Source organism: Mesoplodon densirostris, chromosome X (genome assembly GCF_025265405.1).
Source record: "Mesoplodon densirostris isolate mMesDen1 chromosome X, mMesDen1 primary haplotype, whole genome shotgun sequence".
Taxonomy (NCBI): domain Eukaryota; kingdom Metazoa; phylum Chordata; class Mammalia; order Artiodactyla; family Ziphiidae; genus Mesoplodon; species Mesoplodon densirostris.
In genome coordinates, this window is record NC_082681.1 from 79756655 (window position 1) to 80333370 (window position 576716).

The following is a 576716-nucleotide window of genomic DNA, read 5'->3' on the forward strand; positions in this document are numbered from 1 at the left end:
TTATCTCTCTACCTCTACTGTTTATCACCATTCTCTTCAGTAAATATGGAGTGAATGGATGAATGGACAGCTGGCAGTTTCACATGGAGGTCACTGGAATGCAGTTATTCTGTGTGACTGGCTGAAACGAGATTTACCCTCTCATAAGAATGTCATATATGTGGAAGGTGGCACGTGAAATCAGTGGTGAAATGGTGGATTATTCAGTAAGTGGTGTTCGGCTAACTGGTTAATTACCATAATTGGAGAAAATCAATTTATGTCCTTGTCTTCCACCCAAGTAATTTCCAGGTGGATATGTTAAATAGTGTTAAATATAAAGAGAAAGCATAAAAAACTTGAAAGAATATACGAATATTGATCCAACCTCGGGATGGGGAAGCCCTTTCTAAGCAAGATACCAAGACAGAAACCATAAAGAAAAAGATCGATAGATAGACTCCATTACAATTTTAAACTTGAGCACACGCAAAAAGTCAGAAACAACACTGAGAGCCTAATAATGTACGGGAAAAACTATTTTTAAAAAATATCCGAATGGGGCTTACCTGGTGGTGCAGTGGTTGAGAGTCTGCCTGCCGATGCAGGGGACACGGGTTCGTGCCCCGGTCTGGGAAGATCCCACATGCCGCAGAGCGGCTGGGCCCGTGGGCCATGGCTGCTGAGTCTGCGCGTCCGGAGCCTGTGCTCCGCAAGGGGAGAGGCCACGGCAGTTAGAGGCCCGCCTACAACAACAACAACAACAAAAAAATATCCGAATGAAAAGTGGAAGGACCTATTAAAAATCCGTAAGAAGAAGACAAACTTACCCATAAAAAATTAAGGGGGGAGCGGCGGGAGCAGCTGCTGCAGCTGGCAGGTGGGGTGGGGGCCGGCCGTACTGACCAAGCACAGACCCGGCGCGGCGGCACTGCGGCCCCGGGGCAGCCGGCGCGGGGACATGCGCTGATTCGATCCCTCCGGAGAAGTTCATGGAAGAAAATTCCTATACACAAGTATTGAAATACTTCAAGTCTCTGGATCACACATTTCATCATTTCAAAAATATTACAGAGACTCCGTGCCCCTCCCTCCCGCCCGGCCTGAGTGAGCCAGAGTCCCCGAAGAGGCTGCTCCTTTAACCCTGTCCTGTCTGAGCGAAGAACAGACGCCCTCCGGCGACCTACACTCAGAGGCGGGGCCAAATCCAAAGCTGAGACCCAGGAGCTGTGAGAACAGAGAAAGGGAAACCTCTCCCAGCAGCCTCAGAAGCAGCGGATTAAAGCTCCACAATCAACTTCATGTACCCTGCATCTGTGGAATACATGAATAGACAACAAATCATCCCAAATTGAGGAGCCAGGAGTCAGTGCTGTGCCTCTGAGGTGGGAGAGCCAACTTCAGGACACTGGTCCACAAGAGACCTCCCAGCTCCACATAATATCAAACGGCGAAAATCTTCCAGAGATCTCCATCTCAACACTAGCACCCAGCTTCACTCAACGACCAGCAAGCTACAGTGCTGGACACCCTATGCCAAACAACTAGCAAGACAGGAGCACAACGCCACCGATTAGCAGAGAGGCTGCCTCAAATCATAAAAAGTCCGCAAACACCTCAAAACACACCACCAGACGTGGACCTGCCCACCAGAAAGACAAGATCCAGCCTCATCCACCAGAACACAGGCAGTAGTCCCCTCCACCAAGAAGCCTACACAACCCACTAAACCAACCTTAGCCACTGGGGACAGACACCAAAAACAACGGGAACTACGAACCTGCAGCCTGCAAAAAGGAGACCCCAAACACAGTAACATAAGCAAAATGAGAAGACAGAAAAACACACAGCAGGAGAAGGAGCAAGATAAAAACCCACCAGACCTAACAAATGAAGAGGTAATAGGCAGTCTATCTGAAAAAGAATTCAGAATAATGATGGTAAAGATGATCCAAAATCTTGGAAATAGAATAGACAAAATGCAAGAAACAGTTAACAAGGACCTAGAAGAACTAAAGACGAATCAAGCATCGATTAAAAACACAATAAATGAAATAAAAAATACTCTAGATGGGATCAATAGCAGAATAACTGAGGCAGAAGAACGGATAAGTGAGGTGGAAGATAAAATAGTGGAAATAACTGCTGCACAGCAAAATAAAGAAAAAAGAATGAAAAGAACAGAGGACAGTCTCAGAGACCTCTGGGACAACATTAAACGCACCAACATTCGAATTATAGGGGTTCCAGAAGAAGAAGAGAAAAAGAAAGGGACTGAGAAAATATTTGAAGAGATTATAGTTGAAAACTTCCCTAATATGGGAAAGGAAATAGTTAATCAAGTCCAGGAGGCACAGAGAGTCCCATACAGAATAAATCCAAGGAGAAATACACCAAGACACATATTAATCAAACTGTCAAAAATTAAACACAAAGAAATCATATTAAAAGCAGCAAGGCAAAAACAACAAATAACACACAAGGGAATCCCCATCAGGATAACAGCTGATCTCTCAGCAGAAACTCTACAAGCCAGAAGGGAGTCGCAGGACATACTTAAAGTGATGAAGGAGAAAAACCTGCAACCAAGATTACTCTACCCAGCAAGGATCTCATTCAGATTTGATGGAGAAATTAAAACCTTTACAGACAAGCAAAAGCTGAGAGAGTTCAGCACCACCAAACCAGCTTTACAACAAATGCTAAAGGAACTTCTCTAGGCAAGAAACACAACAGAAGGAAAAGAACTACAATAACGAACCCAAAACAATTAAGAAAATGGGAATAGGAACATACATATCAATAATTACCTTAAATGTAAATGAACTAAATGCTCCCACCAAAAGACACAGACTGGCTGAATGGATACAAAAACAAGACCCATATATATGCTGTCTACAAGAGACCCACTTCAGACCTAGAGATACATACAAACTGAAAGTAAGGGGATGGAAAAAGATATTCCATGCAAATGGAAACCAAAAGAAAGCTGGAGTAGCAATTCTCATATCAGACAAAATAGACTTTAAAATAAAGACTACTAGAAGAGACAAAGAAGGACACTACATAATGATCAAGGGATCAATCCAAGAAGAAGATATAACAATTGTAAATATTTATGCACCAAATATAGGAGCACCTCAATACATAAGGGAAATATTAACAGCCATAAAAGGAGAAATCGACAGTAACACAATCATAGTAGGGGACTTTAACACCCCACTTTCACCAATGGACAGGTCATCCAAAATGAAAATAAACAAGGAAACACAAGCTTTAAATGATACATTAAACAAGATGGACTTAATTGATATTTATAGGACATTCCATCCAAAAACAACAGAATACACATTTTTCTCAAGTGCTCATGGAACATTCTCCAGGATAGATCATATCTTGGGTCACAAATCAAGCCTTGGTGAATTTAAGAAAATTGAAATTGTATCAAGTATCTTTTCCGACCACAATGCTATGAGACTAGATATCAATTACAGGAAAAGAGCTGTAAAACATACAAACACATGGAGGCTAAACAATACACTACTTAATAACGAAGTGATCACTGAAGAAATCAAAGAGGAAATTAAAAAATACCTAGAAACAAATGACAATGGAGACACGACGACCCAAAACCTATGGGACGCAGCAAAAGCAGTTCTAAGAGGGAAGTTTATGGCAATACAATCCCACCTTAAGAAACAGGAAATATCTCGAATAAACAACCTAACCTTGCACCTAAAGCAATTAGAGAAAGAAGAACAAAAACATCCCAAAGTTAGCAGAAGGAAAGAAATCATAAAAATCAGATAAGAAATAAATGAAAAAGAAATGAAGGAAACAATAGCAAAGATCAATAAAACTAAAAGCTGGTTCTTTGAGAAGATAAACAAAATTGATAAACCATTAGCCAGACTCATCAAGAAAAAAAGGGAGAAGACTCAAATCAATAGAATTAGAAATGAAAAAGGAGAAGTAACATCTGACACTGCAGAAATACAAAAGATCATGAGAGATTACTATAAGCAACTCTATGCCAATAAAATGGACAACCTGGAAGAAATGGACAAATTCTTAGAAATGCACAACCTGCCAAGACTGACTCAGGAAGAAATAGAAAATATGAATAGACCAATCACAAGCACTGAAATTGAAACTGTGATTAAAAATCTTCCAACAAACAAAAGCCCAGGACCAGATGGCTTCACAGGCGAATTCTATCAAGCATTTAGAGAAGAGCTAACACCTATCCTTCTCAAACTCTTCCAAAATATAGCAGAGGGAGGAACACTCCCAAACTCATTCTACGAGGCCACCATCACCTTGATACCAAAACCAGACAAGGATGTCACAAAGAAAGAAAACTACAGGCCAATATCACTGATGAACATAGATGCAAAAATCCTCAACAAAATACTAGCAAACAGAATCCAACAGCACATTAAAAGGATCATACACCATGATCAAGTGGGGTTTATTCCAGGAATGCAAGGATTCTTCAATATACGCAAATCAATCAATGTGATACACCATATTAACAAACTGAAGGAGAAAAACCATATGATCATCTCAATAGATGCAGAGAAAGCTTTTGACAAAATTCAACACCCATTTATGATAAAAACCCTGCAGAAAGTAGGCATAGAGGGAACTTTCCTCAACATAATAAAGGCCATATATGACAAACCCACAGCCAGCATCGTCCTCAATGGTGAAAAACTGAAACCATTTCCACTAAGATCAGGAACAAGACAAGGTTGCCCACTCTCACCACTCTTATTCAACCTAGTTTTGGAAGTTTTAGCCACAGCAATCAGAGAAGAAAAGGAAATAAAAGGAATCCAAATGGGAAAAGAAGAAGTAAAGCTGTCACTGTTTGCAGATGACATGATACTATACATAGAGAATCCTAAAGATGCTACCAGAAAACTACTAGAGCTAATCAATGAATTTGGTAAAGTTGCAGGATACAAAATTAATGCACAGAAATCTCTGGCATTCCTATATACTAATGATGAAAAATCTGAAAGTGAAATCAAGGAAACACTCCCATTTACCATTTCAACAAAAAGAATAAAATATCTAGGAATAAACCTACCTAAGGAGACAAAAGACCTGTATGCAGAAAATTATAAGACACTGATGAAAGAAATTAAAGATGATACAAACAGATGGAGAGATGTACCATGTTCTTGGATTGGAAGAATCAACATTGTGAAAATGACTCTACTACCCAAAGCAATCTACAGATTCAATGCAATACCTATCAAACTACCACTGGCATTTTTCACAGAACTAGAACAAAAAATTTCACAATTTGTATGGAAACACAAAAGACCCCGAATAGCCAAAGCAATCTTGAGAACGAAAAATGGAGCTGGAGGAATCAGGTTCCCTGACTTCAGACTATACTACAAAGCTACAGTAATCAAGACAGTATGGTACTGGCACAAAACCAGAAAGATAGATCAATGGAACAGGATAGAAAGCCCAGAGATAAACCCACGGACATATGGTCACCTTATCTTTGATAAAGGAGGCAGGAATGTACAGTGGAGAAAGGACAGTCTCTTCAATAAGTGGTGCTGGGAAAACTGGACAGGGACATGTAAAAGTATGAGATTAGATCACTCCCTAACACCATACACAAAAATTAGCTCAAAATGGATTAAAGACCTAAATGTAAGGCCAGACACTATCAAACTCCTAGAGGAAAACATAGGCAGAACACTCTATGACATAAATCACAGCAAGATCCTTTTTGACCCATCTCCTAGAGAAATGGAAATAAAGACAAAAATAAACACATGGGACCTAATGAAACTTCAAAGCTTTTGCACAGCAAAGGAAACCATAAACAAGACCAAAAGACAACCCTCAGAATGGGAGAAAATATTTGCAAATGAAGCAACTGACAAAGGATTAATCTCCAAAATTTATAAGCAGCTCATGCAGCTCAATAGCAAAAAAACAAACAACCCAATCCAAAAATGGGCAGAAGACCTAAATAGACATTTCTCCACAGAAGATATACAGACAGCCAACAAACACATGAAAGGATGCTCAACATCTTTACTCATTAGAGAAATGCAAATCAAAACTACAATGAGATATCATCTCACACCAGTCAGAATGGCCATCATCAAAAAATCTAGAAACAATAAATGCTGGAGAGGGTGTGGAAAAAAGGGAACACTCTTGCACTGCTGGTGGGAATGTGAATTGGTACAGCCACTATGGAGAACAGTATGGAGGTTCCTTAAAAAACTACAAATAGAACTACCATATGACCCAGCAATCCCACTACTGGGCATATACCCTGAGAAAACCATAATTCAAAAAGAGACATGTACCAAAATGTTCATAGCAGCCCTATTTACAATAGCCCGGAGATGGAAACAACCTAAGTGTCCATCATCGGATGAATGGATAAAGAAGATGTGGCACATATATACAATGGAATATTACTCAGCCATAAAAAGAAATGAAATTGAGCTATCTGTAATGAGGTGGATGGACCTAGAGTCTGTCATACAGAGTGAAGTAAGTCAGAAAGAGAAAGACAAATACTGTATGCTGACACATATATATGGAATTTAAGAAAAAAGTGTCATGAAGAACATAGGGGTAAGACAGGAATAAAGACACAGACCTACTAGAGCATGGACTTGAGGATATGGGGAGGGGGAAGGGTAAGCTGTGACAAAGTGAAAGAGCGGCATGGACATATATACACTACCAAATGTAAGGTAGAGAGCTAGTGGGAAGCAGCCGCATAGCACAGGGAGATCAGCTCGGTTCTTTGTGACCGCCTGGAGGGGTGGGATAGGGAGGGTGAGAGGGAGACGCAAAAGGGAGGGGATATGGGAACATATGTATATGTATAACTGATTAAATTTGTAAAATAAAAAAAAAAAAAAAAAATTAAGGAAATGTCAGGAACAGGCAATAAATTAAGAATTATTTGTTCCAGCATGAATGAAATAGACATGCTAACAAATACTTAGAGGAATATTTTACTTTACTAGTAATCAACAAAGGGTCAACTAATACAGCATTTTTCACCTAACAAATGAGCAAAGATGATAATTTTCAGTGTTTGCAACTATATGGGAAAATAACACTCTCACACCCTGAGAGTGTACATTGGCTCACTCTTTCTGGAGGGCAATTTACCAGTATGCATTAAAAGCCTCTCCTTTGGACCTAGATCACTTTTAGAAATCTTATCAAAGGGGAATAATCAGAAATATAGACAAAGACTCAGCTACAAGGATATTACAGTCGCATATTTGTAGCAGTGGGAAACTGAAAGCAATCTAAATGTCCAGCAATAGAATAGGACAAATAAATTGTGGCACATTCACAGGCTAGAATGCAGGCATTAAAATCATCGTATTGAAGACTGAGGAGAGAAGGAAATGCTTATAATGTATTGTTAAGTTAAAAAAAAAAAAAGTAGTTCAAATAGAATGATACCAGTTTCGTTTTTTTTAAATACGCATGTCTATGTGTGTGTGTAGAAAAAGGGTGGAAGGAAGGAAGATACTGACTGGCCTGAGGAGTCCCCGCACACAGGCCCCCCTGTCCCCAAGAGGACACTCTGGTAAGCCCCAGTGGGATTTGCTTTCACGCTGCAGCCCAAGAAGTTTTGGCTTCCACTGTAGGACCTGCGGGAAGAGGCCGAGTGGCTCCAAAATTACTGTAGACAGAATGAAGGGGTGGTTGCTGCCACAGCTGATAGTGTTATAGTGTTAGGCCCCTAGGTAATGATACATTTATTGCGCATTTTATACATATTTTCATTTAATGTACCTAACATCCCAAGAGATACCTCTAAGACGGGCATTAACTGTCCCATGTTACTGATGAGGTAACTGAAGCCCAGAAAGATTAGATGACTTAATCCAAGTCACAAAGCTAGGAAGCGGGTATATGAGCTGGGCTTCAAATCCAGATAGGTGTCCTTGTCTTTGGCTGCTAAGGCAAAAGTGCATGATCATGAGGAGTAAATGAAGAATGGTAAGTAAATGAATGAAAGTTGCTTCTGGAATTGAAGCCCTTTGGGAACAGTACTCCATGGCTTTTGCACACACAATTGCCCAGAACAGTCAACTGTCCTCAGTGACTGTGGTCACTGTTACAAAATGGAACAGACTGCAAATCCCTCATGTCCTGCCAGATCCCACAGCGAAGGCCCCTTCTTGGCTTGTGCTCTGGGCCTGGTTGGAATCTGGCCTGGGTTTACTCTTCCCCATCCTTCCAGCTGAAGGCAAACCCAGTGGAGGAAGCTGGGACAGGCCCAGTGAGATCTTAAGGGTTCCCTAGACAGAAATAGTTATTTCTCTTGTATTTAGGGAGAAAGAAGCCTGTAAAATGGGACTCTGCTGGTTTGTTTGCTGCCTTCTGCTGGGCAGAATTCCATGGGCAGCACCAGGCCCTCCCCCCACTCCCAGCAAGGCCCACATTATCCAGGCAGTGCCCTCTTCACCAACCTATGCCCTCTTCCGCGGCCATGCCCCCTTCCTTGGCCAGTGCACCCTGCCTTCACAACAGTGCCCCCTCTGCATCCAGCCCCTCCCAACTTTATGTGCAGATAACTTCCCTAGCGAGTGCCTCCTCCCCTAGCCAGGTGCCACTCCCTAGCCCTTCCCCATGCAAAAGCCAGGAATCCCTTTTTCACCTTATACCAATTCATACCCTATACCAACCAGGCCCCTGGTCCTTGTCACCAGCCTATTCCCTCTTCCTCACTTCCCTAACCCTGCTCCTCAGTCTATAGCCCCTGGAGCCAGGCCCCCTTCCCCAGGGAGTCCCATTTCCCCACATTATGCACCCTGCCCCAACAGATAAGCCCATCCCCCATCAGAAGCCCTTAACCTGCCTGTGCTTCCAAGCCAGCCAGGCCCTCTTCTCAGCCGGGCTCTCTTTGTCCGTTTATACCTGCCTCCCCAGCTACCTATGCCCCCTTCCCTGGCCAAGGCTACCTCCCCAGCCTGGTTCCCTTCCCCTCCTAGGCAGGCTTCCCCTATACCCACCTAGACCCTCGCCCCAGCGGAGTCACATTCCCAGCCAGTATCCTCTTTTGCAGTAACCCTACCCAGGCCCCTGCCTCGGCCCCTGCCCCAGCTTCTTACCCACCCACCCACCCCCGCCAGCCCGTGCCCAGGCTCCCTGACCCAACTTGCTTTTCCTTCCCCAGCCTATGTCCCCTTGCCCGGCCAGGCCCCTTTCCCCAGCCAGAGCCTCTTCCTCAGCCTATGCCTCCTTCTTTGGATTGGCCCCCTTTCTAAACCAGCCATCTTACCAGCCTGTGTCCAACTCTCCAGCCTCTAGCCACTTGCCTGGAAGTTTTCCCACCCTGGGCCACAGCCCAGCCTCTTTACCGTCCTATGCTGCCAGCCTCCCCTCCCCAGGCAGGCCTCAACCCCAGCCTGTGTTATTCCCCATGCAGGACCCTTCTGCTCGCAGGCCCCTCACCCAGCCAGGGCCTGTTCCCCGACCTGAGACCCTGTTGACAGCCTCCTTAGCCAGGCTACCCTTCCCCAGGCAAAGCCCCTTTTCAACCCTTTGTCCCCTTGCCCTCACGGGACCCCTTCTCCAGAAAGGGCCTCCTTCTGATAGCCAGGTGCTTGTGCCCAGCCTTTTCCCTTTTCAGCTGGACCACTTTTCCAAGGAGTTCCCCCTCCACTGGCCTTTCATAGCCAGTGCCAAGTCGCATGATGCTCGACCACCTCAAGCTCCACTCCTACACCACCTCCATCCGCAAGGCCGTCTTGGCACCCATGGACAATGAAAATATGCACACCCCAGACATCGGGGGCCAGGGCGCCACGTCAGAAGCCATCCACGACATCATCCGCCACATCTGCATCATCAACGGCCGGGCCGTGGAGGCCTAGGCCGTCCCCGGGACTGTCTCGGCCCACCCTTTACATCCGCTTCGCACCCCCAGCACCCTAATTGGCTCGGTGGGTGGACCCAGAGCAAACACACTTCTGCCACCCCCAGAAAAAAAAAAAAAAAGGCCTCCTTCCCTGGTCAAGCATCCTCCTCTCTCAGCTCTCCACCACCAGTAAAGTCCCCTCCCCAACCATGTGACATTTCCCTGCCGGGACCCCTTCACACACACATGCCCCCAGCTGGGAAGTCTTTCCCAGCCAGACTCCTCCCCACAGCCAGGCTCTCTTCACCCAGGGACCTAACAGCCTCTCCCCCAGTCTAAGCTCATTTCCCTAGGCGGGCCTCCTTCCCACTAAGGTACCTTTCCTCAACCGGTATACCCCTTCCTCAACCAAACCCCTCCCCTAGCTTATTCCCCCTCCTCAGCCAGACCTTTGCCCCATCCCTAGCCTGTGCCCCCAGCTAGGTCCCTTTCCTCCACCATGTGCCCTCCCTCAGCCAGGACACACGCCTTCCTTCCCAGGCAGGATCCCTGCCCTAGCAGGCCCTCCCCACCTGCTAATCCCCCTCTTCCAGGCAGGTCCATCAACCCACCGATTATCCCATGCCCAGCCTATGTTGGTCTCAGCATTCGAACCTCTCCCGCCACCAGCTTCCTTTCCTTGCCTGTGCCTCCTTCCCAGGCCCCATTCCCCTGCCAGAGCCCCTCCCCAGGCAGGCCACCTTTCCCTGCCAGGATATTTTCTCCCCCCAATCTCCCCCAGCCCAGCCGGCCTCCCATCCTCAGCTTGTGCCACCCTATCAAGTCTCTGCTCCTTTTACAAGACAGGCCCCTTCCCACATCCAGGCCCCTTCCCCAGCCTCACCCTCTTCCCCAGCTTAAGCCTACTTTCCCAGCCAGGTCTCTTTCCCTGGTCAGGTGCCATTCCCCAGGATTTTTCCCCTTTAACACTCAAGGATTCCTCTCTCATCCTTTGCCTCCTAACTCAACTAAGCCTCTTTCCCTTGACCAGCCGAGTCCTCCTTCCCTAAGCAGCCCCCGCTCCATTATCCCCTTCCTAGCCTGGCCTCCTTCTTCACCCTGTGCCCCAGTCCACACAGGTGTCCTTACCTCGCCGTCTCCCCTTCTTCTGCCTGTTCCCCTTTCCCCTGCCACGGCCCATTCATCCTCCTAGACTGACCCCTTCCCCAGTTTGCACCCTTTGCCCCAGCCAGGCCCCCTTCTATAGATTACGCCTCCCTTCCTGGCCTATTCTTCCTTCCCCAGCCAGCATTCTCATCCCTATAAAAGGCGCTCTTCTCACAATGCGTCCAAATACCTAGTTTTCTCAGGGACTTCCTCTTCTCAGACAGCTGGCTATCTGAAAATGTATCTGATGCACACATTTACACAGTGAGCTATCTGGCAGGATTTCTATATTTGCATTTTGAAAAGAGATTCCCCCCAACACACACCCTGCCTTCAAAAAAAAGAAAAAGAAAAAAACAGTGGCACTTCTTTCCCTCCTGCAACTAGCCCTGGACTGGCAAGTTTTTGAAAGTGCAAGTGCTTTGTCATGCATAGCAATGAGAACATCCTTAACTGGAGCCATTTCATGATGTCGTCACTGAGTGAAACATCAACTCAGGATAGCTTCAACTATCTTGTTCCTCCCTATATCCTTCCCTGGGAGATATTCCACTCCAGACCACCATCAGGACTGCAGGCCCATTCCTCCTTCCAAAAGCCTCATCTGTCACTGTGTCCTCCCCCTTCACTCCTGCTCCCTAACCCTCCAGGATTCCTTTGCTGAAGTCGATCCTGGGATACAAACTCTATATGAACTCAGTCAGCTATACAAAAATAGAAAACCAGGTATTTTTTTAAACTGCTTTTATTCTTTAAACAAACTACTGCTCGCCTTTTCCCCTTCGTATGTTTTAGTTTAGAACATTTGGTGTGTACAAAGAATTTTTAAATGAATTTAAGTAATCTCACTGAAATACAGGACCTAAAGGTTAAATTTTTTTAAATTGTTTACTGCAAATCATTTCACTTTTACTTTTTTTTGGCAAATTCCAGATATCAACAAGTCTCAAATATCAACAAAAGTATATTGCTCATTTTTTGTGCTTCATAGCAGTTGCAGATATAACAAAATGAATCAACTACTTTAATACTTTTTAAAATCTCTCTTTAAATACTTTTTATCTCTAAGAATTAAGGAAAACGACTAAGTTCAGATCTTTCACACTCATACCAGTTGTAGATAGAACAAAGTGGACCAAGTGCTTGAACAACGTTATACCCTTTTATGTCTGAGAATAAAGGAAACTTACTAGTTGATGTCACCCCTCACAGTAAGTTAAACTACCTATCAGTTTGTCTCTTCTTACTTCACATCAATTGCAGATATAATGAAATGAATCAACTACTTGAATAAAGTCATGTCCTTTCTTATATTCAATAAAGGAAATTAAATTGAGATCTTTCACATCTTAGAGCAAGCCTTATCTAGCCTATCAGTTTAGGTAAATCTACTTTCTACATTTAACGCTTACATTTAACTTCTAAAGTTAACAAACATTATTTAGAATTCAGAAAACGTCTAAACAACTGTAATTAATTTGCAACCACACAAGGTTTTATGAAAAAACAAAACAAAATACTAGGGCTTCCCTGGTGGCTCAGTGGTTAAGAATCCTGGGGACACGGGTTCCAGCCCTGGTCGGGGAAGACCCAACCCCACATGCCGCGGAGCAAGAAAGGTGGGAACTTGGCATAGTCACTCCGCTAGGGTAGGACGGTGCAGATGTCTTCCTGGTCACCGGCCTCCGGTTCCCCTAACCCCGTGAAAGAAGCAACCCAGGGACGATCGAGGAGGATAGAAGAGCGAGGGAGGAAGAAGGGGGGGCGGGGGTGGAGAGAGGGGGTGAACTCTGAGTAAAATGAATCAACAAAACCCTGAGAAAACCGAAGGAAAAAAGCGGAGCCTGCTGAGGAGACGCGGCGGCGGCAGCTTCGGCTCCAACGGCAGCCGCCACGGCGATGGCGGCAGCGGGCCTACAAGAGACGGCAGGCCGGGCACCTGACGGAGCCGGCGTCGAGCGGCTTCACCGAGTTGTAGTGCTCCCCGCACATGGAGTAGCTCCTGTAGACCAGGGTGAGCGGCTTCTTGGTGTACTCCTCTCCATAGACGACGGCGGGCGAGTTGGCCTGGATCACCTCGATGGGGGTCTGCAGGACGTGCGACAGGGCCCTCAGCTCGAGCTGGCCTCCACACGACGCGCTGAACACGATGTCGTCGCAGTAGCTCAAGAAGTCGTCGCGGCTGCAGGCGTCGCCGGTTTCGGGGTCGCTGTAGAAGGGCAGGAAGTCCTCGACATGCTTCCGCATGTACTCGGCGGTGCGCCTCCGCAGGCTCTCCACGGTCACGGAGAACACCAGCTGGTCTTGGATGGCGCGGTACATGCAGTGGCCGTCGGCCGGGATATCCTTCATCTCCAGATTCCTGGCCCACAGGATGGCGTCGAGCTTCATTTCCTCGTCATGGCGGAAGCTGGCCAGATGCTCCATCTCAGCCTTGGCCATCCTCTCCTGCCTTTCTCTCTCGAGGGCCACCTTTCTTTCGCGCCTTCTCTGTGCCCTCGAGAGGTGAGGAGGCTTGTCCTCGAGATCCAGCTTGCCCAGATCTTCAGTGACTGAATCGAGGTTGCTGTTATCAGGGAAACTCTCCTGGAACTTCTGCAGCTCCTGCTGGTGCTTCTGCTCCATCTCGGCCTCGAGGCGGGCCACATCGAGGAGCAACTGCTTTCTTCTCTTCTTGTCGCTCTTGGGGACCGAGCTCTTCATGCCCTGAATGTGGGCCTGCAGCTCTGCCTTCTCGCGCTTGTGGCGTCGTAACATCCGCTGATGCTCACTCTGTGAATCTTCCATGATGTTTAAGGGCAGGCGAGAATCGAAGTTTGGTGGCTGAAGTACCGCTACAGTTCGCGTCAACAGTCGAACCACCCAACTGGCTAGGGCTCCTCAGCCTCCCGTGGCGGCTGTACTCTCTTCCCCTCACCCGCGGTTGCCCTCACTCTATTAACGGCCCTCTCTGCCATTGGCCACTGTCTCTCCACGGCTACGCCTCCTAAACACTCCTGGCACTAGGACTGGCTGTTGGGAGACACTACGTATGCCCCCATTAGACCCCGTAGCAAGGGGTGCTTCTGGTTTTAGCGGGGTTCCTGTCCCGGATGTAAAATCCCGCCTTGGTGCATTATGTGCAGCAACTGAGCTTGTGGAGATTTTCGTGGGCTCTGAACTGCGTACTTCACTTCCTAGCCTGAACACAGTGCAGACACTGGTCGTGCTTGAGAATCACATGACAAATACTGCTACACCAGATGAATGTGCTCTGACACCGGACTTCCCATTGCTCCCAGTGTTCAGGAGGCAATGTGGCTCTCTCCAGTTCTTTAGTTGCCTTGACTGATGAACCCTTAATTTTGTGTATCAGAACAAGATATTTCCTTATGTTCCTGGGAACACAGAATCCTTTCAGTTTAGGCCTCAAATCCACCCTGTCCCATCTCAGTGTGAGAAAGCAACAACCTTAAAGTTCACTACAGCTGAGCAGACTTCGTCTTGTGCCAACAGAATGCACCTACCCTAAACTCCCCTTCTCCTGGGTTCCCAGCTTCCAAAATGGGCTCCCATGAAGCATGACAGTTGGCCTTCATCAAGCCACTTCCTTCTGATTATTCTGAATCTCTAAAAGTTCTAAAAAATAAAAGAAAGTAAAATAAAATCCCTAAGCTCTTTCAAACATGCTCTCATCCTGCCCCACTCTGCTCATCTGTATCGTGAATTCCCAAACAGGAAGGCTCTTGAGACAACCTCCTCCCTGTTACAAATGAGGAAAGTGGACATTTGTCCAAGTTTTTACATATATCAAAACTTCAGTCGTTTTTATTGCTAACTAGGATTCCATGATATGGATGTACTGTAGTTCACTTAACCATTCACCTGTTGAAGGACATCTGGGCTGTTTCCAGTTTGGGGTTGTTACAACCCCTGCTATAAACATCCATATACAGGTGTTTTGTGTGAGCACAAGGCTTCATTTCTCTGGGAAAAAAATGCCCAGGAGTGCAATTTCTGGGTCATATTATAAGTGTATGTTTAGTTTGTGAAGAAGCTATTTTCCACAGTGGTTGTACCATTGTGCGTTCTCACCAGCAGTGTATGCGGAATCAGGTGTCTCTGCATCCTCACCAGCATTTGGTGTTGTCATCATTTTTTATTTTTAGTCATTCTGATAGATGTGTAGTGGTCTCATTTTACAAATTACTTTGCAGCTTCGTTTTTCTAATGAGTACTTAAAATATGAAGCTACTTTTAGGAAAACACTGAATTAAAAATTTTTTTTAACTTGCATTATTCATTATAATGATTTTCTGTGTTTCAAGAAAGATTTTAACTTTTAATCAGGCTAGCTATTGTGTATGGAGGTAGCGCTACCATACTGAAATTTTTAAAATTTAACATTTAGAGCAAGCCTGTTAGGGAAATTTTTATTCACTGGAGAAAAGTCATGGCTAATTGTTTTTTCATTAAAAAGAGAAAAGCATTTGCAATTTTAAATGATGTTTTTCTTAATTTAAAAAGGTCTTTTGTTTGCAGAAAAGAATACTACAAAATGATTTTAATGAGTCTCACAGTATCTAGGAATCTTTACACTGATTGATTTTTATTGAAATACAATATAAAATAAAACTGTAATATATGCTCACTGTCAATAATCTGGAGAAATTAAATTCCATAATTCTCCTGGGAGAAAACCCCAGTTAACCCTTTTTTTTTTTTTTTTTTTTTTTTGCGGTACACGGGCCTCTCACCGTTGTGGCCTGTCCCGTTGCGGAGCACAGGCTCCGGACGCGCAGGCTCAGCGGCCATGGCTCACGGGCCCAGCCGCTCCGCGGCATGTGGGATCTTCCCGGACCGGGGCACGAACCCGTGGCCCCTGCATCGGCAGGCGGACTCTCAACCACTGCGCCACCGGGGAAGCCCTCTGTTAACATTTTGTGTTTATTCTTGCCATGCCTATTCTACTCAAATAGAACTGTTAAACAAAGAAACAACAGACCCAAAATGAAGTCACGTGTGCTATGCCCCACATCAGTAAACCAAGACTTAATACGTAACCAAATTGCAGTTTTAGCCCATCCCATGAAAGTGACTTTAACCAGTCAGTCTGGAATTTCCTGGCCAGCACTAGTGAGGTAGTCTGCCACATAGACCCCTGCCTTCCCCAAAAGGAAGGTGACCTCTGTCTGAAATAACCCCTTATTTTGTTGATGACTTCTTTGTCCCACCCGTTCTCTGCCTTTCAAAACCTTCCGTTTTGTACAGTTCCTTGGAGCTGCTCTCTGCTTGCTAGATGGGATGCTGTCCGATTTGTGAATTGCTGAATAAAGCCAATTGATCTTCAAATTCACTCAGGTGAATTTTGTTCTTTAACAGAACTCTAAGCGGTGCTCCCTGCCATCCTGTCTGCCTATCGCCCTCCCCACCTTGGCCTCTGGGGACCTCCCTTCTCTCTTCAAAGATCAGTGAGGGAAATACATCAAGGCTAAAAATTTGACCTGGCTCAAAGTAAAAAGTCAAAACAACAAACAACGAAGCAAAACAGAAAGTTCTTAAATTTCAAAGTTTCTGTGGCAATTTCTTTGTGTCACCAAGGTTTAGTGGTTCTGCTTTTAGACAAGGCATTGTAGTGGGCCTCAGGTCTCTGCATCAGTAGAAGCAGAAGAAAGAAACAGAAACTGCTTTGCAAATGACGCAAAACTCAAAATCCATTGTGGGTCCGATTTCAGGAAAAAATTATACTGCTTTTAATGGAATTAATGATCCCCTCATCTTAGCAATGAAGGAAGGAAGGGCCAGAGAGGGGGAGTGTTGGGCTGATGGTCACACTGCAGAATTCCACGGCTGACTCGTCTGTGTCACGTTTCCCACCGCACTGTGCTGCTGCCACGCGCAGCCTTGACATGACTCTTGGCTGTAAGTCAGGCAGAACAGTCCCAACATAGCTTCTGGGGCCATCGGGAGGAATCCCTCATGAAACGGTTGTAAATTCATCTATGAGATTCAAAGAGACCTTGTACGTGCCCTCCGACAATGCCCACGTGTGAGCGAGAGACTCTTCATGAGCTCTGCAAGCCTGAAATCGCCTTGTAAAGGTGGAGGGCAGGCCTGGAGAGGAGAAATTCCTGCGGTGGAACACACGTGCATCTGCCCCTAGGGCCTGCCTCCTCCTTGGCCAAAGCAAAGAGCCTGTTCAAGCAAACTCAAGTGGGTTTAAAGAAACACACTTATTTTTCCCTGAAAAAGTAATGTGTTCGGGCTTCCCTGGTGGTGCACTGGTTAAGAATCCACCTGCCAATGCAGTGCACACAGGTTCAAGCCCTGGTCCAGGAAGATCCCACATGCCTCGGAGCAACTAAGCCCGTGTGCCACAACTACTGAAGCTCGCGCGCCTAGAGCCCGTGCTCCACAACAAGAGAAGCCACCGCAATGAGAAGCCCGCACACTGCAAAAAAGAGTAGCCCCCGCTCAGGGCAATTAGAGAAAGCCTCGTGCAGCAACAAAGACCCTACAAAGCCAAAAACAAAAAAAAGAAAGTAGGGCCTCCCTGGTGGCGCAGTGGTTAAGAGTCCGCCTGCCGATGCAGGGGATACGCGTTCGTGCCCCGGTCTGGGAGGTTCCCATATGCTGCGGAGCGGCTGGGCCCGTGAGCCATGGCCGCTGGGCCTGCGCATCCGGAGCCTGTGCTCCGCAACGGGAGAGGCCACAACAGTGAGAGGCCCGCATACCGGAAAAAGAAAAAAAAAAACAAAAACAAAAAAAAGAAAGTAAAAATCTCATAATCTCACAATTCAGACTTCACAAGTCACTGCTGACATTTGGCTTGTAGCTTTTTAGTGTTTCATTTATGTATGCATGTATCTGTATGTATATTACTGTATAAATGTATATGTATACATATGTATATATAATATGATTCTTATTATAGTAAAATAAATACAATTTACCATTTTAAGCAAAAGATGTGGAATTTAGACTTTACTGTCTCTGAGGATTATTTGCTTTCCTTGAAAGCAGTGGGATGTGTGTATGACAAAGAGACAGGCTGTGAACTGTGGTCAAATAGTTACCTACTAGAGAACTACAGGAGGAAGGGTGTAGAGCCCTCCCTGCACTGTCCTGCTGAAGCTCCTGTCTTATTATTATCAACTGAAAAAATCTGAGCTTGGTGACTACTGATGGGTGACACACTCTTGTCTTGCTACTGCTGTTATTTATTTATTTATTTGGCTGTGCCATGTGGCTTGTGGGATCTTAGTTCCCTGACCAGGGATTGAACTCGGGCCCTTGGCAGTGAAAGCGTGGAGTCCTAACCACTGGACCACCCGGGAAATCCCGTACTGCTTTCATTCTTAAAATTTGATTATATACTTAAAATTTTAAACTCTATTTATATTTTGAATAATCAGTGCTTTTACACCCTATTCTCAGCTGCTGAGTTGGACTCCTTGAGTTTCTTGTGTATCCTTTCTAAGATAGTCTGTGCTCACTCATATGCTCCTTTCAGTTTGGCTCAGAGGTACAAAAAGCTTTAGTGTACAAAGGTTGTATACGTGAAACTGGGGACACTCTACTTGATTGGTAATTGAAGGGATTTTTAAGGGCCTATCTCAGTGGACCTTTTCCTGGGATACTCCAGCCAGAAACCAGGGAATAACCTCTGATCCTGTCTTTGTCTTTACCCTCCTCATAAAACAAATGTTAATTCTACTCCCAGCGTCCATCACTTTGGTCCCCTGTTCTCTCCCTGCTGCCACAGCCCCAGGCCACGTCAGCCGTTGTCTGTCATGGATGAAAAGACAGCCTCTCAAATCAGCTTCTTGCCTCCAATCTCTCTCCTTGCAATCCATTCTTTCCCCTAAGATTCCTTATCTCTAAAGCATAGCTCTGATGTCTCATTCCTTCTGAAAAACAAACTTTTAACGGATTCTACTGCCCCTAGGGTAACATTCTAACTCCTGAGTACAGAAGATTTTTTTCCACAAAGGACGGAGCAAGTGGCAGAAATATTCTCTCTTCTCGGGTGTGGCTGGTCTCTGAATCTGGGCCCTACAGGAAGGCAGCTCATGATCAGAAACTCATGACTGGGATCAGAACCCGGTTACTCCCAGGACCCCTCAGGGATGCTTGCATTCCTGGGAATGGACAAACACTCATTCACATCAGACTGCCACAGGCCCCCGAGTTCTCACTTACTCCTTAGAGAGCCCACTCCCCAGGGGCTAGAATACCCCGAGTAGCCCGTTCTTGGTTTCAAGGTAGCTGAGAAGCCCAGATAAAGCGGCTTCGTGGACATGGGAAAACACCACTGCCGCTACCCATTTCCTTCCGCTTTTGTTTCAAACAAAATTCTGACGTGATTTTGCAAGAACTTTGAACTCACCTCCAATTCCAGGAAAGCCTTATTAGCCTCTTCCTAGGAGGTGACTCAATTTGGTGATGAACCTTGGTGGCTTCACCTCGGCCACCCTGGTCAATGCAGTCGCTCCCCCGCCAGCTCCCACAGATGCAAGATGGCAGGGGCTCCGGATTTTGTTTCTCACAGGTTCAAAGGAGCAACAGAGCGCGTGTGCTCATGGGCTTCACTCTGATTGGGCAGGCCCAAGCCATAGATTCCCCTGGAGCCAATCACTGTGGCCCGGAAGAATCGGTGCTTTGATTGGCAGACCTGAAAGGGGAGGGTCCTGGAGGTGAACCGCTGTCACCCCAACAGAGTGACAGGGGTTCGCACCCCCAAAAAGGAGATTGGAGGCTTTTGTGGTAATGGAGGGAAACAGACGCTGGAGATGCGAACAACCCTTCTTTACTCGTGTCTCGCCCACTGCCACCTCTGGTGTTTGCCCCCTGGGGACCTCACAGCCTGGGACTCTCTTCCCTTGAGGGCTTCCCCCCTAAATCTGAGATGAACTTTCCGAGCTTCCCGTTCCCTCTTCCTCCCTACTCCAAGCTGGCCCAGAGCATTCCCACTTCACTTCCTCATCTTCTTAACTGGACCACAGCACTTAAGGGTGGGCCTTGGGTTGGCAGTCACTTGGATTTGTGTGCTTCTCATCTCCGAGGCCGTGAGGCTGCCATGGAGAGCACAAACTCAGTCTTAATTATTTTGGGGCCCCTACCCAGCCAGCAGTGCCTGCTAGTAGAGATACTCAGTGTATTTGGTTGAACTGATTAGGATACTTAAACTGTTTTCAAGCCCCCTCAAATATGTCAGAAGCACTATTTACACACTTGAGAATGTATTCCAGTGTTTCTAGGCTATTCATTAGAACAGGTCCCTTGGGCAACTCTGCAAGCCCGCTCAACCGGTAGTTTTGCACTTAGGAACAAGGGCTGGAGTCAACATTGCAGTTGTGGTGTCTCCACCTTAGGCTATTCCTGCAGCTCCACAATACTGTTGTGTTTCCAAACTCAAGACTCATCAGGGCCATCCCTGGGGGAGGGATGAACATTTCTGTGCTTGTAGAAAGAGGACTCAACTGAGTAAAAGAGGCCTGGCAAATCTCCTTTAGTGCTCCCCCAGCTCCCAGCCCAGGCCTTCCCCATGCCCAGGGGCTTCTGTGGTTCTCTTCTGGCTCACTCCCCACCTCTAAGTAAAAGAAACCTCTTTTGTTTTCAAATTTCTTCTAAATCCCCATTAGACGCTTGAATGGCCTGAAAACCTCTGAGGTGGTGGTTATCCAGCCTGGGCTTACACATCTCCAATAACAGAGAACTCACCACCTTGTGAGATGGTTTTTCATATCTTTGAATAGCTCTGATTATCAAAACATTTCTTTCTTACGCCAAACCAAGACTGCTTCCCTATTGTTTCTGCCATGTAGTGCTGTGGGGTCATACACAATGTTCAGAGACAGGTCCTAGATGTGTGTGTGTGTGTGTGTGCGTGTGTGTGTGTGTGTGTGTGTGTGTGAAGGAGAGAGACAGAGACAGAGACAGAGAGATAGAGAGACAGAGAAACCAAGACAGGCACAGAGGGAGCTGGAAGGGCCTACAGAGATCATCTAGGTCAATGGTTAGCGCAGTGTTTTGGCAAGATTAATTCAGGAGCAGTAAACATATTTAAGGGGCACATTTTTCCTATTCAAAGTCAAGTTGGGACTTGATGGCTGAGTTAATGAGCATATGCATAATCCCCCTAGGAGATACCCACCGAAATAAAACAGAATCAAAATGAGATAAGAAGATGTCTTCTTTTTCCAACTAGGAACAGGCCACAGACGCAGAGCACAGCCTTGGTATCTCCATATGCAAAATAATTTAAACCAAAGTAAAAATGAAGACGCCAGGAAAAAAAGGCATAAGCTACCTGGCTCCTCCCACGCCCTCCCCGACCCCATGACAGAAGGCCAGTTCACTATTTCTGTTTCCCTTGTTTTCTATCTGTTGCTCCAAGGGCTAGGTTTTCTCTTTCCTTTATTCTTTTTTTTTTAATCTTCTAAATGGGAGCATAGGCAATTCGCTTTTCGTTCTACTGTTGGTTATTTTTATGACGGTAAGCCCCACGCTTAAGCCTACAATTCTCAATTTTTCAACTTCAAAACTGAAATGGTATCTTTGATTCACCCTCTGAGAGATAAGAAAAATTTCACATTTACTCTTTACCTCCTGACTTTTTTGTCTAATTTTTGTCCCTATCTAGTTTAGATAAATTATGGTTGTTTTACACAGCACAGCTTTTCTTCCAAGGACTCTACCTGACTGTCAGACTCTCACTTCAAACAAAGGCCCAGGCGCAGTTTCACAAGTGAATGGACTATTTCAAACTTTCAAGGAGCAGATAATTCCTATGATATTTAAATTATCCCAGAGGAAGAGGAAGAAAGGAAATAGTGTTTTGAAATCATTTTTTTCTAGTTTTTAGATGATGCATAGATACAACTTTCTACTTAAAAATTCAATGATATAATGGATAAACAAAATGTTGTATATACACACGATGGACTATTATTCAGCTTTAAAAAGGAAATTCTGACACCTGCTACAACGTGGATGAACCTTGAAGACATTATGCTTTGTGAAATAAGCCAGTCACAAAAGGACAAATATTGTATGATTCCACTTATATGAGGTACATAGAGTAGTCAAATCGAGAGACAGAGAGTAGAATGTTGGTTGCCAGGGGCTGGCAGGAGAGAGAATGAGGAGATATATAGCCTTGTAATAAAAAAAAATCCAACTCTATCGAAGGACATAGTTTAAAAGGAAAAAGCTCAACACCTTCCTCCTTCCACCCACCCATTTCTTTCCCTCTCCCTAGAGGAAACAATGCATATGGATGATCCAAAATTTACTCAGCTAGTCCTCACTGAGGATATTTAGGTTGTATCTAGAGTTTTACTTGCACAAACAACACTCTAATGAATAGCCTTGAAATATACTGCCGTATAATACGTATACCTGTAGTATAGGTTCCTGGATAGAGACTGCCAGTTCAAAAGCTATGTGCGTTTTATTTAGTGAGTTAGTTAGGTTTAGATTTATTTATTAACTCATATAGTTCAAAATATCAGCCATTTAAGAGATCACACAGTGCAAAGCTCCGTCCCATCCTTTTCCCCCAGCAACTTGGTTCCCCTCCTCAAAAGCAACCAATAGTATCATTGAAAATATATTCTTTAGTCATGTACAAGGGAAACAGTATGTTTGAGAATGCCTGTTTCTGCATTCTCCCATCAACACAGCGTATTATCAAACTTGACTTCTTTGCTAATCTGACTGATGAAAAATGGTATCTCAGTCAATGTGTATTTATTTAATTTGTAATATTATGAGTAAAACCGATGGTTACTAAAGCTGGGAGACCACGCCAGCCTCCCTCTGCAGCTTCTTTCCCACAGCTCCCTCACCTGTCACCTCTATCCTCCAGCTCCACTGAACACGGACACACCATGTTCTTTTTTTTTTTTTTTTAAATGTGGACCATTTTTTTTTAAAGTCTTTATTGAATTTGTTACAACACCGCTTCCGTTTTGTGTTTTGGTTTGTTGGCCTCAAGGCACGTGGGATCCCAGCTTCCCGACCAGGGATCGAACCCTCACCCCCTGCATTGGAAGGCAAAGTCCCAACCTCTGGGCCACCAGGGAAGTCCCGACACCTTGTTCTTTCACTCCTGCCTTTGCTCTGGCTGTGTCCTCTGCGAGCTCCTCCTAAGCCTCCCTGCCACCCCAGGTCTGATGAAGTGTCCTTCCTCTGTGCTTCCTTTCATCACAGCACTGGTCATGCTGCCTTCTGTTTATTTCTGTCTATTTTCCCATCTGCCATTTCTACTAGATGGCGAGCGCTGGGACTGGATCTTTATCTCTCTACCTCTACTGTTTATCACCATTCTCTTCAGTAAATATGGAGTGAATGGATGAATGGACAGCTGGCAGTTTCACATGGAGGTCACTGGAATGCAGTTATTCTGTGTGACTGGCTGAAACGAGATTTACCCTCTCATAAGAATGTCATATATGTGGAAGGTGGCACTTGAAATCAGTGGTGAAATGGTGGATTATTCAGTAAGTGGTGTTCGGCTAACTGGTTAATTACCATAATTGGAGAAAATCAATTTATGTCCTTGTCTTCCACCCAAGTAATTTCCAGGTGGATATGTTAAATAGTGTTAAATATAAAGAGAAAGCATAAAAAACTTGAAAGTATATACGAATATTGATCCAACCTCGGGATGGGGAAGCCCTTTCTAAGCAAGATACCAAGACAGAAACCATAAAGAAAAAGATCGATAGATAGACTCCATTACAATTTTAAACTTGAGCACACGCAAAAAGTCAGAAACAACACTGAGAGCCTAATAATGTACGGGAAAAACTATTTTTAAAAAATATCCAAATGAAAAGTGGAAGGACTTATTAAAAATCCGTAAGAAGAAGACAAACTTACCCATAAAAAATTAAGCAAATGTCAGGGACAGGCAATAAATTAAGAATTATTTGTTCCAGCATGAATGAAATAGACATGCTAACAAATACTTAGAGGAATATTCTACCTTACTAGTAATCAACAAAGGGTCAACTAATACAGCATTTTTCACCTAACAAATGAGCAAAGATGATAATTTTCAGTGTTTGCAACTATATGGGAAAATAACACTCTCACACCCTGAGAATGTACATTGGCTCACTCTTTCTGGAGGGCAATTTACCAGTATGCATTAAAAGCCTCTCCTTTGGACCTAGATCACTTCTAGAAATCTTATCAAAGGGGAATAATCAGAAATATAGACAAAGACTCAGCTACAAGGATATTACAGTCGCATATTTGTAGCAGTGGGAAACTGAAAGCAATCTAAATGTCCAGCAATAGAATAGGACAAATAAATTGTGGCACATTCACAGGCTAGAATGCAGGCATTAAAATCATCGTATTGAAGACTGAGGAGAGAAGGAAATGCTTATAATGTATTGTTAAGTTAAAAAAAAAAAAGTAGTTCAAATAGAATGATACCAGTTTCGTTTTTTTTAAATACGCATGTCTATGTGTGTGTGTAGAAAAAGGGTGGAAGGAAGGAAGATACTGACTGGCCTGAGGAGTCCCCGCACACAGGCCCCCCTGTCCCCAAGAGGACACTCTGGTAAGCCCCAGTGGGATTTGCTTTCACGCTGCAGCCCAAGAAGTTTTGGCTTCCACTGTAGGACCTGCGGGAAGAGGCCGAGTGGCTCCAAAATTACTGTAGACAGAATGAAGGGGTGGTTGCTGCCACAGCTGATAGTGTTATAGTGTTAGGCCCCTAGGTAATGATACATTTATTGCGCATTTTATACATATTTTCATTTAATGTACCTAACATCCCAAGAGATACCTCTAAGACGGGCATTAACTGTCCCATGTTACTGATGAGGTAACTGAAGCCCAGAAAGATTAGATGACTTAATCCAAGTCACAAAGCTAGGAAGCGGGTATATGAGCTGGGCTTCAAATCCAGATAGGTGTCCTTGTCTTTGGCTGCTAAGGCAAAAGTGCATGATCATGAGGAGTAAATGAAGAATGGTAAGTAAATGAATGAAAGTTGCTTCTGGAATTGAAGCCCTTTGGGAACAGTACCCCATGGCTTTTGCACACACAATTGCCCAGAACAGTCAACTGTCCTCAGTGACTGTGGTCACTGTTACAAAATGGAACAGACTGCAAATCCCTCATGTCCTGCCAGATCCCACAGCGAAGGCCCCTTCTTGGCTTGTGCTCTGGGCCTGGTTGGAATCTGGCCTGGGTTTACTCTTCCCCATCCTTCCAGCTGAAGGCAAACCCAGTGGAGGAAGCTGGGACAGGCCCAGTGAGATCTTAAGGGTTCCCTAGACAGAAATAGTTATTTCTCTTGTATTTAGGGAGAAAGAAGCCTGTAAAATGGGACTCTGCTGGTTTGTTTGCTGCCTTCTGCTGGGCAGAATTCCGTGGGCAGCACCAGGCCCTCCCCCCACTCCCAGCAAGGCCCACATTATCCAGGCAGTGCCCTCTTCACCAACCTATGCCCTCTTCCGCGGCCATGCCCCCTTCCTTGGCCAGTGCACCCTGCCTTCACAACAGTGCCCCCTCTGCATCCAGCCCCTCCCAACTTTATGTGCAGATAACTTCCCTAGCGAGTGCCTCCTCCCCTAGCCAGGTGCCACTCCCTAGCCCTTCCCCATGCAAAAGCCAGGAATCCCTTTTTCACCTTATACCAATTCATACCCTATACCAACCAGGCCCCTGGTCCTTGTCACCAGCCTATTCCCTCTTCCTCACTTCCCTAACCCTGCTCCTCAGTCTATAGCCCCTGGAGCCAGGCCCCCTTCCCCAGGGAGTCCCATTTCCCCACATTATGCACCCTGCCCCAGCAGATAAGCCCATCCCCCATCAGAAGCCCTTAACCTGCCTGTGCTTCCAAGCCAGCCAGGCCCTCTTCTCAGCCGGGCTCTCTTTGTCCGTTTATACCTGCCTCCCCAGCTACCTACGCCCCCTTCCCTGGCCAAGGCTACCTCCCCAGCCTGGTTCCCTTCCCCTCCTAGGCAGGCTTCCCCTATACCCACCTAGACCCTCGCCCCAGCGGAGTCACATTCCCAGCCAGTATCCTCTTTTGCAGTAACCCTACCCAGGCCCCTGCCTCGGCCCCTGCCCCAGCTTCTTACCCACCCACCCACCCCCGCCAGCCCGTGCCCAGGCTCCCTGACCCAACTTGCTTTTCCTTCCCCAGCCTATGTCCCCTTGCCCGGCCAGGCCCCTTTCCCCAGCCAGAGCCTCTTCCTCAGCCTATGCCTCCTTCTTTGGATTGGCCCCCTTTCTAAACCAGCCATCTTACCAGCCTGTGTCCAACTCTCCAGCCTCTAGCCACTTGCCTGGAAGTTTTCCCACCCTGGGCCACAGCCCAGCCTCTTTACCGTCCTATGCTGCCAGCCTCCCCTCCCCAGGCAGGCCTCAACCCCAGCCTGTGTTATTCCCCATGCAGGACCCTTCTGCTCGCAGGCCCCTCACCCAGCCAGGGCCTGTTCCCCGACCTGAGACCCTGTTGACAGCCTCCTTAGCCAGGCTACCCTTCCCCAGGCAAAGCCCCTTTTCAACCCTTTGTCCCCTTGCCCTCACGGGACCCCTTCTCCAGAAAGGGCCTCCTTCTGATAGCCAGGTGCTTGTGCCCAGCCTTTTCCCTTTTCAGCTGGACCACTTTTCCAAGGAGTTCCCCCTCCACTGGCCTTTCATAGCCAGTGCCAAGTCGCATGATGCTCGACCACCTCAAGCTCCACTCCTACGCCACCTCCATCCGCAAGGCCGTCTTGGCACCCATGGACAATGAAAATATGCACACCCCAGACATCGGGGGCCAGGGCGCCACGTCAGAAGCCATCCACGACATCATCCGCCACATCCGCATCATCAACGGCCGGGCCGTGGAGGCCTAGGCCGTCCCCGGGACTGTCTCGGCCCACCCTTTACATCCGCTTCGCACCCCCAGCACCCTAATTGGCTCGGTGGGTGGACCCAGAGCAAACACACTTCTGCCACCCCCAGAAAAAAAAAAAAAAAAGGCCTCCTTCCCTGGCCAAGCATCCTCCTCTCTCAGCTCTCCACCACCAGTAAAGTCCCCTCCCCAACCATGTGACATTTCCCTGCCGGGACCCCTTCACACACACATGCCCCCAGCTGGGAAGTCTTTCCCAGCCAGACTCCTCCCCACAGCCAGGCTCTCTTCACCCAGGGACCTAACAGCCTCTCCCCCAGTCTAAGCTCATTTCCCTAGGCGGGCCTCCTTCCCACTAAGGTACCTTTCCTCAACCGGTATACCCCTTCCTCAACCAAACCCCTCCCCTAGCTTATTCCCCCTCCTCAGCCAGACCTTTGCCCCATCCCTAGCCTGTGCCCCCAGCTAGGTCCCTTTCCTCCACCATGTGCCCTCCCTCAGCCAGGACACACGCCTTCCTTCCCAGGCAGGATCCCTGCCCTAGCAGGCCCTCCCCACCTGCTAATCCCCCTCTTCCAGGCAGGTCCATCAACCCACCGATTATCCCATGCCCAGCCTATGTTGGTCTCAGCATTCGAACCTCTCCCGCCACCAGCTTCCTTTCCTTGCCTGTGCCTCCTTCCCAGGCCCCATTCCCCTGCCAGAGCCCCTCCCCAGGCAGGCCACCTTTCCCTGCCAGGATATTTTCTCCCCCCAATCTCCCCCAGCCCAGCCGGCCTCCCATCCTCAGCTTGTGCCACCCTATCAAGTCTCTGCTCCTTTTACAAGACAGGCCCCTTCCCACATCCAGGCCCCTTCCCCAGCCTCACCCTCTTCCCCAGCTTAAGCCTACTTTCCCAGCCAGGTCTCTTTCCCTGGTCAGGTGCCATTCCCCAGGATTTTTCCCCTTTAACACTCAAGGATTCCTCTCTCATCCTTTGCCTCCTAACTCAACTAAGCCTCTTTCCCTTGACCAGCCGAGTCCTCCTTCCCTAAGCAGCCCCCGCTCCATTATCCCCTTCCTAGCCTGGCCTCCTTCTTCACCCTGTGCCCCAGTCCACACAGGTGTCCTTACCTCGCCGTCTCCCCTTCTTCTGCCTGTTCCCCTTTCCCCTGCCACGGCCCATTCATCCTCCTAGACTGACCCCTTCCCCAGTTTTCACCCTTTGCCCCAGCCAGGCCCCCTTCTATAGATTACGCCTCCCTTCCTGGCCTATTCTTCCTTCCCCAGCCAGCATTCTCATCCCTATAAAAGGCGCTCTTCTCACAATGCGTCCAAATACCTAGTTTTCTCAGGGACTTCCTCTTCTCAGACAGCTGGCTATCTGAAAATGTATCTGATGCACACATTTACACAGTGAGCTATCTGGCAGGATTTCTATATTTGCATTTTGAAAAGAGATTCCCCCCAACACACACCCTGCCTTCAAAAAAAAGAAAAAGAAAAAAACAGTGGCACTTCTTTCCCTCCTGCAACTAGCCCTGGACTGGCAAGTTTTTGAAAGTGCAAGTACTTTGTCATGCATAGCAATGAGAACATCCTTAACTGGAGCCATTTCATGATGTCGTCACTGAGTGAAACATCAACTCAGGATAGCTTCAACTATCTTGTTCCTCCCTATATCCTTCCCTGGGAGATATTCCACTCCAGACCACCATCAGGACTGCAGGCCCATTCCTCCTTCCAAAAGCCTCATCTGTCACTGTGTCCTCCCCCTTCACTCCTGCTCCCTAACCCTCCAGGATTCCTTTGCTGAAGTCGATCCTGGGATACAAACTCTATATGAACTCAGTCAGCTATACAAAAATAGAAAACCAGGTATTTTTTTAAACTGCTTTTATTCTTTAAACAAACTACTGCTCGCCTTTTCCCCTTCGTATGTTTTAGTTTAGAACATTTGGTGTGTACAAAGAATTTTTAAATGAATTTAAGTAATCTCACTGAAATACAGGACCTAAAGGTTAAATTTTTTTTAATTGTTTACTGCAAATCATTTCACTTTTACTTTTTTTTGGCAAATTCCAGATATCAACAAGTCTCAAATATCAACAAAAGTATATTGCTCATTTTTTGTGCTTCATAGCAGTTGCAGATATAACAAAATGAATCAACTACTTTAATACTTTTTAAAATCTCTCTTTAAATACTTTTTATCTCTAAGAATTAAGGAAAACGACTAAGTTCAGATCTTTCACACTCATACCAGTTGTAGATAGAACAAAGTGGACCAAGTGCTTGAACAACGTTATACCCTTTTATGTCTGAGAATAAAGGAAACTTACTAGTTGATGTCACCCCTCACAGTAAGTTAAACTACCTATCAGTTTGTCTCTTCTTACTTCACATCAATTGCAGATATAATGAAATGAATCAACTACTTGAATAAAGTCATGTCCTTTCTTATATTCAATAAAGGAAATTAAATTGAGATCTTTCACATCTTAGAGCAAGCCTTATCTAGCCTATCAGTTTAGGTAAATCTACTTTCTACATTTAACGCTTACATTTAACTTCTAAAGTTAACAAACATTATTTAGAATTCAGAAAACGTCTAAACAACTGTAATTAATTTGCAACCACACAAGGTTTTATGAAAAAACAAAACAAAATACTAGGGCTTCCCTGGTGGCTCAGTGGTTAAGAATCCTGGGGACACGGGTTCCAGCCCTGGTCGGGGAAGACCCAACCCCACATGCCGCGGAGCAAGAAAGGTGGGAACTTGGCATAGTCACTCCGCTAGGGTAGGACGGTGCAGATGTCTTCCTGGTCACCGGCCTCCGGTTCCCCTAACCCCGTGAAAGAAGCAACCCAGGGACGATCGAGGAGGATAGAAGAGCGAGGGAGGAAGAAGGGGGGGCGGGGGTGGAGAGAGGGGGTGAACTCTGAGTAAAATGAATCAACAAAACCCTGAGAAAACCGAAGGAAAAAAGCGGAGCCTGCTGAGGAGACGCGGCGGCGGCAGCTTCGGCTCCAACGGCAGCCGCCACGGCGATGGCGGCAGCGGGCCTACAAGAGACGGCAGGCCGGGCACCTGACGGAGCCGGTGTCGAGCGGCTTCACCGAGTTGTAGTGCTCCCCGCACATGGAGTAGCTCCTGTAGACCAGGGTGAGCGGCTTCTTGGTGTACTCCTCTCCGAAGACGACGGCGGGCGAGTTGCCCTGGATCACCTCGATGGGGGTCTGCAGGACGTGCGACAGGGCCCTCAGCTCGAGCTGGCCTCCACACGACGCGCTGAACACGATGTCGTCGCAGTAGCTCAAGAAGTCGTCGCGGCTGCAGGCGTCGCCGGTTTCGGGGTCGCTGTAGAAGGGCAGGAAGTCCTCGACATGCTTCCGCATGTACTCGGCGGTGCGCCTCCGCAGGCTCTCCACGGTCACGGAGAACACCAGCTGGTCTTGGATGGCGCGGTACATGCAGTGGCCGTCGGCCGGGATATCCTTCATCTCCAGATTCCTGGCCCACAGGATGGCGTCGAGCTTCATTTCCTCGTCATGGCGGAAGCTGGCCAGATGCTCCATCTCAGCCTTGGCCATCCTCTCCTGCCTTTCTCTCTCGAGGGCCACCTTTCTTTCGCGCCTTCTCTGTGCCCTCGAGAGGTGAGGAGGCTTGTCCTCGAGATCCAGCTTGCCCAGATCTTCAGTGACTGAATCGAGGTTGCTGTTATCAGGGAAACTCTCCTGGAACTTCTGCAGCTCCTGCTGGTGCTTCTGCTCCATCTCGGCCTCGAGGCGGGCCACATCGAGGAGCAACTGCTTTCTTCTCTTCTTGTCGCTCTTGGGGACCGAGCTCTTCATGCCCTGAATGTGGGCCTGCAGCTCTGCCTTCTCGCGCTTGTGGCGTCGTAACATCCGCTGATGCTCACTCTGTGAATCTTCCATGATGTTTAAGGGCAGGCGAGAATCGAAGTTTGGTGGCTGAAGTACCGCTACAGTTCGCGTCAACAGTCGAACCACCCAACTGGCTAGGGCTCCTCAGCCTCCCGTGGCGGCTGTACTCTCTTCCCCTCACCCGCGGTTGCCCTCACTCTATTAACGGCCCTCTCTGCCATTGGCCACTGTCTCTCCACGGCTACGCCTCCTAAACACTCCTGGCACTAGGACTGGCTGTTGGGAGACACTATGTATGCCCCCATTAGACCCCGTAGCAAGGGGTGCTTCCGGTTTTAGCGGGGTTCCTGTCCCGGATGTAAAATCCCGCCTTGGTGCATTATGTGCAGCAACTGAGCTTGTGGAGATTTTCGTGGGCTCTGAACTGCGTACTTCACTTCCTAGCCTGAACACAGTGCAGACACTGGTCGTGCTTGAGAATCACATGACAAATACTGCTACACCAGATGAATGTGCTCTGACACCGGACTTCCCATTGCTCCCAGTGTTCAGGAGGCAATGTGGCTCTCTCCAGTTCTTTAGTTGCCTTGACTGATGAACCCTTAATTTTGTGTATCAGAACAAGATATTTCCTTATGTTCCTGGGAACACAGAATCCTTTCAGTTTAGGCCTCAAATCCACCCTGTCCCATCTCAGTGTGAGAAAGCAACAACCTTAAAGTTCACTACAGCTGAGCAGACTTCGTCTTGTGCCAACAGAATGCACCTACCCTAAACTCCCCTTCTCCTGGGTTCCCAGCTTCCAAAATGGGCTCCCATGAAGCATGACAGTTGGCCTTCATCAAGCCACTTCCTTCTGATTATTCTGAATCTCTAAAAGTTCTAAAAAATAAAAGAAAGTAAAATAAAATCCCTAAGCTCTTTCAAACATGCTCTCATCCTGCCCCACTCTGCTCATCTGTATCGTGAATTCCCAAACAGGAAGGCTCTTGAGACAACCTCTTCCCTGTTACAAATGAGGAAAGTGGACATTTGTCCAAGTTTTTACATATATCAAAACTTCAGTCGTTTTTATTGCTAACTAGGATTCCATGATATGGATGTACTGTAGTTCACTTAACCATTCACCTGTTGAAGGACATCTGGGCTGTTTCCAGTTTGGGGTTGTTACAACCCCTGCTATAAACATCCATATACAGGTTTTTTATAGTTTTGGGTTTTAAATTGAAATCTGTGATCTGTTTTGTATTTATTTTCAGGTAAAGTTTGAGGCTTAAGCCAAGGTTCATTTTTTTGCCTGTGGTTGTCCAATTGCTCCAGCATCATTTGCTGGAGTTGCTATGCTTCCTCCATTGAATTGGTTTTGCATCTTTGTCAAAAATCAGTTAGGCATATTTGTGTATGTCTATTTCTGGATTCTCTATTCTTTTCCGTTGATCAATGTGTCTCTCCCTCCTCCAATACCATAGTCTTGATTACTATGGAATAAGTCTTGAATATAGGTAGACCCTTTCTTTAAATTTTATTCTTTTTTGAAAATTGTTTTATCTATTCTAATTCCTTTGTCTTTCCATATAAATTTTAGAATAATCTTGTCTATATGTACAAAAAATCTTTCTGGGATTTTCATAGGAATTGTGTTAGAGCCATATATTAATTTGAGGAGAATTGACATCTTTACTACGTTGAGTTTTGTAATCCATGAACACCTGGGTATGTATCTCCATTTATTTAAATTTTTATTGATTTTTTTCACGAATGTTTTATAATTTTCAGCATATATGTCTTGCACATATTTTGTTAGATTTACATTTAAGCATTTCATTCTTTGAGTGATTGTAAATGGTATTGTATTTTTAATTTTGTTGTTCACATGTGCATTGCTAGCATACAGAAATACAGTTGACTTTTGTATGTTCATCTTGTATTCTATGACCTGTTCAACTGACTTACTATTTCTAGGTGTTTTATTTTATTTTATTTTTTTGGTAGATTCTTTGGAATTTTCTATGTAGAGAATCATGTTGCCTGTGAATAGGGACAGTTTTATTTCATATTTCCAGTCTGTATCCTTTCATTTCCCTTTTTTCCTTATTGCACTGATTATATCTTCTAACACTATATTGAATAAGAGTGGTGAGGACTTTTTTTTTTTTTTAATATGAATGGGTATTTAATTTTGTCACATATTTTTTCTGTATCAATTGAATTGTTTGTGTGATTTTTCTTCTTTAGCCTGTTAATATGGTGGATTACACTGATGGATTGTCAAGTATTGAACCAGTCTTGCATTCCTGAAATTAACCCCACTTGGTCATGGTTTATAATTCTTTATATACATTACTCAATTGTATTTGCTAATATTTTATTAAGGATTTAAAAATCTACCTTCATGAGAGATATTTGCCTGTAGGTTTCTCTTTCAGTACTGTTTTGTTTGGTTTTGATATTAGGGTAATACTAGCTTCATAAAATTAATTTGGAAGTGTTCCTTCTTCTTCTGTTTTTCTAGAAGAGATTATGTAGCAGTGTTAATTCTTTCAGTGTTTGGTGGGATTCTTCAGTGAAAACATCTGGCCCAAAAGATTGCTGTTGGGGGAGCATTAAAATTACAAAATTGTTTTCCTTAATAGTTGTGGGGCTAATCAAATTATGTATCTCATATTGGTTGGATTTTGGTAGTTTGTGTTTTTTGAGGCATTGGTCGGTTTCATCTAAGTAATCAAATTTGTGTGTGTAGAGTTGTTTTTAGTATTCCATTATTGTGGTTTCATGTGTGCAGGATCTGTAGTGATATTCCCTGCTTTATTCCTGATATTAGTAATTTGTGTCTTCTCTCTTATGTTATTTACTCTTTGTCAGTCTTGCCAGAGATTTGTCAATTTTATTGATCTTTTCAAAGAACCAGCTCATAGTTTCATTGATTTTCCCTATTGCTTTTCTGTTTTCAATTTCATTAATTTTTGCTGTCATTTTTCCTTCTCTCTGCTTTCTTTGGGTGTATGTTACTATTCTTTTTGGTGGAAGCTTAGATGATTCATTTCGGGCTTTTCCTCTTTTTTCTAATGTGTACTTTAGTGCCATATATCTCCTTCTCAGTACTACTTTAATTGTATCTCACATGTCTTGATATATTTTATTTTCTTTCTCATTCAATGTATTTTTGGGTTCCCTTGAGACTATTTGGCTCATGGATCATTTAGAAGTGAATTATTAGTTTCCAAGTGTTTGCAGATTTTCCTATCTTTCTGTTATTGATTTCTACTTTGATTCTTTTGTGATTGGATAACACATTCTTTATGATTTCAATTTGTTTAAATTTGGGGGTATTGTTTATTGCCCAGGGTATGTTCTATCTTGATATATGTTCCATGGGCACTTGAAAATAATGTATTTTCTGTTATGGTTGGGTGATGTGTTCTATACACGTTGTTTAGATTCCATTGGTTGATAGTATTGTTGACTTCTATATCCTTCCTGATTTTCTGTTAGAATCTTCTATTTATTGTTCAGAGAGGTGTGTTGAAGTCTCTAACTGTAATTCTAGCTTTTTCTATTTCTCCTTTCAGTTCTATCAGGTTTTGCTTCACATATTTTGCAACTCTGTTGCAAATCTTACACATTTAGGATTGCTTTGTCTTTTTGGTGTATTCACCCTTTTATCATTATGTAATGCCCCCTCTGTCTCCAGTAATTTTCTTTGCTCTAACATCTTTATTTGATATTAATATAAGCACTCCCTTTCCTTTATTAATATTTGCATGATATATATTTTTCTATCCTTTTACTTTCAGTCTCCCAATATCATTATATTTGAAGTGAGTTTTTTGTAGATAGCATATAGTTGAGTCATGTTTTTTCATCTACTCTACCAATCTTTGACTTTTAACTGGTGTATATAGATCATTTACATTTAAGGTAATTATCAACATGTTAGGGCTTAAGTCTGATACTTAAATTTTTGTTTTCTGTTTATTCTGTGTTCACTTCTTTGTTTTCTTTTCCTCCCTTCCTTTGGGTTATGTGAACGTTTTGTAGAATTCAATTTTGATTTATCTATAGGTATACCTCATAGATATTGCAGGTTTCATTCTGGACCACCACAATAAAGTGAATATTGCAATAAAGTGAGTGACACCAATTTTTTGGTTTCTTAGTGCATATAAAAGTTATGCTTACACTATACTATAGTCTATTAAGTGTGCAATAGCATTATGTCTAAAAAAACAACGTACGTACCTTAGTTTTAAAATACTTCATTGTTAAAAAATGCTAACAATCATCTGAGCCTTCATCGAGTTGCAATCTTACTGCAATAGTCATATCAAAGATCGCTGATCACAGATCACTATAACAAATATAATAATAATGAAAAAGTTTGAAATATTGCAAGAATTACCAAAATGTGACACAGAGACATGGAGTGAGCAAATGCTGTTGGAAAAATGGGGCCAATATACTTGCTAGACTCAGGGTTGCCACAAGCCTTCAATTTGTAAAAACCGCTGTATCTGTGAAGTGCAATAAAATGAGGTATGCCTGTATAGCGTTTTTGAGTGTATCTCTTTGTATACTTCTTTAGTGGTTGCTCTAGGTACATTTGTGTGTGTGTGTGTGTGGACACACGTGTGTATTAGCAAAATCTATGATGTTGTCATTTTACCAGTTTGAGTGAAACATAGAAATCTTACGTCTTTTGCATCACTTTACCCTCACCCATTTATTTTATTTATTTATTTTTATTGGGGTATAGTTGTTTTACAGTGTTGTGTTAGTTTCTACTGTACAGCAAAGTGGAGTTCCCTGTGCTATACAGAAGGTTCTCATTAGTTATCTATTTTACACATATTAGTGTATATATGTCAATCCCAATATCCCAGTTCATCCCACCCACCCACCCTCCCCTCACCCATTTATAATACAACTGTCTTAAGTGTTCTCTGTATACATTCAGAACCACATTAGTTTTCTAATTTTTGCTTCAATCTTCAAACATAATAGACAACTCAAGGGGAGAAGGAAAGTCTATTGTATTTACCCCAAATTTTGCTTATTATGTTTTTTTTTTTCCTTCCTGATTTTCCAAGATTTCTTCTTTTATCTTTACTGTTTAGGGAGCTTCATTTAGTCATTCTTTCAGGTAGGTATCCTTGTGACAGTTTCAGGTAGGTATCCTTGTGACCAAGGTTTTCCTTCATCTGAGAATGTCTTGATTTCACCTTTATTCATTCCTGAGGGATATTTTCACTGGAGGTAGGTGAGTTCATAGTTCTTTTCTTTCAGCACTTGAAAAATATTGTGTCACTTTTTGTTGACCTCTATGGTTTCTGATGAGAAATTTATTATCTTTTGAGTTATATTTCCTTTATTGATAGGGTGTTGTTTCTCTCTCTGCTTTCAAGATTTTTAATTTGTCTTCAGTTTTCTGATATTTGATGATGAGGTATCTTGTGTGGATTTCTTTGGGTTTAATCCCATTTAGGTTTTGCTCAGCTGTTTGAATCTGTAAGTTTATATCTCTTACCAAATTTGAGAAGTTTTCAGCCATAATTTCTTTGAGTACTTCTTCAGCCCTACACTTTTTCTGTTCTTCTTCTGGGACTCTGCCAGGAACTTTAGATCCTTTGTTGTTGTCTCACAGGTCCCTGAGTCTCGTTCAATTTTTAAAAATTAATAGACTGTATTTTTTAGAGCAGTTTTAGGTTCACAGCAAAACTGAAAGGAAAAGTATATAGTGTTCCTTTATCCCCCCTGCCCCACACAGGCATAGCTCTCTGACCCCCAATCAATATCCTGCAGCAGAATGGTACATTTGTTACAATCAATGAACCTAAACTGATGCATCATTATCGCCCCAAATCTGTGGTTGACATTAGGGTTCACTCTTGGTGTTGTACATTCTATGGATTTAGGAAAATGTATGATGACATGTATCCACCAAGATAGCATCTTACAGAATAGTTTCAGAGCCCTAAAAATCTTTTATGCTTTACCCATCCAACGCTCTTCCCACTGTAACCCCTCTCAACTACTAATCCTTTTCCCGTCTCCATAGTTTTATTTTTTGGCAGAATGTCATATAGTTGGATTCTTACAACATGAAGCCATTTCAGATTGGCTTCTTTGACTTAGCAATATGCACTTATAGTTCCCCCATGGCTTGATAGCTCATTTCTTTTTGGCATTGAATAATATTCCATTGTCTGGATGTACCACAGTTTGTTTATCCATCACCTACTGAGGACATCTTGGGTACTTCCAAGTTTGGGGAATTATGAATAAAGCTGCTATAACCATTCATGTGCAGGTTTTTGTGTGTGGATCTAAGTTTTCAACTCATTTGGATAAATACCAAGGAGCGTGATTGCTGGATTGGATGCTAAGGGTATGCTTAGTTTTGTAAAAAAACCACCAAACTGTCTTCCAAAGTGGCTATACTATTTTGTGTTCCTACCAGCAATGAATCAGAGTCCTTCTTGCTCCATATCCATGCCAGTATTTGGATGTTTTTAGTATTTGGGATTTTGTTTCAATTTTGTTTTTAGTATTTTAGTATTTTGTTCTAATGGGTGCATAGTACTATTTCATTGTTTTAATTTGCTGTTCCCTAATGACATACGATGTTGAGCATCTTTTCATATGCTTACTTGCCCTCTGTATATCTTCCTTGGAGAGATGTCTGTTCAGGTCATTTGCCCGTTTTTTAATTAGGCTGTTCATTTTCTTTCTTTTTTTTTTTTTTTTTTTGCTGTACATGGGCCTCTCACTGTTGTGGCCTCTCCCGTTGCGGAGCACAGGCTCTGGACGCGCAGGCTCAGCGGCCATGGCTCACGGGCCCAGCCGCTCCGCGGCATGTGGGATCCTCCCGGACCAGGGCACGAACCCATGTCCCCTGCATTGGCAGGCGGACTCTCAACCACTGCGCCACCAGGGAAGCCCCATTTTCTTTTTTAAAATTATTATTATTTTTGTCTGTGTTGGGTCTTCGTTGCTACGCACAGGCTTTCTCTAGTTGTGGCAAGCAGGGTCTACTCTTCGTTGTGGTGCACGGGCTTCTCATTACGGTGGCTTCTCTTGTTGTGGAGCACAGGCTCTAGGCACTCGGGCTTCAGTAGTTGTGGAATTAGGCACTAGGCACTCGGGCTTCAGTAGTTTTGGAATCTCCCTAAGATTCTTTTAGTATTTTGGATAACAGTCTTTTATCAAGTTTGTGTTTTGCAAATATTGTCTGCCAGTCTGTGGCTTGTCTTCTCATTCTCATAATTCATTTTTTTTCCAGTATATTTTCTCTCTGTTGTTCAGGTGGGGTAACTGTTATTGTTCTGTCTTCAAGTTCACTGATTTTTTTCCTCTGTACCTTCCACTCCCTATTGAGCCTATCCATTGAATTAATTTTGGTTATTGCATTTTACTCCTTAAATTTCCCTTTGGTTCTTCTTTATATCTTCTGTTTCTATTTTGATACTTTCTCTTTTTCTCTAATTTTATCTTTCTCTTTCCCTTTTCTTTGCTAGGACTTTCTCTTTTCTTCCACTTGTTTCAAGCACATTTGTTGCTTGTTGTAGCATTCTTATGATGGTCCATTTAAAAATCTTTATCAGATTATTCTAACATCTCTGTCATCTTGGTTTGGGCGTCTATCTATTGTCTTTTTCATTCAGTTTGAGATCTTCTAGTTCTTTTTTTTTAAGCTTTTAAACATTAATTAATTTATTTTATTCATTTATTTTTGGCTGTGTTGGGTCTCCATTGCTGCCTGTGAGCTTTCTCTAGCCACAGTGAGCAGGGTCTACTCTTCATTGCGGTGTGTGGGCTTCTCACTGGGGTGGCTTCTCTTGTTGCAGAGCATGGGATCTAACCACACAGGCTTCAGTAGTTGTGGCACATGGGCTCAGTAGTTGTGGCTCGTGGGCTGTAGAGTGCAGGCTCAGTAGTTGTGGTACATGAGCTTAGCTGCTCCTCGGCATGTGGGATCTTCCCCGACCAAGGCTTGAACCCGTGTCCCCTGCATTGGCAGGTGGATTCTTAACCACTGTGCCATGAAGAAAGCCCTATCTTCTGGTTCTTGAGTGATATTTGTTTGAAATCTGGCATTTGGGTATTATGTCATTATGTCATGGGGATAAATGAGACTCTGAACCTCACTTAAGCCATCTATTTTAGCTGGCCTCCTCTGACACTGCCACCAATAGGGAAGAGCGCTGTCACATCATTACTACCAGGTGGAGGTAGAAGTCTAGGTTTCCCACTTGGCCTCAACTGATCCAAAGGGGGACTCCTCATTTCTACTGGGCAGGGTTGACAGTTTCTGCTCCACAGTAGGCTCCCACTGATAGCTTCCTGCATGGGAGGGGTCAGAGTGCCAGGTTATTTCTTCCTTTGTTACTACCTCCTCTGACACTTGGGTGGGAGGTTGACCTCTTTACCATTGGGGAGTGGTGAAATTCCTGACCCTCCATTAGGTCTTCTCTGACATTATGTCAGGGCTGGAAAGAGCGGGCACCTCATTATTGCCTAGTGGGGTGGAATTGTAGGCTCCCCACATAGTCTCTACTGACATAGTGTGTGGGTGGCCTGTGGGCATGAAAGTCTCTTCTCTGTAATTGGCCTTCTCTGACACCACACCAGCAGGCAGGGGGTTGGGGGTATTGGGACATATCATTACAGCCTCAGGAGGGTGGAAGTCCAAGTTGCCTGCATAGCCTTTATTAGTGTGGGTGGCAGCAGGGCCACAGTTTGCTCTCTGGTCTGGGTTGCAGCAGAGTGGTTAGTGTCTAAAAATTTCCTGTCTTGCTAGGTTGATCTTTCCCTAGCCCTTTGGCTAGAGAGAGAAGGTTTTGGCTGGGGCTCTTTTTGTCTGTGCCTGTTGGTGTGTCTGGGTTGCTGGCTTCTTCGGCTCCAAGTATGGGAAATATGAGACAAAAAGAAAGTTCATGTCTTTCCTCCCATCCTGAGGACTAGGGGGCTTGCATTCTCCACCTGTCAGAGTCTTCTTATGTTTGTTTTATACACAATGTCCAGGGATCTTAGTTGTAATAGCAAGAGGAATAGGGCAAAGTACAGTTATTCCATCTTCCTCCATCTTCTTTTAAATAAACAGAAATACTTCACACCCTCCCTTACTGTCATTTGCATGTTTCAAAGAAATTAAATACCATGACTTAAAATGAATCAAAGAGATGATAATTTTAGAAAACCACTATGCTGATCGTGAAAGAGACATCATTTGGACTTTGATAACATGATAGAAATGGTCTCATAGAGTCTGCTCGTTTGCAGCAATCAAAATTGCTTTTTAAGATGCTGCCGAAGGGATGACAGGTCCCTCTGTATGTCAAGCCCCATTACGTGGGGTTGCTTTTATGGCCCAAAGTGCAGAAAAACCAGCTTTGCAAATGTTGAGCTTTACTGCCTATAGTTTGTGTTAAGGAAACCACAGTCATTATAACACCCAATGTGCCTTTTCCAGCTCTGCATTGAAGCCTACCACCCTCTCTACCTTCACCCACTCCACCCCTCCTCCAACTTTCCCCAGCACACACTCTCCCATCTATCCCATCTAGAGATTACGATCCAACTACCCCAGCACATGCCCTGCCTTGTAGAGCCACACATCTTCAGCAGCGGATGGGCTGCCTGTTTTTCAGGCATCTCTGTATGAATATCATTTCTCACAGCTGAATTGTTTTTTGTTTTTTTTTAGATTGGGTGGGGCCCATGAACCTGCATTTTTTTGAATTTAATTTATTTTTTTATACAGCAGATTCATATTAATTATCCATTTAATACACATTAGTGTATATATGTCAATCACAATATCCCAATTCATCACACCACCACCCCCACACCACATGCCGCTTTCCCCCCTTGGTGTCCATACATTTGTTCTCTACATCTGTGTCTCAATTTCTGCCCTGAAAACTGGTTCATCTGTACCATTTTTCTAGGTTCCACATATATGCATTAATATACAATATTTGTTTTTCTCTTTCTGACTTACTTCACTCTGTATGACAGTCTCTAGATTCATCCACGTCTCTACAAATGACCCAATTTCGTTCCTTTTTATGGCTGAGTAATATTTCATTGTATATATGTACCACACCTTCTTTATCCATTCGTCTGTCGATGGGCATTTAGGTTGTTTCCACGACCTGGCTATTGTAAACAGTGCTGCAATGAACACTGGGGTGCATGTGTCTTTTTGAATTATGGTTTGCTCTGGGTATATGCCCAGTAGCGGGATGGCTGGGTCATATGGTAATTCTATTTTTAGTTTATTAAGGAACCTTCATACTGTTCTCCATAGTGGCTGTATCAATTTACATTCCCACCAACAGTGCAAGAAGGTTTCCTTTTCTCCACACCCTCTCCAGCATTTGTTGTTTATAGATTTTCTGATGATGCCCACTGTAACTGGTGTGAGGTGATACCTCATTGTAGTTTTGGTGTGCATTTCTCTAATAATTAGTGATGTTGAGCAGCTTTTCATGTGCTTCTTGGCCATCTGTATGTCTTGTTTGGAGAAATGTCTATTTAGGTCTTCTGCCCATTTTTGGATTGGGTTGTTTGTTTTTTAATATTGAGCTGCATGAGCTGTTTATATATTTTGGAAATTAATCCTTTGTCCATTGATTCATTTGCAAATATTTTCTCCCATTCTGAGGGTTGTCTTTTCGTCTTGTTTGTAGTTTGCTTTGCAAAAGCTTTTAAGATTCATTACGTCCCATTTGTTTATTTTTTATTTTATTTCCATTTCTCTAGGAGGTGGGTCAAAAAGGATCTTGCTGTGATTTATGTCAAAGAGTGTTCTTCCTATGTTTTCCTCTAAGAGTTTTATAGTGTCCGGTCTTACATTTAGAGCTCTAATCCATTTTGAGTTTATTTTTGTGTATGGTGTTAGGCAGTGTTCTAATTTCATTCTTTTACATGTAGCTGTCCAGTTTTCCCAGCACCACTTACTGAAGAGACTGTCTTTTCTCCGTTGTATATCCTTGCCTCCTTTGTCATAGATTAGTTGACCATAGGTGCGTGGGTTATCTCTGGGCTTTCTATCCTGTTCCATTAATCTATATTTCTGTTTTTGTGCCAGTACCATATTGTCTTGATTACTGTAGCTTTGTAGTATAGTCTGAAGCCAGGGAGTCTGATTCCTCCAGCTCTGTTTTTTTTTCTCCCCCCTCAAGACTGCTTTGGCTATTCAGGGTCTTTTGTGTCTCCATACAAATTTTAAGATTTTTTGTTCTAGTTCTGTAAAATATGCCATTGGTAATTTGATAGGGATTGCATTGAATTTGTAGATTGCTTGGGTAGTATAGTCATTTTCACAATGTTGATTCTTCCAATCCAAGAACATGGTATATATCTCCATCTATTTGTATCATCTTTAATTTCTTTCATCAGTGTCCTATAGTTTTCTGCATACAGGTCTTTTGTCTGCCTAGGTAGGTTTATTCCTAGGTATTTTATTCTTTTTGTTGCAATTGTAAATGGGAGTGTTTTCTTTCAGATTTTTCATCATTAGTGTATAGGAATGCAAGAGATTTCTGTGCATTTAATTTTGTATCCTGCAACTTTACCAAATTCATTGATTAGCTCTAATAGTTTCCTGTTGTCATCTTTAGGATTCTCCATGTATAGTATCATGTCATCTGCAAACAGTGACAGTTTTACTTCTTCTTTTCCAATTTGTATTCCTTTTATTTCTTTTTCTTCTCTGATTGCCATGGCTACGACTTCCAACACTATGTTGCATAAGAGTGGTGAGAGTGGTGAGAATGGACATCCTTGTCTTGTTTCTGATCTTAGAGGAAATTCTTTCACTTTTTCACTATTGAGAAAGATGTTTGCTGTGGGTTTGTTGTATATGGCTTTTATTATGTTGAGGTAGGTTCCCTCTATGCCCACTCTCTGGAGAGTTTTTATCATAAATGTGTTGTTGAATTTTGTCAAAAGCTTTTTCTGCATCTATTGAGATGATCATATGGTTTTTATTCTTCAATTTGTTAATATGGTGTATCACAATGATTGATTTGCATATATTGAAGACTCCTTGCATCCCTGCGATAAATCCCACTTGATCATGGTTATGATCCTTTTAATGTGTTGTTGGATTCTGTTTGCTAGTATTTTTTGAGGATTTTTGCATCTGTATACATCAGTGATATTGGTCTGTAATTTTCTTTTTTTGGTAGTATCTTTGTCTGATTTTAGTATCAGGGTGTGGTGGCCTCATAGAATGAGCTTGGGAGTTTTCCTTCCTTGCAACTTTTTGGAAGAGTTTGAGAAGGATAGGTGTTAGCTCTTCTCTAAATGTTTGATAGAATTCACCTGTGAAGCCATCTGGTCCTGGACTTTTGTTTGTTGGAGGATTCTTAATCACCGTTTCAATTTCATTGCTTGTGATTTGTCTGTTCATATTTTCTCTTTCTTCCTGGTTCAGTCTTGGAAGGTTATACCTTTCTATGAATTTGTCCATTTCTTCCAGGTTGCCCATTTTATTGGCATAGAGTTTCTTGTAGTAGTCTCTTAGGAGGCTTTGCATTTCTGTGGTGTCTGTTGTAACTTCTCCTTTTCGTTTTAATTTTATTGATTTGAGTCCTCTCCCTCTTTTTCTTGATTAGTCTGGCTAATGGTTTATCAATTTTGGTTATCTTCTCAAAGAACCAGCTTTTAGTTTTATTGATCTTTGCTATTGTTTTCTTTGTTTCTATTTCATTTATTTCTGCTCTTATCTTTATGATTTCTTCCTTTCTGCTTACTTTGGGTTTTGTTTTTTCTTCTTTCTCTAGTTCCTTTAGGTGTAAGGTTAGATTGTTTATTTGAGATTTTTCTTGTTTCTTGAGGTGATCTTGTATTGCTATAAACTTCCCTCTTAGAAGTGCTTTTGCTGCATCCCATAGCTTTTGAGTCATCGTGTTTTCATTGTCATTTGTCTCTAGGTATTTTTTGATGTCCTCTTTGATTTCTTCAGTGACCTCTTGGTTATTTAATAACGTATTGTTTAGCCTCCATGTGTTTTTGTTTTTTAGGTTTTTTCCCCTGTAATTCGTTTCTAATCTCGTTGCGTTGTGGTCAGAGAAAATGCTTGATATTATTTCAATTTTCTTAAATTTACTGAGGCTTGATTTGTGACCCAAGATGTGATCTATCCTGGAGAATGTTCTGTGCGCACTTGAGAAAAAAGTGTAATCTGCTGTTTTTGGATGGAATGTCCTATAAATATCAATTAAATCTATCTGGTCTATTGTGTCATTTAAAGCTTGTGTTTCCTTATTAATTTTCTGTTTAGATGACCTGTCCATTGGTGAAAGTGAGGTGTTAAAATCCCCGACTATTATTGTGTTACTGTCCATTTCCTCTTTTATAGCTGTTAGCAGTTGCCTTATGTATTGTGGTGCTCGTATGTTGGGTGCATATATATTTATAATTGTTATATCTTCTTCTTGGATTGATCCCTTGATCATTATGTAGTGTCCTTCCTTGTCTCTTGTAACATTCTTTATTTTAAAGTCTATTTTATCTGATATGAGTATTGATATTCCAGGTTCCTTTTGGTTTCCATTTGCATGTAATATCTTTTTCCATCCCCTCACTTTCAGTCTGTATGTGTCCCTAGGTCTGAAGTGGGTCTCTTGTAGACAGCATATATATAGGTCTTGGTTTTGTATCCATTAAGTGAGCCTGTGTCTTTTGGTTGGAGCCTTTAATCCATTCATGTTTAAGGTAATTATCAACATGTAAGTTCCTATTACCATTTTGTTCATTTTTATGGGTTTGTGTTTGTAGTCCTTTTCTTCTCTTATGTTTCCCACTTAGAGAAGTTCCTTTAGCATTTGTTGTAGAGCTGGTTTGGTGGTGCTGAACTCTCTTAGCTTTTGTTTGTCTGTAAAGCCCTTGATTTCTCCATCAAACCTGAATGAGATCCTTGCTGGGTAGAATAATCTTTGTTGTCGGTTCTTCCCTTTCATCACTTTAAATATGTCATGCCACTCCCTTCTTGCTTGTAGAGTTTCTGCTGAGAAATCAGCTGTTAACCTTATGGGAGTTCCCTTGTACGTTATTTGTCATTTTTCCCCTGCTGCTTTCAATAATTTTTCTTTGTCTTTAATTTTTGCCAAGTTGATTACTATGTGTCTCGGCGTGATTCTCCTTGGGTTTATCCTGTATGGGACTCTCTGCGCTTCCTGGACTTGGGTGGCTATTTCCTTTCCCGTGTTAAGGAAGTTTTCAACTATAATCTCTTCAAATATTTTCTTTGGTCCTTTCTCTGTCTCTTTTCCTTCTGGGACCCCTATTCACAGCATAATGTGAAGGTTGTTGTGTTTAATGTTCTCCCAGAAGTCTCTTAGACTGTCTTCATTTCTTTTCATTCTTTTTTCTTTATTCTGTTCCGCAGCAGTGAATGCCATCTCTCTGTCTTCCAGGTCACTTATCCATTCTTCTGCCTCAGTTATTCTGCTATTGATTCCTTCTAGTGTAGTTTTCATTTCAGTTATTGTATTGTTCATCTCTGTTTGTTTGTTCTTTAATTCTTCTACTTCTTTGTTAAACATTTCTTGCATCTTCTCGATCTTTGCCTCTATTCTTTTTCTGAGGTTGTGGATCGTCTTCACTATCATTATTCTGCATTCTTTTTCTGGAAGGTTGCCTATCTCCACTTCATTTAGTTGTTTTTCTGGGGTTTCCTCTTGTTCCTTCATCTGGTACATAGCTCTGTGCCTTTTCATCTTGTCTATCTTTCTGTGAATGTGGTTTTTGTTCCACAGGCTGCTGGATTGTAGTTCTTCTTGCTTCTGCTTTCTGCCCTCTGGTGGATGAGGCTATCTAAGAGGCTTGTGCAAGTTTCCTGATGGGAGGGACTGGTGGTGGGTAGAGCTGGCTGTTGCTCTGGTGGGCAGAGCTCAGTAATGTCCACAGCTGAGTTTTTGATAATGATTAGATGGCAGGGAGTTCAAGGTTTTCTTTTCCAATAAGAAGCACTGGGAATGGTGATAGGTCATCTTGTTGATTAACAGCATATGCTTTGCCAGTTGGTGAGGTGGGAGGGGAAAAGAATGAATGCCTGTCTTGCAGGGGGCTGTGATGATCAAATGTATGTCAGGCACCCAGTTCAGTGTCCGGCACCGAGGAAGACAGTAATAAACGGAAGTTCCTTTCCTCTAACTTACCCCAGTCTGTACCTCCCAGCACCTGCCCCCACTCCATTCTCACACATCCTCCCCTTTCCATTTCACCACCGCCAGTCCTCCTCCCCTTCATAGGCCAACAGAGACAGCAGTTTCCATGGTAACCAGCATACTCATTAGTTCAGAGTTTATTGGTCCTTAAGTGTCTGTCTGGACTGGGTTCCTAACTCACGTCAGAGGGAGATTTCCAGTGAGCTCAAGGGCTGTTGAGAAATTGTCAAACACAAGCCATTATATTCAAGTTTTCCTAATTAGAAACAACAGCATACAATGATATTTTGGTGTAAAGAGAGAAGATGTGAGGAAATCATCTCATCCTGGATGCTCCAGATGCTCACAGCTCCTATGCATCTGGAGAATCACTCCCCAGCACTCGGAGATGCAGGATTATATCGCTGGGGTGTAGGTGTTGGAGTGTGAGTAAGGAGGCCGGGAGATTGAGCAACAGGAAGCCAACCTCACTGAAGGTATTTTGGGTATCTTTCTGAGGATTTGTTCTTTCCGCACCCTCCCACCTGTCCCTTCAGGCTCTAAGGTGATAAGTGTTTCCTGCTCTGTTCATGCTGGGTTTCTATACTGACCCCAACCTTGTCCTTGACTGTACTCCTATGCTTGAACTGCTTTGCTCATTCAGTCAGCCACCATTTATCAGTCCTACGAGATGCCAGGCACTGTGCTAGGCACAGTGGATATAACCATGAACACAGTAGACAAAGATCCCTAACCTCAAGGAGCTTACAGCCAAGTAGGGGAAGACAGTCAAAAAACAAGGAACTGCAGAAACGTATGGTTTCAAGGTAATGGCTTTTTCTGCAATTTGCCTGGGCAGAAGAAAGGGCTAATTTATAAATAACACCCATCTCTTCTTTAAGCCTGTACGTTATTAGGGCAGCATCCTCTGGAACTTATAGGAAAATCAAATGTGTAGACTATATAACTACCAACATCACTACATCGATAGGTTCTGTTCACCGAGTACTTTCTCTCTTGTGTGTGTACTCTCTCCTTTTGGAAACATACCTTGCATGGAAGAGTTTGTACGTGGTTTCAGAATTTTACTATGATGATGTTTGTCTCCTTTGCAGATTTTCATGGCACCTAGCATAGCTGAGTGAAGGCAGTGGGGCAAGGTTTTCCCTGATGAAAATGAAGTGCTCTTTTGAGCATTTCTTACATTTCATTGATTTTCTTAGGTGTCCTTGTATTCTTATAACTAAAAGTACATAGGCATGGCTTAAATGCTGGTTGACATTCACCCCATGGTTAAAAACTTTGGCCATCATACGGGAGGGATATTTAAATGGAGGGTTCCAGGAACAAACCCTGCTGATGTGGGAAATATGACAATCTCTTTAAATTCACACTCCACATGCCCTCATAGCATCTTGCCATTATTGCAGTCTAAAGGTTAGCCTGAGCGTCCTGCATCTCTTCGTGTCTAAGTTTGCAGCCCCAGGAGAGAGAGAAACAGCTCTCAGTGCCCGTGAGGTCATGGTGTTCCAAGCTTCTCCATGGTTGGAAGCACCAGAGTCCCCAAAGCAGAAGACGAGAGGATGGGTATGTAATTTTAGGGTCATTTTAGGGCAGTACTTTAAAGGATGTTAAAGTGAGTCATGTATGTTAGGAAAAATATCTCTTACACAAATATATTTCTTTGTCAAAGGTGTGTATGCATGTGTGTGAGAGTTGAGTGTATGTGTGTGTGTGCATTGTGTGTGTGTGCATGCATGGATACTGTGTGCATGCACAGTGTGTGAGAGTGTGTGTCTGTGTCCCATCTCGTCATGTTCCTGTTCTCCAATCACACACAGCAAGGAATGTACTGTCCACTGTGTCTCTTTGGGACAAGAACTGCACGTATCTAACCTTGAATTCAGCTTCCTTCATGAGTCCCTTCTCCTCTCCCTGGCAAGAACTGGAAGACAGGACCTAGTGAGGGATCAGAAAAATGCAGAGAAATAAAACTGTGCAGAAGGCGGCAATGAGGATGAAAAACCATAATTCCAAGGAAGAAGAGTAGAACCACTGTTAGCATCTTGTATTACTCTTATGAATCTGGATGCATCCCCTATGTAGAGTTTAAGTCAAAACTCCAGACTTAATACTAAAAAGGAAGCATAGTTTGGAAAGATAGTTTTTTTTTTTTTTGGCTGTGTTGGGTCTTCATTTCTGTGCGAGGGCTTCCTCTGGCTGTGGCAAGCGGGGGCCACGCTTCATCGCGGTGCACGGGCCTCTCACTATTGCGGCCTCTCTTGTTGCAGGGCACAGGCTCCAGACGTGCAGGCTCAGGAGTTGTGGCTCACGGGCCTAGTTGCTCCGTGGCATGTGGGATCTTCCCAGACCAGGGCTCGAACCCGTTTCCCCTGCATTAGCAGGCAGATTCTCAACAACTGCGCCACCAGGGAAGCCCCGGAAAGATAGTTTTGAAAAAATCAAGGAAAATTCACATAAGTCTTAAGAAAATGGTTTCATTCTATGATGCATTACTGAGAAATAAAGTTCTTAAATCTGTATAACTGTTATCAGGCAATTTATAGGTGTTTTATATAGTACTGGGACATAAGAAGAATAACTGGAATAAATGGAATACCTTGGCTGGCTTTAAATTAGAGCTTTTTAAGGAGAAAACTGTGACAAGATTGTATGTCCACTCAGTGAGCTTTATTTTCTAAGCAAGAGCTGTTTGGAAGATTCAGCATAAATATGAAAATCTCTTCCAAAAGGGCATGAACTTGCTTGCCCTAAGGCAGTTTTCCTCTCTGAAACAGAAGCATATCCATATAGTCTTTACTCAATGTATATTCTTTATATCTTGTACTTAAAAGGTGATAATTATGCATTGTATATATGATTGTGTGCCTTGCAATAAAATAAGAAATGTACCTAAAATAAACAAAACAAAACAAAACAAAAAACAAGGAACTGCAGAATGGCATGCAAAATTAAAGCTGAGCTTTGGAATAATCTTGCTCTTGACTAGGGTCCCAGCCCTGTTTCTCCCTTTTTTCCTCCTTATCAATGGTCTATATACTCAGTGTAGCTTCTCCTTCCCCCTCTGCTAAGGGATCACATGCGTTCATGTAGGAGAGTGTGAGACTCGTTACTGTCACCAGTGACAGTTAGATGTAAGGGTGAGTTAGATGTAAGGGTGAGTCTTCTGGGAGAAATGGCCATGTGAGCCCCCCAAATCCTGGGGTCCCTTTGGAAATAGAAAAGGTCCCTGTTGCCCACCAGGGCAGAGGAGAGCAGCCATCTCCAGTCCTCTGGCACCTTCCAGCTGAGTCAGTCTTGGTTTTTCCTGCCCCCATCCCTAACGTCCTGTTTTGGTTTCTTGGTCAGCCTCCACCTCCTGATCATTCTTAGTTTGCCAGCTGTGAGAAAGGGAGACTGGCACTTGAACCAGAAAGCCCTGCCCAACAAGCAGAAGAGTTGGATGGGATGGGCGTGGGTGTGAAGTGTGCAGGAAAAACCTGCTAACACAGTGAGGACACCTTTGAAAGGATTTGACTAAACCATTAAGTGCAGAAGATGGGAGCTACCATGATCTCTGGGTCAGCTGAGAAATTGGAGGTGACCCACGGGCCTCCCTAGGTCACTGAGTGGGGTCTGCTCTCTGGATGTGACAGAAAAAGTCAACTGCTGACCACATGATCCTGGGACTGAGGGTTACCAAGTTTAGCAAATAAAGACACAAGACTCCATTAAATTTGAATTTCAGGTGAACAATGAACAATGTTTTAGTATAAGTATGTCCCATGCAATATTTGGGACATATTTATACTAAAACATTATTCGTTGTTTATGTGAAATTCAGATTTAACTGGCATCCTGTATTCTATCTGGGAACCGTATGGGGGTGGGGTAAAAACTGCTATGTTAGGGAAGGACTAGCTTTGTTGTTTTTGTCTGTTTCCAGTGGAGAGCTGGGCCTCGGTCTGAGAGCAGGAGGAAGGATTTCACTGGCAGGGCACTCGATGACAGCCATGAGGAGCCCTCCATGAGTAACTTGGAATTAGAAACCTCGGAGAGTCCTTCTAGCTCTGACAGTCTCTGAGCCTCAGAATCTCTAGGGATGTTAAAAGGATGGGGTGGGGAGATGATGGAGGAGGATAAGACTAAGAATTAGAAGCCCCCAAAGAGCCTTCACCATTTTTCTCTTTGGTGTTAGGATGGTGGGATGCATGAAGATGCATCAGCTGGGCATATGGCTTTCTCTGTGCAGATGGGAAGTCAGAGTTTCTGTAATATTCCACTACTCCTGCTGTCATTGATTCTGCTCTTACGTTTTTGACACCCATTTTCCAAGGTAACACTGCTTGGAGGGAAACCCATTCCAGGGCAGGCCCAGACTCTGGGCTTTCTTACTTCAGTGCCCATCCCCTCCTCTTAAGGACAGTGACAACAGCAACCTACATGTGGACATCATTTCACAGCTCACAAAGTGACTGACCATCTATTCCTTGTCTGGATTCTCACAAGTTCCTTGTCTATGTCTCACCATAGACAGCTGGGCCGAGAGGGAGTATTCATCTCCTATTTACATTTGAGGAAGACAAACCCCAGAGATTTGCCCAGTGCCAGGCAAATGGGTCAGGCCTCCACCCGCTCAGGCATTTTTATAATGAACACCAGTGCGTGCCTGCCATGTAGCCTGTGTTAGGGGCTGAGCACGTGAGAAGAGTAAGACCCAGTACCACCCAGTTTCTGCCCCTGAGAGCTCCCAGACCAGGGTGGGAGGTGGAAGAGTCAAGGTCAGTGGATGGACAGATGCATGACGAGGCAAGAATAACAAAACCCAAGTCCTCAGGGCTGGGCTGAGTATGAATGAGGACCCCCCTCAGGGCCAGCTCTGTGGAGACAGAGGCCACTCAGCGGCCAGGCGTTCTTCCTCTGTGGCGGGCAGAGGGTCCTCTCTTTTCGGGCTGGCTGCAGTCTCCACTTGCTGCCATGGCTCTGCCCCTGGACGTGTCCCTGGGCCCCATGCATTCGGCCCACAGCCCACCTGGGCCAGATGGAGGCAGCTTCTCCTTGGCAGGGAAGTGCAGATATTTTCCCTGCTAGGCTCCCCAGGACCTCGTGGAGGCTTCTCCTTCCCCGCCCCCACCCCCATCCTTTTGTCCAGTAGAATCTTTCCTGGAATTCCAATTGGAAGCAGAGTAAAAGAGAGCTGGTGCTCTCTTTCAAGTGGGAGCTGGCAACTCCAGAGCCCTTTGCTCAGCCCCCACTGCAGTTGCCCCGGCAGCAGGTCTCTGGAAGCCCAGGGTCAGCAGAACACACTTTAGAAACCGGCAGCCAGCTTCATGTGACATCACAGGGACTGTTTGCCCCACAGGCACCTCTCACAAATGGTGTCCCGAGCTAAGCTGCTAATTTGCTCTGTCAGCCTTGCAAGAAGTCTCGTCCTCTTGCATTTCCTTCCCTGCTATCCACCCAGAGACCGAGTCAGAATCTTGGCCGTTACCAGTGGCTCCTGTCCCCCACCCCCTCCACACCAGAGGCCCAGGCAGGACTGTTTCTTTTCTTTTTTCCTTAATTTTTTTTCTTTCTTTCTTTATTTATTTTTGCTGTGTTGGGTCTTCGTTTCTGTGCGAGGGCTTTCTCTAGTTGCGGCGAGCGGGGGCCACTCTTCATCGCGGTGCGCGGGCCTCTCACTGTCGCGGCCTCTCTTGTTGCGGAGCACAGGCTCCAGACGCGCAGGCTCAGTAGTTGTGGCTCACGGGCCTAGTTGCTCCGCGGCATGTGGGATCTTCCCAGACCAGGGCTCGAACCCGTGTCCCCTGCACTGGCAGGCAGATTCTCAACCACTGCACCACCAGGGAAGCCCTTTTTTTCTTAATTTTAATTTAAAAAATTTTTATTGAAGTATAGTTGATTTACAATGTTGTGTTAGTTTCAGGTGTACAGCAAAGTGATTTGGTTATATGTGGGTATATATAGATACATATGTATACATATATTACATGTATATACATATGTATATATATATATATATATATATATATATATATATATATATATATACACATCCTTTTTCAGATTCTTTTCCATTATAGGTTGTTACGAGATACTGAGTAGAGTTCCCTGTGCTGTCCAGTAGGACCTTGTTGGTTATCTGTTTTATACATAGTAGTGTGTATCTGTTAATCCTAAACTCCTAGGGGGACTGTTTCTTACCTGCCAGAGCTATTTCTGTCCCTTGCTTCTCTCCTGTGTTCAGTGTTTATGGAGCTTTGTTCCCCGATGGGGGATAGTCTCAGGAAGTTTCCCCAACAGGAGGCGGGCTAAGGAGTGGGCTGCCCTTACCCCAAACAATGAAGTCAGTTTAGCAGGGCGAGAGATGTGGGCCAGCAGGCCTTGCAGTGCTGGGGAAAGTCCCCACGAGCCCATGCACTTACATTATGTGGCTGCAGAACTGGGCCTGCAAATAGGTATTAGAGAGGAGGAGGGGGATGAACCTGTGTGTCTATCATGGGGGCAAATAGGTCCCTGGGCCCTGACAGTCACCCTGGGCCTGACAGTCGTCCTTCTGTGGCATTTGGCACAAGTCACCATCCCTGGACAGAAGCTGATGGCACCTCGTCCGGGTCCCCAGGATTAAGCCCAAACTCCTCATCCCCCTGTCCTGACTCGGAGATTGTCTCTGTTGCCCTTTTCAGCCTCCCTTCCCAGCAGCCCCTTCACCATCATTCAACGCCCTCCACACATTTCCTGAAGAACTGGATGGGACGAAACTGAAAGCAAGGAAGGTTTGCAGGCCAAGGCGGAGCGCATGGTGGCTGCTCACCAGCGAGGCTCCCCTGTAGAGGCTTCGGAGACTCAGAGAGGACAGTGCTTACGTGGGGCCTCTGCATCAGACGAGACACCCAGAATCCAACCGTTTCCCACCATCCTGACTCCCGCCAGCCTGCCCCGAGCCACCGTCATGTCTGCATGGATTATTGCCATCCTCCCTCAAAAGGCTCCTTCTTCTTCCCTGGCCCTTTAAAACCAGAAGGCAATCCTTTCCTTTTTCTGCTCAAAAGCCCACACTGACTCCCCATTTCAGTCAGAGGAGAAGGCCAAGGCATTACACCCTCTGGCCCTGCCAAGCTCTCTGACGTCAACTCCTCAGCCCCAGGCTTCTGCTCCTCCGCACCTGCCAGGCACACCCCACCTGTGACCTCCTCCTCCCCAATCACGTTGTCACCGAAAGACCATAGGCAGCTGGGCCTCGTAAACCGACATGTAGGCTCGTGGTGCCATGTATACCCTGGGCTCCTCCCTGCCCCCTCTCCCCTCATCCACACTGGCTCTGGAGGCCTCTCAGCAGCCCCACCCTCGCCCCCACTCACTTCCCACACCAGAGCTCCATCTACACTTCTCTGCACAAGTGTGCAAGGGGGTGTCACAATCACAGCCAGGGCCATGCCCAAGTGGGTCAAGTGCAGGTGGGTAGATGGTTGGAAGGAACTGGACAAGCAGATGCAGCGTGTAGTCCTGTGGTCCTGTGGTGGGGGGAGGGCAGGTTAGGGGGTGGAGACGACTAGGCAGGGGGTGGAGACTAGACAGGGGTGGAGACTAGGCAGGGGCTGAAGAAGAAAGCACAAAGGGAGGAAACCCCACCAGCCCCTGAGCAGGTGGGACTGGCCAGCCCAACTGCACTTACCGGGAGCCACCGGGACCCTGGCCATAATGCTCTTGCCCTCCAAGAAGGACCTCAAGACCGCCCTGGAGGTCTTTGCTCTTTTCCAGTGGGCCCTCAGCGCCTTGGTTATCGGTGAGTCTTTGGCCTTTGGCAGGGTGACCAAAAGTTCTGGTTTGCCTGGGACTGAGGGCTTATAGGGTTTAGCAGGACTCTCGATGCTGAAATCTGGGTTATCTCAGGCAAAGCAGGACAGTTGGCCACCCGGGCCTCTAGCCTGACGCGCTTGGGCATGGTCCGCGTGGAATCTGTGAGTGCGCACATGGGTATGGGTGCCTGCCTGTGCAGGAATGTGTGTGCACGCGTGTGTGAGCCAGCGCTGTGGCCGGTGTGTGTAGAGAGCCCTCCTGGGTCGTCAGTGGGGCCTGGAAGGCATGTCTGGGGAAGATGGGGAGCAGCTCCGCTGAGGCCTGCCAAGGAAATGGGCTTAGCTGCAACCTTGGGGACCTGAACAGACCATCGATGTGAGACAGTTGTCCTGGTGGCAGAGGGAGCTCTGAAAACCTCTTGTCCAAAATAATTCATCCATTTATCCATCCATTTTCCCCTTCTATCCACACCACAAATACTTTGTGAAAGTTCCTTAGATGCTTGCTATGGTACTGTAGGTGCTGAAGCAAACCATCCCTATGGGAGGGGGGGCCTGGAACAAAATTCTAATTTTTTTTTTTTTTTTTTTTTTTTTGCAGTACGCGGGCCTCTCACTCTTGTGGCCTCTCCCGTTGAGGAGCACGGGTTCTGGACGCGCAGGCTCAGGGGCCATGGCTCACAGACCCAGCCGCTCCACGGCATGTGGAATCTTCCCGGAACGGGGCACGAACCCGTGTCCTCTGCATCGGCAGGCGGACTCTCAACCACTGCGCCACCAGGGAAGCCCAAAATTCTCATTTTTTAAGTGGTTTAGGTGAGTACTCTTCTGGAGGCAGGGTCATGACCTAAATGACCTTGGAAGATATCTGGGAAGGAAGAATGCAGGTGGGCCCTGGGAGCCTGGGACTTACCAGTCAATAGGGAGAGTGGGCTGGAGAACAGGGACTGGGGGGCTCAGATGCCTGCCTGGGGTGGGTATCAGGATGCCCGAATGCTAAAAAGAGCAGCGTTAACCTAGGAATTATGGGCAATCAGAGCTGGAAGAGACCAGGAGAAAGGAATTCATATGTACCAGCTACTTACTTTGTGCCAGGCATTTGCATACCTGTGGTTTCATTTTAGCCTCCTGCCAACCTTATGAGGTAGAAGCTATTGTTATGCATAACAATACACACTAATAGCTACACACACACATAATGAGAGCTTGCACTCATATAGTATTAGCTAATATCTATTGCACTTTTTTTTCCATGCCAGACGCTCTTCTAAGCACCTGACATGCCTAATCGTCTCCACTGCACAGATGAGGAAGTTGAGGTACATGCAGTACAAGTGGGCCAAGATTGCACAGCTAGCAAGTGGAGGAGCTGGCCTGGGAGCTGAATCCACAAGGGCCTGATTCTGGCCTATGAGCTCCTGTCCCTAGCTCCTGCATCTCCTTACTTACTGCTGACTGGGAGGCTGGGTGTGGACGTGGCCCTAGAGTACACGTTAGGCCAGAGAGGAAGGAGGAAGCCAGGCCTTCTGCGTATATAAACATTCTCGACTGAAAGGGGAAAAAGGTCAGCTCCGAATGGCCTCTTGCTGAGGACCAGGGCCCCAGCCGGGCCTCTGCTCTCTCCCTCCATGCAGCCCAGGCCTTGAGGCCGTCTCCTCAGTGAGAGCTGAGTCCCCTTTCTTGAGCTCTTGTCCTATCTCCACAGACTTGCCTCATTACCACCGCCTCCCCTCACTGCCACCATGTTCCCATGAGAGAGCAGGGTCCCCAAGGCCTAGGAGCTGACACTGCGTTGAGGGAGAAGTATGACCATTATGGACGGCCAGCCCAGGCCAGGCCCACGTCGGGGGCTGGAGCCTTTAGGCTGGTAGTTCCCCTTCCTCAGTCTTGTCCAGAATGTTGCTCCTCAGAGGTAACCACTGTTAATAGTTTGTGTGTATGTAGCCAGAGATTATGGATATAAAAAAGTATATAGGGCCTCCCTGGTGGCGCAAGTGGTTGAGAGTCCGCCTGCCGATGCAGGGGATACGGGTTCGTGCCCCGGTCTGGGAGGATCCCATATGCCGCGGAGCGGCTGGGCCCGTGAGCCATGGCCGCTGAGCCTGCGCGTCCGGAGCCTGTGCTCCGCACCGGGAGAGGCCACAACAGTGAGAGGCCCGCATACCGCAAAAAAAAAAAAAAAAAAAAAAAAAAGTATATATATTTCACCACATGCATGCGTGTGCATACACATACACATATAGCCAAGGGGCAGAAAAATATGGTTGTTAAAAACACAGTGGTTGAGAGTCCGCCTGCCGATGCAGGGGACACGGGTTCGTGCCCCGGTCCGGGAGGATCCCACATGCCACAGAGCGGCTGGGCCCACGAGCCATGGCCGCTGAGCCTGCGCGTCCGGAGCCTGTGCTCCGCAATGGGAGAGGCCACAACAGTGAGAGGCCCGCGTACTGCAAAAAAACAAACAAACAAACAGAAAAACAACACAGTCTTTGAGCCAGATTGCCTGTGTTCAAATCCCAGCTGTACTCCTTACTATCTGTGTTCCTTTAGCAGGTGATTGATTTCCTCTGAGTCTTGTTTTCTTCATTTGTAAAAAGGGCATGTGAGAGTGTATTAATTGGGCTGGGCCATGTACGCTGTGGTAACCAAGTAATGTGGAGATCTCATCGGCTTAACTCAACAAATGCTTATTTCTTGTTCATGTTAAACATCCAACACAGGTTGGTGGGAGTCTCTGCTCTCTGTGGACACAAATGTTCAGACTGATGGAGGCCCCGCCAAACTGTGAGGCTGCAAAATGTGGCTTCAGAGATGACCACCAAGTTGGCAGGAAAGGGAACAGGGGCCTCACGCACACTCCTTTCTGCCACCACCAGAATGGCAGGTGTAAACAACAGTGAGCCTTATTCTGAACTTCGTTAATTATGAGGTTGAGATCTTTTCATGTATTTATCAGCAATTAGTATTTCTTTTTCTGTTAAGGGCCCATTCATGACCTTTGTCCATTTTTCTATTAAATTTGAGTTGACTCTTAGAGGACAAATAAGAAATAAATGAAGAAGGAAGAGTGTTCAGGGCAGAGACTGGGCAACAGCTGACAAGGCTGGGCTGAGGGGAGAGTGTAAAGCATTCAAGAAGTAGTCAGTGGTTAAGTGGGATGAGGGGGTAAGAGGTACAGAACTACGCTCAATACATAGTGAATGAATGAATGGGAGAGAGAAGACAGAGGAGACTGGCAAAAGAGGCAGGGGACAGATTGTGTAGGGCATTATCAACCATGGAAAAGTGTTTGGACTTTTTCCATGTGGAGCCATAACTGGGTTGGGCACAGGGCAACGGCATCAGATTGGTGTTTTTGAGAGATCACTACAGTTAGTTCTGGGTAGCAAACTGATTATAGGGTGAGGCTGTCGCTCTAGTTCAGGTCAGAGATTGTGGGGATTTCAGCCAGCTCAGAAGTAATTGTGAAGGGGAGAAGAGCAGAGATTCGAGAAATTGGAGTAGAATTAGAAGGACTTGACGATCAGAAGATGTGGGAGAGAGAAAGAGGGGAGGTGAGACTGAGGGGTCAGGTGTATGTGTGAGTTGGAGGAGGGGCAGATGGAACAGAGAGGGAGAGTGGCTGAAAGGGGGGTGAGGACGGAGAAGTGTCCCAGAGGTCTCTTCATTAGAGCTTGACTTTGGGCTGTATGGGGAGGTAGCCTGGAGCAGGCAGAAGAGCGCTGGCCCTGGGCTCCCAGGAGGTGACAGTTCCAGGGTTTGTCCCTCAGAGCCTTCCCAGCTCTTCACCCTATGAGTCTGCAATGGAATCGTATCCATTTGGACCCTAATGGCCTTGAGAGAAGACCCTCACACGTAGTCTGTGAGAAAGATAAGGTGGAAGCTGGTGTTGTAATCCCCACTTGGCTGGTGAAGTTCAACGGCTTGTCTGTGGTCACACTCATGCTAAGGGGCAGATCCAGGATTTGTGTCACCACAGGGCACCCCACCTGAGACCACACTGCCTCCCAAGATGTCCCCAACTCTGTCTGGGTTCAAGCAAAACCTAAAAGAAACATGGACTAGACCCATGTGTCCCTTTATTTCTTGAAAAAGTCAAGTCCCAACTTTGTTCCTTTTTATGGCTGAGTAATATTCCATTATACATATGTACTACATCTTCTTTATCCACTCATCTGTCGATGGACATTTAGGTTGCTTCCATGTCTTGGCTATTGTAAATAGAGCTGCAATGAACATTGGGGTGCATGTTTCCTTTCAGACCATGTTTTTCTCTGCATATATGACAAGGAGTAGGATTGCTGGATCATATGGCAGTTCTACTTTGGGTTTTTTAAGGAGTCTCCGTACTGTTCTCCATACTGTCCTATGTACTATACTGTACAGTCTCTGTACTGTAAATTGGTACATAGTGGTTGTACGAATTTACTTTCCCACCAGCAGTGCAGGGGGGTTCGTTTTCTCCACACCCTCTCCAGCATTTATTGTTTGTATATATTTTGATGATGGCCCTTCTGAGGGGCGGGAGGTGATCCCTCATTGTAGTTTTGATTTGCATTTCTCTATAATTAGTGGACTTGAGCATCTTTTCATGTGCTTTTTGGCCATCTGTATGTCTTCTTTGGAGAAATGTCTATTTAGGTCTTCTGTACATTTTTTGATTGGGATAATTGCTTCATTTTAAATTTCTTTAGTTATCTCTTAGATATCTATCAGTTGTCACTAATTCATCCCCAAACTCTCCACAAACACATCAGGAATCTAGAAGTCTCTTCTCCTCACCCCCACTGTTTTTTTAATTTCCTTGAGGACCTAGCTGCTGGAGCCCAGCATCCTCCTGTTACAGTCCGGTCTCATGCACCGCTGTCACCTCCAGGGCCCGTGAGGCACCTTGGGTGCACAATCTAAGAAGGTATTCATTCTCAGTGTTGTACAAGTGTTGGATCAGCACTTGCCTGACCCTGAGAGTGAATGTCTCCTTGAATTTTGTGCCCAAGGCACCTTGCTCTCCTCACCTTAGTCCTGGCCCTGCTCACTTCCTTTCTTTGTTGGATTTCTTTACCTGAATCCCATGCCATCCTGTCTTGCTTTATTCCCTCATTTTGGTGAGCACATCCTCCAGTCGTTTCCTGAGAAAGGAACGTGGGAGACAACCTCTCTGAGACTATATGTCTGAGATTGTCTTTACTCTCCCTTCATACTTGATTAATAATTCGGCTGCATATAGAATATCTTAGCTGTGTCCAGTGTAAGTATCTGAGTCTAGGGTCTCTTTGGTTCATTTTTTCAGAGAATTATCCTCCCATCGCCCAGCTGTGTAGTGGAGGGAAAGGGGTCTGGGGTTTTAACTACTTCTTTGATAGACTTTCAATCAAGCCCCGTGCCCCACATCTGCTTTTTGTGACACCTGGTTGTTCCAAATTCTGAGTCTTTCCTAGATTCTCCAGAGGAAACAGGCTTGCTCTTGTGGGCATACACCTTGCAGGTAACTGCATTTCAACTTTCTGGTTCTCAGTTAATCCTTCTTCCATCCACTGTCCAGAACACAAACATTTTGCTGCTAGCTCTCGCCCACCGCTGGCGTCTCTCCTTTTCCTTGCAGAATCTCTCTCTTTTAAAACATCCCTGTGGTAATTTTCATGAGGCTCCAGCAAGGAGTCACGATAAAAACGTGTGTTTATTTTGCCACATTCAATTAGGAGTATTTTCTGTCTTTTCTAAACTTTCTTTTGACCCACTTTCTCTCACACAGTCTTATTCACATCTGTTTTAAAAACTGAGTCCAGGGCTTCCCTGGTGGCGCAGTGGTTGAGAGCCCGCCTACCGATGCAGGGAACACGGGTTCGTGCCCCGGTCCAGGAAGATCCCACATGCCGTGGAGCGGCTGGGCCTGTGAGCCATGGCCGCTGAGCCTGCATGTCCGGAGCCTGTGCTCTGCAACAGGAAAAACCACAACAGTGAGAGGCCCGTGTACCGCAAAATAAATAAATAAATAAATAAAAATAAAAGTTAAAAAAACAAAACAAAACTGAGTCCAGTAAGAATCCTGAGCATGGCTCCCTGTGCTCACCTCCATGAAGTCTGTCCTAACTACTCTAACCTACACTGTTCCTGTCTTGTTGGAGCTTAACATGGTCTGTACCTTATTCTAGCCCAGCGTGGGTTCTCCTTTGTTTCTTGTTTGCCAACTCGTGTGCTCCAAACCTGTCTGAAGTTGGGTATACTCTTTCTCTGGTGTTCCCTCCACTGATGTCTCGCAGAGATGTGGAGAAGGAAATGTGAGTTGGAGGAAGACTACTCCTGGCTCTGTCTTTCCAGGACTCCCAACCTCTGGTGGCCAAATCAGCCTGACCCACCGCTGGCTCCCTGTCACTGAATGCAGCCCAGAGTGGTGCTGGAGCAGGTCCTGGGGGGAGAAGGCTCATTGGGTCAAGCAAAGTGGGGGAGGAACACACCTTGCCTTCTAGACCTAAAATAGGTTCCCAAGGCCAGAGCGGGGATGCTGGTGCCACAGGCACGCAGGCCATGTGCTGGGTGAGGAGGTAAGAGTGTCGTGTGAGCCTGGCTGAGGGGGTGTGTGACCTTGGGGGTGGACAGAGCCCCAGAGGGCGGGCAAGTGTGAGGGACTGTTCACAGTTCATTGACTCTGGCCTGGGCTTCCTCCAGTAAGCACTGTGATCCTTGTCAACCTCTACCTGGTAGTGTTCACGCCATACTAGCCTGTCACTGTGATCATGCTCACCTGGCTGGCTTTTGACTGGAAGACCCCTGAGCGAGGTGAGGGCCCTGCAAGGGCTGTGTTGCCACCCACCACATGCTCTTTCTTTCTCTTCTTATACTGTGGCCAATTCCGGGCAGCCCTTCAGCCTGACCTTGCCTGGGCTGGAGAAGGTGAGGGAAGGGGTCTTTTCAAGGTGCCAGCGAGGCCCAGATGGGAACTGGAGTAGGCTAGGGGAGGGGCGGCTAGTACAGGAGAGAACTAGGCCTGTCCTAAACTGGCCCAGATGTTCGTTCCCAGCCTAGGTGTTACTTAAGAGGGCAGGAAACAGCAGGGGGTGAGGGCACGCTGAGGCAGGCCTTAAAGGGCTCTGAAGAAGACAACGGAGGTGGCCCAAGCTCAGCTACACTGGCTCTGTTCTCAGGTGGCTGCCGGTTTACCTGCGTAAGGCACTGGTGCCTGTGGAAACAGTACTGTGATTACTTCCCACTCAAGGTGAGGAGCTGCAGATCTCCACTTGGGCCCCAGGTCCAGCCCCGACTCCAGTGGCAGTGGTTGGGTCAGGGTGGGACATCATTCACATCGAGGCCCATGTGGATGACGCTCCCCGGAGCTGTGTGTTACGCTACCTGCATGGCCAGCCAGACATGACAGCCCTTTCCTTTCTAGGTCTCTGGCCAGAAGAGGCGTCCTCTTCCCTGGCTATACCCCTCTTGACTCCACGTTCCTCCACAGCTTTTGAAGACTCACGATCTCTCCCCCAGCCTCAACTACATCCTCGCCTGCCATCCTCATGGGCTCATGTCCCACTCATGCTTTGGCCACTTTGCCACAGAGAAGTCAGGCTTCTGCAAGATCTTTCCTGGCATCACTCCTTATATCCTCACACTGGGGGACTTTTTCTGGGTGCCTTTCCTCAGAGAAAATGTCATGTCTACAGGTGAGTTGGCTCCTAGGATGTAAAGCCAAAGAAATAAATGGCTCCCTGAGAAAGAGGTGTTGGGTGAATGGGTGAGAACAAGGCCAATTCTGTGACCCCCTCTGGTCTGAAAAGCTACCAGATGTTCAGCTGCCTTATGTGAGGCTCTCCCCTCCTTTGAAGAGGTAGGGAGGAAAGTTAGGAGGTTTGGGAGATTACCAATGATCTTTTGTTTTTTCTGCCCACTAGGGGCCTGCTCTGTGAGCCAGTCCTCCATGGACTTCCTGCTTATCCGTAGAGGCACAGGCAACATGCTGATCGTGGTGGTCAGTGGCCTGGCTGTGTGCAGATACACAGCCTTGGTCTTGAAGAACCGCACCGGCTTTGTACGCACGGCCCTTCGGCATGGGTAAGGACACTTCTGGTCCAGACTGGGGAGAAGGGTTCCAAAAGCCCAGTGGGGAAGGAGGAAGAGGTTTTGAGGAAATGATATATAAAGAGGGAGGGGGAAAGCCGCTTCCGTGGTGGGGTAGAGCCTGGGTCGCGTTCTAGAGGCATTTCTGCTTCTGAAGAAAGGCCAGCAGGCCAACCGGAACCTGATCTGCCTCAGACTAGCATCTCATCTGGGCCAGTCCCTTTGTGAAAGGTGACTGGCTGCAACCCTATCTCAGAGAAAGCCAAAATTACCGTGTGAGCTAAAGGGAAGAAACCGAAAAGAAATGGCCCTTGGGTCTTAGCTTCCAGTGTTTCAGACCTTGTGCGTTTACAGGAGGGTCTGGGACTCGCTTCCCTTAGCTTGCTGCTACTTTGCCCCCAGAGGCAGCTTGGGGTAGACCACGAGGCCCTCCCACCTAGCCTGGACCTGGGCCCAGCTGGGTTAGGGGCTGAGGAGCTTACAGGGAGACCCAGGGACCACTGGTGGTCAGCGTGTCTGGTTTTCAGCAGGGTCCCTACCTTTCTGGCCATCAGAGAACATGCTTTTCCTCTGCAGGGTGGCTCTAATCCCTGCCTACGCCTTTGGGGAGACAGAACTCTACATAAAGCAGATTTTCACTCCCGGGGGCTTCATTAATCGCTTCCAAAAGTGGTTCCAGAGTATGGTACACATCTACCCTTGTGCTTTCTACAGGCACGGCTTCATTGAGAACTTCTGGGGCCTTCTGCCCTACGCTCGGCCTGTAACCACCATTGGTGAGTTGGCCCTTGTGCTGGCAGCCTCATCTGGTACACAGGATCCAGTTCCAAGGCTGGACCCTGGCTCTGGCCATGTCCAGAGGCAGGGTCACTGGCCAGGATGAGCGCAGGGGTGGGGGAAGCATGGGGAGAACCCGGGCTTGAGGGCTGCAGCCTATTCTGAAGAGTGAGCCATTCTGATGCTTTCCCTTTCCCTTCTCCGTCTCCCCTGGCAGTTGGGAAGCCTCTACCACCGCCCAAGATTGAGAACCCGAGCAAGGAGACGGTGATAAAATACCATGTGGTCTATATCGATGCCCTGCACAAACTGGCCAGCACAAGACCAAGTTTGGCTTCTCAGAGACCCAGGAGCTGGTGCTAACTTGACAGACATCCCCCCGAGGTCCCTCAGCCTGGTTGGAAGGAGTGAGACAGGTGAACAGGAGGACAAAAGTCCTGATTCGGCCGGTCCTCACTGTGACAGGTACGTGTGTGTGGGTGCCTGTTGGGCTGTTTTCTGGATCCCTCTTCCTCCTTCATTTCTCTCTTTCTAGCTCTTCTCTGCCTTTTCCTCGGGGTTACAAGGAGATGGCCCCAAAGCCAGGGAAGGCCCTAGGGGAGAGGGGTCCTGAAAGCTCCCTCACACATGCCCACTCAGCATCAGCACTGAGGAAAACAAGGCACAGAACAAAAAGCCCACCTTCTGATACTGCCTGTACCCCACCCAGCCTGTTCTGAGGGCCTAGTATCCCTGCACTTGTCTCTTCTTCTCCAGCTCTTAAGCAGCCCCATCTTCTGGCATCAAGGCTCCTCCAGGACTGGCGGCCTTGAGATCCAGTAGGCTTTGACTTTAGGCCCCTCCACCTTCATGCCCTGTGACTTGGATCAGTCTTCTCTGAGCCCGTTTCCTCATCTGTAAAATGGGACAAATAGTCCCTCCCCTGCTTACCTCAAAGGCTGGTGGGATGATGATATGGAATGTGACTGAACTTTGTAAACTGGAGAGCTACACAAAATTATCCTCCACCAACCATTCTGCACACTTCCTGTCCCTGAGCAAGCAGTGCCCTAAATTTCATGGTATCTCAATGTTTAAAGAAAGTTTATCCAATTAAAAAAACATTCTAATCTATTCTTATTTTTTAAAGTTTGTTTTTTTATTTTATTTTTTGGCCGCACAGCACGTGGGATCTTAGTTCCCCAACCGGGGATTGAACCCACGCCCCCTGCGTTGGAAGCGTGGAGAATTAACCACTGGACTGCCAAGGAAATCCCTCATCTATTTTTTAAAAAAGAAAGTTTACAGTGTAGGATCTTGTCAACAGTTGTTTGAAAGTTTAAGTAAACTTTCTAGTTGGGTGACCTTGGGGGAGCTACTTAAACTCTTTAATATTGGTGCCCTCATCTGCAAAATGGGACGATACATCATGGGGAGCTGGAGGCTGGATCTACCAAAGCTGTTTTGGGCTGAGGCCTGAAGAATGTTATAGATGCTACGGTCTCAAGCTGAGGGTGACTCCCTGCTGTGTCTTTGCCTCAGGACAATGTTCCTTTTTGCAGGACCTCTAGCCTATCAGACATGCGGTTACAGGAAAAGACCTAGGTGATGGGGATGGGTGCGTGTGAGCTGGGGCGCAGAGAGGATGCGGGACGTTCTGACAGGAAATTCAGACCACCTTCCTCCTGCTTCTGAAATGGGTGCCTCGGTCCTTCCCCAAGCTCATGTGTGGTGTCAAAGAAACACCTAGTGGGAATTCCCTAGCAGTCCAGTGGTTAGGGTTCTGGGCTTTCCTTGCTGAGGGCACAGGTTCAATCCTGGTCGGGGAACTAAGATCCCCCAAGCCACAGGGCACGGCCAACCGCCAGCACCACCACCAGAACAACAACAGCAAAAAAAAAAAGAAGCACCTAGCAGGTAGGAAGTGCTTAAGCCGATCTTAAGAACAAGGGGAAAAAGCTTTATTTGCAAAGAATAAACCATTAATTTACACAAACTTACATCCCAGTTTATATACATTATGTATAGTTTATATACACAGTATCTCACACTGAATGCTGACCCCCAAAGCAGCACTGGGCCTGCTTCAGGCCATCCTCACCACAAAGCCCACCCCCACACCCCAGCTGGAAGCTTTTTGACTAAAGGAATGACATACCCCAACTCCACTTGGAGAGAGCCCTGAAAAGGATTACAAAAAAAAAAAAAAAAAAAAAAAAATCCAGTTCCGTCTTTGTGCTCATATGGCCTAGGGAAGCCTCCAGGCAGGGACGGGGCTTGAGGCAGCACCAGGGTGGCCTCAGAACTCTGTGGTGTTGGGCCCATCTGGAACCTTCCATCCAGAGGCAGAAGCTGGGAGAGTGCCCTGAGGAAGGAAGCACTCTGACCAAGGCTGTGGCCATGCTTTCCCTGCCTGGCCGGGATCCTGATGGGGGCCGAGAACTTCCAGCCTCGAGTCTGTGGGTGGTAGAAATAAGGGGGCCGTGTGGGACATGGACTGTTCCCCCTCACCCTGCTGAGTCTGGAGGTTGGGGCTCCTTCACCTCGGGCAGGTCGCCTTCCGTCTCTGGGCCTCAGTTTCCACATGAGTAACATGGGGTAGAACGTAGGTTGGGCTAGATTCCCTCTAAGGGCCTCTCAAACTCTGTTTCTCTGAATCTATTTGCATCCACCACAAGTTACATAAAACACACATACTCACACGTGGCTCAAAGTCTTTGTTCACCTCCAGGGTCCCTAGCCCTTTACTGCTCATCAAAAGAAATTTGGCTCAGGGTGGATGAAGGGGGAAATAAGGCAAAGACAACATTTTCCGAGGAACCAGTAGCTGAGCAGCCCTCAGTAGCTGCCTTTTGTGTTAGCTTTGGCTGTTGAAGCCGAAGCAGCTGGCAAAGCCCCCGCCATGCAATTCTCCTTCAAACCTCTGTCATCCACTTGCTCACAAATGTCCTCATCCCATTCTCTATGCTAGCCTTGGCCTTCTGGAAAAGCCACATCGGCATAATTCCAAGGTGTGAATCTAGTTCCACATTCTCTTAAGAGTAAACTGCTTCCATAACTTTGCAGCAACAGGGCTACTTCTTGCTTCCCTCATCACCCCTCTCCCTCCAGGGTTCCTTTTGAGGGGTCGCAATGAATAAAGGAGTCCTGTGCGAATCCTACTTCCCCTCTAATCCCCTCCATATCTGGAGAATAGGGTAGATGTCAGAATGTTCCTTTAGGGGAACAATGAAGAAGCCTTTTCCTTCCTTCATCTCACACCCTTTTGGCTTTAGAACCAGACCTCTCTCAGGTCTTCCCTGCATCCCTGAGAGATCCTGGTAGTACAGAGGTCTTTGTGGTATGGCAGAAAGAGATAAGGAGTCACTTAGTAGCTGTAGGAAGTGGCTAGTTCCTATAACCTGGCTGAAGGGTAACCCGAGGAGGTCCTTGTCCACAGTTGGGGCTCCATACACAATGGTTGGTTGGTTTATTGGGTGGATGAAAGAACATGAGGGGCATCCATTCTGTGGGTACTGGAGGCCTGCTGCTTGGACATGGTACCAAGATGATTCTTCTGAACACAAGAGCTCTAAGGCTGATGGGTGTTTTCCAAAGAAATTGCCTACTCTTTTGCCCCAGAGCCCCTGGCAGCCAAGAGAAGAGGCGTTACCATCAAGGAATGAAAACTAGCCTCTTTGGGTTTCTCCCTAGGTCCCTCAAGGATTTGAGCGCCATATTACCATTTTTATTGGTTCTCTCTAGATTCCAAATTCAACACAATGCTGGGGCAGAACAGAATAGCTTTGTAATCAGACCTGGTTGAAAGCCCCAGGTTTGTGACTTAAGCTGGTCAAAGCACTTTAACCTCTCCGAGCCTCGTCTAAACAATGGGATTGGTAATATTATGAAAGGAGATACGAGAGAAAGCACTTTACAGACTTTAAGGAGACGTTCTCATCAGATCCTGCTATAACTGAGGACTGTCTAAGGCACTTTATAGGAGCTGGGGCCAAACACATGCCTCAAGTTCGCCTCGGCTGGGGTGGCAAGGCTGTCACTAGCAACCAGACGATGGTGGCGTAGCTCACCCCCTCTTGCCCTGACCCTTGAAGGGTCAAGCAGTGTATTTGCTTAGAAAGGGAAGGCACAGCAGAGAAATGAGTACCTCTTGTTCTTGGTGGATTTCAGCTGCCTGAAAGAGCTTATTCCCTCTCTCCTCAAAAGGAAACTTGTTTCAGGAGTAAGAGTAGCAGATTCTACAAGACTGGCCCTCCCAGCTTTGGGTTAGACCCAGCACCTAGACTGGGCCCAGGCAGTTAGAAATAAGGCCCTTGAATGATCTTGTCATATGATTTGATGGGAAGCTTGGGGTTGCAGGGGCAGGTGTCTTTGGGTCTGACTAGAGGGCAGAGCCCTGCCCCGTGCCTAGACGCTGCCTCCTCCTGAACCTGGATTCAGGGGAGCAGCCCTGGAATCTATGGTGACTCTGCTGTGCTGCGGTTTTCCAGAGCCAGAGAGAAGAAAGAGGGATGTGGTTAGTAGGGCATCAGCTGCTGTCCTTTCAGACAAGGCCTGGGCTAATGACCACTTGGGTTGCAACACACTTGAAGAAAACCCTGTCCTATCCTCAGCTCTTACCCTTTCCAGGTCAGGTAGAAAAGCTCTGTCTTGCCGAGGCCCAGGGTCAGTCTAGGGTTTGGGAATGTTAGCAGGCTAGCCTGGCAGCTGCCTAAATATTAGAATTTGAAGGAACTTCTGGAGGTCATCCAGTCCAACCCTTTGCCCCCAGACACGACTCGACTAGATGAATATTTGTGTTGCTTAATAAATGGAAAATTTCCTTTGTGCCCAGGTAATCTAAAGAGTATCCCAGACTCACATAAACACAGGTCCCAGGATAGGCACCTGTCTCAGACAGAGGTAGGCTCTGGGGAGGAAGAAAACAGGGGTTCTCGCCAGGTTGGGAAGGGGACAATTGGGGGGGGGGGACCCAAGGAGTCTTCTGAGCTTGGAGCACAGCTGTAAACAAAGTGAAAGACATGTGGCCCCAAGCATGGCCTCTGTTTCTTATGCAGGCAGGTTTCTGGCCGTGCCCTGCAGTAGCTCCAAGGAAAAGCAAACCTCCTGTCCTCAAAGCCCTGCCAGCTGCCGGGACGCGGCTCAGCGAGAGTGGGAAAACCATCTGGCAGGTTTCTCCCCGTGGCTCTGCCACAAGCACCTGCCTTTCCCTCCCTGCCCCTCTCCTTAGGTTGCAATGCTCCCCTCCTGCCCCGCCCCCGCCCCGCCCTTCGGGGTCAGAGGCTTGCCCCACAGTCTGGGCTGCACCTTTGCTAATTCTCGCCTGCTGCCTGAGCCCCTCACTTTAGTGCAACAAAATGACACCCGGGACCTCGAGGTTGAAGAGTCATGCCAGAAGCAGTCAACACGGAGCCAAGGAGGAAGGTTCTGCTTCATGTCCTGTTCACTCATTCTGGAAAGTCAAGCAGGCCTTGTCATCCTGGAGTCACCGGGGAATAAACAGCACTGGGGCATTTTTCTCTGTGGCTGCTACACCCACACACCTCACTCCACAGCAGCACTGAGAGGTTCTGGAAGTCCCGGCTCCGTAACCTGGGGTAGGAGCACGGGCAAGGGCAAAACGGGATTGGGGAGGGGGGGGAATCTAGGATGCAGGGGCCTCGCCCAGCCTGATGGCCCCGAAGAAGGTGGTGTGCTTGCTCATGTTGATGGAGATGTCGGCGTGCACCATCTTCACGGCGATCTTCTGCCGCGCTTTGAGAAGGCAGACGCCCGCCGTGTAACACGTGTTGTAGTTGGTTTTGCCTGTCTCGATGCTGCGGGTGCACTGCAGGAAGGGCTTCTCGTCCACCACCACCTCATAGCTGGCAAAGTCAGTGAAGTTGATGTAGTATACCTGGGGGAGAGGCAACGAGAAGGGATTGGGGGCGAGCGGAAGGAGAAGGTGGGCCCTCCCCGGTGACCAGCAGACGCGACCTGCTCACGCGAGCTGCCACTGCACCTCTTGAAGGCACGCCAGTCGGCCAACAGGACGGGTGGGGCGACAGGCTTATTCGCTGTCCTGCTTCCCCTCCATTGGGCTCAGGGGGTTAAGCAAACCTCTTTCAACAGCACATGGGTGGGAGACTCTGCGAGAGCCAGAACCATGCCTCATTCACCCCTTTACCTCCCCCAGCACCCCCTCCCCGCCCCCTGCCCCCCTTGACCCTGGCGTGAAGCACAGTTCTCGGCACACATTAGGTGCTGGATCAGTGCTACAGACACAAACGAATGCGAATCAATTTCCAATTTCCAGCCCCAGGGACCATTTGTAGATAAACTTAGCAGTTACTGATTCCCCAGAGAGGGCACAGGAACAATCTGTGAGTTCTTCAGTTCTCTCCGCTTGCACCCCACTCCCCTGCGGCTGAATTTCTCTCACTGATTCTCCCAGTGCCCCTTGGCACTCTCGTCTGATGACTGAGGAAACAGATGCAGAGGGATGGAGAACTATCCGTCATAAATGAGATAAAGAATGTGGAAGGGCAAAACTAACTTCGTGGCCAGAAGGAAGTGCTAAGCTGTGTTCAGTGGCATGATGTCCAGGGCATTTTCCCAGTTTGCGTGGGGGTACAAGGCCTGTGGCCACTCCCAGTTCTCTCCCAGGCCCAGAAAATTAATTTTTCTCTTCTTCACTACCCTTATCCTTCACACCCCACCCCCAGCTTTGATCCCCACCCCCACCAAATGGCACTTAGGACATTGGGATCATACCCCTGGGGACTGGGACACTCATCTGTTGCCCTGACTCACTTTATGGAAGGCTGCTCCCACCACAGGCTGTTCAGGAGGCTGCAGTGTATTCAGGTGCCATACAGTCTCTTGGGTCAGGACCCAAGCTGTGCCAAGGTGCTCAGTAGGCTCAGCAAATGCTCGTGAACCCACCTTCTCTGGCCACTCTCCTGGGAGACCCTTCTGCCGGCTTCAGCATCTTTCTGTCCATCCACCCGCTTGCTGCCCGCCCCTCAGAAGCCCCGGCCTCAAGGCACGCCCACCGCTAGCTCTGAGGAGCCACCCCATTGGAGACAAACAACAGGGATGGAAGTGGATGGGCACTGGTCGACCTGGGGAGTGCGCCCCGGGCCAGGACAAGGACAAAAACAGAGGGAGAAAAGGGCTGGGAGGACGACAAGCAGAGGGGAGGCAAGAACTACAGAGAAGCAGAAAGGTAGAGAAACAAATGGGAGAAAGAAGAGGAAAGACAGAAATCTTTTTAAGGTGGAGAGAAGGTCCGGAGGGGCACTCTCAGTCTTCATTATAAAGCCAGTAGTGTGGGAGGAAGGGGTCCTCAGCAGCCCTGGAACTGACTTGCAAAGAATACATACTAAGGCAGAGTTCAAGTTTGGCAGTAGAACCAAACAACTCAGTGGGGAAACTAGGGCCTGGGGCTCTGTAGGAGGGAATCAGATGGCAGGGCGTGGGATGGGCCTCTTTCCAGTTTTTCAATCATATCTGGCTAGGAAAAAACCCCAGACAGCCCCCTCTCTCTTTCCTCCCTCTTTTCAACTCCCTCCCAGTGCGCCCTCCCCGCCGCCCCCCGCCCCCCCCCCCCCCCAAAGCAGAACGTTAGCCCTTGGCTGGTCTGGGCTGGCTCCACAGTGCCCCTCTGTGGCCTGCACGAGATCTGCACTCTGGATATAAGAAGAGTTAGGCCTGAGACCGTACTCACTTCTACCTGACTATAGATGAAGTAGGTGCCGTCCACCAGTACCTCCAACTCCCCACTGCGGGGGTGTAGCTTAAACACCTTGGGGTTCATGGTGATGCGAGACCAATCGTTGAGCACTCCACCTGAAAGATCTCAGTATGAGAGAAGGGTGGTCACTCAGTACATGTCAGAACTATCTGGGCAATAAACACAAGAAATATCAAGCCGTACACAACCCCCAGCCCCATCCCAATACAACCTGCATAGCCCAGGAGGCCAAGCTTTAAGAACAGCATCTGGAAGCAGAGAAAGCGGTCTGTTTGTAAAGTGGCGGCTAGGCCTGCCTCGGGCCCCTGGGGTCTGCCTGTCCTTCCTCCTCTCTCCTTTCCTGGCCCCTCTGTCTGGAAGGATATTTAACCAACACCTTCTAGCTGGAATTGGGGGGGGAGGTAAGAAGAGGGCGGGCACGCTGCCCTATTTTCTTTGTTGTTCTGGGGCCTGCACAGGCAAAATCCAGACACTGAGGGGCAGGCTAGGTCTTATTATTCCATTTCATCTCACCAGCTATAGCTCCTGAATCCCTCTCCTGTCTTATAGCTTCAGGGGTTTTCTCCTTGTCCTTAAGAGATTCCTTTCTATAGTACCTCCACACCACTCCTTTCTGGAAAGCCTCGCTGGGCCCCCAGGAAACCACTCAGCCCAAGGCACTGTCTACCCGGAGAACCTTAGGGATCAGGTGTGAGTCAGACTTCATGGCAGCCGGAGCAAGTGACCACCAGTAATAAAGCCCTGTAGGGGAGAGGGATCCTTATGAGAGTGAGGGATAGACCGCAACGCAGCCCTAGAACTAACCAAAGGGACGGAGAGGGTGTCTGGGCACTGAGGCACCCCAGCAAAGCATGTCTCTCAGTAATACCCCGTATGGGGCAAAGGGTCAGTCACTCCACCTGGGCTGGACGGTGGGGGCTGGCATGTGAGGGAGGAGGAAAAGCTTCCCTTCCCATCTTGCAGCAAGGGGGATGTTCCTTCCCACCTCAAGAGGAGGGAGTCCAGGCCTAGGGAGCCTTTTCGCCTCAAAACCATCCATTCTTAATTCAAGAAAATATGTTTTGAAAGTCCATCCTTGGCTAGTCTCAGGAGGTCTGCCTTTCTGAGGTGTAAGGAAACTGGCCTTCTGGAAAAGGTGCCCATCTTCCCTTAAGGTGATAAGCAGATGGGATAGGAGTTTGGAGGAGATGCCCTGGCTCTGACCCCTCACGGAGGACCGCTCTGCATGGTATCTTCCTACCCCTGATGACCTCACTCTTTATTTTAAATTTTAATTTATTTATTTTTGGCTGTGTTGGGTCTTTGTTGCTGCGCGCGAGCTTTCTCTAGTTGCGGCGAGCGGGGGCTACTCTTTCCTGTGTTGCGGTGCGCGGGCTTCTCATTGCGGTGGCCTCTCTTGTTGCGGAGCACGGGGTCTAGGCGCACAGGCTTCAGCAGTTGTGGCGCACGGGCTTAGTTGCTCCACAGCATGTGGGAACTTCCCGGACCAGGGTTCGAACCCGTGTCCCCTGCATTGGCAGGTGGATTTTTAACCACTGAGCCACCAGGGAAGCCCTGATGCTCTCACTCTTGCTTCTGTTGGAACTAAAGATCAGCAGAGACTACTACTGGGGATTGGCCCAGAGGGGCTGGAACCAGTCTTGTTATGTGGTGGGAGCAAAATCAGTAGCTTCTGGCATAAACATTGAGGCCACCCACCGAGACACCCAAACAAATCTATTTCCTGCCTGTCTCACCCTTCCCTGGACAGATGGTGATCATGGCCCATCCAGGGCCCTGGGGCCCAAGGTACTTGGTCCCAGCAGGACTGCTTAGGTTTTGGTGCCATTCTGTTCCTACTTATATTTCTGAGGTGATTGAGTCAGGCATCCTGGTGGCTCTCCAGGATGTAGCCAAGCCCGATCATTAAGGAAGCAGGGCACAGCCAGTCCAGGACTGACTGGGCTCTTAGAAGCTGTCCCCATGCAGCAGGTTTCTGAAGCTTCATTTACTGTTTCTGTACTCACAGCCCCTCCCAGTAAGCGTCTGGCATCTTGGCTGGCTTGCTGCTTCCCGAGGCTCCTGGGGGTTCATGCATTTTAGGCTTTGTGCACCCTGGGGACTGGACGTTATTTCAAAGCGCTGTTCTTTAATGAACGTTCATGTCTCTTTGAGGAAGAAAATGAAGCTAATCATTCAGTGGAGTATACACACGCATCTCTGAAGTGGCATAGTGCGGTGGAGAGAGTCAGACAGATGTGGTTTTGAATCCCAGCTCCTACACTTAACGGAAATCTCGGGCCAGTTAATTAACCTCTCTGAGCTTCAATTTCTGTCTCTGTAAAAAGGAGCTAATGCCTACCTTTGTCGTGAGGATCAAATCAAATCAAAGACAAAGAAAGTGTGTTGAAAACTCTGAAGTACCATACAGATATAAGGCAGTAGATTTAGTATGGTGTTGTCCAATTTGTCTGGCACTCTGTTTCCCCGCCTTTTAAATGCAGGGATTACACTGAATTAGGGTTGCTAACCTCCTGAAATCCATCCCCCTTTTTTATAGACACTAGCATCTCATACTCCCTGGAGAGTCTAACACGCCCCCCACTTCCCTGAGAGAAATGCCTCCTCTACCCATTTTCTGTGTAGACCCATCAGACAAGAAGATTCGATTTTATGTCGTTCTACTTTCTCTAATTTGTATGGCGAAAATGGTGATAAAACTACACATAGCCCCAAGGGTGACTCTGATTCAGCCTCCACCTCCCAAGAATCCCTGGTTTAGACAATGTCTCAAGTCCCTTTCAGCTTCCTCATCAGCGATTCTAAATGCAATTTGTAGTAACCTTAGGGCAAGCAATTACTCAGGACAGCCAGCAGAGGGCAAAATGGAGTAGAGAATGGCTCCTAATGTCAAGGGTACCTCAGGGGCCTGGGAGGAACAAGGCTGGGTGACTATTTGAAGGCTGGGGGTAAGGGGAGGAGAAACTCTCCTTAGGGAGAGAGCTTACTTTGACTCTTACCATTCTTGACTTGGATTGCGGACCCTTGGCCCTGTAGATGCACCACGGCTGGCTGGGAGGATGAGAAGGACAGAGAGAGTAGTCACTGTGAGAAATGGATGCTTGCTCAGCCACCAGTTGCCAGGATTCCACCTCTGGTTTCTAGTCTTCATTTGTATCCCAATTCTGATTCCTCTCCCCTTCCTTGGGATGCGAGTGGCCACACTTCTACTAGAGGGTAATATGATTTTGTAGCTTTGCCACTTCATAGCTGGGTGACCTCAGCCAAATGTAATGCCTCTGAGCCTCATTTCGCTAACTGTGAAACGGGGATCTTGAGAATCTCTGTCTGACCTCTCTCACAGGGATGTCTGAAGATCAACTGAGGTGACGAATATAAAATGCCCTGCAAGCCATCCAGCACCGTGCAGCTGTGTAGATTGATTGCCGTGACCAAAGAGCTGTAGTGAGGGAGGCTGAGATGAGACAAGGCTCAGCGGCGGAACCTGCCAGTAGAGACGGATCAGGAAGCTCAGAGACTAGGGAGGAGCCCTTCAGGCCATGGAGGCAGAAGTCTAGGCTGGGCTTGACCCAGAGCTGGTTGGCTGATTTTCAAGGACATACTCTTAAACTTCTAAGCTGCTGATGTCAGGTGGTCTGAGGGCCGACAAGGTGTCTGGGGTGGCCGGGGAGGCGGAGGTCTAGGTGAATAGGCCTGACTGGCAGCTGACTATTGGGTTTGGCTATGGTGACCCTTTGTCTCCCGGGGAATGGGGAAAAATGGCCATGACGAGACTCAGTTCCCTTGCTAAAGGCAGGCCCTGGGGCAAAGCTTTTCTATTCATAGAGATGGGAGGAGGCTGTGAATGAAGAACCTCAGAACCTCCAGGGTCCCCTCACAAGATAAAGCCTCAGCAAATTTAATAGGGAGCAAACTCAAGGGTGGCTCTAGCCTGTGGTCTTCCCTCCTCTCCAGCAAGAGAGCAATTCCCAGCCAACCTGGTTTTCTCGAGTTCCAGCTTTATCAGCAGCACCTGCAAAATAGGACAGGCCAGTCAGAGGGCGTGCTCTACTTCCTTTACTCCTCACCTAGGCAGCCAGTGGCACTAAGCTTTTGCTCCCTGTAGTGAAGCCCTGTTTGAGTGTTATTTTCCAGGGCTCAGAAATGGAGGGAGAGTCAGGGTGTGATGCAGGGCACTGGGATAGGAGAGGACACCCCTTCCTTCTCTTACTTGCTCCCGACCTGCATCTTCAGGGGGGCCTAGCACCCAGCAGGGATACTGGCCTCTCACCAACGCTGGTCTAAGGGAAGTGCCACCGAGCACCTATGGAGACAAAGGAGAGTGTTTTCCTGCCGCCACGTGACCCTGAGACGACGGTGCTTGCTTCTTTAACCTTTTGCTCCCTTTCTATTAATTTTCTTCATAGAGTGCATTGCCATTTGTAAATATCTTGCTTCTTTAATTGTCTCTCTCCTCCTGTAGGACATAAATTCCACGAGAACAGGGACCACTTATCAATATATCTCTTGCACATAGAAAGTGCTCAATTAATATTTGTGGAAAGATTGGATAAAAAAAAAAAACCCTAACTGCATCTCTTGGGGCCACGGTGACACTGATTAGCCCTGTTTGAACTATGAGTCAAAGAATCTGAGTCTTGTGGCAGTAAAGACCCAGAGAAATCAGCCGTAAAGACTCCATTTCTGTAAAGCCCCAAGATACAAGAGGGGAACAGGAGAAGGAAATAACAACTGACCTAAGCCCAGATAGTCTGAGTCCTGTCAACTTCAATTAGGCAGGTTTGGATCTGGATCTATATCTTTTGGATGCCCTTCTGGGCCCAAAGGGAAAGATGCAAAGAGATTAAATGCTCTTCAATTGGGCAATGTGGTGGGGGGAAGGATGTAGTGCAAAAAGCACTTGGTTCCTCAACAAGTTGGTCTTGGTGCCTGTGTCTGCTTCTTCCACAGCCTGAGTGATTCATAAGTTGCCAACTCCTTGACCGTCAGTGACTACTTGTCTACCTCTGTGGGAAAGACATTTCAGAGTTCAAGGGATGAGACTGCTCTAGGGCTTGTCATTCTGTCCAGTCCCCAGCATTCCTCCTCATAGCCTATTTCTAATGAAACATCAGTATGTGAAGCTGAACGCTGGGAATCAGAGCAGACCAAATCCATCCCCTGTGGGGACTCTGGTGAACCCTTAGGGCCTCTGTCTCTGGCTCATGAGTTTACAGGGAGGCCTAGAGTCAGGGAGGGCTTATGATGGAAGGCTTGAGACAGGTCAAGAACAGGTGTCTCTTCCTTGACAAGCTGGTATAAATAAGAAGTTAGAGCAGGGTTTGTTCAATTCCTAGCTCTCTACTGAACTAGGAGACCTGCATTTCTTACTGCACACCACTGCACATCTTGGGATCACCCACTCTTGCTCTATTGGAGAACTTTGTGTGTGTGTGTGTGTGTGTGTGTGTGTGTGTGTGTTACGCGGGCCTCTCACTGTTGTGGCCTCTCCCGTTGTGGAGCTCCGGATGCGCAGGCTCAGCGGCCATGGCTCACGGGCCCAGCCGCCCCGCGGCATGTGGGATCTTCCCGGACCGGGGCATGAACCTGTGTCTCCTGCATCGGCAGGCGGACTCTCAACCACTGCGCCACCAGGGAAGCCCTATTCGAGAACTTTTAAGGAGCCTAGGAGGGTGGAGAGACGGAAGAACTCACCAGAAGGTCCCTGGAGACCAGGGGGTCCTTGAGGACCAGGAGGACCTGGAGGGCCAGGTGGTCCCATAACAGTTGTTCCTGGAATTCCAGGAATCCCTGGAATCCCTGGGGGTCCTTGGGGTCCTGGAGGTCCTGGAGGCCCTGGGGGGCCATTGGGCCCAGGAGGTCCTGCCTTCTTTCCTGGAAGACAAGATTAGGTATTACATTTGTGGTTACTGACTGAGAATGTACCGTCAGGAGTTCCTCAGCCTTCTAATGACACAAAGTCGGCCCTCTGGGAGTTCCTGCTCTTAAAGAGGTGGATGCTTTTATCATACGTGATACACACACACACACACACACACACACACACACACACACACACACACCCTACCCTGCTTCATGAATAATCATTTACAGGTTGGGTTTGAAGATATAATGGCCCTCAAGGAGTTCAGTCCTTGTGGGGAAACAGACACAATCACACGATAGTAGAAGTGCTGCATTAGTGGTAGGGACAAAATGCTGGAGAGGTCAGGGAAGGCTTCAAAAAGGAGGTTACAGTTCAGCTAAGTCCAAAGGATCAGAATTGCCAAGTGGCTAGACCTATGGGTCACTTTTTAGAATTGAGAACTGGGCTATTGGTGAAGAGTGTGGCTTTCACGTTTACTGTCCAGGCCTGGCCTTAGGAAGAATATCGGCTCCAGGAAGGTTTCCTATAGGAGTCGAGATGTACAGGGACTTGGGCTTGGGATGGAGGTGGGAATGTGGGATTGGAAGGGGTCTGGGAGATGAGAGGTGGGGGAGGGGAGGGCGAGGGAGGGAAGGAGGGTAGAGAGAGAGAGAGAGAGAGAGGGAGAGAGAGGGCTCAAGCACCATAAGGAAAGAAGGGGCAGTGGAGAGCACAGAGAGCTGAGCTGAGGAGGAAGCAGCAGGCAGGCTTTTGCTTTCTCAGCTGACCCCTCTAAACCCTATTTTTAAAGATCTCTGGGAAAGGAAATTCTTCAAACTCCCTTGGTAACATGTTCCAATGTTTATTACCCCCTCACTGTTAGGAAGTTCTTCTGTATATTGAACTGAAATTCCTCCTGTGGCAGTTTAAGCTCTTATTCTATTGTTTGTATAGATAGAGAAGAATAGCTACCATCATGCACACAATAACCCTCATGTGCTCAAAGACATTAAGTCACCTATCAACCTCTATTTTTATAGGCTAAATAATCTGGCTTCCCAAAGTCTTTTCTCAGAGGCCCTATTCTTGAATGTATTATTAATCAAGCCACCAGATTCTCCCCGTTTCCTCCTCGCTATCCTTTCAGAGCAGTCTCAGTCTTCTTATTCCATATTCCAGTCCTTCCCACATCCCCGCCAAAATGTAGCTACGTTAAGAGTCATAACTGTGGTTTTGAACCAAAACCTCCAGTTCCTCCTGTTTAACCTCCTCTGCTCCGTGCAGTCCAATTCACGCACTGCAAGTGGTCACAGGTGGGTGACTGCTTCCTCCCTTCCCCGCTTTTTCACAATCTTGTGGAAGTCTCAGGCATGGGAGCCTTTCCCCAGACTCCATCATGGTGTCTTCACCTGTGATACTTTCTTCCTTTTTAAATATAACCCTGTCAAGTCTCGTTTAAATACCTCCTTCCTGACTCTGCCTTCTGGCTCCCTGGGCTCTCAGGGAGGAGAATCCTGTTCTGATTTATCAGGTCCTCTTTTAAGAAGAATGCCGCGTGCTCAAGAAACCCAATCCCCATGGCAATGCCATTCAAGAAGTCACTTGTCCATGTCTAACCACATCTGCATTTGCAATGAAACAACAGGGTCATTGCGGGGCCCCTTCCCCAGGGAGGAAAGTAAGGAAGGTGCATAGAGCTTCTCTCTCACGGAGAGACAGGAGTCTTAGCGTTTTCCCTGCACTTAGCAGCAAAAGATTGAATCTGCCCAGTTTCGAGATCTAGCAAATTTTAAGATGCCGAACAGGAAAGCCATCTCCCTTCAGATTTGGGCAGCTTCCAAGTCAGGCTTATTCAGCGCCCAAGTTTCAATTCCGGCTAGTGTAGTGGAAAAAACAAGGAATCTGTAGTCAGGAGATAAGGCTGTAAGCCTCAGCTCTGCCACGGACGTATACTTTGGGTAAATCCCTTCCTCTCCCTGAGCCTTAGTTTCTCCATCGGTAAAACGAGGTGCTTGGCCTCAATGATTTCTCTAAGTTTCCTCCCAAGACGGAGGTTCCATAAGAAGGACTGACTTACCCGTGGCAGTCAGGAAACTTCCCTAGCCTGGTTATAAAGTCTGCTTCTCTCTCACTCTTCTCTGAGTGGCACAGACACAGGGGATGGTGCATAGTAGGCTGTCCTCTGTCCCAGAATGTCCAGGCCTAACAGTGATTTTTGAGCTAGAGGGGCTTCTGTGGGTAGTGTGAACTTTAGTGTCAAGACTGTGAGTCTCCTGTGATTGTGAATGTAATTTTGGAAGAATTAGAGCCAGAAACTCCTGCAGTGAAAGTGAATAACGGTCGCAGTGTAAACAGAGAATGTTCACTTATGAAAATGCTAGAAGGCATCTGGGAACAAGCTCCTGCTGGGATCTAGTTCTGCAGCTGGTCCTCTTTGCTCCTCTGCAACCAGGTTTAGGTAACTGTGCTTCTCATCCCTGCATCCTTACAGAAAGTTGGCCCCTGGACCAAGAAGATGACTTTAGAGGACCGCATTCCTTCTCTGGATTTCCTTACTTTAACAGAGCACCTCACGATACAAAAGCCCAGAGACTTTTGTACTTATCAAGTTACCCTGTGTAGTCGTAGATGCAAGAATACACACGTTCTTTTAGTGAAGCTCAAATTGTTGAAAGAATGAACTAAAAGCAAGAGAGGGGGAGAGAGAGAAAGAGAGAGAGAGAGAGAGAGAGTTATGGGAGGGGGAAAATTCCATTAAAGGATGGAAATTAAATGAACAACTCAATTACCTCTTCAGGCATGTGTCTATTCACTGTGTCCAAGGAAATCAGTATTAAATGGCTTCTAAATCACTTTCAGCCAAGGCAAATGTTTAAAGCCTATGTGCATTCTCTTCCCAATAGTGGCCCACATACAAGGTAGCAGTGCTGGGCAGTGATCCAAGTCACTGCCAGAGGCATTGGGATCTCTTTAGTTTGTAATTTCAGAGCTTCTCGCCTAGACAACTGCCTTCCATTACCACCAGCAAGTGTGTTCTCTCAGTGCTCACCCCTTGGATGACACTTCGAATGGGTGCTGCTCCCCACCACACACATGCCCTATATTTGGGTAAATCACTAGCCTACTTGCTGTTCCCCCAGACATGACATGTTCTTTCATGGCTCTGAGAGATTTCAGTATGTAGTTTTCTTTGCTGGAATATTCTTCCCCTTCTTTTTTCCTCATCCTTCAAAGTCTAGGTTAGATAATGTTTTATCTGAGATGTGGGACCAAGCATGGGAAGCTCATGCTTCTATGATTGCACTTTTTAAAATACTGTACTTCAATTATTTGTGTGTGCTTCCGTGACTCCAACTATACCGGGAGATTTTGGAGGGCAGGAACCATTTTTCTTCATCTCTGTATCTCTCTTCCTGATCATTACAAGATGCTTATTCACTATCTAGTGAATGAGTGAGTGGAAAAAAAACTTAGTAGCTGTCATTAGACAGTGCTCTCAAGTCTACCTATTAAGAAAGAAAGGAAGGGGACTTCCCTGGTGGTGCAGTGGTTAAGAATCCACCTGCCAATGGAAGGGACACAGGTTCGATCCTTGGTCCGGGAAGATCCCACATGCCACGGAGCAACTAAGCCAGTGCACCACAACTACTGAGCCCGCATGCCACAACTACTGAAGCCCGTGTGTCACAACTACTGAAGCCCACATGCCTAGAGCTCATGCTCTGCAACAAGAGAAGCCACCACAATAAGAGGTACACGCACTGCAACGAAGAATAGCCCCCGCTCGCTGCAATTAGAGAAAGCCCGCGTGCAGCAACGAAGACCCAATGCAGCCAGAAATAAATAAATAAATAAATAAATTTATTTTAAAAAAGAAAGAAAGAAAGGAAGTCATCCCTGGGCTTGTGCTAGGAGCAGAGGGTGTCCTTGTCCAGGCCAGGGGAGTTTTCTAGGTTTGTTAAAATTTCTGTCTTAAAGGGATGTGATAAGAATGGAAAACTACACACTTGAAAGTCAAATTTGGGCTTCCCTGGTGGCGCAGTGTTTAAGAATCCGCCTGCCAATGCAGGGGACAGGGGTTCGAACCCTGGTCTGGGAAGTTCCCACATGCCGCAGAGCAACTAAGCCCCGTGCGCCACAACTACTGAGCCTGCGCTCTAGATCCCGCAAGCCACAGCTACTGAAGGCCGCGTGCCTTGTGCCCATGCTCCGCAACAAGAGAAGCCACCGCAATGAGAAACCCGTGCACCGCAACGAAGAGTAGCCCCCGCTCGCTGCAACTAGAGAAAGCCTGTGCACAGCAACGAAGACCCAACGCAGCCAAAAACAAACAAACAAACAAACAAATAAATTTATATATAAAAAAAGAAAGTCACATTTACTTTCTTAAAAGACAGAATAGCTTGGTGAATGTCCAGGCTCCACAAAGAAAGGTTTCCTCACTGACTCCAGTTCTCTGGCTATTTCCCAATTTTGCTCAGCTCAGGTCCTTAGGGGCCAGGCCATTCTTCAGCTTCTTTACAACAGGGACACAGGTTTCCCATGTGGGCCATGGCATCTCAAGCCAGCAGAGTACCCTAGTACTCAGAGAAGTGGCAGGAGGCAGCTGAAGCCAGTCTTTCGGGCCTAGTCTGGGGTTGATAATCTACTCTGTAAAGCTCCAGAAATGTTAACAGACAGAATCATTTTGCTTAGAGCATTTTAATGAAAACTCATGAATTTCACTCTATTTTCCTCCCAGTTCAGAACAAAGAAAAAAATAGGTACTTAAAACTCGTTTCGTGATTGGTTCTTTTAGTCCTAAGGAGTGGACCACATTGCCTGGTCCTGTCTTTTGGAACCTGTTCTGTGTTTGGGTTCTCCTCTTCAGGCAGGCAAGCACTTGTACAAACTCATGGGCCATTCCCATTGCAAGTACACTGGAGACTTACAGACCCAACAATGGCACAATGGATCCACTCAACTAGGAGATTCTTGGAAAAGACTAAATGATCAGGGTACTACTACAGCTGAGTTTTTCCATCACAGAGAAAATGATATTGAAACCCCAGAGCAAGAAATACCTTCCCTGACTATCTGAGAAATAGGAGAGGGATAGCTTTTAGGCCAAAAAATAGGGTACTGACATCTCTCAAGAGGTAGTATACCTAGTCCCTACAAGCAGTCTCAGGACTTCATTCATACCTGGACACTGATTTGATAAAGGAGGAGAAAAAAAGGAGAAAGGAGAAGGGCAGGGGAAAGAGTAAGGAAGAATGAAGGAAACATATGTAAAATGAATTGTATGGAAGAGGTAGCAAGAAAGAAAAGCAAAAACAACTTTCGCATGTTGCTAGGAAGCAATTCTATCTTTCATGGATCATCACTGAAAAATGATATATATTTCTTATTCCTGGAAGCTACAATACCCAAGAAGATCACACGTGATTGAGTAAAATAATGGACAACTAGCGCTGAACGAATATAAAAATCCTTCTCCCTTGATTTTTTTCTTCTAATTTTAGAAAAGACATGACAGCAATTTTACAAAATCAGGAGCTTGACTTACCCTTTTTCTTGTTTTTAACTGGACCTGTTAAAAAGAGAAAATGGAAAACTAAGTCACTGGAAATTAACATAAAGTGTTTATTCTTCAAGACAGTAACAGGAGGAATCCCCAAGACACTGCAAATTTGAGGGAGCCCCATGCCAAGGGTCTGGTTATTGGCAAGATATCGCCCAACTATCAAACCTCCCCAATCTGTCTCTGACTGTCGTAACAATAAAGTTACAAGGAAGATTCTTCCCTAGGAAGAAAAATCTTTCAGGCTTAGTCTTTGGAGTGAGGGAATCGGTACTTCGCCATAAAGATGAAATGCCCAGAAATGCAGAACTCAACAACCTTAGGACGGCATTCCATTAATTATGCAAGTCCTGAGATTGAAGAGTCACGCATTCAGGTCAGGAACTGATGTGAAGTCTCATGTGTTGAAGCTGGAAGGAGAAAAGGGTCATTTTCATGGAAGGAGCTATTCAAATAGTTAGTTATGAAAACGGTGCAACCATAAAACATTCATCTGGGGGCCACATGCACTCCCACTGTAATTTAACATAAGTTAACAGACGCTTTAAAAGAAGTGTCAACAGTTTCATCGACAATGAAATCACAAGCATTTTCTGGGGAATTACTTCTAAAGAAAACATTTCTAATCAATTGAGGGCACTCAGAAAACCCAAGGCTTTTTTCATATAGTTAGGTAACAATCACTCCTCAGACATACGCAGTTTAGGTGTCTCCCAGACATGCAGGCATGTTTTTCCCTACTGGGGACTCAATTCACTTCATTCTGTAGGTGGATTTGATTTTCTTTCGGTGCACATATTTAAAAATCGGTTCCAAATTCCCATGAAGACCCTACTGGGCAACAATTAAACCCGTCAGTGCCCTCAGGAGCTCACAAAAAGACCAGCATTTGTATACTGTTTTATAGACTAAAAAATCTATTTCCATCTATCATCTCATTTTATTCTTGCAACAAGCTTGAAATGGTGTTTACCTGTAAGAGCAGGCTCTATCAAAGATTCTGTCTGAGCAGACTTCAATCAGAAGTCAGTAAAGTCTCTAACTTGGAGGGCTGCCAGCGTGGCCATGAGAGCTTGCACAGGTCCCTCGAAAACCCATGTCTGTGTAGACTTTCCTGGCAAAGTAATTTCACGTGCAACAGTAGGTATTATTATGCGCAGGGGATGTTTATGGTTGGGTTAAGCAACCTGCTGCACTTAAGGTCATGATCCTCCATTCTTTTATCCTCATTTTTTTCTCTCTTTCTCTCCTCCCAGTTCTTGGTCTTCTTTCTTTACTGCCTATCTTGTATGTTTTTAACAACATTGAGAGCTCCTGAGAATGTACACAGAGGTTCTGGCAAGGAAGCACAGCTACACAGATACTATTGACTAAGAGGCAGCCTGAGAAGGGCCACCTCCTTGAACCAGAAAGCTGTCTGGGGAAGGATTTACACAGAAAGGCCTACAACCCCATCACCAGCCAACCAGTCAGCCACCTCAGCCTGGGAAAGCAGTGAGATGACAGCCATTGCAGCGACTGGCCTCACAGACAGATTGTGTTAGCCCTGGCCAAGTTGCTGACCATTTCAGCTGGTTAAAGGGTAAGTACTATTACATCAGACTTCAAAGCAGGCTTTGAGGAAATCAGACGATCACCATGTACCTAGTCCTTATTGAGCACACCTAGGGAAGGCACAGTAAATAATGAAACACAACTCTATCCTCAGAGAACTTACAGTTGAATAGGAAAGTACTAAAGGGGGGAGACTTAAGGAATTATACTGGCTAGCTGAGGAAAAATAAATTCCTGGAGGAAGTCTGACCTATATCTACAAGGGAAAAGAGGGAAAGGGAAGTTAAAAATTTTTCGTTAACCTTTATGAGATGGATGGACCTAGAGTCTGTCATACAGAGTGAAGTAAGTCAGAAAGCGAAAACAAATACCATATGCTAACACATATATATGGAGTCTAAACAAAAAATGGTTCTGATGAACGTAGAGGAGGACAGGAATAAAGACGCAGACGCAGAGAATGGACTTGAGGACACGGGGAGGGGAAAGGGTAAGCTGGGATGAAGTGAGAGAGTGGCATGGACACATATACACTACCAAATGTAAAACAGATAGCTAGTAGGAGCAGCCACATAGCACAGGGAGATCAGCTCGGTGATTTGTGACCACTTAGAGGGGTGGGATAGGGAGGATGGGAGGGAGACGCAGAGGTAGGGGATATGGGGATATATGTATACGTATAGCTGACTTACTTTGTTATACAGCAGAAACTAACACACCATTGTAAAGCAATTATACTCCAATAAAGATGTTAAAAAAATTTTGTTAACTTTTATTATTTTTATACCAGAAATACCTACTCATTATACATACTTAAATGCATGCACACCTATATACATAGAAAAGGGAAGCAAAAAGGAAAAAAATAGCTTAAAAAAACTACTCACAAATAACCACTATTAACATTTTCTGCATATCTAGAAATTTCCTATGCATATAAATATGTATTTTTACAAAATGGGATCAAATAAAAATGTTGTTTGATAACTTTCTTCTATGTCAATAGCTACATTTTTATATTATCATTTTAAATTTGGATACAACAGCATTATATAGGTAGCTCTTTATATTTTTTCTAGTTCTTTCATGATTTCATTTTTCATATTTAAATCTTTAATTAATCTGGTATAGATTTGGTATACAGTGGGAGGCAAGGAGCTAACTAAATTTTTTATCTTTATTTTCCAAAATGGCCATGCCATGAAGAGTGTTGAGAATAACAGGGGCTCAAAGCCCTATCTTCCACTTCTTCTTGTGTCACAGAAGGGCTCCCAGAGAGCTTCCATCTATTCAGTGGACATTTGGCATATCCCTCAGAAAAAAATGAGGATGAAAAAATATGGACAAGATTATCCTTAGATTGTATCGCACTTCTCATAGGTGCTAGTGAGTACATCATCTCAGCAGTATAGGAGTACTAGCTCCCGGGTATTTTCTCTCTAGAAGATGGAAAACCACCATGGCCAGTAAATAATTCTTATGAGTTTCAACATGGTCCTCTAAGCTCTGGTTCTATATCCGCCATTCTCATTTCTTTTGTTTGAGGCCATTGTGGTTTCCCGTCTTCTAGAAAGAAAATACCAGGGAGCTAGAACTATCCCATATTAGATATGAACATCTTGACCAGAGCAAAAGCAGTAACCTCTGCTGAGTTCTATACCTTTTTAGATATATTGATTTATTTTCTCTATATGCTCCAGAACCTTTTTCATACCTACTCAGAGCACTACCACTGTCACATGTCTGTTTCCGTGGTAACAGGCTACATTTCTCTATCATTCTAATACCCTCTATTTGTAAACATCATGCTTTCTGCAGGCAAACCCCACAAATACATCAGAGTGGGACAGACAGCTGTGCAGTCCCTGGGACTGCTTTTATAGTAGTAAATTTGAGATCTGACAGGTTTTGATCAATGTGGCCAGGCTGTTTGCTATCTGATATTAAGAAAAGGGGTCTTGTAATAACATCAGGGCCATGGGAGCCAGCAGCAGTCCTAGCCTGAGTCTGGTCCTGACTCAATCACAAACTGACAGTAAGGCAAGTGGGCCATTTTTTCTGATTCTTCATCTTCTAAATGAGGAATACTTTGTACACTTTGTCTCTATTCAAGCCTAGGGTTCTGATGAAGATAAATGACACCATAACTAAAGCTAACATTTATTGAATATATGTGAGCCATGCACTTTGCTAGATGCTTTACATATCTCATTTAGGTCTTATAACAATCCAGCAAAGTAGTTATTATTATGCTTATTTTATAGATGAAGAGATGGATTAAATTAATTGCACAAAGCCACACAGCCTGTACATATTTTCAGGTAAGCTGAAACTTCAGAAAGATTCATGTTTTTCTAGATGTGTTTTGAAAATTAAAAAATAAATGTATGTACTTCCAATTTCTGGCTTCATGTGTCAAGCACTTGAAAGCCATCACCCCCATACTCACAATAAGAAAAAAGCTGAGCAAACTTAAAATCACTTCTTAGATCCATCAGAGAATTAAGGTCACAAGGCAAACTGCTGTTCTGTAAGATGGAGAGACAGACCAGTGGATATGGAGACTCATAGCAGACTAGGAAGAGAAGCCTGCAGCTGAAGCCAGTATCAGTAAGAAGACTTTAAAACTGTAATTGACAAATTGCTAGATGCTCAGTGTGGACTAGCTCAAGGGCTAAAAGTCCCCAGTGGGCCCAGCCTTACGGGGTTCTCCACACTTTCATGCATTTTACCTTCAAGAGTGCTACCAGGTTCTCATAGTGAAGACTGGAGAAAAATTCTCTTGTCCTTCTAGCAAGGGGAGAGGAAAAGCAGCCATTTTGAAATATATCCAGACCTCTCTATTCTCTTTAACAAGGCTTGCCCTCAAGGAAAACTTTTTTTTTTTTTTTTTTGTGGCACGTGGGCCTCTCACTGCTGTGGCCTCTCCTGCTGCGGAGCACAGGCTCCAGACGCGCAGGCTCAGTGGCCATGGCCCACGGGCCCAGCCACTCCCGGCATGCGGGATCCTCCCGGACTGGGGAACGAACCCATGCCCCCCGCATTGACAGGCGGACTCCCAACCACTGTGCCACCGGGGAAGCCCCAAGGAAAACTTTTATCAGAGCCTAACTGACTGGGGTTTTACCAGAGCTGAACTGACCTGGGGGATAGGAAAGACCCAACTCAGGCACACTAAAAGATTAAGACCTAATCATAAGACTAATGAATGCTTCTATTCTATCCACACTTTATCACCACATTAACAGCACTCCTGTATAACAGGGGATTACAGCTAAAAACACTGCCAGAGCTTTATTTACAATAGCCAGGACATGGAAGCAACCTAAGTGTCCATCAACAGATGAATAGATAAAGAAGATGTGGCACATATATACAATGGAATATTACTCAGCCATAAAAAGAAATGAAATTGAGTTATTTGTAGTGAGGTGGATGGACCTAGAATCTGTCATACAGAGTGAAGTAAGTCAGAAAGAGAAAAACAAATACCGTATGCTAACACATATATATGGAATCTAAAAAAAAAAAAAAAAAGGTTCTGAAGAACCTAGGGGCAGGACAGGAGTAAAAATGCAAACGTAGAGAATGGACTTGAGGACACGGGGAAGGTGAAGGGTAAGTTGGGACGAAGTGAGAGAGTAGCATTGATGTATATATACTACCAAATGTAAAATAGATAGCTAGTGGGAAGCAGCTGCATAGCACAGGGAGATTAGCTCGGTGATTTGTGACCACCTAGAGGGGTGGGATAGGGAGGATGGGAGGGAGACACAAGAGGGAGGAGATATGGGGATATATGTATATATATAGCTGATTCACTTTGTTATAAAGCAGAAATTAATACACCATTATAAAGCAATTATACTCCATTAAAGATGTTAAACAAACAAAAACAAACAAACAACAAAAACACTGCAAGTCTCAGACCCTACTTAAGAAGTTTCTAGGGACATCCAAAGACCACATGAAGAGACTAAGACAAGAACTATGGAGACAATTTTAGCCTCTGACACCACAGTTACAGCAAACAGTAAACACAGCCTAACTCTGAGAGTCAGATGAGCATAAAACCTTACATTACTGGCCTACCTACCTCAGTTACTTTTACCCAGTATATCATGTCTAGCTTTCAGCCAAAAATTACAAGGCATATTAAAAGGCTAGAAATACAGTCTGGAGAGATAAACCAAGCATCAGAACCAGACTCAGAAATGAAAGAGGAGATATTACAGCTGATATCACAGAAACACAAAGTATCTTAAGAGACTACAATTATGTGCCAACAATTTGGACAACCTAGAAGAAATGAATGAATTCCTAGAAACATACAATGTATTAAGACTGAATAATGATAAAATAGAAAATCTGAACAGACCGATTGCTAGAAGGAAATTAAATCAGTAATCAAAAACCTCCCAACAAACAAAAGTCCAGGAACAGAAGGCTTAACTGTTGAATTCTACCAAACATTCAAAGATAATTGAATTAATAGCTATCCTTCTCAAACTCTTCCAAAAATTTGAAGAGGAAGGAACTCTCCCAAACTCATTTTATGAGGCCAGCATTACCCTGATATCCAAGTCACATGAGGATGCCATAAGAAAAAAAATACAAGACAATATTCCTTATGAACATAGATGCAAAAGTCCTCAACAAAATAATAGGAAACCAGTCAACAATACATTAAAAAGATCATACACACTATGATCAAGTGAGAATTATTCCAGGAATGCAAGGATGATTCAACATTTGCAAGTCAATCAGTGTGATATGCCACATTACCAAAATGAGTGATAAAAACCATATGATCATCTCAATAGATGAAAAGAAAACATTTGACAAAATTCAACATCCATTTATGATAAAACTCTCAAAAAGTGTGTTACCTCAACTTAATAAAGGCCATATTAGCTGACAAGTTAGCTGAAAAGTCCACAGCTAACTTCATACTCAATGGTGAAAAGCTGGAGGCTTTTCCTCTAAGATCAGGAAAAAGACAAGAATGCCCACTCTTGCTACTTTTATTCAACACAGTATTGGAAGTCCTAGCCACAGTAATTAGGCAAAATAAATAAATAAATAAAAGTCATCCAAATTGGAAAGGAAAAAGCAGCACTATCACTATTTGTACATGATATGATATTATATACAGAAAACCCTGAAGACTCCATCAAAAAACTGTTAGAACTAATAAAGTTGTGGGATACAAAAATCAATACACAAACTCACTTGTTTCTATATGCTAATAATGAACTATCAGAAAGAGAAATTAAGAAAACAATTCCATTTAAAATTGCACTAAAAAGAATAAAATACCTAAAAATAAGTTAAACCAAGGAGGTGGTGACTAACTCAGAAGGCTCAGATGATGGTTAGCATTTTTCAGCAATAAAGTATATTTTCATTTAAAAGAACCCAAGGAGGGCTTCCCTGGTGGCACAGTGGTTGAGAGTCTGCCTGCTGATGCAGGGGATGCAGGTTTGTGCCTCGGTCCGGGAGGATCCCATGTGCTGTGGAGCGGCTGGGCCCGTGAGCCATGGCCGCTGGGCCTGTGCGTCCGGAGCCTGTGCTCTGCAATGGGAGAGGCCGCAACAGTGAGAGGCCCGTGTACCACAAAAAACAAACAAACAAACAAACAAAAAAACCCAAGGAGGTGAAAGACCTGTATATTGAAAACTAAAAGACATTAATGAAAGAAAATGAAGACACAAATAAATGGAAAGATATTCCATGCTCATGGATTGGAAGAATTAATACTGTTAAAACGTCCATACTGACCAAAGAAATATAAGATTCAGTGCAATCCTTATCACAATTTCAATGGCATTTTTTTCACAGAAATAGGACAAGCAACCTGAAAATTTGTATGGAACCATAAAAGACTCCAAATAGCCAAAGCAATGTTGAGAAAGAAGAAAAAAGCTGGAGGCATCATACTCCCTGATTTCAAACTGTATTGCAAAATTATAGTAATTAAAACAGTATGGTATTGCATAACAATGGACACATAGCTCAATGGAACAGAATAGAGAGCCTAGAAATAAACCCACACATATGTGGTCAATTAATTTATGACAATGGAGCCAAGAATATGCAATGGGAAAAGGATAGTCTCTTCAATAAATAGTGTTCATATAATTGAACAATCACATGCAAAAGAATGAAACCAGAGCACTATCTTACATCATACACAAAAATTAACTCAAAATGGATTAAAGACTTGAAAGCTTGAAACCAGAAAACTCCTAGAAGAAAACATAGGTAGTAAGCTACTTGACATAAGTCTTGGTGACAATTTTTTGAATCTGACACCAAAAGAAAAGAAACAAAAGCAAAAATAAACAAGTGGGACTACATCAAACTAAAAAGCTGCTACACAGCAAAGGAAACCATCAACAAAATGAAAAGCCAGCCTATTGAATGGGAGAAAATATTTTCAAATCATATATTTGATAAGGGCTAACATCCAAAATATATGAAGTGTCTCTTCTTCCTCTTCCGGGGGCAGTACCTAGAGGCATTCAGGATGGTTCAGTGTTTGACATACCGTCATAGGCTGTCCTTCAATACAGCCTCTGACAAAACCAGACTGTCCCGAACCCCTAGTAATAGAATTGTTTACCTTTATACCAAGAAAGTTGGGAAAGCACCAAAATCTGCATGTGGCGTGTGCCCAGGCTGACTTCGAGGAGTTCGTGCTATGAGACCTAAAGTTCTTATGAGGTTGTCTAAAACGAAAAAACATGTTAGCCAGGCCTATGGTGGTTCCATGTGTGTTAAATGTGTCCGTGACAGGATCAAGCGTGCTTTCCTCACTGAGGAGCAGAAAATCGTTGTGAAAGTGTTGAAAACACAAGCGCAAGTCAGAAAGCTAAATAAAAAAATGAAACTTCTTTGAGTAATAAAAAAAAACAACAAAAAACCCCCCAAAATATATGAAGAACTCATCCAACTCAATGGCAAAATACCCAAACAACCCAATTTAAAAATGGGCAGGACATCTGAATAGACAGTTTTTTCCAAAGACATCCAGATGGCCAACCAGTGCATGAAAAGTTGCTCTACATCATTTATCATCAGGGAAATGCAAATCAAAACCACAATGAAATACCACCTCACACTTGTTAGAATGGCTATTATCAAAAAGACAAGAAATAACAGGTGTTGGCGAGGATGTGGAGAAAAGGGAACATTTGTGCACTGTTGATGGGAATATAAATTGGTGCAGCTACTATGGAAAAGAGTCTGGAGGTCCCTCAAGAGATTAAAAATAGAACTACCAATTAATCCAGCAATTCCACTCCTGGGTATTTATCTGAAGAAAAAGAAAACACTAACCCAGATATATATATATATATATATATATATATGCACCCCCATGTTCATTGGAGCATTACTGATGATGGCCAAGATGTGGAAACAACCTAAGTGTCCATCAATAGATGAATGGATAAAGAAGATGTGGTATAACATACACAATGGAATATTACTCAGCCATAAAAAAGAATGGAATCTTGTCAGTTGCAACAACATAAATGGACCTTGAGGGCATTATTCTAAGTGAAATAAGTCAGACAGAGAAAGTCAAATACCATATGTATGATCTCTCTTATATGCAGAATTTAAAAAGATAGATAAACAAACAAACAAACAAACCAAGCTCATAGATACAGAGAACAGACTGATGGTTGCCATAGGTGAGGGTTGGGGGGTAGGAGAAATGGGTGAACTGTTTTTAAGTTTAAATACATTGAATTAAAAGATAAAAATTTGGCTAAAAAAAAAACAACCCACTATAAAAGAATGTCTTTGATGGTAAAGAATTAGTGAGCTTGAAGATGTCAATAGAAACTTTATACATGAAATGCAAAGATAAAAAAAAAAAAGAATGAAGAAGATGGAACAGAATGTCCAAAGATTGTGGTACAATTACAAATGAGGTTATATACACGTAATGGGAATACCAGAAGAAGAAAGAGAGGAAGGAACAGAGGAAATATTTGAAGTAATATCAAATAAGAGTTTTCTAAAAGTAATGTCAGACACCAAACTTCAGATCCAGGAAGCTCAGAGAATATCAAGTAGGACAAATACCAAAAAGTTGACCCCTAGGCATATCATATTCAAACTGCAGAAAATCAAAGACAAAGAGACAATCTTTAAAGAAGCTAGAGGTGGGTAAAAGGATAAAAATTACATTGGCTTCTCTTTAGAAAACATTCAAGCAAGAAGAGAGTGCAGTGAAATACTTAAAGTGTTAAAAGAAAAAAACACCAAGCTAGGATTCTGTATCCAGCAAAATTATTCTTCAAAAATGAAGTTGAAATAAAGACTTTCTCAGACAAACAAAAATTGATTGACTTTGTTGCCAGGAGACCTGCCTTATAAGAAATGTTAAAAGAAGTTCTTCAGAAAAGGAAAATGGTATAGGTCAGAAACTTGGATCTACATAAAGAAAGGAAGAGCACTAGAGAAGGAATTCATGAAAGTAAAATCAAATCTTTTATTTTACTTATTCTTAATTGATTTAATAGATAATAGTTTACTCAAAATAATAATAGCAAAGATGTGTTCAGTGATTATAGCTTATGGATAAGTAAAACAAAAGACAGCAATGCTATAAGGGATGGGGGGAGGAATTGGGAATACTCTGCTATAAGGTACTTGCACTACCTCTGAAGTGGTATAATGTTATTTGAAAACGAACTTGAATAAGTCATAAATGTGTATTTCAAACTCTAGGGCAACCACTACAAATTTTTAAAAGTATAATTGATATAAGAGAGGAAAGAAAATGGAATCATATAAAACGCTTGATTAAAACCAGAGAAGGCAGAAGGAGTGGAAGACAGAAAAAAGAAACAAAGAAATGGACAATGAACAGAAAACAGTTACAAATATAGTAGATATTAATCCAACTATATCAATAATCACTTTAAATGTGAATGGTATAAATACACCAATTAAAAGACAGAAACTGCCAGAGTGGATAAAAAACCAATAACCAACTATATGTTATCTGTAAGAAACACACTTTAAATATAAAGATAAAGGTAGATTAAAAGTAAAGGGATGGTGAAAGATATACCATGCTAACACTAATTAAAAGCAAGCTAATTTCAGACAAAGCTGACTTTAGAGGAAGGAAAATGATCAGGAAGGAAGAGAGGCATTATATAGTGATAGAGGTGTCAATTCTCCAAGACATAAGATCTTTTAATGTGTATGTGGCTAACAAAAGAGTGTCACAAAATTGAGGCAAAATCTGATGAACTCACTATTATAGAGACTTCAACATCCCTCAATCAGTAGTTGAAATATCCAGCAGGCATAAAATCAGTAAGGATATATTGAGCTGAATAAGCACCATCAATCAACTAGATCTAATTGACATTTATAAAATACTTCATCCAACAATAGCAGGATATACAGTCTTTTCAAGTTCACATGGAACATTCACTAAGATAAACATTATGTGTCATAAAACATACCTTAGCAAATTTAAAAGGTATCATACAAACTATATACTCACATTACAATGGAATTAAAATAGAAATCCATAACAGAAAGTAGCTGGAAAATCATATATATTACAACAGGAAAAAGATCTAAATAATTTTGGAAAATATTTAATCTAAGCTTCCACTTCAGGAAACTAGAAAAAGAAGAGAAAATTAAATTCACAGTAAGCCCAAGAGAAGAAACAATTAGAATCAGAGCAAATATAAATGAAATTGAAAACAGGAAAGCAATAGAAAAAAAAATCAATGAAACGAAAAGCTGGTTCTTTGAAAAGATGAATAAAATTGATAAACACTTACCCAGGCTAACCAAGAAAGGGAGTGAGAAGACACAAATTACTAATATCAGATATGAAAGAAGGGCCATTACTACTGATCTCATGTACATTAAAAGGATAATAAAATAATATTATGAACAAAACAAATCTGCCCACAAATTTGATAACTTAGATGAAATTGGCTAATTATTTGAAAGATACAATCTATCAAAACTCATATAAGAAGAAATATATAATCTGTATATATAATATGTAAAGGATAACTTGTTTATATATTAAAGAAATTGACTATATAATCTGAATAGGCCTATAAATATTACAGAAATTGAATCAACAGTTAATAACCTTCTAAAACAGAAAGTACCAGGCCCAGATGGTTTCACTGGTGAATTTTACCAAACATTTAGGGAAGAAATTATACCTATTCTCTACAACCTCTTGCAGAAAACAGAAGCAGATGGAACACTTCCTAACTCACTCCATGAAGCTAGCAGTATACTAATGCCAAAGCCAAAGACATTATAAGAAGGGAAAACTATAGACCAACATCTCATTGAAAATAGTTGCAAAAACCCTCAACAACATATTAGCAAGTCAAATTCAACAACGTTAAAAGAATTATACACCACGACCAAGTGGAATTTATTCCTGGTGCACAAGGCTGATTCAATATTCAAAAATAAATTAACTTAATCCATCATACAGCAACAGGCTTAAGGAGAAAAATCATATGATTGTATCAATAGATACAGAAAAATCATTTGACAGAATCCAAGATCCATTCATGATAATAGCTCTCATCAAATTAGGAATAGAGGGGAAATTCATCAATTCAATAAAAAAACTACAAAAAAATCTATAGTTAATATCATACTTATGCTGAGAAACTAGATGACTTCGCCCTAAGACTGAGAACAAGGCAAGGATGTCCCCTCTCACCACTGTAATTCAACGTCACACTGGAGCTCCTAGCTAATGCAATAAGGTAAGACAAGAAAAGAAAAGGCATACAGATTGGGAAGAAAGAAATAAAACTGTCTTTGTTTGCAGATGACATGATTTTCTATGTAAAAAATCCCAGAGCGTTGACCAAAAAGCTCCTGGAACTAATAAGCAAATATAATAAGGCTGTGAGATACAAGCCCAATATACAAAAGCCAATTATTTTCCTATATTAACAATGAACAGCTGGAATTTGAAATTAAAAAAACACACTTTAGCACCAAAAAAAGGAGAAATACTTATGCATAAATCAAACAGAATATGTACAAGATCTATATGAGGAAAACTATAAAACTCTGATGAAAGAAATAAAAGCCTAAATAAATGGAATGATATTCTGTGTTCATGGATAGGAAGACTCAGTATTGTTAAGATGTCATTTCTTTTTAACTTGATCTATAGACTCAATGTAACCCCAAGTAAAACTCCCAGCAAGTTATTTTGTGGATACAAAAACCTCTGATTCTATATTTTATACGGAAAGGAAAAAGACTCACAATATTCAATACAATATTGAAGAATAAGAACAAAGTTGGAGGGCTAAAATTATCCGACTCAAAGTTTAGCATAAAGCTATGGTAACCAAGATAGTGTGGTATTGGTGGAATAATAGACATATGGATTAATGGACCAGAATAGGGAGCCCAGAAATAGACCCAAACAAGTATAGTCAACTGATATTTGACAAAGGAGCAAAGGCAACCCAATGGAGAAAGAATAGTTTTTTCCACAAATGGTGCTGGAACAAGTGGACATGCCCATGCAAAAAAGAATCTAGACACTGTCCTTATAAATTTCACAAAAATAAACTCAAAATGGATCACAGAACTAAATGTAAAACAGAAAACTCTAAAATTCCTAGAAGTCCCCTGGGCTCCCAGCATCTGGGCAGATGGACCCCGGCTCTTCACAATCAGCCTCCGGCCAGGGCTAGCCCTGTGCTCTGGTCCCTTGCTCCGCAGCCATCTAGCTCCTGGGGCCGCTGCACTGGCCTGCACGCCTCCGTTGGCAACAGACCCATGGAGGAAAGAGGGGAACTCAGCCTGACCGGCGCCAAACAGAACACCGGAGTGTGGCTGGTGAAGGTTCCTAAATATTTGTCACAGCAATGGGCTAAATGTCCTGGAAGAGGTGAAGTTGGGAAACTGTGGATTGCCAAAAATCAAGGAAGGATGGAGGTGTCATTTACTTTGAATGAGGCTCTTGCAAATATTCATGATATTGGCGGAAAATCAGCTTCAGGCAGTGCTCCTAGAGTACATATATTTGTCTTGCAAAGTGTTGGGGGACAGGCCTTTACAGTGTCTACTAAGAGCTCATCGGATAAGCTTTCACTGGAAGGAATAGTGGTACAAAGAGCTGAATGCTGACCCACTGCCAGTGAAAAGTACATGAGATTAAAGAGATTACAAACAGAAGAATCTTCCAAACCTGTAAGGCTATTACAGCAACTGAACAAAGTTGTGACAACCAATTACAAACCTGTTGCTAATCATCAATACAATATTGAATATGAAAGGAAAAAGAAAGAAGATGGAAAACGAGCTCAAGCTGATAACACATTTTAGACATGCTGTTTTCAGCTTTTGAGAAACATCAATATTATAATCTTAAGGACTTGGTGGACATCACAAAACAGCCTGTGTCGTACCTGAAGGAAATCTTAAAAGCAATTCGTATTCAAAATGTAAAAGGGCTCCACAAAAACACATGGGAGCTGAATCCATAGTACAGACATTATCAAGGAGGAGAAAAGAATGATTAAGAACATTCAAAGCCTGCCTGCTAACAGAACAACTAAAGTATGATGAGCTAAGCAAATGGCCTTGATACGTGAATCCTTGAGCATCATCTGTTACAGGGGGAAAATGACAGGTACTTTAATTTCTCTAGGTAAATTTTTAAAACAATAATTCTTTTTCTTTTTAACAGTTGAAATGAAATTTTATTATTATTTTTTACATTTAATTTTATTTTTTTATACAGCAGGTTCTTATTAGTCATCCATTTTATACACCTCAGTGTATACACGTCAAACCCAATCTCCCAATTCATCAACTGCCACCCTCACCCCCTGCTGCTTTCCCCTCTTGGTGTCCATATGTTTTTTCTCTACTACTGTGTCTCAATTTCTGCTCTGCAAACCGGTTCATCTGTACCATTTTCTAGGTTCCACATATATGTGTTAATATACGATATTTGTTTTTCCCTTTCTGGCTTACTTCACTCTGTATGAGAGTCTCTAGATGCATTCATGTACCTACAAATGACCCAATTTCGTTCCTTTTAATGGCTGAGTAATATTCCATTGTATATATGTACCACACCTTCTTTATCCATTCGTCTGTTGATGGGCATTTAGGTTTCTTCCGTGACCTGGCTATTGTAAATAGTGCTGCAATGAACATTGGGGTGCATGTGTCTTTTTGAATTATGGTTTTCTCTGGGTATATGCCCAGTAGTGGGATTGCTGGGGTGTATGGTAGTTCTATTTTTAGTTTTTTAAGGAACCTCCATACTGTTCTCCATAGCGGCTGTATCAATTTACATTCCCACCAACAGTGCAAGAGGGTTCCCTTTTCTCCACACCCTCCCCAGCATTTGTTGTTTGTAGATTTTCTGATGATGCCCATTCTAACTGGTGTGAGGTGATACCTCACTGTAGTTTTCATTTGCATTTCTCTAATAATTAGTGATGTTGAGCAGCTTTTCATGTGCTTCTTGGCCATCTGTATGTCTTATTTGGAGAAATGTGTATTTAGGCCTTCTGCCCATTTTTGGATTGGGTTGTTTGTTTTTTTAAAATTCAGTTGCATGAGCTGTTTATATATTCTGGAGATTAATCCTTTGTCCAATGATTCGTTTGTAAATATTTTCTCCCATTCTGAGGGTTGTCTCTTCATCTTGTTTATGGTTTCCTTTGCTGTGAAAAGCTTTTAAGTTTCATTAGCTCCCATTTGTTTATTTTTGCTTTTATTTCCATTACTCTAGGAGGTGGATCAAAAAATATCTTGCTGTGATGTATGTCAAACAGTGTTCTTCCTAAGTTTTCCTCTAAGAGTATTATAGTGCCCGGACTTACATTTAAGTCTCTAATCCGTTTTGACTTTATTTTTGTGTATGATGTTAGGGAGTGTTCTAATTTCATTCTTTTACATGTAGCTGTCCAGTTTTCCCAGCACCACTTATTGAAGAGACTGTCTTTTCTCCATTGTATATCCTTGCCTCCTTTGTCATAGATTAGTTGACAATAGGTGCATGGGTTTATCTCTGGGCTTTCTATTCTGTTCCATTGATCTATATTTCTGTATTTGTGCCAGTACCATATCGTCTTGATTACTGTAGCTTTGTAGTATAGTCTGAAGCCAGGGAGTCTGATTCCTCCAGCTCTGTTTTTTTCCCTCAAGACTGCTTTAGCTGTTTGGGGTCTTTTGTGTCTCCATACAAATTTTAAGATTTTTTGTTCTAGTTCTGTAAAAAATGCCAGTGGTAATTTGATAGGGATTGCATTGAATCTGTAGACTGCTTTGGGTAGTAGAGTCATTTTCACAATATTGATTCTTTCAATACAGGAACATGGTATATCGCTCCATCTGTTTGTATCATCTTTCACTTCTTTCATCAGTGTCTTATAGTTTTCTGCATACAGGTCTTTTGTCTCCCTAGATAGGTTTATTCCTAGGTATTTTATTTTTTTTATTGCAATGGTAAATGGGAGTGTTTCCTTAATTTCTCTTTCAGAGTTTTCATCAGTAGTGTATAGGAATGCAAGAGAATTCTGTGCATTCATTTTGTATCATGCAAGTTTATCAAGTTCATTGATTACCTCTACTAGTTTTCTGGTGGCATCTTTAGGATTCTCTATGTATAGTATCATGTCATCTGCAAACAGTGACAGTTTTACTTCTTCTTTTCCAATTTGTATTCCTTTTCTTTCTTTTTCTTCTCTGATTGCCGTGGCTAGGACTTCCAAAACTATGTTGAATAATAGTGGTGAGAGTGGATGTCCTTGTCTTGTTTCTGATCTTAGAGGAAATGCTTTCAGTTTTTCACCATTGAGAATGATGTTTGCTGTGGGTTTGTCATATATGGCCTTTATTATGTTGAGGTAGGTTCCCTCTATGCCCGTTTTCTGGAGAGTTTTTATCATAAATCGGTGTTGAATTTTGTCAAAAGCTTTTTCTGCATCTATTGAGATGATCATATGGTTTTTCTTCTTCAGTTTGTTAATATGGTGTATCACATTGATTGATTTGCATATATTGAAGAATCCTTGCATCTCTGGGATAAATCCCACTTGATCATGGTGTATGATCCTTTTAATGTGTTGTTGGTTTCTGTTGGCTAGTATTTTGTTGAGGATTTTTGCATCTATATTCATCAGTGATATTGGTGTATAATTTTCTTTTTTTGTAGTATCTTTGTCTGGTTTTGGTATCAGGGTGATGGTGGTCTCACAGAATAAGTTCAGGAGTTTTCCTTCCTTTGCAATTTTTTGGAAGAGTTTGAGAAGGATGGGTGTTAGCTCTTCTCTAAAATTTTTAAAATAGATTTATTTTTATTTTATTTATTTTTGGCTGCATTGGGTCTTCATTTCTGCTCGCAGGCTTTCTCTAGTTGAGGCAAGCGGGAGCTGCTCTTCACTGCGGTGCGCGGGCTTCTCACTGTGGTGGCTTCTCTTTTTGCAGAGCACAGGCTCTAGGTGCATGGGCTTCAGTAGTTGTGGCACACCGGCTCAGTGGTTGTGGTGCATGGCCTTAGTTGCTCCGCGGCATGTGGGATCTTCCTGAACCAGGGCTCAAACTCTTGTCCCCTTCTTTAGCAGGTGGATTCTTAACCACTGCATCACCAGGCAAGTCCCAAAGATTGCATCTCTTCTCTAAATGTTTGATAGAATTCACCTGTGAAGCCATCTTATCTTGGACTTTTGTTTGTTGGAAATTTTTTTTTTTTTGCGGTACACGGGCCTCTCACTGTTGTGGCCTCTCCCATTGTGGAGCACAGGCTCCGGACGTGCAAGCTCAGCATCCATAGCTCATGGGCCCAGCCACTCCACGGCATGTGGGATCCTCCCAGACTGGGGCACAAACCCGTGTCCCCTGCATTGGCAGGACTCTCAACCACTGCGCCACCAGGGAAGACCCTGGTGGAAGATTTTTAATCACAGTTTCAATTTCATTACTTGTGATTGTTCTGTTTATATTTTGTTTCTTCCTGGTTCAGTCTTGGAAGGTTATACCTTTCTAAGAATTTGTCCATTTCTTCCAGGTTATCCATTTTTTTGGCATAGAGCTGCTTGTAGTAGTCTCTTAGGATGCTTTGTATTTCTGCGGTGTCTGTTTTAACTTGTCCTTTTTCATTTCTAATTTTATTAAAAAAGTAATTCTTGTAAAGCTGTTTAAGTGATTTCTGAGGAAAATGAACACATTTATTTATAGACTTAACTTGTATTAAACCAGATTATTCATGATGGGCTTAGGGGTTGGGGGTTGAAGAAGGTTTTTCCTTTTAAATATTAACGTTTAAAATGTAAAATTAGGAAATGGTGCTTCCCTGGTGGCGCAGTGGTTGAGAGTCTGTCTGCCGATGCAGGGGACATGGGTTCATGCCCCGGTCTGGGAAGATCCCACATGCCATGGAGTGGCTGGGCCCGTGAGCCATGGCCGCTGAGCCTGCATGTCCGGAGCCTGTGCTCCGCAACGGGAGAGGCTACAACAGTGAGAGGCCCGAGTACCGCAAAAAAAAAAAAAAAAAAATTTAGGAAATGTTTTCTAAATAAGGACTCTCCGTCCTTTTTCTCTTTGAGGAGTTGAGGTAATACAGACTCAAAGTGAATAGCATAGCAGGAAAAAAGTCGTCAACTACAGAAACTCTTAAAAGGAATTAAAAAGCCAAAGTTCCTTATCCTGAAACAAAACAAAGCAAAACCAAACAAAAAACCTCCTAGAAAATAACATATGAAAAACATCTACCTGACCTTGGGTTTGGCAGTGGATTTTCAGGTAGAGCTCCCAAAGCACAATCCATGAAAGAAAAAAATTGTTAAACCTGGACTTCAGTAAAATTAAACACTTCTGCTATGAGAAAGACACTGTTAAGTTAATCAAAACACAAGCCACAGACTGGGAGAGATTATTTGCAAAACATATATCTGGTAAAGGCCTGGTATCCAGTATATAAAAAGAACACTTAAAACTCAACAATCAGAAAACAAATAATCCAATTAAGAAATGGGCAAAAGATTGAAACAGATGCCTCACCAAAGAAGATATATAGATTACAAATAAGCATATGATGCTCAACATCATATGTCATTAGGGAATTGCAAATTAAGCATGAGCTAGCACTACACACCTACTAGAATTGCTAAAATCTGAAATACTGGCAATACTAACTGCTGGCAAGGATGCAGGGCAACAGGAACTCTCATTCATTGCGGGTGGGAATGCAAAATAGTATAGGCACATTGAAAGAAAGTTTGGCAGTTTCTTACAAAGCTAAAAATAGTCTTACCAATACAACCCAGTAACCACACTCCTAGGTTTGCCCAAATTTGTTGAAAACTTATATTCAAACAAAAACCTGCACATGAATGTTTATAGCAGCTTTATTCATGATTGCCAAAAATGGGAAGCAATTAAAATATCATTCAATAGGTGAATGGATAAACAAACTGTGGTCCATCATACAATGGAATATTATTCAGCAATCAAAAGAAATAAGCTATCAAACCACAAAAAGACATGGAGGAACTTTAAGTGCATATTGCTAAGTGAAAGAGGCCAGTCTGAAAAGGCTACATACTGCATGATTCCAACTGTGTGACATTCTGGAAAAGGCAAAACTGTGGAGACAGTAAAAAGATAAGTGGTTGCAAAGGATTGGGGGAGAGAGAGTATATGGGGACTATTTCTGCTCAATTTTCCTATAAACCTAAAACTGCTCTAAAACATATTCTATTAACTATGAAAATAAATTTATAAAACATCCACTAGTTTAAAAGCAACACTGAACTGCATATAGTTTAACATAGACCTCTAAGCTCTGGCTCTGTATCCACTATGCCCCCCCCACCCTCTTCCATACACCTCTTGCCTCTGTACCTTCCTTCATGCCATACCCTCTGCCTGAAGTGCCCTTCTTCAGTCCATCTTTTTCTCAGTGCCTACTCATTCTTTTTTTTTTTTTTTTTTTTTGTATACGGGCCTCTCACTGTTGTGGCCTCTCCCATTGCGGAGCACAGGCTCCGGACATGCAGGCCCAGCGGCCATGGCTCACGGGCCCAGCCGCTCTGCAGCATGTGGGATCCTCCCGGACCAGGGCATGAACCCATGTTCCCTGCATCGGCAGGTGGACTTTCAACCACTGCGCCACCAGGGAAGCCCCCCTACTCATTCTTTAAGACTCAGCTCAGGCCACAATTCCTTTGTGTTCTCCTAATAAACTATTGCACCTACCAAATTATAATTTTCTGATTATGTGATTGTTCAATTTACTAAATTTTTAACTCTTTGAGGGCAAGGGCTATGCCTTATTCATCTCTGTATCTCCAGCACCTAAAGCATATCTTTTATAGTAAGTGCTCAGTACAATGTTTGTTGAATGAATAAATGAACGACTGAAGGAAGTGGACAAAGATTCTTCTGACTCCAAGTTCATTGTGCTTTCTACTGAATCATAGTCATGCTAAGAATACCAATAACAGCATCAAAAATTGCCAGTCAATTTACAGAGTTGTTTTGCAGATTAAATAAGTGAAAGTGATGTGCTCATAGTAGGTACTCAATAAAAGTTAATTTAATTTCATTTGTTCTTTGGTTATATAGGTAGTAGGCTCCTCACTTTCATGCTTCCCTCCCTTTATATAGAGAGCTACACCAGAGAACTGGAGATGGCCAAGATTTCTTCAGTCATAAGCAATAAGGAGGAGAGTAAGGACAATGGCTGGCAGATGAGGATTGGAAATTTTTATTAAGGAAAAAAAAAAGAAAAACAACCTTCAACATACTCTGTATCTTCAAATCTTATAACCTTAAGAGTTTACTTCATGTTCTATCTCACACCATAAGAATTGTAAACAGAGAGAATGCACAAATACATGTGGCAAGTTCAATACATTTGAAGAAGATGGAAGCCATTAGATTCAAAGAAGAGTGAGAATTTTGAATGAGCACCACATGGAATGCCCATGTTCAGAGCCCAGATTACAGTTCCAACATCTGCTCTAAGCATGACAAAAAGGCAAGAAAAGGTAGGGCTGTGCAAGTTGATTCCCACCCCAACCCATCACATCCCAATCTCTAAAGTATTTCCGATGTGAGAAGGCTTGCATTCTTCATTCAAAGATTTCCTCTCTAGCCTTTGCAGCAGAGGCTCATGCTTGAGGCCTCAGGCTCCACAAAGCAATTGACTCCATGAGTTGTTATGATCAGCTGTGAAACTTTTCTGGCTCAGTTCTGGTTTGGTTTGGGAAAGACTCAAAAATATTGTCAAGAATATCAAAATATTACTGTGGTTCAGGCAACACTAAAACAGTCACACTAACTGCTGACATTTTAGATGCCTAATGGTCTCTCAAAGTTCCATGAAGTATAGATTCCTTCATGTCACCAGAGATGTTCCCAAAGTGACAAACGTTTGTTTTTGGTAAAGAAATATTTTGTGACATCAAGTCTTTGGTCACTTTCGTGGTTAGGATGAAAACGCCAGGCCTAAGAGCAGCAGTCTGTGAGGAGGATTGTATAGATGAATGGAATGGATTGTGTCATCTAGTGCAGTGTTTTTACACTACGTTCCAGACAGTACCAGGGTCCTGTGTGATATTAACAGATGTCCTCAGGAAAAGGATGCTTTGATCAAAAAGAGTTTGGGAAAAAATAGGGTTAAGGAAAAATAAACAGATTTCTTCATTGAAGACTTCTCAAATCTTTTAATACACAAACAAGAAATGTGACTCTCCAGAGTGGAATATGAAATGCAGCATTTCCCAAACCTATTTGGCCAGAGAACATTTTTCGAAAAAGACCTATCTATCTCTTGTTGAATTAATGTTCTGGATTATACTATTTGGTAAATACTAAGATTGTGGAAAGAGCTTGAGCTTTGCTATTCTTTCAGAACTGGGCTGGAATTCTAGTTCTAACATTCAATACCTGTGTGATCTTGGGCAAGTTACTTCACTCCTTTGAATTTTTTCATTTATGAAAATTGGGACAATTATATCCACCTCAAAAGAAATGTCAGGAGGATTAAGTGAGATAATGCACAGTACTTAGCACAATGCCTGGAACGTATAGGTACTCAAGAAATAGCAGCTATAATCATCACATTCATTTCTCATCACCATTATTATCAATCCACATCTGTGCCTGACAGGCCTGCCAAACAGCTTCAAAATAGGTCGGGCCTGAGGACACAAATGGCTGTATTTCTGACTGCTTTGGGAACTGAGTGTAAGAAGAGAACTGGACTAGTTGCTCCATGACTTATTTGCTGTCTGACATTGGGCAAAGCACTTCACCTGTCTGCATTTCTCTCTCCTTCTGCCAAATATAGGTATGGACTAGGTGACCTCTTACTCTAAAATCCTGTGAACCTCAGCTCTAAAATGCTGTATAAGAGATTTATAAATTTATTGTTGAAGAAATCTGTGATACAGGTTAAATCCAATTATCAAGTATGGTCCTGTATAACAAAGCTATTTTTATGATCCAGCAGGTGGCTGGCAGAAATAGTGCTTTGCCAATCTGGTTACAATGAACTCTGTATAGTGAATAATTCTAACAATTGCTTTCTCTGATCCTTGACCCCATAATCGTCACGCTCTAACATTGCTCTAATCAACTAAAGAACTTGATTATGTGTTGTTTTCTTTTTAGACACAGAGAGGGGAGCTGAGTTAAGCTAAGCTATAGAATTTCTAGCTGAGACGTTTATGTCCAATTTCATTATTTTAGAGCCGAGGAAACAGGACAGGAGAGGTTAAGTAACTTGTCAGGGCTCACACAGCCAGTAAGTAGCAGAGCTTTGAATGGGTGTTTGGACTAAATGATTCATCATCTAAGAACTTAGACATATCACTGCAAACTCTCATTCACACCATATATAAAAATGTTAAATGAAACCAGAAATGGCTATTAGAGAAACTCTACTGTTTATGCTTCCCAACCAAGTAAGATGTGTGTTTGTCATTACCCTTTATCCCTGCATTCAAGCCCTCTTCATAGGATGGTCCCTCTAATTGCATGGTGCATGGTGACACAACTTAAAGCATGATAACCTTTGCTGCAGAGCTTCAATTAAAGGTTTTTTTAATGTCTAAATACATTACACCCTTAGTTACCTTTAGATACATGCACAGGTCCTTCCACAAAGGCCTCTATTAGTCAAGTATGTCTTTTTCATTTTGAAACCACGTGGCTTAAAAAAAAATTTTAAACTAGGTTAACACAGAAATCTTACTAATAGCAAAGGTTAGCCTTCAGGCTCTTGCTTTTCTCTACTTATATACTCTCTCATGAGTATATTTATTTCCAGGGCTTCAACACCTATGGAGAATCATACTTCCTAAATCACAGCCCATGTCTCCAACTACCATTGTGACATTGCCTCTTGAACACATTCCTGTTTCTTGGAACTCACATGCTTCAGACTGAACTCATATTCTAAGTTAGTGGTTCTCAAATCTGGCTGTACATTGAAATCACCTGGGAAACTTCAAAAACTCTTAATGCCTGGACCCCACCCCTAGAGATTCTGATGCAACTGGTTTGGAGCTGGACATGGACATGAGAATTTTTAAAAGCACCTGGGGGTGATTCTAATGTGTGGCCAAGCTTGAGAACCAGTGCTCTAGGTAAAGCCTTGAGTGCTACTTCCTTCATTTCTGTTAATGGTAGCACGATTCTCCTCTTCACTTGGGCTTGAAATCTGGGGCATTCAACCTTCAGCTCTGGGGATAAATGAGATAGAAACAAAATCAAATTTTTGAAAGTGTAAGGTGCTAAGAAAATGCAAGAAATTGTTGTATGCAGTATGCACATGAATCATATGGATTGCTTTAGCAGTTGAGATGTGTTAACTCATTAAACATGTTAAAGGTTATACTGACAATTTATCATCCTAACCTTTTTGTTGGGCAAAGCAGAGGAATGAGAGAGAATCTGATCTGGTGGCATGACATAAATCATCAGAGCTACCCTATCCTCCTGTGGGCAGGTCAACCTCATCAATGGGCCCAGATGGCGGTGACATGTGCTATCCCCAGAAGTAATTTTGTCAGCCTTGCTAAGGGTGGGCGGGTGGTCCTCTGGTTCCCTTTCACTGGGGAGGAGTGCAGCCATGACAGCTGACCAGCCAAACCACACATAGCAGTTACATTGAGAACCACACATATGCAACATGGCTCTTGACTGGGTCCCAGAATAGTCCGAGGTGGCTAGATGTTGTCCTGCTGTGCATATAATGTCCCTTTAATCAGAGACAAGGCTCAACCTGAGTCACATTGGATTCTTCTTATAACAGGACAAACTGGGAACTTCCAATGCTCAGTTTGTGTGCACTCTCTGGTCATTTACATTAGTACCTGCCCTAGGATGGAAGTGCTGCTCAATACTTTAATTTAGGAAGAGCCAATTCAATTTTATTTTTTTCCCAAAAAGGGTATACCTATCTGGCTTCACCTGAGGTTATCCTTCAACATGGAAAATGTGAGCTTGCTTTTCTATTTTCAGTATTGCCACCCCAATTGTGCATGCCATGTTCTACACATTGTATTCTGCAGAACTTTATTCCAGGAAATATATTTTCCTTTGCAGGGATATTGGTTACATTATTGTAAGCCACAGAATTGCATTCAAGCCCCAGCTCCACCACTTACTAAGTGCTGTAATGACACAGAAAATTGCTTCATCTCTCTGAGTGCACCCTCATTTGTAAAATGGGGATACACTACTTACCTTAGAGAGTTTTAAGGATTATAAAAGATAACATAAATAACATGTAAAAGACGTTCTTTAGGCACACAATAAATATAAGTTCGTTGCAAAATTTCATAAGCATATAAATTTAATTCATCCCAAACCAAGCAAACAGAAAGCTCAAATAACCAAGACTTTAATCTAAAAAAATTAGTGTTCAGAGGGAAAATCCTAAGGCACAGCAACATTCTGAAATGGTCTTGAAGGGTTCAGCTTCCTGTAGAAAGTTCTTTTCTTTTCAGTTAATTCTTTCAATTATATTCAACTCATAAATGTTGTTTGAATGCAAGATGTTTAACACTGTATTTGTACTACATGAAACAGACAACATAAGACCTGGCCACCTTGGTGATCTCTCTTATTTGTCTTATCTTTTCGATCAACTATCTTGGGTTTTCTAGCTATAGAATCATATCTGTAAAAATAATGATAGCTTGTATAATTGCTCAATAGTTAACACTTCTTATTTCAGTTTCTTGCCTCATTGTATTGGCTACCACTTCAAGAATAATGTTGAAGGAAATTCTCTGGCGGTCCAGTGGTTAGGATTCCATGCTTCTACTGCAGGAGGCCTGGGTTCAATCCCTAGTTGGGGAACTAAGATCCCAAAGCTGTGTGGTGTGGCCAAATACATAAATAAATTAATTTAAAAAAAGAATAATGTTGAACATCAGCAGCTATAATGAGCATCTTTGATTTGATTTGACTTTGGCAGGAAAGTCTCTAATATATTTACCAGTAAGTACTATGCTATTTCTTATAAAGCACAAGAAATTCTTTATTGTATTAAACAATACCCTTCTATTTTATTTTATTCCTAGTTTACTAAGGATTATCAGAAAATGGTGTTAAATTTTTATCAAATCTATCTGAACTGATCATATAACATATCCTTTGAGCCAATGATGTAATGTGATATTAAGAGATTTCCTATTATAGAAGCATCTTTGCTTTCCTAAGACAAATGCTACTTGGTCATGACATGTTATACTTCAAATATTTTGCAGGGTTTGATTTGGTAGTAGTTTATTTAGGATTTTTTATGTGAGACATCTTTAGCTTTCTTTTTGGTGCTGCTTTTTGGAAGGGTTTGTTATCAAGGTTATACCAATTTCATTAACTGTATTGAGAAGTATTCCTTCTCTTTGCTTACTTTGCAGGTTTATAGAGCAAGGGAAGTATCAGTTCTATAATATCCTGATTTGGGCCTAACTCCTTTTTTTCCCTAGGATGTCACTGGGTGGTTTTTCTCCGTGGTGGAAAAAAATGTACAATAGCTTTCATTTAAAACATTTACAGTTACTCCTGGTTTGTAGCGCTTCCTGGAGGGACAACTGATTGTAGTCTCAGTTTTCCTGTAACAGTTTACCCCACCACACTAACTTAGGAAAAAGTCCATTGATCTCTTCTTACCTGTTTTCTGTGTATTTTCATTTCAGGTACCAATGTCATTGCCTCTAGAGGGAAGGATGAGAGATATGTGGAAGGAGGAAGGAGATGGATGGGCTCAAGAAGCATGAGAAATGAAGTCTGGGAGGTTTTCTCTGGGAAGGTTTGCTTTATGGTAGAGATGAGCTTAAATTGATCTTTGGAGGAGGGCTAGTTGCCAGCCAAGATGACTAATGGAGCAGTTGGTGAAATAAATATAATTTCAGTATGTATCACCATCAATTCATATTTAGAGAATTATTGGCACGCCTTCACTTTTTAACACACAACTGTAACTGAAACACACTTCTATTTTTTTTAAAGGATTCTATTCTTATTTTTTTTAAAATCATCTTTATTGGAGTATAATTGCTTTACAATGGTGTGCTACTTTCTGCTTTATAACAAAGTGAATCATTTATACATATACATATGTCCCCATATCTCTCATGTCTTGCAGCTCCCTCCCTCCCACACTCCCTATCCCACCCCTCTAGGTGGTCACAAACCACCGAGCTGATCTCCCTGTGCTATGCGGCTGCTTCCCACTAGCTATCTGTCTTACATTTGGTAGTGTATATATGTCCATGCCATTCTCTCACTTTGTCCCAGCTTACCCTTCCCCCTCCCCATATCCTTGAGTGCATTCTCTAGTAGGTCTGCGTCTTTATTCCCGTCTTGCCCCTAGGCTCTTCATAATCATTTTTTCCTTCTTTTTTTTTAAGATTCCATATATATGTTTCAGCATATGGTATTCACTTTTCCCTTTCTGACTTACTTCACTCTGTATGACAGTCTCTAGGTCGATCCACCTCACTACAAATAACTCAATTTTGTTTCCATTTATGGCTGAGTAATATTCCATTGTATACAGGTGCCACATCTTCTTTATCCATTCATCTGTTGATGGACACTTAGGTTGCTTCCATGTCCTGGCTATTGTAAATAGAGCTGCAATAAACATTTGGTACATGACTCTTTTTGAATTATGGTTTGCTCTGGGTATATGCCCAGTAATGGGATTGCTGGGGCATATGGTAATTCTATTTTTAGTTTTTTAAGGAACCTCCATACTGTTCTCCATAGTGGCTGTATCATTTACTTTCCCACCAACAGTGCAAGAGGGTTCCCTTTCCTCCACACCCTCTCCAGCATTTATTGCTTGTAGATTTTTTGATTATGGTCATTCTGACTGGGGTGAGATGATATCTCATTGTAGTTTTGATTTGCATTTCTCTAATGATTAATGATGTTGAGCATTCTTTCATGTGCTTGTTGGCAATCTGTATATTTTCTTTGGAGAAACGCCTATTTAGGCCTTCTGCCCATTTTTGGATTGGGTTGTTTGTTTTTTTTGATATTGAGCTGCATGAGCTGCTTGTAAATTTGGGAGATTAATCCTTTGTCAGTTGCTTCATTTGCAAATATTTTCTCCCATTCTGAGCGTTGTCTTTTGGTCTTGTTTATGGTTTCCTTTGCTGTGCAAAAGCTTTGAAGTTTCATTAGGATCCATTTGTTTATTTTTGTTTTTATTTCCATTTCTGTACGAGGTGGGTCAAAAAGGATCTTGCTGTGATTTCTCTCATAGAGTGTTCTGCCTATGTTTTCCTCTAAGAGTTTGATAGTGTCTGGCCTTACATTTAGGTCTTTAATACATTTTGAGTTTATTTTTGTGTATGGTGTTAGGAAATTTTATAATTTCATTCTTTTACATATAGCTGTCCAGTTTTCCCAGCACCACATATTAAAGAGGCTGTCTTTTTTCCACTGTATATTCTTGCATCCTTTATCAAAGATAAGGTGATCATATGTGCATGGGTTTATCTCTGAGCTTTCTACCCTGTTTCATTGATCTATATTTCTGTTTTTGTGCCAGTACCATACTGTCTTGATTACTGTAGCTTTGTAGTATAGTCTGAAGTGAGGAAGCCCGATTGCTCCAGCTCCATTTTTCTTTCTGAAGATTGCTTTGGCTATTCGGGGGCTTTTGTGTTTCCATACAAATTGTTAGATTTTCTAGTTCTAGTTCTGTGAAACATGCCAGTGGTAGTTTGATAGGGATTGCATTGAATCTGTAGATTGCATTGGGTAGTAGAGTCATTTTCACAGTGTTGATTCTTTCAATCCAAGAACATTGTATATCTCTCCATCTATTTGTATTATCTTTAATTTCTTTCATCAGTGTCTTATAATTTTCTGCATACAGGTCTTTTGTCTCCTTAGGTAGGTTTATTCCTAGGTGTTTTATTCATTTTGTTGCAATGGTAAATGGGAGTGTTTTCTTAAATTCACTTTCAGATTTTCATCATTAGTGCATAGGAATGCAAGAGACTTCTGTGTGTTACTTTTGTATCCTGCTACTTTACGATATTCATTGATTAGCTCTAGTAGTTTTCTGGTGGCACCTTTAGGATTCTCTATGAATATCATCATGTCATCTGCAAACAGTGACAGCTTTACTTCTTTTTTTCCAATTTGGATTCCTTTTATTTCTCTCTATTCTCTGATTGCCGTGGCTAAAACTTCCAAAACTATGTTGAATAATAGTGGTGAGAGTGGGCAGCCTTGTCTTGTTCCTGATCGTAGTGGAAATGGTTTCAATTTCTCACCATTGAGGACAATGTTGGCTGTGGGTTTGTCATATATGGCCTTTATTATGTGGAGGAAAGTTCTGTCTATGTATACTTTTTGCAGGGTTTTTATCATAAATGGGTATTGAATTTTGTCAAAAGATTTCTCTGCATCTATTGAGGTGATCTTATGGTTTTTCTCCTTCAGTTTGTTACTATGGTGTATCATGTTGATTGATTTGCGTATATTGAAGAATCCTTACATTCCTGGGATAAACCCCACTTGATCCTGGTGTATGATCCTTTTATGTGCTGTTGGATTCTGTTTGCTAGTATTTTGTTGAGGATTTTTGCAAGTATGTTCATCGGTGATATTGGCCTGTAGTTTTCTTTCTTTGTGACATCTTTGTCTGGTTTTGGTATCAGGGTGATGGTGGCCTGGTAGAATGAGTTTGGGAGTGTTCCTCCTTCTGGTATATTTTGGAAGAGTTTGAGAAGGATAGGTATTAGCTCTTCTCTGAACGTTCGATAGAATACGCCTGTGAAGCCATCTGGTCCTGGGCTTTTGTTTGTTGGAGGAGTTTTAATCACAGTTTCAATTCCAGTGCTTGTGATTGGCCTGTTCATATTTTCTATTTCTTCCTGGTTCAGTCTCAGAAGGTTGTGCATTTCTAAGAATTTGTCCATTTCTTTCAGGTTGTCCATTTTATTGGCATATAGTTTCTTGTAATAATCTCTCATGATCCTTTGTATTTCTGCAGTGTCAGTTGTTCCTTCTTTATCATTTCTAATTCTATTGATTTGAGTCTTCTCCCTTTTTTTCTTAATGATTCTGGCTAATGGTTTATCCATTTTGTTTATCTTCTCAAAGAACTAGAATTTAGTTTTATTGATCTTTGCTTTCGTTTCCTTCATTTCTTTCTCATTTCTTTCTGATCTGATCTTTATGATTTCTTTCCTTCTTCTAACTTTGGTGTTTTTTTTGTTCTTCTTTCTCTAATTGCTTTAGGTGTAAGGTTAGGTTGTTTATTTGAGATGTTTCTTGTTTCTTAAGGTAGGGTTGTATGGTTATAAACTTCCCTCTTAGAACTGCGTTTCCTGCATCCCATAGGTTTTGGGTCATCGTGTTTTCATTGTCATTTGTTTCTAGGTATTTTTTTTTTTAAAGAAGATGTTGGGGGTACGAGTTTATTAATTAATTAATTTATTTTTGCTGTGTTGGGTCTTCGTTTCTGTGCGAGGGCTTTCTCTAGTTGTGGCAAGTGGGGGCCACTCTTCATCGTGCTGCGCAGGCCTCTCACTATCACGGCCTCTCTTGTTGCGGAGCACAGGCTCCAGATGCGCAGGCTCAGTAGTTGTGGCTCACGGGCCTAGTTGCTCCACAGCATGTGGGATCCTCCTAGACCAGGGCTCGAACCCGTGTCTCCTGCATTAGCAGGCAGATTCTCAACCACTGCACCACCAGGGAAGCCCTCAAGGTACTTTTTGATTTCCTCTTTGATTTGTTCAGTGATCTATTGGTTATTTAGTAGTGTATTGTTGAGCCTCCATGTGTTTGTATTTTTTACAGATTTTTTCCTGTAATTGATATCTAGTCTCATAGCATTGTGGTCAGAAAAGATACTTGATATGATTTCAGTTTCCTAAATTTATGAAGGCTTGATTTGTGACCCAAGATATGATCTAACTTGGAGAATGTTCCATGAGCACTTGAGAAGAAAGTGTATTCTGTTGTTTTTGGATGGAATGTCCTATAAATATCAATTAAGTCCATCTTGCTTAATGTATCATTTAAAGCTTGTGTTTCCTTGTTCATTTTCATTTTGGATGATCTGTCCATTGGTGAAAGTGGGGTGTTAAAGTCCCCTACTATGATTGCGTTACTGTGAATTTCCCCTCTTATGGCTGTTAGCATTTGCCTTATGTATTGAGGTGCCTCTCTGTTGGGTGAATAAATATTTACAATTTTTATTTCTTCTTCTTGGATTGATCCCTTGATCACTATGTAGTGTCCTTACTTGTCTCTTGTGATAGCCTTTATTTTAAAGTCTATTTTGTCTGTTATGAGATTTGCTACTCCAGCTTTCTTTTGATTTCCATTTGCACGGAATATCTTTTTCAATCCTCTCACTTTCAGTCTGTTTGTGTCCCTAGGTCTCAGGTGGGTCTCTTGTAGACAGCATATATATGGGTCTTGTTTTTGTATTCATTCAGCCAGTCTATGTCTTTTGGTTGGAGCATTTAATCCATTTACAATTAAGGTAATTATCAGTATGTACGTTCCTATTATCATTTTCTTAACTGTTTTGGGTTGGTTATTGTAGGTCTTTTCTTTCTCTTGTGTTTCCTGCCTAGAGAAGCTTCTTTAACATTTGTTGTAAAGCTGGTTTGGTGGTGTTGAATTCTCTCCGCTTTTGCTTGTCTGTAAAGGTTTTAAATTCTCCATCAAATCTGAATGAGATCCTTGTTGGGTACAGTAATCTTGGTTGTAGGTGTTTCTCCTTCATCACTTTAAATATGTCCTGCCACTCCCTTTTGGCTTGCAGAATTTCTGCTGAAATATCAGCTGTTGACCTTATCAGGATTCCCTTATGTGTTATTTGTTGTTTTTCCCTTGCTGCTTTTAATATTTTTTCCTTGGATTTAATTTTTGATAGTTTGATTCATATGTGTCTTGGTGTGTTTCTCCGTGGATTTATCCTGTATGGGACTCTCTGTGCTTCCTTAACTTGATTAACTATTTCCTTTCCCATATTAGGGGAGTTTTCAACTATAATCTCTTTGAATACTTTCTCAGTCCCTTTCTTTTCCTCTTCTTTTTCTGGGATCCCTATAATTCGAATGTTGGTGCACTTAGTGTTGTCCCAGAGGTCTCTGAGACTGTCCTCAATTCTTTTCATTCTTTCTTTATTCTGCTCTGCAGTAGTTATTTCCACTATTTTATCTTCCAGGTCACTTATCCGTTCTTCTGCCTCAGTTATTCTGCTATTGATCCCTTCTAGAGAATTTTTAATTTCATTTATTGTGTTGTTCATCTCTGTTTGTTTGCTCTTTAGTTCTTCTAGGTCCTTGTTAAACATTTGTTGTATTTTCTCCATTGTATTTACAAGATTTGGTTCATCTTTACTATCATTATTCAGATTTATTTTTCAGGTCGACTTCATATTTCGTCTTCATTTGTTAGGTCTGCTGTGTTTTTGCCCTGCTCCTTCACGTCTGCTGTGTGTTTCTCTGTCTTCTCATTTTGCTTAACTTACTGTGTTTGGGGTCTCCTTTTCGCAGGCTGCAGGTTCGTGGTTCCCATTGTTTTTCGTGTCTGTCCCCAGTGGCTAAGGTTGGTTCAGAGGGTTGTGTAGGCTTCCTGGTGGAGGGGAGTAGTGCTTGTGTTCTGGTGGATGAGGCTGGATCTTGTCTTTCTGGTGGGGAGGTCCACGTTTGGTGGTGTGTTTTGGGGTGTTTGTGTCCTTATTATGGTTTTAGGCAGCTTCTCTGCTAATGGATGGTGTTGTGTTCCTGTCTTGCTAGATATTTGGTATAGGGTGTCCAGCACTGTAGCTTGCTGGTCGTTGAGGGGAGCTGGGACTTGGCGTTGAGTTGGCGATCTCTGGGATATTTTCACCGTTTGATATTGCATGGAGCTGGGAGGTCTCTTGTGGACCAGTGTTCTGAACTTGGCTCTCCCACCTAAGAGGCAGAGCCCTGACGCCTGGCTGGGGCACCAAGAGCCTGTCATCCACACAGCTCAGAACAAAAGGGAGAAAAAAGAGAAAGAAAGAAGAAGATACAATAAAATAAAATAGAATAGAATAAAGTAAAATAAAATAGATATTTAAATAAAAAATAATTATTAAAAAGTTATTTTAAAAAAGTAATGAAAAAATTAAAGAAAAAGAAAGATAGAAGAGAGCAACCAAACCAAAAAACAAATCCACCAATGATAAGAAGTGCTAAAAACTATACTAAAAAAAACAAAAAAAACCCAGACAGACAGAGCCCTAGGACAAATGGTAAAAGCAAAGCTATACAGACAATATCACACACAGAAGCATACACATACACACTCACAAAGAGAAAAAGGGGAAAAAAAATATATCGTTGCTCCCAAAGTCCACTGCCTCAATTTGGGATGATTCGTTGTCTATTCAGGTATTCTACAGATGCAGGGTATATCAGGTTGATTGTGGAGATTTAATTCTCTGCTCCTGAGGCTCTGGGAGAAATTTCTCTTTCTCTTCTTTGTTTGCATAGCTCCTGGTGTTCAGCTTTGTATTTGGACCTGCCTCTGCATGTAGGTCGCCTGAGGGCGCCTGTTCTTCGCTCAGAGAGGACTGGGTTAAAGGAGCAGCTGGTTTGGGGCCTCTAGCTCACTCAGGCTGGCAGGAGGGAGGGGTATGGAGTGCGGGGTGAGCCTGTGGCAGCAGAGGCCAGCGTGACGTTGCACCAGCCTGAGGGGCTGTGTGTTCTCCTGGGGAAATTGTCCCTGGATCACAGGACCCTGGCAGTGGTGGGCTGCACAGGCTCCTGGGAGGGGAGGTGTGGATAGTGACCTGTGCTTGCACACAGGCTTCTCAGTGGCGGCAGCATCAACCTTAGCCTCTCATGCCCGTCTCTGTGTCGCATTGATAGCTGCGGCTCGCGCCTGTCTCTGGAGCTCCTTTAAGCGGTGCTCTTAATCCCCTCTCCTCGCACACCAGGAAACAAAGAGGCAAGAAAAAGTCTCTTGCCTCTTCTGCAGCTCCAGACTTTTTCCCGGACTCCGTCCCAGCTAGCTGTGGTGCACTAGCCCCCTTCAGGTTGTGTTCATGCGGCCCACCCCAGTCCTCTCCCTGGGATCTGACCTCCGAAGCCTGAGCCTCAGCTCCCAGCCCCCACCCATCTCGGCGGGTGAGCAGACAAACCTCTCGGGCTGGTGAGTGCTGGTTGGCACCGATCCTCTGTGCGGGAATCTCTCCGCTTTGCCCTCTTCCCCTCTGTTGCTGCGCTCTCCTCCATGGCCCTGAAGCTTCCCGCCCGTGCACTCCCCCGTCCTGGCCCACGAAGGGGCTTCCTAGTGTGTGGAAACTTTTCCTCTTTCACAGGTTCCTCCCACTGGTGCAGGTCCTGTCCCTGTTCTTTTGTCTCTGTTTTCTTCTTTTGCCCTACCCAGGTACGTGGGGAGTTTCTTGCCTTTTGGGAGGTCTGAGGTCTTCTGCCAGCGTTCAGTAGGTGTTCTGTAGGAGTTGTTCCACATGTAGATGTATTTCTGATGTATTTGTGGGGAGGAAAGTGATCTCCATGTCTTACTCTTCTGCCATCTTCAAACTCCCCTGAAACAGACTTCTTACGGGAAGGTAGTGATTAAACTTACAAATTACAGATGCTGAGCTCTGATGATAAGTACCTTATATTTCTTTGTGATGCTGTTTGTGGAAAGTTCTTTGCCTTTTGTCTAGGAAATTAGCTCTTTGTAGCTTCTTTCCTTAGGATGCTCACTTTCTGCATAGACACAAACAGAAGCAAAGTGCACTCCAGAACATGTGGGCTGTGACTGAAAGGCCTGGTTATAGGGTGTCATAAATTTCAATTATTCCTAATAATTTGAGAAGTCAGTGCTCAGGAGCTGCCCTACAACTGGAACAGGAATAATGTGGAAAGCCCATTCTCCTGAGCAAGTTTGGATTGCTTCAAACTGCATCTTTCTAACTGGTCCACTCTTTTCCTCTACCCTTTCCTTCTCTAGCAATGTTCCCACTTGCCTAATTTGCTGAGAGCATCTGGGTCAGTAACTTTCCTTGAGCACTTAAGTTTATCTCCTCTGAGCTCCAGGGCTGTTATAAAATGCTTGTTGAAATCTAGGTTGTGATTCAGTGGGGTCTGATACAGAGCCTAGATTTGGCATCTGGAGAAGCCCAAATTTCACCATTTTATACCCAAATCTCTCACACTATAACAAACAACTGGATGGAAGTGTCTTTGCTCTGTGAGGACTCTGTTCCTTCTGGCCTAGTGGTTGCCCCTTCTGTATTTGAGGAATGAGTCTAACAAAAAACTGTAACAAATTAGATTTGCCTTTTTATAGAAATTCATTAAAAGTTGAACACATTATTTAAGAAAAGTATTTTTAAACAAAGCCCTTCCCTCCATTTTACCCCAGCAGTCTACTGCTGGCTCTTCCCATTCCAATGAATGAGGTCATGCTTTATGGGAGACATCTGCTTCTGAGGATATTACTACCCTTAGCACAGAACATGACTTCATTAGAGGGAACAGTGGACCAGAGAGATTCAACAGGAGACTTACATATGTGACAGCAAAAATAAAAAGAGCCAATTGAGATTCTCCTCAAGTCTCTAGCCTTCAGGATAGACAGAAGATCTGGTGATTTCACTCTCATATGATTTCCTTTTGCTTTAAAATCATGAACCATGTATGAAAACTTCCAGAAAACTGTAACTCATAGCAACACCACCTGTATTTGTAAATAGAAAAGCTGTCTTCTCTCAAGGGATTGGCTGGATTACATTCTGGGGAGAGACCAGGTTTTTGAAACTTTGGGATTGCTACTGAATGCACACCCACACAGAGTAAGCTCTGTTTCAAAGAAGCATTGTTTCAAACAGTGCTGCAGATGTATACGATGTCATCTTTCAGTTCTGAAAAGCAAATTCAGAACATTAGCAGGGATTTTGGCTTTCCAGGAAGATGATTTCCAGAGCAGTTTTATAAGATTTTTGACATATGTTGTTTATAACCTTAATTTAAAAAATGAGCAAGTCCAATAAATCTGTTACTTACTTAACCAAGCTCTGGTCCAGTTGCATCTGTTCCCATTTTATTTGATACTCTGAATAAGTTTCAATAGACAGCTAAATATTTTGGTGTTATTCATAGTCTTATGTTCCTATTGACTAAGACTTTTCAAAGAAAACTCTTAAAATCACTAGCATTTAAAAGGCAATAATTGCTAGTTTAATTTACTTTGCTTGTAAGGACTCATGATGTAGCTGGAACCACAGAAGTGGAAGGGAATGTTAAGAGATCATGTGGCTAGGTCCCCTTTGACCTAGGAGGGGTAGGAGTTTGAAACATTATGGATGGCTAGTTTGCAACATGTTGCTGTAATCCGATTTAAGCCTGAATCCCACCCAGGGTCAAGAAATTCTTCCTGGTATATAATGGAAGTTGCTCTTGCTATCATTTACACATATTGTCTATTGTTTAGTTCATTCCACAAATGGAGAACAACTTGTCTGAGTCTTCAAAATAACTCACCGTGGAATAGAAAACAGCCATGAAATGTCTCCCTTTCTTTTGTCTCATATACTCGAGCTCCTTTCTCCTCTCTAAGATCCAACTTCTTTTTAGTCATATGGATTTCTCTTTTCCAGAATTTCTTTAATTTAATGACCATTTTCTGACTGTCTGCCATATGCAGAGTATGGTGCTAAGTGTTTCAGACAAAGTGGGTCTCATAACTGGCTGTGTCTGAAGAACTGTCTGGAGAGAATTTTAGAAATACAGAGTTTAAAAAATCTGGGCCTCAGATCTACTAAATAAAATCTGGGGGTAGAGTGAGGGAATCTGTATTTCAGAAGCAAACCCTAGGTGATTCTTATGTAGTCAGCCTGGCATCAGTCCAAGGATTAGAATTTAAGAACAAGAGCTTCAGGGTTGGCACAATAGGATCATCTAGTGGGGTGCTCATGGTACAGAGATGACAAGAACAGAAATGATTACAGAGAACAGCAGATGAGTTAGAAAAGTGCCACCCCCTTTCCATATCATTTTACAAAGTGAATTTGCAATTATTTTTTGACTTAATCTTTCCATTAACTGTGGGTGGGTGGCAGTATGTCCATTTTACAAGGAATACAATAGAAACTCAAGGAAGAGAAGATCACGTGTCTAGTATCCCACAGTCAAAGGCAGAATCAAGACTCAAACTCGGGCTATTTGATGCCAAATCTTTCATTTTTTCCACTTGTTACAACTTTCTTTGTAACAGTCTTGGAAAGCAATAGATATTGGGTTCAAAGGAGGGAAAAATGATAGCTCAATAAGAAACAAACATCCAGTGGTGGCAATATGATAAAAATCACACAAAGGCAGATATACATCAGCATTACATTAGGGAACTTTAAAATATGAAATCCATTCCTATACAAAGTGTTTCCTGTCCCTCCAATGAGTGGCAGAAGATGAACCAGGGTCAGGAATTCCTAAACCTCTACCCGGTGGCAAAGACCCATACAGAACCTGTATTTCCTGCTATTCTATGCAGCATAAGGCAGCCCAGTTAGGTGATTTCTTCCTCTGTAGGCACCAGGAGAGATGAAGTGAAGAGTCCACCAGCACTGGCTGTCTAGAGAACAGGCAAGGGAAAACACTCTCTACCCTACAGTTCTGGCATTCCTGGCCTTCTACCTAATGACACTGGGTGGGCCATAGAAGCACCTTCTGCTCCCATAGGTGGCACCAGTGGAGACCAAGCAGGAGCTGAAATAGAGCTAGATCATGAAGCAGACCAGAGTAGCACTGTAAGCCCTCAGAAAATGAAATTGTTGAAATTACAGCTCACGGTAGTAGGCCAAAATGAACACATTACACCTAACCAGGCATGCTGCCTGCTAAAATAGAAGATTTAAATAGGACCAAGAGTCTTCTCATATAATATCCAAGGATATAATAAAACAACTCATCATACCAAAACCCATAAAAATCACAATATGAGTAAGAAAAGAAAATCAACTGATGTAATACTGAGATGAATCAGATTGTTAAAACTGTCTGACACAGGTTTTAAATCAGCCACCATAAAGTTGTCTCAGCAATTAATTACAAATTCCTTTGAAACAAATGAAAAAAACAGAAAACCTCAGCAAAGAGAAGTTATAAAAAAGAATGAAATGGGAATTATAAAACTAAAAATTAAAATAACTAAAATAAGATCCTCACTCTTTTAAAGAGGCTCAACAGTAGAGTGGAGATGACAGAAGATAGAAACAACGAATTTGAGGACAGATGAGTAGAGTTTATTCAATCTGCGCAACAGTTTATTCAATCTGACCAATGCTCTGATAAGAGTGAAGAGAGCCTCAAGGACCTGTAGAACAACAAAATGGCTAAAGTTAATATCAATGGAGGCCCAGAAGGAGAGGAGAAAGAGTGGAACAGAAAATGTATTCAAAGATATAATGGCTGACAACTCCCCATATCTTGGTGAAAGATTTAAACATACTGATTCAACAAACTGAATGAACATCAAGTAAGATATGTCCAAAGACACCCACACCAATAAACATCATAATTAAACATCTGAAAACTAAAAACAATGAAATTATTTTGAAAGCAACTAGAGAGAATCAAAGCATTACCTTTAAAGGAACACAGATCAGAGGGTAAACAAATTTCCTATCTGAAAGCATGGAGGTTAGAAGGAAGTGGCACAACATTATTTATATACTGAAAGAAAAGAACTGTTAACCATGGGTTCTATATCCAGCAAACCTAACATTCAGGAATGAAAATAAATTAAAGAGCTTCTCAAAGGTAAATTAGGAGAATCTCTTGCTAGCAGATTTATCCTTTAATATGGCTAAAGGAAGCTCTCCAAACAAAAAGGAAAAAGGATAACAGAAGGCTCAGAGTTCAGAAAGAAAAGAACAATGGAATGGGAAAAAATAAGGGTAAATATAATAAACTATCCTAATTTTCACAAGTTTCTTAAATCATATTTGATGGTTTAAATAAAAATTATGACAATGTCTGTTGCAGTGCTCAATGTATGTAGAGGAAATACTTGAGACAATTATATTTAAAAAGTGGGAAGGATTTAAATGGTCCTAAATATAGTAAGGCTTCAATACTTAAATCAAAATGGTAACTTGTTAATAGGTGTAGATTGTGTTAAGTTTTACACACACACACAGACATATACTAATATCTAGAGCAACCACTAAGAAAATTATGTTAAGTGATATACTAAAAACTGTATAAATAGAACTATGAGATCCTACAAAATGTGCAAAAAATCCAGGAAAGAAAAAAATGTGCAAAAAAAGGGAAAGAGCGAAGAAACAGAGGAAACAAAAATAAACGTAAATAAATGGCATACTCAAACCCTAACATATCAACAATTACTTAAAATATAAACAGTCTAAATATATTAATTAAAAGACAGATGCAGGAAGAGTGGACTGAAAAATAACATGACCTAATTATATGCTGTCAACAAATACTCACTTCAAACACAATGACATAGGTTAAAAGGATGGAAAGAGACATATCATGCTAATATTAATCAAAAAAGGAGTAATGGGGTTCCCTGGTGGCGCAGTGGTTGAGAGTCCTCCTGCCGATGCAGGGGACATGGGTTTGTGCCCCGGTCTGGGAAGATCCCACATGCCGGGGAGTGGCTGGGCCCGTGAGCCATGGCTGCTGAGCCTGCACGTCCGGAGCCTGTTCTCCGCAACGGAAGAGGCCACAACAGTGAGAGGCCCGCGTATCGCCAAAAAAAAAAAAAAAAAAAAAGGAGTAATGGCTACATTATTATGAGATAAAGTAGACTTTAGAAAAAAGAAAATTCCTAGAGACAGAAAGGGGCAACATAAAATGATAAAAGAATGAATATATCAAGAAGACATAGCAATCCTTAATGTGTATGCACCAAACAATAGAGTTTCAAAATACATGAAACCAAGATAGAATTGAAAAGACTGAGAGACAAATCCAAATTATAGTTAGGGACTTTAACACCTGAGTCATAGCAATTGATAGACTTACTAGACAGAAAATTAGCAAAGATAAAGCAGAACTGAGCACTAGAATAATCCAACAGGGTCTCATTTCCATTTATGTAACACCCTCCCCCCTACAACAGCAGAATACACATTTTTTTTTCAAGTGCCATGGAACATTCACAAAGACATTCATGGAACATTCATATCCTGGGTCAAAAGCCAAATTTCAACAAATCTAGATGCATTGAAAGAATACAGTGTGTTCTCCAAGCAAAAGGGAATCAGACTAGAAATAAGTAATAAAAGAAAATATGAAAATGTACTAACACTTGCAAACTAAAAAACACACTTTAATTAATTAATTTATTTTTATTATTATTATTTTTTGTGGTATGCGGGCCTCTCACTGTTGTGGTCTCTCCTGTTGCGGAGCACAGGCTCCGGACGCGCAGGCTCAGCGGCCATGGCTCACGGGCCTAGTCGCTCCGCGGCATGTGGGATCTTCCCGGACTGGGGCACGAACCCGTGTCCCCTGCTTCGGCAGGTGGACTATCAACCACTGCGCCACCAGGGAAGCCCTAAAAAACACACTTTAAACAACCATTGAGCAAGACAAATCTCAAAGGAAACAAAAAAACTCACATAGAATGGAATGAAAATGAAAACAAAACACCTAAACATTTATGGGATGCATCCTTGTCTTGTTCTGATCTTAGAGGAAATGCTTTCAGCTTTTCACCATCAAGTATGATGTTAGCTGTGGGTTTGTCATATATGGCCTTTATTAGGTGGAGGTATGTTCCCTCTATAAGCACTTTATTGAGAGTTCTGGCAATAAATGGATATTGAATCTTGTCAAAAGCTTTTTCTGCATCTATTGAGATGATCATGTGATTTTTATTCTTCAATTTGTTAATGTCCTGTATCTCATTGATTAATTTGCAGATATTGAACCATCCTAGCTTCCCTGGGATAAATCCAACTTGATCATGGTGTACGATACTTTTAATGTACTGGTGAATTCGGTTTGCTAGTATTTTTTTTGAGGATTTTTGTATCTACGTTCATCAGTTATATTGGCCTTAATTTTCTTTCTTTGTGATATCTTTGTCTGACTTTGCTATCAGGGTGATGCTGGCCTTGTAGAGTGAGTTCAGAAGCATTCCTTCCTTGCAATTTTTTGGAATAGTTTGAGAAGGACAGGTGTTAATTCTTTGCTAAATGTTTGGTAGAATTCACCTGTGCAGCCATGTGGTCCAAAACTTTTGTTTTTGGGGAGTTGTTTTTATTACTGATTCATTTTCATTACTGGTAATTGGCATGTTCCTATTTTCAGTTTCTTCCTGATCCAGTCTTGGGAGATTGTACATTTCCAGGAATTTTTTCATATCTTCTAGGTTGTCCATTTTATTGACATATAACTATTTGTAGTAACCTCTTATGATCATCTGTATCTGTGATGTGGGTTGTAACTTCTCCTGTTTCATTTCTGATTGTATTGATTTGGGCCCTCTCTTATTGTTCTTGATGAATCTGAGTAAAGGTTTATCTATTTTGTTTACTGTTTCAAAGAATCAATTTTTATTTTCATTGCTCTTTTCCATTTCTTTTTTAGTTTCTATTTCATCTATTTCTGTTCTGATCTTTATGATCTGTTTCCTTCTACTAACTTTGGGTTTTGTTTGTTCTTTTTTTAATTCCTTTAGGTGTAAACTTAGGTTGTTTGAGATTTTCTTGTTTCCTGAGGTAGGCTTGTATCACAATGAACTTCCCTTTTAGAAATGCTTTTACTGTGTCACATAGATTTTGGATTGCTGTGCTTTCAATTTCATTTGTCTCCAGGTATACTATTTTCTTTTTTGATTTATTCAGTGATCCATTGGTTATTTAGTAGCATATTGTTTAGGCTCCACATGTTTGTGTTTTTAGTATTTTCTTTTCTTGTAGCTGATTTCTAGTCTCCTAGTGTTGTGGTTGGAAAAGATGCTTGATATGATTTCAGTTTTCTTAAATTTACTGGGACTTGTTTTGTGGCCTAGCCTGTGAGCTATCCTGGAGAATGTTCCACGTGCACTTGAAAAGAATGTGTATTCTGCTGCTTTGGGATGGAATGCTCTCTATATAGCTATAAATTCCATTTGGCATAATGTGTTATTTAAGGCCAGTGTTTCCCTATCAATTTTCTGTCTGGATGATCTGTCCACTGATGTAAGTGGAGTGTTAAAGTCCCTTACTACTATTGTATTACTGTCAATTCTCCCTTTATGTCTGTTAATATTTGCTTTACGTATTTAGGTGCTCCTATGTTGGTTGCATATATATTTATAATTGTTGTATCTTCTTCTTGGACTGATCCCTTGATCATTATGTAAGGTCTTCCTTTGTCTCTTGATATAGTATTTGTTTTAAAGTCTATTTTTTTTCTGATATCAGTATTGCTACCCTGGTTTTCTTTTTCTTGCCACTTGCATGAAGTATTTTTTCCCATCCCCTCACTTTCAGTCTGTGTGTGTCTAGATCTTCAGTGAGCCTCTTGTAGTCATCATATATATATGGGTCTTATTTGTGTATCCATTCAGGCACTCTTTTGATTGCAGCATTTAGTCCATTTACATTTAAAGTAATTATTGATAGGTATGTACTAATTGCCATTTTGTTAATTGTTTTTGTAGTTCTTTTTTATCCCTTTTTTCTTCTTTTGCTGTCTTCTCTTGTGATTTGATGACTATCTGTAGTGTTATGTTTGGATTCCTTTCTCTTTTTTGTGTATCTATCATAGATCTTTGGTTTGTGGTTATCATGAGGTTTATATATATGTATACACAATCTATATGTATACGTGATTTTAAAAATTTATTGGAGTATAGTTGATTTACAGTGTGTTAGTTTCAGGTGTACAGCAAAGTTAATCAGTTATACATATACATATATACACTCTTTTTTAGATTCTTTTCCCATATAGGCCATTACAGAGTATCGAGTAGTTTCCTGTGCTATACAGTAGGTCCTTATTACTTTTATATATAGTAGTGTGCATATGTCAATCCCAATCTCCCAATTTATCCACCCCCTTACCCCCTGGTAACTATAAGTTTGTTTTCTACATCTGTGACTCTATTTTTGTTTTGTAAATAAGTTCATTTGTACCCTTTTTTTGGATTCCACATACAAGCAATGTTATATGATATTTGTCTTTCTCTGTCTGACTTACTTCACTCAGTATGATAATCTCTAGGTCCAGCCATGTTGCTGCAAAAGGCATTATTTTGTTCTTTTTTATGGCAGAGTAATATTCCATTGTATGTATGCACCACATCTTCTTTATCCATTCCTCTGTTGATTGGCATTTAGGTTGCTTCTGTGTCCTAGCTATCGTAAACAGTGCTACAATGAACATTGGGGTGCATGTATCTTTTCGAATTATATTTTTTCTCTGATATACGTGAATATTTTAAGTTGCTGATCTCTTAAATTCAAATGCATTTTTACTCTCCCCACCCCCCCTTTACTGTTTTTAGCATCATATTTTACACCTTTTTGTTCTGTGTATCCCTTAACTACATATTGGGGATATAGATGATTTTACTACTTTTGTCTTTTAACCTTCCTACTAGCTTTATATATGGTTGATTTAGTACCTTTACTGTATATTTGCCCTTACTCATGAGACTTTTACTTTCGTAATTTTCATATTTCTAGTTATGGCCTTTTCTTTATTGCTTAGAGAAGTCCCTTTAACATTTCTTGTAAAGATGGTTTGGTTGGTGCCGAAGTCTTTTAGCTTTTTCTTGTCTGTAAAACTTTTGATCTCTGTATCAAATCTGAATGAAAGCCTTGCCAGGTAGAGTATTCTTGGTTGTAGGTTTTTACCTTTCATCACTTTAAATATATTGTGCCATCCCCCTGTGGTCTGCTGAAAAGTTAGCTGTTAGCCTTATGGGAGTTCCCTTTTATGTAACTTGTTGCTTTTCCCTTGCTGCCTTTAATATTCTCTATCATTTTGGCCACTTTAATTACAATGTGCCTTGGTGTGGATCTCTTTGGGTTCTTCCTGTTTGGGACTTTCTGTGCTTCTTGGACTTGGATGTACGTTTCTTTTCCCAGGTTAAGGAAACTTTCAGTTAATATTTCTTCAGATATGTTCTCTGCCCCTTTCTCTCTCTCTTCTCCTTCTGTGACCCTTATAATGAGAATGTTAGTATGTTTGATGCTGTACCAGAGGTCTCTTAATCTGTCGCCATTTCTTTTTATTCTTTTTTCTTTTTTGTTTTTCTGTTCAACTTCAGTGATTTCCACTACTCTGTCTTCCAGGTCTCTGATCTGTTCCTCTGTATCATCTAATCTAATGTTGGTTCCTTCCAGTGTATTTTTTATTTCAGTTATTGTATTCTGCATCTCTGTTTGGTCTTCCTTTATATTTTCTAAGTCTTCATTAAAAGCTTCTACCTTCTTGCTCTGCTCAACTTTCTCCAGAGTTCTTTAAACATCTTTATGATCATTACCTTCAACACTTTACTGGGTAGATTGCTTATCTCAACTTCACTTAGTACTTCTTTGGGGATTTTATCTTCTTCCTTCTTTTGGAGCATATTCCTCTGTTGCTTCATTTAGTCTAATTTGCTGTTTTTATTTCTATGTATTCAGTATGTTGGTTACATTTCTCAGCCTTGGAGAAATGGCCTTGTGTGGGAGATGTCCTTTCCGTCCGAGCAGTGCACTCCCCTCTGGTCACCAGAACTATCTGCTCTGGGGGTGTTTCCTATGTGGGCTGCATAAGTACTTCTTTTGTGGTGGGATGACTACTGTGGGTGTCTGGTAGGTGTGGCTGGCATCCAGTCTGGTAGATTTTTAGTTCCTGCTTTGTGCAGAGGCAGCTGGCAGCTGGTGGGTTGGGCAAGGTCATGAGGTGGCTGGCTATGGAGCCCTGTGGGTTTCATGGCTAGTGCTGGCCCAGGAGTGGGTGGAGCCTGGATCCGGGATGGGTGTTTGTGGAGCTGGGGATCTCAGATGTAGTGCCAGCCTGCTGGTGGGGGGGGCCAGTTCCTGACATGGCCCATGTGGCCTGGGGTGTCCCAAAGTTGGTATTGGCCACTTTTATTCAACATAGTATTGGAAGTCCTAGACGTAGCAGTCAGAAAAGAGAAAGAAGTAAAAGGAATCCAAATTGGACAGGAAGAAGAAAAACTGTCCCTATTTGAAGGTGACATAATACAATACATAGAAAACCCTATAGACACCACCAAAAAACTACTAGAACTCATCAATGAATTCAGTAAAGTTGCACAATATAAAATTAATATACAGAAATCTGTAGCATTTCTATACACTAACAATGAACCATTAGAAAGATAAATTAAGAAAACAATGCAATTTACAATTACATCTAAGAGAATAAAATACATACACATAAAATTAACTAAGGAGGTAGAAGACCTATACTCGAAAGCTATAAGACACTGATGAAAGAAATTGAAGACAACACAAGCAGATGGAAAGATATACCGTATTCAGAGACTGGAAGAATTAATAGTGTTAAAATGACCATACTACACAAGGCAATCTACAGATTCAATGCAATCCCTCTCAAAATATCAATGGCATTTTTCACAGAACTAGAACAAATAAGTTTAAAATTTGTATGGAAACACAAAAGACCTCAAATAGCCAAAACAATCTTGAGAAAGGAGAACAGAAGACAAGGAAAAACCTCTAACAAAATCCTCCTCTCTGAGCCCAAGTACCAGGAAAGGAGCAATCCAAGAAAGAAAATTTTAGATAATAACCTCTTTACTCCAGACAAACACTACAGAAAAATACCTACAGCCTTACCCTCCACCACACCATCAAAGTCCAAGTGGAACCCTAGAATTCTTCCCTCATGAAGTTATAACAAGGTGCCCCAGACCCCTGCTCGTGTGGTGTCAGAGAATGTCTAATAGGGAGCTGAAGCTTTCATCCTTGCCAGCAGGTAACTAGACTCCCCACCTGCAGGGTCAGAAGAGACTGAGCATGTGGTAAGCTGGAACTCCCATCCCTACCCAGAAGTAATGAGAAGCCCCTTCTCTCTCAGGTGTCAAAGGATGAGACCTGCACTTCTACTTCTACCTTGCAGTAATGAGGTGGCAACCACCTCTTCCCCTGACAGAACATTGTCACAAAAACCCAGTTAAAGAAGACGGTTAAAATAAGATCCAGAGCATTAAAACAAAGTGTAAAATGTTATGGTTTCAATGAAAAAAAAAAAAACAATCGTCATAGCAAGAACCAAGAATAAATATCTCAAACTGAATGAAAAAGGATAATCAACTGAAGTCAACAGTGAGATGGTAGAGATGATAGGACTTTACGATAAAGATTTTCAAAGTAGCCATCTTAAGAATGCTTCAATGAGTAATTATAAACATGCTTGAAACAAATAAAAAAATTGGAAGCCTCACAAAGAAATAAAGTCTCAGCAAAGAAATGGAAGGTATAAAGGGGAACCAAATGGTAATAACTGAAGTGAAAAAGGAAAGCGGAAATAAAAGGCTCAGGTGATGGGCTCAACAGCAGTCACATCAAATCATACTTCTGAAAACTAAAGACAAAGGAAAAACATTTGCAGTCAGTAAAAAATCGAAACTTTTCCTATGGGGGAAAAAGAATTCAAATGGCAGTGGATTTCTTATAAGAAACAAGGAGGGCCAGAAGGAAGTGACACAAGATTTTTCAAGGGCTGAAAGAAAAGAACTGTCAAACACTGAGCCCTATATCCAGTGAAAATATTGTTCAGGAATTAAAGGGAAATCAATGCATCTCAGATGAAGGAAAACTAACAGAGTTTGTCACCAGCATACCTAACCTAAAATAATGGCTAAAGGAAGTTCTGAAAGAGAAAGGAAATGATAAAAGAAGGAATCTTGGAACATCAGGAAGGAAGAAAGACAAAAGAAAAGAGTAAAAATAAGGTAAAAATACAATAGACTTTGTCCTCTTTAATTTTCTGAATTACCTTTGAAAATTGAATCAAAAGTTAAAACACTGTCTTATAAGTTTCACATCATATGCCAAGGAATATTTAAGACAATCATATTATATATGGCCTGGGGGGGGAAGAGTAAAGGGACATAAAGAGAGGAAAGGTTTCTACAGTTTACTGGTACAATGTCAAAACCAGTAGACTGATAAGTTATGTACACATAATGTAATGTCAAGAGCAACCACTAAACAATCTACACAAAGAGATATATTCAAATGCACTATTAAAATGGAATTCTAAAAACTGTTAAGCACCCCAGAGGAAAGCAGAAAAAAAAGTATGAATGAAAATTAGAGAATAAAGAGAAAACAGAAAATAATGGCAGATTTAATCCGCAACATATCAATAATTACCTTAAATGTAAATAACCTAAAAGCACCAGTTAAAAGAGAGATTGGCAGACTGGATAAAAAAACATGACTCCCTAGAAATTATCATACTAAGTGAAGTAAGTCAGATAGAGAAAGACAAATATCACATTATATTACTTATATGTGGAATCTAAAAGAAAATGCTGCAAATGAACTTATTTACAAAACAGAAACAGACTCACAGACATAGAGAACAGACTTGTGGATTGGGAGTTTGTGATTAAAAGATACACACTATTGGGAGAGGGGGAAGATGGCAGAAGAGTAAGACGCGGAGATCACCTTCCTCCCCAGAGATACACCAGAAATACATCTACATGTGGAACAACTCCTACAGAACACCTACTGAACGCTGGCAGAAGATCTCAGACCTCCCCAAAGGCAAGAAACTCTCCACATACCTGGGTAGGGCAAAACAAAAAAGAATAAACAGAGACAAAAGAATAGGGATGGGACCTGCACCAGTGGGAGGGAGCTGTGAAGGAGTAAAGGTTTCCACACACTAGGAAGCTCTTTCGCGGGCCGAGACTGCGGGTGGTGGAAGGGGAAAGCTTCGGAGCCACGGAGGAGAGCGCAGCAACAGGGGTGCGGAGGGCAAAGCGGAGAGATTCCCGCACAGAGGATCAGTGCTGACCAGCACTCACCAGACCGAGAGGCTTGTCTGCTCACCTGCCGGGGTGGGCGGGGTTGGGAGCTGAGGCTCGGATTTAGGGTTTCGGTTGGAGCACAGGGAGAGGACTGTGGTTGGCGGCGTGAACACAGCCTGCGGGGTTAGTGCAACACGGCTGGCCGGGAGGGAGTCCGGGAAAAAGTCTGGACCTGCCGAAGAGGCAAGAGACTTTTTCTTGCCTCTTTGTTTCCTGGTGCACAAGGAGAGGGGATTAAGAGCGCTGCTTAAAGGAGCTCCAGAGAGGGGCACGAGCCGCGGCTATCAGCCCGGACACCAGAGACGAGCATGAGACGCTAAGGCCACTGCTACTGCCACCAAGAAGCCTGTGTGCGAGCACAGGTCACTATCCCTACCTCCCTTCTGGGGACCCTTGCAGCCTGCCACTGCCAGGGTCCCGGGATCGAGTGACAACTTCCCCGGGAGAATGCACGGCGCGCCTCAGGCTGGTGTAATGTCACGCCAGCCTCTGCCCCAGCAGGCTCGCCCTGCACTCCAAGCCCCTCCCTCCCAACCCCAGCCTGAGTGAGCCAGAGCCCCCGAAGCAGCTGCTCCTTTAACCCCATTCTGTCTGAGCGAAGAACAGACGCCCTCCGGTGACCTACACGCAGAGGCGGAGCCAAATCCAAAGTTGAGCCCCGGGAGCCTTGCTAACAAAGAATAGAAAGGGAAATCTCTCCCAGCAGCCTCAGAAGCAGAGGATTAAAGCTCCAAATCAACTTGATGTACCCTGCATCTGTGGAATACATGAATAGACAACGAATCATCCCAAATTGAGGAGGTGGACTTTGAGAGCAATATTTATTATTTTTACCCCTTTTCCTCTTTTTGTGAGTGTGTACATGTATGCTTCTGTGTGAGATTCTATCTGTATAGCTTTGCTTTCACCATTTGTCCTAGGGTTCTATCGGTCCATTTTTTTTTCTTAAAAAATATTTTTCTTATATAATTATTTTTTATTTTAATAACTTTATTGTATCTTACTTTATTTTATTTCCTTTCTTTCTTACTCTCTCTCTCTCCCTCTTTCTGTCTTTCTTTCTACTTTTTCTCCCTTTTATTCTGAGCTGTGTCGATGAAAGGCTCTTGGTGCTGCAGCCAGGAGTCAGTGCTGTGCTTCTGAGGTGGGACAGCCAACTTCAGGACACTGGTCCACAAGAGACTTCCCAGCTCCATGTAAAATTAAATGGCGAAAATCTCCCAGAGATCTCCATCTCAATGCCAACACCCAGCTCCACTCAACGACCAGTAAGCTACAGTGCTGGACACTCTATTCCAAACAACTAGCAAAACAGGAACACAACAGCACCCATGAGCAGAGAGGCTGCCTAAGTCCACAGACACCCCAAAACACACCACCAGACATAGACCTGTCCACCAGAAAGACAAGATCCAGCCTCATCCACCAGAACACAGGCACTAGTCCCCTCCACCTGGAAGCCTACAGAACCCACTGAACGAACTTTAGCCACTGGGGACAGACACCAAAAACAACGGGAACTATGAACCTGCAGCCTGCAAAAAGGAGACCCCCAAACACAGTAAGATAAGCAAAATGAGAAGACAGAAAAACACACAGCAGATGAAGGAGCAAGATAAAAACCTACCAGACATAACAAATGAAGAGGAAATAGGCAGTCTACCTGAAAAAGAATTCGGAATGATAGTAAAGATGATCCAAAATATTGGAAATAGAATAGAGAAAATGCAAGAAACTTTTAACAAGGACCTAGAACAACTAAAGATGAAACAAGAAATGATGAGCAACACAATAAATGAAATGAAAAATACTCTAGATGGGATCAATAGCAGAATAACTGAACCAGAAGAACAGATAAATGACCTGGAAGATAAAATAGTGGAAATAACTACTGAAGAGCAGAATAAAGAAAAAAGAATGAAAAGAACTGAGGACAGGCTCAGAGATGTCTGGGACAACATTAAACACACCAACATTCGAATTATAGGGGTTCCAGAAGAAGAACGGAGAAAAAAAGGGAATGAGAAAATATTTGAAGAGATTATAGTTGAAAATTTACCTAATATGGGAAAGGAAATAGAAAATCAAACCCAGGAAGCACAAAGAGTCCCATACAGGATAAATCCAAGGAGAAACATGCCAAGACACATACTATTCAAATTGTCAAAAATTAAATACAAAGCAAACATATTTAAAGCAGCAAGGGAAAAACAGCAAATAACACACAAGGGAATCCACATAAGGTTAACAGCTGATCTTTCGGCAGAAACTCTACAAGCCAGAAGGGAGTGGCAGGACATATTTAAAGTGATGAAGGAGAAAAACCTACAACCAAGATTACTCTACCAAGCAAGGATCTCATTCAGATTTGATGGAGAAATTAAAATCTTTACAGACAAGCAAAAGCTGAGAGAGTTCAGCACCACCAAACCAGCTTTACAACAAATGCTAAAGGAACTTCTCTAGGCAAGAAACACAACAGAAGGAAAAGACCTACAATAACGAACCCAAAACAGTTAAGAAAATGGTAATAGGAACATACATACCAACAATTTCCTTAAATGTAAATGGATTAAATGCTCACACCAAAAGACACAGACTGGCTGAATGGATACAAAAACAAGACGCATATATATGCTGTCTACAAGAGACCCACTTCAGACCTAGAGACACATACAGACTGAAAGTAAGGGGATGGAAAAGGATATTCCATTCAAATGGAAATCAAAAGAAAGCTGGAGTAGCAATTCTCATATCAGACAAAATGGACTTTAAAATAAAGACTTTTACAACAGACAAAGAAGGACACTATATAATGATCAAGGGATTGATACAAGAAGAAGATATAACAATTGTAAATATTTATGCACCCAACATAGGAGCACCTCAATCCATAAGGCAAGTACTAACAGCCATAAAAGGGGAAATCGACAGTAACACATTCATAGTAGGGGACTTTAACACCCCACTTTCACCAATGGACAGATCATCCAAAATGAAAATAAATAAGGAAACACAAGCTGTAAATCATACATTAAACAAGATGGACTTAACTGATATTTACAGGACATTCCATCTAAAAACAACAGAATACATATTTTTCTCAATTGCTCATGGAACATTCTCCAGGTTAGATCATATCTTGGGTCACAAATCAAGCATTGGTAAATTTAAGAAAATTGAAATTGTATCAAGTATCTTTTCCGACCACAATGCTATGAGACTAGATATCAATTACAGGAAAATATCTGTAAAAAGTACAAACACATGGAGGCTAAACAATACACTAATTAATAACGAAGTGATCACTGAAGAAATCAAAGAGGAAATCAAAAAATACCTAGAAACAAATGACAATGGAGACATGACGACCCAAAACCTATGGTATGCAGCAAAAGCAGTTCTAAGAGGGAAGTTTATAGCAATACAATCCTACCTTAAGAAACAGGAAACATCTCACGTAAACAACCTGACCTTGCACCTAAAGCAATTAGAGAAAGAAGAACAAAAAACCCCCAAGGTTAGCAGAAGGAAAGAAACCATAAAGATCAGATCAGAAATAAATGAAAAAGAAACGAAGGAAACAATAGCAAAGATCAATAAAGTAACTGCTGGTTCTTTGAGAAGATAAACACAATTGATAAACCATTAGCCAGACTCATCAAGAAAAAAGGGAGAGGACTCAAATCAATAGAATTAGAAATGAAAAAGGAGAAGTAACAACTGACACTGCAGAAATACAAAAGATCAAGAGAGATTACTACAAGCAACTCTATGCCAGTAAAATGGACAACATGGAAGAAATGGACAAATTCTTAGAAATGCACAACCTGCCAAGACTGAATCAGGAAGAAATAGAAAATATGAACAGTCCAATCACAAGGACTGAAATTGAAACTGTGATTAAAAATCTTCCAACAAACAAAAGCCCAGGAACAGATGGCTTCACAGGCGAATTCTATCAAACATTTAGAAAAGAGCTAACACCTATCCTTCTCAAACTCTTCCAAAATATAGCAGAGGGAGGAACACTCCCAAACTCATTCTACGAGGCCACCATCACGCTGATACCAAAACCAGACAAGTATGTCACAAAGAAAGAAAAGTACAGGCCAATAGCATTGATGAGCATAGATGTAAAAATCCTCAAGAAAATATTAGCAAACAGAATCCAACAACACATTAAAAGGATCATACACCATGATCAAGTGGGGTTTATTCCAGGAATGGAAGGATTCTTCAATATACGCAAATCAATCAACGTGATACACCATGTTAACAAATTGAAGGAGAAAAACCATATGATCTTCTCAATAGATGCAGAGAAAGCTTTTGACAAAATTCAACACCAATTTATGATAAAAACCTTGCAGAAAGTAGGCATAGAGGGAACTTTCCTCAACATAATAAAGGCCATATATGACAAACCCACAGCCAACATCATCCTCAATGGTGAAAAACTGAAAGCATTTCCACTAAGATCAGGAACAAGACAAGGTTGCCCCCGTCACCACTCTTATTCAACACAATTTTGCAATTTTTAGCCACAACAACCAGAGAAGGAAAGGAAATAAAAGGAATCCAAATCGGAAAAGAAGAAGTAAAGCTGTCACTGTTTGCAGATGACATGATACTATACATAGAGAATCCTAAAGATGCTACCAGAAAACTACTAGAGCTAATCAATGAATTTGGTAAAGTAGCAGGATACAAAATTAATGCACAGAAATCTCTGGCATTCCTATACACTAATGATGAAAAATCTGAAAGTGAAATCAAGAAAACACTCCCATTTACCATTGCAAAAAAAAGAATAAAATATCTAGGAATAAACCTACCTAAGGAGACAAAAGACCTGTATGCAGAAAATTATAAGACACTGATGAAAGAAATTAAAGATGATACAAATAGATGGAGAGATACACCATGTTCTTGGATTGGAAGAATCAACATTGTGAAAATGATTCTACTACCAAAAGCAATCTATAGATTCAATGCAATCCTTATCAAACTACCACTGGCATTTTTCACAGAACTAGAAGAAAAAATTTCACAATTTGTATGGAAACACAAAAGACCCTGAATAGCCAAAGCAATCTTGAGAGTGAAAAACGGAGCTGGAGGAATCAGGCTTGCTGAATTCAGACTATACTACAAAGCTACAGTAATCAAGACAGTATGGTACTGGCACAAAAAAAGAAATATAGATTAATGGAACAGGATAGAAAGCCCAGAGATAAACCCACGCACTTATGATCACCTTACCTTTGATAAAGGAGCCAGGAATGTAAAGTGGAGAAAGGACAGCCTTTTCAATAAGTGGTGCTGGGAAAACTGGACAGGGACATGTAAAAGTGTGAGATTAGAACACTCCCTAATACCACACACAAATATAAGCTCAAAATGGATTAAAGACCTAAATGTAAGGCCAGAAACTATCAAACTCTTAGAGGAAAACATAGGCAGGACACTCTATGACATAAATCACAGCAAGATCCTTTTTGACCCACCTATTGGAGAAATAGAAATAAAATAAAAAATAAACAAATTGTACCTAATGAAACTTAAAAGATTTTGCACAGCAATGGAAACCATAAACAAGACCAAAAGACAACACTCAGAATGGGAGAATGGGAGAATGGGAGAAAATATTTGCAAATGAAGCAACTGACAAAGGATTAATCTCCAAAATTTACAAGCCGTTCATGCAGCTCAATAACAAAAAGCAAACAACCAAATCCAAAAATGGGCAGAAGACCTAAACAGACATTTCTCCAAAGATGATATACAGATTGCCAGCAAACACATGAAAGAATTGTCAACATCATTAATCATTAGAGAAATGCAACTCAAAACTACAATGAGATATCATCTCACACCAGTCAGAATGGACATCATCAAAAAATCTAGAAACAGTAAATGCTGGAGAGGGTGTGGAGAAAAGGGAACACTCTTGTACTGCTGGTGGGAATGTGAATTGGTACAGCCACTATGGAGAACAGTATGGAGGTTCCTTAAAAAACTACAAATAGAACTACCATGTGACCAGCAATCCCACTACTGGGCATATACCCTGAGAAAACCATAATTCAAAAAGAGTCATGTATGAAAATGTTCACTGCAGGTCTATTTACAATAGCTAGGAGATGGAAACAACCTAAATGTCCATTATCGGATGAAAGGATAAAGAAGATGTGGCACATATATACAATGGAATATTACTCAGCTATAAAAAAAACGAAACTGAGTTATTTGTAGTGAGGTGGATGGACCTAGAGTCTGTCATACAGAGTGAAGTAAGTCAGAAAGAAAAAGACCAGTACCATATGCTAACACATATATATGGAATCTAAGAAAAAAAAATGTCATGAAGAACCTAGGGGTAAGATGGGAATAAAGACACAGACCCACTAGAGAATGGACTTGAGGATATGGGGAGGGGGAAGGGTAGGCTGTGAGAAAGTGAGAGAGTGGCATGGACATATATACACTACCCAATGTAAAATAGATAGCTAGTGGGAAGCAGCCGCATAGCACAGGGAGATCAGCTCGGTGGTTTGTGACCACCTGGAAGGGTGGGATAGGGAGGGTGGGAGGGAGGGAGACGCAAGAGGGAGGAGACATGGGAACATATGTATATGTATAAGTGATTCACTTTGTTATAAAGCAGAAGCTAACACACCAGTTTAAAGCAATTATACTCCAATAAAGATGTAAAAAAAAAGATACACACTATTATATATAAAATAGATAAACAACAAGGACCGACTGTATAGCACAGAGAAATACATTCAGTACCTTGTAATAATCTATAATGAAAACTAACCCCAAAATAATATATATATATATGTATATATATATAACTGAATCATTTTGCTGTACACCTGAAATATTGTAAATCAACTATACTTCAATAAAAAAAACATGATTCAACTACAGCTGTATACAAGAAAGTCACTTTAAATATGACAAGAATACACAGAAATGTAATTGAATTTTGCATTCTGATCTTGTAGACTGAGACTCTGCTAAACTCATATATTAGTTTTAAGATTTTTTTTTGGTAGATACCCTGGGTTTTTCTAAATAGATGATTATATAATCTGCAAATAGAAATAGTTTTATTTCATTTTTCTGATCAGTATGACTTTTTGGCAAGAAAAAAACCTTCCAGTACTACATTGTGTAAAAATGTTGAGAACATATGTATATATTCTTGTCTTCTTCCAGTTTAGGAGTAAAACATTCATCCTTTTACCATAAAGCATGATGTTAGCTGTAGCTTTTTTGGTAGATGCTTTTGATCAGTTTGAGGAAGTGGCCCTCTTGTTTGCAGAGGGTTTGAATCATGAATGCATGTTGGATTTTGTCAAGTGTTTTTTTCAGTGTCAATTGATATAATCATATAATTTTTCTTGTTTAGCCTGTTGATATGTGGGGCTAAATGTATTGATTTCCAAATGTTGAACCAGCCTTAAATAAAGGCTGGAATAAATCCCACTTAGTCATGGTGCTTAACTCTTTTATATATCATGGCATTTGATTTGCTAATATTTTGTTGAGGATATTGCATTTAATTTGATGAGAGATATTGGTCTTTAGGTTTCCTTTTTAGTGTTGTTTTCTCTGGTTTTGTTATCAGGGTGATCATGGTCTCATAAAGTAAGTTGGGAAATGATTCTATCTCACCTATTTTCTGAAAGAGATTGTGTAAAATTGGTGCTAATTCTTAAAATATGTGGTAGTTATTCAGTTAAACCATCTGGACTTGGAGATTTCTTGATGGGGAGATTTCAGTTACATTGAGCTCTATGTATTTTTTAACTTCCTTTGAGACTTCCTCTTAGACCTGTGGATTATTCTGAGGCATGCTATTTAATTTCTAAGTATTTGGAGACTTTCCTGTTGTTTTTTTCTGTTATTGATTTCTAGTTTGATTCCATTATGATCAGAGCACATACTCTATTATTACATTTCTCTTAAATTTGATGAGGCTTGTTCCATGGCCCAGGATAGATTTTTATCTTGATAAATGTTCCATGGGTGCTTACAAAATGTGTACTCTGGTGTTGCTGGGAGTAGTGCTCTATATACATCAATTAGATTTTGTGGGTTCATTGTGTTGTTCAGTTCTTCTATATAGTTGTTGATTTTTCATCCAGTAGTTCTATCAATTGTTGCAAGTTGTTGAAGTCCCCAATTATATTTGTAGATATTTCTATTTCTTCTTTGTTTCATGTATTTTGAGGCTCTGTTGTTTGGTGTGTACAAATTTAGGATTGTTAGGTCACCCTGATGGATTTTTCCTTTATCATATCCATGTCTCTCCTGTCTCTAGTAGTTTTCTTTGCTCGGAATTGCATGTTATCTTATATTCACATACCACTCTTGCTTCTTTTTCATTAATTTTTGCATGGTGTATTCTTTTCCATTCTTACTTTCAACCTGCCTGTTTTGTTGTATTTGAAATGAGTTTTCTGTAGACAGCACATAGTTGGGTAATATTTTATAATCCACTCTGCTAATCTCTGTCTTTTAATTGCTATATTTAGACCATGTACACTTAATGTAATTATTATCTGTTAGTACTTAAGTCTGCCATTTTACACTTTGTTTTCTGTTTGTTTCCTGTGCTTATAATTTCCTTTTTCTCTTTCCTGCCTTATTGTGGGTAATTTGAACATTTTTAAAGGATTCTGTCTTTATGTTTTTGAGTATTTCATTCAGTATAGGGTTCTTAGTGGTTGCTCTAAGTTTTACAATACATACATAAGTTATGACAGTCTACTGGTGTCAGTGATTTAGCACTTCAAGTGAAGTGTAGAAACTTTACTTCTCTTTAGGTCCATTTACGCTCCTTAGTTAAAAAAATAGTTCTATGGAGATATAATTCATATATCATACAATATATCCATTTAATATGTACAATTCAATGGTTCTTAGACTTCTGCAAACATCACCACAATCAATTTTAGAACATTTTCATCATCCCCAAAAGAAACCCTTTAGCAGTTCACCTCTAGTTTCTGTCCAAGTCCCCCCACCCCCAAGAAACCACTTATTTACTTTCTGTCTTTATGGATTTGCCTATTCTGGGCATTTCATATAAACTGAATAAAAAATATGTTACTGGCTTCTTTCACTTAGCATATTTTCAGGATTCATCACACAACAGTAGTATTGCCAAATAATGCTCCATTGTATTAATATGCCACAGTTTATTTATCCACCCAACAGTTGATGGATACTTGGGTTGTTTCAAGTTTTTGGCCATTATAAATAATGCTGTTATGAACATTCATGTACAAGTCTTTGCTTGAATATCTGTTTGAATTTTTTGGTTATATACTTGGGAGCAGAAGTGTTGGGTCATATGGTAACTGTATGTTTAGCATTTTGAGGAACTGCCAGATTGTTTTCTTCCAAAAGGGCTGCATCATTTTACATTCTCACCAGCAGTGTATGATAGTTCCAAATTCTCCATGTCCTTGTCAACTCTTGTTATATGATCTATCTTGTTGAGTACAGTCACCCTAGTGGGTGTGAAATTGTACCTCACTGTGGTTTTGAGCTACATATCCCCAATGGCTAATAATGTTGAGTATCCTCTCCACTTTTTCAATATAAGTACCTCTTAATAGTCTTAAGTATTTCCTGCACATACAGGGAATTGGGCACTATATCAGATGGTGTTATAATTTTTGCTTCAACTATCAGAAATTATTTAATAAACTCATGAGAACAAACACAGCCTATGGTATTTACCCCTATTTTCACCATTGTAGTGTAGTTCTTTCCTTTCTGAAGTTCCAAGCCTTCAGCTGTTATCATTTCTGTTTATAGAACTTCTTTTAGCCCATTGTTAAGTGTTGGTTTGCTAGCAACAACAAATACTCTTCATCTGAAAATTCCTTTGTTTCCCCCTAACTTCTGAAGGGATTCTCTTGATGAAGATCTGTGGTTAACATTTTTCTTTCAGCATTTGAAAAATGTTGTACCATTTCCTCCTGGCTGCTATGCTTTCAAATATGAAATCTGTTGACAGTTGAATTGGTGTTTCCCTATAAGTAATGAATTCTTTTTTTTCCTGGCTGCTCTCAAGATTTTTTCATTATCTTTAATTTTCATAAGTCTATGTTGTGTCTTGGCATGGATTTATTATATTTGAGCCTCACTCAGCTTCTTGAATCTGTAGCTTTATTTATTTGCCAAATTTGGGAAGTTTTCAGCCATTTCTTTTTTTTTTTAATTAAAAACTTGTGGTAAAATACACATAACATAAAATTTACCATCTTAACCATTTTAAGTGTACAGTTCAGTAGTGTTAAATACCTCCACATTGTTGTGCAATCTCCAAAACTCTTTCCATCTTACAAAACAAAAACTTTATACCTATGAAACAACAACTCCCCATTCTCTTCTAACCCCAGCTCCTGTCAGTCATCATTGTTCTTCTTCTCTCTATGAATTTGACTACTCTCAATACCTCATATAAGTGGAACCACACAGTATTTGTCTTTTTGTGACTGGCTTATTTCACTTAGTATAATGTCCTCAAGATTCATCCCTGTCGTAGCATGTGTCAGAATTTCTTTCCTTTTTAAGTCAGCCATTATTTCTTCGAGTCCTCTTTCAGTACTTCTTTCTCTCTGCTTTCCTTTTGGACACTGATGATATGAATGCTGGATCTTTTGTTACTGTCCCACAGATTGCCCGAGGCTCTGTTCTTTTTTTCCAGTCTATTTTCTCTCTGTTGTTCAGATTGAGTAAATTCTGCTGCTCTGACCTCAAGTTCACTGATTCTATCTTCTGTTATCTCCACTCTCTTATTGAGCCCATCCACTAAGTTTATTTCATTTATTGTATTTTTCAGTTCTATAATTTCTATTTGCTTCTTTTTTATATAACTTCTTTATCTTTGCTGAGATTTTATATGTCTTTATTTGTTTTGAGAGAATCTGTAATTACTTTTTGGATCATTTTTATTATGGATGCTTCATAATTCTTGTCAGATAAAATCTGATTCATCACAGTGTTGGTGTCTATTCTCATTCATGAATGATTTTTGGCTGTAAACTGGAGCTTTTTGTATACTACATTATGAGACTCTGGAACCTATTTATTCTTCTTTTTAAAGCAGGCAGTCCCTGTAATGACGTATACTGTGAGGGCTGGATATTTGTGTATGTTCCTGCTGCATCCCACTGACACGACCCTGGCAAAAGTGGGGCATTGACTCACACTTCCTTATTGCAAATGGGTAGAGTGGAAGTTCAGCTACCCCCTTGGCTCTGCTGACACTATCCCAGTGAAAGTGGTGCACTGACTCACAGGGCTCTCTGGCTTCTGTTATTTTTGAATGGGAGTGTAAGCTCAGCTCCCCAGTGGGCCCTGCTGACACCAGGGGAAGGAGGGAGTAGCAAAGAACCAACTAGCTCCACCTTTTACCACCTTGTTAAGCCTCATTCATGCTGACTGGGGGTGGAGGCTCAGTTCCACACTGTGCCACACTGATACCAGGGGAAGGGGTATAAGTGTGCTGACCAACCCTGCCTGACACTGCCTCTTTCAGTCTCATTGCTGCCAGGTAGGTGTGGAGGTTCAGCTTCCCACTGGGCCTCCCTGACACCAGGGTGGGGGGAAAAGTGGAGTGCTTACTAGCCCTGACATATATCCTTCTGCTCAGTCTTTTTGATGTGGAGAGAGTGGAAGCTCAGCCTCCCTGTTGGACCCCACTGACATGGAGATGGAGCTGAAGTCCAGTGATGACTAGCCCTGCACTGCACCAAGTTGTTAAGTCTCCTTGCTTCTGGGTGAGTGTGGCAACTTAGGTTGCTACTGTACTGGGCTGACACTACTCTGGAAGGAGCATAAGAGCACTGTCTCTTTCTGCCAAATGATGGATTAGGACTGCCTGCTCAGTTCTGTCAACACTACCCCAGCAGTGGAATAGGAGCATACCACTTTTTTTTTTGTGGGAAGGAATGGAGTGGAAGATTAACTTCTCACTAGGCTCCATTGAAGCTGTGGGGCAGTTGGGAAGGTGCATTTTATTTTTTCCATTAGTGTTTTGTTGGAGTAGGGCAGGTATTGCCAAAAAGGCTTTCTGTTGTTAGGTGATCCTTTCTCTATTTCCTTTAGATATGAGGTTCAGGCTTTTCTTAGAGCTCCTTTTGTCTGTGCCTGTTGGCAGTTATGGCTTGGAGGCTTCTGCAGTGCCTTGTCTGGGATATACGGGAGGCAAAAAGGAAACCAAAGGAGCTCACTGCTGTATTGTTTCTTAAGTTCTGAGGCAGGCTGCCTTGTTCTTTCCACCTTTCAGTCTTATTTGTTGTGTTATGTTCAGGAGTTTTGGGTTGAAAGAGGGAGGAGTTAGAAGAAATGGAGTTTCTTCACCTTGGCAATAATGTAAGTCCTCTTAATTTCTTTTTTAAGAAAAAAAGTGGCAGAGCACACAACATCCTCAAAAATGGATTTTTTAATATCTAAGGGGATTTCTGATAGCATTACTACTATTAGTAGCATTACTACTAATTTAAGGAATAAACCATAGTGAAAGAGTATCTGGGAAAACTTAAAGAGGTGGAGACTTACTAGGTTTGGAAAGCCATGCAAAATACCTTTCCTAATTTCACTGGAAATTTGTGGAATATTAAACTGATCACTCTTAGTGTGGCCCAGGTTCTCTTTCTATACAATGATCCTTTGTGGGTTTGTAAAGCTCTTTGTGTTTTGCGGGGGAAAAGATGTGAGTGGCAGGGAAGCTTTGGCTCCTTGTATATATAAAACAAGACATGACATTCACAGTTACTGTTAAGTAAAATTAAGACTGGTAGAAGTAGGGTCCCATAGGGGGTTGCAATAGCAGCTGCTTTAAGTCTCAAAAGTAATAGCAGCAACATTTTTCCATACTCACGTTTCCAACTCTAAGTACTAGTGACTTTTACTTGTTGGGATTCTTGCTATAAAGGATACAATTTAAAATTCATCATTTCAGAAGAGGCCCATATCTTCACTTTACAACTCCTGTCTTAGATGCCATTTTCTGGTCCTTAAACACTCCTCTCCCCCCCAAATCAGTATGCTTCAGATGCTACTGCATTATTAGTACCACGGTGATTACAGCATTGGATATTACAGGGAAAAAGCAAGTGTCTGAGCCCGCTAAGTCACTTGGAGGCAGCATAGTTGAAAGAACTTTGGAGTCAAAAAGACCTTGGAGATCAATTCTTGCATTTGACACTAACTAGCTGTATGGCTTTGGGCAAATTACATAATCTTTTTGAGCTACAGTTTGTTCATCTATAAAATGGGAATAATGCCTAATTTACAAGATTGTTGTGAAAATTCAATGACATAATGCACATAAAGTAAGGGCCCAAAGTTGGTGCTCAACAACTCTGAAAAAGCTTCTAGAGAACATGGCCAATCTGGCAGTTATATCTATATTCATCTAATATTTCTCCCGTTTGATCATGCTTCTGTTTCCTGCTTCTCCCATGCCTTAAATTCAATCTCTGTGCTTATGTATGCTACAGCTTATGGGACAAAGAGCCATAATTCACTTAGATCAGAAAAGATTGATATGCTCATTTTACCCTGGTATTTATAATTAGTTGATATCTCTAGTCTCCAGAGTAGAAGCCCAAGATGCTCAAAGAAAGGAAAAAAACAATAAAAACTTAAAAAATTTTCAATGCAACCTAAATATTTCATGCTCAGTTCTCTTCTATTTTATAGTACAGATTTGTTTCTATAGTACAAGATTGTTTTTCTGGTGTAGAAATGGGGGAATTGAACTTAAATTTTGAGTTTTAATGGTATATTAATGATACTGTACATCAATGGCAATAATCTCCAAGGTTCTATCCAACCAACCTAGAAGGATTTAGTGGTAAAGAGAGATGGACATCACCAAAACAGCAGTTTGTTGGTGGGTCTACGTCTTGTGGCTTTACTAAGATTTTAAACTTTCATTCAAAAAATTCACTTTTAGCTTTTTCCACCCAGAGACAGTAAGGCAAGCTGATGCCCTGTAACCCCAGTGGAATGCTTATGGCTAGAAAAAGCTTCCAGCCAAGCAGCTCTAAAGAAAGCCCAGCCTGCTCAAGATTCAGGCAAAAGAAGATCAATATGAATACTTTAAGGTTAAGATTAGGTCTAGAAGCATCAAAAAGACAAAATGAACACCTGCCTAGAGGAGCAAACTAAGACCAGGAAGACTTTATTTTTGTTCTTATTTTTCTCACCACCAGTAACTTCTGCTCAAATTATTTAACATCCCTGAGGTTGATGTAAAATATGCACGTAAAAGGAAAATAACCTCTATTTCATGTGCAGGGATGATGTGAAGATTAGAGTGCCTAGCACAGGGCCTGAAACATAGTAGGGATGCAGTAATTTTTATGCAATAATTTCAACTCTGCTTAAAATTAATATAATTTCACAGCTGAAAGGAACCATAGAGGTCATCCAAGTTTTTTTTTCTTTAAATGTGTAAGAGTTTTATTCTGGCAGAAATTTGATCTCATAAAGAAATCATCTCAGACAAGTTCTTTTGCTGAGCTTTTCTGTAACTAAGCTCCTCAGAAAAAGCACATATTGCAAGAGACTAACAGCTAATGCCATAGTTAAGTGTTACAGGACATTTACTATAGTAACTCTTTGAAGGCAAAGTTCAGTCAATTATTGAGACACCTATAGGTTGGTTACATGTTAAGGCACAGATATATCTATACAACTATAATCTCACTCTATTTCTGCCAACAACAAGACAGGAAGGATCAGTGCTTACAGAACGGTGAGGGAGAGGAAATACTGACTCCTTGTCTCGTGGTTTAGACAACCAGTTCTGCAGAAAAACTAAGATGGTAAAGGTAGATTACCATTGTCAAAGACGCTATGAAGACCTAAAATCATAGTAAAAACAGAGCTACTTGTACTGTGACCGAATATCAAATCACATGGGGAGTCAAAACATATCCTGGATTTTTCTTTTCTAAGTTGTAACAAAAGCAATAAAAAAAATGAGGAACACAAATGACAAAAGAAAAAATAGATAAATTGGACTTCATAAAAATTAAAAGCTTCTGTGCTATGAATGATACCAACAAGAAAGTAAAAAGACTACCCACAGAATGGGAGAAAATATTTGCAAATCATATAACTTATGAGAATTGAATCCAGAATATATAAAAAGTCAGCAATAAAAAGACAACCCACTTGAGAAACGGGCAAAGTATCGGCATAGACATTTCTCCAAAGATGATATACAAATAGCCAATAAGCACATGAAAAGTGCCACTAATTATTGGAGAAATGCAAACCAAAACCACAATGAGGCATCGCCTCACACTGGTCAGAACGACTATCATCAAAAAGTCTACAAATAAATGCTGGAGAGGGTGTGGAGAAAGGGAACCCTCCTACATTGTTGGTGGGAATATAAATTGGTGCAGCCACTATGGAAAACAGTATGGAGGTTCCTTAAAAAATTAAAAATAGAGCTACCATATGATCCAGCAATCCCACTCCTGGGTATATAACTGGAAAAAGTGAAAACTCTGATTCGAAAAGATACAAGTACCCCAATGTTCATAGCAGCACTATTTACAATAGCCAAGACATGGAAACAACCCAAGTGCCCACTGACAGATGATTAGCTTAAGAAGATGTCACATACACACAATCTAATAATACTCAGCCATAAAAAAGAATGAAATATTGCCATTTGCAGCAACATGGATGGACCTAGAGAATATTATACTTAGTGAAGTAAGTCAGACAAAGACAAATATTATATCACTTATATGTGGAATCTGAAAAATAATATAAATGAATCTATACAGAAGACAGAAACAGATTCACAGACATAGAAAACAAACTTTTGGTTAACAAAGGGGAAAGGGGGGAGGGATAAATTAGGAGTATGAGATCAACAAACTACTATACGTAAACTGGATAAGGAACAAGGATTTACTGCTTAGTACAGGGACTTCCTTGGCGGTCCAGTGGTTAAGACTCTGTGCTTCCACTGCAGGGGGTGCAGGTTGGATCCCTGGTCAGAGAACTAAGACCCCACATGCCACGCAGCACGGCCAAAAAATTAAAAAGTCAATACTGTTTAGCACAGAAAGCTATATTCAATATCTTGTAATAACCTATAATGGAAAATAACTTGAAACATATATGTAACTGAATCACTTTGCTGTATACCTGAAAGTAACACAATTTTGTAAATCAACTATAATTAAAAAAAAAAACACAGTGAGAGATCACCTCACACCCACTATAGATGGCTATAAACAGAAAGGCAGATAATAACAAGTGTTGATGAGGATATAGAGAAATTGGAACCCTAATATACTCTAGTGGGAGTATAAAATGGTGCAGCTGCTTTGGAAAACACTCTGAAAGTTCTTAAAAGTTAAAACATTGAGTTACCATTTGACCCAGAAATTCTACTTCTGGGTATATACTTAAGAAAGCTGAAAACACATTTTCATCAAAAACGTGTGCGTGGATGCTCATAGCAGCATTATTCATAACAACCCAGAGTGTAGTCAACTCAAGTGTCCACCAACTGATGAATGGATAAAATATGGTATATCCACACAATGGAATATTCTTCATCCATAAAAGGAATGAAGTACTGATATGTGATTCAACATGGATGAATTTTGAAGTCACTATGCTAATTGAAACAAGCCAGATACAAAAGGACAAATATTCCACTTATATGAGGTACCTAGAGTTGTTAAATTCATAGAGACAGAAAGAATAGTGGTTACCAGGTACTGGTGGGAGTGGAGAAGGGGGAGTAGTAGTTAAATGAATACAGAGTTTCTCTTTGAGAGGATGAAAAAGTTTTGGAAATATAGAATGGTGATGGTTGCACAACATTGTTAATGTGCTTTATGCCACTGAATTTTATCCTTAAAAATGGTTAAAATGGTAAATCATATGTTATATATATTTTACCACAATAAAAAAGGAATGAAGTCTTTATACATGCTACAAAATGGATGAACTTTGCAAATATTATGCTAAGAGAAAGTCGGACACAAAGGACCATATACTTTATGAATCCACATATCAGTGGACAGGTATATCTATTGAGATAGAAAGTGGATTAGTGGTTGCCTAGGGCTGAGAGAGGGAATGGAGGAGTTGGGGAATGACAGCTAAGGGTTTCTTTTTGTGGTGTTAAAAATGTTCTAAAATTGATTTTGGCGGTCGTGCAACTTTGTGAACATTTTAAAAACTACCTGGTTGTACATGTTAAATGGGTGAATTATATAGTATGTGAATTGTATCTCAATTTAAGCTGCTTTTTAAAAAATGAGGATTATAACAGTCAATGATTAGTGAACAATGTATTACTTAGGTGCGTTGGGATTTTGCTGTGAATGTTATCATATGTAATATATGTATATTATTATGTTTAGCTATTTTAATAACGTGTTCTATTTTAATTTTTTAAAAAGATAAAAGTGAGCTAATATCATTTTCTCAAATAAATTCCATCTGTGTCTAAAGGCTGGCATTTTTGACTATACTGATAAAGGTCAAAGTACCTTGTCACTATATCTGCAAACTACAAAAGAAGCCAACAGGAAATGAATGTTCTTCTGAACATTGGAATTGCAAATAAAATCACATCTTAAGAACCTCATATTTACACGGTGTTTAATTTACAAAGCACTTTCTGATATATTTCTGATGTACTGATCCTGTTAATACCCTTGTGAGGTGATCAGGATGGGTGTTAGGCCATCACTTTCCCTTGCCCAAGAAATTAAACAGAGGTTTGATCCACCCAAGTCCCACAGCTAGTTAGTGGCTGAACTAGATCTGAATACTAAATCTATTTTCAACCAATGCTCTGACTAATCTACCATTCTATTCAATAAACTAGATCACACAGTGCTCCATAAACAGGACGCATTTCTATATAGCAAAAGCAAATTAAAAACGTGAAAAATATATAAATAGGCCATTAATATAAAGAACTCTCACAAGTTGTCCATTTGTGTTTCTAACTTCAATTTATCTTTTTGTGATCTCTGAACAAGTGCACTATTTTATGTGCACTTAAGGCTTTTAAACAAGGCATGAATAGCATAAGACAAACTCAGACGGGGTTTGGGGCACATGGGTTCTAGGTAATAATTTTGTTGTTAAGCATTTTCTGAACATGTGCATTGTATTACTTTGGAATTAGACCTAGACATGGTCTCTTACTTCATGGAACTGCCAATGTAATGGGAGGAGGCGGCAAGACAAAAACAAGTAAGTGACCAATAAAGAAATGAATAAATTTGAATTGAGGAGTAAAGAGAGTCAGGTTAGAAGAAAAATGATAATGGGCTGGAGGGTAGAGAGGATGGCTCTGAACAATGACAGAGAGAATTTCAGAAAAGTCTTGATTGGAATGCCTAGTTCAAGCCTGCCATTTCACTGTAAAAGGGAGAGGAAAGAGATCCTAATCAGCACATCAGTAAGAGTGCAGTTTGCATTTATTTTTCTCATGCAGGTCTCAACAAATGCAAGGACTGGAATCATACAGAATATGATTTAAAAATTTATTGGTATGTTTCCTAAGAATATGATGTTGAATGAATTTATTTCATTGAATGGACAACGAGGAAAAATGTCAAATTATTTGATGTTTGTTCCAAGAAATGCATCCAAAATCTTTGAACTTGTCAATCAATAATGTGAAGAAAGAAAATAGCTTCTCTAATCTCCATGGCACTTAGCCTAACCCAGGGGAAAAAAAAAACCCTTATTCCTTTATCAATGATTTTTATATAGGGCCTCAGGCAATCTGGGAAGAACATTTTCAAGATCACACACATAATCCAACTAAGTCTGACCTTTGGATTCTTTTTACCCCTTATAACTACCTCCATTAAACTGTTTCCTAAGAATAGAGAGAAATCTATGACTAAAGAAAAATGGATTCATCTTGTTTTCTCCAGATCATTACATGCCCATCAGAATCCTGCTTCATAGCCACTGGGAGAAATGATCAGGTACTTTGCTGGAGATCGATACACTGAAACAGTGATTCTTAGTTCTCATTTTACAATATCCCATTGGGACTCTGACTTTTTTCCCAGGGGTATTAGGAAATTCTTGAAACATTAATTTCAGTTCACTTTAGCTTTTAGTATAAATATATGCCAAATGGCACTTCTTTGGGGGAGGAGAAGGAGTCTTGGCCAGGAGAAGAAATCCAAAATCCAGCTAACAATAGAGTATTGTAACTCCAGGGGTGGGAATTGCAGCTTTAGCTCTCTGCTTGGCACCAATATCAAGCCATTACCCTCCATTGCTTCTCTGGTGTCAGAGAAAGGGAAAAAGAAGAGGGATAATTTTGATGTTCACATTTTAAAACCTTAAAAACACATATATCTAGAAATTCTATAATACTTAATTGTTAATAGTGGCTACGTCTGGGAACTGAGGTTGTGGTGTTGCTTTCCCTGTGTTACATCATAAATTCCTCTAATGCTTTAACTTGATTTTAGAAGGAGCACGTATTGCTCTTGTATTCATTAAAACTTTCAACTGAGGTTTCAGAAGCCAAAAATAAAATAAATCAGAATTATTAAGCCTAAAAAGACAGACTAAATAGCTTTAATTCTGAAAACAGTGGTTATAATATAAAGACTAGTGCTACAGGATTCTTATACCACCAGTGTCCAATAGAAATGTAAGCCACAAATCTGAGCCACATATATAATTAAAAATTTTCTATTAGCCATTTTTCAAAAGTAAAAAAAAAAAAACAGGTGAAATTAATGTTACACTTTAACTCAATATATCCAAAATATTGCTTTTTTGAGTACTAAGTCTGAAATCTGCTAGGTATTTTACATTTACAGCATATCTTAATTCACAATGGCTATGTGTATCTTTATTTATTTAGTTTTAAAAAACAATGTAATAAGCACCTGGGAACTAATCACCCAACACAAAAGCTAGGACTTTGTAAACAACATACATCTGATTACATGTTTCCTTCTTACTCTCATTTCCCTACCTCTCTCCTCCATCCTTTATCCTAAAGCTTGTGTTCATCATTTCCTCAATCTCCTTCTCATATAATCGCATCACATTGATATGAACTCCTAAAAGAGTATTAGCTGTTTATAACTTCATATAAAAGTTATTAGGCTGTGTTTAATATTTTGGGAATTACTTTTTTTTCAGTATTCAATTAGGTTTGTCATTATTATAGGTCCAAGGTGACTTGTTTCTTAATTGCATTTAATACATACATGGGTTTTTCATTTTTTTCCGGTTTTATTGAGGTATAATTGACATATAACACTGTATTCAGTTAAGGTGTACAATACAATGATTTGATATATGTATAAAGTGTGAAATAATTACCACAATGTTTAGGAAACATCCATCTCCACAATTATAATTTTTCTTCTTGTGATAAGAACTTTTAAGATCTACTCTTAGCAATTTTCAAATACACAACACAACACAACATTGTTAACTATAGTCACTATGCTGTGCATTACCATCCCCAGGATTTATTTATCTTGTAATTGGAAGTTTGTACCTCTTGACCACCTTCACCCATTTCCCCCACTACCTAGCCATGGCCTCTGGCCAATCTGTTCTCTGTTTCTTTGAATTTGGTTTTCTTAGATTCCAAATATGAGTGAGATTATACAGTACTTGTCTTTCTCTGTCTGACTTATTTCACTTAGCATAATGCCCTCAAGGTCCATCCATGCTGCTGCAAATGGCAAGGTTTCCTTCTATATTATGGCTGAATAATATTCCATTATATATACATATATGTGTGTGTGTGTGTTTGTATACACATACATATATACACCACATTTTCTTTTTTCATTCATCCGTTGCTGGACACTTACGTTGTTTCTATGTCTTGGTTATTGTAAAGAGTGCTGCTGTGAATATGGGAGTGCAGATATTTCTTCGAGATAGGGATTTCGTTTCCTTTGGATATATACCTAGAACATATATAGGTTTTTTGTGACAACTTCAACATAAGGGACTTACTTTTTATAAGCTTAAAATACATTGGTAAGATTCATCCATACCTCTAAGTGTTGTTACAGTTCATTGGTTTGACTGCTGTCTAATATTTCATTGTATGACTATATCACAGTTTATCCATACACTATACTGTTGATGGGCATTTAGGTTGTTTTATATATATATATATATATATATTTTTTTTGCGGTACGCAGGCCTCTCACTGTTGTGGCCTCTCCCGTTGCGGAGCACAGGCTCCGGACGCGCAGGCTCAGCGGCCATGGCCCACGGGCCCAGCCGCTCCGTGGCATGTGGGATCTTCCCGGACCGGGGCACGAACCCGTGTCCCCTGCATCGGCAGGCGGACTCCCAACCACTGCGCCACCAGGGAAGCCCTAGGTTTTATATTTTTGTCTGCATATTCTTGTTTAAATCTACTATTGTATACACGTAACAGTTTCTTTTGGGTAGAGATCTAGGAATTCACAATTCTTACCCAAATGAAACAGCTATATAGTGGATGAGGGAGAAGACAGACAGTGATCAGCCAAAGAGAGTTCCAGTATGGGTTAGAACCAGTAGGAAGAGCAACTGGTAGGGATGGCATTGCTTGTGGAGGCCCAAGAAACGTTGTGAGTGGAAGTTGGTTCTAGTTTTCCAGTCTTACTTTGCTCTACTGGGCTGCACCATGTGCAGTTAAAGCTTTGAACAGTAGCAGTGAGTAAAGCCAGGCCCTACTGATCAAGGTTCCCATACAAATTTTGGCAATGCCAACACATCTAGAGAACTTGGGTCCTGTGTTCCCAAACTCTCCACCCTTGTCCGATTCTTGGTGGTCAGTCTCTTTCCTCTGCATCCCTTAAACTGTCTTTCTGCACTGGGCTATGTGCAGGTATATACTGGAGGTACTGGCGGGGTAAGACAAAAACTTGACTTTTGGTGTATACGAAAGCATTCTCTGAGAGTGGGGGAAAGATGGAAAATTCTAAAATAGAGTTGTTTTTCTGTCCTAGACTGCATTAAATTCATCCCTATAAGCACAGTAAAAAATAACCTCTAGGAGTTAGGGCTTAGCATAGCTGGTTCTAATGGAAAAACATGAATCTGGGATTGGTAGCTGGATCAGCTACAAGGGACTGATTCTGAAGGAAGAGGGGCTGAGGAATTTATATAAAGTGAGGAATGAGAAACAGCAGTAGGAAGTTTAAGGCCTAAGCCAATGGCCTGGTGATGAAGAAAGGGGGAATTACACAGGTGCATATGGGGATACAGAACTCACATTTGCCCAGGGCTTTACATTTTGAAAAGCGCTTTTCAAATCACACTATATCTAATCCTTGCAGTAACCCAGTGAAGTAGGTATTACCATTATGCCACTTTATAGGAACTGAGGCTGAAAGATTAATATGCATGTTCACAAAGTTTCATAGCAAGTAAGTAGCAGACATGCAACTTGAACCCAGGTCCCTAAACACAAAACCAAGAACTGTTTTATTGCTCCAGTGATTTATAGCTGAGGTATTAAAGTGTGTTGCTAATGCTTTGCTGCTAAGTACTGAAGTAATGATTTACTTAAATAAAAACTCGAATAGATTTAATGGTGTTTCTGTAATAGTGCCACTCTCATTTGCATTCTGATAGGTTTTCTTGAGCAGGAAAGAAAGGAACCTAGTTATAGCCAGCATGCTAGAAAAATGCGTAGAACTCCAGGGACCCCAGGAAGGGAGTCTCGCATGTCTATTCAAGCTCTGAATTACGCTGATAAAAGGTCAAGATCTGTCACACTATATACCATAGCAGTCAGAGAAGTAATCTAATTTGGTGAATGAAAGGTGGAATAATAAATATATACAATGTAATTTTTATTTCTTCATTTTTGTTTAACTTTGAGAATGGAACATTGTGTACATTGACCAGAATTGCCCTTTGAAGAAGCTGTTTGTGCAGGAATAGAACTGGAAAGGACCCACAAGTTGCTCTCTCATGAGCAAATTTTTTTAACAACTCCTTCCCTCAATCTCTCAATGGCTTACCAGGTATTTGTTATTATATACAACTCCTGTGGCTTCACAGACATGTGCATTGTCCACTGCCTGTCTCTTAAGATCTTTCTAATGCAGTTTCCTCGATTCAAAGAGGAGAATGCTTTAGCATGGACCTGTAGTATGTTTTCTTTCAATCTGCAAACATTCATTAACTACTTGACTGTTTGCTTGTCCTAGCTAGTTGCCATGCTGAGGTAGAAGGAACCCCTAACCTCTTGTGACTTATCATCTAGCTGGGAAGATGAGAGAAGTACATGAAAGAGATCTAGAAAATGTAATTGTTTCAAGCATGTACATGGAAGAATGTAAACTAAGGAGATAAAGCTATCTGGCTGGAGGTTCATTAAAGCCATGAAGCTTTAGAACTGGATCCTGAAAGGATGGATAAAGATTAGAAGTAAGGAAGTAAGAAGGTAGTCCAGGAAGGGGATTGATTTAGTAAAATCAAGAGGCTGTAACCAGCAAGATCTGGTGAAAAAGGTAAGACCACTTACATTGCTGCTATGGTTGCCACCATGCCAATGTTATATGATACACTAAGCGTAAGTAGACCTTTCATTTTCTTGGAATTCCCTATTTCTTTGAAATTCCCAAACCAATAAACTCATATAAACTATGTTGTTTTATGTGTTCAACTTTTATGAGAAGTAACAATTCATATCTGTACATCACTGTATAGTTTATATAATATCTGCATATACATCATTTTGTTTGATGCTTACAGCAATCCTGTGTAATGACATGGAGGCTGACTTGCTACAAGTTAGAGGACTAGCAAGTGCAGAGCTCAGGACATCAGTCCAGATCAGATTCAGTCCAATCATTAACATTTACATGTTGTTTTGACCAATAATTGATATTCATAAATGATATTCTTAAGGTCCTAAGATTCTGATGTATAGCTTGCATCAGCAATTATTAAATTATGCCTTGGGTCATTTTTTTATGTTTAGCATATTTGGTTGTTATTCAAGATCTTTTAAACTCGTATGAAATATTTTAGAACATATAATCTTTAAGATGGCTGCTAGTAGAGTTGGTTGAATACTGTCCTTCAGATTTCTTTTCAATTACAATGGTATACAGTCCTCACTTGGCGGCTTCATGCACGGTGAACACCTCACTTACTTGGCACCACATAGGATAAGAGGTTCCACAGAAGTGAGTTTTCTGGGTAACTAAAGCTTACTCCACTGACAGCAAACTTTGAGATCTGGCAGAAATCTTTCTAATATATTTTGAGACTTCCCTGTCTTGTCATGTTAGAGTTGTCTATTACAGGATAAGCATCACTATGAAAATCCCCTACTGGACCATACAGTGAGGTGCTCAGTGTCTTACCAAGGCATACAGGGAAGTTTGAACCCCTACATTAATAGTCCCAAGTGACTTCACTTTTCTGGTTATTCTGTTTTTAGAATTCTTATTTTCTTTATGCTGCTAACTGTGCCTTCTTAGGGTATCAGTTTTCTCACATCTGGTAGACCCCTTTTCCCATTCTCATTGGTCATCAGACAACTAAACTCAGTATATCAGTAAGTAACATTTATTTTATATACAACGCTAAACCAAAAGGCTTAGTGAGGTGGTTGCCACCCTTCTCTCACGAGTAAGAGGCCTCAATGGATTGAGATTTTGTTCCCAGATCACTGGGTTTCATTCTCTCTCCTTTTGGGGTTTTAGGTTGTGTTCTGGATTTTGGAGCTTGCTAAATAAAAGAGCTTTGACTTATCAGGGTATATTGAGAATAATTATATTTTAGTTACAAAACTCACATTGTGTATATTTCTCCAAGATGGACAAAAGTGGATGTAACTTAAACTATCAGTAGTAAGAGCAGCTTGTGATATCCAATTTTTAATTCTTAATTCATTGGTGGGAGAAGAAAAAGAGAACTCTTAAGACAAACCTTATTTAAAACAAATACTCTACCTGAATCTTTAACACAGCTTTATATTTTTCTAAGTGCTTTAGCATGTATTATCTCTTTGATCATCACAATCCTGTGAAATAAACAGGATAGCTTCTTTTCTCAACTATAAAAGTGGCTAAGAGATTGTGATATGAGAAAAAGCATTCTCATTTTTCTACCCCAAACCTGAGAAATAGATGGATTAGTACTATTCTCATTTTATAGTTAATACTAATAATTACTAACTATTGAGCATCTGTAAGTGCCAGCATCGAGTTAGGCATTTTACTTTATCTCTAGTCCGTTTAGCATTAAAGGAAGTATTATTACTATATTTAGGTCATGAGAAAACTTAGGTTATATGACTTGACCAAGGCCACAAAGCTAAAAGTAGTAGAGCTAGAATTTGAAATTAGGTCTCTGTGATTTTAAATGTTAAATCAGGTCTATGTGGCTTTAAATTCTATGCTCTTTCCTTACCCCAAGCTATCTGAGAGAGAGAAACCAAGGGTCAGAAAGGTTGCATCTTGATATCAATAGAGTTTTTCTTTCTTGTATGTATGATTTCTTCCAGGCACCTGGGGCTTTACTGTACTACATTTGGGTTTTGTTTCTGATAGCTTCTGGATTTTGCATACTATGCTAGGGGGTAGGAAGAACAGATTATATTCAAACTGCTGAACTGAAACTTGAAAACAACCTCTGAGATAAAATATTTGTACCACAAATATACACCCTTCTCCTTTAAATAGGTGACAATGTAAACATGTGCTTTTAAAGAGCTTTGGAGATGACTTACAAAGATAATGTGCTATACGGATCAATGACTTTGTGACTCCGGTAAGAAATTTGTTGCTTCTTTTGAAAATAGAGATTTAAATGTGTGACCTGAAATATAAAATTTCATCTTTGGAAGCATGCAATTCATACTTTAAAATTTGATCATTTCAGTATAGCTTTTTTTTAAAAGAGTGATGAAACATATCTGAAATTCGGGGAATCAAATTGCTGTATTTACAATAACTGAACATCCTCTCAGCAGATACCATGAAGCTATCATGAGAAACACATTCTTTTTCCACTTCCTTTTTAAGAAATCATATTTCTAAACAGATTAGGATCAAAACATAGTGAATTACCAAGTCAATCTTCTTCCCGCTCTTCTGGCATAATGTAAGATAATGATGAGCTGAATTTCATTTATAAAGATGACACTACTAACTTTCTGGCAGCAGGCCAGGCCCATGAGTTGTTTTGCTATAGGGAGAATAGATCTGCACAAAGTCACCTTCTTCCTAGTACACCACTTGACAAATAGCACAGATTGGTTAGACCCCTGAGTTGGGGTATATAGAAATGCAGTGAGGCTACACCCTAAACAACTGACCTAATGTACCACAGTACTAAGTTCATTAAAGGGGGTGTATACTGGAAGCAGTGGTAAAATGCAGCTAAGATTCATAAGCCCACAGCAGAGCATCCTTGGTACGTCACCATTTCAAAAATAGCTTTCACTAAAGTTCTGAAGATGTTAATGGCATAGGATCTATGTCTTCTAGGTCAGTTTGAAGTCCTCAACAAGAAAGAGAGTAGGATCGGATCAGTCACTGTTTCTAAATTACACTGAGGGTCTAAATGGTGCTACTTTGCACCAGAGATTAGTAAGTAGAAGATCAGGAAAATTAAAACTGCTACCAAAGTTAAGAACAATTATACATGTCTTACCTTTGGTGAACAAGGAAGAATTATATTTGCCTTGCTAATATTTACTTCTCAAGTGTATGGAGGGTAGGGGAGAGATGTAGTGAGATGGGTAAGATGCCAAAATAATTTGGGATTAAAATACCATTGATCAAATGCTTGAGTGAGCATTGGAAAGCCAAGGTGGTTCTGCACTCTAGTCACACTTTCTCTGCCCAAAGGTTCTGGCTTTCCTCAGTCCTTCCTCCAAGTCTCCTATGTTACATATCAGGTTCCCTAAGCCAAGAGGAGAGCCAAAAAACACAGGGGATTGGTTAGCTTTTGCACTTGCTGTTTCCTTTGTCAGAAATGCACCTTCTACTTTTCTTCATCAAAGTCTCATTCATCCTCCAAAATTCAATTCAAATGTCACTTCATTCATTCATATATGCATGCCTAGTATGTGCCAGCCATTGTGCACTTCTTGGAGATGTATTTAATATATTTGGCCATTCTGTGGCCCCTTCCTCTGTGCTTCCACTGCAATCTTATCACACCTCCAAATAAGTATTTATCACCTCTGGAAAGTATTTATAAGATTCTCTCTTATGAAAACAATGTGCTTCCAGAACTAAGGAAACTTATCTTACCCATTTGTGTATCCCTGGGTGTAATATAATACAGTGCCTTGCACATAGTAGAGGGTTAATAAATCTCTAGCTATTCTCTCCCTCCCTTTCATTTATATTTGCTATTTGCTACTTACTCTTGTGACTTGATTCTCAATCCTTTGGTCCCTATTACTTTACTCAGACTGCCCTGACCAGTGTTGCCAACAACAAACTTCTTACTGAATTCAATGGATGGACGAGACACACTTCTTCCATTAGGCCTGCTAAATTGGTAAAACGTAAGCCTAGAGCTGCTAGTAGCTATTTCTGCCACCTTATATGAAGAACCTTCCTGAAGAATAAGGCCAATATAAAGGGAAGCAGAACTGAGAAAGTCCTGATGACATCATTTGAGCTCCAAGATTCAGCCATGTTTTAAGCCAACTTTGTCAGAGACTTTATAGTTAGAAATGAGCTAATAAATCCTATGCCCTCTTTAAAACAAAAAACAAAAAAACAAACAAACAAAAAAAACAAACAAAAAAACCCCCTTAATCCAGTTTAGGCCAGCTATCTGTCACTTGTAACTGAGAGAGTCTTAACATAGCTAATGATCTCCATATCTATATTTCCAGTCCAGATATTTTTCCTGAGCTTCAGATACATATCTCCAACTGTTTATAGGTTTTCTCCTCTTGAATTGCCCATAGGTACCTGACACTTAACCTGTCTAAAACCACACATTTTCCTACTCAGATCGTTATTGCAGTAAATAGTATAGCACCTTGCCAGAAACCTGGGTGGCTTCCTTGGCTCCTCTTTTTCTCCCCTCAATCAAATCACCAGTCTTAATTTTTTCTACCTACTAACTAAATCTGTCTACGTCAGTCTCCATTGCAGCTATGTTAATCTAGCCACCACCATCTCTTATGTGTATCATTGCAGCAGCCTTCTAACTGCCTTCTTTGTCTCCCTCATGCCCCTTCCAGTCCATTTTTCTGCCCATTTTATACAATTTTTCCTGTTACATTTAAAAAATAAATTACAGTAGCACAAGCCAAACATAACAAGTCAAACAATTCAGAACTGTACAAAGAATCACTAAACAGTTCTCGCTTTCCTATCCAACCTCCTTGTACCTGAGGTAATCATTAATTCACTTGGTGCCTCTGCTTCCCACCACTGTTTCTACATAATTATCTATATATCTATAGCTATAACTATATAGTTATAAACATTCTTAGGGTTTAAAAATCTGTCTCTTTTTTTACATCTTTATTGGAATATAATTGCTTTACAATGTTGTGTTAGTTTCTGCTGCACAACAAAGTGAATCAGCTATATGTATATGTATATCCCCATATCCCCTCCCTTTTGAGCCTCCCTCCCACCCTCCCTATCCCACCCCTCTAGTTCGTCACAAAGTATCGAGCTGATCTCCTTGCTGATGGCCCACTAGCCATCCATTTTACATTTGGTAGCGTATGTACGTCAATGCTACTCTCTCACTTTGTCCCAGCTTCCCCTCCCTCCCTGTGTTCTCAAGTCCGCTCTCTACATCTGTGTCTTTATTCCTGCCCTGCTACTAGGTTCATCAGTACCATTTTTTTTTAAGATTCCATATATGTGCATTAGCATATGGTATTTGTTTTTCTCTTTCTGACTTACTTCACTCTGTATGAGAGTCTCTAGGTCTATCCACCTCATTACAAATAACTCAACTTCGTTCCTTTTTATGGCTGAGTAATATTCCATTGTATATATGAGCCACATCTTCTTCATCCATTCATCTGTCGATGTACATTTAGGTTGCTTCCATGTCCTGGCTATTGTAAATAGTGCTGCAATGAACATTGTGGTGCATGTATCTTTTTGAGCTATGGTTTTCTCAGGATATATGCCCAGTACTGGGATTGATGGGTCATATGGTAAAAATCTTTCCCTTTTCAACGAAAATGTGACAGTATTATACATATTACTCTGAAACTTGAAGCAGAAGAATATGCCTACTCTTTCAGATGCATCTATAAAACTCTAACTCATTCCTTTTAATAGCTGTATAATATTCAATATTATGGCTATCTCACAATTTAGTCAATCAACCATTTCCTTATTTATAGAGATTAGGGTTATCCCTCTTTTGCCACTAAAACAGTGCTATAATAAACATCCTTATATATATTTGATCTATGTAGTGTTGTTATACATGTAGGATAAATTCCCAAAACTGTATCAAAGGTATTCTAATGTTTAATTTTACTAGAAAGTTGGATTAATATCCAAAAATGGGCGAAACAACTTATATTCTCAAATGTGATACATCACATTAACAGGATGAAAGATAAAAATCATATGATCATCTCAAAAGATGCAGAAAGCATTTGACAAAAGTCAACATCTTGGGCCTCCCTGGTGGCGCAAGTGGTTGAGAGTCCGCCTGCCGATGCAGGGGATACGGGTTCGTGCCCCGGTCTGGGAGGATCCCATATGCCGCGGAGCGGCTGGGCCCGTGAGCCATGGCCGCTGAGCCTGCGCGTCCGGAGCCTGTGCTCCGCAACGGGGGAGGCCACAACAGTGAGAGGCCCGCATACCGCAAAAAAAAAAAAAAAAAAAAAAAAAAAAAAAAAAAAAAAAAAAAAAAAAAAAAAAAAAAAGTCAACATCTTTTCTGATAAAAAAAACTCTTCACAAATTAGGTATAGAAGGAATGCATCTCAACTTAATAAGGTCCATATACAACAAACCCACAGCTAAAATCATATTTAACAGTGAAAAGTTGAAAGCCTTTCCTCTAAGATCAGGAACAAGATAGGATGCCTATTCTCAACACAGTACTTGAAGTCCTATAGTCAGAGCAATTAGGCAAGAAAAAGAAGTAAAAGGCATCCAAATTGGAAATAAAAATGAAAAATTGATTCTGTTTGCAGATGGTATGTTCCTATATATAGAAAATCCTAGACTCCACCAAAAACCTGTTAGAAATAATAAACGAGTTCAGTAAAGTTGCAGGATACAAAATAAACATACAAAAATCAATTGTGTTTCTACACACTAACAAGGAATTATCCAAAAAAAGAAATCAAGACAAAGATCCCATTTACAATAGCATCAAAAATAATGAAATACTTAGGGATAAACTTAGCCAAGGAAGTGAAATAGCTGTACACTAAAAAGTACAAAATACTGATGAAAGAAATTGAAAAAGACACACAAAAAATGGATTAGAAGAATTGGTATTGTTAAAATGTCCATATTACCCAAATCCATTTTTAGACTCAATACAATCCCTATCAAAACTCCAATGACATTTTCCACAGAAATAGAAAAAACAATCATAAAATTTATATGGAACCACAAAAGACTCCAAATAGCCCAAGCAATCTTAAGCAAAAAGAACAAAGCTAGAGGGCTTCCCTGGTGGCGCAGTGGTTGGGAGTCCGCCTGCCGATGCAGGGGACGCGGGTTCGTGCCCCGGTCCAGGAGGATCCCACATGCTGCGGAGCGGCTGGGCCTGTGAGCCATGGCCGCTGGGCCTGCGCGTCCGGAGCCTGTGGTCCGCAGCGGGAGAGGCCACAACGATGAGGGGCCCGCGTACCGCAAAAAAAAAAAAAAAAAAAAAAAAAGAACAAAGCTAGAGGCACTACATGTACTGATTTCAAAATACATTACAAAGTTACAGTACTCAAAACAGTATGGGCCTGGCAAAAAAGCAGGCATATAGACCAATGGAACAGAATAGAGAGCTTGGAAATAAATCCATGCATTTATGGGCTACTGATTTTCGACCAGGGTGCCAAGAGCACAGAAGGGAGAAAGAATAGTCTCTTCAATAAGTGGTGCTGGGAAAACTGGACATCACATGCAGAAGAATGAAATTGGACCCTTATCTCATAGCGTATACAACAAAACCCCTCAAACTGGATAAAAGGCTTAAATACAGACCTGGAATTGTAAAACTACTAGAAGAAAATACAGGGGAAAAACTTCTTGACATTGGTCTGGGAAATGATTTTTTGGATATGACCTCAAAACCACAGGCAGGGTTTCCTTCCTGGCACAGTGGTTAAGAATCTGCCTGCCAATGCAGGGGACAAGAGTGTGAGTTCTACTCCAGGAAGATCCCACATGCTGTGAAGAAACTAAGCCCGTGCGCCACAACTACTGAGCCTGCGTGCTGTAAATACTGAAGCCCACGCACCTAGAGACTGTGCTCTGCAACAAGAGAAGCCACCGCAATGAGAAGGCCGCACACAGGAACAAAGACCCAATGAAACCATAAATACATACACAAATAAAATAAATTTATTAAAAAACCCCCACAGGCAACAAAAACAAGTGGGATAGCATCAAACTAAAATCTTCTGCACAAAAAAGGAAACAATCAACAGAGTGAAGACACCACCTATAGAATGGGAGAAAATATATGCAAACCACATATCTGATAAGGGGTTAGTATCCAAAATATGTAAGGAATTCAAACAACCCAATAGCAAATACATACATACATACATACATACATACATACATACATACATACATACATACATACATACATACCTGATTAAAATATGGGCACAGGATCTGAATAGATGGTTTTATAATGAAGACATACAAATAGCTAGCTAACTGATATATGAGAAGATGCTCAACATTACTAATTATCAAGGAAATGTAAGTCAAAAAGCACAATGAGATGTCACCTCATATCTATTAGGATGGCTATTATCAAAAGGACAAGACACAACAAGTGTTGATGAGGGTGGGGAGAAAAGGGACCCCTTGTACATTGTTGAGAGGAATGTAAATAAGTAGAGCCAGTATGCAAAACAGAATGGAGGTTCCTCAAAAATTAAAAATAGAAATGCCATATGAGCCAGCAATCCTACTTCTGGGTGTATATACAAAGGAAATGAAATTAGTATCTTGAAGTGATATCTGTACTCTCATATTCACTGCAGCATTATTCACAATAGCCAAGATATGGAAACAATGCAAGTATCCATCAACAGATGAATGAAGAAAGAAAATGTGATGAACACACACACACACACACACACACACACAGAGGAGGTGGTTGTCAGGAGCTGGGGGGTAGAGGAAATGGTGGTGAGGGGTGGTTGATCAAATGGTACAAAGATTCAGTTACGCAGGTGAGTAAGTTCTGGACAGCAAATGCATAGCATGGTGACTATAGTTAATAATACTGTATTCTATACTTGAAATTTGCAAGAGACTAGGGGTTCTCACCACAAAAAAAGGGGAACTATGTCAGGTGATGGAAATGTTAATTAGCTTGACTGTGGTAACTAGTTCACAATGTATATGTATATCAAAATATCATATTCTTGAGGGCAGACAGCAGAAACAAGAAGAACTAACTAAACAAACAACAGGGAGGGAACCCAGCCCCACCCATCAACAGTCAAGTGGATTAAAGTTTTTACTGAGCTCTGCCCACCAGAGGTACAGTCGGCACTACCCACCACTAGTCCCTCACATCAGGAAACTTACACAAGCCTCTTAGAGAGCCTCATCCACCAGAGGGCAGACAGCAGAAGCAAGAAGAACTCAGTCCGGCAGCCTGTGGAATAAAAACCACATTCACGGAAAGATAGACAAGATCAAAAGGCAGAGGGCTATGTACCAGATGAAGAAACAAGATAAAACCCCATAAAAACAACTAAATGAAGCAGAGATAGGAAACCTTCCAGAAAAAGAATTCAGAATGATAGTGAAGATGATCCAGGACCTTGGAAAAAGAATGGAGGCAAAGATCAAGAAGATGCAAGAAATGTTTAACAAAGAACTAGAAGAATTAAAGAACAAACAGAGATGAACAACACAATAACTGAAATGAAAACTACACTAGAAGGAATCAATAGCAGAATAACTGAGGCAGAAGAACGGATAAGTGACCTGGAAGAGAGAATGGTGGAATTCACTGCTGTGGAACAGAATAAAGAAAAAAGAATGAAAAGAAATGAAGACAGCCTAAGAGACCTCTAGGACAACATTAAATGCAACAACATATGCATTATAGGGGTTCCAGAAGGAGAAGAGAGAGAGAGAAAGGACCAGAGAAAATATTTGAAGAGATTATAGGCAAAAACTTCCCTAACATGGGAAAGGAAAGAGCCACCCAAGTCCAGGAAGCACAGCGAGTCCCATACAGGAGAAAACTAAGGAGAAACATGCTGAGACACACAGTAATCAAATTGGCAAAAATTAAAGACAAAGAAAATTATTAAAAGCAGCAAGGGAAAAATGACAAATAACATAAAAGGGAACTCCCATAAGGTTAACAGCTGATTTCTCAGCAGAAACTCTACAAGCCAGAAGGGAGTGGCATGATATACTTAAAGTGGTGAAAGAGAAGAACCTACAGCCAAGATTACTCTACGCTGCAAGGATCTCATTCAGGTTCGATGGAGAAATCAAAGGCTTTACAGACAAACAAAAGCTAAGAGAGTTCAGCACCACCAAACCAGCTCTACAACAAATGCTAAAGGAACTTCTCTAAGTGGGAAACACAAGAGAAGAAAAGGACCTACAAAAACAAACCCAAAACAATTAAGAAAATGGTCATAGGAACATACATATTGATAATAACCTTAAACGTGAATGGATTGAATGCTCCAACCAAAAGACACAGGCTTGCTGATTGGATACAAAAACAAGACCCATATATATGCTGTGTACAAGAGACCCACTTCATACCTAGGGAAACATACAGACTGAAACTGAGGGGATGGAAAAAGATACTCCATGCAAAGGGAAATCAAAAGAAAGCTGGAGTAGCTATACTTATATCAGATAAAATAGAATTTAAAATAAAGAATGTTACAAGAGACAAGGAAGGACACGACATAATGATCAAGGGATCAATCCAAGAAGAAGATATAACAATTATAAATATATATGCACCCAACATACGAGCACCTCAATATATAAGGCAACTGCTAACAGCTATAAAAGAGGAAATCGACAGTAACACAATAATAGTGGGGGACTTTAACACCTCACTTACACCAATGGACAGATCATCCTAAATGAAAATAAATAAGGAAACAGAAGCTTTAAATGACACAATAGACCAGAGAGATTTAATTGATATATATAGGACATTTCATCCAAAAGCAGCAGATTACAGTTTCTTTTCAAGTGCGCATGGAACATTCTCCAGGTTAGATCACATCTTGGGTCACAAATCAAGCCTCAGTAAAGTTAAAAAAATTGAAATCATATCAAGCATCTTTTCTGACCACAACGCTATGAGATTAGAAATGAATTAAAGGGAAAAAACACGTAAAAAACAGAAACACATGGAGGCTAAACAATACGTTACTAAATACCCAAGAGATCACTGAAGAAATCAAAGAGGAAATGAAAAAATACCTAGAGACAAATGACAATGAAAACACGACGATCCAAAACCTATGGGATGCAGCAAAAGCACTTCTAAGAGGGAAGTTTATAGCAATACAAGCCTACCTCAAGAAACAAGAAAAATCTCAAATAAACAATCTAACCTTACACCAGAAGGAACTAGAGAAAGAAGAACAAACAAAACCGAAAGTAAGCAGAAGGAAAGAAATCATAAAGATCAGAGCAGAAATAAATGCAATAGAAACAACAAAAAAAAAAGAATAGCAAAGTTCAATAAAACTAAAAGCTGGTTCTTTGAGAAGATAAACAAAATTGATAAACCATTAGCCAGAGTCATCAAGAAAAAGAGGGAGAGGACTCAAATCAATAAAATTAGAAATGAAAACGGAGAAGTTACAACAGACACCGCAGAAATACAAAGCATCATAAGAGACTACTACAGGCAACTCTATGCCAATAAAATGGACAACCTGGAAGAAATGGACAAGTTCTTAGAAAGGTACAACCTTCCAAGACTGAACCAGGTAGAAACAGAAAATATGAACAGACCAATCACAAGTAATGAAATTGAAACTGTGATTAAAAATCTCCAACAAACAAAAGTCCAGGACCAGATGGCTTCACAAGTGAATTCTATCAAACATTAAGAGAAGAGCTAACACCCATCCTTCTCAAACTCTTTCAAAATTTTGTGGAGAAAGGAACACTCCCAAACTCATTCTAGGAGGCCACCATCACCCTGTTACCAAAACCAGACAAAGATACTACAAAAAAAGAAAATTACAGGCCAATATCACTAATGATATAGATGCAAAAATCCTCAACAAAATACTAGCAAAGAGAATCCAACAACACATTAAAAGGATCATACACCATGATCAAGTGGGATTTATCCCAGGGATGCAAGCATTCTTCAATATACGCAAATCAATCAATGTGATACACCATATTAACAAATTGAAGAATAAAAACCATAAGATCATTTCAATAGATGCAGAAAAAGCTTTTGACAAAATTCAACACCCATTTATGATAAAAACACTCCCAAAAACGGGCATAGAGGGAACCTACCTCAATATAATAAAGGCCATATATGACAAACCCACAGCAAACATCATTCTCAATGGTGATAAACTGAAAGCCTTTCCTCTAAGATCAGGAACAAGACAAGGATGTCCACTCTCGCCACTATTATTCAACATAGTTTTGGAAGTCCTAGGTACAGCAATCAGAGAAGAAAAAGATATAAAAGAATACAAACTGGAAAAGAAGAAGTAAAACTGTCACTGTTTGCAGATGACATGATACTATATATAGAAAATCCTAAAGATGCCACCAGAAAACTACTAGAGCTAATCAATGACTTTGGTAAAGTTGCAGGATACAAAATTAATGCACATAAATCTCTTGCATTCCTATACACTAATGATGAAAAATCTAAAAGAGGAATTAAGGAAAAACTCCCATTTACCACTGCAACAAAAAGAATAAAATACCTAGGAATAAACCTACCTAGGGAGACAAAAGACCTGTATGCAGAAAACTATAAGACAATTATGAAAGAAATGAAAGATGATACAGATGGAGAGATATACCATGTTCTTGGATTAGAAGAATCAATATTGTGAAAATGACTATACTACCCAAAGCAATCTACAGATTCAATGCAACCCCTATCAAATTACCAATGGCATTTTTTACAGAACTAGAACAAAAAATCTTAAAATTTGTATGGAGACACAAAAGACCCCAAACAGCCGAAGCAGTTTTGAGGGAAAAACACGGAGCTGGAGGAATCAGACTCCCTGACTTCAGAGTATACTACAAAGCTACAGTAATCAAGACACTATGGTACTGACACAAAAACAGAAACATAGATCAATGGAACAAGATAGAAAGCCCAGGGCCTCCCTGGTGGCGCAAGTGGTTGAGAGTCCGCCTGCCGATGCAGGGGATACGGGTTCGTGCCCCGGTCTGGGAGGATCCCATATGCCGCGGAGCGGCTGGGCCCGTGAGCCATGGCCGCTGGGCCTGCGCGTCCGGAGCCTGTGCTCCGCAACGGGAGGGGCCACAACAGTGAGAGGCCCACATACCGCAAAAAGAAAAAAAAAAAAAAAAAAAAAAAAAAAAGATAGAAAGCCCAGAGATAAACCCACACACCTATGGTCAACTAATCTATGACAAAGGAGGCAAGGATATACAATGGAGAAAAGACAGTCTCTTCAATAAGTGGTGCTGGGAAAACTGGACAGCTACATGTAAAAGAATGAAACTAGAAAACTCCATAACACCATACACAAAATTAAACTAAAAATGGATTAGAGACCTATATGTAAGACCGGACACTATAAAATTCTTAGAGGAAAACATAGGAAGAACACTCTTTGACATAAATCACAGCAAGATCTTTTTTGATCCACCTCCTAGAGTAATGGAAATAAAAACAAAAATAAACAAATGGGACGTAATGAAACTTAAAAGCTTTTGCACAGCAAAGGAAACCATAAACATGATGAAAAGACAACCCTCAGAATGGGAGAACATATTTGCAAACGAATCAACGGACAAAGGATTAATCTCCAAAATATCTAAACAGCTCATGCAGCTCAATATTAAAGAAATAAACAACCCAATCCAAAAATGGGCAGAAGACCTAAATAGACATTTCTCCAAAGACATATAGATGGCCAAGAAGCACGTGAAAAGATGCTCAACATCACTAATGATCAGAGAAATGCAAATCAAAACTACAATGAGGTATCACCTCACACCAGTTAGAATGGGCTTCATCACAAAATCTACAAACAACAAATGCTGGAGAGGGTGTGGAGAAAAGGGAACCCTCTTGCACTGTTGGTGGGAATGCAAATTGATACAGCCACTATGGAGAACAGTATGGAGGTTCCTTAAAAAACTAAAAATAGAACTACCGTATGACCCAGCAATCCCACTACTGGGCATATACCCAGAGCAAACCATAATTCAAAAAGACACATGCACCCCAATGTTCATTGCAGCACTATTTACAATAGCCAGGTTATGGAAGCAACCTAAATGCCCATTGACAGACGAATAGATAAAGAAGATGCGGTACTTATATACAATGGAATATTACTCAGCCATAAAAAAGAACGAAATTGGGTCATTTGTTGAGACGTGGATGGATCTAGAGTCTGTCATACAGACAGCCTGAAGTAAGTCAGAAAGAGAAAAACAAATATTGTATATTAACACATATATGTGGAACCTAGAAAAATGGTACAGATGAACCGGTTTGCAGGGCAGAAATTGAGACACTGATGTAAAGAACAAACATATGGACACCAAGTGGGGAAAGCGGCGGGTGGTGGTGGTGGTGCTGTGATGAATTGGGCGATTGGGATTGACATGTATACCCTGATGTGTATAAAATTGATGACTAATAAGAACCTGCTGTTTAAAAAAAAATTTAATTAAAAAATTAAAAAAAAAAGAACATGATCTCTTTTTACTCATTTGTTTATAGAAACAGTAGTTTTTGAGAACTTACTGTGTATCAACCCTGTGGTGAGGATACAGTCATGAACAATAATGTTCTATAATAAACAAAACTAAGTTATTAAAAAAAATCACATTATACACCTTAAATATATACAATTTTTATTTCGCAATTGTACTTCAGTAAAGCTGGAAAAACACCCAATTTATTTTCTTTCCACAAATACATGGGTTTCCCCACCTAATTAGCATAGGATGTTACTGCATTATAAAATTATTACTATTGTATTTGGGCTATGGGTAGAAAAATGACATATCAGCATATTTTTAAGATTTTATTTTTAATTAAGAAATTTTTTATTGAAGTATAGTTGATTTCCAATGTTGTACCAATCTCTGCTGTACAGCAAAGTGACTCAGTTATACATATATAGACATTCTTTTTTTATATTCTTTTCCATTATGGTTTATCACAGTATATTGAATATAATTCCCTGTGCTATACAGTAGGACCTTGTTGTTTATCCGTCCTATATATAATAGTTTGCGTGTACCAATGTCAAACTCCCAGTCCATCCCTCTCCCTCCCTGCCCCTTGTCAACCACAAGTCTGATCTCTATGTCTATGAGTCTGTTTCTGTTTTGTAGATATGATCTATTCTTGACACTGATCCTGTGCTTGCCCATTGTCTTTAGGATAGTTTCTATGTTCCATAAAATGGATGCCAAGGCCCTGCATGATTTGCCCCCTGTTGGACAGCTCATTTATTATCACTTCTCCTTTAGAAATCTACACTAACCGTACTAACTTCTTTTGGTTCCTCAAATGAGCCAAGCTCCCCTTTATGCTAAGCCTTCCAACATGTACGTTCTCTCTGCGTGGTTTATCCTTCCCTCAAATCTTCACTAGGGTAACTCTTTAGCATTGGTCAGGTTGCAGCTCAGATACTACCTCCATTAGGAGAACTTCACAGATCTCCTGGGTCTAGATCACATGCTGATGTATCCCAAGCACCCTGTGCTTATCCTATTATACCACTTACTATACTATACAAAAACATCCACCTGTGAGTTTGATGAGGGTAGGGTCTTATCTTGTTCACCAGTGGGTCCCTAGTGTTCCAAACAGTGATCAATAAACATTTATCCAATAACTAGTTGGTACTTAATAAACATTTATTAAATGAATAAATGAACAAAAGGAAGTTGTAGTAGTTCCTCACCTGTGAGACACAAGAGGCCCTGCAGGTCGAGGGGTAGAATTTAGAGTAAGGTGAGTTTGCATGAGTACTACACTACAGAGCCAACAGGAGTCTTCTGCCTACACATCTTCTTGAAACCAAATGTGTGCTCTTAATCCTTACTGAGCCTTTTATGGACGCTAATGACAAGGCTCATTTGACCATCCAAACTGAAACCCTGAGTATTTAATCGTCCAGACATCATTTAATTGGCTAAAACAACCCTAGCTATTATCATTATATATAGAAATCAGGAATAGTTAGAAGCAAATTATAACAATTAGACCATCTATTCTAGAAGTTCAACATCTTTTTCTTACTCTAACATATTTGAAGGATATGATATAATCTCATCAGTAACAGTCGTCTTCTTAATGGGGTGCAGTGGTCAGAATTTCCAGGGGTGTGTATACCTTGAACGAACTCCTTAGATAATGTTGAATCTCTTAAACCTGAGTTGAAAATCAGTGATTCTAGTCTAACCTTTAGAAAAAGCTAAGATGTGAGAAGTAAAGACTTGAAGGTCATTACTAGTATAACTACTAATGGCAGAGTTGGGACTAGAATCCTGGTCTCCTGGCCTAGAGTTCATAATTTTTTCTAATATTGAGAAACAAATAAGTAGAAGGAATTTAAGAGAGAATGAGGAGGACCAGAAGTACCTTTCAAGAACCTCAGATCAGCTGGACCTGTGACCTCCTTTAGGCAAGTAAGATATTCCTCAAAGATATCTTACCTTTACAGCATTTTTCTAGTGGGGCATGTTCACACTTTACCTTACATGATGTTATATTGCTTATGTTTGTTATAATGAGTATGTATTATTTTGGTAATTAAAAATGTCTCATAAATATTTTTAAGCAGCCTAATCTTTAACTAACCTCTATACCCAGTTCACTTTAGGACTTCAATGCTAAGGACAGGAGTTTGGTAGCTGTACCAACTACAGAGCCTGATACAACGTCTTACGAGTAGTTAGTATTCTAAAACTGATTGTTAACCAAGTGTCAGTGGTGAAAGCCTGTTGAGATAATTTACTGCGAGGCTAGTTCCATGAATGAAAATATAACTTTAAAGTGCATTTTGGAGTATGAGCAAGCTAAGACGTTTTAGCTTACTTAATATCATATTTGATATAAAGCCACTTTCCAGAGTGTTGTCCTGTAGGTACTTAAGCTGTTGGCTTCCATGACCAGTAGGCAACCTTGGGGACTGTACAGCTGAAATCAACAATTCTCTTCAAGTCTACACACATGGTAAACCCTCAAAACCTTTAATTTTGTCTTGTGAACAAGTCGCTGACACTCTATCTGTTCTCAAAACGATTTTCATCTCTCTCATTTGATAATAGCACAGTGATGGCTCACTAAAAAGCAGTAAATACAAGAGTAGTACTAGAATGAGGGCACTTCTTAACTCTAGTTAATATTTGTATAGGCAGAAGTCTGTTTCTTTGAGATTATAGTCTTTCATTTTCATCTGTATCAACTTAATGCTGGCTAAGTCTTATTCCATTATTATTTTTAAGAAACGAAGGACAAAGGATATATTTCAATCTTATTTGTTTTTTCCCTTTACTCTTTTATAATACCAAAAATGAATACTAAGTTTTTCTTGATCTGTCCAAAGGTAAAGAAAACTACAAAGAAGAGATACTGAAAAAAGAGACATATACACAGCCAGCCAGCCAGAGTAAGAGAGTGACATGGAAGTGTACAGATGTGATCATTTCTTGTGATGAGGTAGGCCATAACTTGAGGCTTGGAGTCTTCTTTCTATGGGCTTCGATAGTATCAGTGAGTACAAAAAAGGACAGTCTGTCTGAAAGAGAGTACCTCTGTAGACATTAGAGTGGTTATTCATAAATTAATGAATATGAGTGCCTAAAATGCCTCGGAGACCATGCTACTATGTTCATTTTCCAGAGAGAATTTACTAATAGCTGCTAATTTCTTTTTTTTTTCTTTTTTATTTTATTTTTTATTTATTTTATTTTTGTTTTGCTTTATAACAAATTTAATCAGTTATACATATACATATGTTTCCATATCCCCTCCCTTTTGCGTCTCCCTCCCACCCTCCCTATCCCACGCCTCCAGGCGGTCACAAAGCACCGAGCTGATCTCCCTGTGCTATGCGGCTGCTAATTTCTGAAGCTTTTGCATACATTAACACTTTTGATTATTACAATGACTGCATGAGGTAAGCAAGACTAATTATTCCCATTTATAGCTAAGGAAACTGAGGCTCAGAGGGATGTCACTCCTCTAAGGTCACATGCCTGATAAGGTGGCAGTAACATCAGGACCAGGATCCAGAAATTGTGACTCAATCTAATACCTTTTCTATTACACAATGCTGCACTTTTATTTTTATTCTCTTACTAGGACAGAAATATGGCGGGATGGTGGGTATGGAGAGATATTAATATTGTGCTTGATTTCTGAAAATGCTCCTACAGGAAGAGAACAGATGGTTTTACAATAATATTTATAAAATATGGACACTATCTCTGTGGGAATTCTGGATTCACGTTATCTGCTTCTAAGACCTCCTGACCCTCTGAATATATTCTACATTTCATTCTAACTAGAAAGTTACGTTCGCAGATTTCTGGAGTATCCAGCAAGAGATGTTTAAGCAAGCCACCTAGAACTATTATTACTTCAGAAACATATCACAAAGATGGATCTCAGCAGGAAATCCTGGCACAGATTTTTGGAACTGTTGTGACTCATAACACCTTTAATGAAGGGATCGTGCTTTCCTTGCAGAAAAACAATAAGTGAAAGGCCTCATATAATTAGCAAAAATGAACTTAAAGCTGATATCAATTATTTTTGGCCAACTCAAAACAGGAGCAGTAAATTTAAGATAGAGATGTAGTAAAGAAAAAGATCTCACGCATTTTCTTTAAGTTATAAAGTGCCACGATTTATATTGGAGGAAAACTAACGCTGTGTTTGGGACTCCTGCTTCCTAGTCAATGCCTTCATTTATAGAGTAATCCAAAGGAAGAAAATGAGATGAATCCAATCATTTCTTGAATGGTGGGTCAGAAAGATTGGGTATGACCTGGATATTGCCACCGACATTTTTTTAAGGCAAGATCGACTATGTGTTATGGTTACCAAAGGGGAAATGTGGGGGGAGGGATAAATTAGGAATTTGGGAGTAACATATACACACTACTATGCATAAAATAGATAAAAAACAAGGACTTACTGTATAGCACAGGGAACTATACTGAATATTTTGTAATAACCTATATGGGAAAAGAATCTGCAAAAGAGAGATATATGTGTGTGTATAAATATTATTTATATATGTGTATAAATATCACATATATATATAAAACTAGATCACTTTGCTGTACACCTGAAACTAACACAACATTGTAAATCAACTATACCTCAATAAAAAATAAATTAAAAAAAGGTAGACTATGTCTATGTTATGCCCCTAAGCAACTAGTTTAGCAGTCTGGTGAAAACAGGAAAACAGTCTGATTTATTCTTGGTGAACCTATGCAGGCTCCTAAGGATCCCGACGTCCCTTGCTTTTCCTAAGTGTTAATGAACCATTTGTTAAGACTTTTTTTCTCCCACAGGGATTAGTGAAGATCATCAAGCTTAATGCCTATAGTTCCTAGACAGAAAAAAATCTAGACTCGTTCCACCCCCTGCCCATTTGCTTGTTTGGTTATTCATTTAACAAATGTTTGAGTGTCTTCTATGTACTGTGTAAGGTAAAACTCTAGGACTCAGCTTCACCACCCTACCTTTGTTTAATTTTTACCTGTTGCCAATAAATGTATCTGCTCCCTCCTTAAAATGTAAGCTTCTCTGAGGGTCTTATTCATCTTTATACTTCTGGTAGTGCCTAGAAGTCTTGTTATATGACAATAAAATAAAGTTTTGAGAAGTGAAATTAAAGGATAGTAACATCAAAAAATTGTACAAGGAATTAGAACTGATTTTCCTGCTCTCTTTTTAAACTTATCTCTATTTTTGACCTTTGAAAAATGTTTTCGCCCTGAAATCCCTGTCAGGCTGTTAAATGTTCAAGGTAAATGACTTTTTTCTTCTTTTTTAATATTTGTGATGCAAACCTGAGCTGGATAAGTAAATTAAAAAAAAATAAATTTATTTATTTAATAGGTAAATTTAAAAAAATAAATTTATTTATTTATTTTTGGCTGTGTTGGGTCTTCGTTGCACGGGCTTTCTCTAGTGGTGAGCGGGGGCTACTCTTCGTTGCGGTGTGCGTGCTTCTCATCGCGGTGGCTTCTCTTTTTGCGGAGCATGGGCTGTAGGTGTGCTGGCTTCAGTAGTTGTGGCTCGTGGGCTCTAGAGCACAGGCTCAGTAGTTGTGGCACACGGGCTTAGTTGCTCCGCGGCATGTGGGATCTTCCCAGACCCGGGCTCGAACCTGTGTCCCCTGCACTGGCAGGCGGATTCTTAACCACTGTGCCACCAGGGAAGTCCCTGGATAGCTAAATTTTTATTATAATATATCAAGTAACTTGTGGATTTAGAAACAACACCTAATAGGCTTGTTTTTTTTTTTTGGCCTTAACTCACCCCCCTCTGATTTACCTATCCCATCCAACCTCTTACTCTGTTCATATGGTTTATAGACTCACTCACTTCTTCAATGAGAAGTTCTTTATTCTTACAAAACAGAGTCAGCTCATTGTCTTGAGACACACTGTCTTGATATATGGTGTAGATTTATATACCCAGCTGCCTCTTTAACATATATACTTAGTGCCTAGTAGACACCTCAAACTTAGCATGCCTAACTGAATTCTTGATTCCTTCTTTACACCCCTTTACATTCCTCTTCTCCTGTTTCTCTGTCTCAGAAATGGCAAATACTAGTCTAGTTACTTAGGTTCAAAACTGTGGGGTCATCCTTGGTTTTCTCTTTCATATCCCTTATCTAGTGAACCTCCAAATCTTGTCAGCTATTCCTTCAAAGATCTGTCCACAATCTGACCACTCCTCCCCACCCACCTCCATTGCTTCCATCCTGGTCTAAACTACCATCATCTCTCGCCTGGGTTATTGTTACACTCCCCTACACATCTTTCTGCTTCTGTCTTTTCTCCCTGCAGCAGCCAGAGGGATTCTCTTACAACATAAGTCAGGTCCTGTCATGCCTCTGCTCAAAATTCTCCAATGGTTCCCCATCTCATGCAGGGTGAAGGTCAGAGTCCTTAGCTTGGCCTACAACAAGGCTCTAAATTTGACTTCCCCCTCTGATCTCATCTCCTTCCTTCTCCTTCTTGCTCCCTCTGCTCCCAGCCACACTGATCTTTCTGGAACATATCAAGCATTCTTCTACTTCACAGCATTTGCATTTACTGCTTCTTCTCTCCTCCTTTCCCTGCCCCGGTCCAGATATTCACATGGCTCACACCTTCATTTCATTCAGGTCTCTTCTCAGCTGTTCCCTTATTAGAGGGACCTTCCCTGATCACCTTACAGCACACTTCATCACGTTCTCTCCCTCTTGCCCTGGTATATTTTTCTCCACAACACTCATCACCACCAATTTTGTTTATTATCTGTCTCTTTACACTGGAAGTTAAGTTTTTGAGGGCAACAAGAAATATTTATTGAGGGTCTACTAAGTGCCAGGTCCTTTCCTGGGCAATGAGGATGTAAAAGTAAATAAACATGATTATCCTTATGGCATTTTCATTCTAGTATTATAGAAACTGCTGTATTTTCTCAGTAAATATTTGAAGAATGTTTTCAATAAATATACCATACACTCAGCAGAGTAAGAGGAATGGTTCAAAAGTAAAGGAGATTTGGATTGGCTTGTCACCCTCTAAATCACTGGAGCACCCACCACATCTAAAGAAATGGTGCTATAGCCTCCCAGGTGAAAGGCTGGAAATCTAATCAAATCCCAGAACCCCAAAGCATTCTATTCTCCTAACTCTAAGGGGCTCTTGGATTCCTCCCTGCTATACTGTTTAAAGAAAATATCTGGGATTGCATGAGAAGTTACGCATTGGCACAAAGTGACTAGTGTCTAGTGACTGACAAGAGTATCAGACCAGGAGGAAATTAGATAAGAAGTACTAAAAATTAATGAGATCCTTTGGCCTTCAACAGAGGGAAAAACTATTTTGTATCAAAACAGAATAAACACTGTAAGGAAAATCAGTAGCAGAGATGCTAGTAGCCAGATCCAGATAAAGTGGTTTGGGAGAGTGGAGGAAGCTGCCTTCCTTACGAGAAAACTTGGAAGGCCAGATGAAGATGTAAACTTTAGAAGCTATTAGACCTCCCCCGTGGAGAGGAAGGGAAGACCATGACCACTACAGAAGGTGATATTGCTCTTACCACCTCTCTTTTCTCTTCCTTAGCAATCAGGGAATATGAAAGATTTTGTGGTACTGGGAATAGTTCAGGGGAAGAGTCAAAGGTGGAAAGACCTACATGCATCAAAGAGTAAGATGATAAGGAGGGGAAAGGGACCTTGATTCTCAGTTCTCAGTTTCTACATAGCTTTCTGAAGACTTCCAGGAAACTGGTGGCAACCAGTATATGAATAATGGGTGCCTATTACTTCATGGACCACATTTCCTAGGCTTGAACTTGGTCATGAATTGTATGCAAAGTATCTGCTCTAGAGAATGGCCCCGCTGGTCCATTTCTCAATTGAAGGGCTCAAAGCTGCTGCCACCTCCATTGACTAAAAACAGCCCACTTATTTCTGACTCTCTTTTCTTTATTACAGGTCCTTCTTCTGAGCTCTTTTTCAGACTTCATCCAGTTTTACCTCTTTTTGTCCCAAATGACAAAGTCCTGGCCCCATTTCTTCAATTGCTCATGCAGTCTGGAACTGCTTCCATCGCTGGCCCTTACTTACATTGACAAATGTCAGCTTTAAAAAAATCCCATTTTCACCTTCATAAAGTCATATTGCTTTGTAACCCTCCAGAACATATATCTTTGGCAGATTTAGCCAGCCACGTGCTGTCTTTGAATCCAGATGGCTTTACAACAGCCCATAGCTATGCATTCTACAAACTCCTACTCTAAAGAGGTAACATTCTGTCAACTGACAGAATGATGTTAAAATAGAGTGATTCAAAGACCCTGCCCAGGAGCTAGCTCAACACTTTGTTATGCCCCACAAAATGCATTGCTAGTTAACTCAAATCTGTTTCACCTTCAATAGGGATGGTTTTCATGGCACATCATAACCCAGCTGAAGGGGCAATCAACATTACCAACTTACATTACAAACACCAACAATTTGCTAGATACGAGGCTAGATTCTGGAGCTTTACAAAGAGAAATGAATCCCTGCCCTCAAGGAACTTACAGGTGAGTTCTAGAGGCATGGTAGCTGACACCAACAGTGACATGATTATCATTGGATTTAACATATCATGTAAGTGCCACCATGGCACAGTACTCTGTCAATTCCAAGAATAGGACTGAATCCTCTTGGTGGCCTTAGTAGATATAGGATGTCCCCAGGAGAGGTGAAGTCCTTATGCAGGGTGATTTTGAGAGGTAAAACTGCTACCATGGCTATCAGACATACTGTGAAAGGACTAAAGGTACTGGGGTTAGAGGAAACAGGATCCTTGTATAGTCAATTCTATGTCAAAAGAGTAGGTTAGGTAGGTTAAGCTAGAAAAACCTTCTGTGACCTTGCGTCTGTGGAAAATATAGGAGATGGTGAAGTACACTTGAAAAGGTAGTTCTCAGAATGGTACTCTCATCAACTGATATGTGATAAAGGATCACCCAAATAGACTTACCATCTGCTCCTTCACTGCTTTTGCTTCTTTTATTGCGGCGAACACGCCTACTCTCCTCTTCAGAGTATGACTTTTCTTCAGGGATGAAGAAATTCAGAAGGGCCATCTAAAAAATAACAAGTAGATAAGTCAAAGGTTGACCCCAGTCAACTATAGCCAACATAAAAAACTGGCTTTCTGTAGACAGTCTGCCTTCACTTTAAATTCAGAGTGTTTAAGATGAATGGATAAAGATGTAGTGTGTGTATATATATATTATATATATATATATAATATAATATATATATAATATATATATGGAATGGAATATACAATGGAATATTAGCCATAAAAAATGAAACATTGCCATTTGCAGAAACATGGATGGACCTAGAGATTATCACACTAAGTGAAGTAAGCTAGACAAAGATAAATATCATATAATATTGCTTATATGTGGAATCTAAAAAAAAGATACAAATGAACTTATTTACAAACCAGAAATATACCCACAGACATAGAAAACAAATTTATGGTTACCAAAGGGGAAAGAGGGGGAGGGATAAATTAGGAGTTTGGGATTAACATATACTCATACTGTGTATAGAATAGGAAAACAACACGGACCTACTGTATAGCACAGGGACCTATAAATATTTTGTAATAACCTATAAGGGAAAAGACTTTGAAAACGAATATATATATATTTTTTCATCTGAATCACTGTGCCATATACCTGAAACTAACACAACATTGTAAATCAACTATACTTCCAATAAAAAAAATTCAGAGTGTCTAAAGCCTGAGCCCATCATCTCCTCCACTGCACAAATTCTTTTATTTTTGATACCATTATTATCCCAAAAATGTAGGCACGAAATTTTGGTTAATCTCTTCTGCCCCCCTCTCATCTGCCCCAAATACCTAATGAGTAATCATTCAGTCCTACTTGTCAGTATAGTTCTGGGGTTCAGAGAGCCCAGTCATAGATTTTTAACTTCCCTTACATACTACTGATGTCTGCCCAGAATTAGACTTGGGCTTGCTACTCCCTCTTGGACCTCATTACTATACATCCATGATTTCTCCACATTCCTATTTATGCTGAACTTTTGGCTTGTTCCCAGAATGCTGTGCATCCAATTATGATTGGATGGTACCATTTATACCAACGCTCTTCTGGGAGTTAATGACAAAGCGCACAATTATTCTCTCCCTTTCCTAGATTCCAACAGAACTCTTACAGCATTTTGGTACTCAGTCCTCTACTGTCTTATGATGGTCTCTCATAATAATACAACATATTTCATATGTGAATGGGCCTGGTATCACTAATGATAATCACAGCTTAATTATATACTTGCTGAATTGAATCATAATTTTTCAGCATGAGTGCTTACTTGTGGTTTAAAAAAATGTGCCTGAGGTAAACAGTGGACAGAGTAGTAGGACTGAAAGTGATTCCAAACCCGACTCTGCCACATATAGCTGTATAACCCTGGGCAAGGTCCTTAAGCTTTAATTTCCTCATCTGTAAATAGGGACAATAATAGTACTTTGCTCATAAAGTAGATGGGTTTGCACAGTACCCAGCATGTAATATGCACTCAATAAATGTTAGCTATTATTGTAATTAAAATTAATATTAAAAATAGACTGGTTAGATAGTTTGGAGGTTAAAAAGAAGAAATGAATCTGCATTTTCACCCTATTGTTGGTTCAAAAAATAAACAGTTCCAGAATATCCTCATGTCTGCTGCATCTGTGATTAATTGGAAGAAAGATGGGTAGAACTCAAGTAAGCCTTAACATTCTACACAAACTTTCTTGAAAATCCTGTGATTTACTGTTTATGTAAAACAATTATATCCAATAGCCTTAATATATAAGATTAGCATCTTACAGAATATATTCATGCATTAAATACATAGTTAACAATCTCCAACTTGCCATAGGGTTGTATTTAAAAATATTTAGGTTGAATCATATGAAACTGCAATTTTAGTATGTCAAAAATGGTTGAATATCAGCAATTTCATATGGTTCAACTGAACAGTGTTTTTGTCACTTGACTGGAATGTAAAATGCACTTTCCTGTAGAATCAATGTAATAAAGTCTGGCTAGGTTTCCAGATAAAGCCCATAGGAAGTTACTTAACCCACAATATAAATAAGCTATCATACTAGTAATAATATAATACCAAACTGCTATTTACACTAAAATCTCAATCATTTGCAACTGTAGAAGAACAAGTAATTCTGGATAGAAGAGTTTTCATGATAAATTTGAGTGCTGAAACTCACTTCAGCTATTTTGGATAGAAATTAGTCTACAATATATGATTTCACTCAGGGTTTACTGAATATGTAGAAGACTATTTGCTTATACATGAAATGGCACCAGTCCACTATGGTTTTGAGGGTTTTTTTAAGTTACACTTAACATTAGAGAGCAATACATGCTTTGTTAGAGAGAAGCAAAAAGTTCTCTGGGAGGAAGAGGAAAAGTACCTAATACAGACAGGGAGTGGACAAGGCTTTTTGGAGAAGGTGCTACCTCTGTGAGTCCTGAAGGATATTGAGGATTTAGTGATGAATGAGAAAATAAAAAGGAATTCCAGGCTAAGGGAGCATTGTGCTTCAAGGTTCAGAGGAAATAGACAGAGAAGCAGTTTTTGGAAATACAAGTAGCATAAAGTAAGTGGTAGGAGTTGGGGAGGAATGGTAAGGAATGAGCCAAGAGACATTAAACAAAGGCCAGATCATGTTAAGGAGTTAAGATTTTACCCTGTAGCAGGGGGGTCCTCTGAAGGATTTTCTCCCCTTGTAAATTATGTACTTTATGAAAATTTTAGCTAAAATTTACATACAATAAAGTGCACACATTTTAACCATACAGTTTGAAAAATACACACCTTTCTAACCACCACCCAAATCAAGATATAAAACATTTCCATCACCCCAGAATTTTCCCTTGTGTCCCTTCCAGTCATTCTTCAGTGCTACTCCAACCTCAGGCAACCACTGTTCCGATTCTATCACCATAGCTTAGTTTTCCCCATTCTAGAACCTCACATAAATGGAATCATACAATATGTTTATATGATTTTTGTGTTGCTTCTTTCCCTCAGCACAATGTCTGTGAGACTCATCCATGTTGTTGTGAGGATCAGTAGTTCATTCCTTTTTCTTCCTGAGTAGTATTTAATTGTATGGATATACTATAACTTTTTAATGCATTTGCCTTTTGAGGGACATTTGGGTTATTTCCAGTTTGGGGCTATAATGAATAAAGCTGATATGAGTATGAGTCTCGCGATGAAAGGGAAAACCTAAAACTAAGATTACTCTACTCAGCGAGGAACTCATGCAGATTCGACAGAGAAATTAAAACCTTTACAGACAAGTAAAAGCTAAGAGAATTCAGCAACACCAAACCAGCTTAACAACAAATGCTAAAGGAACTTCTCTGGACAGGAAACACAAAAGAAGGAAAAGGAGGACTTCCACGGTGGTGCAGTGGTTACGAGTCCGCCTGCCAAAGCAGGGGACATGGGTCTGGGATATATGTCTTCATTTTTCTTGGGTAAACACCTAAGAGTGGAACCTCTGGGTTACATGGTAAGTATTTACTGTAAGGGAACTGTCAAACTATTTTCCAGTGACTGTACCTTTTTCTACTCCCACTGGTAATGTGTGAGCAATCCACTGCTCTGCATCTTCAGTACGTTTGGTGTTGTCAATTTTTCATTTTAGTCATGCTTGTGGATGTGAAGGAGTTTTTCATTGTGGTTGGCTTTTGAGTTCTTAAACTTCTTTTTAATGCTTTTTTGGTCTCTTACCTTGCTGTCAACTATCAGATTTCACTTCATCTACTTATAACATATTTTCCAGTCTCTTCAAATTTGCTGCTTATAAACTCCTATAGGCTTGACATCTCACATCTCATTAAAACTAATTAGAATCATGTACAAACAGAATAAATAGGCAATTAGTGGGTTTTTGAATGGCTTTTCCAATAAATAAGATGCATATTCTCTGCCCGCTTAGAGGCCATTTGTTTACTGCTTATTCTTGGCTGTGGTCTGGATAAGTGAGTCAGTCAGAGAACTCAGTTTTACATAGGTATGTTATTATAGTATAATGCTATTTCTAGGGGAAAGGAATTTTGAAGCTCAAATGGAGAACCCCCCCACCATCACCAACCAGAATTCCAGAATTTTCTTTATACTCTTTGTTTTCCTTCATGGGCTCAGCTCCTATGGGGATTCTTGGCAGGGTCACCATCACCTTCTTGTGTCCTGGTGGCAGCAGTAGGAGAATGTGCTCACATATTAATTGATTCAAAAGGTCTGATGGGAGCTTGTGAGAACTCAGGCTCCCAGAAGAGGAGAGCTGAGGGAGAAACCAACTCCTGCAGATGGAAGAAACAACTCCAGATTCCATGGGTAGTAGGAGTAGCTTAAAGTCCTTTCAGAGAGGTTGTTGATGAGTATGGGACATTCATAAGTCAAGTGTTCATTAGAAGGGGACTGCCTGTACATGAAAATGCTTTGAACAGAACATAGCTTCTATTTTCTCATTGAAAACAACACAAAACACTGCTTAAACTGAAAGAGGATCCCTACTCACAGTGATTTTATTTGAGTCTCAATTAGAGATAGGAGGGAAAACTAACCTTTGTGTAGTATAATGGTAAAGACAAAAATCAGTGACTGGGGGAGACCTTCAAGATGGTGGAGGAGTAAGATGTGGAGATCACATTCCTTCCCACAGATACATCAGAAATACACCTACATGTGGAATAACTCCTACAGAACACCTACTGAACACTGGCAGAAGACCTCAGACTTCCCAAAAGATATACATATTTTTTTCCTTTTTCTCTTTTTGTGAGTTTGTATCTGTATTCTTCTTTGTGTGATTTTGTCTGTAGAGATTTGCTTTTACCATTTGTCCTAGGGTTCTGTCTGACCATTTTTTTTCTCCTTTTAAAAAAATTACTTAAAATTATTTTTTATTTTTAATGATTTATTTTTTATTTTAATAACTTTATCTTATTTTATTTTTTTCTTTCTTTCCTTCTTTTTTTATCCCTTTTCTTCTGAGCCGTGTGGATGACAGGCTGTTGATGCTCTGGCCGGTGTCAGGCCTGTGCCTCTGAGAGCTGAGTTCAGGACATTGGTCCAGCAGAGACCTCCCAGCTCCATGTAATATGAAACAGTGAAAGCTCTCCAAGAGATCACCATCTCAATGCTAAGACCCAGCTATACCCAACGACCAGCAAGCTACAGTACTGGCCACCCTATGCCAAACAACTAGCAAGACAGCAACACAACCCCACCCATTAGCAGAGAGGCTGCCTAAAATCATAATAAGGTCACAGGCACCCCAAAACACACCAAAAGACGTGGTCCTGCCCATCAGAAAGACAAGATCCAGCTTTATCCACCAGAACACAGGCTCCAGTCTCCTCCACCAGGAAGTCTACACAACCCATTGAACCAACCATACCCACTGGGGGCAGACACCAAAAACAACAGGAAACTATGAACCAGAAGCCTGCGAAAAGGAGACCACAAACACAGTAAGTTAAGCAAAATGAGAAGACAGAGAAACACATAGCAGATGAAAGAGCAAGGTAAAAAACAATCAGACCAAACAAATGAAGAGGAAAGAGGAAGTCTACCTGAAAAAGAATTCAGAGTAAGGATAGTAAAGATGATACAAACTCTTGGAAATAGAATGGAGAAAATACAAGCAATGTTTAACAAGGACTTAGAAGAACTAAAGAGAAAACAAATAATGATGAACAACACAATAAATGAAATTAAAAATTCTCTAGAAGGAATCAATAGCAGAATAACTGAGGCAGAAGAACGGATAAGTGACCTGAAAGATAAAATAGTGGAAATAACTACTGCAGAACAGAGTAAAGAAAAAAGAATGAAAAGAATTGAGGACACTCTTAGAGACCTCTGAGACAACATTAAACGCACCAACATTCGAATTATAGGGGTCCAAGAAGAAGAAGAGAAAAAGAAAGGGACTGAGAAAATATTTGAAGAGATTATAGTTGAAAACTTCCCTAATATGGGAAAGGAAATAGTTAATCAAGTCCAAGAAGTACAGAGAGTCCCATACAGGATAAATCCAAGGAGAAACATGCCAAGACACATATTAAACAAACTATGAAAAATTAAATACAAACAAAAAATATTAAAAGCAGCAAGGGAAAAACAACAAATAACATACAAGGGAATCCCCATAAGGTTAACAGCTGATCTTTCAGCAAAAACTCTGCAAGCCAGAAGGGAGTGGCAGGAAATATTTAAAGCGATGAAAGGGAAAACCTACAGCCAAGATTACTCTACTCAGCGAGGAACTCATGCAAATTCGACAGAGAAATTAAAACCTTTACAGACAAGTAAAAGCTAAGAGAATTCAGCAACACCAAACCAGCTTAACAACAAATGCTAAAGGAACTTCTCTGGACAGGAAACACAAGAGAAGGAAAAGGAGGACTTCCCTGGTGGTGCAGTGGTTATCAGTCTGCCTGCCGATTCAGGGGACATGGGTCTGAGCCCTGGTCCAGGGAGATCCCACATGGCGCAGAGCAAATAAGCCCAGGCACCGCAACTATTGAGCCTATGCTATAGAGCCTGTGAGCCACAACTACAGAAGCTCGAGTGCCTAGGGACCAGGCTCCACAGCAAGAGAAGCTGCCAAAATGAGGAGTCTGTGCACCGAATCAAGAGTAGCCACCAATCACCACCACTAGAGAAAGCCCGCCTGCAGCAACAAAGACCCAATGCAGCCAAAAAAAAAATAAAAATAAAAATAAACAAATAAATATTTTTTAAGAAGAGAAGGAAAAGACCTACAATAAAAAACCCAAAACAATTAAAAAATAGTAATAGGAACACATATATCCATAATTACCTTAAATGTAAATGGATTAAATACTCCAACCAAAAGACATAGACTGGCTGAATACATACACAAACAAGACCCATATATATGCTGTCTACAAGAGACCCACTTCAGACTTAAAGACACATACAGACTCAAACTGAGGGGAAGGAAAAAGATATTCCATGCAAATGGAAATCAAAAGAAAGCTGGAGTAGCAATTCTCATATCAGATAAAATAGATTTGAAAATAAAGACAATTACAAGAGACAAAGAAGGACATTACATAATGATAAAGGGATCAATCCAAGAAGAAGACATAAAAATTGTAAATACTTATGCACCCAACATAGGAGCACCTCAATACATAAGGCAAATGCTAACAGCCATAAAAGGGTAAATTGACAGTAACAGAATCATAGTAGGGGACTTTAACACCACACTTTCACCAATGGACAGATCATCCAAAATGAAAATAAATAACGAAACACAAGCTTTAAATGATACATTAAACAAGATGGACTTAATTGATATTTATAGGACATTCCATTCAAAACCAACAGAATACACATTCTTCTCAACTGCTCATGGAACATTCTCCAGGATAGATCATATCTTGGGTCACAAATCAAGCCTTGGTAAATTTAAGAAAATTGAAATCGTATCAAGTATCTTCCAACCACAACGCTGAGACTAGAAAACAAATTAAAGGAAAAAATCTGTAAAAATACAAACACAGAGAGGAACCAAGATGGCGGAGTAGAAGGATGTGCTCCCACTCCCTCTTGCGAGAACACCAGAATCACAACTAGTTGCTGGAAAATCATCGACACAAAGACATTGGAACTCACCAAATAAGATACCCCACAAACAAAGAGAAAGGAGAAGCCACAATCAGATGGTAGGAGGGGTGCAATCACAGTAAAATCAAATCCCATAACTTCTGGTTGGGTGACTCACAGACTGGAGAACACTTATACCAGAGAAGTCCACCCACTGGAGTGAAGATTCTGAGCCCCACCTCAGGTTTCCCAACCTGGGGGTATGGCAATGGGAGGAGGAATTCCTAGAGAATCAGACTTTGAAGCCTAGTGGGAATTGATTGCAGGACTTCGAAAGGACTGAGGGAAACAGAGACTCCATTCTTGGAGGGCACACACAAAGTAGTGTGTGCATCAGGACACAGGGGAAGGAGCAGTTATCCCAGGGGAGACTGAACCAGACCTACTTGATAGTGTTGGAGAGTCTCCTGCAGAGGTGGGGGCTGGCTGTGGCTCATCGTTGGGACAAGGAAAAGAGAAGCAGAAGTTTTGCGAAGTACTCCTTGGCATGAGCCCTCCCAGAAGCTGTAATTAGCCTCACCAAAGAGCCCAGGTAGGCTGCAGTATTGGGTTGGCTCAGGCCAAACAACCAACAGGGAGGGAACCCAGCCCCACCCACCAACAGTCAAGCAGATTAAAGTTTTACTGAGCTCTACCCACCAGAGCAATAGTCAGCTCTACCCACCACCATTCCCTCACATCAGGAAACATACACAAGCCTCTTAGATAGCCTCATCCACCAGAGGGCAGACAGCAGAAGCAAGAAGAACTACAATCCTGCAGCCTGTGGAATAACAACCACATTCACAGAAAGGCAGACAAGATGAAAAGGCAGAGGGCTATGTACCAGATGAAGGAACAAGATAAAACCCTAGAAAAACAACTAAATGAAGTGGAGATAGGCAACCTTCCAGAAAAAGAATTCAGAATAATCATAGTGAAGATGATCCAGGACCTCAAAGAAAGAATGGAGGCAAAGATCGAGAAGATGCAAGAAATGATTAACAAAGACCTAGAAGAATTAAAGAACAAACAAACAGAGATGAACAATACAATAACTGAAATGAAAACTACACTAGAAGGAATCAATAGCAGAATAACTGAGGCAGAAGAACGGATAAGTGACCTGGAAGAGAGAATGGTGGAATTCACTGCTGTGGAACAGAACAAAGAAAAAAGAATGAAAAGAAATAAAGACAGCCTAAGAGACCTGTGGGACAACATTAAGCACAACAACATATGCATTATAGGGGTCCCAGAAGGAGAAGAGAGAGAGAAAGGACCAGAGAAAATATTTGAAGAGATTATAGTCGAAAACTTCCCTAACATGGGAAAGGAAATAGCCACCCAAGTCCAGGAAGCGCAGCGAGGCCCATACAGGAGGAACCCAAGGAGAAACATGCCAAGACACACAGTAATCAAACTGGCAAAAATTAAAGACAAAGAAAAATTATTGAAAGCAGCAAGGGAAAAATGACAAATAACATACAAGGGAACTCCCATAAGGATAACAGCTGATTTCTCAGCCGAAACTCTACAAGCCAGAAGGGAGTGGCATGATATACTTAAAGTGATGAAAGGGAAGAACCTACAACCAAGATTACTCTACCCGGCAACGATCTCATTCAGATTCGATGGAGAAATCAAAAGCTTTACAGACAAGCAAAAGCTAAGAGCATTTAGCACCACCAAACCAGCTCTACAACAAATGCTAGAGGAACTTCTCTAAGTGGGAAACACAAGAGAAGAAAAGGACATACAAAAACAAACCCAAAACAATTAAGAAAATGGTCATAGGAACATACATATCGATAATAACCTTAAACGTGAATGGATTGAATGCTCCAACCAAAAGACACAGGCTTGCTGAATGGATACAAAAACAAGATCCGTATATATGCAGTCTACAGGAGACCCAGTTCATACCTAGGGACACATACAGAATGAAAGTGAGGGGAGGGGGAAAGATATTCCATGCAAAGGGAAATCAAAAGAAAGCTGGAGGGCTTCCCTGGTGGCGCAGTGGTTGAGAGTCCGCCTGCCGATGCAGAGGACACGGGTTCGTGCCCCGGTTGGGGAAGATCCCACATGCCGCGGAGCGGCTGGGCCCGTGAGCCATGGCCGCTGAGCCTGCGCGTCCGGAGCCTGTGCTCCGCAACGGGAGAGGCCACAGCAGTGAGAGGCCCACGTACCACAAAAAAAAAAAAAAAAAAAAAAAAAAAGCTGGAAGAGCTATACTCATATCAGATATAATAGACTTTAAAATAAAGAATGTTACCAGAGACAAGGAAGGACACTACATAATGATCAAGGGATCAATACATGAAGAAGATACAACAATTATAAATATATATGCACACAACATAGGAGCACCTCAATATATAAGGGAACTGCTAACAGCTATAAAAGAGGAAATAGAGAGTAACACAGTAATGGGGGGGACTTTAACACCTCACTTATACCAATGGACAGATCATCCAAAATGAAAATAAATAAGGAAACAGAAGCTTTAAATGACACAATAGGCCAGATAGATTTAATTGATATTTATAGGACATTCCATCGTAAAACAGCAGATTACACTTTTTTCTCAAGTGCGCACGGAACACTCTCCAGGACAGATCACATCTTGTGTCACAAATCAAGCCTCAGTAAATTTAAGAAAATTGAAATCATATCAAGCATCTTCTCTGACCACAATGCTATGAGATTAGAAATGAACTACAGGGAAAAAAATCCTAAAAAACACAAACACATGGAGGGTAAACAATACGTTATTAAATAACCAAGAGGTCACTGAAGAAATCAAAGAGGACATCAAAAAATACCTAGAGACAAATGACAATGAAAACCTGATGACCCAAAACCTATGGGATGCAGCAAAAGTAGTTCTAAGAGGGAAGTTTATAACAGTACAAGCCTACCTTAAGAAACAGGAAAAATCTGAAATAAACAATCTAATGTTACACCTAAAGGAACTAGAGAAAGAACAAACAAAACCCAAACTTAGCAGAAAGAAGGAAATCATAAAGATCAGAGCAGAAATAAATGAAATAGGAACAAAGAAAACAATAGAGCAAGATCAATAAAACTAAAAGCTGTTTCTTTGAGAAGATAAACAAAATTGATAAACCATTAGCCAGACTCATCAAGAAAAAGAATGAGGGGACGCAAATCAATAAAATTAGAAATGAAAAAGGAGAAGTTACAACAGACACCGCAGGAATACAAAGCATCATAAGAAACTACTACAAGCAACACTGTGCCAATAAAATGGACAACCTGTTAGAAATGGACAAATTCTTAGAAAGGTATAACCTTCCAAGACTGAACCAGGAAGGAAAAGAAAATATGAACAGAGCAATCACAAGTAATGAAATGGAAACTGTGATTAAAAATCTTCCAACAAGCAAAACTCTAGGATCAGATGGCTTCAGAGGTGAATTCTATCAAACATGTAGAGAGGAGCTAACACCTATGCTTCTCAAATTCTTCCAAAAAATGCAGAGGAAGGAACACTCCCAAACTCATTCTATGAGGCCACCATCACTGTGATACCAAAATCAGACAAAGATACTACAAAAAAAGAAAGTTACAGACCAATATCACTGATGAATATAGATGCAAAAATCCTCAACAAAATACTAGCAAAGAGAATCCAACAAGACATTAAAAGGATTATACACCACGAACAAGTGGGATTTATCCCAGGGATGCAAGCATTCTTCAATATACACAAATCAATCGATGTGATACACCATATTAATGAATTGAAAAATAAAAACCATATGATCACCTCAAGAGATGCAGAAAAAGCTTTTGATGAAATTCAACACCCATTTACGATAAAAACTCTCCAGAAAGTGGGCATAGAGGGAACCTACCTCAACATAATAAAGGCCATATATGACAAACCCACAGCAAACATCATTCTCAATGGTGAAAAACTGAAAGCATTTCCTCTAAGATCAGGAAGGAGACAAGGATGTGTACTCTCACCACTATTATTCAACATAGCATTGGAAGTTCTAGCCACAGCAATCAGAGAAGAAAAAGAAATAAAGGGAATCAAAATCAGAAAAGAAGTAAAGCTGTCACTGTTTGCAGATGACATGATACTATATATAGAGAATCCTAAGGATGCTACCAGAAAACTACTAGAGATAATCAATGAATTTGGTAAAGTAGCAAGACACAAAAGTAATGCACAGAAATCTCTGGCATTCCTATACACTAATGATGAAAAATCTGAAAGGGAAATCAAGAAAACACTCCCATTTACCACTGCAACAAAAAGAATGAAATACCAGGAGTAAACATACCTAAGGAGACAAGAGACCTGTATGCAAAAAACTATAAGACACTGATGAAAGAAATTAAAGATGATACGAACAGATGGAGAGATATACCATGTTCTTGAATTGAAGGAATCAACATAGTGAAAATGACTATACTACCTAAAGAAATCTACAGATTCATTGCAATCCCTATCAAACTAACAATGGAATTTTTCACAAACTAGAACAAAAAATTTCACAATTTGTATGGAAACACAAAAGATCCCGAATAGCCAAAGCAATGTTGAGAAAGAAAAACGGAGCTGGGGAAATCAGGCTCCCTATTTTCAGACTATACTACAAAGCTACAGTAATCAAGACAGTATGGTACTGGCAAAAAAAATATAGATCAATGGAACAGGATAGAAGGCCCAGAGGCAAACCCACGCACATACAGTCACCTTATTTTTGATAAAGGAGGCAGGAATATATGATGGAGGAAGGACAGCCTCTTCCATAAGTGGTGCTGGTAAAACTGGACAGCTACATGTAAAAGAATGAAATTAGAAGACTCCCTAACACCATACAAAAAAAATAAACTCAAAATGGGTTAAAGATCTAAATGCAAGTCTAGACCCTATAAAACTCTTAGAGGAAAACATTGGCAGAACACTGTATGACATACATCACAGCAAGATCGTTATTGACCCATCTCCTACAGAAATGGAAATAAAAACAAAAATAAGCAACTGGGAACTAATGAAACTTAAAAGCTTTTGCACAGCTCAGGAAACCATAAACAAGACTAAGAGAGAACCCTCAGAATGGGAGAAAATATTTGCAAATAAAGCAACTGACAAAGGATTAATCTCCCAAATTTACAAGCAGCTCATGCAGCTCACTATCAAATTAACAAACAACCCAATCCAAAAATGGGCAGAAGACCTAAATAGACATTTCTCCAAAGTTGATATACAGATTGCCAATAAACTCTTGAAAGAATGCTCAATGTCATTAATCATGAGAGAAATGCAAACCAAAACTACCATGAGCTATCACCTCACAGCAGTGAGAATGGCCATCATGCAAAAATCTACAAACAGTAAATGCTGGAGAGGGTGTGGAGAAAAGGGAACCCTCTTGCACTGTTGGTGGGAATGTAAATTTATACAGGTACTATGGAGGTTCCTTAAAAAACTAAACATAGAACTACCATACGACTCAGCAATCCCACTACTAGGCATATACCCTGAGAAAAGCATAATTCAAAAAGAGTCATGTACCACAATGTTCACTGCAGCTCTATTTACAATTGCCAGGACATGGAAGCACCCTAAGTGTCCATCAACAGATGAATGGATAAAGAAGAAACGAAATTGAGTTATTTGTAGTGAGGTGGATGGACCTAGAGTCTGTCATACCGAGTGAAGTAAGTCAGAAAGAGAAAAACAAACACTGTATGCTAACATATATATATGGAATCTAAAAAAAAAATGGTTCTGAAGAACTAAGCGGCAGGACAGGAGTAAACACGCACACGTAGAGAATATACTTGAGGACACGGGGAGGGGGAAGGGTAAGCTGGGAAGAAGTGAGAGAGTGCCATGGACTTATATATACTACCAAATGTAAAATAGATAGCTAGTGGGAAGCAGCTGCATAGCACAGGGAGATCAACTCGGGGCTTTGTGACCACCTAGAGGGGTTGGATTGGGTGGGTGGGAGGGAGAAGTAAGAGGGAGGAGATATGGGGATATATGTATATGTATAGCTGATTCACTTTGTTATAAAGCAGAAACTAACACACCATTGGAAAACAATTATACTCCAATAAGGATGTTAAATATAAATAAATGAACAAACAAACAAACAAACAAAGAAATAAATAATAAAAGCATTTAAGGAGAAAAAAAATCAGTGGCTGCTGGGACTTCCTTGGTGGTCCAGTGGATAAGACTCTCTGCTCCCCATGCAGGGGGCCCGGGTTCGATCCCTGGTAGGAAGTAGATTTCACATGCTGCAACTAAGAGTTTGCATGGTGCAACTAAGAAGTCCGTACGCCACAACTACGAAGTCACATGCCGCAACTATGAACCCACATGCTGCAACTAAAAGATCCCACTTGCCACAAGTAAGACCTGGCTCAGCCGATTTTAATAATAAAAATAATAATAATAATTAGTAGTAGTAGTAGTAGTAGTGTAATAATTAAAATAACTATTAAAAAATCAGTGGCTGCTCACAGAAAAAGTCTGGAATTCTAGCTTGAGTGTTGCATTCATTAGCATGGCCTCCAGAGGCAAGCTGTAGAATATGAAGGAAACAGCCTTCTCTCTTCAAATATTCCTTTCCTATTGCACAAGGGAAAAGGCATCAGGAATGTTGGCTACAGCCAGGCATTTTGCTCAAGGGGAAAAAAATCTAATTCTTTACACTTTATTAGCTGATTACACCCTTGTTTCCTATGGTAAAATTACATGGTAAACAGCACCTGCAGATGACAGGGATGTCAGCTGGAAAAAATTCGTTAATAGTGAGACATGAGGGATACATCCATTATTTCTAGTGACTCTCCAGATATTGCTACAAAAATATTTTTTGTCTAATATCTCACTCCGCAAAATTATTGGGCACTGGGCCTCCCTGGTGGCGCAGTGGTTGAGAGTCCGCCTGCCGATGCAGGGGATACGGGTTCGTGCCCCGGTCTGGGAGGATCCCATATGCCGCAGAGTGGCTGGGCCCGTGAGCCATGGCCGCTGAGCCTGCGCATCCGGAGCCTGTGCTCCGCAACGGGAGAGGCCACAACAGTGAGAGGCCCGCGTACGGCAAAAAAAAAAAAAAAAAAAAAAAAATTATTGGGCACTTTTTTTCACTTTACCATGACATAGAATAAATTTGATTCATTTTATATTTCATGGTAATGTATGTGATTGTATTAGATGATCCATAGGAAATTACTCATAAGATTTTTGAGGGTAGAGGCCACATTTTGTCCATTTTTGTAACCCTATTGCCTAGCTCTGTACCTGGCACATAGTAGGCCCCTAATAAGTATCTATCTGTCAAAAGAATGATAGAACTATCAGTAATCCATTCTATAAAGCCAGGATTTTATTTGACTTGAATTAGACCACATTTCTTAGGATCAACCATGGCTAGGTAGACTAAGGACATGTAACAATACTGGCAGTAATCAAATCAAATGGATCTTAAGAGTGTGAGATTCTGAAGGTCAGTGGCTCTCAAACTTTGGTGTGCATCAGAGTCAGTAGGCATGAGTGTTAAAATATAGAATTCCCGGCCTTCCCCTCCCCAAAGTTAGATTGAGTAAGCTGAAGTGAGACATGAGAATCTGGCTTTTCAACTAGCTCACTATGGGATTCTGATGCAGGTAGCTCCGGAAACACATTTTGAGAAACTGCTATATTATTCATTCCTCAACTGATTCATTATCTGGAGACTAAAAAGACGAAGTCCTCTTTTGCCACTGGTAAAATAGGGCTCTCACATAGATAGTGGTTTTTCTTGCTTTTTATTGTCATTCCTGGAGTTAATCTGTTTATAGAAATTGGTACTTCATCTCCCTGAAGAGGAGGCATACCAGGCTTTCTAAAATTGGCAATTCACCTGTTTTTTTTTAAAAAAGATTTCTCTTTCAATGTTCTTGAATAAATCTATTTTTTCTTATTGCAATCACTGCCATCACTACCACCACTCATCAGCAATCAGCTGGGACCTTCAAATAAAATAAAATAAAAACTTTTATACCCTGGGATATTTAACAAAATCTCCAAGTGATTCCACCACAGCAATATGTGAGCATCCCAGTACCAATGAGTGAAGTAGGTTGCCCAAATTAGTTTGATGGGTATGTCATGGATAAAATGAATATAGGAGCTGGCATTGAATATACTTTCAATCTTAAAGGAACCCTTAATTTAATATGCTTTGATTTTCAACAAAAGATCTGGAGAGGGTAACTCAGGTTTGTATGCTGAACAAACACTGAGTATTTACCACTTGGAGGGCAGTGAACACTATTTTAACATACACGAACAACATCCAAATAATCCTGAGTTGCTTTGCCGTGCCTGATACCACTACATAGCAGGAGGTAGTAAGGTTTTAAAAGCAGTGTGACAAGAAGGGAAGCACAGTATGTGCTGTTGCCAAATGGAGTGTGCCAGTTCCGGAGAGAGAGCAAACAAGAACACTCAACATTGATCACAGCATCTCATTGCAGCTTGCACCACTGGGGTCAGGGTAGAGGTGGCAGCAATCATCCCAAATGCCAAAGGAAAGTGGCACCCTGGACATCTCTGGTGTGAATGTTGGGTATTACTCTCCCCTATTGTAAATATATCTGATGATGACTGAAATTATATAGTAAATTAAACATGGAAACTAAAGAGAACGAACACTTTTGACATAGAGCTAAAAGCAGTCACTGGATTCTGCTCTCTACGCCATTTGACTTAAAATACAACAATACAAGAAACTGCAAAGTAGAAAGCAAAATAAAAAAGAATAGTATCTTAGAACGGAGCCCGTGATTCCACAGAGCTGGAACACCCAGCTCGGGGCCTCTTCCCTCCGCCATCATGGAAGTGCCCCAGAGCCCAAGGGGAGGGTGGCCTCACTGAGGCTACCGGCTCTGGAGGGGCCCCGGCGGCTGAAGCCGTGACAGTCGTGGGGACGGCGGGCCGGTACAATTATAGATACATCAGAAATACATCTACACGTGGAACAACTCCTACAGAACACCCACTGAACGCTGGCAGAAGACCTCAGACCTACCAAAAGGCAAGAAACTCCCCACGTACCTGGGTAGGGCAAAAGAAAAATGAATAAACAGAGACAAAAGAATAGGGATGGGACCTGCACCAGTGGGAGGGAGCTGTGAAGGAGGAAAGGTTTCCACACACTAGGAAGCCCCTTCATGGGCGGAGACTGTGGGTGGCTGAGGCGGGAAGCTTTGGAGCCACGGAGGAGAGCGCAGCAAGTGGTGCGGAGGGCAAAGTGGAGCCCGCACAGAGGATCGGTGCTGACAGCACTCACCAGCTCGAAAGGCTTCTCTGCTCACCCGCCAGGGCGGGTTGTGGCTGAGAGCTGAGGCTCTGGCTTTACTGAATCCCAGGGAGAAGACTGGGGTTGGCTGTGTGAACACAGCCTGAAGGGGGCTAGTGCACCAGAGCTACCCGGGAGGAAGTCCAGGAAAAAGTCTGGAGCTGCTGAAGAGGCAAGAGACTTTTTCTTGCCTCTTTGTTTCCTGCTGCGCGAGAAGACAGGATTAAGAGTGCTGCTTATAAGAGCTCCAGAGATGGGTGTGAGCCGCGGCTAACAGCATGGCCCCCAGAGATGGGCATGAGACGCTAAGGTTGCTGCTGCCGCCACCAAGAAGCCTGTGTGTGAGTACAGGTCACTATCCACACCTCCCTTCCGGGGAGCCTGTGTAGCCCGCCACTGCCAGGGTCCCGGGATTGAGGGACAACTTCCCCGGGAGAGCGCACAGCGCGCCGCGGGCTGGTGAAACGTCACGCCGGCCTCTGCCACTGCAGGCTCGCCCCGCACTCCGTGCCCCTCCCTCCCCCCAGCCTGAGTGAGCCAGAGGCCCAGAAGCAGCTGCTCCTTTAACCCCGTCCTGTCTGAGCGAAGAACAGACGCCCTCAGGTGACCTACATGCAGAGGCAGGGCCAAATCCAAAGCTGAACCCTGGGAGCTGTGAGAACAAAGAATAGAAAGGGAAATTTCTCCCAGCAGCCTCAGGAGCAGCAGATTAAATCTCCACAATCAACTTGATGTACCCTGAATCTGTGGAATAACTGAATAGACAACGAATCATGCCAAATTGAGGTGAACTTTGAGAACAAGATATATTATTTTTTCCCCTTTTCCTCTTTGTGTGAGTGTGTATGTGTATGCTTCTGTGTGAGATTTTGTCTGTATAGATTTGCTTTCACCATTTGTCCTAGGGTTCTGTCTGTCCGTTTTTTTTTGTTTGTTTGGTTTTTTTTACTTAAAAAATTTTTATTCTTAATAATTATTTTATATTTCTTATTTTAATAACATTATTTTATGTTATCTTACTTTATTTTATTTTATCCTCTTTCTTTCTTTTTCTTTCTATCTTTCCACTTTTTCTCCCTTTTATTCGGAGCCAGGTGGATGAAAGGCTCTTTGTGCTGCAGGCAGGAGTCAGTGCTGCGCCTCTGAGGTGGGACAGCCAACTTCAGGACAGTGGTCCACAAGAGACCTCCCAGCTCCACATAATATCAAACGGTGAAAATCTCCCAGAGATCTCCATCTCAACACCAACACCCAGCTTCACTCAACGACCAGCAAGTTACAGTGCTGGACACCCTATGCCAAACAACTAGCAAGACAGGAACACAAACCCACCCATTAGCACAGAGGCTGCCTAAAATTATAATAAGTCCACAGACACCCCAAAACACACCACCAGACGTGGATGTACCCACCAGAAAGACAAGATCCAGACTCATGCAACAGACCAAAGGCGCTAGAGTCCCCTCAATCAGGTAGGCTACACAAACCACTGAAGCAACCATAGTCACTGGGGGCAGACACCAAAAACAACGGAAACTAAGACCCTGCAGCCTGCGAAAAAGAGACCACAAACACAGTAGGATAAGCAAAATGAGAAGACAGAGAAACACATAGCAGATGAAGGAGTAAGACATAAACTCACCAGACCTAACAAATGAAGAGGAAATAGGCAGTCTACCTGAAAAAGAATTCAGAATAATGATAGTAAAGATGATGCAAAATCTTGGAAATACAATAGAGAAAATGCAAGACACATTTAACAAGGACCTAGAAGAACTGAAGAGGAAACAAGCAATGATGGTCAACACAATAAATGAAATTAAAAATACTCTAGAAGGGATCAATAGCAGAATAACTGAGGCAGAAGAACGGATAAGTGACCTGGAATGTAAAATAGTGGAAATAACTACTGCAGAGCAGAATAAAGATAAAAGAATGAAAAGAATGGAGGAAAGTCTCAGATACCTCTGGGACAATATTAAACGCACCAATATTTGAATTATAGGGGTTCCAGAAGAAGAAGAGAAAAAGAAAGGGACTGAGAAAATATTTGAAGAGATTATAGTTGAAAACTTCCCTAATATGGGAAAGGAAACAGTTAATCAAGTCCAGGAAGCACAGAGAGTCCCATACACAATTAATCCAAGGAGAAACATGCCAAGACACATATTAATCAAACTATCAACAGTTAAATACAAAGAAAACAGATTAAAAGGAGCAAGGGAAAAACAACAAATAACACAAGGGAATCGCCATAAGGTTAACAGCTGATGTTTCAGCAGAAACTCTGCAAGCCAGAAGGGAGTGGCAGGACATATTTAAAGTGATAAAGGAGAAAAACCTACAACCAAGATTACTGTACCCAGCAAGAATCTAATTCATATTTGATGGAGAAATTATAATGTTTACAGACAAGGAAAAGCTGAGAGAGTTCAGCACCACCAAACCAGCTTTACCACAAATGCTAAAGGAACTTCTCTAGGCAGGAAACACAACAGAAGGAAAATACCTACAATAACAAACCCGAAACAATTAAGAAAATGGGCATAGGAACATACATATCGATAATTACCTTAAATGTAAATGGATTAAATGCTCCCACCAAAAGACACAGATTGGCTGAATGGATAAAAAAAAACAAGACCCATATATATGCTGTCTACAAGTGACCCACTTCAGACCTAGGGACACATACAGACTGAAAGTGAGGGGATGGAAAAAGATGTTCCATGCAAATGGAAATCAAAAGAAAGCTGCAGTAGCATTCTCATATCAGATAAAATAGACTTTAAAATAAAGATTGTTACAAGAGACAAGGAAGGACACTACATAATGATCAAGGGATCGATCCAAGAAGAAGATATAACAACTGTAAATACTTATGCACCCAACATAGAAGCATCTCAATACATAAAGCAAATACTAACAGCCATAAAAGGGGAAATCGACAGTAACACATTCATAGCAGGGGATGTTAACACCCCACTTTCACCAATGGACAAGTCATCCAAAATGAAAATAAATAAGGAAACACAAGCTGTAAATCATACATTAAACAAGATGGACTTAATTGATATTTATAGGACATTCCATCCAAAAACAACAGAATACACATTTGTCTCAAGTGCTCATGAAACATTCTCAAGGATAGACCATATCTTGGGTCACAAATCAAGCTTTGGCAAATATAAGAAAATTGAAATTGTATCAAGTATCTTTTCCGACCACAATGCTATAAGACTATATATCAATTACAGGAAAAGATCTGTAACAAATATAAACACACGAAGGTTAAACAATACACTACTTAATAACGAAGTGATCACTGAAGAAATCAAAGAGGAAATAAAAAATACCTAGAAACAAATGACAGTGGAGACACGATGACCCAAAACCTATGGGATGCAGCAAAAGCAGTTCTAAGAGGGAAGTTTATAGCAATAGAATCCTACCTAAGAAACAGGAAACATCTCGAATAAACAACCTAACCTTGCACCTAAAGCAATTAGAGAAAGAAGAACAAAAAACCCCCAAAGTTAGCAGAAGGAAAGAAATCATAAAGATCAGATCAGAAATAGGTGAAAAAGAAATGTAGGAAACAATAGCAAATATCGATAAAACTAAAAGCTGGTTCTTTGAGAAGATAAACAAAATTGATAAAGCATTAGCCAGACTCATCAAGAAAAAAAGGGAGAAGACTCAAATCAATAGAATTAGAAATGAAAAAGGAGAAGTAACAACTGACACTGCAGAAATACAAAAGATCATGAGAGATTACTACAAAATACTCTATACCAATAAAATGGACAACCTGGAAGAAATGGACAAATTCTTAGAAATGCACAACCTGCCAAGACTGAATCAGGAAGAAATAGAAAATATGAACAGACCAATCACAAGCACTGAAATTGAAACTGTGATTAAAAATCTTCCAACAAACAAAAGCCCAGGACCAGATGGCTTCACAGGCGAATTCTTTCAAACATTTAGAGAAGAGCTAACACCTATCCTTCTCAAACTCTTCCAAACAATTTCAGAGGGAGGAACACTCCCAAAATCATTCTACGAAGCCAGCATCATGCTGATACCAAAACCAGACAAGGATGTCACAAAGAAAGAAAACTACAGGCCAATATCACTGATGAACATAGATGCAAAAATCCTCAACAAAATACTAGCAAACAGAATCCAACAGCACATTAAAAGGATCATACCCCATGATCAAGTGGGGTTTATTCCAGGAATGCAAGGATTCTTCAATATATGCAAATCAATCAACGTGATATACCAAATTAACAAACTGAAGGAGAAAAACGATATGATCATCTCGATAGATGCAGAGAAAGCTTTCGACAAAATTCAACACCCATTTATGATAAAAACCCTGCAGAAAGTAGGCATAGATGGATCTTTACTCAACATAATAAAGGCCATATATGACAAACCCACAGTCAACATTGGCCTCAATGGTGAAAAACTGAAACCATTTCTACTAAGATCAGGAACAAGACGAGGTTGCTCACTCTCGCCACTCTTATTCAACATAGTTTTGGAACTTGTAGCCACAACAATCAGAGAAGGAAAGGAAATAAAAGGAATCCAAATTGCAAAAGAAGAAGTAAAGCTGTCAGTGTTTGAAGATGACATGATACTATACATAGAGAATCCTAAAGATGCTACCAGAAAACTACTAGAGCTAATCAATGAATTTGGTAAAGTAGCAGGATACAAAATTAATGCACAGAAATCTCTGGCATTCCTGTACACTAATGATGAAAAATCTGAAAGTGAAATCAAGAAAACACTCCCATTTACCACTGCAACAAAAAGAATAAAATATCTAGGAATAAACCTACCTAAGGAGAGAAAAGACCTGTATACAGAAAATTATAAGACACTGATGAAAGAAATTAAAGATGATACAATAGATGGAGAGATATACCATATTCTTGGATTGGAAGAATTAACATTGTGAAAATGACTCTACTACCCAAAGCAATCTACAGATTCAATGCAATCCCTATCAAACTACCACTAGCATTTTTCACAGAACTAGAACAAAAAATTTCATAATTTGTATGGAAACACAAAAGACCCCGAATAGCCAAAGCAATCTATCTTGAGAACGAAAAACGGAGCTGGAGGAATCAGGCCCCCTGACTTCAGACTACACTACATAGCTACAGTAATCAAAGACAGTATGGTATTGGCACAAAAAAAGAAATATAGATCAATGGAACAGGATAGAAAGCCCAGAGATAAACCCATGCACATACGGTCACCTTAACTTTGATAAAGGAGGCAGGAATGTACAGTGAAGGAAGGACAGCCTCTTCAATAAGTGGTGCTGGGAAAACTGGAAAGGTACATGTAAAAGTATAAGATTAGAACACTCCCTAACACCACACACAAAAATAAGCTCAAAATGGATTAAAGACCTAAATGTAAGGCCAGAAGCTATCAAACTCTTAGAGGAAAACAAAGGCAGAACATTCTATGACATAAATCACAGCAAGATCCTTTTTGACCCACCTTCTGGAGAAATGGAAATAAAAACAAAAATAAACAAATGGGACCTAATGAAACTTAAAAGCTTTTGCACAGCTATGGAAACCATAAACAAGACCAAAAGGCAGCCCTGTGAATGGGAGAAAATATTTGCAAATGAAGCAACTGACAAAGGATTAATCTCCAAAATTTATAAGCAGCTCATGCAGGTCAATAACAAAAAAACAAACAACCCAGTCCAAAAATGGGCAGAAGACCTAAATAGACACTTCTCCAAAGATGATATACAGATTGCCAGCAAACACATGAAAGAATGCTCCACATCATTAATCATTAGAAAAATGCAAATCAAAACTACAATGAGATATCATCTCACACCGGTCAGAATAGCCATCATCAAAAAATCTAGAAACAATAAATGCTGGAGAGGGTGTGGAGAAAAGGGAACACTCTTGCACTGCTGCTAGGAATGTGAATTGGTACAGCCACTATGGAGAACAGTATGGAGGGTCCTTAAAAATCTACAAATAGAACTACCATATGACCCAGCAATCCCACTACTGGGCATATACCCTGAGAAAACCATAATTCACAAAAAGTCATGTAGCAAAATATTCATTGCAGCTCTATTTACAATAGCCAGGACATAGAAGAAACCTAAGTGTCCATCATCGGATGAATGGATGAAGAAGATGTGGCACATATATACAATGGAATATTACTCAGCCATAAAAAGAAACGAAATTGAGTTATTTTTAGTGAGTTGGATGGACCTAGAGTCTGTCATACAGAGTGAAATAAGTCAGAAAGAGGAAGACAAATACCATATGGGAACACATGTATATGGAATCTAAGAAAACAAAATGTCATGAAGAACACAGGGGTAAGATGGGAATAAAGACAGAGATCTACTAGAGCATGGACTTGAGGATATGGGGAGGGGGAAGGGTAAGCTGTGAGAACGTGAGAGAGTGGCATGGACATATATACACTACCAAACGTAAGGTACATAGCTAGTGGGAAGCAGCTGCATAGCACAGGGAGATCAGCTCGGTGCTTTGTGACCACCTAGAGGGTTGGGATTGGGAGAGTGGGAAGGAGGGAGACAGAAGAGCGAAGAGATATGGTAACACATGTATATGTATAACTGATTCACTTTGTTATAAAGCAGAAACTAACACATCATGGTAAAGCAATTATACTCCAATAAAGATGTTAAAAAAAAGTACAGTTATACTTCAAAAAAAAAAAAAAAAGAATAGTATCTTTATTTGAAGAAATTACCATAGTGTGGCATTGGAAAATTATACTAAAGACCAGTTCAATCTCTGACTTTTCTCACTTCCCATTTTGGGCTCTAAAGATCATTTAACACATCAAATAATGCCTTATATATTTTTAATATAAATTTTTCTTTCCCCCATTGGTAGTAAGCTCCTCAAAGGTGGCTATACTTGTAGATTCAGAACCTGTATGGACTTGTCCTCTGGATAAGATGAAATCAAAGATGAGTTATTTTAAAACATAATACTACTAATGCAAAGGGGGAAAACAGACTCCTGCTCTGATCATGTGTTTCCTAGGTTTGGCCCTATTCCTAACATCCAGAACAGAGCTGAAGAACAGACTATTATGGAATTGATTCTGATCAATGGACAATGCAAGTTGTGTCTAGCTTTTGTATGACTTTGAAATTCACACCTGCCAAAGATGGCACATCTACGTCGTTGAACTGTTTTAGTGTCAGAGTTGGAGTCATGCTTAATGTGAAATAGCAAGAGAGGACCACCACTACTGAGATTCTGGAAGTCAGCTAGTCTATGAGCATTAAAACAATGTTCACTGCTGACGTGTGCAAAGATGCAAAGACAGAGGGATACCCAAGCATATTCGGTATGGTGAGCTTTATGGCATACCCATAAGTAGGAGTGGCATAGGAAATACTCTAAAGGATGAACTGAACCATAGCTTCAAATAACATGACATAGTTGTGGGCTGCTTGGGAAAACAGCAGCCGAGACCAGCTTGGAATGCAATAGTATGGAATTTGGAAACTTTCTGAGCAAAGGCTTTTTTTTAGCTGAACACAAGTTGAACACAGAAATACAGACAGTGACAGGCTCTACAAATGGCAGCTGCAGCCACAAATCAAAAAGCAGTGTGTATGTATGTCATATAGAAAGAACTTTTGGTTGAAGATTTAGTCTTTGCTCCCTACAAGTGTGGGTGAAATCAGAAGTGACATGTTTGAATAAGAAGGGCAGCAAAATATATTGGATGTGACTGCCTTCCCTTGGGAGAATCTGCTTATTTAATATGTATAATAATTCCCCATACTTTTAAAGTGAAAGGCACTTAGACACATAAGGAGAAAAACATACACTTCCAGTTGTAATACCTGGAAATCACTTAAGGCTATCATTTGTGAATGGGATCAGTTTATACATTAGAATGTACCTATAGAACTTATATAAGTGCTAGTATAAAACCATCTCAGCCAATACTGAGCTTGGGATTCAGAAAATATTAGCTTTAATACATTCTCTTAGTTATGAATTCTTAAATGGCTCTTGAAAATTTTATAACAATGTTGCAATTTATCTTTACATAGCTGGACTAACGTAGGATAGAGGCACATTATGACCAAAAGGAGATTGCCTGTGCAAGTTTAAACTAGGATTTTTTCCCTTGTCCAAAATTTCACTATGAAATCGCTTCTGGTTCGCAGTGGAGACCTAAACTTCATAAACTATCTCTAAATCATGTTGTCCACAACATTCAAGATCAAGTATGGAGGAAGGGTAAGAGTGAGGTAGCTAGTGAAAAGAGAGTTGTAACGTTCCAAACTTGAGGGGGAGGGGAATAGGACACAGGTAAGGAGCAAATTAAGAAACAGATGGCTATCATTTCTAAGAGGGCAAAAATGTTCTAAACATTGTGGAAAAACTAAGCTGTGAGAAGGAGTTTAGGGAAAGATGAATCATATTCTGTTTACGTTGATGCTGAAATACGTTTTAGACAAAAGTTCAACTATTATAGGTAGGGCTCCTAATGAAAGAAAGGCTAGAAACAATGATCCAAACATACCCATGGGGTCGGGCAGATAACAAGGATATGAACATAGATATATGGCCAGTGAACCATTAATCTAGGACTGGCTCACAAGAATGTGAGTATAGAAAGCGAATATCAAAGGGAAAAGGTCAGGCAGGATAGGGTGTAAGTACTGTAAAACTGAATTCAATACAAGTATCTTAGGGGCAAGCAGGTAATCAGTGGTGATACGATCAGCAGAGATTCAGCCTGAAATAAATATGCGTGACGCACAAACCTGAGGATTGGGGGAAAAAGGAAAGGACGGGGACACAAGTCCAGAACTTTAAACAATGTAAAGCTCAATCACCAAGGGCAGAAAAGGACTGGCAATAAAACTGCAAGGCCAGGAAGACCATTGCACTGTGAGATTAGATAAATCTAAAGTTGTAATGCTGTCCTTAGATAACTTGTCATTTTACTACCTCCTATATCCAAGTGTGGACAGGACCTCGCTTGAAGTAAATACAAAACTGGTCATGAGACATAATGGTAGACCAATACTGCTTCAGTAGCTGTAAAACTGAGGGGAAAAAACAAAAAATTTTAAAATATGGCTGTTGATTAGATTCAGCATTAGGGTGTTTCTATGCAAATCTTCTTTTCTCAGAAGAAAATTCCTGACTCTTGCTTATGACCATGACAGTGAGTGAAGGAAATGTCATGCTGAGTATTGTCTCATAAATCATTTCTACAGCATCTCAACAGAGCTACCCACTCAAAAAGAAATTAGGATAAAATATAAACAAATGAAATGAAGTATAGCAAAATACTCTATTCATTAAAGTAAATTTTATGCTTATCCATTGATTGTTAGTTTAGGGACTAAAGTCATATTTTCATGGAGCAATGGAGAATTAGATTTCATTGCTATCTACTGCTCTCTTTCACAGAACTTTAACCCCAGTGAGTCCTCTAATTTCTATTAATGGGTAAACAATACAGGCCTGTACAATTTATAGCTAATTGCTCCTAATTACAAGTATCTCCCCAATCACTAAAAGCTTATAAACTTTAAAATTTGACAAGCATATAGACATCTGGATCAAGGTGGCTGACTGACCAAACAATTTTAGCTCCTCTCTTTCCCAAGATCCTATTAAGCAAGTAAAAAAATGATATAATGAAAAGACTAAAAGAGGGAATCAGCAGTAAAGAGATTTCAACATGTTTCTGAAAGACAGAAAGTGGATAGGATGCTGACTGATAAAGAAGGGCCGAGAAAGTGACAGAGGGGGCTTACAGCCTGGAGGATGCTGATCTGCCCTGTAGGACTCCAGAGAAATTTGAAACTTGGAAATGGCAAGTAAGGGAGAGGGTGAGAATGAAATGTGAGAAATTCACTGAAAGCATGTGTACTGAATAATCATCTCCTGCCCCACAGTATAGATACCCTAGTATTCAGGCATTTATCCCCAAGACCAAAAAAAAAAAAAAAAAAATTAAATCAGAACATTCTTCTCTAAAGAGATTGTCATCTAAGAACAATTGAACAATTGAAGTACCTAGTATGGGCATTTGCTCTGGGGAGCAAAGACATCCACATTTTGGGATTTAGAGGTCCCCCCTAACATAATGGCTCTGTGTACATGGGTGGGGCTTACAGGCTTCATATTTGGAGCATCCAGCCATTTTGCTCAACCCCTAGACACATGATGATATTTCAGAACATCAAAGATCAAAAAAAAAAAAAAAAAAAAAAGAACCCCAAAGCTCCCAGAGATAAAAAACATTAACAGTTAAAGGAAGAAGAATTGGAATAGATTGGTCACCTCAACAGCAACACTGGGTGTTCTTTGAACCTACAGTTTTATTTGTAGCCAACTATAAATTGAACTTGATAGTTAAAAAAAAAAGAAGAAATTTCCAGATTGCAAAGATTCAAATTTTACCTCTCACCGCTTTCTTAGGAAGTTCCTTAGGCATGTACTCCAGAAAACTGAGAAAGAAAAATGAGTAGAGAAAGACAGAGATACACACTGGATTCTGGTAACAGTGAACTTAAAACTAGAGACTAACGGGGGAGACCTTCAAGATGGTGGAGGAGTAAGACGTGGAGATCACCTTCCTCCCCAAAAATACATCAGAAATACATCTACATGTGGAACAACTCTTACAGAACACTTACTGAACGCTGGCAGAAGACCTCAGACTTCCCAAAAGGCAAGAAACTCCCCACATACCTGGGAAGGGCAAAAGAAAAAATAGAGACAAAAGAATAGGGATGGGACCTGCATCAGTGGGAGGGAGCTGAGAAGGAGGAAAAGTTTCCACACACTAGGAAGCCCGTTCACTGGCAGAGACGGGGGTGGAGAGCCACGGAGGAGAGCTCAGCAACAAGGGTGTAGAGGGCAAAGCAAAGAGGTTCCCGCACAGATGATCAGTGTCGACCAGCACTCACCAACCTGAGGGGCTTGTCTGCTCACCCGCTAGGATGGGTGGGGCCTGGGAGCTGAGGCTGGGGAGTCGGAGGTCAGATCCCAGGGAGAGGACTGGGGTTGGCTGCATGAACACAGCCTGAGCGGGGCTAGTGCACGACAGCTAGCCAGGAGGGAGTACGGGAAAAATTCTGGACCTGCCTAAGAGGCAAGAGACCATTGTTTTGGGGTGCATGAGGAGAGGGGATTCAGAGCACTGCCTAAACGAACTGCACACAAGCATGGGCTGCGGCTATCAGTGTAGACACCAGAGACGGGCATGGAATGCTAAGGCTGCTGCTGCAGCCACGAAGAAGCCTGTGTGCAAGCACAGGTCACTATCCACACCTCCCCTCCCAGGAGCCTGTGTAGACCGCCACTGCCAGGGTTCTGAGATCCAGGGACAACTTCCCTGGGAGAACACATGCCATGCCTCAGGCTGGTGCAACGTCACGCTGGCCTCTGCTGCCAAAGGCTTGCCCCGCATTCCACACCCCTCCCTCCCCCCGGCCTGAGTAAGCCAGAGCCCCCTAATCAGCTGCTCCTTTAACCCTGTCCTGTCTGAGTGAAGAACAGATGCCCTCAGGCGACCTACACCCAGAGGCAGGGCCAAATCCAAAACTAAACCCCAGGAGTTGTGCGAACAAAGAAGAGAAAGGAAAATTTCTCCCAGCAGCCTCAGGAGTAGCAGATTAAATCTCCACAATCAACTTGATGTACCCTGCATCTGTTGAATACCTGAATAGACAATGAAACATCCCAAAATTAAGGTGGTGGACTTTGGCAGCAATTGTAGACTTGGGGTTTGCTTTCTGCATCCAATTTGTTTCTGGTTTTATGTTTATCTTAGTTTAGTATTTAGAGTTTATTATCATTGGTAGATTTGTTTATTGATTTGATTGCTCTCTTCCTCCAATTTGTGTGTGTGTGTATATATATATATATATATATATATATATTTTCGTTTCTCTCTTTAGGTGAATGTGTATGTGTTTGCTTCTTTGTGTGATTTTGTCTGTATAGCTTTGCTTTTACCATTTGTCCTAGGGTTCTGTCTGTTTTTTTTTTTTCTTTTTTTTTTTAGTGTAGTTTTTGGCACTTGTTATCATGGGTGGATTTGTTTTTTGGTTTGGTTGCTCTCTTTTTTCTTTCTATCCTTTGTTTTAAACTTATTTATTCTTAATTATATTTTATTTATTTATTTATTTATTTATTTATTTATTTATTTATTTATTTATTTCTCCCTTTTCTTCTGAGCCGTGTGGCTGACAGGGTCTTGGTGCTCCAGCCGGGTGTCAGGCATGTGACTCTGAGGTGGAAGAGCTGAGTTCAGGACATTGGTCCACCAGAGACCTCCTGGCTGCATGTAATATCAAACAGAAAAAACTCTCCCAGAAATCTCCATCTCAGCACTAAGACCAAGGTCCACGCAACGATCAGCAATCCACAGTGCTAGAAACCCTATGAAAAACAACTAGCAAGACAGGAACACAACCCCACACATTAGCAGACAGGCTGCGTAAAATCATAATAAGGTCACAGACACCACAAAACACACCACCAGATGCACCCTGCCCACCAGAAAGACAAGATCCAGCCTCATCCACCAGAACACAAGCACTAGTCCCATCCACCAAGAAGTCTACACAACCCACTTAACCAACCTTACCCACTGAGGGCAGACACCAAAAACAGTGGGAACTACAAAGCTGTAGCCTGTGAAAAGGAGACCCAAACACAGTAAATTAAGCAAAATGAGAGGACAGAGAACCATACAGCAGATGAAGGAGCAAGGAAAAACCCACCAGACCGAACAAATGAAGAGGAAATAGGCAGTCAACCTGAAAAACCACTCAGAGTAATGATAGTAAAGAGGATGCAAAATCTTGGATATAGAATGGAGAAAACACAAGGGGAGTTTAACAAGGATGTAGAAGAACTAAAGAGCAAACAAACAATGATAAACAACAAAATAAATGAAATTAAAAATTCGCTAGAAGGGATCAATAGGAGAAAAACTGAGGCAGAAGAACGGATAAGTGACCTGGAAGATAAAAGAGTGGAAATAACTACTGCAGAGCACAATAAAGAAAAAAGAATGAAAAGAATTGAGGACACACTTAGAGACATCTGGGACAACATTAAACACACCAACATTCGAATTATAGGGGTCCCAGAAGAAGAGAAAAAGAAAGGGACTGAGAAAATATCTGAAAAGATTATAGTTGAAAATTTCCCTAATATGGGAAAGGAAATAGTTAATCAAGTCCAGGAAGCACAGAGAGTCCCATACAGGATAAATCCAAGGAGTAACATGCCAAGACACATATTAATCAAACTATCAAGAATTAAAAACAGAGACAAAATATTAAAAGCAGCAAGAGAAAAACAACAAATAACATACAAGGGAATCCCCATAAGGTTAACAGCTGATCTTTCAGCAGAAACTCTACAAGCCAGAAGGGAGTGGCAGGACATATTCAAAGTGATGAAAAGGAAAAACGTACAACCAAGATTAGTCTACACATCAAGGATCTCATTCAGATTTGACAGAGAAATTAAAACCTTTACAAACAAGCAAAAGTTAAGAGAATTCTGCTCCACCAAACCAGCTTTAAAACAAATGCTAAAGGAACTTCTTCAGGTAGGAAACACAAAAGAAGAAAAAGACCTACAAAAACAATCCCAAAACAATTATGAAAATGGAAATAACAACATACATATCCATAAATACCTTAAATGTAAATGGATTAAATGCTCCAACCAAAAGACACAGACTGGGTGAATGGATACAAAAACAAGACCTGTATATATGCTGTCTACAAGAGACCCACTTCAGACCTAGGGACTCATACAGACTGAAAGTGAGGGGATTGTAAAAGATATTCCATGCAAATGGAAATCAAAAGAAAGCTGGAGCAGCAAATCTCATATCAGACAAATAGACTTTAAAATAAAGACTATCACAAGAGAGAAGTAAGGACACTACATAATGATCAAGGGACCAATCCAAGAAGAAGATATAACGATTGTAAATATTTATGCACCCAACATAGGAACACCTCAATACACAAGGCAAATACTAACAGCCATAAAAGGGGAAATAGACAGTAACACAATCATAGTAGTGGACTTTAACACCTCACTTTCACCAATGGACAGATCATCCAAAATGAAAATAAAAAAGGAAACACAAGTGTTAAATGATACATTAAAAAGATGGACTTAATTGATATTTATAGGACATTCCATCCAAAAACAACAGAATACACCTTCTTCTCAAGTGCTCATAGAACATCCTCCAGGATACCTCGTATCTCAGGGCACAAATTAAGCCTTGGTAAATTTAAGAAAATTGAAATCATATCAAGTATCTTTTCTGACCACAATGCTATAAGACTCTATATATCAATTACAGGGAAAATCTGTAAAAAAAGAGAAACACATAGAGGCGAAACAATACACTACTTAATAACCAAGAGATCACTGGAGAAATGAAAGAGGAAATCAAAATTTACCTAGAAACAAATGACAATGAAAACACGATGACCCAAAACCTTTGGGATGCATCGAAAGCATTTTAAGAGGGAAGTTTATAGCAATACAATACTACCTCAAGAAATGAGGAACATCTCAAATAAACAACCTAACCTTACCCCTAGAGCTATTACAGAAAGAAGATCAAAAAAACCCCAGTGTAAGCAGAAGGAAAGAAATCACAAAGATCAGATCAGAAATAAATGAAAAAGAAATGAAGGAAACAATAGCGAAGATCAATTAAATTAAAAGATGGTTCTTTGAGGAGATAAACAAAATTAATAAACCATTAGCCAGATTCATCAAGAAAAAAAGGGAGAAGACTCAAATCAATAGAATTAGAAATGAAAAAGGAGAAGTAGCAACTGACACTGCAGAAATACAAAAGGTCATGAGAGATTACTACAAGAAACTCTATGCCAATAAAATGGACAACCTGGAAGAAATGGACAAATCCTTAGAAAAGCACAACCTTCCGAGACTGAACCAGGATGAAATACAAAACATAAACAGACCAATCGCAAACACTGAAATTGAAACTGTGATTAAAAATCTTCCAACAAACACAAGCCCAGGCACAGATGGCTTCACAGGTGAATTTTATCAAACGTTTAGAGAAGAGCTAACATCTGTCTTTCTCAAACTCTTCCAAAATATAGCAGAGTGAGGAACACTCCCAAATTCATTCTATGAGGCCACCATCACCCTGATACCATAACCAGACAAAGATGTCACAAAGAAAGAAAACTATAGGCCAATACCATTGATGAACATAGATGCAAAAATCCTCAACAAAATACTAGCAAACAGAAACCAACATCACATTAAAAGGATCATACACCATGATCAAGTGCAGTTTATCCCAGGAATGCAAGAATTTTTCAATATATTCAAATCAATCAATGTGATAAACCATATTAACAAACTGAAGGAGAAAAAACATATGATCATTTCAATAGATGCAGAGAAAGCTTCCAACAAAATTCAACACCCATTTATGATAAAAACCCTGCAGAAAGTAGGCAGAGAGGGAACTTACCTCAACATAAAGGCCATATACGACAAACCCACAACCAACATCATTCTCAATGGTGAAAAACTGAGACCATTTCCTCTAAGACCAGGAACAGGACAAGGTTGTCCACTCTCACCACTACTATTCAACATAGTATTGGAAGTTTTAGACACAGCAACCAGAGAAGAAAAAGAAATAAAAGGAATCCAAATCAGAAAAGAAGTAAAGCTGTCACTGTTTGCAATGACATGAAACTATACATAGAGAATCCTAAAGATGCTACCAGAAAACAACTAGAGATAATGAATTTGGTAAAGTAGCAGGATACAAAAGTAATGCACAGAAATATCTTGCATTCCTATACACTAATGATGAAAAATCTGAAAGAGAAATTAAGGAAACACTCCCATTTACCATTGCAACAAAAAGAATAAAAGAACTAGGAATAAACCTACCTAAGGAGACAAAAGATCTGTATGCAGAAAAGTATAAGACACTGATGAAAGAAATTAAAGATACAAACAGATGGAGAGATAGACCATGTTCTTAGATTAGAAGAATCAACATTGTGAAAATGACTATACTACCCAAAGCAATTTACAGATTCAATGCAATCGCTATCTAACTACCACTGGCATTTTTCACAGAACTAGAACAAAAAAATTCACAATTTGTATGGAAACACAAAAGACCCCGAATAGCCAAAGCAATCCTGAGAAAGAAAAATGGATCTGGAGGAATCAGGCTCCCTGACTTCAGACTATACTACAAAGCTACAGTAATCTAGACAGTATGGTACTGACACAGAAACAGAAAATATAGATACATGGAACAGGATTGAAAGCCAAGAGATAAACCGACGCACATATGGTCACCTTATTTTTGATAAAGGAGGCAAGAATATACAATAGAGAAAAGACAGCCTCTTCAATAAGTGGTGCTGGAAAAACTGGACAGCTACATGGAAAAGAACGAAATGAGAACATTCCTTAACACCATACACAAAAGTAAACTCAAAATGGATAAAAGACCTACATGTAAGGCCAGACACTATAAAACTATTAGAGGAAGAACACTGTATGACATACATCACAGCAAGATCCTTCTTGACCCACCTCGTACAGAAATGGAGATAAAAACAAAAATAAAGAAATGGGACCTAATGAAACTTCAAAGCTTTTGCACAGCAAAGGAAACCATAAACAAGATGAAAAGACAACCCTCAGAATGGGAGAAAATATTTTCAAATGAAGCAACTGACAAAGGATTAATCTCCAAAATTTACAAGCAGCTCATGCAGCTCAATATTAAAAAAACACCCCAATTCAAAAATGGGCAGAAGACCTAAGTAGACATTTCTCTAAAGAAGATATATAGATTGCCAACAAACACATGAAAGGATGCTCATCATCACTAACCATTAGAGAAATGCAAATCAAAACTACAGTGAGCTATCACCTCATAGCAGTCAGATTGGACATCATCAAAAAATCCACCAACAATAAAGGGTGGAGATGGTGTGGAGAAATGGGAACCATCTTGCACTGTTGGTGGGAATGTAGATTAATAAAGCCACTGTGGAGGACAGTATGGAGGGTCCTTAAAAAACTAAAAATAGAACTATCATACGACCCAGGAATCCCACTACTGGGTTATACCCTGAGAAAAGCATAATTCAAAAAGAGTCATGTACCACAATGTTCATTGCAGCACTATTTACAATAGCCAGGACATGAAAGCAACCTAAGTGTCCATCGACAGATGTTGGATAAAGAAGATGTGGCACATATATACAATGGAATATTACTCAGCCATAAGATACGAAATTGAGTTATTTGTAGTGAGGTGGACGGACCTAGAGTCTGTCATACAGAGTTAAGTAAGTCTGAGCGAAAAACAAATACCGTTTGCTAACACATATATATGGAATGTAAAAAAAAAAAAAGATTCTGAAGATCCTAGGGGCAGGACTGGAATAAAGACGCAGATGCAGAGAATGGACCTGAGGACACGGGGAGGGGGAAGGGTAAGCTTGGAGAAAGTAAGAGTGGCATGGACTTATATATACTACCAAATGTAAAATAGGTAGCTAGTGGGAAGCAGCCACATAGCACAGGGAGATCAGTTCGGTGCTTTGTGACCACCTAGAGAGGTGGGGTAGGGAGGGTGGAAGGGAGACGCAAGAGGGAGAAGATATGGGGATATATGTATATGTATAGCTGATTCAATTTGTTATAAAGCAGAAACTAACACCCCATTGTAAAGCAAGTATACTCCAATAAAGATGTTAAAAAATAATTTAAAAAATATCCCAAAAAACAAAAAAAACTAGAGACTAATAAAAGTAAGAACAAGGATGATAGCTACACAACAGGCCTAAGGAACATTCATTCAGAATGGAAGGAAGGAGGCCTCCAGGAGGGGAGAATCCAGAAAATAAGAGGAGGGGGGTGCTCAAGATACTACTTTTAGAAATTAGAGAAGCTGTGGATGCTGCAGATAATGTGAGGAAAAAATAAAGGCAATTTAAAAATCAAGAAAAAATAAAACATCATACGAATTAAGAAATGATAAATCTCTCATAACCCTTGACAGAAAAGAGGAAAATTTTAACTAGCCACAATAGTATAAACACTGCATACTGATTTTCAACTTTCACAAATAACCAATTACAAAAGCACAGGATAACTTAATTATAGAGATACTTAATTATAGATAAAGAACAAAACATATATATTACCCCTTTTGGCAATGTGAAAAGTAAAAGTACAAATGACAAGAATTAGTAGGTAGAAAAGATGAGAGATAAAGGGAAGAACTAATGGCTTCATCTTACAAATAAGAGTTAAATACTGTCCACAGTTTATGGAACAAGAAATAAAGGTCTAAGTATATTTCTCAAACAAACAGAGGGACAAAAAGGCACGATAACTATACTAGGAAGAGAGGTAGAATAATTGAGGTAAAGACTCATTTATCACAGTAGAAAATTAATAAAGTCTAAAATAGGTAAATCAAGTAGTACAGCTGTATGTATGGAGGCAATCACAGAAGAACTAAACAAACTGTTAATAGAGTTAAAAGTAATAATCTCGGAGGACTGGAACTGGGAGTACAGAGGGTTAGAACAGTGAAATGTTGCTTAAATTATAAGCCTTTACGTACACAGTTCATATTTTTAAAAACCACATGCATGTACTACTTGGCTACTCCAAAAGCAACCAGGAACTTTGAAACAGGAAACTTTTGCCACTACTAAACTCAAACCAGCCTCTGAGACCCCTCACCTGAAAAAGAGTGCTGGCAAGGGGCCATCTAAGCATAGCTCCTGTCTCTCATTCCATCTGTCTCTTTCCCCCAACCCCTGTCCCAAAGCCCATGTTCTTTCTCTCAACACGAACTATAGATTAAGTTACAACCAGCTTCATTCTCAGCCACGAAGATTACTTTTAATTGTTTTATAGGGATACAATAAACTGTACATATTTAAGGGTACAACTTAAGTTTTGACATATGTATGTACATATGTACACCTGTGAAACCATCATCACAATCAAAAGAATGAAGATATCCACCCGCCCCCTGCCCCAGATTTTCCCCATACTCCTTGGTATTCCCTTCCCACTAAGCCACATCTCTGATGCCCTCTGCATTCCCAGGCAACCACTAATAATCTTTCTGGCACTACTGACTAGTTTTCATCTTCTAGAATTTTATATAAATAGAATCATACAATGTGTACTTTTTTGGAGGTCTGATTTCTTTCACTCAGCTTAATTATTTTGAGATGCATCCATGTAATAACATATATCAAATATATATCAGCAGTTCATTCCTTTTTATTGATAAGTAGTATTCCACTGTATGGATGTAACAGAATTTGTTTATGCATTCACCTGATCATGGACATAAAGGTTTTTTTCCAGTTTTTAGTTACTACAAATAAAACTGTTATATACATTGGTGTGCAAGTTTTCGTATGGACATATGCTTTCCTTTCTCATAGGACATCAGAGTGGAACTCTTGGTTTTCTTATAAGCATATGTTATAAGAAACTATCAAACTGTTTTCTAAAGTGGATGTGCCATTTTATATTCCCACCAACAATGTATGAAGAGTTGCAGTTTCTCACATCCTCATCAAAACTTGGTATGGTCAGTCTTTTTAAGTTTAGCTATTCTAATATGTGTGTAGTACTCTTTCATTGTGGTTTTAATCTGCTTATCCCTAATGACTAATGATGTTGGGCATCTTTTCATATATCTTCTTTGAAGTATGTGTTCATATCTTTCACTCATTAAAAAGATTGAGTCGCCATTAGTTTCAGAATTGAGTCTGATAGTTTTAGAATTTACATTTAGGTCTATGATCCATTTTGAGTTATTTTTTGTAGAGTGTGAGATATTAATCAAGGTTTTAAAAAATAATGATGTCCAAATGTTCCAGCATGATTATTATTAGAAAGACTATCTATGCTTTCTCCACTGAATTGCTTTACACCTTTGTTAAAGATTAATTGACCATATATGTGCGGGTCTATTTCTGGGCTCACTATTCTGCTCCTTGATCTACCATCTATCGTCATATGAAGAACACTGTGTCTTGATAACTGCTGGTTTCTAATGAGCTTTGAAATCAGGTAGTCCTCCAAGTTTGTTTTTTTCCAACGTTGTTTTGTTTCAAAGTCCTTTGCTTTTCCAAAAAAAGTTTAGAATCGAAGTGTCAATTTCGACAAAAAAAATTAGGATAGATCAAGTTGGGGAAACCTGACATCTTAACATTATTTCATATATTTGATGCCATTATGAAATATATATTTTCAAAGTGTCAATTTCTGATTGTTTATTGCTGGTACACATGAATATAATTGATTTTTTAAATACTAAGTCTGTGTCCTGTGAAGTTGTTATATTCACTTACTAGTTTCTAGAGGTTGTTTTGTAGATTTTGTATGATTTTCTACAAAGATGATCACATTGCATATAAAGACAGTTGAATTTTCTTTCAAAACTGGTTGCTTGTTATTTTTTTCTTTCCTTATTGCACTGGTTAGAACCTCCAGCAGCACGGTGCTGACTAGAAATGATGTGAGTAGACATCCTTACCTTGTTCTTAATCTTAGAAGGAAAGCATTCATTCTTTCACCATAAAGTATGATGTTAGCCCTAGGGTTTTTGAGGAAGGTTCCCTCTACTCCTAGTATTTTGAGAATTTTTATCATGGATTTGTATTGGATTTTGGTAACCATTTTATCTGCATTGATTGATATGGTGATACGATTTTCCTTCCTGAGTCTTTTAATAGGGTTAATCACATTGATTTTCCCCCCATTTAAAAAAAACTAAAGTGTAACTGACATACAAGTTAAAAACTACCCAGTGGAAATCTAGTTCTATATTCAGAGGCTTCAACTAAAACATTAGGAGAGGAGCTCAAAATCTTGTTGAGGTGGGCAGACATTCATGAATGGACATTTTCCTGTCTGTCTGTCCTATCATCCATCCATTCACCCATCCATCTATCCATCCACTGTTTGCTAGGCACTTGTTCTAGTCAAAGAGTGTGCAAGGCACTGGAGATATAACGAACCTTGTAGACCTTGTTCTTCTGAGGCTTACAATCTACCTAGTGAGGAAATAAACAGCTAATCACATTCATGGGATGAATGCCATAGTAAAGTCATGGAGGAAAGTCAATGAGATCACAGAGGAGGGAGTTATTCTGTTTCGGGTAAGGAAGTTGGGGCGGATGCCTTTTGAGCTGGCATTTGAAAAGTAAGCAGGAGATTTCTAGACTGAGGTGAGTGAGAAGAGCATTCCAGAGAAGTGGCTATAACTTAGGGCAGTGCTTTAGAAGTTTTTCCATACTTCCAATGCCTTCCCTACTCATTTTAGAGAAATTTTGCATTATTTTACTATATATATATATATCTCAAATATATATTTGTTTAAATATAATGAAGTGCTTTTCTATAACCCAGAGTAGAATATATGCTCCAGGAAGACACATGCTGGATGCTGGCAGACCACTGCCAGTTTGTGAGGCCTGGCTCTGTGTGAAGGAGCTGATGCTCACTGGTAAACAATCAGAAACTAGGAGCAGCTTCTTGGGGTAGTCATCTAACTTCAGAATCATGTCAATCAAGCATTAGGCATGCAATTAGAAACACTCCAGTTTCAAAGCTTGTATGTTTGCCTAAGGACTTAAATTACCATTCACTCCCTCTCTGATTACCCCAGCTCCATGATGAGCCAAGTTCTACCTAGCACTGACAAAAAATAGCAAGAATGCTTTTAGTTGCTTAAAACAAGTTTTCAAATTTCTTTGGCAAATCAAGTCAGCAGTATAGTATCATGCTGTGGTCTTCAGCTGACATTGAACTGGGGTTGTGCAGAGCCCAGTTCTAAGAAATAAATAATGTGATGAATTATGTTAGTACTGAGATCCCTGAGCACCCACCAGTCACAATTTTTGACTTGTACTAAGTATCTGTTGAAATAGTAATCAGAGACCTCATCTCTCATCAGCTGATACCTAGATGTATGGAAAGTGTTGCCATATCCTGCTTGAGAGTTGATTAGAAATGTTTTGCATTACTTCTTGCCAATAAAGGTCAAATTCTGTTAAAACACATACCTTTAACATATAATGGAAGGTTTTATAGAATGAAGAAACTTCTAAGTGTAAGTTGGTGGCACATTTATTTCCAGCAGCATTCAGTAAAATAGAGGTCAAGATAACCAAAGGATTTGAATCACCAAGGAGTTTCCTTTTTGTAAAGAATATTAGGCTACCAAAACTTTTCTGAGTTCCTACTGTAGCATTTTTCAACTATTTAAAAATTTAATCTATGTCCACTTTAATAAGTGTTTAATACTTTATGTAGTCCCTAAAAATAAATCAATTCTGTTTCTTTTTATGGCTGAGTAATATTCCATTGTATATATGTGCCACATCTTCTTTATCCATTCATCTGTTGATGGACACTTAGTTTGCTTCCATGTCCTGGCTATTGTAAATAGTGCTGCAATGAACATTGTGGTGCATGACTCTTTTTGAATTATGCTTTTCTCAGGGTATATGCCCAGTAGTGGGATTGCTGGGTCATATGGTAGTTCTATTTTTGGTTTTTTAAGGAGCCTCCATACTGTTCTCCATAGTGGCTGTATCAATTTACATATTATTCAGCCATAAAAAGAAACGAAACTGAGTTATTTTTAGTGAGGTGGATGAACCTAGAGTCTGTCATACAGAGTGAAGTAAGTGAGAAAGAGAAAAACAAATACCGTATGCTGACACATATATATGGAATCTAAAAAAAAAAAAAAAAGGTTCTGACGAACCTAGGGCCAGGACAGGAATAAAGATGCAGACGTAGAGAATGGACTTGAGGACATGGGGAGCGGGAAGGGTAAGCTGGGACGAAGTGAGAGAGTAGCATTGACGTATATACAGTACCAAATGTAAAACAGATAGATAGTGGGAAGCAGCTGCATCGCACAGGGAGATCAGCTTGGTGCTTTGTGACCACCTAGAGGGGTGGGATAGGGAGGGTGGGAGGGAGACGAAAGAGGGAGGGCATATGGGGATATATGTATACATATAGCTGATTCACTTTATTATACAGCAGAAATTAACACAACACTGTAAAGCAATTATACTCCAATAAAGACATTTAAAAAATAAATAAATAAAATGAGAAAAAAAAAGAAATTTAGTTTTTCCACCTAGTGTGACCCTGAAGAAATGACACATGGAATGGATAAGATGTAATCAGGATTAAAAGGGGAAAGACAAGTTTGCAGCTTGGAAGAGATAGGGGCAACATGGCAGTACTGGCTGGGCATACCCAGAGAGGGAGGCTAAGTTAGGGTTACAGGGGAATCAAAATCAGATGCGTCTAAGAGTTTTAGAAGAAATTATATATCTGTGAGTCATACTGTGATGGGAAAATGAATTAAAGTCACTCTGGTTAGCTGGTCCTAAAGCGAGAAATTATGCTGCATATATATTCTGAGTACATTTTAGTCTTTCTTGCTACTATTTCCATGTTCAGGAGGCAAGGATAAAAAGTAGAGTGTGTGTGTGTGTGTGTGTGGGTGCACGCACGCACGTGCGTGGGCACGTGTGTGGTAATGGTAGTGAGGGAAGGGAGAATAAAGGGAAGCTGTGGATATATCCAGAGATACAATTATCTTATAGGCATCTTGCTTACCAATAAAACTCCCTCTACTTTCGGCACAATTATCACATTGGATTGATTCTCTGACACCAGTAATTAACATTCACTTTAGCAGATGCTTCCTTAGCCTATGTTGTAGCTAATTAATACAGAAGCACAAAATCTACACATTCATAAAATGGTAGTAGCTTGAATTTTAAACACTGTTTTCCAATATTAATAAAGCCTAACATTTTATAAGCATTTGTTCCCTCAATTCCAGTAAAGGGAGAATTTGTCAGTAAAACAAAAACTATTGTTTAAAACATTCATAGATTGTAACCAATCAAAAGTGGGTAAGATTGTCACTAGTGAAATGCAAATTAGAGCAACAATTAGGTACAACTACACACCAATTTGAAAGGATAAAAATTAAAAAAAAGAACTGACAGTACCAGTTGCGGGCAAGGATGCAAAGCAATAGGGACTCTCGTTCATTGCCAGTGAGAAGGCAAAATGGTACAGCTGCTTTAGAAGACAGTTTAGAAGTTTCTTACAAAGCTTTTGACATACAACTGCACTCCTAAATATTTACCCAACTGATTTCAAACTTATTTTCACACAAAAAGTAGCATGCGGATATTTATAGAAGCTTTGTTCACAATCACAAAGCACTAGAAAAAATCAAGATTTCCTTCAATAGGTAAATGAATAAACAAACTTTATACATACATATAGTGGAATACTATTTAGTGATAAAAAAGGAATAAGCTATTAAGCCACACAAAGATGTGGATGAATCTAAAATATATATTGCTAAGTGAAAGAAACCAGTTGGAAAGGCTACATACTGCATGATTCCGATTATATAACATTTTGGAAAAGACAAAACTATCGAGATCTTAGATAAGTAGATGACTGGTGGTTGGTTGCCAGAGGTTTGAGGAGGAGGAGGCAAGGCTGAATACATGAAGCACAGGTTTTTTGTTTGTTTGTTTGTTTTTGTTTTTAAGGGTGTGAAACTATTTTGTATGACACTGTAATGGTAGATGCATGACACTATGCATTTTTCAAAACCCCTAGGACCTTACAGCACAAAGAGTGAATCTTATGTATGCAAAAGTAAAAAAGTCATTTAAGAAGTCATCAGGAGATTGATCTCAGGATGGAATGGAGAATGTGACAAAAAACTAATTATATTACGTATGTATGAAACAACCTCACTGAAGGGGGTGGGGAGAAAAAGAGCTGACCTAAGTAACTTTGGAAATCAGTAGCTTTGTCAGACTAAGGACAAAAGGAAATATAGATAAGCATGTACTCCATTTGATAAAGTTGTCCCATTGGAGGTGTGGGTTAACAATTCTGAAACCACTGTTGGGTACTGGAATTGGACGATGAAGTGGATGGTGGATGGGAGTGGGAGGTTATAGGCAAGCAGGAGAGAAGGCTAGAATAACCCATATGGTAATAGATTACAGCTGGAGACATCAGTATGAACTCATGTTTAGCTTAATATAGGTAAAAATGGTTATGTATAGAAATGTTTATAGATAAGTGCATAAATACTGGCTAGTATATACACGTTTCTTTCCTCTGTCAGCTGAGAAGTCCTAGAAATAATGAAACCTCAGTAGGAACAAGCACTCAGATCTTGTTTTTTAACACCATTTTCCAGTAAGAAGAATCAGAGATCCTTGGAGAATTGGTTAATGACAGAACTGCTAGAAGTAGGAAATATACATATGAACCTTTAGCATCTTGTAGTTCCATAAAGAAGTATTTAGTAAAAGTCCACATGGATGGTGGCACGTCAGATGGACATAGGAGCCAACTGAAAGAGCTCTCGGTAGCCAAAGCTTGAACAGTTTGAGCAACAAAATAGAGTAGTATTAGGGCTTCCCTGGTGGCACAGTGGTTAAGAATGGGCCTGCCAATGCAGGGGACACGGGTTCGAGCCCAGGTCCCGGAAGATGCCACATCCTGCAGAGCAACTAAGCCCGTGTGCCACAACTACTGAGCCTGCACTCTAGAGCCCGTGAGCCACAACTACTGAGCCCACGTGCTGCAACTACTGAAGCCCACCCACCTAGAGCCCGTGCTCCGCAACGAGAGAAGCCACCGCAGTGAGAAGCCTGTGCATTGCAACAAAAAGTAGCCCCTGTTCACCAAAACTAGAGAAAGCCAACTTGCAGCAACGAAGACCCAACACAGCCAAAAATAAATGAATAAAATAATTTTAAAATAATAAAGTAGTATTAGATTATAACCCAAAGTATAAAATAAATATCCTTATGTTTATGTTTATATAAACTAATGATGAAGCAAACAAATGGCTGGGTGACAAATCGACCATATACAAGATTCCCAAATAATTTATGTAAATATTTCACCCTCAAGAAGGTAGAGCATAACTCCCCACTCCTTAAGCTGGGCTGCACACCATGCCTTTCAAAGGGTTGCGCGTGAAAAGGGGAAAAGTAATAATTTTACAGTGGAGAAACCCAGTGAACACAAGCTCAGCCAGGTGACCAAGATTAATATCAACGGTGATGTCGTGTTAATAGTATCTACCTTTAATATAAGTTGAGAAGGGTATTTTATCTCTGTGGTCTTCCTCCCCCAAACCTTATAAGCCCAATCTAATCAAGAGAAAAACATCAGACAAACTCCTGTTGAGGGAGATTCTACAAAATAGCTGACCAGTACCCCTCAAAACTGTTAAGGTCACTGAAAAAAAAGAAAGTCTGAGAAATTGCCATTGTCAAGAGAAGACTCAAGGTGTACCTTATGACATCCTGTATGGGACCTTGTAAGAGAAAAAGGACATTAGATTGAAACTAAGGAAATGTGTATAAACTATGAATTTTAGTTAATAATAACATATTGGTATTAGTTCATTTGTTGTGACAAATGTACCATACTAATGTAATAGGGGATACTGGGATACAGTATACAGGAACTCTGTACTATCTTTGCAATATTTCTGTAAATCTAAAGCTACTTTAAAATAGAAAGTTTATTTTAAAAACTTTATTTAAAATATTGCATTGGAGGGGGATGATGGCAGAAGAGTAATATGCGGAGATCACCTTCCTCCCCACAGATACATCAGAAATTCATCTACACGTGGAACAACTCCTACAGAACGCCCACTGAATGCTGGCAGAAGACCTCAGACCTCCCAAAAGGCAAGAGACTCCCCACGTACATGGGTAGGGCAAAAGAAAAAAGAAAAAACAGAGACAAAAGAATAGGAATGGGACCCGCACCAGTGGGAGGGAGCCGTGAAGGAGGAAAGGCTTCCACACACTAGGAAGCCCCTTCGCGGGTACAGACAGCGGGTGGCGGAGGTGGGGAGCTTCGGAGCCATGGAGCAGAGCGGAGCAACAGGGGTGCAGAGGGCAAAGCAGAGAGATTTCCGCACAGAGGATCGGTGCCGACCGGCACTCACCAACCCGAGAGGCTTGGCTGCTCACCCGTCGGGGCAGGCGGGGGCTGGGAGCTGAGTCTCCAGCTTCAGTCGGATCACAGGGAGAGGATTCGCAGCGTGAAACAGAGCCTGAAGTGGTCAGTGCACCACGGCTGGCCGGGAGGGAGTCCGGGGAAAAGTCTGGACCTGCCGAAGAGGCAAGAGACTTTTTCTTCCCTCTTTGTTTCCTGGTGCGCGAGGAGAGGGGATTAAGAGCGCTGCTTAAAGGAGCTCCAGAGACGGGCGCAAGCCGCGGCTAACAGCGCGGACCCCAGAGATGGGCATGAGACGCTAAGGCTGCTGCTGCAGCCAACAAGAAGCCTGTGTGCGAGCAGAGGTCACTCTCCACACCTCCCTTCTGGGGAGCCTGTGCAGCCCGCCACCGCCGGGGTCCCGGGAGCCAGAGACAGCTTCCCCAGGGGAAAGCACAGCGCGCTTCAGGCTGGTGCAACGTCACACTGGCCTCTGCCGCCAGAGGCTTGACCCGCACTCCATAACCCTCCCTCCCCCAGGACTGACTGAGCCAGAGCCCACGAATCAGCGGCTCCTTTAACCCCGTCCTGTCTGAGCAGATGCCCTCCGGTGACCTACACGCAGAGGCAGGGCCAAATCCAAAGCTGAACCCTGGGAGCTATGGGAACAAAGAAGAGAAAGGGAAGTCTCTCCCAGGAGCCTCAGGAGAAACAGATTAAATCTCCACAATCAACTTGATGTACCCTGCATCTGTGGAATACCTGAACAGACAACGAATCATCCCAAATTGAGGTGGACTTTGAGAGCAAGATATATTATTTTTTTCCCTTTTCCTCTTTTTCTGAGTGTGTATGTGTATGCTTCTGTGTGAGATTTTGTCTGTATAGCTTTACTTTCACCATTTGTCCTAGGGTTCAATTGATCTGTAGTTTTTTTTTTTCTAACTCCAAAGAAATTTTTTTCTTAATAATTATTTTTTTTATTTTAATACCTTTATTTTATTTTACCTTAATTTTATTTTCCTTGATCTTCTTTCCCTTTCTTTCTCCTCCCTCCCTCCATCCCCCCCCTCGTTCGTTCTTTCTTTCTTTCTTTCTTTCTTCCTTTCTTCTTTTTCTCCCTTTAATTCTGAGCCGTGTGGATGAAAGGCTCTTGGTGCTGCAGGCAGGAGTCAGTGCTGTGCCTCTGAGGTTGGAGAGCCAACTTCAGGACACGGGTCCACAAGAGACAGCTCCACATAATATCAAACGGCGAAAATTTCCCGGTGATCTCCATCTCAACACGAACACCCAGCTTCATTCAACGACCAGCAAGCTATAGTGCTGGACACCCAATGCCAAACAACTAGCAAGACAGGAACACAACCCCACCCATTAGCAGAGAGGCTGCCTAAAATCATAAAAAGTCCACAGACACCCCAAAACACACCACCAGACGTGGACCTGCCCACCAGAAAGACAAAATCCAGCCTCATCCACCAGAACACAGGCACTAGTCCCCTCCACCAGGAAGCCTACACAACCCACTGAACGAACTTTAGCCACTGGGGACAGACACCAAAAACAACGGGAACTATGAACCTGCAGCCTGCAAAAAGGAGACCCTAAAAACAATAGATAAGCAAAATGAGAAGACAGAAAAACACACAGCAGATGAAGGAGCAAGATAAAAACCCACCAGCCCTAACAAAAGAAGAGGAAATAGGCAGTCTACCTGAAAAAGAATTCAGAATGATAGTAAAGATGATCCAAAATCTTGGAAATAGAATAGAGAAAATGCAAGAAACATTTAACAAGGACATAGAAGACCTAAACAGCAAACAATGATGAACAACACAATAAATGAAATTAAAAATACTCTAGAAGGGATCAATAGCAGAATAACTGAGGCAGAAGAATGGATAAGTGACCTGGAAGATAAAATAGTGGAAATAACTACTGCAGAGCACAATAAAGAAAAAAGAATGAAAAGAACAGAGGACAGTCTCAGAGACCTCTGGGACAACATTAAACGCACCAACATTCGAATTATAGGGGTTCCAGAAGAAGAAGACAAAAAGAAAGGGACTGAGAAAATATTTGAAGAGATTATAGTTGCTAACTTCCCTAATATGGGAAAGGAAATAGTTAATCAAGTCCAGGAAGCACAGAGAGTCCCATACAGGATAAATCCAAGGAGAAACACACCAAGACACATATTAATCAAACTGTCAAAAATTAAACACAAAGAAATCATATTAAAAGCAGCAGGGAAAAATAACACACAAGGGAATCCCCATCAGGTTAACAGCTGATCTTTCAGCAGAAACTCTACGAGCCAGAAGGGACTGGTAGGACATATTTAAAGTGATAAAGGAGAAAAACCTGCAAGCAAGATTACTCTACCCAGCAAGGATCTCATTAAGATTTGATGGAGAGATTAAAAACTTTACAGACAAGCAAAAGCTGAGAGAGTTCAGCACCACCAAACCAGCTTTACAACAAATGCTAAAGGATCTTCTCTAGGCAAGACACACCAGAGAAGGAAAAGACCTATAATAACAAACCCAAAACAATTAAGAAAATAGGAATAGGAACACACATATCGATAATTACCTTAAATGTGAATGGACTAAATGCTCCCACCAAAAGACACAGACTGGCTGATTGGATACAAAAACAAGACCCATATGTATGCTGTCTACAAGAGACCCGCTTCAGACCTAGAGACACATACAGACTGAAAGTGAGGGGATGAAAAAAGATATTCCATGCAAATGGAAAGAAAAAGAAAGCTGGAGTAGCAATTCTCATATCAGACAAAATACACTTTAAAATAAAAACTATTAGAAGAGACAAAGGACACTACATTATGAAAAAGGGATCAATCCAAGAAGAAGATACAAAAATTGTAAATATTTATGCACCCAACATAGGAGCCCCTCAATACATAAGGCAAATACTAACAGCCATTAAGGATGAAATCGACAGTAACACATTAATAGTAGGAGACTTTAAGACCCCACTTTCACCAATGGACTGCTCATCCAAAATGAAAGTAAATAAGGAAACAAGCTTTAAATGATACATTAAACAAGATGGACTTAATTGATATTTATAGCACATTCCATCCAAAAAGAACAGAATACACATTTATCTCAAGTGCTCATGGAACATTCTCCAGGATAGATCATGCCTTGGGTCACAAATCAAGCCTTGGTAAATTTAAGAAAATTGAAATTGTATCAAGTATCTATTCCGACCACAATGCTATGAGACTAGATATCAATTACAGGAAAAGATCTGTAAAAAATACAAACACACGGAGGCTAAACAATACACTAATTAATAACGAAATGATCACTGAAGAAATCAAAGAGGAAATCAAAAAATACCTAGAAACAAATGACAATGGAGACACGACGACCCAAAACCTACGGGATGCAGCAAAAGCAGTTCTAAGAGGGAAGTTTATTGCAATACAATCCTACCTTAAGAAACAGGAAACAACTCGAATAAACAACCTAACGTTGCACCTAAAGCAAGTAGAGAAAGAAGAACAAAAAACCCCCAAAGGTAGCAGAAGGCAAGAAATCATATTGATCAGATCAGAAGTAAATGAAAAGGAAATGAAGGAAATGATGGCAAAGATCAATAAAGCTAAAAGCTGGTTCTTTGAGAAAATAAACAAAATTGATAAACCATTAGCCAGACTCATCAAGAAAAAAAGGGAGAAGACTCAAATCAATAGAATTAGAAATGAAAAAGGAGAAGTAACAACCGACACTGCAGAAATACAAAAGATCATGAGAGAATGCTACAGGCAACTCCATGCAAATAAAATGGACAACCTGGAAGAAAAGGACAAATTCTTAGGAATGCACAACCTGCCAAGACTGAATCAGGAAGAAATAGAAAATATGAACAGACCAATCACAAGGACTGAAATTGAAACTGTGATTAAAAATCTTCCAACAAATAAAAGCCCAGGACCAGATGGTTTCACAGGCAAATTCTTTCAAACATTTAGAGAAGAGCTAACACCTATCCTTCTCAAACTCTTCCAAAATATAACAGAGGGAGGAGCACTCCCCAAACTCATTCTACGAGGCCACCATAACCCTGATACCAAAACCAGACAAGGATGTCACAAAGAAAGAAAACTACAGGCCAATATCACTGATGAACATATATGCAAAAATCCTCAACAAAATACTAGCAAACAGAATCCAACAGCATATTAAAAGGATCATACACCATGACCAAGTGGGGTTTATTCCAGGAATGGAAGGATTCTTCAATATAAGCAAATCAATGTGATAAACCATATTAACAAACTGAAGGAGAAAAATCATATGGCCATCTCAATAGATGCAGAGAAAGCTTTTGACAAAATTTGACACCAATTTATGATAAAAACTCTGTGGAAAGTATGCAGAGAGGGAACATTCCTCAACATAACAAAGGCCATATATGACAAACCCACAGCCAACATTTTTCTCAAAGGTGACAAACTGAAAGCATTTCCACTAAGATCAGGAACAAGACAATGTTGCCCCCTATCACCACTCTTCTTCAATGTAGTTTTGGAAGTTTTAGCCACAGCAATCAGAGAAGAAAAGGAAATAAAAAGAATTCAAATTGGAAAAGAAGAAGTAAAGCTGTCACTGCTTGCAGATGACATACTATACATAGGGAATCCTAAAGACGCTACCAGAAAACTACTAGAGCTAATCAACGAATTTGGTAAAGTAGCAGCATACAAAATTAATGCACAGAAATCTCTGGCATCCCTATACACTAATGATGAAAAATCTAAAACTGAAATCAAGAAAACACTCCCATTTACCACTGCAACAAAAAGAATAAAATATCTAGGAATAAACCTACATAAGAAGACAAAAGACCTGTATGCAGAAAATTATAAGACACTGATGAAAGAAATTAAAGATGATACAAATAGATGGAGAGATATACCATGTTCTTGGATTGGAAGAATCAACATTGTGAAAATGACTCTACTACCCAAAGCAATCTACAGATTCAATGCAATCCCTATCAAACTACCACTGGCATTTTTCACAGAACTAGAACAAAAAAAAATCATAATTTGTATGGAAACACAAAAGACCCCGAATAGCCAAAGCAATCTATCTTGAGAACGAAAATCAGAGCTGGAGGAATCAGGCTCCATGACTTCAGACTATACTACAAAGCTACAGTAATCAAGACAGTATGGTACTGGCACAAAAACAGAAAGACAGATCAATGGAAGAGGATAGGAAGCCCAGAGATAAACCCACACACATACGGTCACCTTAACTTTGATAAAGGAGGCAGGAATGTACAGTGGAGAAAGGACAGCCTCTTTAATAAGTGGTGCTGGGAAAACTGGGCAGGAACATGTAAAAGTATGAGATTAGGTCACTCCCTAACACCATACACAAAAATACGCTCAAAATGGATTAAAGATCTAAATGTAAGGCCAGAAACTATCAAAATCTTAGAGGAAAACATAGGCAGAACACTCTATGACATAAATCACAGCAAGATCCTTTTTGACCCACATCCTAGAGAAATAGAAATAAAAACAAAAATAAACAAATGGGACCCAATGAAACTTCAAAGCTTTTGCACAGCAAAGGAAACCATAAACAAGACCAAAAGACAATCCTCAGAATGGAAGAAAATATTTGCAAATGAAGCAACTGACAAAGGATTAATCTCCAAAATTTACAAGCAGCTCATGCAGCTCAATAACAAAAAAACAACAACCCAATCCAAAAATGGGCAGAAGACCTAAATAGACATTTCTCCAAGGAAGGTATACAAACTGCCAACAAACACATGAAAGAATGTTCAACATCATTAATTATTAGAGAAATGCAAATCAAAACTACAATGAGATATCATCTCACACCAGTCAGAATAGCCATCATCAAAAAATCTAGAAACAATATATTCTGGAGAGGGTGTGGAGAAAAGGGAACAGTCTTGCACTGCTGGTGGGAATGTGAATTGGTACAGCCACTATGGAGAACAGTATGGAGGTTCTTTAAAAAACTGCAAATAGAACTAGTATATGACTGAACAATCCCATTACTGGGCATATACCCTGAGAAAACCATAACTCAGAAAGAGTCATGTACCAAAATGTTTATTGCAGCTCTACTTACAATAGCCAGGAGATGGAAACAACCTAAGTGTCCATCATCGGGTGAATGGATAAAGAAGATGTGGCACATATATAGGATGGAATATTACTCAGCCATAAAATGAAACGAAATTGAGCTATTTGTAATGAGGTGGATGGACCTAGAGTCTGTCATACAGAGTGAAGTAAGTCAGAAAGAGAAAGACAAATACCATATGCTAACACATATATATGGAATTTAAGACAAAAAAAAAATGTCATGAAGAACCTAGGGGTAAAACAGGAATAAAGACACAGATCTACTAGAGAATGGACTTGAGGATATGGGGAGGGGGAAGGGTAAGCTGTGACAAAGTGAGAGAGTGGCATGGACATATATACACTACCAAACGTAAGGTACATAGCTAGTGGGAAGCAGTTGCATAGCACAGGGAGATCAGCTCGGTGCTTTGTGACCACCTAGAGGGTTGGGATAGGGATGGTGGGAGGGAGGGAGATGGAAGAGGGAAGAGATATGGGAACATATGTATATGTATAACTGATTCACTTTGTTATAAAGCAGAAACTAACACACCCTTGTAAAGCAATTATACTCCAATAAAGATGTAAAAATTATAAATTAAAAAAATAAAATATAAAAAAAATAAAAAAATAAAAAAAAATAAAATATTGCATTAAGGGACTTCCCTGGTGGTCCATAGGTTAGGACTCTGCTCTTCCAGTCCAGGAGGCACGGGTTGGATCCCTGTTCAGGGAACTAAGATCCTACATGCCACAGCATGACCAAAAAGTAAAAAAAATAAATTAAATAAAATATTGCATTATTATTTATCTAGAAAAATAGTGGACAAATATATAACCTAAAATAAACAGAAGACCTTGTCAAAGCAATGGGTGAAGAATTAGAAAAAGGTATTTCCAGAGTGGGATTATCCTTTGAAGATTCCCAGCACAAAGGAAAGGAAGGAGAAAAGTATGCATACAAAAAAAGCTGCTTTCACTGCAGTGACATGCAAAATCTCACCTGGCAAGGTTAAACAGCAGTGCTCTGGAATGTCATGATAGCACAATAGGAATTATCCAAAGAACTTAGCCTGCAGTTACCCACAGACTAATTTGTTTTCTGAAGAACCACATTCCAAAGTTTACACAAATCATGAAGCCTACAAAGATTTATTTTGTGTCTGTTTTTTTCTTTCAGATAATGATAAAATTGCACTTTTTTTAGACATGGAATACAATTTGAAAGTTCGTTATTCGAAATTCCAAACAAAAACACTATGACTTCTGATTTGTTTACAACCCCAAGCAGAATCCAAGATTTTCTCACCTCCAGATTTGATCTTTACCAGTGAATTCATGGTACATACAAAAAGAAGGGCTCTTCTATGGCTACTATTAGAATTGAACTTTAAAAGAACCACCAGCACCAATAAACACAAAATTTTGTAGATGTGTGTACTACACTGGACTTGAAGTAACAATAATATAATGTAAAAAGCAAGGCCGTTGGAGAGGGTGGGGGGAGGCAGGAGCTCAATGGCATCAGATGATTATTTCACATCACATATACTTGTTAATCTGGATGAGACTAGGGTTGTAAGTGTCTGCGATTGTCTCCTTGAGAAACAAGTTGGCAGTCTTATGGTTCTGAGTTTCCCTGAAATATTTATTCTATTATTCCTTTGGGTAATTATAGCTTATTAGCCCTAGTTACATTCTCATGTTGCATAGTAAATTATTCTCGTCTCTCCTTGTTGTTTTCACCCATCAGACAGTTGTGTCCCCACCCCTTTCCCCCTTAGTCATCACTCAGCTAAATTGTAGAGACAAAATTCTTTTAATCTTTTCTCATAAATCAATCCCTCTGGCCCCTTAATCATTTCTGTTACTCTTCTCTGAACTCTCTCCAATTAATCTATATCTTTTCAGTTAATGAGTTTTGAGAAGCTGAAGAGCCCAGGTGTGATCCTAGTTATGTTTGGCGTCTACGTATTTGTAAATGCACCCAAGGGTCTTTTGTAATAGGGACAAAAAAAAAGTAATAAATTAACAGTGGCTTTTTTGCTTTTTATAGTACTCAAAAATGGTTAATTATCCTTCAGCTATGGGTATTTATCATCAATGGCCATTTTTCAAGTTCATCTTCTGTTAGACTATTATAGTCCTGCTGTTAACCAGTCACAAATACTTCAAGTATCTGTCAAAAATAAATCTATTTAGATTGACTCCAACCAGTTATTTTCAAAAGAAGCTTATGTTTAATTCTTCCAGAGATTATTTTGCAAGCCAGTCTGTGTATACAGACACCACCAGAGTTGAGTGCCTTCATTGGAGAAACTAAGAAGAAGTTTAGAGATGGTTTTGAAAAAACGGAAAGGAAATTAACCTACTGGACTGCTAAAGGAATGAAGGTTATTTTTGTAGGAAAAAGGTAATACTTTTAGAGAACTGTCACTTCATGGTAAAGGCATACTATTTCAGAATAATGATTTCTTTCCAGAGAGTTCAACTTCCTTTTCACTTTCAATAGGTATCCAGCTCCCTTTAGCAGAAGTGATGGGTTAGTCTACTCTTAATATTCAGGAAATAATTCAGTTTGGGGGTAATTCATCCCCATGAGTACTTACCATCATTAATTCCCTTCCATTTCCTTCCTGCCGACATTTCTTTGCCTTTTTTACTGTAGTTACACCCACAAGAAGGTATATAGTTAGTTAACAGATGGTTACTAACCTCTACATTGTGCAAAAATTGTAAATTACCAGAGGTTACAGAAGAGGATATATATGAAAAGACAACCTCAAAATACATTTCATATTTGCATAGGGGTTGGTGCTATTTTGGGGGTAGTAAAACACAAGGCATATAAAAACCTGACACTGACTTAAAACATATTGCATTAAAAATGCTATTATTACAAAACAGAAAACTAAAGTGGCAGGGGAATTAGGAGTAAAGGAGTGATTAGCATAAAATAAAGTTAATCTGGGATGACTTGATGGAGAAAATGAAAGTGAAATTAGACAATTTTCCTCCTCTGGTATGTAGTTTCTGATGAGAAAATGTGTACAAACAATAGCTAAAGAAAGGTTTGAGGATTATCTGTGGATCATATTTATCTCTGATATGATATTCCTTTGCCTACTAGCACAAACACTAGAAATTGGGCTTTATAAGCTTACTGTGGTTCTGAAATATTCTTTTAGTTTGGAGTTCAAACACCTTAATCTATATGAGATCAAATATACAAATGGAAATATTGCCCAGTGGGGAAAAAGCAACACATTTTCTGTAAGCAGAAATCATATCTTGATTCATTTACAAGAGTTCTTTGAGGAGGTAAATAAGGATGTGGCCATTGGGAAACCAATGGATGCCATTTACTTGGGTTTTCAATATTTTTTTTCAAGAGCATACACCAAAGATTGCATAAAAATAAAAATGAGTTCACACAGAAGTTGTGGGAGGACAACTTTAAGGATATTAAACAAAGGGGACTGCTTTAGAAAAAATGTAAAGGATGAGCACTCCCCAGATCTGTACTGACTCTGATGACCATTATTTATTGTTCCCAATATGCACCAGGCACCATTCTAGGTATTTTCACAAAGTGCTTCTCAAAATTTTTCTATGAAAGTAGGCTTAAGAGCAGAAGAGATTAATGCTACTAATGTCTGGGAGTATGTACTAAAATAGAAAATTCCTTTGCTTTATTTTATAAATTCACATAAATTTTGCACTCTACTTCATGATGAATATGTTTTACTAGAAAAATAATGCTTTAAACTATTTACCATTAATTAAAACAGTCACAGAAAGAAAATGGTGCATGTTTATCCTATAAACTTTCTGTAATCCCAGACTCGTATGTCTGATCTCATTTAATTCTCACATTAGCTCCCTGAAGTAGTTGTTATTCCCATTTTGTAGATGTGGAACTTGGGTCTCAGAAAGATTATTAAACTCAGGTATATCTGCCTTCAAAGTCTACTTATGGGATCGTACATCACTTAGATTGAAGAACTAACTAATTAGAAAAGATGCTGAAGACTCTCTTTTTTTTTTTTTTTTTGCGGTATGCGGGCCTCTCACTGTTGTGGCCTCCCCCGTTGCGGAGCACAGGCTCCGGACGCGCAGGCTCAGCGGCCATGGCTCACGGGCCCAGCCGCTCCGCGGCATATGGGATCCTCCCAGACCGGGGCACGAACCCGTATCCCCTGCATCGGCAGGCGGACTCTCAACCACTTGCGCCACCAGGGAGGCCCAACTGAAGACTCTCTTGCCTAACAACTTTATTTTATGCACAGGAAAATTGAGGCCAAAAGAGGAGATATGACAAGGAAGCCACACAAGTTAGAACTGAGATCAGAATCTAAGTCTTCACTTTATCTGCCCTCCCCCAGCGAAGCCAGGTAAGGTGCTACTATTATGAGCGCCCATAGAACCCATCATGACTACACTTCTCCAGCACTCAGCAAAGTGACAAGTGCAGAGTAGGCACTCAGAAAATAGTTGTTACATGTACATACACCTGCTGTAATGCTCTTTTTCAGTTTTTTCTTTTTTTTCTGTTTTTTGCTGTATGCGGGCCTCTCACTGTCGTGGCCTCTCCCGTTGCGGAGCACAGGCTCCGGATGCGCAGGCTCAGCAGCCATGGCTCACGGGCCCAGCCGCTCCGCGGCATGTGGGATCTTCCCGGACCGGGGCACGAACCCATGTCCCCTGCATCAGCAGGCGGACTCTCAACCACTGCGCCACCAGGGAAGCCCTGTAATGCTCTTTTTATTCATTACACCACACAGTCTATTTTAACATTTTTGCTAGTCATCTGGAAGAGTGTGGGTTTAAGACTGTAGATGACTCAAAGTTCCCTCCATATAAGATGCTTTAACAACAGGGAAATATTACAAAAAGAAATACCTAACGAGATTCATGAGAGGGTATAAAAGGTAAAGTTTCCCATTAGGGTGAGTAGAGTAACATATTTAGGAGGAAGAAGAAGAATTTGAATCATGTAAGATGACAGTCACTGAGCTTCTACTTTTAACACAGAAGTGATATTTAAAAGCCCCGTAAACTATTCCATGAAGACATTGCTAAGACATCATTCAGAAAAGTCACTAGAAAGAAAGGCAGAAGTAACTTTCTTCTTCTTATGCAATGAAACCTACTGATGGAATATGGTAGGAACCATATTCCAGGAGACTAGCAGGAAGGAGATTAGCAGGAAGCTGGAAAATGTTTAATGGACATCTACAGGAAAAATTAATTAAGGTGTGATGGGAACATTAGGTATTATGTGAGAAGAGGCAAGAGACAGGATTCACCCATCTGGGAGTAACAGTAGTACTGATATTTAAAAGTAGCATATAGAGATGCTCTGGATTTGGATCCAGAAAACCTATATTTAAGCTGTAGCTTTATTACTTTCTAGCCAGGTAATGTTGGGAAGGTCACTTATCTTTTCTCAGTCTCAGAGTCTCAGTCTCCTCTTCTAAAATGTCTGAGTAGATATATTGCAGGATGGTTCCACTGCTGATAATAACCAAGTAAGCTCCGGTCAGACCAACCCTCCTGCAGACAGGTTGGTTTACAAGTGTAAACTCTGGATAAAATAGAAAACAGAAACTACCTGAAAGCACTGGGGAATAAAAAAAAAAAAAGCAGGTAGATGGCAGATATAGGGAGAATTGATATTTTAAAAAAAGAGAAATGGAGCGAGCTTCCCATTTTGAAAAATGGTTTTTAGCACCTCATGGGGTGGTAACAACTCATATGGCTTGAAGAACTAGAGGACCAAGTTCAAGGGAAACCACAGCCATTGGGAAATGAGACGAAATCCTGCAAAGGAGAAAGACAGAGGGGTACCCTGAATTCTGCTTCATAATTCTCTCTGAATCTCTTGCAGACCCCTGAATTGTATATGTGCAGAGCAGACTACAAACAGCCCAGTAAAACCTAAAAGTACGGGACTCAGACTTGAGCTATATCTCATTGCAGAGGAGATAGGGTTTACAGTTTGAATTCAGCCAAGTTAAATGCTTACTGAAAAAAAATACTCTTTAGAGGAACATAACAGAATCCAAAGCCTCTATAATGTAATCTTCCCTAATATCCAGCATACAATCCAAAATTATTTAACATATTAAAAAAAACTAGAAAATGTGATCCATTCTAAAGAGAAAAGACAATCAACAGAGACCAACTCTGAAATGATACATACATTTGAAATCAGGAAACAAGATTTTTTTTTTTTTTCGGTACACGGGCCTCTCACTGTTGTGGCCTCTCCCATTGCAGAGCACAGGCTCCGAACGTGCAGGCTCAGCGGCCATGGCTCACAGGCCCAGCCGCTCCACGGCATGTGGGATCTTCCCAGACCGGGGCACAAACCCGCATCCCCTGCATCCGCAGGCGGACTCAACCACTGTGCCACCAGGGAAGCCCAGGAAACAAGACTTTTAAGGCAGCTATTTTAACTATGCTCTGGGATATAAAGGAAAATATACTTGTCATGAATGAAGATAGAAAATCTCAACAAAGAAACAGTAACATATAAAAAAGAACCAAATGACAATTTCAAAACAGAAAAATTCAATAGCTGAAATAAAAATTCACTCTATGCAGTTAACAGCAGTCAATGAAAATGACAAAATAGTCAGTGATCTTGATAGACTCAGAAAAATTGTCCAATCTGAACAATATAGAGAAAAAAATTGGAAAAAATAAGCAGAGCCTCAGTGACCTGTGAGATATCAAATGGCCTAACATATATGTAATTGGAATCCTAGGAGAGGAGAGAAATTGAGGGAGAAAAAATTTGAAGAAACGGTCACAATTTTCACAAATTTGGTCAGATATAAATTTATAGATTTAAAGATTCAAGAGTACAGTAAACCCCTAGCAAGATTCTCTCTCTCCCCCCCGCCTCTCTCTCTCTCTCTCACACACACACACACACATGCATACACACACACTACCTAGGCACATCATAGACAACTTGCTGAAAAAATAAAGTTAAAGCTAATGCCATCTGGGCCCTGAACAAAGATGGCGCAGTAGAAGGAGGTGCTCTCACTCCTTCTTGTGAGAAAACCAGAATCACAACTAACTGCTGAACAATCATCGACAGGAAGACACTGGAACTCACCAAGAAAGATACACCACATCGAAAGACAAACGAGAAGCCACAATGAGACGGTAGGAGGGGCACAATCACAATAAAATCTAATCCCATAACTGCATGGTGGGTGACTCACAAACTGGAGAACATGTATACCACAGAAGTCCACCCACTGGAGTGCAGATTCTGAGACCCATGTCAGGCTTCTGAACCTGGGGGTCCAGCAATGGGAGGAGGAATTCCTAGAGAATCAGACTTTGAAGGCTGGAGGGATTTGATTGCAGGACTCTGACGGGACTGGGGGAAACACAGACTCCACTCTTGCAGGGCACACACAAAGTAGTGTGTGCATCGGGACCAAGGGGAAGGAGCCGTGACCCCATAGGAGACTGAACCAGACCTACCTGCTAGTGTTGGGGTGTCTCCGGAAGAGGCAGGAGGCAGCTGTGGATCACCAAGTGACAAGGACACTGGCAGTAGAAGTTCACCGTGGTGTGAACTCTCCAAGAGTCTGCCATTAGCCCCACCAAAGAGCCCTGTTAGGCTCCAGTGTTGGATTGCCTCATACCAAACAACCAACAGGGAGGGAAACCAGCCCCACCCATTAGCAGACAAGTGGATTAAAGTTTTACTGACATCTGCCCACCAGAACAACAGCCAGCTCTACCCTCCACCAGTCCCTCCCATCAGGAAACTTCCACAAGCCTATTAGATAGCCTCATCCATCAAAGGGCAGACAGCAGAAGCAAGAAGAATTGCAGCCTGTGGAACAAAAACCACATTCACAGAAAGATAGACAAGATGAAAAGGCAGAGGGCTATGTACCAGATGAAGGAACAAGATAAAACCCAAGAAAAACAACTAAATGAAGTGGAGATAGGCAACCTTCCAGAAAAAGAATTCAGAAAAATGATAGTGAAGATGATCTGAGACCTTGGAAAAAGAATGGAGGCAAAGATCCAGAAGATGTAAGAAATGATTAACAAAGACCTAGAAGAACTAAAGAACAAACAAACAGAGATGAACAATACAATAAGTGAAATGAAAACGACACTACAAGGAATCAGTAGCAGAATAACTGAGGCAGAAGAACTGATAAGTGACCTGGAAGACAGAATGGTGTAATTCACTGCTGCAGAACAGAATAAAAAAAAAGAATGAAAAGAAATGAAGACAGCCTAAGAGACCTCTGGGACAACATTAAATGAAACAACATTCTCATTATAGGGGTCACAGAAGGAGAAGAGAGAGAGAAAGGACTCAAGAAAATATTTGAAGAGATTATGGTCAAAAACTTCCCTAACATGGGAAAGGAAATAGCCACCCAAGTCCAGGAAGCGCAGCAAGTCCCATACAAGATAAACCCAAGGAAAAACATGCCGGGACAAATTGTAATCATATTGGTAAATTAAAGACAAAGAAAAATTATTGAAATCAGCAAGGGAGAAATGATAAATAACATATAAGGGAACTCCCAAAAGGTTAACAGCTGATTTCTCAGAAGAAACTCTACAAGCCAGAAGGGAGTGGCATGATATACTTAAAGTGATGAAAGGGAAGAACCTACAACCAAGATTACTCTACCCGACAAGGATCTCATTCCGATTCGATGGAGAAATCAAAAGCTTTACAGACAAGCAAAAGCTAAGAGCATTTAGCACCACCAAACCAGCTCTACAACAAATGCTAAAGGAAATTCTCTGAGTGGGAAACACAAGAGAAGAAAAGGAGCTACAAAAACAAACCCAAAACAATTAAGAAAATGGTCATAGGAACATACATATCATTAATAACTTTAAATGTGAATGGATTAAATGCTCCAACCAAAAGACACAGGCTTCCTGAATGGATACAAAAACAAGACCCATATATATGCTGTCTACAAGAGACACATCTCAGACCTAGGGACACATAGAGACTGCAAGTGAGGGGATGGAGAAAGATATTCCATGCAAATGGAAATCAAAAGGAACCTGGAGTAGCAATACTCATATCAAATAAAATAGACGTTAAAATAAAGAAAGTTATAAGAGACAAGGAAAGTCACTACATAATGATCAAGGGATCAATCCAAGAAGAAGATATAACAATATGCACCCAACACAGGAGCACCACAATACATAAGGCAACTGCTAACAGCTGTAAAAGAGGAAATTGACAGTAACAAAATAATAGTGGGGGACCTTAACACCTCACTTACACCAATGGACAGATCATCCAAAATGAAAATAAATAAGGGAACAGAAGCTTTAAATGTCACAATAGACCAGGTAGATTTAATTGATATTTATCGGACATTCCATTGAAAAACAGCAGGTTACACTTTCTTGTCAAGTGCGCATGGAACATTCTCCAGGATAGATCACATCTTGGGTCACAAATCAAGCCTCAGTAAATTTAAGAAAATTGGAATCATATCAAGCATCTTTTCTGACCACAATGCTATGAGATTAGAAATGAATTACAGGGAAAAAAACGTAAAAAACACAAACACATGGAGGCTAAACAATACGCTACTAAATAACCAAGAGATCACTGAAGAAATCAAAGAGGAACTGAAAAAATACCTAGAGACAAATGACAATGAAAACACGACGATCCAAAAACTATGGGATGCAGCAAAAGCACTTCTAAGAGGGAAGTTTATAGCTATACAAGCCTACCTCAAGAAACAAGAAAAATCTCAAATAAACAATCTAACCTTACACCTGAAGGAACTAGAGAAAGAAGAACAAACAAAACCCAAAGTTAGCAGAAGGAAAGGAATCATAAAGATCAGGGCAGAAATAAATAAAATAGAAAGAAAGAAAGCAATATCAAAGGTCAACAAAACTAAAAGCTGGTTCTTTGAGAAGATAAACCAAATTGATAAACCATTAGCCAGAGTCATCAAGAAAAAGAGGGAGAGGACTCAAATCAATAAAATTAGAAATGAAAAGGGAGAAGTTACAACAGGCACTGCAGAAATACAAAGCATCTTAAGAGACTACTACAAGCAACTCTATACCAATAAAATGGACAACCTGGAAGAAATGGACAAATTCTTATAAAGGTATAACCTTCCAAGACTGAACCAGGTAGAAACAGAAATTATGAACAGACCAATCAGAAGTAATTAAATTGAAACTGTAATTAAGAGTCTTCCAACAAACAAATGTCCAGGAGCAGATGGCTTCACAGGTGAATTCTATCAAACATTTAGAGAAGAGGAAACAGCCACCCTTCTCAAACTCTTCGAAAAATTTGCAGAGGAAGGAACACTCCCAAACTCATTCTATGAGGCCACCATCACCCTGATACCAAAACCAGACAAAGATACTACCAAAAAAAAAAAAAAAAAGAATATTACAGACCAATAGCACTGATGAATATAGATGCAAAAATCCTCAACAAAATACTAGCAAAGAGAATCTAACAACACATGAAAAGGATCACACACCATGATCTAGTGGTTATTTATCCCAGGGATGCAAGCATTCTTCAATATACGCAAATCAATCAGTATGATACACCATATTAACAAATTGAAGACTAAAATCCATATGATCATCTCAACGGATAAAGAAAAAACTTTTGACAAAACAACACCCATTTATGATAAAAACTCTCCAGAAAGTGGGCATAGAGGGAACCTACCTCAACATAATAAAGGCCATATACGACAAACCAACAGCAAACATCATTCTCAATGGTGAAATACTGAAAGCATTTCCTCTAAGATCAGGAACAAGACAAGGTGGTGCACTCTCACCACTATTATTCAACATAGTATTGGAAGTCCTAGCCATGGCAATCAGAGAAGAAAAAGAAATAAAAGGAATCCTAATTGTAAAAGAAGAAGTAAAACTGTCACTGTTTGCAGATGACATGATACTATACATAGAGAATCCTAAAGATGCCACCAGAAAACTACTAGAGCTAATCAATGAATTTGGTAAAGTTGCAGGATACAAAATTAATGCACATAAAACTCTTGCATTGCTATACACTAATGATGAAAAGTCTGAAAGAGAAATTAAGGAAACATACCCATTTATCACTGCAACAAAATGAATAAAATACCTAGGAATAAACCTACCTTGGGAGACAGGAGACTTGTATACAGAAAAGTATAAGACACTGATGAAAGAAATTAAAGATGGTACCAAGACGTGGAGAGAGATATACCATGTTCTTGGATTGGAAGAATCAATCTTGTGAAAATGACTATACTACCCAAAGCAATCTACAGATTCAATGCAATCCCTATCAAATTACCCGTGGTATTTTTACAGAACTAGAACAAAAAATCTTAAAATTTGTATGGAGACACAAAAGACCCCAAATAGCCAAAGTAGTTTTGAGGGAAAAAAATGGATTTGGAGGAATCAGACACCCTGACTTCAAACTATACCACAAAGCTACAGTAATCAAGGCAATATGGTAATGGCACAAAAACAGAAACATAGATCAATGGAACAAGTTAGAAAGCCCAGAGATAAACCCACGCACCTATGGTCAACTAATCTATGACAAAGGAGGCAAGGATATACAATAGAGAAAAGACAGCCTCTTCAATAAGTGGTGCTGGGAAAACTGGACAGGTACATGTAAAAGAATGAAATTAGAACACTCCCTAACACCATACACAAAAATAAACTCAAAATGGATTAGAGACCTATATGTAAGACCAGACACTATAAAACTCTTAGAGGAAAACATAGGAAGAACACTGTTTGACATACATCACAGCAAGATATTTTTTGATCCACCTCCTAGAGTAATGGAAATAAAAACAAAAATAAACAAATGGGAGCTAATGAAACTTCAAAGCTTTTGCACAGCAAAGGAAACCATAAACAAGACGAAAAGACAACCCTCAGAGTGGGAGAATATATTTGCAAACGAATCAACAGACAAAGGATTAACCTCCAAAATATATAAACAGCTCATGTAGCTCGATATTAATAAAACAAACAACCCAATCCAAAAATGGGCAGAAGACCTAAATAGACATGTCTCCAAAGAAGACGTACAGATGGCCAAGAAGCACATGAAAAGCTGCTCTACATCACTAATTATTAGAGAAATGCAAGTCAAAACTACAATGAGGTATCAACTCACACCAGTTAGAAAGGGCATCATTAGAAAATCTACAAACAACAAATGCTGCAGAGGGTGTGGAGAAAAGGGAACCCTCCTGCACTGTTGGTGGGAATGTAAATTGATACAGCCACTATGGAGAACAGTATGGAGGTTCCTTAAAAAACTAAACATAGAATTACCATATGATCCAGCAATCCCACTACTGGGCATATACCCAGAGAAAACCATAATTCAAAAAAACACATGCACCACAGTGTTCATTGCAGCACTATTTACAATAGCCAGGTCATGGAAGCAACCTAAATGCCCAGTTGCAGATGAATGAATAAAGAAGGTGCAGTACATATATACAATGGAATATTACTCAGCTATAGAAAGGAACGAAATTGGGTCATTTGTTTAGACGTGGATGGACCTAGAGACTGTCATACAGAGTGAAGTAAGTCAGAAAGAGAAAAACGCATATATGTGGAACCTAGAAAAATGGTACAGATGAACCAGTTTGCAGGGCAGAAATTGAGACACAGATGTAGAGAACAAATGTATGGACACCAAGGGGAGAAAGCGACAGGGGGTGGGGGTGTGGTGTGATGAATTGGGTGATTAGGATTGACATGTATACACTGATGTGTATAAAATTGATGACTAATAAGAACCTGCTGTATAAAAAAATAAATTAAATAAAATTCAAAACTTCAAAAAACTTTTTTCTAAAAAAAAAACCCAAAAACTAATGTCATCTACATCACAAGCACTTTCAAAAAGGGACCAAGATAATGGGTATGAAACTGCCTAGCATATGGGCAATAACTGGCACATAGTTCAATACTGTTGAACTACTCACCTGAGAGAGATATGCAACAATACTAAACATTTGTGCCAAATAAGATACATCCTACTTAAACCAAGGCTTGTGAATTTATTATCATTATTATACTAAAAATGATTTATACTGACAATAGAATTGTGCTTAAAAAAGGTTCAAGAGAAGTTATATACATTTGTAGACAAGAGGTAATCCATAGTGGTTTAATATGGGATTCTAGAATGCTTGCACTGTATCCTTAATCTTTTCAGGTAATATTCTAAATTACAAAACAGTGCTTGATACATCTCTAAGACAGAATACTGTATCAATGGTGGAGACACTTCTACAGAATAATTATCAACTTATTCCTTTAAAAGTGTAGCTGTGACTGTTCTTTTCCTCAAACACATACATACAAAAGACAAGAGCAAGTTCATTTATAGTTTGTTTTGATGACACAAACAATCTTTTGTACAAATCAGCAGGGTTCTGATTATCACTATGGGTGTGTTACTAATTTAGTATATCTTTAAGTGGGTATATGGGAAGGAAAGAAAGGAGGAAAGATATGAGAAGAGGGAAAATATTCAGGGAAAAAAATTTATAGAGATCTGTAACATGGCTTTCGGAATGACTGAGTTTCCCCTTAAAAATTTCGATAGAAGTTGTTCACAAAGAAAACTGCTAATACAGACAGTATCATAGGACCTCAGAGTTGGGACTTTAGAATTCATCTTGTCTAAATTTTCTTCCAATGAAAGAATTATCTTACCAGTCCAAAAGATAGTCATCTAGCTTCTGCTTGAATTCCTCTATTGACAGAGAGCTCACTACCTTACTAGACAGACCACTGCAATGTTAAATAGGTAAAACTGTTAGAAAATTTGTCTTAAGCTAAGCTAAAATCTTCCTTCCTATACTTCCTCCAATTGGTCTCAATTCTTTCCTCATTCTTCTAATTTCTCCTATGTACAACAGTTTTTCAAATATTTAAAGACCACTACCATGTCCCACTAAAGTCTCTTATTCTCCAGACTGAAAAAAAAAAAGACCAAAATTATTCTTCATTGGACATGTTTTCCAGACTCTAAGTAAATCATCCTCCAGATGCAATGTTTTCCAATGATTCTTGAAGAATGGTACCCAGCCTTGGTTAACACCAGACTAGCCAATGAAGAGTAGAGTTGACCCATGAGCAACATAGGTTTGAAATGCATGGGTCCACTTGTACAGGGGATTTTTTCAATAAATGCATACTACGGTACTACACCATCCATGATTTGTTGAATCCACAGATGTGGAACCGCGGATACAAAGGGCCAACTGTAAAGTTATATGTGGATCTTTGGCTCCATGGAGGGTTGGCACCCCTAATCCCTGTGTTGATCAAGGGTCAACTGTACATGGCAACTGTGACTTTAATCTTGTTGGCTAAAATTGAAGCCTTTCTTAATCCTCTGAGTCCTGATTTTGTCATGCACATATTAGCTATTGTTTCTAGTTTTATGTGATCTAAAAAATTAATATGTATACCTTCTATATCTTTGTCCAAGTTATTGATAAAATGTCAAAAAGGATAGAGCTCTACAGTAAGCCATCGCATAATAATCTCAAGGTTGAAATCATTAACATAGAGCTCAACTAACTATAAATTCCCCTGCTATTAAACTTCTCTTATGCCCTCTTTTTCACAAAGATAACACAAGATATAGGGTTAATTTTCTTACTGGATCCCTATTTTATGATGTCTTTCCTTTAATGTCTAATTTTGCAATACTATCAAGAAATGACACATAAATATTCTTTTCTTAGCAAAACAACTTGGAGATCTTGGTGACCATTATTTTCTTTAATGAATGTCTGATAAACTTCAGGCTTTAATAAACTATTTGATTGAAAATCAACTTTAGAATTATGCTGGGAATAATTGTTAGATTTCCAGATGCATAGTTTCAGCAAATCACTCCCACCACTGCCAGTCCCACCACCCCCCTTTTGAGAAAATCAGAGGATTTATTTGTCCATCTCTAGTCATGAAACTTGCCCTCTATCATGCCTCAAAAACTGGTAATAGTAGTTTTCTGATTACTTCTGCAGATTTTTTCAGTGCCCATAGATCCAGTTTTTCTGGGACTGGAGACAAACTACTCAAAGGGAATAGATGCATGTTTTCCAATTTTTCATCTACCTTGAGCTTCAAATTCCTTCTTAACCGTGTTCCATCCATCTGTTTTTTGTTTGAACATCATTCCCATTGACAGAGAAGTCTGGGTGAATAGTTCTGTCAGCTGATACTTTTCATAGCATGCCAAGCAGGCCTAGCTCTTGGCCTTGTACTTGCTCTAAATAAAGCTAAATATATGCACACATTTAGGGGTCCTTAGCATTTTTTACAAGGCTCTGGCCTTCCTGACACTATTCTTAAAATTGCCTTTCTCTGCAATGTGTACTTGGATCTATGCTCTTCCAATTATCATGTCCCATCTGATCTTATCCAAGAACTTCCTCCATACGGTTTTCCACAGTAGCTGCACCAATTTACATTCCCACCAACAGTGTACAAGTGTTCCCTTTCCTTTACATCCTTGCCAACATTTGTTCCAAGGATGTATTGTACAACGTGGGGAATATAGGCAATATTTTGTAACAACCATAAATGGAAAGTAACCTTTAAAAATTGTATAAAAAAAGAAAAAAAAAAGAACCTCCTGTGTGGTCACACAGATCAATGGTGCTGTGTAGGAGCTAGGGAAGGGAGAATGCCCTTTTGGGTGGGGTTTCAAACTACAGGCTGGCCTCTGTATCCACAGGTTCCACATCCACAGATTTAACCAACCACGGATCAAAAAATATATAAAAAAACAAATTCCAGAGGGTTCTAAAAAGTGAAAGTTGAATTTGCCATCTGCTGGCAACTACATAGCATTTACATTGTATTAGGTATTATAAGTAAGCTAGAGATGATTTGAAGTATATAGGAGGGTGTGCCTAGGTTATATAAAAATACTAAGCTATTTTATATAAGGGACTTGAGCATTGTGGATTTTACTACTAGAGGGGGTCCTAAAACCAATCCCCTCTGGATAATGAAAGATGACTGTACACATTCTTCTCTACAAATTGTGATGTATGTTCTTGTAGCTTCTGGAGTGAGCAATATTACTAGCTATATGTCATGTCCCTTCCGGTGTGTGTCCCTTTTGTTGCATTGAGGCACAATGAAGGTTGAGCATGACTGTTTTAGATATTTCTTTCCCTTCTTTATGGCCCAGAAATTGGGAGTTTTTGATTTTGAGAATCTCTCATCATTTAAAAAATGTAGTATGTCACGACAATGGGGACATATGTATCTTTTATTCCCCTAATTTTTGAAATAAGCTTTTCTAAAGCCTATAATAGATGTGGGACCATAAACAACAGTTCCTTCCTTCATTACTACAAACTCTAAGATAAGAAATTCACTTTATCCCAAGATTCCTATCACCACTATGTTACCAGACAGCTCTTCCTTCCTGTTCAGAATTATGACCACAGTAGCAATTCCTTGCTTGAATTATTCTACAACCTGAGAAATGGAATTGTTATCAAGGCAACAATTTTAACTTTGCATTATACTTACTGAATACCTTCTATGTTCTCAGCTATGTGTTGTAATACAGAAATGACAAGACATAATTAGCTAAAAGTACTTCTTTTTTCTTCTACATAAATGCTGTAGAACTCATACTCTAGCAATCTGTGGGATTTGTTTTTTTTCCCCCCAGTAAGCCTGACTTTAGGGTACTGCTGTCAATTTGCATTGATGATTGGGAATACAGACAGAACCTCTGTAATATCATCCCATCATCCTGGCTCTCAGGAGGGAACAACAGAAAGACATTCTGAATGCCACAGCATTCCATGTTACCATTCCCAATTCTACAGCTTCACAAAATCCAATTTGAATGGCAGACGTGTCAGTATGATATCCAGAGAAGAGAAGAGGAAGGCAGACACTTGCAAATTTAACTTTGGGAAAGTACTTTAACACCATCACTTCAATGTGATATTTTAAAAATTGCCTTAAAAGAATGGAATTACCCTGCTTCTTTGTGTCTTTGTGCTCAAAAGATACCCCACCCCACTGTTTGTGAGTTGGGGTAGCCCTTCTTCAGGGTAGAAAGGAGTAGGCCCTTATTATGCAAATGAAAGTATAAATGTACATTTGTGCTCTGTAGGAGATCAAGCAGGAGACTGTGAGGATGGCACAGTGCATGAAATGTTTTGAGCCCAGGCAATCTTCAAAAAACAGTGCACAATAAAAAAAAAAAAAGGAAAGAATGAGTCGAAAGGAAAGTGGATGGATAGTTAGGAGAGAAATCTGTTGTGAGAAGGGGGCACTTGAAGAGTTTCAAGAGTGGGTGATCAGAGAAATATTGCCATTAGAACTAAGAAGGTAGTTGAGGGTTGCTGGGGTGTAGTCTATACTCAAAGATAAACAGAGAACCATAAAGGACCTTGTTTCATCAATAACTAGGCAGAGTTCAGCCAGAAGACTCTAGGCTGGTGGTAGAGGCAAATACAAGAACTAAGATAAGACTATTGGCTTCAGTTCAGTCAATAAATATTTATTGAGTGTTCTATGTGCCATGTATTATGTTAGTCATATGATATATACAGATTTATACCCGTGAATCAGACAGACTGGGTAGTCTCCTCCTTCATGTAGTTTACAGTCTGGTGAAGTCAAGAGAAAAGAAAAAACACTTGGGCTGGGAATGGTGAAGATGGGTGAACACTAGCAGAAAGGGGCAGACTCAGTAAAACTGACCCAGGCAAGAACACGTTCTAACATTATACTGTGTACATCTGATTTTCCAACTACCATAATTCATATTCTGAAATTCCTCACATGGTAGCAGTCTCTGAAATTTTCAATGACTGAGTGTTAGCTATTGAAAATGGATGCCAAGAATAAAATAGTCCAGAAAGACCAAAGAAGAGATTGACCTTAAGCCCAATGAAGTGGCACAAGAAATGACCAGTAGAAAAACTTGTGAGCTTCATCTGGAAATTGCTGGATTTTAAGCACTTTTTTTAAATTTCAGAGGAGGAACCAGACAGTTGAATTAGTAGTTGGTTCCATTTCTCAAAAAATGTTGTTGATAGTATTGTACAAGTATAAAGTATATATGTATAAAGGTTTAAGTATAAGGTCTTATATTCCTAGTGTTTGGAAGAGAGGGTAAAGGCAGGAAAAGATAATGGGTAGCTGAACAATACACCTAGTTGCTTAAGTCCACTTCTCCCCAACCATCTTAGCCAGTGCACCCCTTGTCAATCAGTTGGCTGGTCCTTTCATTTAACCTTTGATTATCCCTGTCAAGGGTAAAGCATGTCATGCAAAAGGAAGCCTCTTCTGGCAGTGCTGCTTCAAAGCAGGAAAATAAATGTTTAGGAGATTTGTTTTCATCACCTCAAAATGCATGCTATGGGGTGGGTGGTGGTGGTGAGGGAGTTTAGAAAGTTTAGAAGAGAAAATGTAAAAGTCAGTGCCATTGGTTTTAGCGTGTAGGATACAAAACTCCCAAGAACCATGCCTCCTGAAGCAAATTACTTCAGACTGGGTTCACCATGTAAGCATTTAATAAACATTTCTTAATGGGAAAAATTCAAAGGATATATAACAAAAGAGCAAAGATGTGAGCTCAACCAGCCCCCCTTTTATTAATGAATACAAGTTAAAACATTTAGAGGTGGCTAGATTAGATGATCTCAGAAGACTCTTTCATCTTTGAATATAAGTAGTTTGGTTCAGAGAATTCAAATGGCTAGATGCATACATATAAGTAGCATGACAACAAAGTATTCTATTTGATCCTGGAAGAATATGAATAGACAAAAATGAAGTAATACCCTAGGAGATTGTAAGTTCACTAAGTCTTTTTTGTTAACACATCTTATAATTGCACATTTATCTGAGTTAAGAGAGGGACTTAAAAATAACACCCAGAATAGAATGACCTCAATCTCTTCCAAAGGAACATAGAAAGCTGATCTTGAAGGTACAACACTTATTTAAAACTGATTGAGAGGGGCTTCCCTGGTGGCCCAGTGGTTAAGATTTCGCCTTCCAATGCAGGGGATGTGGGTTTGATCCCTGGTCTGGGAGCTGGAATCCCACATGCCCCATGGCCAAAAAACCAAAACATAAAACAGAAGCAATACTGTAACAATTTCAATAAAAGACTTTAAAATTGGTTCACATAAAAAATATCTAAAAGATAAAATAAAATAAAATAGACTCAGAACAAAATAATAAAACTACTTAGGAATTAAATTTAACTAAGGAGGTGAAAGATCTCTATTCTGAAACCTATAGGACATTGATGAAAGAAATTGAAGAAGACACAAATAAATGGAAAAGTATCCTGTGTATATGGATTGGAAGAACTAATATTGTTGAAATATCAACACCATCAAAAGTCATCTATAGATTCAATGCAAACCCTATCAAGACTCCAATGGCATTTTTTATGGAAATAGAAAAAAAAAACACTCCTAAAGTTTATATGGAACCACAAAAGACTCCAAATATCCAAAGAGATCATGAGAAAAAAGAACAAAGTAGTGGCACCACACTTCCTGATTTCAAGCTATACTCTACAGCTATAGTCATCAAAACAGTATGGTACTGGCATAAAAACAGGCAAATAGACCAATGGAACAGGACTGAGAGTCTAGAAATAAACCCAAGCATATATGGTCAACCATTATTTAACCAGGGAGCCAAGAAGACTCAATTGGGAAAAGATAGTCTTCAATAAATGGTGTTAGGATAATTGGATATTTGTATGTAAAAGAATGAAACTGGAGCCATATCTTACACCAGTCACAAAAATAAACTCAAAATGGGTTTAAGACTTAAATGTAAGACCTGAAACCATGAAACTCCTAGAAGAAAACAGGAATAAAGCTCCTTGATATGGGTCTTGGTAATGATTACTTGGATATAACACATAAAGCACAAGCAACAAAATAAAAAAATAAACAAGTAGGACTACATCAAACTAGTTAGTTTCTGCACAGCAAAAGAAACCATCAACAAATGAAAAGAAAACCTACAGAATGGGAAAAACAGTTGCAAACCATATATATGATAAGGGGTTAAATATCCAAAATATATAAAGAAACCATACAACTCAATATCACCCCCACAAAAAAAACAGCCCAATTAAAAAATGGGCAAAGGACCTGAATACACATTTCTCCAAAGAAGATACATGAAAGGCCAAGAGGTATATAAAAAGATGCTCAACATCACTGGTCATTAGGGAAATGTAAAATAAAACCACAATGAGATATCACCTCAAACCTGTTACAATGATCATCATCAAAAGAACAAGAAGACTCACAGACATAGAGAACAGACTTGTTGTTGCCAAGCGGGGGGTGGGGGAGGTATGGAATGAGAGTTTGGGATTAGCAGATGCAAACTATTATGTATAGAATGGATAAACAACAAGGTCCTACTGTATAGCACAGGGGAAAAGAACATGAAACAGAATGTATATATATTATGTATAACTGAATCACTTTGCTGTACAGATGAAATTAACACAACATTGTAAATCAACTATACTTCAATAAAATAAATTTTCAAAAAAGACAGATAACAAATGCTGGCATGGATGTGAAGGAAAGGGAACCCTTGTGCACTGTTGATGGGATTGTAAATTAGTACAGCCACTATGGAAAACAGTACAGAGGATCCTCAAAAAAATAAAAATAGAATTGCCATACGATCCAGCAATTCCACATCTGAGAATACATATAAAGGAAACAAAAACACTAACTTGAAAAGATATCTGCACCCTCATGTTCATAGCAGCATTATTTACAATAGCCAAGACATGGAAACAACTTAAATGTCGATCAATATATGAATGTAGACTTCCGGGGAAGATGGCGGAAGAGTAAGACGCGGAGATCACCTTCCTCCCCACAGATACACCAGAAATACAGCTACACGTGGAACAACTCCTACAGAACACCTACTGAAGGCTGGCAGAAGACCCCAGACCTCCCAAAAGGCAAGAAACTCCCCACGTACCTGGGTAGGGCAAAGTGGAAAGATTCCCGCACAGAGCATCGGTGCCGAGTGGCACTCACCAGCCCGAGAGGCTTGTCTGCTCGCCCGCCGGGGCGGGCGGCGCTGGAAGCTGAGGCTCGGGCTTCGGTCAGAGCGCAGGGAGAGGACTGGGGCTGGCGGCGAGAACTCAGCCTGAAGGGGGCTAATGTGCCACAGCTAGCCGGGAAGGAGTCCGGGAAAACTCTGGAGCTGCCGAAGAGGCAAGAGACTTTTTCTTCCCCCTTGGTTTCCTGGTGCGTGAGGAGAGGGGAATAAGAGCGCTGCTTAAAGGAGCTCCACAGACGGGCGCGAGTCGCGGCTCAAAGCGCGGAGCCCAGAGACGGGAGTGGGATGCTGGGGCTGCTGCTGCCGCCGCCAAGAAGGCTGTGTGCGAGCGCAGGTCACTGTCCACACCGCCCTTCCGGGAGCCTGTGCAGCCCGCCACTGCCAGGATCCCGGGATCCAGGGGCGGCTTCCCTGGGAGAACGCACGGCACGCCTTGGGCTGGTGCAACGTCACGCCGGCCTCTGCCGCTGCAGGCTCGCCCCGGACTCCGTGCCCCTCCCTCCTCCCAAGCCTGAGTGAGCCAGAGTCCCCAAAGAGGCTGCTCCTTTAACCCTGTCCGGTCTGAGTGAAGAACAGACGCCCTCCAACGACCTACACGCAGAGGCGAGGCCAAATCCAAAGCTGAGACACAGGAGCTGTGAGAACAAAGAAGAGAAAGGGAAACCTCTCCCAGCAGCCTCAGAAGCAGCGGATTAAAGCTCCACAATCAACTTCATGTACCCTACATCTGTGGAATACATGAATAGACAACAAATCATCCCAAATTGAGGAGCCAGGAGTCAGTGCTGTGCCTCTGAGGTGGGAGAGCCAACTTCAGGACACTGGTCCACAAGAGACCTCCCAGCTCCACATAATATCAAACGGCAAAGATCTTCCAGAGATCTCCATCTCAACACCAGCACCCAGCTTCACTCAACGACCAGCAAGCTACAGTGCTGGACACCCTATGCCAAACAACTAGCAAGACAGGAACACAACGCCACCCATAAGCAGAGAGGCTGCCTAAAATCATAAAAAGTCCGCAGACACCCCAAAACACACAACCAGACGTGGACCTGCCCACCAGAAAGACAAAATCCAGCCTCATCCACCAGAACACAGGCACTAGTCCCCTCCACCAGGAAGCCTACACAACCCACTAAACCAACATTAGCCACTGGGGAGAGACATCAAAAACAACGGGAACTACGAACCTGCAGCCCGCAAAAAGGAGACCCCAAACACAGTAACATAAGCAAAATGAGAAGACAGAAAAACACACAGCAGGAGAAGGAGCAAGATAAAAACCCACCAGACCTAACAAATGAAGAGGTAATAGGCAGTCTACCTGAAAAAGAATTCAGAATAATGATAGTAAAGATGATCCAAGATTCTATTTCCAAGATCCAAAATCTTGGAAATAGAATAGACAAAATGCAAGAAACAGTTAACAAGGACCTAGAAGAACTACACATGAATCAAGCATCAATTAAAAACATAATAAATGAAATGAAAAATACTCTAGATGGGATCAATGGCAGAATAACTGAGGCAGAAGAATGGATAAGTGAGGTGGAAGATAAAATAGTGGAAATAACTGCTGCAGAGCAAAATAAAGAAAAAAGAATGAAAAGAACAGAGGACAGTCTCAGAGACCTCTGGGACAACATTAAACGCACCAACATTCGAATTATAGGGGTTCCAGAAGAAGAAGAGAAAAAGAAAGGGACTGAGAAAACATTTGAAGAGATTATAGTTGAAAACTTCCCTAATATGGGAAAGGAAATAGTTAATCAAGTCCAGGAGGCACAGAGAGTCCCATACAGAATAAATCCAAGGAGAAATACACCAAGACACATATTAATCAAACTGTCAAAAATTAAACACAAAGAAATCATATTAAAAGCAGCAAGGGAAAAACAACAAATAACACACAAGGGAATCCCCATCAGGATAACAGCTGATCTCTCAGCAGAAACTCTACAAGCCAGAAGGGAGTGGCAGGACATAATTAAAGTGATGAAGGAGTAAAACCTGCAACCAAGATTACTCTATCCAGCAAGGATCTCATTCAGATTTGATGGAGAAATTAAAACCTTTACAGACAAGCAAAAGCTGAGAGAGTTCAGCACCACCAAACCAGCTTTACAACAAATGCTAAAGGAACTTCTCTAGGCAAGAAAACAACAGAAGGAAAAGACCTACAATAACGAACCCAAAACAATTAAGAAAATGGGAATAGGAACATACATATCGATAATTACCTTAAATGTAAGTGGACTAAATGCTCCCACCAAAAGACACAGATTGGCTGAATGGATACAAAAACAAGACCCATATATATGCTGTCTACAAGAGACCCACTTCAGACCTAGAGACACATACAGACTGAAAGTAAGGGGATGGAAAAAGATATTCCATGCAAATGGAAACCAAAAGAAAGCTGGAGTAGCAATTCTCATATCAGACAAAATAGACTTTAAAATAAAGACTACTAGAAGAGACAAAGAAGGACACTACATAATGATCAAGGGATCGATCCAAGAAGAAGATATAACAATTGTAAATATTTATGCACCCAACATAGGAGCACCTCAATACATAAGGCAAATACTAACAGCCATAAAAGGAGAAATCGACAGTAACACAATCATAGTAGGGGACGTTAACACCCAACTTTCACCAATGGACAGATCATCCAAAATGAAAATAAATAAGGAAACACATGCTTTAAATGATACATTAAACAAGATGGACTTAATTGATATTTATAGGACATTCCATCCAAAAACAACAGAATACACATTTTTCTCAAGTGCTCATGGAACATTCTCCAGGATAGATCATGCCTTGGGTCACAAATCAAGCCTCGGTAAATTTAAGAAAATTGAAATTGTATCAAGTATCTTTTCCGACCACAATGCTATGAGACTAGATATCAATTACAGGAAAAGATCTGTAACAAATACAAACACATGGAGGCTAAACAATACACTACTTAATAATGAAGTGATCACTGAAGAAATCAAAGAGGAAATTAAAAAATACCTAGAAACAAATGACAATGGAGACACGACGACCCAAAACCTATGGGATGCAGCAAAAGCAGTTCTAAGAGGGAAGTTTATAGCAATACAATCCCACCTTAAGAAACAGGAAACATCTCGAATAAACAACCTAACCTTGCACCTAAAGCAATTAGAGAAAGAAGAACAAAAAAACCCCAAAGTTAGCAGAAGGAAAGAAATCATAAAGATCAGATCAGAAATAAATGAAAAAGAAATGAAGGAAACAATAGCAAAGATCAATAAAACTAAAAGCTGGTTCTTTGAGAAGATAAACAAAATTGATAAACCCTTAGCCAGACTCATCAAGAAAAAAAGGGAGAAGACTCAAATCAATAGAATTAGAAATGAAAAAGGAGAAGTAACAACTGACACTGCAGAAATACAAAAGATCATGAGAGATTACTACAAGCAACTCTATGCCAATAAAATGGACAACCTGGAAGAAATGGACAAATTCTTAGAAATGCACAACCTGCCAAGACTGAATCAGGAAGAAATAGAAAATATGAACAGACCAATCACAAGTACTGAAATTGAAACTGTGATAAAAAATCTTCCAACAAACAAAAGCCCAGGACCAGATGGCTTCACAGGCGAATTCTATCAAGCATTTAGAGAAGAGCTAACACCTATCCTTCTCAAACTCTTCCAAAATATAGCAGAGGGAGGAACACCCCCAAACTCATTCTATGAGGCCACCATCACCTTGATACCAAAACCAGACAAGGATGTCACAAAGAAAGAAAACTACAGGCCAATATCACTGATGAACATAGATGCAAAAATCCTCAACAAAATACTAGCAAACAGAATCCAACAGCACATTAAAAGGATCATACACCATGATCAAGTGGGGTTTATTCCAGGAATGCAAGGATTCTTCAATATACACAAATCAATCAACGTGATACACCATATTAAGAAATTGAAGGAGAAAAACCATATGATCATCTCAATAGATGCAGAGAAAGCTTTTGACAAAATTCAACACCCATTTATGATAAAAACCCTGCAGAAAGTAGGCATAGAGGGAACTTTCCTCAACATAATAAAGGCCATATATGACAAACCCACAGCCAGCATCGTCCTCAATGGTGAAAAACTGAAACCATTTCCACTAAGATCAGGAACAAGACAAGGTTGCCCACTGTCACCACTCTTATTCAACATTGTTTTGGAAGTTTTAGCCACAGCACTCAGAGAAGAAAAGGAAATAAAAGGAATCCAAATCGGAAAAGAAGAAGTAAAGCTGTCACTGTTTGCAGATGACATGATACTATACATAGAGAATCCTAAAGATGCTACCAGAAAACTACTAGAGCTAATCAATGAATTTGGTAAAGTTGCAGGATACAAAATTAATGCACAGAAATCTCTGGCATTCCTATATACTAATGATGAAAAATCTGAAAGTGAAATCAAGAAAACACACCCATTTACCACTGCAACAAAAAGAATAAAATATCTAGGAATAAACCTACCTAAGGAGACAAAAGACCTGTATGTAGAAAATTATAAGACACTGATGAAAGAAATTAAAGATGATACAAATAGATGGAGAGATGTACCATGTTCTTGGATTGGAAGAATCAACATTGTGAAAATGACTCTACTACCCAAAGCAATCTACAGATTCAATGCAATCCCTATCAAACTACCACTGGCATTTTTCACAGAACTAGAACAAAAAATTTCACAATGTGTATGGAAACACAAGAGACCCCGAATAGCCAAAGCAATCTTGAGAACAAAAAATGGAGCTGGAGGAATCAGGCTCCCTGACTTCAGAGTATACTACAAAGCTACAGTAATCAAGACAGTATGGTACTGGCACAAAAACAGAAAGATAGATCAATGGAACAGGATAGAAAGCCCAGAGGTAAACCCACGGACATATGGTCACCTTATCTTTGATAAAGGAGGCAGGAATGTACAGTGGAAAAAGGACAATCTCTTCAATAAGTGGTGCTGGGAAAACTGGATAGGGACATGTAAAAGTATGAGATTAGATCACTCCCTAACACCATACACAAAAATACGCTCAAAATGGATTAAAGATCTAAATGTAAGGCCAGAAACTATCAAACTCTTAGAGGAAAACATAGGCAGAACACTCTATGACATAAATCACAGCAAGATCCTTTTTGACCCACCTCCTACAGAAATGGAAATAAAAACAAAAATAAACAAATGGGACCTAATGAAACTTCAAAGCTTTTGCACAGCAAAGGAAACCATAAACAAGACCAAAAGACAACCCTCAGAATGGGAGAAAATATTTGCAAATGAAGCAACTGACAAAGGATTAATCTCCAAAATTTATAAGCAGCTCATGCAGCTCAATAACAAAAAAACAAACAACCCAATCCAAAAATGGGCAGAAGACCTAAATAGACATTTCTCCACAGAAGATATACAGACTGCCAACAAACACATGAAAGGATGCTCAACATCTTTACTCATTAGAGAAATGCAAATCAAAACTACAGTGAGATATCATCTCACACCAGTCAGAATGGCCATCATCAAAAAATCTAGAAACAATAAATGCTGGAGAGGGTGTGGAAAAAAGGGAACACTCTTGCACTGCTGGTGGGAATGTGAATTGGTACAGCCACTATGGAGAACAGTATGCAGGTTCCTTAAAAAACTACAAATAGAACTACCATATGACCCAGCAATCCCACTACTGGGCATATACCCTGAGAAAACCATAATTCAAAAAGAGACATGTACCAAAATGTTCATAGCAGCCCTATTTACAATAGCCCGGAGATGGAAACAACCTAAGTGTCCATCATCGGGTGAATGGGTAAAGAAGATGTGGCACATATATAGGATGGAATATTACTCAGCCATAAAATGAAACGAAATTGAGCTATTTGTAATGAGGTGGATGGACCTAGAGTCTGTCATACAGAGTGAAGTAAGTCAGAAAGAGAAAGACAAATACTGTATGCTGACACATATATATGGAATTTAAGAAAAAAAATGTCATGAAGAACATAGGGGTAAGACAGGAATAAAGACACAGACCTAGTAGAGAATGGACTTGAGGATATGGGGAGGGGGAAGGGTAAGCTGTGACAAAGTGAAAGAGCAGCATGGACATATATACACTACCAAACGTAAGGTAGATAGCTAGTGGGAAGCAACCGCATAGCACAGGGAGATCAGCTCGGTGCTTTGTGACCGCCTGGAGGGGTGGGATAGGGAGGGTGGGAGGGAGACGCAAAAGGGAGGGGATATGGGAACATATGTATATGTATAACTGATTAAATTTGTTATAAAGCAAAAAAAAAAAAAAAAAAAGAATCCTTGGACCCAGGCTTGGTTCACAAAGTAGATGATGGTGTCTTTAATTTAGATATATTTAATGCATAATTAAGTTGACATTATGTTAAATATCACAATAAAAATAACAACATTCTGCAGCTTTATAACTCTTATATAGAGAACAAATGTATGGACACCAAGGAGGGAAAGTGGAAGGGGTCAGGTGGTGGGATGAACTGGGAGATTGGGATTGACATACATACACTAATATGTATAAAATAGATAATAAGAACCTGCTGTATAAAAAATAAGTAAAATTAAAAATAAAATAAAATAAATTATAAAAAACAAAAAACAAAAACAAAAACAAAATATATGAATATATAAAGAAGTTGTGGTGTATATATACAATGGAATATTAGCCATAAAAACAAGGAAATACTACCATTTGCAACAACATGGATGGAAATTGAAGGCATTATGCTAAGTGAAATAAGTCAGAGAAAGACTGTATGATCTCGTGTATGTATGTATGTGGGATCTAAAACAAAAACAAAAACAAAAACAAAACAAAACAAAACAAAACAAAAAAACCCCCCAAAACTCCTAGATAAAAAGACCAGACTAGTGGTTACCAAATGCTGAGGAGAAATTGGAGGAAGGTTGTCAAAAGGTACATATATATCTTAGTTATAAGATAAATAGTTATATATCTTGGTTGTAAGATAAATAAGTACTAGGCATGTAATATACAACACGATGACTATAGGTAACACTGCTGTATAATATATTTGAAAGTTGCTGAGAGTAAATCTTATGAGTTCTCCTCAAAAGGAGAAAAATATTTTTGTTTTCTTTTTTCTTTCTTTTCTTTTTATTATATCTATATGAGAAGATAGATGTTAGCTGAACCTATTGATAATCATTTCACAATATATGTAAATCAAAGCATCATGCTGTATGCCTTAATCTTATACAGTGGTGTATGTCAATTATTTCACAATAAACTGGGGGAAAAATTGATTCAGAACAATAAATGATTGCTAGCCCCATGGAAAAAGATGCCTCCTCAGCAAAAGTGAAATTGCCAAGTTTCTCAGCAGGGTCTTAAATTACCAGCTCCAGTAATTACTGGATTTTACTCCAAGATCCTGCAATGGTAACTTACTGGGCAAAGTGATGGCTAATATTGACATTCCTTCAGAGTAAAATAAAAATAAACCTAGAAATGTAGATGAAATCCTTTAAAGAAGCAATTAAAACATCAAGAGTTGTTAAACTGCCAGATCAAATAACTCTGAATATCAAACAGAATTTTTTTAATGTTATAGCTTTAGAGGAAAAGGAAATCTGCCTTTGCCCCAACATGCAATATTTAAAATTGGGAGCAGCTTATTTTTTCATTACAGACTGTTCTCCATGGTTCAGCATGTGGTTTGTCTCCAGCAGGAATGAATCAGGGAAGGGGTCAGATGAACAAAAGCAAAGAGGAAGACAAAGAATCAATAGTCAAACCTCTTCGGAACCAGCATGATGCTTTGTGTTCCTGAGGGAAGCTATAAAGTAAAATGTGTGTCTCCAAAGAGCTTTGTCAATCAGGGAGCCTCCAAAGCTCCATGTACAGAGTGTTTGCAAATTCCGTTTGGCCAGACTCTGCTCCAAGGGAGGGAGATTAGAGAAATAAAGGCTGAATAAAGGTGTCACCCATGACATGGAGAGAAGAGAATATGTCTATAACCAAACAGAGATGATTTATGAGTGAATTCTCAGTTCTCTATTTGGAATATTGCAAGTCAGAATTCAGCTAGGGCAAATACTAGTATAATGTACCACATGCTAGTTGAGGGTAGAGTTTTACAGCCTTTTAATGTCCTGGTCAAATAAAAACCAAACAGTTTCAGCTTTGAGATCACATCTAATTTCATTTCAACATACAATGTGTTATACACCTACTATGTGCTAGGTATTACTGGCAGCAGAGTGATGGAGAAGAAATCATTTCTCCCTCCAAGAGGTGGTCTAGCAGAAGAGAGAGGACATATATGAAGAACTATATTATAGGAAGAATGTTTGAGTAGAAATTTAAAAGGTGCTGGGGTACCATGGAAAGTATCTCACTTTTTTCTTTCCATTGGGATCCTGTGTACGAGCTGAGAGCCCACTTCTCTTCTTCCATCATTCATAGTGGTTCATTAACTCCACCTTAAACAATCACGTTCTCTCATGGACCAAAAATGCCCCTTTAAATCTTTCTTCCTTACCCTCTCTTTTGCCCAGTTACTTCAAGATAACCTCTCTCTCAGTCAGTTTGTTCTATTTGTGAACCCCAAATGACCATAATCATGGCTGGATAGTTGTAACAGCACTGTTAGTGAGATACCTGTATCAAGGAAAAGGAAAGCCATCTTTCCTGAAGTGAAATTATACATAAAACCTGTGCCATCAACTTCCAATGTCCATTGAAAGTACCCAGAAGTGCTCTTCAGAAACAATCTCCCAAAGCCTCCATCTATCTCCTCAACCTGTAGTTAACTCTGCTATTCTCATGCTTTAGCATTCAAGGTGCTACTTCTTACTCAATTATATTTTTGCTTTAATTACTAGTACTGAGACAGCATTCTTGCACATGACTTATGAACTGCATGTACAATATTTCAACCTTATCACAGGTTAAATCCAATTTTGTGGGCTAATCTGTGATCTTCCCCATCATAATATCATTTTTTTTTACAAGAAAACATGAAATTGCCCAACAACCTACCTAAAAATGATCTTTTAGAATAAAATCATCCCATAAACTGAGGGTTTACTTGTGAAGCTGTGCATAGGAACCCTTTGAGTGCTTAACAAATGGGGTCTAGCAAAGTTACTTCTCAAGTAACTGCTAAGTATATCTCATTTTCCAATTGACTTGTAGTATAGTACTGGAAAAAAATTCAAACTAGAAACATTTTTTGTCCCTAAATATAATAATACCACACTGCCTTCCCAGTATAGGCTCATTCAACTATAAGCTGGAAACTATAGCATCACAGCTAAGCAGCAGACAGAAGAGAGGGTGATGGGGAAGTTATTTCTTACTCTTGCTAAAATAATTTCTCTAGGCTCTAGAATTTCACTCGGAAGGCCACTCAGTAATAGAACCAGATCTCCAGTGAATGCTCATTTCACCACACCACACTGATTGACCAAAAATAACTTTTATATGACAAATACATTCCTACTGAAGAACTGCCATGACAACCAAACCACTGGCTTGTGTGATTAGACTATAGAGAACTGATGAATTACATATGCCACATACAATACACAACTGCCATACAGACACTTTGTGGGGTTGAGTTTGCAGCCAAGATATTAAGAATAAGGCAAGTGGGAGTTCTATGCATCGAGCACTGGGCTAAGCATGTTGCATGGATTAACTCATTTAATAGTCATAGCAGCCTTCCTTGTGTGACTAGCATTTTATATATGAAGAAACTGAAAATTATTTGAGGACACATGGCGGAAAGGGGAAGCTGGGATGAAGTGAGAGTAGCATTGACATATTACACTACCAAATGTAAAATGGATGGCTAGTGGGAAGCTGCTGCATAGCACAGGGAGATCAGCTTGATGCTTTGTGACCACCTAGAGGGGTGGGATAGGGAGGGTGGGAGGGAGATGCCAGAGGGAGGGGATATGGGGATATATGTATACATATAGCTGATTCACTTTGTTATACAGCAGAAACTAACACAACATTGTAATGCAATTATACTCCAATAAAGATATAAGAAAAAGAAACTGAGGCACAGAGCACTGAAGTAACTTGTCCAAAGTCACACAGTTGGTCAGTGGTGGAGTCGGGATTTGAATCCAGGAAGTCTGTGTTAAATGAATGAGATCTTAACCACCATGCTATGCAATAATGCTGTTGCTGCTCATAACAAGGATGATAATAATAAAAGTAATGATGGCAACAAATGCTAATATAACATTGACTATTCAAATCACTGTTCTAAGTACTTTCCACATCTCAACTCATTTAATCCTCACAACAGTCCTATGAGGTAGGTACCATTATCACTCCCATTTATCAAATGAGAAAGTTTGGCACAGAGAGGTTTAATGACTTATCTAAGGTCATATCACTAGGAAGTAAATGATCTGCAATTCAAATGCAGGCAGTCTGGCTCTATTATAACACACTACCTCTGTAACAAAGATAGGTGGGGTGTAATAGGCAAAAGTAGTAGGCTAGGAATTTAGAAAAATAATTCAGGACCAACTATTTCCTAGCTCTGAAATCTTACAACATATGTTACCTCTCTTAACCTCACTTCTTTTACCTATAAAACAGAGAGTAATTTTAAACTCACAGGTATAGTGTAAGGATTAAACAAGAATGTATGGGAAACTACTTTGGAGAATGTAAAGTGCTATATAACTGTATGGAATTAATAAACAGAGTGTGTAGGAACAGTTAAGAAATTTTATGTGTATATATGTAAACTGTAATAATTGGAACATCAAATACTCAGAAATTATTACTTCCCTCCTATTTGCAACATGGTCTCTTAGAATTTTAGGTCACGCTTCTCGAAATAATATATTTCTGACAATCTCTCAGGTCTGCTAAACAGATCTGAGGTCTGCACTTAGGCAAAGGACAGTTCACTACCAAACAAAGACTGCTGCAAATGGCAAACTGGAGCAATGCTAAAGCCACGGATGGTTGCTACGATTAATATGAACCAGTTGATGAGGCCACTGCAGCAAATCTAGCCCACCAGATGTCCCCACATTGTGTGTCTTTCACAGAACTAGTTCTATCCCTGTGAATAAGCAGTAGTGCTGGAGAAGAATAGAAGTGGTTCTCAAATATTTCCATCCAATACATTCCTCTGTGGCTTGCTCAATGGTATGCTCTCACAGAAGAACCATCCACTAGAGCTCAACACTTCTATTTCCACTACACAATAGGTCTTCTTCAGGACCATACTTAATAATAGAGGAAAAGGGTTTTTGGCCTGAGGCAACCTAGCACTGGAAGCTACAGGCACTCTGGTGGGGCTAATGGAGGACTCTAGGAGGGCTCAGGCCAAGGAGTGCTTCCCAGACTTCTGCTGCCAGTGTCCTTCTCCCCATGGTTAGACACATCTGCCCCCTGCCTCTGCAGGAGACCATGCAACACTAGCAGCCGTGTGGATGACACAGTCCGGGAGCTCTGGCCGTGTGTCAGGCTTGTGCCTCTGAGGTGGGAGAGGAGAGTTCAGAATATTGGTCCACAAGAGACCTCGAAGCTCCACATAATATCTAATGACGAAAATCTCCCAGAGATCTCCATCTCAATGCCAAGACCCAGCATCACTCAACGACCAGCAAGCTACAGTGCTGGACACACCAAGCCAAACAACAAGCAAGACAGGAAGACAACATCGCCGACTAGCAGAAAGGCAGCCTAAAATCATAATAAGGTCACAGACATCCCAAAACACACCACTGGATGCGGAATTGCCCACCAAAAAGACAAGATCCAGCCTCATCCACCAGATTACAGGCACTAGTCCCCTCCACCAAGAATCCTACACAACCGACTGAACCAACCTTACCCACTGGAGGCAGACACCAGAAACAATGGGAACTACGAAACTGCAGCCTGCAAAAAGGAGACCAAAAACACAGTAAGTTAAGCAAAATGAGAAGACAAAGAAACAAACAGCAGATGAAGGAGCAAGGTAAAAACCCACCAGACCAAACATAATGAAGAGGAAATAGGCAGTCAACCTGAAAAACAATTCAGAGTAATGATAGGAAAGATGATCAAACATCTTGGAAATAGAAAGGAGAAAATACAAGAAGCATTTAACAAGGACCTACAAGAACTACAGAGCAAACAAACAATGATGAACAACAGAATAAATGAAATTAAAAACTCTCTAGAAGGAGTCAATAGCAGAATAACTGAGGCAGAAGAATGGATAAGTGACCTGGAAGATAAAATAGTGGAAATAACTACTGCAGAGCACAATAAAGAATAAAGAATGAAAAGAATTGACGACAGTCTCACAGACCTCTGGGACAACATTAAAAGCACCAACATTCGAATTATAGGGGTCCCAGAAGAAGAAGAGAAAAAGAAAGGGACTGAGAAAATATTTGAAGAGATTATAGTTGAAAACTTCCCTAATATGAGAAAGGAAATAGATAATCAAGTCCAGGAAGCACAGAGAGTCCCATATAGGATAAATCCAAGGAGAAACATGCCAAGACACATATTAATCAAACTGTCAAAAATTAAATACAAAGAAAAAATATTAAAAGCAGCAAGGGAAAAACAACAAATAACATACAAGGGAATCCCCATAAGGTTAACAGCTGATCTTTCAGCAGAAACTCTGCAAGCCAGAAGGGAGTGGCAGGACATATTTAAAGTGATGAAAGGGAAAAACCTACAACCAAGATTACTCTACACAGCAAGGATCTCATTCAGATTCACTGGAGAAATTAAAACCTTTACAGACAAGCAAAAGCTAAGAGAATTCAGCACCACCTAACCAGCTTTACAACAAATGCTAAACGAACTTCTCTGGGCAGGAAACACAAGAGAAGGAAAAGACCTATGATAACAAACCCCAAACAATTAAGAAAATGGCAATAAGAACACACATATCAATAATTACCTTAAATGTAAATGTATTAAATACTCCAACCAAAAGATTCAGACTGGCAGAATGGATACAAAAACAAGACCCATATATATGCTGTCTACAAGAGACCACTTCAGACCAAGGGACACATACAGACTGAAAGTGAGGGGATGGATAAAGATATTCCATGAAAATGGAAATCAAAAGAAAGCTAGAGTAGAAAATCTCATATCAGACAAAATAGTCTTTAAAACAAAGACCATTACAAGAGAAAAAGAAGAACACTACATAATGATCAAGAGTTCAATCCAAGAAGAAGATATAACGATTATAAATATGCACCCTACATAGGAGAACCCCAATATATAAGGCAAATGCTAACAGCCATAAAAGGGGAAATCCACAATAACACCATCATAGTATGGGACTTCAACACCCCACATTCACCAATGGACAGGTCATCCAAAATGAAATTAAAAAGGAAACACAAGTTTTAAATGATACGTTAAAAAGATGGACTTAATTGATATTTACAGGACATTCCATCCCAAAACAACAGAATATACTTTCTTCTCAACTGCTCATGGAACATCCAGGATAGATCATATCTTGGGTCACAACTCAAGCCTCAGTAAATTTAAGAAAATTGAAATCATATCAAGTATCTTTTCCGAACACAATACTATGAGACTAGATATCAATTACAGGGAAAATCTGTAAAAAAAAATACAAACACATAGAGGCTAAACATTACACTAATTAGTTACCAAGGGATCACAGAACAAATCAAAGACGAAATCAAAAAATACCTAGAAACAAATGACAATGAAAACACGACAACGCAAAGCCTATGGGATACATCAAAAGCAGTTCTAAGAGGGAAGTTTATAGCAATACAATCCTACCTTAAGAAACAAGAAACATCTCAAATAAACAACCTAACCTTATACCTAAAGCAATTAGAGAAAGAAGAACAAAAAAACCCCAAGTGTAAGCAGAAGGAAAGAAATCATAAAGATCAGATAAGAAATAAATGAAAAACAAATGAAGGAAACAATAGCAAAGGTCAATAAAACTAAAAGCTGGTTATTTGAGAAGATAAACAAAATTGATAAACAATTAGTCACACTCATCAAGAAAAAAAGGTAGAAGACTCAAATCAATAGACTTAGAAATGAAAAAGGAGAAGTAGCAACTGACACTGCAGAAATACAAAGGATCATGAGAGGTTACTACAAGCAACTATATGCCAATAAAATGGACAATGTGGAAGAAATCAACAAATTCTTAGGAAAGCACAACCTTCTGAGACTGAACCAGGAAGAAATAGAAAATATAAACAGACCAATCACAAGTACTGAAATTGAAACTGTGATTTAAAATCTTCCAACAAACAAAAGCCCAGGACCAGATGGCTTCACAGGCGAATTCTATCAAACATTTAGAGAAGAGTTAACACCCATCCTTCTGAAACCCTTCCAAAATATAGCAGAGGAAGGAACACTTCCAAACTCATTCTATGAGGCCACCATAACCCTGATACCATAACCAGACAAAGATGTCACAAAAAAAAAAGAAAAATAAGGACAATATCACTGATGAACATAGATGCAAAAATCCTCAACAAAATACTAGCAAAGAGAATCCAACAGCAAGGTAAAAGGATCATATAACATGATCAAGTGGGGTTTATCCCAGGAATGCAAGGATTCTTCAATATATGCAAATCAATCAACGTGATAGACCATATTAACATACTGAAGAAGAAAAACCATATGATCACCTCAATAGATGCAGAATAAGCTTTTGAGAAAATTCAACACCAATTTATGATAAATAACCCTCCAGAAAGTAGGCATAGAGGGAACTTACCTCAACATAATAAAGGTCATATATGACAAACCCAAAGCCAACATCATTCTCAATGGTGAAAAACTGAAACCATTTCCTCTAAGATCAGGAAGAAGACAAGGTTGTCCACTCTCACCACTATTATTCAACATAGTTTTGGAAGTTTTAGCCACAGCAATCAGAGAAGAAAAAGAAATAAAAGGAATCCAAATCATAAAAGAAGAAGTAAAGCTGTCACTGTTTGCAGATGACATGATACTATACATGGAGAATTCTAAGGATGCTATGAGAAAACTACTAGAGCTAATCAATGAATTTGGTAAAGTAGCAGAATACAAAAGTAATGCACAGAAATCTCTTACATTCCTAGACACTAATGATGAAAAGTCTGAAAGATAAATTAAGAAAACACTCCCATTTACCATTGCAAGAAAATAATAAAATACCTAGGAATAAACCTACCTAAGGAGACAAAAGACCTGTATGCAGAAAACTATAAGACACTGATGTAAGAAATTAAAGATGATATAAACAGATGGAGAGATATACCATGTTCTTGGATTGGAAGAATCAACATTGTGAAAATGACTCTACTACCTAAAGCAATCTACAGATTCAATGCAATCCCTATCAAACTACCACTGGCATTTTTCACAGAACTAGAACAAAAAATTTCACAATGTGTATGGAAACACAAAAGACCCTGAATAGCCAAACCAGTCTTGAGAAAGAAGAATGGAGCTGGAGGAATCAGGCTCCCTGACTTTAGACTATACTACAAAGCTACAGTAATCAAGACAGTATGGTATTGGCACAAAAACAGAAACATAGATCAATGGAACAGGATAGAAAGCCCAGAGTTAAACTCACACACATATGTTCACCTTATTTTTGATAAAGGAGGCAAGAATATACAATGGAGAAAAGACAGCCTCTTCAATATGTGGTGCTGGAAAAACTGGACAGCTACATGCAAAAGAAGGAAATTAGAACACTCCCTAACACCATACACAAAATAAACTCAAAATGGATTAAAGACCTAAATGCAAGGCCAGACAGTATAAAACTCTTAGAGGAAAACATAGGAAGAACACAGTATGACATACATCACAGCAAGATCCTTTTTGACCCACCTCCTACAGAAATGGAAATAAAAACCCAAATAAAGAAATGGGACCTAATGAAACTTAAAAAGCTTTTTCACAGCAAAGGGAACTATAAAGAAGACCAAAAGACAACCTTCAAAGTGGGAGAAAATATTTGCAAATGAAGCAACTGACAAAGGACTAATCTCCAAAATTTACAAGCAGCTCATGCAGATAATTATCAAAAAAATAAACAACCCAATCCAGAAATGGGCAGAAGACCTAAATAGGCATTTCTCCAAAGAAGATATACAGATTGCAAACAAACACATGAAACGATGCTCAACATCACTAATCATTAGACAAATTCAAATCAAAACTACACTGAGGTATCATGTCACACCAGTCAGAATGGCCATCATCAAAAAATCTACAAGCAATAAATGCTGGAGAGGGTGTGGGGAAAAGGGAACCCTCTTGCACTGTTGGTGGGAATGTCAATTGATACAGCCACTATGGAGAACTGTATGGAGTTTCCTTAGAAAACTAAAAATAGAACTACCATGAGACCCAGCAATCCCACTACTGGGCATATACCCTGAGAATACCATAATTCAAAAATAGTCATGTACCACAGTGTTCACTGCAGCACTATTTACAATAGCCAGGTCATGGAAGCAACCTAAGTGTCCTTTGACAGATGAATGGATAAAGAAGATGTGGCACATATATACAATGGAATATTACTCAGCCATAAAAAGAAACCAATTGAGTTATTTGTAGTGAGGTGGATGGACCTAGAGACTGTCACACAGAGTGAAGTAAGTCAGAAAGAGAAAAACAAATACCATATGCTAACACATATATATGGAATGTAAAAAAAAATATGGTCATGAAGAACCTAGGGGCAGGACAGGAATAAAGACGCAGACCTACTAGAGAATGGACTTGAGGACAGAGGTAGGGAGAAGGGTAAGCTGGGACAAAGTGAGAGAGTGGCATGGACATATATACACTGCCAAATGTAAAATAGCTAGCTAGTGGGAAGCAGCCGCAGAGCAAAGGGAGATCAGCTCGGTGACTTGTGACCACCTAGAGGGGTGGGATAGGGAGGGTGGGAGGGAGGGAGATGCAAGAGGGAAGAGATATGGGGTATATGTATATGTATAGCTGATTCACTTTGTTATAAAGCAGAAACTAACACACCATTGTAAAGCAACTATACTCCAATAAAGATGTTAGAAAAATAATAATAATAGAGGAAAACACTTAAAAATCACAGTAAGAGTGGCAGCCACTAAAGTACACAGGTGCAAATGTCTGCTGAAAGCCTTAGTAATTGCAAAGAGATGAAAGCAAGAGAACTCTGTTTCTGTCAGAGCCTGGCTCCAGATACAACAGACATCATAGTGGCACTTGTTATTCCAACTGCTGAAAACAAGAATGCGGAAAGGCTGATGATGCATGTGAATTGTCACTCTGGGAAGGAAACTTGTTCAATAGGTACAGCAAAACCAGGGAAGTTCCAATTTTATTGTTTTCAGTAAAAAATATTTAAGGATATAACACTACTCTTTTTTGTTTTATATACCTAAGATTTTTAATGTAAATATACTCAAAAATCGGGAAGAAATTCTCTTCCTTAGTACTTTAGAACATTTTTTACAGGGTGAGAAATTTTTGTTCAAATGAAGTATTAAACAGAAACTAAAATTTTAAAACATAAAAAGTGGAACTTTATATTAAATGTTTTTAAACCACGCCCACTTTATACACACACACACACACACACACACACACACACACATGTATAAAATGGAAAACTCCAGTTGAAGTGACTTCAATAGTGGAAGGACTAGAGCCATGTAGCCAAACCCCACCCCCAAATCAGGAATTTCTAGAATACTGTTTGCAAAAGAACTTGCTGCTCTATTATGTCATGTTGTCCAAATTGTTTATTAAATAATATGATCCTGTGCTTATTTTCACCCCCACATTCATGTCCCATATGAGAACATGCCAGACCAATTTATCTATGTTCCTACCTCCTGGAGAGTCAAAATCATTAAGGCTGTGGTACCACACATATCTGCTTGGAAGACGTGGATTTAATTTTTTTTGTACGTCAATGGCACAGGCATCTGTACTATTTTAGTGCCTTCCAGTGTTTCCATCTATACTAAGTGGGCAATAGGATCAAGCTCTGACACATCGCAGTAGAGGCAATAAGGGATTAATCCCTGCCCCTCTAATGTCTTCACAGGGGATGACTTAACCAGATGAGTCCCTTAGTAATCTGCAGGGCAAGAGAGGGGCAGCATGGGGGCTATGTTACCCCAAGGGACTCATTTGAAGAAAGGCTTTTAGTCATTAAACATCTATCTCTCAAGAAGCAAATAACGGGATTTAGAGGCAGTAGAGTGTTCTCTGGTCCACTGAGGTAACTAACTGACCATTGAGAACAAATAGCTTCGGCTAGTAATTTAAGTAAAAGTAAACTCCTCAAGGATTAAATGGAAGAGTACACCTAATTTTAATAAATCTTTGAATGCTCAGATCCTGCACTTTATAACTCAAATTTTCTCTTATTTCTCTCTTGATATGTCATTCTCAAAAGGCAGAGTGGAGAAGATTTACAAGTGAAGAAAAGGTACATTTGCATTCAGAGTTTTCTTTCCTATCAGGTTCTGAGGTTTGAACTTAATTACCTCAGGATAAAGGAAGAACAACTGGGCAGTTTTTACAACACCAGTTCAATGTTGGTATCTATTGTCTTGGAAGGGGTAGGGGTATGAATGCGAGTGGAGAAGAGGGATGTATATATATCAAGGTTTCTAGAAGCCTTGACTTCCTGCTGTAAGGAAAAAGGACAGGTAAACAGAAACGGGAGAAGCAGAGGTTTATGCTAATCTTCTTTCTCTACCTCAGATCTCAAGAAGGTAGAAAAAAGCTGAGGCCGTTTTGATTTTAGTCCTTTGTCTAACCAGGCTAGGACAAGTTCATTTACCTTGAAAAAAATCCAGTTATTTCAAAGCAAGGATGAAAAATGTACATATAAAATGAAAAAGTGATAAGAAATTAAGCAGAAAATTCCTTAATTTTTTTCTTTTCCAAAGGTGAGTTGTACACGGTAGTAAGTATAGGAAAATAAAAGTAACATTGTAAAAACAACTATACCCCAATTTAAAAAAAAAGTAAACATAGTTTTGAAAACAACTAATTATATATTTTTGTCAAGTCTATCACAAATAGTCAGGGGAGAGAGAGAGAGAGAGAGAGAGAGAGAGAGAGAGAGAGAGAGAGAGAGAGGTTAAAGGCAACATGGTATGGTGGAAAGGGCATGGAACTTGGAGCCAGGAGACCTGATTTCTAGTCCTGCCTCTGCCAGTAACTCCATGTGGCTTGCCATAGGCAAGTGCTGTGACCTCCCTGTGCCTCAGTCTCCACCCCCTGCAAAATGAGGGGACCATACTAAAGTTTCTAAATTCCCTTCTAACTATAATATTTCAAAATGTGTGAAATAATATCGTATATGTTATGGGTTGAATTGTGCCTCCCTTCCCTCCCCCACAAATTCATGTGTTGAAGCCCTAAACCCCTCTAGTACCTCAGAATGTGACTTTACTTGGAGATAGGGTCTTTAAAGAGGTAATTAAATTAAAATAAGGCCGTCAGCATAGGCCAAAATCCAGTATGACTGGTGTCCTTATAAAAAGAGGAGACTAAGACACATAGAGAGACACTAGGGATGAGTGCACAGAGAAAAGACCATGTGAAACGGCAGCAAGAAGGTGGCCATCCACATTTATACAATGGAATATTACTCAGCCATAAAAAGAAATGAAATTGAGTTGTTTTTAGTGAGATGGATGGACCTAGAGGCAGTCATACAGAGTGAAGTAAGTCAGAAAGAGAAAAACAAATACCATATGCTAACACATATATATGGAATCTAAAAAAAAAAAAAGGTTCTGATGAATCTAGGGGCAGGACAGGAATAAAGACGCAAATGTAGAGAATGGACTTGAGCACACGGGGAAGGGGAAGGGTAAGCTGGGAGAAAGTGAGAGAGTGGCATGGACATATATACACTACCAAACGTAAAAGAGATAGCTAGTGGGAAGCAGCCGCATAGCACAGGGAGATCAGCTCTGTGTTTGTGACCACCTAGAGGGGTGGGATAGGGAGGGTGGGAGGGAGACTGCAAGATGGAGGGGATAAGGGGATATATGTATACATATAGCTGATTCTCTTTGTTATACAGAAGAAACTAACACAACATTGTAAAGCAATTATACTCCAATAAAGATGTTAAAAAAAAAAGAAGGTGGCCATCTCCAAGCCAAGGAGAGAGACCTCAAAAAAAACCCATGTGGCTGACACCTTGATCTCAGATTTCCAGTCTCTAAAACTGTAAGAAAATTAACCTCTGTTTTTAAGCAACCCAGTTTGTAGTAGTTTGTATAGCAGCCCTAGCAAACTAACACACTGCATCATTTGAGTAAAAACTCAAGCAATTTATTCCAAAAGGAATAAACTTCTACATCTCAGGTAATGAATTGTACAGGGTGATTTTGCTGGAGGTTCAAATTTCCTAGCTCCTCATTCCAGAACTTGTAGGTTTCCCAAACTAGACACAGAACAAATGATAATTGCCATTGTGGAAGGTTGTAGCCTATAAAGTCAAGTGTCAAGGGGACTGAAACCTTAGAGCACAATGAAGAGAAACCAGGGTGAGAACAGTTTATCATAACATTTTATTTTTACTCTTTTACCGAACTTATAATGAAAATGGCATTTATTTTTGGCTTCAAGATAGTTTTAATGTGTCTAAAATCAGGGTTTGATACCTTGGTCTGCCAGTCGGCTTGTTCTTTGATGGCTATACTGGGGCAGGAAGACGATGATAGGGCTTGTGCATCAGTGTGTCTCTGTGTGTGTAGGTCAGAGAGGGCTACAAAGAGAGGATGGGCAGAGGATATGGATGGCTCAGTCCAAATCCACTCTCACCACTGAAAACTAAACTTAAGGTACCCCCAACAAAATAGGGGTGGTGGTAGAATAGATTTTATCTACTGGAAACTACTCTTACCAATAGCTTAGCCAGATAATTGAACCTCAAAGTGGCTGACTAACCACACTCAGAATAATTCAACAAAAACAGAATTCCACAGGAATATAGTCAATGACTCCATAATATCTTTGTATGGTGACATATCATAACTAGACTTATCGTGGTGATCATTTTGAAATGTATATGTGACTTCTGAAGGTCTCCATCAGGCAAAATAACAAAATGGCAAAGCAACAGAGCTAGAGGCAACTTATTATTTCTGTTTATTCTCTATTTATTTGGAACATAAACTGATGAGAAGTAAAACAGCAGCACAGGATGGAAGAAAGGACTTTTTGGAGTCAGTAAACTAGGGTTCTTGAATCAACTCTGTATCATAAACTAGTTGTATGATTTTGAATGAGTTACTTAACCTATCTTGGATTCAGTTTTCTTATCTGTACAATGGGGGTGTGGTGGGTTGAACAGTAGCCCCCCAAAGAGTCCTAACCCCTGGAAGAAGAGAATATGGCCTTATTTGGAGAAAGGGTCTTTACAGATGTAATTAAGAATCTTGAGATTAGATCATCTTGGATTTAGTGTGGGTTCCCCAAATCCAATGACAGGTATTTTTATAGAAAAAAGGCAGAGGGAGATTTGAGACAATCAAACACAGATAAGAAAGTGACGCAAAGACAGATGTAGAGATTGGAATGATGGGTCTACAATGCCAAGAATTGCCTGTAGCCACCAGAGGCTAAGAGAGAGGCATGGAACAGAGACTCTCTCAGAGCCTCCGGAAAGAGCCAAAGCTGCTAACATCTTGATTTTGGACTTCTAGTCTCCTGAAGTATGAGAAAATAAGTTTTTGTTATTTTAAGCCACCAAGTTTATGGTAATTTGTTATGACAGGCTTAGGAAAATACACTTGGGTGAGTATGGATCAGGTGTAAAGGTCCAGGCAGGTAACATAAATGAATGAAATGGGCTGCTACATGAAACACAAGTGTAAGTGTAATAATTAATAGAAATGAAACAAGCATCTTAGTGTCAGAGAGAAAATAGAGTGATGATCTGAAGAACACTTTTCAGTTCCAGCCTATCATTACTACTGGGGAATGCAGACCCAGTATTGCCAGAGGGTTTAGATTTCAAGGAAAATTTAAAGTTCAATCTTTTATATGAAATCTCTCTATTCAAAAAAAAAGAAGGAAACTAATTTTACTTTTTAAAACACTATGTGTCAAACTAATTTGAGAGCTAAATATTAGATGGTCTTTAATGATCTTATGGCTTTGGTCTTCTGTGTTTCAATTGGCTCATCCTAGCATTGTAATATGTTATGAGAGCTGGAAAATTTTTTGTTCACTAGCATGGTTGGGACAATAGTAGCTGTGATCAGAGCATAAGTATGACATTTTTGTCAGTTCATGTGTAAAAGAGAAGTCATGGTAAACACTTCTTTTCTGGGATTATTTAAAATTGACGGGTCAGAAACTTTTCCCATTAAAACACACCACAGGAAGTGTGATATCTAGCTGCATCATTTCCATTTACTAAAAGCCTTACTGAGTATGAAAGAAAAATTGAAGGAGAATGTAATATTAATTTATATTTGGCAAAAGACATTTATACCTGAATCTATCCTGTTCAGCAGAAAATGCATTTAACTTTCAGTTAACTTTCTGTATACTCATATTTGCAAGTACTTATCCAAGAAGCAAACATGTGGCTTATACTTGCAAATGATAAAGTTAAACCCATTCTGAAAATGTGAAATGTACCCTCCAAGACTTTGTTGTGAAACAGTATCTTATTAAGTTCATTATCAGACTGTACTCAAAAGAAACGTGAATATTTAACTTGCTTAAAGTTTAGCTTCTGAAGACCACCACATACAAATTTTTCCTCCCTCACCTTTTCTAACAACCCATACACCTTGTGCACTCACTTTGAATTAAATAAAAGGGAAGAGAATGCCTAGACAGGTCAATGAGGAAAGAACAGTCTTTTGAAAAAATGGTACTGAGGGACTTTCCTGGTGGTCCAGTGGTTAAGACTTGGAGCTTCCACTGCAGGGGCCGTGGGTTCGATTGCTGGTCGGGGAACTAAGATCCTGGCATGCCATGTAGCGCGGCCGAAAAAAAAAAAAAGAGGTATTGGGACAACTGAATATCCACATGCAAAAGAATGAAGTTGGACCCCTATGTCATACAATAAACAAAAATTAACTCGAAGTAGATCAGAGACCTAAATGAAAGAGCTATATATAAAACTGCTAAAACAAAACAGAAATAAATCTTCATGACTTTGGGCTAGGGATGGATTTTTAGATACAATACTAAAAGCACAAACAACAGCAAAAAGAGAGATAAATTAGACTTTGTCAGAAGTAAAATCTTTGGTGCATCAAGAACACAATAAGAAAGTAAACTGAAAACCCACAGAATGGGAGAAAATATTTACAGTCACATACCTGATAGGGGACTTGTATCCAAAATATACAAAGTACTCTTACAAATCAATAATAAAAAGACAAAAAAACACCAAATTAGGGCTTCCCTGGTGGCGCAGTGGTTGAGAGTCCGCCTGCCGATGCAGGGGACACGGGTTCGTGCCCCGATCCCGGAAGATCCCACATGCCACGGAGCGGCTGGGCCCGCGAGCCATGGCCGCTGGGCCTGCACGTCCGGAGCCTGTGCTCCGCAACGGGAGAGGCCACAGCAGTGAGAGGCCCGCATACAGAAAAAAAAAAAAAAAAAAAAAAAAAAAAAACACCAAATTAAAGATTGGGCAAAGGATCTGAGTAGATGTTTCTCCAAAGAATATATACAAACAGCCAATAAAAGTACATGAAAAGATGCTGAATATCACTAATCATTAGGGAGATGCAAATCAAAACTACAATGAGATATCACTTCAGATCCATTAGGTTAACTATTATTAAAACAAAATGAAACAAAAGAAGAAAATAACAACTGTTGGCAAAGATGTGGAGAAATTGGATATTAATACACCCATGTTTATATCAGTATTATTCATAATAGCCAAAAGGTGAAAGCAATCATCAGTGGATGAATGGATAAACAAATGTGGTATATACATATAAGGGAATATTATTCAGCTTTAAAAAGGAAGGATATTTTGATATACACTACATTAATGAACTTTGAAAACAGTATGCAAAGTGAAATAAACCAGTTGCAAAAGGACAAATATTTTAAGGTTCCATTAAGATGAGGTACATAGAGTAGTCAAATAGAGAGAGACAGAAAGTAGAACTGTAACTGTCAAGGGCTGAGGTGAAGGGGGACAGAGAGTTAGTGTTTAATGGGTATAGAGTTTCAGTTTGGGAAGGTGAAAAAGTTCTGGAGATGGATAGTGGTGATGGGTGTACAACAATGTGAACGTACTTACTGTACTTTAAAGTCTCAGAACTATATACTTTAAAAAGGTTAAAATGGTAACTTTTATGTTGTATATATTTTGCCATAATAAAAAAGACAAGTAAACCAATTAAAAATTGGGCAAAGGATTTGAACAGATGTTTCTTCAAAGATATACAAGGAGCAAATGTGCACCTGAAATGATGCTTAACATCATTAGTCATTAGGAAAATGCAAGTCAAAACCACAAGGAGGTATCACTTTACACCCACTAGGATAGCCTTAATAGAAAAGAGAGGGCTTCCCTGGTGGCGCAGTGGTTGAGAGTCCGCCTGCCGATGCAGGGGACACGGGTTCGTGCCCCGGTCTGGGAAGATTCCACATGCCGCGGAGCGGCTGGGCCCGTGCGTCCGGAGCCTGTGCTCCGCAATGGGAGAGGCCACAGCAGTGAGAGGCCCGCGTACTGCAAAAAAAAAAAAAAAAAAAAAGAGAGAAAAAAATAAATCTTGGTGATGATGTGGAGAAATTAGAATCTTCAGACATTGATGGTGGGAAAGGAAGATGTTGCAATCACTTTGGAAAACAGCTTGACAGTTCCTCAAAGAGTTAAACATAGAGTAATCACAAAAACCAGAAATTCTACTCCTAGATATATACCCAAGAACATTGAAAACAGATATTCAAACAAAAACTTGTACACAAATGTTCATAGCATCACTATTCACAATAGCCAAAAGGTGAAACAACCCAGATGTCTATCAACTGATGAATGGATAAACAAAAGGTGGAATGCCCATACACTGGATTATTTTTAGGCAATACAATTGAATGAAGTACTGATAGATGCTATGACCTGGATAAACCTTGAAGATACTATGCTAAATGAAAGAAGCCAATCACAAAAGACAACATTTTATATGATTCCATTTATAGGAAATATCCAGAACAGGCAAATCTACTGAATAGATTAATGGTTGCCTAGGGTTGCGGGGAGGGAGGTGTGGGAATGTGGAATGACAACTAATAGGCACGGAGTTTCCTGCTGGGGAGATAAAAACATTTTAAAATTAGATTTTAGTGACAGCTGCACAACTCAGTGAACATACAAAAAACCAATGAACAGTATACTTTTTTTTTTTTTTTTTTTTTTTCCGGTATGCGGGCCTCTCACTGTTGTGGCCTCCCCCGTTGCGGAGCACAGGCTCCGGACGCACAGGCTCAGCGGCCATGGCTCACGGGCCCAGCCGCTCCGCGGCATATGGGATCCTCCCAGACCGGGGCACGAACCCGTATCCCCTGCATCGGCAGGCGGACTCTCAACCACTTGCGCCACCAGGGAGGCCCTGAACAGTATACTTTTAATGGATGAATTATTTCTCAATTCTGAAAGAGCAAAGAGAAAATTCATGTATGCATCTCTCAACTTAGTATTTTTGGAATTTATTCTGTTTCAAATATTAAGTATAACAGCTAAGGCCAAGAAATTATCTCAGCGAAGATGTCACTTTGCGATTAGTTATTCCTCACCACAGCTACCATTATCTTTACTACCATATATAAACGATTTACTTTGACACTGTAAGTTCTGTGCTCAAGTTATATTGAAGTAAAATAAATGTGAAACAGTCATAATTCTTTAAGATTAGCCAAGCAAAGTACAGAAACACAAGTCTTCAACAGAAGTAGTTCTATATAATTTCACAATGCCTGTGGCAACAATTTAACTCTTTAATTATACTAACTGAAATAGTGAACATAAAGATGACTGTCAATTTTTTAAGATGATGATCGTTTATGTCAATATCTATTGCCCTACAGACAAGTCTGCCATCAATCAAAGATTATGAGATGCACACACACACATACACAGAGAAGAAAACAACTCATTGTTAAGAGACAAAACAATTAATAGAACCAGGCTCTGACAGGGAATTAAAAAAATTACAATAAATATGTTAAAGACTTTACTGAAAAAGGTGGACAGCATGCAAAGACACATGGGTAATTTCAGCAAAGATGGGGACCTAATGAAACCTCAAAGCTTTTGCATAGCAAAGGAAACCATAAAGAAGACCAAAAGACAACCCTCAGAATGGGAGAAAATATTTGCAAATGAAGCAACTGACAAAGGATTAATCTCCAAAATTTATAAGCAGCTCATGCAGCTCAATAACAAAAAAACAAACAACCCAATCCAATAATGAGCAGTAGACCTAAACAGATATTTCTCCAAAGATGGTATACAGACTGCCAACAAACACATGAAAGAATGCTCAACGTCATTAATCATTAGAGAAATGCAAATAAAAACTACAGTGAGATATCATCTCACACCAGTCAGAATGGCCATCATCAAAAAATCTAGAAACAATAAATGCTGGAGAGGGTGTGTAGAAAAGGGAACACTTGCACTGCTGGTGGGAATGTGAATTGGTACAGCCACTATGGAGAACAGTATGCAGGTTCCTTAAAAAACTACAAATAGAACTACCATATGACCCAGCAATCCCACTACTGGGCATATACCCTGAGAAAACCATAATTCAAAGAGTCATGTACCACAATGTTCATTGCAGCTCTATTTACAATAGCCCAGAGATGGAAACAACCTAAGTGTCCATCATCGGATGAATGGATAAAGAAGATGTAGCATATATATACAATGGAATATTACTCAGCCATAAAAAGAAATGAAACTGAGCTATTTGTAATGAGGTGGGTGGACCTAGAGTCTGTCATACAGAGTGAAGTAAGTCAGAAAGAGAAAGACAAATACCGTATGCTAACACATATATATGGAATTTAAGAAAAAAAATGTCATGAAGAACCTAGGGGTAAAACAGGAATAAAGACACAGACCTACTTGAGAATGGACTTGAGGATATGGGGAGGGGGAAAGGTAAGCTGTGAAAAAGTGAGAGAGAGGCATGGACATATATACACTACCAAACGTAAAATAGATAGCTAGTGGGAAGCAGCTGCATAGCACAGGGAGATCAGATTGGTGCTTTGTGACTGCCTGGAGGGGTGGGATAGGGAGGGTGGGAGGGAGGGAGACGCAAGGGGGAAGGGATATGGGAACAGATGTATATGTATAACTGATTCACTTTGTTATAAAGCAGAAACTAATACACCATTATGAAGCAATTATACTCCAATAAAGTTGTAAAAAAAAAAACACACAGTAACACATCTGTCCTACAATATGTTGAGATAAATTCCTTCTATAAATAGTTTGAGAGTTTTCATCACAAAAGGGTGGTAAATTTTGTCAAATGTTTTCTTTCCATCTATTGAGATGATCATGTGATTTTTATCCTTCATTTTGTTAGTGTGGTGGATCACATTAATTGATTTGGGTATGGTAAATCATCTTTTCATTCCAGGGATAAATCTTAGTTGGTCATGACTTATGATCCTTTTAATGTGCTATTGAATTTGGTTTGTTAGTATTTTGTTGAGGATTTTTGCATCTATGATTAAGTCCTAGAGATCTGTGAAACCTGGTGTCTATAGTTAATAATATTGTATTGTGCACTTAAACATTTAAGAGGGTAGATCTCTTGGTCAGTGTCTTACCACAATCGAAAAAGGAAATATTTTTTCACCTTTGTAAATTAACCTATCTTACCATAGTATTAAAATTGTATGTAAAATTTAAAATGATATCTCAGGCATTAAGAAAAAACCCATAGTAACAGAAATGAAGAATTCCTTTAACTGACTCATCAGTGAACTTGAAGATAAATCAGTAGTAATTGCACATAGAGAAAAAAAGACAAACCAGAACGGAGCATCCCAGAGCTGAGGGACAATATCAAATGGTCTTTTATATATGTAACTGGTATCAAGACTAAAAAGAGAGAGAATTGGGCAAAAGAAATACTTTTTTAAAATAATGGGGACTCCCCTGGTGGTCCAGTGTGTAAGACTCCACACTCCCAATGCAGGGTGGTGGGTTCAATCCCTATACGGGGAACTAGATACTGCATGCATGCCGCAACTAAGACCCAGCGCAGCCTAAATAAACAAATAAATATTTTTGAAAAGATGTTAAAGAAAAATAATGGCTGACATTTTTGGAAAAATAATGTAAGAAAATTTATCACACATCCAAGAAGTTTGGAAAGTGCCAAGCAGGATAAATACCATTTAAAAACACATAAACATATCATATTAAAACTGTTTAAAATCACAGATAAAGAGAAAATCTTGAAGGCAGCCAGAGGAAAAAGACACAATCCTAGCAAAATCAAAGATAATAATTACAGCTTAGTTCTCATTTGAAACTGTGTTAAGCCAGAAGTGACATCTTTAAAGTACTGAAAGAAACAAACAAAAAGAAAAAAACGTCATCTAGAATTTTATGCCCAACAAAGCATATCTTTCAAAATTAAGGTGAAATAATAAATTTTTAGACAATAAAAGCTTAAAGAAGTAATTACAAGAAGACCTGCACTACACTCGATGTTAAAAGAATTTCTTCAGGCAGAGGTATATGCTCAGACAGTAACCTGGATACACGAAGAAATGAAGATCTCTGAAGATGGTTAAAATGAAGGTCAACATAAAGGATATATTTTTTCCTATTTTAAAATATTGTAAAAGATCACACTGTCTAAAGCAAAAATAGATGGGTTCTGGTTTCAGATCAAATACAGTAACTATACCGCTGGAGGAATCATTTCAAATAACTTGAAATTGACATTTATGTTTAAGAATACTTTGTTACATTTTCACAGCTGAGCTTTGCAACCAGTGTCAGGCTTTATGAAACAACATTATGTATCGAACTAAAACAAAATTTTTTAAAAAAGGTATTTAACAGTAATCAGACACATCCATGCATCAATTAAAACTGATTTCCATATGGTATTTGTTTTTCTCTTCTGACTTGTTTCACTCTGTATGACAGACTCTAGGTCCCTCCACCTCACTACAAATAACTCAATTTCATTTCTTTTTATGGCTGAGTAACATTCCATTGTATACATGTGCCACATCTTCTTGGGACAAAGTGAGAGAGTGTCATGGACATATATACATTAACAAATGTAAAATAAATAGCTAGTGGGAAGCAGCTGCATAGCACAGGGAGATCAGCTTGGTGCTTTGTGACCACCTAGAGGGGTGGGATAGGGAGGGAGACACAGAGGGAAGAGATATGGGGATATATTTATATGTATACCTGACTCACTTTGTTATAAAGCAGAAACTAACACACCATTGTAAAGCAATTATACTCCAATAAAGATGTTAAAAAAAACCCCAAAAAACTGATTTCCATAGCTGATTTATATATTATCTAGTTTTTTAAAAATTGCAATCAGCATCCCAACATCTTTTTAAAAGAACGAGCAAAGATTAAAGAAACAGACAAAATAATAATATAATAAATTACAGCATGTAATATATCCAATGGGAATTGCCAAATCAACATTATTTTCCATTGGGGGGTTATAATATTATTGGTTTCATCTATCTTTTCTGTTGTTATTATTATTATTATTATTATTTTGTGGTACGCGGGCCTCTCACTGCTGTGGCCTCTCCCGTCGTGGAGCACAGGCTCCGGAAGTGCAGGCTCAGCGGCCATGGCTCACGGGCCCAGCCATTCCGTGGCATGTTGGATCTTCCCGGACCGGGGCATGAACCCGTGTCCCCTGCATCGGCAGGCAGACTTCTCAACCACTGCGCCACCAGGGAAGCCCCTGTTGTTATTCTTTTCTTTGCTTGATAGATGGGGCTCATTCTCAGAGCCAGCTTGCTGGAACCCTCATATGAAAAGCTCACTTGTTCCTTTTTTACTTCCAAGAACACTCGGGAACACATGGTCCCCAGCAGCCTGGGCTATGAGTTTTTATGGAAGTGAAACGCACGTAGATGAGTACACACAGACATACAGACACACAGACACACACACACGAAAATCACACACTCTGTAAATATATTTCCCCCCAAAGAAATGGCTCCCATTTCCTGACACTTTCCTTACAGAGTGATAAGCTTCTTTGAAAGAGGTTTTGGGGGCAAGGGCTGGCCTGGGGTGCGCTCTGGATCTCATGAAGAGGAACACTGAAAATGTCTCACCTACCCTGAAAAATGGAGTTGGAGGGTCAGTCAGGACAGCTATCCTCTTGTGCCTCTCACTGGGATGACTGCACTGCACCATAATTTATCACCATGGATAATCCTCTGTTCTGATAATTGAAGGTGGTGATGGCACCAGAAAAATGATTGTGAGGAGTAAAAGAAATTCTGTGCACAGAACCGAGATTTCCTTAAAACATCAAGCTGGTAATTAAACTAGAAATATGTGGAGTACACAGTCACGTTTCTCTATGTAAGCTGACCAGCAAACAAATGCTAGAGTGGGTTTCCTGATTGCTGTTTGAGGAAATATGTCAACTATTATTATCTAGATCCAGGGAAACTACTTACTATTTTGAATAAAATAGAAAAACCTATTCTTTTGCACAGAGTAACCTGCAAAAGGAGTTAGGAAAAACACATTTTGAAGACTGCTTAGTTGATCAAATACTTCCAAAATTACTTATTTCTGGCTAAACACTACTTGGTACTCTACAAAGCCTTAAAAGCGCCATGGTTTCCTCTTCTTCTTCTTATCAGAAACAAAATCACCTCCCCTCACTCCCAATAAAAAAATTAAATCAAAGGAATCCCAATTTGATTCCTACTAACTCTTCATGAAGAAGAATGGGAGTCACTGGCCACCAACCTCTAGATGGGGCTTTCATGGAGCCCTGAAGAGTCTGCAAAATCGAGAACCTGAGACAAGTGCCTGTTGTCCACATGGCCAATACAGATGTGGTTCCCAATTATCCTGTCTCCCTAAGGGTTTCTGGAATGCATCTGCTCCCCATGGGGCAATGGTGGGGGGATGGTGGCAGTAGCCAGCCAAAGGCAATGTTGGTTGTAGGGCACTGCAATCTCCCAATCTGAGAACTTCTAGTCCTAATGTGGCTCTGACTTTGGAGACAACATTCACTGGGAATGGATGACTGGTTTAAATATGAAAATGGAAGAGTTGGCTGGGACATTGGAGACATGTGGGATTGGAAGAGATGTATCATAATTAATATCAAGTTCCTCTGAGGAGACGCTTTCTAGGTAGCCATGGAAGTACTTATTTTTGAGAAATGCAGGCCATGCTTGCTAAGTGGAAGGGGGGAAAAGGTTATATCTTTTACGTTAAAAAAGTGCTGAGGCATTTTAGTAACCACTTTGACATGACGATACCATTATTGCATATTCCTAGCATTAAAGGTGGTTACTGACTATCAAAACTTATTTTGCACAATCAGTGTACATTTCCACTGAATTAACCTGTAAGTTACGTTAAGGCAATGGACACCTCTACTAGTTAATGAGCAGGGGATGTTTCTAAGTACTTGGAGTTCACTGAAATAAATAGGTGATCAACACTTCTACTGGAAACACTGGGATGCTTCTGTCTCCTGTAGCCCCTTCATTTCAAAGTAAATTGGAACTTTAACTAGAGTTCAACCTACTCACCTGACTCATACCTTCTTAGACCTGTTTATTCCTAGACAGACCCCGGAGAACGTTAATTAAGGCAGTCCTGAATGCATACTGGCTGCTGGGATACTCTGCACAGCATTGCAGAGCCGGCTGGAGTAACATCTCTGAGAAGTACCAGAGTGTGTAGAGCAAGTGATCAACCTTTACATGCTTAGACCGTGCAGCCACAAGTCATGCTCTGGTCATGAGGGAAGGACCCTTTATGCCTTGGTAATTACTGGCCTTCTTGCCTCAATCTGCTCAGGATGCAATGCCTATATGGCTTGGGAGAACTCCAAATGGTATCATATTAGGGTTTTTAAAAATGAATAGATGCTGAGTTCGTTTTAAGGAGAAACAACTGCATCAATGCCAAAGAAAAAGATCCTCAGGCATCATGGCTGTGAAATGGAGAAAGCTGAAAAACTACATTTGGGGGGTGCCCAAATGCAAGAATCTGGTAGAGGCGTACAGCTAAGCAACTGTAGCAAAAGGGCTGAAAGGGAGCCCAGGTGTGCTGGTGGGGATAACTCATCCTTCCTTGCCTCAGTTTCCAGATGTATAAAAGGGAAAAAGAGAAGTTTCCAGAATTAGCCAAACAAGTGGAAAGACGTTAGTGAAGATTTAATATTGTTAAAATATCCATGCTATCCAAAGCAATCTACAGAATCAATGAAATTCCTATCAAAATTCCAATGGCATTATTTTTACAGAAATAAAAAAAAAACAATCCTAAAATACATAAAAAACAGCAAAGGATCCCAAACAGCCATAGCAATATTGAGACAGAAGAACAAACATGAACGCATCACATTTCCTGATTTCACAAACAATATATTAGAAAGCTACAGTAATTAAAACAGTATGATACTCATATAAAAACAGACATATAGACCAATGGAACAGAATAGAGAGCCCAGAAATAAACCCATACATATATGGTCAACTCATCTTCAACAAAGGTGCCAAGAATACACAATGGGGAACGGATAGTCTCTTCAAAAAATGGTGCTGCCACTCAGAGTGGCCATCATGAAAAAATCTACAAACAGTAAATGCTGGAGAGGGTGTGGAGAAAAGGGAACCCTCTTGCACTGTTGGTGGGAATGTAAATTGATACAGCCACTATGGAGAACTGTATGGAGGTTCCTTAGAAAACTAAAAATAGAACCACCATACAACCCAGCAATCCCACTACTGGGCATATACCCTGAGAAAATCATAATTCAAAAAGGGTCATGTACCACAATGCTCATTGGAGCTCTATTTACAATAGCCAGGACATGGAACCAACCTAAGTGTCCATCGACAGATGAATGGAAAAAGAAGATGTGGCACATATATACAATGGAATATTACTCAGCCATAAAAAGAAACGAAATTGAGTTATTTGTAGTGAGGTGGATGGACCTAGAGTCTGTCATACAGAGTGAAGTAAGTCAGAAAGAGAAAAACAAATACCGTATGCTAACACATACATATGGAATCTAAAAAAAAAAAATGTCATGAAGAACCTAGGGGCAAGACAGGAATAAAATAAAGACACAGACCTACTAGAGAATGGACTTGAGGATACAGGAAGGGGGAAGGATAAGCTGGGACAAAGTGAGAGAGAGGCATGGACACATATATACTACCAAATGTAAAATAGATAGCTGGTGGGAAGCAGCCGCATAGCACAGGGAGATCAGCTCGGTGCTTTGTGACCACCTAGAGGGGTGGAATAGGGAGGGTGGGAGGGAAATGCAAGAGGGTGGAGATATGGGGACATATGTATATGTATAACTGATTCACTTTGCTATAAAGCAGAACCTAACACACCATTGTAAAGCAATTATACTCCAATAAAGATGTTAAAAAAAATGGTTCTGGCAAAACTGGATGAAATTGGATCCTTATCTTACAACTGTACACAAAAATCAAGTAAAAATGGATTAAGGACTTAAATGTAAGATGAGAAACTGTAAAAGTTTTCTAGAAGAAAATATAGGGGGAAATCTTCAAGACACTGGCCTAAAGCAATGCTTTCACAGATACACCACCAAAACCACAAGCAACAAAAGCAAAATAGACAAGTGGGACTATATCAAGCTAAATGGCTTCTGCACAGCAATGGAAACAATAGAGTGAAAAGCAACCTATGGAATGGGAGAAAGTATTTACAGTCATATATTTTATAAGGAATTAATATTCATAATATACAAGGAATTCCTACAGTGCAATAGAAAAAACACAAAGGACCCAAATTTTAAATGGGCAATGGACTTGAATAGACATTTCTCAAAGAAGACATACAAATGATCAACAGGTATATGAAAAGATGCTTGACCATCACTAATCATCAGGGAAATGTAAATCAAAACCAAAGTAAGATGTCACCTCACACTTTTTAGGATGGCTATTATTAAACAAAACAAAACAAGAAATAAGTATTGATGAGGTTGTGGAGAAATTGGAACCCTGTACACTGTTGGTGGGCATGTAAAATGGTGCAGCTGCTATGGAAAACAGTATGGAGCTGCCCCCCAAAATTAAAAATGAAACTACCATCTGATCCAGTAATCCTACTTCTGGGTAGATATCTGAAAGAATTAAAATCAGGATCTTGAAGAGATATCTGCACACCCATGTTTATTGCAGCATTATTACAGCCAAGACGTGGAAACAACCTAACTGTCCATCAACAAAAGAATAGATAAAGAAAATATGGTATATACACACAATGGAATATTATCCTGTCATAAAAAAGAAATTCTGCCATATGTGACAACATGGATAAACCTGGAGGACATTATGCTAAGTGAAATAAGCCAATTACAGAAGGACAAATACTGCACAATTCCACTTATATGAGATATCTAAAATAGTAAACACATACAAGCAGGGAATAAAACGGTGGTTGTTGGGTTCTGGGGGAAGGGGGAAGTTAGGGTTGCTTTTAAACAGGTATAAAGTTTCCATTAGGGGGCTTCCCTGGTGGCGCAGTGGTTGAGAGTCCGCCTGCCAGTGCAGGGGACACGGGCTCGTGCCCCGGTCCGGGAAGATCCCACATGCCGCGGAGCGGCTGGGCCCATGAGCCATGGCCGCTGGGCCTGCGCGTCCGGAGCCTGTGCTCCGCGACGGGAGAGGCCACAACAGTGAGAGGCCCGCGTACCGCAAAAAAAAAATAAATAAATAAAGTTTCCATTAGGCAAGATGACTAATTTCTAGAAATCTGCTGTATATCATTGTGCCTACAGTTAACAATACTGTATTACAGACTTAAAATTTTGTTGAGGGTAGATCACATATTAAGTGGTCTTACCACAATTAAAAAAAAATAGGTAGTCAAAAATACATAGTGAAAGCATTATAGAAGTGTGTTGACCTGTTAATGATATATATAATATATATACATAACCTTATGTGTGTATATACATATACAAAACAGCTCCAGTTTTTGTGATGTTTTGGTGTCAGCTTCTGAAAATTTGTAAATATTTGTAATTTCTTTTCTCATTCTAAATAAATGTTTACTTTTATACCCCCCAAAAGTTTATAAACTAATTGGGTAACTCAGACATATAAACAGTTAATAAAGATTTTACAGATGCAAAGATGGAAGTGTGGGGATTTCCCTGGCAGCCCAGTGGTTAAGACACTGAGCATCCACTACAAGCAGCATGGGTTCAATCCCTGATTGGAGAACTAAGATCCCACCTGCTGTGAGGTATGGCCAAAAGGAAAAAAAAAAAAAGATGGAAGTGTGTATGGGATGAAGTGGGTGCACAGACGACAGAGTGGTGGTTAGGAAAAGCTTCAGCTTGGAAATAGTACTTGCTCAGAGCCTTTACGGGGTGAAATGGCAGGGTAGGGAAGGGCATTCCAATTATAAAGAGCAGTGTGTGCAAAGGCATGGAGGAATGAAACCACATTATTCATCCAGGGAACTCTAATTCAATATGGCTAGAAAATACAAATGGAATCTTCCATAGACGGGGACCAGATAACCAAAGGCTTTGTGTGCCATCCTAGAGACCAGATTTTTTTTTTAGTCGAAATATAGTTGATGTACAATATTATATTAGTTTCAGGTGTAGTACATAATGATTTTGCATTTGCATACATTATAAAATGAACACCATGATAAGTCTAGTAACCATGTCCCCATACTAAGTTATTAGAATATTACTGACCATACTCCTTATGCTGTGTATCACATACCCATGACTTATTTTTTTTTTTTTTTTTTTTCTTTTTGCGGTATGTGGGCCTCTCACTGTTGTGGCCTCTCCCGTTGCGGAGCACAGGCTCCGGATGCGCAGGCCGAGCGGCCATGGCTCACGGGCCCAGCCGCTCCGCGGCATATGGGATCCTCCCAGACCGGGGCACGAACCCGTATCCCCTGCATCGGCAGGCGGACTCTTAACCACTTGCGCCACCAGGGAGGCCCCCCATGACTTATTATAACAACTGGAGGTTTTTACCTCTTAATCACTTTCACCTATTTTCCCCACCCCCCTCCCTTCTGGCAACCATGTTTGTTCTTTATGTTTGACCCCATTTTCATTTTGTTTTGCTTGTTTGTTTTGCTTTTTAGAGTCCACATATAAGTGAGATCAGGCAGTATTTGTCTGTTATACTTAGCATAATATCCCCTAGATCCATCCATGTTGTTGCAAATGACAAGATTTCATTTTTTAAGGCCGAGTAATATTCCATTGTATATATATATACCACAACTTCTTTATTCATTTGTCTATCGATGGACACATAGGTTGCTTCTGTATCTGGGCTATGGTAAATAATGTTGCAATGAACATTGGAGTAAATATATCTTTCCGAATTAGTGTTTTTGTTTTCTTTGTATACATACCTGAAAGTGGACTCACTGGATCATGAGGCAGTTCTACTTATAATTTTGTGTGGAACTGCCATACTGTTTTCCATAATGACCACATCAATTTACATCCCCACCAACAGTGAACGAGGATTTTCTTTTCTGTTATTTGTTGCCTTTTTGATGATAGCCATTCTGACATGCATGAGGCGGTACCTCCTTGTGGTTTTGATTTGCATTCCCCTCATAATTAGCAACGTGGAGATCTTTTCATGTGCCTGTTAGCCATCTGTATGTCTTCTTTGGAAAAATGTGTATTCAGGTCTTCTGCCCCTTTTTTTTTTTTTTTTTTTTTGTGGTACGCGGGCCTCTCACTGTTGTGGCCTCTCCCGTTGTGGAGCACAGTCTCCGGACGCGCAGGCCCAGCGGCCACGGCTCATGGGCCCAGCCGCTCCGCAGCATGTGGGATCCCCCCAGACCGGGGCACGAACCCGTGTCCTCTGCATCGGCAACCAGACTCTCAACCACTGCGCCACCAGGGAAGCCCCTTCTGCCCATTTTTAGTTGGGTTGTTTGTTTGTTTGTTGATGTTGAGTTGTATGATTTCCCTGTATATTTTGGATATTAACACTTTATCAGATATACCACTTGGAAATAACTTCTCCTACTTGATAGGCTGCCTTTTTGTTTTGTTGATAGTTTCCTTCACTGTACAAAAGCCTTTCAGTTTGATACAGTCCCATTCGTTTATTTTCGCTTTTGCTTCTCATGCCTGAGGAGAAATATCCAAAAAAAATATTTCTAAGGCTAATGTCAAAGAGCATGCTGCCTATGTTTTCTTCTAGGAGTTCTATGGTTTCAGGTATTACATTTAAGTATTTCATCCATTTTGAGTTTATTTTTGTATATGATATGAGATATGAGTCTGATTCTTTTGCAATGTAGCTGTCCAGTTTACCCAATCCCATTTATTGAAGAGGCTTTTTCCCCATTCAGTTATTATATTCTTCAACTCTGTCTGGTTCTCCTTTACATTTTCTAACTCTTTTTAAAAATTCTCACTGTGTCCGTCCATTCGTCTCCTGAGTTCAGTGTACATGTTTATGATCATTACCTTAAACTTTTTTTAAACTTTTTTATTGGAGTACAGTTGATTAACAATGTTCTGTTAGTTTCAGGTGTACAGCAAAGTGGTCCAGTTATACATATACATGTATCTATTCTTTTTCAAATTCTTTTCCCATTTAGGTTGTTATATAATACTGAGCAGAGTTCTCTGTGCTACACAGTAGGTCCTTGGTTACCTTAAACTCTTAACTGGGTAGATTGCTTATACCCAATCTGTTTATTTCTTTTTCGGAGGTTTTGTTTTGTTCCTTTGTTTGGAATATATTCTTCTGTCTCCTCATTTTACCTAATTCTCTGTGTTTATTTCTATATATTAGGTAGGCAGGTTACATTTTATGATCCTGGAGAATTGGCCTTATGTAGGAGATATCCTATGGGGCCCAGCAACACACTCCTCTCTGGTCACCAGAGCTATATGCTCTAGGGGTGCCCCCACGTGGACTGTGAGGGCCCTTCTGTTGTGGTGGGGTCAACTACTGTGGGTATGCTTTTAGGTGGGGCTGGTCTCTGGCCCAGTTTGCTGCTAGGTCCTGCTTCAGTGCAGTGGCTGCTGGCATGCTGATGGGTAGAACTGGGTCTCATGGTGGCTGGCTGAGGGACCAGTGGGGGCCAGCTAAAGATTTTATCATTTAAGCAATGAGAGTCATGGAAGTATTTTATGCATGAATAACATGATACCCCCACAATGACAATATGAAGGACGTATTAGTAAGGCAGATGAGACTGTAGGCAGGGAAAAAGTTAATCTTGATGAAATAGGAAACTGAAATAAGCTAAGCCAGTAGCAGTAAGGATGGGCATAGAGCATTGACTCCAGAGATGTCATAGGGCTAGACTGCATAGGACCTGCTTTCTGATTGGAATAAGTTAGTCAGAGAAAGGGAAGAGCTATGGGTGACTCTTAGGTTTCTGGGTTGGATAAGCAGCCTCTGAAGCAAAGAGAGTTTCAGAAGATAACACGGATTCAACCTTTCCTACTCCTTTGGAGGTAACCTTTGAAGCAGATCAACTCTACTAACAAGCCACAGCAGTGTTGTGCACTATTGTCTTGTCCTTCAGAATATAAGGCCACATCCATATGTGTGGAACCAACAGACCAATGCACCCGCCATCTGTTTTCTAGAATTGTCTTAACAACCAATGGGACTCATCACATGATGGATTCAGCCGCAGCAATTAATATTGATTAGAAAGATGGCAAAAATGAGCAGTTTGGCCATGCCTGTCATGGATCAGTATGCAGATCAAATATAGATATGGCCTCAATTACACCCTCACATCATTAATCATCATCCACTGAAAACTGTGAACATATTTACAAGCAAGGAATGAAAAATACACATGATTTAAAGTTGTGTGTCATGTCCCAGTAGATCTGCCTATATAAATTTGTCTTTGCACAGGTTGTCTCTTTAAGAAACTGGCATTGCAGCATTCTCTACCAGTTCTTACCAACAGGTATCTTTACAAAGGTCAGTGTATTGCTACAACTACCTAACAACTACCTGTACAATTACAACTACCTAATTCTTCATTCATTTCTTTAGCGCTAGAAAAGTATTTTTTTTAAAAAGATCCCTAACATCAAGGACCTTTGGCTAGCTTGCAAATTAAGACACTCACTTATGGCAAACTAAACAGCGAAAGAGTTAAACAATACTACCAGAAAATTTATATATTAGGTGTCAAATGAGAGCTAAAGACAGGAAGTACTAGGAGTTCACAGGAGGGAGAAATCCTCATGGGCTTGAGAGGTAATAGTACGTTTCATGGAGGAGGTGGAAATTGCTGTGGGACTTGAATAATGGGAAAGATTTGGGTAGGAAGGGAGGATAGCATACAAAATTTTGGTGGTATGAGTAAAACACTGGGTAAGCAAGTGGAACAAACATGGTATGTTTCAGGACAATCACGCTTGGCTAGTAAATGCACTACAAAAGCAGTGAGACACAGCTACCCTTTCATATCACAAATACTTAAGATATTTTAAAGTGTCAATAGGATATTCAAAGGCTTAAAACAATTTAGCAGTGCGAGAAGAAAATGTCTCAAAGGCAAGATTCCCAAAGCTTTACATCATCATTGTTCACAAAGTAACTATGCCTTTGAAAAAATGACAGAAACAATTGTTGTTCTCCTTGAATTTCAGAACTTCAGTATAAGAAAGGATAAAAATATGTCCATATTTAGATGTCTATAAGTGAAGGTTAGTGTATTTTCATATTTCACCAAGTTCCTGACACATTTAAAGTACCTAGATGCAAAAGAAAGTGTGTGGGCCCCTCTCCCAGAAGGATGCACTAGTTTCATTTACTATACATAAAATGATCTTTTCTAGCTATTCTGTATGTGCATGTGACTTTTATTTTCCTAAAGGGTCAGGAGGGTAGAAAAAAAGACAAATTCAAAGAATGAGTGCTGGAAGAGGAAAAAGCATACATAGGAATTCAGTATACAAACAGGAAATATGTGTGTGTGCACGCATGAACATGTGTGCACATGCTTACACTTTTTCTCTTGCACTGTCTTTTCTCCTCTATCACTCTCACTTTCTCTTTTTGACTACTTTCTTTAGCTCAATTCAATAAACATATATATTAAGACTCTGGTGCATTATATCATGCTATATTATGTTATATGTTAAAGAGAGTATGAAAAGAATCCCTATCCTTCAGTGGATTATAAACTAAATCATACTTAATATTTAAATCACAATATAACATAATAGAGGAAATGCCAAAATGAGTGCCACTGACAAATTGAAATAGGAAGTGAGTTCAACAGTCTTTTGGAAGAAAGTGAAATCACTGTGGACTTGGAGTCACATATGATAGCTTCACCAAGGTAACATTTGAGCATCTAGATTCTAAATCATACTCAGTTGTACCTAAAGATCATATATGGAACATTTGTTAAAAATGCAGATTTCCCATGCCCAGAAAGTCTAATTTAGTAAGTCCAGAGCAGGGCCCAGAGGTCTGCATATTTAATAATTTCAGATGATTCCAATGAAGGTGTTCCTCAGAATACACTGTGAAACATTAACAGCTTGAAGAATAAATAGAATTTGAATAGGCTTGATAGACATTCTAGATGAGGGATGAAACTGGGATTCCGAGGGGGTCAGTAAAGTTTGTGAGTTTGCTGGAAGCAAAGTAGTGGGGGAAATGGTAGAATATAAAGCTAAAAAAAGGCAGTGGGGGTACTTCCCTGGTGGTCCAGGGGTTAAGAATCCGCCTTCCAATGCAGGGGACGCGTGTTCTATCCCTGGTCGGGGAACTAAGATCCCACTTGCCAGGGATGGGGGTGCGGGGCAACTAAGCCCTCGCACCACAACTACTGAGCCCACATGCTCTGGAGCCCACGCACCACAACTAGAGAGCCTGTGCGCCGCAACTACTGACCCCGTGTGCTCTGGAGCCTGCATACCACAACCAGAGAGAAGCCTTCATGTCGCAAGTAGAGAAGCCTATGTGCCACAGTGAAGAGCCCGTGTGCCACAAGGAAAGATCCCATATGCTGCAACGAAGATCCTGCATGCTGCAACTAAGACCTGATGCGGCCTAAATAAATAAATAAATTAAAGGGAGCAGGAAGAAAAATTATGAAGTATCTCAACTGTCGTGCGAGAAAGTTTACATGTGACCCTTTAAATGGTGTAGAGCTAATGAAGGTTTACCTAGTAGGACCTTTTAGTAAGGGGAATTGACTACACTGATCCATGCATGCTTACAATAATGCCAATGCCAAAAGAACAACCCTGGACTGTAGGGCTCCCAAAGGCTTGTCAGTAGACCAATGTGCGATCACAATCAAATTTCAACTGGCCTGAGGTAAAATGAAAATAATCAAGACAATGTGGTGAGCTACAATTATTAACTTTTTTTTGGTGTTAACATATCCTCTTATGCTTAATTTATTGAAAGTCCTTTGTCAAATATAAAGTAGGCAGTTGAGCATATGAAAAGATATTCAATATCATTAGCCATTAGGAAAATGTAAAATTAAAATTACTATGAATATTCAACCATACACCTATTAAAATGGCTAAAATTAGAAAAAATAGTGACAGTACCAAGTGATGGCAAAGATGTGGACAAGGTGGTACTCTCATACATTGCTGGTGGAAAACAGTTTGTCAGTTTGTTACAAAGCAAAACATACACTTACCATATAACCCAGCAATCATACTCTTAGGTATTTATCCCAGAGATATGAAAACTTAAGTTCACACAAAAACTTGTACATGAATGTTTACAGTAGCTCTATTCATAATCACCCAAACCCAGAAACAAACAAACATCCTTTGCTGTGTGTAGATAAACAAACTGTGGTATATCCACACCAAAGAATACTACTCAGCAAAAATGGAATGAGCTATTGATATAAGCAAAAAATTAGATGAATCCCAAAGGCATTATACTGAATGAAAGAAGCCAGTCTTGGAAGGCTACATGCTGTATTTATGCATTTACATATATTTATATAATATTCTCGAAAAGACAAAACTAGAGTGACAGAACAGATCAGTGATTGCTAGGGATAAGTGGAGAGAGATGAGTTATGACTACAAATAAGTAGTACAAAAGAGTTTTTTTGAGGGAATGGAACTGTTCTGTATCTTGATTATGGTGATAGGTAAATTAATCTATATATGTATTAAAACTCATTGAATGGTCCAACCCCTCCCTACAAGAAAATCTTACTGTATGTTAATTTAAAAAATTAAATAGTATGCATTCATTCATCAGTTCCCCCAATATTTTGTAAATCATGCTTGTCCAACTGTCTGGTATGTCTGGCATAAGTCACTGAGGGGCAGATGTCTTTAAGAACCTTGCTCATTGGTGCTACAAATGTACTTGTGTACTAAAAAGAGAAAAAACTCACATATGCAGCTGAGGACTTTTGTGCTCAAAGAAGAACCTAGAACAGCTCACTCTATAAGGATGGAGATGGAGCTCTACTTACAAATGTTCATGGTGAGCAAACACATGCAAGCACCTCATGGACTTAAAACTGTTCAGAAGAAAACAAGCTTCCTATCTAGATTTTAGTGGCTAGAAAGCAAAAGAATGAGCTGAGGAAACTGGTTTGGCCTTATCTAACAAGGGTAATACTGTAGTTGCCAAATGAGCAGACTGCATTGTTAGATGTGGATGGCATTATGTTTGTTTTTTTCCATAAGTGTCATAAGATACTAAGAACAGATGATACTAATAAAGACTATGATGTTTTAAAGGCAAAAAAAAAAAAAAAAAAAAAAAAAAGAAATGTATTTGTGTTACTCCTGTCTTGGATGTTGCAATAAGCACCAATAACTCTTATCACAATCCTGAGTTGCACTTCATTCTTCCAAATTCCATACACATGACTTAGGAATGGAAGGTTGATTCTCATATCAATCAAAACTCAGAGGTACCCAGTCCTCTTACTCGCATCAGCACCTGAACAAGCTACTTTAGTCTCTGCCACTCTCACATACTCAAAACTTTCTGCATTCTTCCTTCAATTTTGCAGTGAAGATTATAGGTAAGAGTGAGGGAGCAATAACATTTGGGGCTGGTATCAATGGGTTCCAAAGCACTCTTTTTGCCTGGAATCTGAAGAGATCAAGATTTCCTTTCCGTACATTCAAGGAATTAATTAGACAAATGTTTCTGGGAACCTCCCGGATGCCCAGAATCTCCCAAATATTCTTGACAGTCATATATTTGGTAAAATGGGGACAAACCTATATTCCTGTTCTCAACACTAACAAGTCAAGTGGGGGCAGGGGAATCACATTTTTGTTGTTCTAACATGGCAGTCCCTTCTCAACTTTTTAATTTTTCTTTCTGGTGACTGATGGAATTAACACAAACAATAACATTAAGAAAAAGTGGAACTTTCATGAATTATATGTCTCTTTAGCCCTCTGTTTTCAAGAAAAGCTGCTCATTTAAAAACTGTTTATTTGAAAACCTCTTCATTGAGCCCTCAGCCTTTAGTAATAATCCAGCCTATTAATAAAGCAGACCATGTTTGAATTTCACAAACCTTGACTCCTGTATTAGTTATCTATTGCTGCTCAACCAATGACTTCAAAACTTGTGTCCTAAAACAACAAACATTTATTATCACATACAGTTTCTGGGTTCCAAAATTCAGGAGCAGCTTAGCTAAGTAGTTCTGGCCTTGGGGTCCCTTTAAGGTTACAATCAAGACGTCAGCTGGGGCTGCAGTCATCTGAAGACTTAACTGGGGCTGGAGGATTCTTCTAAGATGGTGTACTCACATGGTTATTGGCAGAAAGCCTCAGCTGTTTGCTGGCTATTCATAGGAAACCTCAATTCTAGGCTCTCCATGGAATGCTTGAATACCCTCATGCCATGACACTGGTTTCCTCCAGTCCAAAAGGGAGCAAGGTGGAAGTCTCAATGATTTTTATGACCTCACCTTGAAAGTCACACTCCATCATTTCTACAATGTCCTCACAGATCAGCCTTATTCATTGTGGGAAGGAACAAAAACAAATGCATTAAAATACCAGGAAATAGGGCTAAATAGGGGCCATCTTGGAAGCTGGCTAATACCACTCCAGACCAAGGAAAGAGTTTTATAACTTCTCAAACTAAACAATATAATATCAAGGCCAAAGGCTATCCAATTAACCCTGGCAAAAGAACACTAACACGGATACAACACCTTAGGTTGCTAATTGTACTTTCTCATTAGTGTGTCAAGTATTTGACAGATAAAGCCTTGTACAGGTAAGGTTGATGCTATAATTAGGCACCAGGAGACAAAAGCATGTCAAAGAGAAAAGTGAAGAATATGTATCCTGAAAATCCACAAATGAGCAGAGACAAATTTCACTGGTTTTCCAATTAGCCAAATGTATGAAAAATGTATACAAAAATGACAGATCTCTGTGTTAAAAAGACCATCACTAAAACCAACAGTAACAAAACTAGATGTGAAAAGTTATCCACAATTAAATGGTCATATAAGCAAAGTCTCTGTTTCGAATTAAAGGGGTAAACTGAAAATGTATTTTCCTATTCAACTGTGTTTGAACTAGAGCTACTCTAATACATGAACATGCTTGAGAATGTCTGGAGTTTCTGGAAGAATAACTGTAGTTGAATATGCTCTGCATGCTATTTTATGAGACCCATGAAAAGCCAAGTTTATGAGATTACCAACTGGTGATAATTAGTTATTTTCCTTTCCCTCATTTCCTTCTTCTCAACTCATCAAGACTTTAATTACACATTCCATGAGAATCAAATTTAGGCCTGAAGAGGAGAAATGTACTTATGCTGAGGTCACTCCTGGGAAACAATGAGTGGAACTAGGCTGTAGCTAATGCCAATTATGTCAGGTGGCAGTGGGAAAGAACTCACTGGTCATCATTACAGCAGGTTTCATCATCCTCATTTCATGCCATTTTTATATAGGATTGTATGAATTGTGCTTGTGGGACTTGGGAGACAAAAGCAGATGTGGAGTGTTCTAAGCAAATGTCTGCAAAGGAAAAATATATGCAAGTAGTGGCCAAAGTTTGCAGAGATCCAGCCTAAAACCTTTGAGAGATGGGGCCCCACACTACAGAATTTGTTCTGCTACGTCTAGGAGGTCTGTGTTTGTGACAGTTAGGTAGGCTGATACATTTTTTCCAATGTACCTCAAAGCTGAGGTATAAGGGATAGGCACACAACACTTAAAGAGTACTGGGTGGTTCTGCCAAAGCAGAGAAAACTCACCAGGATTGGGAGCATAACTCTCCACCAGAAACTCAAACACCTTGATTTCTATTAGAAGATCAACACAACAGCAGCCTTAGGAAAGCTCCTTTATTTCCTGGCACTTATATAAAAGAGGCTAATCAAAAGTCCATTTGAGTTTTTCAGAAGTCAGAAAATAGTGATACTAATCAATAAGTTTTTTCAGAGTCTATCTTTCAAAGACATGAGAATATTTGAGGTTTTCTCATCCTCTCTTCAAATCTTCCATCTTGACTGGGCCAAAACTGGACCAGAGATCTGTTCTTGGTGCCTAAGAACCATAAAACGCTAGGTTAAAAATTCACTATAAATTACATTTCTTTCTCATTTTATTTTATTCTCCCCCCTCATTTTTAAGGGTATTATCTCATTTATACTCTGCTTCATTTTAATGAAGTCTTCATAATCCCATTCCATATATATGATAATTTTTGGCTTACAAAGTATTTATCTGAGGTAAGCAAGGCAAGTCTCATCATCCCCATTTTACAGATAAGGCAACTGACTTCCCAGCTAATATAGAGCAAAGTCAGGATGGAAAAATAATGATCCATTAACTCCAAATCTAGTGTTCTTTCCACTCTACTGCACTGACTGAGAAATATTTTATATAATAAAATAAAAGGTATAGTGAATATCTCTCAAGAGGGAAATGATCAAATAGAAGAGAATGAAGACAACCTATTTAAAATTCAAGTGTCTGTGAAAGAGTTAAATTAGCGAATTTGGACTGTTGAAGGATTGCCAGGATGGTTTGAAGAGATTTTATCTTAATTTTTTAGAGGAATTATATTCTTTTTGTTCATTTATTTTTATCAAATGTATTATACTAATCCATAAGCTCCTTTAAGGCACTTTTCTCATTATATGTATCTTTGTATCCCTCACCTTACAATCTCTACCCTTGAACAAGATAGATGCTTAGTAAACAAGCTGTTCAAAGAAATTAATTTGATCTATATAGGGATGGTAAAAATTTTTTTTCTTCTTCTCATAGTCAGAGAAGCAGAATAACAAGACTGAAAGAATCTTGTGGAAAACCTATTCTTTTCATTGCCTTTAGGTGGGATTACACTCAGCACAGTCTAGACTAAAAAGCAATCATCTAGGTCTCTTGTTACTAAGAGCTCTCATGGGTAAGAGATGCTACAGCTCTTTTTGTCACAAATTCATTGCTTTTAAAACTCTCATTTCCAAAAGTTGATTTCTATACTTCTATAATTTACTATAATTTAGATTCCTTAATTCTTATTCATTTTCCAACGGAGACAATAAAGTAGAATTATTCTACCTGAGAAAGAAAATGAGTTTCTTTGGTTTTTCTCCACTAATACTGTATCCCAGCTCTCCTAAACCTCTCCAAATACTCCATATTCCTCAAGACAAAATTTGGAGCACAAATCTTGGCACACTAACAAGGGTTTTTGAAATTCCTATTGCTGTTTTTTTTAGCACTATTATCCACAGTAATAAGGCTAATCCATTGACATTTCTTGTAGTCAACGAGACTCCTAAGATACCTTATTTGTTTTTATTTTGAAAACAATACAAACATGTTAAAATTCAGGAAAAAATAGCTGAGCCCACCATGCCCGTAGAAAATTCCTTTTATTGTGTGTGTGTATATATATATATATATATATATATATATGCATTTCACCATAGCATACACACCTTTCTCACTTATCCTAACAAAAATATCTATGTTTTGGCATAATATTCCTTCTATCTATAATAACTGTAAAATACTATATTGAATTTAATAAAACAATCCATGTTATTGTTTTTCTTATTTTTGGACATCTTAGGTTATTTTCTACATTCTTTTTGACAATGTTTCACTCATTTTGTTCATTCATTCATTTATTTAACAAATATTTATTGGGTTCCACCATATGCCAGGCAGTGTTCTATGTTCTGGACACGCTAAGGTAAACAAGTTAAGCAGGAACCCTGCTTTCATTCTAGTAGGGGAAGACTGACAGAAAATAAACAAGGAAATTAATTAAACATGATAATTTCTATGAGGGAAATAAGCAGAAATGAATAGGTTTGTTCTGAGGAGGTACTGTGTGAGCCAAGACCTATAAGAGGAGTGATCTCTCCCACCAGTCATGAATAAGCTTGGTAAAGAGATTTCCTGGCAGGAAGAATATCATGTGCAAAGCCTGAATTAGGAACAAGCTTGGCGAGTTTAAGGAAAAGAGAGAAAAGTCCAGTGTGACTGGAGCATAGTTAAATTCAGAGGAGCATAGCACCCCATGAGATTCTAGAGGAAGATGGGGACCTAGAGTTGACGCTAGGGAAGTTGAAAATTATTCCAACTGCAGAGAGTAGCTACTGAAAAATTTTAGGCAAGGGATAGATAAGTAAACACAGCAGATTAAATGTTATCATATCTCCCTTGTTTTTTTATAATACTTGTTAACATACTGCAGCAGAGTTTGGGAAACATTGATATAGAGGGTTGGCACATTCTAACACTGAAATACTAGTTTTAGGCTCATAACCAGTTAGATCACATGTTGCTCCCCAACCCTAGCTAATAATGCCATTCTTCAACTAATTCATCATCTGACTGATGAACTCTTCTTCATGCCAGAGTTGGCTTCCCCTCATACAGTTCTTTGCCAGTAGCAAACATTCGTGGGATACTCTCTAAAAAGTAAAGGGAAAACTTACATAGATGGTCATGAAGAGCATATAGATAACTGAGTATTGAACAGAATATCTTCAAAAGGAAATACATACTATTCTTCTAACTAGGCAAAGGAATAAATGCATATTGTGATGTGACAAGTTAAAGCCAAGTAGCCTAGTACTTTTAGGCAAAGTGTGCACGATCTTTGTCTCAATTAGTTAGGTAATGCCATGTGATAAAATGAGCATATAGGATTTCAGGAGCTTCCTGGATGAATGAATGGAAGAGGCTGGGGTATTTAGGGTAATAAGTTCCAAACCCAAGTTATAGTTTTTGGAAAGGTTCAACAGTGGATGTAGATTTAAAAGATGAAGGGGATAAATAGATCCATTTCACTAAGAGGGATGGACAGATGATGAATAGAAGCAAAAGGAAATGAACATGTCTGAAGTGGCCTGATGAGTAGCTCTGAAGCCATTTGGACCTAATCTCTATAAACAAAAAGTAACTTTCTGCCTGTTTGTACCCATACTATTGAAAATAGCTGGATAGAAATTCAACAGTTTAACAAAATTGATATAGTCTGACTTAAAATATAGGCCAGGATGCATCTCATTTAAAATGTTGATGTACAACACATGGAATATAGCCAATATTTTATAATAACTATAAATGGAGTATAACCTTTAAAAATTGTGAGTCACTATATTGCACACCTGTAACTTTTATAATATTGTACATCAACTATAATTTAATTAAAAAAATAAAATGCTGATTAGTTGGATTCATAAATTTATATTTTCTGTATCTGTCATAATATGGATAGGAGGGGGTTTCTAAATATTTACAATATAGGACAATTTTTTAATTGTGGAGACTCAAGAAATTAGATGAAGAAAATGCCATTTTGAAATGAACAAATCTGGATTGGCAAACACTAAAAGCAAATGAGAATTTTGAGAATCTGAAAGTTAGTCTAAAAAGAATAATCACTTAATGGCCAAACATGAGAGACAGGCAGTTTTGAGGGAAAATGAAAGAGATGTATGATGTGAAGATCATTTGGTAGTTGATTGGAAAATTAGTATGCTCTTTCAAGGGCAACTGATGTGTAAGGAATGTTTGATCACCCAAAGTGCAAGAGAGCATCCTCTACTAGAGTAGATAAAACAGAGTTCCACTAAGAGGTTTACTGAAAGGGAAACCCTATCTTTTACCATAAAGTAGACTCTGAAGTTCAACATGAGGAGATATGTGGCTATCAAAGGCTATCCTCCTTACAGTGTTGAGATACTACAGCAGAGAAAGCCAACAGTGATTTCAAAGAGGAGCCCCAAAGGAATCCAACATCTGTTTAATGTCATGTGTCACCACTGTTAAGCTCTAAAATAAAAAGGTCAGCTTAAACATGAAATAGTAAGATCATATTGGGATCTGTTCCTGAATTCTCAGGTCCCCTTGAAAGCTTAATTCGAAGGACAAAATATGGAATTCACACAGCACTGGGTTCTACCAAAGCACATTTCAACAGGGTAAGGTAAAAGGGACAATTAATGCCATAGACACAACAATTCCCTTTGATGACGCTTTTGCTTTCAAAAATCTGCATTTCCTGGTGAGTGGGTATCTCCAGGACTATTCATAAATCACAAGGGCAGGCACTTTGAATTGTAGCAATTGACTTTCAGTTGAGCTACTTGTCACATAGACAACTCTCTGTAGCATGTCATAGAGTGAGTAGAAACAGGGATTTATTCGTATGTGCCTTGTGGAATAGAAAGAGAAACATGGTCTTTAAAAAAGCTGTGTTACAATTATAAAAAATATTACAACTCCATTTTTAAATTGTTTTCTATAAGCCTTCATTTGATTCTGGTTTGTGAGTCTCTTAAGCAGGGTCAGGTAGTTCAGCTAGTCTTTAACACAATGAAAAGTCATCATCCCATGGAACAATGAAAAGAAAAGGATCTGGGACAAAAACAAGAAGATAGGTTTTGTGGCAGTGACACAGAGTTGTGTTGTAACACCATGGACTGACTAGAAATAAGGAATGGAGAATTGGAGTGGGCCATAAATTTGATTGTAGTCTTTGATTCAACTGTGCACACTTACCTTTAGACTATTATCCAGACTTTATTTTTCCAGTTTGCTGATGAGGTACATCACACACATTATCAAACTTGCTAAAGAAAAGATGGCAGGTATCCAATTAGAGCACTAAGAGAATAGCTTATCTAGCCAGTAAATTTTGGAGGGTATTCTAAAACAGAATTTTCCAAACTGTGCTCTGAGAAAAACTAGTGTCTCATAAGATACTAATAGTTGACATATAATAAAAGAACTCCTCATCAAGGAAGTTTGAAAACAATGGGTAAAATAAAGGTAAACAACAGGTATTTTTACTGTTTTTAATATGTTAATGTGGTGTTCTCCAAACCTCTTTGGCTATGAGATCATCTATTCCTCTCAAGCAAATTATTCATATCTTATGTTACACTGGGGTTTAGGACCCCAGTTGAGTAAAGCTGCTTTACACATGTACGCATTCAAGGCCTCAGAATATTTCACCAAAGGCTGGCATTTAGGAAACAAATACCCAGTTAGTCACCTGATCATTTCTGCAAGCTTATTTCATATCAATACTGTCCTACTCAGTATTTTAAGCAAAATTTCCATGGGATACACAAAAGATACACTATCAGTTGTCATACTTTTAATATTTTTAGTGGTTAAAATTCACTTATGATGTTACACAAGTATTACTTTTCCCTAAATTCATTTCTTCCTTCCTTTCTTTTTCTTCTTTTATTATTTATTTATTTTTAAAGCATTTATTTATTTATCTATCTATCTATCTATCTATCTATATTTATTTATTTATTTAGGCTGCCTCCCGTCTTAGTTGTGGCAAGCAGGGGCTTCGTTGAGGCATGCGGGCTCTTCATTGTGGCACGAGGGCTTCTCTCTAGTTGTAGCACGCGGGTTCCAGCGTGCGTGGGCCCTGTAGTTTGCAGCGTGTGGGCTCTCTAGCTGAGGCACGCGAGCTCAATAGTTGCGCCCCGTGGGCTTAGTTGTATCCCCGTGGCATGTGGGATCTTAGTTCCCTGACCAGGGATCGAACCTGCATCCCCTGAATTGTAAGGTGGATTCTTTACCACTGGACCACCAGGGCTTCCTTCCTTTCTTTTTGATTTTCAAAGGCAATCTTACATGGCAGCTATGCAAATAATTTTTATGAAACTTTAATATTTTGAGGTTTTTGCATAATTGGGTTATTTTTTTCAGCTTCTAGGATTTCTCATACTTGGAGCTAACAGCCACAGTTACAACATATACAACATGTGGCTAAGTTGCCTAATAAATCATTACCTCATCAGCAGCCGGTATTCTGGAATTTAGAAGAAAACCACAAATTTTGCTGAATACTGCTTTGTGGCTTTCATAGGATTAGAATTCAAGGCTCACATTAGCAGGTGTGTACATTAACAGCTTTTTGTCTTTGGGAGGAAACAAGGAGCCATTCTGGCTTTGAATAATTCAGTTAAAATTGCAGTAAATTCAAGAAATCATTTATTGATAGAAACCATTTTGTCCAACGTAATTTATGCCATATCACTCAAGAAAAAATATTTTTAAGATAAATAGAAAAAAATGTATTGGGAAGAAGCAAAATGAAAAGATAGGAATAAAGAACACAGAGGTAAAAGGAGCAGGAAGTCTAGGACTAATAGAAATATATTCATCTTACTGTCAGTAAAAAACTGATCAAAACGTCTGCCCGAAATACATTAGGTCATACTGTCGAATATAGAAAATAAAGTAGTGGCAAACTATAACACACGATCATTGAAAACTGAAATGTTTTGATAAAACGATGTACTTTTGGAGAATTTATGAAAAGAGGAATGTGGCTTGATGCTAGTAGCACCCACATATAACAAATTTAAACATATTTAAAGATATAATGAAATTATCTTCAAGGATCATTAAAATTAAGAGAAACTGAAAGAAACAGGACTAGTGAGCACTGTAGTAAGGACAGGCCAAGGCAAGGAGGTGTAGCTTCACTAGACCCTGGGGAAGAAAATGCCATAAAGATCATTTCCATAGTGGTTTGACAAGCAGGTGCTACTATAATGTCTCAGGTGTTTCTATTTCTGATTCCATCAGTTAAGTAATTAAGTTATGGCAAATCACTGGATAAAGCCCAAGTAAGCAAGCACTCACATATACCTTTGCAAACAACCATCTGTTATGGTCATGATTTATTCTTAAATACAGCACACAAAATTTTAATTGCAATAACATTTGTTCCTATGAATGTTTGGGCTCTTGCATTTCATTTTAGAAAACCTATCATCATTGAAAGCAGTGTCAGAAAATAGATCACTTTTTGACACATAATAAAAATTGAAAAATTATCAACCCTGGACATCCAAATACCTGATTTTGGGTGGTGGAGAAGGGCAGAATACCTCAGAGCAAGGACCTTCGAGCCCCAGAACGGTGTTAACATAACACAAAACCCAACCTGTGAGAGAGGGTCTTCTTCTATCCACATAACAAAGATTGACCAAGTTCCTACTTTATGCAAGGTGCGGTGCTGGGAACTAGGGATTTACCTATGAATAAGAAGACAAGGTTCGTGCCTTCATGGGGCTTATATGTGAGCAGAGAAAGACAGAAAAAAGCAAGCAAGGAAATTACAGAGTATAATCATTTCTCTGAAGGAAATAAACATGGTGATATGATAGAGAGTAATGGGGGATGGTGATGGAGGGGTAGGGATTGAATTTTAAATAGAATGGTCTGGGAAGGCATTTCTAAAGTGATGGCATTTGAGCTGAGATATGAGTGATAAAAATGGCACTGTTATTTGAAGCTCTATCTAAGGGAAGAATACTCTAGGCAGAGCAAACAGAAAGAGCAAAGAGAACACTGGCTGTCACTGAATAACATGGTATAACAATCTAAAAAGGTAAAGAAGACTGTTTCATTGATGGGTTAATGAAAATTTTGATATAACAGGTAACATGGCTACCATTCAATGCCTTTCCATCTTTAACTGAATCACAGAAGGATGTTCTGTGGTGCTCCAAGGACAATGGTGCTTCAAGGACAAAAGGTGACCCTGCCTGAAAAAGTTTCAGTGTTACAACCCCTACCGGATGCTTAATCTCCCTCCTCACCATGTTGAGATAGCTAAGAAATTCCTGAGCCCACCTGGGTGATGCCCACCTGGGCAACGGGACCTGTCCCAAATAAGGAAAGGCATATGACCTGCCCCACTCCCACCCTATAGGAGGAAGGTATATGTGCCTCGACCAATCAGTAAACAAAATTTTCACCTCGGACCATTCTTTTGTTTTCTGGCTATAAAAACTGATTATTGCACATGTCCGGGCTCTACTCTCCCAGACTACTAGGAAGTCGGCCCGCTGTTCTGGCAGCAACCCTTTCCTCTAATAGATTCTATCTTCTTTACATTCTGCCTTGTGTCTGGAAATTCTTTTCCAACCCGTGCTCGGACCACAACATGTTAGAACTCATTTAGCCTAATTTCCCACACAGTGTATTGCACACAGATAGTCATTGCTCTACTGCTTAAACACCTTCAGTGTTTAGGGCATCCCACTCAATTGTGAGGCATCTCAGATACTAGGAAGTTTTTTCTTAATCTGAACTAAAATTGGCTTTTTGTCAATCTCTCACTGACTCTATCTAATTCTGCCCTTTCAAATATTCAAAGGCAAGTAGTATATTTCCCCACAGTGCTCTGCTCTAGGACAGTGGTCCTCCAACCATTGTTTAGAGATTGCAGATCATCTAGATATTATGATTCCTCTGGACACACTATAGGTTTTTTTTAATAAGTATAGTTGATTTATAATACTATATTAGTTTCAGGTATGCATAATGATTCAATATTTCCATTTAAAACTACAAAATAATGGTTATACTTCCCTTTGTTGCTTACCTATTTTTTTTTTTTTTTTTTTTTTTTTGCGGTATGCGGGCCTCTCACTGTTGTGGCCTCCCCCGTTGCGGAGGGACGCGCAGGCTCCGGACGCGCAGGCTCAGCGGCCATGGCTCACGGGCCCAGCCGCTCCGCGGCATATGGGATCCTCCCAGACCGGGGCATGAACCCGTATCCCCTGCATCGGCAGGCGGACTCTCAACCACTTGCGCCACCAGGGAGGCCCGCTTACCTATTTTATACATAGTAGTTTGTACCTCTTAATCCCACACCTCTATCTTGCCCCTCCCCCATCCCTCTCCCCAATGGTAACCACTAGTTTGTTCTCTATATCTGTGAATCTGTTTCTGTTTTGTTATATACATTCGTTTTATTTTTTAGATTCCACACATAAGTGATAATATAGAATATTTGTCTTTGTCTGATTTATTTCCACTAAGCATAATAATCTCTAGGGCCATCCACATTGCTGCAAGTGGCAGAATTTCATTCTTTTTTATTACTGAGTAATATACCACATCTTTTTGATCCATTCATCTGTTGATGAACACTACTGTAAATAATGCTTCTATGAACAGTGGGGTACATGTATCTTTTCAAATTAGTATTTTCATTTTCTTTGAATATATATCAGCCAGTAGAATTTCTGGATCATATGGTAGTTCTATTTTTAATTTTTTGAGAAACCTCCATACTGTTTTCCATAGTGGCTACACCAATTTACAATCCCACCAACAGTGTACTAGGGTTCCCTTTTCTCCACATCCTTGTCAACATTTGTTATTTGTGTTCTTTTTGATGATAGCCATTTTGACAGATGTGAAGCGATATCTCATTGTGGTTTTTTCTTGTTTTGTTTTATTTGTTTGTTTTTGCTGTACGTGGGCCTCTCACTGTTGTGGCCTCTCCCGTTGCGGAGCACAGGCTCCAGACACGCAGGCTCAGCGGCCATGGCTCATGGGCCCAGCCGCTCCACGGCATGTGGGATCTTCCCAGACCGGGGCACGAACCCATGTCCCCTGCATCGGCAGGCAGACTCTCAACCACTGCGCCACCAGGGAAGCCCCCTCATTGTGGTTTTGATTTGCATTTCTCTGATGATTAATGATGTTGAGCATTTTTTCATGTGCCCGTTGGCCACCTGTATATCTTCTTTGGAAAAATATCTATTCAGGTCGTTGGCCCATTTTTTAATTGGGTTGTTTGTTTTTTGATATTGAGTTGTATGAGTTGTTTATATATTTCAGATATTAACCCCTTATTGGTCATATCATTTGCAAATACTTCTTCCTATTCAGTAGGTTATCTTTTCAATTTGTCTATGGTTTCCTTTGCTGTGCAAAGGCTTTAAGTTTAATTAGGTCCCATTTGTTTACTTTTGCTTTTATTTCTTTTGCCTTAAGAGACCGATCCAAAAAATATTGCTATGGTTTATGTCAAAGAGGGTTCTGCCCATGTTCTCTTCTAGGAACTTTATGGTTTCAGGTCTTACATTTAGGTCTCTAATCCTTTTGAGTTTATTTTTGTATATGGTGTGAGGGAATGTTCTAATGTCATTCTTTTATATGTAGCTGTTCAGTTTTCCCAGCATCTCTTATTGGAGAGACTAGCTTTTCTCCATTGTAATTCTTGCCTCCTTTATTGTAGATTAATTGATCCTAACTGCATGGGTTTATTTCTGGGCTCTTTATTCTGTTCAACTGACCTATGTGTCTGTTTTTGTGCCAGTACCATGCTGTTTTGATACCAAAACCAGTCAAAGACACTACAAAAAAAGAAAATCACAGGCCAATAACTCTGACAAATATAGATGCAAAAATCCTCAACAAAATATTTGTAAATCAAATTCAACAATATATAAAGAGAATCAAACACCATGATCAAGTGGGATTTATTCCAGGGATGAAAGGATTATTCAATATTTGCAAATCAGTCAATGTGATACACCACATTAACAAAAAGGAAGAATAAAAAGCAAGTGATCATCTCAATAGACACACACAAAAAGCATTTGACAAAATTCGACCTCTGTTCATGATAAAAACGCTCATCAAAGATGGTACAGAGGGAACATATCTGAAAGTAATAAAGGCCATTTATGACAAACCCACACCTAACATCATACTCAACGGTGAAAAGCTGAAAGCCTTTCCTCTAAAACCAGGAACAAGACAAGGATGCCCACTTTTGCCACTTCTATTTAACATAGAATTAGAAGTCCTAGCCACAGCAATCAGAGAAGAAAAAGAAATAAAAGGCATCCAAATTGGAAGGAAAGAAGTAAAACTGTCACTATTTGCAGGTGACATGATATTATATATAGAAAACCCTGAAGTCTCCATCAAAAAACTATTAGAACTAATAAATGAATGAATTCAGTAAAGTTGTAGGATATAAGATTAATATACAGATATCTGTTGCTTTTCTATACAGTAAAAATGAACTATCAGAAAGAGAAAGCAAGAAAACAATCTTGTTTAAAATTGCATCAAAAAGAATAATATACTTAGGAATAAACTTAATCAAGGAGGTGTAAGACCTATATGCTGAAAACTATAAACACTGATAAAGGAATTTGAAAATGAAACAAAGAAATGGAAAGGTATTCTATGTTTTAAGATTGGAAGAGTTAATATTGTTAAAATGTCCATACTACCCAAAGCAATCTACAGATTTAATGCAATCCCTATCAAAATGCTCATGACATTTTTCATAGAGCTAGAACAAAGAAATTTATATGGAACCACAAAAGACCCCAAACTGCCAAAGCAATCTTGAGGAAAAAAATGGACATGCTATAGTTTCTTGGTAAGTTATTTTAAAGCCATACTGCCTCTAGACACACCTACAAATTTTGTAAGGTAAGGACTTGGGCTCCAACTCTCAAAAACAGAATTGTAGCACTTTCACTAAGGATGTTCAACAATCATCTATTGATCACTTGATATATGCAGAGCATGATGTTAGGTGCTAGGAAGATTTAAGATTGAATTAAAAATGGTCCTTCTCTCAAGAAACTTGCACTCTAGTGGGAGCAAGAGTCATGGACTTAGTGCCCTAAAATAAGTATAGATACAATAAAATGGGCACCCAGAAGAAAAAATGTCTTGCAAATGGTCTAGGCACCACTGCCATGCTACCTAATTTTATTAACCACTTGCTGGAATATCAGACTTCCATCTGTATGCTTACTCCTATCTTTACATACACACGTCAGAATTGTGTCACTTAAATTTGAAGTGCTGTCAATTCTGTACTAATTTTAAAGTTAAGCTAATGAAGAGTAATTACCAAATTAATAAATTCAGTTTCCTTTTAAATTATTAGTGAGACTAACCACTTAAGATGTATTTTACTCCTTCATTACAGAATGTAACATAAATTATATTGGATGAATCTGGATCACTGTTGTGAAGTCTAAGAGACATGGTATTTGAACACAATTTTGGAAATTGAAACACTACCATTACTGATAGCTACTCACAGCTTTATTAAAAGCAGAACATTTGAAATAGACTCTTTCTTTCTCTCTGTGTATGTGTGTGTGTGTGCATATGTGTGTGATGCTAATGGTGATTAATAAGGTATTTTTCAGAACCGGTCTGTACAAGTAAGTTAGAGGAGGCTGATGAAGGAGGGTTAAGTATAGCTAGAAAGCATTGCAAGTATTTTGACATAGGGAACCAGATCTTTTATATTTCATTTATTCCCAGTCTTTTTTAATGGAAATAGTCTCTGAGGTAGTTCTAAATCAGGGAAATAAAGAAAGGGGTGTTTGAAATTTAGTTTATTTTGTTTGAAAAGAAATTTCTATAGAGCATAAGTTGTTGCCTAACAGCATAAGTATGTGGGTATACATGTACATACTTCTCTGGATTAATCACGTACTGTATTGTGATGTCTTTTACTATAAAAGCAATTTTTATGAGCAAAATGTAGCAACATGCTAATACCTTTTTTTCTTTTTTTACTTTCATGGACCTGCACAAGCAAAAAGAAACTTTGTAATTTAGAGGGATAAGTTGTATACATTATCATGTCAAAGCGAGACAATGCAAGGGATATTTGTAGAATACTAATCACCACCAGCCTGGGAAACTCCTTTAGTACAGAGCTTCTATTCTCAAGTAGCCAGATGTTTTTATCCAGGCCTGAAAGCACAGATGGTGTACAGCTGTCAAACAGCTGTCTTTGTTGAAGTTCTTTAAAAGAAAATTTCAGCATCTATTAAATGGAAAGAAATTTTCCTAAAGGTTGAGAGAAAAGGGAAACAGGAATATACCATTGAAAATTAATTTGAAAGTTGAGAGTAATAAAAAAGTGGTTTTGTGCTCTCAAAGAAGCTGTATATTTCTAATACTTATGTTGCTTCCTTCCCTTTTCTCCCTCAATAAATATTTATGTTTGTGCCAGGCACTATACTAGGAGCTGGGGATTCAAAGATAAATGAGGTAGTACCTGATCTCTAGGACTTCAGAGTTTATTAGAGGAGATAGTTATAAAATTAAACAAGTGCAATACCATATAATATATTCTATAGTAGCAAAAAATATTATATCTAGTGATAGTGCAAAGGAAGGAGTGGCCAGTATGCTTGGGCTGTCAAAGAAGGCCTCACAAGAGTGGAGATTCATGAGCTGAGTCTTGAAAACAGCAGATGTTAGTTAAGTTTAGTGTCAGGGTGTTTATTCCAGGCAGAGGACTAGCATGTGCAAAGGTACTTAAAGCAACATGGCCCACTCAATAGTTAGACAGGGATGGAGAATAACTGTGTCTTAGAGAATGATGGGAGGAGGCTGGCAATGGTTATATCAAGGTGAATGCATGAAGCAGTGGTCATGAGAAAAGTGGTAAAGGTTTGCAATGGCAGCCACTGCCAACAGGAGAGGGGAATAATTAAGGATCCATACAGTATCGCTAAATGGTGTGCGAAGGGTCCAGTTGTCTTTGCAAACCATAATTTTATAGTATTAGCAACCTCCACAATTGTGTCATTTGCTCGAGTAGCATTCAACCATTATAAGAGGAACACACAGTTCCATAATCTGGAGAATAAGACCATTAGAAATGAAAATTGAATCTTAATTAGAAATATATCAAATACTCTCCCAAAAGTAATTCAAATTTCAAAAATAATTTTAAGAGTACTGAAAGCTCTAAGTACTTAAGCTCAAAATGAATAAATTAGACTAAAGGAGGCAGGGTATCTATTTGTGCTTTTGTTTTGCTTTGTATATCTCAAAGTACTTTAATATGGTTGTTCTCAATTTATTCCCTTCTTTGTGAGGAAGATAGTAAAGGTATTATCCATATAATTATTATTCCCAGCACCATATGCATACTTCTAATATGGCAATTACCATACCAGATTGCAATTGCGGACATATATGTACCCCACAATTATTGTGAGCTCTTTGCAGGGACCATGCCCCACTCAGCTTTGTACCCTCAGCAACTTGTTCAATATCTATCTTATAGAAGACACTTAAAAACCTTTTGTTGGATGGATCAATTTATAGATGAATAATATGAGGCACAGAACAAATGGTTTCCCCAAGACAGCACAACTAGTTTGTGTTATTGAATGTAGTCCACTGACGCAGACCAGAGGTCTCAGTTTCTGTGAGGCAATATTTGGCTTTATTTTAAGATAGATAAAGACATGGAAGCAACCTAAATGTCCATCAAGAGAGAAATGGATAAAGAAGATGTGATATATAGATATATACAGACACACACACACACACACACACACACACACACACACACACAATGGACTATTACTCAGCCATAAAAAAGAATGAAATAATGCCATTTGCAGCAACATGGATGGACCTAGAGGTTATCATACTAAGTGAAGTAAGTCAGATAAAGACAAGGAAGCTAACTTTTAAAATATGATATAAATGAACTTATTTACAAAACAGAAACATACTCGCAGATTTCAAAAACAAACTTGTGGTTACCAAAGGGGAAACATGGAGCAGGGGATAAATTGGGAGCTTGGGATTGACATACACACACTATTATATAAAATAAGTAACCAACAAGAACCTACTGTATAGCACAGGGAATTCTGCTCAATATTCTGTAATAACCTGTATGGGAAAGAATCTGAAAAAGAATAAATATGTGTATATGTATAACTGAATCACTATGCTGTACACCTGAAACTAACACAATATTGTAAATCAACATAAAATAAAATTTAAAAAAGAATCCTTTAGAAACAAAACCATATATTTTCAAAATAAAGTACAACATTAATGCTATATATGACTCCTAAAAATAGAAATTACAGGGCTTCCCTGGTGGCGCAGTGGTTGAGAGTCCGCCTGCCAAAGCAGGGGACACGGGTTCGTGCCCCGGTCCGGGAAGATCCCACATGCCGCAGAGCAGCTGGGCCCGTGAGCCATGGCCGCTGAGCCTGCGTGTCCGGAGCCTGTGCTCCACAATGGGAGAGGTCACAACAGTGAGAGGCCCATATACCAAAAAAAAAAAAAAAAAAAAAAATAGAAATTACATAGTGGAAGGGAAATAAATATCACTATTACATTTTAATTTTCAGTATAATGGCAAAAAGGAGGCAGATGAATTGACAAGAAGAAATCTGAGATTATTAATATCAATACCTTAAAGACACTAGTAGTAAAAAAAATTAAACATGTTTTCCTTTTCATTCTAGTGTTGTTTAGCTGGCAGGCTTCTTCTTTGCCTTCTACTGATGGCACTGGAATTTGTTTTTAGAGGTGAAAATTATAATAGAGTCTGATTCCATTTTTGATGTATAACCAATGATAGCTTTCAAGCCCCACCCCTCTTTTCTTTCCCTTTTTTTGCCCTGCATCAGGGCAAGCTGATAAGAAAGGCCTGGGCACTCCTTCTCATAGTGCTGACAAGTAAGTTCAAACCATGCAAGTCACAGCCAGCATAGTAAACCCTACCACCTAACAACCATAAAAACCAAAGCCACTCGCCTTTCCCTTTACTCAAGCCATTTCAGACCAGCTGGGAAGCCAGCTCTACTGTCTACCTCATTATGTCATTAATAAACCTTTTCATAGCCTATTAGTACATGTATGGCATCATCAGACATCAACATTTGCGGGGGGGAATTGATCCCACCACTTGCAGGGCAACTACAACACAATCGGCACCGTGAGTAGGATGTTGAAGCAACAGCCATCACCACCTGGGGGTCTTCATTCTCTTGCTTTTGGTTTGCTGTTTGCTGGCTAGGGTACACTTTGAGCTGTGCTTCTGCCTGTTGGCCAGCTTGTGCTATGATCTGTGCTGCACTATACTGTATTTGCCAAGTCTTACTGAGCCTCTGCTATGGATTTAACCAACTTAATTCAGAAGTTTCAATAAATGACATTTAAGGATCAGAGTATGGGATTGGGGCCCTCATTAAAGCATCCCTGGGTTGTGTGTATTAGCAGGGGCCTATTTGTGTGTTTCATATTGTATCACATGTTTTGATTCTAGCATAAGGCATGGCTGATGCTAGGCTCAGGAAAATGACTCTTAACCTATGACTTGGTTTTATCTGTTAATGAAGCCTTGGTCCTCATTTTATAGAGTGTTCAGGGGAAAAACTATATCGTGTACAATATATGGGTCCATTCGGTGGTTGGTTATATGACAAATAGTAGTTACCATGTGGCATGCTGAAGTCCACACTCTTAAAAATCAGATGGCTCACGAGAACCTATGAAATGCCTCTGCTACTACTGCTGCTGCTTACATTACAAAAAATGATCCTGAGCCTCAGGGTTATAGAAAGATACCCATGGCACCCAGTGGCTGCTTATGAAAAGCAGCCTTGAATGCTTTACTCCCATTCGTTTTAAAGGTCCAGAATATACCATCACCTTATTGGACAACTGTAAAAAGGAGCAACAAAGACTCTGGGTTCATTTGAGTGCCATGGCTTGTCAACATGCTGAGAGGATAAATCAAACTTGACTTAAGCCCGTGGTTCTTAAACTCAATCAAGCAACAATCACCATGGGAGATTAACCTTAATCCTGAGGGTACTGAATTGGGACTCTCTGCAGGAAGAAACTTATAAATATGAGCAGGGTAGAGAGAACATCCTCCCATCAAAGTATGTCCAGTAACCACAAAAACAAAAAGAAAAACCTTGATGGAGAGAAAGGATATGAAAACTAAAGCAGAGGTCCATTATTTTACCCCAATTAGAAATCCAAAAATTACTAAACAATTTTATGTATTAGAAAGACAAACAAGGTGCCAATTGACTTTTACTCTACAATATAGATTCTAAGTTAATTTTAACATTTACCACGATGCACCAGCTGGCCAATCTTCATGGCCTCCAGTTATAATTATACCTGAAGATCCCACTAAATTTAAACAAGGTATCTCTTATACTTTTAGGGAAATTACCAAACACAAAATAGAGGACAAACGGGTATGCCTCTCCTTAACAAGTGGAACTATTGCCTTGCCTAAATTCCCCAAAGTCATAGTGCTCATTGACCTAAAATATCCCATAATGGGCATTGATGCTCTGACTCAAAGAGTAATAGATTGAAATAAAATTAAGCATTTGGCACTCACTATAAGCTTGACAAATGGTACCCCAAGGACCTCCCCTCCACATACACAGTTAAAATAGTTAATATGGCCCAATATGACTAAAACAAAGCCTACTGAAGAAAGAGAACGTTATTCCCACAGTCTTCCCCTTGAACAGCCAAATTTGGCCAATGCATAAACCTGATAAAAATGAGTGACATCTAACAGTGGATTACCGCCCTTAATGTCATGGTACTCCTGATTAAGGCCCCCATACCCAATAATACTTAAATTACTGACTCCAATCAACAATTGGAAAATATTTTGCTTTCACAAATTTGGTTAATATTCAGTTAATATTCAATAACCTCTCAGCTGCATTTTGCCTTCACCTTCAAATTGATACAATACATATTCACCTGGCTACTCATGGGGCATACCTCAACAGCCCAGTTATCAAACACAGTATTTGCCAGCAAGATCTAACTGCATCCAACTTTTTCCAGAAGTGCAGGTATGATATTACACACCTGAGAATCTTAGGGTAGGGGCTGACCATGCCAGAAAGACCAACCATATCACGTAGGATGGGGACTTTGGGTCATGCAGTACCAGTTGACCTAAAGACTGAGTTCAGCGACATGGGCAATCAATCAATCAATCATGTCTAGATAATGAAGCCTCAATAAGTAGTCTGGACACCAAGCCTCATTTTAGCTTCCTGGATTGGCAATACTCTGTGTGTAACTGGGAGCGTTACTCATCCTAAGGACAATGGAAGCTTCATGTTTGGAATCCTCCCTGACTCTGCTCTATGGGTCTCTTCCTTTGGTTGGTTATAATTTGTAACCTTTCCTTGTAATAAAGCCAACAATAAATATACAAATAATAAAAATAATAAAATTAACAAAATACGGATGAGCAAAAAGAGGAAGCCAAAATACAACTCTAAGGTCAGTACAGTTGCTGTCACTGGTTAAACAATTTGGTTTGGTGCATCGTGTCAAGACAGTGATTTATATTTGCATAAAGTCTCATAATTTACAAAGTATTTTTTATCATAAAAAATTTTACTTATAATCGTATTTACCCCTTGTATCTACTTGTAGAGGAAGTATTTTTCCTAGCCCCATTCTATACTTGAGGAAATTTAAGTTCAGAGATAGTGAGTGATTTATTTAAGGTTCCTGGTAGCACCAGGGCTGGGAAGCCAAGTCTTCTGATTAAAGTTCACATTAATTATACTAACACACTCAGGTTTTCTCCTGCCCCTGCTTCTATCTTTAAATGATATCTCTGAGTATTCCTTTTTTTTTCTTTTAAACATCTTTATTGGAGTATAATTGCTTTACAATGGTGTGTTAGTTTCTGCTTTATAACAAAGTGAATCAGCTATATATATACATATATCCCCATATCTCCTCCCTCTTGCGTCTCCCTCCCACCCTCTCTATCCCACCCCTCTAGAGTCTGTCATACAGTGAAGTAAGTCAGAAAGAGAAAAACAAATACCGTATGCTAACACATATATATGGAATCTTTAAAAAAAAATGGTTCTGAAGAACCTAGGTGCAGGACGGGAATAAACGTTGAGTATTCCTTTTTAATAATCAGATGGGTGGAAACTGATAGCTCTGATTCAATGCATGACAGGAACCTATTTCCCGATCTATTCAATAAAGGAAGTAGACCAGATGGTCTCTAAGGTACTGTTATACATTGAAAGTGTATGGCATTAGAAGTGGATGCTAGGTGGTCACACACAGGATCTGGTCTAGAAAATAACTCCCCAACTTGTCTTTAGATGATCTACTGTAAATGGGAGAATTGTGGTAGCAGAAGCAAAGACTAAGAAATCAATTTCCTCTCGTCTGTGCTCCAAAATCTGAAATTATTATTTGTGTTTTTGAGACACGGTAACAGGTATCTAGTGTGCCCTCCTCCAGTATTCCATATCCTGCCCAGTAACCAGAGATGAATTCAATTCTAATTATCTTCATAATGCTTTCCCAGACCATGTTAGTCCACAGCCATTTCTTCTTTCTCTCACTTCCATCAGTACTTATCCATTCCACTCATTTTAGCTCTTACTCATATACAGCATTGTTTTTCTTATTTAGCAGTATCTCATACAATAGCTGGTCAAAAACTACATGTTGTACTTTGCCTACTTAGTGGATCGAATCCTCTTAAGATACTATGTGTCAGAGTTTTAATTCTCCTTATCTATAGAATTTTCTTCCTAGTTCCCATTCATAACTGCATGCCATTCATTACTCAGTCACATTTCCAACTATTGTTTACTCTTCTTAATTGGTTGAGGTGTGGAGGGCATATAATCATACAACTTCTCCATAAAAACGCTGGTTAAACATAAGTAATACAATATAAATTACATCATTCTGTTTTCATAAAGTCCAAAGCAAGCTGCATTTAACCAGTACTTAACCAAGTTCTCAACATGACCTATGAGCCCTGGTATGGTTTAGTCTCTACCTACTCTTTAAGCCTCTTCTTGCTTCATTCTCTCCCTCCTCCTCTCTCTGCTCCAGCTATACCTGAATCCTTGAATCCTTTCATCTGTTCAGATTTGCCATGCTCCCTCCAGCACAGCACCTTGTACATCTCATTCCTTCTGCTTGGAATTCTCTTACCAGTTCCCTCCTCTATCTAATTAACTCCTACTCTTCCTGCAGATCTCTGCCTTATCATCGCTCCCTCAGGAAAGCCTCCCTCATTGTCACGACAGAGTTAAGGCATCCTATCATATGCATTCATGCCATCATATTTCTTTCTTTTGTAGCATGTAACACAGCTGTAAAATTTACATTTATTGGTGATTTCTGATATCTCTCTCTCCCACTAAACCACTGTAAGCTCCACAAGTGTGGGATTCCTTGTCTTTTTGGCTCCCCCACACCACCGTATCTCCAAATCATAGCACAGTGCCCTGCATATTCTAAGTACTCAACAAATACTTGTTGGATGAATAAACATGTATTTCCAACGAAATACAAAAGAGCCTTAGCTTTGTTGATAATCCCAATATTAAGTACTCTCTCCTGCTCACAGAAGCAGTCAATACTATTCATTTAGGAAATACTGTCACCACAGGCGTGCCCTAACATTGATAATAAATGATCCTTCTGCATTATACAAAGAGAAAAACTGAAGTCTAGAGTGATTAGGTGACTTCCTCAAGGCAGAACAAGGTTTAAAATTCAGATATCTTGATTACTTATCCAGTGTTCCTTCTACTACATCACAAAAAGTAGATGGTACAATAAGAAAATCATGGATTATCAATTCAGGTAACCTGGCCTTGAACTGTTTTATTTACTATGGGACAGTGGATAAAATACTTAACTTATCCAAGCCTGTTTCGGTCAATATATTGAGGATAATATCTATCATATGGGTTTTTTTGTGAGAATGAGAAAAAATACAGAGAGCCACCAGCATCATGCCTGGAACAGGGTAGGTAGTCAATACATGGTAGATATGCTGTAACCTAAATCTCAGTTTATCCATCTTAAAATTCAAGCTTTTGTGCATTGTGTTTTCCTATATCAGAGCATATTATATACCAAGGCAAACACATGCATATAAATAATTTAGAACACCTATTTGTCATTTATATAGTTTTTAGTCCTTTTACACATACAGCATGTCCCGATCAGTCCAGAGTTAGAGTACAAGCAGGGACCACAGCTGTTTACTTTCAACCAGCATCTAGGGCACATGGTTGCTTAATTAAACCATTTTCTGTTGGTGCTGAGTTTAATAGCACAATGTGTTGTTAACTGCTGCAATGAGTTTGACTTTACCCCAAGAGGCAAACCAACATGGAAGCTCTTACCTGGGAAATAGTAAAAAGTTTTTTTAGTTTAGTGTAGCTTTGTCTCACTTTTCTAAGAAGAGAGGGTAGAAAGTTAAAGAAATTTATCTTGGAAAGAAATTTTGAAAAATAGAAGATAAGATGCACCCAGTTTTAAAAATAGCCAGTGGCTCAATGCAACAACATATGTCTAGTTGATAATAAAGAAGGTTAATTTCATTCATACCTATTCACACATTTAACAGATATTTGAGTACCTTCTCTGTGCCAAGCACTGTAGATTCAGTAGTAAGCAAAATCAGACATGATTCCTTTGAATGCAGTGGGGGAGATTGACTACACATAACTACCCAAGGCCCCTCCAGAGGCAGAAAAGACCAGAGAGTTTCTTAATTTCAAGGTTGCCGAAGCTCCTACACTTCCTGTAGCTCTGATATAGAACAGAATTTGACATAAAGTAAGTTGGTCCAGGACATATCTCAGGAGAACTAGTTAGGATGTTTCAGAAAGCCCTTGTTAAAGAAATCCTCACCTCCAAGCAGTTCCAGAACAGACAGTCAAAGGTCACTAGGGTGATGAGATAGAAAGCTCTGAAAAACCAGGAGCAGAAATAAGAAGCTAGGTTCTAGTCTTGGGCCACTTTATGACTTTAGGCAAGTTAGTTACCACTGATCCTCAGTTTCCTCATCTATTAGATAATATTCCAGCTCAAACAATAACAACAGTATCAATAACAAAGATTCTATAACAACATTATAATGAGGAGCAGGGTATTCTAGATTTCTATACCAATTTGGTAGATACTTATTGTAAACTTTTAAACCATTCTACATAGTATTAAAAACTACACACTTATTTTGGTAATAAATATTAATTAAATTATTTTTATAAAATCCAAAGTTTAGAAGTGATACTTAGAGACCATTTAGTTACATGAAGGTCATTCCCACTAGCCAAACATGTTAGATGATTGCCTATCCTAATTCATAAGGCTCTTCTCAGGAGTGAGATTCAGCCATCTCCTTTGGTTTACCAATAAAGTAATTAATAAACCTCATTATTGAGCATTTCTTCCTCACGTGTAACCTAAAACTCCCAAAACTTTAAGCCTGTTTCTTTTAGCTTTGTCCTTGGGAGAGAAGGAGAACTGGTGGTTGACATTCTCTTGTAATAATACCTCGTAGATATGGAGACAATGATTAAATAACAATCTCAGTCTTCTAAGCAAACTAAATAACTCTTTGCTTCCAACTCTGATTTCTATGATGCTTTGAGTTGTATATCTCAAAAATATAATCAGAAATCTTGTCTATTTTACATAAATTAAATATTAGAAAGTAAAGCACATCCTCTCTCAAATATAAGTTTGAATAGTGATAATTAAGAGCAACATAATTCAGTGACGTTAGGTATCATGCATGGTAGGTGAACCATTTTTCTAAAACAAGTTTTGAAAAAAGTCATCCTTTGAATAATCTTTTTCAAACGTTAAAAAGCCAAAGTGCATTTTAATACTGAGAATGTTCACAGAAAGGTTGGTATGGATTCATCTCATAAATCTTAGTGTCTATATCAGCTATATATAACTATTTCAGTCACCCACAAAAATGTTAACATACCTAAGGGAAAAAACAGCAACTACTTAATCTTCTCTTTGATCACTTAGGTTTCCTTGCTTTGGGTCTTTAAATATAGGTGGTTTGTTCTCAATCATGTAGAAACTTCTATTTGTAGGCCTAGCACCTGTCTACAAGATATCATGGTAGTCAGGGATAGAATAAAGAACTCAAAACAATTTAAACACAGGTAGGTGTTAGACAAAAGGCAAGGTTTCTGAAATTGCAAAGGTATTTTTTTAGTATTCTATGCCCTTTATGAATGACATTCTTTTTATTTTAATGAATTTAGGTGAAACCGAGAAAACCAGCACAGATATTGCCAGACAGTCATTGGCAAGTGCTTGTTATAGACTGACAGTGAGTTTAAATAGGCTCAACATTTGCAGTCATAAAAGTTGTTCCACGTATATCTGGGAAGTGACTTGCCTAAGGTCATACAGTTGGTGAGTTGCAAGCTAGGGTGTCCTCCTGACTAAATCCAATCTAATACTCTTAACAAAACACTTCTTAATGTTTAAAATTTATAAAGCATCACAAAGGATAATACAATGACCACCCATATCCCTATCAACTTAAGAAATAAAACATTGCCAATACAGTTGAATTCCTATTGTGTGCCTCATCCCTGACCACTTTGCCCTTCTTTGCCCAAAAGTTAAATGCCATCTTAAAGTTCCTGTTTACCATTTTCATGCCTTCCTTTGTACACTTCTAAGTAAATATATATATATATATATATATATATATATATACACATATATATGTGTATATATATATATATTTCTAAGTAATATATAGAATTATTTGGGATATTGTTAAACTTTATATAAACTGTTGCATTATATACATATATTATTCTGCAACTTGCTTTTTTTGTTCAGCACCTTTTTTTTTTTTTTTGGCAGTATGTGGGCCTCTCACTGTTGTGGCCTCTCACTGTTGTGGCCTCTCCCGTCGCAGAGCACAGGCTCTGGACGCGCAGGCTCAGCAGCCATGGCTCACAGGCCCAGCCGCTCCGCGGCATGTGGGATCTTCCCGGACCAGGGCACGAACCCGTGTCCCCTGCATCGGCAGGCGGACTTTCAACCACTGCGCCACCAGGGAAGCCCGTTCAGCACCTTTTGTGATGTTCATCTATATTGATTCATGTAGCTCTAGTTCATTCATTTTCTTCTACTGTGTAGTATTCCACTGTGTAAATACACTCTAATTTATTTATCCATTCTCCTGCTCACTGGGAATTAAGTTGTCTCCAATTTCTTGCTATTATAAATAATGTTCCTTTAAAAATACAGTTGAGGGCTTCCCTGGTGGTGCAGTGGTTGAGAGTCCGCCTGCCGATGTAGAGGATGCGGGTTCGTGCCCTGATCCGGGAAGATCCCACATGCCGTGGAGCAGCTGGGCCCGTGAGCCATGGCCGCTGAGCCTGCGCTCCGCAACGGGAAAGGCCACAACAGTGAGAGGCTCACATACCGCTAAATAAATAAATAAATAAATAAATAGATAGATAAATAGATAGATAAATAGATAGATAAATAGATAGATAAATAGATAGATAAATAGATAGATAAATAGATAAATAAATAGATAGATAAATAGATAAATAAATAAATAGATAGATAGATAAATAAATAAATAAATAGATAGATAAATAAATAAATAAATAAATAAATAAATAAAATAAAATAAAAATAAAAATAAAAATAAAAATATAGTTGACCCTTGAACAATGCAGGGGTTAGGGGCGCCTCCTCGGACACAACCAACCACAGATTGTATTGTACTTTAGTATGTATTGATATTTAGTGAAAAAAAATCCGTGTATAAGTGGACCCATGCAGTTCAAACCCATGTTGTTCAAGGGTCAGGTGTATATTCATGTGCATGTCTTTGAACTTATCATGAAAGAATCTCTCCAGGAATTCACCTAGAAGTAGAAGTGCTGGGTCATAGGTTATACACATATTCAACTTTAATAAATATTGCCATACTGTTCTCCAAAAGGGTTGACCGATTTACTCTCCCTCCAGCAGTGTAGAAAATGTCTCAGTGTTCTATATCCCGGCCAAAACATGGTAATTTTTGCAAATTTGATGGCGTGAAATGTTAACTTGGTGTTAACTTGTATTTTGCTGATTACTAGTAAGAATGATCATACAGGCTTTCTCTTGATAATACAGGTTTTCTCTTCTGTGAACTGCCTATTCAAACCATTTTTTTCTATTTTTGTTTTTATTTTTTTTAATTATCATACATTAAAATTAATATTTTTTGATGTAAAGTTTCATAAATTCTAATACATGTATAGATTTGTGTAACCATCACCACAATCTGATACAGAACAGTTCCACCACTCCCAAAACACCTTCTCAGGCTACCCATTTGTACTCACTTCCTCCCCCACCCCAACCCCTGGCAACCACTGATCTGTTCTCCATCACTATGGTCAAACCATTTTTCTTTTTTTCTTTTTAATTTTTTAATTTTTTATTTATTTATTTTTGGCTGCGTTGGGTCTTTGTTGCTGTGTGCGGGCTTTCTCTAGTTGGAGGGAGTGGGGGCTACTCTTCGTTGCGGTGCACGGGCTTCTCATTGCAGTGGCTTCTCTTGCTGTGGAGCACGGACTCTAGGTGCATGGGCTTCAGTAGTTGTGACATGTGGGCTCTAGAGCACAGGCTCAGTTGCTCCACGGCATGTGGGATCTTCCCGGACCAGGAATCGAACTGGTGTCCCCTGCACTGGCAGTTGGATTCTTAACCATTGCACCACCAGGGAAGTCCCGGTAAAACCATTTTTCTAATGGGTGTCTTTTATTTTTAACTGATTTGAGAAATTCTTTATGTATTCTGGGTAACAATCCTTTGTTGCATGTGTTACAAGTATCTTCTCTCAGTTTGTAGGTTATCTTTTCACATTATAGTGGTGTCTTTTGATGAACAGAAACTTAAAATTTTAATGTGTCACACTTATCAACTTTTTATGTTATAGTTGATCACTGGTTTATCTCAAGAATTTCCCTACTCCAAGGTCATAAATACATTTTCCTATATTTTTACCTAATTTTCTTAAAGTATTGTTTTAATGCACTGCAGTTTTAATTGCGCTGAAGTTACTTGTTTCAAAGAATGTTCTGAATGCAGGAAACACCCTTCATTCTACTGAGGTGTCAGGCTCTGCTCTGGCCAACGACACATCATAAATGCGGCTAAACAAGGCACTCCCTGGATCTAATTTGGAACTATACATGACCTTTTAAGTGATAAAAAAGAGTCTCCACAATACTCTCAGGTGCAACATGGTTCTGGCATTGGAAAATGTGCAGAGGTCACGGAAAATATGAGACTTCATGAATCTCTTTAAGAGTAACTTCTCAAATATGCTTTGCTTCAAAGAACAGCAAAAGTTTGATACCAAATGAATTCTATCAACAAAATTTACTTTCCTAAAAAGTAGAGAAATTCCCTAATATTTTAAATTAAAAATATGTAGTGAGGAATGGATTAAGGTGGTTAATATCATAACATACTGTATCGGTAGAACTTCGGACACTGCTTTTCCTTTGTGTAATTTTCTCAGTTCCTTTCCATTATTGACCAGCCTCTAGCCTTTCAGAACACTGAACTTTTTCTCCATGCCTGGGAACCCACTGATTCCACAGACAGCACCACGAACTTTTTTGATTTGTTATGATGTCTTTTGGTGCTTAACAACAATATTACCGTCTACCAGAGATCTTTCCACATCAAGTAGTCTAGCTTAAAAACTGCTAATGAGATATCAGGTTGTTTTTAATGATTCAGAGAATAGTAATAAAAATAAAATATACACGTTCTTTGGCCCAGAACTTGCACTTCTGGGAATTTATCCTGAGGAAATAATTAAGGATTTACACCAAGATATAGCTACAATTATGTTTACTGCACCATTGTTTGTAAGACAAGAAACTTGGAAACAATTCTGATGTCTAACAGGAATGAGTTATTAAATGTCAGGGCACATCCATTTGATAGAATACTAAGTAGCCCCCTTCTGAGCTTCAGAGTTTCACATCCAACTGTCTACTCAGCAGTTCCACCTGTCTCTCCAAGGGTGAGATTCTGATCATCCCCTCACAAACCTAGTCCTTATTTCAGAGTTGGGTTTTCTGTTACTTGTAGCCAAAAAGATCTTAACTGATGATATGGTGTGGTAAGCTGCAGACTACAGAATAAAACTTTTATCAGAGGGTTTCTGCCATCTTAATTGGATTCCCTTTCAAAATACAGGTATGCCTTTACTTTATGGACCAGATGTAGCCCTGAAAAGTTGAGTTAATCAAATTTTTATAAAATTAGAATTTGCCTATTGGCTTACATTATAATTTCATACAACACAGTTTTCATTGATGACTGACCTTCAAATCGATATCACCTTTATTGTCTGCATCTTATCCCTCTTGTGGTGGTTAAGAAGATAGATTTTTAGAGTCTGGTTTCCTGAGATCAAATCCCAGTTCTGTCACTTACAAGCTGGGTACCTTAGACACATTACCTTTGTGTACCTCAGATTATCTTTTTACTTAAAAACTGTAATAATATAATGGGGTTTTGTGAAAATTAAGCCTTTAACACAAATAAAGCACTTAAAAAGGGCTTGGTACCAATAAGCATTTAATTTTGTTACTATTCTATTATTTTTATCTCCAGAACGTCCCAAATTATTTCTAAATTCTATCCAGTTCTTAGATGTAAATACAGAATCCATAATTAATTTTCCAATTTTGTAAATTGAAGCTTTGTTTTTATTTATTGATTGATTATTTTATTTTTTTAATTTTTTTTGCGGTACGCGGGCCTCTCTCACTATTGTGGCCTCTCCCGTTGCGGAGCACAGGCTCCGGACGTGCAGGCTCAGTGGCCATGGCTCACGGACCTAGTCGCTCCGTGGCATGTGGGATCTTCCCGGACCAGGGCACGAACCCGTGTCCCATACATCGGCAGGCAGACTCTCAACCACTGCGCCACCAGGGAAGCCCGAAGCTTTGTTTTTAAAAAATGATTGTTTGATAGTTTTTGAAGCTGGGTGATATATACATACAGGGGGAGTCCATTTTACTAGTCTATCTGTCTTTATGTTTGAATTTTCCATAATACAAAGTAAAAAGGCTTAAAGGAAGCACTCTTCCCTGTCATAAATTAAGTACAAGCATATGTACCCTTTAAAGGGCAATATTTTATTCAAACGAAAATCAAAGGGGCTTCCCTGGTGGTGCACTGGTTAAGAATCCGCCTGCCAATGAAGAAGACAGGGGTTCGAGCTCTGGTCTGGGAAGATCCCACATGCCGCAGAGCAACTAAGCCCGTGCACCACAACTACTGAGCCTGTGCTCTAGAGCCCACGAACCAAAACTACTGAGCCCACGTGCCACAACTACTGAAGCCCGCGCATTTAAAGCCCGTGCTCCGCAACAAGAGAAGCCACCGCAGTAAGAAGCCTGCGCACCACAATGAAGAGTAGCCCCCGCTTGCATCAACTAGAGAAAGCCCGCGCGCAGCAAGGAAAACCCAACACAGCCATAAATTAATTAATTAATTAATTATTTTAAAAAATGAAAATCAAAGCACTGTATTTCACTTACTATACTACTTCAATTGCTTGTTTGGGGGTGGTGGTGGTGGTATGTGTGCACAAATTTAGAGCATTTGCTAAGTAAATAAGCAACAAGAAAATTCCTGGCTGCCAAAATTTATAATTCATCCAAGAAATTCTTTGAGGCGCCCTGGACTACAGGTGAACAGTTGGCACCAATGGTATATTTAAATATTATACTGTAGAGCAGACCATCTAGAAGCTTTGCTCCACTTACTCCAAGAAGACAGTCAGACACTGGTTCATGTTTAACATATTATTCAATAACATCACACAAAGTTGAGAACAGCAACAACAAAAGTTGGTTGCCAAGTGATTCATCCTTTGTTCTGTTGTACTTTCAGGCCCAAACAGTTTTGCTAAATATACAAGGCATGCTACACATATTAAGGGACTCCTGGCAGCAAGCTAATTCAGTTATTAAGTTGATCATGCACTGGATATGCTGTCTTGATTAATGTGCTATCAACAGAACTAGGATTAAATAAACTATGTAGCTAAGCAACTTACTGGGCAAAAGTACGATCTGACCACCCCCCACCCACCACCCCATCTCTCTCTGTGTCTCTCTTGCTCGCTCGCTCTCTTTCTCTCTGTCTCGCACACACACACACACACACACACACACACACACACCTTAACAAAGAGGACAAAAAAATGCCTTCTTATGGCACTTAAAATGCCTTCTCATGGCACCCCTTCTCAAAGAGGGCTTAAAATGCCTTCTCCTATTGACTTCCTAGGTTTCCTTTATATATTTTCACCAAACTTGTGTGAATACTCCTGAATCAGAGCTATTAGGGTTTGTTAAGGATTGGATAGTTTAGTAAAGCAGCCATGAGACTGATAATCAAAAAGTGCTCAAGATGCTCAAGATGGGCTAATTGAATAAACCTAGAGAAACATCTTCTGAAGGGCTCTAAAATAAGCCTGGGAATCAGTAACCTTATGTTCAAGCTAGCAACATTAATACGATATTTTCACGTTTACCAAATTACAAAGCATCTTTCTGCTTCGATTTCCCCTCTTCATTTAGGAAAGCTTTGCCATCAGCCACTTGATATATTAAACTATTTTAACAGATCACCTATTTTCTGAGTCTATGACAAGAGACTATATAACTACAACCCGAAAAGTAGATAGTCTTATAAGAGAATGAATACAGAAAAGGAGGGAAAAAAGGATAAGGAGGGATGCAAATTGAACACTTTTTAAAAAGCAGAAGGAAAGCTAGGTTGAAACAGTATTACCAAGATCAATGAATATTTTTGAGAAGGTACATCAAATATGGCAAAAAGATCATGAAGAACGAGGACTGAGTAAAGGCCAATGGGTTTGGGAATTTAGCCTGGAATCACACTGACACTGGTTTTAATATAATGGTGAGAGTGGATGAGAGCTATACTGTAAGGTATTAAGGAAGGAGGGTAGAGAGGAAATGGGATAGCCAGTCCAGAGCATTCATTTGGAATGAATTTGCCCCAAGAAATCTGAGATGACTTCTTCACCCAATATCTGTTAATTTTCATAAATCCTTTTCATTTGGTCATGCTGCTGCTACCTCTGGTTCTGCTCAGAAATAAGATCAGATTGTGTTCCCCACCATGGCCCACGAAACATCTCTTTCATTCAGACTGCTCTAAGATTTTCATCTCCTCCAGGAAACCATCCTTATTTTGTCCAATGAAAACTATTTCATTGCTTTGCTTAAACTTTTAACTCCAATGACATTACTGTACTCTCCCCAGGCCCCACTATGTTAAATTTTAACTGAACTTATTTCTGACATATAATGATGTTAATTCCTTATTCTATAATTCTTTATTGATCTACAGATACATTTATACTTCATACCTAGCAAAGTAAGACTCAGATTCTGAAGAATATGACTACTTCTATAACCTGGTGAATGATCCACAGAAAATAATTTGTTGATGGGGCCTCAATTCATTATATACAAGAAGTAATTCTGCAGTACAAGTGAAGCAAGAAGAAAATATCCCATATCAGTTACTCAAAACTCTTTTCATTTCAAGTGTATGTACATGTTGTTTTGCTCCAGTAATAGTCTGAGAGTTCAGACAGGTTATATTTTAGATGTTATGTCAAGTCTTCCACTCCTGGGTTGGTTTCAAAGATCTTTTCACCTGTTAATTGACAACAGAGAAACCAGGCATTGTATGCTTTATTGGCTTGCTCCCTAGCCTAGGCCTGTGATTTCTTACAATATATTTAAAACTCTATTACTGGTACAATTCAATTAACAAATCTTCCAGGAATAAAGCTCCTCTACAATGAAATTGGCTCTGCTTAAAATAAGCACCACTTCATAATCACACAAAGCAGCACTAGTATGCCTCACAGTCAAACACAGTTGCTAAGCTACACATTTGTGTGGTCATAGAAGAGCAAAATAACTTCTGGGCAAAGCTCCTTAAACCCTCCCCTTCCCTTCAGTCCAAGGCTCCTTAATGGCTGTTTAATGTTTTCTATCACATTTAATGTTATTTGTCTACACATAATTGAAAGTAGACAAAACTGTTCAAGGGCCAAGAAATCAAATTTTTTGTGTGACTGACTCACCTTTCTACTCCTCCTCACCCCGCCCCTCCCCCATTCCCATCTTGGTGGTGCTTCTAATTTATCATCTTTTTTCCCTTATCAAAAAAAGGGAAAGATCTTGATAGAAGCTTTCCACATCTCTAGCCAACACAGCCTGTATTCAGTTTCCTTACTGGAAAACAAACCAGGGAGTGACTTGGCTATAGCTGCTTCTGGGAACAAAATGAGCACTGAAGATTTTTCTAAGATTTAGCACCTGCCTTATCCTCCAAAGTCTTTTCCCTGAAAATTCCCTCCCCAAACCAATCCTGTCTTAAGAACTCCCCATTCTATGATATTCCAAGATATATATTTTACATGTTCAGGGACATCATGTTTATTGTTATTTAATGTTTTGATACTATACTTATCTTTTCTGGTATTTTTACCATCTATCACAAGGCTTTTGATAATCAACTATGGCAATAAATTGTCTTCTCTTTTTTAATCATCTAGCTTCTGTCTAACAGATATAATTGGGTATCTTGGATACTGGTCATACAGGTATACTTCGTTTTAAGCAACTATAGGTTTATTAGACTACTGAAGAAAGTCATACAAAGCAATGTACTAGAAATTCCTCTAATTAGCAAACTCCACTAAGATATTCAAAACATGATTAACTTCAACTTCATGAGAATACCTCTATAGCAGCAGCTGGCAAATTTTTTCTGTAAAGGGCCAGATGGTAAACATTTGGGGCTTTGCGAGTCATACAGTGTCTTTCACAACTACTCAACTCTGCCATTGCATTGTGAAAGTAGTCATAAACAATATGTAAATGAATGAGCATGGTGGTGTTCCAATAAAACCTTATTTACAGACAGATAATAATAAGTGTTGGCGAGAGTGTGGAGAAATTGGAGCCCTTGTAAACTACTGGTGGTAATGTAAAGCAGTGCAGCCACCTTGGAAAACTATCTGGCAGTTTCTCAAAAGGTTAAGCACAGAGTAGACATATAATCCAGTAATTCTACTCCTAGGTAAATATACAAGAGAAATAAATATTTAAGTCTACACAAGAACTTGTACACAAATTTTCTTAGAAGCATTATTGCTAATAGCCCAAAGATGGAAACAACACAAATGTTCATGAACTGATGAGTGGGTAAATAAAACGTGGTGCTTTCATACAATGGACTGTTCTTCAGCCATAGAAAGAAATTAAGTACTGATACATGCTACAACATGGGTGAACCTTGTAAACACATGCTAAGTGACAGAAGTCAGCCGCAAAGGACCATGAATTGTATGATTTCGTTTATGTGAAATCTCCATCATTGACAAATTCATAGAAATAGAAGGTAGAATAGTGGTTGTTAGGGGCTGGGGGCTTTAGGGGGAATGGGGAGTGACTACTAGTGGGTATGGGGTTTCTTCTTGGGGTGACGAAAATGTTCTAAAATTGATTGTGATAATGGGTTGCACAACACTGTGAGTATACTAAAAATCATTGAACCATAAAATTTAAATGAATGAACTATATCTCAATAAAGCTACTATTTAAAAAACATTGATTTACAAAAATAAGCAGTGCTTTGGATATGGCATGAGAACCACAGTTTGCCAACCCCTACTCTATAAGGATACAGATGTAAAACACCTCTTGGAGATACTCTTTACATTACATACATAAAACTTTTATGTACATATATAGGATTTCACCTGCATATGCTCTATTAATGTTTGTGTCTTCCATTATAAATGCATTTATATACACAAATACACATATACATAAACATATATAGGTAGCTTAATAGATATTTTTTGTTAAGACCAGTAGCCACAAGTTTTGTTTCTGTCTTTTTTTTTTTTTTTTTTTCCCCAGTACGCGGGCCTCTCACTGTTGTGGCCTCTCCCGTTGCGGAGCACAGGCTCCGGACGCGCAGGCTCAGCGGCCATGGCTCACGGGCCAGCCACTCCGCGGCATGTGGGATCCTCCCAGACTGGGGCACGAACCCGCGTCCCCTGCATCGGCAGGCGGACTCTCAACCACTGCGCCACCAGGGAAGCCCCTTGTTTCTGTCTTTAAATCACAAACACTAAAGTGACTGATAAAGTCCTCAGAGAAAATTTTGGTGTTCCATGCTTTGTCAGTTCTTGGTAGTCAAGTTGCACCATGGCCATGAAACCTTCTCTGCTGCTTCACAACATATTCATGAGTAACGAAAATGACATCAGAGAAGGAGAGAATTCACAGAGATAGAAAATAGAAGGTATTCATGTATTAGGTAGAGCAGAGGTCAGAAAACTATGGTCAATCAGAGTCACTGCCTGTTTTAAATTTGTTACTGATGTGAAATTCATATAACATAAAATTTACCATTTTAAAGTGCACAATTCAGTGGCATTTAGTACATTCACAGTGTCATGCAACCATCACTTTTATCCACTTCTGAAATATTTTTATCACCCCCAAAGGAGACCCCACACCTTATTAAGCAGTCATTCCCCATTCCTGTCTCCCCACAGTTCCTAGCAACCACTAATTTGCTTTCTGCCTTTATGAATTTATCTCTTCTGGGTATTGCATATAAATCAAATAATATAATATATGGCCTTTTGTGTCTGGCTTCTTTCACTTGGCATAATGCTTTGGAGGTTCATTCCATTTTATGGCTGAATAATATTCCTTTGTATGGACACACCATTATTTAATTATCCATTCATCCACTGATAGACATTTGGGTTGTTTCCACCTTTTGGCTATTGCAAATAGCAATTCTATGAACATCTGTGTAACAGTATTTGACTATCTGTTTTCAACTCTTTTGGGTATATACCTAGGAGTGGAATTGCTGGGTCATATGGTAACCCTATGTTTAACTTTTTTGAGGAACTGCTAAACTGTTTTCCACAGTGGCTGTACCATTTTACACTCTAAGCAGCAACATACGAGGGTTCCAATGCCTCCAGATCATCATCAACACTTATTATTTTCCATTTTTCTTAAATTATAGCCATCCTAGTGAGGTACAAAGTGATTCTGACTTGCATTTCCCTAATGACTAATAATGTTCCACACCTTTTCATGTGGTGTTGGCCATTTGTATATACTCTTCGGGGAAATGTTGCTGCTTGTTTTTGTAAATGCAGTTTTATAGGAACACAGCTATGTTTATTTACTTATGTATTGTCTATGGCTACTTATGCACTGAACAGACTTGAGTAGCTGTGGCAGAGACTAGATGGCTCAACAAAGCCCAAAATATTTACTATCTGGTCCTTTACAGAAGCGTTTACCTACTCCGAGGTAGAAGGTTGGACTAAAAAATTGTAGGAAGTGTTTTTACTGCACCATTGTAAAGGTTCATGGGTCATTCACTGGTTTGCTCAATTTCCTCACTAAGAAAACTTGGAGTGGCAAGATTCAAGCTCACACTGAAGGTTGCCTTAACAGCCAATTCAAAAGTAAAGGGAGCTAGATAGCCAGACCTCTTATACTTTGTTAAACTAATGATTATTGTACTTAACTGCCAGCATAAAAATCCAATGAACCCTTCAATTGTCAAAACCATAGCATGTAATCATGGTTTACCACAGACATTTTAGAAGGTTTACTTAGCAAGCTCTTCAAGAAAGGAAAATGAAGGGGCACTCAAAAGCCAGAACTGTCTAAATAGATTACAGAGGAGGCATTTAACAAGTACTTCCCTGGCATTCCGACTCTTAAACCTTTAGTGGTATGGGTTTCAGATGACTATTTATCACTGTTTAGAAGTCTGGCTCACCTCCTGCTTCTGGTTATTCTTTCCTCAATCAATAATAATATTGATAGCAAAACCATACTTCCTTTCATTTATCTGTAGCTATAAAGATTCTAGTTTTGGCTTACCAGCTTGAGTTCAAATGTTTTATAAAAGTCCCAACTGTATTTAGGGGAGCCTCTACTTGTCAGCATTTCTAAAATCCCAGCATATTAACTTTGACTTTTGTATTACACTGCTATAATCAAATGTAAATAAAACTCGGAAAAACTTATACATTTGAGATTATACAAAAGGTTTGAATTAAAAGATAAACCTCAGAAACTCAACTACATATGATCATTATATAGGTTTGACAAGAACAGGAACTTCGACTGTTAAAAAAACCAGCAGTGTCTCTTATGACAGGAATCGTAAATCACACAAAGAGGAATCAATCTACAGGAATGCTTATTTACTGGAGGCCCATGTAAAATTCATTCCCTAAACAAGAAAAGGTATAAGCTTGTTTTTGTATGCTGCATATTCAATATTTACATGTATTTTTAGCAATTTTTTTCTCAAATGCTAATTTATCTTCAATAAATAAATATCTTAAATAAAATATCTTCAATAAAACTATGTCATATGGAAATGGCTTTCCCTTAACTTGGGGACAATTTCACAAAACGTCTCTTTCTCCATAAAACTCATTTAGCATCACAAGTAAAATAATGTAGTCTAGCTCGGTTCATGGCTCTGGTCATACCACATGACATACAGGAAAGTGACAGGGGCCACTTGAAGATCATTGTGAAAAGGATACAGTCAGAGATGAAAAAGGACTATCAGAGAGATTAAAGAAATAAATTCTGTGAGTCACTACTAACCTAGAGGATATTAGATAGTCTTTTATTCACAAATTGGCTTATGAAACACACAGGTTAGATGTACTAAATTCACTGATGGTAACTCCTGGCCCCAAAATGACAAGCTATATATAATTACATCAATTAGGGTCTCATTCACCCAATATTTTAAAAGAAACATAGGTGAGAAATCAAAATTACCATTTATAAAAGTACAACTTACCATGATTTATGGCTGTTATACCAAAGGTCTGAGAAGCTGTCAACAAAATACCAACCCACCCATCCCCAACATTCATTAGAGATCTGTACGGAACCACACACTAGCAAGTTTATAAAAACTTGTCTGAAACATGAAACAGAATAAAAAGAAAGCATTGCTGGGACTTCCCTGGCGGTCCAGTGGGTGGGACTCTGTGCTCCCAACACAGGGGGCCCGGGTTCAATCTGGGGAACTCCATCCTGAATCTATGCCACAACTAGGAGCCCACAAGCTGCAACTAAATAGTCTGCATGCCGCAACGAGGATCCTGTGTGCCGCAACTAAGACCCGTTGCAGCCTAAATAAATAAATAAATAAATAAATATTTTTTAAAAAAGAAACCATTGTCATAAGACATTGGAGAAAAGGCTTATAGGTTTTGTAAAGGAAAATAATCCCTGACTAAAAGCATTTGAATTTTTTGAGGAAACTAATAAGTTAGCCAAAGGATAATAATAAATATTTAGACCTTGAATGGTTTTAAGAATATATTCCACAGAATTCTAGGATACAGAGGTACTTCAGAGGTTCTGCCAATATTTAATATGAAAATCATTGAAACATTTTTGGTTATTTTAAAAGCTATAGAACAAAAGTTACATACCATATCTATATACCTATGTTGAAGGCCACCTATTCCTTAACTTGTTTTAGCAAGTCAACTAGTATTTGTTCAAACCTCAGAATAAATCTTGTCTTGCCATTTCTGTGTATTTATTTAAATTTGTTTGGATGGGTTTACAATTAGGAAGGTCACTCCCTTCCTCTTAGGGATCTACATTTCTGCTCATATAAAATTTTATTTTTATTTATTTAATTAAAAAAATTTTTTTGGCTGCACTGCGTGGCATGTGGGATCTTAGTACCCCGACCAGAGACTGAACCCATGCCCCCTGCATTGGAAGTGCGGAGTCTGAACCCACTGGATGCCAGGGAAGTCCCCGCTCATATAAAAAAATTTTTTTTAACATCTTTATTGGAGTATAATTGCTTTACAGTGTTGTGTTAGCTTCTGCTGTATAACAAAGTGAATCAGCTACATGCATACGTATATCCCCTCGCTCTTGCATCTCCCTCCCATCCTCCTTATCCCACCCCTCTAGGTGGTCACAAAGCACCAAGCTGATCTCCCTGTGCCATGCAGCTGCTTCCCACTAGCTATCTATTTTACATTTGGTAGTGTATATATGTCCATGCCACTCTCTCACTTCGTCCCAGCTTACTCTTGCCCCTCCCCGTGTCCATATGTGTCTAAGATTGCCTGGCATCAAATTGAGCTTGTGCACATCTGTTCAATGTACATCTTTGCCATGTTATAAGAGTCTGTTGTAAAATAACAAGTGAAGATGTAATATACTGCATTACCATTTATGCACTTATTTGAGTCTAGGCGTGTTTCTCTTATACTTTTGTTAAAGAATATGAGCACTTGTCAGAAGGTGATTCAACTTCAAAATAAAAGTTTCCTACTACTCTTCTTTCAGGCTTCAAGATCAGTTAATTAAATAATAATCTATGGTTACAAGATGAGCTATTAAAATTTGATGGCAGTTAGAGTTACTTATCTGTATGAATTAGGATTTTATCCATAATATGCATCAAAACCAACATAAAGAATACAACAAATGTTGAGACAGATATAGGATGTAACTAACCATCTATAATGTCCTTATTTCAAATTTTGGTGTTCATTAAAGCAGTGCTATGCTAATTTATTGACTTTATAACAAAGGATAAAAATTGAGCTTATAAAATAAATTATACCAATTAGGTGATTTTTTTATACAAATAATGGGATAAACTTGGTGAGTGATGATATAAATAACTTACAATGTGATGTGTTCTATGTTAACTGTATAAGCCAAAAAAGAAACGTGGGAATATATCTAGAAGACATCAAATCTGTGTGATGTCAACTCTCTGTGATGTCTTCAAAACTTTAAAGAGTTTTTTTTGAAAATACTGCGAATTTTCAAGAAAAGCAAAAAGAAGGATATTATTCTTCTCTGTCATACTATGATATAAATATTTTAGACACAATATGGAATATTATAATGTATCTCTGAGTTTACATCTTAAGATGGAATAGAAATAGAGAAATGATCGAAGGGATTAGTTTGGGTACACAAGGGAAGGTTGCTATATGATGATAATAATAGATTAAAAGGATGAGTGAAGTGTCTTTAGTTTTAAAGATGATGACTAAAATGGGATATTATCATAGTGAGACCATAACATGAACAGCATGGGAGAGGTGAACCCAAACATGTCTGTCAAAAATACTGGAACAAATGAATTGTTTGAAATTTCCTGGATTTGAGTTTAGAAAATGTTAACAAAAACAGAAGGAACACTTCTCATGGTGGGCAGTAAACTTAAGAGACTCTCCAAAGATGGTTTAGAATATAAATATAAATGATGTTTGTAAAAAGTCAGATTCATGGATAATGGAGTCATTTTACTGGGAGAACTAGGATGCATGGAGCTTATCCAAAACACAGGAGGTTGGGGACAGCAGAAGCAATCATGCCATTCTACAACACATTCCTTAACACCTCTTTCTGTTCAACGTAGAATAATAATTTGAGGAGTGCCTTGTAGAGGGAAAAAGGTTTCCAGTTACTTGAGTAGGCAGGATTGGAACCACGATGACTAGGTTGATCTCCCTATTACATTTTTATATTTAACCTTTCAAATATGATATGTCTAAAGAACTTGAGGTTGTGCAAGTTCAGGGAAGTCTCTGGAGTCAGACGTTTCTCTAAGCTACCAGTAGAAATTATAAATTTAAACCAATATGACAGCTTCACTTCTGGTCAAGATAGAGTAACAGCCTGCAACAACCACAGCAAAGCAATAAAGCTTTTTTAAAGACAAAATATATAAAACAAGGGTTTACAAGACCCTGGACATCAGAAAACAAAAGAGAATGATCCATGAGAGACTGGAAACAAATGAAGTAAGTGCAGTGATTGTCCCAGCTTAGTGCTATGAGAGAAGAAGAACCCAGGTGTAGGTTGGCAGACTCTCTGAGTTGAGGAGACAGAGCTGAATGTCTGAGAAGACCAAGGTATCTTATTCTTAATCACAGGATGGTGTACCAGAGAGAAGAGAGCAGCACAGAAAGAAAATCCTAGAGGTCTGTTAAAGATTCCCACTTGAGTATTCAGCAGAGTACTGATCAGTGCCAGTGCATGAATGTGAGAAAACTACCTAAGACGGGGGGAAACATCCAAATAGATTAGAGGGAATAGCACCCAGTGATCAAGCAGGGCCCAGGAATATGTCTGCTGGTGGAAAAACCCATACTTATGAGTCATTGAGTAGACTAACCACTAAGGATTGGGGAATAATTAGTACTAGAGAGACTGAGCTCTTCTCTGTACTCCACTAACTAATCTTAAAAGCAATACCAGAAAGGATTAAACTGTTTTTTAAAAACTTAACTGCCTCCCAGACAGTGCTAAAGAATATTAATGGAATACAAAAATATCCAGCACCCACAAAACTAAAAACTTTCGTACATCCAAGGACAAAATTCTCATATCAAGAGAATGAAAGGACAGCCCACAGAATGGGGGAAAACATTTGCAAACCATATCTATGATAAAGGATTAATATCTAAAATATATAAAAAATTTCTACAACTTGACATACAAAAAAAAATAATTCAATGAAAAATGGGCAAAGGACTAGAATAGATATTTCTCCATAGATGATATGCAAACGGCCAATAAACACACGAAGATGCTCAACATCACTAATCATTAGGGAAATGCAAATCAAAATACGAGACTTCACAATACACTTCACACCCATTAGGGTGGCTATTTTTTTTTTTTTTTAAAGGGAAGATAACAAGTGTTGGTGAAGATATGGAGAAATTGGAATCCTTGTGCATTAATGGTGGGAATATAACAATGGTGCAGCGACTGTGGAAGACAGTGTGGCAGTTCCTCAAAAAATTAAACACAGAATTACCATAAGATTCAGCAGTTTAACTCCCAGATATACAAAGCAGGGACTCAAATAGACACTTGTACGCCAATGTTCATAGCAACGTTAATCACAAAAGTCAAAATGTGGAAACAACCCAAATGTCCATCAACAGATGAATGGACAAACAAAATGTGTTATTTTGACACAGTGGAATATTATTCAGTCGTAAAAAGAAATGAAATTCTGATACATGCTACAACATGGATAAACCTTGAAAACATTATGCTAAGTGAAAGAAGCCAGTCACAAGAGACCACATATTGTATAATTCCATTTACATGAAATGTTCAAATCTATAGGGATAGAAAATAGATTAGTGGTTGCCAGGGGCTGGGGAAAGTGGGAAATGGGGAGTGACTGTTTAACGGCTAAAGGGTTTATTTTGGGGGTGCTGAAAATGTTCTGAAGTTAGATAGTGGTGTTTGTTGTACAACATTGTGAATATACTAAATGCCACTGAGTTGTACACTTTAAAATGGTTAACATGGTGAATTTTATGTTACTTGAATTTTACCTCAATAAAAAAAAAAATTAACAAATTGAAGCTACCATTCTATAAAATGAATTATACACCATGACCAAGTAGGTCTTATTCCAGGTATGCAAGGCTGGTACAACATTTGAAAATCAATTAATATGTTTGATTATATGATTAATACAATAATCCATCATAACAGGATAAAGAAGAACATCACTATGATCATACCAACTGATACATAAAAAACATCTGACAAAATCCAACATCCATTCATGAAAAAACTCTCAGAAATTAGGAATAGAGAGGAAGTTCCTCAACTTGATAAAGAGCATCTACAAAATGACTACAGCTAACATCATACTGTGTGGCGTGGACAGCGTGATATGTACACAGACCAACAGAACAGAGAACCCATAAATGGGCCTACAAAAAATATGCCCAGGCTTCCCTGGTGGTGCAGTGGTTAAGAATCCACCTGCCAATGCAGGGTACACGGGTTCAAGCCCTAGTCCGGGAAGATCCCACATGTCGCGGAGCAACTCAGCCTGTGTGCCACGACTACTGAGCCTGCGTTCCAGAGCCCGCAAGCCACAATGACTGAAGCCGGCACACCTAGAGCCTGTGCTCTGCAATAAGAGAAGCCCCTGCTTGCCTCAACTAGAGAAAGCTCCCACACGGCAACAAAGACCCAATGCAGCCAAAAATAAATAAAATAAAATAAAATAAATTTTTTAAAAAAGCTTTAAAAAATATGCCGAATTTATTTTTTAACAGCTTTATTGAGGTATAATTCACATACCATAAAATTCACCCTTTTGAGAATTCCCTGGCGGTTCAGTGGTTAGGACTCCAAACTTTCACTGCCCAGGGCCCAGATTCAATCTCTGGTTGGGGAACTAATAAGATCCCACAAGCCACATGGCGCAGCCAAAAAAAAAATTCAACCTTTTATGTGCATAATTCAGTGGTAGTTGGTATATTCAGAGTTGTGCATCCATCACCAGTATCTAATTTTGGAATATTTTTGTCACTCCAAAAAGAAATCTCATGCCCTAATACAGTCATTCCCCACTCTCTTCTCATATTAGCCACGGCAACCACTAATGTACTTTCTGTTTTTATGGACGTTCCTATTCTGAACATTTCATATAAATTGAATAATACAATATGTGGCCTTTTACACCTAGCTTCTTTCAGTTATCACGTTTTCAAGGTTCATGCAAGTTGTAGCATGTACAAATACTTACTTTTTAATGGTGCAACCGATTTTTGACAAAGAAGCAAAAACAGTTCAATGGAGCAAGTATAGTTTTTTCAACAAATAATGCTGGAGCAATTGAACATCCATAGACTTTTTAAAAATCCATCTTGAACTAAACTTCATCCTTATACAAAATTAAGTCAACATGGATTGCTATCTTAACTGTAATATGTAAAATTACAAAACTTCTAGGAAAAAAAAAACATAGAAGCAAATCTTCAGAACCTAAGACTACGTAAAAAGGTCTTAGGGTTGGCACCAAAAGCATGATCCATTTTTTAAAGAAGTGGTAAAATTGGACTTCATCCAAATTAAACCTTTTGCTCATCAAATAGCCCCTTAAAAGGATGAAAAGATAAGCTACAGACTGGGAGAAAATATTTGCAAACTGCAGAACCAACAAAAGAGTAGTATGTTGAACATATAAAGAGCTCTCAAGATGTAATGGTTTACAAAAAATCCAATTAGAAAATGAAAAAAATGACATGAAGAGAGAGACATTTCACCCAAGAGGATATTCAGGTGGCAAATAAGCACATCAAAAGATGTTCCACCTCATTAGCTATTAGGAAAATGCAACTTCAAATCACAAATGAAATATCACTATACACCTATCCAGGTGGCTAAAATAAAAATCAGTGATATCACCAAATGCTGGCAAGGATGTGGAAAAACTGGACCACTCATATGTTGCTGGTGGGAATGGAAAATAATACAACTAGCTTAGATAACAACTTGGCTGTTTTTTATAAAACAAAACATACAACTACCAGACAACCCAACAACTGCACTCTTGATCAATTATCCCAGACTTATGAAAACTTATGTTCACATAAAAGCCTATATAAAAATGTTCATATCAGGTTAATTCATTACAACCCCAAACTGGAGACAGACCAGATGTTCTTCAACATGTGAATGGTTAAACTGTAGCAATAAAAAGAACAAATTACTGATACCCACAACAACTTGGAACTGTGATGAATGAAAAAGCCAATCTCAAGGACATACACTTTATGATTCCTTTTATGTAACATTCTAGAAATGAGAAAATTATAGAGATGGAGAATAGATTAGTGGTTGCCATAAGTTAGGTATAGGGCAGGGGGAGTGGGTGTGGCTAATAAAATAGCAACAGGAGGGATCCTCATGGTAATGAATTTTTTTCTGTATTTTTACCATATCAATGCTAATATCTGGTTGTTATATTGTATTATAGTTTTACAAGATGTTACCATTGGGGGAAACTGGGTAAATGGTATACAGGATCTCTCTGTATTATTTCTTACACATGCATGCCAATCTACTATTACCTCAAAATAAAAAGTTTACAGTAAGTACAGTTCCAAGAGCGCATTCGTAAGTCCAATTTGTTTGTAAGTCCAACAAAGTTAGCCTAAGTACCCAACTAACACAATTGGCTATATAGTACTGTACTTTCATAGGTTTGTAATACTTTTCACACAAATAACACATAAAAAACAAACAAACACAAAAAATAAAGATAACATTTTTAATCTTACAGTACAGTACCTGGAAAAGTACAGCAGTACAGTTCCACAGCTGGCATACAGGGGTTGGCATCGAGTGAACAGGCAAGAAGAGTTACCGACTGGAGGAGGGAGAGGAGGTGGGAGATGGTAGAGCTGAAGGATCGTCAGCAATAGGAGATGGAGGGCAAGCTGCAATTTCACTCATGGCTGACGTAGATGGAACACACTCTCGCATCTTTGAAAGTTCACAACTTGAAGATTTGTACGTAGAGGAATTACTGTATTTTGATTTTTAAAAAGAAGAGGAAATTAAGACTTTCTCAGAGATACAAAAACTGAGAGAATTCATCACCAGCATACCTAAAGTACAAGAAATGTTACAGCATATCCTTCAGGAAAAAGTAAAATGACAACAGAGAGAAACATGGATCTATTCAAAGGAATAAAGAGCAACAGGTATGGTAACTACATGTGTAAAAACATAAGGTTTTTTTCTTACTGTGTATAAACCCTAAAGCAATCCTATAGTAATAAAACAGAATTATAGCTGTTAACCTAACAAATGCAATAGACTCATAACAATATTCATTTAATCCAAAAGAAAGCAGAAAAATAAGGAAAAGGGGGCAAAGAATAGATGGGAGAAATAGAAAACAAATGACAAGATGATAGACATAAACCTAACCATATCAATGATCATATTAAATGTAAATGGTCTAAACACCTCAATTAAAAGGCAGAGACTATCACACTGGATAAAAAAGCAATACTCAACTATATGCTGCCTACAAGAAGTATACTTTAAATATAAATACACAAGAAGGTTAAAAGTAAAAGGCTGAAAAAAGATATACCATGCTTTCATCAATCAAAAGAAAGTCAGAGCATTTATATTAATCATACAAAGTAGATTTCAGACCAATGAATATAGTCAGGAACAAAGAAGGTCATTTTATAGCAATAAAGGGAACAATTCGTAAAGAGGACAACAATTCAAAATATTTATGCACCTAATGACAGAGCTTGACAATACATAAACAAAAAAGTGAACTGGAAGGAGAAATAGACAAATCACAATTACACTCAGAGATGTCACTACTCCCTCTTCAATAATTGACAGGATAAGTAGACAGAAAATCAGTAAGGGAACAGAATACTTTGCAAACTATTATCAACCAAGGTGAATTGATATTTATAGAACACTTCACTAAGCATTTGAAGAGCACTCATTCTTTTCATCTGCACATGGAACCAAGATGGACTATATTCTGGGCCATAAAATAAGTCTCAATAAATTTAAAAGTATTCAAGTCACAAGAAATATTATCTCACCACAGTGAAATTAAAATAGAAATCAAGAACAGAAATATGTCTGGAAAATCATAAAGTATTTGGAAATTAAATAATATACTTCTAACTATTCCATTGGTCAAGGAAGAAATCAAAAGGAAAATTAGCAAAAAATTTTGATCTGAATGATGATGAATATGCAATACATCAGAATCAATAATGTGGGGAAAATTTATATCACTAATGGCTATATTTGAAAATAACAAGAAAGTTCTCAAATCAATAACCTCAGCATCCTACATTAAATAAGTAGTAAAAGAAGAACAAATTAAATCCACATAAGAAGAAATGTTTGTAAAAAATAACAATTTGATTCTAAAATTTATAAGGAAATGTAAAGCACCTAGAATAGTCAAAACAATTTTGCAAAAGAACAATGCTGGAAGACTTACACTACTTTGGGACTTAATATAAAGCTGCAGTAATCAAAACAGTTTGTAACTGTGTAAAGATAGACAAAATGGTCAATTAAACATCATAGAGTCCAGAAATAGACCTGCTCTTCTATTGTCAATTGATTTTCAACAAAGGTGCCAAAGCAATACATTGGGGGAAAAAAACTGTTTAACAAATGGTGCAGAAACAAATAGATATCCATATGCAAAAAATAAATAAATATACCTTGACTGTTACCACACACTATATACAAAATTAAGTCAATATGAATCACAGAACTAAATGTAAGAGCTAAAACTATAAAACTTCCAGACAAAAACATAGGAGAAAATCTCTGTGTCCTTGAGTTTACCGAAGATTTCTAACTATGATGTAAACCCAAAAATTATAAAAGGGAAAAATAATTAAATTAGATTTAACCAACATTAAAAATGTTTGCACACACAAAAAAGTTTGCCCTTCAGAAGACACCATTGTGAAAGTGTAAAAGCAAGCCACAGACTGGGAGAAATATTTGCAAAATATGTATCTGACAGAGGACTTGTATCTAGAATATATAAGGAACTCTTATAATTAAATAATAAGACGACAAAGAACTTAATAAAAAATAGGCAAAATACTTAAACAGGCACTTCACTAAGCACATGAAAAGGTGTTTAATATCATTAGTCATCAAAGAAATGCATATTAAAGCCACTATGAGAACATTATACACTCACCAGAAATTGCTACAATTAAAAAACCTCACTATACCAAGTCTTGGAAAGGATGTAGAACAATTGGAACTCATACTTTGGTAGTGGTAGTGAAAATTTTGGACCTTTGGCAGTTTCTAAAAAGGTAATATATACCACTATATGTTCCAGAAATTCCACTATCTATTTATCCAAAAGAAATAAAAGCATAGGTATATACTTGTACACAAATGTTCATAGGCAGCTTTATTTGTAATAGCTAAAAAGTGAAAACAAGTCAAATATCTATCAGTTGAAGGGAAAAACAAATTGTTATATATAATGTAATACTACTCAACAGTAAAAGAGGAATGAACTATTTATACACACAACACGGATGAATACAAAAATAATTATGCTGAGTGGAAGAAGCCAGATAAAGAATTCATATTGTCTGAATCCATTTATAGAAAGTTTTTAGAATCTGCAAACTAATCTGTAGTGACAGGAAGTAAATTAGTAGTTGCCTGGGAGAGGAGGAGGTGAAGGGGGAGAGAATGGAGGGAACACAGAAGGGCACCAGGAAATTATTGGAGGTAATAGATATGTTCATTATCTGGATTGTGGTGATGGGTATATGCATCAAATTGTAGACTTTAAATGTGCTTTCTTGCATGTCAATTATACCTCAATAAAAGTGTGGAAATTATATGGCATACTTAACACAATTATAATTTTATTCACAACTATGTTACTACTTTTAAGGATTTCTAAGTGTTTAAGGTCAAGACCCAAGAAAAGCCAGCTCTTTCTAGACAAAGTCCAGGAAAATGGCAGACTAGCAAGATAGAAAACTTTTAGACCATCATCTCCCTACTCCACCCAAACAACAGATAAAACTGTGGCTTTACCCATATCACCTTCAACAAAGGCCAAGTAGGAAACCTAGATTTCCACTCTAACCCAGCTATAAAGAGTTGCCCCTACTACCTCCCACTGAGGAGATGTCAAAAGACTGAGTGAGGAGTTGGAACATTCATCCTTTTATGGCAGTAATGATGTTTCCCCACCCCCCTTTGTTGTCAGTAGGTAAACCTGGACTTCCAGCCCTACCTAATGGTAAGAAGGCACTCCTCACCCTCCCTGACAGGGTGGTGTCACTGGAGGCCTAGTGAGGAGCCTGAACCCCCACCTCCACCTAGCAGTAATGAAGCATCTTCTGCCTGTCAAGGAAGGTTGAGTGGGGAACCTAGACATCCACGTCTGCATGATGGGAACCAGGCAGTGTCCCCTTTCTCCCACAGGTGCAATGTCAGAGGAGGCCTGCTAAAACAGATTTAAATAAGAGGCAGAACTTAACAGCATAATATCCCAAATGTCATGGATTCAATTAAGAGCCACTAGTCATACTAAGAATCAGGAAAACCTCAACTGGAAAAAGAAAACACAATCAACAGACACCGATACTGAGATGACAAGAGATAGAATGATCTGACCAGAATTTTAAATCAGCTATCATAACATTCTTCAAGGACCAATTACGAACACAATTGAAACGAATTTAAAAAAATAGAAAGTCTTGGCAAAGAAAAAGAATATATAAGAACTGAATGTAAATTTTAGAACTGAAAAAAACTAACCAAATTAAAAACTCAATGGATGGGCTCAACAGCAGAAGGGAGAAAACAGAGGAAGAATCACTGCCTTGAAAATAGAACAATAAAATGGGCACAAGTTTAAGCAGAGTATGGTACATCCATATAGGAAATACTACTCAACAATAAAAAGGAACAAACTATTGATATAGGCAACAACTTGGATGTATATCAAGAGTATTATGCTCCGTGAAAAAAAAGTCAATCTCAAAAGGTTACATTCTGTATGTTTTCTTTTATATAATATTATTAAAATGACAAAGTTTTAGAGATGGAAAACAGATTAGCGGTTGCCAGGGGTTAAGGATGGTGATGGATGGGAGGGGTGACTTTGACTTCAAAGGGGTAGGTAGCAAGAGGGAGATCTTTGTGGTGATGGAATAGTGCTATATCTTGATTGGTTATACAAGTCTTCACATGTGGTAAAATGACATAGAGCTATATACACACACTGTACTCATGTCAGTCTCCTGGTTTTGATACTCCACTCTAGTTATGTAAAATGTAACCATCGGGGAAAACTGGATGAAGGGAAAGATCAGACTTCTTTATTATTTTTGCAACTTCGTGTGAACTTTTAAAAATATTTTAATAATTTATATTGAAATTTATATTAAATTTTATATTAATTTAAAATATATTACATTGAAATTTATATTAAATTATGTCATTAACAATAAATTATTATTTTAACACAAAATGTTTAAAAAAGAAAAAATAAAATCTACATTGGAAGCAACTAGAAGCATAATTCAACAAACTTGAATGATGCTTATGAATGATGGGTAAGATCCTGCAGGCTACAGAGACATCCTAAAGTGGGAAAACAGAAGTATTATACTTCAGTCATCCAGACTACACAGTACTGAGTTTTTGGCTACCAAAGAGAAGTATTATTGAGGTTTACACTAATTCAACTACAGGTTATTCACCACTAGAGAATGGTCATTTTCAAATTAGGAAACATTGTCTTTTGGATAACAAGGTAGATAGAACAATCCTGGTACAAGGTAGGCTATCAAATATATTTGTGGAATGGATGAATGGGCAATCCACTTTCCTTCTTATCTATGTCACTGTTGTTACAACTCTCACAACCTTTAAAAACTTCTTTTGAGGAGGGGTCCAAAGGGAGAGCAGAATTTTGGCTGTTTGGAGATAAATGATTGCTCCTCTCCTTAGGGTAGAGTGCTAGAATTTTGTTTCCTCCAGAACTGAAATGGTTAAAAACCATTGTTCTAAAGCACCGATTTTTAACTGTTACGTGGTACCATGCCTATGACAATTTGATTTGGGGATCTTATCCAAATCATTTTATGTTAAAGTGACTTCAAATTAATTTTGGTTTGGGAATTTCATGCTAACCATTGATACGATTATAAATACCTTGGGATGCTACTCTAGATGACAAGATGTCAGAGTGATTGAGATGCCATCCAGAGAATGTTATTCCTTGGAAAAACACAATGACCTCAGCTCCAGCCATTTACAACAGAGTCCCTTCATTAAAATACAGGAGAAGAGATTATCTGATAAAGGTTTTATTTGGGTAGCATCCATAAAGAAAGGTAAGGGGGAAAAAAGCAGGAAGTATTTTTCAAAAATACAACAAAAACAAAGAAAAACTAACAGCTTTTTTTGGTGTCCTCTTATCATGCAATTAATACCTTAATAGGGAAGGTTCTCAAGAGTAAGGAATGAATAGGGGTGGTAGTGGTGGAAGAAAGTTAAAATAAAGAAGGATAAGCAGAGACCTATTAATAGGGCTCAATTCTAGACCAAGGTAGTGGCAGAGAGGAATGACAAGGAGGGATATAAACTTTCTTTTGGTCTAATCTCATTATCCCCTTCTCAGTTCAAAAAATGTCCCTTATGCCCACCTCTCCCTTTCTGACTAGCTGCTAGTTGCTTGTCCCTATTATATTTATGAATACTTAATCAAGATTTATCATAGCAGATAAATATTAGTCTGGTTTTCTAAAGGAAAGTTCGAGGCAGTTGAGAGATAAAATGCAATTAAACTCTAAAGCCTCGAATCTCATTTGTTTATTTTAAATCTTACATCTGATACTTACTCATCGTCATATATTTTTTTTTAGTCAGAGGGCACTGACGCTAACTAATGCATCAGACAGAGAACTCCTAACCATGCTGCTCTGGGGAAACTGGCGTAACATTCCTCAAATACCAGGGGCTGGACTCAGTGCTGACAAGCGCTATACTGAGTGAAAGCCTCTCTAGTGCTAGGTTCAAAGATAACACATCAAGGCACTAATTGTTTTTATTCAGTAAGTAAGGCTATTAATAATTTACTTTCATTATACTGCCAAAGTTGAGGTCACATAGGGAGCAGTTGCAGCATTCTGTAGGCATAATTCAGAGCTTTGCATTCAATCTAGACACTTCAGTTGGATTGTCATATTTTCAAACTGATAAACCTGATGATCTTTAGAGAGCATACCACTTGCTCCTTTCAGAAAACATTTTTCATTCACCAGTAAACATCTCAATAAAAAAATCTGAATGCCCACCAAATGTATATTCCTATGATAGATACTTAGACAAAATCAAAAAAAAAAAAATAAGGTGGTTGGGGGAACAAATGTCTCTCCTTCTGAAAGGTGTCTAAAATGGATATATTGACATGGTCACATGCAAAGCAGGGAAACTATTAAAGCCCAAGGGCTTCTAGGAAATCTCCCTCACTCTCGTTGATGCCTGGATGCCCTGCCTATTTCTAGAAAATATGTTCATGCCTTAAATGCACTCTTGTAAGGGCATCAGGAATTGTATTCTACCAGTCATCTTTGTGACTCATACCCTTTGTCATGAGTTCCAAAGAGCACCAAAACAAACACTTTCGGGCTTCCCTGGTGGCGCAGTGGTTGAGAGTCCGACTGCCGATGAAGGGGACACGGGTTCGTGCCCTGGTCTGGGAAGATCCCACATGCCGCAGAGCGGCTAGGCCCGTGAGCCATGGCCACTGAGCCTGCGCGTCCAGAGCCTGTGCTCCGCAACGGGAGAGGCCACAGCAGTGAGAGGCCAGCGTACAGAAAAAAAAAAAAAAACACAAAACAAAAAAAACACTTTCTACCAAAGCCCAATTCAGAGCCATAAGATGCTAGAGTCACAGCTTTATTTTCCATAGACCACAGCTAACCCAAAATCATTTCTATTTTTCTGGGCACAAGGTGATATGCAGGTACCTCTAGCTAATGATAAAAGTAGCTTCTTTTTCCCAAACTACCTATGCAAAGAAATAAACACTTTCCCTTCCCAACAGCATGAAGAATACAATCTTACCTACCAACATTTGAAAGGCCAAGAGTTTTAGCTATTGACCTTACTGAGTTCTAATGATATCAATTTTTATTAATTTCACCCTTCAGCAAAGTGTAAAGGGAAATCACCTTTCCTCTTCCTCCTCCATCATTTCCACCCAGTCAGGTTGCTTAATACATGTGCTGATTAGTCACTGATTATCCATCATCTTAAAAACTAATTTGAAAAGTAGATTTGTGGGGGCTTCCCTGGTGGCGCAGTGGTTGAGAGTCCACCTGCCGATGCAGGGGACACAGGTTCGTGCCCTGGTCTGGGAAGATCCCACATGCTGTGGAGAGGCTGGGCTCGTAAGCCATGGCCGCTGAGCCTGCGCAGCAGGAGAGGCCACAGCAGTGAGAGGGCCGCGTACCGCAAAAAAAAAAAAAAAAAAAAAAAAAAAGATTTGTGGGCTTCCCTGGTGGCGCAGTGGTTGAAAGTCCACCTGCCGATGCAGGGGACACGGTTTCGTGCCCTGGTCCGGGAAGATCCCACATCCCACATGCTGCGGAGCGGCTGGGCCCGTGAGCCATGGCCGCTGAGCCTGCGCATCCAGAGCCTGTGCTCCGCAACGGGAGAGGCTCGCGTACCGCAAAAAAAAAAAAAAAAAGAAAAAAAAAGAAAGAAAGAAAGAAAACTAGATTTGGAAAAACATCATTTCTGTTTGGAGGTAGACTGGGGTGCTCATGAACCCTGGGCTATCCACAGTCCACACATCTGACTTATGCACACAGTGTACCAGCTTTATTCAGCCAGCTGGAGACACAGATTTCACGCTGAGGAGTGCAGTGCTTCCTACAGGAACAATGCCCCTGTGGATAGTCAATAAATCTTTATTAAAAGCCTTCCTCACAGAGGGGAAAAGGGAGAGACAAGTGAACAAAGGGAGGGCTGGTTGGAAGTTTCTGTGACTGTTTTAGGAGGGAAGACTTATCGCAGACAAAAGGGAATGTCTGCAACCTTTCCAGCAGAGGGGAGTGGGGACTGAGAGAAGGAGTGATAAGTCATTTTGGAATAAAGCAGATTAGGCAGTCATTCCAAACCTTTGGCAACTAGATTGCTATTCACCAAAAATTCACAACCTCCTGTTTGTAAAGCATTATTACATTTCCCTGTTGCCACTAAGAGCATCTGTTTTTTTTTTAAAAAAAATTAAGGGTCACGGGTTACATACTAAATATACATACTGATAACCTCACCTTTCTAGGTAACTTACCCAGCACCTTCAACTACCCAGAATTACCCAATAACATAGAAGACAGCCAAAAATATACATTCTAAGGATAATCAAGCATTAAGACTTAACGTTCTTCACTCATAAAAACATAGCATAGTATAACATTAGGATTCGGTTTTCATAAGAGGATTCCCTATTCCTCATTCAATGTATAGTCACTCTTAAAGTTGTATCTAAAAGCAACAAGCATATTTATCTGGTTTCCAGAGGTAAAAATGACTAGGAGTAGGGGAGCTGCCAAATACATGAAGTAGTAACAGCTGACAGCAGTTTAAAAAAAAAAAGCAGATATGAAAATTTTAAAACATTGCAGTCTGGGGACATTTAGTGTATGGGGCAAACAGTCCTATTCATATCAAATGTCCCCACTGGAACAAGTATAGTAAAGCAAAGCCAAAAACTGAGATTCATAATGATGGAAAAGCTCTAACCTTGTCCTGATTTTGTCATCTGGTAATATTACACCAATAGCTCCAAGCAGAAAGCCTTCTTGAGGCAGTGTGATACAGTGGAGGGAAAACAAATCACTTTCTAGTTACCTAGCTTTAGAGGTATCAGTTAATCACTAAGTCTCAGATATTTTATCTGTAAAATGTGGATACATACTACTTCCCTCACAAGACTGTCATTAAGACAAAATAAGATACTGTATGTAAAGTACTTTATAAAATATAAAGTGCTAAATAAATGATAGCTTTCCATTTTCTTTGTTCTGCTTGCTCTGAAATATGACTATGAAATTCCATAGTGGTTATCTTTCCTTTTTCATAACTTTCTGTGCTTTGTAGTTTAACACATCTCTCTTCCCCTCATATTTGCAAGGGATTATGGTACCATCATTCTAGGTGGACCTGAACCCTGCACACATCTTTGATTCCTCCCTTGCCATTCATAGCTAAGCAGTGACCCTCTCCACCTTCCTAATCCCTCTTATAGCTTTCCCTTCCTTTCCATTCCCTCCAATACATCTTTGTCCAGACCCTTAGAGCTCATCTCTAACTGGTCCTCCTATATGTAGTTTCCCCCACTCATTTGAGCTTTTCTATACCTGCTCTAAATACAGCTTTCCGTATGTCATTCCCTGGATCAGAAGCTTTCACTGGCTTCCCAGTGCTCTCAGGATAAAATCCAAACTCACCAAACAGGCATCTATAAAAACCCATGGGAGGAATTTCTCACAGATCTCAAGAAAATTGTGCCTCAGGACTTCCCCAGTGGCGCAGTGGTTAAGAATCCGCCTGCCAACGCAGGGAACACGGGTTCGAGCCCTGGTCTGGGAAGATCCCTCATACCGTGGAGCAACTAAGCCCGTGCGCCACAACTACTGAGCCTGCGCTCTAGAGCCCACGAGCCACAACTACTGAAGCCCACACGCCTAGAGCCCGTGTTCTGCAACAAGAGAAGCCACTGCGATAAGAAGCCCGCGCACCACAACAAAGAGTAGCCCCTGCTCAACGCAATTAGAGAAAGCCTACACACAGCAACAAAGACCCAACGCAGCCATAAAGAAATAAATTTATTTAAAAAAAAAAAAGAAAAAGAAAATTGTGCCTCTTCTCAGAAATTGATTCGTTTTTACCACATGGACACCTAAAATCTTTTTTTTTTTCTTTTATTTTGTGGGGGGGGCTGTGTTGGGTCTTCGTTGCTGTGCACAGGCTTTCTCGCTAGTTGAGGGGAGTGGGACTACTCTGTTGGGGTGTGCCGGCTTCTTATTGCGACACCTGCAAACCTTACTTCCCTCCTTGAGCTATCTCCTTAGATACTAAGAGCCAAACTTAACAGCAAGGCTATAAAGTCCCCAGTGCTGGATACTTTGTATAAACCTTACCCTGGCCTCATTTTAGTTTCTTATATTTATTTTCCCTTCGTACTCATTTCTCTGCCAATTTGCTCATCCTGTTATTGATTAATTTCTCGGTAAACCAACTCAAATCCTTGTTAGAATCAGGCAGTGTATAAAATGATACTGTGAGACTAAAGAAAATACATGCATATGAACAGAGGTGGAAAAGAGGCTGGATAGCAAGAGAGGGAACAGGATGAGGATGAGAATGAGGATCTTCACTGATGGGAAGATCAGTATTAGTTCAATTGTAAAGAAAATAGAGAGAGCCCTTTGGGGAACACTTACTATGAGAATTTGTCATGAGCTAACATGGAAACAAATGAAGCATTTATAATAACAAATCTGTTCCTGACAACATTTCTGAAAATAGAAAGTTCTATTGCTAATCTTTTGTCTTAAGATATTTTACCAAACAAAAAAAATTAAATGAAGTCAAAGCTAAGCAGAATATTATGATGACTTACATTTGTACTGCTTTGCTGCTTACAAAGCCCTTTCACATACAGTATCTCATGGGAACCATTCCGGACTATTCTTTTCTCTGTTGTAGAAGCCATTCACACTGGTAAGCAGCTGTTGCAAACAGCATTCTCCATATCTGGGTGTTTAAAGATGTGGTATTTGCTGTAATAGAGATTCATATGGTATGTTGTTTGCCCCTCTCTTAATCCTCCTCTGCTGGCATTTTACCTTCTTCTCTAAATCACCACACTCTACTATGCCAATGTCAGTCTGATCTCTTTACCCATTCTTATGTTGAGCCTCCTTTCAGAAAGCTGATCCAACCCCCCTTCTTTCTCCCTATGCCCAGCCCCAAAAGAACACTCTCCCACTTCTTTGCACGCCTGGGCCACTCCCTCTCCAACCTCCACCTTTCCAAGAAGGCACTTGTTTTTGAAGCATTTCAGCTATGAAGACCACCCACCATGGGGCTTGCTTATTGTTCTCATTCCATACTGTAGCGCACTAACTTGTATCTTTAGATTGTAAGCTCCTCAGAGAAAGGATTTTTCTCTTTGTTTAGTGCAATCAACCTAGTGTAAAGAACTGTGTATACTTACAGACTACCACTAATGCGGTTCTTCCTGGGTTTCACTGGAATTATCCACTGAGTCATGTGACTTCACCTAGGCATCATTTTCCTTCTCCTGAATTATTTGGGGCCCTCTTCCAAATTTTTTTAAAGAAAAAAATCAGCACTTTCTGCTTCCAAGAGTGCTGTCAACTACACATTTGAATGTACATGCTTCTTCCTGCTTTATTCTATTTCTTACAGATAACAGTATCAAATTAAAAACCTTCCAAGAGGCTGCTACAAAGGTAAAACACAAAGCCATTTTCCTTCTGACTAACCTACAGATAATCTTATTCATTCCTGCTGTACAGAAAAAAATTACACTGGTTCACTTGGAATCGAGTATATTCTAGCTATCATTAGTTACAATGCTGTATAAGTGGAATGATGCTGGCTAAAAAAATAAAGTCATTGATTTCCCTAGAACAAGCAGAGGGTAAAGAAACCTTAAGATACACAGAGTTACTGAATAATAAATCCCAGTCTTCAATTAATGCAAATATTTAATTACTTGAAGTAAACTTTAAAAATCATACTGCATTCGAGGATAAACAGATCAGATGGTACATAAATTCTTGTGTGAAACCAAGAATCAGATATAATCCAAAATCCTAACCTCAGAAAATGGATTCATAAGTATCAATATGGAAAGGAAAAGATGAGATTTCTTATTTATTTATTTATTTATTTATTTATTGAACAAACTTGTCTCAAAGTTTGTACTAAAGAATTTTCTCAAAAAATATTCCCTGATTATAAATGCTGTCCCCAGATCTAAGCAACAGTAAAAAGACCCAAATGTAGGCAACAGAAGAGGGAGAAGCAAGCACACTAAGATAATCCATAAACTATGATTGTCAAACCAGTTCTTTCTTCTTTCTCTAGGAAAATCTTGTCCATGTCATCGAAGCATTTCATCCAAGACCCCTATTTCATCCAATTCATGGGCAATAGTCTTCCCTTCTATCCCACTAGAAGTTCTGTCTTATGCTCAATTATCTGGATGAATCAGAACATCTAACCCTTGCTCTTTGTGTATACAGACAAAGATGGACACCTTCTAAACTCTGTACCTGACATTTGCAAGTAGTCTTAAAGGAAAGTTCCAAAGAAGAGCATATGGTAGTAGTAGAATTGGAGGGATACAAACATCAATTATTCTAGCATCCAAAGTACATTTCTGTATTAACCGTACCTCTGAGTGATACAAAAATGAAGACAAATTGCTTGAAAATGATGACTCCATAGCCAAAAGATAAGTTCATATCTGTAGCTACATGAAGAGTATATTCCATAGAGAAACAGAGCCCATATTGAGATCTTTGCACAAAGAATGTTAAACTTCTTTTATCAATACCTGGCATTGTAAACATATCAGGACAGGTCTCAGAGATTCCACCACCAGTGCCCCTTAGTAAGGATTTCAGAAATGTGTGTCTAAACAAAATAAAATATGATATGACAGGTGAAGTCAAGATGATTAAAATTTGGATTATTAAAATGATATCTTGACTATCTACAATGGGTTTAGTATGAAAGTGCAGCTTCTGTTCACAATGCTTTGCAGTGTCCCTCCAGGCAGAATTAAATGTGTAATATTTTCTTCGTTATGAAAACATTGCTGTTAAGCAGTTAACATAGTATCTGCTGGGATGAAGTTAGAATATCTTTTCAGTTATAAAGAAAGAGGTATGGACTATAGTAAGTCTTTAATGTATACCAGATGATAATCTTTTACTTCCTAAAAGAAATACATTGGGTTAAGATGATTTAATACTGAATACTCAGGATCATACAAGCAATACTATTTTGAAAAGAGAAATTTCAGTGAAGGCTCAACCTTGGAGTTCAGCTGGCTAAACAAATGTTAACTGTGGGCTATCATACGTGACCAACCACGGTTGGTTTGCATCCCCTTTAATTACTAAATTATTTGCCGCACACCTTTAAATAGTAAAGAGACATAGCTTAACTAGTTTCCTCTAAGTCCAGCAGGATCTACCAGGACTTTCGCATGGGCTACATTCAGAAAAATGAGAAAATCAAAAGGACCAGTAGACTAACAAACACTGGGAAAGAGAAAAGGGACTAATGCTAAACACAGGTAAGAGTTCATCACTAATTGATCTTCCCTCAACCAATCCTTCCATTTCTTTGGTTTGAGTAGAAATTTTTCTTCTAATTGGCATGTTGCTAGAAATCACATTCCCAACCCATAGAAACAGAAAGTAAGAGAGCTCACCTCATGCTATGGTAAATTAGCAACTGATCACAACCTAGCAGTAAAGAGGAAAGGTTGTAAAAGCAAACCCCTCACATCTCTTCCCCAGTTGAATTCTCTTCTTCCCTCCACAAAGCAGACACAAAACCAGATATTTGTATTATAAACTAGCTGTTACTGAATCAGGGCCAGAAAAAAAAAAAACACTTGCTTGTATAGGTTTATACGGTAATGTAGTCCACTGTAGTCAATGCAACAAAGCACCGTAACTATAAAGCGTCCAGGAGGGGATGGAAAGATCTTTGTCTTTGTAATAGGATTTTACTTGAATAAAAGGAAAAATGACCGGTGAAAGTCCTAAACACAGAAATGACTAAGAAGGAGGTTACAGAATTTCATTCCCAGGGGCTCTTTATTTATTTTTAAAATTTATTTACTTATTTTATTTATTTATTTATTTTTGGCTGTGTTGGGTTTTTGTTGCTGTGCACGGGCTTTCTCTAGTTGCAGTGAGCGGGGGGCTACTCTTTGTTGTGGTGCGCGGGCTTCTCATTGCGGTGGCTTCTCTTGTTGCAGAGCACGGGCTCTAGGTGCCCGGGCTTCAGGAGTTGTGGCTCAGCGGGCTCTAAAGCACAGGCTCAGTAGTTGTGGCACACGGGCTTAGTTGCTCCACGGCACGTGGGATCTTCCCGGACCAGGGCTCGAACCCGTGTCTCCCCTGCATTGGTAGGCGGATTCTTAACCACTGCGCCAAGCGCCCTTTAAAAATAAGATATTCATCTTTCAAGAAAGGTTTAGGTAGAGTTGAGCCTAGAAGGAGGAAGATGCATGAGACCTCTCCAAACCCATGCAGTGCTATAACACTAAAAGGGGCCTAAAATAACATAAAAGAGAATAACATAAAATAAAATAACATAACATAACATAAATAAAATAAAATAAAATTTCTCCAGGCTAAAAAAAATAAAATAAAAAGGGTCTCAATTTCACTGCATTCCACAAATGGAACAAGATGAATGTGCCACTTATAATTACTAATGTGATCCATCCACAGATCCTGACTTTTGCCATTTGATGCCCACAAAGCACCACTTGGTAGTTCTTCTAATATATAAAGAATGCAATTATTAGTCTTTTGGTTGGGAATACTTGGAACAAAATGGGAGGCAGGAGGAAAAGTCCTGGTTAGTAGGAACAAATTACACATTACATATGTTATAAAGTCTTTAGAGTCACTTCTTCAAGAAAAAGATAAATTATATGAGAAAGGGTTTTTTACTTCATCCATTCTTCTGACAGAAGTGATAGCCCCTTCCCCTCCAAAAAAAAAAAAAAGACAAAGGGAGAAAGAAAGAGAGAAAGAAGGAAAAGAAAGGAAGGGAAGGGAAGGAAAAGAAAGGAAAGGGAGAAAGAAAGAAGGAAGGAAAGAAAGAAAGGAAGGAAGGAAGGAAAGAAGGAAAAGGGAGGGAGGGAGGGAGGGAGGAAGGAAGAAAACAGAAACCTCAGTGAGAGGAATAGTTTCTAAAAGGACACATAATTTAGCTTTTGAAAAACAGTGGTTTCCAGGGACTAATATCCTATTAGACCTTATGTCAACAGGGATTTATCTACATTGCTTGTACATAGTTCAGTGTTCTTAGAGAATCTAGGGATTCTTCACCTGTCTCTGGGCTTCAAGAGGTCTGTATCCGCTCCTGTCCTGCAGCCAGGAAAAGACTAATCAAGGCATAGCAGGCACCTCTGGTCCTACTTCAGAGCCACTCTAAACCTGTGTCTTTCTCTGTCCTGCCTACTCTACCCAATGACCTAGTATCCTAGGCCAGTCTTACATTCATTGATTAGCCTCCCATCCAAGTGCTGACTTATTTTAGCTTATACAACAAACTAATATGGGTACTGTTTTAAGCACTTTACAAATATCAACACATTTAATCATCAACACAACCTTATGAGGGAAGTTCTATTATCCTCATTATACAGATGATAAAAACTTAGATTTGGAGAAGGTTAATTAACTGACCCAAAGACCATGCTGCGAGTAAGCAGTGGAGCAGAGATTAGAACCCAGGCAGCTCAAGAGACCATGCTTATAACCACTATACTGTGCTATCTTCACAAAGGAGACTGTCATATGATGGTTGTTGGCTTACCAATTATCCTCGATTCCCTGCTTTTCTTTTTTTAAAATGTGCAATAATGTTAAAGCTATAATTCTTTAGAGGCAGCCATCATTACCATTCCTAACTTTGTTTACACGATGCATACTTACAACATATCACATAACAGGGCTTTTTAGCACAGCCCTTAGTAATAAAGCTTTGCACACTCTTGGGGATGGGCAGGAATAGAACTTTGCAAATCATCTTATTTCTTGTCCCTTTACTTAATCAACTCTCTTTTATAAACAGAAGGGTGTGGTTTTCATTCACAAGTATTTTTCTATTATAGGTTTAACAGGTGTTTCTCTAGATCCTATTAGCCTGAGGGCTAAAATCGAGGTATCTGGATCACACTGAAGGCAACAAGAAACATCAAGTCCTTCCCCTCAAATCCTAGAAGTCTAGGTTTTCCCATTTTCTCCTGGGCCAAGCAGGATCTCATCTGTATCTGCTAACTGCTCCCCCCAACCACAGGGGTGAGCTAAGCAACTTCCCACCTTCAGTCTCCTCCAAGGGGCTACTTCTTACACTTGCCCTCCTTACCAGCATGACAGCTGTTGCATTGACTGCTGTTAGTCTGTCAGTTCCAGGGCTTTGCCAGTCTCCTTTGGGCTTCTACTTTTCCAAATCAGTGTCTCCCCCGATAATCCTAACCACCACCCTTCTACATTTTGAGCTCCCCAGTTACTAAAACTAGAAAGAGAAGACACTCTTTTTTTTTTAAATTTAATTTAATTAATTTATTTTTTACTGCATCAGGTCTTCGTTGCTGCGCGCAAGCGTTTTCTAGTTGCGGTGAGCAGGGGCTACTCTTTGTTGTGATGCACGGGCTTCTCATTGCGGTGGCTTCTCTTGCTGTGGAGCCTGGGCTCCAGGCACGCGGGCTTCAGTAGTTGCAGCACGGGGGCTCAGTAGTTGTGGCTCACAGGATCTAGAGCACAGGCTCAATAGTTGTGGCGCACCGGCTTAGCTGATCTGCGGCATGTGGGATCTTCCCAAACCAGGGATCAAACCCGTGGCCCCTGCATTGGCAGGTGGATTCTTAACCACTGTGCCACCAGGGAATCCCTGAGAAGACAGTCTTAATTCTTTCCGTTCCTCTACCTCCATATCCAATCCAGCAGCAAGCCCTGTTGACTCTATCTTCATTCATAACCCAAATCCTTCCATTTCTCTCATTCTCCATTGTTACCACCCTAACTAGTCTCCCTGCTTCTACTTGACCTCCTACAATCCATTGTCCACTCTGCAGACAGTAATTCTGCTAAAGCACAATCTGCTCAGTTGCACTCCTCCTTAAAATCCTCCAATGGTCTCCCACTGTGCGCCGAATAAAATCCAATTTCCTTACCACGGCCTATAAGTGCCACTCTGAATGATCTGGCCTCTGCTGACATCTCACTCCACTCATGTTTTTCCTTTGGTTCCTAAGAAAGGCCACATTCTGCCTAATCTCAGGGCTTATGAACTCGTCTTTTCCTTCACCTGGAACACTCTCTCTCCTAGCTCTTTTTCTAACTAAATCCATCTCATCTATAAGTCTCAGTTTAAATGCTATCTCCTCAAAGAGGTCTTCTAACCATCCTATCATAAGTCTCCTTTCCATCATTATTATCTTTATCTTACTACCCTGTTTCTTTCCTCATATTTGCTACCATCTGACAATTTTTAAGCTATTTTTGAAATTTACTGCCCCTCCCTCCCCAGTAGAGCTGCAAGCTCTAAGAGAGTAGGGACTATTTCTTTTTATTTATTTATTTATTTATTTATTTATTTATTTATTTTTGGCTGTGTTGGGTCTTCGTTTCTGTGCGAAGGCCTTCTCTAGTTGTGGCAAGCGGGGGCCACTCTTCATTGCGGTGCGCGGGCCTCTCATTATCGCGGCCTCTCTTGTTGCGGAGCACAGGCTCCAGACGCGCAGGCTCAGTAGTTGTGGCTCACGGGCCTAGTTGCTCCACGGCATGTGGGATCTTCCCAGACCAGGGCTCGAACCCATGTCCCCTGCATTGGCAGGCAGATTCTCAACCACTGTGCCACCAGGGAAGCCCCGGGACTAATTCTATTCATCACTGTAGCTCCAGTGCCTAGACCCTCAGAGCATGTTTTTGGGAGTGAGGAAACAGCTGCCCATTGCAGTGCATGGAGGAGCCTCTGCTAGTGTTAGACCTCTTACTGAATCTTGGGCCTTCCTGAGGTCGCACTCCAGAGTGCAGTAATGAACATCAATTTCCTTCCACTTGTGGCCTCAGCAGTACCAAGTATTTCCCCTCACTCTATTTCTAGAAGTTAGGGAAATATGGTGGCTACATTTCTTCCCACCATCCAGAAGCTTGTGCCTCTATTCAACTTCTTCCTTCTGGTACCAAGAGAGGGGAGAAGAATTCCCTTTTACCTGAGAAAACCTTCTTTTCCTATCTGCATCCCCTTGCAGGAGTTAAGACTTCTCTCCTCTCACTCCAAAACACCTTTGCTTCCACTGTAAGCCAGGTTTCATATGCCCAAGACTCCAATTTGTACCCACTTTTCTGCTCTGGAAAAGAGTCCACTGGAAGTCACAGAAGATGTTTTTGTGGGCTTGAAAAAAATCAAATCATAATAGAAGTCTGTTGAAATCCACCATTTCCCTTAATAAAATTACATCCAAGTCTCCAAGAAAAGAACTATATGTAGCAAAACAGATGTTCGGGTTGGTAGGGGTGGTTAAACTTCAGAGAGTCGTAATCTCTATGTAGAAAATCTCCCTAAGTTATCAACCTTAAGACTATCTGGGTATGATATCACTAATGGAGCCGGCCAGTTTCCTTAAAAGGCCTACTTGCAACATTTCCATGGCAACCTGGAGCAAACATGACTTCTTGCTTAGTGTTTGCATAAAGGAGAGGCAGCTACAATGCAAACAATGGGAGAGAGAGAACAAGAAAAAGAGAGAGACTAGAGACAGAATGAGAGGGGAGGCAGAGAACGAAAGAGACAGAAAATGAGAGAGCACAAAAGAGACAGAATGAAAGCAAGAGAATGAGAGAAAAGATAGAATGAGGTGGGGGAAGAAAGGAAGGAGGGAGGGAGGGTGGAGGATCTTGGTTTTCGGAATTTAGCTTTTATGGCTGAACGTTTAGGGGGCAGTCAATATTTTGGAACACTGATGAGATAAGTCAACTCCATTAGGGAGGCTTTTAGTATCTTATTTGTGGGCAAGAAGAGAGCAAATGAACAAAGAATAGACTGCTTTGATGCTCCAGAGCGCAAGAGAGCCAAAGTAAAAAGATTTAGGAGCTCAAAGCCATGTATTTGGTTTTTTTTTTTTCCTTTGTGATAGTTTCGATTAAAGGTTAGTTAATGGAAGACAGGAGGCAGAATCATTAGCTGGCAAGATCACCAATCTCAAATAGTATTAACTATAAGAACTGCTGCTCTGATCTATCAGTGCAGTGGCTTCCAAACCTTTCTATCAAAGGTGCTTTCATTCTATTTTCCCCCAAAGAACACCATTTTTGAAAGGTTTAATCTCCTACAAAAATGGCATTTATTAATTAATCATTCTTTAGATTTTATCAATTGAAAACATATAGCTACCCATCAGAACTTGTGATCAGTGTGAGATAATGAGTGTTATCACGAGTTGACAGAATTCCAAGGCAAAGCACAGAAACTAGACATGTTAATTAGCATGTGAAAACTGCTCTGCAATCCCCATTCCTGCCCTTCACAGACTCCAGATGAATTCAGTGTGATCTAAACAATCCCATATAGGTCTTCAGTGAAAAAAAAAAAAAATAAGTGATGGGGAAATACATCTTACTATTTATTGAAAAATTATCCAAAAGTCCAAGTCAGAGGAAGAGGAGCTAGCTGCAGGGTTGGTGCTATCTGGACACCACTTTAGGCAGACAGAGAGGAAAAAAATATGTGCTCTAGAGTAGGCAGACCTGGGGTGGGGGGAAGGGGAGTGACTGCCAAATTCTATGACAAGAATATACCATCTTGTGCCCTTAGGCAAGTTATTAAGTTTCAAGTTTTTTATCAGAAAATGGGGATGATATCACCTACTTTAAAACACCATTATGAGAATCAGATGAGAAGTATATAAAGCTCCCAGCGACACTACTCGCCCCAACCCCTGACCCTTATTACTCTAAACCACAATATCTTTTTCCTTAGCCTCTAACATACCCTTTTCTCAAAGATAACCTGCAGGCTGGTAAAACCAATGGGTGGATACCATTCAGGAGTCCAGCTGAACTGGACCATAGTCCATAGTACTTCTCTAGTTTCTTGTGTTCTTTCACCAAAGTCTTATCTAACATGTAATCTTTAATTACCTGTTTCCCCTGTTGATCTTCTAGGTACAAAGATATGCTGGAGTATCTTTATAACATTGCCTTTAAGAGTTCATGCAGTAGAGACATGTATTAGATAGCAGTGCTCTGACCAAAGATCACAGTAATAATTCCTTACGGGAGGCACAGGGCTTCAGAGTCAGACACCCTGGGTCAGAATTCCATATCTACCCTGTTTTGCTATATAATCTTGGAAAAGATGATTCATCTTTTTGAGCCTCAGTTTCCTCTTCTGTAAAACTGGAATATAATATCTACTTCCTAATGTTTCTGTAAAGATTAAATGAGATAATACATGTAAATGGCGTAGCACAATGCCTGGCACACAGATGTTCAATAACAAGTTGTCAGTTTTATTATAGTATCACCTTGATATGATAAAGAATATTACAGTATATCACCAATGCACTGTTCTCCTGACAGAGCATATCATTCATACAAGGAAGGCTTGAGGGCTCAAAGCAGGGTACGAAGTTAACAGGAAGTATCTACTTGCTTTCTTCATCAAATATTACTGATACCACATCACTTGTGCCCAGGTAAGTAATTAAAATTCTCTGATAACACCAGAATAAGATTCTGGGAACATTATATAACAGTCTCTAAATCTGGTGTCCCATTAAATGTCTCCATCTCACGTAGCATGAAGTTTAAGTTCATTGATTCAAACCAGATGGAAATGCAATACATTTCCAAAATTAGCCACCTTAACTATTGCCAGATCTTTATAATATATAAACAGCCATGGATATTCTGCTAATGCCTGGGTACTGAACACATCCACCTAGCTAGGGTGAATTACTTTAAGACTTCATGTGAGCAGTTAATTCTATCTTTGGTTATACCTCAATTTTTTAAAATCACACAATTTGGGCTTCCCTGGTGGCGCAGTGGTTAAGAATCTGCCTCCCAATGCAGGAGACATGGGTTAGAGCCCTGGTCCGGGAAGATCCCACATGCCATGGAGCAACCAAGCCCATGTACCACAACTACTGAGCCTGCGCTCTAGAGCCTGTGCACCACAACTACTGAAGCCCACGTGCTCTAGGGCCCACATGCCACAACTACTGAGCCTGCGTGCTGTAACTACTGAAGCCCATGTGCCTAGAGCCTGTGCTCTGAAACAAGAGAAGCCAACACAATGAGAAGCCCATGCACTGCAACGAAGAGTAGTCCCCGCTCACCACAACTAGAGAAAGCCCATGTGCAGCAACAAAAACCCAATGCAGCCAAAAGAAAAAAAAAGTAAAGGAAGCTATTGTAACAAGCCCTCATCAAATATAGAATCTAACTAAATAGATATAAATTATTTTTTTAAAAAAGGAGAAGAGCCAAACAAAAACTCTAGAGTTGAAAAGTACAATAATTTGAAGTGAAAAATTCACTAGAGGGGCTCAATAATAGATTTGACTGGCAGAAGAAAGAATCAGTGAACTTGAGGAAAGAGGAGCAGATTATGCAATCCAAAGAACAGAGAGAATGAAGAAAAATGAACAAAGCCTCAGAGTAATGCAGGACTCCATTAAAAACACCAACATATCCGTAATGGAGTAACAGAAGAAGAGAGAAAAAAGGGGCAGAAAAAGTACTAGAAGAAATAATAACTGAATACTTCCCAAATTTGGTGAAAAACATTAACCTCCACACACATGAATTCAAGTTCAACTCTAAGATAAACATAAGAGATCCAAACCCAAGCAAATCATAGCAAAAATGCTGAAAGACAAAGTTAAAACGTTAAAAGCAGCAAGAGAAAAACAACTCATCACATCCAAGGGAACCCAATAAATTTAACAGCTGAAGTCCCATCAAAGACAGTGGAGGCCAAAAGACATTAGGATGATATTTTCAAAGTGATGAAAGAAAAGAAAAACTGTCAACAAAGAACCTTCTATCCAGAAAGACTATCTTTCAAAACTGAAGGTGAAATAAAGACATTCCCAGAAAACACACTGAAAGAATTCATTGCTAGCAGACCTGCCTTATAAAAAATACTAAAAGAAGTTATTCAAGATGAAAGAAAGTGACCCCTGATGGTGATCTGATCCCACAACAAAAAAACACAGAGCACTGGTAAAGGTAATTATATGATTATAAATGATAATACCGTATACATTTTTCTCCCTTAACTAATTTAATTGTATGAAACAAGATGTATATTATTCAATTGTTGGGAATATAACATATAGAAATATAATAAATTTGACAATAACAGCACCAGAAAGGTAGTCAAGAACAAGCTGTATTGAAGTAAGGAAATGACACCAGATGGTAATTTAATCTACAGGAAAAAAATGAAGAGAACCAGAATGGTAGTAGGAAGCTTAATACAACAAATTCTATAAACATATACTTGCTCTCTTTTATTTTTTCTGCTTTTTTAAACAATATAAATTATATAAGGTATAAATATAATAATGGGTTGTTGGGTTTGTAACATATATAGCTGTAGTATGTAAAATAACAATAGCACAAAAGGGGATATGGGTGAAGTGTCTATATCTCACAGGAATTAAATTAGTAAAAATGTGAACTGGATTATGATAAATTAAGATGTATATGGTAAGCTCTAGAGTAACAAATGGGAAAGTTAACTCAAAAATAGTGAAAAATTCATAAAAGTAATTAAAATGTTACACTAGAAAATATTCATTTAATGTAAAAGAAAGCATCAAAGGACAAATAGAGGGGAGAAAGAGACAAGACATACAGAAAATGAAAAGTAAAGTGATAGGTGTAAATCCAACTACACCAATAAAATTAAATATGAATGGTTTAAACAATCCACTCAAAAGTCAGAGATTGTCAGATTGTATTAAAAATAAGGTTCAAGTAAATGCTGTCTAGAGAGCGCACATATACTTTAGATTCAAAATTATAAATTAATTAAAAATAGAAGAATGGGGACTTCCCTGGTAGTGCAGTGGCTAAGAATCTGCCTGCCAGTGCAGGGGACATGGGTTTGATCACTGGTCCAGGAGGATCCCACATGCCACAGAGCAACTAAGCCCCTGCACCATAACTACTGAGCCTGCACTCTAGACCCTGTGCGCCACAACAACTGAGCCCGTGCACCGCAACTACTGAAGCCCACGTGCTCTAGGGCCCGTGTGCCACAACTATTGAGCCTGCGTGCTGCAACTACTGAAGCCCATGTGCCTAGAGCCTGTGCTCCGCAACAAGAGAAGCCACCACAACGAAGAGTAGCCCCCACTCGCCACAACTAGAGAAAGCCCGTGTGCAGCAATGAAGACCCAATACAGCCAAAAATTTTATAAATAAATAAATAAATAAAAAGCAATGAAAGTACTAACAAAAAATAAAAATAAATAAAAATAAAAGAATGGAAAAAATATATCATGCAAATAGCAACCAAAGAAAATTTAAGTGGCTATATTAATATCAAACAAAATAAACTTTAGAACAAAAAATTTACATTGCTAGAGATAAACATGGATATTACATAACAATAAAAGGGCCAATCCATCAGGAAGACATAATTATAAACCATCTGTGTACCTAAAAACAGGGCCCCTAAATACATGAAGCAAAATCTGACAGAATTAAAGGGAGAAATAGACAATTCAGCAATAATAGCCAACCTCAATACCCCATTTTCAATAATTATTAAAACAACTAGGCAGAAGATCAACAAGGATATAGAAGGATATAGAATAATTGAACAAAACTATAAACCAAATAAACCTTAACAGGCAGAATATACATTCTTCTCAAGTGTACACGGGACATCTCTAGGTTAGACTATATATTAGGCCATAAAATAAGCCTCAGTAAATTTAAAAGGACATATATCATACAAAGTATCTTCTCTGACTACAATGGAATGAAATTAGAAATCAATAGAGAAGTAAATTTGGGAAAGGCACAAATATGTGGACATTAAAAATACACTTCTTTTAACCCATGGGGCAATAAAGAAATCACAACGGAAATTACAGAATTTTGAAATGTATAAAAAGGAAAACACAGCATATCAAAACTTATGGGATGCAGCTAAAACAATGCTTAGAGGGAAATTTATAGCTGTAAGTGCCTACATTAAAAAAGATCTCAAATCAATAACTTTCTACCTTAAGACACTAGAAACAGAAGAGTAAACTAAACACAAAGCAAGCAGAAGAAAGGAAATAGTAAAAATTAGAATGGAGATTAATGAGGTAGTGAATAGAGAAAATCAAAGGAGAATAAAAAATAGAAAAAAATCAATAAAACCAAAAGTTGGTTATTTGAAAAGATCTACAAAATTGAGAAACCTTTAACTAGACTAACAATGCAAAACAAAGACAATAATCAAATTAGTAGAATCTGGAAAGAAATGGGGGACACCACTACTGACCTTATAGAAATGAAAAATAGAATTTCTAGAGATTAAAAATATATCTAAAATGAAAATACTGGATGGGACTAACAAGAGATTAGACACTGCAGGAAAAGATATATAAACTAAAAGACTAAGCAATAAAAACCATCCAAATAAAGCACAGAAAGAAAAATGACTAAAAATTAAAGAAATGAACAGATCATGGGGCTCCCAGAAGGAGATAAAGGCAGAAAAAACAATGGCCAAAAATTTACTAATTTATTAAAAATGATAAGCTTGAAAATTCAAGAAGGTCAATAAATCTCAAGCAGGCTAAAACACAAAGAGAACCACACTAACGCACCCATAATCTAAGTCCTTTAAACTAGTGATAAAGAAAAAATGCTAAAAAGCATCCAAATTAAAGGCATATTATATAGAGGAAGAAATGTAAGAATGATCACAGACATCTCATCAGAAACTACACTATTTAGAAGAAAGTAGAGTGACATCTCTAAAGAGATGAAAGAAAAATCTGTCAACCTGGAATTTTTTACCCAGTGAAACTGTCTTTCAAAATTCAGTGCTATATAAAGACTTTTTCAGGCAAACAAAAGCTGAGAGAATCCATCACCAGCAGATCTACACTATAAGAAATTTTAAATGAAGCTTTTCAGGCAAAGAAAAATGATACCAGAAGCAAACTTTGATTTATATAAAGGAATAAAGAGTGCCATAAATGGTAAATATAAAAGACCTTTTATCAGTCAAAAAAGAAAACTCCTTAAAAGATAAATGATTGTTTAAAGCAAAAATAATAACAATGCATTGCAGGGTTTATAGCACACATAGAAGTAAAATGTATGTATAACAACAATAGCACAAAGGATGGGGGGGGTAAAATAAGAGTATATATTTGTATGCTTCTTACACTATATGTGAAGTAACAATATTATTTTGAGGAAGACTGTATAAGTGCAACCATCAAAAACAAAGACATATAGCTAATAAGCCAAGAGTAGAGATAAGTGAAATCATAGAAATTCAACTCCTCCAAAAGAAGGCAGGAAGAGAAGGAAAAAAGAATTAGAGAACAGATGGAACAAAATAGAATCCAAATAGCAAAATCGTAGATTCAAACCCAAATATAGCCACAATTACAAATATAGCTAAAAATTATCTAAACATTCAAATTAAAAGCTTTATATTGTCAGATTGGGTTTTAAAAGCACAAGCAAACTATTTGCTGTCTATAAGAAACCTGCTTGAAATATAAATAGTTTACAAATGAAAGGACAAGTTCCAGTTGGAGCTCAGATGAAGTAAGCCCACTATAGCCTATCTCTCTTGTTAATACAACTAAAAATGATGGACAAAACACAAAAATTAAGTGCCTGAAGACTGAAAAGTAACCAAAAGCAGGTAGATTGTGAAAGGAAGTTAAAACTTAGAGAAGTAGCCTGCATCAAAGTGATGTCCCATATTTTTTTTCCTCCTGCAGATTCTCTGAGGGTGGATCCCAGTTGTGGAACTGCACAGCAGAGCAGCGGCATGATTGGTGAAAGTTCCAGTAGGAATCCTGTATTACAGGGCAGAGTAACTGAAAAAAGGACTACTAGGAGCCAAAGAGTATGGGGGTAATTCTTTTGGGTTTTTGTTTTGTTTTTTCTAGCAGTTTGCTCAGTCATGGAGTTGTTTGGCAGTGGTGACTGTGTGAACAGCTAAAAAGCCAAGAGATACCATGTCTTTCTGGCCAGAGGAACCAGGAAAGAGGGTATCTGTTGCCTCAAGAATGGGCTCACGAAGGATATTCCATACAGGAGAGAGCTGGAGAAAAGGATCCTATAATTCTGCGAATGAACCCACACGAGTCCCGTACTTATCTTTAAGCTGTGCATGTGGAGGAAAGACCCAAAGGATCATAACGAAAGCTTTCCAGAATGAGCTAAGATATAAACTACCACCCCGACACTCAGACAAACACCTGAGGGGCACAAGCATGGAACAGAAATAAAACAGTAAACTAATGACTTGTAAAAACTAAACTGAAATTAGAACTCCAATCCACAGAAGGCAGGACAGAACTTGTGGTCTGAACCTATCTTGGTTAAGTATCTTCCAAAAATTCATCTAGAGGATTATAATGTGACCCATTGTTTATACAACATAACATTCACAATGTCTAGGATACAATCCAAAATAACTCAACATACAAAGAACCAGGAAATGTGACCAATTCCCAATGGAAAAGCCAATCAAAAGATACCACACCCTATATGATCCAGATGTTGGAATTATCAAACACTTGAAAGCAGCTTATGGGAAACAGATCCTAAGATGACCTCCCAATCATTTCTTGCCTCATGGTAGCCATGGCTTTATGTAATCCTCTCCCCTTGAGTCCAGGCAGGATCTGTGACTTGATTCTAAGCAATAGAATATGGCAAATGTGATGGGACACTACTTCCTCAGTTAGATTACATTCTATGGCACAAGTAATGAGATGTCACTTCAGTGACTATGTTGTGTTATCTAAGACTCTATCTTAGCAGACTACAGAGAGAGATTCTTTGCTAGCCTTGAAGATGCAAGTTGTTATGATGTGAACTACCTATGGAGAGGGCCATGTGGCAGAGAACCGCAGACTGCAAGGAGCTGAATTCTGCCAACAACCATGTAACTTGGAAGAGGACCCCAAACTCCAAATGAGAACGTAGCTCAGGTGACACCTTGATTACAGACTTGTGAGACCATGAACAGTTAGGCCATGCCCAGACTGCTGATCCACAGAAACTGGGAGTGCATGTTGTTTTAAGCTGCTAAGTGTGTGGCAATTTGTTATGAAGCAATAGAAAACTAATACACAGCTATTAAAATTATGCTCCAAGCAGTAAAGGTAAATACACTTTAAATGAATAGAAAGGTAGTAGTTTCAGCAGAAAAATTTTGAAGCTATAAGAAAAAGATGCAAATTCTAGAACTGAATAATGTAAGATCTCAAATTTTTAAAAATTGACTGGATGGACTCAATAGTACAATGCAAATGACAGAAGAGTCAGTGAACTTTTAGATCAACAGAAATTATCCAGTAAGAGAGACAGAGAGGAAAAAATGTAGAGAAAAAATTAACAAATGCTCAGAGACCTGTAGAACAACATCTAAAGTTCTAACATTCATGTCATTGGAATCTCAGAAGATGAAGAGAAAGAAATGGGTATAGAAAATATATTTAAAGAAATAATGATTGAAAACTCAGATTTGGTGAAGGCATGTTTATAAGATTCAAGAAGTTCAGCTAACACAAACAAAATAAACTCAAAGAAAACTATGCCTAGGTACATCATAACCAAAATGCTGACTAAAAAGATTTTTTTAAAAATCTTGAAATCAGTTTTCTTAAATTACATATTACATACAGGAGAACAAAGATTCAAAAAACCATGGATTTCTCACAAAAAACCCATGGGGGTCAGAAGACCATAGAAAATCATATTTAACATACTAAACAAATAAAACTGTGAACCAAGACTTCTATGTACAGTGAAATAATCTTCAAGCGAAAGAGAGGCATGGACATATATACACTACCAAACGTAAGGTAGATAGATAGTGGGAAGCAGCCGCATAGCACAGGGAGATCAGCTCGGTGCTTTGTGACCGCCTGGAGGGGTGGGATAGGGAGGGTGGGAGGGAGGGAGACGCAAGAGGGAAGGGATGTGGGATCAGATGTATATGTATGACTGATTCACTTTGTTATAAAGCAGAAACTAATAAAAAAAATTTTTTTAAATAAAATATATGTGCATGTAAAAAAAAAGGTGAAATAAAGACATTTTCAGATGAGTGAAAACTAAGAGAATTCATCATCACCAGCTGATCTGCTCTAAAGGAAATTCTTCTAGGTGACAGAAAGTGGTATTAGAGGGAATCTTAGATCTTCAAGAGTGATAGAATAGCAACAGAAATAGTAAATACCTGATAAATATTAAAAATTACACTCAAGTTCTTTAATCTGTAAAACTATTAGAAGCAAACTCATAATATGGTATGTGGAATTTTCAGAGTATGGAGATGTAATATATATAACAATGATAAAGGTAAAGTGGAGCAGGGTAAACAAATCCATATGGTTGTAAGGTATCTATATTATACCTGAAGGGGTACAATATTAACTCAAAGTAGACAATGCAATATTAGGTATATGAATTGTCAATCATATAACAAGCACCAAAATACAAATATAAGATAAAACAAAAACACCAATAGATAAATTAAAATGGACTATTAAAAACACTCTAATATTCCAAAAGAAAGCAGAAAATGGGAAACAAAGGAACAAAGGATAGGGAGGAAAATCAGGAAACAAATAATAAATGTAGAAATCCAGCCATACCAATAATTACATTGAATATAAATTGTCTAAATATACCTAACAAAAGACAGAGATTGCCAAACTAGTTTAAGAAAAATACATGTTGTCTCAAGAAACCCACTTTAAATGTAAAGATATATTTAAGTTAAAAACAAAAAGAAGGAAGATTATAAACCATGTAAACTCTAACTCAAATAAAGCTGAAGTAGCTATATTAAAATAAGACAAAGTGGACTTCAGAAGAAGGAATATTACCAGGGATAAATAAAGACATTATGTACTGATAAAATGATCAATTCATCAAGAAGTCATAACAATCCTGAATATGTATGCAGGTAACAACAGAGCTTCAGAGTACATGAAGCAAAAAGTGATAAAACTGAAAAGGATAAATAGGGAAATTGAGAATTATAGTGGGAGATTTTAAAACTCTTTTCTCAACAATCAATAAAACACATAGACAGAAAATCAGTAAGGATGTAGAACTGCTCAACTCTATTAACCAATTTTACCTAATTGACACTTATAGAACACTCTACCCAGCAAGACCAGGTTACACAGTCTTTTTACAAGTGCACAAGAAGTATGCACCAAGTTAGACCACATTCTGGTCCATAAAACAAACCTCAAAAAGTTTATTTTTTTAAATCATGGTAAAAAAAACACACAACATAAATGTTAACATCTTAACCATCTTTAAGTGTACAGCTGTGTACTATTAAGTACATTCACAATGATGTGCAACAGATCTACAGAACTTTTTCATCTTACAAATCTGAAACTCTCCATTTATACCCATTAAACAAAAACTCCCCTTTTTTTCCTCCCTCCAGCCCCTGGTAATCACTATTGTATTTTCTGTTTTTAGAAATTTGACTACTTTAGATACACTTTATAAGTGGAATCATACAGTATTTGTCCTTTTACGACTGGCTTATTCCACTTAGTATAATGTCCTTAAGGTCCATCAATCCTGTAGCAGGTGACAGTAAGATTTCCTTGCTTTTTTTTTTTAAGATGCTGGCTCAACTAAATGGATTTGTAGTTATATTACATGATCCAGATTCCAAACACATTTGAGCAATGAGTCCAAATCAATGAGATTATTAATGAATGTAATAATACATTAATCAATGTAAATTCCCATGTTTACATTTCAACAATAACACCACCAACACCACTACCAACAATAACTATAACAAGAGCTGCCTTTATTGGACACTTACTCTGTACTAGGTCCTCTGCTAATAATTTTATATGCTCAATTCCCTCAACACTTCTATAAAATAGGTACTTGATTATGAGGAACTCTATTTTATAAACATGAAAACCAAAGATTACAGAGTAATATCTTCAGTGTCATATAGATGATAAATACCTGCATTGAGATTCAAATCTAGCTGGTCTGCTTCCAATGCTAATGCTAATGCTAATGCTAATGCTTCTCAGAAAATCAGTTGAACAAATGAATACAGCATGATGAAATCCTCAAGTAATTGCAGCTCTAAGACCTTCAGCTTATCACCATTTTAGCATAAGCATAGAGGCTATAAAGCCAACACGATCTTATGTGCCATGGGGTTTTCCTTACTTTCTGAGGCTGAATGATAGTGCACTGTACCTATATACCAAATTTTGTTTATCCATTTATCCATCAATGGAAATCTGGGTAGCTTCCACCTGTTAGCTATTGTGAATAGTGCTGCTATGAACATGTGTGTGCAAATATCTCTTCAAGACCCTGCTTTCGATTCTTTTCACTATATAGGGAAAAGGGACAATACTGGATCTTATGGTAGTTCTATTTATAATTTTTTGAGGAAACTCTATGCTGTTTTCCATAGTGGTTGCACTATTTTACAATGCAACCAACAGTGCACAAGCATTCCAATTTCTCCACAGCTTCACCAATACTTATTATGTTTTGTTATAGTAGCCATTCTAACAGGTGTGACAAAATGTTTTTCAGGAATTGAAATCATATAAAGGATGTTCACTAACCACAGTGGAATTAAACAGAAATTAATAACATAAAGATATGCAGGAAACATCCTCAAAATGTCTGCCTGGAAATCAAACAAACATCTAAATAACCCATAAGTCAAAGGAGAATTCTCAAAGAACTTTTAAAACATTTTGAACTTAATAAAAATTCAACATATCAAAATTTCTGGGATGTAGTTAAAAATAGTGTGGACAGGGAAAATTACATCATTAAATGCTTATATTAGAAGAGAACAAAAGTCTAAACTTAGTAATCTAAGCTCGCAACATAAATTACTAGAGAAAGCAAATTAAACCCAAGGCAAGAAGAAGAAACGATATAAATAGGAGAAGAAATCAATGAAATTGTCTCTGTTTATTTTCTGTTTTTAATCAAACCAAAAGGTTGTCCTTTCAAAAAATCAATAAAATTCATAAACTTATAGCCAGACACACCAAGGGAACAAGAGAGAAGACACAAATTACCAATATTAGAAATAAAAGGGGGGCATCACTATTGACCCCACAAACATTAAAAAGATAATAAAGGAATACAACAAATAACTATGCATATAAATTGACAACTTAGACAAAGTGGACCAATTCCTTGAAAAACATAAATTATTAAAGCTCACTGAAGAAAAATAGATAACACAAAGAGTTGTATATTTATTTTTAAAATTGATATATTCTTAAAATTTTTTCAACAAGAAATATCTCCAAACCCAGATGTTTTCACCCGTGAATCCTACCAAACATTTAAGGAAGAAATAATACCAATTTCACACAAACTTCCAGGAAATACAAGAGAAGGGACAACTTCTCAACTCATTTTATATGAAGCTAGTAATATCCTAATACCAAAACCAAACAAAAACATTACAAGAAAGTAAATACAGAAAAATAATCTCCTATGAACATAGATGTAAAAATCTTCAATAAAATATTTTAAAATTCATCAACATAATTCATCATAGCAACAGAATAAAGAAGGAAAAGCAGACGAATTTGCCAGTAGATACAAAAGATTTTTGACAAAATTCAACATCTATTCTTGATAAAAATCTTTAAGCAAACTAGGAATAGAAGAAAACTTCTTCAGTTGGATAAAGAGCATTTATAAAAGAATCTAGAGCTACCAAGATACTTAACAGTGATTTAATGTTTTCTTCCTAACACCAGGAACAGAATAGGATTTTAAAAGCAAGAAGATAATGCTACCACTTCCACTCACACCTTATAGCCATTTCGTAGTAGTAATATGCTTGCTGTCTAAAACCTCAGAAGCTTATTCTTACAGCCTTGTTTTGGTAAATGACAATGCCTCTGTCTGAAAGGCTCTTTCTTCTCTTTTCAACTAAGTCATACCCCCTCATGCTTGAACACCTTCCTCAAGACTTCTCTCCTGGGCTTCCCTGGTGGTGAAGTAGTTAACAATCCACCTGCCAATGCAGGGGACACAGGTTCAAGCCCTGGTCCGGGAAGATCCCACATGCTGTGGAGGAACTAAGCCAATGTGCCACAACTACTGAGCCTCTGCTCTAGAGCCCACGACCCACAACTACTGAGCCTGCGCACCACAACTACCGATGCCCGCATGCCTAAAGCCCATGCTCCGCAACAAGAGAAGCCACCGCAATGAGAAGCCAGTGCACAGCAACAAAGAGTAGCCCCAGCTTGCCACAACTAGAGAAAGCCCACGTGCAGCAATGAAGACCTAATGCAGCCAAAAATAAATTAATTAATTAAATAAATTTAAGAAAAAAAAAGAAACCAATTACAAATCTTTATTTATTTATTTATTTTTGTAGTATGCGGGCCTGTCACTGTTGTGGCCTCTCCTGTTGCAGAGCACAGGCTCCGGACGCGCAGGCTCAGAGGCCATATCTCACGGACCCAGCAGCTCCGCGGCATGTGGGATCTTCCCGGACCGGGGCACGAACCCGTATTCCCTGTATCGGCAGGCAGACTCTCAACCACTGTGCCACCAGGGAAGCCCTACAAATCTTTAAAAAAAAAAAAACACAAAATCTCACCTCCGCCAGGATGGAATCACTGACTGATTAATTAACTTGCTCATTCAGAAATGTTTATCGGAGATTGGTTCAAGATGGCAGAGTAGAAGGACGTGTATTCACACACTCTTGCAAGAGCACTGGAATCACAACTAACTGCTGAACAATCATCAACAGGAAGACACTGGAACTCACAAAAAAAGATATCCCCATCAAAAGAGAAAGGAGAAGCAGCCATGAGATGATGGTAGGAGGGGTGCAATAACAATAAAATCAAATCCTATAACTGCTGGGTGGGTGACTCACAAATGAGAACACTTATACCACAGAAGTCCACCCACTGGAGTGAACGTTCTGAGCCCCATGTCAGGCTTCCCAACTTGGGGGTCCAGCAATGGGAGAAGGAATTCCTAGAGAACCAGACTTTGAAGGCTAGCGGGATTTGATTACAGGACCTCGACAGGACTGGGGGAAACAGAGACTCCACTCTTGGAGGCCACACACAAAGTAATGTGCACACTGGGACCCAGGGGAAGGAGCAGTGACCCCATACGAGACTGAACCAGACCTACCTGCTAGTATTGGTGAGTCTCCTGCAGAGGTGGAGGGTGGCTGTGGCTCATCCTGGGAATAAGGACACTGGCAGCAGAAGTTCTGGGAAGTACTCCTTGGCATGAACCCTCCCAGAGTCCAACATTAGCCCCACCAAAGAGCCAGGTAGGCTCCAGTGCTGAGTCGCCTCAGGCCAAACAACCAACAGGGAAGGAACCCAGACCCACCCATCAGCAGACAAGGGGATCAAAGTTTTACTGAGCTCTGTTCACCAGAGTAACACCCAGCTCTATCCACCAGCAGTCCCTCCCATCAGAAAGTTCGCACAAGCCTCAAATAGCATCATCCACCAGACAGCAGACAGCACGATTAAGAAGAATGACAATTCTGGGCCTCCCTGGTGGCGCAAGTGGTTGAGAGTCCGCCTACCGATGCAGGGGATACGGGTTCGTGCCCCGGTCTGGGAGGATCCCATATGCCGCGGAGCGGCTGGGCCCGTGAGCCATGGCTGCTGAGCCTGCGCGTCCGGAGCCTGCGCGTCCGGAGCCTGTGCTCCGCAACGGGGGAGGCCACAACAGTGAGAGGCCCGCATACCGCAAAAAAAAAAAAAAAAAAAAAAAAAAGAATGACAATTCTGCAGCCTGTGGAAGGAAAACCACATTCACAGAAAGATAGACAACATGAAAAGGCAGAGGACTTTGTACCAGATGAAGGAACAAGATAAAGCCCCAGAAAAACAACTACATGGAGTGGAGATAGGCAACCTTCCAGAAAAAGACTTCAGAATAATGATAGTGAAGATGATCCAGGACCTCAGAAAAAGAATGGAGGCAAAGATCAAGAAGATACAAGAAATGTTTAACACAGACCTAGAAGGATTAAAGAACAAACACCTAGAAGAATTAAAGAACAAACAGAGATGAACAAAACAATAACTGAAATGAAAAATACACTAGAAGGAATCAATAGCAGAATAACTGAGGCAGAAGAATGGATAAGTGACCTGGAAGACAAAATGGTGGAATACACTGCCGAGGAACAGAATAAAGAAAAAAAAATGAAAAGAAAGGAAGACAGCCTAAGAGACCTCCAGGACAACATTAAACGCAACAACATTCGCATTATAGGGTTCTCGGAAGGAGAAGAGAGAAAGGACCCGAGAAAGTATTTGAAGAGATTATAGTCAAAAACCTCCCTAACATGGGAAAAGGAAATAGCCACTCAAGTCCAGGAAGACCAGAGAGCCCCAGGCAGGATAAACCCAAGGAGAAACATGCTGAAACACATAGTAATCAAACTGAAAAAATTAAAGACAAAGAAAAACTATTCAAAGCAAAAAGGGAAAAATGACAAATAACATACAAGGGAACACCCATAAGGTTAACAGCTGATTTCTCAGCAGAAACTCTACAAGCCAGAAGGGAGTGGCACAATATATTTAAACTGATGAAAGGGAAGAACCTACAGACAAGATTACTCTACCCAGCAAAGATCTCATTAAGATTCCAGACAAGCAAAAGCTAAGAGCATTCAGCACCACCAAACCAGCTCTACAACAAATGCTAAAGGAACTTCTCTAAGTGGGAAACACAAGAGAAGAAAACGACCTACAAAAACAAACCCATAACAATTAAGAAATGGTAATAGGAACATACATATCAATAATTACCTTAAACGTGAAGGGATTAAATGCTCTAACCAAAAGACACAGGCTCGCTGAATGGATACAGAACCAAGACCCATATATATGCTGTCTACAAGAGACCCACTTCAGACCTAGGGACACATACAAACTGAAAGTGAGGGGTTGGAAAAAGATACTCCATGCAAATGGAAATCAAAACAAAGCTGGAGTAGCAATACTCATTTCAGATAAAATAGACTTTAAAATAAAGAATTTTACAAGAGACAAAGAAGGACACTACATAATGATCAAGGGATCTATCCAAAAAGAAGATATAACAATTATAAATATAAATGAACCCAATATAGGAGCACCTCAATACATAAGGCAACTGCTAACAGCTATAAAAGAGGAAATTGACAGTAACACAATAATACTGGGGGTCTTTAACACCTCACTTACACCAATGGACAGATCATTCAGACAGAAAATTAATAAGGAAACACAAGCTTTAAATAACACAAAAGACCAGATACATATAATTGATATTTATAGGACATTCCATCCAAACACAGGAGATTACACTTTTTTCTCACATGTGCACGGAACATTCTCCAGGATAGATCACATCTTGGATCACAAATCAAGCCTCAGCAAATTTAAGAAAATTGAAATCATATCAAACATCTTTTCCAACTACAACGCTATGAGATTAGAAATCAATGACAGGAAAAGAAAAACGTAAAATCACAAACACATGGAGGCTAAACAATATGTTACTAAACAACCAAGAGATCACTGAGGAAATAAAAAAAATACCGAGAGACAAGTGACAAAGAAAACACAATGATCCAAAACCTATGGGATGCAGCAAAAGTAGTTCTAAGAGGGAAGTTTATAGCAATACAAGCCTACCTCAGGAAGAAAGAAAAATCTCAAATAAACAATCTAACCTTACACCTAAAGGAACTAGAAGAAGAAGAACAAACAAAACCCAAAGTTAGTAGAATGAAAGAAATCATAAAGACCAGAGCAGAAATAAATGAAACAGAAACAAAGAAAACAATAGCAAAGATCAACAAAACTAAAAGCTGGTTCTTTGAGAAGATAAACAAAACTGATAAACCAATAGCCAGACTCATCACAAAAAAGAGGGAGAGGACTCAGATCAATAAAATTAGAAATGAAAAAGGAGAAGTTACAATGGACACTGCAGAAATGCAAAGGATAATAAGAGACTACTACAAAAAACTCTATGCCAATAATATGGACAAATTCTTAGAAAGGTATAACCTTGCAGGACTGAACCAGGAAGAAACAGAAAATATGAACAGACCAATCACAAGTAATGAAGATGAAACGGTGATTAAAAATCTTCCAACGAACAAAAGGCCAGGACCACATAGCTTCACAGGTGAATTCTATCAAACATTTAGAGAAGAGCTAACACCCATCCTTCTCAAACTCTTCCAAAAAATTGCAGAGAAAGGAACACCCACAAACTCATTCTGTGAGGCCACCATCACCCTGATACCAAAACCAGACAAAGATACTACAAAAAAAGAAAATTACAGACCAATATCACTGATGAGTATAGATGCAAAAATCCTCAACAAAATACTAGCAAACAGAATCCAACAACACATTAAAAGGATCATATACCATGATCAAGTAGGATTTATCCCAGCGGTGCAAGGATTCTTCAGTATACGCAAATCAATCAATGTGATACACCATATTAACAAATTGAAGAATAAAAACCATATGATCATCTCAATAGATGCAGAAAAAGCTTTTGACAAAATTCAATACCCATTTATGATAAAAAAAAAACTCTCTGGAAAATGGGCATAGAGGGAATCTACCTTAAAATAATAAAGGCCATATATGACAAACCCACAGCAAACATCATTCTTAATGGTGAAAAAGTGAAAGCATTTCCTCTAAGATCAGGAACAAGACAAGGATGTCTACTCTCGCCACTATTATTCAACATAGTTTTGGAAGTCCTAGCCGTGGCAATCAGAAAAGAGAAAGAAATAAAAGGAATACAAATTGTAAAAGAAGAAGTAAAAACTGTCACTGTTTGCAGATGACATGATACTATACATAGAGAATCCTAGAGATGCCACCAGAAAACTACTAGAGCTAATCAATGAATTTGGTAAAGTAGCAGGATACAAAATTAATGCACAGAAATCTCTGGCATTCCTATACACTAACAACAAAAGATCAGAAAGAGAAATTAAGGAAAAAAATCCCATTCACCAGTGCAACAAAGAGAATAAAATACCTAGGAATGAACCTACCTAAGGAGGTAAAAGACCTGTACTCAGAAAACTAATAGACACTGATGAAAGAAATCAAAGATGATGCAAACAGATGGAGAGATATACCATGTTCTTGGATTGGAAGAATTAATATTGTCAAAATGACTACACTACCCAAAGCAATCTACAGATTCAATGCAATCCCTATCAAACTACCAGCAGCATTTTTTATAGAACTAGAACAAAAAAATCTTTAAATTTGTATGGAGACACAAAAGACCCCAAACAGCCAAAGCAGTCTTGAGAGAAACAAACGGAGCTGGAGGAATCAGACTCCCTGACTTCAGAGTATACTACAAAGCTACAGAAATCAAGACAATATGGTACTGGTACAGAAACAGAAATATAGTTCAATAGAACAGGATAGAAAGCTCTGAGATAACCCCATGCACCTATGGTCAACTAATCTATGACAAAGGAGGCAAAGATATACAGTGGAGAAAAGACAGTCTCTTCAATAAGTGGTGTTGGGAAAACTGGACAGCTAAATGTAAAAGAACGAAATTAGAGCACTCCCTAACACCATACACAAAAATAAACTCAAAATGGATTAGAGACCTAAATGTAAGACCGGACACTATAAAACCCTTAGAGGAAAACATAGGAAGAATGCTCTTTGACATAAATCACAGCAAGATCTTTTTTGATCCACCTCCTAGAGTAATGGAAATAAAAACAAAAATAAACAAATGGGAGCTAATGAAACTTCAAAGCTTTTGCAAAGCAAACTACAAACAAGATGAAAAGACAACCCTCAGAATACAAGAAAATATTTGCAAACGAATCAATGGACAAAGGATTAATCTCCAAAATATATAAACAACTCATGCAGTTCAATATGAAAAAAAAACAACCCAATCCAAAAATGGGTAGAAGACCTAAATAGACATTTCTCCAAAGAAGATATACAGGTGACCATGAAGTACATGAAAAGCTGCTCAACACCACTAATTATTAGAGAAATGTAAATCAAAGCTATGATGAGGTATCACCTCACACCAGTTAGAATGGGCATTATCAGAAAATCTACAAACAACAAATGCTTCAGAGGGTGTGGAAAAAAGGGAACCCTCTTGCACTGTTGGTGGGATTGTAAATTGATACAGTCACTAAGGAGAACAGTATGGAGGTTCCTTAAATAACTAAAAATAGAATTACCATATGATCCAGCAATCCCACTACTGGGCATATACCCTGAGCAAACCATAATTCAAAAAGACACATGCACCCCAATGTTCATTGCAGCACTATTTACAATAGCCAGGTCATGGAAGCAACCTAAATGCCCATCGACAGATGAATGGATAAAGAAGATGTGGTACATATATACAATGGAATATTACTCAGCCCTAAAAAGAAATGAAATTGGGTCATTTGTTGAGACGTGGATGGATCTTGAGACTCTCATACAGAGTGAAGTAAGTCAGAAAGAGAAAAACAAATATCGTATATTAACGCATATATGTGGAACCTAGAAAAATGGGACAGATGAACCAGTTTGCAGGGCAGAAATAGAGACACAGATGTAGATAACAAACGTAGGGACACCAAGGGGGGAAAGTGGTGGTGGGGGGTGAATTGGGAGATTTTGATTGACATATATACACTAATATGTATAAAATAGATAACTAATAAGAAACTGCTACGTAAAAGATAAATAAAATAAAATTCAAAAAAAATATTTATCAAGCACCTAATACATCTAAGTACTGTGGATATGGCAGGAAACAAAACAAAATCTCCACCCTCAAAGAACTCTGTCATTCTAAGGGGAGAACATACAATAAATGAATGAATGAATGAATGAATGAATGAATGAATACTATGTAAAGTGGTAGATAAATGATATGAAAAAAAGCAAAGCAAGAGACGACGTCAAACAAAGATGGTAGGCAGAAGAGTTTCGTGTGCTATAAAGGGTAGTCTGGGAAGGATATCTGTGATTTGAGGAAAGACCTAAAGGAAGTTAGGAAGCAAAGTGTCCAGTGCATATCTGTGAAGGGGGAGACATTCCAGACAGAGGGATCAGAACGTGCAACAGCCCCAAGGCATGCTTGGCATGTTTGGTACTAAGAGTAAGGGGTGGAAGTGATAGAAAATGTGGTCAAAGAGGTAACTCTGTATGAAATGTTAAGGATTGTTGAGATAAGAAGCCAATGGGAGTAGAAGGGTGACATGATTTGACTTATGTTTTTAAAGGATCATTATGGCTGCTGTGTGGAGATTAAAATTAAGTAGAGGGGCAAGGGTGGAAGCAAAAGACCAGTTAGGAAACTATAGAAATAATCTATTTCAGAGCTGATGTTGGTTTATATCAGGGTGGTAGCACTGGAGAAGAATTAGTTTACATATATTTAGAATGTTGAGATGATAGAATTGCAAAGGGATTTGCTGTGGGATGTGAGAGAAAGAGGAGAACTAGGGTATAACTGTTGGAGCAATGTCATTCTGTAGGCAAGAGGAGATGAAATCTGGAACACAGGTGAAGGGGTTGGCTTTAGATAAAAGCACAGACAGTTCATCTATAGTAACAAGAGAGAAGATAGAGAAAACAGGTACAGATGCACGTAGGTGTGAGTAATAACTTTTGGAGGTTGGAAACTGATTGCTTTCTCTTTTCTCAGTGAAAGGCGAAATTTGGAATTGAGGGTGAAGAGGAGAGATATGATGGAGAATTAAGGAGAGAAAAGAGGCCAGGGAATAGTCATCCAAGGATATCCACTCTGACCAAACTCACCCAGATCCAGTTACTCACTTCACCAAATCCTAAACACCTACACATCAACTTCTACACAGCTGTATTCATTTTACTTAGTTGATATATGTCCTTCTATGCTCTATATTTGCTATGGCTCCTTCATTAAAACCTCACCAATGGGGTACTCTATATGTGCAGTTTACTAGGAAGAGAATAAGAGATACAAACTACCCATTTATTTATGGGGAGAAACCTCCACACCAAATAGTATAGATGTGTCCTATCTGCTACCTCTGTCACACCTCCTGGATCTGGACTCTACTCTCCATCCCTACTGCCCTAGTTCAGGCCTTCATCATTTCTCACTTGGACTACTGTACCAGCCTCCTAACTACCTTTCCTCTCACCTCTCTCCAGTCCATTCTCCACACCACTGTCAATACACAGAATTTATGCAACTCCCCTGCTTAATCTCCATTATTATCCCTGTTCATTTACTTTTCAGGGACCTGTCAAATTTCCAGTTGAATCTGTCACTCCATCCCCTTTTCGTGCTTCACATCCTACACCCTAGCCATGCCAAATTACATTTAATGCCTGAACACATCAAATCTTTCAATTATCCTGTGCCCTTGCACATCCTGTTTCCGCTACATGAAATGCACATCTGCCCTTACTCCACCAGATATTTTCACTAATCATTAGAGACTTAGCTCAAATGTCACCTTCTCAGTGGCACCACAAGCAAAGGTAACTTCACTTCTGTGCTCACATGCATCCCCTATAGCATTCATCTTAGTATCAAAAATATTTAGGTATTGAACTTCCCCACTAGCTCTATTACTCATCTTTTATCACAAGCATTTAGCACAGTGCCCAACACGTAGTACATAAACAAATATTTTACAAATGAGTTTATTATAGAAGTGAATAGATTACAAACAGCAAAAAACAAAAAATACAAATAGACTAAAACACAAATAAAAATTCTTTAATGTACACAAACAAGATATATTTCTATGAAGTGTTTTAGAAATAGGAAAAAAGAAAACAGAAAAATCTCACCAATCTTAAAGAAGCAAATTTAATTTTTGACAAAGATGGTAAAGTGAGACCTGACAGGATAATGCACAACACAGCAAACACCCCTCTCTTTTCACCAAGTAGTCACAGCAACAGATGGAATAGGCTTTTACTCTGAAGTGTTTTTAAGGCAAATCTGTAGATTTCTGCTCAGAATAGTAGAAATGTCCAAGTTACTGTGTACACACAATGAAGAATAAATGCTGTCATTGTGTGACTTTGTAGTTTATAAAGCACTTTCACTTGTATTATCTCATTTAATTCCCACAAAAACCCTGTCAGGTAAGTATTATTGTCTTCCTTTTACAGATGAGGAAACTGTGGCTCAGAGAATCCATAATCCAAGATAACAGTCAGTAAGAGAATAAGAGGCACAGCTGGGTTTCTAGTTCAGGTGTGCTTGACTATAAGTCTATTGTTCACTATACAGGCTAAGTGATATTTTCATGGCTTCCCAACAAGTACACTAAAATGAAACCAATAAATTGTTGACATGGTTTTTGTGTTTTCCATCTTTTTTTTCTCTTGGTTCTTCAGTCTGACTATTTTCTACTGACCTATCTTCCAGTTGACCAATCTTCTCTTGAGCTGTATCTAATCCACTGTTAATCTCATCTATTAAAATCTTAATTTTAGTCATTATAATGTTCAGTTCCAGAATTTCCTTTCTTTCATATGGAATCTAGTTCTCTGCTGAAATTCTCCATGTTGTCAAGTATTATGAACATATTAAGCACAGTTAAGTCTGAGCCTCCTAACTCTAAATCTCGGCCACATGTCAAGGCCTTTCTATTGTCTGTTTTTCCTCATAGTCCTATGACCTGATGTTACAGGTTGAATTGTGTCTCCCAAAATACACATGTTGAAGTCCTAACCCCTATTACCTCAGAATATTACCTTATTTGGAGATAGAGTCTTTACAGAAATAATCAAGTTAAAATGAGGTTATTAGGGTGGGCCCTAATCCAATATGACTGGTATCCTTATAAAAGGGGGAGAATTTGGACAAAGAGATACACATAGAGTGAAGACAATATGAAGAGACATTGGGAAAAGATAGCCATCTACAAGCCAAAGAGAGAGACCTGGAACAGATCCTTTTCTCACAGCCTTTAAAAGGAAACAACCCTGCCAATATCCTGATATTTTACTTCTAGCATCCAAAACTATGAAACAATGAATTTCTGTTGATTAGGCACCCAATTTGTGGTACTTTGTTATGGCAGCCCTAGCAAACTCATACTGGTAAGCCTAGTAATTTTTGATTAAATGCCAGACATTGCATGTTAAAGGTTAGAGGAGCTCTAGATGATATTATCTTCCTCCAGAGAACATTTACTTTTGTTTCTGCCAGGTGATGAAGGACAAATCACCTTAATACTGCCTGAGATTGAGCTGATTCAAAGCCATGCTTTAGTCTTTGTGAGGAATGGTATTTTTTCTAGTTCATCCTTACTCCTGGAGTTTAGCCCTTTGGGGATCCCAACTGAAAACCTGGGGTAATTACCAGGGTTCCTCTTCTTTGGCAGTCTCTAAACTCCAATTTCTGTCTCTCCAGCATTGTGAAATTGCTGAAAGCTCTGCTTAACTACTCAGATTTGTATCTGGCACTTTCTGCTTAACTTCTCAACTTCTTTGCCCTGTACCACTTACAAATCAGCAAATGATACAAGAGAAAAAGTAGCATAAAATATTGGACTAAATTCATTGTACTTTCTTTTTCTCTGGTATCTTGAACCTTCAAGTCCTGATTACTATGGTAGCCCTGAACTCTAATTTTTGTCTCTATAGCCCTGTGAGACTGCTGAAACCTCTGCTCAGCTTCTCTGTCTCTTAGTTGCTATTTACAGTTTGGCTTCTCAGTGTCTCTACCCATACCACTTACATTGGCAAATGCCTTAAAGGGAACTGTAGCACAGAATGTTGGGCACACCTCAATACATCTCTCCTCTCTAGGATTTTGATCCCTACTTCCTTTGATAGCTCTCTGATGCTTTCAAATAAGTATATTGTAATTTTATGCAGCTTTTCTAGCCCTTCCTGAGGGACAGTTAGTCTGATACAAGTTAGTCTGTCAAAGCCAGAAACAGAAGTCCCCACAGCCATGGTTTCTAATTCCACTGGCATGCCTGCCTTGGTTCATTCATTCATTCTTTCCAGGATGTATTGAGCACATGAGATGTGCCAATAACTCTGCAAGACTCTGGGAAAACAAAATGTTCTTGTCTTTAAGAAACTCACAGTGGAATTAGTGGGGGTAAGATCACAAAGAAGACCACAAATGCAAGTGGTAAAAATATAATGCTCAAGTGTTTAGAGGTGTGTAGAAGATGTTACATGGGAGAAATGGAAGTAACTATCTTTGTCTGATGCAGAGGTCAGAAAATGATCACAGAATAGAAGACATTTAAGGTAAATCAAGAATATGCCAGGTGAATAAGGAGTCAGAGAGAAAGAAGAAAGGTGCTTCAAGAGGAGATAACATCATATGAGTAAAGGTATGACAGTAAGCATGGGAAATTATGAATAGTTTGGTACTGTTGGAACTAGATGAGGGAAAGAATGAGTTCTGATTGTGGAGGGCTCTGTCTCTGTCCAAAAAGTTATTGTTCACATAGTTAATGGGTAACGAATGACATTCCCAGAGGTTCATGTTCAGTCAGATTTGTGGAGAATTTAACAACAGAAATTTAAGACTTCTCCAGCCAATGGCTTGTAAATTCGAAGGCAGCATTATCATGCTTACTAAGTAATGTAGTAGAATTGCTAAGCAATAAAGTCAAGTCTTTGAGTCAGCTGACTAGTTTATGGGGAAAGGAAATAAAACTTTCTCCCGTTGAAGATCACAGGCTCCGGACGCACAGGCTCAGCGGCCATGGCTCACGGGCCCAGCCGCTCCCCGGCATGTGGGATCCTCCCGGACCGGGGCACAAACCCGTGTCCCCTGCATCGGCAGGCGGACGCCCAACCACTGCGCCACCAGGGAAGCCCCGAAATAAAACTTTTAAAACACTGAAATAGATACTGTGTGGCCAAGAACTGAAATGATTCAAGTCTCATTTCCTAAGCTTATAAGGTCAGTTATCTATTACAAAGTTCAACAAGCAACAACAAGAGTTCTAATTTTTCAGAGGCTATCTGTCCACTTTCACCCTCAATGACATTGCCTTCAAAAAGCAATCTATCAAATGCCTACTTACTTGTGAGACGAATATCCATAAGTCTAATAGGATTTCTCCCTTTTGTGGATTTAAAAATCTAAGATGCCAGACAACACAGATAACTATCCCACAAAGATACCAAGACAGCACTATAAAAACACTGAACATCTACATAAACTGACAAGAAGAAGTGTTTACATGATCTATGCCTCAGGGAGCTGTCACTTCTGTGACGCTCAGGTCAGCAGAGTTTAATAAAGGAGATGAGAATTCTAGCTCTCTCAGGCTGACAGCAGAGAAAAGGTTTGGCAGACAAAGGAGAGGGCATTATTCCAGACACATGGTATAATGTGGAAGCAGTCTAAGCAAGAGGAGCCTGCACAAAGAAGAAGCCAGAATATGTCTCTCTAAGAAAAGCAAAGTTATGTATTGCACTAAAGGAAGAGATGATGAAAAAGCAATGGGCCATAAAGCCCAGAGAGGGGTCATTTGCAGTTCAGGCACAAGGGCTCTTTCCCTTTTATCTATATTTCTGCTGGCAAGTTACAATTCTATAATTGAACATTAAGCATCCCCAGCCACCATGAATCAATCCTTTATTCCTCCAAAGAACTCAAGAACACTCTACAAGCATATAAACAAACCACATCTAGGAATCAACTCACCAATGAAACATTACTGAGAAAGCACAGTACCTAGCCATGGCACACCACCATTTCATGATACCAAGAAGGAAAAAACTAAACCTTGTGCCATTTCATTTAGATTTCTGATGGCAGAATCTAAATTACCCGTTAGAATTTGGCCATAATGCCAACATTAGCCGTCAAAAACAATCTAGAACATTCAAAGGTTAGAGTTATCAAGATCCTTGTTCCAATCATCTCCAAAAGACTAATAACAATCTGGATACCTATTCTCCCTAGGGTAGGAGGTGAAGAGATTAAAAAGAAAAAAAAAAAAAAAGAAAAAACTAGACAGAGGGAAGCAGCAAAGGTTGAATCCTGAAGAAAACTCACATCCTTAAGATTACTGCCCAGAAGTAAAGAACTACAGCAGAAAAATTTCAAACACATTCCAACATGCCTTTAATTAAGATAGTTTTGGGAGGTTCCAGAATTATAGCCATCAAACATGAAACCTAAAGAATTTACTAAGATTAAAAAGATTACCAACTTTAACTCAGAGGAAAAACACACTGGAAGAAACAGGTTAGTTAGAACACAATGGTAATGATGTCACTTTGCTGACCTTCAGACAACTGCTACATCACTTTACGTACAATCGTCAGTGATAAAACACCTGAATGACAATGGGTTGGGCATTGTACAAAATATAAAATTCAATATGATTCTTGCCCAGAGAGTTCAAATCAAGCATCTGATAAATTTCATTTTTCACTAGAAAAGTATGCTGATGTACTATAACCATTAACTTATTTTAAAATATAACAAGAAATACAGGTAGGATATATGATAATATGAAATGTCTAACAAGCCAGAATTTTTGTAGCATGTAGAAGCAAGCTGGGTACCCACATGAGTATGTATTTTGAAATATTTATGGATGGTTAACCAGAAAGGCTAATTTAACACCTACACAGCAATTGCATGGAGACAGAGCTGTGAAATAGTTGCATTTACTACTCAGTAAGAGGACCATCACCAGCATTGGCATAAGAATGCCAGTCGCAATTAAATTAGATGAAATTTCACAATTTAAAAGATATGCAATCTCCTTCCCTGAGAACTTTAATTTACATAAGCTGACTGCAAGTCACTCAAAAATGAAATTCCAACTATAAAATTACAAAAGAGAAAAGGATAGGTATCAAAAGAGGTAGCTATAAAAAGTTATCTATACTCTCAGACTTTTTTTTAATGTACAATAACAACAGTAATAGCATTTATTCTGTACTTACTCTGTGTCAAGAGCTATGCTACCTGCCTAATATGCATTATCTCTTATTATTAATAGTAGTATTGTTTCCATTCTATAGATAAAGAAATGGAAGCTCAGAGGTTAAAAAAGCAATCCCAAATCACACATCTAGGAAAAGGTAGAGGAGAGGTTCAAACACAAGTCTGTCTGACTCTCAAGCTGGTATACATCAGTCTACTGATGTAACAAAGGAGACATAACCAATGATAATTACAAAAGAGTGCCATGTACCTGTAAAACACTAAAAAATCCAAGGTTCAGAATGACATGAGCCTTAGAAGGAGATATAGTCCAAGGATAACAAACAGGGATTTCAAATTGCCATCAACAATAATAAGAAATGTAATGTTAGGTTACAAAGAGAAAACAAACAAACAAACAAACAAAAAACAATTCCTACTTTATTTCCATGTATCCTCAGTTAAGAAAAGTTAGGACACGAAAGGGTACAACAAACATTAGAAAGAAACTAAAAACAGAGACACAAGAACAGGTCAAGAAGTACTTGTCCTAGAATAATACTGGAAAGACCTTGGGCTAAGATTTCCAAACTGCTGTCTAGACAAATTGTGAATAAAGAGAGAGGGACAGAAGTCTGGAGGGAGGCAAACGTACTTTTGATTTTCAAAAAGAAGAAAGTAATGTTTGCAAGCTGGTGAATTTAATCTCAATTCTAAGCAAGTTGTATAAAACACATTATTAAACTTCTGTTTAATTGGAAGATTTCTGGTCTGGGCAGTATAGTGTTTTTCCCTGCTGGGAATGGCACAAGAAACAACTGAAGGAGAAATCTAAAGGGTGCTAAGAAGCTGAGCTGTTTTGGGACCCTATAAATGGAGGAACAACACAACAACAGGATATTTTGCATCCCCACGTCCAACAAAGAAAGGCCACCCAGACCTGGTATTTCTAGATTCTCCATCCTAACAAAAAAAAGTCAGCCCAGGTAGGCTCATTGCTCTCCAGAGTCAAACAGAAGTCTCTCTGACAACATTAGGCAAGCCCAACATTATCAGTACAGAGGATCAACTGGGCGCTAGAGGGGTGCTGGTCCCAACTCCAACATGTAGGGAGAGGGGGGTTTTTTCCACACCAAAAATTCTCCAACACCAGCAAGGTGTCCAATAATTAAACTCAATTCTGCCATTATCTACCTGGAGATAGCATCAGATTCCACAGGTTAAGAGTTCAGTCTCACAAACGGTCCCTTCTCCCCAACTTTAGACACCAGTCACACATCCAGGTTGTCACCTGTGTTTCTGAATGACCACCTATAGATTGGAGGTCGCAACGGTCCTCTCCTTGGGCTTGACTAATTTGCTAGAGTAGCTCACAGAACTCAAGAGAAATATTTTACTTACTAGATTACCAGTTTGCTATAAAAGGATTTAACTCAGAAAATCCAGATGAAAGAGATGCATAGGGCAAGGTATGGGGAAAGGGTACAGAGCATCCATACCCTCTCTGAGCATGCAACTCTCTCCAAATCTCCACGTGTTCACCAATTCAGAGGCTCTCTGACCCACTCCTTTTGGGTTTTTATTGTGGCTTTGTTACAATAGGCACGATTGATTAAATCATTGGCCATTGGTGATTAATTCAACCTCCAGCCCTTCTCCTATCCCTGGAAATCATAGGATGGGACTGAAAGTTCCCACACTCTAAGCTCTAATCAAGGTTGATTCCCCTGGCAACCAGCCCCCATCCTTAGGTGCTTTCCAAAAGTTACCTCATTAACAGAAACACAGTAGTGGTGGAAAAGAGGTTGTTATGAACAATTAGACACCCATTTCACCTTATTGCTCTGAAGTGATTTCAGGATCTGAGGACAAAGACCAAATTTTATAACAAAAGATGCTCCCATTGCTCTTATCACTCAGGAAATTGCAAGGGTTTTGGGAGTGTGAGCCAGGAACAATGGATGAAGACCAAATATATATGAGAAATATATTTTAGTCATCTGAATGACCAAATATATATTTCTTATAAATCAAAATATCACAGAAGCCTAGCCAGAAATAAGTAGCCAGGGGAAGTACTCTCCTTCCCCCCAGGCCTGAGATGCCTTGCCCACCCAGAGATACCAAGGCTGTCAGGCAGAGCATATAAGAGAGACCCAGCTACAGCAGAAAGCCAGTCTGGGAAGCCTCTTTATCCCTATGGGTCCCAAACTCTCCACCCCTACCCAAAGACAATGGGAGGGACGATGGAATGAGAAATGGGACTCAAGTCACAAAAAACACCCCAGTTCCAGGAAGCTTCTTTGTCTCACAGACCCAACATTCTCCTCCCCTGTGCAGTGACTTTGGACCAGTGTGGGGGTAGGGGGGACATTGATGAAGAATCCCACTGTGCCCCTCCTTCACTCAGAGACATCCAGTGACAGGCCTGGGGAAACCCTTTCTGCCCCTTAAGGCATCATCAGCAAGGACCAGTAGAAGTCCCAGCAGCACCAGATAAACCAAGCAAACTAAAATGATACCACAAAGTCTACAAAAAGCAAACTGTCATTGGAACCACAGCCCACATGCTAAACCTAAACAATGTGCTATCTGCTAAAATAAAAGATTTAAATAGAACCCAGAGTCTCCTAATATAGTAGATACACATCCATGATACAGTCAAAAATCACCCATCATACCAAGAAAATAACAACTTGAAGGGGAAAAAACAATCAATTGAGGCCAGCATAAGGATGAATCAGATGTTGGCATTATTTCACAAGATTTTAAAGCAAACATCAAAAAAAAATGCTTCAAAAATCAATTACAAATTCTCTTAAAACAAAGGAAAACAGAAAAGCCTCAGCATGGAAATAGAAATAGGAAGCTGAGTGAACTCCCAACAGGATAAACTTAAAAGAAATCCATTCCATGACACATCATAATTAAAATTTTGAAAGTTAAACACTATAAAAAATCTTGAAAAGAGAAAGAAAGAAATGACATGTTACCTATATGGAAACACCAATTCAAAACACTGAGGACTTCTATTCTGAAACCATGGAGGCTTGTAGAAGTTGTCACAATACTTTTCAAGTTCTGAAAGAAAATGACTGTCAACCATAGATTCTATATCAGGTGAAATTATCCTTTAAAAGTGAAAAGGAAATAAACACATTCTCAAATAAGGAAAAACTAAAAGAATTTATTGCTAGCAGACCTACCCTGAAAGACTGGACAAAAGAAGTTCTTCAAACACAAAGTAAATGATAAAGGAAGTAAACTTGGAACATCAGGAAGGAGAAAGGAACAACAGAAAGAGCAGAAATATAGGTAACACAATAAATTATTCTTTTTCTCATGAACTGCATAAATCTTATTTGATGATTGAAACAAAAATTATAACACCATCTGATACTCAAGACAATGGTATTTAAATGTGGGGAAGGTAAAGAGACCTAAATGTAAGTGAAGTTTTCACTCGAAGTGGTAAAATGTTACTGGTAGACTTACAAGTCACATGTGTATATGATAATACCCAAGGGCAACTACTAAAAAAGAGATGCACTCAAAGACACTAAAAATAGATCAAGCTGAAATGCTCAAGTAACCCATGAAAACTCAAGAAAACAAAAACAGAAGAATGAGAACCACAGAAAACAACAGATAAAATGAATAATGAAATGGTGGACTTTTATTAAAATGGTGGTACCATATATACATATATATGTATATATATATATAATCTTAAATGTAAATGGTCTAAATATACCAATCAAATCAAAAAACAAACAACCCAATCAAAAAATGGGCAGAAGACCTGAATAGGCATTTTTCCAAAGAAGATATACAGATGGCTAACAGGCACATGAAAAGATGCTCAACACTGCTAATTATTAGAGAAATGCAAATCAAGACAACAATGAAATATCACCTCACATCTGTCAGAATGGCTATCATCAAAAAGACCACAAATAACAAATATTGGTGAGGATGTGGAGAAAAGGGAACGCTTGTGCACTGTTGGTGTGACTATAAGTTGATGCAGCCACTACAGGAAACAGTATGGAGGCTCCTTAAAAATAACCACATGATCCAGCACTAGGTATATATCCAGAAAAAACAAAAACACTAATTCAAAAAGATACATGCATAGCAGCACTATTTACAATAGCCAAGATATGGAAGCAACCCAAGTGTCCATAAACAGACGAATGGATAAAAAAGATGTGAGATATATATATATTACTCAGCCATGAAAAGAATGAAATTCTGCCACTTGCAGCAATGTGAATAGACCTAGAGAATATTAGGATTGGTGAAATAAGTCAGATTTAGAAAGACAAATACTGTATAATATTGCTCATATATGAAATCTAAAAAAATAATACAAACAAATGTATATAGCAAAACAAAAATAAACTCACAAATATAGAAAACAAACTAGTGGTTCCCAGAGGGGAGAGGAAAGGGGGGAGGGGCAAGTTAGGGGTATGGGATTAAGAGATACAAACTACTATGTATAAAATAAACAACAAGGATATATTGTATAGCACAGGGAAGTATAGCCATTATCTTGTAATAACATTTAATGGAATATAATCTGTAAAAATACTGATCACTATGCTGTACAGCTGAAACCAATATAATATTGTAAATCAACTAGCCTTCAATTTAAAAAATTATACCAAAAGATAGAGATTTACCGAGTGAATAAAAAGACATGACCCAACTATATATTCTTTACAAAAAAACCTCACTTTGGACTCAATAATACAGGTAAGTTAAAGTAGAATTACTGAAAAAGATATACCATATAAACATTACTTTACAAAAAAGCAAGAATGACTATATTAATATCAGATAAAGTAGACTGCAGAGCAAAGAAAATTACTACAAACAAACAGGTATATTACATAATGATAAAGGATCAATCCACCAGGAAGATATAGCAATTCTAAATGTGTGTACAACAAACAACAGAACCTTACAACACATGACAAAAAACAGAGGGCTTCCCTGGTGGCGCAGTGGTTGAGAGTCCGCCTGCCGATGCAGGGGACACAGGTTCATGCCCTGGTCCGGGAAGATCCCACATGCCCCAGAGCAGCTAGGCCCGTGACCCATGGCTGCTGAGCCTGCGTGTCCGGAGCCTGTGCTCTGTAATGGGAGAGGCCACAACAGTGAGAGGCCCGTGTACTGAAAAAAAAAAAAAAAAAAAACTGATAGAACTAAGTGTAGTAATAGAAAATCAAGGATTACAGTTAGGGCCTTAAGCATCCTGCCTCCAGCAACGGATAGAACCACAAGAGAAAATTAACAAGGATAGAAAAGATCAGAAAAACACAACCAATTGGGTCTAATTTCCATATATAAAACTCTCTACTTAACTAAACAGCAGAACACACATTTTTTTTCAAGTATTCATGGAACGACCTATAAAACAAACCTCAACAACTTAAAAGAATTAAAATCATACAGTGTGTTATCTGATCATAATGGAATAAAACTAGAAATCAAAAAAATGCAAAAGGAAATCTCTAAATACATAGAAGTTAGAAAACACAGTTCTACATAATCCATGAGTGAAAGAGGAAGCATCAAAGGAAATAAAAAATACATAGAACTGAGTGAAAATGAAGATACAGCATAGCAAAATATCTGGGATGCAGCTAAAGTAGTACTGAGAGGCAAACTTGTAGCACTAAAAGCCATCATTAGAAATAAGGTCTCAAATCAATAACCTATGTTCCTACCTCAAGAAACTAGGGAAAGGAGAGCAAAATACACCCAGGGGAGGCAGAAGAAAGGAAATAAAGATAAGATCAGAAATCGATGATACTGAAAATAGAAAAACAAAATAGAAAAATCGATGAAGCAAAAATCTGGTTGGGAAAAAAAAACAGTAAAATTGACAAAACTCTAGCAAGAATGACAAAAATAAAACTAGAGAAGACACAAATTACCAATATCAATAATGAAACTAAATCCTACAGCCATTAAAAAGACAATAAAGAAATACTACAAAAAACTTTATGGTCATAAATTTGACAACTGAGAAGAAGTGGGCCAATTCCTCAAAAACCACAAACTGCTGAGCCTCAACCAAAATGAAATAGACAATCTGAATACCCTTATAACCAACAGAAAAATTCAATTTGTAATTTAAAATTTCCTGAAAAAGAAATCTCTAGCCTCAGCTGGATTCACTGGAGAATTCTACCAAGCATTTAAGTAAGAATTAATGCTAATTTTACAAAATCTCTTTCAAATAGAAAGGAGGTGATACTACCCAATTCATTTCATGAAGCCAATATTGCTTTCATACCAAAACCAGACAAAATGCAAAAAAAGAAAGAAAACTAAGAACACATACTGCTTATGAACTTAGATGCAAAACTCCTCATCAAAATATTAACAAATTGAATTCAACAATATATAAAAATAATTGTTCACCATGACCAAGTGGGGTTTATTCCAACTACACAAGGCATTTTCAACATTCAAAAAGCAATCAATGTAATCCATCATAATGAAAAAGCTGAAGAAGAAAAATCATATGATTATATCAATTGATGCAGAAAGAGTATTTGACAAAATCCAACACTCATTCAGGGGGAAAAAAGCTCTCAGTAATTTGGAATAAAGGTACCTCAACTTGATAAAAAGCATCTACAGAAACTCTACAGCTAACATAATACTTAATGGTGAAAGACTGAATTTTGTCCCTAAGATAGAAACATGGCTAAAATATCTGCTCTCGATACCCTAATTGACATGTAGATTAGAACAGAGAAATAAAATTATCTCTATTTCAGATGCTATGTATGTGTAGAAAATCCCAATGAAACCATAGAAATACTCTTAGAAGATATAAGTGAGTTCACTAAGGTTTACAGCATAGAAGATCAACACACAAATATTCAATTGCTTGTCTAAATACTAACAATGAACATGCAGAAAGCAAAATTAAAAACAATACCACTTATAATTGCTCTGAAGAATATGGAATACTGGGCTTCCCTGGTGGCGCAGTGGTTGAGAATCTGCCTGCTAATGCAGGGGACACGGGTTCGAGCCTTGGTCTGGGAAGATCCCACATGCCACGGAGCAGCTGGGCCCGTGAGCCACAACTACTGAGCCTGCACGTCTGGAGCCTGTGCTCTGCAACAAGAGGCCGCCATAGTGAGAGGCCTGCGCACCGCGATGAAGAGTGGCCCCCGCTTGCCACAACTAGAGAAAGCCCTCGCACAGAAACGAAGATGCAACACAGCAAAAATAAATAAATTAAATTAATAAACTCCTACCCCCAACATCTAAAAAAAAAAAAAAAAAGAAAAGAAAGCAAGAGCAACCCCAGGGTATGGGGTTATCAGTTTAAAAAAAAAAAAAAAAAAAAGAATATGGAATACTTAGGTATATACTTAATAAAACATGTACAGGATGCATAATGTTGAAAATTACAAAATGATGATAAAAGAAATCAAAGACATAAATAGATGGAGAGATACTGTGTTCATGGAATAGAAGATATACATTAAACATGTCAATTCTCTCCATATTGATCCACAGGTTTATTGTAATTCCTATCAAAATCTCACCAAGAATTTTTGTAGACATAGGCAAACTTACTCTAAATGTTATATGGAAAAGCACAGGCACTAGAATAGCTAGAACAATCTTTGAAAAGGACAAAAAAGTGGGAGGAATCACTGTACCACATATTAAGCATTAGTATATAGCTATCATAATCAAAACAGTGTGCTGTTGGTGGAGGAATAAACATAGATTTATGTAAAAGAATAGAGAACCCATAAATAGGAACACATAAATATGTTCAACTGATTTTTGACAAAGATTCAGCATCAATTCAATGGAGGAAGCATAGTGTTGTTTACAAGTGGTGCTGGAACAATGAATATTCATAGGCAAGAAAAGTAACCTTGACCTAATCCTTACATCTTATATAAAAGTTAACTCAAAATAGATCATGGACTTAAATATAAAAGCAAAATTATAAAAATTTTAGAAAAGAACATAGGAAAGGTCTTTGGGACCTAGAGCTAGGCAAAGAGTTCTCAGACATGTCACCAAAAGCATGATCCTTTCCATAATAAGATTGGTAAACTGAACCTCACCAAAATTAGAAACTTTTGCTCTATGAAAGCCTATGTAAACAAATAAAAAGACAAGCTCACAGACTAGGAGAAAATATTTGCAAGCCACATATTTGAAAAAGGACTTATAATTAGAATATATAAGGAATTCTCAAAACTCAACAGTAATTTGTTTAAAAAGCAAATAATTCTATTAGATAATGGAAAAAGACATGAAGAGACATTTAACAAAGAGGATATAAAGATGGCAAATAAGTACATTAACAGATATCCAATACCATTAGCTATTAGGAAAAAGAAAATCAAAACCACATTAAGATATCACTATACTATCCAAATAGCTAAAATAAAAAACAGTGCAACACCAAAAGCTGGCAAGGATGTGAATAAACAGGATCACATATTCCTTGCTGGTGGGACTGTAAAATAATGCAGCCACTCTGGAAAACAGTTTGGCAGTTTCTTTTAAAAAACCTAAACATACAACTACCATATCACCTAGCAACTGCACTCCTGGACATTTATCCTAGAAAAAATGAAAACTTATGTTCATATAAAAACCTGTTCATCGGGGCTTCCCTCGTGGCGCAGTGGTTGAGAGTCCGCCTGCCGATGCAGGGGACACAGGTTCGTGCCCCGGTCCGGGAAGATCCCACATGCTGCGGAGTGGCTGGGCGTGTGAGCCATGGCCGCTGAGCTTGCGCTTCCGGAGCCTGCGCTTCCTGAGCTTGCGCTTCCGGAGCCTGTGCTCCGCAACGGGAGAGGCCACAACAGTGAGAGGCCCGCATACCGCAAAAAAAAAAAAAAAAAAAAAAAACCTGTTCATGGATGTTCATAGCAGCTTTATTTGTGACTGCCAAAAATTGGAATCAGCCTTGATGCCCTTCAACAGGTGAATGGTTATACAAACTATGGTACATCCACGCCATGGAATGCTAGTCAGAGGCAGATACAGGTTTTGTTGGACTTGAAGTATGTATAAATTGCAAGATTCTCTTTAAGAAAAATAATACAAAATTATAAATACAAAATTAGCTACAGGGCCTTGGAAGGGGTCCCTGCAAGTGAGGGGCCTTGGAACTTAATCTTCATTACCTTTATAGTAAATCTACCTCTTAGTCACTGCTGTAGCCCCAGTTCCTAGCACTGTTCCTTATGCATGTAGGTGTTCAATAAAAACTTATTGAATGAATGAATGAACAATAATGTAGTAGCATAAAAAAGGCTAGTATCATCTGAAGATACAATAACAGACATATATCCAGATGAAGAATGTGATCATCAGGCCTGGTCAGACCACATCTAGGATATTTCTCCTGCTTCAACAATAGGAAACAAAAGCCTTCTTTGACCCCAAAAGCCTGGATTGAAAACCATGTGCTATGTCTTTCCTGTATTGCAGCCTTATCACCTTGTTTTGTACTACCCGTTCCCATGTCTGTAACTCACACTAGATATTAAGTTCCATGAAGTCAGGGACTATGTCTGTCTATTTCACTGTTACATTCCTAAATGCTGGCACAGTATCTAACGCAGAGAAGGCATTCAGTAAATATCTGTGTAATGAAGGATAATTCAGAGAATGTCCAAACAAGAGTGGCCTAGGTAGTGAAGAAATTTGATACCATGTTTCTTATTCAAACACTTGTTATATGAGATACATTCAAATATAAGATATAGTCCATGCCCTCAAGGAGCTCACAACTCAGAAGATGTGTGAAAATATAGCTTCAAAATTATGACCATAACACACAGTGTGGAAAGTGCAACAAAGTAACATAGGAACAGTTGAAAGAAGATATTTAGCTGAGAGGGGGATTGGGGGGGGGGGGGTGGGGGACAATTCAGGAGGACAGGGTGATTTCTGTCTTCCACCTGAATGGCTATCAAGTGGAAGACAGTCTATGACTCCATAGAGGGGAGGGACAGAAGTAGCTGACTGCTGACTGCACTATTAAATAACAAAGATTTTTATAACAATTAGGTCGGCTTGCAAATGGCATGGGTTGGCTCCAGTGAGGGCAAGTTCTCCATTACTGACACATTTCAAGCCTAGGATGATGACCACTTGGTAGAGGTATTGTTGAAGTGATGAACAGAGGAGATGAGGACTTGAGCTGGATAACCTTTGTGTCCATTCTAATTCAGAAATTCTCTGATACTTTTGGCCTATGCTTTAGCGAGAGGGAAAATAATCGATCTTTTCATACAAGAATCCTATACTAAATATACCTGTCCAGCTAATGTCTTAAGTAAAAGATCAATACTTAACAGAAATTATGTCTCCATGTAGTACATGTTAATCTTTAATCTCATCCTCCAAATCCCTTGTTTTGTGGTAGTTTGAAATATTTCTGTCTACCACAACATATACAAGATGAAGTGAACAGGTTCTTTGAGGTCACATCTGCATCACAACAGAGCTAATGACAAGCTTCCCAATTTTTCTGGACATGACTAGGAAGAGGTTCCTCCATTCCCTACTGGAATCAGCCATATTAGAGGCAGCACTTGCATTCTCAGATGTCTTCAGGAAACCTATACATTCTTTCCTCCCTCATTCCCACCCTAATTATGGAACAGTGAACCTGAGGCTGATTTATTAAATACTTTAAAACCGGTTGTTGTTTTCTCAAAACAGGTTTAACACATTTGTTCCACCTGCTCAATTATGCTCCCGATTACTTTCTTGTGCTTTCACTGAAGTTTTTAATCCATCCCTCAAAGACTATGCTCCTCAAATAAACTCTGAAACACTGCTCCATTTAAGTGTTGCTCAAAAGAGTAAAGGTTGTGTGGGGGTGACAAAAATGGGAGCAAGGGAAAGGTGAATGTGTTTGTCATGTCCTCTGGTAAGCAAATTGACTAACATCAACCCCTTTCCAATCAAAGGGATTAGGGAAATAGCAATGGGGGAAATACGGGGGAGTGGGAGAGGGGGAGAAGGTAACAAGTTTGACAATCACCACTCTGTTTTCTCTGGCTGCTTAACGAACCTGACTAAACAACAGCTCTTCCACACACATGCCAAAATCAATCAGATCTCCAGAGGATGGTTTAAGTGGGTTGAAGTGAAGTATGGACCAAATGACACACTGTACTAGAAAACACTTTGTAAATTAAGTGCTAAACATACATTATTAATAATAATTCTACCTAACTCCTCCCAGTCAAACTTTATTATCTTCCACGTCGTCCAGCTCTCTGACAACACCTCTAGTTATACCCTTCTACTTAATCACACCTTTTTGCTTTCTCACTGTAAGCAAACTTCATGAAGACAAAACCAGCAACAGCTAATGTTTTTTGAATGCTTATACCATTACACTGACACATACTCCTCCATCTGATTTTTACAATAACCCCCTAAAATAGATACTATAAAATTCATTTTACAGAAGAGGAAACTGAGGCTAAACAAAATTTAAGTCATTTGGCAAACTTCATACAGCTAGTAAGCAGCAGAGCCAGGCTGTTTGATTCCAAAGCACTTGCTTTCCTTAGATTCCTCATACTCAGAGCACTTGAGAACTAGTACTAATTAACTAGTAGAGATTAAAAACAACTATGACTTGAATGCTTTCTCACATTGATGACTGATTTCTCTAAATAGTCACTGACACATTTCTGCTTAAATTTTAAACCATCCACATAATTTTTCATTCCTTGTGTGCTTCCTAACTTGGCTCTTCTCTCATGTCAAGTATACTTTATTTTGTTCCCCTTTCCTTTTTTCTACTTATTTCTTGTGCATGCTTCTCCACATGCCTAAATAAATTCTCACTGTTCTATCAGAAAAAGTTGAGACAAAAATCATGATTTAAAGAAGGCCTCTAAAATTATTACAATAAATATTTAAGTGTATTAAATATATAAGCACTAGATCAGGAATTATGAAGGTTAAAAAGGATGAAAACTCAACTAGCCCCTTACCTCAAGAAGATTATAATTTAGTAGGAGACATAAAACACTTATATATGTAACCACAATTTATACAATTTATATGTTAGGTCTGAAGAGTAGTTTAAAGCACTAGAAAAGTTAAGTGGAGAGACAGAGGACTTTCTGTATGGGGTGATTGGGAAACTAGGGAGCACTGTAAGTACTCTTATCCTCACTTTATAGATAAGGAGATCGAGGTACAGAGTATAGTCTAGGGAGTTGAGGTTTTCAAAGGCAAAAAACCTCAAATATTTGCAAATGACAGTCCTTCTATATACTACAATGGGTAAGCATTTACATCCTAAAAACATTAATGTAACAAAATAATTCTGGTGTCATCTAAAGTGTGGTAAAAAGAGGTTCAATCCCTAGTGCTTCCCTCCTATTCTCCAAGATTTCTCCTTTAAAAGTCTGACCTGAATCATCCAAGGACTAGTAAAGATGCCTAAATTCCAATCAAAACTGATCCTCTCTTCATTCTGCAATTTCTTTTTCCTTTAACAATATTGTTCAGGTCAGCTACAGGTCGGCTGCTTTGACTCCTGCACTCTTTTCCCACAGGCTATGCTGCCCTCTCCTTTTCTCCTAGAGAGCAGAGAAAGAGTACAGAACTGAGAAGGCAACAGGAGTATCATTCCTTTTGCTTGGGAAAGAAAGCCTTTCGTCACCTAGGCTTCAGATAAGGACTAGCTTCACAATTCCATTCGAAGTCAATGGTCTATAAGCTAGTCCATCTAAGATTTGAACAGCAAATGTGGAAAATGTTGGTGCTTATAAATTAACCAAATGTAGATATATAGTATAAAAATAAAAGGTTTAATACGCAATTACAAATGCCATTTCATTTGTCCAGTAAATCAATCTCTAAGCAAACAGATTACCGATGAAACCAGCATGAAGAGATTCAGAGCTGAAAAAAATAATTCTTGAATCAGTGGTTCAGAACTATGATTTCAGAAATGCCTCTTGTCTCAAAAATGGTTTCTTTGATCTGGCCACAAGTTCATGACATGACTGCTGAAAAGAAAAGCCTAGAGCAATGTTAGTCTAAACTAGGAGAAGTCTAATGACTGGATTAAAGAAAGGCACAATTCCACTATACTCTGAGCCAGACAAATAATCTCTAAAGTATGAGGTCCAGTTCTTTGTGCTCCATTTTAAAGGAGAAGTAAACACCTAAGAGTAGGTTCCAAATAGTGTTTCCAGCATAATGAAAATCCTGCAAATCATTCATACAAGGAAGGAATGAAAAAACTGGGAATGTTTAGCATAAAGGTAAAATTAAGAGAAATCATAAAACCTATCTTAAGTATTAAAAGTAAATGTAAAATGAAGGGAATGAATGAGACAATCTTCCAGTCCCTCCTACTCTGTCTATGATTTTGTTGTTAGAAAGAATCAGATTTTAACATCTTTCCCACTAAGCCACTAAAATTGTCAAATAATGGAAGGAGCTGCCTCAAAAGAAGAGTAAAGTGACCATCCTTGAAGATATTCAAGCAAAATACAGAATAATCTTTCAGGAATACTCTAGAAGGGTTACTTGCAGTGTAGGAGGGTCACTATATAATGTACTGAAGAATGCAATTCCAGAATCAGACTTCAGTTTGACACCTGGATCTGTTGATTCTTAGCTATATAAACCTAGGTGAGTTAACCTCTCTGAATCTGATTCCTCATTTATAAAAATGCAGACAAAAATAGGATACTTCTAGGAGTTGTTGAAAAGATTAAGTAAAAAACTGCAGGTAAGCATTTATCACTGTGCCTGACATACAATGAAAACTCAATGGATGTCTGATATCATTATTATTGAATGGGACTAGATAATCTTTAAAGTATCTTCCAATTATAAGAGCCTATGGGTCCATAAACAAACTTTGGTAATATCACCAAAGCAGATGTAAATCTCCTGCCTGTTATAATGCAAGAGTCTCTTCATCTATTGAGATTCATTTCCTGCCATCACAACAACATGCCAGCCAACAGGGTCTACTCTTCCTGGTAAGATACCATTTGGTCTGGCTGAATTGGGGCCTGAGCCATATCAGACAAGTAGGGAACACTGTCTGGGACACAGCAGGATTATAAGAGCTGGTGGCAATATATAAGTTAGTATAGGCATGGGCTGGACAGAAACCAAAATAAGAGACCAGCAATGGCAGAGCTAGTTGCAATAATAGGATAGGGTAAACAAACATGGTTTGTTACCAGTAGTAACTTAAACTGTATGAATCTAAAAAAATTAAACAATACTTAAGATCAAATAGTCCAAAATCCAAAATTTTAAATGCAGTCAGAGAAAGCTTTAATGAGCCTGTTGCAACACACAGGTGGGTCACAAGAAAGAAGTTATTTTGATAAAGATTCCTTACAATAAGCTGGGCACTGTGTTAAGTACTTACACACATTACTTACTAAAACTTCACAACAACTCTTTATCACCATCAGCATTTTATGCACATAGAAACTGAAGCTCAGGGAAATTGAATAATTTGCCTAAGATCACATTGCTAGTAAAGCACATGAGCTAAGGCAGGTCTCTTAAGAATGAATTCTTCATATCCATTCAGTCTTCACTGTCCATATCCCATAGGAAAAAAAATGTCTTCTGATTGGAGTTGGGGACTTATTGAGATAAGAGGTTGCTCCTGAGAACTCTACTAACATGCACCTTGGGGGGAAGGAGTGCTTTCCTATCATCAATGTTAGAATCATGATGTTGTGTGATCTACTTGTATCAGGCTGGGCCACAGATATCATATCATAACCACACCATAACCCCAACTCTGCAATTTAATTTTTCCTCCATGTGAAATGAGGCACTATCAATTCTGCCTCACTTCAGAAGAATGGAAAATATATGGGCTAAACACTGAGTTCATATATGCGATGATAACATTCAATTCCTATTTCCAAAGGAGTCACTCTTCACTGACCCAAAGTTTACAAGAAAAATGTTCTTACTTCCCCAAATTATTAGCAAGCCACGACGGTGCACACCTACGGAGGAGATTAGGCCAAAGGATACTCAGGAAAGAGTGAATGCAAATCATAACAACAGGATGTAGAAACTTTTAATAAAAAGTAAAATTGGGGGGCCTTACTGGTGGCGCAGTGGTTGAGAGTCTGCCTGCCGATGCAGGGGACACGGGTTCATGCCCCGGTCCGGAAGGATCCCACATGCCACAGAGCGGCTGGGCCCGTGAGCCATGGCCACTGAGCCTGTGTGTCCGGAGCCTGTGCTGCGCAACGGGAGAGGCCACAGCAGTGAGAGGCCCACATACCGCCAAAAAAAAAAAAAAAAAGTAAAATTGGATCAGAGATACAGTTCTTTACCTGAATACTGTATACCATGATTTGAAAGGAATTTTGATAATTTTTGTAACTGTATGAAATTATCATAAAGTTCATAAAAGTTCATTAAAAGATCATAATTGTTGCTCAAAAATGTTAGAGTTATCTTAGAGATAGCACTCCCCTTCAAGAAGAGAGAAATTATCTCTATGGAGATTTGATGGTAAAATGAAGTAACAACTGAGATGAGAAAAAGATGAAAATAATACAGAGCATGGTAATTTATTATATAGGATCTCAGTTGTGCTTATAGACTAAGCTATGGTTATTAATATTAAACTATCATTGTTTCACAGGATTACATTCAGAAGTTGATGTGTTATCATTTTGGTTCTATGGCAGGCAGACAGCACAGAAAAATATATTTTCAGACTTTAAAAGAGAAGTCACCTCTAGTGTTTTCTTTAAGTTAGACCTGGTAACCAAAGAATAATGCAGTAAAATTAGGGTCAGCATAATGTTGTGGAAGAAAAGGATATGAGCCTTTCATGAAAGTCTACCATGAATAGGCATTGTCCTAGAGATTTTACATGTTATTTCATCTAATCTTAAAGTCAAATCTGTGAGGCAAGCCTCATCACCCCATTTTGTAATAAGGCAACTGAGTCCCCAAGATGTTAAGAAACAACTAGCCAAGAACACACTGCCAGCGAGACCATTATATAGAGGTTACTTAGCCACCTTCTAATTATTAATTTGATGTTTCCCTTCTCAAAAGGCTATTTATATTGTTTGAAAAGATGAACAAAATTGACAAACCTTTAGCTAGACTGATGAAGCAAAAAATAAAGAAGACTCAAACTACTAAAATCACGAATGAAAGAGGGGACAATACTACTGACTGTAAAGATATATAAAGGATTATAAAGGAATACTATGAACAGCTGTATGTATACAAATTAGATAACTTAGCTGAAATGGTCAAATACCTAAAAAGAAAAAAACTATCAAAACTGACTGAAGAAGAAATTGAAAACCCGAATATAACTATAACAAGTAAAGAAATTAAATTAGTAATGAAAAAACAACTCACAAAAAAAGCCTAGGCTCAGATAGCTTTACCGGTGAATTCTAATAAACATTTATAGGATAATTAACACCCACGCTTCACAAACTCTTCCATGAAACAGAAGAGCAAGGAACACTTCCCCACTTATTCTATGAAGTCAGTATTACCCTGATGCCAAAACCAGACAAAGACATCACAAGACAAGAAAACTATAGACCAATATCTCATGAATGTAGGCATGAAATTCCCAACCAGATACTAGCAAACTGAATCCAGCAACATAGAGAAAGGATTATACACCATGACCAACTGGGATTTATCCCAGGAATTCAGGTTTAACATCAGAAAATCAATTAATGAAATACACCATATGAATAAAGGGAAAAATAAATATTTCAAAAGACACAAAAACATGTTGACAAAATTCAACACCCTTTCATAATGAAAACATTCAACAAATTAGGAATAGAAGGGAACTTCCTCAACTGGATAAAGGGTATCAAGGAAAGACCCAGAGTTAATATTGTACTAAATGGTGAGACTAGACAAGTCAAGGTTGTCTGCCCTCAACACTTCTCAGTATTGTACTGGAGGTTCTAGCTATGAAATTAGGCAATATAAAGAAATAAAAAGGATCCATATTGGAAATGAAGAAGTAAAACTATCTCTACCTGCAGATGACATGATATTTTATAAGGAAAACCCTAAGGAATCCACAAAAAAACTATTAGAGCTAATAAATGAGTTCAGCAAGTTTGTAGGATGCAAAGTCAATATAAAAAAATTAGTTGTATGTTTATACTTGTAACGAACAATTGGAAATGAAATTTTAAAATAATTTCACTTCCAATAGCATCAAAAACAAAATAAAAACAAATAAATAATCCTATTTAAAAGTGGGCAAAGGAACTGAAATAGACATTTTTTCAAAGAAGATATACAAATGGCCAACAGATACAGGAAAAGGTGTACGGCATCATTAATCATCAGGGAAATGCAAATCAAAACCACAATGAAATATCACCTCACACTTGTTAGAATGGCTATTATTGTTACCAAGGCTGTTGCCCAGAATCATATCCCTGCCCCTCACTCGAATAGTAACCAATTACTCTTATCTGTTTCAGGAGGAAGCTGCAAAGAGAAAAAACAAGAACTGGTTAGAACCAACTAGGCCCAAGATGGTGGAAGATCTGACTTCCAGTAGACCTTGAGCCTCATTATAGGCTCATTGTAATACTTTAGCATGCTAAATGGGACACCCAGCTGTGCCATGACAGTAGACTGATTGCCATGACAACAATCAGAAAAGCCCATACAAGGACTGAAAAGGACAGTTGCATCAGTTCCGGGTCCAAATCACTCCCCTGTTCTCAGATAAGTCATGAATATATATTCCTTCTACTTTTTTCAATTCCCTCCCTTTTACCTTGACCCTCCTATATATTTCATGTCTCCACCCAAATTGGGTTGAGAAGTTGAGTTATGAACTAGGTTCCCGCTTCTCCATTCTTTGGCCATTGAATAAAGCTTGTGCTGTTCCAGTCTCAGCATCGATTTTGTTATTGGCCGCATGAATCCAATTGGAAAAAGAACCTCCCTGGCTGAGACAGGGGCTCTTGGCCCAGGCTAGGACCCTGCATGGGGTCAACCAATTCAGTAACATTATAAAAAAACAAGAGATAAACAAGTGCTGGTGAGGATGTGGAGAAAAGGGAACACTTATGCACTATTGGTGGGAATATAAATTAGTATAGCCACTATGAAAAACAATATGGAGGTTCTTCAAAAAATTAAAAACAGAACTACCATATGATCCAGCAATCCCCCAATATCTAAAGGAAATGAAATCACTATCTCAAAGAGATATCTGAACCCCCATGTTCATAGCAGCATTATTCACAATAACCAAGACATGGAAACAAGCTAAGTATCCTTCAATGGATGAATGGATAAAGAAAATGTGATAATTATATATATATGTGTATATATATAGCCATAAAAAAGAAGGAAATCCTGCCATTTGTGACAATATAAATAAACTTGAAGGGAATTATCCTAAGTGAAATAAATCAGACAGAGAAAGATAAATACCCTATGATCTCACTTATATGTAGAATTTGAAAAAATCCTGAACTCATAGAAACAGAGAGTAGATTGGTAGTTGCAAGGGGAGCGGGGGAACAGGTGGTGGGGAATAGGTGGAGGTAGTCATAGTCAAAGGGTACAAACTTCCAGTTGTAAGATGAATAAGTTCTGGGTATCTAATGAATAGCATAGTGGCTCTAGTCAACAATACTATATTGTATACTTGAAACCTGCCAAGAGAGTACATCTTAAAAGTTCTTAACATACACACCCCAAAAAGGGAAACTATGTGAGGTGATGGATGTGTTTACTAACCTTTCTACGGTAGTCATTGTGTGATATATACATATATCAAGTCATAAGTTGTATACCTTAAACTCACACAACGTTATATGTCAATTATATTGCAATAAAGGTGGAAAAACATAATTCCTATGAAAATCCCAACCAGAATCTTTGCAGAAATTGGACAGGCTAATCTTAAAATTCATATGGAGATTCAAGGGACATATAATAGCCAAAATAATCTTAAAAAAGAACAAAGTTAGAGGACTCACACTTTCTGATTTCAAAACTTACTACAAAGCTACAAAGTTATTAAGACAGTGTGCTACTGGCATAAGGACAGACATATTTATCAGCGGAACTGGCCTAAGGATAGACATGTACATCAATGGAGGAGAACTGAAAATCCAGAAATAAACCCTTACACTTACAATCAACTGATTTTTCAAAGGGTGCCAAGACAATTCTATTCAATGGGGGAAAATAATAGTCTATAAACAAATGGTGCTGGGACAACTGTATGCCCATGTGCAAAAGAATGAAGTTGGACCCCTTCTTCATAACATACAGGAATATTAACTCAAAATGGATCACAGTCTTCAGTGTAAGAGCTAAAACTATAAAATCCTTAGAAGAAAATACTGGAGTACACACCTGTGAACTTGGGTTAGGCAATAATTTCCTAGAAACGACACCAATAGAACAAACAACAAATGAAAAAATAGATAAATTGGACATTATCAAAATTGAAACATTTTATGCTGCAAAGGACACCATTAAGAAAGTGAAAAAAAAAACAACCCACAAAACTGGAGGCAATATTTGCAAGTCATACCTATATCTGATAAGGAACACATATCCAGACTATATAAAGAACTCATACAACTCAATAGGCAAAGGATGTGCACAAAGATTTCTACGAAGGACATATACAATTAGCCAGTAAACACATAAAGCAGATGCTCAATATTGCTAATCGTTTTTTTTAATTTTAAAATTTTATTTTATTTATTTTTTTATACAGCAAGTTCTTATTAGTCATCAATTTTATACACATCAGTGTATACATGTCAATCTCAATCGCTCAGTTCATCACACCACCATCCCGACCCCCCTGTAGCTTTCCCCCCTTGGTGTCCATACATTTGTTCTCTACAACTGTGTCTCAACTTCTGCCCTGCAAACCAGTTCATCTATACCATTTTTTTAGGTTCCACATAAATGCATTAATATACGATACTCATTTTTCTCTTTCTGGCTTACTTCACTCTGTATGACAGTCTCTAGATCCATCGACGTCTCAACAAATGACCCAAATTCGCTGCTTTTTAGGGCAGAGTAATATTCCACTGTATATATGTAACATTTCTTCTCTATCCATTCTTCTGTTGATGGGCATTTAGGTTGCTTGCATGACCTGGCTATTGTAAATAGTGCTGCAATGAACATTGGGGTGCATGTGCTTTTCTGAATTATGGTTTTCTCTGGGTATATGCCCAGTAGTGGGATTGCTGGATCATATGGTAATTCTGTTTTTAGTTTTTTCTGTAACCTCCATACTGTTCTCCATAGTGGCTGTATCAATTTACATTCCCACCAACAGTGCAAGAGGGTTCCCTTTTCTCCACACCCTCTCCAGCATTTGTTCTTTGTACATTTTCTGATGATGCCCATTCTAACTGGTGTGAGGTGATACCTCATTGTAGTTTGGATTTGCATTTCTCTAATGATTAATGACGTTGAGCATTCTTTCATGTGTTTGTTGGCAGTCTGTATATCTTCTTTGGAGAAATGTCTATTTAGGTCTTCTGCCCATTTTTGGATTGGGTTGTTTCTTTCTTTAATATTGAGCTGCATGAGCTCTTTATATATTTTGGAGATTAATCCTTTGTGCGTTGATTCATTTGCAAATATTTTCTCCCATTCTGAGGGTTATCTTTTCGTCTTGTTTATGGTTTCCTTTGCTGTGCAAAAGCTTTGAAGTTTCATTACGTCCCAATTGTTTATTTTTGGTTTTATTTCCATTACTCTAGGAGGTGGATCAAAAAAGATCTTGCTGTGATTAATGGCAAAGAGTGTTCTTCCTATGTTTTCCTGTAAGAGTTTTATAGTGTCCGGTCATACAATTAGGTCTCGAGTGCATTTTCAGTTTATTTTTCTGTATGGTGTTAGGGAGTGTTCTAATTTCATTCTTTTACATGTAGCTGTCCAGTCTTCCCAGCACCACTTATTGAAGAGACTGTCTTTTCTCCATTGTATATCCTTGCCTCCTTTGTCATAGATTAGTTGACCATAGGTGCATGGGCTTATCTCTGGGCTTTCTAACTTGTTCCATTGATCTATGTTTCTGTTTTTGTGCCAGTACCATATTGTCTCCATTACTGTAGCTTTGTAGTATAGTCTGAAGTCAGGGTGTCTGATTCCTCCAGCTCCGTTTTTTTCCCTCAAAACTGCTTTGGCTATTCGGGGTCTCTTCCATCTCCATACAAGTTTTAAGATTTTCTATTCTAGTTCCATAAGAAATGCCACATGTAATTTGATAGGGATTGCATTGAATCTGTAGATTGCTTTGGGTAGTATAGTCATTTTCACAAGATTGGTTCTTCCAGTCCAAGAACATGGTATATCTCTCCATCTCTTGGTACCATCTTTAATTTTTCATCAGTGTCTTATACTTTTCTGCAGACAGGTCTTCTGTCTCCCTAGGTAGGTTTATTCCTAGGTATTTTATTCTTTTTGCTGCAGTGATAAATGGGAGTGTTTCCTTAATTTCTCTTTCAGATTCTTCATCATTAGTGTATAGGAATGCAAGAGATTTCTGTGTATTAATTTTGTATCCTGCAACTTTACCAAATTCATTAATTAGCTCTAGTAGTTTCGTGGTGGCATCTTAAGGATTCTCTACTTATAGTACCATGTCATCTGCAAACAGTGACAGTTTTACTTCTCCTTTTCCAACTTGTATTTCTTTTGCTTCTCTGATTGCCATGGCTAGGACTTCCAATACTATGTTGAATAATAGTGGTGAGAGTGGACATCCTTGTCTTGTTCCTGATCTTAGAGGAAATGCTTTCAGTTTTTCACCACTGAGAATGATGTGTGCTGTGGGTTTGTCGAATATGGCCTTTATTATTTTGAGGTAGGTTCCCTCTATGCCCAATTTCTGGAGAGTTTTTATCATAAATCGGTGTTGAATTTTGTCAGAAGCTTTTTCTGCATCTATTGACATGATCATATGCTGTTTATTCTTCAATTTAATATGGTGAAATATATGAAATATCTTTTTCCATCCCCTCACTTGAAGTCTCTATGTGTCCCTAGGTATGAAGTGGGTCTCTTGTAGACAGCATATATATGGGTCTTGTTTTTGTATCCATTGAGCAAGCCTGTGTCTTTTGTTTGGAGCATTTAATCCATTCATGTTTAATGTAATTATCGATATGTATATTTCTATGATCATTTCCTTAACTGTTTTTGGTTTGTTTTTGTAGGTCCTTTTCTTCTCTTGTGTTTCCCACTTAGAGAAGTTCCTTTAGCATTTGTTGTAGAGCTGGTTTGGTGGTGCTGAATGCTCTTAGCTTTTGCTTGTCTGTAAAGCTTTTATTTCTCCATGGAATCTGAATGAGATCCTTGTCGAGTAGAGTAATCTTGGTTGTAGCTTCTTCCCTTTCATCACTTTAAGTATATCATGCCACTCCCTTCTGGCTTGTAGAGTTTCTGCTGGGAAATCAGCTGTTAACCTTTTGGGAGTTCCCTTGTATGTTATTTGTCGTTTTTCCCTTGCTGCTTTCAACAATTTTTCTTTGTCTTTAATTAACCAATTTGATTACTATTTGTCTCGGCATGTTTCTCCTTGGGTTTATCCTGTATGGGACTCATTGTGCTTCCTGGACTTGGGTAGCTATTTCCTTTCCCATGTTAGGGAACTTTTCAACTATAATCTCTTCAAATATTTTCTTGAGTCCTTTCTCTCTCTCTTCTCCTTCTGGGACCCCTATAATGCGAATGTTGTTGTGTTTAATGTTGTCCAAGAGGTCTCTTAGGCTGTCTTCATTTCTTTTCTTTCTTATTTTTTATTCTGTTCTGCAGCAGTGAATTCCACCATTCTGTCTTCCAGGTCACTTACCCGTTCTTCTGCCTCAGTTATTCTGATATTGATTCCTTCTAGTGTAGATTTCATTTCAGTTATTGTATTTTTCAACTCTGTTAGTTAGTTCTTTAATTCTTCTAGTTCTTTGTTAAACATTTCTTGCATCTTCTCGATCTTTGCCTCCATTTTTTTCTGAGGTCCTGGATCATCTTCACTCTCATTATTCTGAATTCTTTTTCTGGAACGTTGCCTATCTCCACTTCATTTAGTTGTTTTTCTAGGGTTTTATCTTGTTCCTTCATCTGGTACATAGCCCTCTGCCTTTTCATCTTGTCTGCCTTTCTGTGAATGTGGTTGTTATTCCACAGGCTGCAGGATTGTAGTTCTTCTTGCTTCTGCTGTCTGCCCTCTGGTGGATGAGGCTATCTAAGAGGCTTGTGTAAGTTTCCTGATGTGAGGGACTGGTGGTGGGTAGAGCTGACTGTTGCTCTGGTGGGCAGAGCTCAGTAAAACTTTAATCCGATTGACTGCTAATGGGTGGGGTTGGGTTCCCTCCCTGTTGGTTGTTTGGCCTGAAGCAATCCAACACTGGAGCCTACCTGGGCTCTTTGGTGGGGCTAATGACAGATTTTGAGAAGGCTCATGCTAAGGAGTACTCCCCAGAACTTCTGCTGCCAGTGTCCTTGTCCCCACGGTGAGCCACAGCCACCCCCCTCCTCTGCAGGACACCCTCCAGCACTAGCAGGTAGGTCTGGTTCAGTCTCCCCTGGGGTCACTCCTCCTTCCCCTGGGTCCCAATGGGCACACTACTTTGTGTGTTCCCTCCAAGAGTGGAATCTGTGTTTTCCCCAGTCCTGTCAAAGTCCTGCAATCAAATCCCACTAGGCTTCAAAGTCTGATTGTCTATGAATTCCTCCTCTTGTTGCCGGACCCCCAGGTTGGGAAGCCTGACATGGGGCTCAGAACCTTCACTCCAGTGGGTGGACTTCTGTGGTATAAGTGTTCCCTATCTGTGAGTCACCCATCCAGCAGTTATGGGATTTGATTTTACTGTGATTGTGTCCCTCCTACCGTCTCATTGTGGCTTCTCCTTTGTCTTTGGATGTGGGTATCTTTTTTGGTTAGTTCCAGTGTCTTCCTGTCAATGATTGTCCAGCAGCTAGTTGTGAGTCTGGTGTTCTCACAAGAGGGAATGCGAGCACTTCCTTCTACTCCGCCATACATTTATGATGAGGACAGGGCTGAGTGAGGCTCCTCATCTCTGCTCCAGCTGGTGTCCTCACATAGATTTTTCATAGTCAGTTCAATATTGCTAATCTTTAGGGAAATGTAAATCAAAACCACAATTGAAATACCACTTCAGACTTTTAGGACGGATATAATAACAATGACAGATAATAACAAGTGTTAGCAAGAATGTTGAAAAACTGGAACCCTCATATATTCCTTGTTGGAATATAAAATGGTGCAGTCACTTTAAAAAGGTCTGGCGGCCCCTCAAACAGTTAAACATAGAGTTACCATATGACCCAGAGATTCCACTCCTAGGTATATACTCAAGAGAACTGAAAACAAATGTCCACACAAAAGCATGTACATCAATGTACATAGCAGCATTATTCATAATAGCCAAAAAGTGGAAACAACCCAAATGTTCATCTACTGATGAATGGATAAACAAAATGTAAAAACCATACAATGGAATATTCTTTAACCATAAAAAGAATGAAATACTGATTCATGCTACAACATGAATGACCTTGAAAATATTATTATAAGTGAAAAAGACAATACTTAAAAAACACACATTATATGATTCCATTTATATGAAATGTCCAGAATAGTCCAATCTATAGAAACAGGAAGTAGATTAATGATTCTAGGGATTGGAGGAGAGGAAGATTAGGGAGAAATGGGGGAGTCACTGGTTATGGATACAGGGCTTCTTATTGTGACTCTAAAGTTGATTTTGATAATAGTTGCACTATTCTGTGCATATACTAAAAATCACTGAATTGTACACTTTGACTGAGTTAAGTATACGGTATGTGAATTTTATCTTAATAAGTCTGTTGTTTAACATAAAAGCAGGGGTGAGTAAAACTGCTGGCACTTTGGCATGGATTAAGGCAGGGCACCAAACTATGCTAGTGGCCGCTATATTCTTTACCGCCATGAACTTGTGAGAAAAGAAATACCATTTCACTTAAGAATGTTCTTGATGAAGCAGTAGAAATTATAGTTATTGTTCGTTTAAATGTTATTTATGTTAATATGCATTGGGTTTGTTATTGTGATTTTTTAAAAAATTAATAAAATTTTCAAGACTATAGAAATTATAAGAAACTTGTAATGCCCATAACATACTACATTAATATAACACAGCACATCCTTCTCAACTGACTTTAGTTTGGTTAGGTAGCTTGTAGAGGTTAAAAACTCTTCATCTGTGTTAGCAATAATTAAAAATCCTCTTCTGCCTTTCTCAAGAGGTACAATATACCCAAATGTATTTGGGTGAGGGTGCTAGAAACCCGTTTATTTTATTCTTAAAAATGAAGAAAGTTCTTTGTAAAACATGTTGCTTAAGGTCTTAATTTTTGAAATCTGTTTCACTGTATCTTGAACTGTACAATATGTTGTAATATGGTCTAATATGCTAGTTCTAGATGTCATAGTTAATACAAATTTTAACATGATTCTTCCAAATTACCTAGGTCCTAAATCTATTCATTCAAATATTTATTGTACTTGTTTCTATATCCTAAAGGCCCAGATATTATCAGCAAATAAAATACAATATTTGAATAAATGTTCCCATGAAATCATTTGCTGTAATCTTGTTACAACACAAAAGATATTTGCTAACTGGATCCAAGGGACAATAAAACATTAGTTGAATAATTTAGTTCAAATATAAGAGCTGCTAAGTATTGCAGTACTTTTCAAATTAAATTTTAGTTTCCTCCATTATTCAGAAACATATCAGTTGTAAATAGTTCCATTTCAGGAAATTTTCTTGGTTCTCTCTCTCCCTGGGAATCACTGAAAAGACCTTCAGGAAGATGCAAGTTTTCAGAAAAAAAGTTAAGCAAGTAATGAATACTGCGAAACTACTGTTTCTTTGTTCCAGCACCCATATATAAATGAAATAAGACAAACCCAAGAGGTTTAAAATTGAAAATCTTCTAAAATAAATACTTCGTTCCATCTTCACTCTCCAAACTAAAAAGTTCCAAGTTCTTATCCAATCTCATTCTCTCAGCATTCTGGTGGGTAGAGATGTACAGGTATACAACATTTAGTAAAATTCCAGGCCACGGTCACTGAATAAATGAGCAAAGCTAAACAAATGGCATTCCTTATCAAATAAACACTAACATGATTGAGCATACAGCATTTCAATCAGTCAACATCTGTTCTATAATCGTACCTCCTATGTTATAAATGTAGTGTGAATGAACAATTCATTTTTATGGATTTACTGCCTCTTGCTGCTTCACCATTGTATTTCAATTCCATTTAGAGGGACTTGAACGGGAAAGAATACACTGAATGCAGAAAAACTTGATTATCCATAACCTCTCAGGAATGAGTTAGCCAAGCTGTCCAGCTAGTTAACAGTTTAAACATACTTCAGAAACAAACTATTTTTAATTTAATCTGTTGACTGGAAACTAAACACAATACTCACTGCTTATCTTCATAAGCATAATAAGGTGGATGATCACAATTTAATCATTTTTTGATGAATTTGGGCCTTTATTATGAACAACAATTACTGCACTGTATTATAATGCACTGATGCCCTCAAGGCTTATTTAAGCAATATAGGGCTATTAGTCCCACATTGCTGTGAGTCCTTGGCCTGTTTTTGTTTTTTCTGTCCCTACCCTTAAAATCAGCTGTCCTTCCCTCCTACTATTGTCTATGAGCCTTTCTAACATTTCTAAATTGCTTCTACACAGCTGCTGGCTGGGAAATCCGATAATCATGATTTAAGCATAATGACAAGTAAATGAATTATGAGTACAGATTTGAGGAGCTTACCCTATAAACTGTACGAGCTTAAGTGTATGGATTTTGTGACACATACTTTATCTATACAAAAGCCTTTTTTCTCCATCCTAGTTCTTAGGTGAGGTTACTAGACCACTGAATTCCAGCTGTGTGATACACAGCTGTATCACACAGCTGGGGAGGTTTGATAAAACCTCCTTTACCATCAGAACAACTTACGATCTGGTACAAAGTCCCTAGGCAATTAAAACAAGGTTGGATTAAGACAAATCTACTTCTTCGGCAACTGCAGATAAAAAAAGTATAGTCTTTCTAAGCTGGAACACTCAGAATAACCTAAGAAACAAATTGCATAGAGAATAAATACTTTGGAAGCATGACTTAGAAATCTGAAAATTCATATAAAACTAACTATATAAATATTAGAACAAATTCAATTCAGTTTTAATCAGTAAACGTTTAGTGAGCATCTAATGTTCAAGGCATTATACTAGACACCACAGAGGATATAATAATGAGTAATACACAGTCCGTGCTTTCAGAACTTAATATCTAATAAGGAAGACTGAATACAAATGACTAAGACGAAAGGCAAAGAAAGGTAAGGGATGTAAGAAAAACATAAACAAGATATCATGGGAGTTCAAAGAAATGAGAGATTAAATTTAGTATGCAGAGAAGAATCAGAAAATCACAAAGTATTCCATGGAATAAATGGCATTCATGATGAGCCTTACAGGCTGTGTGGGTTCTTAAGAGAGTAGAAGAGGCAGCAGTAGTAGGCGTCTGGGGCTGAGGAAACTGCAATCATTCATTCCACAAATATTTACTGAGAGTTTATCATGTGTCAGGTACTGTTGTAGTTACTGTGCATAGAGCGGTAAACAAAAAGACAAAAATCCCTGCCCTCAAGGAGCTGATATTACAGTGGTGGGGGCGTGGAATAAACAAAAATACTAACAGTAATAACAACAACAGCTAATACATTAGCTCACTTAACATGTCAGGCTCTAAGTGCCTAACATATAAAATCCTTTCAGCTTCAAAACATCTCTGTGAAGTGGATTACTATTGTCTCTATTTTACAGATAGAAAACTGAAAGCAGAGGTTAAATAAACTACCCAAAAGCACATAGGAGAAATGGAAGCATTATTCAAACCTGGGGTGTCCAAGCTATAGACTCTGTTTTCTTAATCATTATGCTACAGCAAATAAGCATGGTCTGTAACATGTTATTGATGTAAACACTATATTCAAGGAGCGGTAGGCCAATTTATCTGGAACACATAAGGGAATAGTGGAGGATAGAGCTAAAGAAATAGGTTGGGCTCATACTATGGAGGGCCTTGAGTACAAGACAGGAGTCTGCCTGCTGAATTAAGTGCAATTTGAAGCCATTGAAGATAGTCATATAAATAGTGCCTCACTTTATAAAGGATGAACTGGAGTGAGGAGAGAGGCCAGGAGTCCAGATTTACCACTGAACATATATTAAGACTACTGACAGAGCACACGTGAAAAGTAATTAAAGAAGAGAATACAATATGATATGATATGACATAATAAAATACAAAATAATATAAATTATAGGATTTCCAAGAAACAAGAGATAAAACATACAAATAGTAATTTTAAAACTCATTCTTTCCAGTTCAGGGCAAAACCTTGAAGGCATTCTTGACTCCTCTGTTTCCTCTCACATCTCATATCCAATCGATAGCAAATCCGGACTCGGGGAAGATGGCGGAAGAGTAAGACGCGGAGATCACCTTCCTCCCCACAGTTACACCAGAAATACATCTACACGTGGAACAACTCCTACAGAACACCTACTGAACGCTGGCAAAAGACCTCAGACCCCACAAAAGGCAAGAAACTGCCCACGTACCTGGGTAGGGCAAAAGAAAAAAGAATAAACAGAGACAAAAGGATAGGGACGGGACCTGCACCAGTGGGAGGGAGCCGAGGAGGAAAGGTTTCCACACACCAGGAAGCCCCATCGCGGGCGGAGACTGCAGGTGGCGGAGGGGGAAAGCTTCCAAGTCGCGGAGGAGAGCACAGCAACAGGGTTGCAGAGGGCAAAGTGGGGAGATTCCCGCATGGAGGATCGGTGCCGACCTGCACTCACCAGCGCGAGAGGCTTGTCTGCTCACACGCAGGGGCAGGCGGGGCAGGGAGCTGAGGCTCAGGTTTCGGTCGGAACACAGGGAGAGAACTGGGGTTGGCAGCGTGAACAGAGCCTGAAGGGGCTAGTGCACCACGGCTAGCCGGGAGGGAGATCGGGAAACAGTCTGGATCTGCCGAACAGGCAAGAGACCTTTTCTTCCCTCTGTTTCCTGGTGCACGAGGAGAGGGGATTAAGAGGGCTGCTTAAAGAAGCTCCAGAGACGGGCGCAAGCCACGGATGAAATCGCGGACCCCAGAGACACGCATGGGACGCTGGGGCTGCTGCTGCCGCCGCCAAGAGGCCTGTGTTTAAGCACAGGTCACTGTCCACGCCCCCTTTCTGGGGAGCCTGTGCAGCCTGCCACTGCCGGGGTCCCGGGATCCAGGGACGGCTTCCCCGGGAGAGTGCATGGCGCGCCTCGGGCTGGTGCAACGTCACGCTGGCCTCTGCCGCCGCAGGCTCTCCCCGCACTCCGTACCCCTCCCTCCCCCCGGCCTGAGTGAGCCAGAGTCCCCGAAGCGGCTGCTCCGTTAACCCCGTCCTGTCTGAACGAAGAACAGACGCCCTCCAGCGATCTACACACAGAGGTGGGGCCAAATCCAAAGCTGAGACCCGGGAGCTGTGAGAATAAAGAAGAGAAAGGGAAATCTCTCCCAACAGTCTCAGAAGCAGCGGATTAAAGCTCCACAATCAACTTGATGTAGCCTGCATCTGTGGAATACATGAATAGAAAATGAATCATGCCAAATTGAGGAGGTGGACTTTGAGAACAACATTTATGATTTTTTCCCCTTTTCCTCTTTTTGTGAGTGTGTATGTGTATGTTTCTGTGAGAGATTTTGTCTGTATAGGTTTGCTTCCACCATTTGTCCCACGGTTCAATCTGTACGTTTTTTTTAAATAATTATTTTTTATTTTAACAACTTTATTATATTTTAGCATACTTTATTCTCTTTTACTTTATCTTCTCTCTTTCATTTTTTCCTACCTTCCCTCCTTCCTCCCTCCCTCCTTTCTTTCTTTCTTTCTACTTCTACTAATTCTCTCTTTCTACTTTTTCTCCCTTTTATTCTGACCCGTGTGGATGAAAGGCTTTTGGTGCTGCAGCCAGGAGTCAGTGCTGTGCCTCTGAGGTGGGAGAGCCAACTTCAGGACACTGGTCCACAAGAGACCTCCCAGCTCCACATAATATCAAACGGCGAAAATCTCCCACATATCTCCACCTCAACACCAGCACCCAGCTTCACTCAACGACCAGCAAGCTACAGTGCTGGACACCCTATGCCAAACAACTAGCAAGACAGGAACACAACCCCACCCATTAGCAGAGAGGCTGCCTAAAATCATAATAAGGCCACAGACACCCCAAAACACACAACCAGACGTGGACCTGTCCACGAGAAAGACAAGATCCAGCCTCATCCACCAGAACACAGGCACTAGTCCCCTCCATCAGGAAGCATACACAACCCACTGAACCAACCTTAGACACTGGGGACAGACACCAAAAACAACGGGAACTACGAACCAGCAGCCTGCAAAAAGGAGACCCCAAACACAGTAAGATAAGCAAAATGAGAAGACAGAAAAACACACAGCAGGTGAAGGAGCAAGATAAAAACCCACCAGACCTAACAAATGAAGAGGAAATAGGCAGTCTACCTGAAAAAGAATTCAGAATAATGATAGTAAAGATGATCCAAAATCTTGCATATAGAATAGACAAAATGCAAGAAACAGTTAACAAAGACCTAGAAGAACTAAACATGAATCAAGCATCGATTAAAAACACAATAAATGAAATGAAAAATACTCTAGATGGGATCAATACCAGAATAACTGAGGCAGAAGAACAGATAAGTGACGTGGAAGATAAAATAGTGGAAATAACTGCTGCAGAGCAGAATAAAGAAAAAAGAATGAAAAGAACTGAGGACAGTCTGAGAGAACTCTGGGACAACATTAAACGCACCAACATTCGAATTGTAGGGGTTCCAGAAGAAGAAGAGAAAAAGAAAGGGACTGAGAGAATATTTGAAGAGATTATAGTTGAAAACTTCCCTAATATGGGAAAGGAAATAGTTAATCAAGTCCAGGAGGCACAGAGAGTCCCACACAGAATAAATCCAAGGAGGAATACACCAAGACACATTTTAACCAAACTATCAAGAATTAAACACAAAGAAAACATATGAAAAGCAGCAGGGAAAAATAACACACAAGGGAATCCCCATCAGGTTAACAGCTGATCTTTCAGCAGAAACTCTACGAGCCAGAAGGGACTGGTAGGACATATTTAAAGTAATGAAGGAGAAAAACCTGCAACCAAGATTACTCTACCCAGCAAGGATCTCATTCAGATTTGATGGAGAGATTAAAAACTTTACAGACAAGCAAAAGCTGAGAGAGTTCAGCACCACCAAACCAGCTTTACAACAAATGCTAAAGGAACTTCTCTACGCAAGAAACACAACAGAAGGAAAATACCTACAATAACGAACCCAAAACAATTAAGGAAATGGGAATAGGAACATAGATATCGATAATTACCTTAAATGTGAATGGACTAAATGCTCCCACCAAAAGCCAGATTGGCCGAATGGATACAAAAACAAGACCCATATACATGCTATCTACAAGAGACACACTTCAGACCTAGAGACACACACAGACTGAAAGTAAGGGGATGGAAAAAGATATTCCATGCAAATGGAAATCAAAAGAAAGCTAGAGTAGCAATTCTCATATCAGACAAAATACACTTTAAAATAAAGACTATTAGAAGAGACAAAGAAGGACACTACATAATGATCAAGGGATCGATCCAAGAAGAAGATATAACAATTGTAAATATTTATGCACCCAATGTAGGAGCACCTCAATACATAAGGCAAATAGTAACAGCCATAAAAGGGGAAATCGACAGTAACACACTCATAGTAGGGGACTTCAACACCCCACTTTCACCAATGGACAGATCATCCAAAATGAAAATAAATAAGGAAACAGAAGTTTTAAATGATACATTAAACAACATGGAATTCATTGATATTTATAGGACATTCCATCCAAGAACAACAGAATACACAGTTTTCTCAAGCGCTCATGGAACATTCTCCAGGATAGATCATATCTTGGGTCACAAATCAAGCCTTGGTTTAAGAAATTTAATTCAATTCAAGAAATTCAATTTAAGAAAATTGAAATTGTATCAAGTATCTTTTCCGACCACAACGCTATGAGACTACATATCAATTACAGGAAAAGATCTGTAAAAAATACAAACACATGGAGGCTAAACAATACACTACTTAATAACGAAGTGATCACTGAAGAAATCAAAGAGAAAATCAAAAAATACCTAGAAACAAATGACAGTGGAGACACAACGACCCAAAACCTATGGGATGCAGCAAAAGCAGTTGTAAGAGGGAAGTTTATAGCAATACAATCCCACCTTAAGAAACAGGAAACATCTCGAGTAAACAACCTGACCTTGCACCTAAAGCAATTAGAGAAGTAAGAACAAAAAAACCCCAAAGTTAGCAGAAGGAAAGAAATCATAAAAATCAGATCAGAAATAAATGAAAAAGAAATGAAGGAAACGATAGCAAAGATCAATAAAACTAAAAGCTGGTTCTTTGAGAAGATAAACAAAATTGATAAACCCTTAGCCAGACTCATCAAGAAAAAAAGGGAGAAGACTCAAATCAATAGAATTAGAAATGAAAAAGGAGAAGTAACAACTGACACTGCAGAAATACAAAAGATCATGAGAGATTACTATAAGCAACTCTATGCCAATAAAATGGACAACCTGGAAGAAATGGACAAATTCTTAGAAATGCACAACCTGCCAAGACTGAATCAGGAAGAAATAGAAAACATGAACAGACCAATCACAAGCACTGAAATTGAACCTGTGATTAAAAATCTTCCAACAAACAAAAGCCCAGGACCAGATGGCTTCACAGGCGAATTCTATCAAACATTTAGAGAAGAGCTAACACCTATCCTTCTCAAATTCTTCCAAAATATAGCAGAGGGAGGAACACTCCCAAACTCATTCTAAGAGGCCACCATCACCTTGATACCAAAACCAGACAAGGATGTCACAAAGAAAGAAAACTACAGGCCACTATCACTGATGAACATAGATGCAAAAATCCTCAACAAAATACTAGCAAACAGAATCCAACAGCACATTAAAAGGATCATACACCATGATCAAGTGGGGTTTATTCCAGGAATGCAAGGATTCTTCAATATATGCAAATCAATCAACGTGGTACACCATATTAACAAATTGAAGGAGAAAAACCATATGATCATCTCAATAGATGCAGAGAAAGCTTTCGACAAAATTCAACACCCATTTATGATAAAAACCTTGCAGAAAGTAGGCATGGAGGGAACTTTCCTCAACATAATAAAGGCCATATATGACAAACCCACAGCCAACATCGTCCTCAATGGTGAAAAACTGAAACCATTTCTACTAAGATCAGGAACAAGACAAGGCTGCCTACTCTCACTACTCTTATTCAACATAGTTTTGGAAGTTTTAGCCACAGCAATCAGAGAAGAAAAGGAAATAAAAGGAATCCAAATCGGAAAAGAAGAAGTAAAGCTGTCACTGTTTGCAGATGACATGATACTATACATAGAGATTCCTAAAGATGCTACCAGAAAACTACTAGAGCTAATCAATGAATTTGGTAAAGTAGCAGGATACAAAATTAATGCACAGAAATCTCTGGCATTCCTGTACACTAATGATGAAAAATCTGAAAGTGAAATCAAGAAAACTCTCCCATTTACCACTGCAACAAAAAGAATAAAATATCTAGGAGTATGTGGCTTCCCTGGTGGCGCAGTGTTTGGGAGTCTGCTTGCTGATGCAGGGGACGCGGGTTCGTGCCGCGGTCCGGGGGATCCCACATGCCGCGGAGCGGCTAGGCCCGTGAGCCATGGCCGCTGAGCCTGCGCGTCCGGAGCCTGTGCTCCCCAACGGGAGAGGCTACATCAGTGAGAGGCCCGCATACCGCAAAAAAAAAAAAAAAAAAAAAAATCTAGGAATAAACCTACCTACGGAGACAAAAGATCTATATGCAGAAAGTTATAAGACACTGATGAAAGAAATTAAAGATGATACAAATAGATGGAGAGATATACCATGTTCCTGGATTGGAAGAATCAACATTGTGCAAATGACTCTACTGCTGAAAGCAATCTACAGATTCAATGCAATCCCTATCAAACTACCACTGGCATTTTTCACAGAACTAGAACAAAAAATTTCAAAATTTGTATGGAAACACAAAAGACCCTGAATAGCCAAAGCAATCTTGAGAATGAAAAATGGAGCTGGAGGAAGCAGGCTCCCTGACTTCAGACTATACTACCAAGCTACAGGAATCAAGACAGTATGGTACTGGCACAAAAACAGAAAGACAGATCAATGGAACAGGACAGAAAGCCCAGAGATAAACCCACGCACATATGGTCACCTTATCTTTGATAAAGGAGGCAGGAATGTACAGTGGAGAAAGGACAGCCTCTTCAATAAGTGGTGCTGGGAAAACTGGACAGGTACATGTAAAAGTAGGAGATTAGATCACTCCCTAACACCATACACAAAAATAAGTTCAAAATGGATTAAAGACCTAAATGTAAGGCCAGAAACTATCAAACTCTTAGAGGAATACATAGGCAGAACACTCTATGACATAAATCACAGCAAGATCCTTTTTGACACACCTCCTAGGGAAATGGAAATAAAAACAAAAATAAACAAATGGGACCTAATGAAACTTCAAAGCTTTTGCACAGCAAAGGAAACCATAAACAAGACCAAAAGACAACCCTCAGAATGGGAGAAAATATTTGCAAATGAAGCAACTGACAAAGGATTAATCTCCAAAATTTATAAGCAGCTCATGCAGCTCAATAGCAAAAAAACAAACAACCCAATCCAAAAATGGGCAGAAGACCTAAATAGACATTTCTCCACAGAAGATATACAGACTGCCAACAAACACATGAAAGAATTGTCAACATCATTAATCATTAGAGAAATGCAAATCAAAACTACAATGAGATATCATCTCACACCAGTCAGAATGGCCATCATCAAAAAGTCTAGAAACAATAAATGCTGGAGAGGGTGTGGAGAAAAGGGAACACCCTTGCACTGCTGGTGGGAATGTGAATTGGTACAGCCACTATGGAGAACAGTATGCAGGTTCCTTAAAAAACTACAAATAGAACTACCATATGACCCAGCAATCCAAATACTGGGCATATACCCTGAGAAAACCATAATTCATAAAGAGTTATGTACCAAAATGTTCATTGCACCTCTATTTAAAATAGCCAGGAGATGGAAACAACCTAAGTGTCCATCATCGGATGAATGGATAAAGAAGATGTGGCACATATATACAATGGAATATTACTCAGCCATAAAAAGAAACGAAATTGAGCTATTTGTAACGAGGTGGACAGACCTAGAGTCTGTCATACAGAGTGAAGTAAGTCAGAAAGTGAAAGACAAATACCGTATGCTAACACATATATATGGAATTTAAGAAAAAAAATGTGGGCTTCCCTGGTGGCGCAGTGGTTGAGAGTCTGCCTGCCGATGCAGGGGACACGGGTTCGTGCCCCGGTCCAGGAAGATCCCACATGCCGCGGAGCAGCTGGGCCCGTGAGCCATGGCCGCTGAGCCTGCGTGTCCGGAGCCTGTGCTCCGCAACGGGAGAGGCCACAACAGTGAGAGGCCCGCGTACCACAAAAAAAAAAAAAAAAAAAAAAGAAAAAAAATGTCATGAAGAACCTAAGGGTAAAACAGGAATAAAGACAGAGACCTACTTGAAAATGGACTTGAGGATATGGGGAGGGGGAAAGGTTAGCTGTGAAAAAGCGAGAGAGAGGCATGGACATATATACACTACCAAACGTAAGGTAGATAGCTAGTGGGAAGCAGCTGCATAGCACAGGGAGATCAGATTGGTGCTTTGTGACCGCCTGGAGGGCTAGGATGGGGAGGGTGGGAGGGAGGGAGACGCAAGAGGGAAGGGGTATGGGAACAGATGTATATGTATAACTGATTCACTTTGTTATAAAGCAGAAACTAATACACCATTGTGAAGCAATTATACTCCAATAAAGTTGTAAAAAAAAAAAAAAAAAAAGCAAATCCAGAATCCAACAATGTTTCACCACTTTCACTACCACTACCCTAGTCCAGGCCATCATGAACTCTCGCCTGGCTTACTGCAATAGCTTCCTTCCTTACTCCCTGCTTCTAACCTTGCCCCACTACAGTCTAGCCTCAACCCAGCTGCCAGAGTTATCCTGCTAACAAAACAAAAAAAAAAAAGGCAAGCCAGCTTGCTCCTTTTCACAAAACCCTGCGATGGCTTCCCATTTCACTCCCAATAAAAAGTGAAAGACTTTACAATGGCCTACACAGCCTGCATGATTTGGTCCTCTTCCCTCATGTCTCTAACCTCTCCTCCTACTACTCTTCCTTTTACTCACTCTGCTTCAGTCAGAATGCCACTTTGCTATTTCTGGAACATTTATGTTCTCCCCCATCTCAGGGTCTTTATACTTGCTAGTCCTGCCTGGAATGTTCCACTTGTCTCTTCTCCTATCTGCCTGGCTCTCTCCTGAACTCCTTCAAATCTCTATTCAAATGTCACCTTCTAAAGTTAGCTTTCCTGGAGTATACCATTTAAAATTGTGGGCACATACAACTCTGTCACCATATTCCCTATCCAACTTCCCTAATTTTTCTCCATATAACTTTTTGTTATCTGACATTCTATATATTTTACTTATCTGCTTGTGTGTCTTCTTCCACTGCAGTATCAGCTCTAAGATGGCCAGGATTTTTGTCTGTTGTGTTCGCTGTTATATCCTCAGTGCCTTAAATAGGGCCTGGCACATGGTAGTTCTCAATAAACATTTATTGAATGAATGAATGAATGAATTCAGGAATAACAAGGGGAAAGAGACAAGGGACACTGAAGAATTAGAATTTATATAAGAAGGCAACTGATGGAATGGATGAAGCAAAGAAGGAAAAAGAATCAAAATGCCTTCATGGTGTCCAGACTCCAGGAATGGAAGTAGCATTAGCAGAAATAGAATAGTAAGGGGAAACTGACTGGAGAGGTAAAATTAATTCATTTTTAGACATGATGAGTCTATGGTATGGACACTAATGAGAGATCAAGCGATACAAGCCTGGAGCTTAAGAAAGAGGTCAGGGGTAAAGACATAGGTTTGGGGATTATTAATATAGAGATAATAGTGTTAGAACAAATAGGACAGAACCTTGGGAAAAGCTACATGGCGGGGGAGGTGGGGGGCGTTCCAAGGAAGGAAATCAGTCAGGGAGGTAGAAAGAGAACCAAAATAATGCCATGTCCTCAAGCCAAGAGAGGAAAGAGTTACAAAAAGGTGATGGTAAATTCGTATTAAATATTGGAAGAGGAGTCAAAAGGCTTCTTAGAACAAGCAGGTTGATTTGGCAATTAGGAAGCCATTGGTGACCTTTGAGGGAGGTGTTTCATTGAAGTGGCAGGGGCAGAAGCCGAACTCCAAGGCATTTTAGAAAGGTACAGTTCTGTCAGTAGGCTTAACAGAATTAAAATGCTCATACCCTTTTGCTTAATAATCCCATTCCTTGGAATTTATCCTAAAAAATGGTTCAACAAAAGAATAAAAGTAAACAAATACATGAATGCAGGAAGATGTACATTTCACTGTTGTCAGTAATTATAAAAATGTGTAAACTATTTGAAATGTCCAACCAAAGGAAAATAGTTTAGTAATGTATGATATAGTAAAACAAAAAAATACCTGTTAAATATTATAAAGAATATGAAAAAAGGGACGTTTGATATGTTACATAGAAAAAAATTTAATTTAAATTGAATTTTAAATTGAATTTAAAATGTATGCCATCCATTCATCTGACATTTAATTATGGAGCCCCTCCTAATGTGATATACACATACTAGATATACAGTGGCAGACAAAACCGACAGGACTTTTACCCGCATAAGACTTACAGTCTGTGATTAAAACTGTGAGAAAAAGTATACATGTATGCAAACAGAGAAAAGTATACCCTCAAATGACAAAAGCTGTATGTTATGATGATAGGATTATGGCTTTTCTCCTCAATATATTTGAAGAAAAATAACTCTTTCCAATAAATAAAGAGAAAAGTAAATCTTTATAGCAATGAAAGAAAGACGAGAGGTGACTTGACAGGTTAGCAGGGTTTGAAGAAATGTTTTCCAGAATTGGGAACCTGAGCATGTGCCAAGACAAAGGAGATAGCACAGAGGCAGAGCTTGAAAATTCACACGTCTTTCTTACTGCAACAGCTAATTTAACATACCCATTCTGAGAGCTCTTCAAATTCCTTGGAGAATGGACTTTGAATAGCCTAGAATAGCTGTCCTAGGGCTGACATTTAAACATGTCTCTTGTGAACACTAATAAAGATCCCACCCTCCACTTCAAAAAAGCTTGATTTGGACAATAAATTTCATAGTAGAAGTACTGAACATGGAGGAAACAGTTACTGAACATTATTAGCTCTCAGGAATTGCCTCAGACTACAGAATGTATTCACCTCATTCCAATAACTTTGCTTCTAAATGATTTTTTTTAATAGAGCAAAAATTGGCTGGGAGTGGGATATATCTTTATTACCACTTAAAAGGAAAATAATTTAATGAAAGTGTGGGATAGCACATCTAATACGCTAACCTCTCAGTTCCTTAACCTCCTAATCTTCAATCTCCATTCTATGTCAGCCACCCACTCCCCACACCTTGTTATCATCACTCGTTAACACTCCGCCAAAATCACTAATTCAAATATGACATTATCTGACCACAACCTTCCAGGTTTCTGGTTCAATTACTTCCACTATCACTATTCTTTCAGCTCATCAAGATTTCCAGTTCACTGATCCCTCCTCCTCTATTTTCTCCCTATTCATCGGAATTTTCTTCACTTCTTTCCTTATCCAGCTTAAGTTCTGAAACTGATCAGGACTCTGTTGGGCCCGCCTGGGCACAAAGACCCTACCGGGTTCCCCATTTCTTATTTGCAGGATAAAGGCCTTAGCCTCCTAGACTCTTCCTGAGTACCAATGGGCAGATTCAAACAGTTACTAATCAGGGAAGTAAGGGAATGCAAAAACAAAGGAGGAGCAATCAAGAAACAATAGTGCAGCAGTCATTAAAGCAGGATCCTGGTTCCTGCTCAAGGGATATACATCTTTGAGTTCTTCTGCAAGAACAACTTTTTCAAATTTTCTCCATCCTCCACCCAGGTGGAGGATGGTAACTTCAGGCTAAGCACAAGAGTCCTGGAACACCACCTTGTTACCTCACCACCAACCAATCAGAAGAAAGTCGCATGCCCTGCAGCCCTCACCCCAAATCTTCTCCCCCAAAACCATTGGGGGGTTCGGGTTTTTTCGAGCACAAGCCACCCGTTCTCTGGGTTGGCCCTGCAGTATACCTTTCCCTGCTCCAAACTCCGAAATTTCAGTTTGTTTGGCCTCACTATGCATCAGGCGCACAAACTTGCATTCAGTAACCATTCCATGGTGTGTCGCTGCAGTAACACTATTGCTAAAACCACAAATCTCCTGACTCTGATGTTGTTGTTGACAAGGATAATGATGTTTTTGTACTCATCTAGCCAAAGTCCAACCATTGATCACTCCTACCATCTACTTTCTCTGCACCAGTATCCAGTGGCCAAGTATGGGGCAAATCACACAACAGGCAGATGGGTTTTAATACATAAAATCAAAATCACTACCTACAGCAGGGCCCTGAACACTGCTTACCAATCTTGTTGTGTTTCTCTGGTCAGTATGCTCTTTTTCACTCTCCATCACAACTTTTTCAAATTTCCTCCACTCTCCTCAAAGCTCCAGTACACTATCCCCCAGCATTACCCCTTTTCAGAAAATAAGAAACAGACTTTCTTCTTTCCTAGAAGAAACAGACTGTTATCTCCTTAAGTCTGGCACATAGCAGGTACTCAAATATATGATAAATGGAGGGAAAAAAGGATAAAAACATGAAGAGAAAAAAAACTTGGCATGGTAACCTTAAACATAGCACTTCCTTTTCTGTAAGCCTCGGTTTTCTCATTATAAAAAAGAGGTAGGTATATAACATTATTTAACATTATTTAAGTGGCCCCCAGGTCTAAATGCTATGGTAATAAAATTTAGGCTCACATGTCAGGACCTATGAGTACAACCTGTCCAGAGAAAGATTTTCTCAAAAGTGCACAAGCACAGGACTTCCTTGGCAGTCTACTGGTTAAGACTCCGCCCTTCCACTGCAGGGGGCACAGGTTCAATTCCTGGTCGGGGAACTAAGATCCCACTTGCCACGTAGCGAGGTCAAAAAAAAAAGTGCACAAGCAGTAGCCAGGAAATACCATCTTATCCCAGTTGGGGTAGGTGCTATAATTCACTATTCCATAAATATTTACAATTAGCCCTTGAACAATATGGGTTTGAACGGAGCAGGTCCACTTATATTGGGATCTTTTTTTCAAAAGTAAAACTACAGTACTACACCATCCTTGGACACAGAAGGCCAACTATAAATTCTACTCAGATTTTCGAATGAGCAGAGGGTCAGCCCCCCTAATGCCCGTGTTGTACAAGGGTCTACTGTACTGAATACCTTCTATGTGTAAAGATTTACAGGGGAAAATAAAGGCTATGTAAGACCTAGTCTTTGCCTTCATGGAGCTTTCAATCTACAAGGGGAAGAAAGACTTTACATAATATCTCTATTAGGTGACATGTGCAGCTCCTTTTAAAAAGACTAGTGATTCGGCTTCCTGATGGCGCAGTGGTTGAGAGTCCGCCTGCCGATGCAGGGGACACGGGTTCGTGCCCCGGTCCGGGAAGATCCCACATGCCGCGGAGCGGCTGGGCCCGTGAGCCATGGCCGCTGAGCCTGCACGTCCGGAGCCTGTGCTCTGCAACGGGAGAGGCCACAACAGTGAGAGGCCCGCGTACCGCAAAAACAAATAAATAAATAAAAATAAAAAGACTAGTGATTAATGACCTAGCAATTCTTATTCCTTCCCAATCAACTGTGAAAAACTCTGATGGCTGTCAAGAAACTGTCACTTCCTAAGATATGATTTAACAACATGCATTTCTTGAAAGTCCTGAAAGCCACATTTAGGAGTGGGTGAGTAGAGAAATGTGGAGTTAGTCCTGACTTATTAAAATGTTTTTCAAATTTCGACATTCTATACTTTTTAAAATGTTTTTCAATGGAAGAAACACCTTGGAAACATTTATTAAACCTATCTCTGCACAAATTTTATGGTCAGTGGAATGATTTTGAATATATCAGCTTGCCGAAAAAAGAGAAGGAAGGAGAAAGAAAAATAGGTACTGAAATATCCATGCTTAGGGTTCTAAACTTGACCATGCATTCGAACCACCTAGGGAATTTTTTTTTTCCTTTTTTTTTTTGGCCACGCCACGCAGCATGCGGAATCTTAGTTCCCTGACCAGGGCTCGAACCCGAGCCCCCTTCATTGGGAACAGGGAGACTTAACTACTGGACCGCCAGGGAAGTCCCTCCCTAGGGAACGTTTTAAAATACATAGTCCTGTCCCCCATCCCCACCCCAGCCCTACTCAGGGTTTGAGCCCAGAAATTTGCATCTTCAAAGCTCCTCAGGAGACTCTGATGCACTGCCAGGTTTGAGAACCAAGGTCAGATCATTTAGATCATTCACTACCCCCAACCCCACAAGAATTTCTGTCTCACAGAATAGCAAAATAACTTATTGATTTATTGCTAAAAATAGATTTCTTGAGGTTAGCAGGTTACTTTTAAATAAAATTTACTATACAATTGGGTTGTACTTTAAGTGACTTCTGCACAGTTTATAATGCATTGGTGTCCCTTGCATATATAATACTCATGTCCATTTTCTAAGACTTGGAGCATAATTTTTAATTACTTTAAATGATTAGAGATTTATAGTTCCTATCACTTTGTTTTTATGCCACACTGTTGGTTATTGCTATGATTTATTTGATGCGGAGACTTTGGTCAGGTACACAGCCCCCAATTATAATATTGTTCCTGTAGGATAATATGATCCATTTATGACACAGTTTCCAGGAACATCATGGTGGTAAAAAATCAGGGCCTGCCTGTACAAGTGTAGCTCAGTTTTCAGAAAAGGTATGTTCCTGAAAAGTGGTATAAACTGAATCAGTCAAGTCATTTAGACTCTACCAAGGATTTGCTTAACATAAAAGGAACTCTTTGGTAAAGAAAGGAATAATTTTAGAAATTTAAAGCTTATTTTATTTGCTCTGAAATTTTCAATTTAATACATGGAGAGATATTAAAACAGGGCACACTAATGTTTAAGTAAAAGCTAGTCCAGGCTACAGTACAAATGGTATTTCTCTTGAATATCAAACTGCATATCATATACTTTGGAGCCAAAAGCTCACTGAATCTCCAGTCCAAGGAGGTTATTTTTTGTAGTGTTGGTGCATTAATCCAGCAAAGAATGTGGATGGCAAGTCTGTTTCTTTGTACTCTAAGATTTAAAGGGATCAGAGCACAGACAAATGCTCACACGATGTTCCTGTGAGTAACTGAAAATGGCAGGTGTGAGGATCCTCCTTTTTCAGAATCAGAAATATAAGCACAGGTTGATCTGTGTAGCTTAAATGGTGAGGACTTCTGAACTGCAGACGGTAAACTAAATACATGAACCAACTGAATAACAAAAATTATTTGCTCTAAAGAATGCTGCTCAGACAAGCCATTTCCTAGGGCAGAGACGGAAAGATTGTCAGAAAAGCCATGCCAAAGTACTTTGTAAACTCTTAAATACTATGCAAATATAGGAGGTAAAGTTCTCAGTAGAGAGTGAGGATGGGGGCAGTGGTGTTGGGGGTTTAGGGAGAGAGAATATATGAAAAAAAATCTAGAAAAGGGAGGGAGGAAATGGACTGGGAGGGTAACATTAACGGTCTAACCTGAGCTCTGTCGTCACGAATTTAAAGTGAGACCAGGTCATGTGTTTTTCTGTAGCTTCTTTAACTGCATAGGTACAAGCACCAAGTAGGCAGTTACTAGGACTGAGATTTTACCAAGTACATAAAAAGAAGTGAGAGGAGGAAAGGGAGTTAAGGGTATATGCATGTCAGAGGCCTGAATTAGAGTGGTGGCACTAGAAATAGAAAAGGATAAGACTGAGATATCCCCTGAAGATCAGATTAATACGATTTAGCTAAGGAGCATAAGAGGCTCAAAAATGCCTCAATATAGGTTTAAGTCAGGCAATGGCATCTGAACACTTGCTGGGCACAGAGTACTGCACAGGTGAGATTTTAGAGCTCAGCTGTAGTCTAAATTTCCTCAGGTAGATCAGAGCTACCTGAGATGCACAGACAAGGCATATACCTGGCAAACAGTGGGCTAGGGAAATTAGGAGAGGAAGGCAAAAGTAATTTTGCCTAAATTGGCAATAGGTTTGATGGTGGTGTAAGGAGCAGAATTTGCCACCCCAAAGTCTCTTCGGAATATTAATTATTTTCAGTGGGTTATTTTCTAAGAAACAGCAGAAGTGAAAAACTGAAAACCAAGTAGGAGTTAGCCTTTTGTAAGAAACATTTACATTTGTAAGGGAAATCTCCACTTACAAGGTTATCTCCCTGGCAGTTCCAGGAAGAGGAGGACGACCAAATCCCTAGAAACTCTTATCAATGGAGAAAGCAGGACTTAAGTTTGCATCACAATCACCCTTGTTCGCTGTGCTTTTCCTGGTAACCTCCCATAACTTACTCTCCCCACCTTCAACATTTTCTTTAGCTGAGGATGGTATTTAAGGTGAGGGCTTTGGCCATTTTGGTGAGTTATCTGTTTGCCTAGGTCTCTCCCATGTGTGACTGAAGAAAAATGCACAACATAAAAGTTGTGAGTTACATTTTATTTGGGGACTTTACTGAGGACTATAAACAGCCTCTCAGATAGCTCTGAGGAACTGTTCCGAAGAAGTAAGGGAGGAGCCAGGATGTATAGGAGTTTTTGCTGAAAATAAAAACAAAAACATGTAATCGAACATCAAAAGATGACTGCTAATCACAAAAACCAGACACTCAGTTAATGATTTTAGTGCTTTTCTATGTATGGGAAGATACAAGTGTCTGGGCTCATTGAAAATTTCCTTTGATATGCATCTTAACTATCTAGGGCCAGTATCCTGTTTTTCTCCATCTGAATTCCCCTCAAGGCACACCCGTGGGGGGAGCTGGGGGCGTGCAGACTGCAGTGGCTGCTGGCTTGATGGGGGCAACATTCATTGTTTGCTGGAATGGCAGGCAACATTCTCTGTTTACAGAAATGGTTGTCCGCACATGTATACATATTATTAAACTTTGATTTTCTCCTGTGAATATGTCTCATGTCAATTTTAATTCTTAGACCAGCCAGAAGAACCTAGAAGGGTAGAGGAAAATTTCTTCTTCCCCGACAGTGGGCAAAGAGGTCAGTGGACAGTGGAGGAGATTATCACCTAGCAATGAGATGGAGAGGCAGAATGGACTCCTAGGACAGGATCAGTAATGAAGACTGGAATCATGGGTCAGGGAACAAGTATTTTATTGTGTGTGATTATGCTTGTTTCCTCTCACCCCCCTAAACTTTGCAGCATAATTTAAATCACAAAGAGCAATATATACTCTAGTGATGTAAATAATGCTGAACCTTCTTATCCCACAGGCATATACACACAGCTGGAATGAATTCAGACACATGAGGAAAGCATGTGGTCAAAAAATTTTCAAATTTATCCAAAAGTGGTCACTAAAGGTAGGTATTATCATGCTAACAAGGAAACAGTGCAGAACAGAAGACAAAACTGGGATGTCTGAACACCTGGCTGCTAGTCCAAGTTGAGCAATCTGAGTTTCACTTTCATCATCTGTAAAAGAAGGTAAATGACACCCTCCCTACACAATCATAAGGTCTGTGCATAGGAATGTAAGATTCTTGAGGGCAGGGGCCTTTACTGTCTTGTTTGATACTGTATACCTAGCACTTAACCTGGCACATAGCAGGTGCTTATGAATATTTGTTAAGTGAATGAGTATAGGAGAGTGATTTTATATCTGAGAATTCTACACAAATCTCAAGTATGGATTTTTCTTCTTAACAATAATTCATATGAAATGAAAGCTGTTTCTATGATTATAGCAACATAAAATTCTCTAATATTTTGATATAACATCTTTAAGCACTATATCTTATTTCTTTCTTATGAGATAGCTACGGACTGGCAGTAGCTCAGCAAGGACAGTTGGAAAGTTTAAGCAGTTAATTCTAAAATTATTTCCTGGACCAGCTCCATGGAGGCCAGAGGCAAAAGGTCAAAGACAAGAATGATGAACTTTTTCAACAGTGAACCTACTTTCTATTGAGAATATTTAAGCTGGAAGCCTGTTAAAAAAGGCAAGAGGAAGGACTGTGGAGTCACATATAAAATATATTGAGAAGTTTAAAAGCTCTTTTCGTTACCTGCACCAAAAACATCTCCCTGCTGTCCCTAATGAGCCCTTTACCTTTTGTACTTGCCCTTTAGCTCCAGTCAATATCATGTACTATAATTTCTGTCTTCTCTGGTCCATCAGTCTTTTACGTGTATAGTTATATATTAATTTTAATAAATTTTTACATTTAACTTAATTTTCATATTTAAAAATTTTACCTTTACACTGTATATATTACCCCTCAAATTCTTTGTTGAATGAATAAATGGATGAACTTCATCAAGACTCCAGTATAGGGCTTCCCTGGTGGCGCAGTGGTTGAGACTCCGCCTGCCGATGCAGGGGACACGGGTTCGTGCCCCGGTCTGGGAAGATCCCACGTGCCGCGGAGCGTCTGGGCCCATGAGCCATGGCCGCTGAGCCTGCGCGTCCGGAGCCTGTGCTCCGCAACGGGAGAGGCCACAATAGTGAGAGGCCCGCGTACGGCAAAAAAAATAAATAAAAATACTCCAGTATATTGAGCCTGTTCTCACCTCTTCCTGTCTTCTTGTCCCTCCCTATCCAGTATATTCAATGGCCTACCATTATAATCACTTCCTCAGTGTCCTTGCCTTTCTCACCTGGTCAGTAAACTAGTCTGGCAAATCCTTGATCCTGGATAAATTCAACTATTGGTAAATAGTTCTGGATTTGCACCTGAGCAGCTGAATGTTTACAGAAGAAATCACACAATCCTGCTGACAGGTTGCACTTAAATTCATGATCACAGACCTCAAACAATACTAAATGCTGCCTGTTTGAAATCTACTACCTTTCTCAATTAAGCTTATTTTCCAGGACAATTATTTTACATCTTTTTTTCTCTCCTCAAAATGATCTTGCCCCATACTTCACTGAAAAAAGTACCATCAGAGGTGGGCATGTCCCCTCTTCCCACCACTAAATTTATCAGCAGGTCTACATCTGAGCACATTTTCTCCTTTTTCCTGTTATAGTAGATAAAGTTCTCTCTCTCTCAAAGGCTAAACCTTCCACTTGTACTATGTATCCCATTCTTCTCCCCATGCCACCTTCACCTCTTTGGTTACCCCACATCATCAATCTCTCCTTCTCTGTAAATTAATCTCAGACACTAACATAAAAATCCAAACTCCTTATCCCCACCAACCTCCCATTTACTCACAGTATGCTCTAGTCACACTGGTATCCTCTTGTACCTGAACATGCCAAACTCTTTCCTGTCTTAGGAGTTTGCAGAATCCAAACTCTGCTGCTAACTTTGGTCAGGAAGACATGGATCTTCCTGCCTTCCTGCCTTTACAACCTCATCTTGCATGACTTTCCACCTTACTCACTATGTCCAGGTCACACTGCTCCTTTTTCAGTTCCTTCAACATTCCAAGATCTTCCTTGCTTTACAACCTCCACCCAAGCTTTCTTACTACTGGTATGGGACCCTCCAATCCTCTTCTCTTTTTCCGTTCATTCTAATTAAAGCAGGTCCTCCCCTGTTATTCTCTCACAGCACACTTCATGGCTCTTTGTAAACATACACTTACTTATATACTGATTGTCTCTGCCACTAGACTATAAGTTACATCAGGGCCGGGACACTATCTATTTTGTTTACTGTCATATACCCAGCATCTAATACACAATACCTTATATAAACTAGTAACTCAATAACATCTTTGAAAGGAATTGAATGAATAAACATTCATCATTTCCTTTTGAACTTGCCAATAACCTATGCAATAAGGAGAGTCACACAAGCAGGTAGTAAAACCAAAGTCTTCTTACTCCAAATCCAATGCTCTTGTATTACACTACCTCATCAAATAGGGAGTGTTCTTTGTTCTATGAACACAAATACCATAATAAACTCATTAAGTCACATTTCCTATAAAGATGTGGCAACCTCAACTCCACATCTTTGACTTTAAGAATTTCTCTGAGGTAAGCACTACTCTTTCCTCACCCTGCCGGGGGGAGGGCGGGGAGTGGGAGAGACTGTATTTCACGTAGTACAAGGAGACAAAGGAAACAGGTTTGGGTATTCATTTGCTTATTTCATAGCATGTAACGTGATTCTACTGGGAAGCTTGCTATAAGCCAATAAAAGTAAAGAAATAATAGCCCTACCTTATAAATCTGTCAGTAAGTAGGTTCCCAGTATCTAGTCCCCAGATAGATACTAGAATTGCATTGCTTATACAAGTTAATAGAGTTACCAGTTTCCTATTGACCCTGACCATTGGACTAAATAGACAAGACAGGATATAATTTACAAAGGCTCACATTTACATGCACTCAAAATTTACTGAAACCATTTCAGGAACTATCGTATGCAGTATCTAATATTCTATTTCATAAGAATTCAAAATATGACTCTTCGTGTTGTCATATGTGTTTTGATGCATTTTATACAAAAAAGTAATAGCTATTATTTGTTGAGAGCATACTATGTACTAGGCATTATTACAGGCACAGGGGATACAGTGGAAAAGAATAGTTCTTGCTCACATTGAAACTTACATATTTTGGCTTCCCCAGGTTCTTCACTAGGTTTTAGATTTTCCCCAATAACATTTTTACTAAGGTTGAAAACAGAAGGAGAAAGACATTTATTAAGGGTATCCACAATTCTGACACCAGAGTGTATGGGTTCTTTCTCCAAACCAAGCAATTTTCTGACACCACCTGGGTGCCCTATAATTTAACTCAGTTCTAACACTATACCTGGAGAAAACATCAGATGCCACAGGTTAAGGGCTCAGTCCTATAAGACTGTGCCCCCCACCCCTTTCAGAGGCCAATTATAAGTTCAGGTTCCCACCTGTACTTCTAACCCTAACAGCTATACATTGGCAATTCCAAGGACCTCCTCCTTGGGTTAGATTAATATCCTACATTAGCTCACAAAACTCAGAGAAACACTTTACTTACTCGATTATCATTTTTGTCTGTTTGTTTGTTTGTGGGGTTTTTCTTTTGTTTTATTTTATTCATTTATTTATTTTTGGCCACATTGGATCTTCGTTGTTGCCTGTGGGCTTTCTCTAGTTGCAACCAGTGGGGGCTGCTCTTCGTTGCGGTGTGCGGGCTTCTCATTATGGTGGCTTCTCTTGTTGCACAGCACGGGCTCTAGGCACATGGACTTCAGTAGTTGCAGCACGCAGGCTCAGTAGTTGTGGCACACGGGCCGTAGGGCGAGCAGGCTTCAGTAGTTGTGGCACACGGGCTCAGTAGCTGTGGCACACAGGCTTAGTTGCTCCGCGGCATGTGGGATCTTCCCAGACCAGGGCTCGAACCCGTGTCCCCTGCATTGGCAGGCGGATTCTTAACCGTTGCGCCACCAGGGAAGCCCTGTTTTCTTTTTTAAAAATATTAAAGTATATAGCTCAGGAACAGCCAGATGGAAGAGATTTATAGGGCAAAGAGCTTCCTTGCCCTCTCTGAGACACTCTCAGAATCTCCAATCTGGAAGCTCTCTGAAGCCTGTCCTTTTTGGGTTTTTATGGAGACTTCATTACATGGTCATGGTTGATTAAATCATTGGCCATTGGTGATTGAACTCAATCTCCAGCCCCTCTCCCTTCCTAGGAGGCATGGAGGTGGGCCTGAAAGTGCCAACCTTCTTTCTAACCACTTGGTTGGCCCCACTGATAACCAGCCCCCATCCTTATGTTACCTAGGGGCTTTCCAAAAGTCACCTCATTGACATAACAAAAGATACCTGATTGGCTCAACATTTAGGAAATTCCAACGGTTTTAGGAGCTGTGTGCCAGAAAGGAGGTGAAGATCAAATATATATTTCTTTTGATAAATCCCAATATCACAATATCTTCAATAATTCTGTATATGTCTAGCTTTCACCTCCCACTGCCATCTTCCAATTTCAGGTAAGAGAACAGGCTTTGGAATCAGGGCTAGATTTCAGTCCCGGCTATGTCGCTTATTAGCTTTGTGGCCACAGGTAAGTTAACCTCTCAGAACTTCAGTTTCTTCTTCTGTGTGGTCTTCATGCTGCAGCCACAGTACTATTTATTATTTCAAAACTCAAATTTGATCAAGCTCCTGCCTTACCTAAAAACCCTTCAATAGTTTTTCCCATTACCCTCAAAATGGCGACCAAAGTCCTCCCTCCTCAAGGCTTCCAAAGGCCCTGCAGTCTCCTGTCTGCCTACCTCTCTGACCTCTTCTCATACCATGTTACCTCTTACCTTCTCTCATCCAGCTACTCTGACCTTCTTTCAGTCTCTTACATTAGGGTTACCAGACTTAGCAAATAAAAATACACAATGCCCAGTTAAATATGAATTTTGGATAAACAGCAACTTTTTTTAGTAGAAGTATGTCCTCAATATTATATGGTATATTGTAATTTCTACTAAAAAATTATTCAGTTTACCTGAAATTCAAAGTTAACTGAGCACTCAGTATTTTATCTGCAATTCTACTTAAATGTGCCATCTCCCTCCTACCCCAGGGCCTTTGCACATGTTGTTTTGGCTCCCTGAGATGGTCTTTCCTCACCCTCCTACTGACAGAGCTGGTACAAGGAATACATGAAGCAAGATTTATAAAATGTCTATCACAGTACTTAGCACAAAGAAAATACTCAACAAATAGTATAAGTAATAATCCAAAGCTTTCTACTCATGGCTTATCTTTTATACTATACGAATTTTGGCAGCATCTACATTTTGTCATTTTAAATAAGTCATTCTCAATGCTCTTGGGTTTTTTACAAGAGAGCTGGTAAATAGCAGTACAGATACATAACATATAGTATTTCCCTTACCAAGTACTTTAACATATGTGATTTCAATTTGGTCTTCACAATAATTCTGTAACATAAATAAACATTCATAGTATGATGAAGGAATAACCAAGTAAGTTCTAACTCACAAAACTGATAAACAGTAAAATCAGTAATCAAACCAAGGCCATGTAGTCTCAAAAACTGTAATTTTGCAGTTACATGGTATTGCCTCCCCACCCATTATCAGTCTGTGGCAGATCTATACTACTACTACTACTAACAGCAATAATAACAGTAGTCAACAGTAATAACCACAGCAGCTAACACTTATTGAACTTTCTGTGAACTTTTCTAAGGGCTTTGCATGTGTTATTTTATTCTCATAACTACCTTATGAGGTAGATAGCCTGTTATTATTCCCACTTTTCATATAAACTTTACGCCTAGGTTTCCTTAAGTAACTTGTTCAGGGTCACAAAGCTAGTGTCAGAACAAGGATTCAAAAGCCATGCAGTTCAGCTCTGAAGTCTGAGCTCCTGTCCTCTCACAGTCCACATGGAAAGCACCCATGGAAGTCCTGCCATAACTCTTTCTACACCATTATCGATACACGTGCATACATCTGAACAACAGCCTATCTTTCTATGAAGATGGCACCAATCCCAGGCCTGCTATTTACTGTCTGTTATTTAATCTCTCGGAGCTTGTTTCCTCATCTGTAAAATGGGGATATCTACTTTGCAGGGAAATTGTGAAGACTGAATTAGAATATATGTAAATCTCTTAGTCCAATGGTTGGCACTTAGCACATGGTAGACCCTCAATGATCCAAATCCCTCTAATCCCCCTGACAGGCCTGGTATTAGTGCAGAGTAGTTACAGAATCATGGCGATACTGATGTTGCTCCTTTCAGACCTAAGAAGCTGCCTGCCAGATGCCTGCTTTCCCCCCTCCGCTTTACCATAAACTCCTCATTTTCTCCTTTGACATCCTAGGAACAGTGTTCATCTAGCCTTTGTCTCTGGGGTGCCAGATATAAGGGAGCCAGTCTCAACAATTTAGGAGTAGGGAAGATGGCTGTGCTTTCTTGTGTGTCCCCCAGTTGAGAGCCATTCAATTCAAGGTAACTCCATACTGACACCAACCTGTGGCTTGTATCTGAAGAGAGACCCACCCAATTATAGTACCTGTTTAATATTCACCATTTAATTTATTCATAGGAGTTATGCAATTAATATGAATATTTTAAATAACTATCATTTCTCACACACTTTTTGCCAGGCAGTATGCTGAATGTTTTACATATATTATTTCATTGAATTCTTCAAAAGTCTTCTGAAAGAAGTTATTGCTTATTTATTCAACAGTGAATATTATTGATTATAAATTAATTATTGATTGATTGTTCTAAATACTAAGAATATAATAATTAAAAAAGGGACTAAAATTTCTGCCCTCATGGAGTTTACTTTCTACTGTGGGGAGATATCAGAATGCTTGAGTAACCCACTGATTATCACCTAGTAAGTAACAAAGCCAAGGTTCAAAAGCAGATCTATAAATGAAATAGAATGCCTAGAAATAAATCCTAGCATATAGAGTCAACTGATTTTTGACAAGGGTGCCAAAACTATCCAATGGGGAAAGGACAGTCTTTTTAACAAATGGAAAACTGGGGGCTTCCCTGGTGGCACAGTGGTTAAGAATCAGCCTGCTAATGCAGGGGACATGGGCTCGAGCCCTGGTCTGGGAAGATCCCACATGCCATGGAGCAACTAAGCCTGTGCACCACAACTACTGAGCCTGTGCTCTAGAGCCCGTGGGCCACAACTGCTGAGCCTGTGCGCCTCAACTACTGAAGCCTGCGCACCTAGAGCCCATGCTCCACAACAAGAGAAACCACTGCAATGAGGAGCCCACACACCGCAACAAAGAGCAGCTCCCACTCACCACAACTAGAGAAAGCCCGTGTGCAGCAATGAAGACCCAATGCAGCCAAAAATAAATTAAAAAATAAAATAAATTTATAAGGAAAAAATGGAAAACTGGATATCCATATACAAAATAATGAAGTTGGACACTTACTTTATAGCATATAGAAAAAATTAACTCAAAATGGAGCAAAGGCCTAAGTGTAAGAGTTAAAACTATAAAACTTTTAGATGAAAACATAGGAGAAAAGTTTCATGACATTGGATTTGGCAATGATTTCTTGGCTATGACACCAAAAGCACTGTCAACAAAAGAAAAAGATAGATAAATTAGACTACATCAAAATTAAAAACTGTTGATAAAAGGACACTAACAACAGAATAAGGCAACCCACAGAATGGGAAGAAATATTTGCAAATCACATATCTGATTATAGGAGTTAATATCCAAAATATATAAAGAATTCTTACAACTAACAACCAAAAAAACAATTAAAAAATGGCCAAAGAACTTGAATAGACATTTCTCCAATGAAGATATTACAAGTGACCAAGAAGCACAAGAGATGATGGCTCAATGTGCCAATAATAATTAAGGAAATGCAAATCGAAACCACAAGGAGATACCACTTCACACACATTAGAATGACTACTGTCAAAAAAAAAAAAGAGAAAAAGAAAATGAAAGTAACAAATGTTGGCAAAGATATAGAGAAATTGGAACCCTTGTGCACTGGGGGTAGGAATATAAAATAGTGCAGCTGCTAGGGAAAACCGTTTGGTAATCCCTCAAAAAATTAAAAGTAGAATTACCATATGATCCAGCAATTCCACTTCTGGGTATATACCCAAAAGAATTAAAAGCAGGGACTCAAATAAATATTTGTACACCTATATTCATAGCAGCACTATTCACAATAGCCTAAAGATGGAAGCAATCTAAGTGTCTATCAGTGGATGAATAAACAAATGTAGTATATACATACAACAGAATATTATTCAGCCTTAAAAAGGAATAAAATTTTGATGCATACTACAACAAGGATGAACCTTGAGGACAATATGCTAAGTGAAATAAGCCAGTCACAAAGGGACAAATACTGTATGATTCCACTGATAAGAGGTATCTAAAGTAGTCAAACTCACAGAAACAAAGTAGAATGATGGTTGTCTGGGAGGAGGGGACAATGGGGAGCTATTGTTTAATGGGTCCAAAGTTTCAACTTGCGGGGATGAAGACATTCTAGAAGTGAATAGTGATGATGGTTGCACATTGTGAATGCACTTAACACCACCGGATTGTATACCTAAAAATGGTTAGAATGGTAAATTTTATGTTATGTATATTTTACTACAATAAAAAAATAAACAAAAAAGCAGATCTACAACTCTTCTACCTATATCTTATCTACTATAGTACCATGCCCAGTAGTTGCTGCTTAGACTTAGTCCAGAGAACTTTCGGTTCAGTACATTCAGGTTCAAATGTAAAATTGTGGTGAAGCCATAAAAAGCACACAGAGCACTTGGCATCATCACAATACTATTTGAGAAAATCATTTTACTTCATTATCAAGCCCCAATGCATTACTGAAAACCAATTTTAAATGATCCAAGCTGAATAAAAACCCTTACTGCAAATAGGAAAACAGCTAACTCGACTGTAAATGATTATCAGAAGTTGTTTTTAAAACAATTCCCTCAAACTGGGGTTAAAACCTATTACATGAGGGCTTCCCTGGTGGCGCAGTGGTTGAGAATCTGCCTGCTAATGCAGGGAACACAGGTTCTGAGCCCTGGTCTGGGAGGATCCCACATGCCGCGGAGCAACTAGGCCCGTGAGCCACAGCTACTGAGCCTGCGCATCTGGAGCCTGTGCTCCGCAACAAGAGAGGCCATGATAGTGAGAGGCCCGCGCACCGCGATGAAGAGTGGCCCCCACTTGCCACAACTAGAGAAAGCCCTCGCACAGAAATGAAGACCCAACACAGCAAAAATAAATAAGTTGATTAATAAACTCCTACCCCCAACATCTTCTTTAAAAAAAAAAAAAAAAAAAACCTATTACATGAGTTATTACAAATACTGAACTATTCATGAACTTCTCTTGCTTGTAAGCCACAGACCCATCAGATGGAAACACTGGCTGTTTCTGGTACATCATGATTATTTTTTGTCTTCTCTCCTTTTTTGTTTAATTCATTGGCAAACTGTCAACATTTTTTGGTGGTGGGGAGGGAGAACTACAGTATTTCTTAAATTAAGAATCAAAAGTGAAATAGTTTTCAGAAAAAAAATTTTTTTTGGTTTGTATTGAGTTTTGGAAGGAGAGGCAGAACCTAAAGTACTAAGACAATAGAAATGTTTTTTAAGCTAAATCCCATGTGATAGCTGTAACCATCATATTACGGGCCAATGTTGTCTAACGTTGGAAATGTGCCACTTTGCACTATTGGTAGCCTTTTTTCATTACCACCATCACCACCACCACCACAACCACTACCAAATTTCATCTAATCAAGACTGACCAAGATTTTCCCCCCTTGCTTTTTCACCGTCTCTTTAGTACAGCACAATGATAATTAAAACAACACTACTACTACTACTGCTAGCTAACATTTAGTGAGCACTTACTATATGCCAGGCACTGTGCTATAAGGTTGAAATGCATTTCCTCTTTGATTCCCATAAAAGCTTTACAGAGTAGATATCTTATTATTTTTTATTTTATACATGAGGAAATGGAGAAGAGTAGTAGGAGATTAGTAGTAAATGGCAGAGCTGTGATTCAAATCCTGATTTCAGGCTGCCAAGCCCATGTATCTAAGTACCATGTAGACTACCTCCCCACAATACTCCACTTAGAATGAAAAAATCTTTTTACAACATTATGTTGCAACCTCAGTCTTCAGATTTTATATCCACGAATCCATTACAGAATTCAAGCTCATTAATTAAGCAGCCAGAAACAGTGTAACTCATCTATCTGATATGGGTCTTACCTAAAGCAGCTGGCTCACCACTCCTTTAGCCCGGATCCTAGGAGCAACTCAAGAGTCTTTGTTCTCTAATTCCTTCTTTTCTTTGACTCCACACCAGAAAAAGTGCTCAGTTCTCTGAAGAATGAAACCTCCCATGTGTTAATGGAAGGCAATGAGAAAACAAAGTTCTACATATAGAATTGCCCCTTAGTCAGTCATTTCCTAGTTTATTTCTTCTCTATGTTGAAGTACACCTGTAGACTACTTGGCATGCATAATTTCTGTGCTTCTGTATACTGTATGTTCTTTATACTGTTTCATCCCATCCGCATTGAATATCCTTGAGCGACCATTTGTCACTAATGCTTTAGAATTGACCTGCTTTAAGGCAGAGGGCCTGGACAAGACAGTCTCTTCAAATTATCCTCAGTTCTACTATTGTGTGATCTCCCGGGGCAACGCTAAAAAACTGCTGATTGAAAAGTTTGTTTGTCCCATCCTTCCAGTCCCTTGTCCCACATGTAACAATGCCACAACCTTGTAACAGCCTATTAAAGCAAAACGGGAAAAGTGAGATGGTATGTCTGACAGAGCACAGTTCATCTTCTTTCGTTCACCTCACACAAGCCCAGGTCCCACCAAGAACAGAATCCTCTTAATAAATGAATAGCTATGGTAACAAAAAGCTACAGTCTCAAAAAAGAACAATTTCCCTGAGCATTATTCTGCCCAGGGATGAACATTATTTTGCCTAGGAATTCATAATAAAGTATCACACTCTCATTCTTTCCTTCAAAAGTTTGAGCAATAACAACAAAACAAGTCTGTGCAACTGTGTGTACAACATCATTCTAGGCACTAAAGATCTTAAGTCATATAAGACAGGGTTTAGTAGAAAAGGCAGATAGATTAAATAACATTCATAGTGTATGGTATATTATAGTTAAGTGCAGTGACAGGACTAAGCCTAGAATTCTATGAGATCACAAAAGAGCATCTATTTTAGACTTGGCAAAGAGTAGTCAGGGAAAACTTTGTGGAGTAGGTGACATTTAAACTGAGTTTCAGGGGAAAAAGGTAGAAGTTAAACTAAACTGGGGTGAGGGTGGCATTTGAGGCAGTAAGAAATGAGAGGAGAGATTGAAGAACCATTAAAGGGAGACTCTATGGGACTTGGCGTTATAATTCGGGTGGGGAAAGAGTGAGAGGAGGAATTTAGAACACACATTTCTGGCTTGAATAAATAAATAGACAATAGTGCTACTCACTGAGATAGTAAACAGGGGAGGAGGAGCAAGTTTGGGATGGAAAGAAGATACATGCAGTTTGGGATAAGCTGATTTTTTTTTTTAAGATTTATTTATTATTTTATTTATTTTATTTATTTTTGGTTGCGTCAGGTCTTAGTTATGACACGTGGGATCTTTGTTGAGGCATGCGGGCTCTTCATTGCGGCACACAGGTTTCTCTCTAGTTGTGGCACACAGGTTTTATCTCTCTAGTTGTGGCGTGTGGGCTCCAGGGCACGTGGGCTCTGTGGTTGTGGCGTGTGGGTTCCAGAGCACATGTGCTCTGTAGTTTGCAGCACACAGGCTCTCTAGTTGAGGCACAGGAGCTCAGTAGTTGTGGCGCATGGGCCTAGTTGCCAAGCGGCATGTGGGATGTTAGTTCCCCGACCAGGGACCGAACCCGCATCCCCTGCATTGTAAGGCGGACCCTTTACCACTGGACCGCCAGGAAGTCCTGGATAAGCTGATTTTAAACTGCCTTTGGGAACCAAAAGGAATTCCAAAAGAAATTATACTGGAGCTCAGTGGGTATGGAGTAAAAATAAAACGGTATGGACTGCAATCTTGATTTCAAAGTCATTCCCACTTAGATGGTGGCAATTAGAGCCATGATTTTTAAAGAGGTCACGCTGGGAGAATGTATAGAATAACAAGAGAAAGGGGCCAAGAATGAAGACCTAGGGCTTCCCTGGTGGCGCAGTGGTTGAGAATCTGCCTGCCAATGCAGAGGACACGGGTTCAAGCCCTGGTCTGGGAAGATCCCACATGCTGCGGAGCAACTAGGCCTGTGAACCACAACTACTGAGCCTGCGTGTCTGGAGCCTGTGCTCTGCAATAAGAGAGGCTGCGATAGTGAGAGGCCCGCGCACCGCGATGAAGAGTGGTCCCCGCTTGCCGCAACTAGAGAAAGCCCTCGCACAGAAACGAAGACCCAACACAGCCCCCAAAAATTAATTAATTAATTAATAAAAAAAATTTAAAAACAAAAAAAAAGAATGGAGACCTAGGGAATGTCAACATTTTTTAAAGAGATTAGCAGAGAAGAGGATCTTCTAAAAGAACCTGAGAAGGAACAGCTAGAGATGTAGGAAAACCAACAAGAAAGCCCATTGCCATAGAAATAAAAGAGAGAGTTTAAAGAATAAAAGACTACAGGACTTCCCTGGTGGTCCAGTGGCTAAGACTCCGTGCTCCCAATGCAGAGGGCCAGGGTTTGATCCCTGGTCAGGGAACCAGATCCCACATGCTGCAACTAAGAGTTTGCATGCCACAACTAAAGATCCTGCATGCCGCAACTAAAGATCCTGCATGCCGCTGCTAAAGAACCTGCATTCCACAACGAAGACCCAGCGCAGCCAATTAAATAAATAAATAAATATTTAAAAAGGAAAAAAGACACAGAGAATGGGAAGGGATATTTGCAAATCACATCTCTGATAAGGGTTCAGTATCTAGAAAACATCAAAAACTCCTACAATTCAACAGTAAAAAGACATATAATGCAATTTAGAATGGGCAAAGGATTTGAATAGATATTTCTCCAAAGAAGATATACAAATGACCAATAAGCATATGAAAAGATGCTCAATGTCCTTAGTCTTTAGGGAAAGGCAAATCAAAATAACAATTAGATACCACTTCATACCCATTAGGATGGATATAATCAAAAAGACAAGTTTTGGTAAGGATGTGAAGAAATTGGAATTCTCTCTCATACGCTGATAATGAGAATGTAAAATGGTTCAGTAACTGTGGAAAACAGTTTGGCAGTTCTGCAAAAAGTTAAACATAAAATTATCATATGACCCAGCAATTTCACTCTTAGGTATATACTCAAAAGAAGTGAAAACAGGTGTTCAAACAAAAACTTGTACACTATTGTTCATAGCAGCATTATTCATTATTATAATGAATGATTATAATAATTATTCATTATTATAATGAATAATTATAATAATTATTCGTTATTATTCCATTTGGTGGAAATGATCCAAATGTCCCTCAATGGATGAATGGATAAACAAAAATGGTATGTTGTTATAGTGGACTATTATTCAGCCATAAAAAGGAATAAAGTATCAATACAAGCTACAATAAGGATGAATATTGAAAATATTATGTTAGGGGCTTCCCTGGTGGTGCAGTGGTTGAGAGTCCACCTGCCAATGCAGGGGACACGGGTTCGTGTCCCGGTCTGGGAAGATCCCACATGCCGCGGAGCGGCTGGGCCTGTGAGCCATGGCCGCTGATTATGCGCATCCGGAGCCTGTGCTCCACAATGGGAGAGGCCACAACAGCGAGAGGCCTGCGTACCGCAAAAAAAAAAAAAATTATGTTAAGTGAAAGAGGCCAGATACATATGAGTCCATTTATATGAACTATCTACAACAGGCAAATCCATACAGACAGAAACTAGATTAATATTTGATAGGACCCAGGGGGAAGGGGAACTGATAATGAACAGGGCTTCTTTTTGAGGATATGAAAAGATTCTGGAATTAGATAGTGGTAACGGTTGCACAATTCTGTGACTACACTTTAAAAACAATAAATTGTACACTTTAAAGGGGTGAATTTTATGGTATGTGAATTATAACTCAATTACAAAATTTTAAAACAAAACTTTACATTCAATAAATATTCACTGAGGAACATTAATAAATGAAATATCTCTATCTTATCACCAGTAAATTCAAAATGTCAAATGACTTTCTCTGATTATTAAAAAAATTTTTAAATAACAAATAAAAAAGAGAATAAAGGTTTGGACAATATCAAACATGACAGAAAGTGAAACATGATTACAAGAACCCCATTAAATTATGCAATGTGGAGGTCATTAGTGACCTTAGGAAAAATAGATTCAGTGATGCGGAGGGCATAAAAACCTAAACATAGGAAAATGAAGAATCAATGACTTTTACAATAGCCAGAACATGGAAGCAACCTAAGTGTCCATCAACAGATGAATGGATAAAGAAGATGTGGTACATATATACAATGGAATATTACTCAGCCATAAAATGGAACGAAATTGGGTCATTTGTAGAAACAAGTGGACATAGAGACTGTCATACAGAGTGAAGTAAGCCAGAAATAGTAAAACAAATATCGTATATTAACGCATATATATGGAATCTAGAAAAATGGTACAGATTAACCTATTTGCAAAGCAGAAATAGAGACACAGATGTAGAGAACAAACGTCTGGACACCAGGGCAGGAAAGGCGGGTGGTGGGATGAATTGGGAGATTGGGATTGACATATATACACCATTAGGTATAAAAGAGATAACTAATGAGGACCTGCTCTATAGCACAAGAAACTCTACTTGGTGCTCTGTGGTGACCTAAATGGGAAGGAAATCCAAAAAGGAGGGGATATGTGTATACACATGGCTGGTTTACTTCGCTGTGCAGCAGGAGCTAGCACAACATTGTAAAGCAACTATACCCCAATTAAAAAAAAAGAATCAATGACTTGTTAACATGTAGACAGCAAGTTTATTCCACTCCTTTCAGAAGCTTGACTATTAAGAGAAATGAGAAACAGAGTAGTTTTGGGGAGATGTTAGATCAAAGAAAGTTCTTCCCTACCAAGGCGAGATGTGAACATGATTATATACTAAGAAGAAAAAGGCATTTGAGAGAGTTCAAAGATACAGGAGGGAAAGAAAATGACTGATATAGAAAGGATTATTAAAAAAGTGGGAGGGAGAGGATCCAAAGCCTAGGTGAAAGGACTGGTCTTGGACCAAAGGAACATACTTTCTCTATGGAGACAGGAAAATAAGAGTGGGTGCAAATGGAGTTCAGCCTGTAGGCATTCCAGTGAGTGAGGGGAATAGAACACCTACAGTTTTGGGGGCTTTGTCAAGGCAGGGAGAACTAGGGACAAGGAGTCAAGAGACTTGAGGGTGATTTCAAGAGGGTGATTGGAGTGATAGGTAAAAGGATCTAGACAGGTAAGATAAAAAGTCAAGCCAGGTCCAAAAGAGAATGTAAGCTGGTTGACCTTACATCATGTGGCCACTGCTCTTCAGTTTTATTGGGGTAATAAAGAAGAAAGACGAGATCCTTTTGGCTTCTTTTGTGGAATACAGGCACTGAGATTTCCCATACCACCAAAACTGTCCAATAATGGAGACGGACTACTCCAAAAGGAAACTGCAGTACTATTAAGAAAAGGAAATGGAAACTGGGTAGCCAATAAATAACAAATGAACCATAATTTCATATTATATGGTGGCATACTATCACAAGAACTGTTGTTAGACAATATATAGACCAAATAAGTAAGGTCAACGGGCTCTAAGCTTCTACCCAAACACACCCTCCACTCTACTATCTCTAAGTCTTTGTTCATGCTGTTCCCTCTGCTCACAATGCTCATTTGCAATTTCAGCTTCTCTCTAATGTCAGGGACTTATTTTATCTCTCTATCTCCTACAGTGCCATGTAGAGTGTCTGGCATGTCATAAATGCTGATTTGAGGTCAGATGAAATAGAAAAAAAATCACTAAGGGCTGAGTGATCAGGAAAGGCTTCACAGGAAAGTGAAATTTAAGCCTGTCCTTAAAGATGAGGAGTATTCTACCATCAAAAAGAGAATTCTAACAGGAGCGATGATACAAGTGACAATGAAAGTAGGAATATGCAGTAAGAAAACCAATCTATATATAACTGGTGGTTTCTATTATGAATAGTAGATAATGCTGGCAAACCAACATTGATGTGGGTCTTGAATGGCTAGCTAAAGCATTTGGACTATATTTATTATGCCAGTGATTCTCAAGGGGAGGAACAGGGTAAGAAAAATGGGGAGGGGGAGCAATGGGGATTCAATTTAGCTGCAGTGATAAAATTGCTAGTGTTAGAAGAGATCTTATAGGTCACCAACTTCAATTTCCAACATTCTACAGGTAAGGAAATTGATAGCCAGAAAGGGAAAGTGACCTACCTAAGGTGACCCAACTTAACTAGGGAAGAACAACTAGACCCATACCTGGGACCAGAACCCCTGCCTCCCAATTTCCAGTCTAGTCCTCCTTCTACCACATACGGAAAGAAACTGTCACATGACCAGGCTGAAAGAAAGCATTTGCAAATATAAAAAGGAAGTACAAATAAAAGCATGTAACTTGAAGAATCGCAATGCCGTCAACAATTCTTGTGAATTTTTGTCAACAGATGGGGCAAATACATGGGATATATAAGGTAACAATCAGAATAAAAGTTTTACACAATTAAGGAGACAAGAAGACATTTATCAATAAGCCCTCTAAATCATAACTGGACAGTTTTATATTTTTTACATATATTTGTATTTGATCCTCAGAAAAACACTGTGAAGGAGACAGGGAAGGTATTACCTTTCCCATTTTACAAATAAGGACATTGAAATGTGCTAACTGGCTAAATGAAGAGCCAGAATTCATTCCAGTACTCTTTCCACAAGTTCCCGGACAATACAAATCTCTAAAACAGACCAAAACAAGCATGAGGCAACTCTAGTTTCGAAGGTGGAAGCAAGACTTTGTGAATGAATAGATAAAGGCAGGGGCTGAGGAGAAAATGAGTTCATTGAAAGTGTGAAAGAGTACTTTATGAAATAGTAGTACTACTTGGTCTTATGTTTTTATCCGTACGAACCGAGTAATTATTTGTTTAATTAAATAATTTAATGGCACAAATTTCAATCTATATACACATGGTCTGTGGTTGGTTATAATGTCATTATCCTCAGGTCACAAACCATATGCTTTGTAAGTCCTGCTAAAAGATGGGAAAAACTCTGAAATTTCTTTTACTGGCATGATGTTAAAAGGCAAAATTATATTAACTACACAGCTGTGATATATAACACAACGTTTCCCAATGAATAGAATTCTAGTGTTTAATAGTTAAATGCATACACACACAAACACAATCAATCTCTCTTCCTCTCTCTCTCTCTCTCTCTCACATACACAAATACACACACATACATACACTCACAACAGGTGCACATGCACCTAACCACAACTCTGGCTTTTCCCTAGGCCTTTATTATTGGGAACACTGGTATATTTCATGTTATACAAGATATGGAGAGCCCTTGCCTTAAGTGCTTACCCATATTTACACATTAAATGAGATATTGTTAAAAATACAAACAAGGTCAAGGTTAGGGAACTCTGATATATGATGGAGAAGGGCCTTTGACTTGAAAGGAAAATACAGTATGGAGCCTCCCATGACCTGGCAAATCAGTTAGAATCTGAAGGCCAAGAAATTGAGGTACCTTTACTAGTAAGTGGGGGAGATTAATTCCAAAGCCATTGTAAAGGCAAAAACTTGCTGGGTTGAGGAAATCAAGAAGTACCTAGCAGGTCAAAGTGGAATATGAATGCCTGCTATATGGAAGGCTTTTAAAGATTTGAAGGAAGGAAAGGAACTGCAGGTGGAGGCTCTAGGGTCCAATATGCCCTCTGTGAGGGTGTTTAACCTTAAGCAGGGCTCTAAAAGAAAAGAAGCCTTAGTGACAGACCCCATTAAAAATCACCCGATCCTGGGCTTCCCTGGTGGCGCAGTGGTTGAGAGTCCGCCTGCCGATGCAGGGGACACGGGTTCATGCCCCGGTCCGGGAAGATCCCACATGCCGCGGAGCGGCTAGGCCCGTGAGCCATGGCCGCTGAGCCTGCGTGTCCAGTGCCTGTGCTCCGCAACGGGAGAGGCCACAACAGTGAGAAGGCCCGCGAACCGAAAAAAAAAAAAAAAAAAAAAAAATCACCCGATCCTTAAGGTAGCATGATATTCCCCTCAATAAATGAGTACAACTGTGTTTTAGAGTCCAATATTAGGGAGAATGTTTTAATATGTTAAGATTTACTTTCATATTTAACTAAAGGAGTGCAGATCAGTATTGTAGAAGATACAAAGAAGTATAACACTCAGTCTCTGCCTTCGAAAACCTTCCCATCTGTTTGAGGGAACAAGATAACCTACAACATAATGTAGTGTCAAATGAGGGGTTTAGAGAAGTGCTGAGATGGGTAGGCAAGGAAGAATTCACTTTAGTGGTAAGGTTTAAGTTGAGCTGTGAAGGACCTGAAGGGATCGGAGAGGCAGGTTGGAAGAAAGGACATTCTACTTTGGGGAATGGGTAAACAAAGGGCAGAATGTGAGAGACCTATGAATGGACCAGTCTGGATGGAACAGGATTCAGATGCAGAGTAGCAAGAAGAGTGGCAGAGCAGCTCAAGCCCGAATACAGAGGGGCTTAGAATGCCAGGTTAAGAAGTTTGAAGAGTGGCAGTATGGAGACACAAAAGATTTCTGAGGAGGGCGTGACATGACAAAGTGGCACTTGAAGAAAAGTAATCTAGCTGAGGTGTGCCTATGGAGTAGAGAATAAAGCAGCTCTCATCTGGACAACCACTGCAGGAGTGAGGTAATAAGGAACTGAGGCAGAATCACAAATTTTCTTGGTTGGGAGGGACCTTGAAGATCATCTATGCCAAACACAACCAGAGTAGTTGCAGAGTAACTGGAAAGAAAGGGAGTAATCAAGAGATATCATGAACAGTATAAATCAACTCCACAGAGTATGAATCAACTTAGCAATTGATTGCCAAATACGAGTAGCAAGGGAAAAAGGGAAGTGAATAAAAAAGCCTCCAAAGTTTCACACCTGAATGATTGAGAGAATGAAACTGAGGTTTAATTTTGTAAAATTCAGTGTGCTGAGGTGGGGAGTGCAGAGAGGAGAAGAATGGAGATGAGTCCAGTTTAACTTATTGAATTTGAGATGTCAGCTGGAAATCCAGGCAGAAACAAACTGCACCAAAAGGAATTGTTTAATATTATTAAGAACAATGTAGGTTTGTACTCCTTGGTTGACTCATCTTGGCTAAATCATCTTTAAGGAATAGAATCCCCACTAGCAATGTGTCTTGTACATAATACGAACTCAGTGAAGGCGTGGTTGAGTCAAGGGAACTCATGAACTCTGCCCCTCTTCTTTCTTCCTCTCAGTCTGACTAACCATGACAAGTGTTAAGAACCTTCTTCCACAAAAACAAACAAACAAACAGAAACACCTTCAGTTTCCCCAGACTAAGCATTTAGACTACATAGCAAAAGTGCTTTAGAAGCATGTAATGCTTCTAGGCACAGAGCCATGTGGATTGATCCAAAACCTTACAAATGTTCAAGCTATTGCTGCCCCTGTAGACCACTGGCATGGCAGGATGAAATGAATAATGACCCACAAACCACAAAATAAAATTCAGAAGTAGTCTTTTGAAAATCAATTTCATTATGGCTGTTTAGTTTCAACCCCTGCTGTATGCCATCACTCCAATAAAAATTACTCTTCGTCACTGAAGTGCAGGCCCATTGACAGGTGGATGTGCATGGGGAAGTTTACTCAGCAGCCTATAATTTTAAAGTAATTTCAGCAGCTAGCAGCAGGGGAGTCCCCGTGAAGCCATAAGAGACAAGGAACCACCCTCCTCCCTTGGCTATTCCAAGCACACAGGACTATTATCTAGCTGAGGAATTGGCAACTGAGATCCCTCTCTTCCCCCAAAGACACAGAGTTTATGAATTGATTTCCCAAATGGTATTCTACAGAGAGATGTTCATTAAGCATTCACTACCACCCAAGCTCACGGTCCAGTAGTCTTCAAAGGTAGTATCACAGATAAAGACCTAATGATCCATAACAGGGGAGCTGAAGTTAGTCACAGGGAACCAAATGTTATCTCCTTTATACTCTTTCCTTCATTTCTTCCTTTAGAGCCTTAGTTCTCAAATGAAATGAGCATCAGCATCACCTGAAAAGCCTTTTTTCCAAACAGTAAATACTCATGGTCCCACTCTAAAAATTCTGATGACATATGTCTGAGTGTGGTCAGGGACATGTGCATTTTGAAAAGGTTCCCTAGGTAAGACTAAGATGCACTCTTGGTTAAGAACCACTGCAATAGATGATCCGTATAACATATTTTAACCCTACAATTCTGGAAAAGATTCTTAGTAGAACTTGGGAATAGCTAGCTATTTCAGACAGAATGAGTAAGAGAAAGAGAAACAGAGACAGAGGTCATTCTGTGCCAAGATTCCTGATTACTGTATGCCCACCTTAATGCAAGTAGCCATTGGGCCCATATGCACTCTGGCTTCTAACCATACCAAGCCATGCACAATTCCATGAGTCAAAGATTCTCACCCTAGAGGGCACACCAGAATCACCTATAGAGCTTTTTAAAATTACACATGACCAAATCCCCACCCCTGGAGCTCCTTACCGAGTTGATTCTGGGTTGGGGTCCTGGACATATCGATTACGGGGAGATAGATCTCAGGGTAATTGGGGTGAACAGTCTTGAACATTCTCTTCCTCTAAAGAGAGGTATCAGAAACAACCAATACCTCTTACACATTTATTGACCATATTCTATGTGCCTTACACTTTTTAAAATAACAGCTTTATTGAGATATAATTCATGTGCCATAGAATTTACCCATTTTAAGTGATTCAGTGATTTTTAGTAACTTTACCAAATTATATAAGCATGCTATCTCTTCCATCGTTTCCTTTCCTTTCAGTTCCACTGCAACCACCCTGACTGTGGTAAATCAGTTTTAGAATATTTTCATCCCTCCAACAAGCTCCCTCAATAAGTCCTCTCATGCCAATATTCACTTAATCCCCATTTCCTCCACCAGGTATCCACAAACTTAGTTTTTTTGTTTGTTTGTTTTTGTTTTTGTGGTACGCGGGCCTCTCACTGTTGTGGCCTCTCCCGTTGCGGAGCACAGGCTCCAGACGCGCAGGCTCAGCGGCCATGGCTCACAGGCCTAGCCGCTCGGCGGCATGTGGGATCTTCCCAGACCGGGGCACGAACCCGTGTCCCCTGCATCGGCAGGCAGACTCTCAACCACTGCGCCACCAGGGAAGCCCCCAAACTTAGTTTTTATCTCTACATATTTGCCTATTCTGGACATGTCACATAAATGGAATCATACATTATGTTTTTTTGTGGCTGGCTTCTTTCACTTAGTTTAATATTTTTGAGGTTCATCCATGTTGTAGCATGTATCTGTACTACATTCCTTTTTACAGTTGAATAATATTCCATTGTAGAGAATATTATGCCTCATTTTGTTTACCCATTAGACATTTGAGTTGATCCACTTTTTGGCTATCATGAATAATGCTGCTAGGACCATTTGTGTAGAGGTTTTAGTGTGAACATATGTTTTCAATTATCTTTGTTATATACCTAGGAGTAGAATTGCTGGCTCATGAGGTAACTCTATGTTCACTTATTGAGTAACTTCCAAACTGTTTTCCAAAACAGCTGCATCATTTTACATTTCCACCAGCAGTGTTTAAAGGTTTCCACTTCTCAACACCTCTACTTCTTACTGTCTTTTTCATTATAGCCATTCTAGTGAATGTGAAATGGTAACTCCATTGTGGTTTTTTTAAAAAAATTTTTAATTGAGTTATAATTGACATACAACATTGTATTAGTTTCAGCTGTACAACATAATGATTTAATATTTGTATATACTGTGAGTTCATCACCACAGTAAGTCTATCTAACATCTGTCACCATACATAGTTACAGAAATTTTTTTCTTGTGATGAGAACTTTTAAGATCTACTCTCTTAGCAACTTTCAAATATGTAACACAGTATTATGAACTGTAATTGCCATGCTGTACATTACATCCCCCATGACCTATATATTTTATAACTGGAAGATTGTACCTTTTGACTGTCTTCATCCATTTCACCCACACTCACCCTCTGCCTCTGGCACTCGCCAATCTGTTCTCAGTATCTTTGAGCTTGTTTTTGTTTGGATTCCACATAGCAGTGAGATCACAACGTATTTATCTTCATTCTGTTTTTTTTTTTTTAATTCTGGTTTTAATTTGCACTTTCCTGATGGCTAATGATGTTGAGCATCTTTTCATGTATTTTTTATTTAGCCATTTGAGTATCTTTTGTGCCGAAATATTTGTTTCTTTTGCCCATTTTTAAAATTTGGGTTACCTTCTTATTATTGTGTTCTAAGAGTCCTTTGTAAATTCTGGATACAAATTCTTTATTGAATATTTGTTTTGCAAACATTTTCTCCTAGTCTGTCACATTTGTGTACTAATGTTTCTTTTGAAAAACAGAAGTTTTTATATTTTGATAAGGTCCAGTATATCAATTTCTGTCTTTTTTGGACTGTGTTTTCAGTGTTGTACCTAAGAAATCCTTGTCCAGTCCAAAGTCTAAAAGATTTTCTCCTATATTTTCCTCTAAAAGTTTTATTGTTTTGGCACTTACCTGTGAGCCTATCATACATTTTGAATTAATTTGGGGGTACAGTGCATAGTGAGGGTCTAAGATGATCTTTTTGCATGTGGATGTCCAAATGTCCCAGGACCATTTGATGAACAGAGTATCTTTTCTCCCAGTGAAATCTTTGTACATTTGTCAAAAATCAATTGACCATAAATGTAAGGGTTGTTTCTAACCAAATAATTCTATTCCATTGGTCTATATGCCTATCCTTATGCCAGTACTACACTGTCTTGATAACTGTAGCTTTATAGAAGCTGAGTTTTCTGTTCCCTGAATATGCCATGTTATTTCTCACCTCCAAGTCTTTGCACATGTTAATCCTTCTGCCTAAAACAGTCTTATCATAGACAACTTACTTAATTTTTCAGGTCTAAGCTCAGAAAATGCTTTGTCCAGAAATCATTGCTTGATTTCAAAAGTCTGGGTCAAGTACTCCTCCTTCGTGCTCCAGATCTTATGATTAACGTTACCATTGCATTATCATATTGTATTATAATTGCCTGTTCACTTGACTGTAAACTCTATGATAGCAAAAATCCTCTCTAACAAGTTCAACAGTTGCCTCTTCACTGCTTTGTACAGTGCCTGGTACATAGGAGATAATCAATACCTATTGAAGGAATGATTAACCGATTCTGCTTCTAGTAATGGAAGACTAAGTAATTCAGACCAAATTTCCTGCTGAAAACAATAAGAAAACAGGGATAAAATATAAATAATACATATATTTAAAGGCATCCAAGTTCTAACAAAGCAATGAAGTATTATGGAGCCAAGAGTCAGGATAAAAGGAAAACTCAGAGAGGCTGTTTTTCTCCTCAGATCATTGGCTCATCACAGAAGAGTCAGCTTAGAGAGACAGCAGAGCTTTTGATAGGCTCATGGAGCTAAAATAGGAATTCAGGGCCCATCATGAGGGGGAACCATAGAAAAATCCTCAGATGTTCAGTTTCAACTGAGAAAGGAAAGATACTTAAAGGAAGTCTAAAATAAAGGACAGCTTCAAATTATCTCAGCCTCAAATTGGATTAAGGTGATATGGGATTGTTACTACCCATAACCACCTGCCAGAAGTGAGCATCAATCCTTTCTGGATAAAAATTAAAACAACTGAGGCCTCAAACCATCTCTACTATAGTTTTTCATATAAAGTGTCTGCCACTCAACCAAAACTAACCAGGCATTTGAGGAAACAAGGAAAAGTTATAGACCATCAAGAGAAACAATAGACAACAGAAATATACCTTAAAGGATTGAGATAATAGAGGTGCCAATGATGAATTTCAAATTCTTATGCTTAATAAGTTCAAAAAAAGAAAAGACTAAATTAAATTATGGCAAAGAAATGAATAGTATTTTTTAAAAGAACCAAATGGAAATTCTAGAAATAAAAAATATATGTGAGAAGTGAAATTAAGAATTCAGTGGGTGAGTTTAACAGGAGATTAGACAAAGCTAATGAATCAATGAATTGGAAGGTAAGTCAGAAGAAAATATGCAGAATGAACTACAGAGAAAAGAAAGGATGGAATTTAGAAAAAAAATTGTTTAAGAGACATCAGAGACACAGAGAAAATTTCTTAAAGAGATTGTAACTGAATCTTAAAAAGAGTAAAAAGAGAATAAGGCAGGAACAACATTTGAAGAGATGATAACTGAGAATGTTTCAAACTGACAAAAAACAATAAAGCCACAGATCCAAGTTCTTTGAACCCCAATGAAGATAAATATAAAGAAAATCACACTTAAGCATGTCATGGTAAAATGACTAAAACCCAAAGATAAATAGAAACATCAAAAGCAGCACAAGAAAAAGGGCACATTACCTTCAAAGAGGCAAATATAAAATTTTCAGCTCATTTCCCAGCAGAAATAATAGCAGCCAGTAAGAAATGACAGGGTATCTTCAAAATTTTGAAAGAAAAATAACTGCTAACCTAGAATTCTATACCCAGTAAAAATGTCATTCAAAAATGAAGATGAAATAAAGATATACTTTCAGACAAACAAAAACAAAAAAATAATCAACAGCAGAAACACATAAAAAAGAATGTTAAAGGGTGTTATTAGGCAGAAGGAAATTATCCCAAACAGAAGCTTGGGAAGACAAGAAGGAATGAAGAGTAAGGAAAAGAGTGGACATAGGGGGAATCTAAATGAATATTGACTATAAAACAATAACAACACTGTTATGTGCAGTTTAAATTATATAGATAATTAAATTACAAAACAACAGTAGCATATAGTTAGCTGGGGGTAAATAAGGCCTTTTCACTTTATAGGAAGAGGTGAAAGAACTAATTTATATCAGAGTATAATAAGTCAAGAATGCATGTTGTGGGGCTTCCCTGGTGGCACAGTGGTTGAGCGTCCGCCTGCCGATGCAGGGGACATGGTTTCGTGCCCTGGTCCAGGAGGATCCCACATGTCGCAGAGCACCTGGGCCCGTGAGCCATGGCTGCTGAGCCTTCACGTCCGGGGCCTGTGCTCCGCAACGGGAGAGGCCACAACAGTGAGAGGCCCGCGTACCGCAAAAAAAAAAAAAAAAAGAATGCATGCTGTAATCTTTACTAAGCCAATAGTAAAAGAATGTATATCTACAAAGTTAACAAAAGATTTTAAAAAGTGAGTAAAAGGGCCTCCCTGGTGGCGCAGTGGTTAAGAGTCCGCCTGCCGATGCAGGGGATACGGGTTTGTGCCCCGGTCTGGGAGGATCCCATATGCCGCGGAGCGGCTGGGCCCGTGAGCCATGGCCACTGGGCCTGCGCATTCGGAGCCTGTGCTCCGCAACGGGAGAGGCCACAACAGTGAGAGGCCCACATACCGCAAAAAGAAAAAAAAAAAAAAAAAAAAAAAGTGAGTAAAAAAATCCAAAAGAATGCAATAAGGAGAGAAAAGGTTCATAGAACAGGCAGGATAAATAGAATGCAAACAGTATGTGGCATATTTAAAGATAATATATAATTAATTCCACTAAATGAAAATTGATTAAATGTGCCAGTTAAAAGAGACAGACTGAATTAAAAAAGGAAATTATGTCTGTTTACAAGAGATGCATTTAAAATATACATAAAGGTTAAATTTTTTTTTTTTTTTTTTTTTTTTTTTTTTGTGGTACGTGGGCCTCTCCCTGTTGTGGCCTCTCCTGTTGTGGAGCACAGGCTCAGCAGCCATGGCTCACAGGCCCAGCTGCTCTGCGGCACGTGGGATCTTCCCGGACCCGGGCACGAACCCGTGTCCCATGCATCGGCAGGCAGACTCCCAACCACTGCGCCACCAGGGAAGCCCAAGGTTAAATATTTTAAAGATGGAAGATATATCATGCAAATGGTACCCAAAAGAAAGAAGCAATATTAATATCAAACAATGTAGACTTTAAGGTAATATGCATTACTAGAGATAAACAAGGACATTTCATAATAATAAAAGGTTCAATTCAACAGGAAGATATAACAGTACTAAATTTGTATGCACCTAATAACATGATCTCTAAATATATGAATCAAAAATTACCAGAACTAAAAGAAGACATGGATAAATACATAATTATCATGAGAAATTTTTATTTCATGTATTTGGTTTAATGGATTAAAATAGAAAAGCATCAGGAAAACATATCAGCTGAATCTGATTAAATTTTTTTAAATCTCAGAAAATTCTCTTCCATCTACTCTTATGAGTTTTCTCAACTTTTATATCATGAGAGATTTTTAACACAAATATCTCAGCAACTGATAGAACAGGTAGACAAATGTTTGATACATTTTGATACATGTTTGATACTATAGGACATATATTCTTTCAACTACACACAGAGCATTTATAAAAATTGATGATATACTGGGCCATGAAGTTCCCATGAATAGCAAATACTTTAAATCATACAGAGGTGTCCTCTAACCACAGTGGAATTAAGCTGAAAATCAATAACAAAAAGATTTCCATGTTTGGAAATCAATAAATAAACTTAAAAAGACTAAAGAAGAAACCACAATGGAAATCAGAAAATATTTTTGGTACTGAATAATGAAAATACAGTATATCAAAACTTATATGACATGCTAAAACTGTGCTTAGAGAGAAATTTATATTCTAAAATGCATATATTAGAAAAGAAGAATGATGTAGGCATCTTCTCAAGAAATTAGAGTTTTTTAAACCAGCAAATTAAAGCCAAAGAAAGTAGAAATAAGAAAATTTAAAAGATAATAGCAGAAATTAATGAAATAGAAATCAAACAATCCATAATGTGAATCAACTAATAAAACAATAAATTCCTGGAAGACTAACCAAGAAAAAAGAGAGCATACACTAATAATCAATATCAGGAATGAAAAGGGGAAAACACTACACATCATACAGATTAGAGGTTAATGATTTAAACACACTATAGTACACAAACTGCCAATACATATATCAACTTGCATGGATCTCAAGGGCATTATACTGAGTGAAAAAAGCCAACCTCAAAATGTTAACATACGGTATTCCATTTATATAATATTCTCAAAATGACAAAATTACAGAGATGGAGAAGAGATTAGTTGTCAGGGGTTAGAAATAATAGGGAGTGGGAGATGTGAATAGAAGGGACAGCACAAGGGATATCTCTGCAGTGCTGAAACAGTTCTGTATTTGGCAATGATGGCTACAAAAATCTATATGTGATAAAATGATAGAACTATACACATACTTTATATCTACATAAATTTCCTGGTTTTTATATTGTACTATAGTTACATTAGATGTAACCAAAGGGGGAAACTGGCTAAAGGATCCACATGATCTCTTTGTAACACCACTGTAAGAATCTTCTGAATCTATAATTATTTTAAGACACAGTTTTTAAAACAGGTAATGATAACTGCAATGAGAAAAGACTTCACACCTATTAGGATAGTTATTTTCAAAAATATATAAAACAACAAGTGTTGGTGAGGATGTGGAGAAATTGGAACACATGTTGGTAGGGTATGGAATAAACTGTGCATTGCTTGTGGGAATATAAAATAGTGCAGCCACTGTGGAAAACAATTTGACGGCTCTTCAAAAAAATTAAACGGGGTTTCCCTGGTGGTGCAGTGGTTGAGAGTCCGCCTGCCGATGCAGGGGACGTGGGTTCGTGCCCTGGTTAGGGAGGATCCCACATGCCGCGGAGTGGCTGGGCCCGTGAGCCATGGCCGCTGAGCCTGCATGTCCGGAGCCTGTGCTACGCAACGGGAGAGGCCACAACAGTGAGAGGCCTGTGTACCGCAAAAAAAAAAAAAAAAAATTAAACGGAATTACCATATGATCCACCAATTTCACACAAAAGAACTAAAAGCTGGGACACATATACTTGAACACCGATATTCATAGCAATATTATTCACAAATGCCAAAAGACACAAACAAGCAAAATGTCCATCAACAAATGAACAGATAAACAAAATATGGTGTACACACACACACCAAAAAAAAACAACACAGTGGAATATTATTCAGCCACTGAAAAGGAATAAAATTCTGATACATACTACAACATTGATGAAATGACACAGACACAAAAGAAGAAATATTGTATGATTCCACTTATATGAGGTATCTAAGATGGGCAAAGTCAAAGAGACAGAAAGTAGAATAGAGGCTACCAGTGACCACAGGTAGGGGGAAATAGGGATTTACTGTTTAATGGGTATGGATTTTGTTTGGGAGGATTGAAAGAGTTCTGAAAATAGACAGCGATGATGGGTACACAACATTATGAATGTACTCTGTACCACTGAACTGTATAGTTAAAAATGGTTATAATGGTAAGTTTCATGTTATGTATATTTTACCATAATTAAACAAAAGATAAGTGAGGATATCATGAAACTCTTTATGTGAATAAATTTAAAATTTTTGCTAAATGTATTTCTAGGACACAAAACTTACCAAAACTGAATAAAATCAGAAAATCAGAAAATCTTACGTCTATTAAGATAGCACATCTAGAGTTTAAAATCTCCCCTTCCTCCACCCAAAAAATTCCAGGCCCAGACGCTTCAGTACATTTGAGGAAGAAATATTACTAATATTACATAAACTCGTACAGACAAAACATAAAGAAGAAACACTTTCAACTAATTTTACAAGAACATTTTGACCTTGTCCAAACCTGATGAAGAAGGAAAATTACGTTAATCTCAATCATGTATATAGATGCAAAGATCCTAAATGAAATTTTAGCAAACCAACTCAGCAATATATAAAATAAATAATACATTACATTTAGGACAACTGAAGAAAAGCTGGGAAAAAGAAAAACAAGCAAACTTGAACACTGAGGCAATCTCAAGCATCTCTTTATGTTGATGATATAGTTTTATAAGGAAAATAAATATTCAGATGATCAGAAATGTATACAACTAAATGAAATCAAGAAAAAGAAATAACAGTATGCATTTCAAACAGAATTATGAAATTATATATCAATGCTTAGAATGGAGCTAAGGTAAGTGCTGAATGTAGTGAAAAATAGGACATAATGTAGATAGACTGTCACCCACTGTAAATGTTTGCAAATGGATATTCTTTAAACAAAGAGGATTATTACAGGTGATTCTATATGAATGTCAAAGCCTTAATTTCTAGGCTTTGCATTTTGTACATGAGAAGAAATATGACAATCTGAGCTAATGATAAAATAAACTGAAAGTCCTAAATAAATAAATAAATAAAACATCAAGACTAAGTATGGTTTATCCCACAAGTGCAAAGTTGGTTTAACACCACATTAAAAGAATAAAGGGGAAAAAATCATATAATTATCTCAATAGATGCAGAAAAACCATCTGATATAATGCTATATCCATTCATGATTAAAACAAAACTCTCAGTAAACCAGGACTAACAAAGAACTTTTAAATTGATAAAGAACTAGAAAAAACTTAAACAAAAAACTACAGCAAACATACCTAAAGGTGAAATGTTAAGCACTTATCCCTCTTAGATTGGGAATGGGACAAAGATGCCTGCTATTACTATTTCTATTCAACACAGTTCTGAAGGTTCAAGACAGTGCAATAAGGTAAGAAAAACATGTTTAAGTATACATATTGGAAAGGAAAAAGTAAAAAACTTGTCATTTTTCACAAACAGTGTGATAGTGTATGTAGAAAATCCACAAGACCTACAGATAATTTATTGGGATTAATAAATGAGTTCAGGGCTTCCCTGGTGGTGCAGTGGTTGAGAGTCCATCTGCCGATGCAGGGGACACGGATTCGTTTCCCAGTCTGGGAAGATCCCACATGCTGTGGAGCGGCTAGGCCCGTGAGCCATGGCCACTGAGCCTGCACGTCTGGAGCCTGTGCTCCGCAACGGGAGAGGCCACAACAGTGAGAGGCCCGCGTACCGCAAAAGAAAAAAAAAAAAATGAGTTCAGCACAATGCTGCATACAAAGTCAATATGTAAACTATATTTCTAAGCATCAGCCAGAAGCAATTTAAAAATGAGATTTTAAAATGATATGGTCCCAGGTTGGTTTTCCTGTGAAGCAGACTGGGAGACGTAGATTATCAAGCACTACTTTTATTAGGAAGTGCTTTTGGGATCAACATATGTGTAAGAGGAAAAAAGCAATCCCCAAAAGACCCTAGCCAAATTCATAGGTAGCTCTGGAGCTGGTATGGCCCTTCAGAAGTTTCTGGATTTGGGGAGAAAGGGGCAAGCCTTTATACCTCCTCATCAATCAGGCACTGACTGGATACAGGATGCCCTGGAAGGAAGCATCTCCTTGGGTGAGACAATTTTCTTCAACCAAGACATGGACTGAGGAAATGGATCACAGCATCAACTGAAGATAACATTTTAAATGGCTTCAAAAATATCAAATACCTTGGAATAAATCTAATGAAAGGTGTGCAAGAGTTCTACACACAAAACTATAAAATATTACCAAGAAAAATTAAAGACCTAAATGAATGGAGATATATACCATATTCACAGATTGGAAGATTCAATATTATAAAGATATAAGTTCTCCCTAAACTGATTTTTAGATTCAATCCAATCAAAACAAAATCCCAGGAGGGTTTTTTCCCTTAATTTTATTTTACTCTGGTTAGAACACTTAACAGGCGACCTACCCTCTTAACAAAATTTTAAGTGTACAATACATTATTGTTGACTATATATATATGTTCTACAGCGGATCTCTAGAACTTATATTGTTTAAGTGAAATTTAATGCCTGTTGATTAGTAACTCCACATTTTCTCTCCCCACCCCCAGCTCTAGGAAACCATCATTCCACTCTTTGATTCTATAAACTTGACTACTTTAGATACCTCATATAAGTGGAATCATGCAGTATTTGCCTTTCTGTTTCTGGCTTATTTCACTTAGCATAACATCCTCAAGGTTCATCCATGTGTCACATGTGGCAGAATTTCCTTCATTTTTAAAGTTGAATAGTATTCTATTGTATGTATATACCACATTTTCTATATCCATTTATGTATCAGTGGACATTTCTATTGTTTCCACATCTTAGCTATTGTGAATAATGCTGTAATGTACATGGAAGTGCAAATATCATTTTGAGATCCTGATTTCAAAGCTTTTGAATAAGCATCCAGAATTAAGGTTTCTGAATTGCATGGTAGTTGTTTTTAATTTTTTGAGGAACCTCCATACTGTTTTACACAGTGGCTGCATCACTTTACATGCCCCCCAATAGTATACAAGGGTTACAATTTTTCCATATGCTTACCAACAATGTCTTTTGTTTTTGTTTTTGTTTTTTGATCATTGTTATCCCGGCAGGTGTAAGGTAATATCTCAGTGTGGTTTTGATATGCATTTTCCTGATGATAAGTGATGCTGAGCATCTTTTCATATATGTGTTGAACATTTATATGTCTTCTTTGGAGAAATAATCTATTCAAGTCTTTATCCCATCTTTCAATCAAGTTATTGAGACTTGTTTTTTGCTATTGAGTTGCAGGAGTTCCTTATATATTTCGGAGATTAACCCCTTCTCAGATATATGGTTTGAAGATATTTTCTCCCATTCTATAGGTTGCCTTTTCCCTCTGTGGATTGTTTCCTTTGCTGTACATAAGCTTTGTAGCTTGATGTAGTCCCACTTGTTTATGTATGGTTTTGTCACCTGTGCTTTTGGTGTTATACCCATGAAATCATTGCCAAGATCAAGATCCCTGATGTTTTCTTCTAGGAGTCTTACAGCTTCAGGTCTTATGTTTAAGTTTTTAATTCAGTTTGAGTTGATTTTTGTGAATAAGCTTCCAATTTCATTCTTTTGCATGTGAATATCCAGTTTTTCCAACACTAATTGTTGAAGAGACTATTCCCCACTGTATTCTTGGCACTCTTTTCAAAGATCAGTTGACTGTATATGTATGGATTTATTTCTAGGCTCCCTGTTCTGTTCAATTGGTCTATATGCCTGTCTTTATGCCAGCACCATACTGTTTTGATTATCATAGCTTTGTAATATAGTTTGATATCAGGAGTGGGATGCCTCCAGCTTTGTTCCTCTTTCTCAAGATTGCTTCAGATATTTGGGGTCTTTTGTGGTTCCATACAAATTTTAGAATTGTTTGTTCTATTTCTTTGAAAAATGCCATTGGAACTTTGATAGGGATTTCACTGAATATGTACATTGCTTTGGGTAGCATGGACATTTGAACTATATTAATTCTTCCAATTCATGAACATGGAATGTCTTTCCATTTGTTTGTATCTTCTTTAATTTCTTTCATCAATATTTGTAGTTTTCAATATATGTCTTTTGCCTCCTTAGTTAAGTTTATTCCTACGTATGATATTCTTCTTCATGCTATTATAAATGGGATTGTTTTCCTAATTCCTTTTCAGATAGTTTATTGTAGTATATAGAAATGCAACTGATTTTTGTTACGCTGATTTTGTATCCTGCAACCTTACTGAATTTGTTTATCAGTCCGTGTCACCTGCAAACAGGGACAATTTAACTTCTTCCTTTCTGATTTGGATGCCTTTTACTTTTTCTTGCTTAATTGCTCAAGCAACAACTCCTACTATATCTGTTCTATATCAGTGAAGAGAACAGATGAGAGTGGCATCCTTGCCTTGTTCCTCATCTTAGAAAAAGAGCTTTCAGTTTTTCACCATTGAGTATGATGTTACCTGTGGGCTTTTCCTATATAGCCTTTATTATGTTGAGGTACTTTCTTATTATTTCTGGTTTGTTGAGAGTTTTTATCATGAAAGAGTGTTGAATTTTGTCAAATGCTTTTTCTGCATCTATTCAGTTAATGTAGTTTATCACATCAATTGACTTTCATATGTCGAATCATCCTTACATCCAGGAATAAATCCCATTTGGTCATAGTATATGATCCTTTTAATATGCTGTTGTATTCAGTTTGTTAGTATTTTTTGAGGATTTCTACAGTTATATTCATCACGGATATTGGCCTGGATATTGGTAGCTTTCTTTTCTTTTGGTGTATTTGCCTTACTTTGGTATCAGGGTAATGCAGATCTCATAAAGTGAGTTTGGAAGTGCTCCTCCTCTTCAATTTTTTTGGAGGAGTTTAAGAAATGTTGGTGCTATTTCTTCTTTATATGTTTGGTAGAATTCACCAGTGGAGCCATCTGGTCCTGTGATTTTCTTTGTTGGGAGGTTTTTGATTACTAAATCAATCTCCATACTAGTTATAGGTGTGTTCAGACTTTCTAACTCTTCCTGATTTAGTCTTGGTAGGTTGTATGTTTCTAGAAATTTGTTGACATACAATTAATTGTTCACAGTAGTCTCTTATGATCCTTCTTATATCTTTGCCATCAGTCTTAATGTCTTTTCTTTCATTACTGATTTTGAGTCCTCTTTTTTTGTATTTAATCTAGCTAAGGGTTTATCAGTTTTGTTTATCTTCTCAAAAATCCAATTCTTCGTTTTGTTGATTTTTCTAGCTTCTATTTTGTTTATTTCTGCTCTAATCTTTGTCATTTCCTTCCTTCTTCTGACTTTGGACATTGTTCTTCTTTTCCTAGCTCCTTGAAGTATAAAGTAAGGTTGTTTATATGAGATTGTTCTTCTTTTTAAATGTAGACATTTACTGCTATTAACTTCCCTCTTGGTACTGCTTTTGCCACATCCCATAAGTTTTGGTATACTGTATTTTTGTTTTTGTTTGTCTCAAGGTATTTTCTAATTTCCTTTTTGATTTCTTCTTTGACCCAATGGTTGTTAAAGAGTGTAGTGTTTAATTTCCACATATTTGTGAATTTTCCAGTTTTCCTTTGGCTATTGATTTCTAGTTTCATTCCACTGTGTTCAGAAAAGATACCTGGTGTGATTTTAATCTTTCTAAATTTGTGAAGACCTGTTTTGTGATCTAACATGTTATCTTTCCTGGAGAAAGATATGTATGCTTGCAAAGGATGTGCATTGTGCTGCTGTTGGATGGAATGTTCTGTATATTTTTGTTAGGTCCATTCACTCTATACTGTTGTTGAAGTACTCTGTTTCCTTATTGTTCTTCTGTGTAGATGGTCTATCCATTACTGAAAGTGGGGTATTGAAGTCTCCCATATAATTGTATTACTGTCTATTTCTCCCTTTGATTCTGTCAACATTTGTTTTATATATTTAGGTTCTTTGATGTTGGTGCATATATATTTATAATTGTTATATCTTCCTGTTGGATTGACCCTTTTATTATTATATAATGTCCTTCTTTGTCTCGTCTGAGTTTTTGACTTAAAGTCTATTTTGTCTGATATAAGTATAGCCACCCCTGCTCTCTTTTGATTACCATTTGCATAGACTACCTTTTTCCATTCTTTCACTTTCAGCCTGTGTCCTTAAATCTAAAGTGAGTTTCTTGTAGAAAGTATATAGTTGGGTCTTGCTTTTATCTTTTTAGCCACTCTATGTCTTTGACTGAGAGAGTTTTATCTATTTACATTTAAAGTAATTATTGATAGGGAAGGATTTACTATTGCCATTTTGTTGTTTCCTGTTAGCCTTAGAGTCTTTTGATTGTATTTCCTCTCTTGCTGTCTTTGTGTTTTGTTGATTTTTTTGTATTGATAAGCTTTATTTTCTTTTTCTTTTTTCTATAGGTATTTTTTGTGGTTACCTTGGGATTTAAAATATCTTGTAACAGTCTATTTTAATCTGATAAGAACTCAAGTTAAATTGTATACAAAAACTCTACATTCTAGCTTCTTCCCCATACACACTGTGCTACTTTTCCCACATCTTACATCTATTTAGATTGTGTCTTTTAACATATTTTTATAGTTACTTTTAATACTTTTGTCATTTAACTTTTATGCTAGAAATAAAAGTGACTTATCCACTACCATTACAGTAATATAGTATTCTGTATGTGTCTATATATTTATCTTTACCAACAAGTTTCATACTTTCTTATACTATCATGTAGCTGTTTAATATCCTTTCATCTCAAGTTGATATACTCCCTTTAGCATTTCATGTAAGGCAGGTCTAGTGGTGATGAACTTCCTCAACTTTTATTTGTCTAGGAATATCTTTATCTGTCCTTACTTTTGACAGGTATAGTATTCTTGGTTGGCAGGGTTTTTTTTTTTTTTTTCAGCACTTGGTATATCATCCCACTCCCTTCTGGCCTGCAAGGTTTCTACTGATAAATTTGCTGATAGTCTTTTGAGGGTTCTCTTGTATATGAAAAGTTCCTTTTCTCTGGCTAGTTTCAGATTTTCTCTTTGTCTTTAACTTTTGACAGTTTAATTATAATATGTCTTAGTGTGGACTTCTCTGGGTTTATTTATTTAGCAGTGCCCTTTAGGCTTCTTGAATCTGGTTGTCCATTTCCTTCCCAAGATTTGGATTGTGTTCAGCCATTAATTTTTTTGAATAAGCTTTCTAGTTTTCCCTCTCTTCTTTTGAGATTCCCCTACTGCCCCTATTGGTCCACTTGATGGTGTCCCTTAAGCTTCTTCACTCTTTTTCATTCTTTTTTCTTTTTGTTCCTCTGACTGAATTATTTCCAGTGACATTAGTTCACTGATACTTTGTCTTGCTTTATCTAGTCTGCTATTGTATCCCTCTCATGAGTTTTTCAGTTCGATTATTGTGCTCTTTAGCTCCATGATTTCTGTTTGGCAGTTTTCAAATATTTTCTATATCTTTGTTGAAATTCTCACTTTGTTCATGCATTGTTCTCTTGATCTTGGTGAGCATCTTTATAACACTTATTTTGAATTCTCTGTCAGATAAATCTCATAACTGTTTCATTAGGGTCAGTTTCTGGAGACTTAATGCGTTCCTTTATTTGGAACTTCTTTGCTGATTTTTCATCTTCCTTTACTCTCTATGTTGGTGTCTGCATATTACACAAAGCAAGTACCTCTCCCAGTCTTCATGGACTGACTAGCCTTGCATGGACTGACTAGGCTTGCACTGGAGAAGATCTCCACCAGTTAGCCTAGTCAGAGATTCTGAGGGCCTCTAACAACTCTTTCCCTCCCCAGGGAGAAGCAAGAAGCTTTGGTTTCTTTCTACTCAATCTGTGCTGAGGGGGGAGGAGCTATGGCATTTACCAGTCCAAAATGCCATTTCCATTCTCTTCCACATGGCCGGACTGTGCTGGATGCATCAGAGCTCCAAGCCTGGCAAGACAGGTGCCAGTTCTTTGGGAAGTCCCAGAGAAATTTTCGCACTGAATGCACAGATCTACTCTTTCATCTCCAGGAATAAGCTGAAAGCTGGAATGTTTCATCCATTCACTCTATACTGAGCAGGGGGGAGGATATATGGTATCTACCCACCCCAACCATTGTCTTGTTCTCCCCCAGGAGGCTAGAATGTGCTAGATCCCTTAAAGCTCCTAGACTGGCAAGTCAGATGCCAGTTCTCTGGGCAGCCCTGGAGAAGTTGGAGCACTAGATGCACAGATAAACTCTTTCCTTCCCCAGCGGAATGTTGAGAGCTAGGATTTTTTGTCTTCTTGCTCTGTGCTCAGCAGGAGGAAAGATCTATGGTGTCTACCAGCCCAAGCCACCATCTTTGTTCTCCCCTAGGGAGATCCATCAGATTTCTAAGACTGGCAGGACAGAAACCATTCCTCAGAAAACTAGGGTGCTAGATGTGTGAATCAATCCCTTCCCTCCCTAGGAGAAGCTGGAAGCTAGGGGCTGTCTTCCTTATCACAGGGTGCTGTGGTGGTGGCAGGGACTCTGGTGAGAGGCTGTCTCAAATCTCCCTACTGGCTTCAGTGTGTCTGGTTTCATGTTTGCCCTGGGTACAGGAGCCTTTCAGTTAGTTCCTGGATTTCTCACAAAGGAAATTTGTCCATGAATTGTTGCTGAATTGGTGTGTTTGTGGGGGAAAGGATGGTCCAGGACTTCCTAATCCACCATCTTGCTGATGTTATTCTCTTAAGAATTACTTTTTTTTTTTTTTTTGGTCAGATGTGACTAGCTGATTCTAAAACAGATACAGACAGGCAAAGAGCCAAGAACATCCAAGATACTTTTAAAGAAGAGGAACAAGGTAGAAGGATATCAAGAGCTTATTATAAAGTCCAATAATTAAGACTATGGTATTTGTGCAATGACAAATAAACTAGTAGGGGACTTCCCTGGTGGCACAGTGGTTAAGAATCTGCCTGCCAATGCAGGGGACACGGGTTTGATCCCTGGTCTGGGAAGATCCCACATACTGCAGAGCAACTAAGCCCATGCACCACAACTACTAAGCCTTCACTCTAGAGCTCGCGAGCCACAACTACTGAGCCCACATTCCACAACTGCTAAAGCCTGTGCGCCTAGAGCCTGTGCTCCGCAACAAGAGAAGCCACCACAATGAGAAGCACACTCGCCGCAACTACAGAAAGCCCACGTGCAGCAACAAAAACCCAAACGCAGCCAAAAATAAATAAATAAATTTATTTTTAAAATAGACTAATAGAACAGAACAAACAATTCAGAAACAATCTGACACATATGTAGACACTTGGTTTATGACAAAGATGACACAATAGAGATGGGGAGGAAAAGACATTCCCTATAATAAATGGCACTGGGTTGAATATCTATATGGAAAAGACAAAACTTGGCCCCTGTATCTCATCATACACAAAAAATCAATTTCAGGTGGACAGCAGATCTAAATGTGAATGGCAAAAGCATAAAGCTTCTAGATGATAATATGGGAGAATATCTAAATGCTCTCAAGGTAGGAAAATACTTCTTAAATGGCACACAAAAAACACTAGCCATAAAGGAAAATACTGAAAAACTAGACACATTAAAATTTAAAACTTCTGTTCATCAATGGATACTATAAAGAGATTTGGGAAGGGTTTGCAACAAAAAAATTCAAAAGTGGTTCGTAGCCAGAGTACATAAAAAATTCCTACAAATCTATAAGAATAAACAACCCAATAAAAATGTGCAAAAGACTTGTATAGGCACTTCACAAAAGAAGATAACCAAATAGATAATAAACATATGAAAAGAAGTACAACTGCATTAGTCTTCTGAGAAATGCCAGTTAAAATCACAATGTGATATTACTACAAACCCACCCACCAGAATGGTTATAATTTAACGAGTGATAATAACAAGTATTATCAAGGATGTAGAACAACTAGAATTCTCATACATTGCCAGTGGGAATGCAAATTGGTTCAATCACTGAGAAAAGCTGTCATTATCCATAAATTTGAAAATATGCATTCCCTATGACCCAGAAATTCCAATTCTAGGTATATACCCAACAGAAATTCAAGTACATATAACCAAAAGACATGTATAATAATATTCATAGTACTGTTATTTATAATAACCCCAAACAATAAACAATCCAAATATTCATTATCAGTAGAATGAATAAACTGTGGTATATTCAAACAACGGAATAATATACAAAAATACAAATAAAAAACTACAGCTGCATGCAACATCATGGATATCAAAAAACATAACATCGAGCAAAAAAAAAAAAAGCTCCTCCCCAAAATACATAATATTTGATTTCACTTATATCAAGTTCAAAATGGGCAAAACTAATCTATGATGTTAGACATCAGGACAGTCATTCACTTTGGAGGAGGATGGTATAGTGATAAGGTGGGGGTTTTGAGATGCTATTTCTATTTCTTGCCTGAGTTCTGGTAACATTAGTGTATTCACTTTAGAGTAATTCATCCAGTTGTACAATTATGATTTGTGACCTTTTCTGTATGTATGTTACACTTCAATAGAAAAGTGGGGGAAAAAGAAATGAAGAGCTAAGTGATGGGTATTTATAGACTAGTCAGATAAAACTGGTCCTCTATGAGGGCCACCCTGCAGGCAATGCAAGTGGTTTCTCTTGGTCATGTTCTTGGGGATTAAATGGCTTCAGAAGTTCTCTAGTATAAAGAGATCTTCTCTATAACGTAATCACAGATAAAGTACAAGTTATTTTTCACAAGATCTAAGAGAGAAAGAAAGATGAGACCTACATGCATATAAAACAGAACATCAAATAATACATTACAAAAAAACTTTTTGCACCATCATAGAGGTAATGTAGTTAGGGCTTTTCTCCATTTTACTATCTAAAGATTCTAGAAACCAGTGAAACATTGCCAGTGGAACTATTTACTCACCTAAGCACACTTGACAACTCACAGGCTTAGCAAGGCCTGAGGAACACAGGCCTGTTAAAAATGTCTTTGTTTTACATGAACATCTCTAAAGGCCCCAAATAATATTCAAGCCAACAAGTGTTTAAGTACCCTAACTATAATCAGCACTGTGTACCACGTATTGTGGAAAAAGACAAAAAGGAAGGCAGATTTCCAAGGAGCTCTAATATAAAGGCACAAGTTTTATTAAACGCAATAACAACAATAACTGGAGAATGATTCCAAGACAGGATATGGTGGGTGGGTTGCAGGAGTAGAATCGGTAAGAGAGAAAATGGGATAGGTATAATGCAGCCAGTTGATCAAAAGCCTTGAATGTCACACTGAAAAAATCTAGATTTAAACCTATAGAAAATGATCTTATCTGGATCCCACTCCCCTAAAAAATTCTTGGATTTAGCGATTCCCAGTCATTTTCTTGATCAACAGGCCTTAATAATTAACATCAAATCTAGATATACTAATGTCCTATCTAGTTAAACCAGAGATGTTTTGTGCAAAGTTAAGGTTGACTTCTATGACATCACCTCAAATAATTAGGGACATATTCCAAATATTGCTAACAGTCCCCAATAAACCCTTATAAGTCTACACAAACATATTTTTCTAAACACTTAAACCTTAGAGTTTCAGTTAGAGTACCTCTTGGGGAAATCATCTGAATGAGACACTACCTTTATTTGCCTCCCCCACAAAATAATCTTTCAACCATTAAAAGATATCTAATACTTAATATAGTGGCTGACCCATAGCAGGCTTTCTATTTATTGAACTAGATTGTTAAATTACACCAGTATATTAACCTTACTCATCTCTCTCATGGTTTAGTAGAGTTTGATCATCACCCTCTCTCAACCTCTCTCTCCAGACTGAAAAAACAACTAGAAAGTCCCTCTAACCTTTTGATCAATTTAATTTGTTTTCTGGGGATTTGTATCAGCTGTTAAGTTTTTCTTGATAAGCAGCCACCAGAATTACCTATATGATTGTGAATGCAAATTCACTTTTGGTCTTTTACATGGAAAAGATAAGAGTTTTGTTGCATCATTGTTTTCAACACCCTTCCTGATAATGCCCACCATATTCTCGGCTTTGAGGACCACAATCACAACTGGGCCAACTTCTTCATAGACAGATAAACAGTGATTTTTATTTTAATCTTTTTTACTCTAACAATAACATTGTGTATTGTCTAACGCAGAGACTGATGAGATGTATTTAGCTCCTGAGATCATCTCCAGTGAGTATCCAGATAAACCTACAGATACTCAGCTACTCCAGCTGAAGGAGACAGGTATGATTCCAGAAGGTCCAAAGTAACCCTTTCATTTTTTTATCATGAGCAACTGTGCCCCCACTGGGAAGGCTTTTCTAATAAGTCCCTAGGAGAACTTTGCTGATCTCTCTGCTATGCATCCTGACTGCCCTAATTTCCTTCTGTATTCTGTTTGTAAAGTTTTTAAATTGAGGGATGACATATATACATCTTCAGTGACTTCTAGATCCCTTTCTTGAGTCATAACTGAGCCCATCATCTCATAAGCATGAATAGGTTTGCATGACCTTATACAATGAAGTGCCTCTGACTATTCTGCCCACTTGGTCTCATGAGATCTTCCTGTAATTTATTCTCATCAGTTTGCCTTCACTCCTTGCAGATAAACTGGTGAGAAACCTGAATGTTCTGCTCATTGAAGGGTGTATATTTTTATCTTTTTTCCTCTCCATCTAAGAGCTGCTGTAACAGCAGCTGTTTGTGTTGAAAACTAAAATATAAAAATATGACCTACGTGGCCAAATCCCACAGGCTGTTTACTTCCTTATTTATGAATCAGATTCTGTCAGCACAACTTAGAATCTTGACTGTCAGCAATACTGCAATTAAATGTCCTTGCAAAGCCAGCAGAGGGTGCACCAGGGCACTGGAAATTTTATCCAAGATGTAGCCATATTAATTTAATAGCCAATCAAGGTTTCCTTTTTTTTTTCTTTTCTTGGTATACTAAAACTAACACCCTCAAGAAAAACTTATGTTGAATCTGGGCTAAAATTCCTTCAAAGCATACTCTAATTCTTCTGAAAGTGAAGTTCAGGAAGAATAAAGAATACATGGTTAAACGTAGTCTGACCAAAATGCAGGTAGAGTAGAAGAAAATGATGCAGATCGGAGCCTTCTCCTTTGCAAAAATTCCATAGCTCTACCCAGCTACCAGACAAAAGGCTCCAGGAAGTAGTATATTATAGGGGAATGGGCACTGAACTGGGAGTAAAGAGACCAACTTCCATTCTAATTTTGATCAGAGTTGTATGACCTTGGACAAGTCATTTCCCCCATAGGAACTATGTGTTCTCCAAGGGTAATGATCAAATGGATTCATGGCCCCTCGTAACTCTAAAAAACTCTGACTCCAATTGATGTCAGCAAATGTAAAAAGCCAGTATGCTTGTTATTACTTCTCGAAAAGATTAAAACGGAAAAAATAAAGGACAGAAGATAGGGCGCTGTATTTAAACCTAGACAGAACTATTTGAAGCACCACGCAAAGGCAACTAAATGCCATTACAGACCCTATGAGAATCCCATACCATCACAGAAGCCCCAGAATACAGCTGTTCTACTAATCCTCAGCCTACAAACAGGGGTCTGTCCATTCTGAATGCCAAAAGGCCTTGCCACCATTTGACTAAGGAAGTTCAATTCCTTCATCTTTTCACAGAGAAACCAATGTTCAGCTGCTAAGTATTTCTACTGGGCATAGTCGTGGGGCAGGGGCGGGGCGTTGTTGTTGGGAGGTGGATAGATAAACGGAACCAGAATCCTAGTTAATTATCATTTAGCTATTTTGTTTAAAGTTTCAAGTATGAGAAGCATGTCTACTGATTCTCTTCTTTGATAAGCTGTTATATAAGTTGAAGTGTGCTAGCAAAACATTTTAAGGCTCAAGACAGCCTTCCAATGCAAAATGTAGAAACTGTGTCGGCCCTAATATTAAAGCATTATCATGAATGTGACACCAGCTTTGGATGGGTGGTCAATGTTTACAGAGTATGACAATGACTCTGGATGTGGTAGTAAATATAGAAGGCCTGGGTCACTCACCTCAAGGAACTTATTTGTACAACTTGCCCTCTTCCCCAAGAGGAACAAATTGACTGTTATTCTTTAACCACCTCAAAAGGATCCTCGGCTGCTTCTCTTAAGTTTTACGTGAGACAAAATATGGCAAACAAGAGAATACTTAGCTTAAGGGCACTAAATTTCCTTAATAAAGAGCTAGAAAAAGTAGAAAACAAACACCAAAGCTAACAGTTTGCTAACCAGGGCACAAACACCATAAAGATTGTATTAAAAAACAAAAGAAACAAAAAACAAACAAAAACAAACAAACAAAAAAAACTGGGAGACTATTCTTGAGTCATTATTCCATCAGTAGATTCCTGCTTACAAGCAAGCAGGAGTGAAGACACTTCACACCAAACCCCCCCACCCCACTCCCCAAAACAGAGTCAGAACCGGCATGCAAAGGGTGAGTTTTATTCCAAAGATTTTTTAAACTGCTGTTTCAGAAGTTGTCTAGCAAGACGGCATATTTCTACCAGAATTCCTCAGGGGCGCTGATCCTCACTAGAACACCGAGGACAATCCGTCTCAAATTGCAGGTAGGTGTGAACAAGCCCACGATCTGGTCAGTGCACCAGCACCCCGGCGCCGAAAACACGGTTCAAAGTTGTTTCAACGGGCGTGGAGCAGTTATTACAGCTGTTTACAGCTCTAACTCCAAAAGAGAGCCTGCTAGTGCTGGCATCAGCTCTGGACACGAAAAAACAAGCACCGCGGGCGGAGAATCTCACCGGGAGCAGAAGGGCCAGGCTGCTGCCGTTAGTCAGCCAGGGGGGCAGCGCCCGCACCTTCGGCCGGGAGCGCCGCCAACTTTTCCCGAGGCAGCCGGAGCTGGGGGCGGCGGGCGCCGGCCAGAGTTCCCAAGTCCGGGGGTCCTGAGAGACTCAGGGTGAGCTGGGCCAGGGACCCCTGAGGACAACCTGCCCCGGGGCGACCTCTCCCCAGCTCGCCCGCCCCCTCCCCGATACCGCCGTCGAACTCGGCTCGAGGTGGCAAAGTCCTCCCCGGGCCCCCGCCCTGCGCACATGGGGAGGGGGCCCTGCCCCTCCAGGGTGACTCACCTGGTGCCCGTCCTGGGTGTCTGGGGGGAGCGTAGCTTCTCCCCGTTCCAGCAGCTGCTGCTGCGGGGATGGCTGCCCGAAGTGGCGGGTGATGGAACCGTCGGGGTCGAGGCCACCGGGGCTGCTCAGGGTGCCCGAGGTGCCGAGGTTACCGGGACCGCCGAGGCGGGACTCGGCTCCCCGCTCCCGCCGCAACTCGGAGCGCAACTCTAGGTAGCAGCACAACGTCAGCAGGTGGAGGGCCAGCGAGAGGCCAAAAAAACCCAGGAAGAGCCGGCAACTGTTCCCTTCGCCAGCCCGGGCAGGGGCCCCGCGACAGCCGCAGCCCTGGCTCCCGCGCTCCCGCGGCGCTGCCGCGGGCTGGAGTTCCCTGCGCTCCACCTCGGGGTAGCCCATGGCCTCCGGAGAAACCCACTCTCTGAGGCCCGGGAGCCTCCGCGTCTGCCTCAGCCCTTCGCGACCCCTGACAGGCGGCTACTGTCCTGCCATCGGCTGGGGACTGCAGGGACCCGTTCCTGCGCGACGGAGGCTGGGCGGGACCGAGGAGGGAGCAGCCGCAAGTGCAGCTCCACTCCGAGGGGTGGAAAAGGGAGGAGGAGGGGCGGCAAAGACGGGCGGCTCGGCCCCGCGGAGGGAATGAGGGAGGAGGCCCCGGCCGACCCCGCCCCGTGCCTCAAGCGGCTGCCGGGATGCCCAACCACCGAGCCCGCCAAGCCTTGGCGCCCCGCCCCATGCCTTTCCACCCGGGGCCTCCAGCTGCGGGGCGGGGTCTGGGGGCGTGTGGGTTCGCCTCTGCCCCGTGGCCCCACCCAGCTCTTCTCGCTCACCCCGTTCCAGTTGGTGACTGCGGCTGTCGTTCATCCCTGGACTCCGCCCCAATTTAACCCTTGAGCGCCAGTACGGGGTGGGGGGGGAGGGGAAATGGAGGGACGGAGGGGGAGGCTGAGAAGAATTGGGGAACCTGGGAAGGAAAGTAGAGCAAAGAAAAAGAGGCGGAAACTAGTATTAATAGAAATGTTTGCAATTAACTGCAGTTGTTAATAACATCATCCAGTACTTATCTGTTGCTTTCAATCTTCAAAGGGTTTAACAGACGTTAAACTAATTAAAACAGTTTTGGGTTTAGAATGAAACCATGACTGCTGGGTTTGCAATCCAATGGCGCGCCAAAAGAAAAGGAGACCCAGTAGCCTGAGAGCCAGAGGGAGTGAGAATGAGGTGGGACTGAGACAGTCCCACTCCTGGAGTGAGTCTGGGGCCTCAATCTAAGTGACGAAGAAGTCCATCTGTGCCAGGTGGAACTGAAGTGATGCTGCTGCACGCAGGATAAAACAGTCCCCTAGGATTTCTTGGTATATTAATTAATTCAAAGTATTGATCCCTTTACATGTAGAAAGTGCTGTACGAGAGAATCTACAGCCAGTGTAGTTTTCTTCTTCCACCGCAGCAGGAGTTTTGAGTGGAGAACAAGTGCCTTCAATGAGCAAATGGGGAAACTGAGGGCCAGAATAAGGTGGATTTTTACAAGGGTGATCCACAGAATGGCCAGACAGTATTGGCATCTCTATTTGCAGGCAACTGTTCTGGCCTCTCCACCCCTCTCCTCCTCTCCCTGGAGTAGTCCCTGGGGGAAGTTCAACAACTCAGCCAAATGTTCCAGATGTACACTGCTGCAACTGCAGCATCTTCAACCCTCTGAAAAGGGTTCAGAGCAAAAAAACAAACAAAAAACGTGGCAAATGTCAGAACAATAGACCCTGAAATGAAAGATGGAAAGGATTAGTTGAGTCGAAATTGACAAGAGTTACTAGTCCGAGATTATGGAGAGCTAAATGACCATAGCAGGGGAAATATGTATGCTTCTTGGTCACTATGCACTCCCATTCCCACGTTATGAATAATTAGCAGTTTTATTGACTTGAAAAGGGTAGGCCTAAGACCTAGGCTGGTGAAAAAGAAGAAAAATAGGGGGAAGTAGAAAAGACAAAACAAGAGAAACAACAAAACAAAAGCAAAGCATATGGTGGGGAGGTCAGTCCAAAGATTACAGAGGTCATAAACCTTAAATATATTAGCCACAGCCAATTTTTCTTTCAGACACTTTGGGAATGGCCTCAGTGCTTCAGAAACATCTTTGTGTCTCCTCATTAGCCCTTATGTATGAAATATAAAGTTTGCAAAGAATATCATCATCATGCAAATAAGAAAATAAAAAGGGGCACTTAGCTAATCTCAAATTCTGCTTATTCAGTCAAGGAATTCTAGATGCTGGCTGGAGGAACTGCCAGGCTGATTTAACTTAATTATCACAGCCCAGGATTATTAGAAAGAATGCTAGACTAGGAGTCAGTAGACCTGACCCTGCCACTGGTTTGCTGGGTCATTCTGAGAAAGTCACTGCTTTTGAGGACCTTAGTTTCTCCAACTGTAAAATGACGAGTTTGAACGTAAACATTTATAATATTGTGTTTTATCTGTGTTATCACTGACTATTTTGACTTGGTTGCATAAAGGGTTCAAAGAGGCTGCCTCTTCTTCCCCTAAAGTGAAAAGGGAACAAATAACAGCCACTCCTGGGAGTGGTGGTGGTGCTCAGGGTCCTGACTAGTCTCAGCTTACCATGTTCTACCAGGCTTTTCACAGCTTGACTGAAGACCCTGGGTTGCACCATTGCCTTCAGAAGTCCTGCAAATTGCATTTGATCTGGGACCTCACTTTGGTTCCCAAGAGGAAGAACATATGGCTTAATATGAAGTAGAAATATTGGAATGGGGTAATCCAGTGAGGAATGTACATGGTTAGTTGTTTTTGTTGTTGTTGTTTATAAATTTATTTATTTATTTTTGGCTGCATTGGGTCTTCGTTGCTGTACATGGGCTTTCCTCCAGTTGCAGTGAGCAGGGGGCTACTCTTCGTTGCAGCGCGCAGTCCTATCACAGTGGCTTCTCTTGTTGCAGAGCACCGGCTCTAGGCACGTGGGCTCAGTAGTTGTGGCACGGGCTCTAGAGCACAGGCTCAGCAGTTGTGGCACTCAGGCTTAGCTGTTCTGCAGCATGTGGGATCTTCCCGGACCAGGGCTTGAACCCGTGACCCCTGCATTGGCAGGCAGATTCCCAACCACTGCGCCACTGGGGAAGCCCTACATGGTTAGTTTTAAAAAGTATTTTGAAGTGTTAATTCAGTTCACTTCTATACTTCCATAAGTACCCCAGCCTCTACAGCACAGGTCTCAAAATGACAGCCTGCAGGTTACATCCAGCCAACAGATGTGTTGTGTTTGGTGCAGTGTTGGCTAAAATTTTGGATAAAAAAAAAAATTGCCAGGATCCAGAAATCAGGAGATTACACATAAAAAAATCCCTATTTCTTTAAAGCATTGTAACACTGGATCCACATTCCCATATGGCTACAGTCAGCTAGAATTGCCCCCTTGAGACAAGCATAGCAATCAAGTTCCACACAGTCATCCCCACCTCCTTCCTTTAGTCTCCATTACTGTCCTTGTCACCCATTTCCCTTACCTGTCTGGCCCCAAGTACTCTAGGAGACAAGATATCAGCTCCTTAGCATGACCTATAAACTGCCCTTCCAACCTCATCTTCTGCCACCCTACAAGGAACCCATACTCCCACAATCCTAAAGTCACTGACACTTCACACACTTACGTGTCTTTGCACAAGCTGGTTTCTTTGCCAGGAATGCCCTCACCTTGGAAAACTGATAAATTCTTCAAGAATCAAATCATGTGTTCCCACAACTCCTTCCAAACAGATTTCCCTTTTTGCTTTCACTGCACCCTGAACATATCTCAGTGATATCTCTGACCACATTGTATTTGTATTTATTTGCAAGCTTTCTTACCATTAACCTGTGAACAACGTGATAGTAAAAATCATGTCCTTTCCACTTTGGTAGTCCCAGTACAAAGCATAGCATCTACCACATAGTAGATACCAGTATTGTTTGCCAAGTGAATGAGGCATGAATCTGCTATGGTAACCTGGACTGCCTAGAATTCCAAAAATGGTACTGAGCAAAAGGATGCCTGTCAGTACCACTTATGAAGCACCTACTGTGTGCAGAGCTGTATAACACACTATCGAAAGATATAAAGGAAATAGAACCAGTTGTGCAATTATCCTCTTATTTGTGCCACTGTTGGAGTTGTGGATAATCCAGGAATTCAAATATAATTGGTTTGTAATACCTCACTGGCTTTCTGTCCCATCAAATTTCCCCTCCTAATTTTATTTGTCTGGTCCTAATATTAAAAAAAAATATTAGTTGACAATATATGAAGAATAAATGTTCAAAATAAGTTGACAGCCTCTGAACACCCACCAGTTGGGCAGAAGATGCTAAGGAGTTGGGCAGGGACTGCTTTTTAAATACCTCGTAGCTCTGGTTAATCCACAGAACAAATCACTGACATAGAGATCACAGAGTTGACTCTCTGACCCACTTAGTGACAAGCATATAGTTGGGAGCAACGTGGGCTTAGGACTTAAGATCCTCACTTACCAGCTGTGTGACTTAGGACAAGTGATTTTTGCCTGTCTTACAGAGCCTCAGTTTGCCCATCTGTAAAATGGAGATGACAACATATGTTTTGTAAGATAACTGTGCTGAAATGGGATGCTATATGTCAAAGTGTCTGGCACATAATAAATGCACAGTAAATATTAGTCTCTGCTAAGAGACTTCCATCAAAAAGAGATGAGAGGAAAAACATATAACAGTTCTCAAGAATATGGCAGAAATGCAGAAGAGCATCTACATACTTTGCCCTTGACAAATGCCTGCCCCCATTTTGTATTCTTAAAGTTTGACATAGACCCCTTATGGAAGTTCCCACCACCCTCTTACCAACTCTTGATTCCAACTTGTATCCAACTTCCTCCTCTCCATTTCTACTTGATGTCTAGTAGACATCTTAAACTCAATATGACCAAAACCAAAGTTCTTCTCCAAATGTGTTTATCCCTTGGTCTTCTGTGTCTCAGCAAATGACAACTTCATCTTCTCATTGATCAAGACAAAAACTTTGAAGTCATCCTTGAATCCTCTCTTTTTCGAATACCCCACATCCATCTGTCAGTGAATCCTGTCAGTTCTGCCTTTAAAGTATACCCAGAACCTGACCACTTCTTACCACCACCTAGTCACCACCTTAGTCCAATCACCCATGCTCTCTCACGGGATTACTACTTTAGCCTCCTCCATGCTTTTTACTTTTGTCCTTGCCACTCTGCAGTCTATTCCCTACCCTACCCTAGTCAGAGGCGTTCTGTTAAAATGTCAAGTCAGATCCTATCACTTTGCCCCAAATCCTCCAATGGTTCCCTTTTTCTCTCAGAGTCTTTGCCTTGGCCTACAAGGCCCTACATGATCTGATTGCTGGCCACCTCCTGGGCTCCTCTCCTACTACTATTCTCTTTGCCCTCTACTCCAGACACGTTGACCCCTTTGCTGTTCCTTGAACTTGAAAAGCATGCCCCCACTTAAGAGTCTTTTAACCTACATTTCATTTTGCCTGGAATGCTATTCTCCCAGCTAACTGCATGGCTTCTCCCTCACTTCTTCCGGTCTCTTCTTAGGTGTCACCTTATCAGAGAACCTTTCCCTGGCCAATTTCCCATCACTCTCTATCCCCTCCCTTGGTTGTGTTTTTCTTTTTTTTTTTTTTTTTTTTTTTTTTTTTTTTTTTTTGCGGTATGCGGGCCTCTCACTGTTGTGGCCTCCCCCGTTGCGGAGCACAGGCTCCGGACGCGCAGGCTCAGCGGCCATGGCTCACGGGCCCAGCCGCTCCGCGGCACATGGGATCCTCCCAGACCGGGGCACGAACCCGTATCCCCTGCATCGGCAGGCGGACTCTCAACCACTTGCGCCACCAGGGAGGCCCGGTTGTGTTTTTCTTCTTAGCACTTATCATCGTCTGACGTATTATCTATGTGTTTGTTTATTGTGTGTCTCCCCTGCAACCACAATTAGAATATCAGTTCCAGGAGGGCAGAGATTTTTGTCTGGTTTTGTTCACTGTTTTATCTACCAGATGAAGAGCAGTACCTGGCACACAATAGACTCTCAATAAATATTTGTTGATGGAATGGTTGAATTCCTCCCCTGGTAGAGTAAGAGGAAGGAGAAAGGAGGACTGGTGAGATGGGTTAGTGGATAGCCAAGGACTTTTCTTCCAGCATAGTAAAGCAGGAAGGAACATCTCTTTCATTTTACGTGAGGCAACTCCCCCAGAGAAAGAGACACAAAGGGCCACACAGCTAATTAAAAGAGGGGATCAGGAAGGAAAGGAAAATTGGTTGAACATCTATCTCCTATGTGCCAGCCTTTCTCATTAACTTCTGTGTGAAGTTAGTATTATGAACATTTCACAGATGAGGAAACTGAGGCATTTAACAGACAGGTCAAATGACTAGCTCAAATTTGCATAGCAACTAAGTGGCAGAATCTGAATTTGAATCCAGGTCTGAATGGCTCAAAAATTCCATACTCCATTCTAAGCCTTACCTCCCACCGACTACTGGCAGATAGATTCAAAATTCAGCTTTATAGAGCTAGACGTGCAGAGACCGTGAGATTCTTGGGGTGGCAGAGTTATAAACCAGATGGAAGTCAGAGTTTCTTCTCCCACCAGGCTGGCTGCGCAGCCACCACCCTTTTGCTCCAACTCAAAGGCCACTGTGCGTACTGATTAGATGAATGTGCTTAAATCTGGTTCCCAATCAGGTAACCTTTCTGTACAGTAAGCCTTAATAACTTCCCATGGACTATAGAATAGTAAAGTAACTCCTTAGCCCGACATCCAAAGCCCTTCAGTTTGAACCTAAACTACCATTCCAGCTGTGCTGTTGCTAGGCCTTGACAAAATCCTGTCTGCATTACTGTGTCTCTCATTGTCCAGGAACAAACCCTACACTCCTGCCTCTTTGCCTTTTGCTAACATTACTCCCCTTCCTCCTTCCAATATCCTGTCCCTTCCCCTTTGCCTATTTAAAATCAGCACATTCTTCAAGGCCCAGCTCAAGTTCCCCTCCCCCACCCACCCCTGCCAGCCCACAGTGCTCTCCACCGGCACATTCTGTCTATACAACTCCTCTGGCATTTAGAATATGCCACTCACAATTGCTAATTCTTCCCCCATTCTGTGTGAGGGTCTCATTTCCCCCAGATTACAGCCGATGCTCTTCAAAGGGTAAGACCTTGTCTCAAACCCCGGCAGGGCTTACCTTGAGCAAGTGCTTACCCAATCTTTGTTAATGGATTAAAGATTCTGCAGAGATGAATTTTAAGCAGAGTTTTGAAGGCAGAAGGGGTCTGGGTTTGATGGAGACAACTGTTCTAGATGGAAAGCAAAGTAAACTAAAATGCTGAGCACATTTAATATTTAGAAAAAAAATGTAAAACACACACTGAAGAAGGGAAAGAGCAACAGACCTCTAACGTGATGGAGGAAATGACTGTAGCCATGACTGGCATAGAAATGTTTGCAGAAATCCATGAAGCAATGATAAGGTGATAAACATTCCTCTTGCTGTAAGGGAGCAAGATGGCACAACATTAACATGGAGTATTCATTTTTGCAATAAAGTCTTTGGCTACTCACAGGGTGGCTGAGCATATGGGGAGGCTCTCACTTCATGAGAGGAATTTTTCATTCAAAAATAGAAGATCTTGTTGCTGGCAAAATGTCATTTGCATCTATGTCCCTTGCAATTTGTGTCAGTCCCACCATTCAGACCACCAAGAAGCCTAGAAACAAACTGCATATTCCACAGAGCCATTGATACATGGCACATTAGGACCACTGTGAGATCACGGATTCAGTGTTTGGCAGAGTAGGGCTTTAAGAGAATCTTTGGCAGTGTCTTTACAGGTTCTCACATCCTCCAAACAACTATTTGTGGTAGACTGAGTGGCCATTTGCCTTCATTTAAGAGGGGAGAAAACTGAAGCCCATAGAGATAGAATGACTTTTCCAAGGTAATACAGTCAGGGTACCTGACTTTTAGCCTAGGGTTCCTTTTCTTACTAAACTTTCATATTTGTTCATCACACTTATGTTTGCCTGGTTGATCTGGCCAAAGAATCTATTGGCTCTGCCCATAATATACATTTCCTGAGAATGAGAGTTAGGGAATTCAGATCCTTAAATCTGATCTGGGCTCAAACCCAGAGAATCAGGCATTTTGGGGATCGGATCTTGGCTCTGTGATAAGCAATCTGTGACAGGACTTGGAAGACTCTGGAGCTATAATAACTTTCCCAAACTTGCCCCAGCTCCCCCCACCCCACCCTCCCACCCACTAGATTATATTGAGGGAATACTATTGGCTTTCAGTGGTTGAACTATCATATTCATTCAACAAATACAAATACTCAGAGAGTGTCTACTATGTGCCAGGCACCATTCTAAGCGCTGGGGATACACCAGTGGAAAAAACAACTAATACAATCTACAGTTAATACAATCTACTATCGACTGAAAAAAAAAGCCACGACCTAAAAGTTGTGAGTTATGTTTTACTTTGGGACCTTACTGAGCCCTATAGAAAGCCTCTCAGAGAGCTCTGAGGAATATTCCAAAGAAGTAAAGGAGGAGCCAGGATATATAGGTGTTTTTGACTAGAAAAAAAAAAAAAATGTAGTGGAACATCAAAAGATGACTGCTAATCACACAATACAGACATCTCAAGTTAATGGTTTTAGTGCTTTTCTATGTATGGGAAGATGCAAGAGCCTGGGCTCTTTGAAATTATTCCTTTGATATGCATCTTAACTATCTAGGTCCAGTCTCCTGTTTTCCTCCATCTTGAATTCCCCTCAGGGTACACCCTCGGGGGTGACTGCAGTGGCTGATGGCTTGATGGCAGGCAACATTTGTTATTTACTGAAATGGCAGGCATCATTTTTTGTCTGCCTGACAATTATTGTTTTGAAAAATAAGAACTTTGTCTTTCACAAATACAGTTTAACAGCAAAGTGCCTTTAAATGGCCTTATCCCTCTTCCCCCTACACTTCTGAGCTAGGCCAGACTCACAGGAACACTCCTAGGTTTTGGGAAGGGCCTTGTCCTAAGAGTTTCAGGGTCTGCAAAAGTTAAACAAATGTACAGATTTCCCCAATTCAAAGGCTTTCCTCTAAATAACTCAGGAAAACTAGCAAATGCAGCCCTGAGCTAAGAAATGCTAAGGAAACAGCCTATTGTTAGAATTTAAGCACCCCTCTTACCTGCTTAGCACTTACTGAATAAAAGTCCAGGAATCTATGGGTAATAGTCTGGCTCCTGGAAGGACAGGAAGCATGGAAGCCTATGTCCAAGGTGAAGAGTCAGGGCCTGAAGATAAGCTCTGGTTCAACTTGAGTCTTAGGGCATCAATGTCTGATAGATGCTTGTGTGTGTGTGTGTGTGTGTGTGTGTGTGTGTGTGTGCTTGTGTGTGTGTGTGTGTGTATTTTATATATATGAAAAGAGTAAGAGAAGGTATGGCAGAATACTTTGTAAAATGGAATGTGCTATGCAAATGTAAGATATTAAGATAATAGCTACCTTGTATTGAGTACCTACCATGTGCCAGGCACTAAGCTAGGCAAAGTTAGATATATTTATCTCGCTTAATCTTCAGGAACTGTTACCAAACCAAATTCAGGTCTCCTCGCCCATGCACAGTAAAGCCTATCTATTGATACCACATTGTGGTGAAGGAAAGTTCAGTGTTTATTGCAGGGCACAAAACAAGGAGTCCAGGGTATCCCAGGGTGTGTGATCAGCTCATGCACAATTCTCTAATTGGTTGATAGTGAGGTAACCGGGCTATGTCACAGGGGTTAACATTATCAATCCTTAGGCTCCAGTAGGCCTGGGGGCCATGTGCTCATGGTCATCAAGTAGTTAACATCTTCCATTTGGTGGAGATTTTAACATTTGTAAAACAACTCAGAAAATGAGCATCAGATACTATTATCTAGGTACTTCAGAGAGGAGCTAAAGCAGAGGATACAGGGGAGGGGTCTGTCCCAGGAAGGACCCATAAGGTGCTGCTTAATTACAGAACAACTTTTTGAGGTAAATTGCTCATTTTCCTACAGGTTAAAAAAAAAAAAGAAAAAGAAAAAAAAAATAACAGTCCCAAAGAAAAGTGAAGTAACATGCCTAACACCCCCCAGCTAGTAAATTGGTAGTGCTAAGATTCATATACGGTCTGTCCTAATTGAAAAGCCCACACTCTATCCATTATGCCATGATGAACACCTTATTTTGCACACACAGGAACCCAAGAAATAAGGAGTCTTCCATAATTTTCAAGCTGAAATCTATTAGATATTAGATGGTGGTACCCTTTCTTTACTCCAATATGATCTTACAGTCTAATGGGAAGGTCTAATACTAAAGCCAAATCAAATTAGGTCTTGAAAATAACAAAACCAAATAAGAAAATTCTAACAGTAGAAAATATAGACCCAGGAGATTATATGAGATAGAGCCAAGGAGAAATGGTGGTGTGTCTGGTGGCAGAGGGGGTCTTCAAAGTGTTATTACAAAAGAATATTCTCAGCAAAAACTTCCCAGAAGGCAATGTATTGATTCTTTCATTTGTCCATTTGTAACTTCATTCATTTATCCCTCCACTTTTCAAAGAGTTATTGAGCACTGGCTGTAGGCACACATAGATCACAGAACTTCCATGAACTGTGGGAACTAAGGAATGAATACTCAGGAGGCCGAATCCAGCAGGCTACAGGCCTGTGGCAGTCGTGACCACCAACTTAACACTTCTTTTCATACAAGTTCAATTCCTTTAATGTAGGAATTTCATTTTTCTTGTAGGAACCTATCTCCAATTAACTGCAGGAGTGCAGGTTTTGCTTCCATCAACTTACTCCTTTGTGAGGAGTCTGGAAGCTAAGCTTTACCTGACAATAGAAAGTGGGATCCATAGAAAATGGAGTTGAGACCAAGCCCGTGCTTAAAGGAAAGGAGCTGCCCTTAGGAATGTATGAAATTGCTTGAGAAAGAAGACTGATCTCTGAGGGGGAAGAAGGTGGCAGCCCAGAGAAGTTGCCTAAGTGTCACTACTGCCCACCAGCACTTACGCACTTGGGCCTGTTACTGAACTGAACTTGGGTCTGCTCACCCACCACACAGCAAAGCCAATTTTCTGACACCGGGTTGTGGTGAAGCAAAGTACCACATTTATTACATTTATTTGCAGGGCACCAAGCAAGGAGTATGGGTGGCTCATGTTCAAAAGACCTGAACTCCCCAATGGACTTCAGCAAAGAGTTTTTAAAGGCAACATCTGGGGTAAGGACTGCACGGTTCATGATTGGTTGGTAATGAGGTAACAGGATGATGTTTCAGGAATCTTAATCATCTGGGCTGCCTGTGGTCAGCATGTAGCAGAAACTGTGCAACTCAGATTGGGACTTGAACCCATGGTCTTTTAATTGAGATCACACACCTGGTCTCAGGACTTAATAAATCTCAAGTTCTTGATGTCTCATCACAGAAAGAATTCAGTGAGAGACAAAATGGTAGGTAAGAAGTGGATTTATTTAGAGAGAAACACTCCACAGACAGAGTGTGGGCCATCTCAGAAGGCGAGAGGCCCCCAAATATGGTGTGGTTAGTTTTTATGGGCTGAGTGATTTCATATGCTAATGAGTGGGGGGATTATTCCAACTATTTCGGGGAAGGGGTGGGGATTTCCAGGAATTGGGCCACTGCACACTTTTTGTTCTTTTATGGTTAGCCTCAGAACTGTCATGGTGCTGGTGGGTGTGTCATTTAGATGTTAATGTATTACAGTGAATGTATAATGAGACTCAAGTTCCACTGGAAGTCGAAAATCTTCCACCATCTTGGACCTAGTTGATTCTAACCAGTTTTTGTTATGTCCTATGGCTATGTCATTCCTTTAAAGGTTTTGCCCTGCCCTCTTCTATCCTGTTTCATAGTCACCCGCCTTCATCTGGGTGGGGGGGTCTTAGTTTCTGCATAACAACTCAAAGATATGCGTAAAATTGGTACGTATATCCCTCGAGCAGGAACTAGGATTCTGTTTTATCACTGAACTATTATTATTACTTTTCTTGCTTAACTGCTTTTCCTTTGTTTCTGCATTCCCTCACTTCCCTAATTAATAACTGCATGTGCCTGCTCTTTGGAACTCAGAGAAGGCCTGGAAACTAAAGCCTTTCTCTACAAACAAGAAACGGGGGACATGGAGGGCCTTTTGTACTTGAGAAGGCCCTGCAGGGTCCTTTTTGGTTGCAATCTCCTCTTTTCTTTGATGCTTCTCAATCTTGAGGGGAATGGGGGAGGGATAAGAAAGGGAATAAAGTTTTGGATAGAGAGGTTAATCATAAACTCAGCAGGGGAACTTGGTTTTAGGGGGGACTTGTTTTCAGGCCCAAAGGCCTTAGCCTTGCAAGAACAGGTGGGACACCGTTAGTTTCACAGAGCTCCACTTTGTTTAACCCCCAGAGTTTCTAAAGTCACAGCCATTTTCTTTCTTAGCCTCTACAGCTGACTTAAAGAGGTCAGAACTAGAAGGCCCTTTGGAGACTACCTAGTCCAACCCATCCATTTTTCAGAAGAAACTGAAGCCCAGAAAGGCCAACAATCACGCCCATCAGGTTAATGAATTAACTAGACTAGAACCAATTGCCCCCCCTTTCTCCCCCAAGCCACTAGCTTATGTATCCATACCTGACCATCTTAAGGCATTTTCAAAGCACATGAATTACTTCCATTTTACTTCTTCTGAACCAAAAGCATGAAACAGGAAATTGACTAGAAATCACTGGCCTTGCTTCTGACTCTTAGTCTTATTCCCTACGAACACCCAATAATTTTCCTGGTTTGTACTTTGCCTTGAGGTATTCTTCCATTTTCTCATTCCTGTATTCAACCGAGTGCAAATACTAATCTTACCTTGACTGTTTCAGAATCCCACCACCAAAAAAGGCTCTGTGCAACTGTCTTTGTTATTTAATTAGTAACATTTCTTTTTTGAAGAAGCAGCTGCCAAGCTGTGCTTAAACACACTCTTAAAATTTTGAAATTTGAGGGAGAAATGAGAAGTTTCTAGTATAAGTGGTTTCTACACAAAACTGCCCTTTTGGAAAGGTCGAAACCCACTGACAAAGTACCACTTAACTTATGAGAAGCCCCAACATCTGAGGGGGTGATCAGACCTATTCTGGACAAGCCAGGGAGCTTCTTTCTGCAGATTCTGATGGGTCCAAAAACTTACTGTCAAAGTAAATTGCTTCTTCCAAAAATGTCTTTTGGGGAAGCTGGAGAACAGAATTCTGAGAAAAGCTGGCTGGAGTTAGCATTGGTTAAAGTTATAACTAATATAGTTGCTGTTTTGATTTTCTTTTTAAAGTTAATTTTATTTATTTTTTTATACAGCAGGTTCTTATTAGTTATCTATTTTATACATATTAGGGTATATATGTCAATTCTTCTCCTTAAAAAGAAAAAGTTAAATTGAAAATATTACGGTGAACAGAGCTGAATGAATTCAGTTCAGAGAAAACGACCCACTTGGTCCTGTAAGTCCCTGTGGAAAGGCAAGCTACTATAATTTTTTAAAGGTAAAATCATGACTCTCATGCAAATATAAAAGGAACACATGTCAAAATTGTAGTCAATTCATTAATTAATGAGGGAAGCAGTAAGATGTTACAACCAGTTCAAAGGAGAATTCAAAGGACATAGATTCCCATAGGCAATTAGGAATGCTGCAGTGAATTTTCAAATAGATGCAAAACTGGTCAGTATCCATGGGACAGTAACCAAGTGCATTACACCAGGCAAAATTCATTCGCATTTCTATGAATAAGAATATTTTGCACTATCCTTAGTTTTCCACAATTTATAGAGTTGTTAAATAGCTCAAAGCCAATGAAAGGCACGTAACACAGAAGAGTGCACAAGTCAGGGCATCCAATAATCTTTTTTGCCCGTTCAAAGTCTCACAAATTTCCTTGACACTAGAAAGAACCGTTGCAATCAGACTGCTTTAAGGTCAGCAAGCTCCATAACCCTTGGGGGCCCAGGTCAGGAGGCAGCCAGGGGGATGGCCTAAGAAAACCCTTGGACGTGTAACTTGACACTTAAAAGAAAATTAGCAATGCCCAAGGTGGATTAGAAAAACCCACTGGTGGCTTTTCCAAAACCTTAGGAGCTAGAAAATCTGACAAGTAGAGAGATCCACCCATGAGACTGAAAGCAGCTGGTGATGGCCTGAGAAGGTCTGTGTAAAGGAAAACACATGTCTCCCTTTGCTACTCTATCTTGCAGAGCCCAACTCAGGACATGTGGTTGAAATACAACACCTTGATTCTTGCCTGGCAACAAAGTACAAGTAAATATACTCCCCATGAGCAGGCCCACTGGGAAACTTCAGGAACACATTAGGGAGGATTGTGAAAAATTCTGCCAATTTTTCTAGCACTTCACGTATTGTGTAACAGATTTTCTATTAAGTGCCTGTACACCTTTGGGTTTTATATATGCCTGAAAATGAGTAGAAGTCCAGAAATCAAAAGCAAGCCAGAGTCTTTTCATTGGTGCTTTTCTCCATTCTTCAGCAGTACTCATCAACTTGCCTTTTTCCTCATCCCTTCATTGACCAGCTTGGAGATAACTGGCATCTTGGCATCCCTTATGTTGTGTGGAAAAGCAATGGCATGGGATAACCTGAATGCTTTTATAGTTGCCCCTTTCCCCTTCATCCCTCTCCAGCAACAACCCACACCATTAGGAAGCTGGAAAAGGCATGAAACAGGCAATTATACACACACAAAAATAGAGGGGAAATAAAAGCACTGGACTAGGATTCAAGAGCCACCCACATCTAACCCCCGATCTAAGATTCCTTCTGGATCTTAGATGGTGTGATTTAACACATTCAACCATGCTGGTACTAAAGAAAAATAACCATTTTATACATATTAAAGTTGCAAATATTATCAAATGCAACGTTGGTTTGGCTTGGAGGGAGAGGATGGAAAGATATCCTCAACACTGCTTCAGGAGAAGGATAAATTAGGACAATTTTTTTGGAAGGCAAGTTGGCAATACATATCAGAAGTCGTAAAAAATATTCATGTTCTTTCACATAGTAATTCCACTCGTGGCAATTTGTCGTTAACGTAATCTTTCAAAAGCAGGAAATAACTATATATGCAAATACATTTTACATGCCATTATGCATAATCTCAAAAAAACTGGTAATAGCTAAATGTCCAACAAAATCAGAGTAGTTAAGTGATTTAAGATACATAAAAAAAAGACACATAGATTGAATGGAATATTATGTGGGCAATAAACATCATAATTCTGAGGACTGCAATAAACATAGAAAAGCCTAAATACAATAACATTAAGAGGTTGAGGCAAATAGAACACATAATTGTATAGACATTTTCATTGTGACTCTATAAAAATGTATCTCCAGAAACAATTGTTTAATGATGGGGTTACAGATGAATATAATTTCTTTTTTCCTTTTATAAAGTACAGTTTCTAAAATAAGTTAAAAATAATGTTAAAGCAAATAAATAAATGAAACAAGTGCTGGCCTAACACCTAGGAGCCTAATATTAGAATCTCTTCTCTCACTGAGCTGCCCTTTGAGATCTACCAGCCATCTGCTTCTAATGCTGGAGGAGGAAAAGGGAGAAAAAAGGGTGTCGCTAAAGGAGAGGTACCCAAGAAAATGTGCCTGAGACAGCCAGAAGATTTATTGCTGCTGAATGCCTCTGCTTACTGTGCTGAAGAAGTTGAGCATTTCAATGCATTAGGTTTCTCAGTGTCTCCATTTAAACTTATTTAACAATAGAAAACATTATTTTCAGCAACTATGAAAATAAATATTTCTTTTCCAGAGGACTTAATAGTTACTTTTTATTTATTCAGTGTTTATCTGAAGAGATGTTATAACAAAAATAAAAGACATTTAAAAGTCATAACATTTCCATCATGTGAACAGTTTCCCTTTCTGAATATTACCTTCAGTGAGCATTAATGACTTTTACATATTGCAATTATGGAATACATGCCATTTTGAATTCTATGTTTTCTCTTACCATTGAACTGCAAGCATGTTTTCACTTCTATAGTCTTCACACTTATTTTAATTACTGCATAGTATTCCTTATTGATCATTTGTTAAACCTTGTCCCTAGTGTTGATCATTCTAGGTTGTTTTCAAATTTTTGCTAGTCTCCATTCCATTCTGATGAAAAAGAAAGAAGCTCTTTTGAGGAGGATTGTCTAATTGATTAAGCTAAAAGGCTTCCAACCCTTTTTTGAAAGCCTGTACTTGGCTTTCCAACATTCTAGGCCAGGGATTGTCCATGAAGATGACTCTCTGAGACTGGGTAGCCAACATGCAGATTTGGGAGAGTGCTGGCAGCTGGAACAAAGTTGCTGCTGGTTTTGCCCTGTTCTGTCTCTGGCTAAATAGGGAAAAGTCCCTCCCACGGGATAGATCAGAAGGAAAGCATTAAGCTTGTTTTCCTGGGCTGGACAGGCATTTAGGTAGACGCAGGTTCACATGCTAGATCTAGCTCTTACCAGCTGTGTAATTGGCACACCTCTTTTTTTTTTCTGCCGCACCGCATGGCTTGTGGGATCTTAGTTCTCCCACCAGGGACTGAACCTGGACTCTTGGCAGTGAGAGCATGGAGTCCTAACCACTGGACCACCAGGGAGTCCCTGGCACACCTTTCTTAAACTGGGCCTCAACCCCTCATGTGTAAATGAGAAACTGGACTCAATGATATTGGAGGTCCTGCTTAATTCTGATATGCTATGACTAGTTATCCATTTGTCTGCTCTGCAATCTTGTTGACTTCCTGTTTAACCAATTCAAACATTATTCATTTTCCAAAGCCCCTGATCCAGTTTTGTCTCCCTCACTCTCAGGCAATAACCTTGACCTCACCTTCTACTTGACTGAGTCTCTCTAGTCATCTTCCAGCATGAGCTATTTCAGCTTCTTCCCTTACCCAGTCTCTTTTCTCCAATGTTAGAGAAAGAAATTTTTCTCATTCCCTGCTTTTAATCCCAACCCCTCCTACTTCTATAGAGACTGTGCTCCATTAATTATATCCTGTCAACAACATTTTAAATTTCTCCCTCTCTTCTGCTTCCTTCCTCTGTCTATAACCATTCTCAGATATTTCTCTAAATACCATCCCTGGAGCCAGTCACCACTTCAAAATTTTGTCCTTCCCTATCCCTTTGCCACCAAAGTAAAAACTGGTCATTCATACACATGTTTGTATTTCCTCTTCAAGGTCACCAATAACAGTCTAATGGTACTTATTCCCTTAAATTATTCTCCTCTGCTAACTACTACTTCTCTTGGCTTTGCTGGAAACTCTTCTCCCACTTCCAACAGTAGGTTATTTTGAAACATACTGTTAAGTGAGGAAGTAGGATATAAGATTAAATGCATACTAGATAAAAGATGTACATGAAAGCTTAGGAAGAAGAAATACTTACAAATGATAAAATGGTTGATTTAGGTGGTTAGATTTCTTCTTTTCTACTTTCAAAATGTCCTGTAGTATGGTTATATTACTTTTATAACTAAAAGTAGTTTTCAACAGAAAAATAAAATAAATATGTGTGCTATCCTCAATTCTACCCTTGGTCTTCTCTGTCCTTTCTTGCCTCTCTTTCTCCCTTGGTGATGTCATCTATTCCTATGCATTCAATCATACCCTCAATGACAATAACTCCCATATCTATATCTTTAGTCCCTGCTGATCTCTTGGAATTTCTAGCCACCTGCTGGAAAGTACCATCTGGAGGGACTTGTTACAATTTTACATTCAAAACCATCTCTTCTATCTGAGATGTTAGTAAGAAACCTTAACATATCCATAACATTGGCCATCTCTTCACTCTCCAAATATAACAGGTAGGTTCTTTTCACCCTAAGCTAAGCCACCATTCTTTAACTGTATAACTGCAACTTCTAGTTGGTCTTTCCACTTTCTTCCTCATTCTGTTCATATACCTGTGTGTATGATCTGCTTAAAATATGAAGCAGATTATGTTACTCCCTTCCATAAAACTCTCTAATGATTTCCATCTCAATCAGAATAAAATCCAAAGTCTTTACCATTGCCTATAGGGCACTACATAATCTTGACCTTAGCTGCATCTCTGAGCTCATCTCCTCCTGGTGATGTCTTCTGCTTGAACTGTCTTCTTTCTGTACCCCTTCCCCCCAACCCCCTACAACTTCTCGCTTGCTTAGAGGCTGACACATGCTGTTCCCTCTGCCTTGACTGCCATTTAGTCTCCCCCAACCCTCCACTCCCATCTTTCTACATGAGAGAATATAGCTTCTTCCTTCTCATCCTTCAGCTCTCAGCCTCAAATTATCTCCTATAGAGTCCTCCCCAGATCACTCTGTCAAAAGAGGCCCATTCATGTTATTCTGTATTACAACACCCTGTTTCCTTCAGAGCACTTCTCAAAATTTGTAGTTTCAATTATTTATTTGCATTTTGGTTTACTGTCTGTCTCCTTCTCTGGACTACGAGTTCTAAGAGAGTGGAGACCATTTTTATTTTGTCCATTGCTATGTAACCCAGAGCCTGGAACAGTACTTGACATGTAGTAGACCCTCAACAAATATATGTTAAATAATTGATTGAATGAATGACATTATGATTATGATTTTTTCCTGAATGTTTGTTAAGTACATAAAATGTGCCAGACACTTTTACATAAATTATATCATTGAATTCTTCTGGAGGTGTTTTAAGCGGAGGTGTTTAATTTTTAAATTTATTTTTATAAATTTAATTAATTTATTTATTGGCTGCACTGGGTCTTCATTGCTGTGCACGAGCTTTCTCTAGTTGTGGTGAGTGGGGGCTACTCTTCATTGCAGTGTGTGGGCTTCTCATTGTGGTGGCTTCTCTTGTTGCAGAGCACGGGCTCTAGGCATGCGGGGTTCAGTAGCTGCTGCATCTGGGCTCAGTAGTTGTGGCTCACAGGCTTAGTTGCTCCATGGCATGTGGGATCTTCATGGACCAGGGATTGAACTTGTGTCTCCTACATTGGCAGGCTGATTTTTATCCACTGGACCACCAGGGAAGTCCAAGCAGAGGTGTTTTAAAATTAAACATTTAAAAATTTAATTTTGAGACAATCATAGATTGACACGCACTTGTGAAAATAATACAGAGATCCCATTTACCCTTCGCCCAGTTTCCTCCAATGGCAACGTCCTGCAAAACTATAGTACACTATTGCAACCTTGATATTGACATTGATACAATCCCCCAAATTTATGCAGATATTCCAGTTTTACGTGGACTCTGTTGTGTGCATGCATGCCTATTTACTTCTATGCAATTTCATCACATGTGTAGGATCTTGTACCCATCACCAAAGTCAAGGTACAGAACAGTTCCATCAACACATCCATCTTTCATGTCAGCCCTTTAAAAACATACATACTATCCTCCCACACCAGCCCTCCTGCAATGCATCTCAAACCCCTGGCAACCACAAATCTGTTCTCCACCTCTATAGTTTTGTCATTTCAAGAATATTATACAAAAGGAATAAGAGAGTGTATACCTTTGTGGGGTTAGCTTTTCATTCAGGATAATTACACAGAGATTTATCCAAGTTGTTGTGTGTATCAATAGTTCATTCTTTTTTTATTGCTGAGTAGTATTCCATGATATAGATTACCAGTTTGTTTAATCATTCACATGAATGTTCTCTGCGTTGTTGAAGGCTATCTGGGTTGTTTCCAGCTTTTTTCTGTTAGGAATAAAGCTGCTATGAGCCTTGCATGAACATGTATACAGGGTTTTTTTAAATTGAGACATAACTGACATGTAATATGTATAGTTTTAGGTGTATAACATAATGATTTGATATATGTATGTATTGCAAAATTATACCACAGTGAATAAGGGAATTTCAGAAGCCTGGGAAGTCCAAGATCAAGGTGTCAGCAGATTTGGTGTCCGGACTGACACTGAAACTGTATGAGGAGCCGCCAGATTCTGTCATCACTTGGACAGTGCCTTATAAACAGTTCTCAACTGACCAACAAAGAGCTGCTTGCTTTATGGATGGCAGTTGTAAGCAGGACTTCTCAAACTTTCACGTTTATATGAATAACCCCAATCACCAGGGGATCTTGTTAAAATGCAAATTGTGATTTGATGGCTGAGTAGAAGGACGTGTTCTCACTCCCTCTTGCGAGAACACCGGAATCACAACTAACTGCTGAACAATCATCAACAAAAAGACACTGGAACTCACCAAAAAAGATACACCACATACAAATACAAAGGAGAAGCCACAATGAGATGCTAGGAGAGGCGCAATCAAAATAAAATCAAATCCCATAACTGTTGGGTGGGTGATTCACAAACTGGAGAACACTTATACCACAGAAGTCCACCCACTGGAGTGAAGGTTCTGAGCCCCACATCAGGCATCCGAACCTGGGGGTCCGGCAACAAGAGGAGGAATTCATAGACAATCAGACTTTGAAGGCTAGCAGAATTTGATTACAGGACTTTGACAGGATGGGGGAAACAGAGACTCCACTCTTGGAGGACACACACAAAGCAGTGTGTGCATCGGGAACCAGGGGAAGGAACAGTGACCCCACAGGGGACTGAACCAGACTTACCTGCTAGTGTTGGAGGGTCTCCTGCAGAGGCGGGGGGTAGCTCTGTCTCACCGCGAGGACAAGGACACTGGCAGCAGAAGTTCTGGGAAGGACTCCTTGGTGTGAGCCCTCCCAGAATCTGCCATTAGCCTCACCAAAGAGCCCAGGTAGGCTCCAGGGTTGGGTCACCTCAGGCCAAACAACCAAAAGGGAGTGAACTCAGCGCCACCCATCAGCAGACAAGCAGACTAAAGTTTTACTGAGCTCTGCCCACCAGAGCAACAGTGAGCTCTACCATCCACCAGTCCCTCCCATCAGGAAACTTCCACAAGCTGCTTAGATAGCCTCATCCACCAGAGGGCAGACAGCAGAAGCAAGAACTACATCCTGCAGCCTGTGGAGCAAAAACCACATTCACAGAAAGATAGACAAGATGAAAAGGCAGAGGGCTATGTACCAGATGAAGGAACAACATAAAACCCAAGAAAAACAACTACATGGAGAGGAGATAGGCACCTTCCAGAAAAAGAATTCAGAATAATGATAGTGGAGATGATCCAGGACCTCAGAAAAAGAATGGAGGCAAAGATCGAGAAGATGCAAGAAGTGTTTAACAAAGGCCTAGAAGAAATAAAGAACAGACAAACAGAGATGAGCAATACAATAGGTGAAATGAAAACTACACTAGAAAGAATCAATAGCAGAATAACTGAGGCAGAAGAACGGATAAGTGACCTGGAAGACAGAATGATGGAATTCACTGCTGCAAAACAGAATTAAAAAAAAAAGAAAGAAAGAAAAGAAATGAAGACAACCTAAGAGACCTCTGGGAAAACATTAAACACAACAACATTCGCATTATAGGGGTCTGAGAAGAGGAAGAGAGAGAGAAAGGACCTGAGAAAATATTTGAAGAGATTATAGTGGAAAACTTCCCTCACATGGGAAAGGAAATAGCCACCCAAGTCCAGGAAGTGCAGAGAGTCCCAGGCAGGATAAACCCAAGGAGAAACACGCTGAGAAAAATAGTAATCAAACTGGCAAAAATTAAACACAAAGAAAAATTATTGAAAGCAGCAAGGGAAAAATGACAAATAACATACAAGGGAACTCCCATAAGGTGAACAGCTGATTGCTCAGCAGAAACTCTACAAGCCAGAAGGGAGTGGCATGATATACTTAAAGTGATGAATGGGAAGAAACTACAACCAAGATTACTCTACCCAGCAAGAACCTCATTCAGACTAGATAGAGGAATCAAAAGCTTTACAGACAAGCAAAAGCTAAGAGCATTCAGCACCACCAAACCAGCTCTACAACAAATGCTAAAGGAAGTTCTGTAAGTGGGAAACACAGGAGAAGAAAAGGACCTACAAAATCAAACCCAAAACTATTAAGAAAATGGTCATAGGAACATAAATGTCGATAATAACCTTAAACGTGAATGGATTAAATGATCCCACCAAAAGACACAGACTCACTGAATGGATAGAAAAACGAGACCCATATATATGCTGTCTACAACAGACTGACTTAGATCTAGGGACACATAGAGATTGAAGGTGAGGGGATGGAAAAAGATATTCCATGCAAATGGAAATCAAAACAAAGCTTAAGTAGCAATACTCATTTCAGATAAAATAGACTTTAAAATAAAGAAAGTTACAAGAGACAAGGAAAGACACTACATAATGATCAAGGGATCAATTCAGGAAGAAGATATAACAATTATAAATATATATGCACCCAACATAGGAGCACCTCAATACATAAGGCAACTACTAACAGCTATAAAAGAAGAAATCGATAGTAGCACAATAATAGTGGGGGACTTTAACACCCCACTTACACCAATGGACAGATCATTAAAACAGAAAATAAATAAGGAAACACAAGCTTTAAATGATACAATAGACAAGATAGATTTAATTGATATTTATAGGACATTCCATCCAAAAACAGCAGATTACACTTTCTTCTCAAGTGCACACGGAACATTCTCCAGAATAGATCACATCTTCGGTCACAAATCAAGCCTCAGTAAAGTTAAGAAAATTGAAATCATATCAAGCAACTTTTCTGACCACAACACTATGAGATTAGAAATGAATTACAGGGAAAAAAACGTAAAAGACACAAACACATGGAAGCTAAACAATACTCTACTAAATAACCAAGAGATCACTGAAGAGAACAAAGAGGAAATGAAAAAATACCTAGAGACAAATGACAATAAAAACAGGATGATCCAGAACCTATGGGATGCAGCAAAGGCAGTTCTAAGTGGGAAGTTTATAGCTATACAAGTCTACCTCAAAAAATAAGAAAAATCCCAAATACACAATCTAACATTACACCTAAAGGAACTAGAGAAAGAAGAACAAACAAAACCCAAAGTTAGCAGAAGGAAAGGTATCATAAAGATCAGAACAGAAATAAATGAAAAAGAAACAAAGAAAACAATAGCAAACATCAATAAAGCTAAAAGCTGGTTCTTTGAGAAGATAAACAAAATTGATAAACCATTAGCCAGACTCATCAAGAAACACAGGGAGAGGACTCAAATCAATAAAGTCAGAAATGAAAAAGGAGAAGTTACAACAGACACCGCAGAAATACAAAGCATCCTGACTGCTACAAGCAACTCTATGCCAATAAAATGGACAACCTGGAAGAAATGGACAAATTCTTAGAAAGGTATAACCTTCCAAGACTGAACCAGGAAGAAACAGAAAAAGAAAATATGAACAGACCAATCAGAAATAATGAAATTGAAACTGTGATGAAAAATCTTCCAACAGGGGCTTCCCTGGTGGCGCAGTGGTTGAGAGTCCGCCTGCCGATGCAGGGGACATGGGTTCGTGCCCCGGTCTGAGAAGGTCCCACATGCTGCGGAGCAGCTAGTCCCATGAGCCATGGCCACTGAGCCTGTGCTCCACAATGGGAGAGGCCACAACAGTGAGAGGCCCGTGTACCGCAAAAAAAAAAAAAAAAAATCTTCCAACAAACAAAAGTCCAGGACCAGATGGCTTCACAGGTGAATTCTATCAAACATTTAGAGAAGGGCTAACAGCCATCCTTCTAAAACTCTTCCAAAAAATTGCAGAGGAAGGAACACTCCCAAACTCATTCTATGTGGCCACCATCACCCTGATACCAAAACCAGACAAAGATACTACAAAAAAAGAAGATTACAGACCAATATCACTGATGAATATAGATGTAAAAATCCTCAACAAAATACTAGCAAACAGAATCCAACAAGACATTAAAAGGATCATACACCATGATGAAGTGGGATTTATCCCAGAGATGCAAGGATTCTTCAATATATGCAAATCAATCAATGTGATACACAATATTAACAAACTGAAGAATAAAAACCATATGATCATGTCAATAGATGCAGAAAAAGCTTTTGACAAAATTCAACACCCATGTATGATAAAAGCTCTCCATAAAGTGGGCACAGGGAACCTACCTCAAAGTAATAAAGGCCATATATGACAAACCCACAGCAAACATCATTCTCAATGGTGACAAATTGAAAGCATTTCCTCTAAGGTGAGGAAGAAGATAAGGATGTCCACTCTCACCACTATTATTCAATATAGTTTGGGAAGTCCTAACCACGGCAATTAGAGAAGAAAAAGAAATAAAAGGAATACAAATTGGAAAAGGAGAAGTAAAACTGTCACTGTTTGCAGATGACATGATACTCTACATAGAGAATCCTAAAGATGCCTCCAGAAAACTATGAGAACTAGTCAATGAATTCAGTAAAGTTGAGGATACAAAATTAATGCACAGAAATCTCTTGCATTCCCATACACTACTGATGAAAAATCTGAAAGAGAAATTAAGGAAACACTCCCATTTACCATTGCAACAAAAAGAATTAAATACCTAGGAATAAACCTACCTAGGGAGACAAAAGACCTGTATGCAGAAAACTGTAAGACACTGATGAAAGAAATTAAAGATGATGCGAACAGATGGAGAGATATACCATGTTCCTGGATTGGAAGAACCAGTATTGTGAAAATGACTATACTACCCAAAGCAATCTACACATTCAATGCAATCCCTACCAAATTACTAGTGGCATTTTTTACAGAACTAGAACAAAAGATCTTAAAATTTGTATGGAGACACAAAAGACCCCGAATAGCCAATACAGTCTTGAGGGAAAAAAAATGGAGCTTGAGGAATCAGACTCACTGACTTCAGACTATACTACAAAGCTACAGTAATCAAGACAATATGGTACTGACACAAAAACAGAGATACAGATCAATGGAACAAGGTAAAAAGCCCAGAGATAAACCCAGGCAACTATGGTCAACTAATCCATGACAAAGGAGGCAAGGATATACAAAGGAGAAAAGACAGTCTCTTCAATAAGTGGTGTTGGGAAAACTGGACAGCTACATGTAAAAGAATGAAATTAGAACACTCCCTAACACCATACACAAAAATAAACTCAAAATGGGTTAGAGACCTAAACATAAGACCGGACACTATAAATCTCTCAGAGGAAAACATAGGAAGAACACTCTTTGCCATTAATCACAGCAAGATCTTTTTTGATCCACCTCCTAGAGTAATGGAAATAAAAACATAAAGAAACAAATGGGACCTAATGAAACTTAAAAGCTTTTGCACAGAGAAGGAAAACATAAACAAGACGAAAAGACAACCCTCAGAATGGGAGAAAATATTTGCAAATGAGTCAACGGACAAAGGATTAATCTCCAAAATATATAAACAGCTCATGCAGCTCAATATTAAAGAAACAAACAACCCAATCCAAAAATGGGCAGACGACCTAAATAGACATTTCTCCAAAGAAGACATAGAGATTGCCAACAAACACATGAAAGGATGCTCAGCATCACTAATTATTAGAGAAATGCAAACCAAAACTACAATGAGGTATCACCTCACACCAGTTACAGTGGGCATCATCAGAAAATCTATAAACAACAAATGCTGGAGAGGGTGTGGAGAAAAGGAAACCTTCTTGCACTGTTGGTGGGAATGTAAATTGATACAGCCACTATGGAGAACAGTATGAAGGTTCCTTAATAAACTAAAAATAGAATTACCATATGACCCAGCCATCCCGCTACTGGGCATATACCCAGAGCAAACCATAATTCAAAAAGACACAAGCACCCCAGTGTTCAATGCAGCTCTATTTACAATAGCCAGGTCATGGAAGCAACCTAAATGCCCACTGACAGATGAATGGATAAAGAAGTTGTGGTACATATATACAATGGAATATTACTCAGCCATAAAAAGGAACGAAATTGGGTCATTTGTAGAGACGTGGATAGATGCAGAGACTCTCATACAGAGTGAAGTAAGTCAGAAAGAGAAAAACAAATATCGTATATTAATGCATGTATGTGGAACCTAGAAAAGTGGTACAGATGAACCAATTTGCAGGGCAGAAATTGAGACACAGATGTAGAGGACAAACATATGGACACCAAGGGGGAAAGTGGCTGGCCTTGTTGTGGTGGTGTGATGAATTGGGTGATTGGGATTGACATGTATACACTGATGTGTATAAAATGGATAACTAATAAGAACCTGCTGTTTAAAAATATAAATAAAATAAAATTCAAAAAAGAAACAAACAAAAAATTATAACACAGTAAGTTTAGTTACCACCCATCACCTCACATAGTTACATTTCTCTTCTTGTGATGAGAACTTTTAAGATGTACTCTCTTAGCAACTTTTAAATATACAATACAATATTGTTAAGTATAGTCATCATATCATTTACAGGTTTTGGTGTGAATATAAATTTTCATTTCTCTGGGAGAGAAATTGCCCAGGAGTCCAATTGCTGAGTCATATGGTAGTTACATGTTTAGTTTTATAAGAAAGTCTTAAACTGTTTTTCAGAGTGGCTGTACTGTTTTACATTCCCACTAGCAATGTCTGAGTTATCCAATTTCTCTGTATCCTTACCAGTTCTTGGTTTTGTCACTATTTTTTTTTAAATTTTAGCCATTCTGATAGGTATGTAGTGATGTCTTGTGCCCACAACCTAGAGCAAAATTGCTCTAATTCCTAGTGATATTGACATATTTTCATGAGTTTTTTGCCATCTGTATATCTTCTTGGTGTCTTTTACCCATTTCTTAATTAGATTTTTTTTCACTAAATTTTGAGAGTTCTTTATATATTCTAGATACAAGTCCTTTTTTCAAATATGTGGTTTGCAAATATTTCCTCCCAGTTTATAGCTTGTCTTTTTATTCTCTTAACATAATCTTTCACAGAGAAAAAGTTTTTTTAACCTTGATAAAGTCCAATTTATCAAAAAAATTTTTATGGGTGACGCATCCAGTGTAAAGGTTAAGAACTCTGACTAGTTCTATATCCTGGAGGTTTTCTGTATTGTTTTCTTCTAACCTTTTTATAGGTTTACATTTTACACTTAAGTCTGTGATCCATCTTCAGTGAATTTTGTATAAGTTGTGAGGTTTAGATAGAGGTTCATTTTTCTGTCTATGGATGTTCATTTACTCCAGCAACATTTGTTGAAAAGTCTGTGCTTTCTAAATTGAATTGGTTTTCCACCTTTGTCAAAAATCAATGTGGTTCTATTTCTAGGTTCTCTATTCTGTTCTATCAATCTATGTGTCTATCCTTCTTCCAATATGACACTGTTTTGATTGCCACAGCTATATGGTATACCTTAATAATGGGTAGAGTGATTCCTCCCACTTTATTCTTCTTTTTCAAGGTTGCTTTAGTTAATCTAGGTCCGGTGTCTTTCCATTTAAATTTTAGATTAAGCTTGTCTAAGTCTGCAAAAAAAGCTTTCTGGGATAATCTAATTTAATAGCTATATTGAGATATAATTGACATATCATAAAATTGCACATATTAAAAGTATAGAGTTTAATAAGATTTGACATATATACACACCACCACAATTAAGATATTGAAAATATGTATCACCCTCCAAAGCTTCCTCATGCTCCTTTGTAAATCCCTCCACCTTCGGCCTTGTCTCAAGGCAACTGATCTGATTTCTGTCATTATACATTAGTTTGCATGTCTTAGAGTTTTATATAAAAGTAATCACATGGAATAGTTTATTCCTTTTTAATGCTGAATGGTGTCCTATTGTATGGACATATCACAGTGTGTTTAACCATACCCTAATTGAAGGATATTTGAGTTGTTTCCAGTTTTTCACCAATACAAATAAAGCTGCTATAAACATTCATGTTCAAGTATTTATTTTGACACATGCTTTAATTTCTCATGGGTAAAAACCTAAGAGTAGTATGGCTAGAGCATATGGCAAATGTATTTTTAACTATTTAAGAACCTGCTAAACTGTTTTTCAAAATGGTTGTACCATGTACATTCCCATCAGCAATGTATGAGAGTTCCAGTTCCTCTACATCCTTGTCAACTTTTGGTATGGTCAAAATTTAAATTTTAGCCAATCTGATAGTGTATATCTTATTGCAGTTTTATTTATACTTCCCCCAATGACTAATGATGTTGAGCATCTTTTCATGTACTTATTTGCCATCTATGTATCTTTTTTGGTGAAATGTGTGTTCATACCTTTTGCCCATTTTTAAATTGGGTTGTTTGTGTTCTTGGTGATAAGTTTCAACAGTTCTTTATATATTCTGGTACAAGTCTTTTATCAAATATATGCTTTGCACGTATATTCTCTCATTCTATGGGTTGTCTACCCATTTTCTTTACTGTGTCTTTGAAGAACACAAATTTTTCATTTTTATGAAGTCCAATTTATCTATTTTTTATGGATTATGATTGTGGTGTCATGTCTAAGAAATTTGTTACCTAACCCAAGTTCACAAACTTTTTCCTGTTTTCTCCTAGAAGTTTTATATTTAGGTCTATGACATTCTATCTAAAAGTATTACATTTAGGTCTATGATCCATTTTAAGTTAATTTTTTTACAGTTGCAAGGTATGGATGGAAGTTCTTTTTTCACATACAGGTATCCATCCAATTTTTCTAACATCATTTACTGAGAAGATTATTATATCTCCACTGAACTGCCTATTTGCCTTTGTTAAAAAGCAATTGTCCATATACTTGTAAGTCTGAACTTTATATTTTGTTCATTGATCTATTTATCTGTTTTGCATCAATATCATGATATCTATATTACTGTAACTTTAAATCTTGAAATCAGGTAATATTAGCCCTCTAATGTTGTTCTTCTTCAAAGTTGTTTTTAGCTATTCTTTGTCCTTTGCATTTCCATATGAAGTTTAGAATCAACTTGTCAATTTCTATAAAAGATCCTGCAGGGATTTTGGTTGCGATTGCATTTGAATCTATAGATCAATTTAGGGAGAGTTGACACAATAATAATGTTAACTCTTCTGTTGCATAAACATGATATAACTCCCCAGTTTTTCTGGGTCTTCTTCAGTTTCTCACAGCAATGTTCTGTAGTTTTCAATGTTCAAATCTTTCACAACTTTTGTCAGACTCATACCTAAATATTTTGGATTAGTTATTGGATTAGTTATCACTAAGTATTTTATTGCTATTTTAAATGATATTGCTTTCTTAATTTTTTTTTTTTTTTTTGTGGTACACGGGCCTCTTACTGTTGTAGCCTCTCCCGTTGCGGAGCATAAGCTACAGACGCACAGGCTCAACAGTCATGGATCACGGGCCCAGCCGCTCCGCGGCATGTGGGATCTTCCTGGACCAGGGCATGAACCCATGTCCCCTGCATCGGCAGGCAGACTCTCAACCACTGCGCCACCAGGGAAGCCCTGCTTTCTTAATTTTGATTATCAAGTTTTTTTCATTGCTGGTATGTAGAAACACAATTTTTTTTTTCAGTACGCAGGCCTCTCACTGTTGTGGCCTCTCCCACTGCGGAGCACAGGCTGCAGATGCGCAGGCTCAGCGGCCATGGCTCACGGGCCCAGCCGCTCCGCGGCATGTGGGATCTTCCTGGACTGGGGCACAAACCCGCGTCCCCTGCATTGGCAGGCGGACTCTCAACCACTGCGCCACCAGGGAAGCCCCACAATTTTTATATATCGATCTTATATCCTGCAATCTTGATATACACACTTAATGGTTCAAGGAGATTTTCTGAAAATCCCATCAGATTTTCTACTTAGGTGATTATGTCTGTGAATAAGGACAATTTTACTCCTTTTCCAATTTGATGTCTTTTATTTCTTTGTCTTGTCTGATTGCACTGACTAGAATGTCCAATACAGTGTTGAATAGAAGGGTAAAAGTAGACATTCCTTTTCCTAATCCTCATCTTTCACCAATAAGTATGATACTAACTGTAGGCCTTTTGTGGTAGCTTTTCATCAAGTTGAGGGAGGTTCCCTTACCTTCCTACTTTGCTGAAAATTTGTTATCAGAAATGGACATTGAATTTTGTCAAGTGTTTTTCTGCATGTTAAGATGATTGTATGGTTTTCCCTTTTTAGTTTGTTAATGTAATGAATTACATTGACTGATTTTCCAATGTTAAACCATCTCTGCATTCCTGGGATAATCCCCACTCATCTTGGTGTTTTATTATCCTTTTATATATTGCTGGATTCAATTTGCTGAAATTTTGTTAAGAAAATTTTATATCAAGGTAATGCTGACCTCATAGAAAATATTTTGTTATCAGTTGTTATGAGTTGGGAAATAGTCCCTCTGCTTCATTCTTTAGGAAGAGTTAGTATAGAATTGGTATTGCTTCTTCCTGAAATTTTTGGTAGAATTAATTCATCAGTGAAGTCATTTGGGGCCTGACATTTTTTGTGGGAAGGGTTTTTTTTCCTTCTGAAGAATCTTTTCTTCTTTTTAAATAAGTTTGCTTTGTAAAATATTTTTCTTCTTTCCTGAGAAGACTTTTTGGTTTTGTTTTATTTCAAGATGGTTTCATGTGTTTTACTAATATCATTAAAATACTATATAGTCCATTTATTTATTTTTAATTGAAATATACTTGAGACAATATTATGTTAGTTTCTAAATAATGATGCATACTACATAGTGATGTGACATTTGCATACATTATGAAATGTCACCACTATAAGTCTAATAACCATATGTTCCCATACAAAGTTATTACAATATTATTGACCATACTCCTTATGCTGTGTAGTATGACCCCATGGCTTATTTTTTTTTTATAACTGGATGTTTATACCTCTGAATCCCCATCACCTATTTTGCCACCCGAACGAACTTTTTGGCCAGCCCAATATATCTCGTAGTGTCTTTATCCATTCATCTGTTTTTGGTTTTTTAAATATTTATTTATTTTTGGCTACATCTGGTCTTAGTTGTGGCACACAGGATCTTTGGTTGCAGTGTGTGGGCTTCTCTCTACTTGTGGCAGATGGGCTCCAGGGCATGTGGGCTCTGTAATTGTGGCATGCAAGCTCAGTAGTTGTGGTGCACAGGCTTAGTTGCTCTGCAGCATGTGGGATCTTAGTTCCCTGACCAGGGATCAAACCCACGCCCACTGCATTGGAAGGCAGATTCTCAACCACTGGACCACCAGGGAAGTCCCTCCATTCATCTGTTGATGGACACTAAAGTTCCTTCCAAATCTTGGCTATTGTAAATAATGCTGCAATGAACATTGGAGTGCATATATCTTTTCAGCTTAGTGTCTTTGTTTTCTTCAGTCCAATACCCAGAAGTCAAATTCCTGGATCATACAGTAATTTTATTTTTAATTTTTTTAAGAACTTCATATTGTTTTCCTTAGTGGCTACAACAATTTACATTCCCACGAATAGTGCCTGAAGGTTCTCTTTTCTCCAGTTCCTCACCAACACTTGTTATTTTTTTTCCTTTTATGATAGCCTTCTGAAAGATGTGAGGTGGTACCTCACTGTGGTTTTGATTTGCATTTCCCTGATGATTAGTAATGTTGAACATATTTTCATGTGTCTGTTAGCCATCTATAGGTCTTCTTTGGCAAAATGTCTATTCAAGTCCTCTATTTTTTAATTGGGTTGTTTGTTTTTCTGATGTTGAGTTGTACATGTTCTTTTTACATTTTGGATATTAACCCTTTACCAGATATATCATTTGCAAATCTATTCTCTCATTCAGCAGATGGCCTTTTTATTTTATGGGTGGTTTTCTTTGCTGTCCAAAAGCTTTTTAGTTTGATGTAGTCCCTTCTGCTTATTTTTGCTCTTGCTTCCTGCCTGAAGAGACATAGCCAAAAATATATTGCTAAGACCAATGTCAAAGGGTGTACTGCCTACATTTTCTTCCAGGAATTTTATGGTTTCAGGTCTTACATTTTAGTGTTTAGTCCATTTTGAAATTATTTTTGTATATATGGTGTGACAAAGTAGTCCACTTTGATTATTTTGCATGTAGCTGTCCAGTTTTCCCAACACCATTTATCAAAGAGGCTGTCTTCCCCCCAGTATATTCTTCCCTCCTTTGTCATTGATTAATTGGCCATGTAAGTGTGGGTTTATTTCTGGGCTCTCTATTCTGTTCCATTGATGTATGTATGTTTATGTGCCAGTACCATACTGTTCTGATTACTGTAACTTTGTAATATAGTTTGAAATCAGGGAGTTTGGTGCCTTCAGCTTTGTTCTTCTTTCTCAAGATTGCTTTAATTATTCGGGGTCTTTGTGCCTCCATACAAATTTTGGAATTATTTGTTCAAATTCTGTGAAAAATGCCTTTGGTATTTTGATAGGGATTGATTGACTCTGTAGATTGCCTTGAGGAGTATGGTCATTTTAAAAATACTAATTCTTCCAATTCTTGAGCATAGTATATCTCTCCATTTATTTGTGTCATCTTCAATTTCATTCATCAAAATCTTATAGTTTTCAGAGTATGTCTTTACTTCTTTGGTTAGATTTATTCTGAGGTATTTTAGTATTTTTGATGTAATTGTAATGGGATTGTTTTCTTAATTTCTCTTTCTGAAAGTTCCTTATTAATGTGTACAAATGTAACAGATTTCTGTATATTAATTTTGTATCATGTAATTTTACTGAATACATTGATTAGTTCTAATAGTTTTTTTGGTAGCATCTTTCAATATATAGTATCATGTCATCTACAAGCAGTGACAGTTTTAAGTCTTTTCAAATTTGGATTCCTTTTATTTCTTTTTCTTCTCTGATTGCTGTGGCTAGGATTTCCAATATGATGTTGAATAAAAGTGACAAGAGTGGGCATCCTTGTCTTGTTCCTGACTTAGAGGAAATGTTTTCATGTTTTCACTTGGTAGTATAATATTGGATCCGAGTTTGTCATATTTGGCATTTGTAAGTTCTCTCTATACCAGCTTTGTTGAGTGATTTTTAAAATCATATATACATGTTGAATCTTGTCAAAAGCTTTTTCTGCATCTATGGAAATGATAATATAATTTTTATTTTTCAATATATTAATATGGTGTATCACATTGATTGATTGGTGGATATTGAAACATCCTTGCATCCATGGGATAACCCTACTTGATCATGGTGTACAATCCTTTTAATATATTGGTGAATTCAATTTGCCAATATTTTGTTGAGGATTTTTGGATGTATGTTCATTGGTGATAATGGTCTGTAATTTTCTTTTCTTGTGGCACCTCTGACTGGTTTTTGTATCAGGGAGATGCTGGCCTTGTAGAATGATTTCAAAAGTGTTCATTTCTCTTCAATTTTTTGGAATAGTTTAAGAAGAATAGGTGTTAACTTTTAAAAAAATGTTTGGTAGAATTCACCTGTGGCGCCATCTGGTCCTGTAGTTTGTTTGTTGGGAGTTCTTTTTATTACTGATTCAATTTCATTACTGGTAATTGTTCTGTTAATATTTTGTTTCTTCCTGAGTCAGACTTGGGTGATTGTACTTTTCTAGGAATTTGTCCATTTCTTCTAGGTTGCCCATTTTATTGATGTATAATTCTTCATAGTAATCTCTTATGATGCGTTGTATTTCTGTCATATCTGTTGTCACTTCTCTTTCATTTCTGATTTTATTTATTTGGGCCCTTTTTCTATTTTTCTTGATGAGTCTGGCTAAAGGTTTACCAATTTTTTTCAGCTTTTCAAAGAATCAGTTCTGTTTTATTGATATTTTCTATTTTTTTTAGTCTCTATTTCTCTTATTTCCACTTGATCGTTATTTTTTTTTCTTCTACTAACTTAGGTTTTGTTTGTTCTTCTTTTTCTTGTTCCTTTAGGTGTGATATTAGATTGTTTGAGATTTTTCTTGTTTCCTGAGGTAGGCTTGCATCCCTATGAACTTCCCTCTTAGAATTGTTTTTGCTGTGTCCTATAGGTTTTGAACCATTGTGTTTCTAGTTTCACTTGTCTCCATGTATTTTTTAATTCCCTCTTTGCATTCTTCAGTGATCCATTGACTGTTGAACAACATGTTGTTCAGACTCCACATGTTTGTGTTTCTTGCAGTTTTTTTTCCTGTAGTTGATTTCTAGCCTTATATCCTTATGGCCATAAAACATGATTCATATGATTTCAATCTTCAAATTTATTGAGACTTGTTTTGTAGCCTAGCATGTTATCTATCCTGGAGAATATTCCAGGTGCACTTAAAAAGAATGTGTATTCTACTACTTTTGGGTGTAATGTTCTATGTATATATCTATTAAGTCTATCTAGTCTAATGTGTCTTTGAAGGCCAGAGTTTCCTTGGTAATTTTCTGTTTGGGTGATATGTGTATTGATGCAAATGTGGTGTTAAATTTCCCTTCTGTTTTGTTACAGTCAGTTTCTCCCTTTATGTTTGTTAATATTTGTTTTATGTAATAGGTGCTCATGTTGGGTGCATATATGTTTACAACTGTTATATCTTCTTGTTGGATTGGTCCCTTTAGCGTCATGTAATCTCCTTCTTTGTTGCATGTTAGTCTTTGTTTTGAAGTCTATTTTCCCTCATATAGGTATTGCTGTCCTGGCTTTCTTTTCATTTCCATTTGCATGGAATACCTTTTTCCATCTCTTCACTCTGTGTGTGTCTTTAGATTGGAAGTGAGTATCTTGTAGGCAGCATATATATGGGTCTTTTTTTTTTTATCCATTCAGCCACATATTTTAAGGTGATGATCTCTTAAGTTCAAACACATTCTAACAACCCTACAGTTTTACTCCTCCCCTCCATGTTTAATGTCTTTGACATCATATTTTACAACTTTGTTTTGTGTATCACTTAACTATGTATTATGGATATAGATAATTTTACTACATTTGTCTTTTAACTTTCCTACTAGTTTTATATGTGGTTGATCTACTACCAGTACTGTATGTTTGCCTTCACCAGTGAGGTTTGTCCTTTCATAATTTTCATGTTTCTATTTGTGGCATTTTCTTTTCTGTTTAGAGTAGTCCCTTTAACATTTCTTATAAAGCTGGTTTAGTGATGCTGAACCCATCTATGTCTTGCTTTTCTGTAAAAATCTTTATCTGTCTTTCAAATCTGAATGATAGCTTTTCCAGGTAGAATATTCTTGGTTGTAGGTTTTTTCCTTTCATCATTTTGAATATATTGTGCCACTCGCTTCAGGCCTGCAAAGTTTCTCCTAAAAAGTAAGCTGCTAGTCTTATGGGAGTTCTTGAATGTAGTTACAAGTTGCTTTTCTCTTGCTGCTTTTCAGATTGTCTCTTTATCTTTTACCATTTTAATTGTAATGTATCTTGGTATGGACCCCTTTGAGTTCATTTTGTTTAGAACTCTCTGTGCTTCCTGAACTTGGATGTCTGTTTCCTTCCAAAGGTTAGGAAAGTTTTCAGCTATTATTTCTTCAAATAAGTCTCTGTCCCTTTTTCTCTCTCTTCTCCTTCTGCAACCTCTATGATGCAAATATTAGTATGTGTGATGATGTCTCAGAGGTCTCTTAAACTATCCTTTTAAAAATTCTTTTATGTTTTGTCTGCTTAGTTTGGGTGATTTCCACTATTTTGTCTTCTGGTTCACTGATTTGTTTCTGTTGAAACAGAATCAAGGAATCAATCTACTGTTGATTCCTTCTAGTGTATTTTTTATTTTAGTTATTGTGTTCTTCAGCTATGTTTGGTTCTTCTTTATATTTTCTAACTCTTTGTTGAAATTCTCACTGTGTTCATCCAATCTTCTCCTGAGTTCAGTGTGCATCTTTATGATCATTACCTTGAACTCTTTATGAGTAGATGTCTTACCTCTACTTCATTTACTCCTCTTTCCATGGTTTTGTTTTGTTCCTTCATTTGGAACATATTCCTCTGTCTCCTCATTTTGCCATTTTTTTGGGGTATTTTTGTCTATGTATTATGTAGGTCAGTGACATTTCCTGATTTTGAAGAAGTGACCTTATGTCAAAGATGTCCTATGGGGCCTCCCTGGTGGCGCAAGTGGTTGAGAGTCCGCCTGCCGATGCAGGGGATACGGGTTCGTGCCCCGGTCTGGGAGGATCCCATATGCCGCGGAGCGGCTGGGCCTGTGAGCCATGGCCGCTGAGCCTGCGCGTCCGGAGCCTGTGCTCCGCAACGGGGGAGGCCACAACAGTGAGAGGCCCGCATACCGCAAAAAAAAAAAAAAAAAAAAAAAAAAAAAAAGATGTCCTATGAGGTCCAGCAACGTGTTCCCTTCTTGCCACCAGAACTATATGCTTTAGGAGTGCCCCCATGTGGGCTGTGTGAGCCTTTCTTTTATGGTGGTGCTGACTACCATGGGCATGCTGGTGGGCAGTACTGGACCTCAGCCTGGTTGACTGTGAGCTCTTGGTTTTTGCAGTGACTGTGACCCTGCTGGAGTGTGAGGTAGGCTTCCAATGTGGTTTGCCACATGGCCTGTGGAGGCATGGGACTGGTGTTGGCCTGCTGGAGATTGGGTCCAGGTCCCTGTGCAACTGTCTGCATAGCCTGGGGTCCTGGGGTTGGTGCCAGCCTGCTGGTGGGCAGGCAATATCCTAGCACTGATAGGCTAGAGGGAAGATTCCAAAATGGTGTTTGTTAGTGCTGGTGTTATCATGGTAGAACACTCTCCAAAATGACTGCCACCAGTGTTTCTGTCCCCAGGGGAAGTCCCAATTGCTTCCTACCTCTCTGGGAGGCTCTCCAAGATCAGTAAGTGGGTCTGATCCAGGCTCCTTTCAAACTACTGTCTCTGCACTGGGACTTGGAGCATGCGAGACTTTGTATACACCCTTCAAGAGCAGAGTCTCTGTTTTCTACAGCCCTCTTCCTCTCCAAAACCTAAGCCCTGCTAGTATTCAAAGACAGACATTCTGGGGGCTCATTTGACTGGTGTGGGACCCTAGGACTGGGGAGCTCAATGTTGGGTTCAGACCCCTCGCTTCTTGTGGAGGCCCTTTACATTTGTGATATTCCTCTTGTTTGTGGGTTGCTGACCTGGAGGTGTGGTTACTGACTATACTGCATCTCTGCCTCTCCTACTTGTCTTGTTGTGTTTCCTTTTTTATGTCTTTACTCATGGAAATTTTTTTCTGCTAGTTTTCAGGTTGTTCTCACAGATAGTTGCTCTGTAAGTTGGTGCGTCCATGGGAGGAGGTGAGTTAAGGGTCTTCATACTCCATCTTCTTGTCCACCTCTCCTCGGTGGGAAGGTTTGTAACTATCAATTTAATTTCATTAATATAAGGCTATTCAGGTTATCTAATTTTCCTTATACGAGCTTTAGTAGTCTTTCAAAGAATTTGTGCTTCATTTAAATTGTCAAATTTATGGGTATATAGTTGTTCATAATATTCCACTATCATTTTAACATTTGGTGAACTTGTAGTAATTTCACCTCTTTCATTTCTGGTATTAGTAATGCATGTCTTCTGTCTGTTTTCCTGGTTAGCCTGGCTAGAGGTTTATCCATTTTATCGATCTTTTTGAAGGATGAGATTTTGGTTTTATTGATTTTTCTCTAGTCTCCCCCTGTTTCCTGTCATTAACTTGTACTCTGATCATTATTATATTCTTTTCTGTTGCTTATTTTGGGTTTAATTTGCTCTTCTTTTTCTAGTTTCTTAAGGTTGAAGCTGAGGTCATTGACTTTAGACTTTTCTAATATAGCTATTTTATTACTGTAAATTTCCCACTTCTTACTGCTCTAGCAGCATCCCAGAAATTTTATGTTTTGTTTTCCTTTTTGTTAAGATTAAAATATGTTTTAATTAACATAAAATTTTTTCTTTGGCTCATGGGTTATTTCGAAAAGTGTTATTTTGTTTTCAAATATTGGGAGATTTTCCAGATATCTTTTTGCTATTGATTTCAAATTTAATTCCATTAAAAGAATACATACTTTGTATGAGTTGAATCCTTTTAATTTTCTTAAGGTTTCTTTTATTGCCTTGAATATAGTAAATCTTTTTTTTTTTTTTTTTTTTTTTTTGTGGTACGCGGGCCTCTCACTGTTGTGGCCTCTCCCATTGTAGAGCACAGGCTCCGGACGCGCTGGCTCAGCGGCCATGGCTAATGGGCCCAGCTGCTGCACGGCATGTGGGATCTCCCCAGACCGGAGCACGATCCCGTGTCCTATGCATCGGCAGGCAGACTCTCAACAACTGCACCACCAGGGAAGCCCTAGTAAATCTTGATGAATGTTTCATGTACACATTAAAAGAACTTGTATTCTTTTGTCATTGGGTAGAGTGTTCCATAAATGTTAATTAGAACAAGTTGCATGATGGTGTTGTTCAAATCCATATACTTACTGATTTTTTTTGTCCAAATGTTAAGAGAAGGGTATTGAAATCTGCAATCAAAATTTCGAATTTGTCTATTTGTTCTCATGGTTCTATCAGTTTTTGCTTGATGTATTTTGAAGCTCTCTTATTAGATGTATAAACATTTAGGAATATTATTTCCTCCTGATGAAATGAACCCTGTATCACTATGAAATGAACTTCTTTATTCCTATTAATATCTTTTGCTATGTAATCTATTTTATCTGATATTAATAGCCATACCAGATTCCTATTGAATAGGTTTACCGTGGTACATTGTTTCCATCCTTTTGCTTTTAACCACTTTGTATCATTATATTTAATGTGTGTTTCTTATAAGAAGCAAATATAGTTGGGTATTGCTTTTTTTCTTTAATTTAACATCTTTATTGCAGTATAATTGCTTTAAAATGTTGTGCTAGTTTCTGCTGTATAACAAAGTGAATCAGCTATATGTATACATATATCTCCATATCCATTCCCCCTTGCTTCTCCCTTCCAGCCTCCATATCCCACCACTCTAGGTGGTCACAAAGCACAGAGCTGATCTCCCTGTGCTATGCACTTGCTTCCCATGAGCTATCTATTTTACATTTGGTAGTGTATATATGTCAGTGCCACTATCTCACTTTGTCCCAGCTTAGCCATCCCCCTCCCCATGTCCTCAAGTCCATTCTCTACGTCTGGATCTTTATTCCTGTCCTGACCCTAGGTTCTTCAGAACCATATATATATATATATATATATATATATATATTTTTTTTTTTTTTACATTCCCTATATATGTGTTAGCATATGGTATTCATTTTCTCTTTCTGACTTATTTCACTCTGTATGACAGACTCTAGGTCCATCCACCTCACTACAAAAAACTCAATTTTGTTTCTTTTCATGGCTGAGTAATATTCCATTGTATATATGTGCCACATCTTATTTACCCATTCATCTGTCGATGGACACTTAGGTTGCTTCCATGTCCTGGCTATTGTAAATAGAGCTGCAATGAACATTTTGGTACATGACTCTTTTTGAATTATGGTTTTCTCAGAGTACATGCCCAGTAGTGGGATTGCTGGGTCCTATGGTAGTTCTGTTTTTAGTTTTTTAAGGAACCTCCATACTGCACTCCATAGTGGCTGTATCAATTTACATTCCCACCAACAGTGCAAGAGGGTTCCCTTTTCTTCATATCCTGTGCAGCATTTATTGTTTGTAGATTTTTGATGATGGCCATTCTGAACAGTGTAAGGTGATACCTCACTGTACTTTTGATTTGCATTTCTCTAACGATTAGTGATGATGAGCAACCTTTCATGTGTTTGTTGGCAATCTCTATATCTTCTTTGGAGGAATGTCTATTTAGGTTTTCTGCCCATTTCTGGATTGGGTTGTTCATTTTATTCATATTGAGCTGCATGAGCTGCGTGTAAATTTTGGAGATTAATCCTTTGTCAGTTGCTTCATTTGCAAATATTTTCTCCCAAACTGAGGGTTGTCTCTTCGTCTTGTTTATGGTTTCCTTTGCTGTGCAAAAGCTTTTAAGATTTATTAGGTCCCATTTGTTTATTTTTGTTTTTGTTTCCATTTCTCTAGGAGGTGGGTCAAGAAGGATCATGCTGTGATTTATGTCATAGAGTGTTCTGCCTATGATTTCCTCTAAGAGTTTTATATTGTCTGGCTTTAAATTTAGGTCTTTAATCCATTTTGAGTTTATTTTGCTAAATAGTGTTAGGATGTGTTCCAATTTCATTCTTTTACATGTAGCTGTCCAGTTTTTGCAGCACCACTTATTGAAGAGGCTGTCCTTTCTCCATTGTATATTCTTGCCTCCTTTATCAAAAATAAGGTGAACATATGTGCGTGGGTTTATCTCTGGGCTTTCTATCCTGTTCCATTGATCTATATTTCTGTTTTTGTGACAGTACCATACTATCTTGATTACTGTAGCTTTGTAGTATAGTCTGAAGTCTGGGAGCCTGATTCCTCCAGCTCCGTTTTTCTTTCTCAAGTTTGCTTTGGCTATTCGGGGTCTTTTGTGTTTCCATACAAATTGTGAAAGTTTTTGTTCTAGCTCTGTGAAAAATGCCAGTGGTAGTTTGATAGGGATTGCATTGAATCTGTAGATTGCTTTGGGTAGTAGAGTCATTTTCACAATATTGATTCTTCCAATCCAGGAGCATGGTATATCTTTCCATCTATTTGTATCATCGTTAATTTCTTTCATCAGTGTCTTATAATTTTCTGCATACAGGTCTCTTGTCTCCTTAGGTGGGTTGATTCCTAGATATTTTATTCTTTTTGTTGCAGTGGTAAATGGGAGTGTTTTCTTGATTTCATTTTCAGATTTTTCCTCATTAGTGTATAGGAATACCAGAGATTTCTGTGCATTAATTTTGTATCCTGCTACTTTACCAAATTCATTGATTAGCTCTAGTAGTTTTCTGGTAGCATCTTTAGGATTCTCTATGTATAGTATCATGTCATCTGCATACAGTGACAGCTTTACTTCTTCTTTTCCAATTTGGATTCCTTTTATTTCCTTTTCTTCTCTGATTGCTGTGGCTAAAACTTCCAAAACTAGGTTGAATAAGATTGGTGAGAGTGGGCAGCCTTGCCTTGTTCCTGATCTTAGTGGAAATGGTTTCAGTTTTTCACCATTGAGGACAATGTTGGCTGTGGGTTTGTCATATATGGCCTTTATTATGTTGAGGAAAGTTCCCTCTGTGCCTACTTCCTGGAGAGTATTTAAGATCAATGGGTGTTGAATTTTGTCAAAAGCTTTTTCTGCATCTATTGAGATGATCATATGGTGTTTGACCTTTGATTTGTTAATATGATGTATCACATTGATTGATTTGAGTATATTGAAGAATCCTTGCATTCCTGGGATAAACCCTGCTTGATCATGACATATGATCCTTTTAATGCGTTGTTGGATTCTGTTTGCTAGTATTTTGTTGAGGATTTTTGCATCTATATTCATCTGTGATAATGGCCTGTACTTTTTCTTTTTTATGACATCTTTGTCTGGTTTTGGTATCAGGGTGATGGTGGCCACATAGAATGAGTTTAGGAGTGTTCCTTCCTCCGTTATATTTTCTATGAGTTTGAGAAGGATACGTGTTAGTTCTTTTCTAAATGTTTGATAGAATTCACCTGTGAAGCCATCTGGTCCTGGGCTTTTGTGTGTTGGAAGATTTTTAATCACATTTTAAATTTCATTACTTGTGATTGGTCTGTTCATATTTTCTATTTCTTCCTGGTTCAGTCTTGGAAGGTTATACCTTTCTAAGAATTTGTCCATTTCTTCCAGATTGTCCATTTTATTGGCATATAGTTGCTTGTAGTAGTCTCTTGGGATGCTTTGTATTTCTGCGGTGTCTGGTGTAACTTCTCCTTTTTCATTTCTAATTTTATTGATTTGAGTCCTCTCCCTCATTTCCTTGATGAGTCTGGCTAATGGTTTCAATTTTGTTTATCTTCTCCAAGAACCAACCAGATTTTAGTTTTATTGTTCTTTGCTATTGTTTTCTTTGTTTCTATTTCATTTATTTCTGCTCTGATCTTTAATATTTCTTTCCTTCTGCTAACTTTGGGTTTTGTTTGTTCTTCTTTCTCTAGTTCCTTTAGGTGTAAGGTTAGATTGTATATTTTAGATTTTTCTTGTTCCTTGAGGTAGGCTTGTATAGCTATAAACTTCTCTCTTAGGACTGCTTTTGCTGCAGCCCATAGGTTTTGGATCATCGTGTTTTCATTGCCATATTTCTCTAGGTATTTTTTTATTTCCTCTTTGATTTCTTCAGTTACCTCCTGGTTATTTAGTAACGTATTGTTTAGCCTCCATGTGTTTGTGTTTTTTAGGTTTTTTTCCCTGTAATTCATTTCTGATCTCATAGCATTGTGGTCAGAGAAGATGCTTGATATGATTTCAATTTTCTTATATTTACTGAGGCTTGATTTGTGACCGAAGATGTGATCTATCCTCGAGAATGTTCCGTGTGCACTTGGGAAGAAAGTGTAATCTGTTGTTTTTGGATGGAATGTCCTATAAATATCAGTTAAATCTATCTTGTTTACTGTGTCATTTAAAGCTTGTGTTTCCTTATTAATTTTCTGTTTGGATGATCTGTCCATTGGTGTAAGTGATGTGCTAAAGTCCCCCACTATTACTGTCTTACTGTCGATTTCTTCTTTTTTAGCTGTTGCAGTTGCCTTATGTATTGAGGTGCTCCTATGTTGGGTGCATATATATTTATAATTGTTATATCTTCTTCCTGAATTGATCCCTTGGTCATTATGTAGTGTCTTTCCTTGTCTCTTGTAACTTTCTTTATTTTAAAGTCTATTTTATCTGAAATGAGTATTGCTACTTAAGCTTTGTTTTGATTTCCATTTGCATGGAATATCTTTTTCCATCCCTCACCTTCAGTCTCTATGTGTCCCTAGATCTAAGTCAGTCTGTTGTAGACAGCATATATATGGGTCTTGCTTTTCTATCCATTCAGTGAGTCTCTGTCTTTTGGTGGGAGCATTTAATCCGTTCACGTTTAAGGTTATTATCGACATTTATGTTCCTATGACCATTTTCTTAATAGTTTTGGGTTTGATTTTGTAGGTCCTTTTCTTCTCCTGTGTTTCCCACTTCCAGAACTTCCTTTAGCATTTGTTGTAGAGCTGGTTTGGTGGTGCTGAATGCTCTTAGCTTTTGCTTGTCTGTAAAGCTTTTGATTCCTCCATCTAGTCTGAATGAGGTTCTTGCTGGGTAGAGTAATCTTGGTTGTAGTTTCTTCCCATTCATCACTTTAAGTATATCATGCCACTCCCTTCTGGCTTGTAGAGTTTCTGCTGAGCAATCAGCTGTTCACCTTATGGGAGTTCCCTTGTATGTTATTTGTCATTTTTCCCTTGCTGCTTTCAGTAATTTTTCTTTGTCTTTAATTTTTGCCAATTTGATTACCATGTGTCCCAGCATGTTTCTCCTTGGGTTTATCCTGTATGGCACTCGTTGTGCTTCCTGGACTTGGCTGGGTATTTCCTTTGCCATGTTAGGGAAGTTTTCGACTATAATCTCTTCAAATACTTTCTCGGGTCCTTTCTCTCTCTCTTCTCCTTCTGGGACCCCTATAATGCAAAAGTTGTTGTATTCAATGTTGTCCCAGAGGTCTCTTAGGCTGTCTTCATTTCTTTTTATTCTTTTTTCTTTATTCTGTTCTGCAGCAGTGAATTCCACCATTCTGTCTTCCAGGTCACTTATCCGTTCTTCTGCCTCAGTTATTCTGCTATTGATTCCTTCTAGTGTAGTTTTCGTTTCACTTATTGTATTGTTCATCTCTGTTTGTTCTTTAATTCTTCTAGGTCTATGTTAAACATTTCTTGCTTCTTCTTTTTTTTTTTTTTTTGCTGTACGCGGGCCTCTCACCGCCGCGGCCTCTCCCGTTGCGGAGCACAGGCTCTGGACACACAGGCTCCGCGGCCATGGCTCACGGGCCCAGCCGCTCCGCGGCATGCGGGATCCTCCGGGATCGGGGCACGAACCCGCGTCCCCTGCATCAGCAGGCGGACTCCCAACCACTGCGCCACCAGGGAAGCCCTTCTTGCTTCTTCTTGATCTTTGCCTCCATTGTTTTTTCTAGGCCTGGATCATCTTCACTGTCATTATTCTGAATTCTTTTTCTGGAAGGTTGCCTATCTCCACTTCATTTAGTTGTTTTTCTTGGGTTTTATGTTGTTCCTTCATCTGGTACATAGCCCTCTGCCTTTTCATCTTGTCTATCTTTCTGTGAATGTGGTTTTTGTTCCCCAGGCTGCAGGATTGTAGTTCCTCTTGCTTCTGTTGTCTGCTCTCTGGTGGATGAAGCTATCTAAGAGGCTTGTGGAAGTTTCCTGATGGGAGGGACTGGTGGTGGGTAGAGCTGGCTGTTGCTCTGGTGGGCAGATATCAGTAAAACTTTAACCTGCTTGACTGTTGATGGGTGGGGCTGGGTTCCCTCCCTGTTGGTTTTTTGGCCTGAGCTGACCCAACACTGCAGCCTACCTGGGCTCTTTGGTGGAACTAATGACAGACTCTTGGATGGCTCATGCCAAGGTGTACTTCCCAGAACTTCTGCTGCCAGTGTCCTTGTCCCCACGGTGAGCCACAGCCACCACCACCCCCACTGCTGGAGACCCTCCAACACTAGCTGGTGGGTCTGGTTCAGTCTCCCCTGTGGTCACTGCTCCTTTCCCTGGGTCCTGATGTGCACACTACTTTGTGTGTGCCCCCCAAGAGTGGACTCTCTCTTTCCCCCACTCCTGTTGAAGTCCTGCAATCAAATCCCACTAGGCTTCAACATCTGATTTTCTAGGAATTCCTCCTCCCTTTGCCAGACCCCCAGGTTGGAAGGCCTGACGTGGGGCTCAGAACCTTCACTCCAGTGGGTTGACTTCTGTGGTAAAAGTGTTCTCCTGTCTGTGTGTCACCCACCCAACAGTTATGGGATTTGATTTTATTGTGATTGCGCCCCTCCTACCGTCTCATTGTGGCTTCTCCTTTGTCTTTGGATGTAGGGTATCTTTTTTGATGAGTTCCAGTGTCTTCCTGTAGATGATTGTCCAGCAGTTAGTTGTGATTCTGGTGTTCTCACAAAAGGGAGTGAGAGCACGTCCTTCTCCACCGCCATCTTTGGATTGTTTTTTAAATTTTTTTTGAATAGATCTTTGTTAGTGTATACAAATGCAACCGATTTTTGTATGTTAATTTTGTATACTGTATGTTTGTTGAATTTGTTTGTTGCTTCTAACAGTTTTTTGGTGGAGTCTTTAGGGTTTTCTATATATAAGATTATGTCATCTGCAAAAATAGAAATTCATCTTCTTCCTTTTCAATTTGGATGCCTTCAGATTCAGTGCAATCTCTATCAAAATTCCATTGGTATTTTTCCCCAAAATAAAAAAAATCCAAAAGTTTGCATGAAACCACAAAAGACCATGGATAGCCAAAGCAGTCTTGAAAAAAGACAAAGATGAATGCATCACACTTCTTATTTTTAATTATGCTACAAAGCTATATTAATCAAAACAGTATGGTACCGGCATACAAAGAGACACATAGACCAATGGAACAGAATTGAGAGCCCGGAAGTTAACCAACACATATATGGTGAACTGAACTTTGACAAGGGTGGCAATAATACACAGTAGGGAAGGATCATCTCTTCAATAAAAGGGGTTGGGAAAACTGGATGCCCACATACATAGAAATGCAATTGGACCCTTATCTTACACCATACATGAAAATTAACTAAAATGGATTAAAGACTTAAATATAATCACTGAAACTCTAAGACTCCAAGAAGAAAACATTAGGGAAAGTCTTCTTTACAAGGGTCTTGGCCGTGATTCCTTGGTAATGATATCAAAAGCACAGGTAATCAATCAGTCAATCAATCAATCAGTCCATCAATAAAAAGGACTACATCAAACTAAAAATCTTCTGCACAGTGAAATAAAAAAAATTAAAAGGTAATGTACAGGGACTTCTCTGGTGGCATAGGGGTTAGGAATCCACCTGCTAATGCAAGGGACCCAGGTTCGAGCCCTGGTCAGGGAATATCCTACAGGCCGTGGAGCAGTTAAGCCCGTGCACCACAGCTACTGAGCCTGTGATTGAGAGCCCACAAGCCACAACTACTGAGTCCACGTGCCACAACTACTGAAGCCCGCATGCCTAGAGCCTGTGAGGTAACAATAGACGCAATGGCAATGAGATGTCTGCGCACTGCAACATAGAGTAGCACCTGCTCACCACAACTAGAGAAAGCCCATGTGCAGCAACGAAGACCCAACACAGCCAAAAATAAATAAATAAATTTATTTTTAAAAAGGCAATGTACAGAATAGGAGAAGATATTTGCAAACCGTATATGTGACAAGGGGTTAATATCAAGACATATAAGGAACTCCTATAACTCAATTGCAATAATAATGATGATGATAATAAAAATGATTAAAAAATGGGCAAAGGACCTGAATAGACATTTCTCCAAAGAAGACATACAAATGACCAAAATGTGTACGAAAAGGTGCTCAGCATCACTAATCACCAGGAAAATGTAAATCAATGAGATAGCACCTCACACTTGTCAGAATGGCTATTGTCAGAAAGACAACAAGTAATAAGTATTCCAAGGATGTGGAGAAAAGGGAACCCTCATACACTGTTGGTGGGAATGTAAATTGTCACAGTTATTAAGGAAAGCAGCATAGATGTTCTTTGAGAATTTAAAAATAGAATTACCATATGATTCAATAATCCAGCTCCTGGATACATACACAAAGGAAATAAAATCACTCCCTTAAAGAGAAATTTGCCCTTATATGTTTATTGAAGCACTATAGCCAAGATGTGGAAACAACATCATGTCTGTCAAGGGATGAATAGATAAAGAAAATGTGATACACGCACACACACACACACACACACACACACACACACACATATATATATAAAATGGAATATCATTCAGTCATAAAAAGAAAGAAATTGTGTCATTATGCAACAACGTGCATGAGCCTGGAGGACATTATGCTAAGTGAAATAAGCCAGACAGGGAAAAATACTATATGCTCTCACTTATATGTGGAATCTAAAAAAGTCAAACTCATAAAGGCAGAGAGTAGAATGGTGTTTGGCAGGAGCTGGGGAGAGGGGGAAATGGGGAGATGTTGGTCAAAGGGTAAAATGTTTCAGTTGTAAGATAAATATGTTCAGGACATCTAATATACAGCATGGTGACTATAGTTAATAAAAATGTATTGTACACTTGAAATCTGCTAAGAAAATAAACGTAAGTGTTCTCACCACCAAAAAAACAGGTAACTTGATTGTGGTAATCATTTCACAGTGTATACATATATTAAATCATCACATTGTACAACTTAAATCTACACAATTTATATTTGTCAACAAAATCTGTTAAGAGGATAGATCTCATGTTGTGTTCTAAACAAATTAAAAATTTTAAAAAGAAATGTGAGCTCTAAAAGGTAGAAAAACTAATAAGAACAACTAATAACTAATCATAAAAATTAAGGATTTCAAACATGTAATAAAGAATGGCAGTTTAGAAAAAAATTAACATTGATAAATAGTAATCACAACTGGGTTTTGGTATTTTATCCAATCTGACATTATCTGACTTTTAATTGGGGCTTTTAAACTATTTATATATAATGTAATTAGGTGATATAACTAGGATGAAATCTATCATCTGGTTGTTTTCTGTTTGTTCCATCTAGTTTTTGTTCCTCTTTTTCGGCCTCCTTTTGGATTGAGTACATTAAATTTTTCCATTTTACCTGGTTTGAGAGGTTATTAGCTATAATTCTTTGTTTTGTTATGCTACTGGTTGTTTTATACATCTTTAACGTTTCACAATCTACCTTTAAAGGATGTTATACCACCTCACAGATACTATAAGAACCTTAAAATAGTATATTTTTATCTCTCCCTTCTTAACTTTTGCATTATTGTCACACATATTGTTTTTAAGTATAAATTCCACAGTACACTGTTATTATTTTTGTTTAAACTCAATTGTCTTTTAAATAGAATTAAGTAATAAGGAAAATATTACATATTAATTCATGTATTTACCTTATCTGGTGCTATTTATTTCTTTTTTTTCATTTCATATTTCCATTTCGTATCATTTTCCTTCTTGGTAAAGGACTTCCTTTAATATTTCTTATAGTCCACAAGCAACTTAGATAGCCTCATCCACCAGAGGGCAGACAGCAGAAGCAAGAAGAACGAAAATCCTGCAGCCTGTGGAATAAAAGCCACATTCACAGAAAGATAGACAAGATGAAAAGACATAGGGCTATGTACCAGATGAAGGAACAAGATAAAACTCCAGAAAAACAACTAAATGAAATGGAGATAGGCAACCTTCCAGAAAAACAATTCAGAATAATGATAGTGAAGACAATACAGGACCTCGGAAAAAGAATTGAGGCAAAGATCGAGAAGATGCAAGAAACGTTTAACAAAGACCTAGAAGAATTAAAGAAGAAACAAACAGAGATGAACAATACAATAACTGAAATGAAAAATACATTAGAAGGATAAAGCAGAAACTAACACACAACTGTAAAGTAATTATACTATAGTAAAGATGTTAAAAAAATACACTAAAAGGAAACAACAGCAGAATAACTGAGGCAGAATAACGAATAAGTGACCTGGAAGACAGAATGGTGGAATTCACTGCTGTGGAACAGAATAAAGAAAAAAGAATGAAAAGAAATGAAGAGAGCCTAAGAGACCTCTGGGACAACATTAAACACAACAACATTCTCATTATAGGGGTCCCAGAAGGAGAAGAGAGAGAGAAAGGACCCAAGAAAGTATTTGAAGAGATTATAGTTGAAAACTTCCCTAACATGGAAAGGAAATAGCCACCCAAGTGCAGGAAGTGCAGAGAGTCTCAGGCAGGATAAACCCAAGGAGAAACATGCTGAGACACATAGTAATCAAATTGACAAAAATTAAAGAGAAAGAAAAATTATTGAAAATAACAAGGGAAATGACAAATAACATACCAGGGAACTCCCATAAGGTTAACAGCTGATTGCTCAGCAGAAACTCTACAAGACAGACAGGAGTGGCATGATATATTTAAAGTGATGAAAGGGAAGAACCTACAACCAAGATTACTCTACCCAGCAAGGATGTCATTAAGGTTCAACAGAGAAATCAAAGGCTTTACAGACAAGCAAAAGCTAAGAGCATTCAGCACCACCAAACCAGCTCTACAACAAATGCTAAAGGAACTTCTTTAAGTGGGAAACAGAAGATAAGAAAAGGACCTACCAAAACAAACCCATAACAATTAAGAAAATGGTAATAGGAATATATATATCATTAATTACCTTAAAAGTGAATGGATTAAATGCTCCAACCAAAAGACACAGGCTCGCTGAATGGATACAAAAACAAGACCCATATATATGTTACCTACAAGAGACATAAAGAATGTTACAAGAGACAAGGAAGGACAGTACATAATGATCAAGCGATCAATCCAAGAAGAAGATATAACACTTATAAATATATATGCACCCAACATAGGAGCACTTCACTACATAAGGCAACTGCTAACAGCTCTAAAACATGAAATCGACAGTAACACAAAAAAAGTGGGGGAATTTAACACCTCACTTACACCAATGGACAGATCATCCAAACAGAAAATTAATAAGGAAACACAAACTTTAAATGACACAGTAGAGAAGATAGACTTAATTGACATTTATAGGATATTCCACCTAAAAAGAGTAGATTACACTTTTTTCTCAAGTGCACACGGAACATTCTCCAGGATAGATCACATCTTGGGTCACAAATCAAGCCTCAGTAAATTTAAGAAAATTGAAATCATATCAAGCATCTTTTCTGACCACAATGCTATGAGATTAGAAATCAATTATAGGGAAAAAATGTAAAAAACACAAATGCATGGAGGTTAAACCGTACATTACTAAATAATCAAGAGATCACTGAAGAAATCAAAGAGGAAATAAAAAAAATATGTAGAGACAAATTACAATGAAAACACGATGATCCAAAACCCATGGGATGCAGCAAAAGCAGTTATAAGAGGGAAGTTTATATCAATACAAGCCTACCCCAAGAAACAAGAAAAATTTCAAATAAAGAACCTAACCTTACACCTAAAGGAAGTAGAGAAAGAAGAACAAACAAAACCCGAAGTTAGTAGAAGGAAATAAATCACAAAGCTCAGAGCAGAAATAAATGAAATAGAAACAAAGAAAACAATAGCAAAGATCAATAAAACTAAAAGCTGGTTCTTTAAGAAGATAAACAAAATTGATAAACCATTAGCCAGACTCATCAAGAAACAGAGGGAGAGGACTCAAATCAATAAAATTAGAAATGGAAAAGGAGAAATTACAACAGACACCGCAGAAATACATAGCATCCTAAGAGACTACTACAAGAAACTCTATGCCAATAAAATGGACGACCTGGAAGAAATGGACAAATTCGTAGATGGGTATAATATTCCAAGACTGAACCAGGAAGAAATCAAAAATATGAAGACACCAATCACAAGTAATGGAATTGAAACTGTGATTAAGTATCTTCCAACAAACAAAAGCCCAGGACCAGGTGTCTTCACAGGTGAATTCTATCAAACATTTAGAGAAGAGCTGACACCCGTCTTTCTCAAACTCTTCTAAAAAATTGCAGAGGAAGGTACACTACCAAACTCACTCTGTGAGGCCACCATCACCCTGATACAAAAACCAGACAAAGATACTACAAAAAAAAAAAAAAGAAAATTATAGACCAATATCACTGAGGAATATAGATTCAAAAATCCTCAATGAAATACTAGGAAACAGAATCCAACAACACATTAAAAGGATCATACACCATGATCAAGTGGGATTTATCCCAGGGGTGCAAGGATTTTTCAATATATGCAAATCATTCAATGTGATACACCATAGTAACAAATTGAAGAATGAAAACCATATGATCATCTCAATAGATGTAGAAAAACTTTTGACAAAATTCAATACCCATGCACGATAAAAACTCTCCAGAAAGTGGGCATAGAGGGAACCTACCTCAACATAATAAAGGCCATATATGACAAACCCACGGCAAACATCATTCTCAATGGTGAGAAGCTGAAAGCATTTCCTCTAAGATCAGGAACTACACATGGATGTCCACTCTTGCCACTATAATTCAACATAGTTTTCGAAGTCAATCTGAGAAGAAAAGGAAATAAAAGGAATCCAAATTGGAAAAGGAGAAATAAAACTGCTACTGTTTGCAGATGACATGATACTCTACATCAAGAATCCTAAAGATGCCACCAGAAAACTACTAGAGCTAATCAATGAATTTGGTAAAGTTGAGGATACAAAATTAATGCACAGAAATCTCTTGCATTCCTATACACTAAGGATGAAAAATCTGAAAGAGAAATTAAGGAAACACTCCCATTTACAATTGCAAGGAAAAGAATAAAATACCTAGGAATAAACCTACCTAAGGAGACAAAAGACCTGTATGCAGGAAACTGTGAGACACTGATGAAAGAAATTAAAGATTATACAAACAGATTGAGAGATACACCATGTTTTTTGATTGGAAAAATCAACATTGTGAAATGACTATATTATCCAAAACAATCTACAGATTCAGTGGAATCCCTATTAAATTAGCAATGGTGTTCTTCACAGAACTGGAACTGTGTGGAAACACAAAAGACCCCGAGTAGCCAAAGCAATCTTGGGAAAGAAAAACAGAGCTGGAGGAATCAGGCTCCCTGACTTCAGACTATACTACAAAGCTACAGTAATCAAGACAGTATGGTATTGGCAGAAAACAAGAAATATACATCAGTGGAACAGGCTAGAAAACCCAGAGATCAACCCACGCACTTATGGTCAACTCATCTATGACAAAGAAGGCAAGGATGTACAATGGAGAAAAGACACTCTCTTCAATAAGTGGTGCTGGGAAAACTGGACAGCTACATGTAAAAGAATGAAATTAGAACACTCCCTAACACCACACACAAAAATAAACTCAAAATGGATTAGACACCTAAATGTAATACCAGACACTATAAAACTCTAAGAGGAAAACATAGGATGAACACTCTTTGACATAAATCACAGCAAGATCTTTTTTGACCCACCTCTTATAGAAATGGAAATAAAAACAAAAATAAACAAATGGGACCTAATGAAACTTAAAAGCTTTTGCGCAGCAAAGGAAAACATAAACAAGATGAAAAGACAACCCTCAGAATGGGAGAAGATATTTGCAAATGAATCAATGGACGAAGGATTAATCTCCAAAATATATAAACAGCTCATGTAGTTCAATATTAAAAAAACAAACAACCCAATATATAAATGGGCAGAAGACCTAAATAGACATTTCTCCAAATAAGACATACAGATGGCCAAAAAGCACATGAAAAGCTGCTCAACATCAGTAATTATTAGAGAAATGCAAATCAAAACTACAATGAGGTATCACCTCACACCCGTTAGAATGGGCATCATCAGAAAATCTACAAGCAACAAATGCTGGAGAGGGTGTGGAGAAAAGGGAACCCTCTTGCACTGTTGGTGGGAATGTAAATTGATACAGCCACTATGGAGAACAGTATGGAGTTTCCTTATAAAACTAAAAATAGAATTACCATATGATCCAGCAATCCCACTACTGGGCATATACCCAGAGGAAACCATAATTCAAAAAGACACATGCACCCCAATGTTCATTGCAGCAGTATTACAGTAGTCAGGTGATGGAAGCAACCTAAATCCCCATTGACAGATGAATGGATAAAGAAGGTGTGGTATATATATACAATGGAAGATTACTCAGCCATAAAAAGGAATGAAATTGGTCCTTTGTAGAGACGTGGATGGATCTAGAGACTGCCATACAGAGTGCAGTAATTCAGGAAGAGAAAAAGAAATATCGTATATTAACGCATATATGTGGAACCTAGAAACGTGAATGAGGTGAACTGAGTTGCAGGGCAGAAATAGAGAGACAGATGTAGAGAACACACGTATGGATACCAAGGGGGGGATAGTGGTGGGGGAGTGGTGGTGGTGTGATGAATTGGGAGATTGGGATTGACATGTATACACTAATGTGTATAAAATATATAACTAATAAGAACCTGCTGTATAAAAAACTAAAATTAGGGCTTTCCTGGTGGTGCAGTGGTTGAGAGTCTGCCTGCCAATGCAGGGGACGCGGGTTTGTGCCCTGGTCCAGGAGGATCCCACATGCTGTGGAGCGGCTGGGCCTGTGGGCCATGGCCGCTGAGCCTGTGGTCTGGAGCCTGTGCTCCGCAACAGGAGAGGCCACAACAGTGAGAGGCCTGCATACCACAAAAAACAACAACTACAACAACAAAAAAACCCCACTACAATTAAATAAAAATAAACATTTCTTATAGTCCAGTTCTGCTGGTGCTGAATTAGTTTGGCTCTTGTATGTCTGAAAATTCTTTATTTCATCTTCATTTTTGAAAGATATTTTCATTGGGCAAAGATTTCTAGATTGAGAGTTTTTTTTTTCTTTTAGTCTTTTAAAGATGTTGCTCCACTACCTACTTGTTTGCATTTTTATGATAACAAGTCGGTTCTCATTCTCTGTTCTTTTGAATATAATGTGTCTTTTTTCCTCTGGGTGCTGTTAACATTTTCCTCAGTATTTAATTTGTTTATTTCCCCCCTCTGGTTGTTTTTCAGTGAGTTAATTATGATGCGTTTTGGCTTAGTTTTCTTCATATTTCTTGAAGTTCTTTGAGCTTCTTATTCTGTGGGTTTATATTTTTCATCAAATTTCGAAAATTTTGGCTATCATTTTTTCAAATATTTTTCTGTACCCCTTCCCCCTTATGATTTCAGGGACTCCAATTACATGTGTGTTAAATTGCTTAAAGTTGTCCCACAGTTCACTGATGTTCTTTTAACTCTTTAAAATCCTCTTCTCTATGATTAATTTTGGATATTTTCTATTGCTATCCCTTCAGGTTCACTGATCTATTTTTGTGCCAAGTCCAATTTGTTGTTACCCCCATCCAGTGTATTTTTCATCTCACAGATTGTAGTTTTCATCTCTTAAAGTTCAATTAGGGTTTATTTTACATTTTCTATATCAGTAATTAATTCCTTAAACATATTTAATACAGTTATAATAAACATTTTCGTGTGCACTTCTTTGCTAATTGTAGCATCTGTGTCAGTTCAGGGTCAGTTTCAGTTGACTGATCATTATCCTCATTATGGTTTATGTTTTCCTGCTTGTTTGCATGCCCAATAAGCTTTGATTGGATGCCAGGTATTGTTAATTTCACCTTGTCATGTGCTAGATATTTTTGTATTCTTATAAATCTTGAAGTTTACTCTGGAATACAGTTATGTTACTTGGAAAAACTTAGACCCTTAAAGGTCTTGCTTTTATGATTTGTTATGTGAGTCTGGAATAGTACTCAATCTAAGGCTAGTTATTTCCCATTACTGAGATAAGACCTTCCTGAGTACTCTATTGAATGCCTTGTGAATTATGAGTTATTCCATTCTGGCTGGTGGGAACAGGTACTATTCTTGGCCCCATATGAATGTTATACTCCCTTTAATCCTTTTTTATGGCTTTTTCCGTGGCTTTGGGTAGTTTCCTCACATGCATGCATTGATCAGTACTCTGCTGAATACTCAAGGGAGAACCTCTTCAAGATCTTCCAGGGTCTCTTTTTGTGCAACTCTGTTCTCTTCAGTACTCTGACCTATGAACACTAGCCACTTTAGTCTCCCTGGACTGTCAGCTCCATCTCAACTTGAAGTGTGCTGGGTTCCACCTGGACTTCCCCTCATTGTGTCATGACCTGAAAACTCTCTTCTAGCAGTAAGCTGGCAACATTAGGGCTCATTTATTTTTTTCCCATTTCTCAGGGATCACTATTGTTCATTGTTTGATAGCTAGTGTCTTGAAAACACTAGTTTTGTATATTTTGTCTGGATTTTTTAGGGGCAGTGATGTTTCAAGTGGAAGGGTAAATTCGTTACCTCTTACTCCATCTTGGCTGGAAGCAGAAGTATTATGTTATTTAATATTTTTTATATAAGAGCTCTATTGAGATATAATTCACTTACCATACAACTTATCTATTTAAAGTGTACAAATCAATGGTTTTTAGTATATCACAGAGCTGTGCAACCATTACCTTTATCAATTCTAGAACATTTTCACCATGCCAAAAAGAAATATCCTACCCATTAGCAATCACTCTGCATTTCCCCCCACTCCCTCCCCAGCCCTAGACAATCATTAATCTACTTTCTGTCTCTATAAATGTGCTTATTCTGGCCATTTCATATAATTGATTGTATACAATAAGTGGTCTTTTGTGACTAGTTCTTTACATGGTATAATATTTTCAAGATTCATCTGTGTTGTAGCATGTATCAGTACTTCATTATTTTTTATTGCCAAATAACTTTCCATTGCATGGATATATGTATTATTTATTAATTCATCAACTGATGAACATTTGGGTTGTTTTTACTTTGGGGCTATTATGAATAATGCTTCTATGAGTATTCATTTGCAAATTTTTGTGTGGTCATGTGCTTTCATTTCTCTTGGGTATATACCTAGAAATGGAATTATTGGGTCACTTGGTAACTCTGTGCTAACCTTTTGAGACTATCTTATTTAAGTTTAATTCTCAAAATTCTGTAAGGATGGCATTATCATCTCCGTTATACAGAGGAGGCATGGAAATTTAACCAGTTTAAGTAATTTGTTCAAAGTCATTGCTACCAGAAAAAATTCAAAACCAGATTTTCTTGGGAAATAGTCACTCTCATTTATTGTTGTCAAGAGACTAAATTGGTACAATTGTTTTGGAGAACAAGTTGGCAATACATTTTAAAATGTGCACACCTATGACCCAGCAGTTTCACATCTAGGAATTTACCCAACACAAATACTATGTCTTCTACCAGAATATGTGCAGTAAGATGTTTATTGTAAATTCATTATAATAAAAACTATTCAAACAAATAAATGATCATCAAAAGGGGACTGTACATCCATACAATGGAATACTATATAGCCATTAAAAAGAATGTGATAGATTCTTGATGATAGAGAAAATGCTCAATAAAGAGGAAGCAAAAAGTCAAATAGCAGGATCATATGTACAATATTGATCCCATTTGTGAGGGAAAACAAGAAAAGCGTATATGCATATATATGTCCAGAAAATTACTAGAACACAAGAAAAAAATATTGCTTATACGTGAGAAATGGGAATGAGAGGTGAATACTTTTATTTTTCACTTTATGCTTCTCTGTGTTGTTCTAGCTGTTGGTCAGGTGTTTGTATGACTTCTATAAATTTAAGAAGTTATTTAACAATACCAGGTATTCTGACTCCAAAATCCAGTGCTCTTTCTCGTACATCATAAATATATTTTCATCTTTGTATCTACCACCAAGGTCCAGCATGCTGCCTTACATATAATAAGCACTGAGATAATTGTTGGGAAGCATTCAGAAAGAGAACGGACTTGTTCCCCTTAAGAAAAGACAAATTGGTGCCACAAAGCAGGTTGTAAAAATGGTTGAGAAACTTGTCTCAGGAAAGAAAACTCATTCCGTTGTAACAGAAATTAATAAGAGAGGGATTAGAGTAAGTGAGAAGTCTGGTTGCCAGAGCAACCTCTTCCTGGTTGGAAAGAACCCTTCACTTGAGAGGAGCTGATGAGACAAGCACTGCAAGCACTTATCTTTGTTTTCATTTAGCTTCAATCATCAGGCAATGAGCAAGCCAACTAGAAGCATTTCTAGGAGTCAGTGTCATAACCAAAGCAACAGGCTTGTTGCAACCTTGACAGGGAGAGAGGAAAGAGTAAAGTGGCAGGCAGCGATGGGGAGAAGGGAACCTCTAGGGTACAGGGCACAACCTGAAGAAGGGAGTTGACCAAAAGTCCAAGTTGCAGGGTTCAAGGTGAAACCGCACTCCTCCAATGGGACTCAAACCTAACCGCACTTCAGTTGGGACTTGAACCCATAATCCCTGACTTAGGAGGGGACTCAAACTTGCCATCTTTTGATTGAAACCACACACTAGTTCTCAGGACTTAGTGAAGCTCAGGTTCTTTTGTCTTGGTGCAGAAAGAATTCAGCAAGAGGCATAGTGTGAGCTTATTAGCATAGGACACTTGTGAGAGATACAAAGGGGCAGGAAAGGGAGCACAGAAGGGAGTCCCGGAAACAAAGGGGGCTACATTTTTATAATCAAAGAAAAAGAGGGGAGGGAAGAAAACCACTTTCTTCCTCTTTCTTGTGTAGATGTCAAGGCTTACATCATTTGTTCTTCCTTTGACCATATATGGTCTAACCGGGACTGTCATGGCTCTATTTAAATCATATATATATTAGCAGAAGGGTGGTAATTCATCTCAGATTTTGGTATAATGTCCCTTTTCACCTAGTTTCTTTTGGCTTTTGCCTATATTCCTGTATTAGCTACATGCAAAAATGCTACTCTTCAAGGACCATTAACCCCCTGACTTCATGCAACAAGATTCAGACCCCATATCTATTGTCTTATACTTTAACTTGTACATAGGTAGATTGTTGCTTGGTTACTGGATTCTTTTCCTGAGTGGTCGTTAGCTTACAACAGTCTCCCAAACTCTTTTAAAATTCCCTTTCTATCTTTAATCCCCGAGTGGGATTTCTAAACTAACTATTTAACTATCCTACTCTATCCCTATCAAAGAGGATGGGGTTAATTGAGGTCTTATTTGCACTGGTTTTGAGAGCGAATTTGGAGTCTGATGACCAGGAACAGTAGTATTTGCATAGTGGTGATAATCGCAGAAATTTGTGTGGAAATGTTTGGATTCCAGGGGTTGATCTGGTTTGAAGGGGATTCAAGCCCACAGCTGGAGAATCATGACATGATCCAGTTCCCCTTTTAACTAGGCAAGGTCTAGGCTGATGTGTGTATGTAGGGGGTAGTTTAAGCTAGCAACTGCCGTAGAAGCCACTAGAAGTGCCAGGAAATTTAGGGTCTCTCTTATTTACTGCTCTATTCCCAGTGCCTAGAATAAGTCTTGACAAGGTATCTGTTCCATAAATATGTGAAAAATGAATTAGCCCAGGCAGCAGGCTAATTCCAAACTTTAGCCACAAGCAAGAAGAAGCCCCTGATATGTTTTCAAGCTTGGCAGGAACTAGGTGAGGCTTACCATGAAGGCTAAAGGGTTTCAGTTCCTACAAAATGGGCAAGTCTCTAGCAGGCAGAAACTGACAGCTAGAGCTACAAAGTCTCCTTTAAACATATCTCAGGGTTTCGCTGGTGGTGCAGTGGTTAAGAATCTGCCTGCCAATGCAGGGGACATGGGTTCAAGCCCTGGTCCAGGAAGATCCCACATGCCACAGAGCAACTAAGCCCGTGCGCCACAACTACTGAGCCTGCGCTCCAGAGCCCACAAACCACAACTACTGAAGCCCGCACACCTAGAGCCCGTGCTCCACAACAAGAGAAGCCACTGCAATGAGAAGCCCGCGTACTGCAACGAAGAGTAGCCTCTGTTCGCTGCAGCTAGAGAAAGCCCGTTCACAGCAACAAAGACCCAATGCAGCCAAAAATAAACAAGACCAAAAGACAACCCTCAGAATGGGAGAAAATATTTGCAAATGAAGCAACTGACAAAGGATTAATCTCCAAAATTTATAAGCAGCTCATGCAGCTCAATAACAAAAAAACAAACAACCCAATCCAAAAATGGGCAGAAGACCTAAATAGACATTTCTCCACAGAAGATATACAGACTGCCAACAAACACATGAAAGGATGCTCAACATCTTTACTCATTAGAGAAATGCAAATCAAAACTACAGTGAGATATCATCTCACACCAGTCAGAATGGCCATCATCAAAAAATCTAGAAACAATAAATGCTGGAGAGGGTGTGGAAAAAAGGGAACACTCTTGCACTGCTGGTGGGAATGTGAATTGGTACAGCCACTATGGAGAACAATATGGAGGTTCCTTAAAAAACTACAAATAGAACTACCATATGACCCAGCAATCCCACTACTGGGCATATACCCTGAGAAAACCATAATTCAAAAAGAGACATGTACCAAAATGTTCATAGCAGCCCTATTTACAATAGCCCGGAGATGGAAACAACCTAAGTGCCCATCATCGGATGAATGGATAAAGAAGATGTGGCACATATATACAATGGAATATTACTCAGCCATAAAAAGAAATGAAATTGAACTATTTGTAATGAGGTGGATGGACCTAGAGTCTGTCATACAGAGTGAAGTAAGTCAGAAAGAGAAAGACAAATACTGTATGCTGACACATATATATGGAATTTAAGAAAAAAAAATGTCATGAAGAACATAGGGGTAAGACAGGAATAAAGACGCAGACCTACTTGAGAATGGACTTGAGGATATGGGGAGGGGGAAGGGTAAGCTGTGACAAAGTGAAAGAGTGGCATGGACATATATACACTAACAAACGTAAGGTAGATAGCTAGTGGGAAGCAGCCGCATAGCACAGGGAGATCAGCTCGGTGCTTTGTGACCGCCTGGAGGGGTGGGATAGGGAGGGTGGGAGGGAGACGCAAAAGGGAGGGGATATGGGAATATATGTATATGTATAACTGATTAAATTTGTTATAAAGCAAAAAAAAAAAAAAACAAAAATAATAAATAAATAAAATAAACAAATTTATTTAAAAAAACATAGTTCAGAAGCTACCTCCTCAGGCAGGCCTTCTCTGACACAATAGCTAAAATGTCCCTCAACACTCACCAAGTTTTTATCCCTTTACTCTGTTTTAGTTTCTTTGCCATCTGAAAAATGTGAGGTACTTGTCTATGGGTTCAATGTCTGTGTCCCTCCACTAGAATATAAATGCCACAAAAGTTGGGACTTTGTCTTATTCATCTCTGTATTTCTGACACCTAGAACAGTGCTGGACACACAACAGTTATTCAATAAATATTTGTTGAAACTCAGGCTGGAGGAACGAACCTAATAAAGAATTAAGTGTGAATGTAAGAACCACTTCCCACTTTTTCTCAGAGGACAAAGAAAAGCTCAAGCTTAATTTACACAGTGATTAAATAATTGAGCTTAATGACACATGTATGAGTTTATTCTTGTGTTTCCATTTCTTTCAACTGTACTCTAGTCAGTACCTAACTTTCTCTTATATATTTCTTATAGTGAGTAGATATTTTCTATTTTAACAGTTTCATTTGAACCTGAAGATCTGCCAGTGCTAATCTATGATTACCTCTAGCTGTGCAAGAAGAAAGTGATGTCTCTTGTCTATAGTCAAATCTATGCTAGCATAATCCTAAAAACAGTATTTCTCAAGGGAGTTCTAAAGATCTCTGACATCAGAATTACTTATCAAACATGCATATTACTGGGCCTCATTCTAGAATCATCATATCATGGTCTGGGGGAGAACCAGGAACCTACATTTTAAGCAAGCTATTCACGTGATTCTTGTCAAGAACTGTGAAGGGTGTGAGATTTTACTCTACTTGCATGTTAACAAGCTTGTCTGTCATGGTTTCATGGATTCTGGCAGAAGACATGAAATTCCTGAGTCAGAGTCAAGAGTTGTTATTGTTGTTGTTATTATTATTATTAGATTATATGGTTAGTATCATTACTACTCAGCAGTACCAGTTGCCAGAGTGTTAGCATCCGTGTCAGTTTCCCATGCCCTAATTCTCACAGATGACACGAAGAGGGCTAAGCGATGCAAACACATGCAGTGGGTTGTGTTACAGAAGAACACCAAGCTTAGGGAAGCTGAATCTTTTATAATGGGCAACAAGCATGCCTGAGCTTTAGAAGGAGAGATTATCTTTATTATACAGGGGAGAAATAAACTTGTCTTTTTTCTGGAGGGATATACTATCTCTATCTTCCAAGACTTTTCACTGTGCAATCACCCTTTAAAAGTCAGTGCCTCTACTCACAACACATGCAGAGACCCATGGAGAAATATTTTCCAGTAATTCTGATGCCCACTGAAGTTTGGGAATCACTGCCCTAGAAATATTTAGCCATTATCTTCAGGGCTACCTTTGCACCAAGCCTGTTAGGTGTTGGCAAATATTCTACCCCTCTTTGCTCCTGCCAGCTTGACAGTCTCTCTCTTCTAGCCATGCTTCCACAGGTCATGCTATTTCCTTCAAGGTAAGCTTTTGCTCTGGAAAATAGACCCACAAGCTGGCTCAGAGGCACTGGGGGCTCCTACTAAAGGATCTGTTTGAAGAAGAGGGAAAACACTTAGAAGGAAAGCACGTAACAGTGAGAAAAGGGCTTAGGCATGTATTTGATAACTAAACAAATATTTATTGAGCACCTACTGTGTCCTAGCACTGTGCTAGATGCTGGTGCTATTAAAATTCACTCATTTGACACATATTTTGGGAGTGTCTGTTGTGTGCTAAGTACAAGTTAGAGTAAACTTTAAAGAAATAAAGCAACCTGCCATTCCCCTCAAGAAGGTTTATAAAGGAGATAGCTGACAACTGTGTAAAAAAAAATTGTGCAATGGTGTGATAAATGCTACAATCGAAGTAATGTACAAAGTGCATGGGTGACACTGAGAAGAGAATAGCCAATTCTGCTGGAAGAGAATAAAGGAGGAGAGGGCAGGGGAAGGGAAGGGCAGGGAAAGGTTCACCACACAGAAGATGATTGCACTGAGTCTTGAAGTATATGTAGGAGTCTTTCAGGCAGACAGGGATTCCAATCAGAAGGAAGAACAGGGGACAAAAACATAGAGGCATGGAACAGAATGGTGTGTTCAGGAAACTTCAAGTAGTTTGGTATGGGTGGAGTGTGAGGCATGAAGGGAAAAATGGAAAGATGATACTTACAGGATAGGTAAGGGCTAGATCGGGCGGGGCCTTATCTTCTGTGCTGAGAAAGCTGAGGGTATCCTAGTGGCAATGGGGCCTCGCTGAAGGGCAAAGCAGCAACTGCAAAATTAGATTTGCACTTTAGTGAAAAACAGCAGGAGAAAAAATGATGAAGGGGGTTTACCAAGTAGGTTTGGCAGAAGGTAGTGAGAGTGGTCCATGGAGAGAACAGCATGTGAAAAGGGACAGAGGTGTGAAAGTATATGGTGTGCTTGGGGAACAGCAAGTCGTTTGCTCAGAATGTTGGTGTATGCATGGTAATGAGACAGTCATAAGGCTACAAAGGCAGATGATGAAGGGCATTGTAGGGATGCAATGTCATGAGGTAGTTTAACAGCATGGACTCTGGAGCCACATTACCAGCATTTGAATCCCATTTCTCCCATTTACTAACTGTATGGTCTTAGGGAAATTATGGGACTTCCTTGCCTCAGTTTCCTCATATGCAAAATGAGCATAATTACAACAACTACCTCAAAGGTTTGAAGATGAAATCATTCAATATGTAAAAATCAATTAGAGTGCTCTCAGAATTAGGAAGTACCATATAAATGTTAGCTCCTCTTACTATTGTAGACCATGTTAATAAGTTTGAACTTAATTTTCTTTTTCTTTTCTTTTCTTTCTTTTTTTTTTCAATTGGGAGTTCTCTGATGGCCTTTGAATGGAGAGGGTATACACAAAATGGTGCTTTAGAGAAATTGACTCAGTGACAGTGTGGGGAGGATGGCCTCCATGGGAAAGAAACTAGAGGCATGAACTTGTGTTAGGAGAATATTGCAGAAATCCAGGAGAAAGAGGAGGGCTTGACTAAAGCCAGTGACAATAAGATAGAGAGGAAGGGACACACATGAGAAAGAATTTGGAGGCAAATTGACAGAACTAGGAAAGGGTTGGGTAAGGGCGATGAAGGAAAGGAAGGTTCGTACTCAGTTAGGGGTCCCAGGTCAGCTCCATGTTTGGGTGTGCCCTGCCAACTTATGTCCTCCCTTCCTGGTTCTGGATGCAGTGACTTCCCAACTCTGTTATATTTTCTTGCTTTCCTAAAAATCCAGCCTCAGGCCCTTCAGCACAAACAGGATTTTTTTTTTTTTTTTTTTTTTTTTTTTTGCTGTACGCGGGCCTCTCACTGCTGTGGCCTCTCCCGTTGCGGAGCACAGGCTCCAGACACACAGGCTCCGCGGCCATGGCTCGCGGGCCCAGCCGCTCCGCGGCATGTGGGATCTTCCGGGATCGGGGCACGAACCCGTGTCCCCTGCATCGGCAGGCGGACTCTCAACCACTGCGCCACCAGGGAAGCCCAAACAGGATTTTTTTAAAAAAATGCCATCTGAGATTTCCTGGGAAAACTGATAGAATAAAGCTGACCTACAGACTCTTAATCCACTACCACTGCTGCCAAATACCTAACAAAGTGAACAAAACTAAATCATAATTTTAAAAAAACCACTAACCATTTGAATAGCAGCAAACAGAGAGTAAAACTTCAAACTATAAGTTGCCCAAAGTGACAGCCAAGGATGGAAATTGAAGACCTTGGGACAGTGTTACAAGGTTCCTAACTCTGTTCCCACCCCCAGAAGCAGCACTTAGGGAAAAAGGCAAGTCAACAAAATCCTGTAAGTTATCACTAAACCCCACCAATTTGGAGAGTAGTCAACAGGGGTTTGGAATGGGCAGGGGATGGGGGGAGGGGTTGAAGAACAGAGCAGTTGGGGAAGAGTCCAGAGAATACCTCCAGGAGGAGAGTCCCAACATATTATTGCAGGATCACAGCCAAGGCAGTGGGTGCTGTCAGAGCTTGTCATTTTATGGAGGTTCCTTACTTCCCTATTTCTTAGGAGTACTGAACAAAAGCTTTGGGAGTGGAATATACCCCTCCAGGTAGAAATGGGCCATGTGTGGATATTTAATAAGACATCAGGAGACAGAGATCAGAGTCAGGTCCCTCAGCAAGAGAGGCAGAGCTTTAGCTCCAGAATAATGGATTGAACAGAACATTCTGCTTTCGAACAAGACCTTGGAAAGGAATATGAAAAGATCATAGATACGCTAGGAAGGCTGTTGTGGAGAATTCAACCAAATTATATGAAAACAAATAAAAGCTCTGGCCAGACCTGGCCATGTTAAGCATTAGCAAAGGGAAAAGAAATGGCATGGCTACCATGCCAACATACCACCACAACCAGAGGAGAAAAGGGAAGAAATATAGTATGCAAACAAGAGATTAAATCCATATGGAGCAGCAATTGCAGTCTTGGGCATTTATCCCAGAGAAATGAAAACTTATATTCACACAAAAACCTGTGCACGAATGTACCCTAGAAGCCTTCCTCATAATAGCCCCAAACTAGAAAAAACCCAGATGTTCTTCAACAGGCGAATGCTTAAACAAACTGTGGTACATCCATACCATGGAATACTACTTAGCAATAAAAGGAACAGACTGTTGATACAATAACTTGGATAGATATTCGGGAAACTACGTGGAGTGAAAAAAGCCAATCCCCTTCCTTAGTGAGGTGAGAAGGTGTGGTTAAAAAGGCAACACAAGGGATCCTTGTGGTGTTGGAACTATTTTCTATCCTGACTACTGTGGTGGATACACAAACCTACACATGATAAACTGCATAGAGGTAAATACACACACATACACAAATGAGCATAAGTAAAACTGGAGAAATCTGAATCAAATAGATGAACTGTATCAATGTCAGTATCCTGGTTGTGATTTGTACTATCATTTGCAAGATGTTGCCTTTGGGAGAAACTAGATGAAGAGTACATAGTGTTCCCCTGTATTATTTCTTTTTTTAAAAAATTAACTTATTTATTTATATATTTTTTAGCATCTCTATTGGAGTATAATTGCTTTACAATGGTGTGTTAGTTTCTGCTTTATAACAAAGTGAATCAGTTATACATATACACATATCTTCATATCCCTTCCCTCTTGCGTCTCCCTCCCTCCCAGACTCCCTATCCCACCCCTCTAGGTGGTCACAAAGCACTGAGCTGATCTCCCTGTGCTATGTGGCTGCTTCCCACTAGCTATCTATTTTACATTTGGTAGTGTATATATGTTGATGCCACTCTCACTTTGTCCCAGCTTACCCTTCCCCCTCCCCGTATCCTCAAGTCCATTCTCTAGTAGGTCTGCATCTTTATTCCCGTCTTGCCCCTAGGTTCTTCATGACCATTTTTTTGTTTGTTTTTTAGATTCCATATATATGTGTTAGCATACGGTATTTGTTTTTCTCTTTCTGGCTTACTTCATTCTGTATGACAGACTCTAGGTCTATCCACCTCTCTATAAATAACTCAGTTTCGTTTCTTTTTATGGTTGAGTAATATTCCATTATACACATGTGTAGGTTTTCCCCCTTCATCACTTTAAATATGTCCTGCCACTCCCTTCTGGCTTGCAGTTTCTGCTGAAAGATCAGCTGTTAACCTAATGCGGATTCCCTTGTGTGTTATTTGTTGTTTTTTCCTTGCTGCTTTTAATATGTTTTCATTGTATTTAATTTTTGATAGTTTGATTAATATGTGTCTTGGTGTGTTTCTCCTTGGATTTATCCTGTAGGGGACTCCCTGTGCTTCCCGGACTTGATTAACTATTTCCTTTCCCATATTAGGGAAGTTTTCAACTATAATCTCTTCAAATATTTTCTCACTCCCTTTCTTTTTCTCTTCTTCTTCTGGGACCCCTATAATGCGAATGTTGGTGTGTTTAATGTTGTCCCAGAGGTCTCTGAGACTGTCCTCAATTCTTTTCATTCTTTTTTCTTTATTCTGCTCTGCAGTAGTTATTTCCACTATTTTATCTTCCAGGTAACTTATCTGTTCTTCTGCCTCAGTTATTCTGCTTTGACCCCTTCTAGATAATTATTATTATTTTTTTTTTGTGGTACGCGGGTCTCTCACTGTTGTGGCCCCTCCCGTTCTGGAGCACAGGCTCTGGATGTGCAGGCTCAGCGGCCATGGCTCACGGGCCCAGCCACTCCGTGGCATGTGGGATCCTCCCGGACTGGGGCACGAACCTGTGTCCCCTGCATCGGCAGGCGGACTCTCAACCACTGCACCACCAGGGAAGACCTAGAGAATTTTTAATTTCATTTATTGTGTTGTTCATCCGTGTTTGTTTGCTCTTCAGTTCTTCTACGTCCTTGTTAAATGTTTCCTGTATTTTCTCCATTCTATTTCCAAGATTTTGGATCATCTTTACTATCACTATTCTGAATTCTTTTTCAGGTAGACTGCCTATTTCCTCTTCATTTGTTAGGTCTGGTGGGTTTTTACCTTGCTCCTTCATCTGCTGTGTGTTTCTCTGTCTTCTCATTTTGCTTAACTTACTGTGTTTGGGGTCTCCTTTTCACAGCCTGCAGGATTGTAGTTCCCATTGTTTTAGGTGTCTGTCCCCAGTGGTTAAGGTTGGTTCACTGGGTTGTGTAGGCTTCCTGATGCAGGGGACTAGTGCCTGTGGTCTGGTGGATGAGGCTGGATTTTGTCTTTCTGGTGGGCAGGTCCACGTCTGGTGGTGTGTTTTGGGGTGTCTGTGGCCTTATTATGATTTTAGGGAGCCTTTCTGCTAATGCGTGGGGTTGTGTTCCTGTCTTGCTAGTTGTTTGGCATAGGGTGTCTGGCACTGTAGCTTGCTGGTTGTTGAGTGAAGCTGGGTGTTGATGTTGAGATGGAGATCTCTGGGAGATTTTCGCCGTTTGATATTATGTGGAGCTGCGAGGTCTCTTGTGGACCAGTGTCCTGAAGTTGGCTCTCCCACCTCAGAGGCACAGCCCTGACGACTGGCAGGAGCACCAAGAGCCTGTCATTCCCATGGCTCAGAATACAAGGGAGAAAAAGAAAGAAAGAAAGAGAGGAAGGAAGAAAGAAGGAAAGAAAGAAAAAGATAAAATAAATAAAGTTATTAAAATAAAAATAATTATTAAAATTTTTTTAAGTAATTTAAAAAAAGAAAGAAAGAAGAGAGCAAAAAGCCAAAAAACAAATCCACCAATGATAACAAGAGCTAAAAACTATACTAAAAAAACAAAAACAAAAACAAACAAAAAAAAAAACGGACAGAAAGAACCCTAGGACAAATGGTAAAAGCAAAGCTATACAGACAAAATCACACACAGAAGCATACACATACACACTCACAAAAACAGAAAAAGGGAAAAAAGTATATATATTGTTGCTTCCAAAATCCATCTCAATTTTGGGATGATTCGTTGTCTTTTCAGGTATTCCACAGATGCAGGATACATCAAGTTGATTGTGGAGATTTAATCTGCTGCTCCTGAGGCTGCTGGGAGAGATTTCCCTTTCTCTTCTTTGTTCGCACAGTTCCCGTAGTTCAGCTTTGGATTTGGACCCGCCTCTGCGTGTAGGTCGCCTGAGGGCGCCTGTTCTTCGCTCAGAGAGGATGGGGTTAAAGGAGCAGCTGACTCGGGGACTCTGGCTCACTCAGGCCAGGGGGAAGGAGGGGTACATAATGTGGGGCGAGCCTGTGGCGGCTGAGGCCAGCGTGACATTGCACCAGCCTGATGTGTGCTGTGTGTTCTCCCGGGAAAGTTGTCCCTGGATCACGGGACCCTGGCAGTGGCGGGCTGCACAGGCTCCCGGGAGGGGAGGTGTGGATAGTGATCTGCACTTGCACACAGGCTTCTTGGTGGCGGCAGCAGCGGCCTTAGCGTCTCACGCCCGTCTCTGGGGTCCGCGCTGTTAGCCGCGGCTCACGCCCGTCTCTGGAGCTCCTTTAAGCAGCGCTCTTAGTCCCTTCTCCTCGCGCACCAGGAAACAAAGAGGGAAGAAAAAGTCTCTTGCCTCTTCAGCAGATCCAGACTTTTCCCCTGACTCCCTCCCGGCTAGCCCTGGTGCACTAACCCCTTCAGGCTGTGTTCATGCCGCCAACACCAGTCCTCTCCCTGGGATCCGACCTCCGAAGCCGGAGCCTCAGCTCCCAGCCCCTGCCCGCCCCGGCGGGTGAGCAGACAAGCCTCTCGGGCTCTTGAGTGCTGGTCGGCACTGATCCTCTTTGTGGGAATCTCTCTGTTTTGCCCTCCACACCCCTGTTGCTGTGCTCTCTTCTGCAGCTCCGAAGCTTCCCCCCTCCACCACCCGCAGTCTCCGCCAGCGAAGAGGCTTCTACTGTGTGAAAACCTTTCCACCTTCACAGCTCCCTCCCACTGGTGCAGGTCCCGTCCCTATTCTTTTGTCTCTGTTTTTTCTTTTTTCTTTTGCCCTACCCAGGTATGTGGGGAGTTTCTTGCCTTTTGGGAGGTCTGAGGTCTTCTGCCAGCGTTCAGTAGGCGTTCTGTAGGAGTTGTTCCACGTGTAGATGTATTTGTGGGGAGGAAGGTGATCTCCACGTCTTACTCCTCTGCCATCTTGAAGCTCCTCCCCCTCCCTGTAGTATTTCTTACAATTGCACGTGAAGCTACAATGATCTTAATAAAAAGTTTAATTAAAATAAAAATATATGAAAGAAAACACAACCCAAGGAAAACAAGAAAATTCTGAGTAGTTCACATGTTAGAACCCCCCAAAACATGAATTCAATAAATAAGAACTCAGGGCTTCCCTGGTGGCACACTGGTAGAGAGTCCGCCTGCCGATGCAGGGGACACGGGTTCGTGCCCCGGTCCGGGAGGATCCCACATGCCACAGAGCGGCTGGGCCCATGAGCCACGGCTGCTGAGCCTGTGCGTCCGGAGCCTGTGCTCTGCAACGGGAGGCCACAACAGTGAAAGGCCTGCGTGCTGCAAAAATAAATAAATAAATAAAATTTAAAAAAAATAATAAAACTCAAAGACAAGATAATAAACAATAAAAAGAGGATATGGCAGAATTAAAGAAACATAGTAAGAACCAAAATAATAACTATTTCAGAACTAATAAATTAATTGGAAACAGTATGTCTCAAAATAGCCGTGACTGAAAATAGAATCACTGACTTGTAAGGAAGTATTGTGATAATCATAGTGAATCAAAGCTAAAGGATAAAGGTATTAATTCAATCATAGACAGGATAATAGTCATGGAAAATGATGACAATCTATCTAGGTTAGTTAGGGTTCCTAAAGTCTATGGAGAACTCAACAAATTGTGCAGAAAAGGTACTTAGGAATATAATAAAGAAAACTTTCCCTGAAATGAAAGAAGAACCAAATCTGTAGACAGAAAGGACATATTGTGCTCCAGAAAAAATTTATAAGTGTGACTGATATTGAGACTTATCGTAAGTAAGCTTTTGAACATCAAGGATAAAAAAAAACCCTATTCTTCAGGTGTATAGACAGAAAAAAGTAACATATTTATATGAAGGAAAAATCAGCCTGGCTCATACTTCATAGCAATATTCAATAGCAAAAGACAATGAATGAAGCTGGTCTATAAAGTGTTGTGGCAAAGTTTAAGTGAGACTCAAAGACATCATACCCAGCCAACTACTTTTCAAATAAAAAGGCAATAGGCAAAACTCAGTGAGTACAGCATTCATAGAACCCTCTACAAAAGCCAGCCAACCAAGAGAAAAATCAAATTAAAAAATCTGGGAATAGATAAGCCATGATAAAAGAATACAGGTAGGGGAATTCCCTGGCAGTTCAGTGGTTAGGACTGCACTTTCACTGCCATGGGCCCGGGTTAAATCGCTGGTGGGGAACTAAGGTCCTACAAGCCACGTGACATGGCCAAAAAAAAAAATTATACTACATATACATTCCCTAAATAACTGGGCACAGCCAAAAAAAATATATTTATACTACATATATATTCCCTAAATAACTGGGGCAATGCTGGTGGCAAAGCAGCATATAACAGTTCACAACACTGACAGAGTAATGTTATAACTAATAAAAGTCTGGAGGTTGGGGGAGAGGAGATGAGAGAAAGTATAACGGTGATAATCTTATCTTCCATAGTATGGAGTCAATATCTCTTGAGGTGAAATAATATTTATCCAAAGGTTAGCAATTCCTTTGGTTTCATTTTAGTCTTCTGTTAAATTCAAGTAAAATTACATTGAATACTTTTTAATAAAACTGCCCTGCACACTATGATCCTACTTTCATAAAATCTTTTTTATCTAGCCATCCATCCATCTCTTTTCTGTGTATGTGCATAGAGAGACGTCTGAAATGATGTTCACTAAATATTAACACTGATTATTTTTGGATGGTGGAATTTGGGGTGATCTGTTGCTTTTTTATTTGTATAAAAACAGTAACATCATTCTTTTTTCAGAAGAAAGTAAACTGTATTTGTTATTTGGTTGTACTGGATTCAAATTTTATCTGACATGGTATGACATGAATGGACTATACCAGAAACTTGTCTATTTTTACTTCATCAGAAATGTTTTTTATGATGTGGAATGACATTTCTCTATTGTAGGAGAATATGTATTGGTCAATTAAATATGCAATTAGCACCCACTATGGTTCCAATTCTATGCTAGGGCCCAGAGGAGAAATATGGTTTCCTCCCTTGAAAGAAATTTCAATTCAGTTGAAGAGACAAGATTCATATTAGGGAGAAGTTTCTTACCTAACACAGAGATGTCAAAATAAGTGAAAACAACTCCACAGTTTAAAAAAAACCCAAACAAGTGTCAAATGGGTATTTATATGGCAAGAATTATTCTACACATAGGTGATACAAAGAAGAATAAAGTACTTTCTCTTTACTCCAGTAAATTAAAATTCAGCTGGGAGACAAAGTAAAAATACATAATTATATATATATATATATATATATATATATATACACATATATATATATGTTTTTTTTTTTTTTTTCCTGTGGTACGCGGGCCTCTCACTGCTGTGGCCTCTCCCACTGCGGAGCACAGGCTCCGGACACGCAGGCTCAGCAGCCATGGCTCACGGGCCCAGCCGCTCCGCAGCATGTGGGATCCTCCCGACCGGGGCACGAACTCTCGTCCCCTGCATCGGCAGGCGGACTCCCAACCACTGCACCACCAGGGAAGCCCCATAATTATATTTTTAAATTTATTTTTTAAACATCTTTATTGGAATATAATTGCTTTACAATGGTGTGTTCGTTTCTGCTTTACAACAAAGTGAATCAGCTATACATATACATATATTCCCATATCTCCTCCCTCTTGCGTCTCCCTCCCTCCCACCCCTCTAGGTGGTCACAAGGCACCGAGCTGATCTCCCTCTGCTATGCGGCTGCTTCCCACTAGCTATCGATTTTACATTTCGTAGTATATATAAGTCCATGTCACTCTCTCACTTCGTCCCAGCTTACCCTTCCCCCTCCCCATGTTCTCAAGTCCATTCTCTATGTCTGCGTCTTTTTTCCTGTCCTGCCATTAGGTTCTTCAGAACCATTTTTTTTTTTTTTAGATTCCATATATGTGTGTTAGCATAAGGTATTTGTTTTTCTCTTTCTGACTTACTTCACTCTGTATGACAGACTCTAGGCCCATCCACCTCACTACAAATAACTCAATTTCATTTTCTCTTATGGCTGAGTAATATGCCATTATATATATGTGCCACATCTTCTTTATCCATTCATCTGTCGATGGACACTTAGGTTGCTTCCATGTCCTGGCTACTGTAAATAGAGCTGCAATGAACATTGTGGTGCATGACTCTTTTTGAATTACGGGTTTCTCAGGGTATATGCCCAGTAGTGGGATTGCTGAGTCGTATGGTAGTTCTATTTTTAGTTTTTTAAGGAACCTCCATACTGTTCTCCATAGTGGCTGTATCATTTACATTCCCACAAACAGTGCAAGAAGCTTCCCTTTTCTGCACACCCTCTCCAGCATTTATTGTTTGTAGATTTTTTGATGATAGCCGTTCTGACTGGTGTGAGGTGATATCTCATTGTAGTTTTTTTTTTTTTTTTTTTTTTTTTTTTTTTGTGGTACGCAGGCCTCTCACTGTTGTGGTCTCTTCTGTTGCGGAGCACAGGCTCCGGAGGCACAGGCTCAGCAGCCATGGCTCACGGGCCTAGCCGATCCACGGCATGTGGGATCCTCCCAGACCGGGGCATGAACCCATGTCCCCTGCATCGGCAGGCAGACTCTCAACCACTGCGTCACCAGGGAAGCCCTCTCATTGTAGCTTTGATTTGCATTTCTCTAGTGATTAGTGATGTTGAGTATCCTTTCATGTGTTTGTTGGCAATCTGTATATCTTCTTTGGAGAAATTTCTATTTAGGTCTTCTGCCCATTTTTGGATTGGGTTGTTTGTTTTTTGGATATTGAGCTGCATGAGCTGCTTGTAAATTTTGGAGATTAATCCTTTGTCAGTTGCTTCATTTGCAAATATTTTCTCCCATTCTGAGGGTTGTCCTTTCATCTTGTTTATGGTTTCCTTTGCTGTGCAAAAGCTTTGAAGTTTCATTAGGTTCCATTTGTTTATTTTTGTTTTTATTTCCATTCCTCTAGGAGGTGGGTCAAAAAGGATCTTGCTGTGATTTATGTCATAGAGTGTTCTGCCTATGTTTTCCTCTAAGAGTTTGATAGTGTCTGGCCTTACATTTAGGTCTTTAATCCATTTTGAGCTTATTTTTGTGTATGGTGTTATTATAACTTGATAATTTTAAGGTACAAATATGCCAGTGGTACAATGGGAACAAAAAATTGAATAGAAAAATGTAGTTAGGGAGGGATAGATTGAGAATTTGGGATTAACAGATGCAAACTATTGTATATAGGATGGATAAACAACAAGGTCCTATTGTATAATACAGGGAACTATATTCAATAGCCTGTGATATACTATAATGGAAAAGAATATGAAAAAGAGTGTGTATATATAACTAAATCACTTTGCTGTACAGCAAAAATTAACACAACATTGTTAATCAACTATATTTCAATAAAATAAATTTAAAAATAGGCAGGATAGCAAGTTGAAAGAAAATATAATTAATACTGAATCAGTAAAGACAGAAATAGATGAATTGGACATGGCTTGTGTTTAATTCTGCAAATGGTTTTGTGCCAGCCTCCTCTTCCTGTTTCCAACATTTTATACCAAGTCACTGAGACTTTGCCTAATGTCATCCTCCAACATGACCATGTTTCTTTGATAGTTCACCTTGGCAAACATTTGAAGCCCTCTGTGTGCCAAGCTGTGTGCCAGAGATCCAAAAACACATAAATAATACACAGTTCCTTCCTCAAAGAAGGGGAAGAGGGAGACAACTAACATTTGTCAAATGCCCACTTGCGCCAGGCAGTGTGCTAGATTTTTTATGTTATCTCATTTAATCCTCGCAACAAGCCTATGAGATAAATAAAGTTATCCTTTTATAAAAGAAAACACTAAAGCTCAGAGAAGTTAAGTAACTAGAGCTGGACGTATCTTGAATGGAAGGTGACAAAATATTTTCTCTATCTAGTGAGGCGATTGCATTTTCTCCTTTCAACTGTTAATCTGGCAAATTGAATTGAATGACTTTTTTAATATTAAAAGTGCCATATATTCTGGGGAAAAACCAAACTTAGTCTTAAGGTTTTATAATTTTATTGATTGTTGGATTGAGTTTGCCAGTATTTGTATCTATGTTTATAAGTGAGATTGGCTTGTAATTGTATTTACTTTGTCAAGTATTATGGGCTGACATGGTCCTATGTTGAAGCCCTATTCCCCAGTACCTCAGAATGTGACTGTACTTGGAGATAGGGCTTGCAGAAGGTTGATGAGTTAAGATAAGGCCAGTAGGGTGGGCCCTAATCTAATCGCACTTGTCCTTATAGGAAGAGGAAATTTAGACACACAAGAAGAAATCTAAACTCACAAAAGGGGGCACTTGTGCACAGAGGAAGGACACAGTGTGACACAGTTCATCTACAAGCCAAGGAGAGAGGCCCCAGAAGAAACTAAGCTTGTGGACACCTTGATTTTGGACTAATAGCCTCCAGGACTGTGAGAAAAGAAATTTCTGTCATTTAAATAAAAAAAAAGTCACTGGCTGGAAGTCACACAGCGAATAAGTATCAGGGTAGATACTTGAAGCTGTAGCTGTACTCAGGGCAGTGGCTACCTAATGGGAAGAACAGGCATTTATAACTCACAGTTCTGTTCAAGGAGACCTGCCATAAAGGGTATGAACAAAATACTCCAAGTGCTTGGAGGAATCCCAAAAGGCTTCCCCAAAGTGACTCATTTTTGAGGAATAAGGGTGGAGCTGGGGCTGAGGAATGTTCTAGAAGACAGTAGAGAACGGATTCCTAAGAATACACAGCTACCATAATGTCCTTAAAATAATTATTTGAAAATTTTGACCCCTCTCCACCAGGAATCTGAGCTGGAAAAAAGTAAATGTAGTTTTATTAGCTATATTTTATCCATTGTCATTAAAAATATAATTAGCTGCAATTATTATAAGGTTCTGGCTATTTTCTCACCCCTCCACATCTCTCCTCCATGCAATAGCCTTGTTGCATTTTTTTTCTCAAACTAAGGTCTTGAAATATTAATTTATACCTTGATCTCCCCTGAGAATGTAGCCAGGGGATATTAATCCCAGAGACTGGACAAGAAGAATGAGGAGTTTTTTGTTTCAGGTCACCCTGACACCTGTCATCCTAGCTGGGACTTTCTTTCAGTGGCCAATCACTCCTTACCTCTGGGTCTATAGAAAACTGAAGATATGTCTCATTCAGACAAGTAGCCAAAGGAGAGTGTTACTACCTTCAGCTCCCGGAAGACATTCCCCCCCTTCCCAGCCCTCTGCAGTAGAACTTTCCTGAGTGTTTTGAGATATCCAGGTGTCACTTTTCTTTTCCTCCAAATTCTGAAAAGTTCCCAAAGCAAACATATCCATTCACCCACCCAGCCATCCACTCACTCATCCAAGTCCACAGTCACATCCATCCACCAACCCACCCACCAAATGTTCACTGAGAAATTATCCTGTGCTAGGTATAATGCCGGATATCTGGGATAGAGATAAGAAACAGACTCTACTCTAGAGTGACCAACAGTCCCAGATTGCACAACCCTTGGTGGGGGGGCTCCCAGGATATGATATTCTCAGCGCTAAAACCAGGAAAGCCCTGGGCAAACCAGAATGAGTTGGCCACCCTACGCTTCTCTCAGTGGAATGGGAATACAGGTAGCTATGATCAAACCAAAAGGACGGTGTTTTATTCATCACTAACTCCAGTGTACAAAGGAACCTCTAGCACTTAATGAGGATGAAATATCAGTTGACTGATCAACTGCATGAATGACTGACAAAAGTGCTGTAAGAGGATGCTTTGGCAAGGTAGATTCATTCATTCAACAAATACTTATCAAAGGCCTGCTATGTTGACAGGCACAGTGCTGATCACTAGAGATACAATGATGAGTAAAACCAGATATGGTCCCTGCCCTTATGGTGCTTACAGTATAAGAAAAAAATACACATTTGAATACTTACAACAAAAACAGTGGATACTTTGGGACCACATCGCAGGAGAACTTCTCCCAGTCTATTGATCAGGTAAGACTTTCCTGGAGGAAGTAATATTTAAACTGAGACTTCAAGGATGAGTAGGAAAGAAGAAGGTGGATAGGGAGTGGGAGAAAATTAAATGATGGGAAGATATGGTTGTAACAGCAACCCCAGCTTCATCCTCTGGGGTTTCATTTTTCCCAAGGCATTATTTCACTTTAATACTCAACACCTACTTCTCTTTAGATATTCCATTCAGGGGTCATGTCCTCTATGAGGGCTCTCCAGCCCCTTTCAGATTGATTTGACCATTCCGTCTGGGGCTGTCCAGCTACATGTTCACCAGACCCTGTTTTCAAATCTCCTCCTCAGCATAATACTGGACTGATCTCTCAGCCCTCCTGCATCTAGATGGGACCGCATGACCACATGCTGTGTCACTTCTGCCACAAAATGGTTATGAGAAGGTGTATTTTCTCCACTCTGGCTCTCTCTCCCTATATGCCGGCTAGGTGGTGCTTAGTGATCTTTAGTGGAGGATGGAACAGACCTGGATCTCTGAATGACTTTGTGGAGTAGAGCCTCCCTTCACAAGCTGAACCACAGTAAACTTGAACATGAGCAAGAAATACTTTTTTTGTGTGTTAAGTCCCTTATATTTGGGAGTTCATATGTTACAGCAACTAGCCTTACTTCCCGTAACTATTACACCATTCTCTACCCTGATCATATTTATATCTCCGCACCATTTAAAATCATGCAATGCACTTACTTGTCTATAGGAATGTCTCACCTACTAGAATCTAAGTTCCTTGATGTGTCTTAGTCCTCTCTGAGTCCTCACACCTAGCACAGTGCCTAGCACGTGCAAGTACTTAACTATTTGATGAATGAATGAATAAGTGAATGCATGATGCCCAACCCTCTGGGGGGTTTCCACTCTGCCTTTAAAAATCAGGCCCACAATGGAAAAAATTCCCATTTTCTGGTTTTTCTTAGTGTAGCTTCCATTCTCTAAAGGGACTTTACTAAATCCTAAGAGAAAACAGAAAATAATTATAGAAAATAGTAACAGCAGAGTCAGGTTTCTACACCACAGGTTTTGAATTTCACAATTCCAGTAAAAGCAGTGAAAAGTTTTCTTTACAGAAATGAAATTATGCCATTTGCAGCAACATGGATGGATCTGGAAATTATCATACTAAGTGAAGTAAGTCAGACAGAGAAAGACAAATATCATGTGATATCACTTATATGTGGAATCTAAAAAAAAATGATACAAATGAACTTCTTTACAAAACAGAGACAGACTCACAGACTTTGAAAACAAACTTATGGTTATGAAAGAGGAAATGGGAGGGATAAATCAGGAGCTTGGGATTAACAGATACACAGTACTATATATAAAATAGATAAACAATAAGGACCTACTGTATATCGCAGAGAACTATATTCAATATCTTGTAATAAAGTATAATGGAAAGGAAGCTGAAAAAGAATATATATATATATATATATATATATATATATATATATATATATATATATATATATATATATGAATCACTTTGCTGTACACCTGAAACTAACCCATTGTAAATCAACTATACTTCAATTTAAAAAAATGAAAAAAAGTTTTTACAGAGACCCCATATGCTCTCTCTTTAGATAGATTTACTGCTTAGGCCAGTAGTTCTAATAACTTTTCCCCTGCCCTCACACCTTTCTCATGTACAACACACTCTGATCAATAATGACTCTTTACATCCAGGGAACTGAGATGCACTGATGAGCTGATGTGACTGGGCCAGCAGCTTCACCTGGTTTTCCTTTCCCCCCACCTCGCACCCTGCCTGTTGCTTAGTCATGAGGCCCTCTAGATATCTCAGCCCCCAAACTCTCTCACTTCTGCCTCCCCATTTCCAACTATCAGCTGCTAAAAACCTCACTCTGCTGCTTCAAATTTCCCAGGCCTTGAAAGGGTTCACACTTTCAATTCTGGTGTTTGGCCTGCAGTGATTACCTGTTTGTTAGCCAGTTGGCTGGAGAGGAATGATTGCATCCTTGAGTCTCCAGAACTGGCCCTAGAGTCTTCTCTAAGGGTTCAGGTGAGCTCTCTTCATCACTCACTCCCCTCCACCACACAATACCCAGAACAGTCCTGCAGTGAGCATTAGAACCAATACAGAGGTTTGTGGGGTTTTTTGTTTGTTTGTTTGTTTTTACGAGAATAGAAAGAGGAGGGGTGCAGTGTAAGTAAGAGGCAGGCACAAAACAAGCTTTGAGCAGTTGCTGTGTGAGAAAGAGTATGCTAGATTGTGCTGAATATGCTTGTATGATTTTCAAGTTTTTGTAAGAGCAAGCAGCTCTTTTTTCTGTGTTCAGTGGGCCAGTAAACACAGCATAAGCGAAGGTAAAAAAATAGAACCAGATCACAATAAACAGACTCTTACTGCATGCTAGTGCCTTAGAGTTAAATCTGGACATTGCCTGTGCTCTGAGAATGAAAGAGCCATGTTTTCTTTCAGCATGGAGCCCCGAATCTGGGATTTACTCCATTGGTTCAACACAGTGAAGTCTGTGGCTGAGTGAGCAATCATGTAGTCTATATGGAATTCCTAGGGGCTAGTTTTAGTTCCTGGCATACAGTACATACTCAGTCGGTGACTGATCAGTGAATAAGTTCTCAGCAAATATTCGTTCTCTCATGAAGACCATGTCCTTTAGGAGTGGAGAGTTGCCAATTCACAATTAGTTGTCAATTCATGATTCATGAGATCCTATCCTCACCCCCCCCAAGGGTTCAGACGGTGAGGGAGAAGTGAAAGCAGAAGGGAGGAAAAGTCTAGGCCAGCGTGATAGACATAAGGCACATGTACTATAACTCCTCTTTCCGTCATCCATGGCAGACATTGATAATCAATCATAGCATTCCACCACTGAGTCCATTTGCACCCTCTGACTCCTTCTTAACACATCACTCTAAGTAGTCCCTACCATTCAGTTGGAGTGCAGCATGAAATGTATTTAGCACCTGAATCTAGGCTCCCTCGGTTATGAAGTGAGCCATGAATACAGATCTAAAAGGAAAGTAAGACACTTATATAGTAAAGCAGAAAATCTTCCCTGAGCATATCATCACTTTTGCTTTTTCATACTCCTGGCTAAGATTTATTACAGGAGTTTATTAAGGATATTAAGATTTATTAAGGATACACAGCTGGATCATAAGGGAAAAAGACCTAAGTGGAATATGGAGGATTCCATGTGTAAAAGGCCATGACTTTCTCTGTTTTTGAACTTTTGAACATGCTCTTTACTCTTCTTGAAATGAATTTTTCCTCTCCTGTCTTTCTGGTGAATTCCTAGTTATCCTTCACGATTTAGCTCAAGCTTCACCTCCTTTCTGAAACCTTGTGCCTCTTTTTCTCCATCCCAAAGAAGGTTAGTTATCTCTAGCCAATTCTTCTCAGTCTACTTTGACTCCTTTGGCAATGGTTATTATGTATTTACCACGAGGTAGAGTCTGGGCTCCCATTCCTCGCCTTATTCCTTAAAGACTGGGGTTCCTAGGGGTTTTGTCCTCAGCTCCTCTCCTCATTTCCCTCTGGTCTCTCTCCATGGGCCATCCTATTCACTCGCATGGCTCCAGGGAGCAGCCCTGGTCAGTTGACGCCACACCTCTCTCTTGCCTGATCCTCCGTTCTGCATATCCACAAATCTGTTTGGATGTTTTACAGAAACTTTAAAATCAACATATCCTAAACTCAACGAACTATTTTCTTCCACCCTGCACCTGTGCCCTATCCCAGCGCATGGCATTGCTGTCCACGCAGGTGACTAGAAATCTGGGAACTCTGACTCCTTCCTCCTCTTTGGTGCCCACATCTGATCAATCACAAAGCAAATCCAGACGAGCCTAAAATCCACAACTCTCTGGCATTGCTCTAACTTGCTCCATTCCCACTGCCATCACCCTATCTGGATCACCACATGCTCTCATCTGGATCCCTGCATGGGACTCCCAACTGGTCCCCTTGCATCCAATTCTTGCTTTCTTCCAATCTGTTCCCTATAAAACTGTGAGAAGGATTTTGTAAATGTAGATATGATGTGCCACTCTTGAAAACTCTTCAATGGCTTCCTATTTCCCTGGAAGTAAAGTCAAAACATGGCTTTGAATATGGACCAATGTGATCCGGCTGCTGCCTCTCTCTCTTGCCTCCTCCTCCGTGCTCACCACCTGCCAGCCCCCTCCTCACACTCCACGCTCCTGCCACACTAAAGTCCTTTCAATTCGTCCAGAATGGATGCCATTCCCTCTGCTTGGAAAATTCCTTCTCCACCTCACCGAATTTCTACTTATCGTTTAGGCCTCAGCTTAGATATCAACCCTTCTGGAGTATCATCCCCTCTGGAAGGCCTCTCCTTTTTTATTGAAGTGTAGTTGATTTACAATGTTGTGTTAGTTTCTGGTGTACAGCAAGGTGACTCAGTTATACATATATATATATATATATATATATATATATATATATATTCGTTTTCATATTCTTTTCCATTGTGGTTTATCACAGGATATTGAATATAGTTCCCTGTGCTATACAATAGGACCTTGTTGTTTATACATTCTATATATAACTGTTTGCATCCACTAGTCCCATACTGGGAGGCCTCTCTTGAGGACACCTACCCACTGAGTCTGCTGCCCCTTCATCTGCTCCTCCAAGACTTTGTGCTTTCTTCTAATGGCACCTTCACACTAAACCTGAATCACTCGTTTGCTTGTCTGACCCCTCCACCAGCCTGTGAGCTCCCTTGAGGCCAGAGACTAGGACTGTCTTATTCTCACTTGTAAGCCTAGTGCTTAACACAGTACCTGGTCCATAGTAGGTGCTCAGTAAGTATTGGTTGACCACATGAGTGGCTGGAATCCAGTAGAGAAATCTTCTCTAGACTGGGCAGAAATTTGGAAGGCTGATAAACAACCCCCTTTGAAGTAGTGCTTCTCTATAAATGGGCTTGTTTCTAATTGTTAATGTATGACTGGCAAGAGATTGACTGGAAGTAGAACAACAGGTGAGAAACAAAGGGTTCCCTTGTGTGTGTAGAGCAAGGAATGGGTCGGGAAACAATGAAAGAAGCAGGACTGAATTAGCTGAAACAGAAGATTAGCATGAAATAGCCCGCAGGAAGCTGGAGAGCAGGCAAGGAAGGAAAAGACTGAGTGATTGGTGAGCTAAGAATAACCACTAGAACAGGTTATGGTGCTTTATATTTCATAAAGCCCTTCACATATCCTGTTCTCCAAATCCTCACAACAACCCGTTAATATAGCTATTATGATATGAGTTATGATGATATGAGTTATTACCATTATGATATAATAGTTATTCATATAACTATCATTAATATGAGTTCTATTATTAATGTAATTTCCTTCTCAATTTTAGCACAAGAAGAAACTGAGGCTCAGAAGATTAGAGTAACCTGGCAAAGCCACGTAGCAATCTAATGAGAAAGCCAGGACTCCAAGTGCACGAACTGCCGTACCTGTACTACGCCCTAGAGCATCTTGGGGCAGGGAGATTTAGGGCAACTGAGATAGCCATGCTATTAGAGGCAGTTCAGGGATTCCTGACCACCTGCACACAACTCCCATCTGTGTCAGGGACCCTTCTCGGTGGGGTCTTAACACCTTAGGGTTCTTAGTATCACACTCAGAATGCTGCATTGGAATCAGGCTTTTCTCTCTCCCCTGCTATTATTATTATTATTATTATTATTATTATTATTATTTATTTTTTTTTTTTTGCGGTACGCGCGCCTCTCACTGTTGTGGCCTCTCCCGTTGCGGAGCACAGGCTCCGGACGCGCAGGCCCAGCGGCCATGGCTCACGGGCCCAGCCGCTCCGCGGCATGTGGGATCCTCCCGGACCAGGGCACGAACCCGTGTCCCCTGCATCGGCAGGCGGACTCTCAACCACTGCGCCACCAGGGAAGCCCTCCCCTGCTATTATTGATATAATATCTCCAACACAGAAGCCATGGCACAGAGTGGGCTACTGGGCTATGTCTAAGGAGTAGGTACTAACAGGAAGGAACTGAATCAGAAAGGTAGGGCATGGGACTCAGGCAGGGGCAGGAAGCTTCAGGCCAGCAATGATCCAATCTCTCCAGAGAAACAAAATATTAAGCCCCTTTAGGGCCTGCTCCAGTGAGGCCCAGATCCATACAGCCAAAGGAGGGGAATCTCTCATAAGAATGCTAAAATTCCCATGCCACTGGGTGCTCAGGGTCCTGCAATCACCATTCAGATGAATAACAGACAGCAAACAGACCATGAACACACACAGAAAAGACACAAACAAAATCCGTGGAGCTTGAATGGCTTCATTTCTCAGGCAGGAGGGAACCAGGCAGAGGGCTTGAGGGGAATTAAAGGAGAAAACACCTTGGAGTGTGTGGTAGGCTGAATAATGGCCCCCAAAAGTTATCCGCGTTGGAATCCCCTGAACCTGTGAATGCTAGCTTATATGGCAGAAAAGGATATTGCAGCTGTGGTTAATATAAGGATCTGGAGGTGGGGAGATTATCCTGGATTGTCTGAGTGGGCCCTAAATGCAATCACACGTGTCCTTATAAGAGAGAGTCAGAGAGAACATTGTCAAGGCAATATGACCAAGGAAGCAGAGATTGGAGTGATGCGGCTACCATCCAAGGAGTGCTGGCAGCCACCAGACGTTGGGAGAGGAAAGGACTGGATTCACCCCCTAGAGCCTCCAGAGGGAGTGTGGCCCTACCGACACCTTGAGTTCAGCCCAGGGAGACTGACTTTGGACTTCTGACCCACAGAACTGTAAAAAACGTGTTTTTTTTAAAAAAAGTATTTATTTATTTGGCTGCGCTGGGTGTTAGTTGCGGCATGCAGGATCTAGTTCCCCGACCAGGGATTGAACCTGGGTCCCCTGCATTGGGAGCATGAAGTCTTAACCACTGGACCACCAGGGAAGTCCCCCAAATGTGTGTTGTTTTAAGCCACCAAGTTTGTGGTAATTTGTTACAGCAGCCATGGGCAATTTATACAGAGTGCAAAAAATATCCAGGCAGTTTTAGTTATTACAGATGCCTGTCACCAATGTAGATTGTACACACTCAAGAGAGATGCCCAGCCTCTTTCTACTACCTTCTCACCTGCCCATTAGGTAAGAAATCTGGGGTGACTATGTCCGTCCTTTGTTCCAGAAAGACAGAGAGTATACAAATCTGGTGAGTTTTCAGAAATGCTTCAGAAGCAAGATTTGGGTTGGGTGGGACCCAACTGGGCAAGGCTTAGGTGAAAGTGGGCAGGTGGAATCTGGCCTAATTGACAGGCTTATTATTCAAGCAACAACCAAGACTAGTCCATAGCACATGGCAGGCCTGGAGGTTGAAGAGAGAAATGGGCATTTGAGATCTCTAGGGGAAGCCAATTTTCATCAAAGAGGGCCAGCTGTAAAAGTCGTGTGTCAGGGATTCAAGCTCAAGGTATTAGAACATCTGAGCAAAGAGACCAGCCACTGGGGGCTTGGAGTTAGAAAGTCAGAGCAAAACTGGTGATAAAGCAGACTCCATGCTGCACCTTCTCTTCCCTCTGCTAAGGTCAAGACAGGTCCCTCAGGATGAGGTTGGAGCAGAGCCTACAAATAACAACAAAACTAGTGAACACCACATCGCACTTACTGTGGGCCAGGCATTGTGCTAAAGTTGTTCACACGTATTAACTCCTTTAATCCTCACCACTACCCTATGACGTAGGTACCATTGTTTGTATTTCAAAATAAGGGAAGTGAGGTTTAGAGTATGTAATAAGATCACACACTTAGTAAGTGGAGGAGATAAATTTTTTTATTGAAGTATAGCTGATTTACAATGTAATTTCTGCTGTACAGCAGAGATTCAATTACACATATATATATATACATTCTTTTTATATTCTTTTCATTATGGTTTATCACAGGATGCTGAATATAGTTCCCTGTGCTATACAGTAGGACCTTGTTATTTATCCATTCTACATATACTAGTTTGCATCTGCTAAACCCAAACTCCCACTCCAGCCTTCCCCCCAAGCCCCCTCCCCCAAGCCCCCTCCCCCTTGGCAACCACATGTCTGCTCTCTATGTCTATGAGAGGAGGAGACAAAATTTAACCTGGATTTTGAAGTCACGGCTGCCTGGCTTCAGGGCCCACTTGCCAATAGCTCTTAATCTCAGCTGCAGTTTGGGAGCCTTGTTTTTCTTTTGGCCGCACCGCACAGCACGCGGGATCTTAGTTCCCTGATCAAGGGATCGAACCTGCATCCCCTCCATTAGAAGTGCAGAGCCTTAACCACTGGACCGCCAGGGAAGTCCCAGGTTGCAGCTTTAAAAAATACCCCTGCCAGGCTTCCATCTCCAGAGATTCTGCCTTAATGGCTCAGGCGTGTGGCCTGGGCATCAATTAATAAAATCTCCCCATGTGATTCTGATAGCAGCCAGAGTTGACAACCACGAGCTAGGCTCTATTGACTCTTGAATGACTGATAGCTCCTCCTTCAGATTATTACAGAAGTATGTGCTTGTTATTGAAATAAATCTCTTATGGATGGAATTTCAAGCCAAGTTGGGAGACATAATAACTATAATGATGATGAGAATGGTAACAGCTGTTTATAGCTGTATAGGCTTTGTCATTTACAAAGGGCTTTCATATGCATTCTCTTCCACTTAATCCTCAAAACAACCCTGTGAATTCACGATCTTTAGCTCCATTTTACAGATTACCAAACTGAGGCTCAGAGGTTCATAAACTTGCCCAAAAGATCACACAGTAAGCAGCAGAACTTTGGTTTTCTTATTTCAAATTCCCTACTCTCTTGCTTCCAGCACAGGTACAACCTGCCCAGGTCACATATTTGCAGACAATTACTGCATACATCTCCCTAACTCACCCCTTCCTTTCTATGCCTGCAGCCTCAGCTCCAGCCTTAGCCTTCTTTCACCTTGGCAACATCATTTTGTGGGGATTCCCATTTCTGGCACCAGGCCTTTCTGTTCAATTTTCAAGGCCATGGTTCAGTTTGCCACCTATCAACTTAATTTTTTCCTTTGTAAAGGCATAAATGACATCAACACAAATCAAAAGAAAAGAAAAAATAATTCATTGATCATCCTGCCACCCCATGAGTCACCTGTTTTCATTTTTGTGCTCCCCTTTCCAGGGCTTGGCCGTATGCATACATCATTTTTACATACTTATAATCAAGGCATAGATGCAATTTCATCTGCTTGTGTCACTTAACATTATATCATAATCATTTGCTGTGTTGCTACAGTGTCTTTATAATTGTCATTTTAACGGCCACATAATATTCCATCGAGTGGATGCACCATCATTTACTTAAGTATTTCCAATTTTTCACCATTACAGATGATGCTGTAATAAACATCTCTGCACAAAGAACTTTTTTCTTCTTTTGGATGTTTTCCTAAGCTGTCTACCATGTTAATACACCTCTTCTTCTCATTCAGTCATCCATTCATCCAACCTCTCATTCAGTCTGCAGACATGGTCAGGCATCAGGGCACATGCTCAGAACAATCAGACGAGGGCCCTGTGCTCAGTCTGGTGGTAAGACAAGCACCTCAGCAAATATTTTGTGATATTATGCTGAAAGTGCTATGAGTCCAGTCCAAATTCTGTCTCTTTCTCCTGGGGTGGTACTGGGACTTTGTCTCCTTCCTGGAAGCTCCAGCTAAACTCATTTCTCCAATCTCTTCTTTCTTCTTTGCCTCTTGGTATCCCTAACTCAAAGTTCCCATCCTTTGAGCAATCTGTCCCAACTCGACCCTGGAATGTGGACTCCTCATAACACACAAGTTTTCTCTCTTCATCCAAATTCCTACTCATCCTTCAGAGCCCAGATTAAATGCTACCTCCTCTGTAAAGCCCTCCCTGAATTCCTCAAGTAGACTCTGGCTTCACTTTCTCCATATTACCACTGAGCCTACGCATATATACCCTTACTAGAGACTTCATTGTAAATGATGTTTCCTTACCTCTCTTCTTTTCTAGACTTCAAGATACTCGAGGGCAGGGGGACTGTATAATTTCATCTCTGAATACCCAGCCCCTAGCAGAGTATCCAGTGTCTGGCACAAAGATACACACACATACATACATACACACTGAAGTAAGGAAAAAAGAAAGTATGTTTTATTGATTTTATCGACTCCCTGACCACCTGCTCTGGGCCAAGAATGTTAAACACTTGGCATTGTATCTCATTTAATCCTTGCAGCATTCCCTACTTGGTATCTCTAACTTAAAAATGAGAAAACTGGGGCTCTGAGATTTGGGAACATGCACATTCACATATATCTTCAAGGTAGAGGCAAAGGTGAAAAAGAGTAAAGAACTGAAACTCCCTAGGGGATAGTCTTTCCTCAGAAGGGCCCCAACCTGAATCCTCATCAGCTCTATCATGCCTTCAGGCCCAAAGCCCTCAAATAGTGTTCTATCTACAGACCACAGTCATGTACATCCCCTTTCCATGAGGGAAATGTCCGGAAAGGACCTTAATCTCATAGAAATGGTACCTCTCGATCTACCTCGGTTTCATCTTCTCATCCCAAGACCTCAAGTGGCTGATCACAGCCACCTCCGTTCCTCCTGTTTGGGAGCTTGATCATCTTTCTAGCTGTCTTGACCTGCCTGTGGCCAAATGCCTTTTCACTTGAACTGATCTGAGATCAGATGGGAGTTTGCAAAAGAAATCTTTTTCAGAAATTGAGGGGAACACACAAATTTTTTTAAAATTCCAGAACCCTAGAAATAAATGAGTTTATAGAAGACATTCCCTTTCCTAATGGAACTCAGATCTTTCAACTGATGGGCTTGGCTGGCACAGTTTATAGGGCACTCAATCCCTATTCCTAGTCTTGGCCTCAATCCTGTCTCAACCACGCTACTCAGACTCATTGCCTGGAAAGTTTGGGTTGGTGCCACCATTAGGGCTGATGGGATTCTCCGTCCTTTCCAGAACCTGCTTTGTTAATTTAACTTTGGACAGGGGGTGAGGTGGGAACATTTCCAGATTATCTCCTGGTCCTAGGAAACTTTATACCTGTCCTGAGTAGCTTTGCTGGCCCCTGAGAGAACTACCCTGGTTCCTGGTCCCATGTATGAAGAAAGCACTTACTCATCTAGCTCTCAAGAGGTCTTTTTTGCACTTCAGGGGGCCTTGCAGGGGTTTCTGTAACTCCTCTTAGAGACCTCTATGGCTCTGGTCTCTGAAAAGCCTACCTTCACCCCATCCTGTTTCTCTTGGTCCCTTTTGGTTTTCCTGAAGCATATCTAGGGTAGACACCTCTTGGGGTGGTGATTTGGCTCACAGCAACATGCTTGTGACAGTCACTGCTGATTGTCTAGCCAATAGCTATTTCTCCACTTTTTTTTTTTGCTAACAGATGGAAATATGCTGGGTCCTTGATGGTGAATTAACCAATCCCAGAACTCCATATTCCTAGACATGATATTGGTAAAACAATGAATTTTCCTCCTAGCTTAAGTCACTTCTGATGTGTTTTCTATTAATTGCAGCTGAAAGCATCTCTGGGTATGCCCCAATTCACGGGCCTAATAGTCAAGTCTGCCCTATGCTATATGACCCTGTCTTCCCTCCATCACTTATTGTTCCAGGGTTTAAAAATTTGTTCCAACTTGGTCCAATCAACTTCACTCTCTGGGGAGTTTGATAATGGGAGACTCAAAGCAACAAAGCTTGGGTGCCAGTCATCGGAGCTGAGTCTCATGAGTGGCAGTGCTCTTGTGAGGAAGGGTCACAAACTTCTACTGTTTAGGTCTACAGAGACGTCCTGGTTTCTTCCCCTCCTGAGGGCAACTCTTCCTTTTGTTGCTTGCAACCAAAGAGCCTTAGATAATGACATCTAACCGATTAGACGTTAGAACTACTTCTACCCTTTTGTGACATACAGCTGCTATTCTAGGCCTGAAATTACAAATTGCTTTCATTTCCGTGTCAATGCTGCCTAGAGTGCTCAGTTTAAGACGGATTTTGAGGTTGAGTCAGCACTGAAGTTGGGGTGCAGTGACCAATTAGTACTGTCCACCATAGGCACAGGAATGGGTATAAGGCACTATATACAATCGTCCCTCTGTATCCATGAGGAATTGGTTTCAGGACCCCCATGAATAGCAAAATCCATGGATGCTCAAGTTTCTTATGTAAAATGGTGTAGTATTTGCATATAACCTATGCATATCCTCCCATATACTTTAAATCATCTCTAGATTACTTATAATACCTAATACAATATAAATACTATGAAAATAGCTGTACATACAATGTAAGTGCTATGGAAATAGTTGCCAGAGCAAGGCAAATTCAACTTTTGCCTTTTGGAACTTTCTGAAAAATTTAAAACATATATTTTCAATCTATGGTTGGTTGAATCCTCAGATGCAGTATCTGCCAACATGGAGGGCCAGCTGTATTTGCAGTGGTTAAGTGGCACCAAGTATTTGCAGACCTTATCTAGGCTAACACCTGGGGCTGTTCTCTCTAGTGGCCTATGTGGCTTCTTTCTGAAGCCCGTCCATCTGCCCAGTTCACTAACACAACTTTGTGACCTTGGCCACATCACTTTCTTTCTCTGAGCTCCAGTTCTGTAAGTGTAAAATTAAGAGGTTGGATCAGATGATCACGAGGTCCTTTCTAGTTCGATGACTCAGGTCAGGCCCCTTCAAAGGTCAGTAGCAGACTCTCTGTCTCTTCCCATTTCAAAACTCACTCCCCTCCCCCTATTACAGCACTCACTGAGTTTCAGTGTCTCGCCTGAGAAATGCCTCCAGTTCTTAGTCCGTTGGCAGAGGAGAGAGGATTGGCAGGTCTCGAGCGCAATGAATCATCAGGCCTTTCCCAGTTCAGGTTATAATCTCCACCTACTTCCCCAGGGTTTCTCTGATGATTCATTCAGGTGCCCCTCTCCAATCCTTGGGAATGACCTTCCAGAATTTTCTCTCTCCAGTTTTGCAGTAGAAAAATACTTCTTCACATGCTGAGTTATGGTAATAGACCATCTTCATAAACAATAAAAGGGTGATTCTCTCCTGCCCTCCCTCCTCTTCCCCGCCTCCATCATCCACACCATGTCCCACCCTAATCAGAACTTCACCCCACCCCTTGGCTGCCATTGCACCTCCCTGTCCTCTCTCCCTCCAGACACAGTTCTGCATTCCTGAGGATTTCTTCTTTTATACGCCAACTGCCTGCACCTCTCCCTTTTCCCTACATTAGGCTCTGGCCTTTGGTGGCAACCCAGCCTTTACCTTCTCCCCACCCTGCCACCCGGCTCCAGCCTCTTTGCCCCCTTTAGGGCCTCTCCCACTGCAGCTGTTGCAGTCTGAAGAAGCACAACAAAAAAAAATTACCACATGTATTAAAGTGAAGCTCTTGTTGGACAACTGCAGATTTCCCTGGGCAGGATTTCAGTTCGATGTTCTCAGGGTTCCTACGCAGCCTGAGTTTCTGCCCAGACCTGCCCCACTCCCACCCCAGATGTCTGGGTCTGTAAGGAACCAGAGCCCTGGCCTGTCCCAGAGGACCAACACCCCAGAATTTCCTTGTCCCCCCGTCAGGGGCCAAAGGAACAGAGAGGGCAGGGGAAAGTCAGTCAAATGGGCCAGGGAGCAGGCAGCTTGCCCTGTAGAGGAGTTTAAGTCAGAACTGGGGGCCTGAGGGCAGGGAGCCAAGCTTCCCCTCAGTGAAGCAGAAACCAATCTTGCAAATAAACACATAAACCGATTACCAGTGAGTCAGTAAGGGCTGCTAAAGGGGTTGGAAAGTTGAGCTGTCCCCAGCCCCACCCCCCGGCACTTCCCCCAAAGCTTAGGCCCCTGCTTTTCCCAGGAGGGCATGGAAGAGGGATTGGGTCTCCAAAGCATAGACCCCACCCAGCCTCTCAGTTGCTGAGGGAAGCCCTGAGCTTGGCCAGGCCTGGGCCTCTCTCCACTGTTGCCCCCTTTCTCCCTGCCTTCTCCTCTCGGGATCCCACTCCAACTTTTTTTTCTTCTCAAGCTTGGACTCCTGCCCATCTCGCTTGTGTGCACTTCTGCTGTCTCTTGCCAGTCTTTCCCTGCTCCCAGCCACTTTCCCAATCGCCCTCAAGCACATTTCCCACCTTGCGTGCCCCTCTCTGGGTCTCCTTTCCAAATACCCACTATGAACCTTGAAAATGGCCCCAGGGAACGCTGACTTTACCTCCTCTCCCTACGCTTACTCTTGCAGAAGCCCAGTATGCTGAGACCCCCGCCCAGCCTCCACAAGCTTACTTAAGGGATGTAGACATGCTATGGTACAGAATTGCGGTGTGCAGGCTCTGAGCCTCAGAGAGACTCTCCCAGCCTGGACCTTTCTGCCGCTCCCATCACAACCACTAGGGAATGGCACCAAGCCTTCAGGTGCCCAAGGAGGGCCCAAGGGGATTTTGATAACAGATCAGAAAGCATGCCTCCGTTTGGCCAGAGGGAGGGAATACTGTCCCTGGGCTAGGCTGTAAGTTCCATAGCTCTATGTGCTGTTTCTGCATCCTCAAGGCCTAGGTGTCTGGCACATAGGAGGCACTCAACAAATAGCTGGGAAAATGCGTGCATACATATCTAAAAGAGTAAAGCTTATAGCAACAAACTTCTAGGGCATGGGATGGTGCTTCCTCATAAGCCTGAAACCCCAAGCAGACTAAAACAATACCTATTTATTAGCTCACAGTTCTGTAGGTCAGAAGTTCGGATGGGTTCTACTGGGTTCTCTGCTCGGAGTCTCATAAGACCAAGATCAAGTTTTCGGCTCGCTTAGGCTCTTATCTGGAAGCTTGAGTAAGAATCCATTTCCACGTTGATTTAGGTTTTTGGCAGAATCCACTTCCTTGTGGCTGTCGGCCCTGTTTCCTTGCTGGCTGTCAGCTGGGGGCCCTCACTGCTCTGACAGAGGTCACCAGCATTTCTTCTCATGTGCCCCCTCCGTCTTCAAACGAGCAACAATGTGTCAACTCTGACTTTTCCTTCTGCCTTCTCTTCGGCCACCAGCTGGAAGAAAGTTCTCCGCTTTTAAGGGTTCCTGTGATTAGATTAGGCACATCTAGAAAAAACTTTTTTATTACGGTAAAATACACATAACATAAAATACACCATTTTAACCATTTTTAAGTGTACAATTCAGTATCATTGAATACATTTGTATTGTTGTGCACCCATCACCACTAATCATCTGCAAAACCCCAAACTGAAACTCTATATCCATTAAACGATAATCCATTCCTTCCTCCTCCAGCCCCTGGAAACCACTATTCTACTTTCTTTCTCTATGAATTTGACTATTCTAGGTACCTCATATAAATGAAATTATGCAATACTTTTTCGTGTGTGACTGGCTTATTTCACGTAGCATAATGTCTTCAAGATTTATCCATGTTGTAGCATGTATCAGAATTTCCTTCCTTTTTAAGGCTGAATGATCTTCCACTCAATCTCCCATTTTTTAAGGTCAACTAGGCTATATAACATAACACAAGCATGGGAGCAATATCTTATCACACTTACAGGTTCTGAGAATGAGGACATGGAATCCTGGGGGCCATTCTTAGAAATTCTACCTACCACAGCCTCCAATTCAGGGATGCTCAGTACTGCTGTCTTCTACCCAGAACAAACAGATCAGTGTGTGTAGTAGTCAGAGCATGTATTGGACCTGGTGAAAGTGGATGGTGTTGCGAATGGGCTGAGAGATCCAGTGAGGAAGGGCACGAATATTTATTGAATACCCACTCACTATGTGCTAGGTGCTGATAGGTGCTTTTACATGCATTATTTCATTTAACCCTCACAACACCCATGAGAAATATATATTACAGTCTCCATTTGACAGATGAGGAAACAGGCTCAGCGTGTTTAAATGATTCTCCCAAAGTCTCACAACCAGTAAGAGGAAACACGTGCCTGACACCAAAGTCCATGCTCTTTCCACTATACATACCACCTTCCAATACTTGAAGTGAGATTGGTCAAGCCTATGAGGGCATGATCAGATGGCTCTTGCCCCCACTCCTCTCCCACCTTGCCCACCTGTAGTAGAACAGTATTTGTGAATGCTGGCAGCACAGCAGAAGGTGACTGTTAAGGACTGAATGCTGTGTCTCCCCAAAATTCATATGTTGAAGCCTTAACCACCAATGCAACTGTATTTGGAGGTAGAGCCTGTGTAGAGGTAATAAAGGTTAAATGAGGTCATAAGGGTGGGGCCCTAATCCCACAGGCTGGTGTCCTTATAAGAAGAGGAGATGACCCCAGAGCTCTTTCTCTCTTTCCTTTCTCCCCCGCCCCCCCACCTCTCTCTGCCATGTGAGGCCATAATGAGAAGGGCAGCTGTCTGCAAGCCAGAAAGAGAGCCCTTTCCAGGAACCAAATCTGCTGGCACCTTGATCTTGGACTTCCCAGCTTCCAGAACTGTGGGAAAATAAATTTCTGTTGTTTAAGCCACTCAGTCTGTGGTATTCTTTTATGGTAGCCTGAGTAGAGTGAGACAGTGACCGTGATATTCAGTGGCAAGATCGAAAGAAAGCTCCCAGCCCACTTGTGCAATCCCACTCTATGACTTTGACCTTTCTGGTATACACTGAGAGCCAGCTTTGCTGTCTTCCCGGCCCTGGCTCTGGGGCCAAGAAGGAAGGGGAAAGGAGCCAGTTTCTGAGCCTCAGGTTGGCTTGATGCAGCTGCCTGTGAACTAGATAAGGCTGCTCAGGCAGCTGGGGCCCTGGGTGTGAGGCCCCCTCCCCAGGCAGGGCCAGGAAGGCTGCAAGAGGAATTAGCTCCAGCTGAAAATCTGCAGCAAGAAGCAGGGCAAGTTCCTGGTGCCATCAATGTGCAATTCATCTGTGACTGCGAACAGCATATTTGGGATGTAACAGCAGACTGCAGGGTCAAGCAGCCAGCAGAGTTGGGTTGGTTTGGAGGCAGTTCAAGACTCTAAACTGAAAAGCCATATTTTTTGGGAAAGACCATGAGCATCTGTTTCAACTCCAAGATTGGCCCCTCCCCACTGATGTTGCTGATCTCTTTTGTCAGAGTGTATAGGTCTCAACTGTGGCCCCTAGAAGAAAAGCTCCCAGTTGTTCAATGGCATCTCACCCTCGGGGCTCTACCTTAGTTATCTTTTGCTGGGTAACAAATTACCACAAACTTAGTGGCTTAAAACAACAACAAATTTATTATCTCATCGTTTCTATGCATCAGAAATCTGGGCAAAGCTTAGCTGAGTCATCTGCTCAGGGTTTCGCTAGGTTGAAATCAAGGTGTCCACAAGGCTGCAATCTCCTCTAAAGCTTGGAGTTCTCTACCAAGCTCACTAGTTGTTGGCAGAATTTAGTTCCTTGTGATTGTACGACTTAAGTCTCCATTTTCTTGCTGGCTGTTGGCTGGGGATTACTCTCAGCTCCTAGAGGCCACCCTCAGGTCCTTACTACATGGCCCTTTCCATAGGCAGTTCATAACATGGTGTTTTACTTCTACAAGGCCAAAAAAGAGCATCTGTTTGGCCCTCTCTGTCTCTGTCTCTCCCTCTCTCATTTTTAACTGTTTACTTGCAAATAGTTATAAAATTGCAGGAAGTTGTAAATATAGTACAGAGAAGTCCCATGTATCCCTATCCAGTGTTCCTCAGTGGTTACAGCTTAAATAATTACAGTACAATGTCCAATCCAGGCAACTGACATTGGTGCGACGTACGCATATAGTTCTGCGCCATTTTATCGCATGTACAAATTTGTGTAACCACCACTGCAGTCAAGATTCAGAACTATTTCATCACTTCAAAAGTCTCCCTCCTACTACTCCTCCATGGTCATGCCCACCCCTTTCCCTCCCACCATCTCTAACTCCTGGCAACTATTAATCTGCTTCCCAACTCTATAATTTTGTCATTTTGAGAATGTTATACAACAAACAGTATGTGACCTTTTGAGACTGGTTTTTTTTCACTCAGCATAATACCCTTATGATCCATCTAAGCTTTTGCATGTATCTATTGTTTGTCCCTTTTTATTGCTGAGTAGTATTCCATGGTCTGGATGTACCACAGTTTGTTTAACCACTCGCCTGTGAGGGACATCTTGGTTGTTTTCAGTTCTGGCTATTACAAATAAAGCTGTTATGAACAATTATGTGCAGATTTTTGTGTCAACATAGGTTTTCATTTTCTTGGAATAAATATAAGAGTACAATTGCTGAGTTACTTGGTAAGCATACGTATAGTTTTTAAAGAAACTACCATACTCTTTTCGAAAGTGGCTACATTATCTTACATTTCTATCAACACCAGCAGTATATGAGTGATCCAGTTTCTCACCTCCTCACCAGCGTTTGGTGTTGTCACTTTTTAAAAAGTTGTTGTTGTTGTTGTTTATTTTAGCCTTTTGGATAGGTGGCTTTAATTAGCAATTCCCTAATGGCTACTGATGTTGAACATTTTTTCATGTGCTTATTTACTATCTGTATATTCTCTTCATGGAAATATCTCTTCATACCTTTTGCTTATTTTCTGATTGGATGGTTTTTTACCATTGAGTTTTGAGAGTTCTTTATACATTCTAGATAGCTGTCCTTTATCAGATACATGGTTGCAAATATTTTCTCCCAGTCTGTAGCTTTCTTTTCTTTTTCTTAACAAGATCTTTCACAGAGCAAAAGTTTTTAATTTTGATGACATTAATTTTATTAATTTTTTTTCTTTTATGGATCAGGCTTTTCATGTCAAATCTAAGAACACTTCACCAATTCCTAGGTCCCAAAGATCTTCTCCTATGTTTTCTTCTAAAAGTTTTATAGCTTTACATTTTATATTTATATCTATGATCCAATTTGAGTTAATTTTTATATAAGGTACAAAGTTTACATCAAGTTTAATTTTTTTTTTTGACTATGGATATCCAAATGCAGCAGCATTGTTTGTTGAAAACACTTCTTGTCTCCTTTAAGGGCTCACCTGATTCAGTCAGCACTCAGAATAATCTCCCTTTTGATTGACTCAAAGTCAACTGATTATGGACCTTAATAACATCTGGAACATTCTTTTTAAAATATAGTAGCATAGCCTATCATATTTAATAGTCCCACCTACACTCAAGGGGAGGGGACTATATGGATCACTAGTGGGGAGGGGTCATCCTACAAATCTGTCTATCACATGCTGGGAACATCCATTCACACTGATTTTTTTCTCCCCCTGGGTTTGAGAAAGACTATCTAGCCTTAGTGTCTTGTCTAGGTGAGGTTTGGCTGGCTTGGAAAGTTCTAGAGGGAGCTGAAGGTAGGTAAGCGTGCATGTGTGATGCCAGGACCCAAGAAAAATATGATTTGGCTGCTCCTTCTCAGAGTTAAGCCTGGGTGCTTTCACTCTGCACTAAACAGCTATGACGATGAGGCGAAGCATGGGATGGGAGAAGGGCACTATTACATGAGCCTTTTCTTTGAACATAGGGCTTGGATTAGCCAACTCAGAGCAGAAGCTTTTCCTAGGCCCAAGTAACGTAGGAAATGCCCACTCTCTTGCAATCTATTTTCTAACTTTTACCAGAGTCAGTATTCTGTCTCTGCTCTATTCAGCTAATAAGCATTCTAGTCAGCTAATTGTCAGTGTTTGGGGCCCAAAGGTGAAACTTCTTTTAGCTGTGACATCTTTTAGCCATGGGACTCCTTTTGTCCCTCTGCCCTTGTCTTGGAGACATCTACCACAACTCTTCTGCCTGAAAGAATCAGGTCTGAAGAAGAGAATGCCCAATGGGAGCCTTGTGGTAAAAGACTCAACAGCCTTTCTGAAACTGCAGACCAGCCACTACTGTAGAGGGACTGGGTTGACTCACTGACCTTTGAATGCAAGGTGATGTGGTGAAATCAGGTCACAATGGTGTTCTTTCAAGCTGGGGCCCACCAGGAAATTGTAAGGAGTAAGTGTCCAAGAAGGTTGAGAAAAATTCAAGAAAAAAGATGCATTGAGAAATGTAAGGGGAAGGCCATTAGAAGAGACCCACCTGAAATGAGTGGGATCCAAAAGCTGTTTGTTTATCAGTCCTTCATGAAGCCAAAAACAAACAAACAAACAAAGCAAAACTTAAAGCAAGAAGAGTGAGAAGGATCACAGAAGTCTCATCTGGTCACATTCTTTTATTCTCTCCCATACTGCTCTGGACTTTCTTCCTTACCAAGCCCATCATTCCCAATGCGAATGGCATCCCTGGAGCTGAGCAGTGTGTTAGCTCCGATTCCAATGTGTGCTCTGCAAATGCCACTCTAAGGTAAGCAAACTCCCCTACACGCTCAACCTCTTCTCAGAGTGCACCCTGTACCTCCTGCACTAACTCCTGAAACCAGGCTCTTTGTGGGCACAGTGCTTTCTCTACAACTCAGCTCCTCCTCCCACATCCCACCAGCACATTGCCTCCAAGTAGGGTCAGCATCACTTAAATCCCTACAGCTGCTTCCAGACCACTGGCCCCCACTATTGCGTAAAACCTCTTCCTCCTTCAATACTCTTTCCATCTGATATTATCACTCTCTATCCTCCTCCCTCCACCATCGCTGTTATCCAGTTTCCCACATTCTTAGAGTATTTTGATTCTCTCTGGTTTATATATTCCTTCCTCATTCCAACTCCTGTTGTCACAGTGGCTGATTTCAAAATCCATGTGGATGATTCACCTGTTTATGTAGCCTAGTGGTTCTCAACCTGCATTCACTTGGAAAACTTAAAAAATACTGATGCCTGGGACCAACCCAAACCAATTGAATCTGAATGTCTGTGGATGTGGCTTTAGCATAGTTTTTTTTTTTTTTTTTTTTTTTTTTTTTTTTTTAGCCCCCAGGTGATTTTAGTGTGCCAGGATTGCTGTGAAGATTAAGATTTCCATTGCAAGCCAGGATTGAGGACTACTGCTCTGGCCTCACAGATCCTTGACATCCTCAATTCTATGACTTTCATTTCCACTACACTTCAGAAAGGAATTTCATGGTCATATCCTGACCTTGGCATCACCTAGAATCTCACTACCTCTGAATTCTGTCATCCCAAGAGTCCCATTACAATCTTGCAGCTCTCACGCTTCCCTACTCCCATACCTCTTCCATCTCATTACAACTTCTGACCCTTAAACCCACCATTCTCCTAGTTTATTAGCAATCCCCCATCCTTGCTTCTTTCCCTACACATACTGGCTTCCACGACTGATCATTCTCACCAGTATAACTTCACTACCCAAGCTCTCTTGCCTACCTATTACACTTACCTTACAAATCCCAAGCCCTGATTCAACTGGAAAATCTGCCTCATCTGTTCTTCTGCCAGAACTTCTGGAGAAGAATTGGATGTCAGTCAAATGGGTACCACTACAAATGTGGGAGTTCTAATTTTAGTTGTTTTCTGAACACTGTTGATCCTTTGATTTCTATTCAACTCTCTCTCCCATTTCCCTTGGCCACAATTCTAAACCTTTGCCCCTTTTTTGAATAGAGGCCATAGGTATAAGCTCCCCTTCCAGAACTACAAGCTTTTTTGCATCTCCTGGTGTCCTTTTCTCTTTCCTTTTGCTCTCAGAGGAGTGTTCCTTTTCCTGCACAAGGCTAATTCTTCTTTCCGTGTTCTGGACCCAATCATCATGCCTCCTTCTTTATTGACTCTTCAATCTCTGCTGGCTTCTTCCCTTGAGACTACACACACACACACACACACACACACACACACATCAAGTCTCTCTCATCTTCTAAAAACTCTCTCTTGAGCTTGTATTTTCCTTCAGCTACTACCTTCATGTGTTTGGTCTGAGCTAAGCTTCTTGAAAGAGCAGTTTAATTCACTGTCTCCATTTCCTCACCTCTCAGTTACTTCTCAAACCACAGCTACCAGGCTTCTGCTACTACGCTAACTGCATGGGCAACGGTCAAGGCAGAAGCCACAGGGACATGTGCAATCTTTCTTTGATTGGAACTCTTCTCTACACCATCTGTGTTAACTACTTCTGCCTTTTGAAAACCTACCTCGGGTCTCATGATTCTCCCCTACCATGGCTCACCTCCTACCTCTCTGACTGACTGCTTCTTCTCAGTCTTCATTGCTGCATCATCCATAGTCTTTTGTTTGTTTGTTTGTTTTTTTGCGGTACGCGGGCCTCTCACTATTGCGGCCTCTCCCGTTGCGGAGCGCAGGCTCTGGACACGTAGGCTCAGCGGCCAGGCCTCACGGGCCCAGCCGCTCCACGGCATGTGGGATCCTCCTGGACTGGGGCACGAACCCATGTCCTCTGCATCGGCAGGCGGCCTCTCAACCACTGCACCACCAGGGAAGCCCCATAGTCTTTTTTAAATGGAAGTATAGTTGATTTACAATGTTGTGCTAGTTTCAGGTGTACAGCAAAGTGATTCAGTTCTATATATATATATATGTATGCGTGTGTGTGTGTGTGTGTGTGTGTATATTCTTTTTCAGATTCTCTTCCATTATAGGTTATTATAAGACATTGAATATAGTTCTCTGTGTTATAAGTACTTGTTGTTTATCTATTTTATACATAATAGTGTGTATCTGTTAATCCCAAACTCCTAATTTATCCCCCCATATATAGTCTTTTATATGTATTTTAAAATTCGGCAGATTTGAAGGTCCTGTCCTTAATCCTCATTGCCTCTCTCTATACCTTCTCCCTAGCTAGCTTCATACCAAGGAGTCCTCAAACTCTCAGTCCAGTCAAGCCTCTTGGCTGAGCTCTAGACCTATATATCCAATTGTCTATTGGATCTCCCTTCTTCCTCCTCCTAGTATTTTATATGTCCCAAACAAGCTCTTTACTCTCCTGACTCCTCTTCCATCAAACTATGAAACCAGAGCCCATTGTTTCTCATCTTTATTGGTGACGCTATTATCCACTAAGTCTCTCACAACAGAAACCCTGGTGTAACTATCTAGACTGTCCTCTCTCTCTCAATGGTCACATCCAATTAATCATCAAGTCCTATCGATTCTACTTCCTCAATAGCTGTCCAATGTGTCTACTGCTCTTCATTGCTACTGCCTTCATTCAGGTCTTTATATCTCGCCATAACTAGTGATACAGCTTCCTAACTTGTCCCCTTGCCTATAGCCTTGCTCCTCAGTGATTGCTTCACCCAGCAGCCAGAGCAATTAGATATTCAGTAAAGTTTTGTTGAATGAATGGAGGTCCAAATTCTCTCCAAAGTGATATACAAAACCTATTCCTACTTTCCAGCCTCATTTCCTCTCTTGCAGTTTAGGTTCTAGCTAGTGAGTGCAAGAACAGATCTCACAACAGGACTTCTGATTCCGAGTTTGAGTGCTCTTTCAACTACAGCCCAGCTGCTTCCCTTTCAGCCTTGGAAGTCCTAAAAAACCCTCCACTTCAGAGCATTTGGATACAGTCCCAACTGGAGGCAAGAGGACAGACAATATATGCCCCCTTATCACTTCCTGTGAGGGAATGCTATGATGTTAGACGCTCAAGGGAAGGAAGGAAGTAGATTCTGTCGAGGTGTAAAGCATGGAAGAATTCAGACCATAATTACTGCATTCATTAACTCATTCACATTCATTTATTCAACAGACATTTACTTTGTGTCAGGCTCTGAGGGTATGATGTGGGTTCTCCTGCCTTCAGGAGTATTGATGGGCATGATGGGAAGTTTTTGACATAGTGGGAAGCACAAGGGGATGAGCCAGTGGAGCATGACCTTGGTGGTGGTGGCGAGTGAGCACCTCCCATGTCGAGGGGAGAATGGCCAAAGGGCTGCTCCAGGATGTGTCCTGGCCCACTGTGGTACCACGACAATGTGACATCATGAGATGGTGGGCAGAGAGGGAGTCATGAGTGTGGAGCAAAGCATTACTGTTTTAGCTCCTCAATCCTTGCTGTAACCACCTCTTAGAGCAACAGTGACCCCCATCTCCCTGGGTACCTTGGATGTGGCCAAGTCAACCTTCCAAGATAGGCGGCAGCATCAACTTCCCTGGGGAGGTGTTATTGTATGGAACGGAGCATGTCCACCGAGGAACAAATTGCCCAGAACTCTCAGTCTCAGTTTCCTCCTATAAGCTTCTAGCTCTTCACTGGTGACTCACTCAGGTGTCCCCCAAGGAGGGTCTTTTATCCAGAGTTTTAGAACTTCTTGGACAGTGTTTGAAAAACCATTTTATATACCAGACAACTGCTGCCAACATCGTTGGTGGAGAAGGGTTGGCCCATCACACAGTCACTGGCCTGGGAGGACTAGGGCAGGCAGTGGGGATTGAGGCTGCAAAGCTTAGCGGGTGGAGGAATGTCTGTACTGTGACCCTCTGCTTTCTCCCCAGGGGTCTGAGCCAGACCCCTAGGCTGGTCTCCTCTGTGCCCCTCCCCTCGGCCCCCACCCTTTCTGGGCATGGCTGTACCAGACCCAGAAGACACCGCCCCAGGGGCTCATAACCTGAGCGAGACAGTCCAATTATCTTCAATTTACGGAGCTCAATTGGAGTGAGTTCAGAAAAGAGCAACCTGAACAATTAAGGGACCAGAGGGCTCAGCTTCTGGGCAGGAGGTCTGAGGCAGCAAGAGTGGTTTCAGGGGGAGTGGTGACTAAGGGGGAGGGCCCACAGGAATGTCTGCCAGCAAGTGAGCGTTGAAGGGGTCCATCACCTGGGAGGAAGGGGGTGGAACGAGCAGGAAAAAGACAAGGGCTGCGAGTCCCCAGGAAGGGTAGGCAAAAGGCTCAGAGCTCAGATCCAGTCTTTGGGAGTCAAGCCATGTTGAGCAAGTAATAAATTTCAGCTTTCCTAGCCCAGGCTCTGGCTTGAGGGACTCTCAGGCTGCCCCAGAAAACAGAGCAAGCAGGAGGGTGGTGCCTCTGACAGAAAGAAGCCTAGACCTGGGACCTGTTGAACGCTCAGGCCCCATAAGAAAGTCATATGATGGAGAAAATGGTGGTTTGCTAGGCTGGTTGAGCTCCAAAGTATCCTGGAGCCAGGATCTGTTCTAGCCCTGTTAAGATCCCATAGGGAAGGATGCTCTTAATCCAACTCAATTTTTAAATCAGATTTTGTATTCAATACTTAAGAGGTATAGTGGGCATGGCCTAGTACTCGTTGACAGGGGGCCCTGCTTCTGGACCAGACTGTGTGACCTTAGGTAAGTCTTTTCCTTACTCTTGGTCTGTTTCCTTTTCTGCCAAACAAGGAGACCCTTCTAAGGCAGCTGAACCCTCCCCCTTTTCATGAAATCTTAACAGAACCGTACTAAGTAAAACAGATCAAAGCAGTGCTTTGTGAATAGAAATGTGTTTACTGAGTTCAAATTTATCTCATTTGCCTTATTAGAAAAAAAATCAAGCAGAATGATGGGGCGATTTTGATCAAATTAGTGATTTGAAATGAAGGGTTATGGCTCTTGGTTGCTGTCTGATAGCTACCAACACATCCAATGTTTGCAGAACACCCGAAGCTCATCTCTAAAGCCCGAGGCCTCCACAGAACTCTGGGCAAAAGCCATCACCTCAGTTATCTCTCCAGATTCTTTCCAACTCAGACTTTTTCAGGATCTATACTGTGAGTCTCTAGAAGGCAGGGGCTCTGTGTCCTTTACTTTGCTTTCTCCGTACCTCAGGACCTTTACACCGGTCAAGGGCTTCACACAGACTTTTAAAAAACAAAAAGGAAAAAAGAAAGAAGTCTGTTGGATCAAATTGGGGACCTTTGGTCAGGCAAAGGAGGGGGGCCTTGGTAAGGAGGGTGCCCTACTCAGATGCAGGCTCTCTGCTCCCGCCCAGATGACTGGGAGAAACGCTTTCAGAGAAGGAGGGTTTAAGTCCTGGTCTTCTGGTGCATTTCTCTTGCCAACCTCTTTTCACTTCAGCCGAAGTCCCCAGAAGGCTTCACCTCTAGGTGCCAAGGAGGCAGCCCAAACATGGACTTCGTAGAGGTCTAGTAAAGCCAAGCAGACCAGAGTAGACCAGGTGGCCTGGGCAGGAAGGAGCAGAGTGAAACTGACTTAATTACATTTGGACGTGGATGACTGTGGTAGTGACTTCTCCGAGTAGTTTACTAAGCAACGGTGCACTCCATCTGAAGAGGGGAGATTCTGTTCCAGCAGGCAATGGGGGTCCAGTGGTATCAGAACTGCTGAATTTTTAAGAAGATAGAAATCTGGATTTTATGTGAACTCTCTCTAATCTATACACAATAAAAATAGTAATAGTAGCAGCAAGCATGCCTATAGCACTTACTACATGTCAGGCACTGTTCTAGGTGCTTTAGATATCCTAACTCAATATTCGCTGTAAGTCTATGAGGTAGAGGACTATTGTGTAGCTCCATTTCACGGATGAGCAGAGTGAGGCACAGAGAGTTTAAGTAACCTTCCCAGAGTCACACAGAACAAGTGGCACAGTCGGGAGGCAAACCCAGGCCATGCTCTTAATGACTATACTCTTACTGAACTTTTGTTTAACACTCTTATTAAACCTCTTATTGAGGAAACTGAAGTCAAATTTAAGCACTGCACAGACCAACACTGCCAAGCCAGACAAAATGCTTTTGGAAGCCTCCGGTTGGAGACCTCAGCTTTAGAGGCTACCTGGCAAGAGGCTGGCTCTTGCTCTGTTGGTCCTGCAAACCTCAATATTGACTGAGTTCCCCTGCCATCATTCAGACCCAGGCAGGGTGTCAGCACAGCCCAGGATCCAGGTGAAAGCCCTTTCCTCTGTTTCACTCACGCTACCTGCATTTTCAACTGCTCTTGAGAACAGAGTGACGGTACAGGGCCTGGGCCAGTTGGCTTACCTTCGGGTCCTAAACAGGTCACCAAACTGTGGGTGAAAGGGTGCTGGCACTGCTCTTGGAGTTGGAATCTTGGCTTCTAGTCCTGGCCTTTTGCTCTGCGTTTTATTTATGATTTTCTTTCTCTGTTTTTTTTTTTGGTGGTGGGGGCGAAGGTGGGGCTTTTAGCCTCTCTGAGCCTCAGTTTCTTCATCTGTAAACTCAAACTGATAATCCCTATTGCACAGGGTTATGGTGAGGAGCACCAGACATTGTGTGTACATGTGCATTGCAAATGGAAGAGGATATTCTTAGCAGTAGAGCTTGTTTGGGGGACAGGAAGCTGTCATTTCCCCAGGGAAGCTACCCTGAGATGGAGTCAGGGAAGATGAGCTGTCTCTTCCTATCCCACCCTTCTCAGGGTTATGTTTTTGATCCCAAGTTCCTTCTTCTATCAGGCCACTCCTAAGACCATGAATGAGCCATAGCTAACTCTGGGCACGGATTTCAAGGGCGCAAGGCAGCCTGAAATTAACCATCAGTGCTTTATTTGCCAATACATCTGCCTTTGCCAATTTTCCTGTTCACTTGTATGCTTTTCCATGTTAATTTCCATGTTTATGTGCTGGGTTCAACAAGGCTAAACTCAATATAGGAGTCTCCAACCTTTCCTCACGAAGAGCTGCCTATAGTCTTAGCGTCTGTGAATGTTAAGTTACTCAAGAAAAAACTGCTGAAAGTGAGACTCAGCATCACAGAGAAACCTGGTCATGCATGTCATCAACCACTTTGTGACAGGATGGTGTGCCCTTGATGAGTAAAAGCCTCATGGACCAGCAGGAGGGGCATAAAGGCGTGGGCAACGTGGATGAGAAAGGGGACAGGGAGATGGCAGGAGAGCAAAACAGATCCAGGGGACAGGGGAGACAAAGGGAGGGGGCAAAGGAATAAACATGGATATGCTCCCATGCTCTAGGGGAGGCAGGTGCTGTGTTCTCTGCATCTCTCCAGCTGTGACAGTGTGATCATGAGTTAACACTGTTCAAACAGATGCCTATGGAGCCCTGTACAGAGTCCCACAGAGCCTCCCACTGTGTTCACTTCCCCTTCCAGCTCCTCTTCTACTCAGGGCAGCCTACCAGCGGTAGGCCTTTTACTCTAGATGTAAGTTGAGGAGAGGCCAAAATTGTGAGGTCAGTGGAGGGTCTTGAATGCCAGCTTCCCATTTTTCCAAACAATGGGAGCCATTACAGGGGCAAGATGCCAGGCCGGTGTTCCAGGAGGCTCCTGGTCCTGTGCAAGGAAGTCTGGGCTGCAAGGGCAGGAGGCCGGAGGCAGGGAGGCCTGTTGGGAGGTAATGAGGAACTGGGCAGGCAACAGCAGTGAGGATGGAGGGATCAGTTCAGGATATAGAATATGCAGAGAGAGATCGGATACCTGGGCTAACAGTAGTGGAGTAGAAGCGACCAAAGGAGGAGTCCCAGATGACTGGCTTCTCGTTTGCTCCAGGGGCCGAGAGGAAAAGCAGAGCTGTTAACACAAACGGGGAATCGGCCCTTTCATGGCTGGGGCCCCTTCTCATCAAAAGGCTATCCCTGAATCCCTGACATCCCTTTAGTTCGGGCCTGGCTGCACCGGGTGGCCGAGCGGCTCAGGGCGGCGGCCGCGGGAGCTCTCTCTCGTCCCTGGGGTCCAGGGAGGCCTGAGGCCCGAATGGGCTGAAAAGGGAGGGCGCCCCTGGGCCCCACCCGCCCCTGCGCTCCGCCCGGCCCCACTTTGGCCTGGCAGGTCGGAAAGCCAAGGAGAGCCACAGGGGGAGGAAAGCGGGTCCCACCGGCTGGGGTGGGGGCGGGGACGGGAAGGGCCTGGACGCGGGGCAGCGCGGAGGAGGGAGAACGAGGCGGACTAGGAAGAGCCCACTGGGCAGGCGCCGACGGACCCCCGCGCCAAGGCCCGGTTCGGCGGTTGCGCCTCCGCCTCCCTGGCGCCTCCTGCCCGGGTAGGAGGAGCCACAGCGCCACCCAGCGGCCGGTGGCGGGGAACGGCAGTCAGGGCTCTTGCGTGGCCCCAGAAGAGTGAGGGAGCTGAGTGGACCAGGGCCGCGGAGGAGGGCCTAGAGGGTAGCGAGTGCGAAGGTGGGGCACATAGTGGTTGATGGACTCTTAAACCAGACCCTGCATTCGCTTCGCCCACCAATCCATACGGCACGTGGCACTAGATGACTCTTCCACCGGGTCAGCTGATAATACTCTTAAGCTCAACCATCTTCCATGGCTTCCCATGGGCCTCAGTGCAAAGCTCAAATTTCCCAGCTTGACCTTCAAGACCTTCCATGTTTTGATCTCAGGCTGTCTTTCAGGCTTCATCTTTTGCCACCCACTCCACGCATCGGACCACCACTCACGCCTGCCCAAATGAACCACTGATCCACATCCACATCCATTCACTTAGTGAACCTTTACTAAGGCACTGGGGAAACGGGGAGCAGACAGAAAGCGCTTGTCTACTCAGAGCTTACATTCAAGTGCAGAGAGAGGCAATGAACAAGAAAGATGATGTGTAAACAAGATCATTTCAAATAGTTACCAGCACTAGATCATATAGAAACAAGTGGTATGATAGAGCGTCTGCAGGCAAGAAGGGCACTACCGTACCCAGAATAGTCAGGAAAGGCCTTTCGGAGAAAGTGGCACGTAAGCTAACATCTGATAGTAAGAAGGAGTCAGTCTTGCAAAAATCTAGGGGAAGAACATTTCAGGCTGAGGAAGGGCAGGTACAAAGATCTTGAGACAGGAGTAAGCTGAGTGTATCAGAGGAAAAGAAATAAGGCCGGGTGGCTGAAGGAAACTAAAGAGAGTGTACTGGGCGATTAGAGGTAGGCTAAGTGACCAGGTCATGTAGGGCCCTGTGGGCCACGGTAAGGGGTTTGGATTTTGTTCCGATTAAGCTGGGAAACTATTGGAGGGTTTTGGCAGGGGAGAGACATGATCTGATTTGCATTTTTGAAAGATCACTATGGGTGGACTATGTGTGTGTGTGTGGGGGGGGAGGATGCAAAATTGGAAGCAGGGAGACCAGTTAGAGTGCCATTGCAGTGGTCCAGGAGAGAGCTGATGGTGGCCTGGTCTAAGTGGTGACAATGGAGGTGGGAGAAATTGTCAGACTCTAGAGGTATTTTTGAGCAATTTCTGTTCATGTGTCCAAAACATCTAAGAATGTTTTTGGAGGGAAGGAAAAGCAAGGATTATGAATTCCTCCTCTGTGCTAGGAACTGTGCTCAACGCTATCACATATACTACTTCGTTTAAGTTAATTTATTTAATTTTTATAACGACATCTAACCCTATCCTTTTATGTTAGAGATAAGTACA

General features: G+C 39.8%; 4 protein-coding genes and 2 pseudogenes across 12 annotated transcripts; 3 read left to right on the forward strand and 3 right to left on the reverse strand.

Annotated features, from left to right (window-relative positions):
• Positions 1-12922: 12922 nt before the first annotated feature.
• Positions 12923-13795, reverse strand: LOC132481670 (OTU domain-containing protein 6A-like). Its single transcript, XM_060086507.1, has one exon. It carries the CDS (start codon positions 13793-13795, stop codon positions 12923-12925), a length of 873 nt encoding a protein of 290 aa, XP_059942490.1.
• A 16112-nt stretch (positions 13796-29907) lies between these two features.
• On the reverse strand, positions 29908-30780 carry LOC132481671 (OTU domain-containing protein 6A-like). Its single transcript, XM_060086508.1, has one exon. The coding sequence runs from the start codon at positions 30778-30780 to the stop codon at positions 29908-29910; it is 873 nt and encodes a 290-aa protein (XP_059942491.1).
• Positions 30781-53588: 22808 nt separating this feature from the next.
• Positions 53589-65086, forward strand: AWAT2 (acyl-CoA wax alcohol acyltransferase 2). Its single transcript, XM_060086509.1, is given in 10 exon segments — positions 53589-53673; positions 60353-60463; positions 60829-60899; positions 61140-61344; positions 61573-61732; positions 62315-62514; positions 62733-62825; positions 62828-62871; positions 63272-63333; positions 64747-65086. Coding segments are annotated over 10 exon segments (1371 nt in total).
• Positions 65087-67880: 2794 nt separating this feature from the next.
• On the reverse strand, positions 67881-471601 carry EDA (ectodysplasin A). Of its 9 annotated transcripts, none has more exons than XM_060087145.1 (8): positions 471078-471601; positions 175903-176008; positions 81623-81646; positions 75924-76103; positions 74207-74241; positions 73229-73280; positions 70209-70324; positions 67881-68390 (listed from the first exon to the last, which is right to left on the reverse strand). In XM_060087145.1, exons 1-8 carry the CDS (start codon positions 471471-471473, stop codon positions 68139-68141), a joined length of 1161 nt encoding a protein of 386 aa, XP_059943128.1. In that variant the 5' UTR covers positions 471474-471601; the 3' UTR covers positions 67881-68138. The 9 variants fall into 9 exon arrangements, with proteins under 9 accessions (XP_059943128.1, XP_059943127.1, XP_059943129.1 ...); XM_060087144.1 differs by having other exon boundaries at positions 70203-70324; XM_060087146.1 differs by having other exon boundaries at positions 70245-70333.
• LOC132482580 (large ribosomal subunit protein eL34-like) lies at positions 89721-90092 on the forward strand (annotated as a pseudogene).
• On the forward strand, positions 95015-95760 carry LOC132482485 (general transcription factor IIF subunit 2-like; annotated as a pseudogene).
• Positions 471602-576716: the final 105115 nt, after the last annotated feature.

Coding starts and splice junctions, on each gene's coding strand:
- EDA (XM_060087141.1), bottom strand. CDS start 471,473: ATGGGCTACCCCGAGGTGGAGCGCAGGGAACTCCAGCCCGCGGCAGCG. Junction 73,281..74,206: donor CTGGAACTCGAGAAAACCAG/GTTGGCTGGGAA, acceptor TCATCCTCCCAG/CCAGCCGTGGTGCATCTACA. Junction 68,391..70,202: donor TCATCTATAGTCAGGTAGAA/GTGAGTACGGTC, acceptor CCTCTCCCCCAG/GTATACTACATCAACTTCAC.
- LOC132481670 (XM_060086507.1), bottom strand. CDS start 13,795: ATGGAAGATTCACAGAGTGAGCATCAGCGGATGTTACGACGCCACAAG.
- LOC132481671 (XM_060086508.1), bottom strand. CDS start 30,780: ATGGAAGATTCACAGAGTGAGCATCAGCGGATGTTACGACGCCACAAG.